The 518,428-nt window shown below is 38.3% G+C and overlaps 4 protein-coding genes across 11 annotated transcripts; 3 read left to right on the top strand and 1 right to left on the bottom strand.

Moving 5' to 3' along the window:
• The first annotated feature begins 13,632 nt into the window (after positions 1 to 13,632).
• Positions 13,633 to 111,858, top strand: smo (smoothened, frizzled class receptor). Its single transcript, XM_028811429.2, has 12 exons — positions 13,633 to 14,594; positions 50,922 to 51,127; positions 52,926 to 53,135; positions 54,046 to 54,218; positions 57,206 to 57,425; positions 60,770 to 60,893; positions 65,846 to 65,938; positions 68,309 to 68,417; positions 73,084 to 73,269; positions 81,283 to 81,431; positions 97,405 to 97,539; positions 104,641 to 111,858. The coding sequence occupies exons 1-12, from the start codon at positions 14,333 to 14,335 to the stop codon at positions 105,222 to 105,224; spliced, it is 2,451 nt and encodes an 816-aa protein (XP_028667262.2). The 5' UTR covers positions 13,633 to 14,332; the 3' UTR covers positions 105,225 to 111,858.
• Positions 111,859 to 120,139: 8,281 nt separating this feature from the next.
• Positions 120,140 to 213,940, top strand: cax1 (cation/H+ exchanger protein 1). Of its 7 annotated transcripts, none has more exons than XR_003717513.2 (21): positions 120,140 to 120,298; positions 139,887 to 140,057; positions 154,899 to 155,029; positions 156,894 to 157,002; positions 161,409 to 161,525; positions 167,631 to 167,692; positions 169,187 to 169,333; positions 171,931 to 172,116; positions 180,373 to 180,475; positions 180,838 to 180,979; positions 187,091 to 187,274; positions 194,967 to 195,066; positions 198,322 to 198,440; positions 201,167 to 201,204; positions 202,827 to 202,939; positions 203,169 to 203,317; positions 203,774 to 203,868; positions 205,503 to 205,581; positions 206,358 to 206,466; positions 212,092 to 212,224; positions 213,894 to 213,940. XR_003717513.2 is itself a non-coding variant. In XM_051923714.1 (21 exons), exons 1-20 carry the CDS (start codon positions 120,244 to 120,246, stop codon positions 212,163 to 212,165), a joined length of 2,283 nt encoding a protein of 760 aa, XP_051779674.1. In that variant the 5' UTR covers positions 120,140 to 120,243; the 3' UTR covers positions 212,166 to 212,205; positions 213,894 to 213,940. The 7 variants fall into 7 exon arrangements, 5 of the variants coding, with proteins under 5 accessions (XP_051779674.1, XP_028667289.1, XP_028667299.1 ...); XR_003717514.2 differs by having other exon boundaries at positions 213,891 to 213,940; XM_051923714.1 differs by having other exon boundaries at positions 212,092 to 212,205.
• Positions 213,941 to 218,814: 4,874 nt separating this feature from the next.
• Positions 218,815 to 326,480, bottom strand: klhdc10 (kelch domain containing 10). Of its 2 annotated transcripts, XM_028811405.2 has the most exons (10): positions 326,255 to 326,480; positions 275,265 to 275,357; positions 274,056 to 274,277; positions 262,953 to 263,107; positions 236,888 to 237,036; positions 232,007 to 232,091; positions 226,131 to 226,197; positions 222,413 to 222,460; positions 222,165 to 222,304; positions 218,815 to 220,905 (listed from the first exon to the last, which is right to left on the bottom strand). In XM_028811405.2, the coding sequence occupies exons 1-10, from the start codon at positions 326,346 to 326,348 to the stop codon at positions 220,696 to 220,698; spliced, it is 1,263 nt and encodes a 420-aa protein (XP_028667238.1). In that variant the 5' UTR covers positions 326,349 to 326,480; the 3' UTR covers positions 218,815 to 220,695. The 2 variants fall into 2 exon arrangements, with proteins under 2 accessions (XP_028667238.1, XP_028667247.1); XM_028811414.2 differs by lacking the exon at positions 275,265 to 275,357.
• A 7,107-nt stretch (positions 326,481 to 333,587) lies between these two features.
• On the top strand, positions 333,588 to 362,498 carry zc3hc1 (zinc finger, C3HC-type containing 1). The gene is made up of 10 exons (XM_028811393.2): positions 333,588 to 333,792; positions 338,826 to 338,928; positions 339,629 to 339,779; positions 339,867 to 339,950; positions 342,284 to 342,411; positions 342,927 to 343,075; positions 349,193 to 349,433; positions 353,220 to 353,429; positions 360,289 to 360,513; positions 362,281 to 362,498. Exons 1-10 carry the CDS (start codon positions 333,641 to 333,643, stop codon positions 362,347 to 362,349), a joined length of 1,512 nt encoding a protein of 503 aa, XP_028667226.1. The 5' UTR covers positions 333,588 to 333,640; the 3' UTR covers positions 362,350 to 362,498.
• The last annotated feature ends 155,930 nt before the right edge of the window (positions 362,499 to 518,428 follow it).

Here is a 518,428-nt window from a genome sequence, read left to right as displayed (position 1 = left end):
GCGCTTCATAATGCGCCACACATTTTCAATGGGAGACAGGTCTGGACTGCAGGCAGGCCAGTCTAGTACCCGCACTCTTTTACTACGAAGCCACGCTGTTGTAACACATGCAGAATGTGGCTTCGCATTGTCCTGCTGAAATAAGCAGGGACATCCCTGAAAAAGATGTCACTTGGATGGCAGCATATGTTGCTCCAAAACCTGTATGTACCTTTCAGCATTAATGGTGCCTTCACAGATGTGCAAGTTACCCATGCCATGGGCACTAACACACCCCCATACCATCACAGATGCTGGCTTTTGAACTTTGCGCTGATAACAATCTGGATGGTCCTTTTCCTCTTTGGCCCGGAGGACGCGACGTCCATGATTTCCAAAAACAATTTGAAATGTGGACTCGTCAGACCACAGCACACTTTTGCACTTTGCGTCAGTCCATCTCAGATGAGCTCGGGCCCAGAGAAGCCGGCAGCATTTCTAGGTGTTGTTGATATATGGCTTTCGCTTTGCATGGTAGAGTTTTAATTTGCACTTGTAGATGTAGCGACGAACTGTGTTAACTGACAATGGTTTTCTGAAGTATTCCTGAGCCCATGTGGTAATATCCTTTACAGAATGATGTCGGTTTTTAATGCAGTGCCACCTGAGGGATTGAAGGTCACGGGCATCCAGTGTTGGTATTCGGCCTTGCCGCTTACATGCAGAGATTTCTCCAGATTCTCTGAATCTTTAGATGATATTATGGACAGTAGATGATGAAATTCCTAGATTCCTTGCAATTGTACATTGAGAAACGTTCTTAAACTGCTGGACTATTTGCCCACGCAGTTGTTCACAAAGTGGTAAACCTCGCTCCATCCTTGCTTGTGAACGACTGAGCCTTTTGGGGATGCTCCTTTTATACCCAATCATGACAAACACCTGTTTCCAATTAACCTGTTCACCTGTGGAATGTTCAAAACAGGTGTTTTTTGAACATTCCTCAACTTTCCCAGTGTTTTGCTGCCCCTGTCCCAGCTCTTTTGGAACGTGTTGCAGGCATCAAATTCAAAATGAGTGAAGATTTGCAAAACAACAATAAAGTTTATCAGTTTGAACATTCGATATCTTGTCTTTGTAGTGTATTCAATTGAATATAGGTTGAAAAGGAATTGCAAATCATTGTATTCTGTTTTTCTTTACGTTTTACACAACGTTCCAACTTCATTGGAATTGGGGTTGTATATAGTACATTAACCAGCAATAACTTTACTCACTCTTTTTCTTTTTCTTCTTCCTCTACCAGGTAATTTAACATGTCAGTGCATTTATTTGGAAAACCATTCACTATTTTTGATATTTATTCAAATCCATCCATCCATTCAAAATCCAACCTCCTTAATCCAGTTTACATTCACTTGGATGGTGAGCAAGGCTGCAGCTACAGTGTGTAGCATGCCAACAACAATAATAATGATATATTTTATTTAATTGGCGCCTTTCTTAACACTCAAGGTCACCTTACAATGACAGTAATAAAATATAAAAATAAAGAGGATGATAAAATCAAATAGCAATAAGGTACAGAGGTAGTAGCAAACAACAAAGATAATTGGTATGCCAGTTTGAAATGATAAGTTTTGAGGGCAGTTTTAAAATGTGTTATTGAGTCTAGTTGACGGATATGAGAGGGAACAGAATTACAGAGTTGAGGAGCACTATGTTTGATGTGTGGTACAGAAAGTGGAGTGAGTGAGTGAGAGGGAGTGCAAGTCTGTAGGAGATCAGTAAGACAGGGAGGAGCAAGTTTGTGGAGAGTTTTAAATGTTAAGAACAGTATTTTGTATTATATTTGGTAGTAAACAGGGAGCCTATGAAGTTGGGAGAGAACAGGTGTAATATGTTCAGTGGATTTAGAACAGGTTATTATCTTAGCAGCATAATTTTGAATAAGTTGTAAGCGATGGATACGTTTTTGTGGGATACCAGATAGAATAGCATTACAGTAATCTATATGTGAAGTGACTACGGCATTAACCAATACTGTGTTGCAAAAGAACAGAACGAAGTTTAGAAATCTTTCGGAGATGGAAGAAGGCAGTTTGAGAAAAATTACTTATATGGGAAGAAAAAGAGAGGGTACTGTCTAGAACAACACCCAGGCTCTTAACCTGAGAAAAGATGTTTGTGTTACTGTTAATTAAAATGGAAGAATGGTTAACCTTAGCAAGTGTAGATTTAGAACCAATGAGGAGCACCTCAGTTTTATTACTATTTAAATGGAGAACATTGTGAGTCATCTATGACTTTATGTCTTGGGGACATGTCATAAGAGTATTTGGAGGGAAAACAGAAGTGTATTTAGTGGATAGAAAAAGCTATGCGTCATCAGCTTAAGAATGAAATTTAATACCATGGTGTCGTAAGATATTATGTATTGGGAAGATGTAAATGAGAACAAGAAGCGGCCCCAAAACAGAACCCTGCGGAACTCCCTGAGTAAGGGCACATCCATGTAAACTGAGAGATGCACAGAGAAGAACCCATAACAGAGAACATGAAAAAACCATACAGTCAGTGACCAAGAACCTGGAGCTGTAGCTTTCTCCATGAGGTGACCATAATTAATTCTTCTCTCTTCAAAAGCGCACTCATACCCTGAAACAAGTTATATTAATGATAATTGATTACAAAAGAGTTGTGCATCTGAAACTAATAACTTCAAAATAAATTTTGCAACCGCCAATAATTTGTATACTTACATACATTCTATTGAAAGATGTCAGCTGATATTTTTTACAATCTGGATTGTGGAGTATCACATCATTTGCTCTGATCTGTACTTTAAAAACATGCTTGCTGAAGATGCATTTAAACTGCAATGCATGATTAAAGCAGCAAGCAGAATTATTGGGAATGATCAAACAGTAATATTACCATATTTACACTAATTTCTTCTTTCCTTATTATGAATACAGCAAGTTGCAATTGTTCATCTGCACTCTTAGGCATCATATCACTGGCATATGGTGTTCCACACAGCTTTTTTTTTGCTTTTAATTAAAATTAATTAATGTGGCATTTAGTGTGTAATCAAATATTTAAGCAAAGGTTGGCATTTCAATATTACTCAATAAACGGTTTTACCTGTTGTGTGATGAAAGAAAGATGGAAACAGTTTCAGATTATTAAAAAGGATGCATATTATACTGCTGTTCAAGTTTTCTAATTAATTTTAAGAACACTGATGTTCCATACTAATGTCACCGTTCCTTTGTGTCCTTGTGCACTTGTGGTAACAGCACAGCCTAGTGGATCAGGAGCCTCAGACTCGCAGATTGCACATTCTCCTTGTGTCACAGTTTGAGAACCTGTGCATTTTGCTTTATATTTATGAACAGGCCTTTCAAATCTTAGCATTCCCCATGAAGCATACAATGCTGTGTAGACCTTGTTTTTTGTTTTGTGTTTTTCATATTTAATTGATTTTTGCTTCTCTCTGTACTGTTTTCCCACAAAATATTACAAAACTAATCTGAAAGGGTGTACTGAATTTGTTACATGGTGCTTTATTTATAAGAATATGTAACTCTATGATTTCTTATTCCGTGCTTTTTAGTATATTGTGTTTGATGGGAACCACATAAAAATACTCCATTATCTATATAATGTATAAAGCATGGCATCATGCAATTCCTTCTTATTGTGTTCATAAGAATTACTTATGAACAGTTTGAAATTACTTTTTTTGTCCTGCACACACTGACTCACAAGTACAAGAAAACCCCAACTTATGATACACCACTCGACTCATCTTTTGACATATTTTGTGCAGGAAATTAAACCCTTATGGTAAAGAGTAAACCAACAAGTGTTGCCAACAAAAATAATAAAAAGGACTTCAAGTTGTGCATGCCACACCAGCTGACCCCAGTGGTTCACCCCCTAATGGAATATGAGGGGTCACAAAACCTTGAAGAACTGGGTATAGGTAAATACTGTAGGTAAAGTATGTGAAGTGTCATTTTATGCTTTTTCACAAATATCATAATGTTTTTAACATTTGATTTTTTACCGGTGGTCCTAGCCCTTTAAGAGTTACTCACAGAAGGTTAAAAATTACAAATTTCAAACATAAGCATGTGGGGTATTGTTTTAATTTATTTCAAGGTCATGGATTACAAATTTGATGTTATTTTTGATTTCTGATTCTTTCCTAGGGATCTAGCCCTCTCTGGACTTTTATCAGAGGGTGAAAATGACAAACTTCTATTACAATCAAGAATATTTACAAAAGCACATTTAGAAAATGGATAGATGGATGGAAAGAGTCTAGAACTGGGGTCCTCATTCTCATTTTGGGCTTGCCAGTAGAGGTTTTGTAGCTTTCTTATCATGTCTGAGACTCCAAATTACAAACAAAAAAAAAACATTTTCAAGAAGAGATAACGTTTTTGGGTGGCATGGTGGCGCAGTGGTAGCGCTGCTGCCTCGCAGTAAGGAGACCTGGGTTCGCTTCCCGGGTCCTCCCTGCATGGAGTTTGCATTGTTCTCCCCGTATCTGCGTGGGTTTCCTCCGGATGCTCCGGTTTCCTCCCATAGTCCAAAGACATGCAGGTTAGGTGAATTGGCGATCCTAAATTGTCCCTAGTGTGTACTTGGTGTGTGGGTGTGTGTGTCCACACCCTGCGGTGTGCTGGCACCCTGCCTGGGGCTTGTTTCCTGCCTTGTGCCCAGTATTAGCTGAGATTGGCTCCAGCATACCTCCATGACCCTGTAGTTAGGATATAGCGGGTCGGATAATGGATGGATGGATAACATTTTTACAAGAATGCTTAAGTGAAGTGGCTATAGATTTTCATCAGTATTGTTTTGCCCTGATGGGTAGATTACCTCCCCCTATTGTTTTGTCTAAATATGAAATTAGAAGTCATTGCTAAAAACGGCTCTTCCTGTATCATTTGTTTTTTTCTCACGTACTTCTGCCACCAGTACATGTTGCTGCTACCTTGATTCGGCCACCAATTCCAATTTCAGCATTCATTTTTTTGGCACTCACCCCTACATTGCTTGCTGTTTCTGTGAAACTTTTTCCACCCATTTTTTATTTCTCTACTGTATTGTTTGAGCTGTATGGGCCTGCATCTGCATGTCAGCCTGGACCTTTAGTTTTTGACTCTGCTACTCAAGTTGGTCCTACATTTCATGCCTTTATCGCCTTGCTCGATTCTCTTTTTGACTTGCTCCTTGCATTCCCTGGAGGAGGCACAACCACCTGGCCAACAGAGTGAACAAAGCCAATGCAAGAATGCTGCCAATAAGTCACCATGGCCCGCTATTAACACCAGAGTGTTGCCTTGAAATCAGCACTACCTTTCTGGTGCCAGTATTACCAGGCAGTTGCTATCGTCCCACTGCCAAAGACTACTGAAATGGCATCACCTCCAATGGATAGTAACAATCAAGAGGTAAGTATTAGTCCAAAAAAACTGCCTGTTATATTTTTTTCCCTCAGTCCAGTTGTTCCCACCAGGGGATATTCTGCTTGCTATCTATTTGTCCACAGCAGGAGATGATCTTCTTGCCAGTTTATAAGCCAGCTTTCCCATTTTGGGCCTGGTCAAGCTGAAGCAGGAAGGTAGTATTTGGGGAGGTAACTGGTCGGAGTGGAGTCTCTACTGGGCTGGACTTTGAAGGTCCTAGCTTGCTTTTGCAGTGATTTTTGGAGGCCTCAGACCTTTTCATCATATCTGAAATTCCAGGTTACAAATCTATTGTTAAAACTTCTAAATTTAGGATTTGGTTGTGTAAGCTAGTGTTTATATATGCGTGTGTGTGTGTGTGCATCCAGCCATGCCGCTTAGTAAGTGAAATTTTTAGCAGTCGCCTAGGAGTGAATGAGACTGCAGTACTTGTGGAAAGAGTGATTCTGTGTCTCAAGAAAACAGATGATGGTGATATGAATGAGAAAATGCTGACCATGCTAGAAGGTGAGATGTGAACATATCTAAGCATTGATTCAATCGATGAAGTAATGGATGAAGAAATTAAAAATTATTATTGAGCTTCTGGGCTGTGTTATTGGACATGCCTGAGCTGCAGGAGCACCTGTTAGTAGCCAAGGTGATTATAGGATCAGCGCAGCATCAGTTCGTCTTCATACCACAAATACAGTAGCTTGGCCGTAGCGAACCCTGAGTTGCCTTTCTTGCTTCAGTACAGGTGGTTCCTTACCAGATTGGTGTTTGCCATGTTGATAAACAAGTTTTAGGGCCAGACACTGGCTAACGCTGGAGTGTACTGTATCTGTCTGAACCAGTGTTTGCACATGGGCAGATAAATGTATTGCTGTCGAGAGAAGAGAAGGCCAAGATGTGAAGATTGTTATAGGCGGTAGTTCCATAACATTCTGTACAGAGAGCCCTCACAGAATCTAAACGTACAGTAGAAATGCCTGATCAGAGAAAATGAAAAAATGACCTTGCCTTTACGTGAAAAATATGTTTCAGTAAGAGTAAAAATTGGTTACTAATTTAGAAATTAGTTAGATTAAAAAAACTATCAGAAAGATCATCAAGGACAAGGACAATGGAAACATGGCTTAACAAAACGCAAAGATATTTATTCATTTTAGGTGGCCAACTCTGATGCTAGTCCAAGCCTTTTGTTTTCATTTATCACAAAGTTCTCAAGCACATTTAATCATATTCAGGGTAACAGTGGATGGGGCCTACCTCAACAGTATCAAACACAACACTGGAACCAACCCTCATCAGTGTGCCATTCTATCACAGAGCATGCTTGCACTCACACCCAGTTATCTTGACATACATGTCTTTTTTGGAATATGGAACACCTCTGCAGACATGAGAATAATGGGTCAACTCTGCAGACAGCAACAGATCACTGGGTTTAAGATCAGGATGCTGAAATCATGAGGAAGAAGTGTTAATCACTGCACCGTCATTACAACTTCTTTTCATACCAAGTAGTTTTAAGTAAAATAAATGTCTTGTTTTAAATTTTATGGATTTATTATCCATCCATCCATTTCCTGAATCTGCCTCACCACAGGTCAGGTTTGCTTCAACTTATTATGTTGAATTAAATCTAAAAAAAAAAAAGCTTTGCTTTTCTGGCAGAATTATCTACTAAGTGTGTCTTGTAATGTGCAGCATATCCTCTCAGTATCCAAATTATGCTTTTTTTCCCATTCTAATTGAAATGTTACTAGAAGAACAAGCAATGGTAGGGTGTACATTAGCACATGCTGATGACTGCATTGACATTTGTTTTACTTGCTTCAACTATTTAAGAATGAGTGCCAACTTAAAAAAAAAACGCTCAGCAGGACTATGCATTTAAGAAGAATATAAAAAGCAATAACAATAATACTTCAATAATATAAATATCAATTAAAATCATTAATAGAATTATAAAATACTAACTGTGTGTGGTCTCCCTAGCAGTTTTACTATATTCATTGACTTGGAAATGCGTCAGCTAATTCTTACGAATTACCCAGGGCAGATAACTAGGACCAGCTTGTGCTTGCTGCCCCACTGGTTTTCGTAATAAGGCACTGGAGATACCATATCTCAACTGTATAGCTGGCATATAAGTCCTATTAATCTTTGTCTCATGAAAATACCTCCAGATGGAAAATATTTTTAGTGAAAACTTCAAGCCTTGCCCTCTGTTGCTGAGGTGTTTCACTTGCATGTTGCTGAGCTGAGGCGTTTGCTTCATTTGTTGTTGTGTCTCGCCATCTGCATCATTAGCACAATATCATTGTTGCATGGCGGTGTTTGCTGCAGACAGGTCTTTTGTAGTTAGAAGTGAGGTGCATGCAAGAGCCGAAAAAATGTAAAAGTACATGCATGCGCCATCTAGTGGCTGTGGTTAAGTGTGAGCAGAGCAGACTACTCCAAACACACAAAGGTCTTTTGTTAATATATGGTATGTTTAATGCGATAAATAATAACGAAATAAATAACTTAACTTAATGTAAGGAAGGTAACAATAGAGTATCATGTATTTTCAGACCCTTTCCTTAATCAAGATGTGGCTGCACTTTGGGGAAAAGCCCCTCTTCAGTCTCTCTAAAGTGACTTTAGGCAGCAGTTTTGTTTACCTGGCTGCAGTACAGAGAAGAGGCTGTTGTTGGGATAGTTGGTTCCACTGAAAATCTTCTTTACACTGGTCTGACACTGATTAGTGTAGATGTTCTGGGTTCTCATGATCTATAAAAAAATAAATAAATTATTGACTAAGCACTTGGTGTCCTCAAACCAGTAAATGTCATCCCTCTAGCACTAATGTTATTTTAACCAATTCTGTTATCTACATCATAGCTGTTTTCTGCTGACATGTGTTTACACAAAAACTATGCAGTGGTGGATCTGCTTGGTAAGACATGAGCACTTTTAAAAGACTCTGCTTCTATCTGGTTTGTTTATCTCTTGTTCAAGCTGGATGTCTAAGGATGGAAGCTGAGGAAAATATTTTTAAATGCTTTCAGAAGTCTCTCAGTTGTCCACAATCCAAAGAAGTTTCTGTTTGCATATACCTAATAATATAGTTATAGCTGCAACATTGGAATATATTTCCAAAAAAAATAACTGTAATTATTATTGAAATATAATAAAACTCATACAAAGAAAACCAACTAGCAGTAAGTTCAGCTTCAGCTGTGTAATTCATAGTTCTCTAGTTGAGATTTCATAACCTAAGCCTAGCACAAATACTTAGTTATGTTGTTTGTCAAACAGTCTGTTCTTTATAGGCCTGTAGGGGACTTAAAAGACATGATGGTTGTAAGAATCAGGACAATACAAATATTGTCTGTATTCCATTAACTAGACAGAAAGGAGATTTTAAAAATGTCTGAATAAAATGAAATATTGTAAGAGGACCCCTGTGAGCCTGTGTTCGGATTCAGTGGGTTGGATAATGGATGGATGGATTGTAAGAGGATGCATCAGCTCATAGTGGCAGTGACTTGTAACATTGTTAAAACAAGCTCATCACCTTCTCTGATTTGTATCAAATTATATGGATCCGGTAGGTCAAGGTCAGTGTACATAGCAGACTCACAAAACAGTCTCCTGCACTTGGTGAATGGCCAAGGCACCCCATCTTTTTGCTATGCAAAGAAAAATTCTAGAAAGGTAAATACACTTGTTTGCCAAAAATTTCTTAATGTAAGCCTTTGTGTCCTTCAGGGCCAGAAAACTGCAAAGTCTGCCATTAGGACAGCAGAGTACCTGTTAATAACTCAATAGCACAATAATTCATTGTGGGGTAGCACTATGAGGATTTTTTTTTTTGATGAACATGTACATAAAGGTACTGTTGTATGTATGCACAATATGTGCTAATTGAAAGAATGAGCATTTTGACCTAGAAATTTATTTTATTTTTGAGATTGAGCTAAATTTGTGATCAAAAATGCAAGCAGAGGTCAGAACTTGTAAGACAAAAGATTCTGTATTAAAGCTAATAGAATTGAGCAAAGTCAAAGTCAGAAATAACAGAGTAAGGGCCTCATTTATTCAGCTTGCAAACACACAAATAGTGGCTCAAAATGTGCATACGGAACTTCCCACACAATTGTCAGTATTTGTAAAAGAAAACTTGATGGGGGAATGAGGGTTTATTTATGGCATCTCTGACCCACACGTATACAACATTTCCAATCGACTCTAAGTGCAGACCTCCAAGGCTCCATTCCATTGAGGAGGCTGTCATTTATATTATCCATCAGTAACAACATCTGTTTACAGTATAGTTAAGACTACAGGAGGGGACGGTTATCTGACTCAAGACAAGTAAACCAAGTGACAAAAACCTGCAATCTAATTGGCTACTGAATTGCCAGGCTGCTGCTGGACCCATCTTAACATTTCAGAGAAACTGGGAAATTACAACACCCTTGATAAAGTAGGGAAATGCAGCCAAACCATCTACACGACGTCTCGCATGCATAATAATTCATATTACCAAGCCATTATTATAATGTGCATAGACGTGACAAAACATATTGTACCTCAAAAGTGACAAATATGATTAACAGACTGCATTTTAGTTCTCTTTTGAGAGGACCAATGCTGCATATTTGCACTAAGGAACTTTTTTGTTTTTTCGTCAGTTTATATCAGCTATTTGATGACATTTTTCAAGGAAATGGCTGACAAGTCAGGAATACTCGTATCTCAGGCAAGCTTCACTCCATCATGCCCACTGTGCTGGAAGCCTTTAACCAATCGATAAACTGCAAAATCCAGTGTTTGTATGGTGTGGGTGCATATAAGTATAACATATTGTTGCTACAAATATCAAATGGCAAAAGGTTGCAGCACTTTCTGGTTTTCTTAATGTAATTACTACATAAGTATGGGAAGGGAGTTGGCGAGGCTCAGAAGAGGAGCCCTACTGGAGCCATGGACAGTAGCAACCTGAACCTGGGTTCGATTAAGGAGCCCTGCTGGAGCCATGGGACAGCAAGGACCCTGACCTGTTGGATAATGTCGGCTATGCCTGTTGGTTTGACGTCTCATCGGGCTGCAAGACCCAAGCTGAGTAAGCTGGGGAGACCTGAACTATGTAATGTGATGTTACTGTAACAATACAGCCCTTGAAGCCCATGCATCACATCTCTGAGCAACACTACCAGCATTGCTAATTAACTGTTTATTTCTGACTTTGTTTCATTGTAGATTTTAAGAAGTGCTGTACCTCAGTTCCAATGGATGGGTTATGCTGCAGAAACCAGCATTCTCAATGACAATGTACAGACAGTTGCTTGCATATAAAATACACAATGGACTTTTTTTTAAGTTGCATTCAGAGTTTTTGGTTGACTGTTCCTTTTATGTTTCTTAGTCCAACTCCTTGCCTTCCCTACAGAAGTGCTGCACAGTTGTGCTTCAAGGATCAGTGTTGGGTCCACTTCTCTTTTCGCTTTACATTTGTTCCTTAGGCAAAATTATTTTCTTCTCATGGGTTTCTTCTACCACCTTATTGCAAGTGATATACAGATTTTCCTCTCATTTCTCTCTTTAAAATATACTGTGCCAATGACTGAGATGCTGTACTGTAAAATTGTAACTTATAAGAATGTGTATTTCTATTCACTTTATACTGTATTTAGTAAATAACCACAGTTTAATTTACTTATGATAATTCATGTTATATATGTGTTTGTACCTGTTAGCATACTTAGAATTATTATAGTTTTTGTTATATGAATATTTGTACCTTTCTTGCATTCTGCTGTAACCCTGAAGCTCCCTTTGGGATTAATAAAGTTTCTATATATCTCACAACCCACAGGTTTCAGCCCAGATCTCCAGCTGTCCCTATGCTATCTCATAATGGATGAATGATCACCACCTTAAACTTAACCTTTTAAAGTAAGATATATTGAATTTTCCTTTTGATTCTGCTCCTTTGGATTTATCTCTAAGCATTGCACATGAAGATCTCAACCTTTCACCATCAGTTATGTTCAGGAATCTTGGCATGACCCTGGATTCTTAACTTTTGTTCATCAAATATATTTCTTCCACAACCCAATCCTGTTGATTCTTTCACCATAATATTCAGAAGATGTGACCCTTTCTCACTAACTATGCCACACAAATCCTTGATCAGGCATTGGTTCTCTTCCAGCCGGACTATTGCAACTCTTTTCTTGTGGGGCTTCTCGACTGGGGTTCTATGTTGTTTGTTTCATTCCTACTACTCCTCTCCTTCGTTCTTTCCACTGGCTTACTATTGTTGCAAGGATCTAGTTCAAAACTCTTGTCTTGGCCTACAGTTTATGAATGTTTCTGGCTCCTCAATATCTCCAGTCTTTAGTCTCTTCCATTTGTCTCTTTATGAAGTCTCTATTCTGTCTCTGGCTTTCTACTGCTCATCCCTGCTTTTGTCAAATGCATCTCTGTTCTTGCTCCAATTTACTCACATTTAGGTATCTTTTGATGCACCTTCTGGAAGTACTTAGTGTATCTTCTACAGAATGAATGCCATTTTACTGACAAAGAGTTTGGGATATGTATTTTTGTCTTAGTCTAGATACAGGTTGTGGCTGTCCGAGGGAATGACAGATCTCAATAAAATAAATGTTTGGGCGCCAACCCAGCCGTCCCCGTTTACTTCAAACAGAATTAAACAAATTCACGATGGTGTCAGCACCACAACAATTAATAGCCTCCTTTAATCTTGGGAGCAAAGTAATCTTGCTGTTAGGAAAAAGAAAAGCTTCTGCATGGGCTGGAAGGAGTGCAGTCAGTTGTCCCCACTGGGCAATCTCTTGGTACTATTGGGGAAAAGGAGGGCAACATTGTTAGATGCAGCACCCACTCTTGACCAGGGGTGGAACTAGATAGATAGATAGATAGATAGATAGATAGATAGATAGATAGATAGATAGATAGATAGATAGATAGATAGATAGATACTTTATTAATCCCAAGGGGAAATTCACATACTCCAGCAGCAGCATACTGATACAAAAAACAATATTAAATTAAAGATTGATAATAATGCAGGTAAAAACAGACAATAACTATGTATAATGTTAATGTTTACCCCCCCTCCCCCCCAGGTGGAATTGAAGAGTCGCATAGTTTTGGGGAGGAACGATCTCCTCAGTCTGTCAGTGGAGCAGGACAGTGACAGCAGTCTGTCGCTGAAGCTGCTCTTCTGTCTGGAGGTGATACTGTTTAGTGGATGCAGTGGATTCTCCATACTTGATAGGAGCCTGCTTAGCGCCTGTCGCTCTGCCACAGATGTCAAACTGTCCAGCTCCATGCCTACAATAGAGCCTGCCTTCCTCACCAGTTTGTCCAGACATGAGGTGTCTTTCTTCTTAATGCTGCCTCCCCAGCACACCACCGTGTAGAAGAGGGCGCTCGCCACAACCGTCTGATAGAACATCTGCAGCATCTTATTGCAGATGTTGAAGGACGCCAGCCTTCTAAGGAAGTATAACCGGCTCTGCCCTTTCTTACACAGAGCATCAGTACTGGCAGTCCAGTCTAATTTATCATCCAGCTGCACTCCCAGATATTATAAATTACATACCTGGGAGGAACTCTGAAGATGACCCTTTGATGTACATGCATGATAAGGTATAATTATGTAGCTACACTACTCCCTCTAGCTCGTTTTTTTTATCTTATTCTCAGTTGCTTTTGATGCTCTTACCTTCATACTTGCATATATGCATTACGACTTGCTTTGTAAGTCACCTTGGATAAAGGCTTCCGATAAAGAAATAAAATAATAATAATAGCGAGAAGGCAGACCTCCAAGAAGGATTGAAAGTAGAATGCAGGGGCTGTACTACTAGATTCATCACCACTTTACGCTGTTAAAGGAAAGTCAAATATCTCAATGGACTGCATATTTAAAAGCTGGTAAAGTTTCATAACAAAGACTGCAAAGAGATAGTGGAGAAAAGGTTTTTCCTAGTGCTTCATCCTGATCAAGTAGTAACGAAATTAAAAGAAATACAGGAATGCTGACCAAAATTTATGAATTAAATAAATCTCATGATGACTACCAACACCAAATTAAGAACAACAATATCATAACGAAAAAAGATGGGGTTTTAGCAGCAGAGTTAACAGTAAAGCTTTAGCTATCCTAGGCTCTCGCCTCCATGTTTTCCCCCCTCAAAGGTGGGGGAGGAGGATCGGAAGGGGGGACGAGTTCCGCTTTGACTCCTTAACACTGCATTGTGGAGAATTTAGAGAAAAAGTGAAACTCACCTATAGAAATACCATAAAGAAAGTAACGGACTGGGAAGCAGAGTCCAAGCGCTAGTGTTTATGGGCTTTTCTGAAAAGTGCACTAAAAGTGCGTGTGGGACACTGTTCTGTTGTTATCCGAAGGTGCACTGGATAGCGAATGCGAATGTCTGTGGATCAAGTTACAGTTCGCGGAGTTTTGGTGTGAAACGCGTTTTCGTGATAACTGGGGAAAGCTGATGAAACTGGGAGAATGCGAATTAACATCCGATTTAAGAAATGCATCTTAACCACTAAAAAAGGAAAAGTTTTGTGAGAAAGAAAGAAGTAATGCACACGAAGGGGCGCCCATCCACGCAGCCATACGTACGAGGCTGGCCAAAGTTTCAAGCTGGATTCTTGGAAGGCGTTAAAATTCATAAGAAGATGCGGCTTCGTGTGTCTGCAAGTACACTTTAGATAAGGAGCGATATTTTCGTTTGGGTGGAAGTGGAAACAAATTGCTTGTTTTTTGTCATCCCACTCCATTTTAGCGAAGGGGGCCTTTCCTTTTTTGAAGATAAAGTTTGGTAGAAGTTTGGATTTTTTTTTCCAAGATGTCCTCCCGAGGATATTCCTTTGTTGAAAGATTCGGGATGTTCTTTATTTTCGAGGTTGTATTTCTGATCGTCCATTTGGGAATAGCCCAGGAAAACGACAGTGTATTTTCAGATGACTGCAAGAAGACCACAACTTGTGAAGTTTTAAAGTATAATACATGCCTCGGCTCACCGCTGCCTTACACGTACACTTCTGTAATCCTAGCCGAAGATTCCAGTTCTCAGGAGGATGCCTCCGAGAAGCTAGCAATGTGGTCGGGTGAGTATCGATTTTAACTTTAGTTAAAATAATTAAGCGAAACTAAAGGAAGGGTAAATCACGCGACGTCCGTTTGCCATATGAAACAAAGGAAACTTTCACGTAAACTTTGATAATGCAATCTGGACGCAAGATCATTTGTTAGAGTGCATTTCAGATTCATTGATATTTTTTATGTGATGAATATGCTTTTCCGAAATTTATTTTTATTGCATGTAACTTTCTTTGATTTTCCTGCTGGGCAAAAAAACCAAACAAACAAATACTCCTTAACAGTCGTTTGTGCTCGGTGTTTAGTGAGGTAGTGATGGAGGTGGGGGTTGGAGTTTGAACTGTGCCTGCCTACCGCGCGGAGGTTGGGGGGAGCTGGGCTGCTGTGACGAAGAGTCTGCGTGGGTGGAAAGACGTTAGCTCCTTACTAGTACATCTCTGTTGTTATCGCTGCGATGTTTACATCAGACGACTGCAAAATAGCGGTCTATTCATGTTCTGATTCTCGTTTCCTTATGACAGGCTCGCAGGCGGTGCCGGCTGTTAAGGGTGCAAGGCAAAAACCTAACGGATATGTACGCGGCACCATCATAGAGATAATTAAGCTAAAACTAACCTTTTTAGCATGCACAGAGAACGTCTAGGAGAGTGTGACAAGAATGTGGGCACTCAATACAGTGAACAGAAATCCGAAGCCCAACAGCTTCCGCGTTAAGCACTGCGCCCCCGTGCTGCAGTATTGGAATGGTGGTGGGGATTTAAAACGTACGTATAGCGTAACATTCCAGGTGGGCAAGGGGACTTGGTTAACTACCTTGAAAGTTACAAGTAGAAAATGTATAGTACTCCAAAGTGCCAGTTGCCAGTTTTTTGTTTTTTAAATAGTTTTCTAATAGTCATATTAAAAAATAACGATTAATAGAATGCAATTACAGGTGATAGTAGATTACATTAAATATGCGTTTTAACAGCATTTTACTATGTCATGTAGTTGAAAACGCAGCCGAAATTTGTTTGGGTTGGTTCAGTAGTCTTTTTACAGAGCGGATTTCAACTTGAGTGATATAAAACGGCGTTGATTGGTGTCCTATTGTTAGTTGATGACTGTGAAAGTCCTGGGACTAACTGCAGTTCTGGTTACTTACACGTCTTTAAAAGATGTTTCTGAAGAAGAAGCTTCAAGGTAAAAGTGTTAGCTGTTTCGGACCATGATGGCGAGTACTTCTGTAGCTGCTGTGCTAAATTAAAGTGTCCGAGAATATTGAATCATTATAACGTGTAGATAATGGAGCCATGGTGGTGTTTTTAATTTACAGTTCTGTAACCCTGAACACATATTTGTTCACTGTACAGAGCAGCACCTAAAAGTTCGTTTCTCCTTACATTTGTTTCTGGGTAAGTGAAATTCTTATACACGGTTGGAAAATTTGGAGTTGCTGGATTGGCTCCAGCAGACCCCCGTGACCCTGTAGTAAGGATATAGCGTGTTGGATAATGGATGGATGGATGGTTAAAATAACTTGCATGCTAGCATGTAATAAAACACCTACATAAAAATAATAATAACCTACACTCAGCATATATATCTCCTGAACCTAATCAGCACACACTAATCTTAAACTTACAATATGCACATAAAAGACAATTTATATGAAACATTTAGTGAAAATGCTTGCTCAAACATAAAATACAGTATTTGTAATACCGTTTTAATGTGGCATAGGTAAAGCTGGCATCTAGGGATTGGCAGTATGGTTAAAAAAACATACAAACAAAAAAAAATATTTTCAGAAGTGTGTTTGGTTATGACCTTAATGGCAATACTTTCTTTTTATGCTAAAAAAGCATATTTTGTGGTTCTGACTTCATAGAAGATAGAGAATATGGAAGGCAGAAAGCAAAAAGGATTGCTCTTAATCATTTTTTATTTTAATGCTGCACTCATTTGCAAAGGCATCAGGAGAGAATGTTGGAAGTGTTGGAGCTCCTTTTACTGTAGGGCACAACAACAAATGTTTTGTTAAAAAAATGATTAAAAATAATTCAAATGGTATTTAGTTTACATCAGAAAGCAAAACAAGAGTTGCCTCATCACATGCTGCATCAGCAAAAATAACTATGTGATAATTTCAGGCCCTGAATTTCATTTTCAGTAGAGGGAGGAATACTCTCTTGTAACAACAAATTGCAGGAGGGTTTCAGCAGATCATCTTAGATGAACAATATATGTAGCACAGAGTTCTTAATTTATCTAAATACAGAAGTGTATATCTCATGATACTATTTAAATCACATAATTTGGCCTGTGATTACTTAAAAAGCTGAAAGTTGGCAGGATGTTAAATTTAGGGCAGTAGATTATGAAACAAGCCTAAAATTATACATACTAGCTATTGAGTACAATTCCATTTTTTTCAGCAAGTATGAAATAAGTCCTAGTCAGTCAGGAACTTTTTCTAAAATCTGTTGGTTTGACATGGATTGACTTCCAGGCCCCAATCCACCACATTTTATCCTAATGTAATACAACACAATTCTTTCAGTTTTTTTTTTTCTCTTCTCATCTCCTCTCAGGCAAGCTTAGTCCTCCATTTCTCCTGACCCCAACTTGCCTGTGTTAGACAGGTCAGACCCAGGAGTACTTCCAGTGCGGTGACATTGCCTCCAGAAAACACTTGCAGGTTAGGTGGAACCCCCCACAGTACAGGGTAACCCTCCCTCCATTGGCACTCAAGGAACCCAACAAGGCTGCCCATTTTGACTACAATGATCATGAAGCCCTGTGGGTGTCAATATAGTAGCTCAATGGCAGGGATGCTACTGCCCAGTGTACTTCTCTTATTTTGGCATCAGAAGTGAGAAAAGGAAGATTGTAAAATACCTTGTGACAGATTGAGGTCGCTGTCGTCCTCTTGAACCCTCGGACAATACGCCAAACACCAGGTAAAAGTCCAAATATTTTTATTTGAACGATAATGTGCACAAAGCACCCTCCACTCCACAATACTCATAAATTAATAATTACACTAATCAATACAATAATCAATCCTCCACATTCCCAGACACTTCGCCACCCTTCCTCCCAGCTCAGCTCAGTGTACTGGTTTCCCAGAGTCCTTTATATAGTCCATGACCCGGAAGCGTTTCTCTCTTTTGTCCATGTGATCATGAACACTTCCGGGTCGGATAAAAAGCTCCTTTCTTCAACCCGGAAGCACGTCATTTCTTCTTGTCATATGATCCTGACGCACTTCCGGGTTATAGGGCACGTAAGAGTCCGACAGCCCCCTTACAGCGACTCCTGGTGGTCCCCATGGTACCCAGCAGGGCTTTGCATATAAACTACAAAGTCCGTGAGGCCCTGCTGGAATTCGGGGAATGTCCATGTTGTCGTGAGAGCTCCACCTGGCGGCCTGGGGGCCGGCCACCCACCACAACCTTTATTGTCACTGTACAATGCAATGAAATATTGTTTGGAGCAAGCCTATTGATGCCTTAGATAAAGGTATATAAGAGTATACATGAAACTACAAGAAACATAAATTTAAATGTAAATATTAAACTATGAAGACACAGTGAGAATTACTGTCAATGTAATGGTCATGAGCTCCACATGGTTCATGTATAAGTGTGTGACTATGTGTGGTTGCTACAGAAGTTCAGTTCAATCAGTGGTTGTTTCTGTTATAGGAAGGGGCAGAGATGGCTGTGCATTTAATAAGCTGATTGCATTGAGGTAGAAGCTGTACTTCAGCCTGCTAGTGCTGGCATGCAGGGCTCTGTAGCACCTGCAGTAGGGCAGAGAAGTGAACATGCTATGGCCAGGGTGGGTTGATTCTCTGCAAATAATCTTATCTTCACTATCCACTGAAGCAGAGAAGTAATTTTCTAGTTCTGGTAGCTGAGCCGTTTTGATGATATGCTGGAGGGCCTTCCTGTTCTCAGAGGTGCAGCCAGAGTTACCATGCTGTAATACAGTATGTGATGACAGACTCTATGTTGCACCAGTAGAAGTTAACCAGCAGCTGTTGTAGGAGTTGTGTTTGTTCAGGCTCCTCAGAAAGTGAAGCCTCAGAAGACCTATCTTGGCCATTGCTGTCGTGTTTGTTGTCCATGACAGGTCATGGCTGATGTGAGCTCCCAGGAATCTGCAACTCTGGACTGTACCATCAACCACTGTGGTCAGGACACCAATCCATCCATGCTCTTTGTACAATATAAGTACTGTAAAAGGTAATATTGTTCTCCTCTTCCAGACTTTATGTCAGTCCTAACAATTAAATACTTAACCACAAAATCACACGTTTGGAGTTGCCTATTCACTTAGTAGAATGCTTTGGACTGCCTGAGAAAAGCACACTTCAACTTAAGTACATAATATAAACAAGACAGTTGAGGACAAGTTTCTTGTAGTGACACAAATAAATCTGAAATTATCACAGTAACCAAACAAAAAATAATGCAAATTAACACTTGAAAAAAAGTTCCTCTCCACACATTTTCTTTAAAAATAATGACATAACTAACTTAAAATGGTTTAAAACTTGTGTAGCATGATTTGCCTTAAATCTGTGTAATCCATTTTGGTTTGCTGGAGGTTGATCATATTTTGGCTGCTGTGTACCTCGTAGCCCAACTGTTGATGCCCTTTATCCCACATTTTGATGCTGATTGGTCATTTGATTACATTTAGTTTTGCACGATTATTGCATGATCATATCAAAATGCAGTACACTTTGAACAGTTACTAACCAAAATGCAATATGCCTTGCTTTTACTTTTGACACACAATCTATAGACATGAATTAAACTGCAGTATGATTTTGTATTGCATTTTAAACTGACATGAAAATTTTGTGCTGTAGTGAAAAGCAGTTGATCATTTGATTGACATGTTTTTCATCTTGATTTGATAAAACCACTTAAAAATTAAGTGAACCACGTGCACATGCATTGCAATTCAATGCAGTTAACACATTGGATTGCATTTAATTTTGGCACATATAGGCACTCAGCAGGCTCCTATCAATTATGGAGAATCCACTGCATCCACTAAACAGTGTCATCTCCAGACAGAAGAGCAGCTTCAGCGACAGGCTGCTGTCACTGTCCTGCTCCACTGACAGACTGAGGAGATCGTTCCTCCCCCAAACTATGCGACTGTTCACTTCCACCTGGGGGGGGTAAACGTTAACATTATTCAAAGTTATTGTCTGTTTTTACCTGCATTTTTATTACTCTTTAATGTAATATTTTTTTTTTTTTGTATCAGTATGCTGCTGCTGGAGTATATGAATTTCCCCTTGGGATTAATAAAGTTATCTATCTATCTATCTATCTATCTATCTATCTATCTATCTATCTATCTATCTATCTATCTATCTATCTATCTATCTATCTATCTATCTATCTATCTATCTATCTATCTATCTATCTATCTATCTATCTATGTACTCTACTCTACTCTACTCTACTCTACTCTACTCTACTCTACCATAGAATTCTATCCATCCACTTGCCTGTCCTGACAACCCTGGATTGCATGGTTTACACAATGACTTGCGATGATAATGTCAGTGAATGTGTGTGGCTTCTCCGCATGTAACGTTTTAAGTTTTCTTATGTAGATTATTGTTTTGGCTTTGTTATAGTACTAGGGTGTTGTACCGTGTTAGCCATTATGAATGTAGAGAAAAGCCAAGCAAAATGACACCTTTTATTGGCTAACTAGAAAGATTACAATATGCAAGCTTTCAAGGCAACTCAGGCCCCTTCTTCAGGCAAGATGTATATATATACACACACAGACACATATATATATACATATATATATTTACATATCTACATACATATATACATATCTATCTATATATATACATATCTACATATATATATATATATATATATATATATATATATATACAGTAATCCCTCGCTATATCGCGCTTCGCCTTTCGCGGCTTCACTCTATCGCGGATTTTATATGTAAGCATATTTAAATATATATTGCGGATTTTTTGCTGGTTCGCGGATTTCTGCGGACAATGGGTCTTTTAATTTCTGGTACATGCTTCCTCAGTTGGTTTGCCCAGTTGATTTCATACAAGGGATGCTATTGACAGATGGCTGAGAAGCTACCCAACTTACTTTTCTCTCTCTCTCTCTTGCGCTGACTTTCTCTGATCCTGACGTAGGGGGATTGAGCAGGGGGGCTGTTCGCACACCTAGACAATACGGACGCTCGTCAAAAAATGCTGAAAGATTATCTTCACTTTGCTCCCTTCTGTGCAGCTGCTTCGTGAAGCGACATGCTGCACGGTGCTTCGCATACTTAAAAGCACGAAGGGCATGTATTGATTTTTGGTTGTTTGTTTTTATCTGTCTCTCTCTCTCTCTTTCTCTGCTCCTGACGGAGGGGGTGTGAGCTGCCGCCTTCAACTGCTTTGTGCCGTGGTGCTTCGCATACTTAAAAGCCAAACAGCCCTATTGATTTGTTTGCTTTTCTCTATCTCTCTGACATTATCTGCTCCTGACGCGCACTCCTTTGAACAGGAAGATATGTTTGCATCCTTTTAATTGTGAGACGGAACTGTCATCTCTGTCTTGTCATGGAGCACAGTTTAAACTTTTGAAAAAGAGACAAATGTTTGTTTGCAGTGTTTGAATAAAGCTCCTGCCTCTCTACAACCTCCTGTGTTTCTGTGCAAATCTGTGACCCAAGCATGACAATATAAAAATAACCATATAAACATATGGTTTCTACTTCGCGGATTTTCACCTTTCGCGGGGGGGTCCGGAACGCAACCCCGCGATGGAGGAGGGATTACTGTGTATATATATATATATATATATATATATATATATATATATATATATATTACGATTGTTATAGTTCTCTTTGTATACCACGTTGTCAGTTCAGCACTCCGGTTGTAATATGACCAAGCCGCGCAAGCACACACTTGAGAATGCAACGTATAGTTGTACAGGAGAAAAGCAATCTTGCCTCAAATCAATGGCAACCTTTTGTAGGTCTATGAACTTAATTTAAACTTTAGGTTTACACGGTGCTTTGTTTCCGACGTGCTGCGTTCAGTCAGTTCACGTGAGCCGCTCTCTTGTGTGATGTTTGCGATGTCCACGGCTTTATTTAATGTTAGCTAAGACCCGGCACTTAAAAGTTTCTCACTACAGCAATTTTAACTCCGTTACAAAGTCATCCAAAGTCTCGTTTATACGTCGTGTCTTCTCATTAAACTTGTATCTCGCGAATACGGTATTGCAAACGGCAGCGGGAGCGTTTCTATAAACTTAATTTAAACTTACGGTTTACACCGTGCTTTGTTTCCGCTGTAGCGAAGTGATCACTCCTGCTGCGTTCAGTCAGTTCACGTGAGCCGCTCTCTTGTGTGATGTTGCGATGTCCACGGCTTTATTTAATGTTAGCTAAGACCCGGCACTTCAAAGTTTCTCGCTACAGCAATTTTAACTCCGTTACAAAGTAATCCAAATCTCATTTATACCTCGTGTCTTCTCATTAAACTTTTATCTCGTGAATATGGTATTGCAAATGGCAGCGGGAGCGTTTCTATAAACTTAATTTAAACTTACGGTTTTAAACCTTGCTTCGCTTCTTATTGTTTCGCTGCCTTCTCAATTGTGTAATGAATGTTTTCTTCAGCGCTCTTTGGGTACATACTGCGTTCACAGTCAGTTCACGTGATTACGTGGGAGGCGTGATGACGCAATACGCAACTCCGCCTCCCATGGCCAGCGAGCTGCAGTCCATTACAGTATATGGACAAAAAAGAGGTTCCAGTTATGACCGTTACGCTTTGAATTTCTAAATGAAACCTGCCTAACTTTTGTAAGTAAGCTGTAAGGAATGAGCCTGCCAAATTTCAGCCTTCCACCTACACGGGAAGTTGGAGAATTAGTGATGAGTCAGTCAGTCAGTCAGTCAGTGATTCAGTGAGGGCTTTGCCTTTTATTAGTATAGATACCATTTGTTTCCCTTTTGAAATAAAATAAACATTTATATGAAAAGCCATATCTCAAAGTGCATAAAATCAAAAAAATTGCACAGCATTAGCAATAAGATTTGTTTTCTTTTCAAAATAAAATAAATATTTTGGTCATATATAACCCAGACACATCACAAAGTACCTTTAACAGAATGAAAAAGTACTGTCAATGCTATCAGTGCCCCAATTGCCCAGACAAGGAAGACAAAATAAAATAAATAATTCCTTAAATTTGTGTAGCACGTTTGTCACTACTCAAAGTGCTTTGCAAATTCCACACAGGTAGGATACTGGATGTAATAATAATAATAATAATAATAATGCATTTTATTTATAGGGGCACTTTACATTTGCAGTAAATCTCAAAGTGCAACATAAAAAGATTAAACAAAGGCAAGGCAAGATAAAAACAGATGAAGCAACAATAATTATAGCATTCTTGTTAATCTTCTTTCCTAAATAGAAAAGTCTTTAGCTGTTTTTTAAAACAGCCCACAATCTGCTGTGTTCTCAGGCTCTCTGGTAGGGTATTCCAGAGCCGTGGAGCAGCGGCTGCAAAGGCTCGGTTGCCCATTGTATGAAGTTTGGTCACAGGGTGGCAAAGGAGGTGGGTATTTGTAAAACGGAGGTTTCTTGTAGTGGATTGTAATGTAAAGAGTTCCTTAAGATATTGTGGAGCATTTCCTTGGATACACTGGTGAGTAAACAAACAGAGTTTGTATTTGATACGGAGATGGATAGGGAGCCAATGAAGTTATCGAAGGATTTGTGAGATGTGTTCATATTTCCGCACCCTCATCAGGATTCTTGCAGCACTATTTTGAATTTGTTGGAGCTTTTAAAGGCTCTTGTTGGGTATCCCGATGAGGAGTGCATTACAATACTCCAGTCTGGATGAGACAAAGGCATGAACCAGCTTTTCAGCATCACAGAGGGAGAGGTAGGGACGGAGTTTGGCTATATTTCGGAGATGAAGGAATGCAATTTTACAAAGGTGATGGATATGTATATCAAATGACAGATGGGAGTCTAACTTGACACCCAGATTTGTAACAGAAGGGTAGAGGGTAATGGTACGGTCAGAAAAGGAAATACAATTTACAGAGGAACGAAGTTGGGGGGGGTGCCAATTAAAAGAGCTTCAGTTTTGGTGCTGTTCAGCTTGAGGAAGTTCTTGAACATCCAGACCTCAATCTCATTCAAGCAAGGGGAAAAAGTTGATGGAGGTGTAGAGGTGTAAGAGAAGTCGAATCCAGTCTCGCATAGAGCTGCGTATCATCGGCATAGCAATGGAATGAAACTCCATGCTTGCGGATGATGTGACCCAGGGGTAGTATATAGATATTAAAGAGGGTTGGCCCAAGGACTGATCCTTGTGGGACTCCACAGGTGACAGTGTGGGTATGAGATTTAGCATCCCCCAAGGCCACATACTCAGTCCTGTCTGTAAGATAGGACTTGAACCACTCGAAAGCAATGCCAGAAAGTCCAATTGTATAGTGAAGATGATGAAGGAGAATATTATGATCTACCATATCAAATGCAGCTGTAAGGTCCAGGAGGATAAGGAGTGATGGAGAGCCCTGGTCAGCAGCCATCAGGAGGTCATTGGAGACTCTGACCAGGGCTGTCTCTGTGCTGTGAGAAGTTCAGAAACCAGACTGAAATTTTTCAAACAGATTGAATTTTTTGAGGTGATCCTGAAGCTGAAGCAAAACAACATTTTCCAAAACCTTAGACAAAAAGGGAAGGTTGGAGATCGGACGATAGTTTGCTATCACTTCAGGATCCAAAGAGGATTTTTTTAAATGAGGTCTAATTTTTGCGGTTTTCAAGGCCAGTGGGACTAAGCCGCTCTGGAGAGAGTGATTAATGACGTCAGCAATAAGAGGGCTTATATCCGATACATTAGCTTTTATCAGAGGAGTAGGAAAAGGGTCCAATGAACACGTTGAAGGTCGCATCCTCTGTATGATGTCCTCAACTTCTTTAACTGTGGTACAGAGGAACTGGGAAAGGCAGCCCATTGGCTTTGATATAGAAACATCCAGCGATGGAGGGCTGGAGGCAGACAGTGAGGAGTGGATGCTGTCCACTTTAGAGGTGAAATATTCAAAAAAATTATTGCACTGTTCCTCTGTGAAATTATTACAGGTGTAGGTGTGAGGATTGAGTAAATGGTTTATCACGGAAAAAAGTTGTTTGGAATTTCCAGGACTGTTGTTGATTAAATTTGAATAGTATTGAGGTCTGGCAGTGGTCAGTGCCCTGGAGTATTTTTTTTGGTGTTCCCGATAAGCTAATTTGTGGACTGTTGAACTGGTTGCAACAAAACGTCCCTCGAGGGCTCACCCAGCTGTTTTCATCTTTTGAAGCTCACTTGTAAACCACGGGGCAGATTTTACAAAAGAGACCACTTGTGATTTAACTGGGGCATGGGTCTCAAGGATGTTGTGGAGCCCATTGTTGTAGTAATCGACTAATTCACTGACAGAAGAAAGGTGGGGAGCAATGGAGAAGATCTTAATGTTGGCATGTATACCCAGGATGTAAACCCATCATCCACTTACTGTGAAGCAATAATGCTACCACTGCACCACAGGTTATAATTTAGAGCATCACACATGAAATAAGAATTGGTCACCATTTTGAAGATTCCCCAGGAGAAGTGGCTACTGTGTCCTCCTTATTCAACAGGTCGTCACAGTATCTTAGACTACAGCCACCACTTCTAAACACACAACAACGCGCTGCATTGTGGGTTGAATGTTGTTCGGCTACGTGGAGTGTTGTATTCATTATCTGTACTACTGTAGGAATTTCTGAAGGCTCGCAAAATGTGTGTTTTTCTCATTTTTTCTCTGTGTTTCTGGCGAGATTACAGGCTGGGCTGCATGGGGCACACGGGCTGCCGTTTGAATAGGCCAGGAATAGTGTACGATTTATGTAACCATATACCACATGGAGCTTCACTCACTTGATTAGGCTTAGGCATTTTAATCAGTTTTAAAGATTGGCATTTTTTGTTGATTTATAAACACAGTCTGATGATTGACAGTTACATGTGCTCACTTTCATCATCAAATATACACGATTATGACGTTTACTGCATTGTGAACTGTGATCTATCATTTTAATCACGAATGATCCATTGCCTAGCTGTACCAGCTTCCTATCTATAGTTTGTTTGTGGTAGACTCCTGCTTCCTGTGATGGATTAGCTGAATTGCTATAAATGGGTCAAGAAATTAATGTATATCTTTTTAAATGTGCTATATCATGAATTGCATCTGGCTCAGCTTTTTCTCATTTCAAAATACTCATGTACTAACTTTCTCAGCCAATAAATTCCAGTATTTTGTCACTTAGAAAGATAGGCTGTCTTGGCAGAATGAGGTGCAAAAGAGACAACAGTCTTGTTTAGTGTGCCATACCACCATAGAACACACACTCGTATCAGGTTAGTTAAGAATTGTCAATTCATTCAGAATAATATAGGAAAAATATGAAAAACTCTCTTGACTATAATCAGTATAGGAATCGAGCATATGCCCACCAATGTGCAGTTGTCAAAAAGTACAATGCATGCAGTGTGACCTCAAGGAAAGAAAGGAAGTAGTTGTTTTGGACCACAGAAACAGAAGAGACTTCTCTGTGTAATATCTCTTGTTAAAACGGCAGAATGGGAAAAATGAAAAAGACAGGCTGAGACTACTGTTGAAAACTGGAAAATACTTGTATATTATCAGTGCTATCAAAATATGGTGAGCTTACAGTATTTTGGAAATCTGAAACTGTGCTGAAAAGTCATCTCATTTGTCATCCCCTTGTATAATGGAGTTTTCTCTAAGGTAAGTGGGTAAGGCCTCCAAAATAATCCAGGGAGCTGTCCAGAGTCTATTTGATCTGCCCAGCAGAGGTCGTGTTGACTTCAGCCAGACTCCTAAAGCTACCTGCTGACCTCTGTTGGAGAAGGCCCTAAAAATGGGAAGCTGGCAAAGCAACTAGTAGTGTCCAAAAATAACAAAAGTCCCGCAAGCAGATCGATGAGTATAAACCTTTGGTTTGTATTTGAAGGTCAAACAAAGGATCTTCGTAAACGGAAGGGTTTGTTTGCAAAAATGGCAAAATACTGCCATGAACTAGGGAGTTCTTTCAAACAAGTCCCTAAAACTGTTGCAAAAAACACCATAAGAGGAAAGATCACTCAACCTTTGGCTTGAAGCAAAATGCGCAAAGAATCTTTATGAATAAAAATATTTTACTAAAATGCTCTGAAACAAAGGAACCTTGGAGGAGCTGAAAGGCCCAGAAGGAGTTTACTGAAATGGGCAATCCAGTAGCAAAGAAGTCCTAATACAAAATCCTAAAGAAAAGTCAAAAACAGAGCAAAAAATCCAGGAACACACAGAATTAATCACAGAGTAAAGCAGAACTCGCCAGCAGCACAAAGCACATTCAATGAATCGCAAGGGACTGCTTATTTTGTTCCCAGCCTTAATAGAGACGTGAGCAGTCCCTATTTAATGATATGCAGGTGGACCTGCCTTCTGGGGAAACACCTACAAAACACATGGATCATCGCAGGACAAGCAGAGTAACATAGAAGCTAGTGCACAAAACTGATACAGTAAATTTACACAAATAATAAACGTTAATAATTTTGACATAAAATAATGAAAATTGAAATAAAAAACAGAAGGCATTTAAACACAAGGAGGAACCCTGGCTGACACATAATTTGAAAATGCTCAGTGGTGCAAAAAGAGGCACAAGGAGATCTCTAAAAGGTAATCCTAAACCAAATCAGTACTAATATGTTAACCAAAAATCAAAATCCTTTATTGAGAGCAAAAAAAAAAATGTGGTGTCATCATGCCAAGATCAAAAGAGCTCTCCAAGCCCCTTAGAAAAAATGTGAATACCACTAAGTCTGGGAAGGAATTTAAAAAGATCACCAAATTATTTGAAATCAGTCATTCCACTGTAAGGAAAATCATCTGCAAGTGGCATAATTTTGTCCATAAGTGGCTGGCCCAGCAAAATCAACCCAAGACCTGACTTTTTGACACTAATTGAAGTCCCCAATAACCCAAAATCTGTGGGTAACTCTTATAAAAGTCGGTGTTAAAGTACATGCATCTACAATCAGAAAAAGTTGCACAAGTCTGAGATGTATGTGAGGTGTTCTGGAAAAAGCCTCTGCTGTCCAAAAACTATTGTTTGCCATTGAAGACATAGATAAAGACCAGCGCCTCATGTACAATGCTGTCCATAGAATTCACACTAAAAGATGGCATATGGACAAAACTGGAAATGTGTGTATGCACAAAAAGAAATCCAGATGCAGAAAACTGTTCATAAGCCAAGTTCCTCACATTTCCCTTTTATAAATCCAAATGAAGGTGAAATTTAATGCATGTGCAAATGCCTACAACCACATCCCGAATCCTCGCAGAATTTCACATATATGAGTATGCAAATCAATATAAATAGCCCCTTCCTTTTAGTGTTTTGTTAAAAGACAATGGCAAAAGCATGTGGAAAAAAGAATTTTAGTGAATGTGAAGTGGAGGCAAGGAAAAACATATATGTTGGCTTAAGCAGTGGTATAAGCAACAAAAGGAAAGTGATGGAGTAATACAGCGTGGCGGAGACACTCGAAAGTTCTGCCTGTTTCAGACAATATTACAAATGCTGACCCCTGTGCCGAGGACACAATATCTTCAGATGCTGGCTGCGCACACACCTCTGCCTCGGAAACCACTGGGTGACCATCTGGCTGTGTGCTGACAGACCCTGTTCTGAAGTCACATAATGCAATTTGAAAGGCATGTTGGTGAAAGTAATGCAGTTACTCTGCAAGTTCAGTTTATATTCTAATTCTTCATTGGTACGTAGGCTAACAGTCTTATTAATCATGCAAGATACTTTGAAAACAGCACAACAAATAGTGTTTTACAGGAGTTCACATCATGACCTTAATTTCAGTAATTACTTATAACTGGAAAATGCATCCCTTTAGCTCCTGTTCCATCCAAATAGTACTTTAACTGCATTTGTCAGATTTAGTTGTTATAGTAATAAACATTTATTTGGTTTTAATGACAAATTTAGTTTTTGTTGATTTGATTTCAGCAATGAAATAAGCAGCTTTGTCAGTCCCTGCTGTCTGTTTGTCTCTGTGATTTTGCACTTCAGTTAACACTTTAAGTGTTGTATCATTAGAAAGATTTGCCTCATGCTTCAGGCATATAACAACTGAGCCACATAAAAATATGGTAATGTAGCTTGGTTCTTGGCAAATGCCCAATGTTGCTGGGATAGATCCCAGCTCTTAGTGACCTTGAACTGGATAAGCCTGTAATCAGATGAGATGGATAAATTAATCAAGAGTTGGAGGGACAACTGCAGCCTTGTCGTGTGAATGTGAATAATCTGCTATTTTAACAGAACTGTGTATGGTGTTGCATTTAAAGAAAAAAAAATATTACACTCACCAACATTTAAAATCTTTAATTCAGAAGTTTGATAATACAAGTTTAAACAGATACACACCAAGCTTAACTGGTTACATCATTGTACTTTCAAATTATGTAGAAGTCATGCTTTTTTATTTTACTGCTAATTCCATAATTTGATAACACTCTTTTTTATTTGAAAAAGTGGAATTTTTTAGTTTATATTAAATCATGCTTGATTTTTTTAAAATAATGGATTGAATTCCTGCATTCCTACATTAAAGTCAAGCCCTTCTCATTTTAAGTTATCTCCCAATTAAAAAACAATAGGTTCTTTTTGATTTTGTTGTGACTTTTTTTTTAAATTATAAATTAAGTGATTACAGGCTTTAAAATTGGCAGTACAGTGATCCCTCGCTATATCGCGCTTCGCCTTTCGCGGCTTCACTCTATCGCGGATTTTATATGTAAGCATATTTAAATATATATTGTGGATTTTTCGCTGGTTCGCGGATTTCTGCGGACAATGGGTCTTTTAATTTCTGGTACATGCTTCCTCAGTTGGTTTGCCCAGTTGATTTCATACAAGGGACGCTATTGGCAGATGGCTGAGAAGCTACCCAACTTACTTTTCTCTTTCTCTCTCTCTTGCGCTTTCTCTGATCCTGACGTAGGGGGTGTGAGCAGGGGGGCTGTTCGCACACCTAAACGATACGGACGCTTCTCTAAAAATGCTGAAAGATTATCTTCACCTTGCTACCTTCTGTGTGCAGCTGCTTAGTGAAGCTTCCCATACTTAAAAGCTCGAAGGGCACGTATTGATTTTTGCATGTTTGTTTTTCTCTATCTCTCTCTCTCTCTTTGCTCCTGACGGAGGGGGTGTGAGCTGCCGCCTTCAACAGCTTTGTGCCACGGTGCTTCGCATACAGCCCTATTGATTTGTTTGCTTTCTCTATGATAGTCTCTGCTCCTGACAAGCACTCCTTTGAAGAGGAAGATATGTTTGCATTCTTTTAATTGTGAGACAGAACTGTCATCTCTGTCTTGTCATGGAGCACAGTTTAAACTATTGAAAAAGAGACAAATGTTTGTCTGCAGTGTTTGAATAACGTTCCTGTCTCTCTACAACCTCCTGTGTTTCTGCGCAAATCTGTGACCCAAGCATGACAATATAAAAATAACCATATAAACATATGGTTTCTACTTCGCGGATTTTCTTATTTCGCGGGTGGCTCTGGAACGCAACCCCCGCGATGGAGAAGGGATTACTGTAGTCCCTTGTGTACTTCAATTTTGCTCATACATGCCTATCAAGTTCTACAATTTGTTCAAACCCAATTTTGCACAGCACTGTGAACAATTATGCCCATTCAGCTCAATCAAAACTTTTTTTATGCACCCATAGATAATTAAATCTCTAGAAACTTGCTATTGCAGGAAAATATATTTCACTAAACTGTTATCAAATGTTCAATAACAGACATTTACCTTGTAATTTTATACTTGGGTGCACTTTCTGTTTTTTTTTCTTTGGGCTAAAACTTCCCCCTTGTCTTAAGATCTTAGAAAACACAATGCAAGACGATTTTTTTTCTTCTTTGGAAAAACAGTTACTGATGCCTGGTGTAGTGTTTCTGGTAATATGTAATCTTATTTAGATTTCTTAAAAGTAGTTATTACTGGAGGTGATTTAATTTCAAGCTTTTTATAAAATTCTGCTGGACCTGCCGATTGTCTCCTCTATGCACAGTGCATCAAGCTGTGGCATTTGTTTTATCCAGGAATCATTAGCATGAGCTTCAGTTTAATTAAATTAAATGTGTGTGTAGTCTTATATTTCCTTAACACTAGAATTACCAAAGCCTATGAAAAAAACTTGTTACCCGGCCCACCTTAAATCCATTCGCACCTCTCCGTCAGTGTCTTTTTTGTTGTAAATGTGTCGCTTAACATAAGCAGCAATTAGCCTGCTATCCCATCCCCCCACCAACGCAGAAAGGGCAGAAAGTTCTCTCAGCTCAAGTCTATTTACCGGCATGTGAGTTGCCGGGAGTTGTATAGGTAAATAATATATTGTTACTTGGAATACAGTCAACTCTACTTACCTGCAGTTCGATTAGCTGCAATCTCCGCCTAGCTGCAATGCAGGTTTTGGGCCTGTTTTTCTCGCTATACACTCCATTGCTAACTGCATTTGGTTAGCTGCAGTTCGCTTATCTGCAATTTCCGGTTTGCTGAAATGCCTTTAATATTCCTGTTTCATGATTTTCAGGTTAGTTGGCTTCGGATAGCTGTGATGGCCATACAAGTCCGTTTTCCGCTTACTGTACAGTCTACTCTGTTTAAGTACACGACCTCTGGACGAGATCGCCACATGTGCTTAAGCAGAGTTGTCTGCACTTGACTTTATGCAAATAGGGACCGTGCAAGTCATGTACAGCTAAGCGGAGTGTGTGCTCAACCGACGTGCACGCAAGTGGAGTTGACTGTAGTTGATACACTGTACAGAGAGAGACGACACCATATAAAGTTGACAGTGCCAGGCATATACGTGGACAGTGTCTGTTATGTCATTAACTCAGAAAGCCAACAGATCTGAAAAGAACATCAACTGATCGACATAATTGTTTTTTGAAAAGTTGCTGGAATATTGTTACATTAGGTCTAGTCTAATATGGCAGCGTGTAACACTTCTAAAATGTTAAAAGCCCTGTCTTTAGCGGATAGAGTAGAAGTGTTAAAATGAATTGATAATAAGGAAAGTCAAGTGTCTGTTGCCAAGCACTTTTGTGTTCGTCCAAGTCAAATCTGTCACATTGTTAAGCAACGGCAGGAGGTGATTGATGACTGGCAATAAAACGCTAATCCTGACCAAAAAAGAAAACGGGCAGGAAAATCTGAGGATGTTCAAGTCACTTTGTTGCATTGGTTCAGCCAAGCTAGAAGCAGACAGCTGCCAGTTAGCGGACTGATGTTGATTGAAAAAGCCAATCATCTAGCTGTTAGCTTTGGCATAGAGGGATTTAGTGCTAAAAGTGGATGGCTGGAGCGCTGGAAGCAATGAGAAAACATCCAGTTTAAACAGCAACACAGGGAAAAGCAGGATGGTGATGAACTTGGTGCAGAGCGTTGGATAGATGAAGTTCTTCCTGACATCATTAAAGAGTATGATAAACGTGACATCTTCACTGCTGACGAAACTGGGCTTTATTGCCGTGCCATACCAGAGGGAACATTAACGTTTAAACACCATGAAGCTGCTGGGACTAAAGTGCCAAAAGACAGACTGACGCTGCTACTGGAATGTAACATGGATGGATCAGAAAAGTTGCCGCTGCTGGTAATAGGGAAAAGCAAAGAGCCAAGGTGCTTCAAAAACATCAAGAAGCTTCCAGTGGCATACGAGGCAAATTGCAACACCTGGATGACCAGTGAAGTTTGGCTGCAGTGGCTGAAGAAGCTGGACAATCCAATGAGGTCCAAAAGACGACAAATTGTTTTGCTGTGTGACAACTGTGCAGCACACAGTGATGATATCAGACTGACAAATATCAAGCTCGTTTTTATGCTGCCCAACACAACAAGCTTAATTCAGCCCATGGACCAAGGCATAATAGCAAAATTACTGATCCCTCATGATTTGCCGTCTGATGGCTATCATGGATCAAGGTGACAATGAAACAATGAGAGCAACTGAGCTGGCCTGTAAGCTGACGCTACTTGACAGTTTGCACATGCAGAAGGATGCATGGAGTCGTGTCAGTACGTCAACAATCGTTAAACTGCTACAGACGGTCAAGCTTCGTGAAAGCTGTGGAGGGAGATAGCACTATCCCAGTTCCGGGTGCCTCAGCAGAATTTGTGGACGATCGCAGCAGCGTGGGGCTACAGCTGCCTGATGGAATGTCAACTAATGACTTTGATCGTTTCGTTGAAATCGACAGTAATGTTCCAACAAGTGCAGACAAAACAGACAAAGAGATATGCGAAAGCCTGAAGGCGTCTACTCCAGCCGCTAATCATCTAGAAGAGTAGGAGAGACTGGACACGGCCGATGTCGATGACATTCAGACTACACCTGTCATGGCACTGACGTTCGCTACTGCAGTGAAGAGCTTGGATTTTATATGAGCCTACCTAGAGTCAACTGGCTTTGATTCGTACAACACGTTTTATGCACCCTATAGCCAAATTTATGACCGTCGTCCAAACCAGGCACAGACAACAATAACAGATTATTTTCGTCGTGTGTGAACTAACACTGAGTAAACAACGACATTGCTTAATTGAAAATTAGCAGCTGTAGACCGGCAAGGCTGTATGTATATTACATGTACTGTAATCTATTTGAGGCTGGTTAGTAACAATACGTTGTGTTTATTCCTTAGCTCTAGGCACTGCAGTTAGGCGCGTCCTTTATAAGTAGGCGACCACAGTGACGCAATACATGCATAAAGTGCGTACCTAGCATGAAGCACATGGCTCACAGTCTATTATAAGCTAACTCCGCTTATTTGCAATCTCCGCTTACCTGCAATTGGGCTTTCAGCCCCCAAACATTGCAGCTAAATGGAGTGCAGTGTACATACATTTCATGTGTGTTCCGTGTCTACAACAATCTATGTAAACACATCGTTAAAACAAATGTTTTTCATGTTTTAGTAATAATTGACAAAATGTAGACATGAAGTGTATAATATATGAAGCCTGAAGTCCAAATTTCAAAAAAAATACTTTCACAAAAGGCACAAGTATAACAAGTGTGCATTTATTCAAGAATAATTACATTCTTAATCTCCGCAATTGTACTCTCAAATTCCTTCTTATGTATTTGTTAAACTAAAACATTTTTGGTGTATTCTCTGTGTTTATATCAGTAATACTAGGACCTCAAAATGAATTGCACTGTTTCTTATGTGGTCAGAAAGTTCTTTTTTGTGAGTAAAAACTTTTTTTGTAGAGAGCAGCATCGGGCAAAGCTTACATATACATAAGCAATTTTGTAGAGTGAGTAAATAGTTTTTTAATGCCCACTTTGTATGGATATAAGAACTCTTCCCAAAGATCTGGAATTGAGTTTGGGTAACTCAGTTTTATTCAAAATGTTTGCATCTTTAATCTTCAACTTTCCAACAGCTACATTTATATCTTAGCCACACTCTTTTAACAGATTTCAAAAAACTTACTTTAGTTAACACCAGAGCAGAAAGAGGAACCAACTTGTGGGTAACACATTTTCTAAAAGCAGAAAGAGGAACAAACATGTCCAATCTATACCCATTAGTAACAAAAACTTATTTTGAGATGTGGTTAGCCAAGCATAGGCACACAAGCAGACAAAGCCAAAGGCAGGCCCTGACATTAGTTAAGCCACTGCATGCTATGGAGGCATCTCCAGCACAGTTTGTTGTTTACCTTTCTGCAAAACATGCAAAATAATTTGTCCTGTCTGTTTCAGAGTGGGTTCTCACTAAAGTTTGGCACAGGTACTGAAAATCAAAGCCACTTATACCCACTGAAGTTCAACCAAATCCCATCTGTGCCTAGCGTAGTATGTACCCAAATCCAAATGTACCCTCAGAAGTTTGCACATGCATATTAGTTAACTGTACATCAAGTGTGTCAAGGTGTGAGAATTTGTAGCTAAAGCAGAGTATGTTTGTTCACACCTGCATTAATGTTTCATGATCAGATGACACCTGACCACATTAAAAAATAGGTTTAAAGGCACTGGTGATGAAGCACACAAGCCACATTTGGAGTCAAAGTGATGGAGATTACATTTAATACGAGTGGCCATGGTAGCAGGCAGGTAGGCTGCAGAAGAGTGTCCCGCCCTGACATCAGTGTAGCTTTAAAAAGTGTGCGCAATGGCGGTGTGTGTGAAGTTGACCTATCACCTTCTTCATGAGACTGTCACATCTTTGGCATCATTCTAAAGCATACCTTTTCTTTTTGAAAGTGTGGTATGTTATTGTCTTTTCACTATTTCTTGTTGGGTCTACATGACAAGCCAGTTTCCATTCTATTTAAAGGTAAATAGATGTGGTGTTTTGTGCTGATCACATAAATGCGAGTGGACACTAGAGGTGCATTTTAATGCTTGGTGTAAATGTAAATTATATACGGATAAAATGTGTATATGAAATGGACATTAAAGGAAGACGATTAAGAAACTAATGTATGTAATACAGTATGCTTTGAATATTGACAAAGTAGGCTTCTTTAAAAAAAATGTTAGAGAGCAAGATCTGGCCTGTAGGCCTTGGGTTTAATGACCTTGCTCTAGATGAAAGCACAGAAATACCAGTGTAATACGTATTTACATTTTCTGCATTTACTGTAAAGAAAAAAATCACTACTCATTTCAAAACATTGGCTTAAATTTTGCTTCGTAACTTGTGTTTACACATTAGCTGTTACTGAAAAACAGCTTTCACATGTTAACAGCTTATTCTAAAATGTTTGGGTGTACAACTGACATCACTCTTCATCTTTAACATTAAAAGCCATCATTGCCACATAAATAGTTTCCTATGATGTCACGAGTTTTGCAATACCATGCTGAGGATGTAGTAAACAATAATATTAGAACTCACCTCCTCAAAGGCATGCATGCTCACAGCAGAGACAGAACAATGTTATCAGAAAGAAAGTATGTCACTGATGCTGTGATCTGGATTTAACAGATCAGTGCTGACTTGTCAGTGGGTAGCAGTTTACAGCAGAGAAAGAAATGCAAAATGTCAAAGGCTCAAATAAGCAAAGCTTGTTATGAAATATGCAAATGCAGTTACCATTTGGCAGCCCACTCTACAATGTGGAATTTTTCTTTTAGTGTAATTCATTGTGAAGGCCTAATTTTATACATTTCAATAGGGAGGCTACAGAAACGTTTAGAACCTGTTTTGACCTGGAGGTAATGTTCATCGATATGTAAAATTCTCAGGTTGATAGACGATATTATCGGTGGGGCTAACGGTTTTGAGCATGAATCACCATTTTAACAGAAAAAGTAGAAATTGCTTTTATTGCAGTTCATGCAGTTTTCAGTTTGGCCACAGGGTGTCCTCATTGTTAATTGTCATACATTTTGACAAGGTACAAAAGTAGCCTCATTTAATATTAAAAAACACAGATGTGCTTTTGCTTGGCTAAGAAGAAACTAGCATTATGAGTCAAACAAATTAACCGAAGTTATTTGCCGAGTAAGCTGCAAGGTTATTTATTAAGAAAGATTCACCACAAACTCAAATAATCATTATACATACAGCATCCAGTGGATTACCCTTTAACAAATCTCAGCTGCTGTTCTTTATTGGTGCTACTGAATTTAGAAAGTGCAGAAAATACAAGCAGGGCAGTGCAAGATGGTACCTCAGCTGCTTTACACTATTGAATAAATTATGTTTGCTTTCCATAATATGTATTTTTCTTGCTAAGGCGCACACCTCTACATAAAATTAACCAGGAGTTAAATTAAGTGGCAGCATCCCTTTCAGTTGTAATAATCTGTCACAAATTCTTTTTGGGGCAGTGATGGAGATACATGAGCTGTCAATTGCATCACCACACTGTGTTGTTTCGCTTGTGGGAGCCTGATGCAGTCACAACACACTTGCCAAATACACTAGCTTACTTTTGGTTTATTTATTCCAAAAAGACTGAGTATTGCATTAACAGTACCAGTGGCAATATACCATGACACAGACTACAATATGCTTTTTAAGAGTATATATTTTTCAAATCTTGTGTCTTTTCTCCCCCAAAAAAGTTGAAACAACACTTGGGGAGACTGAGCAGCAATAGAAGTCAGTGAACAATCCAAGCAGATTTTCTGAACAGCCTTGATTACATTCATGCATCTAGACAGACCACAACAAAGCTGCGACTTCGGCTAGAGCTGTCACAATTGCATGATTGCAGTAGTACATCCACAGCATCTTCTGCTGGCCTTTAAAACAGTGCCACTACTAAGTTGAATCCCACAACAGAGGAGGCTGTTGGGTTTCTGACTTGTATTTTGCTATTGAAAATGTATTCGAATTTGTAGCTTTCTGCTAAAGTAGCATTTAAACTCTCTGGTGTAAGTAAATACAATGCATTGAACAGCTTATCAGTGTACAGTCGGGATACACGTGCAAAGTGTATTTACGACATGTATAAACACTTGGTTATAATCATTGGCAAATGTAAGTCCATCAGTGATGTGTGTAATCAGTCATTGATTGCCATTGATATCGCCCATCAGCTCAGTCTTCTGATAAAACATAATGTTAACACAGCAATTGGCTTCAATGCAGCATTCACAGACTCTCACGCGCTAATATGTTGTTATCAACTACTGCATCACACAACTGATGGCTGGTACCTGATTCAGGACAACTTAACTTTCTATACTAACACAAGTTTGTCATCGTTACACCACCAAAACTGACCAACACACAAGCTTGGTGCTTGTTTTCCTTCATTAATCTCACTCTGGTTGTTCAAATTTGCAGGCTCATTTTTTCATTTGGCTTAAAGCCAAAAAATTGTAAAATAGATTAATTATTTTTCTTCTTTACAAATAAATTAGCGATTTTAAATAGGTGGCTAGTGATTGCCAGTTTCTAGTCTTTGTGTTTACATTGCCTAGATCTGTAAATTATGAGGGTGGTAACCCCCCAATAGTGCATAGATGAGCGTTCATCTTCTCAAAGCAAAAAGTAATATTGTGGCTCAAGGCTGGAAATATCACCATGATAATATTGCCAAATTTTCCAAGCCTAGCTGGAGAATGAACATTAGAACACTCTAGACGAGAACAAGCCATTCAGCCCAACAAAGCTCGCCAGCCCTATCCACTAATTCTTCCAAAACAACATCAAGTCAAGTTTTGAAAGTTTGTAAAGTTTTACTGTCTACCACACTACTTGGTAGCTTATTCCAAGTGTCTATTTTTCTTTGTGTAAAGAAAAAATGTGCGAAATTTATCCTTAACAAGTTTCCAACTGTGTCCACATATTCTTGATGAACTCATTTTAAAATAACAGTCTCGATCCACTGTATTAATTCCCTTCATAATTTTAAACACTTCAATCATGTCGCCTCTTAATCTTCTTTGCTTAAACTGAAAAGGCTCAGTTCTTTTAATCTTTCCTCATAATTCAACCCCTGTAGCCTTGGAATGAGCCTAGTCGCTCTTCTCTGGACCTTTTCTAGCGCTGCTATGTCCTTTTTGTAGCCTGGAGACCAAAACTGCACATAGTACTCAAGATGAGGCCTCACCAGTGCATTATTAAGGTTGAGCATAACCTCCTTGGACTTGTACTCCACACATCGTGTTATATAACCTAACATTCTGTTAGCCTTCTTAATAGCTTCTGATCACTGTCGGGAAGTCGATAGCTTAGAGTCTACTATGACCCCTAAATCCTTCCCATTTTGTATTCAGACCTAACATTTTTACTTCCTATGTGTAATACTTTACATCTACTGACATTAAATTTCATCTGCCACAAAATCTGCCCAAGCCTGTATGCTATCCAAGTCCTTCTGTAATGATATAATGGATTCCAAATTATCTGCTAATCAACCTATCTTGGTATCATCTGCAAACTTAATCATTTATATATAATATATATATATATATATATATATTTTTTTTTTGTTCTTTATTTCGTCTTATACGATTTCTCGTAACCCTTGGGGTTAGAGCGCAGGGTCAGCCATTGTACAGCGCCCCTGGAGCAATTACAGGTTAAGGGTCTTGCTCAAGGGCCCAGCAGAGTAGGATCTCTTTTGGCAGTGACGGGGATTCGAACCGGCAACCTTCGGGATACCAGCGCAGATCCTTAGCCTCAGAGCCACCACTCCGCCCTCAATATATTAAAAAGAGCAGTGGCCCTAGCACTGGCCCCTGTGGAACACAACTCTTAACATCGGCCAGTTCTGATGAGGTTTCTGGTATCATCACCCTGTTCTGCTTCCTGTGTCTGAGCCAAATCTGCACCCATCTAAAAACATCACCCTGAACACCCACTTCTTTTAGTTTGATTCCCAACCTCTCATGTGGCACCTTATCAAATGCTTTCTGAAAGTTCAGATAAATAATATCATATGCTCCACTTTGATCGTATCCAATTGTTGCCTCCTCATAGAATTCCAGCATGTTAGTAAAACATGACATCCTTCATCTGAACCCATGCTGACTGTTCAGAATAACTCCTGTCCTTGCCAGGTGTTGATCAATCTTATCTTAAAACATAATTCGCCTGCCTCCTCACTCACGTCGTCCGAAGCCGAATGCGCAGTCGCCTTCTTTGCACATCTGAAGCCAAATGCGCAGTCGCATTCTGCGCAGCTTCCCGAAAAAACTTACGAGACCGACTTCCAACCCCAACATCGCAGCAGGCGGCGGATTTACGGCCACAAAAATTCAAAGAGAAAGGCGACTTCGATTAAAGCTCTAGAGGCCTGAAAGGCAATTTTGACTACAGCTCGAGGCCTAATTACGCATTCTGATTCAATTACACATTCATTCTATACACCTATATCAGGTTTGTGGTGCTTATACTTATTACTATTCCATATTGTACTGGAACATTCATTATTCAATATTATACTATAGGCCTGGAAAATTCATCAACTACCAGTACAAGCCTGTACAGTAATGTGTAAAGCGGACTACAATCATTACAAAACAACTTCTTCGTTACTTATCATTTGTTCTTCATACACTGCTGACACAAATTCGTGCCTGTTTCATCTTACGTTGTCAAAATGGGCTCTTTGTCTAGTCCTTAATAATTCCTTCCATTAATTTTCCTGTGATGCATGTTAAGCTTACTTGCTTATAGTTGCTTGGATCTGCCCTGTCACCCTTTTTATATAATGGGATGATATTTGCCATTTTCCCATCCTTCGGAATCTCTTCAGTACGTAGCGACTTCCTAAAAATATGTGTCAAGGGTTTATATATGTACTCACTAGCCTCCTTAAAAACTCAATGGTAAATATTATCTGGTCCTGGTGATTTGTTTGATTTCAGCTTATTTAATCTGAGCAGCACTTCTCCCTCTACAATTTCCAAATCCCTCCGTACCTTCTTAGTAGTCGCGTTTACCTCTGGGAGGTTATCCACTTGCTCACTTGTGAACACCTCAGAAAAATGTAAGTTTACGGGATTCCCTATTTCATTGTCTGTATCTTTTAATTCCCCTTTACTATTTCTGATGCATTTCACCTCCTCATTGACTACAGTAATCCCTCCTCCATCGCGGGGGTTGCGTTCCAGAGTCACCCGTGAAATAGGAAAATCCGCGAAGTAGAAACCATATGTTTATATGGTTATTTTTAGAATGTCATGCTTGGGTCACAGATTTGCGCAGAAACACAGGAGGTTGTAGAGAGACAGGAACGTTATTCAAACACTGCAAACAAACATTTGTCTCTTTTTCAAAAGTTTAAACTGTGCTCCATGACAAGACAGAGATGACAGTTCTGTCTCACAATTAAAAGAATGCAAACATATCTTCCTTTTCAAAGGAGTGCGCGTCAGGAGACAGAGAACAAAGCAAGCAGTCAAAAAAAAAATCAATACGGCTTTTTGGCTTTTAAGTATGCGAAGCACCGCCGGTACAAAGCTGTTGAAGGCGGCAGCTCACACCCCCTCTGTCAGGAGCAGGAAGAGAGAGAGAGAGCCACAGAAAAACAAAGTCAAAAATCAATACGTGCCCTTTGAGCTTTTAAGTATGCGAAGCACCGTGCAGCATGTCCTTCAGGAAGCAGCTGCACACGGCCCCCCTGCTCACACCCCCCTACGTCAGCGCAAGAGAGAGAGAGAGAAAGTAAGTTGGGTAGCTTCTCAGCCATCTGCCAATAGCGTCTATTGTATGAAATCAACTGGGCAAACCAACTGAGGAAGCATGTACCAGAAATTAAAAGACCCATTGTCCGCAGAAATCCGCGAACCAGCAAAAAATCCGCGATATATATTTAAATATGCTTACATATAAAATCCGCGATGGAGTGAAGCCGCGAAAGGCGAAGCGCGATATAGCGAGGGATCACTGTATTCTTTTACTACTAAAATACTGAAAGAATCTCTTAGGGTCTTCTTTCGCCTTATCTGCTATATTCCTCTCCAACTGTCTTTTAGTGTGCACACTTATTGCTGCAGCACAACAATAAAAGTAAATAAATAAATAAAGTTAAGAAGAAAATAATATAAGATATTAATATAGTTAAGATTAAAATAAATTTTCACTTATAATTCACAGTTCTATAATATTACTGCTGTTATAAGTGTCATTTGTCTAACCATTATTGAAACATTCATATAATAATTGAATAAACTGTTGTAGTTAGTGATGCATTTGTATTGGCCTGATATTGCCTCCTTGGTACTTTTACTTTCAATCAACTCTTGACTTTTTACGAGTTTGAGACGAGTAGCGGAATCAAAGTCAGTTGGTAAAAAATTTAAAAAGACACTAAGGGTGTACTCACACTGCAAATTCATTCCGTGCCTGAGCATGTTTGTCCACATGTAACCCCGCAAAGTCTAGTTCGTTTGACTAGTGTGATCGCTCTGTGCCGGGCCAACCATACCTTGCCCTGGCATACTTGGAAGAGGTGGGCACAAGCACGGTTCAGTAGCATTCGGAAACAGTGTGATCGCTAAACGTGCGTGAGCACGGAAATCAGATATGACGTCAATAATGCGACAAGTCGGATAGTCTCCATAAAAATCTTGTACGTGCAGCACGTTTAACTGCTAAACGCTATACTGCACACTCAAAAAATCTGTAAGAGGGTAGAGTATTATCTTGCCCTACATGACTCCAAAACAACCACAAAATAAGTAAAATCTGTTTCACATGCATGCTGTCACTCCGTGTTTGGACTTTGTATTGACTTTATACGAACTCGCATGATCATGGTGAAAGCGTGCCAGGGCCCAGAACGTTAAACACAGTGTGAGTGCAGCCCAGCAGGGGAGTATTTGGTGGGGGGGGGTAGGTAGGTGGGGCAATTGCGCTTTGGCACGGTATGGAATAAATGTGCCTACTGTGAGTACACCCTAAGTCACTGCAATTTTCTCATACAAAAGAAGGGAAGAGTATGTAGTGGTGAAAAAAACGTACAGGAATTTTTATCGCTGTGCAAAGTAATACCTTTTAAACATATGGCACTCACATGTCAGTCAGATTTCTTTATGTGCTTGATCTTTGTGTTTGTGCAGGGCTATTATGCAAAGTTTATTTCAACTTGAACTGTCACAGACAGGGTTTGAAAAATAAAACTTTTAAACCTTTCCACTTGGTATATTTCTGAAGTCATTGACACGCTCGTGTCAGTTACTGGAGGGAACACCCTATACTGCAAGATACTCAATCAGGTTTGGGCTGCAAGCAAACTATACTTTGAGATGAATGTAATGACAAAGAAACCACTATTTACTGTATTTATACTTAATAACAAAATAAATAAAAACATAAAAGCATTGAATGTAAAAATACATATAGATCAAATTAATCTGTGCCAATTCCTATTTTTTAGTGTTTGACAGCTCTTTAAATGTGCTTGAGTTTTTTTTTTCCATTTTACATGTAACCAATGTATGTATTTTGCTACTGCCCTGAAATTTGCACATCACCCCTTGATGCTTTAAACCTTCATGTAAGTTTCCTTATGCCATCTTTAATTCTTTGCAAGATGCACCTCAGAAATGCCATAACTCTGAATTAACCTTAAATTCCACCAAAGTTGTGTTGGCTGCTTGGAAGTTTTTCAGACAAAAAGCAAAGTATTCAACACCATATAATTAATGTGATGGCAAAATTTCGAGGAGAGATGCCAATTTTTTAACACTACTAATTTGAACAGGAGAAAGTTGTCACTTCTAATTTAAGCCTGTTCCAATTTTTTGAGTTATTAGCTTGTATCATCTTTAGTAATGTGTAATTATAGGGAAGAAATGCTTAACACAAGAACTACCAGAGTCTCCGAAAAAACTCGTAGATCCGGCCCACCTTAAAACCGTTCTCACCTCTCTTTTGTCTTCTAAATGTGCCAATTAACATGAGCAGCAAGCAGCCGGCTATTCCATCCCCCAGCAGAACGTTCACTAAGTTTTCCCAGCTCATGCATTGTTTGATTATCTGGGAGTGACTGAAGTGCTGGAGTTTTAGAGTGGAAATAATAGATCACTATTTGGAACATATACATTTCATGTGTGTTCCGTTTCTACAGTAATCTGTGTAAACACATTTTTAAAACAGAAACGTTTTTCATATTTTAGTAGTAAATGACAAAATGTAGGCATAAACTGTATAATGTATGAAGCCTGAAATCCAAAGATCAAGTAAACACTTTCACAAAAGATTCAAGGAATAGACAACAGCTTTATTGGCATAGTGGTAAGATTTGCTGACTTGTAATCAAGAGTCCCCAGTTCGATCCCCACTCACTCCTATATTTGCCGTTTTCAGTAGTGAGCTGCTCCTTTTGTTAATATTATACAGTACACATATACATTTGGTTTGCGTCTGTAACACAGGGTGTGCATTTATAGGACTTGTAAAAGTTAATGTTTTTTTAACTTTTATTCTCTCTAAATCACGATCACGATACATACTACCGCCCCCCACCCAGGGATCTGACGCTGTTATTTTTCATTTGAAACGGAATAACTGGAGATGTGAGTGGTGTTTTGAGACAATGGAACTGGACATTCTCTCATCTGGAGGGATAAAAGCTGACACACAAACGCTGGTGAATCTGCCTTCTTCGTAGCTCACCGTCACTTGATTTTTTGTTATTCAGTTTTATTGAGTGTTCTGCTCATGCTGAATTAGTGTGCACCTTATGGTGTATGATGTCAAAAAAACACAGACGTAGGTATATATGATATTTGGAATTATTTGTTTTATGACCTGTATAGTACATTTCGGAAAACTTTGTGGCACGGATGCAACATTATTGATATTATTCATATTCATTAGCATAACATCTTGTGGTTTGTAATCAGTGACTGCGTGTTTTTTTCCCCCGAACTTGCCAGTCCCCACATGTTGCTGTATGCTGTTTCTAGAATAGTACAGAGCAGTAAGTTCAGCACTATATGCAATCATCAGATTCAAATGTTAGCTGTTCACACACACGGAAGGATAGTCTTTCCTACATTTACAACGTGTGTACCTGTTACAATGTACACGCTTCTCACTATGCTGTGGTTCCTATTACACACCTGAAAGAAAGAGACAATATATGTGAAAACATCATCGCACTAATGCAATATCATTTGAAAATGAACAGCATCAGATTGGGTGTGGATTTATGTTGGCGCTATTACTGAAAGAAAAAAAGATCAACATGTGCATTGATCCTGCAGCACTGAATAAGCTCACACGCTCTAACATCCCTACCCCTTCCCCCCCACCCCCATCTGACTCTTAAGTAACAGCGCAAGTACAGACGCAAACCAAATGTGATCAAGAGTCAGATTGGGTGGGGGGGAATGTTAGAGCACGTGAGCTTATTCAGTGCAGCAGGATCAACGCACATGTTGATCTTTTTTTTCTTTCATTACATGTGCCTTCCCTGTTTATTTATATATCTAGTGACTTTTCTACCTGTCTGTCTCTCTATTACGCATTGCTCTGTCTGTCTGTGTGTTATGGATCTTAAAAATAACAGTTATAACGACACTTGTTCATGTTAATTGCAGTCTCAATTGTTAAAAAAATATTTTAAAAGGAGCAACCCACATGAAAATATAACGATCTCATTAACTGACAGTACATACCAATTTATAAATTTTATGTCCGTTTGAGGTTAAAAAGAAAAGAAAAAAAAAATTCTCCTAAATGGGGAATCAAACTCAGGTCTCTGAGGAACAGTAAGCCTGTGACGCTCTGAGACAGCAAATCATACCGCTACACCACGGAAGCTGTTGTATTGTTCTTGAACCTTTTGTGAAAGTGTTTATTTGATGTTTGAAATTCATGCTGCTTCACACATTCTATAGTTTATGCCTATAGTTTGTAACATTTATTACTAAAATTTGAAAATGTTTGTTTTAACATTGTGTTTACACAGATTACTGTAGAAATGGAACACACATGAAATGCGTGTGTTCCAAATAACGATCTATTATTTCCACTCTAAAACTCCACTTCACTGCCAGATAATCAATCAAGGCATGAGCTGGGAGATGCTCGTGCACGTTCTAAGTCGGTGGGGGGATGGAATAGCCAGCTGCTTGCCGCTTGTTTTTATCGGCACATTTAGAGGACAAAGGACGCTGGTGGAGAGGTGCGAATGGTTTTAAGGTGGGCCGGATCTACGAGTTTTTTCGTAGACTCTGGTAATTCTAGCGTTAAAGACCATTACAATGCATTCTTTAGTACATTGAACAATTTGTAAAGCAGGTGAAGACTTGTGGTGTCAGTTGGACAATTTGAGCAAGAAGCATTAAATGTCAGAACACTTTTTTTCTTTGGTTAAGTCACTTTGTGTGTGCAATGATTCCAGGTTTTTGTGAAGGACCATGTTCTCATGTGTGTTCAGCAGGGTATAAGTCATAAGCATGTCATGATTTACATACACTGTGAGCAAAATAAGAAAGTAAAATTCAAGTAAAAATATTGATTATACAAAACTAGCACATACAATGTGCGGATTCTTTTTCTTGGCTACTTTGACATGAAAGCTTCTGTGAGAATTGTGCATCAGTGTGGAAGTGAAAGGCTTTTTAGTGCCCTGCTTTGGAAGAGGATAAGTGACTGATAATGTGTTGTGTTTTGCTTTACCATAATGTTCAGCTATTTTGTGCCAGCACTACAGGACAAAGCTTCTCGTTTTACATAATGCAAACAGCCAGTTTATTTGTAATAGCAATGGACCATCATTTTTTCATTTCCTTTTAAGGGCCACACGCAGTGTGGCAATGGTTCATGGCAAACACATTCTAATAATGTTTATTTTGTGTTTGGAAAACAGATGTTCGTTGAGCTGTTGTGGTCATCACAGTATACAGTCTATACTGTCCAATATCATTCATTGTAAAAAAAAAAAAATGGTGAATACTCCTTGATGTGAAATAGTTGTTTGTTACTTTTCTTGTTAATTCAGTGCCAATAAATTTTGCTCACAAAGCCCTATTTTAATTTTTTTAACTATTTAAATATGTATAGAAAACATTTATCCATAATAGATATGGCATAAAAGAAAATAAAATGCTTCTCATAATTACACGTTGCCATATTTTTTAATTGCTTCTTTTATTTACTTATCTGAAACAAGGCTTAATTTAATAAAAGTATTTTTTTCTATTTATCTAAAAAATACATATTATCACACATACATCTATAAATTTGTGTATAATTAACAACTTAATTACTGTCAAGCTTAAAAAAGCTGATACTGAAAAAATATTTTTGACTTTTTTTTTTTACTGATCAGTCAAAGTACTGACTACCAAGAGATTCCTTTGTAGTGAAAATAGGTTGATATAGGTGGATGAATAATCAGAACATCACTATCTATTGTTTCAAAAAGCTTAACAGGGCCCATCTTATTTATCTTAATACAACATTAAAGTAAATACTTCCAGAGTGGAGGAGAAATAGGGTTCTCCTAACTGAATAAGTAAGATGACAAGTGATAAGTGTGATGAAAGATACAGCAATAGGTTTTTCTTCACCTATTACTTCAAATAATACTATACAGTGGAGTATACAGAGGAACATACCATCAACATTAAACAGGGTTTCTTACTTTTTTTTGTTCCCTTTTTAGTGTCAAAGCCTTTCTTTCTTAGAGAAACGTTTCCGATCATTGCACCTAATCGAGGCCAGTTGTCAGAGCACTGTCAATTGCTTGATCAACCTGCAATGACCTAGCATGGCCCAGTTTGAATTCCATTCAGCGACCCATTACTGTTAAATACAACAGTAATTTGTGACCCAATGGACAACTTGACATAATGGGTTACTTTTTGTTCCAAATCCTTTCCTTACAATCCCCTTACTCTCTAGCCTTTTGGTGAGGTGGATAGCCAAAGTCAATAGAAATTAATCTATGTTGTTCATACAACAGAAGCTTGTGAGTCTGGAACATAATTTAGTCCATGCACATAGGTCAGATTCAAATCCAGATATGCAAAACACAGTGAACATACAGTATATCCATAATTACCTCTCAAATACTTTTTCTGCATTATGACATAGCAAGACTCCTGGAAGCTTATACACTGTAAGAGTATACAATATATTACAACAGATAGTAATTGAAAGTTTGATAATAGATGTTAGAGGTAATAGTATAATTCATGATATTACTGGGGCGGCACGGTGGCGCAGTGGGTAGCGCTGCTGCCTCGCAGTTGTGAGACCTGGGGACCTGGGTTCGCTTCCCGGGTCCTCCCTGCGTGGAGTTTGCATGTTCTCCCCGTGTCTGCGTGGGTTTCCTCCGGGTGCTCCGGTTTCCTCCCACAGTCCAAAGACATGCTGGTTAGGTGGATTGGCGATTCTAAATTGGCCCTAGTGTGTGCTTGGTGTGTGGATGTGTTTGTGTGTGTCCTGCGGTGGGTTGGCACCCTGCCCGGGATTGGTTCCTGCCTTGTGCCCTGTGTTGGCTGGGATTGGCTCCAGCAGACCCCCGTGACCCTGTGTTCGGATTCAGCGGGTTGGAAAATGGATGGATGGATGATATTACTGATATAATTTAAAAGATAAGATTTAGTAATATTTCATATAATATGTGTGTGTATATGGAATAGACTTACCGACTTGAAGACTTGCCTATCTCCATCATTCTTTGGTCAAAAGTCCTGTCTTCAGTTCAAAAAGCACCTCCTGTGAGTCTTTGAGTTTCCTGGTGACATACATACAAAGTACATGGGATAAGTAACATAGAAAAAAAATCATTTTTGGGGTAGAGTATTCCTTTAAGTATTAAACATGTAATGGCCGCCCCAGTGTTCTCCCTAGCGTCTTTTAGCTGGGCGCTCCACCCGACTAATTTTGTTGAGCACCTGGCTGTCATCTCGCATGACATTGTGAGATGACAGCCGCAGATCTAATAATCTGCAGAGATGGCAAGGGACGAGCGGGCAGGTGGGCAAATATTGCTAAAGCTAATAGCAGGGGACGAGGTGGAGCGGAGTTCACAAGCAAAAAGTATGGGGAGGTGGGGTTTCGAGAGGGGGGTGTACATGATAATAGTGGGGGTGGAGCAGCTTAATACAGTAGCAAGGAGTATGGAGACGTGGGCGGGCGAGAGGGGGCTATACATGCTAATAGCGGGAGCAGAGCGGCAGTTCACAAGCAAAGAGGATGTGGAGGTGGGCAGGCAAGAGGAGGACTGATAAAATAAAAAAAAGTCTAGTGGAACCAGCCTGTCAGATATCAGAAAAAAGGGAGTCAGGAAGTGATGTCTCTGTTCTCAGTGTCAGTGCAGTCTGTATAGTGTTGCTAAGCGTACAGCAGCTCTCTTCTTGTTCAGTACATAGCAAACCAATATATATATACTGTATATATACAGTTGTTTAAGCATTAGGTGTGTTCTGTGTGCAAAACTCCTTGTAGCACTCACTGTGGTTCCTGTTTAAAGTGACTCCATCTACCGTTCTTATATTTGCTCATATTTGGACCTGCGTCCATATTGCAAAAAGTGTGCAGAAACCCTTGCAGCACACACTGTGTCCTGAGCAAAAGTTTTGTTACTGAATTGCTGAGGGTTTTGTACAGAAGCTTATTAGGGCCACAGTGAAGAAAAAAAATACAGACAAAGTGAAGAAAAAAAAACTATATGTCAAGAATAAAGTCGACATGTTGACTTTATTCTCAACATTTCCACTTTAATCTTGACATTTATGATGAGAATAAAGTCAACATGTTGACAAATTGCTACATAACTTATGATGGGGTTTGAGAAAATCTAGTAAATTAAATATTCATTTTAAGATGAAGTTTAGTTTACGATGTTCTACTTTAATGACAAACTACAAGAATAAAGTCAACATGTCAACTTTAATCTTGAGATAAACGGCGAGAATAAAGTAGAAATGTCGAATAAAGTGGAAATGTCAACTTTATTTTTGACATAAGCGTCGATATTAAAGTAAAAATGTCGAGAATGCATACCTGCCATAGTGCAAGTGTGAACTGAATATCCAACAGGCTCTCACTTTCCCACTCAAAAGTCTTATTCATAGGTACTGTGGACGCTAGGGGTCGCTGTTGCCCCGTTGAACCCACCAGACAGACGTCCCAGACACACGTATAAAAGCACAAGAAGATTTTAATTATAATATTCTTCAATAGCAGGGCACAAAGCACAGCACACTCCACAATTCTCCAATAATAAGCACAATAATCAATAACAATAAATACAATCCTCCAACTCCCAGCAGCTCTGTCACACTCCCACCCAACTCTGGCTCTATCTGCTGGGGTTTCCCATAATCCTTTTGTAGTCCATGACCCGGACGTTTTCCATCTCCGGGTCAAACGCCTTCTTCAGGTGCCCTGGAAGTACTGCGGGTTTTCGTCCTCATGACTCCTAAGTACGTCCGGGTTAACGTCACCGCAATAGTCCCCTGGTTCTTCTACCCAACAGGGCTGAAGAACCGGACTCCATGTCCTATGCTGCCCTGCGGGAATCCAGGGAACCATTTCCGTCCAGGATAGCTGCCATCTAGCGTCCTGGGGGATGTATAGCCCTAAAAAGTCTCTCTCTCTTGGTTGAGGGACGTCCCGGCCAGACTGTCCATCACAGTACTTTTAATTTTTTTGAAACGTTTTACCAACACGAGCAAAAAAAATTTTCAGAAAACAACAGTGCTGTTATTTCAGAAAAGAGACATCACAAACTAATGTGATGACTAATCAAAAATGGATGTGTTTGAATCTCCCAAGTAAAACAGAACAACCTCACCGTGCTTCCTCTGCGAATGGTGGATAATAATGTCCAACCCCGGGGTTTCTGGCGATGATGGAGCTGTCGTGATTTCGACGGAATGAGAAGCAAACTGGAACCAGGCATGATGTAAATAATAGCAGAATAATGTTGATCGGTTGTCGGTAGTTGAAATCTCCGTTTCTCTCCTTCCTCCTCCTCTTTCCCTCCTGATCGTTTAAATAATGAAGAGCCGGATGTAACTGAAAAAACTCCGGTACTGACGTGTCCAGGGGTCACTGCCTTCCCGCAACATCCTTCTCCGTTTCTCATTACGGGGACAACATTTAAACAGACACATATTAGTTTAAACGGGGTGCTGTGACGAGACACGACTGGGTGCAAACACTATGAACAACAATACCTATGTGGCCCCACTACAAACAAACAGCAGCAAATACTTATAACAAAATAGCATTAGCTATTTCCTAATAATCCTAGTATGTTAATAATTTAACTTCTGTTTAATAATTTAACTTATTCTACCATTCAATTGCTTTCAACTTTGTACCAACAAAACCTAACAATAAAGTAAAAGTGTTCTTACCTGCTCTGTATTTTTGAAAACTAAACACATGCATGAAGTTTTTGATGAGAACACAGTCACTTAGTCACTCATCTTATACTTCATTGAGTTTCTACACTTTTGCACTTTATTTTGAGTGACGTATATAACTTTATAATCTAAAGTAGTTATATTGTTCTGGTGAAAGTAATAATGAAATGCAATCAACTTTTAAAAGTTCTATGTATGTAGTAGGGAATTCATCATTTTTCCAGTTATAAATTACTACAGGCTACAGTGCTTTAAAATAATGGAATTCTTAGTCTATCACAGTGAGATTTTTTTTTTTTACTGGACAGCTGCATCATTCATAACATTGAATTGTTATACTTTCCAGGTTTGAGAAATGCGCCTCGCTGCTGGGATGTCATTCAGCCCCTGCTCTGCTCAGTCTATATGCCCAAATGTGAGAATGGAAAGGTAGAACTCCCCAGCAAGAGCTTATGCCAAATAACAAGACGTCCATGTGCTATTGTGGAACGAGAGAGAGGATGGCCAGACTTTCTGAAGTGTTCATCTTCCAATTTTCCAGTTGGATGTCATGTGAGCTTCTTTTCTCTTTCTGCATTAAAACATTAAAGGTTTTATTACTATGACATAATTAATAGTACTGGAAATACATCAGTTAATTAACTATAAATTATTGGATTTTTGTTTAATTTAGCACTTTTGCTAGATAATTTGCAAAGCTTTTCACAATATGGCACAAAAAAGCACTTTTGTAGAAATCTTAATTTCCATCTGCTTGTCTGCTGAGTAGAACAAAACATGATGCACTCACTTTGGAAAATAAGGCAAGAAGTATAATCTCTCTAAGCTTCTCTTTGGTCCACCGGGGGCTCACCTCATTGAACATCACTAGTATTCCTCATGGGAGGAGTCAACTGGCCTTATTTGAATAATGGAGGCAGCTCTTGTACTGCAATGTCCTCCTTTATTTTTCTGCTCCTCACAGAGAGTGTTTACAGCAACCCAACACATGTATCTCATTTTGGCAGCAGGTTCCTACAGTCTATTTTTTTCTGTCAAAACCAATAGGTGAATGGAAAGCTTTAGCTGTTTCACTCCACACTACCACAGCCCAGTATATCAAATTCAAAACTGCTAGCAATTTAAAGATCTCGGGATCACTTTTTCCTCATTCATTAACTTTGTTGAAATTATTTTTATTATTATTTTGTATTTGTTCATTTTGTATGTTATTTTTTTAATATTTTGTTATTTTCATATCACAATTTTCTTTTATTGTGGTCTCTGCCAATACATATTTTTTTGATTGTTGCCATCACATGACAATATGATGTTACATGTCATTGCTAGTGATGAGCGAGCCTTGCAGAGTTTGCTTTGCCATGTATTTGGAGAAATCACAGAAATGTTTGGTAAGTTTGCAAAACTCTGCAAAATGCATGAAAGTCAATGGGAAAGGAAGAACTAGTTTTGATCAAATTATAATGATGCAATGGTTTTTTAATTGTCCCAGAGGGCTACGGCAGCATCTGCCAACTATGCTGGACCAATTATTGTGGCCAAAAACGTGATCAGAGCTGTGAGGCAGCAGTGATAACCACTTCACTGTCATGCCTCAAACAACGAAAGACACAGACAGACCAATTAACACAAAGTCCATCATTAATCTTTGGAACAAAGTAGTGGTAAAAAAGAAAGTTCTTGAGTAGCTTTATATTCAAACATGATTTTAAGCATGGGCAAACGCACAATGATTAAATAACATGATTCAAGTTGGATTCAGACCATTGAAACCATTCCTCTTAATCATGCACCTCTAAGAATTATCATCATTTTCCAGTTTTGGCATTGAAAGTTTTTTAGCACTATAAGGACATGAAGTAATATTCTTTCAAAAACCAAATCCACTGGCAACATACTTTGAATCCCTTTATAACTGTATATGGACAAATTAAAGTAAGGGTTTCTCTCCTGTAACACAGCTTGCATTGAGGCCATCCTCTTGTCCAACAGTGTAAATTCCATCTGTAAGAAACACAGCCAGGGGTTTGTAAATATCTCCACATCTTTTCAGGACCTCTCCCTTGGGACACCTCGAGTTTGTAGAGAGATAACCCTTGGTCATAAAGACTAGTTCCAGATCCAGTACTGTACATAGTTGGACTGTACCCAGTAGTTTATACATTTCTGTGTTTTGTACTGCCTTCAGTCATGTTTTACATCTCAAGAGTAAGCATCCATTGCCAAGGTCTGTTTTGTTCAGATTGGTCTCACACATGCATGGTACTCATGTGCAGCAACTGATTCCAATTAATGCTAAAAAGTATTAAATATAAAATATATTTTCGTTTGATCTTTTTTTTTTTTACAGACGGAAGTACAAAATATAAAATTTAACAGCTCTGGCCATTGTGAGGCTCCCCTCGTGAGGACTGATAATCCTAGCAGCTGGTATGAAGATGTCGAAGGCTGTGGTATTCAGTGTCAGAACCCTTTGTTCACTATGGATGAACATCAGGATATGCATACATACATTGCCATCTTTGGATCTATAACCATATTTTGTACCTTTTTTACATTGGTAAGTTCAAACAGTTTGAGAATATTGGCAGGACAACCTAAAAACATGGCAGATTAGAACCAGACCACTCTCAGAAAATAATCCTGTTTTTGTAAATTAGAAGTATTTGCAATCTAGGGATTTAAACTGCAAGGCTGTTTAGAAATTTTTTAATATTTTTATAGTGGAGATGATCTGGAATTTTCTGTTGTTAGTTAGATGTGTGTACAGCAGGGTTTCTTAACTTTTTTTGTCACAACCCATCCTCGGGTCTTCGGATGATCCCCCTTGAAGAATGCCTGGGAGAAGTGGAGAATGGTTCCACTTGAAGAATGGTTGCTGATTTTCAAAGAATTGTGGATGAATCATGATTGAAGAATCATGGATGATTGTCAGAGGGGATTTGGGATAATCATGGACAACTGTCAGAGCAATGTTAATTGCTTAATCAACCCACTGCGACCCACTTCTCAAACTGTCTGTGACCCATTACCATTAAATACAACAGTAACAGGCCACTTGGTCACCTGCGAGTGTTGTGGTTCATATTTTTTCCTGATATGTTTGCCTTATGTCTGGAATATTAAATTCATCATAGAAGCAGATTTTAAATTTTAAAAATTGTCTGTCACTGTAGAGTATATTACTAATTTTATAGGATGTTCACAAGCCAGTATTCACTTACATTTTCAGAAAGCCCTCTGTGGAAAAAGCAAGTATATTGGAGTTTATGATAACAAGTGAGAATTAAATAAAAAATTGTATTTATGTAATTGTTTTAGTTATAAGCAAAATTGATTTAATTATAAAACTGGAAGCAAATTTAAAATAATCTAAAAAATGGGACATGATAAGTGAAAACTGAATAGTATTTGCTGTTATGTCTTTGGTATAATGCTATTATTTTTTTTTTACTCTTATGTTTCTTTAGGCCACATTTCTAGTTGACTGGAAGAATTCAAACCGTTATCCTGCTGTTATTGTATTTTATGTTAATGCCTGTTTCTTCATTGGAAGCATTGGCTGGCTGGCCCAGTTCATGGATGGAGCCCGGAATGAAATTGTATGTAAAGCAGATGGGACAATGAGACTAGGAGAACCAACGTAAGTTTTAAACATGTCATTTAAAAATAATTGTTAATACTTTGTATCTTTGGATGGCTGATTCATCTCAGGTAAAACAGGAACAAAGATGACTAACACAAAAATAAAGGTCGTCATGAGGACATTACTGGGAAGAAAGCATCTCTCTGGAGACACATGAGGATAAGAGGGTGCTGAGTGGGTGAATACCATCTGTTGCCTGTATAAATTGCTATTGAATTACTGTGCTTACAATGTTGAATTTCTTTGGCACACAAGTTAATCAGTACTGTAGGGAACTGGCATCTTGTTTTTTATATCATCAGGGGACTCTGTGGTCACCCAAAAACCTAATGACAAAATAGCCAGCACTGTGGATCCTAAATTTGTCTTTGTCCTTAATTTATTATCCCACCGTGAAAATTTGTGTTTTACTACTGACAATTGAATGTTTTTAGCATTCCTAAATTGACTTAGCATGGTATTAGAAGAGTCCTGTACATGCACACTGTTTCACATATACTATATCACTCTTGGGACCCTACTATACAGTATAAAGTATCAATCAGGAAAGATACCTGCTAATTATATTGAGTTTTGTAAATCCAGTGTAGTCTGATTTTGTTAAAAAAAAAAAACGGCCAATTGCATCTAGGACACCAAATCAAGACTTAAACATTTTCAAACACATTTGTGGTATTTCAAACTCAATAATATGTACCAATTTATTTTTAAGTAGTTCCGCATTTGGAAATAAATTACTCCCAAATTTTGTATGTTATGCATGTACAGTAAAACCTTGATTATCCGTCAGGGGTTGGGAGCGAGGCCGTGAGAAAAGAGAAAAGATGGATAACAGAACAGCTACTTTAAAAATGATATACAGTTGATTATTTTAGCAAGTAGTCATATTTATTTACAAAAAAAACTCTTATTAACAAAATATAATATAGTACTGTATTAACAAAATTAATTAATTCATATAATATTGTAATGACCAGCTTGATAAGGAAACACAACTCAGAGGTACCAGAATTTTCTACGTTTTACTTGGAGTCTTTGTTCTTTAACAAATGGTGCCCTGTCTTATACTCCTTTATCTGTGTTATGGAGCACATCTCCAAAACAATAAAATAAAACTTTCCCTACCAATCAATTTATCTCCTGCAACTCTCATTCTTTCTTATCTCTATACCGCAAACACTCCTGCTTATTGTCTCCTGCCTCCGTACTCAAAACCTCCTTCGGCCGCACCTTCCTTTTTCTCCTAACCTCTACTGCCACTCATGTCCACCCCTCACAGAACAAAAGCCTTTCACCCAGTCCCATCACTTACACTATTCATTCCGCCCTTTCTGCTCCCCCACAACACATAAGAAGCTGCCTGTACATCACAATATATTAACAAAACATAATTGCAATGCAGGAGAACATTGACATTAATACAGAATAACATTACAGTCAGTGGTTTCCATTTTCCATGTTTTTTCAATTTTGTCAGCATCATGCTTTATATCATTCACAGTTGTTCTTCCTACTCCGTAAGTTGAAGCAATGCTTGAAGCACTTTTGCCGTTTAATAAACATTTAACAATTTACATTTTTTGTGACAATTCCAACACCACACTAATACGTTCATCGGCCAACAACAATGCATAGCAGTTTAATTATAACAAAAGAAAAAGCTACGAAATGCTATTAAAACTGAAGGTACATAACTGACACTGTGATTTCAAAGCGACATGACAAGTGGAAAAACAGTACATGCTAGCACAAGGGAGAGTTTTTCTAATATACAGAGCTCGTAGCGTAGTAATAGGTAGACACTGGTGTGTGCAATATTGTTTTGGTTTTTTTTTTTGCCCTAATGGTTAATGGAGACTGATGGTTATTCGAGTGACAGATAATCGAGGTTTTACTGTGTTGATGATACTATTCATATTCAATATGAAATAATACTCTCATGATCTACTTGCATTAGAAATGATACTTGGTAGTTTATGTATTTTAAATGATAATTGGATAGTTTATATGAATTTAAATAAATAAAATGGTTTTGACTGTTTTTGGGTATTGCATTGGAAGACAGTATTTTAAACTAATAGCCATAAGAAATACAATTATGTTTTTTGTCCATTGAAGGAGAGCCCCTGGTAAAATCCTTTTCTCAGCAGAAATTATACATGTGATGCAGTTGAACTTGGGGAAAGCTATAATTATCCGCAAAACCCACTTTACACTAAGCCACTAAACATAACTAAACAAAACTATGCTTTTGTGTCGAAGTTAGGGTCCAGTCTGTATGTCAAGGGTGTAGGTTTGGTATAGAATCATGTTTCAAGACTTTAATGTAAAATACTGTGGAAGAAAACATAAGCATATTTCAGTTTTCCTTTTTTTATTTATATGTTTGCTGTTTTTATTTAATACCAGCCAATTTTATGTTTACCAGTTAAACTGTGTATTTACCTATTTTAGTTTTTTTTTGTATTCCTGCCTTATTCTGCATTCCAGAGGCATACACTTACTGTATATATAAACAGCAGGTTGGCTGCTCTGACTGATTGTTGCCTTTTGTAGTACTATTCAGAAGGGAGTTGGCCTTCTATATCCATTTAATGAATTGCTTGTTTGCAACCATAGGAAAACCACAGCCTTTTAATGTGTGTTTTTATCTGTGATGGTCTATGCTCAGTACACTTGGGCCACTCTCATGCATGAACATTAAAGCAAGGGTGACATTCCTGCCATATTTATGTCATGCACAAAGCCACTTTAGGCTTAATGTTACCTGTTCTTTCTTTAAACTTGGCATTAATACAACCCATAGGTAGCTTATTAAAAGCACCTAGAGTTGTCAACATACTGTATGTAATGCTGTTACTGACTGACAAGGACATTAGATGACTCCATGTAATATATTTATTTTTTACCATTTTGGTTGAAAGTTTGTGGTGCTACAGTATATTTCAACAATTTTAATTACATTTTTTTTTTTTTTTTTTTAGGTCTACTGAAACCCTTTCCTGTGTAATTATCTTTGTAATTGTGTACTACTCATTAATGTCTGGGGTCATCTGGTTTGTCATGTTGACTTATTCATGGCATACATTTTTCAAAGCACTTGGTACAACTTACCAACCCCTGTCTGGAAAAACATCTTACTTCCATCTTGTGACATGGTCCATCCCTTTTGTGCTTACAGTGGCAATACTAGCAATAGCTCAGGTATGAACTTTGGTTCCATTTTATATCGTAAATAGTATCATTTAGTCAGAGCCAGTTAACACTAGAATCCCTGAAGCCTACGAAAAAAACTCATAATCCTGGGCAACTGTAAATTCCTTCGCACCTCTCCATTATCGTCTTTTGTTTTGTAAATGTGTCAATCAGGTTAGTGTATGACACAGACACGACCGCTTGGGTGGTGCAGCGTTAAGAACTGCTGACTCATAATCAAAAGTCGCCGGTTCGATTCCGGGTGCTTCCTAGAATTACTGTTTTGAGTAATGAGCTGCTCTTGTTACCATTACAGAATAAAAACATACAGTACATTTGATTTGAGTCTGTAACAGCCAGTGTAAATTTATGGTACTTGTAACCAAAGGTTTTTTTTTTAAATTTTTTTAGTTTTATTCTCTCTGTCACTGCTCTTTTCAAATAAAGACGCTATAACAGAGATGAACTGAGATGAGGATGAGGGTTCTGCTTCAGATAAAAGATAACGGAAGTCCTCCCTGCAAGAAATGTCCATACCCACATAAGAACAATGCAGCTGCACTAGGTGTAAATGTGAAAGATGAGGTTGGGCATCATCCTGCCAGTGAATCTGACACACGCTTGTCCTTCAACAAAACAGCAGGGCATGCTGAGCTCACCAAGGTATCGTGCAAAGTTCTGTTTGTGATTATGTTTTGTGATGGTCTTTATATAAAAGCCAGATTGAATGTTGTTTACCTATATTTATTTTCTTTTCTTCCTACAGTGTAAAGTCACAAGTAGACTGCAGAGCTTCCTGTGTTTGATCGACACAGACATGCTGACAAAGACGTGTGCAGTTCTACTTCAGCACGAGAATGATTTTAGGTGCAGGTGGACGCTCCTGTTGCACTTTACACAACTGTTGTTACAGTTCTGCCTTTGTCCAGAAACGGTTTCATAAGCTGTATGACCTTAGTCTCGGAAAGTCTTTCTCCCGTGGGATGCCTGGGATCCTTTCCTAAATGAGGAGTGGCATTGCACATGTACTTTGTCAGCATGTCCGTGTGAATCAAACACCGGAAGCTCTGCAGTCTACTTGTGACTTTACGCTGTAGTAAGATAAGTAAATAAATATAGGTAAACAACATTCAAGGTGGCTTTTATATAAGTAACATAGAAATGTTTTTCATATAAAGACCATCACAAACAGAACATTGCACAATATCTTGGCAAGCTGTTTCATTGAAGGACATGAGTGTGTCAGATTCACAGCCTTGCTGCATCCAAACGGTACCATCTTTCGCCTTTATGCCCGGTGCAGCTGCGTTGTTCTTATGTGGGAGTGGACATTTCTTGCGGGGAGGGCTTCTGTTCTTTCTCCAATGTAGAACCCTCATCCTCATCTGAGTTCACCTCTGTTATAGCACATCTTTATTTGAAAACAGTAGTGTCAGATTGGGTTGAGCATAAATGTGACTGAGAGAATAAAACTGAATTAATAAAAAAAACACTAACCTTTACAAGTACCATAAATTTACACTGGCTGTTACAGACTCAAATTCAAATGTATGTTTGATAGGAAAAACCCGGAATCGAAGCGGCGAGTTTTTGATTATGAGTCAGAAGTTCTTACCTCTGCAGCACCAAAGTGGTCTGGTCAGTGTCATACCCTAACTCAATTTCTTTTTCTTCGGTTATATTCTTGAATGAAAGTGCACTTGTTTTGTTATACGTGTACCTTTTGTGAAAGTGCTTATTTGATGTTTGGACTTCAGTCTTTACATATTATACACTTCATGTCAAAATTTTGTCATTGGCACTATAACATGAGGAAAGTTTCTGTTTTAGGTGCAGTATGTGTTCAAAATTTCTTGCCTCACATTTCCTGTCATCCTACATTTACATAGATCGTTGTAGACACAGAAGACACATGAAATGCATGTGTTCCAAGTAACAATATATTATTTGCCCTATACAATTCTGGGCACCTCACACCCAGATAAAGAGCCTTGAGCCGGGAGATCTTTTTGCCCGAGTTGAGCTGCAGCGGTGGGGGGATGAGATGGAAAGCTGCTTGCTACTTGTGCTGTTTGGCATATTTACAAAACAAAAGACACTAATGGAGAGATGTGAAGGAATTTAACATGACCCTGGATTATGAGTTTTTTGTAGGCTTCAGGGATTATAGTGTTGAAAATGAAACATGTAGTGCTCAGTTGTTAAACTCATTGTAGTAACAAGGGTATTAGGCAACATTCCAATATTTTCATGAATTGTTAGTTTTTGAACATTATGATATGAACAATAGGCTTTGATTTTTTGAGACAGTAGTTTGATGAAATCTATGTACACATGAATGTTGCTTATATAGTATTTGTTCACAGTTTGTCTTCTACTATATTTAAAAGGCATGGTCATAGACTGATGGACCCAAGTTTCTGAGGAACATATATACCCAAAGTAGGTGTCTTCATTTGAGTGTATGCATATACACCTACATAAAGTGCTGTTCAGCATTTAACAATATTTTCTTTTCATTTTATGCCTCTTTAAGGTTTCTGAAGTTCCTTCCACAACTTTGTGGGTTAAATGTTGTGGGTTAGTCTTTACTAATTAGATGAACTTTTCATAAGGTGAATGTTCATCCAATTACACAGTATTTCCCTATATTTCAGCCAGATACCATTCATTGTTTAGTTCAAAGAATATGAATATATATTTGATTTTTCAGCTTTGTTTTTATAGGATAATTGTCTTTAAGTAAAGTGTACCAAAATAACAAGCGTAAACCTATTCCCTTTTACTGTAGTTTTACACGTTCATACAAAATTCTCTGAATTTGGGATGTGTAGTACAGGCAAATTATAACTGTAAATTAGAGTATACAAATAATGGTCAGAAGGTTGCACTTATTTACAATGAAAAATTAACAAATATACATCACTATTAGCTTTCAAAAATAAATAAAGTGAACATTATGTCTCACAAGAAAAATAGGTTAAAATATACACCTTCACCTACACCTGTCACTTTGATTTTTCCTCCATTAACATTTAATTCTTTAATTTTCATTCCATTTTTCTATTTTAGTACCTTTTTATTATGAGTACCTGATCATTCAGGTCATTGCAGCCTTTTGCTACTCTATCACTGTCACAAATGCTAACAAGATGCTACATTAATCCATGATAAAGCTCCACATTTGCACTATCCCAATTGATATCACTGCACACATTAATAGTTAATTAACATTAATTAAAACTTTACAAAGATGCATGTTCACCACAGTAGGTACTTTATCTTATGTTGGTTTAATTACTTGTTAGCAGATTTGTATTTATTTATTTATTTTTGGTTTGACTGAATTTTAGGTTGATGGAGACTCTGTTAGTGGAATCTGCTTTGTTGGATATAAGAACTACCGCTACAGAGCAGGCTTTGTTTTGGCACCAATTGGTCTTGTGTTGATGGTTGGGGGCTACTTTCTTATACGAGGTAAGGTTTTGTTTTGGTTTGTTTGTTTTGTTCCTTGACATTGGTGTGAAACATTAAAACTGATCATTTCAATTAATAACAAAAAAGAGAAAAATAAGGGACAGGTCCCAGTTTAAAAGGAAATACAGTGGAACCTCGGTTCATGAACGCCTCGGTACACGTACAACTCGGTTTACAACCAAAAAGTTCGGCACACTTTTGCCTCAGTTCACGACCACACACTCGGTATACGAACAAGCTAGTTTCCCTTTCGGTTTCTGCGCGCCGATGATTTCCGCACGTGTTGCATTGTTCTTGGTCAGACGTGCGTGCTTGCACATGCCTGCATGCATGCTTTCGCTGTGAACTCTTTGTGTTCTATTTCATTTCCCTTCCGGTTCGTACGCGCCAATTACTGTATTTAAGCACGTGTTCAGCCTCTCCCTGTTCATTGTTCTCAGTCAGACGTGCGTGCTTTACCTGTGAACTCTTTCTGCTCTACAGTATTTCGTGTGCTTTTGCAGTTAACCATGGCTTCTAAGCAAGTGAAGAGTGGTGAGAAGAAAGTTTTGCAGAAAATTGAAATTGAAGTAAAGAAAGAAATTATTGAAAAGTATGAGCGTGGCGTTTGTGTTACTGATCTTGCCGCCGAGTACAAGAAGTCAAAATCTACGATTTCGACTATTCTAAAGCAGAAAGAATCTATTAAAGCTGCTGATGTTGCAAAAGGAGTTACAATGTTAACCAAGCAGAGGCCTCAAGTGCTGGAAGAGGTGGAAAAACTGTTGCTAGTGTGGCTGAATGAGAAGCAACTTGCAGGGGATAGCGTAAGCGAGGCGATGTTAAGCGAGAAAGCCAGGAAGATTCATGGTGATTTGCTGCAAAACTATCCTTCTACGAGTGGCGAAAGTGAAGAATTTAAAGCCAGTAGAGGATGGTTTGAAAAGTTTCGCAAGAGAAGTGGCATTCATAGTGTGGTAAGGCATGGAGAGGCAGCTAGTTCAGACGCTGAAGCTGCGAAAGAATTCGTGAAAAATTTCACAAAATTAGTGGAGGACGAAGGCTACATCCTGCAACAAATCTTCAACTGCGACGAGACCGGATTGTTCTGGAAGAGGATGCCGAAGAGGACCTACATTACCCAGGAAGAGAAGGCTATGCCCGGCCATAAACAAATGAAGGACAGGTTCACTGTTTTGCTGTGTGCTAACGCTAGTGGCGACGTAAAAATCAAGCCGCTACTTGTTTACCAATTTGAGAACCCTCGTGCTTTCAAACAGCACAATGTAAACAAAGCCAGACTGCCTGTGATGTGGAGGGCAAACATGAACGGGTGGGTCACAAGGACTTTGTTTTTGGAATGGCTGCACAAGGCTTTCGCTCCCGCCGTGAAGCGATATCTTGAAGAGAATAACCTGCCTAAAAAATGCATTCTTCTGATAGACAATGCACCAGCACACCCTCCAAATTTGGTTGACAATATGGTCGAGGAGTACGACTTTATTAAGGTCGTGTTCCTCCCCCCCAACACGACTCCTCTTCTGCAGCCCATGGACCAGCAGGTTATTTCAAATTTTAAGAAACTGTACACCAAAGGACTATTCACCAGGTGTTTTAATGTGACCGAGGAGACGTCTTTGACCCTGAAAGAGTTTGGAAGAACCATTTTAATGTTGTTCATTGCATCAGCCTCATTGATAAAGCCTGGGAAGACGTCACACACCGCACCTTGATCTCGGCCTGGAAGAAACTTTGGCCTGAATGCGTTCCTGAACAGGTTTTAGAAAGCTTTGAGCCTCCTGTTGTGGATGAGATTGTGTCCATGGGCAAGAGCATGGGTCTTGAATTGGACAATGAGGACATCGAGGACCTGGTCCTGGATCACAAGGAGGAGCTGACGACAGAGGAACTCGCTGAACTCCAGCAGTAGGAGCTTAGGTTGCTCACCGAGGAGCAGTCCTCCGGGGAAGAAGAGGAAAGGGCGGTTATAAAAAGTGATGAGATAAAAGCCATCATGGAAAAATGGAATGAGTGCCAGGATTTTTTCGAAAAGAACCACCCTGACAAAGTGGTTACGAACAGAGTGATAAACATGATGAATGACAATGTCGTCTCGCATTTCCAAAAAATTTTAATGCGTAGGAAAAGGCAAGTCACATTAGACCGCTATTTCACTAAGTCTGATCCACCAGTTAAACAGCTAAAAACGGCAGAAACCCAAGAAATCATAAGAGAGAAAACACCTGAAGGAAAACATCCCTCCATCGCGGAGCCAGACTCTCCCTCAAAACTGTAACCTCCTCTCCCTCCTGTCCCTCCTCACTTCATGCCAGAACTCGACTCATGCAAGGTTAGTTTCTTGGTGGTTTATGGTTAGTTTTTGTATTACAGGTTTTTCAAATGTTCCTTGTTTTCCTGTGTGCTTAAAACTAATTAAAAAGTGTTTATACAGCGATCGGGCACGAACTCCTGCAATATTTTCTTGATTGCTTGTGGTTGGTTTTTAAATAAAGTTTGGATTTGTTCAAATGTTCCTTTTTTGTCCCCCTGTGCTTAGTGTTTATACAGCGATCGGGTCATAAAGGCTATAGCGCGAACTCTTACAATGTTATTTTCTTGGTTGCTTGTGGTTGGTTTTTAAATAAAGTTCGGATTTGTTCAAATGTTCCTTTTTTCCCCCTGTGCTTAGTGTTTATACAGCGATCGGGTCATAAGGGCTATAGCGCGAACTCTTACAATGTTATTTTCTTGGTTGCTTGTGGTTGGGTTTTAAATTAAGTTCGGATTTGTTCAAATGTTCCTTTTTTCCCCCCTGTGCTTAGTGTTTATACAGCGATCGGGTCATAAAGGCTATAGCGCAAACTCTTACAATGTTATTTTCTTGGTTGCTTGTGATTGGTTTTTAAATAAAGTTCGGATTTGTTCAAATGTTCCTTTTTTTTTCCCCCTGTGCTTAAAACTCATAAAAAAAAAAAGTGTTTATACAACGATCGGGTTGTAAAGCTATAGCGCGAACTGCTGCAATGTTACATAGAGAGAGAGAGCAGGCTTGCGTGCTGAGAGAGAGAGAGAGAGAGAGAAAGAGAGAGAGAGAGAGCGCGTGCAGCTGAGAGCGAGCGAGCCTGCACGTGCAGCTGAGCAGGGAGCCTGGGTGTTTGTGTCTGTGTTATTCAATGTTTTTACATTAGTTTACTATTACACTGTGCATTCTATGGTGTAATTAACTATATTTGTGCTTAAAAAATATTTTTAAAAATATATTTACATACAGTTCGTACGGTCTGGAACGGATTAATTGTATTTACATACAATCCTATGGGGGAAATTGCTTCGGTTCACGACCAATTCGGTTTACGACCAGAGGTTTGGAACGAATTATGGTCGTGAACCGAGGTTCCACTGTAATTGCTTGCCTTTTCCTTTTTTTTCTTTCTTTCTTCAATGTACACTTGATTTTGCAGTTATATTTGCAGTACTTGTTTTGAAAAGTTGAGCAGCTACTGAGTTGGCAAGGTAAGACGCAGCATAAGTTAAACACATAGTAAAAAAAATCCACAGTGCAATAAAATTAATAAAAACCTAAGTGAAAATTGTGGAAAACAAATCACAAAAAATATAGGAAAAATGCATTACACATTCAAAATAAAAAAGGGAAAAAAGTTTCTTTTCAATGTCATTACAATCTTAGCTTTCTAATATTAAGCGTCCTTAAAATTTCATTACTCTTATATACTATATTATAATAAAATTACAGTTAAAGGGTACAGTTGGTTGAAAGATGTGCAAGTGTAGACTTAATTAAAAATTTAATTATTTAAAAGTTAGTTGTTAACATGTCTAATCAGAAGTAAAGTGTGAAGATTGCATTCACAAATACATGGGCATTTATGCAGAGTGGGAGGCCAAAGTTACAATTTGTCATTTATATAAACTTTGAATTTCAAATTAAGGGAAAAGATACACTTAATTATCTCTTTTTATTTAAAATCCAAGTTTTTGCCATGTCTTAACATAGCATGTACTATAAAGTTTGTTCAAACCGCATGTGTCATTAATACCTCCACATTTACTCATTTTTGAGTTCTCTAAAGTACATTTTTAGATATATCAAATTAATTGACTCATATCTTAAAATGTGTTTCTGCTAAATTTCAGATATTTTTTAAAAGTTTTTCTTTAAAACGGCAGAAACTGACATCTGTTTTCACCGTTTGTCCACACTACACTGGCATTTTCAGCCGCTGAAAACAGAGACTTTGAAAAACGTTTTCCGGAGCCATGTACTTCTGAAAACACAATACAACTTTGTGGTGTGATCTGGCAAAAAATGCAGATTCTAATCATGCTCTGATCTTTGATTTTACTGATGTTAAGGCTGAAATTGTTATCATTGTACCATTGTGTTAGAAGACAAACATTTTTCTTTTATACTGTAGTACTGCCATCAGAAAGTGTAATGATAGAAAGTTAAGCTGTATTTGGCCACACTAAGATAGGTCAGCAAAGAATATAGCAGTGCAATAAGAACACTACATTTTTTGTAGTGCCTGTGTTGAGGATTGTTTGAAGCATGCATTCCATTCTTAGTCAGTTAGGAAGTCCAAAATCCACTTGCAGAGGTTAACACTAAGTTTCAAGTCTAGGAGCATGTTTTATTTTAAAGGCTGAACTATAGTTTATGAACAGGACTCTGTTATAGTTTATTATCCATTTGTGCTGTTTGCCAGGTTTGCCTGGCATCTATGAATATTCAAATTCCATTAAATTCTTAAGATTGTTAACTAGGAAATTCTCAGGGGTGTACATGTAGATGAGGTCAGTGATACTGTTCAAAACTAAATGGCTATCTTCTGTTTTACCTCTTTTGATTCCATATTACTACAAACTTTTATTCATAAAAGATATGCATACCTACAGATTGTTCAATGGAATGCAACCATGTCTAATTTTTTTTTGCATTTGCATTTTTTAAGGTGTTATGACACTCTTCTCCATTAAAAGTAACCATCCTGGGCTATTAAGTGAAAAGGCTGCTAGCAAAATTACAGAAACAATGGTCCGACTAGGTAAGGCTGCTAGTAATCCTTATAATTCTAATACGATTCTTGATGTACATTTTATTAACAAATGAAAAACACATTGGTTTCAGTATGTGCAAAGGAGATAATATACATTATTATACAATAATTTATGAACTTAACCTTCCCAGGGATGCGCAATCTAAAGAGTCCATTGAATTATTATTTAAGGCATGTGAGTATAATGGAAGGACAAGTGCAAGATTATAAATTCCTCACCCTGCTGTAGCTGGTTGCAGCAGGAGGCTACTTTGAGGCCCACACAGGATTGTCTGGCTGTTTTGGTAAAAGTGGACCAGCATCCTGGCAAGGATACCTGGGGCCATCAGAGAGAGTGCTGAGCAGACAACCCCACTGGACCCCTCCTTGGACCACATCTTACACCATAAGGCAGTATTTTAAGCATTGTTTTGCGTTCATGCATATTTAATGGGATGAAACTGTTCTCAAAATAAACTATTAGATTTAACCATCAGCTTTTGAATGAAAGAGACAATAATAGGCAATTAAATATTACATTTGTTACCCCTCTTTCAAATAAAACAAAAAGAAATTGGAGTAAGAAAAATTAAAGCCTGAAAATGAAAAAGATATAAAGTGCTTATACAGTATAAACAGTATAACCTTATATAAACAAAATAACCTTAACGGTAATTTGAAGACAGTAGACACAGAGTAAACTAGTATTTTAAATTTGCTTTCAGTTTTCAAAAAACACCCACTAAATTATTTTTTCAGAGTTTTTAAAATAATACTTGATTGTAATTTGCTGGTAAATCTATTTCAAGTATAGAGACATTACACAAAGAGAGAAAAATGATTTCTAAATATAGAGATGTATTGTATACAGTACAACTAAACATTTAGTGGGAAGAGAATTTCTAGGGACACCGGAATATAATGTTATCATGGCCATGATTCAATATTTTTGATATTTTTATTTATTATGTATTGTGATTTGATTCTGAATTGTATTAAAATGCAGACAGTACTCAGCTCTGTATATCTACAAAGCCCAACTCTGTCCTTCCTCCTTCCTGCATCAGTGATTGTCTACTTGAAATGAAGTCTTGGTTTCTTTCAATTTCCTCCAACTTAATAGGCATAAGACAGAGGTTCTCCTCATTGGCTCAAAGTCTACTTTATCAAAATCTAATAATTTCTTACTTAAAATTGATGATATTTCAGTCTTCCCCTCAGGTTAAGAGTTTGGGGGTTATTTTTGATAGTACTTTGATAATGTGTTTTGAATCCCATATCAATAATGTTATACAGTCGTCTTTTTATTTCATCGTCATTGCACTGAACGCTTACAACCTTCCCTCACACTAAATAGCATTGCTATCCTCACTCACATGTTGGTCACTTCCTGCATTATTGTAATTATTGTAATTTTCTTCTCTTTGGTCTCCTGCATAAACTTCTTCATAAACTCCAGCTTGCTTTGAACTCAGCTGCCCGTATTATAACTCAGACCTCATCCATACAGCACATTACTCCATCACTTAAACAACTTAATTGGCTTCCTGTAAAATTTCGCATTGATTTTTAAAATTCTTTTAATTACCTTCAAAGCACTCCATAACCTTGCTCCATTATACCTCTCTGACCTCATACATGTTTATACCCCCAACTGTACTCTTGGGTCCTCCAAATCTGAGGTCCTCCACATCTGGTCTTCTCTTCAGTACCAAACTCATTACCACAAAACATTCGGGACTTAGATTCCCAACCTATTTTCAAATCCTGTCTTAAGACTCAGCTATTTAGATTAGCTTACACTATATGACCTTAGGCTATATTCTTACTTGCTTTGTTTATTTACAGTTCCATAGATATATGTATATGTGTATTTTTACATGCATGTTTGCTTATTGTTGGTTTTATGATTTTATTGTTTATACTGTGTTCTTGGGTGTTTAGAAAGGCACCTTGAAATAAAATGTATTATTATTAATTTCTCTATTAATGTTAAAATCATATCCGTGTACTTTAAAATGTGTAAATTTACAGTATGAAAGCCCTGTTCTTCTGATATACAGTATATATAAAGCTGAGAATACTCATTTCTAGAAACTAACACACACATAACCAATTCATAGTCTGTCCTTAACTTTTGGTTTTAACTTTTGAGATGGCTTAATGTTGGGTACAAAGTACTTTGAAGTGTTTTTTTCTTTACAAAATCCATCTCAGACAAATAAAACACAGATGTTATCACCAGGTTAAGAAACAATTGTAGAAAATTTATGTCTTTTTGGCTATTTGTGATAAGACTCTTTCCAACCAGCATTTGTTTTCAAATGACCTTTATTTTATTTATTTTTAATTAACTTCATTCTTTTTCCTTCAATCTAGGTGTATTTGGTTTTCTTGCCTTCGGCTTTGTTTTTATCACTTTTGGCTGCCATTTTTATGATTTTTTTAACCAAGCAGAATGGGAAAGAAGTTTTAGAGATTATGTCTTGTAAGTAATGCATTTTCTTTCTTTTTATAGTATCATTATTCTGTCATAGTCCTAGTCATTCGGAGTTTCTGTGATTTTTGCTAATTTGATGTTGACATCCTGCCTATTCAGAGTGAAGTTTTTAATTCGCCCTGTAAATTAATAGTTTTATAATTTAGATGGTATAGAATTAATAATATATTGATAATGAATCAATAGTTCACCAACAACTTTTTTTTTTTTTAAATCAATGGCAGCGACTACTCTGTTCAGGCTGGTCCTCTTCTACCACACTAATTTACCTGTTCAAGCACTACCTGCCTGCAACTGTGGGTCTTCAGAAATGTATTTTGTTTATGCAGTTGGCATGTATACACACATGCCACAGGCTTTTTGCTACAGAATGTTGACAGGGAATAACATAGTCAATGCAGTTTATTCACATTGCGAAATTGCTTAGATTGTTATTACAGGGACAAGAAGAAATTTTCATGTACAGACGGACTTTCTGACATAATGACGAGCATCAATGAGCATTAACTTTTTTTTTAAAAATTTGAGTTCATTTCTTGTTTTTAAGGTACAGCTTCACTGAAAAACAACTTTATTTCAATGAGAAAAAAACATAAGATAATGAAAACTATTTTTTACTGATCTTCAAACATAAGGAAAACCATAGGAATAAATTTCACAACAATCTACCTGTCAATGCATTAATAGAATGAAACATTTTGGTCATTTACTCCGTTAATTTGTGTTTATTTTACAGCCTCTCTTCAATTATTAATTCACTCTGTAGTTTGTATGGCAAAAGCATTTGATATCAATGACCTCATTTTAAGTCATTATTCATACAGGTTTCCTGGCAGGAATTTTCAAAACATTTTTTCGTATACAGCTTGGCCATATGCACAATAAGAAGTTGTGGCCTCATGTTTCAGTAATTATTCCTTTAACAGAATATTTATTGCGGCTCCTGCAGTGACAATAACTATAATAGTTATTTAATAGCACTAGTTAAATAAATAATTGTAGCCATTGCATCCTTCCATCTGATTCATTACATGTAGAAACAGAAAACAATCTGACCAGTCAAGTTGGGGAGCATGCACTGGTACAGTGTGTTGCTGCAACCACTACACAACTCGAGATCCCAGTTTGCAACCCCCCAGGCAGACACGCGGTCCAGTCCCACCCTCCAGAAATGACCCTCTATCTGCCGCAGCCAGGTGTTACGTGGGCGACCCCTTGGTCTGGTCCAGCCACTCAGGTCCCCAACAATGAGGATCTTATGAGCCGGATCACCCTTGGGGAAACGTGCCACATGGCCGTAGTGCCGTAACTGACGCTCCCTCACAATGCAGGTAATGTGCCTCATTCGGGACTCCATGAGCAACCGCTCATTCGACACAAAGTCAAACCAACGGTACCCAAGGATTTTCTGGAGAGACACAGTACCAAAGGAGTCCAGTCTTCGTCTCAGGTCACTGGATAACGTCCATGTCTCGCAACCATATAGCAAGACAGGAAGCACCAGGACTATAAAGACTTGGACCATCGTCCTTTTGCTTAGATATCGGGAGCGCCACACACCCCTTTCCAGCGACCTCATGACCCCCCATGCTCTCCCAGTCCGTCTACTGACTTCATAGGAATAGTCACCAGAGACATGAATGTCACTTGCAAGGTAAGAAAACCTCTCAAGAAGGTCAACAATCTCTCCGCAAACAGACACACTGCTGATGGCTGTGCCCAAGAGGTCATTAAAGGCCTGGATCTTGGTTTTTACCTATTTAGACACCTTGTTCAGTCTCTCGAGCGCCCCGATCAGAGCATCCATTGACTACGCGAAGATCACAGCAGCGTCAGCAATACGTGGGCGACAGCCGCTGGACCCCACGACCTTGCCCAACACCCAGTCCGTACAAGTATTGAACAGAGTAGGAGCAAGAACACACCCCTGATGAACCCTAGAATCAACTTGGGAAAAATGCAGAGGTCCTGCCTCGACTCTGCACAGCACTCACAGTACCAGTTTACAGGCCGGCCATGATATCCAGCAACCTCGAGGAGATCCCGCGAATCCTCAGGATGTCTCACAGGGCAGCTCGATCAACTGAGTTGAACGCTTTGCGAAAATCGACAAAGGCTGCAAAGAAACTGCCAATATTCGCGTTTGTGCTCCATGAGAACCCCTCAGTACCAGGATGCGGTCGATGGTAGACTTCTTAGATGTAAAACCAGACTGTTCCGGTCCCTGGTAGGTGAGCAAGTGATCACTGATCCTATTGACGACAACCCTAGCAAGGACCTTACCCGGCACAGAGAGCAGTGTTATCCCCCTGTAGTTGCTGCAATCCAGGCGATCACCCTTCCCTTTCCAGATAGGGACAACAAGTCCCATTTTCCAGTCAGTTGGGATGATGCCATTCTCCCAAATGGAAGCAAAGATTGCTTGCAATGCCAGGAGGACAGCCTTACCACCAGCCTGGAGAAGTTCACCCCTGATACCACAGATCCCTGTAGCCTTTTCCCCCCCTCAGCTGGTTCACTACCTGTGCAATCTCAGTGAGATTGGGCGGTTCACAGCTAATTGGAGGATCAGCCTCAAGAACTGTGGACCCAGAGATATCCAACGTCCTAGCCGGAGGATCAGCTTTGAACAACTGCTCAAAGTAGCTAGCCCAGCGGGTCACAACTGCAGTGTCATCCATAAGGACCGCTCCATCAGCTGCCCTGACTGCGATTCTCCGAGGAACAGATTCAGATGTGCGTAATGCTTCGATTCCTCTGTAAGCAGGACGTGGGTCGCTAGACCACAGATGGTGTGTCACTTGCTCACAGATTCCTGTAACAAACGCCTCTTTATCTGCCCTCCGAGCCCTCGCAGCCGTCCCTCTCAGTTCCCGGTACAGACCAGAGTTGCCATCCTAAGAGTAGCAACAACACGTCTGTGGTCAGAATTCACAAACTGGGCACTTCTGTAGACCCTGCAGACCCTCTCACTATTTGTCAAAAATATTGCAATAAGATATTCTTCCAAAATCACAAAACCCTAATTGAGTACATTTCATTATTTACTTAATTTTTCCTGGTTCATCTACATATTTGCATTAGGGCTGGTTTTTACTTCACGCTCAGAATGCGTATGTGCATGCATCAAAGCTGCCATGTGTTCCCAGCATTCATTTGATGCATCCTCTGAGCGCGTCCTCAGAAATTAACGCAACATGTGCGTAAGTTGCAGTTGGAAGGTGGGGGTCAGAGTCTCTGTTTAGTTTACTATCAACATGTGACAGCAAGCCACTTTGCAGATCCTACAGGATCAATGTGCATGTTTCAATGTTTGATGAATTGTTCGATGTGGTGAAGCAAAATGCTGACAATCAAATGCATTTGCGGTGCTTTTATATTCAAGTGTCGCATATTCCTCTTCGTTGTGACGCAATAGATTTTAAATAGTCACACCATCTTCATGTGCCATCTTTTTTTTTTCTTTATCAGAATGTATGGCAGCATATTTGAGCCACAGAGAAAATAAAATTACTGACACAGTGAAAAGGTCTATTTTGTGATTATAGTGGATTTGGCTTTAGTCTCAGTTTATTTTGTTGTTAAAGTAGACCGTCGTAAACGTCCTTTTAAAACCGGCCCAGTTGTTAATCGCTTCATGCCTCTGGGGCTTCCTCCTGAACTGACAGCAGCGGCAAGCAGTAATTGCTACACAGAACACATTAAATGTATGATATTCCACCTCTCTGCACATTTAGAATCCTTAGATTTATACTTGACATCACTTTCATGATTAAATGCTTTAAAGTATGTATGTTACATTTTACAGATAAATTGTTAACTTCATTTAAATAATGAATACTGTTAATAATACACATGTGGGAACAGCATGATTGCAGAGCAGGAGCACTGCTGCCTCGCAGGGAGTCATGTCCCTTGTGTTCCCTGCCTGGAGTTTGCATGTTTTCTTGGTGGGTTTCCACAGTGTGCTCCAGTTTCCTTCCGAAGACATGCAAGGGGATTTGGTGATGCTAAAATGACGCTAGTGTATGTGTGTGTATGTATTCACTTTGCAATGAGCTGATGTCCCATATAGGGATTGTTTCTGCCTTGTGCCTGATGCATGCTGGAATGGGCACATCTCTGGATTGATAAATTTAATCATTAATTGTCCATGCTTTTCAGAGATATGTGACAAGGTGTGCTGAGAATTTAATGGATGTTTCAGGCGATTCACAACATAGGGAAGCTAAATGTTTTCTCACCGTGATGATATTGCATTAACACCTAGCTGAATCTTCCAAATTTACGTAAAATACACGTGCAGGTATAATCAGTACACTGCTTGCATAGCAGAAGCGTCTGCAGGAGCATGTGAAGTTTAAACCCAGCCTTACTCTAAATAAACTGTTAAATGTTAGATGACTTAGACTCATAGATAAATACTAATAAAACAGGTAAGCACTGTTGATGCATATTTTTGGAGGGCAGTATAAACTAGGATGCGCATTAATTTTGTTCTTCCAACTTCACTTCAATGCTTATTAGTCAGATCATGATTTACTGCAGTATATGTTGAATAATAAAATGTAATGCATTCTATTTTTGACTGTGTGAAGTCTGCCTTTTTTCATGTTTTATTGAATTAATTTATACCAATTTTTTCCTTCTTTAGGTGTGAAGCAAATGTCACTATAGCTGTTCAGTTTAAGAAGCCAATTCCTGATTGCACAATCAAGAACAGGCCCAGCCTTCTGGTGGAGAAGATAAACCTTTTTGCTATGTTTGGTACAGGCATCTCTATGAGCACATGGGTGTGGACTAAAGCTACTATACTAATATGGAAACGAACCTGGTGCAGGTAATGGAGAATTGCCTTTAAAATAATGTCAAATAAGAGGAAATCTATATACAGTATATTATTTGACCTTCACAGTGGAAAAAATATATATTGTAACAGCATTGGGTTGCATCAGACTAGTGATGAGTCACAAATAGTATGAGCTGGCATTCCATCATGCAGATCAATAGCTTCAGAGCCTATAAAAACAAAAAGCCTGTCATAGTCATATATGAATTCCAACTGGTCCAGTAACAGCGAGCTGTCCTTCTAAGGACAGTGAGCTACCTTAAAGAGCAATGTGAAGAGTAAGAATCCATTGGGTAAACACTGGTGCAGGGTTGCATTAGTGTCAGTATTGGGATAAGGAGAAAACCTATAGTCTGACTTAGAAAAGCGAAAAGTGCCAAAGAGACCCAAAATGGACTTGCTGGGCTCTTGTAATTAGTTGCAGGAAATTTTCAAGGCTTAGATTTGAGATCTGCGATGCAATTTGTAGCATTAATACAGGAAGGAAGACACCAGTGAGATTGCTACATCTGCAGCTGCACCAACACTTCTCCATTTCTATTGGCCTAAGTAAACAAATGTCAGTGAAGCCTGGTACTCATGGAACTGGGGACCCAATTGCCACTAACACGAAATAAGCAGTGTTAGGCAGGGCCAGCAATGAGACTGCACAGGGAAAGGTCAAAGTAGATTGTAGTGGTGTTATAGAGCTGTGGAGGGAGAATCTCAAAGTTGAGATTTGCCGTATTGGTTCAGTTAAGACACTGGTACACCTTTAACACCACACAAGGAGGGTCACCTGTACACACATGATGGACAGATCACTGTACAGAAGTGTAATGTTTAACACTCTTGCTGCATTGCCTGTCAGTGTAGCACTCAACATCCCTGCTTTGCTATCTATTGACTCAGCACTCAACATTCATGCTGCGCAACCAGACAGTGAAGCAGTAAAGACTCCTGCTGATGTGTTTTTGTCACCAGCAACGTGGCCACAGCAGAAACAAAGACCACCCAACGAAGTCTGAGTCCCATTGCAAGGATTTTGAAGTGGTCATTGGAAACAGCACTGATGTTGCATCAGTCTTGGGATGAGTCACCAACAGTATGAGCTGGCATTCCATCATGCAATTAAGCAGTTTCAGAGTTAGCTGCATGCGACCTTATAAAAGCAATAAGCTTGCCAAAGTTGGATATCAATTCCAACTAGTGTGGCAACAGAGAGCCATTCTTCTAAAGATAGTGAGCTACCTAAAAGAAGGATGTAAATATACAAACACATTGTGTTTATATATTGTAGCTGGGTTCTGCCTTCAGATGAAGGCAAGCTGTATGTTTGCAATCTTGCACTTTATTTTACACTTGAGAGAGAAGAGTAAACCTGGGAAAACCTCCATTTCCAGAGAACAGGAACAGCACAGCAGCTTTGCAAAACTCAGCAGTATTTCTTTATAGCACAGACTGCTCCCATAGGCCTCTAGAGCTCAGTAGAATTCAGAAATATGATCCTAAAATCCAGTGTTAATGTTAGGGATTTCTGGTAGCTGATTTTCAGCACAATATATTGCATGCTGAAAGAGGACAACTTGCTAAGATATGGTGTCCTTGTGAACGCAATAAAATTAGAGCAAGCCAAAATCATAAGCATATGTTAAAGGATAAATTTTATCATGAGAGGTTGGAAGTCAATAAAGTTTTTGTGTACTACATCTTTGTTTTCAATCATAATTCTTAACTGAGGTAGGGTTTCTAGTGCCTGTTGTCACAGATAGACACGGTAACTGTAGGACAAAGATATTAGAAAAATTTGCTTTAGCAGAGATGCTTTACTGTCTAGATCTGTCTGTTGCACTGCTTAACCACTTGGGGAATACTAGGTAAAGTGCTCACTGTCTTTGGTTACTGTATGCTTGCATTTTTATTTAATTTAATTTTTTTAATTTTAAAGTTGTTTATATTGAGGATTTTTATGTTCACTATTCTGTTGAAGAACACTAGATTTATTCTTTTAGTTTACATATTAATGAGGCACAGAGAGGATTTTCTAAGTTGATTTGAATAAAACATTAGCCTAAATGTATGTTGCAGTACTAGAATATTTGTATTCATTACCAATACCAGTGAAAGTTTTACTATAAATTGATACCTATTTGATACCACAGCAAAAACAGAAATCCTAATTCATCAGGTTTTTCTTAAAATAATTAGTCTTTTTCTGTAATATAATCTAAAATATACAAATACTAACAGTAACAGCATCTTTACAGAAGTACTCCACCCAAAAGTGATATTTTTTATGCTACTTACCCCATGTACTTTGTAGTGGTGGCCAAGAAAAATTTTTAATTGGATGTTTTCATGCAGAATGGAGAGAAAATAGTTTTCACACTGTGTGAGATAGCCCGGACACAGACAGATGGACATCTTTTAAAAGTCCAACACACGTTTATTTACAGTTAATTACAGTGCATCCAGAAAGTATTCACAGCGCATCACTTTTTCCACATTTTGTTATGTTACAGCCTTATTCCAAAATGGATTAAATTCATTTTTTTCCTCAGAATTCTACACACAACACCCCATAATGACAACATGAAAAAAGTTTACTTGAGGTTTTTGCAAATTTATTAAAATTAAAAAAACTGAGAAATAACATGTACATAAGTATTCACAGCCTTTGCTCAATACTTTGTCGATGCACCTTTGGCAGCAATTACAGCCTCAAGTCTTGTTGAATATGATGCCACAAGCTTGGCACACCTATCCTTGGCCAGTTTCGCCCGTTCCTCTTTGCAGCACCTCTCAAGCTCCATCAGGTTGAATGGGAAGCGTCAGTGCACAGCCATTTTAAGATCTCTCCAGAGATGTCCAATCGGATTCAAGTCTGGGCTCTGGCTGGGCCATTCAAGGACATTCACAGAGTTGTCCTGAAGCCACTCCTTTGATATCTTGGCTGTGTGCTTAGGGTCGTTGTCCTGAAAGATGAACCGTCGCCCCAGTCTGAGGTCAAGAGTGCTCTGGAGCAGGTTTTCATCCAGGATGTCTCTGTGCATTGCTGCAGTCATCTTTCCCTTTATCCTGACTAGTCTCCCATTCCTTGCTGCTGAAAAACATCCCCACAGCATGATGCTACCACCACAATGCTTCACTGTAGGGATGGTGCCAGGTTTCGTCCAAATGTGACGCCTGGCATTCACACCAAAGAGTTCAATCTTTGTCTCATCAGACCAGAGAATTTTCTTTCTCATGGTCTGAGAGTCCTTCAGGTGCCTTTTGGCAAACTCCAGGCGGGCTGCCATGTGCCTTTTACTAAGGAGTGGCTTCCGTCTGGCCACTCTACCATACAGGCCTGATTGGTGGATTGCTGCAGAGATGGTTGTCCTTCTGGAAGGTTCTCCTCTCTCCTCTCTCCACAGAGGACCTCTGGAGCTCTGACAGAGTGACCATCAGGTTCTTGGTCACCTCCCTGACTAAGGCCCTTCTCCCCCGATCGCTCAGTTTAGATGGCTGGCCAGCTCTAGGAAGAGTCCTGGTGGTTTCGAACTTCTTCCACTTGGAGGCCACTGTGCTCATTGGGACCTTCAAAGCAGCAGGAATTTTTCTGTAACCTTCCCCAGATTTGTGCCTCGAGACAATCCTGTCTTGGAGGCCTACAGACAATTCCTTTGACTTTTCTTGGTTTGTGCTCTGACATGAACTGTCAACTGTGGGACCCTATATAGACAGGTGTGTGCCTTTCCAAATCATGTCCAATCAACTGAATTTACCACAAGTGGACTCCAATTAAGCTGCAGAAACATCTCAAGAATGTTCAGGGGAAACAGGATGCACCTGGGCTCAATTTTGAGCTTCATGGCAAAGGCTGTGAATACTTATGTACATGTGCTTTCTCAATTTTTTTATTTTTAATAAATTTGCAAAAACCTCAAGTAAACTTTTTTCACACTGTCATTATGGGGTGTTGTGTGTAGAATTCTGAGGAAAAAAATGAATTTAATCCATTTTGGAATAAGGCTGTAACATAACAAAATGTGAAAAAAGTGATGCGCTGTCAATACTTTCCAGATGCACTTGAAGTGCACAAACCCAGTGCCGCAGCACCAATCACCCCAACAGTCCAGGCCAAAGCCACAGTATGCCTTCAGACCGCCTCCTTCTCTCTTCTCTCAGACCTTGTCCTCTTCCACCCAACTCCAGCTCTGAATGAAGGGAGGCGGCCCCTTTTATCCATACCCGGATGTGCTCCAGGTGTGCACCGGCAATCTTCCACCAACACACCCCAGTGTGGCAGAAGTGCCGACTGTCTCCCCGGAAGCACTCCGGGTGTTCCCTCTCTTCTTCCCCCCAGCACTTCCTGGTGTGGCGGAAGTGCTGGGGTCCAGAGTCCATCAGGCACAGGGACACCTCCTGGCGGTGACCACGGGCCCCTACAGGGTTGAGCTTCACAGCCCTGTACCCGTGGTCCCAACACAACCTGGGTGGATGCCCCCTCGTGGTCTAGAGGAGGCGTGAGCCCTCCTCTTGTCCTCTTGGGCTTCCCGGCTGGGTACCACCACCAACCGCGTGCCACAACACATAACAGAAGTCAAAGTTCACCTCAATCTCATGTTACTTGTATCCTATAATCTTTTATCCAGTCGCTAGCTGAAAACATGCAAAACAAATGTTTTTTTTGCTAAAATATTGTTAAATAGATAATTGGTGAATTATCAGCACATACGTAAATGTTCAAAGACTCAAGGCAAAGGCTTATTGACAGAACTGTTGAACAGGGACAGGAGGATCTTTAAGTTTTAAAGATTTTTTTTTCCTTGGATGTTTTTCATGTTGTTTACAATTCTGAATGAAAACAGGAGTTTAAAACTTTTTCTCTGCCACTACTGAAAAAATAAATGGGGTAAGTAAAATATAATTTTTTGGTGTAATATTACTTTAAAATATTGGTATAACTGTTAGTACTGCCAATGTGCAGCTTCTTCTCACATTGCACACTTGTATTTGCATAATTGTGAATGCATGCAAAGTTTCAACTATGACAATGAACTGTATACACCTGTTAAAAAATTCTTGGAAGGATATCTTAGATGTGCTCATTGCAATCAGAGAATGAATGTGAAGCCTCTGGTGCTTTTTCAAGACTGTGTAGGGCAGGGCTATTCAATTACAATTTCATTTGGGCCAGATTTTCAAACCGTGAAATTTAGCTGGGCCATACATTTTCAGCAGCCAGTAAGCAGCAGGTAATGAAAATTTTTAAATCAACACAAATAAATGTATTTAAAAACAAGTAGTGTTTATTCATTGTTTTCTGTTTTACATTTGGTCACATCTGACACGGGCACATCAAAAACTTATTTAAAAAAAAAAAAAAGAACAAAAAAGCTATAACTGAACAGAATCTGAGGTAGTAGCAATACTTTTTTCCACTTTTGAAATAAAAAAAAATAAATAAACATTTTACTCACATTTGACCCAGGCACATTTCAAAAAATGAAATATGAGATCCTCCCCCAATTTAAATGGGTGGTCATGACAGGCAAGGGATTTTTTTTTTCATAAAACTAAAACTATTTCATTCACACGGTTTTAATCACTCATATGATAGAGGTTAAATTTGAGTTTTGAAAACAAGCTTTTCCTGTTGAAATTGTTTCCCCGTCCCTCCAGAAAAAAACTACCTGAGTAAATGTTCAAGAGCATGGCACCATGTATAGCATGAAAGTGGGTTGGTACATCTGTTTTAATAATTTGTCTTTAAAATGTCTTTGTACAGAGTTCAAGTCAAGTAATGAATTTTTTTTTTTACCAAATTTTATTTTCCATGTTTCTTTGTTGATGAGCTCCCGTTGAAGATTTTATTGGTAACAGAACATATAGTGCACATGCCAAAATGACTGAAGTAACAACTAATAAAGTGGCATTTTTAATACCATTTTAACAAAGTTTACTGTCTGCCGTCAATCAGAGAGCACCCCGGTAAAATGACTGTAATATACCTTCAACGTTAAAACGCAGACTTCATCACATCACTGTGCTTGATGAAACAGCGGGCAGGCAACTGCTCGTACATGTTTACTCATGGACAGGCCAGCATTTTGCATGGAGTAGGTGTTAAATCAAAAGAGAAATAGTATGCAAAGATGCGTGAACGCAAGGAGATCAATGACAGTCATACCTTAGTGTGCCATGCCAAATCAGAAGGGACAACTGAACTCCACAGGACACATAACAGGGGACCTATATGATGGGCAGATGAATTTCAAATGTTTTGTATGCCTGTCTTTTGTTTTGATAGGCAGTTGGATCATATTCAGCTCTTCATTCATTATCCTAGCACAAGCGTAACCAGCCTCTCTTTCAAAATCACCATTTGTAATACACGGCTGTCCCATCAGCAGCGTCATGTACTTAGAAAGTCATGTACAATTCTGATGTCATTTTCGCAGCAACTCACTTGCACCCACCACAGGATATAAACTAGCCTTTATGCGGGGGGGATCCTGTACTGAGTTTAAAGTTTCAATGCTTTTTTTCGCAACTGATGAACTAAATAATCTCCAAAGCCTATTTTTGGTTGCATTTGAGACCATTTTAGTTGCAGTTTGGAGTCCCGGCAGAACAACAGCCTGGGCCACTCGGAGGTTGCTTCTGGTGTAGTGGTTCAGTGCCGTTTGGATTCACACCATCAATAGAACGGGTGATTTATTTATTTTTTTCGGTGGGGATTTCAGGAATGCACCCAGCCGTGGCCTGACCTTCACACACTCAAAGACAGAGACACAAATCAAACAAATGTGTGAAATATATTGAATGAAAATCAATTAACAAAAAAAATGTGACAACCCCCCCCTTCCGCTTTGGCAATACAAATATTAATGCAACAAACAACCACAACAATACATACTCATGACAATGTTCTTATCACAGTTCCAATGTGGCAGAAATGGATGAATTGGTATGGAGTGAAGATGACGATGATGATCCCAGGAACAGCATCCGTAATAAACAAACAGTTTTACCGGTAGTCCTAAGCGGTGAGGGGTGAAATTTACAGGAGCGCTCCTTCTGAAGATGCACCATGACTAATCCACCACTATTCATACGACATGCAAGCACTAGACATTCCATTCATCCTTGCAAGAAATGATTCAGAGTACAAATTACTTCACAGTGGTTACGTTGGACACAGAAACACAGATCTCCCTCTTGCTGCTTCTCTGGCCCCTTTTCAAGTTTCCCGCTGGCCCTTCTTGTCCCCAGCAGCTCCTGTGCCCATTTCAGACATCCAATGAAGGCAATCCCCTTAGGGGATGCTGGTAAATGGAGTCCTTCCAGCGGTACCACTGCTACACTGGACTGCATGTGGCCTTAGGGCTGCCATTTGAATAGGCCTGGTATAGGGCAATGTATGAAAGGGAAATTAATCTCTTCCTTTCATTTCCTCTTACAAATTTGTGATACTACAGGTTAAGCAATAACAATAATATGATTGGTCACATCATTGTGCTCTCTAAACATGTGTAAATGTATTTTTGAACTAACTGAGCCATAATTTGCTCATATCCACATATTCACATGTGGGGATTTTGTGTGGCAGGTCTGTCTCCTGCACAATAAACACAATAGATTGATTTGAAACAACAATGAAGAATTCTTTCCACTGATGCCTTAGCAAACATAATACAGTTGTTGGTGATATGCATGATACATCTACAGATGCAAATTTATTTCAGCTCAACGTACAACTATGGAAATTTCAAATAAAGGCAACCACTGTATTATAATGCAGTTTTATTTAAAATTACTAACAAATTGTAATTTAATTTTTTTCTTTAATTATTATTTTTATTATGACAGTGTATTTAAAGTACTTAGACATTGGGAAAATAATCTATCAAATGCAAAGTCAAAATGTGTACTTGAGTTATTGATTTTAATAATTTTCTTTAACAATTTTACAGTATGCATTCACTCTAAAGATTCATTTAATTTGGATTTCAAGGTTATTTTTTTGGTTTGTCCTAGAATTATTGGTCGTAGTGATGATGAGCCTAAAAGGATTAAGAAGAGTAAAATGATTGCTAAGGCTTTTGCCAAGCGTAAAGAGTTACTGAATCACCCAGAGAAGGAGCTTTCATTCAGCGTACAAACTGTCTCCCATGACTGCCCTGTCGGTAAGAGTTTTCAAGCGCATTTAAATTTTTCATTTAAAATTTTTAATAAAATTTTTACATTTTTCATATTACTGAATAATTTCATAGTTTGTTTTAAAATACAATATTGCTTATTTCTCATTAATTAGTTGTTAATTATTTATACTGTTACATTCAGTTTTTATAGAGCAGATTAATGGATGCAAAATTAGTTCTAAAAAATGCTTTTTCATACTAAACAAGGTCTAGGGTACATACATAATACAGACTTAGTTATTATTAAAAATGTATAAAATGAAGAAAACTTTGCTTTTAGTTTATGTGGAGAGTTTATCAAGACAATTTAATTTCAATTTGGACATATCTTACTCCTCACATTTCAGAATAATAATACATTAGCAACATAACTTATCTATTTATTTGTTTATTAATGTAATTAAAATGGTGGTATATTTATTGCTTGTTCTTAAAGAAACTACTGTCCATCATGCCTGTTCCAGCATACTTTTAAAATTTGCTAACGCAGACATGTTCTATAGTTAATTGCTTAAATTTGCAGTAACCATTAGCAATCTTCACACCATTAAAACAGTATATTTTTCTGATAAAGAAATATTCAGTTTTAAATGCTGCACAATAAGCAGCATTTAATAAAACAACTCCCATTTACCATAACATCAGATGCTGAAACATACCACTGAAAATAAATAAATCGTTTTTTTCAACATGCCTGCATACCTAACCCGGAACTAATGAGTCCAGAAGTGGTATCCTTCATAGTTACTAATCTCTCAAAATCACATTCTTAACAGTGCTCATAGCCACTGTGGCCCTTAAACAGTCATTGAGATGGTTGTCACTCCACAATATCCACAAGTCCTGAAGTCAGGCATGTGGCTGTAGGTGAACTGACAGATGCAGTCAGTATCGTTTGGTTAGGCCTAAAGATGTGCAAAAGTATTGTTATACGTCAGTTGTCAGAGTTGAGAGTTAAAGATGAATATAATGACGTCTTCCTTCTGATTTCACTCTTGAAACCATCTTTAAAACTCTTTTGACAATAATTTGTACAATACAGAATTGTTGAAACGTAATGTGCCTTTGTATGCTGTTTTATTTAAAATTTTACCAATTTATGTGATTTTCCTTTTTTTTATCTGGTTTTTCCAGAGAATCACATTTATTTGGATTATAATATGTGGCAGGTCTCTCCTTTTCCTGCAATTCATATTTTATCTGAGTTAATTTTGAAGTTAAATCCAGTAAAAATGTAAAGCCAGATACATGTAAAATCTGTACTGTTTAGTTTTGGATTTTAGAAAGGACACAATCTTGGAAAGCACATCTGTGAATTACTGAAGCACTTTTTTATGATTTTACTATCATGAGTCAGCATTGTGTCATCATAGGTAATGGGTCACCACATTTATTACTCTCTTTCTTTACTCTTTACAGGCTACTCTTTCACACATTAAGCTTAGCCTCCGTGGCATTAACACTAGAATCCCTAAAGCTTGTGATTTTTGTTTTGCAAATGTGTGGTTTAGCAGAACGCAGCTTGCTACACTCCCTCCCCCAGTTCAGTCAGATGAAGGCATCGCCCTGCTGAAATCCTCACAACTGATGTCTGTGTTGAAGTGTTTATCTGGCGATGCGTTTGTAAGGAATTATTTAGGTAATGAAATATTGTGATTTGAAATACATACTGTACATTTCATGTGTGTTCCATGTCTGCAACGATCTGTGTAAATATAAAATGACAGAGGAAATATGAGACAGGAAATGCTGAACACACGGGTAAAACAGAAAATGTTTTCATGTTATAGTAATAACATAATTTTGCCGTGAAGTGTAGGATGTGTGAAGCCCAAATATCCAAGAAACACTTTCACAAAAGGTGTAGCAAAACATGTATGCTTTTAATCAAGAATAAAACCGTAGAAAAAGAAATTGCTTAATTGACATGTTGCTGAAGCCCAACTATCAGCCAGTACAAAATAAGATGTCTGCATATGTGTGTGTTTGCTTGTTTCATTTTCAACCAGTTGTCACAGTGGAAATGCTGCTCTATCACGGATCTGCGCAAATGGTGCTGTGCATAAGCTACCATTTAGCAATGGCGAGGTAATAGGCTCAAATCCCACATCTTCTCTGTATGTAGCACTTTGAGTAGCGAGCTGTTATTATTATTATTATTATCATATAACAAAAACATACATTTGATGTGAGTCTGTAACATCCTGTGTAAATTTATAGTACTTGTAAAAGATGTTATTTTTCCTCGCACACGGACATTTATATCAACATGTCGTTTGAACATTTTTTTTGTTCACTTTTATTCTTGAATAAAACTTAATTTGAATGATTTTTTTTTTATTCTGTTTTATTTATTGGATTCTTGAATAAAAAAATCATTCAAATGACATGTTGATGTGAATGTCCTTATGTGAGGAAAAGTAACATCCACCTTAGACACTGTGGTGTCTGTTTGCTCAACAAGACACCAAGAATAAATGATTGAGCTGCTGTTTGTGTGTCTGCTTTTATCCCTTCAGCACTAAGTTTTACAAGTACCGTAAATTTACACCGGCTGTTACAGACTCGGATCAAATGTATGTTTTTATTATATAATAATAATAGCAGTTCACTACTCAAAGAGCTACATACAGAGAAGATGTGGGATTTGAGCCTATTACCTCACTATTGCTAAACGGTAGCTTATCCATGGCGCTATCTGTGCAGATCCGTGATGGACCAGTGTTTCCACTGTGACAACTGCTTGAAAATGAAACAGTAAATTCTAGGAGGACACGGAATCGAACCCGCAACCTCTTGATTATGAGGCAGCAGTCCTTAACTCTGCACCAGTCAAGCAGACATGTCTACTTTGTATTGATAGTTGTGCTTCAGTTTTTACACAGTACCAGTAACATGTAAATTGAACAATTTTTTTCTTCAGTTATATTCTTGAATAAAAGTGCACTTGTTTTGTTATAACTTTTGTGAAAGTGTATATTTGATATTTGGACTTAAATCTTCACACATTATACACTTCATGTCAACATTTTGTCAATTATTACCATAACATAAAAAAAGTTTCTGTTTTAGTTGTATGTTCAACATTTCTTGCCGAACATTTCCTGTCATCCTACATTTACACTGATCGTTGTAGACAACACACGTGAAATACTGTATATGTACTCCAAATAACAAATTATTTATCCTATACAATTCCAGACACAATACTCCCAGATAAGTGGACTTCAGCTCTGACAATTTTGTGTCTGACTTGACTTCAGCTGCCTCTGTGGGGGATGTGATAGCAGGCTGCTTGCTGCCAGTGCTGACTGACACATTTGCAAAACAAATATATTTTCATAGGCTTCAGGGATTCTAATGTTAACTCTGAGAGTCTCTCTGGCTAAGAATTCTATGTAATTAAGGTAAACGTCAAATGTCTCTCGGAATTTAGCTGTTATAATCCAAGATAGTGTTAAGCATGAGTAACAGTCGGACAGTATTCTGTTGCAATTTAATGAATAAAATTGCATTATGATGCAAAAAAAAAAAAAATCTTGAATATTTCTATGTATTTTGCCACTCCATGATATCTCATCAGTCTTTATGAGTGGGGAGGAGTTGCATGTAAATGAGAAGCTATAAAGCTAGTTTTAGAATAAACTGAATGATAAGCCTGGTGATTTTGGTCCCCAGATGGTTCACTGTGATGCAAGTAGATGCATGAAAAAGGAGGAAAAAAAATTGTGATTGTGTAAACAGACAAGAAACACATTAGCCCACTAAGCACAATTCACAATGCAACAACTGTTGTTCATGTCAGGGGAAATGTGGAAGTCACTAAGCCTTGCGCTGTGATAACCTGCAACAGCACAAGCAGTGCTTTCATTGTGCAGATCAAGTACTGATATTCTACCCTATCGTGCAAGCAACATAAAAAAATACAACAAAAGTGTGCAAAAAACATACTTCTACTGTTCTGATTGCAACATGAGGCTATGCATTGGTGACTGATTCAAAATATAATGTATTACATGAAATACATGCATTAAATCTGCATCAGTACAGCTGTGGACACTTTCCTACTGTATTTATGTTGACATTTTGCTATTTACATTTTTTGTTACACTTGGTCTAAAGTCAGTTATAACAGTTTTGATTCCCAGCTGCCAACCCAGTTCCCTGCATTTTACAATCTTATACAGTAAGCATGAGGAGGGTACAGTAGTTCAATATGAAGTCTAAATCCTTCCACTGTTTGAATTCTAAGTCTCCCTTGTTGCGAATTTCCATCAGCTGGAGTACTGTGCTGGCAGTATAGCAATGACACCAAATGGATTATTAATATATTGAGAAGAGGCGCACAACAGCGAATGGTCAGTAAGAATCATAATGATCGACATTCTTATATTTTTGTGCAAATGATTAATAAAACAGCTTCAGTTTAACAGTTTAGTCTAACATACCCTGATTAGAACTCCTTATAAAGTAATCAGTTTTCAGCCTAGATTTAACTCGGAGACCAATGCGACATCTCATGCACTAGCAGAGACATAATTTCAGTTTTGGAATTCTGTAGCTTACTGGCTACTGAGTTTGTAGCATATACACTAGTATATATACCATATGTATTTATGAGTTCAGATAAGTAAGTAGGCCTAAGATATTAAAAGACTTATATATATATATATATATATATAAGAAGAAAATTTTTAAAAGCAGGCCTAAAACTAACTGGAAACCTTTGTAAAAAATTAGGAAGAGAAGTTATGTGGTCATATTTTTTATTTTGAGTATAATAAAATGTTTTATTAACTGAAAGCTAACAAACTATTTAACATCATGTGAATAAAGCATTGTAGTAGCCAATTGTACAAGAAATAAATGTGTACATTAACAGTACCCTTCTATCATTAGATCCATTTTTATCATCTATCCATTTTTCAACCTGGTTTAGGAGGTTTTAGGTAGTTTTAATGTGTGTGGTAAAAGATTTCATTAGTGTCAAAGATAATACTTACCGTATTTTTCGGACCATAAGACGCACTTTTTTTTTCCTCAAAAGTGGGGGGAAAATGAGGGTGCGTCTAATAGTCCGAATGCTGTCCAGCAAGGCTGTTGTAAAAGGACTTACGAACTCAATTCGTTCGCAAGGGCTGGTTGTAACTCAAGTTGGTTGTAAGACAAGACTATTTTTCCCTTAAGAAATAATGGAAATACCCATAATGCGTTCCAAACCTCCCACAGCAACACTTACTTAACCTTTTCATAATAAAAAAGGGTTGTATAATGTGCATAATTTACCAAAACACCAATAATTTTTCTAATGTACTAACCAAAAAGTTATAAAAAGTGCCTAGCCTACCAGAAACAACAATTTCATACTGTACTCACCATTTAATTTGACATCTTTGGGCTGCAGGAAGGGAGGAGGAGGAGAATGAAATGGAAGGTGGTTATTGTTTGGAAGAAGTCTCCTTATACAAATCTTTTCTTTGTAAAATTGTCGAGATGGTGGATTTCAACATGCTGTACATAATAGCGAGATCGGTCACACGAACACCACTCTTATATTTCCGCACAATGTCCTTCTTAATTTCGATTGTGATCGCTTTCTTTACCTTCGTTACCTTCTCTTCCTTTCTTAGCAATTATTGAAATAAATTATATAAATCACTGCACTGACCGAAATTACGACTGACACTTACAAACGCTCTCGGCTGTTTGTTTACAATCGCACAAGCAGATACACGTGACTGCATTCGGGTCGTAACGCAAGATGTTGGTCATAAATCAAAACAAAAATTTTGGTCGTAAATGAAGTTGTTCGCATATCAAGGGTCGACTGTATTTGTTTGCCTGTGGTGCCCCATGCGCTGTCTCCCGCTGCTGCGTTCGCTTACTATCGCTTACGGTACTTACAGTTTACAGTTCAGGTGCTGGAGGTGATGTCAGCCCTCCCTGCTCCTCATAGCCACAGCCATTCAATCAGCAATGCCATACGGATGGGCGCCGAGGGAACACCCACCCACCACTCTTGGACACACCAAACCAATCAGGTGCTGGAGGTGATGTCAGACCTCCCCGCCCCTCGTAGCCAGAGTTGCTCAATCAGCGATGGCGTACGGACAGGCGCCGAAGCAATGCCCGCCCACCACTCTCAGACACGTCACACACCCTGCGTCAAATGACGTGAAAGGAGGCGGGATAGCGTCCACCAACAGTAGGATTCGGATGACCTCGATGACGGCGCGAAGGGGGGAGGGGAAGGACTTAATGCACTGGTACCTGGGAAAATAAAAGATTATTAAAACCATGACAGCCTGTGACAGTCGTCTCCCTTTCTCCCTCCGCCCGCTTCTTACTGTGCCAGTACTAATGTGTTGCTCCATGTCCAGCTTGTTGCAGCTGTGTTCGTGAGAGCACAGTGCCCTGACAGGCAGGCCCGTCATGGCAGGAGAGACACACATAGTCTCTCTTGCCATGTAAAGCCCTGCCTGTCAGGCTGGTTGGTGCGCTTTAATAGTAATACAGTTTGGCGATGCATGGATTAAGACTTACGGTAACCCATGTGCATCACCAAGCGGTATGAGTCAAATTACTGATGTGTGCGGTAGTATGTCTCTCATAACAACTGACAGTTCTTTCATTACTGAATTTTCCTCAGAAAAACACCAATTCTCTAACGCACTGTCAGGCAACCGGTGCGCCGTAGAATTTCCTAGGGGTGCCGCAAAAACTTTTGTAAAATATTTAAAATCTCTGTGAGCAAGGTTTTTCAACACTTACGGAAATGAAGTCTAAGAAACGCGAGAGACTTCAAATGATCGACAAGGAAATGCGCGTCTGTCTTTCGAAAATTGATCCTCGCATCAATCTCATATGTGCTGAAAAACAATCTCAACGTTCACATTAATTAAATTTAAGATTTATCCTTTGATTCCTTTATTAATAAAATGTCTTTCAAACTTGTAAAATTAACTGTTTTTATTGGCAATTGTCCATAGATTGTGTCGTCATGACTTTATTTATGGGCAGTCCCTCAGGTGCGGCGCGAAAGAAAGTTTTTGGACTTAATGCGCCGCAACTCGAAAAAGATTGCCTTTCACAGCGAGTTTAACGGTACAAAATGTCAAAGACGAGAAGATTAGCATATGAAATTCAGTTTAAACTGGAGGTAGTAAAATATGCAAAAGAACATGGAAACAGAGCAGCGGAGAGACATTTTGGGCCACCTCCAACTGAAAAAATAATAAGAGAGTGGAGGAAACAGGAGGATCAGCTGCAAAAACTTGATAAAACTACCGGTAAGCACACTTTTTGTGGGCATGCTGCAAAATGGCCACAGTTAGAAATGGACATGAAAGAATGGATCACACGTCACCGGAATATGGGCTTCTCAGTTTCTACAAAAATGATCATCTATGAAGCCAAACACATTGCTGTAGAGAAAGGCATTAAGGATTTTACTGGCTCACCATCATGGTTCTATAGATTTATGAAGAGAAGCGGCCTTGCTATGTGCACCAAAACTAGAATTGTACAAAAAATGCCACAAGAATATGAATCGAAGATTCTGTCTTTTCATAAATTTGTAATTAATGCTAGGAAAAAAATGCTTTTCCAATGGACCAGATTGGGAATATGGATGAAGTCCCGCTAACCTTTGATGTGCCATCTAATAAGACGGTTGACCTCAAAGGTGCCAAAACAATAACTGTGAAAACCTCAGGACATGAGAAAACACATTACACTGCTGTGTTGTCCTGCTGTGCTGACGGCACCAAATTGCCACCAATGCTAATTTTCAAAAGGAAAACCTTTCCAAAAGATGTTATTCCACGAGTAGTTGTTGTGCATGTTCATGAAAAAGGATGGATGGACGAAAATGGAATGAAAGTATGGATTGAAAAACTGTGGTCCAAACGTCCTGGAGGGCTTCTGAAAAAATCTGCTTTATTAGTGCTTGACCAGTTCAGAGCACATATTAGCGAAACAACAAAAAACAGATTTAAAGAGGTGAAGACTCATCTAGCTGTAATTCCTGGGGGTCTTACCAGCCAGTTGCAACCTCTCGACGTTTCAATCAACAAACCATTTAAAGTCTTTATGAGAGAAGAGTGGAACAAATGGATGGCTGCTGGGAATCATGATCTGACTCCTACTGAACGAATGAAGAGGCCCACTATCACTCAAGTGTGTGAATGGGTTAAAACATCGTGGCAGTCAGTGAAGGAGGATATCGCTGCACGATCATTCAAAAAAATGTGGCATTAGCAATGTCTTAGATGGAACTGAAGATAATATCATATATGAAGATAGCGAAGAAAGTGATTTAAGTGATTGTGAGCAACTTTATAAATTCTGACACTAGCGATGATGAGTTTTTGGGGTTTCCAGAAAACTAGAAAAGTGCTTGAGCCTCTAAGTCTTTCCTCATTTGTTAATGGAAGTGATGATGGTTCTTAACACCACTGTTGAGTTTACGCTGTTAAATATTACCATATTTTGTTATATTCTAATAAATATTTTAGTATACCGGTACTATTTGTTTCAGAATATTTTTTTCTTGTTTTCCTGCTCTAAAAACTGGGTGCGTCTTATGGTCCGAAAAATACGGTAAATTACTTTCTATTTCAGTAAGAATAATATTTTTTTTTATTTAAAGACAATTAGTTATTCCTTTCCCGATCTTTTAACTTACTGACACAATTAAGGCACAGTAGAAAAAACTGAATAAATTACATATGTTACCATCAATGTGTGAAATTAGGCAATGTGTAGAATGCCTAAGAAATCTATAGAATGCCGAAAATGGGATGTCAAATTATGAAGCGATTAAAATTTCAAACATTCCGTAGGCATTCTATGCAATGCCAAAAGGCAAACCGGCTTCTTGTTCTGTATAATGCCCTGGTATTATATACAATGCTTAAGGAAAGTATATAGCATATTAAAGTAACACAGACATTTCATGCTTTGCCTAAACACATCACACATTCTATAGGTTTCCTAGGCATTCTATATAATACCTGCTTTTCACACATTGCTGCTAACATATATAATAACTGGGGCCTTGCCCACACTACCACATTTTCATTAAAAAACACAGGCATTTGTCTCTGTTTTTGTCTTTTGTTCACTCTACCCTGATATTTATGACTCCTGAAAATGAAGACTTTTAAAAACTCTTTTAAAAACTCTCTACAGAAACAAATATTTTTGTAAACGTAGCATCAGCATTGTAATGTAAATAGACAAAAACTGAGTTTTCCGAAAACAATACTCTAATTGCACTCTGATTTGTTTGTGCTTATTTTGTAGACCTTCCCTGATTGATTACTACTCATTACAAATTCTCATTCACTGACTGGTCACCTGGCACATAAGAAAAACATAGCGGGCATAGAAGTGTTGCTTTTCATAGTGCTTATGCTGTTTAACACTAGAATTACCAAAGCCTATGAAAAAACTCATAATCCCGTCTCACCTTAAATCCCTTTACACCTCTCCGTCAGCGTCTTTTCTCATGTAAATGTGTTGATCAACACAAGCAGCAAGCAGCCTGCCATCCCATCTCCAACCAATGCAGAAACTGCAGAAAGTTCTCTCAGCTCAAGTCTGTTTACCTGTGTGTGAGTTGCTCAGAGTTGTAGGGTAAATAATATATCGTTATTTGGAGTACATGCGTTTCATGTGTCTTACATCAATCTATGTAAACACATCATTAAAACAGAAATATTTTTCATGTTTTAGTAATAATTGACAAAATGTAGACATGAAGTGTATAATATGTGAAACCTGAAGTCCAAATATCAAATAAACACTTTCACAAAAGGTACAAGTATAACAAAACAAGCATGTTTTTATTTAAGAATATAACTGCAGAAAAAGAACCCACATTAGAGTGCAACATTGACACGCCCTTAATATTACTGCTTTGGTGTTGCAGGGGTAAGAACTGCTGACTAGTAATTAAAAGGGTGCCGGTTTGACCTCGGACGCCTCCGTTTCGAGAAGTGAGCTGCTCTTATTCTTACTATTATAGAATTAAAACATATATTTGATTTGAGTCTGTAACAGCCGGTGTAAATTTATGGTACAGTGGAACCTTGGGTCACGACCGTAATCCGTTCCAAAACTCTGGTCGCAACCTTATTTGGTCATGACCTGAAGTAATTTCCCCCATAGGATTGTATGTAAATACAATTAATCCGTTCCGGACCGTACGAATTGTATGTAAATATATTTTTTTAAAGATTTTTAAGCACAAAAATAGTTTATTATACCATAGAATGCACAGTGTAATAGTAAACTAAATGTAAAAACATTGAATAACACTGAAAAAACCTTGAACAGAGAAAACTAACATTGCAAGAGTCCACGCTATAGCCTTAATGAACTGCTCACTATAAACACTTTTTTTTTAATGAGTTTTAAGCACAGGGAAAAAAAACGAACATTTGAAAAATCCTTAATTTATACAAAAACTAACCATAAACAACCAAGAAAACTAACGTTGCATAACTTGAGTTCTGGCATGAAGGAAGTGAAAAGGAACTGGGTGGAGAGGAGATTACAGTTTTGAGGTAAAGTCTGTAACGATCCGGGCTCGCTGCATGCTCCCATCTCACTTCTGGGAGCCCTTAAACCCGTCACCATCTGTAATGTTACCGATGAGCACGACAGTGAGGCACTACAATGGAGCAAGGTGATGGTGCAAAAAGTGACAAATGCTTTTATTAAAATCAACAAAACAACAATCAAAAACAAAGTCCAAATTAAGTAAAGTGCAGTGCTTTTCAGAATCCTTCAATAAATAAATAATCCCATAAAAACAGAAGTGAAGCGGAGGTTAAAATCCAATAGAAAAAAGTCTTCATTAAATACAACGAGGTTAAAACAATCCTGGAAGCAGTCTCTTTAAAAACAAGCCTGGTGCATTCTTTAACTGGTGACCCCCACTGCCTTCTTGGCCTTATGCGGACAGCCGTCCTTCTTCTGGTCACTCCAGCTCTTTGATCGCTCAGCTGGAGCGACCGATTCCTTCTGCCGCACTGCTTGGGCTCACTGTCCAGCTGCCTGCCTTGTGAGCACGCCGCTCGCTCACACCGGTTCTTTCCACACTGCTTCCTGCTTACTTCCTCACTCCACAACCTCCGTCTTTCTTTTCTTTTTCCTCCCTTTAGCCGCCTCGCGCTTCTATTTATGAAGAGGACGTAGCAGCTGTAGCGCGGCGATTATTTATTTAAAACTGGCCTCTTGACGTGAGCTGTGGACCCGCTATACCACAAAGTCCCTCTGCTCGATGCGGTCCCTATCTAATTATGCAGATCTTGATCGTCTGGATGACTTTGATTTATGCGGGGATGATTCCAGTTCGGCACGAAGACGATTCTTCATGTCGTCAGTTCGTACACTTCTCGATGGTCCAGGATTTTTCGGGTGTTTTTCTATGCAATAAACTTAATAAGTTATCGCGTAATTAAAATTGCATGATTAGATCTGGACCACCCTATACTGTACAGGGAGAGACTGCACACGTGCGTAAATCATTGGCGTGTACGAACCGGAAGAGAAGGGAAACTGGCTTGTTTGTCACCCGAGTGTGTGGTCGTGAACAGATGCAAAAGTTTGGCAAACTTTTTGGTCGTAACCTGATTTGTACGTGTTCAGAGACGTTCGTGACCCGAGGTTCCACTGTACTTGTAAAAGTTAGTGTTTTTTTTTTGTTTTTTTAATTCAGTTTTATTCTCCCAGTCACATTCATGCTCCCCCCAATCTGACACTGCTGTTTTCACATAAAGAACGTGCTATAACAGAGGTGAACTCAGATGATGATGAGGGTTCTACATCGGTGAAAGAATGCACATCACATTTTTGCTGTTGCTGTACTTTGTATGTAAAAGCCAGATCAAATGTTATTTACCTATTTACCTTGATTTATTTACTTATCTTCCTACAGTGTAAAGTCACAAGTAGACTTCAAAGCTTCCTGTATTTGATCAACATGGGCATGGTCAAAAAATACATGTGTAATGCCACGAAAAGTACATGCTGACACTTCAGTTCGTAAGCAATGGTATGAGAATGCAGTCTGACTTCTTTTTTGGGCACATACACCATCCAGATCTAAACACTAGCGTGGAGAGTTGCTCGCGTACTGAAGAGTCTATAGCTGCAGGTGGAAGCTGCCGTCGCACATTTGCTATCGCTGTACTTTGTATATAAAAGCCAGATCGAATGTTATTTACCTATTTACCTTGATTTATTTACTTATCTTCCTACAGCGTAAAGTCACAAGTAGACTGCATGGTATAAACCATGAATTACCAGTCATTTACCTTTACCATTCATTTTGATTGCTTCTTAACTAGAATATATATAAGTAGCTTTTTGACTACCTGTTGTAATAGGGTAGATACTCTTGTCAATAAACTGTACCTGGAGTAAGCCAAGGAGGCCTGAAATTAATAAAAATGTCATGGAAATCATTAAGCCTGCCACCCCTCAGGGGCTATGTCATATGATTGCAGCCTGTCTAACTGGTTAAGTTGGCTTGTGCACTTAAAAATATGCAGTACTACTTTCAAGTATCCACCCCTCACCCCCGTCAAAATGAAAGCAGGATCTAGCTACCTAAACAAAACAGCAAAAATCTGCATTTACTGCAACACTCAAGGATTAGTTCTACTCATTCATGGTTTCTGAATTAGAGCTAGAGTGAACGTGTGATTATACAAGTAATGATTTTGTTTGTGATTTGTAGACTACTAATATAATGATTGCAAACTAAAAGGCTTCAGACTTAATATGCTACTTGACACTTCTGTTTTTCTGTATGGAAATGAACATAGTATACAGTAATCCCTCGCTATATCGCGCTTCGACTTTCGCGGTTTCACTCTATCGCAGATTTTATATGTAAGCATATTTAAATATATATCGCGGATTTTTTGCTGGTTCGCGGATTTCTGCGGACAATGGGTCTTTTAATGTCTGGTACATGCTTCCTCAGTTGGTTTGCCCAGTTGATTTCATACAAGGGACGCTATTGGCAGATGGCTGAGAAGCTACTCTCTCTCTTGCTCTGACATTCTCTGCTCCTGACGGAGGGGGTGTGAGCAGGGGGGCTGTTCGCACACCTAGATGATACAGACACTCGTCTAAAAATGCTGAAAGATTACCTTCACGTTGCTCCCTTCTGTGCAGCTGCTTCGTGAAGCGACATGCTGCACGGTGCTTCGCATACTTAAAAGCTCAAAGGGCACGTATTGATTTTTGATTGTTTGTTTTTATCTCTCTCTCTCTCTCTGACATTCTCTGCTCCTGACAGAGGGGGTGTGAGCTGCTGCCTTCATTGCAACTGCTTTGTGCGTCGGTGCTTCGCATACTTAAAAGCCAAACAGCCCTATTGATTTGTTTGCTTTTCTCTCTCTCTCTGACATTCTCTGCTCCTGACGCACACTCCTTTGAAGAGGAAGATATGTTTACATTCTTTTAATTGTGAGACGGAACTGTCATCTCTGTCTTGTCATGGATCACAGTTTAAACTTTTGAAAAAGAGACAAATGTTTGTTTGCAGTGTTTGAATAAAGTTCCTGTCTCTCTACAACTTCCTGTGTTTCTGTGCAAATCTGTGACCCAAGCATGACAATATAAAAATAACCATATAAACATAGATTAGAGTACAAAAGATTAGAACTTTGCTGACTGTCACTAACACTGAGAACTTTACTGTTATCCATGCTCCTTGAGAGCTGTGATATGTCTGGTAACAGACTTTCTGGATGCTCATTCTTTAATGACCATCAGATTCATAACCTTATGCAAAGGAAAAAGAGCAGTGTTCCATATAAACTTTGTATTTCTAAAGGTGCATGTTTCTAAATCTGTCTGAAAAAAGAGCTAATGTCTCTTTTAAGTGTTAACTTCAATGAAGGATCACAGAGACAACCTGCAAACCCTGAAGCATGTAAAGTTTAATTTCAGAACACATTCTGAAGTACTGCACCTTCTGTCAGATTATTTGTTATTGAGGTATGTAATGAATTAAACGTTGACAAAATTCTCTGTAAAACAAAAAATTAACTTTGATTCTTTATCTTTATTTATTCCTAAATAACAAATTAATCATCTCATTATCATTTTGACTGATTTGCCAGGAGTATGCTTGTAACCTTGCAAAACAGTTGTACTTCACTAAAGATAAATCTTCTTTTTTGAAGAGAACAGAGCCCAGGGTGCTAGTTAATAGCCGTGAAATAGAACATAGAACAGATGTCTAAAATTAGGTTTCTGCACAGCTTCAGTGATGGCAGTTTGCAGGTGTTCTGAATATCTTATTGCCTATGTATCAGAGCTTGAGTAGCAGTCACAAAGAGTTGCTTTCTTCCATTTGGTATGAAGAAACAAAACATGTTTCCTCCTCATCCATTGTAACATGTAATTCACCCTTTACAGGAAAAATATCACTTTAAAACTATATTTGCATTTTAAAAGCATTCCAGTAACATAAACACAATATAATGAGTGCAAAATGAATTCAGGCTATTTAACTTAATTCACTTTGCCAGTTTTGAACATCAATACAAAAAATGATAAAAATAGGTCATTCAGCTAAACAAAGCTCACTTCTCTTATGCACTTAATTTCTCCAACAATAACATTAGTCAAGTTTTGAAGGGCTCTGAAGTTCTACTCTCTACCACACTACTTGGTAAAATATTTCTTTTGTCTAGAAAATCTTTGTAACATTTATGTGCTATTTACTGCTAACAAGTGTCTGTCTCCCCATGTTCTTGTTAAAGAACTAATTTTAGAGACAGTAAGCTTCCCAGTGCGCTAAGAGGAAATCCTCATGCTCCTGTAAGCACAGACGCTTCTTGATGTGTAACTGCAGCTGGTGACAACTTCTCTCTCTCTCTCTCTTATTAAGGTCTGATACTCCTTTAGTGCAGTTTGTCTGATTCATGGACAGCAGTGTCTGTAGTATACAGCTATTGTTATAAGATATATAAAGATAAATGTGATTAGTTAAGTCCCACATTGAGAAGGTTTAGACTCGGATCAGAAGTGATAGCTTGGATTAAACTGTTGTCTGTGAAGTACTGAAGGATCATTTCTTGCAAATGATATTAAATTAGATGTGTTTGTGTTGCAAGAGAAGAAAGTTTTCTAACACCTCTTGTTTTCATCAGGCACTCTTTCTGCCAAAGTGTGTAGGTTCAGAAAATTTGCAATTGAAGCTAAAATCTAAAACAAAGTCCCTGTATACAGATAACATGAGTGTGCTATTAGTCACAGTTTCAGCAATTTCCTTTCAGACTGTCACACACATTTACAGTCTAAGCATCATAATACAAACATGTTGCGGAAGTCACTCACCTAAAAGACTGTTTTCAGTCTGCACTAAACATAGATTGTCAGATTTTGAGACATTTTGAAATTGTGTTAGCCACCCGAGTATTAGATCAAACATTTAAGAGATGCAACTAACTAAAATGCTTTTTTTATTTGTACATTGTGGCTTTCTTCATTAATCAGACTAATTTATCTATTAATTTATTAACTCACAGTAGCAGCTGGAAAAATCAATAACACCTACCATTTTATAATATATTATCTGAAATAAAAAAAACAAAATTTGTTCTACAAGGACTAATGTGGCTATTGTGTAAAATAAAGTAGTCTTTGTTTTTCTGACTTTTCATTTATGAAGAGGAAATAAGTCATCATTAATTTACTGTTTGCATTGTACTTGATTTCACATACTCAATATTATTATTAAAATAAGTGTTAAATTGGTCAAATAATTGAAATGGGTTTAAGTAAACATTTTGTAGCATCACACTTTATAAATGACATACTTATGTTTAGTTATGGAAAACTAAACGCATTTTGAATGTATGTACTAAGAGCTGGAGCGGCAGGCTAAACTAACGAAGACTGTTTACAATTTATGCATTTTCTGTAGCTGGATTGAACTTGGAAATGAATGAGCCATCTCTAGAAATGTCATCTGCCTGGGCTCAACATGTACCCAAAATGGTTGCTCGGCGAGGGGCCATTTTGCCTCAGGATATCTCAGTTACAGTTTCAGGAACACCTGGTAAGATTTTTTAGAATTTGTTTTTTTGCTGTTTGTAGTCAGAATAACACCAAAGTTGCAATTTTTTATTTTTCTTAAATAAAATGACACTTCCAGTACTGTTTTCTTACTGTTCAAAGGAAGATCAACAATTAGATGATTTTGAATAGAAATTGAGTTCATAGTAATAGAAATTCACAAATGTTTTAATCACATGTTAAATTTACATAATATCGCCAATAAAGTCATTAGCCATTTCAGAAAACACTAATGACAGAGAAAAATCTTTGCTCATTGAAATTCAAATTAAAATACTGCTGTAGAATTTAAAGAAATAGAAGTTCAAAATCCTTTTGGTATGGACTGATATGACAAGAAATTTGAGTAAAAACTTTTTTTCTCTTGTCTTCATCTCAGGGAAGTGAAAGAAAAAAATTAATGAAATAATTTAATGCATAAAAAATAGTGATATACTGTTAATTACTGGAGAATTAAACTAATATCCCTTTTACACTTGCCAACTATACTTTATTTACATCCCTAAAAATGGTTGGTTTTACATATACTATATTTGGTATAGTTGGTTTACATTATATCATTCCATTTATTTTTTTTTAATCCAAAGCTTGTATATCTTTATAGGATAACCCACTACATACAGTATATTAGCTTTTTCTTTTAATTGGGGACAGTTCATTTGGAATGCAAAAAGTCTTTATATAAAAAGGCATTTTTTTAAAAGTCCTAAAGCAGAATGGGACATAGCATATAATTTAAACTTTATTACTGGATTACAAACATATGTACTCTTAGATGATGGAATGAAGTAAAGAAACTCTACCTGCTTGGTGTGTAACTTCTTCACTATATACTTGGATTTATGCTCCTATACCTACTAATTATCACCAATTTATAATAATCCAGTGGTGAAAGATTTGTTCAAAAATTGATATCAATTTAAGGAACACTTTCAACCTGCTGATTGCTACCATACTTGATAATTCTTTATTCCAGTCATCCTTAACTAATACTATGTTATCTTATGGAAGTTATTTTGAATCCAGACCTTTAGAGAAATCTATTTTGACAATATACTTACATCTTTTGAACAGTTAAGCTTCAAATTTAAACTGCTACTAGCAAACTACTTTTACTTTGTATAAGTTAAAAAGCATATTGAATGAAATCTGCTCAGCTTTACAAATTTTTCTTCAATACTTCTCATTGACAGTACATTTTCTAGTGATGATGAAGATATAGGTAGCATTTCCAGCCTCTACAATCTTTTCTCAAAAAGTGCATCCTAGATGGCAATACTGTGAACAGGACATTTTAATAAGAATCTCAGATAATTCATATAATTTACAGTCATCAACAAGCTGTCATCAGTTTGTGCAAAGCTGGTGTAATACAATTAAAAGTTGTTCATTGAACACGCAAGATTACCTAAAATATATCCAGAATGAGACATGAATTGTGAACAGTGAGAAGAAGCAACTGCCTTACTTTGACATATTGCATCATTTGGGAATATTTGCTTATTTGTTGAATAGTTTTTTTTTTTTATTTGATTTGGATTTACAGGTACTTCAGATCGTCTAATAACATTATTTAGACAAACACCAGATGGAATGATACTGTCAAGAAAAGTATATTGTGATATCTTACAACTCGCTTCGCTCGCCAACCCCACAGCCTTCGCTTACACGGCAGCCAATTCGCATCTCTGCCATTTGCGTTGTGAAGAGGGGAGCTGAATGCACCCCAAGGAGACACAGTCGCTCCTCCAAAACCCCCTCTTAAACGGTGATACAATGGGAAACCAATAGTTTGTTTTTTTTTTTTTTTTTTTTTTACCTCCTCGTTGCTCGATCAGCTGCTGGCTTGCTGCCGTGCCATGTGATCAGCATCTCATGCCGGGCTTCAAACATTTAACAGCCTGTACAGCAGCTGTCCTTTTGTCTCACTTCTCCCCCAGACATCCTCTGAATACTCCTGTCATATCACCTTTGTCCATATATTCAATATCTTTTCGCTTTTACCTTTTCTTCAATATCACATTGAATTTTGATTCTGTGTTTGGAATTACATCGTGACAACACAACATATAACTGCCCATGTACACGAACTGTGTCTGACAATAGCATTTACACAAATGAGAAATGTTTGAACCGTGTGCGTGGTTGTAAATGTTTTAGATGTGAGCAGGACTTTTCCAAATCTCTTTGCATAAAGTCTTGTCCCGCGGGGCTTACAATTTTCTCTCACGGGATTTCAGTTTCACCAAACAACAAATCTTTTAATTCTCGTGGATCCGCCTCTTCATTGGGAAGAAACACTACTTTTTCCTGATGGCAACACGAATTAGATGATCTACAAGTCTCCGACTTAAAGATTAAATCCGAACAATATATTTGGTTTCTTTTCGCTGTTCCATTACTATCATTTTTTTGAGACTTTCGAATTTTCGTACTTCCATCATCTCTAACCTGCTCTGCATGTTTATCCCGCTAACATTTTTTAATTCTTTACGACGTTCTACTTTGTCATCTACTCTTTGTCTTTTATTTCCAGCCCTGGGCGTGGTTAAATCTCTTAGCACAAAGTCTTGTCTCACGGGACGTGAAAGTGTCTCTCTTCAAAAGATCACGTCTCGTCGCAGGATAAAATGTCTCGTCTCCCAAGATTTTTTTATTATAATAGAGAGATAGTGCTCACTTTTTTGTCTTGTTGTCAGTTGGAAGAATCATATTCCACCATGCATAATTCACTGAGATAAATTTACTTAAAATTTGAAAAAAAAATCTCTGTAAGGAAAGGTCCAAAGCTTTTTTCAGAATTATGTAATAATTCATTAATGATATACTATACAAATCTTGGCTTTTGTTAAGGCTTTTGTCGTCCTAAAATATAGAAGTTATCTTTAAATTAGAAATCAAATATCCCATTTCTCATTCAGGTAGCGTATTCAGGCATTGCACTGTGCACAGTTCTTTCTCAGAGATCCTTAGATAGTGTACATTAGTACATTATGCATAAGTACTAGTCCCTTCTTTTATATTCAAAACAAACAGAATATTTCACCAGTCATGTGTCCCATAAATGCAAAACCCACAGCTTATGCACACTGCAAGTGCACACTGGCGAGATAACTTACTTTAGAATGGGTTTGCATCATTTGAAGTATTGAGTATGAAAAAGTGCAGTCCTCAGAAAAAGATCAAACAGTCCATCATCTCAAGCTAAGTAAGTACTATTTTTAAATTTAGAATTTGCAGTGAGTGATATGCAGGTGTAACATATTGTCCACTTATATCGTAGCTGATATTTTTAGATTGGCTGTGTAGGCGCCTATCTTTTTCTGTGGAGCTGTCATACTACAGGTATATGTGTTAACAGTCCATGTTTACACATGTTAAAGTCACAGGTATGCATTCTAATACCTGCATAATGGCAGATACTTTGACGATAAGAAAAAAAAAATTACATGTTCATACCAACCACGTTCCAACACCAATTAAGCACTAAATACGCACTTCTATGCCTTAATTGTTCAATGGCAATCTGTACACCTTATTAACACTAGAATTCCTGAAACCTACGAAAAAATGTACAAGTTTTTCATAGGCTTCAGGAATTCTAGTGTTAATAAGTCTCAATGCAAGTCTTTTAATGGTGTATTGTTCTTATTTTAAATTAGGTCTTCCTTTGTCATTTGATTGTGTTTTTTTTTTTTTAACTTGGCGGATCCATTATTGTTTTTATATACTCTTACTTTTTCACCAGGTTATATTTTTAATGTCTTATTTTGTCTATTATGGGATGCTATTTTGTTTTCCTTTTGTGCTGCTTTTCATGGAGTTTTGTTTATTATTTCCATTCTGGTTGCTGTGCTAGTATGACCATAACTGAGTGAGGCAGACAAGAATCAAAGAGAAAATACATGAGACAGATATGAAGTGGAGACGAAAACCAAAAAATCAGTACCAACAATAGGACCTACTTAAAATTCATCTAACTGCACTATAAGGAAGTTCAGAATGTAGTATATCCACAGAGGTGAAATCACATGAGTACAGTAATCCCTCCTCCATCGCGGGGGTTGCGTTCCAGAGCCACCCGCGAAAGATGAAAATCCGCGAAGTAGAAACCATATGTTTATATGGTTATTTTTATATTGTCATGCTTGGGTCACAGATTTGCGCAGAAACACAGGAGGTTGTAGAGAGACAGGAACGTTATTCAAACACTGCAAACAAACATTTGTCTCTTTTTCAAAAGTTTAAACTGTGCTCCATGACAGGACAGAGATGACAGTTCTGTCTCACAATTAAAAGAATGCAAACATATCTTCCTCTTCAAAGGAGTGCGTGTCAGGAGCACAGAATGTCACATAGATAGAGAAAACAATCTCTAGCAAACAAATCAATAGGGCTGTTTGGCTTTTAAGTATGCGAAGCACCGCGGCACAAAGCTGTTGAAGGCGGCAGCTCACACCCCCTCCGTCAGGAGCAGGGAGAGAGAGAGAGAGACAGACAGAGTTTGTTTTTCAGTCAAAAATCAATACGTGCCCTTCGAGCTTTTAAGTATGTGAAGCACCGTGCAGCATGTCGTTTCAGGAAGCAGCTGCACAAAAGATAGCAACGTGAAGATAATCTTTCAGCATTTTTAGACGAGCGTCCGTATCGTCTAGGTGTGCGAACAGCCCCCCTGCTCAATCCCCATACGTCAGGATCACAGATAGTCAGCGCAAGAGAGAGAGAGAAAAGTAAGCTGGGTAGCTTCTCAGCCATCTGCCAATAGCGTCCCTTGTATGAAATCAACTGGGCAAACCAACTGAGGAAGCATGTACCAGAAATTAAAAGACCCATTGTCCGCAGAAATCCGCGAACCAGCAAAAAATCTGCGATATATATTTAAATATGCTTACATATAAAATCCGCGATGGAGTGAAGCCGCGAAAGGCGAAGCGCGATATAGCGAGGGATCACTGTACAGAAAGCAAAACCACGGAAATTGAACCTTCACAATCTAAAACTAAAGATAAACCCAAACAATACACATAAAGATGTATATTATGACAGTCAGTGTCATGCAATTTCAGGTGGTCCAAACATTTTCCAGCAGTCCCCAGTTTAAAAGAATACTTTTGGCTATGCATGATTTTGGCTGCTATTTTTTCATTTGAATAAAATAACAGCAACATTCTAGACCTCAGTATGTGTTTCTTGATTTGGTTTTGACATTAGTTTCTCCGATTTTGACCCTATTATATTTTTGTGTAATGTTGCAGCTCCTATCTCATTATCACACTTCAAGTTAGTTGGTTTGTGTCAGAACACAGTTTATAGCTATGCCTTTTTTTAAAAATAACATAATTATATATAGTTTTAAGGAGGGTGTAGATGAATAAATTGTCTTGAGATTGTGAGTCTCAATTAAATTATTTGCTGGGAAATATATGTAACTTCGTGGTAATATTTGATGTGCATGGCATTACATCTCTTCAGTGATTACTCTTGTTCAGACCTACAGAGGATAGTCTTTTTCTTACTGACTGGTTCAGGTATTAAACATCAGTCTCTTCTCAGGTTAAGTGAGCATTAAACCCTTGAAAGAGTTTTATGAGCTATGTAGAAAGAGCAAAGCAGTTGAATCTTTCAGGTATATGTGAATATAGGTAAAGAAGTGACATAATAAAAACCATGAAGGAAGTAAATAAGGCTGATGCCAGCTGTTACTTTAAAATTATTTTTTAGCACTAAGTATCATGGAAAAAGTGAATGGATGAATCACAGCTTAGTAAATGGCATCTATTTGGGAACCACAGCATTTTCATTTGATATAATTATGAGGAAGGATATATTCTTGTTAAAGCATTTTATGCTTTAATCAAGATTACCATATGTCAGCATATTAAAAATAAATATATTTTACTTGAAGTAGAATGTTTCCAATAAAAAGAGCTTTCTTTTTATCATCAACTCCCTGTATTTAAAACATAATGTAGAACAGTATAATAAAGCTACAGTAACTGTTGATGAAGACAAGAGAAGCCTTATTTCTTTTTGACTGAATACTAATGGTGTTTTAAATGTTTTTCATGCTAATATACCTGCACATTCATATGTACTATACACAGCTTTTAGGTAGAAAAACTGAAGTGCTTGACATAAGGGAATTTGTAGTGAAGTATAATGGAACACTAAGAATACTGATCATTTTGCTCAGTATTTTTTGTGTGCAGATGTTTTGCTTCACTGCTTTGGACTCCTTATTTTAAAGAAGGATTGTTTGTTATACACTGTCACATGGCTGGGGTGCCGGGATGCCTAGAAGGACTGGAAGGTGACCTTTATGGCTACTGGGTCATGAGGGAGCAACCGCCCTGGAGCAGGAGAGGACCACAGGAGAAGAGTAAAAAGGTTTTAACTCATTGGGACCCATGGCCACCGCCAGGTAGCACATTAAGCCTCGTAGAACCCGGAAATAGTTACTTCCGCCACACTCGAAAAGATGGCGGAAGAACCTGCCAGGGACGCCCGGAGTGCTTCCGGTGCAAAGGGCAGCACTTCCGCCACACCAGGAAGTGCTGCCGGAAGGACATGATCAGCCACCTGGAGCACATCCGGGCGGGAATAAAAGGGGCCGCCTTCCTACAATCAGGGAGCTAGAGTCGGGAGCGGGAGCAGGACAAAGCTCCCAGGAGGAAAGGAAAGGCGGCCAAAGACATTGAGAGAGTCGAAATCAGGGGTGATTGGTGTTTGGGAGTACTGTGTGTTGTGCAGGACTGTGTATTCATGCATAATAAACGTGAGCATTTTATAAAGATGTGGTTTCCGACTGGTGGTGTCCGGGCAAGTCTCACAACACCATGTATATGATTATTAACAATTTCACATATTTTTGATGTATGATTTGCCTTTTCCCACATATGTACATACAATAACTGCACACTATAAATAATTATATAAAAAAATAAAAACTTTACAGTTTTTTTGGTTCTAGTCAATGTTATGTGGCTAATCAAGTAAAAAAGAATATGACTTAAGTTTAACCAATTTTGTCATTTTTCAGAATGGCATACTCAATTCTAAATTTGTTTTTGTCTACTTTCAACAGTGCCACCAGAGGACAATAAAGACATGTGGATTGTGGAAGCAGAGATTCCTCCTGATCCTCACAAGAGGAAAAAGAAAAAGCGAAGGAGGAAACAGGATGCTCGTCCTGTTGGATGTGTAGAAGAAAAGGCCTATAATACACATCAGGCTTCTAGTAAAATCCCTCGTCTTCCAAGACTGCCAGGACAGACTAACCTTGTAGCCCATCCCTGTGAAGTGCTAGCCTCAGAAGACACTCTTCCTGGTTCCTTCCCAGAGTATCAGTCTGCACTTCCTCCTCCTTATGCAGAAATGGCACCCAACCAGGTCTTCAGCAGCTACTATGACTGCAGACAACACAGAACTGTAAATACACTATCTGATAAGGATCCCAGATTTGTTAACAGCAGTTGTTTTCAAAATACTCAAAAGCAGTACAGTAGGATGTTTCAACCTTATCCTAAGGATTTAGGGCCAGCCATCTTACCTGTGGGGGCAAACTCTCACATGCCAAGAACTCAAGGGAGAAGAACTGGTCTTGCACCAATTCATTCAAGGACTAATCTAATGGATGCTGAATTAATGGATGCAGACTCTGACTTCTGAGTTTCGTAGGTTTATATGTAAGCAGAAAGAGCTAGATGGTTTTAATCCTCTATTCTAATTTACAAAAGAAAAAAAAAGAAATAGTAACTTTAATAAGGCCAGTACAATTAATGGAATGTGTTTTCCGTTTATATTAAAAATTTGCCAAAATTTTACCTTAAAAGAAAGACTGCAAAAGCTGTATTGCATTTTATAACACATTGGTTAATATTCATGAATTGAAATTACTGAGATGAACTAAATTTAAAATGTAAACTTCTACCCCCTCATTTATTATTTTACATAATCAGAAGTGGTTCAGAAGGAGAAAACAGTAGCAAGTGCAAGTCAGTCTTCTGAAATATGTGACTTTTGTTTGCACTATTACTCTGGAAAGGCAAAATAGTGCTAATTAATAGGCATTTTGAGGTTGTGAATGTAAGCTTGCTTTTTTATCATCTACTCATGTAATATTTCACTCTTCTAGTGGAAAATCAGCACTATCTAACCTCCATCAGTGTTAATCTCACAGTATATGACTTTTTTATAGTCATCACTTTTACAAAGTGCTTTTAAATGTACCAAGAACAAAGCTCAAAGTGTTTTATATGAAAATGTCTCATTTTCCTTTAAATGTATATGTAAATTTAGAGAGTAATCTAAAAAGGTTTTAAAATCATCATTCTTTTTAAAAAGAGAACAAAACTTGATAAATAATTCAATCTAAGAGTTTATATCTTCAAAGTGTGCAGAACTATATTTCAGAAAAGATGGAATAGTAATGTACAGTTTCCAGGAGAGTGAGTGCGATTACAGTGTATTGTCTTGAAGCTGTCTACCCCACCTCAGCTTTTTTGCTGTGAAAATATGTGATATTTAGTGTTAATATTAGTGTGACATTTATTTATATCTCTTTTATGTAAGTTTGATCTGGTCCAGGGTTGGGAATGGTCATTTATTTTGATTTGTAGTTAAGGCACAAAAGAGCAATAGCTCTGATGTTATTGGGTTGTTTTTTTTAATTATATGATTCATTGGATAAACTTAATCCATAAAAAAAATTGTGCACGAGTTAATTGAGAAATTTAAAAAAATGACAAATGTAATTCTAAACTTAATTCATTATGGTTAATCTAACATTAGCCAAAATACTTACTCTGACTGAAGTGTTGTCATTTGATTCAACTTGTTTTCATTGTTCAATCTTGAAACTGTTTGGTTTAATGTAATTACTACAGTTTAACCAAACACAATTAGTATCTTCTGATGTCATACTCATTGATGATGTAGCAGTTTCTCAGACATCTAGATTGTGGTTTTGTAAAACAATTTAGATTTGTTAAACCTCACTGCTCACTGCACAGTAAACAAAAGGTATGTAATCTTGAGATGCAAGATTTGTGACAGGTCTGCCAGTTTACTTAAGATAAACTAGCTCAATTTCACTTCCCCAAATCCCAAAATTGATATGTAAGCTTACAAACATATTCAGTTTGGGTTAAAAACAAGTTAAGGTACTTATATAATGCCAATATATCCTAAGATTCATCTTTTAAGGCTTTAGTACTAGGGTGTTGTACTGTGTTAGCCATTATGGATGTAATGAGAAGTCAAGCTAAATGACACCATTTATTGGCTAATTAAAAAGATTACAATATGCAAAGGCCTCAGTGGCCTTGAAAGCTTACATATTGTAATCTTTTTAATTAGCCAATAAAAGGTGTAATTTTGCTTGACTTCTGATTACTTTTAAGGCTTAAACCACATTAAATAAGTAAACCTAAGGTAACTGGGGTGATGGCAACATATCCCTAAAATCTCTTCTTTGTAATGAAATCCATGTGTGTTTTTTATACTTGAGTTAAAACGTGTAATTTAAGACTCAAATTTATGTTAGGGGATGTTGGCTGGTTTAATTATGTCAGATAAGAAAAAGATAAAGAAAGTCTTAACATTTTCAGTATGATTAAGGTCAACTTACATTAGCGGTATAATGGCAACATAACTCAATAATCATTTTTTGAGTATATATGTAAAAGGGTACAAAAAAGAACATACTTAAAAAGAAGCACTGGTTTCTAAGACTTAGACGTAATACTCTTTTCCTGAAAGATTTTAGTGGAAGGGTTTTTTTTTTATGAAAACAATCTTTGATGCATTAAGAATATAATGTCTAAGAAACTGTTTATGGTTATTTTTGTTTGCTGTTTTTGAAATTCCAGCAATGTCATCTCTTAAAGTTATGGGTTATTTTCCATATGCTTAACTCACTTCTGTGATGACATAATCACAAAATTTGCTTGCATTATACATTTTTAAAATTATTGATACCTCAAAAGGACATTTATTTGAAACTTCTATTTATTGGAATTTAATATGAAACAGAAAAAGGGAATTTTATCTTATGAGACTTGTTAATGCTATCCTCAGTTGTTTATACATTTAAACAAATACCCATTATACACATTTTACTTCAGTTGTGATATTTACATTTGTTTGGTAATCATTTTAACATAGTGCTACACAGAAAAAAAATTCAGTGCAAGCATTATTCAAATAAAGACCTTTAATTGTAGAAAACCAAATAACTAAAACTTTAACGGCATTGCCCTTTAAGAAATTAGCTTGGAATGTAAGTGATTTAACAATTATGCTAAAACAAATCCTAATTTGTATTCATTTGCCTTTGGTATCTCACTAGATTGTAAATGTAAAAAATTCTTGACTTGCATGAAAGCTGTTCTCTGACTTTGCTTGGATTAGTATCTGTATACTCCATTTATCTTCTTGCCCCGTTAATCCTTTAATACAAGCAAATTAAGCAAATGAATCTTTATTTTGATTTCAAAGCTGACCATCACTTAAAGGGACAGAACACCGTCTATGTAACTTTCTATAGCCAGATGTAAACCTGTTTTATCTTATGTTTAATAGAATTTGATGTTGTAGTTGGGGGGAAAAAAATACTAAACCTAAACCAACCTTTGTATTTATCTCTATAGTGTCTTTAATCTTATTGTTGTATCCATAAAACTATGTTTTTATCCATTTTCATTGTAATGGCTAGCAAATACAATAACTTCCTTTTAATTATTTATAAATGATTTGAGTTGACTGATAAGAAGGCTGTAATCTTATCAACTATAGTTACTTCTTTAAAGATTAATGTCAGGACTGTTTTCTTTTTTCACTATAAAACAGGATCTGAAACATCATTTCTAATTTGAAAGATAAGTTTTTGTTTTTTTTAAATGTTAAACTTATGTAGACCCCATTGTTTTACTTTTATGTAGAATTTTTAGACATAAGTTTTAGAACCACTTTTTGAACAAAAGTAAGAGTGAATCTAAATGTAATACAAAATATGAAAAATAAATTTAATTGGGAACTTGATTTGAGAATTTAGAAAAAGTAGCTAGCAAAAAAGGATATGTGATATTTGCGTGTATGCGCTGTGTCTCAGTTTTATTTTTTGAGTATTACTTTGAGATATCAGTACATCTTCAGTTTATGATGGTGAGTTTGCAGAGTTTTCTTTTTAGTTTTACAATTTTGGTTGAGATATTATTGAAAACACACTGGTTCGTAAAACAATTCAACTGAATGATGGTGATTATTTTTCCCACTTCTTTCATGATCTTAGCATCATAAGATGTCGCCATCAACATGAAATGTTTCTTTGGTGAACAGTCCAGGAAAAGACTAAAACTGAATAATAAAAGCAAAGAAGCTAGTCAATTTATGGAAAAGTAGTAATTCACATATAAGCCAATGTTTTTCTGATATTCAGATTTCAGAGATGAGATTTGGACATTTATCCAATTGTGGTGGTCACCCAAGAAAAAATAAAAGTTGTTTTGTAGAATTTGAGCTTGTAAAGTATGTTGTTTTCATCAAAGGTGAAACAGTATATCATTTGCAATGAGTACTTTTTCATGTGTTAACCTATTGTTATCATAGTGAAATCATTTCACTTTCAATAAAGTATTTTAGCTTCCAGTTAAGGAAAACAAGAGATTAAAGCAGCTTTAAAACAATAAACCTTTTAATCTTTTGTGTTAAGATGTTAGCTTTTTTGTTACATTATGAAATAAGATATTTCACCTATAAAGAATTTTAGAGAAAGGAATATTTTCATGTTGGTATTGTCCTTTTAAATTCTTGTATGTTTGTGAATACGTTTCTGTGCATCTGTAAAAATGTATATAAAATACTATATGTGTGTGTACACCGTATATAAGCATTTTCTAAATCCATACATATGATTAGGTCATTTTTTTTACTCTGAAATATAGTTTTTGATGTACTGTTGACTGAGTGTTCAGTTGTGTGAAAAAATGTAGAAGTTAGTTTTAAGTTTAATATGTTTGTATCCAGTTTAGATTATAATTTTCTTTCAGCCATATAAAACTCTATATTAATGCAGCAAGTATGGTACCAGTGAAGAACACTTTGCTCTGTCTGCAATGTCCACATGCCTATGGTTAAGCAGTTTTCCTGAAAATGCATGTTACTATAGAGAAGAGTAAGTGCATATCTGACAGTATGTGGAGTGACATAGTTCAGAAATTATATATATAAAAAAGCAAACAATTACTCCCAATATGGCAATAGTACTTTTTCTGTTACAAAGTGCTAATCAAAACAAGTGAAACACTTCGACATTTTATGAAATTTCCAAGCATTGCTAAGCTAAAATTTATGGAAATCTCACACAACCCCATAATTGTGTGCTACAAGTCTGATAAAGAAGCCCCATTTCTTTCATGTTTTTTTTTGGGTGATCTGCTTTTATCATACAGTTCAAGTAAGCCATATTGTTGCAGGGACAGTAACTATTGAAATGATTGTAATGTCTCAAATGGTGAAATGGTTATCTTTTCTACTTCAGTTGTTGAACTGCTGATACAACAGAAGAATTTGGGGTGCTGTATGTATATGCAATTATTCATAGAGATCTGATTATGCGAGGCTTGATGGTTCTGGTTGTAGCAGAATTTTTAAAATGTATACCAAAGTAGCTGCTATTCCAGATACTGTTGAACCATAGCATGTGTGAATATGAGGTTAATATATTCATATGGATTTAAAGCTTTTATATAAACATTTAAAATATAGATTAGAAAATGTTGTCTTTGGCATATGGATTGTGTCACAGTATGTTCACACATTAACTTGGACAACATGCTAATAATGCTCTAAGGTAACATTAATGAGGATCCTGCTAAAGACAGATAAAATACTGTGCATTTATTTGAGTGACTTTAACAAATTCCACAGTAATTTACTCCTTTCTATAGCATATCGGGTTCATCACTCTGTGTCTATTTTTCCTGCTACAAAGTATTATGTTGCTTTTTGTTCTTTTGTGAATGTAAATTTGATTTACAGTTCCGGTTTATAGCCATCATTGTCTGCATATTTACAACATTAAAGTTTGCCGAAAGTTTCAAACTATTTCTAAAACTTTATTACTTGTAAAATTTCCTTTACATTAATATACAGGAATGAAAAAAGTAAGCTGAAGTATTAAATATAGGCTAGAAACAGCTTAGCAGAAAATATTTCAACTGAAAAATATTGAATTGTAATTCTTTTTATATTTTACAGTAGAATAGGACTTTCAAAGTAAATTTATATTAATATGTTTGCAGAACTTTATAGAATGAGATTTATTGCAGGCGTTCAACAAAACAAAATAAAAATCTTAAGAATTCATGCAGGCTATGCTGATTCCCTATATTTCATTTTAGCAACTTTCCTTTAATTTGGGTACTAGGGTGTTGTACCGTGTTAGCCATTATGAATGTAGTGAGAAGTCAAGCAAACTGACACCTTTTATTGGCTAACTAAAAAGATTACAATATGCAAGCTTTCAAGGCAAGAAGGGGCCTGAGTTGCCTCGAAAGCTTGCATATTGTAATCTTTTTAGTTAACCAATAAAATGTGTCATTTTGCTTGACTTCTCACTACTTTTATTTGGGTGAAAACTATCCGGTTAACATGAATACAAATACTAAAATGTATAAACAGCCTTATTAAGGTTAACAAAGGGAAATCAGAAAATTTAATTTTAGAAAAAGGATCATGTAAAGGTTATCATATACAGTATTCTAAATATCTCCTTCACCATGATGGTACTTATGACAATCACATATAGAGAGCAGGAACTTTAATGGTACTTTTGCTGAAAATAAAAAGGAATTATTTGAATTATGTATTATACTGTGGATAACTGAAAAAAAGGCAATTGTTATGAACTAACTAGAATATTCTTGCTTCTGACTTTTTTTTTCAAATTAAAGGTCTTTAAAAGATTTTTTAATATCACTTTATGAAAAGTATTGTGACAAAATATCACTTTGTACTTGCTTCTTTTTTACTTTTACTTTTCTCCAAAAGAATTTTCATTTTTTGTGCTTACATTATGAAAATAGTTCATTTTGGTTTTTTTAAACAAAATGTATTTATGCTATTGTATGAAACTGATTCATTTTAAAAGAGAATTTATATTTATTTAACAGGGTCTTTTTTTAAACTGGCCTTACAATGTTTGGTTTTAAATGATTCGGCAGGCTTTTCGCATTATTTTAAATCTGTGAGTGTGTATGTGTGTGTGTGTGTGTGTGTACATATATATATATATATATATATATATATATATATATATATATATATATATATATATATATATATAAATAAACACACTGTATATTTTCCTTTACATTTTCATGTTTTGTATGGTATCGCAAAACAATTTTCAAAAATTATTGTACATTCATTTTAATGTATTCAGTCTGTTACAGATCCAAAATTTTTCAACAATTTTAATTTATTTTAAATAAAAGCAGAGTGATGTTTCATTGTCATTTTAGTAAATCATTTTCTGCTAAATAAAGAATCACACTGAAAGTACTGTAGAAATATCATTTGTATTTTTTTACTTCTAAATAAAAAAGTGAACCTATTTTTTCCTGTGTTATTAAAATTATTTTGTCAACAAAGAAAAATAGAAATACAAGTAATTCAGTACAGTATACACATTTAATAGAATGAGATTAAGTCTTTCGAATGCAGTACTTGGTTTGATTTATTTATTTGGATATACAGAAAACCTGCAAATTCACAGCAAAGATTCTAACTTTATCTATAGTTTCATTATATCAGTATACAAACAATTCTCAGGAATCAGCATTCCCAATTGAATATAAATTGAATCATTTCAAGACCATGTTATTTAACCTAAATTGCAGGGCGCTATAGCACAAAATGTGCTAAATGGATTTAGGCATGTCACCAGTGAATAATCACTCATGTGGCTCTATCCTCCTCTGTTTCTTGTCCTGAAACATCAGAAAAGCACTGGACTACCCACTTGAGCTAAGGGAAGTTTCCATTGCCCAGGTGACTTCTGACTTCTAACCTGCAACTGCAGAGATAACATGCTATATATTGGTTCTTTCTCTTTTCAGTCTCAGTGCCCCACCACTACTGAAACTTAAGTCATATATCTGTTCAATTTGCTTTATTAGCTGATTTTTGTGCAATGGAAATTTTAAAAACTGAAAATGTATAACAAACTAGTTTCCATGGCTAAATAATCTGAACCCTCAAGTTTATTATAGTTAAGGTGAGTTAGTACTGAATAAAATGTTTTCACTTACTACTTAAGGCCATGTCACAATTAGTCATCTTTTTTAAGTTTAAACTTAAACTTAAGTTTTAAGTTGTCCCTTTATTTATATACTTTCGTGTCTGAGGCAGGTGGGGGCACCTACATATCCAATGACTCACTCCAAGTACTCCAATAAAATCAAAATTTTATCTTTAGTTGTAGGTGTGGGACCTTTGTGCATGAGAGCTGTAAATTTGAGGAATAAAGACCATTGGTGTTTTGCACCTCACAAACAGAAGAGAAGCTTATTGGTCTGATGCCTTGTGTTTTCTGTACCACAACTGAATGGGAAAAACAAAAATGGGCTGAGATTGCAGAGGAACTCACCATAGCTGTTAACCCTTCATACAACACCAGCTCTGTCAGGCAGCATGCTATTGACTCTCACAAAAAGATGAGCATGACTGCGCTGGCAGGTCCACATGCACTTGGTAAATGTGACATGCCAACAAATTTTCCTTTGTGCAAATTGACATGGTCCACCGATGAGATCAGCAATTGAAATCGGCAAGTATGACATGTCCCACAACTAGACGGTATGTAAAGTGATGTCAGCTTTAGGAACACATTGAGCTCCTTCACACAATTTTCATTTCATACAACACCTTTTACAACCACTAAGTACCATACAAAATACAGTGGTGTTAGATATTTAACCAAAGAAGAAAATTTCAAAAGTTAGTGTTTGCATAAGTATTTAAACCTCTATGCTCCAGGTTTACACAAATGACAAATTAATCATAAATGACACAAAGGTGACAGTCATTTGACAATAATTAAACATAATTGGGTATTACTTATGAGTCTGCTATGTCTCTCTGGATATAAAAAGCACCCAATTAAGAGAAAGAAGCATTCTGAAAATGTGAGAAACAAAGTCATTGAAATGCACAAGGCAAGAAATGGCTACAAATAATATCGAAGAGTTTGAATGTCCTGTTAAGCATAAGACCAAAGCAGCTAATGTTTTGGAATGGCCAAGTCAAAGCTCTGATCTTAACCCTATTGAGAATTTGTGGCACTATCCCTCCAACCTGGAGGATCTCTATAAATTCTGTAAAGAATAGGAAAGAATCACTCCTGAATAATGTGCAAAAGTGGTACATACTTCCAAAAAAATTAAAGCAGTTACTGAAGCAAAAGGGTTCTCGACAAAGTATTAATGTGTAGGGCTTGAATACTTATGTAAACACTAATGTTTGGAAATGTATTGTAACAGCATTGAAATTCAAATTAAAAATATTTAATGGATAAATATGTGTAAAAATCATTTGTCATGCAGAAAATTATGATAACTTCCAATGGGATTGAATGCTTTTGCACACCACTGTATATAATGCACACTATTGCGATGACAAAAATACAGTTGCACAACATAAAGATATGAATATAATCAATTACATTACATTTTGTACTTTTGTATGTTATAAAACATTTTAAATAAAAAAAATCTCAAATACAAAGTTGCAAATAGTGTTTTGATGTGGCGCATGAGTGGTTAGCAAGTAAATGAGCCATACCAACATACAGACAGTGGTTTAAACTTGTCTAGTAATATCCATGAGCGAGAAAGTTTCATGTTTTGTTCTTTGTTTTGCAATTTGTACTGTCTCTGTCTTTGATTTCTCACACCAATTTTGTACCTGTATATTGTTCAGCTTAATTTCATGTGTGGGAACATTGCACAAGGACATTATGTGAGGAGCTGCACTTAATAGGAAAAAAAATGGCATTTGTGTTCTTCTTCTGTCATCCTTTATAGCAGTTGCTTTCAGGGAACTGACACTTGCAAAAGTGTCTTCCAATTTAATCACTGTCTTCCACTTCTATATTTCATAGTTTCAGGTTGGAAATATTCCACAATGGAATTTTGTGTCAGTCTCTACACTTCACATATTCTTGTCTTGTCAATATTTTCTGCGTTGTTTTTACTTCTTCAAACAACTGCTGTATGTCCAGATCTCTAGTAGTGAAAAAATGCAACAATTGATGGGGCATACAATCTTAAACCACAAAAAGACAGAAAAAGTCAAATATTTTTCTTCAGTTTCTTTGACATAACCTAAACCACTGAAATGTAATGCTGCTTTAATGCCATTTCATTTCACTTTCTCTCTATGTATCTTAAATAGAATTGTGGAGACATTATGCCAAGCTGAATAGACCAGGCCATCCAATCTACAACAAGTTTTCTATCTCCTTCTGGGAATTTCTAGACATTCCCAGGCTAGTTGAGAGATATAATCTTTCAAGTATGTCCTGTGACTTCCCCTGCATCTTCGCTCAGTGGCCATACCTTCTACATCTCTTGCAGTGGATGCCAAAGAGAATTGTAACTACATGTTCAAACTGGCTCTCCTAGCCCCTGTCAACCTGAAGAAGTAGTGGTTCTACTAAAAGGTCCCATCATACTGACAGCTCCTCACTCTAGCCCTAACCCTTATCCCCTACCCTAAGCCTAACCCTGCTTTGGAGAGTTAAGTTCAGTAACTCTGGGTAAGAAGCTTATTTCAGCAGTTCAGCATTATCTTAGTCACCACCCAAAGCTAGGTGAGGATAGGGTATAAACCAAAAGCTTGATCCAAAGAATTTGATCATTCTTCACTAACATAAGCAAGTATAATGTATGCAAAACAACACTGGTTCATTGGTTAACCATATAATCATCTCTTCACTCACTCATAAACAAGACTCCAAGGTGCTTAAACTCCTCTATGTGTGGCACCTGCTCACCCCTTAATTTAAAAGAACAAGCTATTTGTTTCCAGGTGAGGGTCATATTCTCAGATTTGGAGGTGCAAATTCAAATTTTCAACTGCATCACACTTTGCTGTGAACTGTTCCAGTGTGTCATGCCCTGCATGACTACTAATATCTGCCAGTATGAGTAACAATGCCGATGACACTACAGTAGTGGGACTCATTGAGAACGACGATGATGCGGCGTACAGAGAAGAGGTGGAACGGTTGGCACTTTGGTGTAAAGACAATAATCTGTCTCTTAATGTTGAAAAGACAAAAGAGTTGATTGTTGACTTCAGGAAGACAAAGGCTGTCCATCTCCCACTCAACATTGATGGCGTCACAGTAGATAGAGTGAAGAGCACCAAGTTCCTAGGTGTTCATATCACAGAGGACCTGTCCTGGACCAAAAACACCAACTATCTAACAAAAAGAGCCCAGCAGCGTCTTTACTTCCTGCGACGACTGAAGAAGGTGCACCTCCCTAAACCCATACTTACCACCTTCTACAGAGGCACCATAGAGAGCGTCCTGACCAGCTGTATTACAGTCTGGTATGGAAACTGCCATGCCTCCGATCGCAAAGCCCTTCAGAGGATTGTGCGGACTGCTGAGTGCATCATTGGCAGCTCTCTACCCAGCCTGCAGGAGATCTACACCTCACGCTGCCTTCATAAAGCCACTAGCATCATGGCTGACCCCCCACCACCCCTCCCACCAACTGTTTACTCCTCTTCCATCTGGAAGACGACTCTGCAGCATTAGGAGCAGGTCTGCGAGATTGTGCAATAGTTTCTTTCCCCAAGCAGTCCGGCTCCTGAACACCATGCTGCCCTCCTCCACACTGGACTCTTTACTCCACACACTCTCTGGAATAAATAATACTACGTAATACTGTATATGTTTTTTAGTTATATATATATATATATATATATATATCTTGTGTACTGCACCTTTTTACTCTGGAGGACGATATTTCGTCCCACTGTGTACTGTAAGTATATTGTTAGGATGACAATAAAGCTCTACTACTACTACTACTACTACTACTACTACAATTCAGTAATTGATACCCCTTCAAGTGCCACATCCAACTTATCTGCAAAGACTGAATATTATGATGAATTGTTTGCTGTATACATGCAAATAACTGTAAATATATTTGATGTTGTGTCTTAAGGTGATACTAGAACAAACACCAGGGTTATGGCACCCACCCAGGAGCATGTGGGTAACCCTACATGTACGTGAGGTCTTTTCTGGTGGGCAACTCCAAAGAAGTAGAAAGATTACTCCTGACAGAAAAGTCTGTTTCCAGAGTCAATTGTGTAAATGGAGGTGAATCAGATTATACCTAACTAGTATTTTTCAACCTCCTGCATAAATACCATATCCTTCTCCACCACAGAAGTTACATTGCATGTTCTAAGGCAGGGGTGTCAAACTCTGGGCCTGATGGGCCGCAGTGGCTACAGGTTTTCATTCTAACCCTTTTCCTAATCAGTGAGTACTTTTCACTGCTAATTAACTCATTTTCCCTTCATTTCAATAGTCCTGTTTTTAAGGATTCAGTCCTCTGAATTGATTTGTTTCTTCAATAAATGACAGCCAAACATAAATGACATGTGAAACGAGCCAACGGATGACCAGCTAAACTGGGATTTCAAACTCCAACCAATTTCACTCCAAATAGTCTCTTAATGAGAAGCTGATTCTTGCTGTTAATTAAGCCCGTTATTTAATTCAGTGGCTTGTTGCTGCTCTCATTCTGCCACAGCAAACATTTCCAAATCTGTTGATTTTTCTGTTTTTCTAAGAACACCACCAAAATGTTTTGATGACCTGAGAGATCAACCTTACTGAGACCTTCACCTTTATTTATTTTCAGATATTGTGTGGGCACAGGTGAGCTGGTCATATGGTGTCTTGTTTGATGTCTCATTATTGTTTGGTTACTATTAAGGAAAAACAGACAAGGGGCCTGAGTCAAGTGAATTAAAACTAAAGCAAAAGAAGTTAATTAGCAGTAAAAACGGCTCACTAATGAAGAAGATGGTTAGAATGAAAACATGCAGCCACTGCGGCCCTCGAGGACTGGAGTTCAACACCTGTGTTCTAAGGGTTGGTTTCTGTTGCCAAGGTTTAACATGTCCGAATCCTTCATACTCTTGCCTGTAGCCCAACTGGCATTGTAGCTGACCCTCACCTTGTGGTTGATAAGCCTACATTGAAGTTTATTTTGGCTTTTTTGGACTGAGCCTGACCAAGCTACAAGGTTCACTCAGCCACAAATTCTGACCGTTAAACACTTTTCAAAAGTCTAACTGTAGGAATTGGTACCAATGTAATTTTTTGGGGCAAGTGTCTCTGATTTAATCAGGATTCATAGTGAGGGTCATTTATAGACTGTTCTTTATCCATCCTCCCTCCTTACACTAATTTCAGTAACCATATTTTAGCACACACCTTCATACAATATGCAGCAGTTAAGGCTGTACTCACACTAGCAGTTTGTTCCATGCCCGAGCATGTTTGTTCACATGTAACCCACTAAAGTCTAGTTCCTTTGACTAGTGTGATTGCTCTGTGCTGGGACAACCATACTGTGCCCTGGCCCATTTGGAAGAAGTATGCCCAGGCATCAGATAGTTTGATTCGATAACCATTTGAGTTGAAAAAGTTTTTTATTCTCACCTAACAGATGGACATAAATGTAGTTGGCAAGAAGAGCTGCAAATTCCCCCGTTAAGATTATTTGTCTCTGTAAAAATCTTCTCGTACATGCAGCATGATTAACAGCAAAATGCTGCGTTGCTCGCTTAATAAATCTATAAAAGGGTAGAGCGTTATCCTGCCCTACACTACTCCAAAAACACAAAATAAGTAAAATCATTGTGACATGCATGCTGTCACTCTGTATTCGGATCTTGTTTTGGCATTACACAAAGTTGCATGGACATGATGAAAGTGGCCCGGGCCCAGAACATTAAGTACAGTGTGAGTGCAGGCCGGCAAGGGACAGTGAGGGGGGACAATCGTGCTTGGGCTCAGTACGGAACAAACATGCCTACTGTGAGTACACCCTAACAAAGTTATAATCCTCAGAATGGTACTCAGTTTCTAATAAACTAACTTGTTTTTACCCTAATCAATTTCTCAACCTAAATATTTTAAACTCCAGCATACTTAATTCATCTATCCTCCCCTTAATATAGGTTGTTCTCCATAAATTATACATTCCTCCAGAACATTATCAAAATATTTTGTTATCAAGACATTAATCTGCATTCTGGATTCAGATCCCACACTCGATTGTTGTCTGTACAGAGTTTCATGTTGTCACCATGTCTCCAATTGTTTTTCTCTAGGCAAACTGGTTTCCCTGTGTTTCATCGTAAGGCTTGCCAATTATGATAACCAGCAGTTCTAAATCGGCTCTATGTTGAGTGTGTGTGTGTGTGCTATGAAGAACAACTATTCCATCACAGTTGGTTCCTGTCTTATATCCAATGTTGCTGAAATAGGTTCCAGTTCTCGGTCAACCTGAATTGCATTATGCATTTTACTGGCATTAAGTAACTATTTAACAGTATTTTAGGAAATACTGTATGCATTCATTTTGAGCTAGCGACTATATAAAAGACATCTGAGTCATGAGACACGAGTAACAGATTTTTTTTTTTCCTTTTTAATGTGGACGTTTTTCACAGCGTTTGACATTCTCCAGCGTTGGCCACATATTCAGTAAGAATCTCTCATATGTACTTTCTCCCAGAAAACATGAGATTTTCTTTTCTTTTTCTCAGCCACCAAAAAGAACCTGGGGGTATGTAACATATAAAATAATATGATTTTTGGGTGGAATATTCCTTTAAGATGTATTGAGAAAGTCATGTTGAAAGGTTTCATTATTATTACTTGACTGGCGTCTTTATCTAAGGCGAGTTAAAACATTATTGATACAATTGGTTATATTTGTTTTGTTTTAACAACTGGAGAACAATTAGGTGAAGTGACTTGCACATGGTCTGCACACAGTGTCACTAGCAGCATTTGAACCCGCAGCCTCAGGGTTTGAAGTCCTAGGTCCAAAACATTAACATCTGCACCACACTTTGTCAAGATGAAACCATTTTAGAAAGATTTCAACCAATTGATTATTATAACTGGGCTTACATAACGAGACCTTACTTCGCTTTTAAAATTTAATAAATATGCATGAAAAAGAATTGCAATAAAAAAAAGTTTGAGATATCAGGGGCTAATTTAAAATTGTGTAGTTAGATTATGGAAGGAAACGTGCGATCATACGAGCTTACCCATAAGTTGAGAACAAGTCATGCCCTGCCAGCATACCATTTCAGCACGTCAAACAGAAGAGCGCAGTATGGGCTTTTAAACCCCAAAAACAAATCAGGAAGAAGAAGAAGAAGCGCTACGTAGGGGATTCCGGAACTTGTAGTTAATGAAATCTTTATCCTCGCTCCCTGACCAAACCATTGGTTGCGCTAAACAACTACATTTTCCAGCATGCCGTTCTACTAGCTCTATATTGCAGCATCCAAGCTACGCGGTTAAGGACTGAAGTTGAGGAGTGAGCGCGTTTGATTCGAACGCTCAGAGATGTCAACGGAGGTAGATAATGCACGCCGAAGAAGATTCACACAGGATGCTTTAGGTAACCTCTGTTACGGCGTAAGAATGTCTGTGTTGTTATTATTATGTCTGTGGTGCACAGAGCGGTCGCGCTGTGTCACGCGCTGCGCAGGTGTCGAATTGATTTTTTTTTCTCAAGATATGCGATGTTCAGAAGTAAAACCGAATAGTTTTTGGATTATATTGCAAAATGTGTATGTTAGCGATGGTTCTAATTTTTAAACTTATTTTGAGAAAATCCTAACTCCTATAGTTTAAAATAAATCTAATTTTAAGAAGTTTGCTTGAAGCTGTGGTATAAAATTTGCTTTGTAGTGTATTTGATTTTTTACGAAGAATCGGATTAACTTGGAAATATCAAATAGAAGTATAAATCAGGACTTTGGGTTTAAAGATTTTCTTAAACATACTTTAATTTTTCCAGGACCCGAAATTCAACATTTGATCCATTTAGTACCAATAAAACCTCTTCGTACATTTACCTAGAACATTTGTTGTTGGTTTGCTGTGTTCAAGTAGCCTCTAGTCGTGTCATTTGTTGCCAGTGGGGGTCCTCGATTGTAGATATACGTTATTTTTGTCTTTTCACAACTTAGCTCATATATGCTCTTCAGTTAATAATACCTGCCTGGATAATTGTGTACATAAATCTACATGTTACTTTGACATAATTAAGTCGTTTTAAATCTGTCGCTCACCAACACAACTACTGCAGTTATCTAAATTACAGGCACTCGTGCGAAATCGTACTGAGGACTGACAAATGAGCTTTGGTTTCTCCTTTTCTTCCACATGTTGCCGCGTAGACTGCGGTGCGGTGGCAACTGGGCGGTAGACTGCTACCCATTGGGATTAATAAAGTATCTATCTATCTATCTATCTATCTACTGTGTATGTATTATTGCACCTGATTCACTTCCAGCACAGCAAGTGTACTGAAAAGAAAAATAACTATTAAACAGTGGCCTCAGTTGTGTTTGGAAATAATTAAGCACGAATTAACAGTTTATTAGATGTTTTGAAAAGTGGATGTCCATAGGAAAATGGACAGTGTGATGCAGAATAGAGGATTACTCTTGAGATGTGACCCAGTAGATTGCAAACTTAAGGGTATCATTGTGGCTCAGAGCAGAAATGAGTAGTGCTCCAAACTACCTAAGTGCACAGCCTTCACTGAATTACTCCTTTTGCAATTCCTTCTGCTCTGTGTTCCTGCATTTACCTCACCAAACATGAATGTGACAATCTGAGTACACTGATGACGTTACACATGTGAAGAACTTTTTTGAGGCATCAGTTCAGCATTTCGTTGAGTAGGTGTTCTCACACACTCAGCAGTTTTATCCCTCTCAACCAAAACAAAACAAGTTCAGTCAATTTTCCAGGGATAATACATTTACATATACTGTATGTACTGTATGTGGTGCCCTAATTGGCCAATACAATGGTAGCATGGTTAATGCTAACAATGCCAGAGCCCTAAAGTTTTGGTTCCATCTAGGCATTGTCTGTGTAAAGTTTGTGTTCCGCAGGTTTTCACATTGGATTTTCTCTGGATGTCTCATGATGATTATTTTACTAAGTGAAAGGAAATGTTTTGTCCTTTTCTTTTTGCTTCTACAAGCAGAGCAATAACATAGAGGGTTTCTTATATATTATGGAGATGGGCTGGTCTCTAAACAAAATTGAAATTCTGTTTTATTATTTATTTTGTTGTATTTGAATATATGTGAATATGTTGCAAGTCTTTCATGTAATTATCAATAGGGATGTCACATGGTAGAATTTTTATATTCAATACCAATAGAAGTAAAATTTTACAGTACAAGAATAAACAAAATAAACAAGTATTGGCATTCATAAATATCAAAATACAATGCAAGGCTTTAATTTTAATTTGTGGCAGAGATGGGGACCCTCATAGTGCAACAACAAATGGCATTTTATAATTTTGAGGGGATTTCAGCATATGGTATAAAGAGTGATATATCTTGAACTATTTGATTTATCTTACCATGTGCACATTCCAAAATTATTCTAACATTTTTTGCCCAGTAACTGAAAAATACTGCTTAAAATCAATACTAAATATAAAAATTAAAACATTATTATTGAATTAGTGAATTCCAAGATAATTCTCTGTATTTCCGTTTAAATCAAATCTTTAAATTTGTAACATAATACTTTTAAAGTCTGGTTTGTCAGTTATCCAAGAGGTTAGGCTTGTAATATTTGCTTTAGCAAGATTTATATTTGCATCATTAGCTGCTTAAAAGCATTATTAAAAAGTAATATTTAATGGGTGAATCAAATCCAGCCAAATGTCATTTATCAGAAGCTTTAATTTTCCAAATCTGCCCCTCCTTTTTTAACATTTGTCACAACTTTAAAGCTTCCTGTGTGAAATCAAACTTGCCCTTTTTTACAGTTTTCCTTTATTTCAGAACCTCTGTTAAATGGCCTTTGTTTTGAAATTTTTAAGGATTCTTAATAAACATTTGCTTGCCTTCAAAAACCAAACAGGCAACTCTTATTCGGTTTTTGCAGATTCATATTTAGAAATGAAACGTGTTGTTTTAATTGTCCTGCTAACTGCATATTTTGGCGATTACATGTGTCTGTTAAAACGGTGAATGTCTTATTAATAGGGGGATGTGTCTTGCCTTTTGAGGCATTGAAACACTAAATAAGTATGGCATTAACAAATGGAGCAACTCATGTCATCACTGGTGTAGAGAAGCCAAATAGCCAGTTTGACTGAATCTTGCGTTGATGTTTACTTGTTACTTGCAAGTGTTTGTGTTAGCAGTTCTCCCACATCCCACTGTCCTATATGCGTAACTGTGGATGTGTGCGACTCTCGCTTCAGTGTGACCCGGTTAGAAATTGGACAGATGCTTGGACAGATGGACGTCTGAATTGGTCATTACAATCGGAGAGTAAATATGAAGCCACCATTCATTTATCAGGGCTGTGTAGGACACTACTTAAAATCAATTAATCTTGCTGTCTTCATGTTCTTGCAAATGTGTGACAACACAAGTTAAATGACTGTGCCTCATTTGATCGGTAATATTTTGCTCACAAAGCACCCACATTTGTTTTTGAACTAATTTTATCATGAGATAAAATTGTCAACAATGGGAGCCTGTGTGTGTGTTGGGTGTGTGTCTTTTTTTATTTTTATAAATAGCAAGTATGATTCCTGCACTTGCATGTTGAAATTTTCTTGAACAAACACAAGAGCATATCCAGACATAAACTGTGCTGTCTTTCTTATTGCCATTTGTTGATGCGGTGCTGTTTCATCACCATAGTAAGCTATTTTTGTTTGTATTTTTTACTCAATTTTTATCATGTATCATTGTGCCTTCTGGAGTTATTCATCTACTTGCAGTCACGCATAAGTGCAGTGTTAGCCATCAATGAGCACACCATTTAAATGTGAAATATGAATTTTACTTACAAGGCTGCAAACACAAAAACTGTAAAAGAACTGCAATGTTTTTACAACCAACACACTGCATATGTGAGCTAGGAAAAGACATTGTCTTAAAGGGAACAACAAAAATAATCTAGTCTGAGTATGTTTGCCATGATAATAAACTTAAAATCTCCCCCTTTTTTTTGTTGTTAGGGAATATAAATATGTACAGCTTTTAATTTAAATGCTAACTCCCATCACTTAAAGCTTTTAGAAACACTAAGGCAGATGCACTCTTTTTCGTCAAGCAGTCAGACAGCTGCTCCTTTGTAGCTGACCAAAGTATCTTATCTATCCAGCCAGAGTGTAAGAGTTTTTTATAGAACTGATGTCCAATCTCAGTTTTTTTTTTCTGTGATGTATTTGGTAGAGATGATGGCATTCACAAGAGAGTAGTTGTCAGTAATACATGTAACGGGAGGAATATTTCTGTCTGCACCACCTTTATATAATTCTATGAACAAAGTTGCAAGAAACATTGCATTGTTAATTTCATCTGTCAAGGAAACTGTTTCTCCTAGGAATGCACCAATCATGTATTTTAAGGCCAATACCAATTTCATGTTACTTGATTGTCCAATTCTGATTATTTATTTATTGGTAATTGATTGATTGCCGTTTAAAAACCTTTTTACACTAATCTCCTGCATAACCAGATGAGTAGAAGTCTTATGTTCTATATTAAAGTGTATTTTTATAATTAAAGTATAGACAACAACAACAACATTTATTTATATAGCACATTTTCATACAAAAAGTAGCCCAAAGTGCTTTACATAATGAAGAAAAGAAAAATAAAAGACAAAATAAGAAATTAAAATAAGGCAACATTAATTAACATAGAAAAGGAGTAAGGTCCGATGGCCAGGGTGGACAGAAAAAAACAAAACAAAAAAAAAACTCCAGAAAGTTGGAGAAAAAAAAAAAAAAATCTATAGGGGTTCCAGGCCATGAGACTGCCCAGTTCCCTCTGGGCATTCTACCTAACATAAATGAAATAGTACTCTTTGTAGTTAGGGTTCTCACGGAGTCACTTGATGCTGATGGTTATACAGACTTCTGGCTTTTAATCCATCCATCATTTTTGGAACATCATGGTACTTAGAGTAGATGGTGGTGGCGCAAAAAATGAAATTCTGTAGGCTTATTGTTCAGTGGCCATATAATACTAAAGTAAATAAAATTTCCTTAAAGTACATACTTTAACTAATAAAATATATACAGAAATATTTATCCATAATGCACATGGCATAAAAAAAAATGAAATGTTTCTTATAATTACAAGCTGTCATATTGTTTAGTTTTTTTCTATAATGTACCAATCTGAAACAAGACTTAAAGTAGTTTTCACCATTTCTTTAACAAAAAATGTTAATAGTATATTTTCTCACACAATCAATGAATTGATATTGGCAATTAAACACTGCTTAAATGTAAATATGGATGCACGTTTTAATCATTTTAAATCATTAATTGCAGTACAGCTTTTTGCTGTTAAAATATACATTTACCATATTTATGCAGGTGTTTTTTGTAATTCTTGAGGTGTAATTATAAAATATAGGTAACTATTTTAATTATGTAGTACTTGTTTCTTATCAAATCTTATGCTGTATGACGCACAGCAACAAATACACTGTACAAAAAAAGCCTATTGTTTACTAAGCAACAATTCCAAATTTTATCTTTATCTTTTCTTTTTCCAATTAAAAATGTAAGCTGCTGCATTTTAAACAAGCTCACTGTCCAAACTCAAGCAGTGTCTGTTTTAATTTAAAGGACAAAATAAAAAGGTCTAAATTCATTAAAGTAGCTTTTCTTCCTGTTTGTCTAGTTGCACAGGATGACTTCTGTGATTACTGTTTTTTAGTTTATTACTCCACTTTCTTTAATGTAAAGGGTTATATACAAATCTCCTTTTGTTCACTGATAAAACAAGCTTCCACTCACTGCTGTTTGTTTACACTGCAGGAAGTTTGATGCAAAAGAAAAAAATAAGATCTAATATGATCTAAAGTGTATAAGAGGATGTGCATAGGTCGTTTACAAATACTATGTCATTTTATATACAGTAAGGGAGCATCCATGGTTTAAAGTATCCATGGGGGTCCTGGAACCACTCCCCTACAAATATGGAGTATCATGTATTATCTCTTAGTTCAATATTAATACCATCAAGATACTGATGTAACATTGGAGGCACGGGTGTGGTAAAATAAAATTCAATGATCAACATGACATGGAGCTGTAGGCTTTGTCTTCATTACTAAAGGGTGATTTAATTCAAAATATACTGTAACATTGTTCATTGATTGGATGATGAGACTACATTATTTGCATATGCTTGTGACAATATGGCAACCAGGAACTGTAAAAAATGAGTCTCTAAGGAATTGGTAGTCTGCCTTTTGAGTTTTTTGGAAATTTGCTGGAAGTTTATAAAGAACTTAGCAGAAATTGCAAAATTTCAGAAATCTGAAAGAATAGTGTCAGTCAGACATTGTCCAACCCGCTATATCCTAACAGTGTCACGGGGGGTCTGCTGGAGCCAGTCTCAGCCAGCCCAGAGCGCATGGCAGGAACAAACCCTGGGCAGGGCGCCAGCCCACCTCAGGGTGCACACACACACACACACACACACACAAGCACACACTAGGGACAATTTAGGATCACCAATGCACCTAACCTGCATGAATTGGACTGTGGGAGGAAACCAGAGCAGCCGGAGGAAACCCATGCAAACACGGGGAGTACATGCAAACTCCACGCAGGGAGGACCCGGGAAGCGAACCCAGGTCTCCTTACTGCGAGGCAGCAGCGCTGCCACAGTGCCGCCCGAAAGAATAGTGTTATAACCGTAATTCCTAACAAATTAGATAACGCACAGTAGGTCAGAAACTGGAGACCAATCACTTTGCTGGGCATAGATTATAAAATATGTAGCAGTGTTTTGGCAAATTGAATTGGAGGAAAGCTGGAGAGTATCATAGGGGAGGAACAAGCCTATGCAGTGCCAGGTTGTAAGACAGGGGACAATATGAAACTGCTGTGGGAGTTGCTGGAATGTACAGAGGATAGGTGAATCCAAATCACACTCTTAAACTTACATTTTGAAAAGGCCTACAGTGTTTTAGATCATGAGTATATTTTGGAAATGCTAGGTAAGATGAATTTCCCATTAAAAATGATTTTTACCTTTACTTGTTTTATCCTTTTAGCAAACTAGGGGTCATACCCCCTGCTCGCTTTGCTTGCCAACCCCCCTTGCCTGCTCTACTCGCCAGCCACTATGCATCTCTGCCGCTTGAGTTGTGATGAGGGGGGTTGAACGCACCCCAAGGAGATGCGGTCGGTCCTCTGAAACCCCCTCTTAAATGGTGATACAATGGGAAACAAATACAGTTGTTTTTTTTTTTTTTTACCTCCTCTGTGCTCGATCAGCTGCTGCCTTTCCGCCGCCGCTACTGCTTGACGTACATCCTCCGCGCCGCTTCGAACATTTAAAAGCCTGTACAGTAGCTTTCTTTGTCATCTACTCTTTGTCTTTTATTTCCAGCTCTGTGCATGGTTAAATCTGTTGGCACAAAATCTTATCTCGTGGGATTCGAGTTCTTGATATTTTAGTTTATAATTTTAAGAATCTTAAAATCTAACAAAATCACATTAAAGTTTGATAAATTCTGAAAAAAATGACACCAAACATATATATGTAGGTGTTAAAATAAGCCTGATTTAAAGCATGACAAAAAAATGTGACATAAATACGTCACATAAAATCATTGTACAAAATCGTTGTACTTTTTAGGCTTAGGATTTTATATAGAGTAGAATTTAATCCAATTTATCAATGGGCAACTCTCCAAAGACATGACAATGGAAAGAGGTCTGAGACAAGTTTGTCCAGTTCTGGCCAGTCTTTTTGTCATATGTTTAGAACCACTCCTGGAGTAAATTAGAAAAGAAAGGGAAAGAAGTTGAGGTCATTGTTTATATAGACGATGTGACTGTAATATTTAAAAATACAATTGCAATGAGACAGACTTTAAAGCTTGTGGAAGAATTTTGTGGTACCTTTTGGTCTAAATTATATGTTAATAAGGCTGGAATTTTAATTGAAGGTAATTGGGGAGACAGAAAACATTGGAACCACATTCAAAACAAAAAAAATATTGGGGATTAACTTTTGAAGTAATGCTGACTTTTAATATATTCACCAAACTTGGCAAATTGCATTAAAGTCAATAGCGAGGGACTAATTGAACTAGATTTGATGGGATTATAATGGTGCAGTCATCTTTAAAGTGTCCCTGAGGACTAGGGAAATGTCTGCCAACTATACTGGACTGATTATTGTGGCCAAAGAAGTGACCTGAAATGTGCGGCAGCAGTGCCAATCACTGCACTACCGTGTCTCCAAGATATCAAAGAAGAAAATACGCAGTCAGAGACACACAATCATAGATTTCTTCAAAACAAACCGGAAATGGAGAAATACTAGTCAAAAGTCAGAAAAAATATGTGGGTCTTCTAAAGGCAGAAAATTCAAAGTGCCGTGTCATGACTGAAGCCACTGGCTTTTTCTATTTATTGAAGTCCCACTGAAGGCTCTCCAAACTGGCTGTGCTGATAATTTGCACTTTTTATTCTATCAAAAAGATAGAAACATGTTGTAAATAGTAATAAACATTTCGTTATTATTATTTCATAGAGTCTTCTGTGTTCGGGGGATGGGTGTCAGCCTAATTCAGAGTTTGTTTTTTATCTGTATGTGGCTAATTATTATGCATGCATAGGGCACGCTCCTCCATCTCATATACTGACATGGCACTCAAAGATCAACCTGCACTTGGGCAAAAAAAAGTATTTGGATCTACTCTATGCAGTGATGTGCACTGACTTGCCATTGTGAGCTGTTGAATTCACTTATTCTGAGTGATGGAACTGAGGATGGTGTCAGCTGTAGCTGTCAATATCAGATTATGCTACCACCAATACCTCCCTTCCCTCAATGCCATCTTACAGCAACTCAAGAATATTCCAGGCTGCCTTTTTCTAGGCACAGCAGACATGCTGGGGTCTCCAGAATCCCCCAAAAGAACAAGACAGAAGAACTTGGCAAAAATCATAGATAGCCTAGATCAAGAACTTCAAGCAACAGGGCTTTGTCTTCCAAAGCTCAGGCCATGGCCCTGTACACTTAACCGCACATTCCCATTCTCGTGGAATAAAATTCCAAACCAATAATATCCCAACTGAGTCCAAAGGCCTTCAGATTCCAGTTTTTAGACTTTTTATTAAAAGATAATAACGGCCATGCTCTGTCATCAAAGTGAGTTGCTATTCCTGGGCTCAGACTTTTTATATATCTATCCAGCTTAACATAGACAAGATACCTTGACACTTCTGCTTAAGCTAATGGACAACACCTAATGGCACATTGCCACCTTAGTCCGATCACCCTGTAGTCAAGCTCACTCCTCATTCGGTTATGCCCATCCATCCCTCTTATTAATTATACTAATAGCCAACACCTTTCGGTATTTTGCCTTCTTTGTTTTCTAAACTTTCAAACCATGCCCCCTTATTGTTAATCTTCCACCCAGTCTTTGGCATCAGCTTTCAGAGTGTCAGTTTATAGGTGGAGTAAGACTCATTGCATATCAGTGCATCCAGTGTTTTAACTGTTTAAGGCACAGTGCAATTCAGTGCTTAATGGTGCTTAAATTATATTGGTGAGGTTACAATATAATTTAAAAATAATAATGTCTTATAAGGTGCAGAATCACTAAGAAAAACAAGTGTTTAGTTAAATGCTTAATCATATTATACTTTCTCATTTATATACATACTATATTCCAGTTATCCAGTGTGTATCCATTATCCATTATACTGTATAAAAATACCCAGTCAATGTTCATGTAGATATATTTCCATACCATCTACTCCAGGCTCCCTCCTGATAACTATATTGGTATGTGGACAGCAAAGATGACTGATTATTGATAACTATTGTATCGATATCACACGTGTTTTAATTATTGGGTTTTTACATGAACATGTTTTGATTTATCATTGAAACAGGTTAAATGATGTTGTTTTTTTTTTATATGCTTGCAAAACATATAGACATCTAACGTTTGTCACTCTCTCAAGGCATGCACTGCAGGTGCTGTGAGCACAAGTGTGTAATTATTGATGCTTATGAAGATAATAATATAGTCCATATTGACTTAAATTGAGGAATAAGTTAGATTAGATAAACTGTATTAATCCTAAAGGGAAAATTTAAAAATAAGTAAATGTATATTGTTCAGAAAATTCAAAATGATCCTAAATAGTACATCAGGAGGAAGCATTGAATTGTCTAATAGCAATGGGCAGAAAAGATCACCAGAGGCGCTTCTTAGCAGAGCGTGTGGAATAAGCATGCGGCTAAAATATCTATCTATCTAAAAGTGCTCTTAGATAGAGGTTCCTGGAGTGGATGAGGAGAATTTTTCATGATGGCATCCAATTTTGCCACCATCCTCTTTTCCACAACTGCTTCCTTTGTGTCCAGGGTTTGCCCTGTGGTGGAGCAGGCTTTCCTGACAAATTTGATTCAGGCATTGCGCTTCCTCATTAACATCCTCATCAAAGTGGAGTCACTCTTTATTTTACTGGGGCCATTTCACCTGGTAGTGTTCAGATTGGATGTTCTGGGCACTATGGGCTGTATCCAGGCCTAGCCCCTCTTTCAGATTTTCCTGCACGTGCGTTGTACACTCATAGTCCTAAATTTGTTGCCAGAATTCATCATTGATAGGTCTGTCCTGTTGTGGTGCTCAAAAGGAAGCCTTAGGCTTATGTCTCAGTGAGTTGATTGGTAACTTCCTTTGATTTCTTCACAGAAGATGTGGGTCGGGTTGCTAACCCTAACTGCCCCAAATAGCCGTTTTTTCCGAGCTGTCTGTTGCCTGTCATCAACCAGACTATTCCTAGTAGCTAGAAGCTCCATGGAGTATAAAAGGCAAAAAGGAATTGCCTGAAAAGGAAAAGGCTGTTCAAAGTGAACAAAGTTCAAACATGAAATCCAAAGAGTTGTCAAGAACATGGAAACAAGGTGAAAAAAATGTGATTCATTCCATGCTTTGTGATTTATTACAATAAACACTGACCAACTACCAAGCACACTTGAAATGAACAACAAGGAACTGTGGGTTGCCCCCACCTTTATAGGGCTGTGGGCAGTCCCTTGTGGTGATGGGCAGGTGGCCCCACCTCTTGGCAAACCACCCACAAAACACAAGGAACATAGCACATACATCAGGAATAAAGCTAATAATTAACAAGAAAAGAAACTAACATAAATAAGTGACTCAAAATTAGCAAAAAGGACATAAACAAATATTTCAGGATGAAATACAACATAACCCCCACTCCTCAAGAGGTGACTTCCAGACACCTATGCCCCATTCCTAAAGTCCAAAAATGATAGTACTCCCCCATGGGAATTTGAAGAGGAGGAGGTTTCTGGTGGTCTTGTCAGGGCAGATGAGACTAGCAAATGGGCACCTACTCGCAAGGGTGACAGGACTGAAACATATAATCTAAAAGGTGAGTTTTTTTATTTTTTTTATACTTGCCCGTAATGTCTCTGAAGTCCTTGACTTTAACTTTGATGTGTCCCCTCCTGGGGTCACACAGGCACTGGCTTGGATGTGCCCTCTCCATTGGTTGCAGGCTACAACTTGGAAGGTTCTCCTCATGATAGATCCAACAGGGCTGAAGAATCTGGCAGACCATTACCTGGCATGGGCAAACGGTCTGATACATCTAAGCAGAGAGGGGAGTCTGAGGAGTGAGAACTCTCCTTTCTCCAGTTTAAGTACATTAGAGTCTTGGGCTTCTTCCAGAAGCGACAGCATCTCTTTGCACTATGGCAATGAAAGATGCACTATTTTAGGCAGAACGCTCCCTCCTGGGGATTCAGTGGGAGGCAATGTAACATCCTTTCCTGGGAACAATGCAGTAGGCTGCGGCATGGGCACAAAATAAAAAAAATAAATAAATAAAAAAATAAAAAAAAATTGTACATTGTTGTCAGTCCCGGGGACAATGCAGAGTTTAGCTTTTTAAAGCACATATCAATAGATTTGCATGTGCACTGTGTGAGCTGGTTGAACACAGGTTCAAACAGAGTGGGAATAAATCACAAATATTTTGGACACCAGCCGGATAATCCCTTTTAATTCTCTCAAACTTCTCGGTAAACTTTAACAGGTGCCTTATGGTAATGCTTAACATAAGGCTGCACAAGGCTACAAAACAGAAAATAACTTCAGCTCTAACTCTAACACTTGGTAATTGGTCAGTATTTATTGTGATTCTTTCCATGCTTTGTGATTTATTACATTTATTTCGCCTTTTTGCCATGTTCTTAACAACTCTTTGGATTTCATGTTTGAACTTTGTTCACTTTGAACAGCCTTTCCCTTTTCAGGGAAAGGAAGGCTTTCCTACATCTTTCACTCATTGGAACTGGTCTCATCAAAAGATAAGTTAGTGGAGGCACTTGGTGTCTTATGTATAAATGTTGCGTACGAATGTTTCCACGTTCAAATTGCGATGTATAAAACCTAAACTTGGCGTAAAGCCACGCACATTTTCACAGTAGCTCCAACCCTGGCGTACACAAGTTCTCCGCTCGCTTTTGCAAACTGGCGGTACCCAGCGTCAAAGCAGTTCTACTGTTCCTGTGTGGTTACCCTTTCTTTTTTAGATCAACATCCCTGACGTGGCTTTATAAATACACTGAAATTAACCGCATATTGTTTATTAGTTTAATGCATCTGATTGTAATTAACCTGTAACAATATAATGGTCCACAGAATGGCCAAACTATTCTAAATACAATAGCTGCTTTAGCATTGTTACTCTCATTGCACCTTCTTCTTCTCCTTTCAGCTGCTCCCGTTAGGGGTTGCCACAGCGGATCATCTTTTTCCATATTACTCTCACTGCACCACTCGGAGTATTTATATCACTGTATCTGAGTGGAGAATCACAGCTGTACAGCAGCTGATTGGAAAGAGAATTATCGGTATACAGCATCAAGCACACGCTGCCTCAGCCATGCTGTCTATTGAACTGCTCTCATATGGCAAATGCTTCAGAGCCTTTCCTGTACTGACCTCGCAGTTCAGAAATGGTTTCATCCCAAGAACTATAATTGCACTCAATCAGTCCATCAAGTGCTCCTTGTAGAACTGTTTGTACTTATAATTACAATTACCTCACTGTAAACTTGCGATACAGTTATAATATTGCACAACCTGAGCCACTTTATAAAGCGTGTATTTACATATGATGATGATATCATTTTTAAGATGAAAGGCAGCAAAATGTTTATTATATTATACAGATAAAACTTTAACTTAATTTAAATAATCTATATTGTTAATAAATAAACATGTGAGGACACGGTGCCGCAGCGCTAGCAAGGAGCTGGCGCTCTGTTCATGGATTGTTCCTGCCTCGTGCTGTATTCTTGCTGGGACTGGCGCGACACTGGATGGATAGAATAATTAACATGTACTACGAAGATATTTCAGATAGATAGATACTTTATTAATCCCAATGGGAAATTCACATTCTTCAGCAGCAGCATACTGATACAATAAATAATATTAAATTAAAGAATGATAATAATGCAGGTGAAAAACAGACAATAACTATGTATAATGTTAAATGTTAACGTTTACCCCTCTGGGTGGAATTAAAGAGTCGCATAGTTTGGGGGAGGAACGATCTCCTCAATCTGTCAGTGGAGCAGGACAGTGACAGCAGTCTGTCGTTGAAGCTGCTCTTCTGTCTGGAGATGATACTATTAAGTGGATGCAGTGGATTCTCCATAATTAATAGGAGCCTGCTGAGTGCCCTTCGCTCTGCCACAGATGTCAAACTGTCCAGCTCCATGCCAACAATAGAGCCTGCCTTCCTCACCAGTTTGTCCAGGCGTGAGGCGTCTTTCCTCTTAATTCTGCCTCCCCAGCACACCACTGCGTAGAAGAGGGCGCTCGCCACAACTGTCTGATAGAACATCTGCAGCATCTTATTGCAGATGTTGAAGGACGCCAGCCTTCTAAGGTAGTATAACCGGCTCTGTCCTTTCTTGCACAGCGCATCAGTATTGGCAGTCCAGTCTAATTTATTATCCAGCTGCACTCCCAGGCATTTATAGGTCTGCACCATCTGCACACAGTCACCTTTCATGATCACTGGGTCTATGAGGGGTCTGGGCCTCCTAAAATCCACCACCAGCTCCTTGGTTTTGCTGGTGTTCAGGTGTAGGTGGTTTGAGTCGCACCATTTAACAAAGTCATTGATTAGGTCCCTATACTCCTCCTCCAGCCCATTCCTAATGCAGCCCATGATAGCAGTGTCATCAGCGAACTTTTGCACATGGCAGGACTCCGAGTTGAACAGGACCGGAGAAAGTACAGTCCCCTGTGGCGCTCCTGTGTTGCTGACCACAATGTCAGACGTGCAGTTCCCAAGACGCACATACTGAGGTCTGTTTTTAAGATAGTCCACGATCCATGCCATTTCAGTGTTCCTTTAAGAAGCATGTAGTGATACACACACACAGAGCACATAGAAAATCAAATACAAAACAAAGCATTTAACGTGCTACTTTAGTTACGATGGGATTTGAGAAACTAGTAAATTAAATGATTTTAAGATGTTTATGATGTTCTACTTTAATGACAAAATAAACTCCGTGATTAAAGTGGAAATTTCGAGATGAAAGTTGACATTTCGTGCTTTTTTCCCCACTGTGTGCCTATTTTTTTTCTCTGTACCCTAATAAGCTTTCATATGACACTCAGACGGTGGGCCACAACTCACCTTTTCACAGTGACTTTAATATCTGACAACTTCTTTTTTTATTTCAGGCACTGTGCGACTTGTGAACTTGAGCTTTTGAGTTCCTCCGACACTCTATTTCACTCGATCAATTTCCTTTTTGTTGTTTATACCAAGGTTTTTCCTTGCCTCCACTTGATATTCGCTAAAGTTCTTCTATTTCCCCCCCGTGCTTTTCCCATTGTCTTTTCACAGAACGCTGAGCTTAAGGGCTATTTATATTGATCTGCATATTCAGAGAGGCGTAATTCTAGGAAGAGTTGGGGCGGGACAGCAGGCGTGTGCATGTGCGTTACTTTTCACGCTGACCAAGATTTATGTAGCAGTTTTTGCATCTGGATTTTTTTGTGCGTACGAACATTTCCACATTTGTGCTTACGCCATGTTATAGTGTGAATTCTATGCACGGCGTTATACATGAGGCCCCTGGTCTTTTTATAATGGGAGGACTGGAAGGGGCGGAGCTAATTTCCCTCATTGGGAGGTTTCTGGGAGCTGTGGAGAGAAAAGGAAACAGAGTTAGTGACGGCGCCCCCTCTTGCCCTGGTGGATTACTGTTTACCTCGAATGAGCCAGCAAGGAGATCCTCAGACGTACATGCGTGACAACTGTTAACCCCCAATTCATTACTGTCATTATACATATCAGTTAAGGGGAATGCCTTTTCAAACATGAGGTGTTTCACGCTAGAAAAATAACATAATAAATTTTCAAGCTTGGAAGAGTTGCAGCATTGCAATATCAATGCAAGTTCAACCAATACTGATGCATATGCAGGCCAGAGGCATTACCTATTAATTTTTAATAACAAAATGAAATTCTGTAAGCTTATTGTTCAGTGGCCATGAAATTACTAAAATAAATAAAATCTCTTTAAAATGCTTCTTAAACTCATGAAACATGTACATAAAATATTTATCCATAATGCATATGGATTACATACAACATTAAAGAAAATTAAATAACTGTTATAATTGCAAGCCATGGTTTTAATAAAATGTTCATAAGATGTTTATCAATATTTATATGACTTTCACACTTCACAAATTTACACATAAAACCGATAAAGTGAGGGTGAATTCATCATTATATATTCTTTTTCTAAAAATGTGAGCTGCTGTACTAAACACAAGCTCTCTCACTATCCACACTCTGAGAAAGAGTGTCTGTTTTAATTAAAGAACACAATGAAAAGGTCTGAACTCATTAAAGAAATTTCTCTTTTAATTTCTGCCAAAAACGCACCTCTTTTTTTCCATTCCAAGCACAGTTGGATGACACATACATCTTCCGCTCCTCTACATGCACAGGATGACTCCTCAGATTTCATTTTCTCAGTTTATTGCTCTGCTTCCTTTACTATAAAAGCCAGTATTGCTGACATCACTCTCTCCTAAAGTCTGACTATCCACTGTCTGTTTACAAGAAGTTTTGGCTGCAGTATGTATATCCTTCAAGTAGTGTAATATACTGCACAAAGGAGCATTTCAACAAAACATTTTATATAGCACAAAAAAAGCTCAAAATGAGCCAGTTTAGATCTTTGGCCCACTCATCGGACCATCACAATTTTTTAGTTATTTGAAACGGTAGCATTGCTATCAGAATTTTAAAGTTAATACAGTTAAAATCTTCACATGAAACTCGCATACATTCCTGTGACAATGCAGTGAAATTTAACTTGAGCTAAGATTCATGTTTTTTTTTTTTCTTTTCTTTTAAGTGGGGCCCTGCATTCATGGCATAGTCAAACCATGTACAAGTGACATGTCTTTATATAGGGAACAGAGTTTAAATTTGATGTGATTTTTTTTTTCTGTAATTGTGGCAAATTGAGAACAGCAAACACATTATACAGTATTCCTGCTTGAAGAACCAATTTACATGCAGCTTATCTCTAATGATAATGATTTTTTTTAGCATTTTCATCATATTTTGTTAATTTTCATAAATGCTAGGACCAAACATTTTTGTGTATTTCAAGTTTTAGTTACCGTAGTAATTTCTTTCTTTCATATTTTAAACAAAACACTTTCTGGTTGCTTGGATTAGCTACAGTGGTTATGGCTGTGTTGCAACCTCAAACTGGATTAAGTGTTTTTGAAAATATAAATGCTGGTTTACCACTCAATTTTTTTTTCTTTCCCCCTCTTTGTGGTACACTTGGAAGCGCACTCAGTAGAATTTTGCATATTTAGTCCTTTTATCTGTAGCTTGCAAGTAAACATTTTTGCTGACCATATTGTATGTGGCTGCATTCACTGACATGCATCATGTTTTTATTGTGACAGTTTGTCTTCAGTTCCTAAATTTAGAGTGCTGCAATCTGTTTGGCATGGATGTTTCTGGAGTGTATTTTAACATTACATGAAATTGGTAAAGGTAATAAAGATAGAAATGAGCAATGTGTAGGCATTTCCAGATCACTTGTCGAACTATATTGTACCCAATTATCTTTTTGGTCCCATGGAATGTTTTTCTAAATAGTTGCTCTGAAATATTAACATTTCAAGAAATTTTTTTCTTTCAAAATTTAGCATTTTTATTTTTGGCATACTGTGTTTTATGCTAAAAAGTCATAAATCATGTATTTAAAGACAAAAAAAAAAATGGCATCTCAATTCATGACTAATAATAAACTGCAATTTTGCAGATAGAATTACCTAATAAACAAACAGATCTGTACTTTTTAAAGATCCATTTTTCCACATAATGTTATAAATTATATAAACATTCTCAACTATTCCCAAATAAAACTTCAGGCTAAACTGCTTCCTTTATAATTCCACTTGTAGTATGTGTTAATCCTTGTTTTTAGAAAGCATTAAGCACTTTGTAAATGGCTGTGCACTTCACATGAGAATTTGAAATCTGTTTTGTGCATGTTATCCTTTGGAAGCACGTAGCAGGTGAAGAGGAGGGAGATTAAAGGAAATTAACTATTATTATGTATACAGAATTATGAATACTTTTTAAATTGCAAATCAGATTGTAGTTGTAATAACAGATCCTTCATTTCCATAATTTCCATTAACTTTAAAACTGTACATTTTCACTGTATTACACCTTTAAAGTGAGATTTTCTATATAACTATTGTGACAATAGTTATCAAGTAATAACATCCCAACTTTATTTGGGGAATATTTTATTTGGTTGTACAATTTTTGAAAAAATAAATAAGTTTGCATTGATTATTTGGTTAATGCTACAGGGGACAACAGTTCCATTTTATGCTTAGTCTTTCTTAAACTGGATAATAATATAGTAATAAAATAAAAACAATGGGATTGTGGCAGATTAATAACATAACAGATCATATTTTACAACATACAACCTGTTTTACACCTTGTTAAAACAATGAATAATGTCATTAAATGCTGTTTAATTTTTAATGAATGTTTTATTCTGCATCAGTTTTGAGATTAAATCATTCCGGAGTAGTCTATTTTTTTTCTATATCAGACATCCGCTTTAGTGTTTGCGATGTACTCTGTGGTTTTAAAGGCCAATAATATATTCAGTAGGAAAGGGAAATAGAGTGCATCATCTTGTGACCAGCATGGTTTTCAGTTATGCATTCTTGATAAGAATTCAGCCATGAAGGACTAAAATCAGACTTCAGCAATATAAAAGTAAGTAAAGGGGTTTTTGTCTTTCTTGGGTCTGATCTTATAAATAAATGAGGAATTGATTTTCAAAAGTAATTTTTTTGCAGATAATTTTTAAGTTGCAATTAATTAATTTATAGAACATGCTTAAAGCTTGAAAGTAAAACTGGCTGCTTCTGCTATTTCAGGTTTTGTACTGTACCAAATTCACCTACTTGCACAATTCACCTTTGACATGTGTAGCATTTATTTAAATATTTGATAAGTGTTTATTTCTGTGAAATACCAAATTTCAAAAAAAGTTTTTTAGGGTATAAAAATGGAGTGGCACATCCTTTACAGATTTTTTTCTTGTTAGACATGTATCTGTTTATCACAATGTATACATTTCTGTACTCCAGATTTTGCTTCTAAATGATAAGTATATTTTTGAACTGTCTAGATCAGCAGTTCTCAAACTGGGGTTCGCGGTCCCCTAGAAATGATTGCATATTTATACTATTTATATTTTTACAATTATTAACCTTTACCATCTAGGGGAAGTAAGTGACTGAGCTCCGTCGTTACCCCCACCACCTAGACCCGACCACTAATCCGCTGTTCCGTTATTCACTTCCACCGCATTGTTTTCCCACCGTTATTGCTCAGCACAAACTAGCCCTTCTTATTTTTATCATAATTAAAAATTATCGATTCTTTGATAGAATCAAAACACTCGCGAACAGTTTTTGTATATTTTAGAAGCAAATAAGAGCGCTAAAGGTGGATACAGATAATCAACAAACATATTTTACATTTTTTGTGTTTTTAAGTGGTGAAATTGCCCGCTCAACGCAAATGGTTAAGGCAAAGCAGATGCATCCATCCCATTAAAATTTTAACTTAAATTTAATAACTAAGATGTACGTAATATTTTCTGAATAAATAATTGTTTGTCAAAAAATGTTTTATTCACAGCAGCTTGTACCTATGCAGTGCCGCGCAGTGGGTATGTGACACACTTGTGCAAAGTATTTGGCGCCCCCAATTTTCTTGAAATAATATTGATTTTTAAATTTTTAATAAAAGGGTCCGCGAGCCATGGAACAATTTTTAAAGGGACCGCCACACAAGAAATTCTAAAGTTTGAGAACCGCTGGTCCAGATTATCAGGTGGAGTGGTGGCTCTGAGGCTAGGGATCTGCACTGGTAATCGAAAGGTTACCGGTTTGAATCCCGTACAATGCCAAAAGGCCCTTGAGCAAGGCCCTTAACCTGCAATTGCTGAGTGCTTTGAGAAGTGAGAAAAGTGCTATATAAATGCAAAGAATTATTATTATTATTATTATTAGATTCTTTTTTGTGCTTTTTCAAGCATATGACCTATAATGTATTAATTAAAATGGAATTTACTAGATTGAAATAATGTACAGATCAGAATTTTGGAATAAACTTAACTTTTATTGCTGTACATATGACCAAGGTTACTGAGAATGTTGAGTTTTGGTTTGCAGTAAAGCAAATAAAACAACGGTGTTTAGATTTTATAATGTGGAGTTTGTGAGAATTTGATCTAGGAAGAACTCTGAAATAGCATTTTTTGATTGCTTTTATCTTTTTTCTTTTTCAGATCTCCACAGAGACTCTGAGCATAGAGCAGAGACTCATCAACGCAGAGGCTCACTTTGTGATAAGCACTGTGCTTTCAATATTCCACCTGAACTAATGGACACCCACTCACCTACAGGGTCTCACTATCACCATCACCATCACAGCCTGCTCACTCCTCGCTACTTACCAGGTGAGTAAATAATAAATTTGACATGTTCCTGTTTTCTTTCATTGAATACTGAGATTTATATAGGGTACATTAGTTGACTAATTAAATATAAATATAAACATTACATTTTATTGTAAAAATGAACATATTGCATACTTCCACTCAAGACGTTACATAATTTTTGACTCTGAATATTTATACATCAAGGCCCATTGTTTTTTCCTAACTTTATATTTACATTAGTTTGAACCAATATCATTTAACTGGAGTGTCATTGTTGCTCTTAAATTCCCCACTTTAACGGAGTTACTTCATTTTGGTATTGCAATAAGCAGCATCACTAGTTGCTTCAGACATATTTACAGTAATTACATTTTCGTATCATGATCAGCTCTTGTAGCAAACTGAGGTGAATGCACAATCAAGTTAAAAATCGCCCTGCTGTCAAAATCCAAAATCCCATAACCCTGCCCTGTAAGAGGGCTATTATTTACAGTATATAGATGATAATTCAAATATTGCTTAAAATACCATGAGTGCAGAACAATAAGTGGACATACAATAAGTGGCGTTATTGAACTGAGAGTAAAAGTCCAAATTGGGCTAAACAACCATACAATTTATTTTTAATTTTACAAAAATTGTTGCAAGCAATTCCAGTCATATAAAGACATTAATCTTTTCTTTCGCTGTTATTTGAAAGATGTTAATAAAGTTAAATGCCATGAAAGACTGAGTGCAGCTGTGCCCTTTTAACATATTTCCAATTGCTGGACATTAAATCCAATTCAAGTTAAAAAGCTTGTAGTGCTCATTCCACTGTATATCCTCTATTATAGCTGTTTTCTCCATATGCAAAGTCAGAAGCATTTTGGTTCTTTATCATTTAATAGAGATGATATCTGATCTAGGAATGCAAAATAAATTCTCTTTAGCTCCTGTGTTGCTCTTTATATTAAGTGTAAAATACATGACAAAATGTCTGTATTGCATATAGGACATAGTTTACAGTTAAACGGAACGACTCGTACTGTCTGAACACTTTTCAGAAGTTTATTCCTTTTTTAACAATGAAAAATTGTGTTTTAATTGAAAAACTAGTGATTTATATATTTGCATGAGGGAGAGTGAGAACGCATTCAAGTATCAGAGTGAACTGCACTATGTTGTGTTTAATTAGGGCTGCTGTTTTGGAAAAGTACAAATAACTTAATGAGTTAGAGGGAGGTTTGTGTTCTGAAGACAGGCATGATGAAGACAATGACTGAGGAGGTGAACATCTGAGTAGCCCAGTTTAAATGTTTGTGTGTGCATACAATTTTTTTTTTTATTATTTTTAAAATATTTTTGGAAATTTCATGTTTTACATATTTCATGAGGTTATAGTATTTGTAAATGAAAGAAGTGTGCCCTGTATCTAAGAATTAGATTGCATTATATGTGTTTACTAATGTAATGAAACATTACACAGATATTTGTTACAAAAGTATAAAAAAAAGGAATCTCCTGTTTTTGTGTTTGTAAAGCCTGTTTTCCTTAAGTCAGCTCACTGTACAATGATCTACCTATGCGAAAAGAGAAATCAGGAATAGGAAGCTAACAAAATCTGGTAGTGTTCATAGTTATGCCTACCTTCAGTGCCTACTGCACTCTGTATCTCTGTTACAACCACCTGCATGTCTTCTTTTCCCACATCCAAAAAAACATCCTCTTAGGCCTTCCTCGTTTCCTATTGCCTGGCAGCTCTATGTTTAGCATCCTTTTCTCAATATATCCAGCATCTCTCCTCTTCACATGTCTAAACTAACGCAATCTCATTATTCTGACTTTGTCTTCAATCCATCCAACCTGAGCTGACCCTCTAATGTACTCATTTCTAATCCTGTCCATCCTTGTCATACCCAGTGCAAATCTTAACATCTTTAATTCTGCCACCTCCATCTCTGTCTCCTGTCTTTTTGCCAATGCCATTGTCTCCAACCCATATAACATAGCTGGTCTCACTACCATCCTGTAGAAATTCCCTTTCACTCTTGCTGGTACTTGTTGAAGCAGATTAGGCAGCACGGGCACCCTCAGCACCAAAGAAGGCACTCAGAATCTCAAGACAGGCAGCAGAATCAGGCTTTATTGTACGGCTCACATACAGACTCAATTCAAGTGATTTGAGCCCCAAACATTCCGTGATCTCCAGATTTATTACAATTCTTTGTCACAAAATATCCCCTCTTCACACAATTTCCCATCATGTGCTTTACAGGGTTTGTAATAATAATGACCTCGTTCAGCGTCTTTTCTCATAACAATATCCTGCCGTCATAGACTTTCTCAAAACAATTTACCCATCACTATCTGTTTCTTCATTAAAATCGCTTTGGCTTGAGGGATGTATTTGTCACCTGGAGGTGAGCATCACCTAATCACTCCTTATAAAATCTGAGCTGTTAAAGATTGAGGGCCTTTGGTTAATTAGTTCTCATCACTATTTTGGACTCAGTAGAACCCACCTGTGAAAACTGGACTGTTTAATTAATAATTCAATTAATGTTTACTTGTTGCACTAGCATCTCTTAAGGCTGACGTAATAGACAGCTGTGCCAGTTAAGCGGCAGCACGCAACTTCACTGATAAGGGCTAAGCTGCAGACAGCTTGGCGTGGTGCCTCTTGACTACTTGAAATAAAAGTACAGGTCCTTAACAGTTAATTCTTACATAGTTGTGAATTTCCCATTGGGATTAATAAAGTATCTATCTATCTATCTATCTATCTATCTATCTATCTATCTATCTATCTATCTATCTATCTATCTATCTATCTATCTATCTATCTAGTTTAAAACTGGTTTGGTACTGTATACTCATCTGTAACTTTATTATTATTCATAAAGAGGCACAGACAAATAAACTTAAATGCTCCTTTAAATATGTATATATATATATATATATAATTTTAATGTGCACTAGGATATTATGCTTATGTTCATATATGCTCATGATTCTCTTAGAATATATGCAAATCATCAACTTTAAAAATATACTTTTCTATACTGTCTGTCACAAATCACTTCTGACACACTTCTCCACCCACTCCACCCTGCTTATACTCTCTTCTTCACCTCTCTTCCACACTCCCTGTTACTTTGTACTGCTGATCCCAGGTATTTAAACTCATCCACCTTCGCCAACTCTGCTCCCTGCATTCTAATCACTCCTCCGACCTCCCTCTTATTTACACACATGCATTCTATCTTGTTGTCTTGTTCCTACTGACCTTAATTCCTCTCCTCTCTACAACAACATAAATATATATATTATGGCTGCAACTAATGATTATTTTGGTAGTCGACTAATTGTTTGTTTTTTTCGATTAGTCATGATTATTTCATGCCTGACTATTTGGAAGCCTGCGAACTGTGGTTGCACATCCTGTTCTGGGCTCTAGTGCATGTCTTACCTCATCTGCTCACGTCTGTCCACCTGTGAGTGTCACCCTGACACATGGACACTGGACGCATACAGGGGTTTTATTAAAGAGGATATCCCCAAAATCACACAAGAAGTGCCACAGTGGGCATTAACAGGCCCTGCCTCTTGATAGCCCCCCAGCCTTGACTTTCTAAGAAGACAATGAAAAACTCCCCCAAAAAAAACCCTTGTTGTTAATATTATACAATAAACACATACATTTGATTTGTGTCTGTAACAGCCACTGTAAAAAAAGTTAACGTTTTTTTTTTTTTTTTTCACTTTTATTCTCTCAGTCACGATCACGATACATACTACCGCCCCCCAGGGATCTGACGTTGTTAGTTTTTATATGAAACTGAGAGTAACTGTTGATGTGAGTCGTGTTTTGAGACAATCACACTGGAAATTCTCTGATCTGGATGGATAAAAGCTGACACACAAACGCTGGTGAATCTGCCTTCTTCGTATCTCATTGTCACTTGATTTTTTTTATTCAATTTTATTGAGTGTTCCTGCTTATGCTGAAATAGTATGCACCTTATGGCCCTTGATGTCAAAACAACACTGACAAAAAAACAGAGACATAGGTATATATGATATTTAGAATTATTCATTTTATGACCTTATAGTACATTTTGGAAAATATTGTGGCACAGATGCAACATTTTTCATATTATTCATATTCATTCGCGTACCTTCTTGCAGTTGTAATCCGTGACTGCGTCTTTTTTTTTCCCCCCGACCTTGCCCAGTCTGCATAGAACTCCAGGACATGCAGAGGAAAGTATGTTCCTCTGCAAGGTGAGCCATGAACGCTCTTCTTTTCTCAGTGGACCCCGTACATGCCTTGCACAGTACATGTGCTTTGATCACCACCAGGTCAAGCTTGTTATAGCACAAGCAACCGGCCACCTGCATGCTCCTGCTAGCACTGAATAAGCTCACGCCTTCTGGTGTCAGCGCGCAGCACCAGGGGAAAAAAAAAGAAAGAGACAAATATATGTGACATTTTGAAGAAATCATTGTATAATCTGAATAGTATCAATCAGAAAACATCATCACACTAATGCAATATTATTTGAAAACAAACAGATCAGGTGTAAATTTGTTACTTGTAAAAGTTAGCTTTTTTCACTTCTATTATCTCCGTCACGATCACGCTCTCCCTCCCCTCCTGACCTCCTCATCTGACTCTATCTAACTAACTAACAGCGCCAGCATAAATTCTCAAGAGATGGCGGCATCACAGCTCCAGGATGCTTGCGTTTCAGATGCTCCTGCATCGCGGTGGTGCTGGCATGAAAAGAAAGCTCCGCTTTGCATAATGTGCATTCAACTTTTTTTTCTTTTTCGGTGAAGTGCTCCCACACTTTAGAAAGTTGCTGTCTCAGTTTTTTTCCATCTCCTTTCCCCGCCTCTATCCGACTCGCCATTCCAACCACGTTTATTTTCCTCTACATTCTTCTTCTCCTCAGATGTTTTTTCTTCGTTGGTAGGACTGTGTGCAGTCTTGACAAACAATAACAAACGATACTGCCACCAGACTTTCATGTAGTGCATTGCAGTTTCAAAAACCAATATGGTTCTTTGTGACTGGAGCTTCTATTGAAGGTTCTGTTTATGACGCGTCGACAATAAAAAAATCCGCATCAACGATTTTTTGTAGTTCATGTCATCAATAATGTCGACTAATCATTGCAGCATATATATATATATATATATATATATATATATATTAATATACACATACATACATGTTTTCTTACAAATTATGTGCCTCAAAGTGCTTTACAAAAAAAAAAAAAGAAAAATATAAAAATAAGATTAGGCAATACTAAGTAACAAAGAATAAAGTAAGGTCTGATGGCCAGGAGGGCAGAAAAAACAAAACAAAAAATACTCCGGAGGGCTGGAGATAAAAAAAAACAAAATCTGTAGGGGTTCCGAGGACAAGAGACCGCCTAGCTCCCACTGGGCATTCTACCTAACATAAATGATCTAAATCAGTCCTAATGGTTTATAGGCTTCACGTGGAAGAATTAGATGATGATGGTCATGTGGACATCTGGTCTTCAATCCATCAATGTAGGGACTACATGGTGCCGTGATCAGGTGGTGGTGGCTGAGATCACTACCATGTAAAACTGGAAAAATAACAACAGCAGAAAAAGTAGGGGTTAGTTTGGATTGCGGAGCCATGATAAAAACGATAATAAATGCATATACAGAATATCAGCAATACACTAAAATGAAGCTATAAGAAAACCATATTAAAATAATGGGTTTTTAGAAGTTTTTAAAAGTGTTCCACTGTATTAGCCTGGCAAATTTCTATCAGTAAGCTATTCCAGATTTTAGGTGCATAACAGCAGAAGGCTGCCTCACCACTTCTTTTAAGTTTAGTTCTTGGAATTATAAGCAGACACTCATTTGAAGATCTAAGGGTACAATTTGGAGTGTAAGGTGAGAGGCATTCCAAAATATAGGATGGAACAATATTATTTAAGGCTTTGTAAACCGTAAACAGTGTAGTGACATCAAAACTGGAGAGAGGTGCTCGGATTTTCTTTAGTTAAGATTTTGGCAGCTGCATTCTGCACTAGTTGCAATCGATTGAACTAATTTTTTTCAACATCTTGCAGAGTTATAAGGGATCTTATTTTTATTATATTTCATAAGTGAAAAAATTTTGTTCTAGTGATCTGATTATGTGATTTAAAATTTAGCTCAGAGTCAATAATTACCCCTAAATTCTTTACCTGCATCTGGATTTTTAAGCCTAATGGATCAAGTTTATTTCCAATATCCTCACTATATCCATTTTTGTCAATCACTAAGATTTCTGTTTTCTCCTTATTTAGTTTGAGAAAATTACTATTCATCCACTCAGAAATGCAAGTAAGACATTGGGTCAGTGAACCAAGAGAGTCAGGGTGATCAGGCGCTATTGATAAATATAGTTGTGTGTCATCAGCATAGCTGTGGTTGCTCACGTTATGCCTTGAAATAATCTGACCTAATGGAAGCATGTAGATCAAAAAGAGCAGTGGACCCAGGATAGATCCTTGTGGAGCATCGTATAGAATATAATGTGTCTTCGAAGTATAATTCCAACAATTAACAAAGAATTTTCTACCTGTTAAGTAAAACTCAAACCAATTTAAGACATTAGCAGAGAGGCCCACCTACTGACTAAGGTGAGTATTGTGATCAATGGTATCAAATGTGGCAGTCCAATCTAGGAGGATGAGAACAGATAAACAGCCTCTGTCTGCATTTACCCACAAGTCATTTACTACTTTAAGAAGTGCAGTGTCTGTAATGTGATTTGTTCTAAAACTTGTCAAAAACAGCATGTTTATTCAAGTGATCATTTAGCTGTGTAATGACTGCCTTTTCTAGGATTTTGTTTAAGAAAGGCAGGTTAGAAATAGGTCTAAAATTTTCAATAACAGTGGAGTCAAGATTATTTTTCTTGAGCAGGGGTTTAACAACAGCAGTTCTAAGACAGTCTGGGAAGACCCCCATATCTAATGATGAATTTACTATGTCAAAAACACTATCAATGTTGGTATTGGGTCAAGGGCACAGGTGGAGGCTCTCAGTTGAAAAATTATTCTATATAAATCTGGTAAATCTATCCTGGTGAAAGAATTTAATTCGCTTAAAATGGAATACCGGGGTTTAATAGGATCAGTATTGGGGGGATGTACTATATTATTTCTAAAATCATTAATTTTGTGATTAAAAAATGTAATGGAAGCCTTACAAGTTTCACTGGAAGTTTTTTGGAGGCATTCCATCGAGTGACCTGGGTTTAGCAAACAATCAATAGTAGAGAATAAAACTCTTGGATTACCAGCATTGTTATTTATAATTTTAGAGAAGTAACACAGTCTCTCAAGACAGACTATGTTGTTGTATTCTGTTGTTTTAGCCTTCATTATTTCATAGTGGACAATCAATTTAGTTTTTCTCCATTTACGCTCTGCTCTCAGGCATGTTTTCTTTAAATCAGATACTCTTTGGGTCTTCCATGGTGTAACAGTGCTGGAGGATTTTCTATCTTTTCAGGAGCAACTGTCAGCGGCAGCTCTCACTGTAACATTAAAATTTACCACCTTATTATTTACATTATTATCATTTTTGTAGTCAACACTACAAACAGACTGGTTGCTTAAAATGTTTGTAAACTTTGAAGCTGCAGATGAATCAAAGAAACATTTTTTAACAATATGCTTCTCATTCATTTTGTCTATCAGTATTTCCAGATTAAATAGTAAGGGGAAATGGTCAGATAAACCGATATCCATGGTCTGCATAACATCTACTTTTAATCCTTTAGTAATAATTAAATTCAAAATGTGCCGCTCTTTGTGTGTTGGCTGACTAACGTGCTGGCTCAGATCAAAAGAGTTCAGGAGGTTCATGAATTCTTTTGCTTTCGGGTCACACTGATTATTGATATGAAAATTAAAGTTGCCAACAATTAGGTACCTAATATTTAAGGTCTCTGAAGAGCAGAACTGAATTGTTGGAGTGTTACGGCTGTTTGAAATGCTAATTGAGTTATTTGTATTAATGCCACTTTGTTTGGATTTGTATTTAATCTATAGTCTGTTTTAATAGTTTTAAGAACATATCTCCACCACTCCAGGGTCTCCTCAACCTGCCTCCAACTCTTGCTACAGGTCACAGTGTCATCAGCCATCATCATATTCCATGGTGACTCATGTCTAATCTTATCTGTCAATCTGTCCATCACCATTGCAAATAACAAAAGGGCTCAGAGCCGATCCTTGAAGTAATCCCATTTCCACCTTGAATGCATCTGTCACTCCTACAGCAGATCTCACCACTGTCTAACTTCCCTCTTACATATCCTGTACAACTCTTGCATATTTCTCTGTCACTCCCTACTTCCTCATACAATACCACAACTTCACTCTAGACACCCTAGGAACTCTGTCATATGCTTTCTCCAGGTCCACAAAGACATAATGCAACTCCTTCAGGCTTTCACCCTTACTACTTCTGCTGTAGTTGCCCAGCTGTCTGGTATCTCTTCACTGCCACCCAGTGCCTGACTTATCCTCCCTGAATTCAACTTTGCAGTCTTCCTTTTCAACTTCCACCATTTAATCCTTGGCTTTGCCCTCACTCTCCTTGTCTTCTTGATCTACAACGTTATCCTATTGACCACCGTCCTATGCTGCCTAACTATGCTTTCCCCTGCCGTCTACAATCTCCTTTAGACTGACCCTCCTGCATAGGATACAATCTACCTTTGTGCATTTTCCTTCACTCTTGCATGTCACCCTATGTTTCTCCCTCTATTCACCACAACCATGCCCATCCTTTACGCAGAATCCACTAGCATCTGACCTTCCTCTCCTTGATACCATACCTACCTTTCACCTCCTCATCTCTTCTCTTCCCTTCACCAGCAAGTCCATTGAAATCTGCTCCAGTCACCAGTCTTATCTCCCTTGGGTACACTTTCCTCCACTTCATCCGACTCACTCCAGAAATCTTCTTTCTCATCCATTGCACAACCAACTTGCAGGGCATATGCACTAACAACATTCATGATTACACCTTAAATTTCCAGCTTCGTAATCATCAGTCTGTCTGGCACTCTTTTAACTTCCAAAACACTCATGACATACTGTTCCTTCAAGATAAACCCTTCCCAATTTCTCCTCCCATCCACACCTTGATAGAACAATTTGAACCCACCTCTGATCCACCTGGCCTTACTTCCCTTCCATTTAGTCACTTCCATGCACAATATATCAACATTCCTTCTCTCCATCACATCAGCTCTTTCCCCTTACCAGTCATACTGCCAACGTTCAAAGTTCCTTGCCTCACTTCTACTCTCTTTACCTTCTTCTCTCCTTCTGCCTCTAGTCACGCCTTCCCCTTCTTCTTCTCCTTCTTTGGCCAAAAGTAGCCTAATTTCCGCCAGTACCCTGTTGGTTAACAGTACTGGTGGTGCTCGTTGTTAACCCAGGCCTTGACCGATCCGCTGTGGAAATCTATATTGTTGTTAGCATATTGATCTAGCAAAATTTTAGACCGGATGCCCTTCCTGATGTAACCCTTGTCACTTATCTGGGCTTGGGACTGGCATGAAGAAACACACTTGTTTGTGCATTCCCTGTGGCTGGGTTAGTATAATATAGACAGTTACTCAGCTTAAATGATTTAACACTGGAAAGACATGTGCCAAATTAGTAATAATTGAAGGTTCTGGTTAAAAGTACCCAACCACACATTTGAGCAATCACTGAAATCGTTTCCTAGGTCTACAAATTCACTGGCCACCCTTGTACCATAGAACCTCAAACCTTACCTATCTTAATTTAACCAGGCGATTTCTGCTAGTGTACCTTCTCTTTAGGGCAGTAGTATCCTTTACTTCGCTGTGCTTTAGGACCTCTAGTGAGTTCTAGCATTCTTTAATACAGAATTTGATTTTGGAACATCTCCAGAGCACACCACCCTTATGTTGCCCCTATCTATGTATGCTACCAATTGGTTGTAATCTGTTATGAGTTTGTGCTTTCCCTTTGAGAATAGTCCTTAATGGACCATCCTCTATTCTAATGTCACCATGGTGTAGGAGTAAAGTAGCGGTTGCATTTTGTTCCTTTATTGTATATTACAGGCCTGCAGAAATAAAAGTTAACATATATTTGGTGTCAAACCTTGGTAAACTGGTTTGTAATGCTCTTTGCGAAATACAGGTAAAATTCCGTTACAAAGAACAGCCAGGGACCTAAAAAATATTTTGTTGCAATGAAAATTTTGTTGTAATGAGATTCTGTATTTGTCACTATAGTGTTTTCTTTATGTTGCGTCCAGGCGTTTGCAATCATTTCAAGGATATGCTGACGAGAATTTTTCTCAGCATTTCCTTGTGATAATGCACTTTCAGGGTGCAAATAATTCCCAAACCCAATGGCTGAACCACTGCTGTGCAATTGGTTGGGAGGAATTCAACACAGACATTATCTAAATGTGGAAGCATGTTGTGGGCAGCTAAGTTATCAATCAGAAGCCGAATCATCTTTTTCTTCTTCTTCATATTGTGAGGTTTCTGAACTCTTTTGGGATCTCCACCCAATGGGAACGTCTCGTTGAAGTGCGTCCCGAAGTGTGATTGCCGCGTCTGTGTAAGATTGTTTGTCCATTGCCAGGGCAGGGCAACAGCGAGCTCGCAGCACTGCAGTGAAGCGCCACAGAAGCGAATCCTATAAGACTGTGGGCATGCTATAAGTCCCTGTCTTACACTCCAAAACACGAGGCTGAGTCTCAGTACTTTAGCAAAACTAGCTTTATTCAGCTTGAAACAGGAACAGCAGGGTTATTTTTTGTATTGTGATCTGCCTCTCTTCTATACACAGACACAACAGTCAAACAGGGTTGTGACCAGGTTAGTGGCCAAGTAATCCTGTTCCCTGCATTTAGATTGTTCCTTGCATCACCCATCGAGACCTTTTCTGTTTGCTTCAGTGCCAAGCCGCAGCAGAGCTGTGAGCCTGGTGTTGACCCGACAACAGATAAGCAGTCTTCCACAGACGCGGCAATCGCACTTCGGGACACTCTTCATCATTTTGTCCAGTTGGGGGAGGTCCCAAGAGAGCTTAGAAACTTTTTTTCTTAAATGAGTGCTGCATTAATAGGAATGTTTCTTGAACAAGCATCACAGAACCACATAAAGACTGCTTTTTCTGCGTCTTCAAATGCAGCAGTTTGCATACATTTGCAACCCGAGATTTTTCTTCTTTTTTTGCTCATTCTTTCAAGAAAGTTGACAGTGTCGATGGCGAAATTTCAAATTCACAGGCAATGTCTTTATTCTTTTTGCCGCAATCGAGAGCTGCAAAAATGTAAAGTTTTTTTTTTTTTTTTCCTAATATGAACTATTAGCGTTTTTTCTTGTCTGCCGTTTCTATAGGAGGGTGACAATGAGTTAAATTCCAATGGATGTTTTTCAAATGTTGACGAGCAATAAGCAAAAGGTATCGGTGAACACCACCGAAAACAAAAAGAGCAAAAAAAAAAAAAAAAAAACCAGTATGAGGAAAGTCCAAAGAAAGAACTTTTTTTTTTTTTTACAATGTTTCTGTTTGGGGATCGTTGTGCACAACTGAGCTGCGACCACAAAACTAACTGCTCTATGGATGATTTATTCAGGCATTTCAAGGTCTTTTGGGCACTTTGTTGTAATGAAAGTATCTGCTGATTGTACTTCGTAGAAACAAGATATCTATAGACTCGGGTCATATGGGGAAACTGTCGGGACCATAAAAATACTTCGTTGCAATGAAATTTTTGTTGTAAAGATATTCGTTGTAATGGAATTTTACCTGTTCTTCAAGCCTGAAATTATTGCTATAGTGTTTTGATGCATTCCAAAAGCTGTGCTTGAACTTTTAGAATTAATTACAGTGTCCCTTCTTGAGGCTGTTTGAGACACTGGGATACTCTTCCTAGAATACTTATTTAAACTGGCAGGCAACTGTGGTCTAACATCAGGAGTGGGAGTTCACCTTTTCCTGGTTGATAGGAAAACTTATTGCCATTCTAGAAAAGATATTTTTGCTTGCCTCATTAATAATAAACTTTTGTAGAAAAAGAAAGGTGATTTACAAAATAATTTGTCTCTTTGACTTTAATTGATTTAGTGACCCAGGGTTTACTGTTAGAATATTATTATATTGCGTTTTGAGGTATATTAATGTCTGCATAATGTAATGTAGATAGTCAACCCAATTTACAAACATCACTTTTTCAGTCATACTTTAGTAATATCAGACACTTAGAACATCAGGTGCCTTCTGAATTGATTTCTGTACAGGTTTCATGTCTACTATTAGACATTACTTCATAAGCATATTGACTACTTTCTGGTTAGAATTATCCTATTGCACATGCTAATTGACATTCAGCATGTTGCCACTCTTTGGGACAATGTAAGTATACAAAATATCTGTTTACACTTCATATGGATTGCTTTCTAATCAATAATAGACTGAAAAACTTAAATATTTATGTATCTAAAAGTTTAATGAATATTGTTTTAATTAGTAAGATAATCAAATTATTCCCAAACATGAGATGTGTGCATTTTCTAGCTCAGACATGACCTCATCATTATTTCCATCTATTCAGCTAGCCAAGCCTGCATGTGTTTTTAGGAAAAATCAAAAAACCCACTACAGTATGTCCACCATTTTTAGAAAAGCTTTCAATGTAGTAAAAAGGTGCAAGATAAAATTAGTCCCATACAGACCTCAGATTGAATCGGTTTTGTCAAAGGCATGTCTGTAACAAAGTATATGTTAGTTAATTGTAACTATCCCTACTTTACTGACATATTTCTAAAATATTATGTAATCAATAAAATTAATGTTTAGAGAGAAAGTGAAGCTTCAGTTTGCATTTGGTGGATGGAACAATGAATAGGAAGGTAGTCCCACACAGCTGAATACATTTTCTCCAGGCTTTACAAAAATGAAGTGTTTTACTTTGATTTAGTTCATGTATTTGAGCAAGAGGTTGCAGGTTCAGCTGTTGTGGTTTTTGATAGAAGATTTAGTATTCTGTCTGTTCATTCATTAACACTAGAATCCCTGAAGCCTACAAAAAAGCTCATAATCCTGGCCCACCTTAAATTCCTTTGCACCGCTCCATCTGCATCTTTTGTTTTGTAAATGTGGTGATCAGCACAAGCAGAATGCAGCCTGCTACACCATTCCCCCTGTCCCCTTGACAGAGCTCAACCTGGGCAAAAAGTTCTTCCAGCTCAAGGCTCCTTATCTGCTTGTGAGGTGCCTAGAGTTGTATAGGGTAAATAATACAATATATCGTTATTTGGAATACATGCATTTCGTGTGTATTCTGTGTCTACAAAATCTGAGTAAGTGTAGGATGAAAGGAAATGCGCTGAAAAAAATGCTGAACATATAACTAAAGCAGAAACATTTTCCATGTTATACTAATAATGACGTGAAGTGTATAATTTGTGAAGGCTTTAGTCCAAATATCAAATAAACACATGTGCTTTTATTCAAGAATATAACCAAAAAAAATCATTCAATTTACATGTTACTGTCAATGAGTTACATACCCAAGCTCAAATGTCAATCGACAGAATGTTGATATGTATTCTTGAATGGCGCAGTGTTAAGAACTGCTGCCTTATAACCAAAAGGTTGGCGATTTGAGTTCCTGTGCTCTACATTTTCAATAGCGAGCTACTATTTTTATTATTACTAAAATATAATAAAAACATACATTTTGTTTGAGTCTGTAACACGCAGTGTAAATTTCGGCTACCTGTAAAAGTTGGCTCTTTTTTTGTATTATTCAATTTTATTTTCTCAGTGACATTCACGTGGTACAACAAACTTGCCTCTCCCTGTCTGAGTTGATGCTGTTTATCTCCATTCTTTTCACAAGAGCAGTGATGACCACAGTTAGTACTGTGGTTGATGTCTGCTCAGAACTACAGTATTTGTTGTACCGGCAATCAAAGACACAATGTCCCATGACTGCTATCAGACTGGACAAAGGCAGAACTGTAACAACAGACCTCTTCACAGAGCTTTTGCTGGCTAATAGACTCCTGCACCACAACACAACTCTACTTAGCACCATAAGTAAAATGGGACTTCACTTGCAGCTAAAGTCACTTTTTATTATGTGAGCAATTCGCCACGCTAGTGTTGTGAAAAGAGTGGAGATAAACAGCATCAACTCAGAAAGGGAGAGGTAACTTTGTTGTACCACTTGAATGTCACTGAGAGAATAAAACTGAATAATAAAAAAAAGTTCTAACTTTTACTAGTAGCCAAAATTTACACAGTGTTTTACAGACTTAAATCAAAGGCATATTCTTTTGGGCATATACACAGTCAGCATGGCAAGTTTAGATTCCAGTTCAGTGAATATTTGTGTGGTGTGTGTGCACATTTTCTTCATATCAGTGTGGGTTTTTTTCCAGTTATGATAAATTTGCTTTTTGTGTAGGACTATGATGAACTGGCATGCTGTGTAAAGTTTGGTCCTGCTTTGCCCTTAATGTTGACAGAATTTCACCTCCACTTATTTCTTATTTAATTATATATAGTTATATATTGTATATTATTTCTTTGACAGGTAAGTGGCTAAACAATGACAGAATAGTCTTACTGTGTATAACTCTGCTATGATTCATTAAACATTATGCATGTTGTAAAGTAAAACAAATTGTATGCTTTTAATTTGTATTACATAGTCTTCATTGATTATTAGGAATATTTTCACTATTAGTGAGACTGTCTTTAATTGGAAAAAATGCCTGTTACCTAATTTTATTTATTTTCTTATTTCTTGTTTAAGCAGCAATATCTACCCCAAATCAATGTCACCATTGTTCTGGAGATGCACAGCTTTGTGAAGGATGTGCTATTAAGACCACCATCACTGCAGAAAATGAAGTGGAAGCAAACAAACTAGCAAATAATTATAAGGTAAATGCTTGAAACTACAGTATACATACTGATGACCTCTTCAAACAGGGCAGTAAAATAACTAATAACTTTAACTCGTGTTTTTTTTTTTTTTTTTTTCTGCAAAACTTTAGTTAACCACTTAAAGCATCATAGGTAACAGAGCAACAATAAAGTTTTCTAAACTTTATATAAAGATGTGTAACACTCATTTATGCATTCAAACACTGAATCCTATTGTGTGTGTGTGTGTGTGTGTGTGTGTGCGCGCACATATAGATGTGTGTATATATAATGTAGTTGCAAAATATACCTAACTGTAAAGTGTTGGAACTTTATCAATAACATTAGTATTTGATTGACTGCATCACTGTTTTCTTTATTGTCAGAGGTGCACAGAGTCTAAAGAAAAGGGGACATGACTGTTCCTTGTGCTGCTCCAGTGTTGCTCACATCTGTATGAGAAACACAGCCTTTGAGTCTCACAAACTGCGGTCTGCCTGACATATCATTCATCATCCACCTGTAAATCTGTGAGCTTACCCCTTAACAGAAATGGCTGGATGATATTCAAGGCGCTGGAGTAATCAAGAAACATCCTCACAGTGCTGCTAGTTTTGTCCAGTGAAAATAAGCCTTGTGAAGCAGATGGATAATTGCATCCTCCACTCCAGTCTTTGTCTGATAGGCAAATTGCAGTTTGTCTAGTTGGTCTACCACAACAGGACTCATATATAGGCCAGGACCAGCCTCTCAAAAGTCTTCATGACATGAGACATAATGCCACTGATCTGTAGTTGTTAGCTGAACAGGTGTTTGCTCTCAATGCAATATGTTTCCTACAGCAACAGCACTTTTTGTAGCCTTAGGGACAGACTGAACAGGTGACAGAGGATACCACAAAGTTGGCCAGGACAGGCCTTAAGAAATCGAAGACTGACTCCATCTCACCCAGGGGCTATTCCCATGTATAGCTTCCTTAGTTGTCTCCTTACTTGGTCTTCAGTTATGGACAGCTCATACTGATGATCAAAGGTGGATTTGTCCCTGGCCATTCCAGTTGACATGGTAGGAGTTGTTGATGTAGTAAATATTGTGTGGGGAGACTGGTTACTGGAAGAAGGTGTTTTAACTGCTAAATTGACATTTTAGTCTCAGTCTATTACATATACAATGTCCACACTTTTTTTTAAACAATATGTGTTATTGAATATGCATTACACTAGAACTTTTCAGATATAAAGAGTTTTGTGACCTCTATGAGTTTCAATCACTATTGTGGTCATTTTATACAGTGTGATAAATGTCTTCAAAATTGAAGTATTACATGGTATGATGCAGAGGTTTTCTTTATTCTGGCAGAAATAGAATTCAAATTGTTAACAAATTGTCTGTTTTCACGATTCATTATTCATTAAGACCCATATGAGGAAACTGTTAATAACAGGAGCTGTTATTAATATTAGCCATTTTGTTCTTATACACAAATGGAAAGTAGCTACTTATTTATTTGCAACATTTACTCAAGGCAACTTGCAAGAACAGGATACATGATAGTTGTTTATGTATGTTCTGCAGCTGGAGGTTAGAGCACATAAAGGTTCTATTCTCTAACTGTTTTGAAATTACCTTTTTGTTGTTTAATTTCCTATACCATAGACCATTGCTTTCAAAGAAAGTATAAAGTTTTTTTTCCACTAGCTGTACATTTATGCTGCCTATCATTAGCTGTATTTGCCATATTGACAGTTGAATTTACAAGAATACTTTGTGTGTGTGTGTGTGTGTGTGTGTGTGTATGCGTGCGTGCGTGCGTGCGTGTGTGAGTATGTGAATGTTATGTCTACATATATAGTTCTGTTTTTTTTTGTTTTTTTTTTTTAAGTTTGGATTTAAGAAATGGAAAAGCCATGTTACAGCAAGACCATGGGAAGACCGATCTGATATTGTCAAAGAGTTACATTCTGATCTGAAGACACTGAAATTTCCAGATGGTGAGCCCTCTTCAGGATTCCTAAAAATGATATTGATTCTTTGATTAGCAGTTCATTAGACATTACTCAAGTACTCAGGTATCCAAAATATATCTTTTCTATTGGCCTTGTACTATGTGGAAAATGAATCAAACAACATGAAAATTTGGCCATGTCAATGACAAGGGTATACAAATATGGTCCGAGAGGTTCCCTAAGGCTCCAAATTTTCATTCCAACAGATTTGTTACTTTGATTTTTATACTTAGTGTGACTTCTAATTTAATTAGATATCTTACTCCAGCTTTCTTTCTATAATTCAAAAAATAATAGTGCACCTTTTACTTCTTTATTTTTTTAATTCAGAAAGTTGCTTATTGCTGCCACAACTTATATTGCACATGGTTCTATGCAGTTGAATCCCAGAGTAGTTGTTTTGTTTTTTTTTAAATTAACACTGTCCTGAAACAGAAATCATTTATTTGTTAGGTAGAAGTGCACACTTTAGAGATAAAACATTCTTGTCAAAATCTCATTATACTCGTATATTGCTACAACAGTAAGACAGGAGCAACAATTTTTCTCAATCAGAATTTGGAAAGAATTTTTAAAAAATCTGTTAATAATTAATAAGAATTATATTTGCTTAAAGACATTGAAGGCAGCCTTGGGGAAATTATTAAATGAAACTCCTTTTAATATTTGCATCAGTGACGTATATATTGAAACTGAGGTAACTACAGGAGTGGACTGTGTGAGCGTTTGTGTGCTATTAAATGAAATGTCTGACAGCAAAGTTTGACATTCATTCCCTAAGGCTAGATTTGCACCTGTATGTGCACAGAAATTCATTAGCATATATGTGATTTACATGTTTTTTTTTTTTTTTTTCTTTCAAGTGTCCATTTAATGTGTGACCTATATTATGGTGTTCTTCTACTATGATGTCCACTTGGCAGTTGCTTTAAGGATGCATTGGAGAGAGAGAAATGATATTGGGTACATACATTAGCACAGACTATGAACATAAATTTCACCACATATGGTCAAAGATTAATTTTCCACTGTTGATTTATGACAGTTCACTACCATGGCAGCTTATTCAAGGGGTGAACTCGGGGAGAGAGCTGTAGTCTCAGAATTTGACACAGGAGCATGTGCCTGCCGATGTGCACAACTGATGCACACTGTTTTCACACAGGTGTACACTATGTTACTGACACTGACTGATTTGTGACGTGGATGTGTGCTATGTTATTCTAGGGTTGTATTGATGCTGAATTTGTCTTGATTGACAAATAAATATTACCTTGTAAAATGAAAACTTTTGAACATGTTTCAATGGGTGAATTTTTTCCAAGTTTAAGAAAATAAAGGTGAAGTGAACTGTGCCTTGTGGCCATGAACTTTATAATTAAGCTCCCTAGACCAATATTTTGCAGTGCAAATCAAGCAGCAACATCTTTTGCAATGTTGTGTGCTCCAGATGTTTCCAGGAAAGGCAAGGAACAGTCCTGTGCTGTGTATTGTTATTCTGGTTAATAAAAAAAATGGTAAAATGCTCTTTAGTGCATTTTGTAAGTCTACATTGATTTCAAATGGTTTCCTTCGCGAATATAGACACACAGAAGATATACAGCGTGTTGCATTTTTCCTCCACAGTGATACGAATAGGGATCATGTTGGGACCACAGGATTGATTTTACTGGTGTCCCACTGATTCCCTGCATTATGGAAATAACGGTAGAGGCAGAAATGTGAAAGTAACCTAAATTTTGTCTTGTAACAAAAAAAAAAAAAGTTTTCTCTTGTCAAAAATTTTAGATGTTCTTTATAGATTTAAAGGTGCAGAAACCAAATCTGGCAACAGAATTGTTCTGTCACAATCAACACTGTTTTGGAGGAAAACACACAATATTTATAAATTTTTATTTAGACTTGTAAAATTATAAATGACACTTACAAATGTTTTAAAAGAAATGATTACTTACCAAAAGTAGTCACTCAGTATTTTTTATTCATTTTATAATTCACTGTAGGTATTTCACAGTGAAATGACCCACACAGACTCGCTCTGCTTGCCACTATAATATTTTACATTTGAGAAATATCCTAGTGGATCCTCTCCTCATATACATCAGCGACCAGTTTTCAAAGAATAATCATTTATCCCACATCATAGGAATGGACTGTTGTAAGTGCAAAAGTTGAAAACCAGTGAGCTAGAAGTATGATGCATATGTCACAGGTGTCTGGTCACACTTATAGGTAATCTAACTTAGACACCATTAAAATATCCGACTACGCCACCCAGTTTTATTAAGAGACTGGGAACTCCTGAAATTTACCAATAATAGCACACAGGTTTCTTTAATTTGGGCGGTGAGTAAACACACAATGAAAGACACAACAGTAATTTCAGAAAAAGACAACAGTAAGTTCTATTGTACAAGACAATATAAGGTACATTAAAAAGATAAACAAACATAACAGAACCTAAACATATCAGGAATTAATTTCCTTTTTTGTAAAAGGAAAATACACAGTCCACACTCTAAAAGTCCGTAAAAACAAGAATTGGAGGATACAACCTTTAGTGGTGCAGAGTCCAGTTTGGGCACTGTGTTACCCCAACACTTAATTGTTCAACTGTCCATGGATGCACTCTGTTCCCCGGCAGAAGTTGTGTCAAATTGTTGACTCCCTGTCAGCATCTCTTCGTTGTTCCTTTTTCTTCCACTCTGGGCTCCTTGTGTGGCTGGGACCTAGGCACGCCTCATTCCTCGTCTGTCAGCTTCGCTTGGTCCTCTCATGCGGCTTCCCTCTTTCGCTGGACCCACAACTGGTGTCTCCTTGTGGAGCTGTCTCTTCCTCCGTGGAAGTAAATGTTGCCGTCCTTGTGTCTCACGTCGTGCCGGCCAGGTACCCTTGTCTGCCTGCGAGCCCCTGTGCCCTGTCCGAGTGTCTTGGCAGCGTTTCCTGTGGACTCTCCCCCTGCCTTCTGCTGGCCAGGAGTTTATATTTACTTCAGCCCCTGCTGTTGTCAGTCCTGGACAAACAGTTTAATCAATGGCACATCTAAATTGCCTGGGTTTAACAATTAATAAAAACACAAGTTAATAAAATGTATGGTTACCAAACATTAATAAGTACAGATATGCTGATTAGGAACCAATATTTCCAAGCCAGGTAAATACAGGCATCTTCCAAGGCCAGACTTCAAAGCAGTGACTCCCTTGCAAGACAGCAAATACCATTAATAAGTACAGACATGCTGATTAGAAACCAATATTTCCAAGCAAGGTAAATACAGACATTCTTCTAAGGCCAACCTTCAAAGCAGTGACTCCCTTGCAGGACAGAAAATACCATTAATAAGTACAGATATGCTGATTAGAAACCAATATTTCCAAGCCAGGTAAATACAGACATCCTCCTTAATAAGTACAGATATGCTGATTAGAAACCAATGTTTCCAAGCCAGATAAATACAAACATTCTCTAAGGCCAGACTTCAAAGCAGTGACTCCCTTGCAAGACAGCAAATACCATTAATAAGTACAGACAGCCTTTTAACTTCTCACCCCCCAGTCCCAACAGTGGGTGCCTAATGGAACCACCCAGTGCACAAAAAAAATGTAAAAGTGTCCCCCTCTGACACACACACTGCCCACAAACATAAGTGTTCAATCAAATCTACAAAAAACAAAAGGAAGACCTATGGTGTCATCAAAAGATTACGTAAAATGGGTGTTTTTCACAAATTGAAGAGAGCCAGTGCAAATGTTTATTTATTTATTTGTCATGCAATGTCAGAGAGGAGAACAAAAAAATATGGTTAATGTTGACTGGATAGCAAAATGTGTCACCCTAGCCAAATGTTTATGGCATTCAGTAAGAAATTTGGAATTGGGAGGTGAAGTTGTTTAGGAGATTTTTGTAATTAGTCATCCTCTGTGAAGTGCAGTTGTGTAATCTGACATCCTCAAAGCAGTGGCATCTAGCAGCTGCAGTCATTAAGTGTGACATGTTCAGTGACTCAAACCTATGTAGTATGAGAAGTCTTCTCACAGATCACATAAAGTCTGTGTAAAACAAATTTAAAATGTGGAAAGTGAGCAATTGTTACATAATTGTAACAGCTGCTGTATGCCATATCTGATATACATCATTAGTCTATGAGAAACAGTTTATATTGCTTAAAATTCATATGTAGACTAGTTTAAAATAAAGTTTTTTTTTAATCTTCTATAAACATTTATTTACAAAAGAGAACTTTATTTAATAAGTGGATTGGCATAGATTAGTTAACTTCACAATTCGTTGTTCTAAGATTAAGTAATACTATGAATACTGTACTTATAGCAATACTAAATGCATGACTATAGCATTTAACTTTTTTTCTTTTTTTTTTTTGTTCTCCACAGGCTCTGTCTTCAGCTTTGGCAATGTCATTTACATTATTTTATTTGGCTGGTGGTTATGTTTAGCATACCTGCTTGTTGCCTTTTTAATGTTCTTGACTATTCTTGGAATACCTTATGGTAAGTGAGTTCTCACTTTTGGTTATACTATACTAGCTGTGCTACCCATCTAAGACTAGTTGAAATCTAAGTAATAATTGTAGACCTTAGTATTAACAATAGCAGTGTGTCATCTATTGGAATGCATATTGCAATAGTTATTCCAACAGATGGCGAATCAGAAACATTTGTAGTAATAAAATGCATTACTGCAAATGTTTGTAATGTGCCTTTTGTTGGAATGACAAATGCAATGCATATGTCTCTGTTATATACCATTTGGTATGGGATTCATAAAAGCAGTGTTAACGTTTGTTTGTGAGGCACCATCTGTTAAAATAACAGACATAGTGACTGGAAGGACACATAAACACACAGACACTTATTCTTTTATTAAGGAGGCTATGCTATATGTAAAGTATCATGTTGATTGCTGCAATTTACACCCTCAACCCTCTTAAGTTTAAAAAATGGTTACAGTATGCAGTGTTCCTCATTTAATATTCTGCAGTAGTTTTCTCTATGGAATTGCAATGCTTTTTCCATCCCTCTGGTTGATCAGAAAGATATACAAGTGAAATAAAGCATTTTTTGTAAATGTGAAATATCAAAGAAGAAAGTTTTACCACCAATAAAGCACTCCCAAGTCTACAAACAAGTTTTTTTTCAGTGACTTTGTACTATGCAATAGTAAGACATAAACTAAACTTCAAGTTAATCTGATAAAATATTAAAAGGTTTTAAATAAATCTGAAAAATGTTAGATAAATGAAACCTAGTAAACAATGCACTGTATGTATTTAATCATGTACCTGTCATTGTTCTAAACCTAATACAGGCAATAGTTTATATTTACATCATTTTATTAATACTAAAAAGGAAAGTTTAGAGGGAGATGTTAAAGTCATCGGGAACTTTACCCAAATATTAACTCCGCTACCTTTACAAATAGGTGCACAAGGTCAGGAGTTTTTGATATAATCCGTGACTGTTTTTTAAGACAGCATATTAAAGCACCAACAAGGGGAGGTCTGTCTAGATTAGTATTCTGTAATAATCAGAATAGAATTGATGGGGTAAAGGTAATTGAACCATTAGGATCTAGTGACCATAATTTAATAGATTTCAGTGTTTTTGCAGAGTGCATATTCTAAAACAAAAATAACTGCATATATTTTAGTAGGGCAAACTTCATCCTCAAGAAGATAAATTGAGATAAGCTTTTAAGTGTGGAGACAGTCATAGAGATGCAGGTACATATAATGCAGGGCAAGTTCATCCCGAAACTTAGAAGGAGTAAGAAATTAAAGAAAACTCTGAGGAGCTAAAAGGAAAAAAAAACAGCAGTATAAGGCATTTAAGACCAGTGAACTGTAGTGCTAACTGCAAAGCATATGCAAACTTGAGACCAGTGGTGAAAAAGGTTATTAGGTTCGCTTCCCGGTTCCTCCCTGTGTGGATAGCGCTTTGAGTACTGAGAAAAGCGCTATATAAATGTAATGAATTATTATTATTATTATTATTATTATTATTAGGAAGGTTAAAGTGACAGTTGGAGAGAAATACTGCAGAAAAGACAAAAGATGGCCCAAAGAGATTATTTCAATATGTTAGTTGTAAAACAATGGTCAAGGAAGAGATGAAGAGTATTAGGAATGGTAAAGGTGAGCTAGAATATACAGACAGTGAAACAGCAACTGCTTTGAACTTGCACTATTGAAATGTATACATGTGAAGAAGTCGGTAAACTCCCAAAAGAAAATTGTAGAGGGAGAGGTACTACATGAATTAAATAGGCTGAAATCTAACAAATCACCAGGACCAGATTACATTAATACTTGAGTGCTTAAGAAAGTTAGCAAGCACATATATAAACCTTTGATGCATACTGGAGAATTTCCTAAAGACTGGAGTCTAGCGAATATTATCCTGTTGTATGTAAGTAACTCTAATTTAGCAAGTTTAATGTGCATCACAGGTAAACTAATGGAAGCAATTATTAACAAAAAGATCAAGCAGTATATGTCTAGAACTGGAGTGTTAGCAAATGCTCAATATATCTCCAGACGTGGCAGATCATGTTTTTTACAAATCTGCTGGAGGAAGCAACAAAAGGATACAATTGGAGAAATGCATATAATATTATTTATCGAGATTTTCAAAAGGCATTTGGATAAGGTGCCACATGACAGGTCAGTGATCAAACTAACTGGAATGTAGGAGTCATAGTGGGCTCATCACTGTCTACATCCAGACAATGTATAGAACCAATCTAAAAAGCTAATTGGATGTTAAGTTATATATCACAATGTGTGGAGTATACATCAGAGTAGGTTATGTTTAAGGTATATAACATGCTAGTGATGCCTTTCCTGTAGTTCTATGTTCAGTTCATTTGTTCAGTTGTTGTCCCCTCATTACAAAAAAGACGCCAGAGAAAGTCCAGACTAACATGACTATGTTGATTCTGGGACTAAGACGTATGAGCTATGAGGAGAGATTGTTTGCTTAAACTATTGGAGTATTTAAAGTTACGAAAGGAATTAGTGCAGTATTCTGAAACAAGAACATGGGTACATGGGTTGGAAACTTCTAAAGGGCAGATTTTGCACAAAAAAAGATTTTCATCATGCAAAAAAAACCAAAAATGGAATAAATTAGTGTGGTGGAGATGAGCCTGTTCTCATCAAAACTTTTCTAATGTTCTTAAATATGTACAAGAGCATTTGGGAAAGTAGTTCTTCAGGAGACTAAATCTAATTGAAGTTTTTTTTTGTGCGGATGAAAAGGGAAAAATATGGGATTGACAAACACAAAGTGACTGCCTTTATTATTTACTCTAGTTACATATATTTTTGCAAACATCTTGATTATGTGTTGGTTAAGAAAAACATGGTCTAAGTGCATGTGTATCTTGCTATCACATCAAATGTTACAAATATGGCATTTAATGGCCATTAGTTTTGGTAATTTGTGATACATTCCCATCCACTCTTCTTCTTTCATTTGATTCTGAACTACCGGGGAAAAGATTGGAACCACTCTCAGTAACTGTGACAATTCTCTGCTTAAAGTTGGTTAAGTTGTTTGAATTGTAAAAATTTTGTGAAATTTGCATTAGCCAAACTACATATGATCAACAAAGCCATGTTTCAGAGACAAAAACAAAGTTGCTTTAAACATAAATAGTACCTCACTTGTGCCCAAACTAGTATACTAATACAGTTTAAAAAAAAAAAAAAACCTGTAATTTTAGTCTATAGTTGAGTAGGTCATTCTTTCTATTTATAACTTAAATAATTTTAGTCAATGGTAATTTAGACATGCTCCTCTAGTGAGATGTGTCATATTTTGTTGTGTACAAGCTGTCACCCTGTTAAAATGTAAACATAAAACCAATGTCTCATGTAGGGATTAAGAGACTCTACTGATTGCAGTAGTAAAAAAGCAAGAAGATGGGATGTATGCTCATTACAGGACACATTTACAACGAAGCACTATAGATAGATAGTAATTTATTATACTAGGTCAGTCAGTTGATACATATATGAATGTAATCATATATGACAAGCAGAATATTGATTTTGAATTGTGGATTGATATTTTTGTGTTTCATAATATATTGAATTTTTAGACATTATTAAAAACATATTGTGATTCAGGTCAGTTTGGAAGGCATGTACTGGTTACAGCTCGTTGCTACACCACCTCACGACGAAAAAGCACGGGATCCCTGTTGGCAGCCCCCCAGGCAGACACACAATTAAATTCCACCCTCCAGGCAGACACACAATTAAATTCCACCCTCCAGAAATGACCATTTGTCTGCTGCATCCAGGTGTTACATGGATGTCCCCTTGGCCTGGTCCAACAATGAGGTTTCTGTGAGCTGAATCACCCCTGGGGTACCGCAGCATATGGCCTTAGTGCTGTAACTGATTCTTCCTCACAGTGCAGATAATGTTCCTCATTTGGGACTTCATGAGCAACCACTCGTCCCACACAAAGTCAAACCAGCAGTACCCAAGGATTTTCCGAAGAGACACAGTATCGAAGGAGTCCAGTTTTCGTCTCAGGTCACTGGATAGCGTCCATGTCTCGCAACCATGTAGCAAAACAAGAAGCACCAGGACTCTAAAGACATAGATCTTTGTCCTTTTGCAGAGATATCGGGAGTGCCACACACCCCATTCCAGTGACCTCATGATCCCCCCATGCTCTCCCAGTCCGTCTGCTAACTTCATAGGAAGAGTCCCCAGAGGTACGAATGTCACTGCCAAGGTAAGTAAACCTCTTGACAAGGTTGACATTCCCTCTGCAGACAGACACACTGCTGATGGCTGTGTCCAACAGGTCATTAAAGATTTGGACCTTGGTTTTTATCTAGGACACTCGCAAGCCCAGATACTCTGATTTTTTGCTCAGTCTCTCAAGAATACCGATCAAAGCCTCCATTGACTCCACAAAGATCACAGCATCGTCAGCAAAGTCAAGATCAGTGAATCTTTTTTCACTAACAAGTCCCATTTTCCAGTCAGTTGGGACGATGCCTTACCAATTGCCTGTGCATCGGGCAGTGTCTCAGCACCACACCATTTCTGATCCTGAACAGACCTGACCTCATTAGCTCTCCAGTGGTTTTGATCCTTTCGAGGATAAGGCTCGCAAGGCCTTTTCCCCCATCCCCTTCATAATACGAGCAGCTTTCCTGTGGCCGGCTGCAGTAGAACTAATCCCGCTGTGAGCAGAAAGTAGTCTTGTCTTTTGTTTTGGAGCTGTGTGAAATTTTTTTCGGTGGCTGGAGTGCCAGTCCTTCCACAATCGCCCAAGTTTTCCCTGTAAGTTGGAGGACCACTTGCAGGGCCAGATGCAGTTTAATGTCATATCCAGGACAGATATGATTGATCAATATATTTATTTCTCTCACGTTAAGTATTAGAGCAGTTTTACAAGAACAGGCCATTGAACCCAATGAGCTCTACAATCAAATTGCTTGCATTAGAATATTTTTTTAGTTGTGTGTGTCCTGCGGTGGGTTGGCACCCTGCCCAGGATTGTTTCCTGCCTTGTGCCCTGTGTTGGCTGGGATTGGCTCCAGCAGACCCCCGTGACCCTGTGTTCGGATTCAGCGGGTTGGGAAATGGATGGATGGATGGATGTACTGTGAATGTTATAAGAAGATAGTTAACTATAAGATAGAATAATTGTTTACATATTCTCTACAGTTGGTGCTCTGTTTGGTTAAGAGAGAATGTTCACAGTTAACACAGGGAGAGTTTATCGGGAAAAGTTCATTTATAAACCAAAGCCTTATACATAAGGCCACAGTTATTGAAACTTAACCATAGTACGAAGAGTCCAGGAAGAATTTAGAATTTTATGTTCAAACCTGAAGCATTAGAGGAAACATATAATCGCATGACAGAAAGTCTTTAGAAAGTGAAACTCCTGTAGGTTTATGTACTATTACAGTACTGGCTGTTTATTGTCCACCTGCTTGAGTGTGCGATTATATTAATTCTCTTTAGATAATTATGGCACTTCTTTACACTGCCAGATGTCTCTTGATATTTACTATAGTTGAATTGCATTACATTTATGATTTTTAAAAAGAAATGAAAAAATGTTTTGTAGCATTGCCCTGTGGAACTCTTCACCTCTTGATCCATATGACAGTGACATATCCTGGGTGTGAAGAACTAACTTCCTACATTTAGATAAATTTTTATCTAACCTGTAATCCCTATATATCTGAATAGTTTTTGAAATATCTAGATTAAATTCCACACAAATGTTACAATTTTGTATAGACATCAGGGATTGTGATATGCCAATATTAAGCACACAGAATGTAACGTCCTTACATCTATGATAATTGGAAATTTCTGTACTTCATTTATGTTTTTAATCTATGAACAGAAATCCGTGCACAAATACTTAGCTAAGATCCTTAATGAATTATTTAATGAATGGCTTACAGTAAGCTATTATAGATCAAAAGGGTTCAGATGATAACATAATAAAGCATAAACTGGATGAAATTTTTTTTTTGAGTTTTAAGTAAATTCCAATCATGTTCTTTCCTGCAATGTATTAGATTGTCCCTTTTTTTCCTTCTGTATTTAGGAAAGCTGTGCTGGAGTTTAGCCGGTTATTTTCTGTGGCCATTTGGAAAGTGTATTCAAAAGGTAATTGCATAGTTTACAATAATATATATGTTTAAAATCTATTTACGGTTTACTACCACCACATACCCAAAAGTCTTAAAAGCTATACCTCTGTTTTAACATTCTGATTTGATAATTTATGCCACTGCCACTGAAATTTAATTGTAGGGATGGTAAAATGAAAAAAAAAAAAAAATGGTAAACTTTTAGTATAATGAATCAGAAGTGTTTCAAAGAATTCTGAACATAAGTTAAATTACAAAATGTACATGTTTAATTTTCATTGTGTTTTTTGTTTATTATGTTGCACACTGGAAGGCTCTGTTAGTTATTTCATGTTTTATGCTTATGTAGTTGCTTTATGTGTAAATGTTTTTCAGGTGGGGTTTCATATATGCAGCACAGTGTGCTGGAGGGCAGCAACACCACAAACAACAATAGGGGAGGCTTGAGATTTGCTTACAGATTATGCTGGTTTCAGTTCAAGTCATTAAGACACATTTCAGCTTGTTAAAAGATGAATTAAGTTCCTGAGTGAGCTACACTTGCAATATTGATCATTTTAAGGCTATTCCACAGTCGACTCTGAGTAGAAAAAGAGTTAAAACAATAAGAGCGCAAATGTTTTTGGCAAAAAACCTTTCATAATTTAATTTTATTAAATAGAATTGATGTCACACTTTGAAAACACATTACTTAGGGTATCTTCAAGATACAAAATAATAGACTATAAAATATAAAACTATAAAGCAGACTACAGAAGACTGTAAGAAGACTTTGAAAATTATGATCCCTCCTGAAGGGTACACAGCTGGTAATATCAAAATGTTTTTAGTAGTTGTAAATATACAGTAAACACTTCAGTAAGCAAAGCCATAAAACAGATTTGGGCAAGATACTGAAAAGTTATGGAACAGCACCTGTAGACATCATTTGCAGTATGCTGGATTACTTATTACTGTTGTAATGCAGCCACATAACTGTCCTAAAAACTGCTATAGTCCTTTTTAAACTGAAAGCATAACTGCATATTATTAGTAAAAATAAACTAGTTTACACATACAAAAAATATAATTAGCCATTTGGAAACTTTTTCCCCCTAAGAGGTTCATACATTATATTTTCCTTCTTTATCATTTGTGAAAAAAAAAAGAAAAACATCTTCAAGATAAAATAAAAAATGTTTATCAGGTATTTTAAATAACTGACTATTGTAACCAGTGAGGAGTCAGGTAAATCATGCAACAAATAGATGATAAATATCACATTTTAGCTTTTATTCAACTAAATCAGTTGACACTTAAAAAAATATTAAACCCTCAGTTGCAATATTGATTAGAGTTTAGCAAACAATTTATTTTAGCAAATAACTGTTGAACTATTGACAGAAGTGCTACTAGCATGGCATACACTTGTTTAATCTTATATAATGAAAAATAAAAAGTATAGCTTTTTTGCTTTTGTTACTTTTGATCTTTTTTCTTTAAATTATTTTTGGGTCTCTAACAATTTCAGACTGTCAGACCAGGCAGGAATGTGCGTTTCCATTTTTCAAAGTGTGAAGCCATATCAGAAGTTGATGAAGCAAGAGAGACAACTCCCCTGGTTGGAACCAAACAACCAGACATCCAGGATGGTACTTCTTCACAAAGCAGATACTGGGTAGGTCTGCATAATTTTGTCTTCTGCACTGTTTAATATGGTTGTTGGATGGGGTGATAAGAAGCTAAGCAACAACCATTGCAAGACCATCCCCTGTTCCTACAGGTCTGCTAACAGGGAATTCGTCCACCATGTCACTTCACAAGGTGTATGTCCTTAAATAGTAATGGGGTCATATTTTGACAGTTGAATCCAGACCTGTATTCAAGGACTTCATTTCAGCTTTATACTGTAAAGTTTTGGCAACTCACTCAGTACTATAGAAGGGATCATGAGATTGAGCAACTAGACTCTTTTGTGAACAAAACCCCAAGAATCGTAATACTCTACTTAGGCTGATGCCTCCCACTTCACCTAAAGCTTTCATTCTGCACTTTTAAATGTAGAGAATCAGATTTTGAGGTGCTGAATCTTACCTGGTTGTGTCACACTTGGCCACAGGTGAATGAATCAAAAGGGGCAATTCAGCTCTCAACTTCTCAAACTAAATACTTGATACTATGTCAGTAAATTTCACAAACAAGAGGAAACACCACATACAACCAGAAGGATGATGCTGAGAGGGTAGGCTGTTGCATATCCAAACAATTTAGAGTTGACTTTGGCTTTTTCAACCACTGAAACAGCTACAGTCCACTTTCTCAGCACTTACTGTTTTATGTCCTAGGGTAGTTAATCATATGTGTTCTTCACATGTACAAGGTGTTTACATTGTATTATAAAATTTCACAGCCCATTAAATTTCAAAGCAGTCTCAAGGACTTGTTCCAGGTGTTGTTTCTGCTTTATGCATCCTGGTTTGTGTGTATATGTGTTTTTTTTTTTCATTTGCTATACTGGTGAGTGTTTTTCCTAAATAGTAAGGGCTTAGAGATAAGAGAACCAATGCCAATATATATGAAAGAATTTGGTAAATGTTTTCATGCAATGCTCATTTTTCTTCAAAAGTGTACGTCATATAGTGTTCATCTATGTATCGTTTTTTTTGTCTTCATTAGGAGAATACAACAATGATTCTATCATGCCAATACAAGCAATTATAAAGTGAATACATCAAAAAATTCATTATATACATTTGTTCTGCTAAGAACAGTATTGGTAGAGTTGCTCCAGTGCTCTCTGTATGAAATATTATTAAAAGGGATTTTTTTTCCATTAAAAAAAAAAAAAAAAAAAGTCCCAGCATGCAGCCCGGAGGGGGGTGGGGGGACACCTCTAAGTGTAATTTTTCTAATGGCTAACTTTACATGTAATGTTCAGTTTCTTGGCATTCTTTTGCAACTTTTTTTTTTTTTTTTTTTGCAAAAATTAGAACACACACAATAGACTTGTACATTTCTTAAGAAAGCTATTTTTTGGCCATATTTGAAACCAGATCTCAACTTTAGGAATGCTAGTACCTTGCAATCCAAGTGAACAGAATAACAGGGTTTCAGCAGTGCTAATGCACTTACAAAGATTTCTTTAACTATCAATTATTTATACATGACTAATTAAGATTAAGCTAAGAGAGTTTACCATTAGTACACTGAAGGAGTGGCTGTTTAAAATGGAGCTTTCTAGAAATAATACATTAAAAATCAGTCATTTGAAGCTGTAATAATCATTAGTAATTAGTGAATACTAGCCAGTTGATAGGTTAGGTGGCATTGTTTTGTTTGTGTTATGGGTTTGGCTGGAACATTTGGTACCAAAGAAGATCATTAAAATGAAAACGGTAGTAGCTCAACTTAGAAGTCTGTAAAGCCTAGCAAAGTTTTTTCTTCTATGATTTCAAGTGGCAGGATGAGATTAAGAAATTATTTTGAAGATAATAACATGAAGTTTTGACTGCTGAAGAGAGACAGAATTCAAACATCAGAGAATACAAGGTTGATCATATAGTATGATAGTTAAGTAATGCAAAAAGTAGAGGTCAATGAGAAATAATCAGACCTGTATTGTCCTTGTTAAATTATGGCAATTTCTTAACGACCCTTTTCTAGTTTAATATTTTAGGATTATTATTATTACCTTCTTGTCCAAAGCTCACTTATATTTCTGTATTGCCTTTTTTCTTATTCTTGCAAGTTTGCGTTTTGTTTGACATCTATATTCTAAACCCTATTTGATCCAATTCAGTTAACAACTCTTGATGTGGCATCAGTCCATCCCAGGGCCCACTCATGCACAAAATCAATCAAGGCCAGTTTGGAATTTCCAGTTCACAAAATATGAGGATGAGGGAGGATTAATGCAGAAATTAGGACACAAGGACAATGACCAGACGTGCGGTTCAAATCTAGATTCATAAGGAAACGGTACTAACCATTACGCCACTTTGCCACCTTTTGCCATTTTACCAGTCTGGTGCTATTTTAGTCACTTTTTAATTATTTTATGACATATATTTTTTTCATACATTATTTATGTATTGTAGTGATTCTATTTGCTGTATCAGTAGTAGAATATTTGTTATCAATATACTCCTCCAGCTGTAGATTTTAAGTATTTTTTAAATTTACATTGATGTCTTTGAGAATTTGTACATTTTTAAAATTGTATTCTATGCCGAATAGATTGTAGGTTATGATAACTGTCTTTATTTTAAATTTCAGTGTCGTCCAAGTACCTATCTGTGGCTGCTTCTGGGATTCCCATTTATGTTTTTGATACATTCATTGGCATGTATCTTGTCTTGGATTTTTGTCTTCACTATTCCAGTAACAAAGATGAATGCAAGGACTATTGGTACAGTCTTGCTAATGCCTCCTGAGCTGGTACACATCAAGAAACCAAAACAGGTGAAGTTTTAATTACGTTTAAATACCATTAACTTTGCAACATCATATTCTATCATTTTAGCTATTTTTACAATGGTTGTGTTTTTGAACTGTAATTAAAATAACTAGTTTGTTAACAATGTGCCAGCTTCTGTAGCCGAGGATCGGACTGCCAAGGTCCCCCGCCTTCGGCCACCACCCAACTCACACTGCACCCGACCTCCATGGCCCCTCCCATAGGTGGTGAGCCCATGGGTGAGCCGAGCGGGTGTGGGCATACTTATTGCCCCCCCGACTTGAAGCCTGTTCATTGGGGTTTACCCCAGTGGACGAGAGGGTAGCTTCCCTTCGCCTTCAGGTGGGGGGATGGGTCCTAACTGTTGTTTGCGCGTATGCGCCGAACAGCAGTTTGGAGTACCCACCCTTTTTGGAGTCCCTGGAGGGGGTGCTAGAGGGCATACCTTCTGGGGACTCCCTGGTTCTGCTGGAAGACTTCAATGCTCACGTGGGCAATGACAGCGAGACCTGGAAGGGCGTGATTGGGAGGAATGGACCCCCCAATCTGAACCGGAGCGATGTTTTGTTGTTGGACTTCTGTACTCGTCACGGATTATCCATAACGAACACCATGTTCAAGTATAGGGGTGTTCATATGTGCACTTGGCACCAGGACACCCTTGGCCTCAGTTCGGTGATCAACTTTGTGGTCATGTGACCTGCGGCCACGTGTCTTGGACAACTGATCACCACCTGGTGGTGAGTAGGCTTCGATGATGGGGGAGGATGCCGGTCAGGCCTGGTAGGCCCAAACGTGTTGTGCTGTCAGAAGTAGCTTCAACTCCCACCTCCGGCACTTTGAAGACCTCCTTAATCCCACTAACTTGCCTTCCAATGAGGAAGCAGAGCCTGGGGACTCGGAGGTGGGCTCCCCCATCTCTGGGATTGAGGTCACCGAGGTGGTCAAAAAAACTCCTTGGTGGCAGGGCCCCGGGGGTGGATGAGATACGCCCGGAGTTCCTCAAGGCTCTGGATGTTGTAGGACTGTCTTGGTTGACACGCCTCTGCAACATCGCATGGACATCAGGGACAGTGTCTCTGGATTGGCAGACCGGGGTGGTGGTCCCCCTCTTTAAGAAGGGGGACCGGAGGGTGTGTTCCAACTACAGAGGGATCACATTCCTCAGCCTCCCTGGAAAAGTCTATTCAGGGGTCCTGGAGAGGAGGGTCCGTCGGATAGTCGAACCTCGGATTCAGGAGGAACAGTGTGGTGTTTGTCTTGGTCGTGGAACAGTGGACCAGCTCTACACCCTTAGCAGGGTCCTGGAGGGTGCATGGGAGTTTGCCCAACCAGTCTACATGTGTTTTGTGGACTTGGAAAAGGCATTCGACTGTGTCCCTCGCGGAATCCTGTGGGGGGTACTCTGAGAGTATGGGGTACCGAACCCCATGATAAGGCCTGTTCGGTCCTTGTACGATTGGTGTCAGAGCTTGGTCCGCATTGCCGGCAGTAAGTCGAACCCGTTTCCAGTGAGAGTTGGACTCCGCCAGGGTTGCCCGTTGACGCCGATTCCGTTCATAACTTTTATGGACAGAATTTCTAGGAGTAGCCAGGGCGTTGAGGGGGTCCGGTTTGGTGGACTCAGGATTGGGTCACTGCATTTTGCAGATGATGTTGTCCTGTTTGCTTCATCAGGCCGTGATCTTCAGCTCTCTCTGGATCGGTTTGCAGCTGAGTGTGAAGCGGCTGGGATAGGAATCAGCACCTCCAAATCCGAGACCATGGTCCTCGGCCAGAAAAGGGTGGAGTGCCCTCTCAGGGTTGGGAGCGAGATCCTGCCCCAAGTGGAGGAGTTCAAGTATCTTGGGATCTTGTTCACGAGTGAGGGAAGAATGGAGCATGAGATCGACAGGCGGATAGGTGTGGCATCCGCAGTGATGCAGGCTCTGCATCAGTCTGTCGTGGTGAAAAAGGAGCTGAGCCGAAAGGCAAAGCTCTCAGTTTACCAGTCGATCTATGTTCCTACCCTCACCTATGGTCATGAGCTATGGGTAGTGACCAAAAGAACGAGATCACGAATACAAGCGGCTGAAATTAGTCAGTCATCCGGGAGGGGTTCACAGTAGAGCCGCTGCTCCTCCGCATCAAGAGGAGTCAGATGAGGTGGCTCGGGTATCTGATCAGGATGCCTCCTGGACGCCTACCTGGTGAGGTGTTCCGGGCACGTCTAATCAGGAGGATGCTCCGGGAAAGACCCAGCACACGCTGGAGGGACTATGTCTCTCGGCTGGCCTGGGAACACCTTGGGATTCCCCCGGAAGAGCTAGAAGAAGTGGCCGGGGAGAGGGAAGTCTGGGTATCTCTGCTCAAGCTGCTGCTCCTGTGACCCGATCTCGGATATGCGGAAGAGGATGGATGGTTAACAATGTGACCTATGCATCTGCATAAACATTATATTTGTGTGGTGTGCTTGATGGGCACAACCCACATGTCCTGTATGGGTTTTAAACAGTATAATTATCAGCATTGATCAGTATTAAATAATGTATGGAATTATAAAGTTAGTATTATTTAATGTATGTGATGGTGAAAACCTTCCAATGTCTTTCTGTTAAAGATAATCTTAAATTTATAATATATAATATGAGACATCTGAATTGACTGTGTATATGAGATAGGATATGATTGAAAAGTTGAAGTTTTTTATAATGATGGCTTATACTTTCTGTAATATTGAAATGATTCAACTTATACATGTATGTGCCAAATACCATTAAAAATAATTTTCAATTCTTTTGGTTATATTTTAGCTTTATTATGATGCATCTCAAAGTTAAAGTGCTTTTTTTCTTCACTGAGAATAATAAAGTTGATATAAGGAATACAGTAGATTTAATACAGGGATGGTAATTGCTAAGAAACCATTTATACAATATTATTGTGATACTTCTTCAGTCGCAATTCAATATTATTGTGATTTTTTTTTAACATTTTAAAACATTAAAAATAGCAATTTAGTTGGAGTATATTGCAATTTAATTTTTATTTTATTTTGAATGAAGTTGAAGTTAAATCATACACAAAAATGTTTCTGTTACACCTAATAAGACAAACACTTGAATGAATTCATCCCACATAAGCCTTCCTTTTTTAATTAAAGTTAATTTGACATATTTCAGTAGTCTCCACAGTAATTCTCAGAATCTTGTGCTAGTGCTACATACACACATTTTGAACATTGTTTGACCTTGTGTATGTGTCCTTGCAATAAAGTATTTTGTAATTGTCTGGATAGAATTGAAAGGGTAAAGCTGATTGAACAACTAGGGTCAAGTGACCCTAACATAATACAGCTCTCTGTGTTTTGTCAGAACACAGATGCAAACTCTAAAATGGTTAAGTTTAACTTTGGTAGGGTTAATTTTGAACAGATGAGGCAAAGTCTAAAAAGGATAAACTGGGATAAGCTTTTAAGTGTGGAAACAGTTGAGGAGCAGTGGAACAGGTTTAAAAACATTTTAAATATAATACAGGATAGGTTCATCCCAAAATTTGGAATTAGTAAGAAATTTTAAAAAGCTTGTGTTGGTAAATAAGCAGATGAAAAGAAGCCCTAAAGGGGAAAAAAACGCTGTATACGGTGTATAGGATTATAAGTAAAACATTCAATGCTAAATGTAGGATGTATGAGATCGTCCATTAAGAAGGATATTAGAGAAGCTAAAAGCCAGTTAGAGTGGAATATAGCAGATATGACCAAAAGAGATTTTAAGTAAGTACTAAGTATTTTAGTAGTAAAGGAACAGTCAAGGAAGAAGGTGAGGTGTATCAGGAATAGAAAAGGGAAATTAAAATATACAATGAAATGGCAGATGCTCTGATCTTGCATTTTCCTAAATGTTCACATGTGAGGAATTGAAAAAACCTCCCATTAGTGACTGGGAATACTAAGGAGTAGGTTTGTATATATAATACACACACACTCACACACATACATGTGTTCAGTAATCTTGTGGATGCCTAAATGCACTTTATTGTGAGATAAATACATATAAGAATTGACGTGGCGTTTTGACAGTAAATTATTAAGCTTTCATAGACAAGCGATGTCTATGAATGTGAATTAAACAATGTGCCATCCCCAAATATTGATAGCAGAATAATGTTAATTAACCATTGGGGTATACCAAGCAATGTTTTTTTTTGGAATTTTTGCAGTTATGTCAAACAGTGGAAGCATTCATCATAAGGGAATTTTGAAAATATTGCATTTGAAAATGCAATATTGCTTTTACAATGAAAAAAAAATTCACTTCTTTTCTTTTGTGGATAACTAGACATGATGCTCTCTGACTCCCAAATTTATATAACACAATAAATGAATAAGTATCATATAGTATGTGGTCCTAGCCTTCTGATACTCTCTCATCTGGACCATCCACTTTTTTTGTTACTGTAATTTGAATAGTTTGCTGAAAAGTGTTACATAATGCAAAGATTATGTTTCAATTTCATTTCATTAAACTGTATGAACACAAAACTGTAGAAATAGTATGTTTTCATTCTTCCTATTTGTTTCATGCAGTTGAAAGCTTATGCACATATTTTCATTAGGAGCAAAGGTTTGTTTGCCATCTTAATAATCATTTTAGCATTTTTAGTCTGAGTGTTTCAAAGCAGGCTTAATGGTCATTGGGAAAGCATTTTAAAGATGGAGTGTGTAATGCTTATAATTTGCTTGTAAAATGACATCTGTAATCTAGTGTAGTACTTGTAGTACATGACTTGTTGGAGTAAAATATGTTGACTTTAAATTTAAAATCACCAGACATTAGCACATGGAATTACTCTTTAGAAGCCAGCCTCATGACCAATTAAGTTTTTCTAGAGGGGTTTCACAGTTCTTTTAATATTACTTGTAGTTAATAACCAAATTTTACCACCCACACAAACTGCTAATGAAGAAAAACTCAGGTACTGGAAATTAATATTTAAAATTCAGCTTTAGAGCCAAGACACATATCATAATCTTAACAAATTCTAGTCCTCAAAAGTAAACACAGGAAATGGATATCTATTGTCTAATGCTGAGGCACTGGCTCTTCATCTGTCCCTGAATGGCTAAATTTTGGGGGAAAGCATTTGGCTAAGTGACTGTCTGATTCTGAATGGCATGCTAATAGGTATCAGTAAGACACTAAGTCATTCAGAGTATGGTAGCTCTTTTATCACCATAGTCGGATTTTTAATAGAATTAATACAAAAATTATTAAAGAATTCTGCATCTGTCTGGCTTGTCTGTCTTTGTTTCCTAAAATATATATATATATATATATATGTTTGGCTATTCACATGTGAAAATGAGCTTGTCTTGTATAACTTAAATATTACATTTCAGGTCTTATACCACATACTGAAATATATAAGTATTACCATAGCATGGGTGTCATTAATATACTTAATACTTTTAATTCTTCAGACATTCATCAAGTCATGACACTGATGTGTAAAGTGTTTTACACATTTTTAATCACTCTTTATAAATAGAATTTCCATTTTAATTAACCATCAGAAAAAAAATCTTATGATGCATCACATCCCTTCATCCTTTATTTATATAAATATTTAGAACTCTGCTTAAAAGGCATACATGTATGTGGAAGCCACAGCTTTTATATGACTATGTTGAGCTGAACTTGAAGACAACCTCATTTATAAAGGCGAATCTCCGTTTCATCACCTGCATGCACAAAATGATGTAAATTGAGGGAAAATTGAGAAGCATACATTTTGCACTACCTGCTTCCAACAGTAACACAAATAAAAAAGGAAAATTGCTTGTGATTTCCCTAATGTTAAATGCTATCATTAATTAGTTTTCCTGCTCTCTGCTATGCTTCTCTTATTCAAATCTAGAAAATATGTTACTGCACATTCTTTATTTTTATTAATATAAACTAGCATACTTTGTGCCTTTGTGTTTCACAAATGAAACAATTGAATGTATTAAAAGTGAACATGAGGGAACCATTGTTCTCATATTTGTCTGTAGTTTTGCTTTTAATTTTTACAGCATGGATTTCATTATTTGATTAGAATTCAGACAATCTTATAGCCCTAGTGATTTAATTTCAGTTTATTTGTAGTACTTCCTTTGGGGGAAAGATAATATTCTCTAACTTACATAATACAATTTATAGGGGCTGCAGTCCAGAAACCATATTCAGAACAGACTCACTCAGATACTTGCAGGAAGCCAATTATGAATCTCTCATTTGCACATCCTTCGGTGGTAAGGGGGGAGGTTTGTGGGAACAAACTAACTAGAGTAATAAAGAATGTGAATTTTTTTTAGACCAATAGCTATTTTGATAAGTGGGCAGCAAAGACAGCTAATTAATGAGTTACATTATACAATACCAATATTGTTGGTGTGCTTAATCATTAGTTTTTCAAGGGAAAAACATGAATTAACACTAGAATTCCTAAAGCCTACGAAAAACTCGTAATTCCAGCCCACCTTAAATTCCTGTGCACCTCTCCGTCAGCATCTTTTGTGTTGTAAATGTGTAGATCAGCACAAGCAGGAAGCAGCCTGCAAAAACCACCCACCCCCACCCCTCCCCCACTGCCACAGCTCAATTCGCAAAGAAGGTTCTTAGTCCTCAGCTGTTTATCTTGGAGTGAAGTGCCTGGAGTTGTAGAGGGTAAAGAATATATAGCCATTTGGAATACATACATTTCATTTCCACCAGGAAAGATAGTTCAGTGTCAGGTGCTCCTTCAGTGTAATAGGAACCACAGCATAGAGGGGTGTGTACATTGCAACAGGTACACATGACGTAAATGTAGGAAGGAAGGTAACAGAGAGGCACAAAGGAATTTTAAGGTGGGCCAGGATTACAAGTTTTTTTTGTAGGCTTTGGGAATTCTAGTGTTACAAAGATGCTTGGTCTATTGTCTGTTCACATAAACATGCTTTACATAACTTTTAAACAGTGTTGTACATGGCTGGGGGTCAGACCCGGCCGGGACGCATGGAGGGACCAAGAAGTGGCATATTTGTCCTCCGGGCCACGAGGGGGCAACCACCCTGGAGCAGGAGAGGGCCACGGAAGGGGAGCAGGGAGGCTCAAGTCCGTGGAGGCCCGTATCCACTGCCAGGGGGCGCCCCGAGCCTCAAGGAGCCCGGGACTTATTTACTTCCGCCACACCCATGGAGCACGAGCCTTCCAGGGTCACCTGGAGTGCTTCCGGGTGCTCTCCTGACGCTTCCGCCACACCAGGACGTGACGTCAGGTAGAGCACCTGGAGCTCATCCGGGTGAGGATAAATGGGGCCGCCTCCCTCCTATTGGAGAGCTGGAGTCGGGAGCAGGAGCAGGACGAAGCTCCTGGAGAAAGAGGACAGGTGGCCCAGGGACGAGGAGAGAGAAGGCCCAAGAGAAAGGTGACTGGGGCTAGAGGCACAGTGTGTTGTGCGGGACTGTGTTGTTGTGTTGGAGAACTGAGAAAATAAGTTTTGTATAAAGATGTGGTCTTCAACTGGTGGTGTCCGGGCAAATATCACAACAGGTTAAATAACAATTATTAACACCCATTTCAAAAATTGTAGTAGTCTTTAGAAATCAATTTCAGAAAATAGACAGGGACTTTTGTTTGAACCTTTCAATACATTTGCTTAACTCACTTTATTTCTTTCTCTCTCTCTCTCTCTCTATGCCTTTCTGTTTCTGAGAGGAGGAAATATCATTTGCTTTCCCATAAATCATTGTGTTGTTATTTCTAGTTCACCAATGGAAGATTATAGCAGAGTTTTTGAAAGAGTGGTTAATTTTCTCAGCTGAGAATTTTATCAGATACATCTACATGGGCCAGACAGCTAGCTTCTTTGTATTTTTGTTACTAACTCATACTGTGATCAGCTAATGGGCTGTAGGATAGAGTGTTTTAAATCACCAAGAGAAACAAAGAAGAATTTTAAAGAATTGTAGAATTGTATGTTGTGCAGTGACTTAAATTAAATTTTTCAATCTATAGCATTGGCATCCAACAAAAGCTCTGATTTTTGCATTTTCCATTTGTTTGGAACCTCAACTTAAAACTGGACTATGTAAAACAATACTGAATTACATTTCTTTTTTTATCTGAACTGAATTTTTAACCATTGATTTAACTATACAATTCTTCATAATTTGCCACTAGTGCACTATATTGTTATTAAAATGAGTGCAGCTTCTAAACTTTATAGTTCTAATTTCTATTTTCTTGATTTAACAGACTGATGTTCATATGGAGACTGAGATGATTTTGTGCTGCTATCATGCTTTCAATTTGTATTACTACAAGTACACAGTTGATGGAATCAATGTTTTTGCTGTCAGTATCCTTTTTATATGCTTTGTAATTGTTTGGAAGAGTTTTCTTGGTTTTCGTGTTTGGTAGGGGAAGTGTTTTTCCAGCTTTTTCTGATTCTTTTTTTATTATAAGTAGTGAAAGCATCATAAAATTATTATATGGTGCCGTGCAAAAATCTGTAGATTCATGGAGGAACTGTATCTAGTATAATAAGTAACAATCATTAATGGCCACAGTTAAAAACACTGATGGTATAAACAAATCATGTAGTAACTTAGTTACTTTTTTTAATTTGAGTAATCAATTGAAAATTAATTTATAATTTACAATTTACATTTCTGAAATGAATATGCTGTTTAACATTTTTTTCTTTAACTAAAAATGTAGACTTGCTTCCTGTTGTTGTTGTTGCTCTTGCACTTGGATATGCAGACAAAGAGAATAAATATGCAAGTTCTTATGTTAAGTTTACCATTTCTCTGTTATCGATTATTCCACTTTCCTACTATATTGGCATGGCAATTGCCAGGTAAGTGAGTTCATTAAAATATAATGAATTTAGATTCTGTATCTTCAAAACTTTGATTTATGTTATTTTTATAGTTGGAATAGTAATTTTAAATAGGTCTTTGCTGCCCTAATGATTTTGTCACACTAGTTTAACTTCATAAGTGTGTACAGTAATCCCTCGCTATATTGCGCTTCGCCTTTCGCGGCTTCACTCCATCGCGGATTTTATATGTAAGCATATTTAAATATATATCGCGGATTTTTTGCTGGTTCGCGGATTTCTGCGGACAATGGGTCTTTTAATTTCTGGTACATGCTTCCTCAGTTGGTTTGCCCAGTTGATTTCATACAAGGGACGCTATTGGCAGATGGCTGAGAAGCTACCCAGCTTACTTTTCTCTCTCTCTTGCGCTGACTTTCTCTGATCCTGACGTAGGGGGATTGAGCAGGGGGGCTGTTTGCACACCTAGACGATACGGACGCTTGTCTAAAAATGCTGAAAGATTATCTTCACGTTGCTACCTTCTGTGCAGCTGCTTCCTGAAGCGACATGCTGCACGGTGCTTCGCATACTTAAAAGCTCGAAGGGCACGTATTGATTTTTGATTGAAAAACAAACTCTGTCTCTCTCTCTCTCTCTCTCTCTCTCTCTCTTTGTCTGCTCCTGATGGAGGGGGTGTGAGCTGCCGCCTTCAACAGCTTTGTGCCGTGGTGCTTTGCATACTTAAAAGCCAAACAGCCCTATTGGTTTGTTTGCTTTTCTCTATCTCTCTGACAATCACTGCTCCTGACGCGCACTCCTTTGAAGAGGAAGATATGTTTGCATTCTTTTAATTGTGAGACGGAACTGTCATCTCTGTCTTGTCATGGAGCACAGTTTAAACTTTTGAAAAAGAGACAAATGTTTGTTTGCAGTGTTTGAATAACGTTCCTGTCTCTCTACAACCTCCTGTGTTTCTGCGCAAATCTGTGACCCAAGCATGACAATTTAAAAATAACCATATAAACATATGGTTTCTACTTCGCGGATTTTCTTATTTCGCGGGTGGCTCTGGAACGCAACCCCCGCGATGGAGGAGGGATTACTGTACACTGATCAGCCACAACATTAAAATCACCTTCCTATACTTGGGAAAAGGTCCCCCTGACACTCTACCCACCCCCCAAGCCACCATAAAAGTTCTGGCCCATTGAGGCATCAACACCTCAAGATCTCTGAATGTGTCCTATGGTATCTGGTGCCAAGACGTTATAGCAGCAGTCCCGCAAGTTGTGAGGTGGGACATCCGTGGATTAGATTTGTTTCTCCAGCACATCCCACAACATCTAGATCGTATTGAGATCTGAGGAATTTGGAGGCCAAGTCAACACCATAAACTCTTTGTCATGTTCCTTAAGCCATTTCTGAACAGTTTTTGCAGTGTAGCAGGGCATATTATCCTGTTGAAAAAAAATCCCACTGCTATGAGGGAATACCATTACCATGAAGGTGTGTATGTGGTCTGCAAGAATATCTGAACACAAGGTTTCCTAGCAGAGCATATCCCAGAGCATCACACTGCCTCTGCCAGTTTGTCTTTTTCTCATAGTGCATCCATCTTCTGCCTCTTCAGCAGGTAAACGACCCACATGCACCAGGCTGTCCACATGATCCAAAAGTAAATGTGATTCATCTGATCAGGCTGCCTTTTTCCATTGCTTCATGGTCAAGGTTCTGACGCTTATATATCCATTGTAGGTACTGTCGATGGTTGACAGTAGTGAGCATGGGCATTCTGACCAGTCCCATACACAGAAAATTGTGATGCACTTTGTGTTCTGATGCCTTTCTGTCATGGCTGGCATTAGGGTTTTAGCAATTTGTTCTGCAGTAGCTATTCTGTCTGAACAGACAGCCTTTGCTCCCTACATGCATCAATGAGTCTTGAGGCACCCATGACCCTTTTGCAATTTCATTGGTTGTACTTCCTTGGACCACTTTTGGTATGTGCTAACCACTGCATACCAGGAACACTCTACAAGACCTGCCATTTTGGAGATGCTCTGACCCAGTTTTCTAGACATTACAATTTGGCACTTGTCCAAGTTGCTGTGATTCTTACGGTTGCCAATTTTTCCATTCAACACATTACTTTCAAGAATTGACTGTTCACTTGCTGCCCAATATATCTCACCCTTGGAGCAGTGGTAGTGCTGCTGCCTCGCAGTAAGAAGATCATGTGTTTGCGTCCCAGGTCTTCCATGCATGCAGGGAGCTTTGAGAAGTGAGAAAAGTCCTATAATTAATATAACAAGATAATCAATGTTATTCATTTCGCCTGTAAGTGGTTGTAATGTTGTAGCTCATCGGTGTATAATACTTTGGGTTGAGCCATTGAACACCTAGGGCCTCATTTACAGTATGACGGCTTGTGCAGAATTCACAGTAAAACATGACGTATGGACAAAACTAGAAATATGCGTATGCACAAAAAAAATTCAGATTCATAAAACTGTGCATAAACAAAGTTCTATGAACTTTCCGTTTATAAATCCCAATCATCAATTTTAACGCACACAAATTTTTAATTTTGCCTATTTGAATATGCAAATCAATATAAATAGCCCCTTCAATTCAGAGTTTTGTTAAAAGACAGTGGCAAAAGCATGTGGAGAAAAAAAAAAAGAATTTCAGTGAATGCGAAATGAAGATCCTGCTCCGTGAAGTAGATACAGTACATGGAAAAATATATTATTTGGTGGCTTAAACAGTGGTATAAACAACAAAAGGAAATTTATGGAGTGGCATAGCATGGCAGAGGCACTCAAAAGTTCAAGTTCAGAAAGTTGCATAGTGCCTGAAATAAAAAAAGTGGTCAGATATCAAAGTCGATGTGAAAAGGCAAGACACAACCTACCACCTGAATGTCAACAGCACTAGAGGAGGTAATGGAGTTCCGGGATTTGCATCGTTTGAGCAGTGAGCTGCTGCAGTTATTGGCGAGACATTATAACAGGCATCTTAACAGCGGTTGAGGGGCAGTTTTTATTTTTTTCTTTTGCTAACCGTTATCCATAATCACGTAAATAATTTCCATGTTTAATAAGACAAACAAGCAGGCAGCACATGTTCTATTATCGTTTATTCTGTTTCAGACAATATTACACTAGGTGACCCCCCCCCCCCCCCCCCCCCATGCCAGGGATCTGACTCTAGGTAGTGATTATGCTAGTGTGCCAAGCACATCTTTGGGTGCTGACTGCACACTCACCCCTCCCTTGGAAACCTCTGGGCGACCATCTGGCTGTGTTCTGAAGGACAGTATTCCAGAGTCGCAAAGTGCAATAATGGATGCTACAAGAGATGTGGAGAAAGGAATTAAGGAATATAAATACTGTTCTCTGTGATATGGACCACACATTAAATGAGCTGGTGTAAAAAATAAATGCTGCATCTGATTACCTGTTTTTACATTCTGCTAATTACATTCAAAAGATGTTGTAACGCTGTCCCATTTGGCTGATCTTTTGGTGTGTCAGTTTCAGGTTCATCATACTGCATCTCTTCAAGTGCGGGCAAGCCACAATTGTGTGCCAGATAATGCAGTATGCTACATGCTTGCACAATGCGACACACTTTCTGTGGATTTCACAGCAGCGCTCCACCAGTCTTATCCAGGCAGTGCCAATGACCCTTAAGCTGCCCTATAGTACATTCTATCCAAGCCTGAGAGTGGAGGTCATTATAACATCGCTCTTGTTCAGTTAGTGGATTCTTGAGTGGGGTGAGAAGCCATGTCTAAAGTGGGTACTCGCTGTCACCTAAATAATTGTGGTATATGGTTATATCATACAGATAACTTACATTTTGACCAAAGGGGTAATATTAAATGCTTTATCTTACCGAGAAGTCAGCTATCACACCACACCATTTTCAAGTTTGTTCCCAGCACTCTTGCTTCTCAAAATGAATGAATCATGAGTTGAACCAGGCCATCTCGCCACAACATGAATGAGATGTATTTTTACATCACAGATAATTTGCACATTAATAGAGTGGAAATGCTTTCAATTTACATAAGCAAATTCATTCTCTGAAGGCGCCTTTATAGCAATGTGCGAGCAGTCGACCTCTCCGATTACATTTGGAGGACCGGATGTTGCTAGGAATTGCACTTTGATGTTTGCCTGTTCAACCACAAGAAAGGAAGTGTAAGATGTAAGGAAATCTTGTATATCTGGATGACAAACAGATAACACCATCCCATACAGGTGGCATGGCATGACTCAGTGGTGACTGAGAAATACCTGACCGGTTAGATAGTTCACACTAAAAAGCTCCTGTGGCTAAAAACCTGAGGGTGAACAGAACTTGTAAAGGTAAAATTACAGCACAATTCCTCAAAGTCTGCCTTTGTAAACTTGGCCCCTGTTCAGCACACAGCTCCAAAAGTATAGCTCTTAGAAATCTAAATCGACTTAGAAGACAGTGATCATCATGGGGCAAGAATTCAGTATGATCTGTAAATACATGCTCTCTATTTCTTTCATTTGCGATGTCTTCTAACGATGCTAAAGCAGCCATAGTAGTTGGAATAGTTTGGCCATTCCATTCACCTTTATATTGATACAGATTGATTACAATCAAGTGTCATAAATTTGTAAACAATATGCAATTCATTTTGGTGTATGCGATAAATCCTGTGTCATGGATGCAAATCTAAAAAAGAAAGTGAAACCACACTGCTTTGATGCTGGGTGCTGCCCATTTACAAAACTGAGCAGAAATGTGTGTATGCTTGGTCTGAGGCTGCCATGAAAATGTGCATAACATTATGCCAAGTTTAGTTTTTACACATCTTAATGTGAGTGTGAAAACCGGAATAGGCAACATTTATGTGCGTACACAATGTTTATACATATACATGAGGCCCCTGGTCATTGAGTGCAGTTTTTTTATGCAGTGCATTTACATGTCATCCTTTTACTTCTGTTTTATAATAACATATGTGATGACCTGATACAAGTTACTTCAGAGCTGTGCTGTGCTTGTAGCATGAAACCAAATTATTATCTTTTAAAGACAACCCTATAAACAAGAGTAAATTTAAGTTCATTTTTCTCTCTTGTAAATTATGTCTAAAGTTTTAAGTTGTGAAGTCTGTTATTCTTTCAATATTTGGACAAGCTGTAAGGAACACATCTCAGACAAATGTAGTACAGTGGAACCTTGGTTCATGAACGTCTCAGTACACATACAAATCGGTTTACGACCAAAAAGTTCACCAAACTTTTGCCTCGGTTCACGACCACACACTCGGTATACAAACAAGACAGTTTCCCTTTCAGTTTGTACATGTTCAGTCTCTCCCTGTGCAGCGAGCAAGAGAGAGAGAGCGAGACAGTGCGACACACACAGGCAGCGTGAAGGAGAGACAGACGCACACACACAGGCTGCACGAGAGAGAGGGGGCTGGACGCATGAGGTAGGAAGGCAGTTAAAGAATGCACTGGGCTTGGTTTTTGTTTTCACTTCTGTTTACAGTGATCGGTTTGTAGTGTGCATTGTTGCAATGTTACTTTTCTTGGTGGTTTATTAAATTATGGATTTTTTCAAATGTTCATTTTTTCCCTGTGCTTAAAACTCATTTAAAAAAAAAAGTGTTTTTAGCCAGCGGTTGGTAGCGCTATAGCACAAACTTTTGCAGTATTAGTTTTCTCTGTTGTTCAAGGTTTTCTCAGTGTTATTCAATGTTTTTACATTTAGTTTACTATTATGCTGTGCATTCTATGGTTTAATTAACTATATTTGTGCTTAAAAACTTAAAAAAATATATATTTACATACAGTTCGTATGGTCTGGAACGGTTTAATTGTATTTACATACAATCCTATGGGGGAAATTGCTTCGGTTCATGACCAAATCAGTTTACGACCAGAGTTTTGGAACGAATTATGGTTGTGAACCGAGGTTCCACTGTACTTTTGTATATTGCATTAGTTTTTTGAATACACTTGATGTTATCCTGCTGTTTCTATCCTGCATGTAATGAATGTTCAACTTTTGTAAGTCAAACTATGCTTTCGTAATTTGTGACACTAACATAGATACTAAGCTCTTTGTGTTTCTCTGTCATTTTTTTTAAATTAGCATTTCAGCACAGAGTAACTTTGCAGTTGGAGCTGTAGTGAATGCAACTTTTGGTTCTGTCATAGAGCTGACCTTTTACATCACTGCATTAATTAAAGGATCACAAGAAAAGACCAAGTGTTACGAAGAGATTGTCAAATCTGCACTAACTGGAACATTGTTGGGCTGTGTTCTCTTCATCCCAGTGAGTAATTTTCTTTCAATTTGTTTTTTTAAAAAAAAGTAATACTATACATCTCAGTTGGCTTATAGCTTATTATGACATTGATGAACTGAAGGCTGAAGTTTTGTTAGACAGGATCCATTTCTGGTTTTACAAAAATAGGTTTGAAACAAATCAACCCCCATGCCTGAGAAAGAGAGTAAAACTTTAAGCTAGTAAAATAAGTAAATAGATAAATTAATAAATGAATAAAGATAAATGGAGTAAAAGAGGGGAGAGAACCTGCTTCCTCAATTTAAATGCTTATTCTGAAATGTTATTGGTTAGATCCTGCCAGGTTTTGCAAAAGTTTTGTACAGATCCTCCAAGTGGGAATTTGATTTTTTCCAGTTTCAAATAGTATATAACATCAGTTACCCACTGACTTAAAAGAGGAGAGTTAGGATTCTTCTAGTTGAGCAAGTTAAGTTTACGTGCCAATAGTGTAGTAAAGGCAATTACAGTTTGTTTGTCCTTCTCCACTTTAAGCCCATCTGGAAGTACACCAAACACCACTGTTAGTGGATTAGAAGCGATTGTGACACCAAGGTTGTCTGAAAGGCATTTAAAGATTTTGGTTCAGAATGATGTTAATTTGGTGCACAATCAAAACATGTAGCCCAGTGAGGCTGGAAATTGATTGCAGTGTTCGCAGGTTGGATCTTGCCCTGGAAACATTTTGGACAATTTTAAACTAGAGAGATGCACTCGATATATAATTTTGAGTTGAATAATTGTATGCATATGGAGCGCGAGTGAATTCTATGCATTGCTACCTTCCACTCCTTTTCTGAGATGTTGAATGTGAGATCCTTTTCCCACTGTACTCTTGGATCTTTGAAAGGGAGGGACTGTAAAATGGTTTTATATATTACAGAAATGATGTCTGAGACCTCAAGATTGATCAATATTTTTTCTGGCAAAGAGGGAGGTGAGGAAAATTGGGCAGGTTCTATTTAACAAATTTTCTAATATAAAGGTAGTGAAAGAAATTTTTGCTGGAAAGTTACATTTGGAGTGTGCTCGTAGAATGCAAAAACGTTGTCTATGTACAGATCTCTAAGTAATTTAATCCCGAATGTTTTCCAGACATTTAAAAACTGCATACGTTTGAGAGGGTGGAAAAAGGTGGTTCTCGTGCATAGGTGCCACGGATAAAAGCTTCTTTATCTTAAAATATTTCATATATTGGTTCCATATTCTGACTGAGTGAAGCACAATTGGGTTGTTAGTATATTGGGGATAACTTGTATTTATTGGGGTGCAAAGCATGAGATACAATTCTTAACCTGCAAAATATAGAACTTAATGCTTTTAAAGAAGTGTTCAAATAGTCACGCTGGTTGTTGGTAATTTTATGGGTGCATCGGTTATCTACAGACATACATTATTAACATAAAATTAAACTTGCACATTTGATACATAATAGTTTGCACTACCAATTCAATGTTATTGACCTTTCTGCTTCTCCGTTATTTGTATTGTCTGACTGTTATTTGTTCTCTCTGCTACCTGTTGTGTGTTTGTATTTGATAATTTTATATTTTTAATTTGATATTGTTGCATATTAATTTATTGTTGTAGTTTACTGTCATTTTTTAATATTCAATGTCTGCTTTACTATATCACTGTATAACCTACTGTATTTTTTTTTTTTTTTGCTTTCTTTGTTTCTGCACCAGCAAGACTAGTAACAAATTTTCATTATATTCCTTATAATTTACTGTACTTTTCATTCTATGTTAAGTTATAATGACAATACATTTCAACAGGATTAAAAGAAAAAATCATGATCTACTTACAATTAGGTCCATAAGTACAGTATTTGGACAGTAACACAGATTTCATAATTTTTGGTTTTGTACACCAACACAATAGATTTGAACCAAATCAATCAAGATGTGATTGAAGCATAGACTTTTGGCTTTAATTCAAGGGGTTTAATAAAAATGTTGTATGAGTTGTTTAGAAAAGATAGGGGGATCGTGTATATAAAAATACCTATTTTCAGGGGCTTAAACATATTTAGACAAACAAAAATAATCATGAATACTAGCCGACGCCCGGCGGTGTAAGAATAGGAACAGAAAATGGTGAGAAAGGAATTCAGAAATCAAGAAGAAATAAATACTTCTTGAAAGACGGAGTTGTGAATAGGTGTTTTGGAGGAGACAACAGATAATGAGTCGAAAGATTTAACCCTAGAAAAAGCCACGTGCAACTGACCGTGGTTGAAGACTGGTTGTTGTAGATTAATACAAATCTTTGTAAACGTTTGTCCTTGGGACTTGTTGATAGTCATGGAGAAGGCAAGTCTGAGTAGGAATTGTGTGCGTTTAAATTTAAAAGGGAGATTGATGTTGGAAGGAAGGAGAGAGATTCTGGGAATGAAGATTGTTTCAGAATTTTGGATAGCGATCAGTTTGCACTGAATAATATTTGTATATATTCGGGTAACGATGAGTCTTGTTCCGTTGCAAAGACCTTTTGATGGCATAATATTTCTGAGGAGCATAACTACAGCTCCTACCTTCAGATGAAGGATATGGGGAGGCATGCCAGTTGGTGTGAGGGTGTGTAAAAACTCTTGTGGGTACGTTAGTTGATCATTAGGATCGTCACTGACTACTGTATCTACACTCTTGAAGGTCACTTTTTCACCGTGTATAAGATCAAGAACTTTGTTGTTAATATGTAGAGAATCGTTGTTTGTGATGCTCAGTATTGCTCTTGCAGCAAGTTCTTGGGGAGTCAACGTGGAGAAATTAATATCACCGTAAAGTTGAGCAACTGGGTCTTGTTGTTGTGGTAACTCGACTTGCGTTGGAAAGAACAACAGGAAGAACGTCTCCAAATCTGTCCCAGTGTGATGCAACGAAATCTACTGCCCTATGTCGTAGTGAGAGTGCATTGCCTTCGTCAACCGTTTGTGTCAAGAAATAACACACTGATAGGAACAGGCAGTTGCCGGATCCTGGAAGAGAGATGACATTGTACAAAAACCCGTGGACAGAGAAGATACTGTCATTCATTTTATAACAAAGGCTTAGGAAACAACCGTCGCAGTATAATGAAAATACGAAGGAGCACAACCAATAGCAAGGAACAAAACCAATGGCAATGGTCAACAGAGTACCTTTCTATAGCAGGCTACGGAAAAGACGCCCAGGCGCACACATGGTTGAAGTGAAAGGTCACGCGGTCAGGCTAGATCTAGGGCGGTGACGTGACACCAATGGGGGAACGCGGTAGTCCAAAGGAGGAATAGGAACCGAGAAAAGCGGTGTGGCGGTGTATGGAAGACCTCAGGCAGCGTGGAGAAGGGTTTGGAAGAGCAGGAATAGGAATCGAGAAATACCGTGTCAGCTGCATGTGGGCGGGACCGGTTTTGAAGAGGAGCTGCAGGCAGCGTGGGCAAGGGTTTGGAAGAGGATGAATAGCAATCGAGAAATGTTGTTTGCATGTGGGCGGGACTGCTTTTGAACAGGAAGCAGGACGAATCAGAAGAGAAATATATATAAGAGATGATGATCATTTTCAATATTTGGTTGGAAATCCTTTGCAGTTAATCACTGCCTGAAGTCTGGAACCCATGGCCATCTGCAAGTGCTGGGTTTCCATCCTAGTGGTACTTTGCCAGGCCTTTACTGCAGCTGTCTTCAGGTGCTGTTTGTTCGTTGGACTTTCTGCCATCAGTTTTGTCTTCAGCAAGTGAAATACATGTCTTAACTGGGTTGAGGTCAATTGATTGACGTAGCTAATTTCTTTGCCTTGAAAAGCACTTGGTTTTCTTTCACAGTATGTGTTTGTCCATCTGTACTGTGAAGCATCGTCCTATCAGTTTTGAAGCATTTGGTTCAGTCAAAGCAGATAGTATTGCCCTGTACACTTCAGAATTCATCCTGCTACTTATGCAAACAGTCATATCATCAATAAACACTAATGACTGACTTCTAATTACAGCCAGGCATGATCATGCATCCACCATGTTTCACAGATGATGTGGTATTCATCGGATGAAGAGCTATTTCTTCTCTTCTGCATAATCTTCTTTCCAACATTCTGGCATATATTGTTCTAAGACTGGACATGCTTTTAAAAAATGTTTTCTGGCAAAGTCTGATTTGTCCTTCCTATGCTTGAGGTTTACCAGTGGTTTGCACCTTGTGGTAAACCCTCTGTCTTTACTTTCATGAAGTCTTCTCTTGATTAAAGATTTTGGCAGTGATTGGTCAATCTTCCAGAGTGTGTTCTTTGTTTGGCTAAATGTTGTGAAGGGGTTCTTCTTCACCAAGGACAGAATTCTGCAATCATTCAGTACAGTACAGATGTCTTCTGTAATTTTTCCAGACCTTCTGCTGTTGCTGACCTCACCAGTGTGTTCCTTCTTTTTAAGAATGTACCAAATGATTTATTTGACCACTCCTTGTCTTTCTGCTGTCTCTCTAAATGGTTTGTTTTGTTTTCTCAACCTAACGATGGTTTTTACTTGCATCGACAGCTGTTTGGGTTTCATTTTGAAAGTTCACAGTGATAGCTTCCTAAAGCAAATTCAACACTTGGAATCAATTTCTGACCTTTTACCTTCTTAATAGTTAATGAAATAATGCGTGAATTGCTCTCACCTGGCTATGGAAAAGCTTGTCGGTCAAGTGTCCATATACTTTTGAACCCCTGAAAATAGGGGGACTATGTATAAAAATGTATGGTATGTAAAACAGGTCAGATTTCAGCTTCTTATTTTACTAATCTTTAGGGGTCAGTCTACTAAATTCTAAATTGATTTATTAGGATAATATTGTAACAATTCGTCCCGCACGCTGACACGAGATGATTGCTACCGCTAATCTGTCCTAGGTGACGGCAGATGATAAAAGGATAGGCCAATATCACACCCCAATAAATTTCCTGTATACCCCTTATTCTACACAGTTCAGTCCATTAATGCCGAAGCATTTATAGCCCACAAAAAACTAATAGTCAATCTCTATCATCACATAAAGAATATATTACATAAAATAAAAAAAAGAATACAGCCATTGACCGTTTAAATGGGTTTGTGAATGGTATGGTAAAGAATGATATATGAAAATCTTGGCAACTCCTGAAATGTAAAGCTAGAAGAAATTTGTGGGATTTCTACATGAATATTTTTTTTTTTATAATGTATAAATCTAACATTATTGTTCTCTTACCATTGCACAAAGGGGCGGAGTGGTGGCTCTGAGGCTAAGGATCTGCGCTGGTATCCAGAAGGTTGCTGGTTCGAATCCCCGTCACTGCCAAAAGAGATCCTACTCTGCTGGGCCCTTGAGCAAGACCCTTAACCTGTAATTGCTCCAGGGGCGCTGTACAATGGCTGACCCTGCGCTCTAACCCCAAGGGGTATGCGAAAACTAACAAATTTCTAATACGAGAAATCGTATAAGACGAAATAAAGAACAAAAAAGGGTTCTAATATATTCAGAAAAGCTAGGGCAACTTTAAAGAGCAAGGATCCACGAAACAGTTAATTGAAAGAAATGCTTGATTTAGAAGAACTTGTTTTGTTAAAAAAATTCTAGGAAAATATGTAGGGTTAGCAATATACATTGAGTCTTACAGTATTCAAATTTATGCAGTGGTATTAAATGAAGCAATTAGAATATGCATAGTCTTCCTTGTTTTAGATAGAAGGAGTGATCAACATTTTTATGCATGAATAGCAAATGTAAATATAATTGGGCTAGTATAGCATCTTCTGATAGAGTGGTAACATAATGCTAGATGGTGCTTGAGAGCCTGCACAGTCGTGTACATAACTATATGTGTAACAGAAAACATGTTAAGCTTTGTTGATTGACATTGACATGGAAAAATGTAATCATACTGTGAAAGTATAATTACACATTTGATGTAATAAATAAAGAACAACAAATGCACTCGTAGAATAACCAACCTTTTTCAAATCTGAAAAATGTACCAATCTGAATCTTATAAATACTGACTCACCACAAGTTGGACCTTACAGATAAGGTGCATTTATACTAGAACCAATTGAACTTCCTTGACTACAAACAGGTGATCGCTATTCAACTAATTATGTCACTTTTTAAACCAGTCAGCTGCACCAATGATGATTTTAGATGTGCCAAATTAAAGGGGTGAATGCTTATGTGATTAATTACAAATATTTAACACACATTAATTAATTTAGGCCACTTTGCAGAGATCTTTTTTCACATTTCACATAGTAAAAAGACTGTTAATATCAAAAAATACATTGTGAGTTAATGTTATATTATGGTCAAATATGGGGGGAGGGGGAGTGTATAATTTTTATAGGCACTGTAATTTGTCCATGAAAGCATATTATAGATATTTTGAGGAAGTTATATAAATTATAATGTTTGAATTATTTTTGAGTTTGAGAATGCAGAATATGAATGGAAACATAGACTAAATGTGAAAGTATATAGTTAGATAAATTAGGCAGTCATGCAACAGAACTCACAAAATGTGTAAAGTCTTCTGTTTTCTTCAGTTCAGTGAGTAATCCCTTGTTACCACTTTCTCAGGGATGGACTGGTGTGATAAAAGCAGATTTTTACAGTATTGGCTTATTAGCTGGACACACTATTCTAGCTGCTTCTGTCATCCTGTCTTTCCTAACAATGAGAACAGAAAGTGTTTGGACATGATAGAATTTGACATGAGAAACCCTGCTTCTATAAGTTTTATTATTTACTAGAATGAAGTGTGGAAATGAACTATTGAGTACAAGGTAGAGACTAATTCTGGGCAGGATGCTAGGGTGCATGCAGTCAGGTGTATACTCAAACAAACATGCAGTATCTGCATTTGCACATACCAGCACGGTTCAGCATAAAAAACATTTGATATGGTCAACTACTATAGAACAATGGACTCAGCTGGTGTAATGGCAAATTGAGAGAACCCCTTTTAAATCATTACAACTTAATTTAATATGAATTCACTAATTTTCCTAGCCATTTGTTTTGCAAACCTTTTTTTCAGTTTATATGGAAAAGAAATCTGTAAATAAATGATTAGAAATGGTAAGCTATTGTACAAAATAGATCTCTGCACAAGTCAAGTATGGGTGCACATACTCATATACAATTAATGAACAACTAGCTATTATGAATTAGACTTTCTAATAGAATACAGTAAGTTTAATTTAGGATATTAGTCAATGATAAATACATTTTTTATGGATTGAGCTGGTTGCAGGTTTTGGCTTTGCATTATTTGACTTTGTTGCTTGGTATTATAGCCTGCTGTACAAAAGAGTGCCAATACATCATATATGAAAATTCTAAGTATAGGATAGGCTGTGTGTGCAACAAAATAAAGCAACAAGAAGCCTACTAAACATTTTATAAGAGACTAGTTTACCTTTTAATGTATGTAACAAAGAATTGTCCTCATCCATTATAATACTGTCATATCCAATCTTTCTCATAGTACATGTAGGTGATGCAGTGGTAGCACTGCTGCTTTGCAGTAAGGAGATTGTAGGTTCACTTCCTGGGTCCTCCCTGTGTGGAGAGCACTTTGAGTAGTGAGAAAATTACATGTAAATGTAAAGGATTACTATTTTTATTATAATACTGTCATTTCCAATCTTTGTCATATTACATTTAAATCTGTTTGTTTCTCTCTGTCATCCAGGGTCTGTGTATGGTAATTGGAGGTTGTAAACACCAGGAGCAACGTTTTAACAGTAGATCAGCGGGAATAAGCTCTGCTCTCCTTTTTATATCTGTTGGAGGTTAGTGAGTATGGCTGTTACAACTTGGTCCTTTGAACCTCTGTGTCTAGGAACTTGCAACATTTGCCTGGTGGTAAAAACATTTTAGGCAACAAAAACTTGATCTAATCTTACTAGGAATTGTAGTATACCTATTCTATCAGGGTAGGCTTTGGTCTTTTGTAACTCTGAACTGGTGAAGTGACATGGAAAATATTTCGATGAATAGTATTACGGTCATGTAGTTTGTTCTAGGAGGGGTTCAAAATGCAGTTGTCACAGTGTGAGCATTTTTCAGTACAGATGCAGCTTCCTAAATAACACTGCACAACAAAGTTTTTGCTTCTTGAACACAGTTGGGTGTTTCTTATAGATTTTTGGGTGCTGATCACGAATATCACATCAAAATTTACCCATCAGTTCTGTCATGATTTTTTCTTATATTTGTATCCAAACATTTTCGCTCCCATAAGTGACTTATCAACAATGGTTTGTGCAGCCTGGGCATGTCCAGGCATGGAATCAGGCCAGGTTGGAAGCTGTTCTGTGGAAGTTGACATCCTGGGCAGGTCTGAACGAGCTTGGCGCTGTCTCAGCATGCTATAAAGGTGGCTTGCATACACCGATCCTGCTCATTTGGTTAATATAGATAGTCGGTGTGTATGTATAGTATCAGTATAGTAAAGTATAGTAACTGTAGCAATATAATAGTAAGTAAGCTTGATGCTATAGTCGTTTTGTTGTCAGGCGATATGACTCGTCAATGTCGTAACAGCCGTGATACATTCTGCTATATCTGTGGCGAATATACACTTGCGCCTCAGAGACGTTGGATGACTGCTCTTGTGAAGAAAGCTTATCATCTGTATTTCAGCTGCAAAATTGGTGATCAAGACAAGGAATGAGCGCGTCACATTTGTTGTGTGACATGTGCTGTCAGTCTGAGAGCCTGGCTCAGTGGCACTCGAAAGACGATGCCGTTTGCTGTTCCGATGATATGGTGAGAACAGAAAGACCATGTGATGAACTGTTACTTCTGTTTGTCTAATGTGTCTGGTTTCTCTGCCAAAAACAAGAAGTCAATTGAATATCTTAATCTGCCTTCAGCAATGAGACCCGTGCGACATGACGACAGTCTTCCAATTCTGAAACCACCAGAGGATTGGACCTTAGACGAACCAGATGAAGAAACTGCAATGCAGGGTACTGACAGTGACATTGACCCGGATTTTGAACCGTGCTCATCAGGTGATCCACATCTGATAATACAGTCCAAATTGAACGATTTGGTCAGAGATATGGGTCGGTCAAAAGCAAAAGCCGAGCTGCTGGGTTTGAGACTGCAGGAATGGTGTTTGCTGTCACCAGGTACGAAAATGTCTGTGTTTCAAGGCTGACATCATGATATAACCAAGTTTTTTGCACAAGTCGACAGTCTCTGTTTCAGTTGTGACATTGAAGGATTGTTCTCAGCCTTGGGTTGTGATCACAACCCGGAAGAGAGGCGTCTCTTCATTGATTTGTCAATGTTAAGCCTGAAAGCTGTTCTGCTACACATTGGCAACATTTATCCTTCAGGACCTGTTGGCTATGCAGCACACATGAAAGAAACGTATGAGAATATGGAACTGTTGCTGAAGCACGTCCATAGCAGGTACAACTGGAATATCTGCGGAGATCTTAAAGTTGTTGCTTTGTTACTAGGACTGCAGCTCGGCAATACAAAGTACTGTTGTTTCATGTGTGAATGGGACAGCCGTGCCAAAGAGTCGCACTATTCTCGACAGAACTGGCCACTCCGTAAAAAGTTAGTTCCAGGACAGAAAAATGTGGCACATGAATCGCTTGTCGACCCGACAAAGATATTTTTGCCTCCTCTTCACAAAAAGCTTTGACTCATGAAGAATTTCGTGAAAACACTGAACAAGGAAGGGAAAGGTTTTAGTTATTTAAGACAGATGTTCCCAAAAATAATTGACGCCAAGATCAAAGAGGGCATTTTTGTTGGCCTGCAGATCAGACATTATATGAGTGACAAGCGGTTTGAAGATCTGTTAGTTGGGCCAGAAAAAATTGCCTGGAAAGCCTTCAAAGAAGTTGTTGACAATTTTCTGGGCAATTACAGAGCCCCAAACTACATTTAGCTGGTAGACAAACTTCTCAAAGCATAAAAGACAATGAAGTGCAACATGTCACTCAAGATTCATTTCCTCCACTCACACTTGGACTTCTTCCCTGCAAATCTTGGTGCTGTCAGTGATGAATACGGTGCAAGGTTTCACCAGGACATTGCTACGATGGAGAAACGATACCAGGGCAACTGGAATCCGTCAATGCCTGCTGACTACTATTGGACACTGCAACGTGATGCACCAGACATTGAATACAAAAGAAAATCAGGAGCAAAACACTTTTAATTCTGTTGAATTTAATAGCTTATGCAAAACATAAATGTGACTTAAATACGTTATTGTCAGTAAACATATAAATGTCAATTTCTCAGAGTTCCTACGTGATGCAGTAAAACCAGTCACAATCAGCAAAAACTTTTCAGGAAGCAAGACTTTAAAAAAAAAAAAAAAAAATGTTGTGCAGTGTAATTTTACTGCAGTCAGTAGGGGTGGTCCTGATTTTACTTTATTTTCAGCTGAAGCATCTTCTTTCACAATTGAACTATTGAGTAATACATGGTCCTGTTTTAGCAAGATAATTATTTCCTTTTTAAATTTTATTAAAAGATGCTTTCAGTTATAAGCCAAACATGCTATATACTATTATAAACTAAAAAACTACATGCAACAAGAATACAGTGTTAAACACAAACATATGTGCAGAATGAGATAGAAACTTGACTGTATACATATGTACAGTTTTCTTTTTTAATACAAACTACTTCTTTAAATTAAACATTAAAATAACTAACTGTATTACTTTCACAACAGACAAATTTCCAACTACAGTATGTGCAAGTAATTTAATTCTTTCGCTCTGAGCTATTGGCTTGTCAGTGGTACTGTATGATGATGATTATTAAAGAAGACATGTGTAGTCATATATTTGTTCTAATCCCCATTTCTTTCCCAGACATTGCAGTATGTTTGCTTCTTACCCATATTTGTCAATTTTGCTATCATGACACTTTTATAAAGTATGAATTTTCTTTATCAGAATTTTTCTAACTAATTTGTTTTACATGTTACAGTTAAGACCTTCACTGTACAGAATATTTTACAGTGATATCTAATGCAACTTGTGTCTGTTCACTTTCCATTAAAGGTGCATTTGCTCCAACTCTTTTCTCTAAAGCATATGGCAATATAGTTTGCCAGGATTGTTCTAATACAACAGAGAATGCAACAGGTCCTTTTGTTTGCAGAGACTGCCATTATGACCTGGTACTGTAATTTTTTTTCTTTATTAAGTATTGCATTTAGTTTACTTAAACACTGATAAAAATGACTGTATACTGTATGTACCAAAATGTTTTATTTACCTACTGTAAGTATTATTGTTGTTAAATCTCCTGTATGAGTTTTTTTCAGTAGCATTCTGATTTTGGAGTTATGTCATATGTATGCTAACATCATAATTAGTGTTGATCGGTGAAATTAGCCAAAGCATTTATGGCCGTGAACTTGCTGAGTTAACCATTGACCATGTTCACCGAATTTTTCTCTGAAAATTAAGCATGTGACTGGCTTAAGCAAAGTTTTTCCCCCCAATGCACTATGATGCTTTGTAAGGCCAGCATGACATTACAGAGCTATAGAAGCCAATGTTGGATGGGACAGCACCCTGAGCTTATAAGGCTTTTCATAGCTGCTTGAAGCTGCCATCATTGTTTTGTTTTGTTTTGTTTTTTGTTTTTAAAGAGTTACTAGTTTGTGGCCTTTTGTTGTATGTTGTTGGTGGCTATCATTCTGTCTACATCTTTTGCCTAGGTCACATTTCTGGCCATAATAATCAGTCCAGTATATCTGGCAGATGCTTCCCTAGCCATCAGAGACACCTAAAATACCACTGCACCATTATAATTCGTTAAAAAAATAATTCAGCTTCTTCTTCTTCGCGTTTGACTTCAATGCTTTTGAGTTTGACAAAATTCCTGCACTCTTCCGAGATTTCACCAAACTCAAGGCAAAGGAAATTTGGGTTCACTCATCACTAAATTTGCTCTGGTATTGACCTTCTTGTAGGCCTTCCATATTGTGTCCGTTTTATTCCAAAGAAATATTTCAATGGTACTTTTTAGAAAAATCCAAAATATTTGTTTTAGCCATTGTTCATACAGCTAATACAATAGAAAGTGATTTTAGGCAATGTATGTATAAATGTTAAACTGTTCATATCCAGTGGTAATAAGGCAAATGTGTACCTCAGTATTGATACCCTCACAACACTTATACAGTGTAGTCAATGACGTTGCTTTGTTCTCTTGCTTTAGGTGGTTGTGAATCAGAGCTCAATAGTCCCATCAACTAACTACCCTGATGATATAATATTGTCTATGTTCAGCCATAGTTTAATTTATGTGAAGATCATAAATGCTGTTCATCTATAGATTTAACACTGTATCAGGAGTGGGATTGTTTTGTTTTGTTTTTTTTTTTGTTTACATAGACTAAAAGACCCTTAACTTTTTTTAGATCACTATTGGCCTACAGTACATCTTCCTAATACTTTTTGTTATTTCTTCATTAACTTCTGATGATTTTTGTTGACACCAGCCTGTGTTGTTTAACCCGACTGACTAACTGGCATAATTGCAGTGCATTGTGCTTTGAAGCACTAAATTCATCTGATTTTAGCCTTGTCCATTGAATCGACTCATTTCATCTCCAGTTTAGTAAGCCAAATAGCCACGTGCTTGAAACCTGCCTTGACTTTTACTTGCTACAGCTGCTCACACTGCCAAAGTGCAGAGTGCTATGTGCATAATTGTGCACAGTGCATGCAATGTTTCCCTCGCAACCGTGAACTGTGTAAACTGGTTAGAAAATGCATGGACATCTGTGGACGTGTTCAACATAATCAGAATAACTGCAAAGCCTCCTTTCCTTTTGCAAAATCCATGTAGAACATTGTATTAAAAAGCGATTCATCACACCATTATATTGAACATTGTGGCACTGCAAGTTTGATCAGTCACATCATTGCATTTGTAAAGCATTCATGAATTTTTTATGATCTGACTTTGTAATAGGATACAAAGCCCTGTGTTTGTGTTTTGGCTTTATTAAAAAAAATAATAAGCATAATTTCCACAGTCACATGCTAAAATTCTCCTGTATTGAAGACAAAATATTTCTAGTCATGACTTCCGTTTTTCTTTTTGACATTTGGTGGTGCGGTGCTGTATCATTATCACCATGACACATTTTATATTTTGTTCTTATTCATGTTTTTCTCACATATTACTCTGCCTTATGGAGTAATTTGCCTACTTGCAATCACAGAAGAGTCCAGTACTGATATTTGTCATTTGGTACTAGCAATACTGAAAAAAAGCTAGAACCATTATGTTTTTGCAACATTGATATTGATGGTTACTGAAAGTATTAGTTCTTTTGAGATCCCTAGTTGCACCAACACAGTGAAACCCTGATTAATAAGGCTCAAAAAAATAAGGCAACAGAAACAAGTGTCAATGCACTTTCTTGTAGATCTCGTCTTAGTTCAGTCTCCTTCAGAAAATGAATGGACTGCTGGTATATAAAGTCCCCCAGGCCTAGAAGCGGTGGGGCTTGGAGTGTACATTGGCGGTAGGGGTAGGGCTAGAGAGTCGTTGCCCAGGGAATGCTCGGAGCTGTGGAGGAAACCAGAGATGATATTAGGGGCTACACCCCCTTTTTGCAGCTGAGTGTAATTGACTGGCTTACCTAAGCCTTCTGGGTGGTCCCAAAGCGCACATGTATGACAAGAGCCATTTAAATGGACAGCTGAATATGAAGTAGTGTCTCACAAATACTGAATCATCTATCTTGTTTATATTGTGTAGTTTTGATTTACATTTTAATTTTTGTAAAATTAAGTAACTTTCTTTTTAACTTGCAGTCATCGTTTCTATGTATTGCATTTTGAATGCTTTGCTTTAATCTAAATGTATTTTTTTCTTTGACAGACAGAAAATAATTATTCCTTGTTTCATAGTCACATTGAGTAAGTAATGTAGAAATTTCTTAAATTTATCACGTATTCTCATATAAAATATTTTCATGCTGATAGGAAAAGTTATTTTCTCAAAAATGTAACACATTTGAGTGCATAGTCATACTTTTTAATATTTGGAAAGTATGCTCGCATGTGACATATCTGCTTTCTGACTGTTTTGACAGGTTGTCATAGGTGTCTGATGTAATAGTGCACATTTCATGAATGGATCACTTTTATTCTTAATATTCTTAAACAGATAAAAGTGAATCTTTCTGTGAATTCAGAAATTAAAGATATGAACAGTCCAAGTAGAAAACAATTTCTGTTGGATTGTCTGCATGACAGTACAGGGTGAAAAGAAATTTATGGGACCATCTACACGTTTTTAAAAAAAAAAAGGATTAATTTAACAATTATCACTTAGGATAAAAACACTAATCTTGCATGTTTACACAAAAGACTTGAGTGTTTAATGTTGAAAACATAAAACTTGTGACAGTAATTTTAACCATGGCCTAAAATGAGACTAGTTCACAATTTATAAATCCTGCAATTGATTGTTAATCTTTTACTTGTAATGCTAAAATTATAAGGCTGCATCTTTTTAAAATTACGCTCACGGACGAGGACATAAATTACTACAAAAATGGCATTGTGCATGTAAAATACTGCAACTAACACGTGCAGTAGTCTGATGAGGATTTTTAAAATCACACGGACAGAGGAGTTGTCCTTCAACTTGTTCTCGTGGATAAGTACCTGTGTGCTGCAGCTCTGAATGCTTGCCTCACACAGTGGTTGGTTCTGTGAGGTAGAGGCCAGGAACTATAAAATGATGCAAACTGATCTCATTTCTGCAATGATGAAACATTTCTATCCTGATGAAAGTAAAATCTTCCACAATAGCAATGCCATTTGCAAGGCAAAAGTGACCAGGGATATGTTTGAGGAACTTGACAATAGTGTAGGCTTCTTCTAGGCCTCCTTGCTTAAAGGGCAGTAGGATACTACACATTCTTCTGTGTGACTGTATCCTACCACAAAGTGGCTCAGGCACCCCAGGTAATTGTTAGGCTGTATGCTATTTACTGTTATGGGGGAATATTACCTTTTTCCTCATGAGTGACAGTACTTCTGTCTTTTATAAGTTTCCCTGCCTGATGTCATTTGGCATGTAGTAGGCCTGTCTCATGCCATGTTTTTTTTTTTTTCTCCCCAAAAGCCCATGACAAAAGTATACTTTTTTTAGTTGTTAGTAGGCAACTCATATTGCTCATTGTAGACTTATGTTTTTCTTCGGGTATTATTGTGAACTTTACTACCAGCAGTGATGTGTTTTGGAGAAATGAATAATGAAAATGACGCGTTACATGTTGAATATGATATCTTGAATGCAGATGGATCAATAGATTTTTCTGTAGAATGGGTGGAATGTACTGGGCATTAAGTGTCTGTCTTTGCATTGAAGGAGAACATTTATGCGAGGTACAGGATGATTTATTATGATGTTGGTGAGCGAGAAATAGATGTGGATCAAAATGATGGAATATAACATGAAAAGATATACAGCATATTTTCATATCTTTACATAATACTAAAGAGTTTATTTAATTTTGTTTGCATTGCAGACCTTTGGTTTATACTGTGTCAATATTACTTCCGGCAGCCTATCTTGTAGGCCTCATCTTTACCTTGAAGACTCATTCACACATCTACGATATTCACATCAGTGATTGTCATGGTCAGTGAGAATTTTCAGATATGATATTAGAAAAGAGAGTTTGTCCTTGTATGTTTAATCATTTTCATAACTTATGTGTTTCATTTATTAATTTAATTTGAAATATGTTTGTGCAATGAAGAATGCAAAGTATTTAAACAATCATTTGAATTTATTCTGCTTTAACAATCTTATTTTGGGTTCCAAAAAATATAATTTCTCATAATTTTTCCTTCCCCTTTGTTTGAAGTCCCAGGACATCATCACAGTCCTGTTGTTTACTGGGCAAGATGGAGGGCCTTAATTATTCTTATATTCGCCACTCTACTTATGTCATCCTGTGCTGATCTTGTAACAGAAAACATTCAACCAATTTTTGCTAACTCAAGTGTTTCCCAGGTATGTATGCTTTGAATAGAATGAGCCATCACTCTGGCATGTCATGCCGGATCTCCTGTGCAACTTCAACACCAACTATGAAGAGTACAGCTTGAGTAAAGAACACGCATTTAATTTTTAGATTGTGGATTTTGTGCTTCCTATTATTATTGCTATGGGATCTTGTGAAACTACATGTCTGTGCAAGTTAAATAAAAAAAAAACACGCACACTACACTTCATGTTAAAACAAACCACATTCTCGTTCTTTATTCTGTTATCTGACAGTGACCAGTTTTCAAGTAATACTTTTAAAATTTTTCTTCAGTTTCATTAACATACTTTTGTTATTTTGGGGCTGTGGTAGGCATCATTTTCATAGAAACATTGGAAATTTTGGCTGCTTTTACAATCTGTCACAGTATGTTAGGTTTTCTCTCGGTATATTAAACATTTGTGTATGCCTTCTCTGTTTAGTATTTTATTGGAGTAACTGTCCTGGCCATGGTCCCTGAGCTCCCAGAAATTGTCAATGGAATCCAGTTTGCATTACAAAACAACATTAGCTTGAGGTGGGTCCTTATAAAGTATTTATTATCTCTCTTTGACTTAACTTTCATCATTTACTTCTTTTTTAGTTTTGTGGAAAGTCTGTAAGGTGTCAATGGTATTTGGTCTATGTTATGACAGTAAATTGAGAAGTGGGTGAAACTACAGCAGGGTGATTTAGATACATTCATTTTTATGTATTAAGATTCCCTGGATTAATCATGACTTTAAAACCAGCAACATATCAATATAGAGAGAGACTTTTAATAATTCTTGTCAGTTTAATGTCCTTGTCTACTAAAAATAAAACACACACACACAATGAAAACTGACACCAGTATCACTGAGAATATTGTATACAGTGAGGAACAATATTATGGAATTGTATGGTGAATTCATTTCTGGTTTTACAATTTGAACTTACAAATAATTTAGTTTATGAGGCATAGAAAGGATTTGCATAATCAATTCAGTAAATTAGAAATTCACTAATACTGTGGAGTGATTCATTAATTAAAAAAAAAAAAAGGTGGTAAGAGAGAGATTGAAAAATAGCTTGTGCAAATAGGTATATAATGTATGTTTGACTTTCTTTATTAAGTTAGATTTTTACCCCCGGTAAAGTTAAAGTAACTTGAACTACTGTACATGGTGATAATTTAAAGCCCATGCAGGCTAAACATGTATATCTAAGTTTTACAGCAATCATGCATGAGAGTGCATACTTGCACAAACACACCATTGATGGGGGAGGTAGAAAGGTAGAATTTATCTAAAATACCAGCAGTGCGAATGAAAGCAGTTCAGTACAGCAGGTAATATTGTAACCCCCTGTGAAATGGCAGATATGTTTGTTTTCCTTTCAAAGAGCATTTAAAGAAGGCACAGATTCACATCTTGTCCATTTAAGTCAAGCGAGTGTTGCTTTACGTCGTTTTGTTTTGTAGAGAGATGTCTGTGCTCTATGCTGATATAAGGCTACTGATTTGATTTTACCGGCTGTTTCAGACGTTTGTTATGTTTTTTTCCCCCCACATGTTCTATTTCTATTGGGCTATTAAAGATTTCTTTTTTTATTAGAAATGTAATGAGTGAATAAAGGCTTATTTAAAATGAATCATTTTCTAAATGTGATTACATTGAGATTTGTTCCATTAGCATGTTACATTACCACTGGGTGGCTAATAGTAGGTGCTATTTTATTTATTTTTTGGGGGGTAACATCAGTAGAGTGACTTTTTTTTTTTCCTCCCTCATAAACAAACATTATCAGCAGAGAACAGTAAGCATCACACTAACCTAGTGCCTACACCTAGTGCAGATTTCAAGGTATGTAGGAGGAGGTTGGAGAAGAACCCAAGGAAAGACGTGCATGTTAGGTGGGCACTGTAAGAGGGAGGGAGTGTGAGAGTATTGACATGAGTGGACCCCGTGGCGGCCTTTTTATGTAGTTTTTTTTCCACTGGGGGGGGAAGTATTTGAGTTATGGAGGACAGAAGGCTGAAGTTGCAAACAAAAGATAACAAAATGAGACTTACTGCAGAATTTAAATTTAACAGGATAAGACCAGCTGCTGTCTACAGTCTTTTACATGGTTTTAATGAGAAGTCAACATGTTAATCATTTTCTTCTTCTTCTTTTTCTTCCTCAATCCCAGTATTGAAGTGGGAAACTGCATTGCAGTTCAAGTTTGCATGCTTCAGATTCCAGTATTAGTTCTCTTTAATGTTTTTTATGTAAGTATTGATTTACTATTTAATTTGGAATTTATCATTGTTTTCTTCATATTTCTTGTTTATATAAAATTATGGATACAATGTTTGAGTTCAGATTTGAATGGATGTGTTGCATTTCCAATGAGAAATTTAGTAAATAAAACGTTTGATTCTGAAATTCTTAGTGTCGTATCCAAGTTGTGGTTCTATTCAGCTGAAGAAAGACAGCAGTGCACTGATGTCTCATAGCAGCTACAGTGGCCATTCAAACTCAAAGTATTCATTAAATGAGATAAGAACTATTCTGAAAACCCGAATTGGCTCGTTTCATAGGCTGAGTCATGCTGCTCTATTTTAAATAGCAGACTGGTATCTTCATCTTTTAGCTAGTATGGCAGGTCACTTTCATCAATTGTTAGCCAAATAAGGAAAGTTTTACATCCACCAGTGTGCTTGACTGTGTGTTTGGTTATGCTGGAGGACATCTGCTTCTGTTTCAACAAAAAGGCAGCACCATGTTTACCTCTTTTTTTTTTTTTTTTTTTTTTTTTTTTTTTTTTTTATAAAGTTCATTAAAATACAAGTATAAATGTTATGCATGGCAGACTTGAGGTTACTGACCTTCAAGGTTCCTGCTGCATTTTATGTTTTCTGTGTAAAGAAAGCATGCTGCTGTGGGGTTTTTCACACAAACTCCAGAAAGTGTATTTGGTTTCCACATTCTCACTGCAATAGTACAGATTTTGCTAAACAATTGTATCAGATAATTTCCTTTTGTTTTCCTGTTGACATTACAGCCTGTGGGTTTTGTTCTGCTGTTCAGTGACTTGCACTTGTGGGCCTGTATTTTTAGTGTCATTCTCATTAACTACATCTTTATGGATGGGAAGTGCGACTACTTTCAAGGTAGGCTGACATTTTGAATTTTTTAACATTGTCAGATTTTGTGTGCTTCTGAGCCTGTATTATTCTGTCCATACCAGTGTATTTAGTTTGTGTGATGTTTGGTACGACATAGCGTTCACTGCCCAAGGCAAGCTTCAGTGACATCAGCTCCTGAGATCTAAAATAGAAATGAGAAAGCAAGTAAGAGAATTTGAAAAGAAATACAGTGGAACCTCGGTTTGCGAGCATAATTCATTCCGGAAACGTGCTCGTAGTCCAAAGCACTCGTATATCAAAGTGAATTTCCCCATAAGAAATAATGGAAACTCAGATGATTTGTTCCACAACCCAAAACTATTCATATAAAAATGATTAATACAAAATATAAAGTAAAAATACATAAAACAAATTAACTTGCTCTTTACCTTTGAAAAGAATCATGGCTGGTGTGAGTGAGTTTCTAAACTCTTGTGGGATTGCACCCAACGGGACGACACACGGAAGAGCGTCCCAAAGCAATCGCAGTCTCCTAGTGCTGTAGCAGTTCTCCGTAAAAGCGAATATGAAAAGATCGCAGACATGCTGTAAGCGCCTGCCGTCGATGGGTGATACAAGGAACAAGGAACATTATAAATGTGCAGGGCCCTGCCTGACTGCTGTGTCTGTGTATAAATAACCGCGCTGTTGCTGTTTCAAGCTGAATAAAGCTTGTGTTGCTAAAGTACTGAGACTCAGCTTTGTGTTTTAGGGTGCAAGACGGGGACTCGCACGTCACAGCGCACACACACACACACGAGCGCGCACGCACACACAGTCACAATGCTAATGCTGTAGTAAACACTATACGCTCGTTGACTATATGAGTGAGGCACGCTGACTCAGACGGAGAATAGGAGACGATTGCCCACAATCCCGCAGTGAGAGAGAGAGAAGAACCATCAGCTCAGTTGTGATCACATGACACTCAGCAGAAAAACTACTCGTACTGCAAGACCTCGCTCGTTTATCAAGTGAAAATTTATTAAAAATTTTTGCTCGTCTTGCAAAACACTCGTAAACCAAGTTACTCGCAAACCGAGGTTCCACTGTATACATAAAAAAGAAGAATTCAAAATAGCTGCATTGATTTGACTGTTGATTAAGTAATAAAGGTGTTCTCTCATTACATTTCACTTTATGGCTGCAACTAATGATTATTTTGGTAGTCGACTAATCGTTCAGTTTTTTGTTTTTTTTTTTCCGATTAGTCACGATTATTTCATGCCTGACTATTTTGAAGCCTGCGACCTGTGGTTGCACATCCTGTTCTGGGCTCCAGTGCATGTCTTACCTCATCTGCTCACGTCGGTCCACCTGTGAATGTCACCCTGATGTCTCTGCATTAACACGATTAAAATGAATAATAATCAAATCAAAATAACAACCAGCGAAACGTATGAATTTGAAAATAATCAGATGTTTTTATATTAGTGTGATCATCACAATAAACAAGAAATACATTAAACAATACAAACTAAAGTGTAGTCTTTAAACAAAAGAAGTGCACTTAACTTCACAAAAAAATGGCCACTGGTATGTCTTAAAGTCCAAAAGTTTAAATAAAGCTTCAATTCAAATAAAATTAAACAATAATGTACAGTTTATAAAAGATTCAGTTCATATATTCCTGATTGCAGTGCAGGAACGTGAGCATTTTGACATGGTCTGGTGTGAGGCTGGCTCTCTTCTTCGAGACAATGTTCCCAGCTGCTGAGAAGAGACGCTCAGAGGGAGTAGAGGTAGCAGGAATGCACAAGAATGAGTTTGCAGACAGAGAAAGATGTTTTAATCATCACACTCTGAAGAAAAAGTGTTGTAGTTTATCACATCATGTACTATATTATACCAAATTAAAAAAATAACTGACTAAAATATGTAACAAGCTAATTATGGATATAATCCAAGACACAAGTTACCTAAAATTAATTAGAGATGGTTTACTATTCATATGAACTCAAATATTATAAGAAAAAAAAACTAGGACGGCTCAGCAACTCCTATTCACTCGTTTACTATAGCTCCAAACACGTTAGCAAACGTAACTGAAATTAGATTCACTTAACCCTTAAACCACCATTTACCACCGCAATTTATATATTCGAGTATATTCGGAAAAGTACATTCATTGAATGCAGCAACCGTCTAGAGTCAGTTTCCAGTACAATTTGGAAGCACGCCGAAGCCAACTATATGTGGCGACATACATTCATTGAACTCCGCAACAGGCTAAAGTTGTTTCTCAGTGTAATTTGCCAGCACGCTGGAGCTAATCAGTCAGTGCCGTATATTCGTTGAGTAGCCAGTTCATGACCACTGCCGACCCCAGCAGAACTGCAGCACCACTGTTACTGGGATTCAGCCGCTGCACTAGACGAGCCTGCAATTATCAGCGCTTACCTCTGTGTGTTTGTGTGCAGCGAGTTCAAGCACAGTTGGCTCGGTGGTTTGCTGAGTGTCATCAATGGCTTCAGTTGCACCTTGAACATATAATAATAGATTATTGCAGTAGTTGTTTTTTTTTTGTTTTTTTTTTTTTATAGTTTTTACAGTTCATTTGCAGTGTGTAAAATGATCAGTGTTGCAGTAATTGTGATGCTCTTTGCATGAAAAAAAATGTGTTCCATTAAAATTTCACATATTCTTTGTGAATTGTGAAAAGTATTTGGCGTCCAGGGATGCATTAACCCCCAAGTATGTGTCGGTTTAAGGGTTAACTATCATTGTCGAAACCTTGATATACACATTATAATACAAACATCAACGTTAACATGTGACACTGACTTTACTCGCTAAAACTTACCTCTCAAGAGATGGCGGCATCACAGCTCCAGGATGCTTGCGTTTCAGATGCTCATGCATCGTGGTGGTGCTGCCGTGAAAAGAAAGCTCCGCTTTGCATAATCTGCATTCAACTTTTTTTTCTTTTTCGGTGAAGTGCTCCCACACTTTAGAAAGCTTGTCTCAGTTGTTTTCCATCTCCTTCCCCCTCCTCTATTCGACTCGCCATTGCAACCACGTTTATTTTCTTCTACATTATTCTCCTCCTCAGACATTCTTTCTTCGTTGGCAGGACTGTGTGCAGTCTTGACAAACAATAACAAACGATACTGCCCCCAGACGTTCATGTAGTGCATTGCAGTTACAAAAACCAATGTGGTTCTTTGTGACTGGAGCTTCTATTGAAGGTTCTGTTTATGACATGTCGACAATAAAAAATCTGCTTCGACAATTTTTTGTAGTCGGCATTGTTGATTACATTGACTAATCGTTGCAGCCCTATTTCACTTACTAAAATGTATGTTTTTCTGTATGTGTAATGGATTATAATATTATTATAATCTAATATTCATTGATATTGTAAAACACACTTGAACTAACACCTGCACTTTTGTCAGGTTTGTGCAATGTAAGTTTGGCACCAGTGCCACCATCTCAAAGAAGTTACAACTGTCTAACTAGAGTACAGACTATGACATTACAGAGCTTCATGGTTTGACATGCTGCGTTCATCTTCTTCACTTTCTGAGTCTTTAATTCAGTGAGGCTCACTTTATAGACTGACCAAAATTCAAAATCATTACCAAAAAAAAAAGTGTCCAGTTATGTCCTGATTTAGACAAAACATGATCCATAATGTCAGAGAAGTTTTCAGTTAAAGCTTATGGAAATATTATAAGGACTTGGTTGAAACAATATTACTGTGTAAATCTCCAACTGTGTGCATTCAATAGTAGAGTGGAGTTTGGAGCAGAGACATGACATGGCTAAGGAATTCTCTCCCAGCTGCACATAACCAAAAATGTGTGTGGCTCAAAAGATCAGGCACACCTCAGCTTGAGCAGACAGTAGAAATGCAAAAACAAATAATGGCAGGCCTTCACTTGTAATCTGTGCCATCTTAAGTGCCGGTAATGTGGTCTGTATAATTGTGAATACAATACACTGGATACTGAATGGATACAAGGTTAGTTTACTGTGACATTGTACCTTAATATTGTAGCATCAGCACCAAGCATCACAAATGGAGAGATTCTCTGCTCATTACATGGCTCTTTGAGGTGACTCACTACCCTTAAAAAGACTTCCTGCCTTTTGCTGCACTACTTGTGGGGAAAAAAAACCCCTGCAACTGTGTGGAGTTGCCATTTTTATAGGCATTCCTGCTATAAATGATGTAGTGCCAGCTCATTCTTGTGGTGACCCATCCCTGACTGATGTGGCTTGTTTAGTGCCATTGCAATATTATTGAATTAGAGTAGTCTACAAGAGGAAAAATAAGTGTGTTTTATTTTTTCATTACTTATTTTCCATATTTCTTTTTTGGTAAATCTCACAACATTAACTTACAGATGCAAAATTGAAATCTATATGACTTCAGCCTTTAGCTCCTTGTTTATTTTAATATGAAGAGGTGTGTTTTGTTGGTGGAAGGCTTTTACCCTAAATGCTTGAGTTTGAAAAAGAATAAAATATTTATGTTTATTTAGTTAGAGCAGACCCTTTTATCCAAAGCGACTCACAAATTAGGCCAACATAATCAAGTATCAATCTAGGGAATGTTTGGACAGGTTACAAAAGTTGATCACCTCAAGTGAAGAGCTATAAAGCAAGCATCACAAAATTGATCAATTAATATTGTGACAGATATTCACAGAGCAGACAGGCTTCCAATTGCTTTATACACCACTGAGGGAGTCGGCAGTTCAGGCAGACGTAGGAAACTTGTTCCATGAACTAGGCGTTACATATGAAGAGTCTGGATTGAGACTTGATACCATGCAGAGATGGCATCACCAGACCCTGTTCACAGGCAGACCTAAGTGGGCAAGAAGGAGCATAGCAGCTCCCCAGTGTCTCCATGTACACAGTTACTGAGCCACAACTCTGTAGGCAGACATCCTGAGAGGCAGGCCTATTAGTGCAGTGTCTGACTAAACCATTCCAGATAAGCTACCAAATGAAACTGTATATACTAATATAAAAATATATACACTAATATAAGCTATTACATAATTCAAGTGTGTGCGTAAGCAGGAAAGTATGATTCAGGGTAAAAGATGGCAACTCAGAAAACAAAAGCAACTGTCAGCAGCAAATATTTTCTGCCAGGAGTTAGGAAATGTACTAACTTAAAACTGTAAAAGAGGAAGGATGTAAGTGAGACAGGTAGACACGTTTATTTTTTTTTCTTTTTGTAAAAGGTCACAAAGGGAGACTAAACTGTATAAAGAGCTTCAGAAGGGGACGTGCGTTCTTCTGACTTGGGAGCCGGAAATCCATGTTACTTGCCTGTTGTTAATAAACTAGTACTAATTGATTGCACTCCTGTCGTCTTCGGCATCTTTCTTCCACAAAACTCTGTTTCTACACCTCTTTCTGTTCATGTCGTCAGTCAGTGTAGGATGCAGCGGTGGGCTTTCTGCCAAACAATTTTCCTGTGTATATATATTTGTGCTTCTGTACACTTCTGAACGACAGTACAAATATCTCTAAATATTAGATGGACTTTAAAATGGGGTTGTAATATATTTTGTAACATTATCTACAAACTCCTTCCCTTGTTTCCCAGGTTAATTGCATAATATTAATTTAATTTTTGTATCCCAGGAGCAGCACTGGTTGTGGTCTATCTTATCCTGCTGGCTATGTATTACTTTGCACCTTCACCGGCTGGCTGCTAAAGAGGGGGAACAAACAATGAAAATGAAAGTCTACCTTGAAGTAATAAAGACCTATAAAAGTAATGTAGTGGGTGTACAGCAGCATGTGTAAATTAAATATGAGTCTTCTTCTTCTTGAACATGCAATTGAATTTAACGTAAAATACTGTATTTAAGGGGATTGAAGTAATACAACTCATATAGTATGGAATGTTAGAATCCTAAAATGTAAAGTTAAATATATTTTTCTGTTGTAATTAAAAAAAAAAAAAAATCTACATTTTTATTAAATGTATTTAGAATTTATTATGGTATATGTGTGTGTTTGCATTGTTTTGTAATGTGCTGGAGCCATGCAGGTAGCCAAGCTGAAAGGGAGTATGCCTCACACAGAGACACCATTTATATCAAAAAAGTGACAATTTGTTTATTGCACTTCTGCTGCATATCTACAGTCATGACGTCATTTTAAGGAAGACCCAGGCTGCATTTCTAATAACAAATAGTAAATGTAATGCTGTGGATCATTAAGGCAAATACCAGTTGAACCGCTGGCACTAATATACAAGTCAACTAAAAGTGAAGAGCTGTATGATGTCAATGAAATTTGGTGTCAAGAATAAACACATTAAAGGTGTGAGGAGAATTTGTAACCTACTTGCACTACTATTGGTCCACTTGTTTGATTTCTCGTGATCCAGTTCAGAGTATACAATAGATTTCAGTAAGAATTTCTAATAAAAAACGCTTTATGCCACTCGTGGTTCAAGTCCAGCAACCCCTTAAACTGTGCCATGTAGTGTCAAAACAGTGCTGTTACTTTTAGAGTATTATTTCTGTATTTGCTTACAGATGATAGTTCTTTTTTTCCCCCTCTTCCTGTTTGCTCACTGAGTAAATTACCATCAATAACCCAGTGTCATGGCTGAACATTAGGCGTTTTTTATAATAATATTGTTTAATTAAATTCTGGAATGTTTTTTAAATGCCCAGAGTTGTTTATACTGCATGCTTGCAGCATAAAAAGAGTGACGTAGCTTTTGTCTTTATTTGATTTACAGTCAATAAAAGCACAGACTGAACATTTTACAGTTAAGCTTGCTGTTAAGAGTACTTTTGTATCTTTCATGTCTCCCACAAAAGCCTGCAAAATTGGTATCTGTGGGGCTCATAGCCAGTCATGTGTTTGTGACACCCGCCACCGAAACTCTGCTTCACCTCACTTCATGTGCGCCTACTGTGGTCAACCCCCCTATTTTCACACAAATAAAGGCTTTTATGAAGAGAAGGCCATAATAAAAGCTGGATAATGGAAACCCAAATTAAAGTTTCTCAGCGATTATTTGTATCAAAGTGCACTTATCAGCCTCACAGTACTGTGAGTATTAGAACGTACTCCACTGACCCTACTGTGTGTTCTGCACCTCTTGATCCTTAACTGGAATGTACAACTGTTTTTTCTTTAATTTATTAATACTAGTGATACCGAACAAATCATTTCATATTTTCGGTCTCTTCCTTGGAAAATGGTATCTTTTATTATTTGTGATTAATTAGACTTAAATATGACAGCTTGTAATTTGACTAATATTACCTAGTTTCACAGCTACTGTGTGGCTTTTATAGGATTCCCTCTAGCACTATTTGATGGAAATGTTAAACAAGTGTATACACAGAGTGGCTGGAATATTAATATTGCTGCACTGTTGACACATTTCAACTATATAATGTTTTCTTTTTTCTCAGCAGGAGTAACCTTCCTATTTGTTTGCCATTGGCTTTTTATTTATGACACTTGATACGTGATACTTTGGGCGACCTGTTTGTCTCTGGACTGCCTTCTGTGTGGCACATCTGAGTGTTGGCTCTAGGAGACACCATGGAAGGGGAAAAGGGAGAGATGGAGAAGGTCAGACAAAGAGAAATTCTCAGCTTCTTCTACCCCCTTAATTATTACAGTTGAAGAATTTGGAAGGTGAAATGTTGCGACATTTAAATGCAAGGACAAAATAGTTTGTGGTTTTTGAGGAGAAACTCAAAACCTCCAAGTATATAAAAAACAAAATCTACTTTTTAATTTTGATTTTCCTCAGTGTTGATAGTCTGAACCACCAACTAAACATGGAAGTGTTATCATGTTGTACATAAGATTTGGCTGCAGGCATTTCTTGATTTTAAACACAGACTGCTCTCTACAGGTTGCTATTCACTGCTCTGTTAGTTTCCTATGGTCCTGCAGAGAGAGGCCAAAACAGCATTGAGCTCTGCCTGCAGAAGACTTTCATCAGTCGGTCCTGGAGAAAACAGAACTTGTTCCCATTAAGTGTTCCTGTGACCTTCTTATTCAGCAAACCTCATATTACATTCTTCTCAGGCTAAAGTGTCCCTGAATGTAATTGTTTTGCATCCTAACTTCACATAGTGTGAATCGTGTGATTAGAATACACCATATTAATATAGGTGACTAAATTGTTAATGAAATATGAAAAATAAAAATGCTTATCACTTCAGCTAACTGTAGTTTATACATATTATTTTGAAAATCAAATGTAATTGTTTCTCAGCTATTGTGGTGCATTTCCTAATATGAGCAAACTGCATCAATACCATTTCAGTACTTTGAGTACTAAACTGAATACTGTAATACTGTTATTATTTATAGTGTACATTGGAGTTTACTATCTATTATAGTCACTACATTAGTACATTGATCTTATTTGTATGTGTTGTAGTTCCTGCTAAGTGAATGTTTCCTTTTTCTTTTTGCTTTGTCAGAGGAAACAGCACATCATCTGATCATATCACACATCATACATCTAATCTTAGTAATGATTAATTATCATTTATTTGTATAAACACCTACCTGAATATAGAATGCAGTGTCTGAAATTGAGTGGTTTGGATATACATGTTCAATAAATAATTATAATGGATATTCTTACTTTTGACTGTTCTTATCTGAAACATTTGAGTGAATTTCATAAAGGACTATATCTAAAGAATCAAAAGGGATGTCACAAGTTTGAGTGCACTTATACCTTTTGTCAAATTAATTCTGAATTAAACTCTACAGCAGGCATGTCAAACACGCGGCCCGCAACAGAAATCTGTGTAGCCCGCATGACAGATCCTAGTTAGCACTGAACTTGTACAAAATGATTACTATCGTTTGTGATTGAATCATTGTGCATCTTTGGTGTTACTTATTGACTTTTCTTATTTCTGCCGTCCGACAAAAGTGTGTTTTCCCGTGGCATTACGGTACCGGAAACGTCATCTGCTAGTATAGCCACGAGCCTTGACCAAAGTTAATGAGCCGCAACTGAAGTGCTACGCTGCAGCAGCAGGGAGCAGGGGTGGCCTTAGGCATGTACAAACTGTGCACCTGCACATGGCCGCTACGCCAATATATATTGAATATAAAACAGAAAGAGAAAATAACGACACAGCTGACGGCAATGTGGCCGAAAAACATTGTGTTTCTTGTTAATTAGTACGCTGTATTTACAAATGTCGTTCGAGTCGGAGCAGTAAGCTATATGTAGTATTGTAACATTCTGCCGTAATGAGAATATCATGGGCCACCACTTGGTTTTCAAGTTACGGACACACGTATATAGAAGCGTGTCATGAGCACGAGGCGGCTATGCAGTGTCTGCAAAGGACGTGGCCATCCGCCGTGCATAAGATACCATATTGACATTGGTGGGCTAAGGGGCCACCAATTCTTTCTCTGCCCAGGGCCGCCACGAGCCTAGAGCCGCCCCTGGCAGGCTACACTACTGACTGGGCTGCTGAGACTGGCCACTGGGCAGAACTGACCATCACGAGTAGTAATAGCCCGCATATTTTCCCGTTTTTTTGCTCTAGTTTTATGTAATTTTGTGACTAGTATTGTAACGAACAGTTAGTGCAGACTACAGCTGAAGATCTGAAGTGGACGCGAGAAGTTGGTGAGTCGTTTATTAATATATTTTTGTGATTTTGAGTTTGTAAAATTATTGTAGGTCAGGTGGCTTTTTGCATATCGGCTTATTTTACAATATAAACTTTGATGTAAACTTAGTAAAGTAAAATTTGATTTTTGGAGGATTTGTTTTCCAACTTGAATTACTGAGCAATGAATTCAGTGAGCGTTTTCATGATTTCAGTTCACACAAACAGGGCATTGCGCTGTTCTCTTACAACGTTGAGAATGCGCCTGAGAATATCCAAATGGAATTAATTGAAGTGCAGTCAGATTCTATTCTGAAGGCAAAATACAATGAAGTTGGTCTGCCAGGCTTGTATGCTTACCTGCCACCCTCATATGTGCAGATCCATAAGTTGGCATCGAGAGTACTGTCAATGTTCGGAAGCACTTACCTTTGTGAGCAATTGTTTTCATTAATGAAAGCTACCAAAACCCGACATCACTCAAGACGTAAGTTGCAGCTGCCCAAGATTTCAAGCCTGATATCGACGAACTGGTTACAAACAAGTGATGCCAAGTGTCGGGACAAAAGAAATAAATCTCACACCGTAAGGCTCCTATATAAGTAATGAATATAATATAATGACCTAGCTAAGAGGCTAAGACTTATTGTACGCTGTTGTATGGAAATAAATTGCTTTTCTTTAAACTTTAAGTGTTACATTTTTTAAAGTTTTCAGTATTGGAAAGAAAGCTACAGTAACTTTGTAGAATAGTATTTGTTACAGTGCGGCCCGCTGACGCACGTATGGCAGTCGAAGTGGCCCACCAATGGTAGTGAGTTTGACATGCCTGCTCTACAGTGTTCTGCTGCCATCTACTGTACAAAATAACATGCTGCCAAAAAAAATCTGTGCCACGTTTTGGTATCTGTCAAAATTCATGAGCCTCTGTACTTTCACAAGATCCCACTGGAAATGTTAAACACCATTGCTATTAAACCTCTGGCATTTACTCAACATCGTACATATTTTAGCAGCAGCCTCAGCTTTCTAAAGGTCTCCCTATCACGGAGGTCTGCTGGAGCCAATCCCAGCCAACACAGGGCACAAGGCAGGAAACAAACCCCGGGCAGGGCGCCAGCCCACCACACCCAGTCATGATGTTAGTTTAAATTGCTGTAAGCCTGTTGTGTGTGGCTGTGGGGAGCTGTTGTAGTCTCTTTAAGAAAGGACTGTGGGGGAGCACACAGATTTTGGAAATTAAATAGCACGTTAAATTTGTCATAGATTTCTACAAGTTCATCGTACCTAAGCTACTACCGCTAAGATGGAGTTTGTGGTTTCTAGCAGTCGAATGCTATCAGGACACTGGTTCCTGCACTGAAGTCCTTAGACTGCAGAAGAGGAACTGTGGAGTTGCCCGATGCTGCAAGGACAGACTATGGCACTCTGTGACCCTGTTCTGGACAAAACAGGGTGGGTTTTTTCCCCCCTTCATAGTAATGGGATGTAGTAATTTGCTACATGAAATAAAGCATTTTTGATTTATAGTTTTAAAAATCATCATGGATGTTCTTAAAGTTTGATACAATGGGGTTCAGAGGTCACAAATTCAAACGTGAAAATAAAAGCTGTAGGACTTACCAAATCTGTCCATTTTTTTTGAGCCAAGAATAAGCAGTATCTTGAGATTATACTATTGTATGTGTGTGCAATCCTGTAATTTGTTAAAAGTTTAAATAAAAAATTTTTAAAAAGCCTTTGTGCAATCCAGCCACTTTTAAAACAAACCACAAACTCCCCCAGACCTCACCATGAAACTCAACATGCAAAGACTCCCCAGCAGAGCGAATCTTTTTAAATAGAACACTACAGAATGCAACAGGCCTTATCCCCAATGTTCATGATTTCAGTTTGTTAAAAACCACATAAAAATCAACTGAATGACATTTCAATGTTTTACCTCGACTGTCACCTCGAGCGACTAACATACAGCCTTACACCGGTTTCCAAATGGAGGGAAAAAAAAGGGCAATGGCACAGAGGATGAGAAAGGTGCAGAGGAAGAGCAGAGTTCTGGAAGGTGGCAAACTCAGGCACAGCAGACCTGACAGTGTATACAAATGCAACAAGAATAGCATTTTTAGCTTGATGCTGACACTCGTCCAAGATTTACTGTAGTGAGACAGCAAAGGCCAATATAAAGTGGAACTTGACTACATGAGACACAAAGTCTGGTCCAGCTCTGCTTTAAGACACACAGAAGGTTTTGAAGTAAATCAGCAGAAGCTGAGACGCCTGCACAAACTGTCTGCTTCAACTTTCAAGGCTTATTTTAAATCGCTGCATAACATCTGTAGATTGTAACCCATTAGTTGTTCCATGAAAAAGGCCCATTTGTAATATTCTGAAATTTCCTTTTTTTCAGTTTTTGTTAACCTAAACTTTAAATTTAAGCCCCTGAGAGTTTATGGTTTTTCATCATTTTGGCACATTTCAACTGATTAAATATGAGGAAAAACCAAAGGGGTTCTAAAACCTGTGACTGGTACTGTATACACACACTTTTATGCAACTGAGTATATAAAAGAGCATACAAGAGCCGTAAACGCGTGTATGTTAGCTCTTCTTAAAGGAGGTCTCCAACACTGTCAGACCGAGTATGCAAGATAAACATGAACATATCAAAATGTTCTTTTCTTAACATTTTACACATTATGAAATTCTTAAGGCATTCATAGATAAAATAGCGAGATCTGTTAATTATAATAACTTTATTGATCTGTCAAAGAAAACAATAAAAAAAAGTAATTTACAAACACATACAATTAATGATTGCCTTGAAACTATACAGTATACAGCAAGGATTTACTGCCAAATGTTTCAGTTTAAAAAGGCATCAAGTTAAAGTAAACATGCATGTCTGGACATTAATTAATTAATTATCCATGCATTTAAAAGAAAAATTACCTTATTACTCAACATTCTGGTTTTAAGAAAGAAGGTATAAGGGTTTGTATGCAAACACCAACTTCTTGTTGCTGGTTTTGTTTTTTTTTTTCGATGGTCCATTGACTAACGTATGCCACATGTGTGTAGCTTTTCCAAGGTGAACGTGGGTGTTGTAGCCGATACAAAACTGCTTTGTCGTCTTCCACTTTACAATACCTTAAGCTGATATGCCATTAAAGATCTGAAGATTGTTTCAAGAATAAAACAGTTCATAAAAGGTACTCTGGCATTAACAGAAACCATTAGGTTCTTTAGGTAAAAATTGAAATATATTTTAAGGGAGATAAACTAAAATATTGAAATCATAGTTAATAAAATAAGTTAAAAAAAAAAAATACAAGTCCAGCTTATATTTCTATTTCATGTTCATCAGTTACCTGTCATACAGTAATTTCTTCAGATTATAAATAATTACTGTAAAGAACATTCATATTAATCTTAAACCATACAAGGCACTAAAGTGTCAACACAGGTGGGAAGAAATGTCCTGCTACAAATCAATTTTAAACTATTAAAAGTGTATTTTGTTTGATGGAAATTACTCACAAAGAAGAAAATTAAATTTTCACAGTTTAGAAATCTATGGTCAAGTAAAACAGGATTTATTACATCCTTGCTACTTCTAAATAATGGCTGTATGGAAAAAGCACCATAAATCACAGTGAATAGCCGAGACTGTTGGGAAACATCAACTTGACAACAGTTTGTGCAGAAAATGAAACAAACCAAATACATCAAGACAGCAAAACAGGAGACCAGAACATTTACTGCAGATGGGCCTTGTGTTTCAATTGGATGTATGGAATTCAGTGTGTTAGACTGTGCACAACACTTACATCCGTAGCAATGCGACAAAACCTGCTGGCCAACACAATTTGCTTAGATAGGAGTCCTTAAATTAAGTGAAACAAGGTGCTGAAAGTAAAAAACGTGAAATTCTGGGGGAAGAGAAATCTAATGAGTGTAGAAGTGCCACTGTATCCCAAAAAATAAATAAATAAAAACAAAAAAAAAACCAAGTTATTAGGAAGACTTATTACCAGGTCAAATACTTTTTTCAGGTTTTTTTTTTTTTTTTTTTTTTTTTTTACAATTTGACAATTCAAATTTTGTACAGTATGCAAATATTATTCCTAGAATTAATTTTAAAATTAAAAAAAAATTGTTACAATAAAAGCAGTTTTTCATCCAATGTCACCAAAGTCATCTTTAAAACAGGCAATATTTGTACTTGGGAAAACAGAACTAAATTCAATGAAAAACATGAAACGAAAAGAAAAAGAAAAGAGAAAAAGCACCCCAACTTGACGGTGTAGTCTTCATCAATGCTGGCTATCTTGTGTTTCATAGTAAACAAAACTTGAGAGTAGGAAATGAGGAGTTGTATGCGAGGGTTACAGGCAGGCGGTTTCCATTGGGATCACTATTAATGCAGAAGTGCAAAAAAATAAAAATAAAGGCATCTGATGTTTCCGTAGAGTAAGGCTCAGAACTTGGTCATCTTTCCAAAAGACGAGAGACCAGGGTGGGGGGAATGAGAAAAAAAAAAAGCTTCATCCAGTCCGCTGCTGTTAAGTCTATCCTTGCTGCAAATGTATAGTTATTATGAAGCAGTCCAAAACCTTTATTTCAATCTCTCAATTAGTTCTTGTGTGAGACCGAGGTTAAGGAGCTGCACTGTGGACAGCTGTACAAGCTGGGGGAAAGACTTCAGAAGCTGCTCCCAACAAAGTTCTAACAAACTGGGCACGACCAACCAGATTTTAAACAATGAACCAGTTCTCTTGTTTTCATGAATGTTAACTACTCCGCCATGGACATACATACAACCAGCCTGTGTGGCAGGAAAGGAGAAGAGAAAAAAAAAAAAATATTAATAAAATACGAAAGGCAGGGAAAATGCTTCCTACACTATATTAGAAACTTCTTGCCAAAAAGTAATGTTTAGAAAAGTAAACATGGAGTATCGTATAAGTTAAGTTTTCTGCAGAGATGTTACAATGCTTCGACAGATGTTTTTTACCAAGGTAAACTCGCAGAGTCACAAAGGAATATTAGACATGACAATATTCAAACTGTCCTTCAGCAGTTGGCAGTGGGGTACTGTTCTGCCTTTTGCCAAATCTTCAGCAGAGCTCTTTGACCTTCAAAATCCTACTGACTTTACGGCATGCACTGCAGTTTGATAGTTCAATCACAATACTGTACAAAGAACAATACTACATTATCAAAGGCTAGAACACAATCTGAATCAACTGTCTGAATACTTGCTATACATATGACCCTCATGTCAGCTTACAGTAGTGACTTAAGCACAGTTGTTTACACATTTACAAATTAATTCAGGACCACAAGTCAAAACATATTACTGACATGCTGAGTAGGATGCACATGTGTTGCTCCTGGAAGCCTAAACAAACACTTATTTTTTTCTTTTAATATAAACTTTGTTTCTGTGACTAGATGAGAACTTGAAAAAGCTGCTTCTCTCTCTCACTGAAAACACCTGAAGACGACAATGTGAGGCAGTTGTGCAGACTGTGCAAAGTGCGGTTTCCTGCACTCAAGTTGGGCACCCATAAAAAAGAAGTCTGATTCATTATGGACTCAATAAACACAGCAGTACAAACTGCAGTGCTACAATAAACACACAACAAGGCACATGTGACGCTTTCATGCTTACTTAGTGTTTATGAAACAGCATCTATCCTAACTTAGGACGCTTTAGGGTGGTGGAATTTGATTTGGGTCAAATATGATGTAAAGCTTCTAAAATTCAATTAATAACGGATACTTCTGTTGGGGAATTTCCTTATATCTGTTAAGGGTATTGACTAATGGTTTAAATGTGGAGTTGCTTCCAGGCTGAAAATAAACATTAATCCAAATAATAACTGGAATAAAACTGGTATGACTCACAAAGTCACTGATAATGGCCAGCAATGCTAAAAATCAAACCCTCTCTATCATATATAAATGTAATTTATTATTATTATATTTGTGTTCCACGTGTTTCAAAAGGCAGAGCAACAATAAAAATACAAAATAAAAAAAGACATTAAAATGTGAAAAGTTTAGTATTTCTATACTTACAGGTGTTACAGCTGCACAGTGAAAATATGCAGGTTCAGGCATAACTGCTGGTAGCTTTGTCCATTGAAATGTTTGCAAACTTATCTTCCAAAGGTCTCCCAGTATTTGCTCCCCATTGTAACCACCGCATATAAATACATCTATTTAAAAAAAATAATAAACTGAGAAAAGTGGCATTCTAATTTATATTGCTTAAACAACAAAAAAAAAAGCAATATAAAAGTACCATAATAAAATGACAGACTTACCATTTCCTATCTGGACACTACTGTGACATCTTCTTGCTGCTGGAAAACCTATTAATAAAGACCAAATAAATTAAAATCAGTTGTTAATTTATAAGACTGTTTGAGTAAAACTAGAAAATAAGAACAATTTTAGTTCTTGAAGAACTTTACACTCTAAACTTAGATTAAAAAAAATAACTTAAACCTAATGATACAATTTTCTTGGGAAAACATGTCAAGAAGGGAGATTTTGCTTTCTTTTTTTTTATTTTTATTTATTTATATTTTTTACTCCAGCATCAGTGATTTGCTGTTGGTGAACTTAAAAGGTGCTATCACCAGGCAGTATTTGCTAAACATGTAGTGTCACATCACATGCTTTGGCTGGTTTTGTAGGGCCACTGGGAAGATGCCCATCTTAAAAAGGATGTGGCTTTTTCTGTTTGGACTTTGAAGTTGCAGCAATTCTTCTCCTGTTACTGGATTACTTCATCATTATCCATTTCAGATTGCAGCTTCTTCTTAGATTTTGCTTCCTTTTTTTCATTAATGTTTGGAAAATGTTCTCTAAAACACCCAAACCATACAGAGTGCTCCCCACATCAAAACATCACCAGACATTCCTCTTAACATTTTTCTGGCTAACTGTACATTAGGGTTATTCATTTTACAGCTTCATTATCTGGTAAACTGACCAGTGTTTTTGGACTCTGTGTACATTTAACAATTTGTTATGGATCATGGTTGATAGACATACAATCAATACATCAGTGTGAAAGAGCACTCCAAATGTGCATGTTTAATGTTTAAATTAAATTTAATGTTTAAATTGCATGTTTAAACATTAGTTCATAAAGAATGTGTATTTAATAACTGCTTAGGGAATGGAGTTCTTTCATCAGACATATTGCAAGTTTAACCCATTATCTGAAATGGCAGCAAAAACTTAATTTCACTGTTTTTGACAAATGTTCTTTAGTTTCCCCAGAGGGTCTCTTATTTTTAAAAGCCATGAGCATGTACTGGAAAAGGATAAACCCACATGAATAATTTTAGCAAATGTTTGGCATTGCATGAGCTATTGCACAAAGGTTTAGACTACAAAAGAGACCCATTCTAAGCTTGACACCAAGGGGTAAAACTTTGATTTTTATGGTATTAGTTTCCAATAATGAAAATCGAAACAAGCTTCTGTGTAGTTTGCACTGGTTGATAGCAGGGCTTTTGGTTTAATTTTAAACAAGATGTTCTCATATGAAAACTGGAAAATAAGTGATCTGAATTGATCAGAATACATTCAGGTTCTAGGGTATGGCTTACAAATGCCAAGATTAAGTTTTCTTCCATTGTTTCTTTTTTCATCTTTGTTTCACCAAATTTCTCAGCTGGAGTAAGGTTTTCCCAATAGAGACAAAACAGTGCTTAATAAAATGCACGTTCTAATAAGTTGAGAATTTGTGCTACTGAGAATCACAGAAAACCATACCCCCCCCCCCCCCAATAGGGTAATATGTAAATGAATACATAATTTGAGAAGGTGCTTACAGTGAAGGCACTTGTATTACTACATTGGGATGAGATTAAAGATAGCACAGTATATACAGATAACCTATATTTTTGCAGAATTGGACTGACAACATTAAAGACTCTTTCCAGCCTTTAAAAACACAAAAATTACTGACTTGCAGAATTTTTAATCAAAGAACTTACAATTAAATTAAAACAAAATGTACACATCTTTACTTAACAATCATGTGTAATCTTACAAACCAATCAAACAAATTTGTTCAGCTATAGGAAACTATGCACAAAAGCTAAATTGGACCGATTGTGGTGTCAACAGTACTCAATGACTCAAGATGCCAGGGTGGAGACACAGGAAAATCTATTATTCTGTAAATTTTAATCTAAGGGAAGAGCACAAAGTTTCATCAACTGCAGTCAGTCATGACCTCTGCATAGATTGAAATAATAATAAAAATTCATTACATTTATATAGCGCTTTTCTCAGTACTCAAAGCGCTATCCACACTGGGAGGAACCGGGAAGAAATACTACTTGTGGATACTCCCCACACAAACAAAAATGTGCAGATATATAGAAAATTATACAGTTGTTTTTTTTTTTTATGGAACACCTTAACCACAACAAACAACCATTTATTGTTACCAACAGAGGATCTTAGGATAGGAGAACAAAATAGTTCTAATGGTTAGATGTATTTTAGCCTTGCAAATTCAGTACATGTTCTGTCATAACACAAATTCCAAGTCTGAAACAAATGAATATTTAAAAAAGCTCCATCCTTGTTTGGCTTTTTTGGACTTACATAATTTAAATAACTAGTTGCAGATTCCCAGATGAGTTGGCCTAACATGGGTAAAGAAAGCAACAAGTCTACAAGAACATTCATGAACAATGAATAAGTATACACTGTATGCCATCCTCAATTTTAAGTTAATAATAAAAAGTGTGAAATCACCCAAGTAACTGCAGGACTTTATTAGACCTTATATCATGGGGCAGAAGCAACTGGGCTTAAAACTGTATTTGCATTGTACCAATGTTTCTTTTATAGGGCAACACAAAATGTTCTTTTTATATTTTGAAATTACTATTACACATTGTTTATTTAGTGTTTTCACACTTTAATAAAGAAGCCATTATTTTAGGGCTAAAGCATTAAGCTTATGGCGACTGTGGTAGCACATGAAACACAGGCAGAGTGAAGATAGCAAGTACAGTTTTTTTATGCAATCGTTTTGTTCACCCCATTGAATTAAAGCTGAAAGTCTGCACTTCAACTGCATCTGAGTTGTTTCATTTAAAATTCATTGTGGTAATGTACAGAACCAAAATTAGAAAAAGTTGTCTGTCCAAATATTTATGGACGTAACTGTACATATGCAATTTTGTCAATTAGGAGTGGAAAATTGTGTGACCTGCACCATAAATGTAGCTCATATCCAACAGTTTCTATGATCCTGTGAACACCATTTTAAATATATACTGTATGAGCTTTCTGAACTCTTGAGACCCTCCCCAACAGTGCTGCACGCCAAACCGCAATTGACATGTCTATTGAGGATTGCTTGTCCGTTGCTAATGCAACCACAGGCTTGCAGCACCACCAAAGCAACTACCTGAATAACACATCTGTTGCTCAATGGGTGATGCAGGAAACGTTATAAACCAGCCACTGACCTGGCCCCTTCCCTTTTTGTGTGTGGTGTCTATGTGTATTGAAGTGGTAGCCCCCGTTTGAAGAAATACCCTGTTAGTATTTTGATGGGAATAAAATTGGTTTTCTTTAAGCCTCTGGACTCCGAATCTTCTCTCGGGTATAGGATAATGTCTCGCGTGTCACTACATTTATATTTTTTTGTATATGCATGTTGTTCTTTTCTTATTTGTTTCTTTCTTGCGTGTTTGTTTCATTCGTTTCGCCTCTCAGGGATTCAGAGTGGTAAAAAGGAGTAGGAGGAGGTCTTTCCAGCAAGTAGTACTGTTTGCCATGGTTCGTCTATATATCATTATACGTCAAAATTTCATATTAAATATAATGTACAAGGAAACAGCAACACACTATAATTTTATGCTATGCACATTTTTTAAAAGACCCTTACCCCAAAAAGTAAAAAAGCATCCAATTACTAAACAGTTAATCAACAAAGAGGTCCTAATTTATTGGTTGACTCTCCTATTCTCAGTGAGGTAAAAGTGAAAAAACAGCACATACCAATTTTGTCATGAGGTTTTGTTGTTATTTCTTCCCATGAATTTGTTTCTAAATTGTAGGCATGTATCTAGATAGAAAGAAAAAACGGACTGAGTATACTGAATGGAATAAGATTCCTAAATACACACACATATATACACACATACACATTTATCATAGAACTAAAGAATATAAATTACATTCTGAAACAGCAAGAAATAAATTTACCTTTATAGAATTTTATAAACTAAATATCTCAGAGCATCAGTCTTTGTCTATTTTTAGATTTTTGTGCCATTTTTAAATAACTTCTAGAACTCGTATTTTAATACAGTATTTAGTAATGTACTCAATATAAAAAGTAATATATTAACCTCTGCAGCCTCCCAGATTCTGGACTTTGAAAGTGTAGTGCTTACTGTTTTAGTCTAAGTGTTGTAGAAAATGCCTTGTTGTTATCATATAGGCAACTTAGCTCACACTGCTAGCACTTATTTGTACTTGAGGAATTGTAACACCGAAACAAGGAAGAGGCTATTCTTTAGGATGCTGCAGAAAAGCTGTGCTGTTTTAAACTCAAAGTGAGATTAATTTTGAGTAGCTGGGTCATGAGTAGATGGTCAAACCCACTACTAACACATTTTGTGGAGGCTTTGTTGACTGCAAGAAAACACACAGAAGATTAAGTGAGGATGTCAAGTTACAGGTAGTGTTCTATAGTACAGTTCTGTTTAAAATGGCACCCAATTTAAGTGTGCAAGGCACAGTATCTTAACACTAGAATTACCAGAGCCTACGAAAAAACTTGTATATCCGGCCCAACTTAAATCCGTTCACACCTCTCCGCCAGCATCCTTTGTCCTCTGAATGTGCTGATAAAAGACAAGCTGCCAGCAGCCGGCAATTCCATCCCCCCACCGACTTAGAACGTGAGCGAAGTTTTCCCAGCTCACGCCTTGATTGATTATGTGGGAGTGAAGTGGAGTTTCACAGTGGAAATAAGAGATCATTATTCTAAAGTAATCTGTGTAAACACATTGTTAAAACAGAAACTTTGTCATATTTTAGTAATAAATGTTACAAAATGTAGTAGGCATAAACTATAGAATGTGTAAAGCCCGAGTTCCAAAGATCAAATAAACACTTTCACAAAAGCTTCAAGGACAATACAACAGCCTCCGTGGCGTAGCGTGTTAAGATTTGCCTCTTAGAGCACAACAGCTCTGCCACCTCTCAGACCTGAGTTCGATTCCCCGCTAGGGATAAAATGTTGCTTTTTTTTTTTTTCTTTTAAACCTCAAACGGACATAAAATTTATAAATTGGTATGCACTGTCAGTTAATGAGATAGTTATATTTTCATGTGGGATGCTCCTTTTAAAATATTTAACAATTGAGACTGCAATTAACAGGAACAACTGTCCTTATAACTTATTTTTAAGATCCATAACACACAGACAGACGAGCACTGCGTAATAGAGAGACAGACAGGCAGAGATATATAAATAAACAGGGAAGGCACATGTACTGAAAGAAGAAAAAAGATCAACGTGCGTTGTTGCTGTAGCACTGAATGAGCTCACATCAAAGGATGATGTGGAGATAGTGAATCAGGAAGTACAACGGATTAGCAAGGAGGAAGTAAGGACAGCTATGAAGAGGATGAAAAATGGAAAGGCTGTTGGTCCAGATGACATACCTATGAAAGCATGGAGGTGTTTAGGAGAGATGGTAGTGGAGTTTTTAACCAGATTGTTTAATGCAGTGGTTCTCAACCTTCCTAATGCCGCGACCCTTTAATACACTTCGTCATGTTGTGGTGACCCCCAACCATAACATTATTGTTGTTGCTACTTCACAACTGTAATTTTGCCACTGTTATGAATCGTAATGTAAATATCTGATGTGAATTAAAATACATCCTGCATAAATTGAACATAATTAAAGCATAGTGATTAATCACAAAAACAATATGTAATTATATATTGTGAAATATTTATTTCTAATTACAAATAAATGAAATTTTGTCTTGAAGCATGGTGTAGCATGGGTAACAGTCTTAATATAACAACAGTAAACTACATCGCTACATTTTGCAACAGTATGCGTAAAAAGCCAACATCAGTGCGAAGGTTGAGATTGCTTCTTTCTCATCAGATCAGAAATTCTTGGGGCAGTCTTTGCAAGAGCACAACGAAGATCATCTTCCACAACAAGTCTACTTCTGTATTTAGACTTGATAACCAACAAGCTGAAAAACCCTGTTTCACAAAGATATGTTGTTGGAAATGGAAGAAGGCGGCGCAATACAGTCTCAGACAGAACAGGATGACTGCAAACACTTGATCCAGAATTTTGTAACTGGCATTGTAGAGAAATCAGTTCTCGCTGCATCGCTGTTAATAAGTTCAATGAACTCCTCTTGTGCTGTCTCAGGAACATCTTCAACTTTGACTGTGAATGGGCTTCTCGCAAGTGCAAATGGGGTGTCAGGTAGATTTGGAAAGTACGATGAAATTTCATCTGCAAGCATGTGCAAGTGTTCTTTCACAGAAATTATCATCGTAATTCTTTTGTCTGGTTCAATGTCATGTTCCTCAAAGAAAGCAGATAAGGTAGGCAACATGTAAATTTTATTTTCATCCAATTTGTTTTGCCAAAGCTGAAGTTTCATTCAGACAAATCGAGGCATGTTGCATTTGGTCCTTGCAGTGATAAATTTAACTCATTCAAGATGGCAAAGATGTCAACCAAGTAAGCTATTTTCTGCAGTTCACTTTTATCGCTGAAAAGTGCTTCGAACTGCTGTCTTGCTTTCTGATTAAAAAATGTTTTGAGTTCATCACGAAGCTCAAAAACACGTTTTAAAACTTTTCCTCTCGATAACCATCTCACTTCAGTGTGAAATAGCAGAGCATTGTTCGGCGCATCCAACTCGTTGCACAGTTGCGAAAACAGTCGACTGTTTAAAGTTCTCGCCTTTACAAAATTGACAGAACTTATGACGCTTTTCATTACTTCTTATAACTCTTGTGGCAGCGTCTTCATTGCTAATATTTGCCGATGAATCATACAGTGAGTTCCGATGACTTTTGGTGACTCATTCAGTACCAAACGTTGAAATCCAGATCGACATCCTAGCATAGCTGGAGCACCATCTGTGCAAACACCACAAACCTGTTCCCAAGAGATCTTATGCTCTTTCAGAAATGAACCAACTGTGTCAAATACATCACGTGCAGTAGTTGTCGTTTCAAGAGGTTTGCAAAAAAGAAACTCATCTTTAAAGTCGCCATCATTAATATACCTCACGTAAACCAGTAACTGAACAGTTTGCAACGTCTGTAGATTCATCAAGCTGGATGCTAAATATTGGAAGTGGAGCAGATTTAATTTCCTGGATTACCTGATCAAGAATATCAGCAGACATGTCATCTATTCTATTGCGGACAGTGTCGTTAGATAAGGAAATTGCACTCAATTTCGTAACAAATTCGTCTCCGATCATAACTCGAACAATGTCTTTGGCCGCTGGCAACAGTAAATCCTCAGCAATGGTGTGAGGTTTCATAGCTCTGGCGATTCCGAGTGCCACCAAATATGAAGCTTCAACGGCTGCTACGTTTTGTTTGTGGTACTTACCACCAGTGTCAAGTCTGGCTTTCTTGAGTCCATCAGCTTTGCTTCTAAAATTGTTGGTATCCTTGCCAGCAAAGCTCGGATGCTTGCTATCAAAATGGCGTTTTAGTTTGTTCGGCTTCATAGACTCGGCTAATAGAACTTCACAACAAATAACACATTGCGGTTTCTCAATTCCTGCTGTAATTATTGAGGTAAAACCATACTGTAAAAAATCCTCACTATATTTTCTTTTCTTAACGTTCTTCTCTACACGATCCATTGTCACGAGAGACAGGCACATACGCACACACAGGAGCGCAAGAGAGAGGCACACACACACAGGCGCGTGCTAGAGAGAGGCACACACACACAGGCGCGCTACAGAGGCGCACACACACAGAAGCACGGTAGAGAGAGACACACAGAGAGAGAGAGACGGATAGAGGAGCAGTGTCTCGGTTCCTAAGACCATCGGAAATGTGTTTTCTGATGGTCTTAGGCGACCCCTGTGACAGGGTCGTTCGACCCCCAAAGGGGTCGCGACCCACAGGTTGAGAACCGCTGGTTTAATGGAATCTTGGAAAGTGAGAGGATGCCTGAGGAGTGGAGAAAAAGTGTACTGGTGCCGATATTTAAGAATAAGGGAGATGTGCAGGACTGCAGTAACTACAGGGGAATAAAATTAATGAAGTTATGGGAAAGAGTAGTGGAAGCTAGGTTAAGAAGTGAGGTGATGATTAGTGAGCAGTAGTATGGTTTCATGCCAAGAGCGAGCACCACAGATGCAATGTTTGCTCTGAGGATGTTGATGGAGAAGTTTATAGAAGGCCTGAAGGAGTTATAGAAGGCCTGAAGGAGTTGCATTGTGTCTTTGTGGACCTGAAGAAAGCATATGACAGGGTGCCTCAAGGGGAGCTATGATATTATATGAGGAAGTCAGGAGTGGCAGAGAAGTACGTAAGAGTTGTACAGGATATGTATGAAGGAAGTGTGACAGTGGTGAGGTCTGCGGTAGGAGTGACGGATACATTCAAGTTGGAGGTGGGATTACATCAGGGATCGGCTCTGAGCCCTTATTTGCAATGGTGATGGACAGGTTGACAAGATTAGACAGGAGTCTCCGTGGACTATGATGTTTGCTGATGACTTTGTGATCTGCAGCTAGGGAGCAGGTTGAGGAGACCCTGGAGAGGTGGAGATATGCTCTTGCGAGGAGAGGAATGAAGGTCAGTAGGAGCAAGACAGAATACATGTGTGTAAATGAGAGGGTGGAATGGTGAGGATGCAGGGAGTAGAGTTGGTGAAGGTGGAGGAGTTTAAATATTTGGGATCAACAGTACAGAGTAATGGGGATTGTGGAAGAGAGGTGAAAAAGTGAGTGCAGGCAGGGTGGAATGGGTAGAGAAGAGTGTCAGGAGTAATTTGTGACAGACTGGTATCTGCAAAAGTGAAAGGGAAGGTCTACAGGACGGTAGTGAGACCAGCAATGTTATATGGGCTGGAGACTGTGCCACTGACCAGAAAGCAGGAGACAGAGCTGGAGGTAGCAGAGTTAAAGATGCTAAGATTTGCACTGAGTGTGACGAGGATGGACAGGATTAGAAAGGAGTACATTAGAGGGTCAGCTCAAGTTGGACGGTTGGGAGACAAAGTCAGAGGGGCGAGATTGTGTTGGTTTGGACATGTGCAGAGGAGAAATGCTGGGTATATTGGGAGAAGGATGCTAAGGATAGAGCGGCCTGGGAAGAGGAAAAAAGAGGAAGGCCTAAGCGAAGGTTTACGGATGTGGTGACAGAGGACATACAGATGAAGGGTGTAACAGAGCAAGATGCAGAGGACAGAAAGATATGGAAGAAGATGATCCGCTGAGGCAACCCCTAACGGGAGCAGCCAGAAGAAGCAGAAGAAGACGACAACAAGTGGAACTCAGTCAAGCTAAAATGACCAGATGAATGTTCCAATTAGATTATACTCTGCATTGCTTCTATATAATTCTAATTGTGCTGCTGGTGCTACCTTATAAGCTACTTTATAATAAACCTTGCAAATCTTACTCTGTAAAACCATTTGCATTAAAACAGACATTACCTTTAAAAACATTCTTAAGTGCTTCCTGGTGATAAGAAAGGTTTAGGATTGGCCAATGTCAACCTTCCCAAGGCTATCCTTAATAGTTACCAATTGGCTATTTACATTAACTTGCTCACCAAGTATTTAAAAAAAAAAAAAAAAAAAGTCTAGCAGTGTCCATTAAATATAATCAATGTCATACAGTACCTTATCTAAAGGATATGAAGTCCAAGATGTTCCACCACCCAAGATGTATATTCGTTGTCCATCATGAGCAATTTCATGTCTGTACCTGGAGAATGGAAAGGGTATACAGCTTTAGTGTTCAGCCTCAGATTTTCAAAATGAAAAAGCTTAAACTGTAAGTGTTAGTAATAAGTAAAAAGCAGTAGACATGGGAGGGGCAGTTCCATATGTACAATAACCAGGCAAAGTGATCTGATAGATACCACTAAAAGTGCATAAAAGTAGTGCAGTACTCATCTTTTCCAAAACCATGTACCCTCAAACCTTGAAATAAAATTCTTGGATTTCACAGAACACATTCTACAATTAATGAAAGGAACATGATTTTGTTTTATTGTGCAGCACAAATTTATGAAACATGAAATACGCCAGGCCAAATAATAAGTAATTAGCACTGAATGTTTTACTTATCATTCCGATCACTCTTTAAAGAGAGCATAAATTGTGGAGTATTATTTAAGGCTCCATTATTTCTCTCTGATTCAAAGTAATAATTCTTCTTTCTGAATAAAAATAAAAAAAAAAAAAAATGTAGATCAACGGACTGACCAGAGAAGTATTGACAGTTTTTTGGATATTCAATAATAGGTTGTCACTATACCTTTAATAAAGGGCAGCACTGTGAGCAGAATGTAAGTTTCAATTGCAGCCAGTCTGAACAATAATTTATTGTCTTAAAAGTACATATTGACAGCCAGCTTGCCATATTCCGTTTCCATCTTGATAAGTGGAAGCAACATTTAGTAAATTAGGGTATAGAAACATGTTCGTTTGAAGAGCTGAGTGAGCGCACCACCTCTATCCCTAATTTATGAGTAGATGGCTCAGCAGCATTCACTACATTTTCCTGAGAGTTTCAGTATAGCAGATCACTCATGGGGAGTAATGAGAAGTGGATATGAGGCTTTTAACCAAAATTCATATCGTCAGTTTGTTGTTTTTCCATTCAAAATGTGTATAGTACGTTAGAAAATCAAAATTGTAGGCTGCATGGTAGATATTCTGCATGCTGGTTTTTATTCCATTGTGATGGTTATTTTTCTCTTCTATGTAAGTGCATTTTAAGTTTGCGGTCTTGTCCTAAAGGAGACATGAAATTAATTTTGGAAAGGCATCCTCTATCCCAAATCTAACCCAGTTAACTTTAAAATTTCAGCTCATTCTAAGGGGAGCCTAAAATCTTACTGAAAATAAAGAGGTAAAATAAAATTTTCAGGATGCCTATTGTTAACAATACCAGGGTAGCAATGCTTTTCAAATGCAAGAAAATCATGCCGGAAAACGTATCTTCTCCCAAAAAGGAGTTTTCTTCCAGACTCCATCAGGTTTTTCTCCAGGATGTGTCTATATTTTGCTGCTCTATCCAGACAAAGGCTTCCAGGGCTTGCTGCAGAGAAGCATCACCACAGCCAGATACCACCACCGCTAGCATGCTTCATAGTGGGAATGAGGTGTTTTTGATAACGTGCAATGTTTGGATTATGTCAAACATGGAGCTTAGCCTGACATCCAAAATGCTCAATTCTAATCTCATCAGACCATAAACACCTTATTCCAGTAGACTTCAGAGTCTCCCATATGCTTTCTGTGCGCATTTTCAAAATTGACACTCTCTGATAAGTGTACTCATCAGGTTTGTTACTGGGTTGGTCTACTGTTGCACCTTAAGAATTTACACACAAACCCTAACAACAGTGCCCTATGAATGACGCATACACAGCTAGTTAATCTCTAGTATGTTTACCACACAAGTGCCTTATGAATAACACACAAACAAATTGTCACTCTCTTAGCACTCTAAGAGACTTTCTTTTTATTGGCAGAAACATACGGGGTTTTAAATCTCAGACCTAAATATTACTTTGGTCTTTAGAAATATATTTAAACATACAAAGGCTTAACATCCTTGGCTATAGGCCATTTATAAACCAAGAATGCCTTACTTTATGTACTGTTCCCTACTACTGGGTGGCGCTCTCTCACCCGCAGCCTTAATAAACCTTGCAGATCAGAGGGTATGGCAAACTTTCGACTGCTCCAGGTGCTCTTTAATATATACCTTATCACCTCAATCACTCTAGATACAAGTTAAAAGCAGCATGGTATTTATTATATGAATAATAATACCAAATAGAACAAGGAATAATAGAAAATAAGATTGATAGTCAAGTCTGGATATACTGTATATAGTCTTTAGAAAAAGGCTTATGAAAAGAAAGATGTCAAAGATAAATGTCCCAGGGTGGCATCAATTTAATAAATCGATATTCATGGAATCCTTTAGTTGATGATCAGATGAAAACGGCCGCATATTGCTGGCGCGCTATCCTGACATCGCGCTGTCTTCTCCTCCTCTGACACCACTGCTCGGTCTTATTCTGATGTTGCTCTCTGTCGTCTTGTTGTTTAATCCGTCATATTTATTTTAAAATTCCATAGGGGTTTCGTAACATGTGATTGTTACATATACCCGAATGGCTGACTGTCAATATGATGGATGAATTTGCTCAAACTATTTAATCTATTTGAGTATGTTCGTTTTCCCAAACAAAGTTTTTGATAATTCTAAGACTTTCCTATCTCAAGCTGTAAACTGGTTTGGCCAATCCTAGTCCCACAGCACCTCCTCCTGTTCACAGGTTGTAAAGTAATCAAATATAGTTTGAAGCACCTGCATTTCTTCCTTTCCTAAGTTGTAAACCAATTTAGTCCTGGTCCCCATCTCTTCACAGGTGATAAAATAATCTATATAGCTCAAGGCATCTGCTTGAATTCCTGCTCGGTTCAAACAGATGTTACTGTGATTGATACTGGTACAGTACAAATCAGGAAAACAGAATGCTTTGATGTTAAACTGCCCATGCAAGTGTCCTGTATTTAAGTTCATCTTGCTTTGTCTTGAGCAAAATATAATGAAAATAGACAAAAATTTGTAGATGTTGCACACCAAAACAGGTACAAAGTGGTGCACCCACATCACTGCCTAGTTAGAGAAAAAAAAATGGCACATCTGACATCATTTTGATGGTGTTGCCATCGCAACCAGCATGGACACATCAAGTTATAACCAGGCTTCAAATGGGGGTAATGGCAGTCTGGCACGCTATAAGCAGCCGTCTTTAAAAACACTAAAGTTAAGATCATACACGAAAAACTGGAGTTTTGTTTTAAAATCATACTATGTGCATGATCAGGAAAAGATTGCACGGACTAAAGATCTGGAAAATCTGGTACATTTTTTTTTTTTTTTTTGAGTTTGCAGTTTTGTTGTCTGTAATTAAATTGGTAGTCCCGAGCATTCAGACTACCAATTATCTACCTCTGCCAAGTTGTATAATGATAAAATTTACTGTACTCTCTACTAGCTCTTGATTCACTGCTTGGATGTGACTCAACAGACAGCGACAATGAGAACACTGAAGAAGATGCTCACGAACAACTGATCACTAATGTAGTAAGATTTAATTTATTGAAATAAGAATAGTGCATATTAAACATGTCAATATTAAACATTTCAGATGTAGCCAACTGGCTAATTTGCATGTTATCCCATGCCGGGTGGTGTTGTTCTTTGGAGAGCAGCCCATCTCGAAGAGAAAATCCTCTGTCTTGGTGGAAGGAAAATGAGGCAAAGTATCCCACTCTTGCCTTATTGGCAAACTCATTCTTGTGTATTCCTGCTACCTCTACTCCCTCATAGCATCTCTTCTCAGCAGCTGGGAACATTGTCTCGAAGAAGAGAGCCAGCCTCACACCAGAGCATGCCAAAATGCTCACGTTCCTGCACTGCAATCAGGAATATATGAACTGAATCTTTTATAAACTGTACATTATTGTTTAATTTTATTTGAATTGAAGCTTTATTTAAACTTTTGGACTAAGACACACCAGTGGCCATTTTTGGTGAAGTTAAATGCACTTTTTGTTTAAAGACTATGTGCACTTTAGTTTGTATTGTTTAATGTATTTCTTGTTTATTGTGATGGTCACACTAATATAAAAACATCTGATTATTTTCAAATTCATACATTTCACTGGTTGTTATTTTAATTTGATTATTCTTCATTTTAATCGTGTTAATGCAGAGACATCAGGGTGACATTCACAGGTGGACAGACGTGAGCAGAGGAGGCAAGACATGCACTGGAGCCCAGAACAGGATGTGCAACCACAGGTCGCAGGCATCAAAATAGTCAGGCATGAAATAATCGTGACTAATCGGGAAAAAAAAAAAAAAATTGAATGATTAGTCGACTACCAAAATAATCATTAGTTGCAGCCCTACTATACATTATTGTATATATGAAGCACCCGCTGCAACTTTATGATGATTCAGTCCATGAATAAAATCAACTTTTAAATACCTTCTTGGACCCTATGACTCATTTGGTTAGTTAATTAGGTAGATTAAGGAGCCCTTGCTCCCAAACTCCTGAAATTCTCCGTTAATGTTTTCTTATTTTGCTTCAATTTTTTTATTAGTGTCAATTTCAATGTACTAGTTTACTTTTGCAATTTTAAGGCATTTTTATAAGAAGATTTTTTTCCATCTTGTTACCCAACAGATTTAATCAAATTAGTGGAATATTCTATGACCAACACAGCTTCACATTTAGAATGCAGTAAATTAGTATTGTAACTGAAATGAATAAACATTAACACAAGCCTTTACATAGACTTTTTGAACACCTTTATATAAAAAAAAACAAAAAAAAAAACTCTCCAAAAACAGATTTAAAACACACTGCTGTGCATAAAAACAACAGCTGGGTTAACTGTGTGTGATGTCTATGTCGAGTACTTCAGCTTAAAATACAAGATTCACACCTAAACTCTACTTGCCTTTCTTCCGGAAGATCATCAGGAGAATTGTTCGGTTTGAGATGAATCCACTCTCTAGTTGTCAAGTCCAATCTATGCAAGTCTGTGCTGTAGATATAGCCAGTCGTTCCTCCAAATACATACAGATAGCCATTAATGATTGCCATAGCCTAGGATTAAAGAGAGTCCAGGGTTTAGCGTAATAATAAAATTAATATTTTGCCAGCCTAACTGCCAAACAGCATAAAATAATTGCAGAATAGAACATGCAAACTAAAACACTGCTTTTCAAGGTTTTTAAAGAAAAACTGACATTCAATCTTGCCTTAGTAATTATAAACTGACAATTATCACAGATAACGTAAAAAGATTACTCCAAGAAGCAATTTTGCTTTGTTAGGCATAACTAAAGTTCATTAAGTGCTTAAAGATAAGAAAAACACACCTGACACACACAACACCTAAAATGTTTGTTGCAGTTTTATGAACAGAAAACCTGATTTAAATAATTTTCAATATCTAAATACAGTACATCACTATAGTATTTAGCACTGCTCCCACATTGACACAAGTGACTGTCTTCAGCAATTTTTTTCTTCCACTCCAAATGACTAACATTGCTGATTTGGTTCCTTCTGCATTGCATTAAGTATGAAATTTATTGTGATAAAACTGAAGTGCTACTGGCAATACCGTTATTTTTTTGTGGGGAGAAAATAAATACATAATTAATTAAAATACAAGATCCTTCTAAAAGACCATTTTCTGTTACTGCAAGTCTCTGGCTTATACATTATTCTTTCAGACAATGAACCAGTAACACTTCTTTATATATGTAAAATCATACACTGTGCATACATGAACACTAAAAGATGTGTGCATGCATCTCTTTGGCATGGAGATTCGGTATTTATACTGTTATCCTGAAACACAACTTTGATTCTGAAATTCAAATCAAAATTATCTGTAACAGTATACTGAATACCAGTTTGTTTTTATTTTAATAATAATTCATTACATTTATATAGTGCTTTTCTCAGTACTCAAAGTGCTATCCACACAGGGAGGAACCGGGAAGCGAACCCACAATCTTCCACAGTCTCCTTATTGCAAAGCAGCAGCACTACCACTGCACCACCTGTGCATATAATAAAGTGACCCTAAAAATGTATTTTTCATTTAAAAGGTGTAAAAATTAAAAAGATCTACAAATCTTGATCAAAGAACTGTTCAGGTTTCCCAGTTAATTTTGGTCTGTTTATATGACACCTTTATCTTGGAGAAAGGTTTTTACTATATATGACACACTGAATACATTTTTTAGAGAAATAATCGGAATTATTTTGTTCCTAATCACTTTCATTGTAAACATTGATAATTTAAAAAAAATAAAAATAAAAAAAAAATCTGAAGAATCTTTTGAGTAATGGAAAAAAAAATGATTCCGATATAAGAGATATTCAGTTCAATTCCAGTCTTTCATTTTTATACTGTGAGCACCAATGTTAATTTCATTATTTATATTGTCCATATTGTAGATGTATATGTGCTGCCAATGACAGTGATCAGAGTACAGAGAAATTTGGGAAAACAATCTTGAACCAAAATTTTTGTTACGGCTATTAGATTACAAGATCTGGACAATACAAACTACAAATTATTCATTGTCCACCTGCAGTATTCTCAAAGACTGGAGGTAACAATCTGGCCTGAAATTTTTCAAGACATACAAAAAAAACATGCAACGAGGACTTGTTGACAATAATCATCATAGCGGCTGCAGTGAGGAATGTTTACTTAAGTATGTGAAGGAGACATTCGGTGGTTAATAACACTTCTTAAGGGTAATGTAAATGCACAAATCCAATTAATTCAAATGACATCTGTTTAATTTTCAAAAAAATTCCCTCCTTTTCTTAGTTATGCCACAGTTTTTAGGCTCTTTGTAATCTCAGACTTGTCAACATTATTATTTTCTACAAAAATATCCTTTATTCAGTTGTTTTCAAGCAACTTCACATAAAAGATGAGACTGTAATATTGTTTATTCCTGTGCAGAATTAGTCACTGAACTACTCTAAGTGCAGAAATTAATTGTAAGCAGAGATGGCATCACATTTGCTTCTGTACAAAATACAATATGTATCACATGTAGTTTAGTCAAATTTCAGCTGTTGTACTGTAACATTACTATGTTCATTGGGTTTTTGAAACCAATATAATTTAGTCTTTGTTGATTCATTTCCAGGAATAAAGTATGCCATTTTAATAGCACTATTATTCGTTAGTCTCTGAGATTATGGATTTCTTTAACATGCTGGAGAATTTGCCTTGTGCTTCAAAATATCAATATCAAACAGATTTTTGTTCAAGTTTTGAAACACTGACTAAATATTATATTTAGGAATGATGTGTACAGAGACATCTGCAAGGTTGGCATTCTGTTTTGCATCCGGTGCATCCAGCCACCAACTCCCAGAGTCAGAAAATGGATGGCTGGGCACACAACTGTAAGCTCTTCCATAAGAATCAGATTATAAATCTGAAGGTTCTGTTGCCACAGCGAAGTATGCCGCTGTATTCAAAAGTGAAGAATCTCACCACTCAATTAACAGTTTTGGATTGTCAAAATGTGCATAAGTGATCTACAACGGCATAAAAGTGTTAATAAGGCAGTTTTTGTCCCGATAGGGCAGAAAGATTTTCACGCTTTAGTACATTTAACCATGCAAAAGTTTTAAGAGAGGATGCCCACTACCCACACTGAAATTCAAGCCTTGTAAATAAAAAAAATATATATATGGCTTATCTTCAAAAATATGTAATACTGCTGCCTATATACTTTTTGCAGTTTAAAATACGCTTTAAAAAAAAAAAAAAAAAAATTAAATACAGGTATTGTCAAGCATGGGTCACAGAGTTAAGAAGTCCATGTTTCCAAATTAAATACAAGTACTTTATTACTGTATAGAGAAGGCAGGTACATTCTCAAGACTTTCAAAATAGGAGCCGTTACTTCAGCACTCAAGCACACAAGATAGGAACTGCGACACAGGGGCAATCATCCTGCTTTAGCTCCAATCTTCAGATTAGAACACCACCAGTGACTTGGATTCACCACTGTGGCAGACGAGAAGAGTACGAGAAAGAGCAGGACAAAGCGCATTGTTAAATGCTCTAAACATCGTGTGACAAGCACGTTATGCATTAATCCTCTTCCTGCAGAGGACGCCCGATTGCTTTGGTTTATGTTTTACCAGATGCAGCAGAATAGCTATGGAGCTGCCACTGCGCTGCTACCATTACAGATGGGGAACGGCCGATGACCCCAGTCACAATAGTACAGGTGCTGGTCATAAAATTAGAATATCATGACAAAGTTGATTTATTTCAGTAATTCCATTCAAAAAGTGAAACTTGTATATTAGATTCATTCATTACACACAGACTGATGTATTTCAAATGTTTATTTCTTTTAATGTTGATAGTTTTGCCTCGTTATTAGTTTATATTTCTATATTTTTGTTACCTTACTTGGAAATTCAGTTTTCCTTCATGGTGTATATTTAGTTTTAATTTAGTTTTTATTTTACAAAGACATTCTATTTTCTTTTTATTTATGTATTTTATATTATATATATTTACGGCATTCGTAGTCTGAATCACAATCTGATTGTATGGGTGGTTACCTACCAGGTAACGCTTGTGGTTGGTCAGCAAGTCGGTTAACATCCGCCACGTGCCCTCTTTCAGTATTTATATATAAAGTTTCAGTTTTACTTTTAGTAATTATGGTATGGTTAAAGACCTATTATGGAGTTTGGTTCTACAAAACGATAAACTCTAATCCAAATCCGTTAAGTGTAACATTTGCGGAAGTTTACTACACTACATGCTTTACTATCTGGTTTTGTTTTTGTCTGATAAAAACAACCATAATCAAAACCAGACACTGAATATGAACAATTTTACACAATTTCATAATTTTTAAAATATTTTCTATGCCATTTGTGCTGAACAAATCTGCACTGACTGTTGGTACTTTTTATCTTTTTCTTTTTTGCCCAGAATGGGACAATTTGTGATGAAATTTTGGTGAATTTTAAGTTCGAGGGTTTTTTACTCTAAATGTCTGCTCCAAGACAATGTGCTTATAATGAATGCCTTCAATACTGCATTCAATAATGTCCCATATTGGGCTTTGTTATTTTCTACTAGCCATATTGATCTCTGATTCCATCTCAGGCACATATAATTTATAGACAGAATTTTGCCACCTGAAAAGATATCAAAAATCAGAACATAGATTCTACTGTGTTCTGACAGGTGTGATCATTAAAATCACAGGGGCTCAGGAAGAACAGGGGTCTTAGGCCTGAATCAGTGTGCAGACCCCACCTAGCTGTATTGAGGGAAACAAAGAAAAACAAGCATGTAGTGTCAAGGTTAGGGGCAGTGAGACTTGAATATCCCATAATAAGAACAATAAACCCTTAAAATGAGCAGAGCAAGAGCAGGTAATAGAGTATAGACAGCCACAAAAATGACACAGAGACAGCAGCGGAGATTAAGAATATATACATTATATAAACCTGTTTATCTAGAGTAGGATTGCAGGAAACCTGGAGCCTACCGCAACAGGTCTGGATGCAAGGCAGGAGAAATCACTGGTATACAGTATGTATGATATGGCTGATGTTAAGAACAAAAAAATATCTATTACTACTATCTAGTTTGAGAGAGAGAGAAAGAAAAAAAACACTGAAAAAAAGGGGGACAAATATTTTAAAATGTAATTCTGCTACTGGATTATTTTCCACAATATCAGGTATTTTGAGCTGTACATATCTGTATTCAGCTCACTCTGTCACCACAAATTCTGTGTGAACAGCTGCCCTCCATCTTCAGCTGCTGTTCACTGGATGAATACATGCGGGTGGCTCGTTGTGAATGACTGTTTTAGAGTTAAAAGTTACAAGGGTTAAAGACTAACAGCAAGAATATTCATCCAAAAACGAAAACTAAAAATATTTTTAGTAAAAATTATTATTATTAAATGCAAGCTATTGCAAATATACTAATAACCCAATTGTGCTTTACTCACTCAGAATATGGAACCAATTTAGAAAGCAATTTAAGATGGAAAATCTATTATCTGTGGCACCCCTGCAGGAGAACCACCTCTTTCAACCCTCGCAAACATATCCAGTTTTTAATACCTGGAAAAGATTTGGGATTAAATTGCTCAGAGATCTTTATATAGACAATATCTTTGCATCCTTTGAACAATTACATTCCAAATTCAACCTCCCAACTACACATTTCTTTCACTATCTTCAAATTAGAAACTTTGTTAAACAGAAACTGCCCGATTTTCCTCATCTCGTACCCTCCACCATGCTGGAAAAAATACTGCTCAATTTCGAGGAATTAGACACCATTTCCACATTATATAAAATTTTGTTAGAGTTCCTTCCTTTCAAAGATCCTAGAGGACAATGGGAAAAAGATCTATTAATATATCAGAAAAGGCGTGGAAGGTAACATTGCAGAGAATTCACTCAAGTTCCATATGCGCAAAGCATAGAATTATTCAACCAAAAATTATAATAATTCGTTACATTTATATAGCGCTATATATCAAGCTCATCTTTCTCGCTTAAAACTGTCCAAAATGTTTCCAGGGCAAGATCCAATCTGCGAACGCTGCAACCAAGCTCCTGCTTCACTGGGTCACATGTTTTGGGCATGCACCAAATTAACAACAATTTGGACCAAAATATTGGTATCACATTCCCTCCTAACCCATTAACAGCTGTTTGGTGTTCTTCCAGGTGGACTTGAAATGGAGAAGGACAACCAAACTGTGATTGCATTCACTACACTTTTGGCACGCAGACTTATTTTGTTAAATTGGAAGAATCCTAACTCTCCTCTGATAAGTCAGTGAGAAACCGATGTTTTATATTATTTGAAATTGGAAAAAATCAAATTCTCAGAGGATCTGTACAGAATTTTTTCAAAACCTGGCAGGATCTAATCAATAATATTTTAGAATAAGAAGAAATAATTATTTCCGCATTTCTTTTCCTTCTCCATTATTATATATATATATATATATATATATATATTTTTTCCTTGTTTATTTTTGCCCTATTAAAAAGCCCTTAGCAATTCTCCTTTGGCCATGCTCTCCTTCTCAAGGGTGGGGTTTGATTTGTCTTCAATTTATACAAAAAAGGATTGATCTATTTTTATGGAATGATTACAATAAAATTAATAAATTAAAAAAAAAAAAAAAGAATATAAATCAGCTGGTTAAATTTTTTTAGAGGATAGGCTAGACGGATTGACAGACAATCTAGAATCCATAGAGTTATTATAGAGGAACTTGGACAACATGCAGGCTTGGGAAGATTCAATTTAATGTAAGTAAATGTAAAATATTACATTAAGGAAGTAAAAATGTTAGATTTGAATCGCAATCGGAGGTCTGAAAATTGAAAATACACCTTAATGGACTCAATACTATCAACTTCCAGTGTTCAGAAGCCATCAAGAAGACTAACAGAATGTTCGGTTATATAGCACAACGTGTAGAGTACAAGCCAAGGAGGGTATGCTCAAGTTTTACATTACACTGGTGAGGCCTCATCTGGAGTAGTGTGTGCAGTTTTGGTCTCCAGTTCACAGCATTATAAAAAAAATAAAAAAGATACAGCAGCGCTGGAAAAATTCACTAGGTCGATTCCAGGACTACAAAGGATGAAGTATGAGGAAATATTAAAAGAGCTGAGCCTTTACAGTTTAAGCAAAAGATTAAGAGGAGACATGATTGAACGGTTTACAATTATGAAGCGAATTAGTACAGTGGGTCCAGGCTGTTACTTTGAAATGTGTTCATCAAGAATATGGGTACACAGTTGGAAACTAAAGGGTAAATTTTGCACAAACATTAGGAAGTTTTTCTTCACATATACACATAGAATAAGTTACCAAGTAGAGTGGTATACAGTAGGACTTCAGATTTTTAAAACTAGACTTGGTTATTTTAGAGGAATTAAGCGGATAGGACTGGCAAGCTTTGTTGGGCTGAAAGGCCTGTTCTCGTCCAGACTGTTCTAACAAGATCAATTTGGTGAGCTCTAATATTGCTCAGCTGCATTCAAGGAAACACAGGGCTAAATGGCAAGAAAAAAAAAAGATATTAACACTGTACACTCAGGAATGGATATCATAACACTACATGTCAATGCTTAGCACAAAACAGAATTGGGGTACTCCTATTAAAGAAGGGAAAATAAATGTAACAAATATGAATATTGAAAACAAACTGACTGGAGTTAAGCCTTTGGCAAAGATGCATCAGACCTACAACTAATTGTCAAATAAGCGTTTATCGTATAACTTGACGTGCAGATTTTTAAAACACTAAAGAAATGTCAAGAGCTTCAACAGTTTTGCAAAATTTTCAATATTACCAAACCTAACTGTGCAATGCTACAATTATTTAAAAAGGACTGCAGAGTTTCTAGTTATATCATTTGAGTAATACTTTAACATACTTGCCCTATCCTAAAATGAGCAAAACACTTCAAGAAATGTAGAATTATATAGGCAAATAAATTCAGCATTACTGAAACGCCCTTGAGTGTATGTTCCCCAGAGATCAAGTAAGTTCAGTTTCGATTTAGGGGAAGAAACTAGTTATGTTTCTGTTAGGAGTTTGTTTGTGCTTCTGTCAGTAAAAAGAAAGAATGGCTCAACTATATGCCAGAATGCATGAAAGCATTATCACAACAACCACCATAAGTATTTTATATAACCAACCTATTATTCTTGTAAAGCAGCTTCCTGTTAAGTTACAGCTTAGACTGGAAGTGACAATGGCAGTCTTGTTTATATTGATCGTCACTAGTGTTGCTGTGTGCTAGCCACATTTAAATAGTGGCGCATGACTGAAAGAAAGATGGGTATACCAAATCCTAAATCCATCTACAATATTTAATTCAGAACAAATAAATGGTTTTAGGGAAGGCTTTCACTATGAAGAAAAAAATAAATAAATTAGGGCATAGAACAAATCTTTTCTCTCTACTGTTTTCTTAATGCAATGTATTGCAATTGAAATTCAGCCTTTATCAAATTGGGAAACCAATTAATACCATCCAAAATCCACGGCTTAAATTACAAAATCTTGCATGTTTGTGAGTGGTGTCCTGTGGTTGTAGTCTCAGGGTTTCTTAGTCTTCCAGATAGTATTCGAGTATATCCTTTAAGAGATGATACATTTTCAAAGAGGAAGAGTCCCTACAGATCATTACTGTGCAAAGTACACGGGGAAAAACTTGTTATGGCTCTGTATTAGAAAAATGGTTTTATCATTAAGATTACAAGGCAGGCACAAGTTTATCCAGAACACTAGGATCTCTCTATACAGTATTTGTAGGTGTAATGATTGTAGAGAAAATGGGAAAGTGCCTTTAGTACTTACACAGACTGTTTTTCAGCTTTGACTTTATGTTTGCCTCAACATAATTGCGCCAAAACATTTAACCTTTATGTAATAGTTCAAACAACCAACACCCTCACAACAAGCCTGAAAAACCCACAATGCAGGCTATCAGTGGGACAAGCCCTTGACAGTAGTGCAGCCGAGGTGTTTCCTCTGCCCGTGTTAGCAGATTTTGTTTGCCACACACAGAAATAAAACTGTAAATTTATTAAAGAATTTACAAACAAATACAAAAATGTAATTAACCGTGAACAATGGAGTAGATAAAGATTTATCATAACATAAAATGAAAGTAACATATTTACATGAGGAACACTGATAGTACAGAGAGAATAGAATTGGATTAAGGGCAATAAAGAATATAATGCTGTGGCCATATACTTTATAGTTCAGACTGTCCTGCCAAAAGGGTGCAACTTTCAGTTAGAAAATTTTTAGAATGACAAAGCCTAACTAAATCTCTGTGCAAGTATTCTCTCACTCATGATTGCGTTTTCATTATTTTTCAATAATGCTTAATTAGGTCATCCGTCTGGAAAGTCAGCTATAATGTGGTTTCTATACTTGGTCATTTCAGATGATTTTGTTAAAGCAATATATTTCAGTTAGTCATTGTTAGAATGTTAAACATTAAACAAATACTACAAAGCAAGCTGCACATAATTATAAAACTGCTATTAAATTTACAGCTTTAGTCATTTGAACTGCCTCAAGATGTAGGGTGACAATAAGACGGCAAAACCAATTCAGAAAACAATGTAGATTCAAAGTATGAAACATAAAATGCAAGTCCTTCTGCACCGGACACCGCTCATAACATGCACTCAATCCTTTCATGCAGCGTTGTTCCACCAGCACCTCATACTTTTCTCCTTTTCCTCGGATTGACTTCCTCAATCTGCTCTTCCCTGGGTAATGTTATTTCCATCACGACAACCTAGCGTAAAGCCTCTGACTGCAAGACATCTGACCTCAACCCTATAAATCACTATGGTTTCTGGGAAACTAATTGGTCTCCCCAGGTCAAATTTTAGCTATCAGTCAGAAGCAGTTGTGAGTAAACCTCCATGCATTCTGTCATGCACAATTAATGATGAATAGCAACTTGCCTGGAAGATGGCTTTTGGGGTTATTGATAGACATATATTCTGCTACTGCCATTAACACTTCATTGTGCAACCAGCAACAGATGCAGAGGATGTGGTCCAGGGTTCTTTTTCTGAAGTAAAGGACTAAATGGTATATCACTCTTGCCCCAGACAAAGGTGGTTTGTTTAGGCTTAGTACAACATAGATGGATTGGTTCATCAACATAATGTTCCGAGGTTCTGCTTAAAAATATCTGCAAAAGAGATCTTTCTCCACAAAGCACTCTCTCACTTGGTTAAAGCTTCTGCTGCCACATTCCTACTGCCCGGTTGGTTTGCACCTTGTCAACACCTGCCAAATCCTGCACTAAGTATCGTCTTTTTTTTGCCTTTGGCCTTATCATATTTGCAAGAAGGAAAGCTGCCTAGCCTGGTCTGTCCAGTTTTCAATGGTCCCTACCAATACATGCCGCCTCTGTTGTGGTCAAGTTGTTTCCACTGCATTCTCAGCCCTCCAATTCCTGCCTATTCAGACTTGGATGTCAGCTGAAGAGCTGTTGGGATCCTTAGAATCACTACATTACAGCACCTCTCGTATTCAAGACCCTGACCTCTGTTTCAGCTGCTAAGTGAGAGCTGCAGATTATTCTTTCTCCCATGAAGGGTGACTGTTGAGACTGTATAGAAGACCAACCACTTGTAAAGATAGCCACTTCTCTTCAAACACCAAATTCATCTTAAAAATTTGAATATCCATCAAAAGCTTTTAAATTAAATTTGTATTCTTTTCATATTCAATACAGTGGATTACTGGACCCTGTGTAACAGATCAGCAATTTTGTCAGAAAATATGATTTCAAAATGCCTAACAATTTTACAGGTTTTGATTAGAAAATACTCATGCCCCATAAAATATTAGCAGTAATCAAAACCTGTTTGACATCATGTCATTAAACTATAAGCTTAATAATAAGTACATATATTAACCCTGCAAGTAAAAGAAATACAGCAGAAGTCAATTTGCAAAAATGGTTCACGCTTTGCATACCTCCTTATCTATCATATGAAATGTAGACCACTGCTAGTCTAAAGCAAAATTTACTATTATATATATATATATATATATATATATATATATATATATATATATATATATATATATAAAGCACAGTCTATGTTTGTCCGCCATACAAATCTGCACCAGGCGTCCGATCGCCACCAAACTGGGCATGGGGCTGCTTTGTGACCAGGAGGAGGTCATGGGGTAGGTGTATGTTTGGTTGGGAAAAATGTCCTTGGTCAAGCGCAGGACACCTTCTGACCGACACAACGTTCGCAAAAAGTCCCCGTACTTATCATCGACAAGATGGCCGCACGTTACAACAGATGTTAGCGGCGGCGCCATCTAGCAGCACGTTTGGTTTCTGTGCATCCCTCTTTACCAATGTTTCTTTAAATCGCCAAGACATTGCAGAAGTATCCAAGTATGAGAAAGCCGACTGCTTTCATCGCGTGAAGGGGAACTGCCGTATGGATGTAAAATGTGAACGACCCAGTGCACGTGACTGGCTCTACGTATCTGTGGTGCTATTTGCTCGCTTTCCGACTCACAGTAAGATTTCAGTCTTGGTTTTTCTGACTGACTGGTGCTATTTGTTTGCTTTCCGACGTATTGCAAATGACATAAATTCATCTCACTCTGGTGCTTATTCCGTACGTAATATCATGTGACACATTATCATTGTCCTGCTTTTTGCTAATATACCCATGCCAGCCAAAAAAAAAAAAAAAAAAAAAAAACATGGCATTAGAAAGTCCACTTCCGATGCCACAAAAAAGTCTATTTCAAGGCCGTCCCAAACATTGCACAAGACGTCAAGATGTTTTCATACAAAGAATTCCGCTTATTCCGAATGATTTACCCTTTGATTTCAAACGTCTACAGTTTCCTGTTCAAAAAGTCTATTTCAAGGGCGTCTCAAACCTTGCGCAAGACGTCAACATGTTTTCATACAAAGAATTCTGCTGATTGTGAATGATTTACCCTTTGATTTAAAAAGGGTACAATTTGCTATTTTTGTTTGGATTTTGCTATGTGAATTACTAAGGCTGAAGGGCAATCACTCCAAGTTAAAAGGCATCAATTTGGAAAATCCATGCTTTTCACACGGACAACTCTACGTAACGCGTTCTACAGTGGGCAATCCTCACAATTTGTTCATTTTCGGAACCCCAGGACAACACAAAAAATATGCTGTACCCAAAGCCTATAAAATGACCACTTATATTATTACCTATTACAATAAAATGTCAATCAGAAAAATGTTGGTTCGATTTCTATGTTCTGTTTCTTTCATTTGGGAAATTCTGGGTTATGCCTTCCCAGACCATCTCTGACCCACCACCAAACTGGTCATGATGAACGATGTTACAGGCAGATTCTTGTTCATATGTATTAACAAACACTATCTACAGAGATCCAAAGAACTGAGGGAAAGCAAATTAGTAGCCTTTAACAGGGCTTACAAAAGCAAATTAAAATCCAGTAGCAAAACTGCCCATTCATGCAACTATAACTGCAAGAACATTTTTAAAAGCCAAATGGCACAGTATCATAGCATCAAGACTAATATTTACTTGAAAATAATTATGCATACTTAAAGTGGCTGGAGCACAAAAGATTATCCTTCATTACATAGCAGTAGTTCATAATGTAAAAACAGATTGTAGCTTTTTGTCCTACCTGGTATTTATACATTCAGCTTTAAATATATTTAAAAATTTCCTTGATATGCTAGAATTTTTTTCTAAGTTACTTGTAAATAGAAAAAACGTAGCTTATTTAAATATGCAGACACTTGCACGGTGACCAATTTGTTTTTGAAGAATGAACAGCCATTGAATTACTTGGGTAATTGTGCTATCAGTTTGGAGTGAAGGATAATGCAATATAAACTTAAATGCGAGCCACAAATTATTCTTAATCTGAGCCTGTTGCTTCTATAATAAGCTTAGACAGTTTACTAGATCTTCAGTACTCAATTTATAGAACTTTTTAATCACACCTTTCAGTTCTTGTACAATTAACAAAACAGGGCAGGATTAAAACATTGCACTTAAACAACTAATTTTTAATGACATTAAAAATTATGAATTTGTTTATAGTGTTAACTTATGCTACTTGTAAAAAAAAAAAAAAAAAAAAAAAAAAGTAATTGCCATACATTTTTACAATAAGCAAACTAAACAAAACTAAATTTGCCTTGCAAACACATAGCATCAGTTAGAAGAGCTAGTGGCAATATCCTAGAACAAGGGGGAGTTTAAGTTGTAAATTAAACATTATGCTACAAATACATGATTTCTTACAAAATTCACATTACATTATGTCCATCATGAACCTCCTTATATCAACCTATTGGTATTTTACAAGGTGGCTGTGACAGAAAAATTCACAAGTATGAATAAGTATAAACTGCTGATATATGGTGAGAAGGCATCTCTTTATATTAACATTGTTTGCAAATGCAGTTTTTCTTACTTGTTAAACTACTTAATTTTACTGGATCCTTAGGTATAGGACAATATGCATTTTTTTATTTTAATATAACTTTATAGTCGTTCTATTCTTTTCAGTTATACAAAAGCTGATAAAAACTGTAAACATCAAATAGCTTTTTACTCTGAGCCAACCGCGTTGTTGGTTATTTTACAAACTGCACACACACAAACATCCAGACATAGGATTAAAAAAATTAATTTACAGTGGGGCAAAAAAGTATTTAGTCAGCTACCAATGGTGCAAGTTCTCCCACTTAAAAAGATGAGAGGCGCCTATAATTTTCATCATAGGTATACCTCAACTATGAGAGACAAAATGAGAAAAAAAAATCCAGAAAATCACATTGTCTGATTTTTAAAGAATTTATTTGCAAATTATGGTGGAAAATAAGTATTTGGTCACATACAAACAAGCAAGATTTCTGGCTCTCACAGACCTGTAACTTCTTCTGTAAGAGGCTCCTCTGTCCTCCACTTGTTACCTGTATTAATGGCACCTGTTTGAACTCGTTATCAATATAAAAGACACCTGTCCACAACCTCAAACAGTCACACTCCAAACTCCACTATGGCCAAGACCAAAGAGCTGTCAAAGGACACCAGAAACAAAATTGTAGACCTGCACCAGGCTGGGAAGAATGAATCTGCAATAGGTAAGCAGCTTGGTGTGAAGAAATCAACTGTGGGAGCAATTATTAGAAAATGGAAGACATACAAGACCACCGATAATCTCCCTCGATCTGGGGCTCCACGCAAGATCTCAACCCGTGGGGTCAAAATGATCACAAGAACGGTGAGCAAAAATCCCAGAACCACACGGGGGGACCTAGTGAATGACCTGCAGAGAGCTGGGACCAAAGTAACAAAGGCTACCATCAGTAACACACTATGCTGCCAGGGACTCAAATCCTGCAGTGCCAGACGTGTCTCCCTGCTTAAGCCAGTACATGTGCAGGCCCGTCTGAAGTTTGCTAGAGAGCATTTGGATGATCCAGAAGAGGATTGGGAGAATGTCATATGGTCAGATGAAACCTAAATAGAACTTTTTCGTAAAAACTGTACTCGTCGTGTTTGGAGGAGAAAGAATTCTGAGTTGCATCCAAAGAACACCATACCTACTGTAAAGCATGGGGGTGGAAACATCATGCTTTGGGGCTGTTTTTCTGCAAAGGGACCAGGACGACTGATCCGTGTAAAGGAAAGAATGAATGGGGCCATGTATCGTCAGATTTTGAGTGAAAACCTCCTTCCATCAGCAAGGGCATTGAAGATGAAACGTGGCTGGGTCTTTCAGCAGGACAATGATCCCAAACACACCGCCCGGGTAACGAAGGAGTGGCTTCGTAAGAAGCATTTCAAGGTCCTGGAGTGGCCTAGCCAGTCTCCAGATCTCAACCCCATAGAAAATCTTTGGAGGGAGTTGAAAGTCCGTGTTGCCCAGCAACAGCCCCAAAACACTAATGCTCTAGAGGAGATCTGCATGGAGAAATGGGCCAAAATACCAGCAACAGTGTGTGAAAACCTTGTGAAGACTTACAGAAAACGTTTGACCTCTGTCATTGCCAACAAAGGGTATAACAAAGTATTGAGATGAACTTTTGTTATTGACCAAATACTTTTTTTCCCACCATAATTTGCAAATAAATTCTTCAAAAATCAGACAATGTGATTTTCTGGATTTTTTTTTTTTCTCATTTTGTCTCTCACAGTTGAGGTATACCTACGATGAAAATTACAGGCCTTTCTCATCTTTTAAAGTGGGAGAACTTGCACAACTGGTGGCTGACTAAATACTTTTTTGTCCCACTGTGTATACACATACTATATACACACACACACACACTTGTTTTCCTACATACACACTAATCTATTTATGAGATGAAATAGTGTATGGAAGTTTTTGTACACTATAATAGGGTGGTGGCCGAAGGCAGGGACCTTGGTGGTCCGATCCTCGGCTACAGAAGCTGGCTCTTGGGACATGGAATGTCAAATCTCTGATGGGGAAAGAGCCTGAGCTAGTGCACGAGGTTGAGAGGTTCCGGCTAGATATAGTCGGACTCACCTCGATGCACAGCTTGGACTCTGGAACCAATCTCCTTGAGAGGGGCTGGACTCTCTACCACTCTGGAGCTGCCCCCGGTGAGAAGCACCGAGCAGGTGTGGGTATACTTATTGCCCCCCGACTTGGAGCCTGTTCATTGGGGTTTACCCCGGTAGACGAGAGGGTAGCCTCCCTCCGCCTTCAGGTGGGGGGACGGGTCCTAACGGTTTGTGCGTCTGACCCAGAGCGGTGTTTTGTTATTGGACTTCTGTATTCGTCACGGATTGTCCATAACGAACACCATGTTCAAGCATAGGGGTGTTCATATGTGGACTTGGCACCAGGACACCCTATGCCTCAGTTCGATGATCGACTTTGTGGTCGTGTCATCGGACTTGCAGCCACATGTCTTGGACACTCGGGTGAAGAGAGGGGAGGAGCTGTCAACTGATCACCACCTGGTGGTGAGTTGGCTTCGATGGTGGGGGAGGATGCCGGTCAAGCCTGGTAGGCCCAAATGTGTTGTGAGGGTCTGCTGGGAACGTCTGGCAGAGCCCCTTGTCAGAAGTAGTTTCAACTCCCACCTCTGGCAGAACTTCGACCACATCCCGAGGGAGGTGGGGGACATTGAGTCCGAATGGGCCATGTTCCGTGCATCTATTGTTGAGGCAGCTGACTGGAGCTGTGGCCGTAAGGTGGTCGGTGCCTGTCGTGGCGGCAATCCCCGAACCCGTTGGTGGACACTGGCGGTGAGGGATGCCGTCAAGCTGAAGAAGGAGTCCTACAGGACTCTTTTGTCCTGTGGGACTCGGGAGGCAGCCGATAGGTACCGGTAGGCCAAGCAGAATACGGCTTTGGTGGTTGCTGAGGCAAAAACTTGGGCGTGGGAGGAGTTTGGGGAGGCCATGGAGAACGATTTTCGGACGGCTTCGAGGAGATTCTGGTCCACCATCCGGCGTCTCAGGTGGGGGAAGCAGTGCAGTGTCAACACTGTATATAGTGGTGATGGTGCGCTGCTGACCTCGACTCGGGACGTTGTGGGTCAGTGGGGGGAGTACTTCGAAGACCTCCTCAATCCCACTAACATGCCTTCCAATGAGGAAGCAGAGCCTGGGGACTCAGAAGTGGGCTCCCCCATCTCTGGGACTGAGGTCACCGAGGTGGTCAAAAAACTCCCTGGTGGCAAGGCCCCGGAGGTGGATGAGATACGCCCGGAGTTCCTCAAGGCTCTGGATGTTGTAGGACTGTCTTGGTTGACACGCCTCTGCAACATCGCATGGACATCAGGGACAGTGCCTCTGGATTGGCAGACCGGGGTGTTGGTCCCCCTCTTTAAGAAAGGGGACCGGAGGGTGTCTGCCAACTACAGAGGGATCACACTCCTCAGCCTCCCTGGAAAAGTCTATTCAGTCGAACATCGGATTCAGGAAGAACAGTGTGGTTTTCGTCCTGGTCGCGGAACAGTGGACAAGCTCTACACCCTTAGCAGGGTCCTGGAGGGTGCATGAGAGTTTGCCTAACCAGTCTACATGTGTTTTGTGGACTTGGAAAGGCATTCGACCGTGTCCCTCAGGGAATCCTGTGGGGGTACTCCGAGAGTATGGGGTACCAGACCCCCTGATAAGGGCTGTTCGGTCCCTGTACGATCGGTGCCAGAGCTTGGTCCGCATTGCCGGCAGTAAGTCGAACCCATTTCCAGTGAGAGTTGGACTCCGCCAGGGCTGCCCTTTGTCACAGATTCTGTTCATAACTTTTATGGACAGAATTTCTAGGCGCAGCCAGGGTGTTGAGGGGTTCCGGTTTAGTGGACTCAGGATTTGGTCACTACTTTTTGCAGATGATGTTGTCCTGTTTGCTTCATCAGGCCAGGATCTTCAGCTCTCTCTGGATCGGTTCGCAGCCGAGTGTGAAGTGGCTGGGATGGGAATCAGCACCTCCAAATCCAAGACCATGGTCCTCAGCCGGAAAAGGGTGGAGTGCCCTCTCAGGGTTGGTAGCGAGATCCTGCCCCAAGTGGAGGAGTTCAAGTATCTCAGGGTCTTATTCACGAGTGAGGGAAGAATGGAGCGTGAGATCAACAGGCAGATCGGTGCAGCATCCGCAGTAATGCAGGCTCTACATCGGTCTGTCGTTGTGAAAAAGGAGCTGAGCCGTAAGGCGAAGCGCTCAATTTACCAGTCGATCTATGTTCCTACCCTCACCTATGGTCATGAGCTATGGGTAGTGACTGAAAGAACAAGATCGCGAATACAAGCGGCTGAAATGAGTTTCCTCCGCAGTGTGTCTGGGCTTTCCCTTAGAGATAGGGTGAGAAGCTCAGTCATCCGGGAGGGGCTCAGAGTAGAGCCGCTGCTCCTCCGCATCGAGAGGAGTCAGATGAGGTGGCTCGGGCATCTGATCAGGATGCCTCCTGGACGCCTCCCTGGTGAGGTGTTCCGGGCACGTCTAACTGGGAGGAGGCCCCGGAGAAGACCCAGGACACGCTGGAGGGACTGTCTCGCTCGGCTGGCCTGGGAACGCCTTGGGATTCTCCCGGAAGAGCTAGAAGAAGTGGCCGGGGAGAGGGAAGTCTGGGCATCTCTGCTCAAGCTGCTGCCCCCGCAACCCGACCTCGGATAAGCGGAAGAGGATGGATGGATGGATGGATGGATAAGTACTTAACAGAATGCCAAATCACCTGAACTGCATTTTTAATTACTGATGGTATAATAAACTTATTCTGGGCTATTAAGACTTCTCAGTCTCATGCAGAATGTGACTAGCAACCATGTAGATCAACTCCACTTTGGACCCATGTATCTAGGGGTACCAATGCTAGAACATATCACAAAGACTCTAGTTGAATGGGACTCAACAGTGACCAATGAGCCACATTGGCAAACAATGTGGAAAAACACTCACTGGGGCGGTGGGGGGTTTGCAGAATCTCATGTAACTAGTGTTGCATAATCCACATGTCTATTATCCACTCATATACTCAAACCATGCAAAATGCATGCATTTTTTTTGCTAAATTATATTAATACTTCTGGAAAACTTTGCATACAATATAAACTTGAAAGATGCTTTCCCAGAATACTGTGTTTTTGAATTGGAGATGTTTCCTGTCCCCTCATTCTTTGGCCAAGACTCCAGTCTATAATTCCTGTTGAGAATCTTATGTACTTTCTCCACAAAACCATAAAATTATATCCAGACAATATTTCAAAAATATAAAGCCTCCAAAATTTTTTTTTTTTTTAAATATTTAAATAAATCATGAGTTATCCATACATATTTTAAACAGAGAAATCACTTTCAACTATTTCAAATATTTGTCAGTGAGGAAGGGTTCAAAATAATTTCTTTCTGTGCAGACATTTATTTTTGTTTCGTAATTTTTTTTTTTTTTTACATTTGTAGCACATGTTCATTCTTCCTGTGGCGGCCACATTTTTTTCACAACACTTACAGGCATTTGTTTCTCTCAAAAGCTACATTTTTCTTTACAAAATTTTAATTTTGCACCCTACACTGATCTTCCCTATGGTTTAATCATTTTTTTTCCCTTCAGCAGTTTAGCTTGCAGAGCACACCAGTCAGCTCTTTCCCCTTGACAACAACCACACCTCTCCAGAGTGTCTTACATGTAAAGGAGTCAACTCCTCTGGTAGTTGGTGACTACCCACCATAGCCAGTCTTGCTCTTTCTTACAGGCTAAGGCAGCATGATAGTTCCACCAGATATTGTCTTTCTAACATAACCACACTGTCTAGCAGGATACAGAATATGGAGCAAGCCTTGTGCAGTGCATTTTCTCACAGTATATTTTGACTGTTTAAAGAAAACACACAAAAAACTTTGCTTCCGAGTATCATTTTAAAACATTCATTTAAATCAATTAAATTTAAGTTCTCTTAGCTGCAACTACAATCTAATACCAATTTAGCAGAAAGGAACTTCAACCAAAATTTTCACCCCCTCCCCCCTCCAAGTGTTCTCTTAACATCAAAGCTTTTGTAGCTTTAACCTTCTTAGCAGTAGTCCCAAGTGTCGCACGGGCAATGTTATAGACGCACTCGTGTAAGACCCAAGGTTTACTCGGGCTGTAAATGTGCAGAGCCTTCCTTGGGCAACAGTACAGGCATATCTTGTGTAAGCATCATATCCGAGCATTATCTGGGCAAATGTGTAGACACATCTTCTACTAGCCTCATAATGGCATCAGGCAAGAAATGCCTCTCATCAGCAGTGATGACAAAGTGAACCCGTCTTCAGGCAGTGAAATTGAAAAGGGCAGAGAAACCAAAAGAGATTTCTGACACTTCGTGTTTTGCATGTTCTACAATAGAAAGATGAGATTTAATAAAAATGTCATTTTTCAAACCAAAAAAATGCATCGATTTTTAAGTGTGTTTTTCAGAATAAAATGCAACACTAAGGAGATTAAGACGTATTATTATACTAATATCACAACCATAAAAATTATTCCACCACTTGAAGAAATAAAAGTTTGATTTTCAGTTGTGTAATTAAAATGTTTTACTTTGTCATATTATAGAACTTTTTATCAGCAAAATTGCAAGTACAAAAAGAAAAATGCCACAATGTGATAGAGCAGAAACTGTAGGGGTTAAAGCAGTGAAGTTTGTTATTTTGAAAGTAGTATACCCTGCATAATTAACATTTCTGACTGTTTTCTGCATGCATCATGAAGGTGGCAAAACATTAAATTAACCATGTGAAACCTGCACATATTTTTCATGACTGTTTTTCCATAATTTCTGCATTAGTTTCTCTTCGAAGTTTAACATCCAGGAAAAAAAAGAAAAACAGAAAAAAAAAAAAAAAAAAAAAAAAAAAAAAAATCACAAAAGTGTACACAATCGGCAAAGATAAATGTGATATCAAATGTGAGCAAGGAGGACAGGATTTATCTGTAGGAGTCCAATTCAAAAATAGTTTCTTATTAAGTCATCTTTTTTATGAAATAAGGAGATCACTTTCTCAATTAGCCGAATACAGAAAGAATTAAACTGAATGGATTAGGAAACATGACACCCTGATAGGTGTACTCTGTGAAAGTTAAAGAACTCTGCTTACTCACATTTCTTTACTGTGTAAATAAATACTATAGGAGTATATGTTGACATTTGTGGTGGTGTGTACTGGCTTACTGACTATTTTTAACGTGAGCACTCAAAATGTCATCAAAATAAAAATTAAATGTACGTTTTTAAACCTGCTTAATTTAACTCTGGTTGAAATATTTAAATTTTCCTCCAAAAGGGAAAACTGAAAATAAAAGCATACTTAAACACAAACTTCAATGCAACTTGTATAGCCCTAAGTTTTGTGTTGGTTGAAAAGTAGGTACATATGGTTTACTTCTCCCAATAGTGCCGAGAATGTCAGAAGAGTTTCTGGTTTATAATAGATAAAAAGGAATTTTTCTTACATAGGTGAGCAGTACAGTTTTTTCAAAGGGATTTTATTAATATTTACAGTGCATCCGGAAAGTATTCACAGCGCATCACTTTTTCCACATTTTGTTATGTTACAGCCTTATTCCAAAATGGATTCAATTCATTTTTTTCCTCAGAATTCTACACACAACACCCCATAATGACAACGTGAAAAAAGTTTGAGATTTTTGCAAATTTACTAAGAATAAAAAAACTGAGAAATCACATGTATATAAGTATTCACAGCCTTTGCCATGAAGCTCAGAACTGAGCTCAGGTGCATCCTGTTTCCCCTGATCTTCCTTGAGATGTTTCTGCAGCTTAATTGGAGTCCACCTGTGGTAAATTCAGTTGATTGGACATGTTTTGGAAAGGCACACACCTCATGCTGCTTTTAACTTTCTATGCTTTGTCTTAATGTCTAGAGTGATTGAATTAATAAGTTAGATTTCTTTGAGCACCTGGTGACAGCCAGATTTTTTGCCATTATTTCTGTGCTGTGAGGTTTAGAAGGCGGAGAGTGAGGGCACCACTCAATAGAAGGGACAGTACGATAAAAAGAAGGTATTCTTGGCTGATAAATGGCCTATAGTCAAGAGTGCTGAGTCTTTGTATGTTTAAATGTATTCTTGTAGACCAAATGTAATATTTAGGTCTGAGATATCACTAAAACATCGTATGTTTTTCGTGCCGATAATAAGTAAGTCTCTTGAAGTGCTGAGTAACAGGCTGATGTGTGGTTTAAAGTGCTAAGGGTTAATCAGTGTGTGTGTGTCATTCATGGGGCACTACTGTGGTTAGGGTCTGTGTGTGTGTGTTTATGTGTGTGTGTTCATTTTAAAGTGCAACAGTAGACCAACCTGATAACGAACTTGACGAGAACATTTACCCTTGAGAAAACAGGTAAACGGGTAAGTAGAGGGAAATACTACGATAATACACTAGGAAACAATGTATTTAGTGCCACTGAAAGCCAAACTTTTTTTTCCTGTTCCTTACCATTTGCAGTCAGAACACCTTTGCTAGTCAGGCTGGAATTACGCATCTTGAAAAAGGAGCAAAGTATTAAACAGTTCTAAATGCACCTGAAAACAGTTCTGCAATGAAGATAAACATGGGTTTAACTCTAGAATCCCTGAAGCCTAAGAAAAAAATTGCAATCCCAGGCCACCTTAAATTCCTTCACACATCCACATCAGTATCTTGTTTTGCAAATGTGTTGATCAGCACAAGCAGCAAGCAGCCTGCTATCCCATTCCACCCCTCCACTGACAGAGCTCAGCTATGGCAAAAAGTTGTCCGAGCTCAAGTGTGTTTATCTGTATGCAAGGTGCCTAGAGTTGTATAGGGTAAATAACATTATTTGGAATACATGCATTTCATGTGTGTTCAGTGTCTACAGCAATCTGTGCAAGTATGGGATGAAATGAAATGTGAGGCAAGAAATTCTGAACACATACCTAAAGCAGAAACTATTTCCATGTTATACTGATAATGACATGAAGTGTATAATGTGTGAAGACTAGTCCAAATATCAAATAAACGTGCGCTTTTATTCAAGAATATAACCAGTCTTGTGGTGGGCTGGTGCCCTGCGCAGGGTTTGTTTCCTACCTTGCGCCCTGTGTTGGCTGGGATTGGCTCCAGCAGACCCCCGTGACCCTGTAGTTAGGATATAGCGGATTGGATAATGGATGGATGGATATAACCAAAGTAGTGTTTTTTAAAAAACAAAAACATTCAATTTACATGTTCCTGTTAAGGAACTAAAACTCCAAGCTCAAATGTCAAATCGACAGAATGTTGATATGTATTCTTGGATGGTGTAGAGGGAAGAACTGCTGCATTCTAACCAAAAGGCTCCGGGTTCAAGACTGGGCACTCCATGTTTCGAGTAGTGAGCTGCTATCATTATTACTATAAACATACAGACTCAAATCAAATGTGTAAATTTTGGCTACTTGTAAAAGTTAGCGCTTTTTTTTTTTTTTTTTTTTTAAATTATTTCTCAATTATATTCTGTCAGTGATGTTCGCATGGTACAATGAACTTGCCTCTCCCTCTGAGTTGATGACGTTCATCTCCTTTCTTTTCACAAAACCAGCGATGACCACAGTCGGAGCTGTGGTTGATGCTTTCTCAAAACAATCTGTTGTACCAGCAATCAAAGATACGATGCCCCTTGACCACTATCAGACTACCATGCGGCATTTGAGTTTTGCAGAGGTAAGAACTGCTGCCTTAGAACCCGAAGGTTCCAAGTTTGAGGCAGTTCTATTCTCTCAGTGACATTCATGTGGTACAACGAACTTGCCTCTCCCTCTCAAAGTTGACGGCATTTATCTCCATTCTTTTCACAAGAGCAGCACAGTGGTTGATGCCTGCTCTAAACTATCTGTTGTACCAGCAATCAAAGATACGATGCCACGTGACTGCTATCAGACTATCATGTGGCTTTTGCGTTTTCACAACAAAGACACCCATGCAGAACGTGTGAAAAATGACAGGTTTGCTGCAATTTCGGATATCGGGCAACATTTTATTGAGAGGTGTGTTTTGAGTTACAACCCAAGGGCAAAGACTTTCAGTGTCTGTGGTCATAAAGCTTATGGAGCTGTTTCTAGACAAAGGCAGAACCATAACAACAGACAGCTTCTTCACAGCGTTAACTATTGAAACAAAAATATGAAAAACTTCATGGAAGTGATGTAACATTGTAAGATAAAAAATTCTGCAATGATAACGAAAGTTGCAGAAGGCTGCCTTTCAAAATTTTCAGTTAACTTCTGAATATACACAAATTGGAATATTAAAGTTTTAGTTTTAGCAAATACCATTATGTTCTGAAAATATATTGAGGTAAAATATTTTACAATTATGCTTCCTGCAGACAGACTTGTGCAACTATACAGGATTTCTGATAAAATGTTACAAAATTTGATCACAGCACCAGTGATAAGGTTCTGTTTAGCAGAATAGTCATTTTTAAAATTGAAACCGAGGTTGTAAGAACAATTTTCCTAGTTAAATAAGATTATTTATATTAGATATATTTAGATTAGATATTTTACTAGATGACAATGCATAATCTATGGGAGGTTCCTACAACCCCCATAAAGAATCATATTGGTATATTCTTGCCATTTCTAACAGCTTTGAGTAAACATTCTTCAGTTAGTGACCAGCCTTGCTATGTGTAAGGTGTAGAAGGCATAAGGTTTTAAACAGTGCCTGGGCACATGCTCGTGCCAACGGGCCATTTGAGTGTGTAAAGTAACTCGTACTTATTTAAGCACAAAGCCGTAAGTTTTAATTATACAGAAGAAGCAGCTAAGAATCTAAGTATAGAAAGAAGAAGTAAAGAACTTTTAAGTACAGCAATAACTAAAGTTTCTCAAGAAAAGTTTAGAGAAGATACACATATAGAATAAAGGGCAAAAAAAGGAAAAATGTAACTATTTTTTCCTTTATTCTTGTGTGGATTATTTGCTTTTAACTTTCACTAAATATTTTTAAAACAAACTTTTGGACCGAGAGATTTCTTTTGACACGCGTTTTACCCGTGCTTGACTTTGCCTTATACTTCGGCGGCTACAGTGGTTTTTAAATTTGTATGAAATATTAAATATCTCAACTTGAAAAGGTTGAGAATGAAAATAGCCTGGAATCCGATACTATTGACAACTTATTTTATTAGTGATGGGTATTCATCTCCCCCCCCCCCCAATGAATGTCCATGGGTTCTGTGCTAGTATGCTTTATACTGAATGACAGTTCTCTGAACAGTGCACTCAGGGGCAAATTGTTCAGAAAGCTAATTTAATGCAAGGTTGTGCAGATAATTAAAACAATACTAATATATGTGAGCGTTTTTGAAATGCATCTACTTCTCGTCGCAATTCTATAACTTCTTCATAATGAGGTGAAAAAAACAGTTTTTTGTGAGTCTCTGCCAATTTATAATATATTTTGGTATAGTGGTAGCTTTTAGGATTTGCCACCATGCATATACAAAAAGGGGAAAGAAAAAAGAAAAAGCATTATTCACTAACCTACAAAAAATAGTCATGTGAATAAACTCGAGCGGGCTTGCTTTGCTGAACTGAATGATCCCCTAACTAAATTAGGCTACCACAAAGCAGAAAACCTATGAACTGCAATTCTGTGAACTGAAAACAGACAGACAGCCCTCAACTCTTTTTAATCAAAAAGAAGAAGTGGGGGGCCGGACCCTCTCTCAACATAATTATACCTCTCATGCTTTCATTTGGTAAAAGTCACTGAAGGATCAAAAGTGGATGCCTATCTAATAGGCTCAGAAGATGACAAAAGCCAACATATATAAAGAAACTCTAAATGAAATGCCATTTAGCTTGCAATATTAAGGTTGAATAATAAAAATATCTCTGAATTCAGATGTTAAACATTTCACTTCAGTCAAATAAGAAAAAACTACCTTAATGACAACGCAATGTATCAAATTCACATGTATAAGTGAATGACTTGCATATGAAGGTGCTATGTGAAGATTTCAACATTTATATAGTATATTAACAAGACAGATGGTTTTAGAAAAAAAAAAAAACCACATGTGCACATGGGAGGCAGCTAAAAGGCTCAAAAGATGGTAATTCCTCCCCAAACCAGGGGATGGCAGAGTGCATTAATCCTTGCTCTTTTCCATTAGCAGACCAATTGTGGAAAATTGCACTTGGGTCCGATGTCATCACTTCCGGTTCTGGTATCAAGATGGCACTTCTGGTTCCAGCTCAAAGGACATCACTTCAAGTTCTGACTATGCCACTGTAAAATGATTCAGACAACACAGGAAAGAGGTTTGGGAGCATGCTGCCTGTATACTTGCAATTGACTGCCAAATCGTAGCAAAAATGTGGTTCAAATTGGTACAGGTCAGTCCATAACAAAGAACAAACGGTATATGAAAACATGGCGCTTATTATATGGCAGACGGAAAGCAACATCCTCGGGACCAGAAGTGACATCCTCGGACCCAAGTGGAATCTTCCATTCGCAGACCGATCATGGGAAAGAGCAAGGATTAATGCACTGCCATCCCCTGGTTTGGTGAGGAATTACCGTCTTTTGAGCCTTTTTGCTGCCTCCCATGTGCATGTGCATGTGCGTGACAACCGTTACAAATAAATATATATTATATATAAAAAAGAATGTCTCTTTTCATTATTTCTTATATAACTTCTATAATGCCAATATCTTGAGTAAAACATGGTATTAAATCTGTAGAAATGACCTTTAGTTCTTTAAAGTAAAATTATTTTCCTTAGAATTAAAATATAAATTATTCATCATGTATGCTCTCTTTTAAATCTATGAATAGACTATAACAAGTTCATTTTATTAAAATTTACTCAAAATATGAAGCACATAAAGTAAAGCAAAAACATTAATGACATACCTGTCCATATATACGGTTTGGCTTTTTTCCACGACAATTGAGCAAAGACCATCGTTTGTACTTAACATTACATACATGAACCTCATTTCCATTACTCTCTCCAAATGGAATCCCTGTCCCACCAAACACCAGCAAGTTGTTTCCATGTAAAACAGCTTGGAAGAAAAATTAAAAACACATTACAAAAGAAAATTTAGTAGTATATAACATGTACCAAAACATGTCAAACAAAAAACAGCAAATTACAGGTGCTATAATAAAACTCAGATGCAGTATGCAAATAACCATTCAAACTAGTGCCCTGAATGAAATCCATGCAACTACATATTGTATGAAACACCTTATGTCTGCAATTTTTAAGACCAATAATTCATATCAATTCAGGCACTTTTCATTTTGCTGAACAAAGTCACCATAGATGATAGCTGTCATCAATTTCCTGTCTTTTACTTATTGTTAAATACTGGTTGAAAGTGCGCAGCCTGTGTCTCTAGTCAGAGGGCCATAGGCAAAAACGTGAAGAAAAATTTAGCTTCTGTAATGAACAGTGATATTTAATTTGGTTTGTCCCTGGTGCAAATATTGGCCATGAACTAATATAATCTAGAGTGGTATTTTATTTAGTAGTTGCACAAGTACAGAAGCATCAATATGAGCAGATGCGATTGTTACATTACTAGAGGAGAAAGCAATTCCAAAGAAACGGACCACTGTCCAAAATTTGCAGAGCTGCATTTTTTTGTGGCTGGCAACAGAAAAATAATTTTTATTTGTTAAAGTGGCTATTGAATTAAAATGTAAATATACTTCATTTCAGGTAAACAAAATTAGCTATGCAAGAATAAATAAAAAAAATAAAATGAAACCAGCTTATGGAAAATGTCCTAACAGGATTTACAAATAAAATCGATACAGGTTACAATCCCAATGCAGGTTTACTCTCCTGGAATTACTAACGAATATCTTGGATTACTATGCTTTTCATTTAGTACTTTAACCCCTTTGGTTGGAAGGGAGGAAGAAAGAAAAAAAACAAACAAAAAAAAAAAAAAAACCTTTAATGTTATTCAACTAGCCTGAAAAACACTATACAATCAAGACTGGCAATTACACAGAGAACTGTAAGAAAGTAAATACACTTTGAGAAAAAAAAAAAAGTTTTCACTTTTAAACAATAGTGCACAAGGAAATCTAATTTTAATAAATTAGACAATATGGTGAGCTAATCTAATTTTTGAAAAAACTATTTTATAATTATATCTCTTGATCAGGGGAGGGGAAAAAACATTTTAAATCGCCTCCTAAACATATTACAAACTGCAGTAGGCTAATTTAAACCTATATACCGTATTTATGCGTGTACCACAAAAACATTTTTTCCCCGAAAATTAGCATTAGAAAAATCAGGTGCGCGTCATACACGAGGAAATGTAAATGCCGTTTATTTCTTCTGCTTGGGCTCTCTCTCTCGCTCGCGCTCTTGCTCTCTCTCGCTCGCTCTTGTTTTTGAATCAGTTTGCCATTGTCATTCAGCATGGATAGTAGCGATTACGCGATTTTCTTTGTAAAAATTAGGATGAGCGTCTTTCACTAGGGCGCGTGGTACACGAGTAAAAACGGTATACACAATTAAGATTCTGTTAAATAACAGATCACCAAATACTTGCAACAGGCTTATAATGATCAGTTTTGTGGGTTCAGCTAATTGTGCTGTTCAGTTACATATTGCACAAAGTTGTTGCTTCCTGTTGTGATTTGTCCTCCTAAATTCATAGAAAATATCAAGCATAAACTTGCATTCCTCAAAATAAGACATGGCTGAATGTACACATGAAATCATGTGTACTGATTTAAAAATGTGTTTACACAGATTACTGTAGAAACGGAACACACATGAAATGCGTGTGTTCCAAATAATGATCTATTATTTCCACTCAAACTCCACTTCACTCCCAGATAATCAATCAAGGCATGAGCTGGGAGAAGTTCGTGCACGTTCTAAGTCGGCGGGGGGATGGAATAGCCGGCTGCTTGCAGCTTGTTTTTAATCGGCACATTTAGAAGATAAAAGACGCTGGAGGAGAGGTGCGTACGGATTTAAGAAGCGATTTAAAGGTGGGACGGATCTACAAGCTTTTTCGCAGGCTCTGGTAATTCTAGTGTTAAAAGAGAAGGTCTTTCTTTTTAGGAAATTACAAAGAAAGCCATGGTGTCCGGGAATACAGTTTCCTACACCACCAAAGGGAACTTAGAACATGGAGGAAAATTGATAGAAAGCCACAAGAGAATCCAAGTTTCTGAGAGAGGCAACAGCTTGCATGATAGGCACCCCACAGAACACCACATTCAAGCACATTAAATTGTGGTCTTACTTTCAAATCTGACGAAAAGACTTCAAACTGCAGGTTTGACAAGTTGAGTGGAAGTAAGAAACCCAATGTTTCAATCACTGGTCAAGAGTCTTGCCTTTAATTCAAAAAGGCAGCCCCTTGTGTCTTGCATTTCCCGTCTGATGTGCACCAATTTTTCCCAGAAGTATCTATTAAATAATATTTTAGGAAAAACGTTTTGCACATTTTGAGAATACAACTAGATAAATGACATGAGGATTAGGTGTCAGAAGTAACGTGTGGATTTATACAGGCTAGTGGGCCAAGCCCATTTCTGTATTTCTTGTTCATTTCTGCCTGCTCCAACTCCATCATTAAAACCTAATGATTACCCCATCATTATTGGCCTGATCTCCAACAATTATAAGACAGCTTACAGAGAAGAGGTCTATCAGAGGTCTATCAGTTGTTAGGATAATAATCTCACTTATAATGTCTACATAACCAAACAGCTGGACATAGACTTCAGAAAGCAAAAGGCAGAACACAATGGCATTCACGTAGAATGGGATCCCACTTAAAGAATGAGCAGCTTTAAAAATTTCTTGGAGTGACCATAACAGAAAATCTAAAAAACATTTTTTCCAAAGAGATTCACCAACACTTCTTCTCACAAACTTATATAAAAGTGTGAAATCTATCAACACTGGCTGCATAACATCCCACAAAGGGAAACAGATTATAAAAGATACAGTAATAAGGTGGGCTATCAGTTTTTCAAACCTAGTAGTCCACAAAACCTTACTGGTAGCTAGGGCTGCACGATAACAGAAAAAATGATTATCACGATTATTTTGCTCAAAATTATCACGATTAATAATGACGATTATTCCTTTGGTAAATGAAGTCTGTGACCAAAGCAGTGTAGCCTCGGCCAGTTATTCACAGATGCTGCCCTAATCATATTAGCTGCGTTGTCCGTTGTGATGCACACAAGTCTTTCTTCCACCAAGCCCCAAGCGGACATCGCTTCTTTGAGGCCCACTGCAATAAACTCCGCTGTATGTTCTTGTGGGAAAAACGAAGTTTGCAAAAGCTTGCTTTTCATCTCAAACTCGCTGTCAATAAAATGAACTGTCAAGCTCAAATACGGTTCCGCAGTTCTGCTTGACAATAAGTCGGTCGTGGCAGCAAAATATTCAAGGCTGAGCCTGAGAATTTCTCTTTCTATTTCTATTTCTTTTTAGCAGTTCGCATACAGCGAGGGCAGCGCAAAATTGGAAAAATGGTTGCGTGAGGGAATGCTATATCTTTTATCAAGTGTTGCGATCATTTTGTTAAACCCCTCACTGCTCACGGTGGTTATTGGACACATATCCTTGGCTATATGGTACGTGATCGCCTCTGTTATTTCCCGGTGTCTTTGCGAGCTAGGCAGATATGGTATTGCGTTGAACAATGTCCCTGATATTGTTGTCTGTGTTGTGGATGGCTGGTAATTTTTTGTTGTTGCTGTTTGTGCCTTCAGTCGTTGAAATTCTTGATAGTGTACTTTGTGGTGGCTTTTAAGGTGGTTGATGAGGTTTGTTGTGTTACCTTGGGACGTTTGGACGGAACAGGAGCAAAGTTTGCACAAGACTCGTACCTGATCAACATCACATTCCTCGAAATCGAAATAGTTCCAGACAACTGAGTATGACCCCTTTTTAGGAACTAACGATCGCACTTCTGCACCTTCCTCACGTTGCTCCGCCATCATATGTTTATTCTGACTGACTGTTGTTGCTGCTATTGACTTCTACTGCTTCAGAAAGCGCTTGCAATCTAGACGCAGTAACGTCATAGTGACGCAGTCCAATCCATAAACTCAGCCCATAAAAAACAGTTTGGTCTTTATACTGTAAAATCGCGACGATATTTATTAACTGATCGTGGGTCATAAATATCATTATCATGAGAAAAAAAAGATTAATCGTGCAGCCCTACTGGTAGCCCAAAGTTTATATTGGGGCTACTAAACTAATTGTGCTTAGCACCCCATCTTCTATTGCAATATAAACAAAACGAATTTTTAAAGAATTACAGTAATCCCTCGCTATATCGCGCTTCGCCTTTCGCGGCTTCACTCCATCGCGGATTTTATATGTAAGCATATTTAAATATATATCGCGGATTTTTCGCTGCTTCGTGGGTTTCTGCGGACAATGGGTCTTTTAATTTCTGGTACATGCATCCTCAGTTGGTTTGCCCAGTTGATTTCATACAAGGGACGCTATTGGCAGATGGCTGAGAAGCTACCCAGCTTACTTTTCTCTTTCTCTTGCGCTGACTTTCTCTGATCCTGATGTAGGGGGATTGAGCAGGGGGGCTGTTCGCACACCTAGACGATACGGACGCTCGTCTAAAAATGCTGAAAGATTATCTTCACGTTGCTATCTTTTGTGCAGCTGCTTCCTGAAACGACATGCTGCACGGTACTTCGCATACTTAAAAGCTCGAAGGGCACGTATTGATTTGTGCTTGAAAAACAAACTCTCTCTCTCTCTCTCTCTCTTTGTCTGCTCCTGACGGAGGGGGTGTGAGCTGCCGCCTTCAACAGCTTTGTGCTGCGGTGCTTCACATACTTAAGCCAAACAGCCCTATTGATTTGTTTGCTTTTCTCTCTATCTCTGTGACAGTCACTGCTGACACGCACTCCTTTGAAGAGGAAGATATGTTTGCATTCTTTTAAATTGTGAGATGGAACTGTCATCTGTCTTGTCATGGAGCACAGTTTAAACTTTTGAAAAAGAGACAAATGTTTGTTTGCAGTGTTTGAATAACGTTCCTGTCTCTCTACAACCTCCTGTGTTTCTGTGCAAATCTGGGACCCAAGCATGACAATATAAAAATAACCATATAAACATATGGTTTCTACTTCGCGGATTTTCTTATTTCGCGGGTGGCTCTGGAACGCAACCCCCGCGATGGAGGAGGGATTACTGTATCTTGTGCTGATGCAAGGTCTCCCCCCATGTATACAATAATATTTTTAATCAATATTAAATGAATACTGTATTAGTACTGTATTGTTTAATCAAAAACTTCAGACCTCATTTATACCCCTCAAAATTAGTATCTCTCTAAAAACATCAACAATTGATCTTCAGTATTATTCTAAAGTGCAATATGCCCTTTATAGTGTCATGCATCTTTAGCGGAATACAGCCATTGATAGGACCATCACACAATTTTCAAGAGGTTGCCTTTGTTTTCCTTTGTCAGGTCCTTATTTTACTCTTTAAAAAGCATGTTGACACTGTGCAGTGTTTGGGCTAACAGTGAAAAGCATTTTCTCTAACCTCCAGTATCCCGGAGAGGGAGACTTTCCTGTTAATATTAAGATTTGTACACTGAGCTCTTGTCTTCCGATTTTCCTAAGACCGAATAATTGAAAATTTGTGACAAAAAAGTATAGTTGAAAGTTTCAAACCGTACAGGTCAGGCGTGACGAACGCGACGCATGTGGTTCTTTGCCTGCTCCTGTTCAGCTCCATAGGCGATCAGGGTTATCATTTTTGTCTTGTTCATCAGCAGAGCATTTGAGTAGAGCAGGAGAGATAAATATTCAAATGCATTTGGACCTAACAGTATTGCCGATACAGCGGCCAATATTTGTAATAAAAATTAAGTTTGTCATCATGAGACTGATAGAAAAGTCACGTGCATACTCACGCATACACTTAAGTTTGTTAGCCAAGCAATCTTGACTGAATCGCCATGGCAGAGTCAGGAAAATGTAAAGTTAAGCACAAGTAGGTGACGCAGTGGTAATGCTGCTACCTCGCAGTAAGGAGACCTGGGTTCGCTTCCCTGGTCCTCCCTTCATGGAGTTTGCATTTTCTCCCTGTGTCTGCGTGGGTTTCCTCCAGGTTCTCTGGTTTCCTCACACAGTCCAAAGACATGCAGGTTAGGTGCATTGGCGATCCTAAATTGTCCCTAGTGTGTGTGTGCCCTGCCCGGGATTTGTTCCTGCCTGTGTTGGCTGGGATTGGCACCATCAGACCCCCGTGACCCTGTGTTAGGATATAACGGGTTGGATACTGACTGACAAGTAGGAAGAGGAGCACAGGACATTATCTGAATGGAAGTAATTTTTTTTTTTTTGTGGGGAAAAAAAAAAAAAGAAAAAAAAAAAAAAAAAAGGGAAACCCTTCTGTTTGACATAGCAAAACTTTACTTTCACATCTAAAGCTTCAAACCTAGAGCACCATTTCACCTCACTTCACACTAACATGGTGTGGGAGTTTCCCCCAAAGGAACTGAACTTTACAAGCACAGAGCAGGCTTGTTGAAATTTCAGTTGGAAAAGCAGACTCAGTTTTTTCAAAAATTTACGAAGCACTCAAAGATGGTTACATTAGCATCATATCAAGTGGCATAGAATATTGCTCATGCTGAGAAACCATACAGTGAGAGGAATTTGTAAAGACATACCTCAAAACATATTGTTGCTATCCTCACTCCTGAAAATGAGAACCTGAAGTGTTCTGCATCAGACCTATAGCTATCACGGCACACCATTGAAACGAGAATATTGAATATCAACAACTTAATTGAAACACAGGAACACTGAATCTTGAGAAAAGCATTGCTTTAAAGAAGTCCTGCAGGGTTCAAGATAAGCCACAGTTGGCAGTTTTTGTACATTTTGTGTCAGAAGAATGCATAATTAAAGAAGAATGACATCTTGCCGTTAAGATAGGACTCATGGCATTAACCTGAAAGAGACACTCATGACTGCAGTTGAGACAGCAAATTTGCAGTTATCAAAACTAACAGAAATAGCTACAGACAGTGGACCAGTTATGCTAGGATCTGCAAATGAACATGTGGGAATGTGAAAAGCTGATGACCATTTTCCAGATTTTTGGACATTTCACTGCATCATTCATCAAGACCACCTGGGACCTCATGTATAACGTTGTGCATAGAATTCACACTAAAATATGGCATACAGGCAAAAACAGAAATGTGCGTACACACAAATAAATCCAGATGCATAAAACTGTGCGTACACCAAGATCCATGCATAAATCCCAATGAACGTGAAATTCAACACACATGCACTCGATGATGTTGAGATCAGGGCTCTGTGGGGGCCATACCATCACTTCCAGGACTTCTTGTTGTTCTTTACGCTGAAGATAGTTCTTAATGACTTTGGCTATATGTTTAGGGTCGTTGTCCTGCTGCAGAATAAATTTGGGGCCAATCATACGCCTCCCTGATGGTATTGCATGATGGATAAGTATCTGCCTGTATTTCTCAGCATTGAGAACACCATTAATCCTGACCAAATCTCCAACTCCATTTACAGAAATGCAGCCTCAAACGTTCAAGGAACCTCCACCATGCTTCACTGTTGCCTGCAGACACTCATTATTGTACCGCTCTCCAGCCCTTCGACGAACAAACTACCTTCTGCTACAGCCAAATATTTCAAATTTTGACTCATCGGTCCAGAGCACCTGCTGCCATTTTTCTGTACCCCAGTTCCTATGTTTTCGTGCATACTTGAGTCGCTTGGCCTTGTTTCCACATCGGAGGTATAGCTTTTTGGCTACAACTCTTCCATGAAGACCACTTCTGGCCAGACTTCTCTGGACAGTAGATGGGTATACCTGGGTCCCACTGGTTTCTGCCAGTTCTGAGCTGATGGCACTGCTGGACATCTTCCGATTTCGAAGGGTAATAAGCTTGATGTGTCTTTCATCTGCTGCACTAAGTTTCCTTGGCCGACCACTGCGTCTACGATCCTCAACGTTGCCCGTTTCTTTGTGCTTCTTCAAACGAGCTTGAACAGCACATCTTGAAACCCCAGTCTGCTTTGAAATCTTTGTCTGGGAGAGACTCTGCTGATGCAGTATAACTACCTTGTGTCTTGTTGCTGTGCTCAATCTTGCCATGACATGAAACTGTCTTCCACAACCACACCTTGGTAGCAGAGTTTGGCTGTTCCTCACCCAGTTTTAAGCCTCCTACACAGCTATTTCTGTTTCAGTTAATGACTGTTTCAACCTACGTGTGACATTGATGATCATTAGCACCTGTTTGGTATAATTGGTTGATCATACACCTGACTATAATCCTACAAAATCCCTGACTTTGTGCAAGTGTACCTATAAGAATTGATGCTGGTTTGAAGGCAAAAGGTAGTAACACCAAATATTGATTTGATTTAGATTTTTCTTTTGTTCACTCACTTTGCATTTTGTAAATTGGTAACAATAAACAATCATTATTTATACTTCTGAAAGCATTCTTTGTTTACAGAATTTTTTCACACCTGCCTATAACTTTTGCACATTACTGTATATATATATTAGTCACACACGTGTGTTTAGGAGACAACTAAAGGGCTTGAATACATGTGATTCCATGCCAGACCAGGGGGTGGTGAAGTGCACTAATTTTCCCTCTCGATCTTTTGCAGACCATTCTAGGGAAATCCTGCCCGGCTCAGGGGCAGCCAATGACGTCACTTCCGGCATTGATGACATCACTTCCTTCGCTGGCCTTTAAAGCCACCATCTTGTCTCAAAAGCATCAGTTCTGTTTTGGACTCAGTTGAATGAACATGTATCTGTTGTTGAATCAATTTTGCAGCTGGGAACAATTATACGGGTGGCTGCCCCAAACCTTCTCATTGTTTTAGTCGTTTTTCTGACAATATTATATATATATATATATATATATATATATATATATATATATATATGACTCACTTATTAAGCAAGGACCAGTTTCGGTTGCAAAGAGAATAGTCTGGCCAAATTATTCACTCTAGCTATAAAAAAAAGAAAATGGGGGTGAGGGAATCTTAATACACATAACTATCCCATTTGTAGCGTTAGATGCAATATCCAATTCTGAAGGGCGATATGTCATGGTGACGGGCAATTTAATACTATATTGATTTTAATTAATATTTTTGCACCTAACACGGATGATAGAGCTTTCTTGCAAAATGTATTTGTATCTATCCCTAATGTGAACACTCACAAAATTATAATGGCTGGAGACTATGTTTTAAATCCAGACCTGGATAGATCCTCAGATACAACGGCTAATATCTAATACTGCAAAGATAATTACAAAATTTGTAATGGATCAGAAGTTATTTGACCCATGGAAGTGCTTACATCGTATCCTAAGGAAATACTCCTTCTCTCCAGCACATCATTGTTACTCAAGAATTGATTATTTCCTCAAAGACAATTTTTTTTGCCCATTATCAAATCTTGTAAGTATAATGCTATCATTCTCTGACCATGCCCCTCTGATCATAGAGCTTAAATTGCTGCATTCTACACACTCATCTTGCAGCTGGTGTCTTAACCCCCGGTCATTAGCTGATGAGAACTGTACAGAATTTATATCCAAGCAAATTGATTATTTTCTTGATACAAATGCATCCTCAGAGGTCTCAGCAGGTTCTCTGGGAAACATTAAGAGGACAAATTATTTCATATCCTTCTTACAGAAATAAACTGGAAAACAAGAAGGCATCCCAGTTAATCAGCAAAATTACTAGAATAGATCAACAATACATCAGGTCTCCAAATGAGTGTCACTACAGGAAGAGACCAGTTTTACAACAACAATTTAACCTCTTGACTACTAAAGAAATGGAACAGCTTATCTTTAAATCACAACAACGTTATTATGAACACGGAGAAAAGGCCAATAAGATCTTGGCCCAACAAATCCACAAGCAGGAAGTCCTGAATGCAATAACAGCAACTAACAACACAGAGGAAAAAAATTACTATAAAAATATAACTTGCACTTTTAGAGAGTACTACAAGTCCTTATATTCTGCTCAGTTTAAAGAAGATAAGAAGCAATCTAATGAGTTTCTTCATTCATTAGAGATACCACAGCTAGATACTCTTAGTGCTACAGAACTGGATAAACCTCTGGCATTTTCAGAATTACTAGATGCTATCAAAACTCACTTCAAAGTGGGAAAGCAGACAGCCCTAATTGGTTACCCAGTGGAATTTTATAAATAAAAAAAAAAAAAAACTGAAATAAGTTAACTCCACTATTATTAGCAATGTTTATAGAAGCAAGAGACCAAAAAACATTTAACCAAGCATTAATTACCATCTCTCCTAAGAACAAAGCCCTACTACAACGTGTCATACAGACCAATCTCTCTTCTGAATAACGATGTTAAGACACTCTCCAAAGATCTAGCCAGAAGGACCGAAAGTGCTTTCTTCTGTAATATCAGATGACCAAACAGGATTTATTAAAGGCAGACACTTAACTTCCAACCTTTGACGTTTAGTATAACACTCACCCATTATATATAATATCCCAGAGATCCTATTATCTTTAGAAGCAGAAAAAGCATTTGATATGGTTGAATGGGACTACCTATTCATCACATTGCACAAATTTGGTTTCAGCCCAAACATACGTGCATGGATCAAACTACTTTATACTAGTCCAGAAGCCTCAGTTCGTATTAACATTATTTCAGATAACTTCAAACTAGAATATAACACTCCTTATCAAAGGCCGCTAAAAAGTTGTTGCTCCCACAGATCTAGAATGTCGTTTCATCTCAAATACGTATTATGTGTCACCTTCAAAATTAAGCACATACTATATGGAGAAAACAAAAGAAAAAAAATACCTATAGCTAAAGAAGCTTAACATGTAAAACATTTATTTAAAATCTGAATGTGTGTGATAAAAGGGTAAATGTTAAAGAAAGTACCTGACATTGAAGCTAGTTCTCTGGGCATATACCCTTCTGTTCTCATTTGTTGCCATGTACCAGTTGCAAAATGATACCGCCATAGCTCTCTAAACAAAGGATAGTCTTCATTTTCTGATCCACCAGACTCATCATAATCTGGATTATAGCCACCAAACACATATAAACTGGAGCCATTTGCAACACATCGATGTCCACTTCTAGCAGGGGGTGCAGAATGACCTGAAACAGCAGTAAGAAAAAAAAACAAGCACACACTAAAATTTAGGTAATCTCTAAGGGACTACCATTAAGTGAGGTAAAATGTTAACATAATAAAGTTTCCACTTGCTTATTTTTATTGCAGTCAAAAGAATTTCCTGAAAGAAATCAGTAGTTTAAAGAACACTTTTTAGGACAGACATGAACATTTAGCCAAATTAGAGAAAGGGAATCCAAGTCCAGACAAAGCAAGTGCTTCATTCTACATTTACTGTACAGAAGTAGATGCCAGCTTGCATTAACGGAAAAAAATCCATAGCTATGTTTATAGGGAAAAAAGCCTACACATGGTTAAGGCATAAGCATTTAGGTATACAAATATACAGGACACATTCTGAAATTTTGAGTTCCACTGTAGCACTAAGCTTAACTCTTTAAATACAGTATAAAGGCAACCTCATTAAATATTGAGCTATCAGCTAAGCTTAATACATCGATTCCACTGGAATATTCAAGTCATTTGCAGACCACATAAAAGCTGTTCATCCCTGCCAGTTAAGAAGACGGGAGAAAAAAACCCCAACACAAAAACGTTGGCTTTGAGTGTGGCGAGTTAGACAAATACAAAAACGGGCTCTATCAGATTAACTGTTAAAGTACCACCAGGTTCTGCACCAAAAAATCCTCTCAGTAATAATGTTTGTATTTGACATATACAGCCTTAACGAGTGCAGATCCAAAACTTTCAGACAAACTTGATTGCTAAAAATGAACACAGAAAAGTCGGAACTTAATTTCTGGAAAGTTACCATTAAGAAGACACATCCTTCCAACTTACCATAGGTTTTTAAGACAGGCATTAAAAATACTTAAAAAAAAAAAACACCTTGGTCTTTAAGACAAATTATTTGTTTTGAGTGCATACCCATATAACAAATACACAAAATAATAGTGAAAGACCACCAGAATATACTTTTGCTTGGCATCCAGCTGGCAAAATTCACCCACCTTCTCTCAAAAACCTGTTAGGTATCCTTAGGCTGAGGCAAGGTTGACTGAAGATTCTCCTAGCCGGGAGCCACCGTACTTTCTTCTTAGAGCCTGTTACCACAATTACCAGCAATGAGTCAAAGACAACGGGGAAACAAAATGGCAAACAGTACAGCCACAAATCACCACAAAAGGTTAAGGATTTTTTGTTAGGTATACCCATTAATCATGAAAGGGGTGGGTCTTTTTAAAGCTACAACTCACACAAAAATGAAGACAATTTACAGGTTTATTAGTGCAGAAGGGTGGGGGGAAAATCTAAACTGAAGCTTTTTTTTTTTTTTTTAAATAATAATAAGTTTCTATGGTAAACTTACCAAACTTATCCTTAAAAATTATAAAAAAAAAATTCTCTCAAATTATGGCATGCATTCATTAGCCCAGAGACTTTACTTAACAAGTATTCTCTGGAAGGGGCTTTTAATTGCAGCCAATAAGGTAACATTCAGATCATGAAACAAAAGCCTTAAAACAAAATGAAAACACTCAGTTCAAAGCTAGAATAGTCCTGTGAATTAATCCAAGTCTCAAGTTTGCTCAGATAATAGTCAAGTCTATATATTGTATCCAAAATGCTTTACAAAAATATATTTTTCTGAGACTCCATTTTCTGAAAGAAGTCCAATTACCCATTTCACTTCCCGTTCTCTTCATAGATATAAAAATAACCTTTCAAAATCAAGGGGTGTTCGTAGGGGAAGTCAAGTTTTAGAGAGCAACTTTTGGAAGTATACTTTAACAGTAATATGTTCATTCTGGCTACAGTGATTTTCTATTTTAAGGATTTAGTTTAACATATTATTAGAGTTTTTTTCTTACCCGAAGAGGATTGTATGTACTTTGAAAAAGGGGAAAGGAGGAATCTTTTTATATCTATCCCCAGTAAGCAAATATGTTTTTGTCTTAATATCCAAGGTCATTTGTTGTGTAAAATATGTAAAAACATAGGATACTATAGTACAGGCTATGATTTGAAACATAATGACAACATGACAGAAGTGAACTTTCCCCAGCAACTCAGGCTTGTTTTATGTTTAGATGAGTTTGTGGAACTTCTCATGTCTATATGGGTTGACTCTTAGGAGTAATTAACTGTACATAATTGTGACCAATTATACTGGCACCTGCCCAGGGCTTGTTTCTGTTTTCCACAACATGCAGACAAGGAAAAAAAAAAAAAAAAGTTTCCCAAAATGATTTTCAAAATACTATACTTTCTTTTGCTAAATGCCAACAATAGACTAGACAGGGCAGCCCGAGTGGCACCCCAAAAATACTTTGGACTCTTCAAGAAGTGTCTTTCATCATCCAGAGGGAGAAGGGGCAAAAAATAAAAATTTTCTGAACAGGATCATTTTTTAAGCCAAGAGTACTGGATCTGCATCTTGCAATTGCACACATTATAAAATTGCTTATACATATAATTTTTGAACAAGAACACCAATATAAGATTCAGCCATTTTAAAAAGACCACCAACTATATGTGCTACCTTTGGGTTTGTTTTCAACCACAACAACTGTTCAGCCCCCCCTTAAGGTGTGGTTTCTTCTCAAAAGACAAAAATCACAGTAAACCGTTGGTGTCACGTGGTTGATTATTTTCTGACTTACTTCTGCATTTATGCGAGAACTTACACCTGTAGAAACTATTACCACAAGAAAAATAGTATCAGTAATATGAGAAAAAATAAATATTTCCAGATCCCTTTTGTTGTCACAAAAATACGTGGGAAACACAAAAAGCGTGTTTTCCTTTATCGAAACTTTAGAGGACGTATTCGGTACGGTTTTATGCTTTTATTTCCTGTTGGAGCCCACTGCACCATAGCATTCACTGTAAAAATGCCAGGACTGGCTAAGTTTATTTTAAATTTATAAAAAACAATTTTAGAACACTATTTCACTTGTCAAAAACATACCATGTTTATGAAGAGCTTGGGTGATAAATTGTAATGCCACAATTATTATGTAGTACAAGATTTTATAAAAGAAGAAAAAAAGCAAACACACTAATAATATAATACCACTCAGTTGCCCACTAAAAACCAACATACAACAGATCAGCTTCAACATTAAAACCACTGACAGGTGACATGAATAACATTGGATAATAGTCTTGTCACAATGGCACCTGTCATGGGGTGGGATATATTATGCCTCAAGTGAACAGTCAGTTCTTGAAGGTTATGAGTTGGAAACAGAAAAAAAAATAGGCAAGTGTGAGGAGCTGAGTGACTTTGATAAGGGACAAACTGGGTCAGAGCATTACCAAAATGTCAGGTTTCGTACATGGTTTCTGGTATGCAGTGGTTAGTACCTACCAAAAGTAGTCCAATGATGGACAACCTGTGAACAACAGGGCCATGGGTGCCAAGGCTCATTGATGTGCATGGGGAGCAAAGGCTAGCCCGTCTGGTCCAAACCCACAGAAAAGCTACTGTAGCACAAATTTCTGAAAAATATAATGTCCATGAAAGAGATGTCAGAATACATGGTGAACTGCAGCTTGCTGCGTAGCCACAGACCAGACATAGTACCAGAAGTATATACAATGGGCACATGAGTGTCCGACCTGTATTATAAAGCAACCTGCACAACTGACAGGCAATTTTAATGTTGTGGCTGATAGGTGCATCAACAAGATGGTGAAAATAAACAACAACATTCACTGAAGGATAATGCAGGGTTTATTTACAAGAACTACGATTTTCAGCGGTTACTTGGCCTACACAGCTATGATAAAATTAAGCCCAATCACCTGGGTGGTCAAACAAAGCATCTGAAGCAAAAGTAGTAATGTAAAAAGAAAAAAAAAAAAAAACATTCTCTGTCTTGTTTTTTTTCTCTCAGGTGTGTGATTAACAGTTGTATGTTGATTATGAAACCAATACTTGGAGAAATCATTAAAACTGGAGTCATACTCCTTGCATGTACGATTCTGATATAAATAACATTTAATTTCAACAGATCTAAACTGTGTGCTTTTACGTCTCTCTTTTTTACAAAATTTCAATCAACTATATTGATCTTAAGTATAATTTTGTCAAAACAAAATTTTTATATATCTCATTCATAATAAACGGATTTTCAGCCTCTGAAAATATTCAGTTATTAAAAACTCTTTCTATTCTCTCCCCACTCCCCCTAATGATCCTGAATTTTTCAGATGTATGTAAGACATTGTTTTCATTTCTCTCCTATGCGGTCTCCTGTTCTATAGGGAATGTGTGATACATCACACCACATTGCACTGTGGGAAATGAATCCCATCTTTAGTTGCACTGGTTTGTTTACAACTGCTTTGTGTTATTCACAAGGGATGGAGAGAAACTGCTAACCACATGAAACAAAATTCTGCAAAGGGAGCCCTAAAATGTTTAACATTATCTTAAACAAAAAAAAATGTGCAATAAAGGTTTAGTGTTCCACAACAATATATGGTATTTTGGCATGAGACAGTAAGAATTTCGTCCCAGCGACCACCTGAGGGTTCATGCTTCACTGTACCAATATGGAGATTATACAGGTCCCTTTCACATCCCAAAGACATGAATGTTAGGTGTCAATTCCAAATTAGCCCTATGTGTATACATGCGCAAGAACAGACTAGTTTCTCTGTAGAGTTTTTTTTACTCTGTACAAATGCCTAACAAAATGGGAGAAAAAAGTATGTAAGAACACATATAATTTCAATCTAACAGTTTTGTCAACTTTTATTCAGCTTTATAAAGCTAATTGTTTAAAATCTATTCCCCCCCAATTTCTTGAAGAAGGAAACCAAAAGTTCCTTCAGATGGATTATCCCCCCCCCCCCCCATATATCTCTTTATCAAAATGCTTTATTACCTCGTATTAAACTTAATCTATCAATTATATGTACCTCTTTGTTCTAATTCAATGCAACAGGGGCAATGGCCTATTCTGGTAGCATTGGGCAGAAGGTATAAACTAAAATTAGAAGAGAGGCACCTTTTTGAAATTTCAGATTTAGAATTTTTTGTATGATAAAACTTCATTTTAATTTTGCAGTTTATTAATCCTGGACAAAAGCTGCCAAAACCGGAAGACCAATCTGATCGGAGACATGACAAGAAATATGTTTAACAAGCATTATGTATTGGACTATTATGCCCATTTATAAAGGTTATGGTATCATTCTTTCAAAAAAAATGCTGTTATTGAGCTAGTACTGATAAATAAAATTATCCTTAAAGAGACTAGAGAACAATCATTATCACATTACATTAAACAGGACATAAGTATAGGCAAAAAGCTCTCTTTGCCTATTGAACTTCTCTGCACACATTAAGCATCTGTTGTTTAGAGTTTCTCCCAAGCTAAAGTGACCTGCAGCAAAACAAGTGTAACTTGCATAAGCAGTGTAACTAGACAGCAGTAAAAGGTGTGTGGTCCAATATCACAAAGGCTAGTATTCTGCCCAACCAGGTTATGACAGCAGAGAGGTACAGTGGCCTTTCAGGAATGTGCCTCTGTGCCGGCAGACTGCAAGATTTAGAGACCAGAGTAGCATAAAAGCAATGCAGAGTAACAGGTATGTGCAGGCTGTTATTCAGGCCAGCAGGTGGGCCATTATACTGGCCTTTCAGGTATATACCGCTATGCGGCTAGCCCAAAAAACAGCCTGCAAAGTACATAAGGGGTGATAAAAAAAAATAAAAAAATATGACAATCCATACTCTGTGTGTGTGCGCATGATATAGTCATTTACTGCATCCCATGTAGATTGAATATGGTTGATGCATCATGGCTTAATGTATCTGCTAGACAGTCTGAAATTAAATTAAGTGGTGTCCGTTTTAATGATCCATGCCAAATACTTTTTATTTTTTGGCAGTGACGGGATGTTCGATCCAGTCAATTGCACTGATCAACTGAGTCTCTCCCCTTGCGAGAGCAGAACGTACATCTCCTCCAGAACTGATCAGAGCACCCAACACTTGCCAAACAACGGCTCACTAATACAGTGCTTATTCTAAAAACACTGGATTAGAGGTTATAGCTAGTAACAATGGCAACATACCATAAACACCAGCTTCAATGTGCTGTTGGACAGGTACAGTAGGGCAAAAAAGTATTTAGTCAGCCACCAATTGTGCAAGTTCTCCCACTTAAAAAGATGAGAGAGGCCTGTAATTTTCATTATAGGTTTACCTCAACTAAATGAGACACAAAATGAGAAAAAAAAAAAAATCCAGAAAATCACATTGTCTGATTTTTGAAGAATTTGCAAATTATGGTGGGAAAAAAAGTACAGTGGAACCTCGGTTCACGACCATAATTCGTTCCAAACCTCTGGTCGTAAACCGAATTGGTTGTGAACCGAAGCAATTTCCCCCATAGGATTGTATGTAAATACAATTAATCCGTTCCAGACCGTACGAACTGTACGTAAATATATTTTTTTAAATATTTTTTAAGCACAAATATAGTTAGTTACACCATAGAATGCACAGTGCAATAGTAAACTAATGTAAAAACATTGAATAACACTGACACAAACACCCAGGCTCCCTGCTCAGCTGCACTTGCAGGCTCGCTCTCTCTCTCTCTCTCTCTAACATTGCAGCAGTTCGCGCTATAGCCTTACAACCCGGTCGTTGTATAAACATTTTTTTTTTTTTTTTTTTTAATGAGTTTTAAGCATGGGGGAAAAAAAGGAACATTTGAACAAATCCGAACTTTATTTAAAATCCAATCATAAGCAACCAAGAAAATAATATTCCAGGAGTTCGTGCCCAATCGCTGTATGAACACTTTTTTTAATGAGTTTTAAGCACAGGGGAAAAAAAGGAACATTTGAAAAATCTGTAATACAAAAACTAACCATAAACCACCAAGAAAACTAACCTTGCATGAGTCGAGGTCTGGCATGAAGTGAGGAGAAAATGGTTGGACAGGAGGTTACAGTTTTGAGGGAGATGGATGTTTTCTCTCTTGTGATTTCTTGGATTTCTGGTGTTTTTAGCCGTTTAGCTGGTGAGAGCGAAAGCCTCGCGCAGCCATTCCAAAAACAAAGTCTGTGTGACCCAACCCTTCGTGTTTGCCCTCCACATCACTGGCAGTCTGGCTTTGTTTACATTGTGCTGTTTGAAAGCACGAGAGTTCTCAAATTGGTAAATGAGTAAACTGGTAAACTGTTTTTCCACCTCTTCCAGCACTTGAGACCTCTGCCTGGTTAACGCTGTAACTCCTTTTGCAACATCAGCTGCTTTAATAGATTCTTTCTGCTTTAGAATAGTCGAAATCGTAGGTTTTGACTTCTTGTACTCTGCAGCAAGATCAGGAACACGAATGCCACGCTCATACTTTTCAATAATTTCTTTCATTACTTTGATTTCAATTTTCTGCAAAACTTTCTTCTCACCACTCTTCACTTGCTTAGAAGCCAAGGTTAACTGCAAAAGCACACGAAATACTGTAGAGCACAAAGAGTTCACAGGTAAAGCACGCACATCTGACTGAGAACAATGAACAGGGAGAGGCTGAACACGTGCTTAAACACAGTAATCAGCGCGTACGAACCGGAAGGGAAATGAAATAGAGCACAAAGAGTTCACAGCGAAAGCACGCACGCACGTCTGACGGGGAACAATGCAACACGTGCGGAAATCATCAGCGCGCACAAACCGAAAGGGAAACTGGCTTGTTTGTATACCGAGTGTGTGGTCATGAACCGAGGCAAAAGTTTGGCAAACTTTTTGGTCGTAAACCGAGTTGTACGTGTACCGAGGCGTTCGTGAACCGAGGACCACTGTATTTGGTCAATAACAAAAGTTCATCTCAATACTTTGTTATATACCCTTTGTTGGCAATGACAAAGGTCAAATGTTTTCTGTAAGTCTTCACAAGGTTTTCACACACTGTTACTGGTATTTTGGCCCATTCCTCCATGCAGATCTCCTCTAGAGAAGTGATGTTTTGGGGCTGTCGCTGGGCAACACGGACTTTCAACTCCCTCCAAAGATTTTCTATGGGGTTGAGATCTGGAGACTGGCTAGGCCACTCCAGGACCTTGAAATGCTTCTTACGAAGCCACTCCTTCGTTACCCGGACGGTGTGTTTGGGATCATTGTCATGCTGAAAGACCCAGCCACGTTTCATCTTCAATGCCCTTGCTGATGGAAGGAGGTTTTCACTCAAAATCTGACGATACATGGCCCCATTCATTCTTTCCTTTACATGGATCAGTCGTCCTGGTCCCATTGCAGAAAAACAGCCCCAAAGCATGATGTTTCCACCCCCATGCTTTACAGTAGGTATGGTGTTCTTTGGATGCAACTCAGCATTCTTTCTCCTCCAAACACGACGAGTACAGTTTTTTTCATCTGACCATATGACATTCTCCCAATCCTCTTCTGGATCATCCAAATGCTCTCTAGCAAAATTCAGACGGACCTGCACATGTACTGGCTTAAGCAGGGGGACACGTCTGGCACTGCAGGATTTGAGTTCCTGACGGCGTAGTGTGTTACTGATGGTAGCCTTTGTTACTTTGGTCCCAGCTCTCTGCAGGTCATTCACTAGGTCCCCCCGTGTGGTTCTGGGATTTTTGTTCACCATTCTTGTGATCATTTTGACCCCACGGGTTGAGATCTTGCGTGAAGCCCCAGATCGAGGGAGATTATCAGTGGTCTTGTATGTCTTCCATTTTCTATTAATTGCTCCCACAGTTGATTTCTTCACACCAAGCTGCTTACCTATTGCAGATTCAGTCTTCCCAGCCTGGTGCAGGTCTACAGTTTTGTTTCTGGTGTCCTTTGACAGCTCTTTGGTCTTGGCCATAGTGGAGTTTGGAGTGTGACCGTTTGAGGTTGTGGACAGGTGTCTTTTATATTGATAACGAGTTCAAATAGGTGCCATTAATACAGGTAACGAGTTGAGGACAGAGGAGCCTCTTACAGAAGAAGTTACAGGTCTGTGAGAGCCAGAAATCTTGCTTGTTTGTAGGTGACCAAATACTTATTTTCCACCATAATTTGCAAATAAATTCTTTAAAAATCAGACAATGATTTTCTGGATTTTTTTTCTCATTTTGTCTCTCATAGTTGAGGTATATCTATGATGAAAATTACAGGCCTCTCTCATCTTTTTAAGTGGGAGAACTTGCACAATTGGTGGCTGACTAAATACTTTTTTGCCCCACTGTATATACAGTGGGTATAGAAAATAATTTTCCGTTTTGAAAATATTCACATTTTGTTGCTTTAGAGCCAAAAATGGAGACAAATTTTTTTCAACTCATTTACTCAATGTAATCTATAACATTCTAGTCAAAGTTATAGAAGCAACCGATTGGAAAAATATCAATTTAAACTCTTATTATTTATTAAAGGATCACCACCCCATGTCAGTACTTTGTGGAACCACGTTTTTTCATTAATTACAGCCTCGAATCTGTTGTAGCACATCTAAACTGAGTAATATTTGCCCACTATTATAGTGCTGGGCGGTATACCGGTTCATACCAAAAACAGTTTATTTTTGTTATGATATGGATTTTTCTTATACCGCAACACCAGTTTAAATAGTCTAAACAATGTTCAGAACATGGTGCAACGGGAAATGGTTTAAGGGGGGACCATTTTCACTGCTGCACTGTTGAACACGTATGCAATGGAGTACATGTGTTAGTGGAGGTATTGAACAGTGAAAATGGACAGAGAATATTCCGAAACTGAAGCTGTAGCAGACAACAAAGTTGAATAGGAGAACACAGAAGAACTTTTGCTGAAAAAAAGGAGCCGTGTCTGTTGTCTGGAGATACTTTGGTTTTTAAAGGTTGGATGTGGACCATTATGTTCAAATGTGTGAATACTGTTTCTATACTACTGGATAATACTGCAAGCCAAGTTGTACTTGTTTTATTTTTTTTTTTCAATACTGTGTAATGTACCAGGGTACTGTGTAATAGTGTGACGACATGTTGAAATTGATTTGACATTTCCACTTTAATCTCGACGCTTATGACGAGAATAAAGTCGACATGTTGACTTTATTCTTGACATTTCTACTTTATTCTCGCCATTTATGTCAAGATTATGTTGCTTTTATTCTCATAATTTGTCAAAGTAGAACATCGTAAACTAAACTTCATCTTAAAATGAATATTTACTAAATTTTCTCAAACCTCGTCATAAGTTATGCAGCACATTAAATGCTTTGTATTAAGTGTTCCCCGACCCATGTTAATTGCTACGTGCTTCTTAAACTGATTTCCTCTTGCACTAAGAGGAGGCGCAGGCAGCAATCAATATCAATTTCATGATATTCCTGTTCCCTGAACATTTAGAATGCTAAGATAAATACTTGTTTTAATGCATTTCATCATGAAAATGATATCATGTATTAATCATGTGGGGACATGGTGGCGTAGAGATTGCACTGCTGTCTCATAGCAAGGGGGTCCCGGGTATTACCTGTCTTGAATTTGCATGTTTTTCTGGTGGGTTTGCTCAGCGTGCTTTAGTTTCCTTTCAAAGTCATGTAGGATGTGGGTTTTGTTCTGCTATATTGACCCTGCTAGTGTATGTGTTGCTCGTATTCACCCTGCGATGTGCTGGTGCCCCAATTCAGGATTTGCTCCTGCCTCGCACACAATGCTTGCTGGGATGGGTGCAACTCTGAATGGATGGCATAATTAACTCTTTTAGGGCTAATTTTTTTTTTTGTTTTTCTCCCAGGGCTGAATATTTTTCCAAAAACTAACATTTTTTAAAAAAGAACACAAAGCAATTGTTTAACATATCAAATCAACAAAAAATATTTACTTTTGACAAATGTTACTGTCTTGCATGTTGTATGAGCCTGCATACTCTATGATTTCACATACATATCACATACATTTTACACAGCAAAGTCTGATCTCGCTCAAAGCAGCCAATTTCAGTCATTGCCACATTGCACTCCTTACAATAGGTGTTGTTTTGATGCCTATTTTTCAATTGTCTGTTGCTGCATTTTCTAACATATATTGTTAGTGTGTACTGTAGAGAGACAAGTCACCCATTTGCCATCGTGCCATGCCACTGCCACCAAGTTTTCTGCCTGCATGAAAACCGTATTGTCACCTCTTTTCATCTTCTGAAACTTTATGAACTTTATGTATGGCATTATAGCCTGGCTCACCACATGGGATTTGCTTCTGTTTATTACAGAAGTGAATAAAACTTTGCAGCAGCACATACCTAAGCCACCAGGGGACAAAACACGTTTGGACCAATGCTCCCTGAAGTTATATCACCAGTTCTGTCCCATCTCTATTTGTAATGCCACAGCGCGCTTCATTCTCGTTTTTCGTTGTGGGTTTCCACTTTGAAAAACGAGACTGCGATGCAAACGCAGCCCGCGATTCAAAAAAAATCTCTGCCTACCTGTTTGTCTCGTCTGACAGTAGCTGAAAAGCAGCATCAGGAGAGAGCAGCCTGAAGTACAGCAGCTGGTGATCTGTCGTGTCCAAAAGCAAGCCATGCCGTCTTGTAAACTCCGGTAGCCAGATCGGCTCTCAACGGATCAATGTATGTGTATTTATCCCATGCGAACCTTGCCGTAGATGCATCGGCTGCGCGAAGGCACTCAACTGGCAGCAGATCCGCTGGCGCGGCATCGGCTGGTGTCTGATCAGCTGATGCCTGCTTCTAACTCTCTTGCTCGATCTCCTGATCACTGCCAATAAAGTCCGATTCTGAAAAATCAAGAGTCTGACTCCGCGATAATGCGCAAAACGTCTGCCAAATGTTTTCTTTTCTGCACTTGCTTCGCTGCCTTTTCACATGTCGGTGCCATCTTGCCTTTGTTTACATTTCGCAACTCACGCACACGCAATGTTTATTTGCCGAGTCAACGAGTCTAGCATTCCTCCAAGCACAGAGGGAATGCCTGTGACGTGACAGTGAGATTTGTCGCCATTAACAGCTGATTGTCACCCTTTATCCCTGGATGTCGACTTTTGTCGACATTCGCCTTCAACCCCTCCTGTCAACAAAAGTCGATATCCGCCCTAAAAGAGTTAAACATGTATAACAAAGTTTTTTTTTTTTTTTTTATAAAGTTCTGAACACTCCGTGGTCTAAGTTTATAACTAGTTTTAATTTCACAAAGACATTTATCAAGTGGTGATTGGTTATGTGGAGAAAGAAAAAGGAAGGATAGGAACTAGGGGGTTTGGTACGTCAGACAGAGAAAGTACGCATGCAATAAAGAAAGCCTGCTCAGAAGAACATCCATTGAATTCTGTGTTCATGTCTCCAACCACCAGATCACGAACCCAACATTTACACAATATACACATACATCCAGTTTTCTGGAGCCTCATCACACCTGCCATAATGTTCTCTACACTGAACGTGCACCAGGGGACATCTTACTGCGAGGAAGCAGCACTACCACCACACTACTGTGTATGTTTAATATCTGCTTTAATGCATTTCATCATGAAAATGACATCAAGTATTTATCTTAGCATTCTAAATGTTTAGAGAGTAAATGTATTTTGTGCGGCGATCACTGCCTGCGCCTCCTCAGTGCAAGAGGAAGTCAGTTTAAGAAGCGTGAAGTGATTAACAACTGGGTCGGGGAACACTTAACACAAAGCATTTAATGTGCTACATTACTTATGACGGGGTTTGAGAAAATCTAGTAAATTAAACATTCATTTTAAGATGAAGTTTAGTTTACGACATTCTACTTTAATGACAAAATAAACTGAGAATAAAGTGGAAACGTCGAGAATAAAGTCAACATGTCGACTTTATTCTCGACATATAGTTTTTTTTTTCCCTTCACTGTGTCTGTATTTTTTCTTTTTCACCATGGCCCTAATACGCTTTGTCACGCTTGGGTCACAGATTTGCACAGACACAGGAGGTTGTAGAAAAAAAAGGAAATTCATTCAAAGCACTGCAAACAAACATTTGTCTCTTTTCAAAAGTTTAAACGTGCTCCATGACAAATCAGAGATGACAGTTCCACCAGGAGCAGAGAATGTCTGAGAGAGAGAGAGAAACAAAACAACCAAATTCCAAAGCTGAGAGGCGCTGCACAACACTTTTAAGTAAGCGGAGTACCGCGTGAGAGGTTTATCGCACGTTATAGCACAAGTAATAAGGGTAAGGAGCAATGTGAAGGTAGACTGTCAGCTGTTTCAGGGGTTTTCCCAGGGGCGTCTGTGTCCTCTGAGGGTGCGATCTGCGCTGCAGCTTACAGCTTCCATAGGGCTATACCACAAATAGCATTATAAATGAAAGTTGCAGTTTTATTATTTATGTATATAGCTTAGCCTGAAGTAAGGTCCATATTAAATGCAGTTTGCCTTAATGATGGTTCAGTTGGTAAAGATGTCATCACCAAGTTGCACTTGTTTTATTTGGTGAATACTGTGTAATGCACCTGGGCTTGAAGTCTTGAAGTAACAGTATTATTACTGGAAGTTGTACTATTTATTTTATTGTTATTATTTATTAGTTTAAATATTACGCAGTTTAATGATGGTAAAGTTGTTTAAAAAGTCACTAACGCGTCAGTGGACAGAGATTGTTAACATTAACAGAAAGTGTAGTTGATTTAAAAAAAATATTTACTATTTATTTCTTTTCTAAGACATGTTCAGTGCAATACAACTTTTGACAAGCACCTCTGGATATTTTACTACGTCTAAATACCTCTTTGGATGGTTGAAAATATGTTGTCAAAATTTTAGTTTAAGTTGTTTGCAAAATTTCTTCAATAAAAAGGCTCTATATTTTGACTGCATCTGTCATGCAATGTGATTGTTCTCTTCATTAGTGCCACCCCCTTGAAAACTATCACTTTATGGGGCCATACAAACCTGCATTAATACTTGTGTGCATATTAAATGTTTTATTGGTACAATATACAATTCTCATGACAGTGGAATAGGTTATTCTCAGCCAGTCTACTGCAGTAATTGCAGTGGAAAATGTGGTTAACATCCACTCATACATGGGGAAAAAAATACCGTTGAATACCGTGAAACCGGGATAATTTAGAAAAATACCGATATATAGAATTTTGGTCATACCGCCCACCCCTATTAGGTATAATTGTTGGAATAGCCTCAGACCACACTGTGATCCTGTAGTGGAATAAATAAGGTCTGGGCTGGAAATATAATTGAACTGCTTTAAAGTATCCTTATGTAAAATTAAAGAAGGATTTATTTACTTATCCTTTCTCATTCTAACACAACAGATTGCAGGCTTAATCAGTGTGCACGTGTGATGAAACGGTTATATGAGACAGATCACTAATTTGTGAAATGGAATATAGGCACATTCTGATCATTCTGTATCCTCACTAATTAGATTTCAGAAACAACCTTCAGCTCCAGCTTCCTGTACTTAAAACAATTCCAGGATCCACTGCTTCAGCATAATTGGTTCTTACACCTTGTTTGTCTTTAAAAGAAACACTGTCAATATGGAATAACAAATAACCACTGCGTTCAATTAATGATAAACTACATTTCCACAAGCCAAGTAAAAAATAACTCAAACATAATTAGAGAAAAAAAGCAAAAGAAAAAAAGAAGGCTGTGTAAAAAATTTTCTGAGTGATCATATTACTTAAAGTAATGGGAAAAATGTCTAAGCACAATTAAAAAGTATTAACACAATTAACACAGCTGCTGAACTGGTGCAATAAGTTAAAGTATACAGTAATAATTCAAATAAACTGAATATTTTCTTTTGGTGATCTTGTTTTCAGTATTAAAACTTGCCAATGACGATTACTTGTGAAATCCACACTGCATATTATGAAAAGCAATGCTAGCAAATAGCATTTTTAAGTTTCCAATCTCTTTTGGAATTTGGCTTTCACTGGCTTTAAGCAATGCATGTCAAGCTATTATGACTATGACAACAAAAGTGGCATTAAAAAAATAAACCCCATATTTTTATTTATTTATTTTCCCTAATCATCACTGATCAAAAGAAAACCTTTTTTGCTTGCCGTGACAGATGCATAACAAGCTTAGTATAAAGCAGCAGTACAATGTCATATTCAAGAGTGAACTGAAACAGGTTCAGAAGCAGAACCAAACTCTGAGGTTGCCAGAGAAGTATTTCACAATCTGTTATATAGTACTAGTTGATTACCCAGTGGCTTCGCTCACTGAGTGCAAAGGAAAAAAATTAAATTTAGTCTATAATTTTTAAACAATAAAACATTAACATTTAAGAAGTAAAGATACATTGAGCACTACTGGAGTGGTTTCGGGTAAACTACATTTTAAAGGCGCTATAACATAACAGGTAAGTAGTAGATCCCTTGTGAAAGGCGCTACACGACCGCTGTGGTATAGAAATTACATTTTCTATGTCATCGTCCAAATTTTAGCTTGACAACCTTGCAATACATGCCTGTGATTTACTTGTTAAAATAATTAATCACAAAAGCAACCTTGAATGTTGTGGGGTTTTAGTGACCCGAACTTGCCTTAAGGGACAGTAAGTAGTTGTGCAGGGCAATTTACAAACAAACAGTCCTGCTTCGATGGCGCCGATTACACTCATTCGCAAAGATTTCCACTCTCCCAGGAGCCGACGGGGGACTTGAAGTGTCACAAACAGTGCGGGAAAAGAGGACGCTGCCCGAAACTGCGAAGCTCTCGACTCGGCTGAGCATCCCAACATTCCGTGCCTCCCAGCGTCCACTTTGTTTTCACGACCCCTCGCAGCTGAAGGCGGTCTCCTCTTCACATTGTTTACAGCTTAGCGCAGTTAAAAAGTAGAAAGACGCAAAGCTGTTTTCCTCATCTCTTCTACTATCAAGTACTGCCAACTATAAAAAAAAAAAAAAAAATTACAATGTGGCAGTTTCAGCGACAGTCACGTTGACGAATAAAATAAAACTTCTGTCAGAGCGCACCTGGCTAGTTCTTGTATTTTTATATGTTCTGTGGTCATAGGTAATTTCCGTTTCAAACGCAAAAAGAAATTATATAACTGGGGATTAAAGAGTAGGGCACTAGCATAGAAAAACCCTGTCCCAAAATGTGCACTGAAGGAGTGTGTTTCAGTAGAAGGCCTTTAAAAGTGACAATACGCAAGCTAAACAGTCAAATATATGAATAGGCTAGATATGTAAAATACAGCAAATATATACTGATAAATATAAAGTACTGAAAATATTCAGATGTCTCTGTTGATATGACTGGGATGCTACCAGAAAATTCTCATTGAATGTTTATATGCAGGCAGTGGGGTGTAGTGGTAAAGGCTTTGGACTTCAAACCCTGATGTTGTCGGTTCAATTCCTGCCACTAACACGGTGTGACCCTCAGCAAGTCACCTCACCTTCCTATGCTCCAGTTGGAAAAATAAATGCAAACAATCTCAAATGTTGGCCAAATAAATAATTGTTAATATACAGCAATACATCAGTGTACAGTATATCTGAAGTAACAATACCAAAACTTATTAGAATTTCAGTTCTTGCCTTAGAATAAGATTTTAATACATTTGAACAGGACGACATTCCGAAGAGCGTCCCAAAGCACAATCGCCGGGCCTGTGGAAGACAGTTGCTAGGGCAACCAGAGGCTCCAAGCGCTGCAGCAGCTCACCACAAAAGCAAATCTGAGCCGACCACGGTCGTGCTATAAGCGCCTATCGTTGATGGGTGATGCAAGGAACATTATAAATGCAGGGAATAGTATTACTTGGCCATGACCCTGCCTGATTGCTGTGTCTGTGTATAGAAGGGGTGTGTGTGTGTGTGTGGTTTGTTTTTATGTCCCCTATAAAAGTAATCATCCTTGGGCAAGATCAGTAGGTAACTTTGCATCTGTCAGTTTCCCAATCTTTTGCGCCATGATCCTGTTTTTTTTCCCCCCATATATCACTTTCAAGAGATTTATTTCTAAATGTGATGGGTCCTGATGAATCGATGCACTTGAAGCTTAACAATGCCTCTAACCATCGCACCTTTGCAGTACGAGTCAACCTGAATCACCTCCAATTTCCACTAGAGGGAAACTCAACAGCTGATTTTCCAATTCTGAACTGAGACCCTGCTAAAGAGTGTGGTAGATCCCGCTACAATAAAGGACTGCTGTTCCTGATTCAAGCTGAATAAAGCTGGTTTTGCTAAAGTACTGAGACTCAGCCTTGTGTTTTGGGGTGCAAGACAGGGACTTGCACGTCACAACATACAACTCAAATCACATAAATGCTGTATGAATAACACATGCACAGCCTGTCACTCTTTAGCACTTCAAGAGACTTACCATTGGCATGAACACATAACATCTGACCTAAATATTACTTTGGCCTACAAGAATATATTTAAACAACCAAAGGCTCAACATCATCGGTTATAGGCCATTTATCAAACAATGATGTGTTCCTTTACTATTCCTACTATTGGATGGAAACTTCCAAGAGATGCTCTCACAGTCAGATGAAACGGTTGTCTAAGTCTCATCTTCAGACATCCTTTTGGTTGTCGCCATTTCTTCTCCTCTGGTACTTCGGACAAGTAATGTGTATTTTAAAATTCCATGTGGGGCTTATATCACAACGTGATATTATACACACTTGATTGGCTAGCTGTCAATATGATGGATGTCCTTGCTCAAACTCCTTGATCTTTTTATCCATATCCATTTCCCAAGCAACAAAGTAATCAACACAGAAGCATCACAGCTATTTCCTGGGCTTCTACTTCATTTACACAGATATGTTAAGGTGATTGACTACTGGTACAACTCAGGAAAAGGTGCTTTCAGGTTAATTGCCCAGGCATGTATCCTGTATTTCTGTTCATCTTTTTTGTTTCAGTAATAATAATGAAAATATACAGATCCATTATTTAAAAAAAAAAAAAATGCAGATCTTGCACCACAGGACAGCACTGAGAAATTCCATTTCACGCAGTTTGAAAAAAAACAGACTCAACAGATAAATGCTACTTCTCATATACCCACACTTCATACTACAAGTAATAAAGAAACTGAAAGCACTGAATAGTAGCCATCGCTAAGCAACCACAAATACTTGACAATCAGAACTGGACAATAAGATTTCAGGATTTGCAGCAATGAGCTTCTGTACCATGTGTATTTTATTTGAAAGCCCCCTGCTCGCTTCGCTCTCCAACACCCGTGTTTGGTTTTCTAGATGCACACTTAAGATTTTTTTTTTTCTTTGAATTGTTGCTATTTCATTAGTTTCACTTTTATTTCAGAACTTCTGTAAAAACAATATTTGGAATCTTTGGAGTCCCAATATGCTGAATCTTTTAAATGAGGTCCGTGAGACATGTGTTTAATGACTTTGTACCATAATTCAGGATAGGTTTCTCCGTTTGGAATTTTAGCACAGACAAAATGATCTACATCATCAGCAGTTAATTTTTTTTTGCAAAGTAACCAATAAATGCATGTGAGGTAAAACCCTTTTTGAAATTCTCCGACTTAAACTTCAAAGCCTTACAAATATTTACATAATTCTGACATATCACCTATGTCCATATATTCAATCTCTATTCGTCTTTTCATTATTTCTCAGAGTAATAAATTTCTCTTTTTTTGCGCTAATGCAATGTTTACGGTCTTTGTTTTGACACAGTCGTTTTTTTTCTGCTTTCATATTCTGTATCTTGCTCAGCATGTGTATCGTGCCTATGTTGGGTTTTTTTTTGAGTCTTGAATTCCAGTGTTCATTATCTCTAACCTGCTCTGCATGTGTTTGGCCTCCATGTTTTTTAACCTCTTCATGGACGTTTTACTTTGTTTTCTACTCTGTCTTTTATTTCTGACCTCATTTTTGTCCTGCTTTCCCAACCCCCCCCCCCCCCCCCCCAATGACACCTGGTCCGTGATGATTATTTTCCCTTTTCGAGTAATAATTTCCATTTGTTTGCGCTACTGCGATCTTTACTTTCTTTTTTTTTTTACACTTTCTAATTTTCCTGCTTTCATATTCTTTAAGTTTCTCTACATGTGTATCGTGCCAAGGTTTTTTTTTTTTTTTTTGAGCCTTTCGAATTCCACTGCTTTCATAATCTCTAACCTGCTCTGCTTGTATATAGCGTCAACGTTTGTGAATGTCTTTATGAAGTTCTATTTTGTATTTGACTCTCTGGACGTGCTATTTTTCAATTCCATTTGTTCCAGGCTGATAATTACTTTCCTTAATTTTCTGAATTTGCACCTAGATTGTTTTTTTTTTTTTGCTCTTTTTTCTCTCCAATGCTTTTGAGTCTCTTTTCTCTGCGCTGCCTTCTTCTTCGCTTAGTCATCAACGTTTCATTTATAACGTATTGTCCTTATGCGCTTTATATGCACGGAGACCCTGGATCTGTGTGTGCTCAAATCCTTTAGACGACTGAATGTTTTGCTGCCCGCGTGTCTTATTTGATATTAGTTGTAAGTCTTGCAAGAATCTCATGTTATACGTCATCATGAGACAGTCCTGGGTCAATCTCTTGGCACAAAATCTCATGTTTAAGATCCCCGCAAGACGCTCTGTGGCCATTCTCTTTCATCTCATGCGTCTTTTAAGTGTCTTCCGTGATCTTAACGTGAAGATCACGTCTCATCTCCCGTCTCTCTCCCAGGATTTTTTTTTTTTTATATATATATAATAGAGAGATGATATTTCAGATAGTGCTGGGAGGTATACCGGTTCATACCGAAAACCGTTTATTTTTGTTATGATTTAGATTTTTCTTATACCGCAATACCGGTTTAAATAGCCTAAACAACGTTTGGAACGTGGAGCAGCAGGAAACTGTTTAAGGGGGGACTTTTTTTCACTGCTACACTACTAAACATACATGCAATGGAGTACATGTGTTAATGGAGGTATTGAGCAGTGAAAATTGACAAGAGAACATTCCGAAGCTGAAGCTGTAGCAGACAGTAAAGTTGAACATGATGACACAGAAGAACTTCTAGCGAAAAATTGGAGCTGTGTCTGTTGTCTAGAGATTTTGGTTTTAAAAGGTCGGATGTGGATCAAACAACTATTTACTGCAAATTCTGTCAAGCTGAAGTTGTCGCCAGAGGCGGCAACATGAGCAATTTACTGCACCACCTTAGCCGCAAACATGCTTTGGAGTACTATGAATGTATGGAACTAAGATTGGCACCCTCCACGTCCTCAAGTAAAACTGAAAAAGCTAGAGGACATTTAAGTCAGACGTTACTTGTAGACGCATTTGCTAGAGGACTGCCTACACCAAAAAAAAGCAAGCGGTGGATCGAGATAACCAACACCATTACAATCCATACAGCTAACGTGTCAGTGGACAGAGATTGTTGACATTAACAGAAAGTGTAGTTGGTTTACAAAAATATGTACTCTCTATTCCTTTTCTAAAGACATGTTTACAAGCACCTTTGGATATTTTACTAAGTCTAAATGACTCTTTGGATGGTTGAAAAGATGTCGTCAAAATTAGTTTAAGTTGTTTGCAAAATTTGTTTAAGAAAATGGTTCTATATTTTGACTGCAACTGTAATGCAATGTGATTCCTTCTCTTCATTAGTGCCACCCCCTTGAAAACTATCACTTTATGGGGACATGCAAACCTGTATTAATACTTGTGTACACATTAAAAAAATTTTTTGTACAATGTACAATTCTCATGACAGTGGAATAGGTCATTATTAGCCAGTCTACTGCAGTAATTGCAGTGGAAAATGTGGTTAACATCCACTCATGCATGGGGAAAAAAAATACAGTTGAATATTGTGAAACTGGTATAATTTTGAAAAATACCGTGATATAGAGTTTGTCATACCGCCCAGCCCTAATTTCAGATATACATCATTACTACTTGTGATCATATGAACATATCACTTGAACATAATGTGGAATCATGACCAAAACAGACCCTACAGATTTTAAACACAGCTTTATACAGCAAAGCAAGATGCACTCACATATGTTGTAGTTCCTAATACCTTATTCTGAATGTGATGTGAACTACCACTGAGCTGCCAAATTGAAACACTATACCTTTAGCTCTAGCTTTAACACCATTTTAAAATGAAGGAAGAGTATTCAAAAATGCTTCTTTGATTTTTTGAACACATGCTTCAGGACTTTTTATTTTGCTGCTTTAAAACTTTATGCGAGTGTATCGTAACATGTGCTCTGAAATTAAAAACCTGACTGATCGTCTACTAGAAGATATAAAACGGGGGCTTACATCAGAACAGTGTCTATTGTAATGGACAGCCGGGTCCCATGCCCGGCAGGGACGCCCCTGCTGCATCTGTTCCGGGGGAGCAGCCATGGTCACCTCAATACCTCCCCCGGGACGCTTGGTGGCAGCCTCCCTGGCAGCCAATGATTCCCCAACCTGGCGCATGGCTCCATGGGAGATGGAGTCCTCCACAGCCTGGTTGGGGGCTCGGATGGCCGCCAGGGGGAGCTGCATGGAGTCAGCAGCCTGGCTGGTCATATCTTCAGCCCCACCCAGAAGGGCAATTAGGACCAGGTGGCTAAGCACCTGGAACGCTTCGGGGTGGGGTATAAAAAGGGCCAGCCACCATCACTCGGGAGAGCCAGAGTTGGGAGGAGGAGTAACTAAGCTGGAGGAGGAGTGGTGGTGCCTCAAGGAGTATTTGTGTTTTGGGACTGTGTTGGGCCTGTGGGACACGGGGAAGGCGTGCCCCACGGCTGAAGAGAAATAAAAAGTGTTTATTGAAGTACGTGCCTCTGTCTCAGTCTGTGCCGGGTTGGGCGCTAAATAGCGTCTTTCACACTATATATAAAAAATAAACATGAATTTCTCATCATTAAAGTCCTGTAACTCCGATTTCTTTGTACACTGCACAAAAAGCATTATACAGTATACACTATAATTACTGATGTGTAATCATGCCAATTACATTTAAACCTGCACACTTTAAGGGGAAAAGAAAAAAAAAAAAAAGCTGTTCTGAATAACTGCAATAAAAAAAAAAAATCCTATAGTGTTGATGATCTGCGAATTCTGTTTACTGTCTGGTTGTTTTTAATGAGATCCATTTAAAAACTAGTAAAATTCAGGCTGTTTTGTTAAACTTATAACCAATGTTCCCTCTAAGGAACAAGGGCATGTGTGCAAAATATATTTTGTGTGGGCGGTGCTCGGAAACGACTTGTTCAAGGTAATATGTATTTTTAGGCTTGCAATTTAAATATGTGATGAAGGTCTGTATTGTGATGAATAAAGTTTCATACATATTATATTAATTTACCGCCCAGTTATACAGAAACATAAATACAAACAAAATACATGTAGCCAATAAGCTATCAGTATAGCTGACTTGAGTATTATACTATGACGACAAGTCATGTAGTATAATAACTAACGCAATGCAAGTCAACTAAGTGGCAGTGGCACTACCAATAATCACACTGTTAATAACATAACGATAATACAATATCAACCATGTTCTTACAGTATTGAAACACAAAAAAACAGTTTTATATATAATACAGTTAAAAATCTGGCTTGATAAAATTAAGGTGATTATTACAACTTTTCACATCTAAATTTACATTCCTTCCACACGTTATACATTTTGTGCAAATCCACAGTCTTTCCAGCATTTATAAATTTTATTCGCATAAGATGATCCAAATGAGTAACATCAAGCCTGTTTCGAGTTTTCACTTTAACACTATTCATGAGGCTAAAACCTCGTTCACAATCAGCACTGGATGCTTGAAAAAGTACAGCAAATATCAATTAACATTGCAAGTGAGCTAAATTGTTCATCATTTAAAGTTACTCCTGCGATTTCAGATAGTGAATTTATGGTACCAGATTTCAGTTTCTCTCTGATCTGAAATTTGAAGTCATTGTATTGAGTAATAAATCAACTCATCATTTGTTGTATGTAACAAATCTTTATACTTTACGCACAGTTCTTTTATCTCTAACACCAAAATCAAATGCAGTTTTTCAAACCTGTGGGATCAAAAGCTGACCAAAATTGTAGTTCATCCGCTGGAAATCTTACCTTTAAGTGATCACAGACTGATCGTATGAACTTGTGTCAATGCCTTCATTTTCACTCAAAATTTGCTTGGCTTTATCATTCCAGTCAACATTCTCACCCAGATATTGTGCTTCCAATTTACAGATTTTAGAAAAGCAAAATTGATGTGCTTCAATTAGTGATAAATTACTTTGTTGTAATAACATGGATAAATTAGCTAATTCAGTTAAAACATCATTTGCTGTATACAGAGCAATTTGATACAGTGGATCTCATAATGATTTCAAAACATAATTACAAACAGGATCATTGCAATCTTGCTCTTGTTCTTCACAGTATGCAGCTAAAACATCAAGATTTTTTAAACAAAAGCACTGACAGCAAAGTGATGTGACAACCAACGAACTTCATGAATTGGTCGAAAAGAAATTATATCCATATCATTTACATTTGCCAATTCTTCAAGTGCACCTTTTTTAACTGAAGATCGACTTAATAAAGTATAAAACAGTACGCAAAAGAATCTCAATATTTTTAAACAAACTAACATCCTTCAAGAATCAGTAAGTGCCAAGTCTTCTCGGTGAGCAACACAGTGCTGTTCAGCAAGATGAGGAACCGTTGCCTTGAGTAAAGCAGTCAATCTCTTTCGACGGCCTAACATAACTGATGCCCCATCTGAGGTTATCATAACCATGCGGTTCATATCGAGTCGATGATCAGTGTAGTATTGTCTTATTGCTGCCTCAAGGGCTGAAGCATCACATGCTGTTAGCTGAATGATCCCACCAAAAATGGTTTTGTAATCACACGAATTTGTTGGACGATATTTAAAAGTAGATGATTAGCATTTTATGTACTGTTATGTCAGTACTTTCATCAACGATGAGCGTGTGGAACGATGCAGCTCGAAGTTCTATAAATATGTTTGCAACCACTTTGTTGATTGCTTCAACAAACTCAAAGGCGTAGTTCTTACTTCGCCAACTGTCTGGTATAGAAACATATTTCCCCATATGGTCGTGAATCATTTGCACTGACCGCATCGAAGTGTTCCTCCTGATGGCAAGATTCGAATGTGCTCCTCGTTTGATCCCTGGTGCTCGTTATGCTCAATTCGTTCTTCTCGCTCAGTACTTGTTTCAACCAGAAGACGTTTCATGTCAATTCCATGCGAGCGATTGTACAAAATTTCAACATTTTCTAAGTGAATACGCGACAATAAATGTCGTTTACAGTAGTCAAACTTCCACGTATCCCAACGCTTTCCGGTGACATATTCGTTGTCTTTGTTAGCCTTATTACTTGAACTAGCAGCACAGAACTTACACTTAAGTCCATTCTCGTCTGAATATTCGTAACCTAATTCAACCGCAACATTCCTTGAATCTGGTGTATCTGTGGTTACTTTTACTTTTAACCTTTCAGGCTTAAATTAATCTCGCACGCTCTTATCTTGCATTTCTTTACCACTTGTTGTACATGTTTTTCTCTTTAACAGTCTTCGTGTCGATATTTTAAAATGTTCATTTAACGAAATTGACACGAAAACTGTTAACGCACTACTGTATATCTAGAGAAAGTGAACTGAGTGAAATACAGTAGACAGTGGAGCGACTGGTCACTCAACGAAATAAAATGTGCTAGCTAATGTGGCTCGCTGGTTATTGACACGCGCTGGCGTGTAAATGACAGTCTGCCGCCTTTATCTCACTTCACAGGGTAACGTCACGGACGATCTGTGCGCAGCTTAGAGGGAACATTGCTTATAACAGTCACATAGTTCAACTTGCATGAAAAAATTCTGGGTTGAACATATGAAAGTCTGTTTGCGCAAGAATGTTTCCAAATGTATTAAAAAAAAAAAAAAAAAAAAAAATACAAACCCACTTTCTTATGCAAGGACTGCAGAGTCAAATTTAATCATAAGTTTGAAATGAAAGACTAAATATGCAAATGGCACTTGTCTCTCATAATTACTAATACAACTATAAGCAAATTTTCATTTTAAGCATTAAGGCCTGAAGTTCTAAAGTTATTTTCTAGAAATTTGTGGGGTATGGGGCTCACGAGTTCTGTTACCATTAGCAGCTATATGCAACCATAGTACCAGTCAAAAGGTGTTTATATTTACTATTTTCTACATCGTGAAAACATCACATCACAACACCACTTATACAGTTGTGATCATATTTCAGCACCTTCAAAGTAACCACCCTTTATCTTAATATCAACGTTTGCATACTCTCAGACCCAACAACCTAAATTTTTTTTTTTTTTTTTTTTTTTTTTTTTTAAAACACTCTTAAACGAGTTTACATTTATGCAGGGTTATCATTGGCTGCTTTTTCTTCACGGTCTGGTCATTTTCCATCCCAAAACAATGTTGGGTTTAGATCAAGAGACTGTGGAGGCAAGGTGGTCTACTTTCTAGCACTCCAACACTCTCCTGCTTTGTCAAAAACAGTGCTGTGAAAATAAGCATCTGCCCCCTTCTTAATATTATGTTTTGCATTTTACTCAATGAATAGTCTCAGACATTCAGAAAATAAATTAGAGCAAGTGAGCTCAAGTGAACACATACATTTTAAAAAATCTTTATTTTCTAAATTCAAAGAACAACAGTTATCCAACATGCTTATCGCCTGTATGAGAAAGAAATTGATCCCAAATACTTGGTTATAACACATTTAGCAGCTGAAATCTTAACTAAAAAGGTTCCTGTAATTTAATACTGATCTTTCACATTGACGAGGAATTTTTAGCCCACTCTTTGAAAAACAGCTTTAAATTCAGACACAGTGGGAGGTTTCTAAGCTACTCCAAAATTAAGTTTGTTTCTTCTGTGCTATTCAATTGTAGAGTTGCTTTTCTGTTTCAGGTCACTGTCCTACTGCATAACCCAATTATGCTTCAGCTCTAAGTCATGGACATGCTCCTTAGGCTCCAAAGTATCCCTATAACATTATACACCCACCTCTGTTTTACTGTAAGACGTTCTTACTGTTGAATTCTGTATTAGCTATATACCAGAACCTGTTGGACCCATATTCATAGAATTCTACATTTGACCATTCTGTTTAGTGATAATCTGGGTGTTTCTTCATAAATGTGAGAAAAGCACTCTTGAACACCAGAGGTATCTGGCTTGCTACTCTCCTATGAACCCAGACCTTGGCGGAGACTACAGAGACCTGCAGTTCTTTGGATGATCTTCTGTCATGCTCTGTTATTTCATTAATGAGTTACTAGCCAATCTGTGGCGTAGTATACGCCGCATAATTATGTATTGATGGGTGAACACTTCCTGAAAGACACAGTTGTCCAAATGGGGTGGGTTTGAGGATAAGGCTGTAAGTGAATACAAAGATGGAACTCTGGAGAGAGGGCAGGGAAGCGGGCCCGAGAGGTTTTGTGTCTTGACCGTCCAACGACGGGTCGGCACAACCGGTAATTTACATCCTCTAGATAGGCAAGTTCGATCATCTGACATCCATTCCGCCCACGCCATTCTAGTCTGCCGATTTCTTAAGTCATCTCTTAGTCATCGTTCAGTATGCACTGCCTGCTCATGTGTCTGCCCCCAACTCCTCACCTGAATTGCTTTCGTCTGTGTACAGACCACATGCACTTGAGTCACGTTGACGGTTCATTTTCCACACACTGCCTCAGTCACATGCACGTGTGAGCCACGTTCGGGCCGGGTGAGTTTTCCCATGTTGAGTCAAACTAAGCCACAGTCAAATTAAGCTCCACACCTGGTGGTGCCCTTCCGTCAATTCTTTTCAGTTTCAGCTTTGCAACCATACTCCCCCCAGAACCCAAAGACTTTGGTTACCCGGTTGGATCACCAGTCAGCATCGTGTATGGTCGGAACTACGACGGTATGTGATCTTCTTCGAACCTCCGACTTTCGTTCTGATTAATGAACACATTCTTGGCAAATGCTTTTCGCTCTCGCACCATGGTCGGCTGTTTAGTGAATTGTTGGTGGGCGGGCATACCATTACTGAAAAAGTCAGACATAGACCAACATATACTTAATTATAGGCCCATTTCAAATGTACCCACTCTCTCTAAAATACTAATAAAAAAAGTAGTGCCAATCACCTTTAGTCTCACCTTACACATCACAATTTACAACATGTGTCCAAGACTGGAATTTCTCAAATACGAGTAAACACCACTCTGATATACTCTGATGAAGAAACTTACATTGCAATTATCTGGTTAGATTTAAGTACAGCATTTGATACCAATGATATTAATTAAATTAAAATTAATTATATTAATTAAGTTAAGAGTCATACAAGTATGTACAGTAATCCCTCGCTATATCGCGCTTCGCCTTTCGCGGCTTCACTCCATCGCGGATTTTATATGTAAGCATATTTAAATATATATCGCGGATTTTTTGCTGGTTCGCGGATTTCTGCGGACAATAGGTCTTTTAAATTTCTGGTACATGCTTCCTCAGTTGGTTTGCCCAGTTTATTTCATACAAGGGACGCTATTGGCAGATGGCTGAGAAGCTACCCAACTTACTTTTCTCTCTCTCTTGCGCTGACTTTCTCTGATCCTGACGTAGGGGGATTGAGCAGGGAGGCTGTTTGCATACCTAGACGATACGGACGCTCGTCTAAAAATGCTGAAAGATTATCTTCACGTTGCTACCTTCTGTGCAGCTGCTTCCTGAAGCGACATGCTGCACAGTGCTTCGCATACTTAAAAGCTCGAAGGGCACGTATTGATTTTTGATTGAAAAACAAACTCCGTCTCTCTCTCTCTCTTTCTCTGCTCCTGACGGAGGGGGTGTGAGCTGCCGCCTTCAACAGCTTTGTGCCGCGGTGCTTCGCATACTTAAAAGCCAAGCAGCCCTATTGATTCGTTTGCTTTTCTCTATCTCTCTGACATGCTCTGCTCCTGATGCACACTTCTTTGAAGAGGAAGATATGTTTGCATTCTTTTAATTGTGAGACGGAACTGTCATCTCTGTCTTGTCATGGAGCACAGATTAAACTTTTGAAAAAGAGACAAATGTTTGTTTGCAGTGTTTGAATAACGTTCCTGTCTCTCTACAACCTCCTGTGTTTCTGCGCAAATCTGTGACCCAAGCATGACAATATAAAAATAATCATATAAACATATGGCTTCTACTTCGCGGATTTTCTTATTTCGCGGGTGGCTCTGGAACGCAACCCCCGCGATGGAGGAGGGATTACTGTACAAGGGAAGTGTGACAGTGGTGAGGTCTGTGGTAGGAGTGACGGATGCATTCAACATGGAGTAGTGCTGGGCAGTATACCGGTTCATACCGAAAACCGTTTATTTTTTTTATGATATGGATTTTTCTTATACCGCAACACCGGTTTAAATTGCCTAAACGACGTTCGGAACGTGGCGCAGCGGGAAACTGTTCAAGTGGGGACCTTTTTCACTGCTACACCGCTAAACACAGATTTGTTGCACTAGGGCTCTTTTTCACTGCTACACCACCAAATAGTGGGAGGTAACAAAGGTATATGGAGGACTATTTCGGACAAAATTAAATAAATGCGCAAATAAATTAAAGTTCTGTGAAATGTGAAAAATGGACAGAGAGCATTCCGAAACTGAAGTGGAAGATAAAGTTGAACATGAACAACAGAAGAACGTTTGCCGAAAAAAAAGGAGTCACGTCCGTTACCTGGAGATACTTTAGTTTTAAAAGGTCAGATGTGTAAATACTGTTTCTATACTACTGGATAATACTGCAAGCCAAGTTGTACTAGTTTTTGTACTTGCTAGTGTATGTTTTGCTTGAATTCATCCTGCAATGTGCTGGCGACTCGTTCAGAGATGGGCGCAACTCTGAATGGATGGCATAATTAAACGTGTATAACGAAGATATTTTTAAAGTTCTGAACACTCCGTCGGCTAAGTTAATAACTAGTTTTAATTTCACAAAGACGTTTATCGTGTGGTAATTGGTAATGTGGAGAAAGAAAAAGGAAAGATAGGAACTGGGGTTTTGGTAGAGAGCAGGAATATCATGAAGTGAATGGATTCTGTGCGGTGATTGCTGCAGGCGCCTGCTCTTAGTGCGGAGGAAGTCAGTTTAAGAAGCGTAGTGATTAACGACTGGGTCGAGGAACACTTAACACAAAGTATTTGATGTGCTGCATTAACTTGTGACGGGGTTTGAGAAGATCTAGTAAATTAAACCTTGATTTTAGGATGAAGTTTAGTCAACATGTCGAATTTATTCTCGACATACAGGGTAGGATTCAAAAGTAATGAGCCTTTGTTCAAAGAGACAAATTTATTGAGCAAATCGGTACAACTAAATTAATAGTCTTCAAAATAGGCACCTCCTGCATCAATACACTTTTGTAGGCGGCTTTTCCATGACTCGAAGGCGTCCACGTAGGCCTGTTCCGGGATGGCTGCAAGGGCTGCCTTGACATTTGCTTGGATGTCCTCAATCGAGTCGGAGCGTTTTCCTTTCAGCGCTGATTTTAAGCGCGGAAACAAGAAGAAGTCAGAAGGCGACACGTCCGGACCGGCTGGGGGACCACCGGAACGTTCACCCGGGCCAGGTAGGCTCTCACGATGAAGGCGGTGTGGCTGGGCGCGTTAACGTGGTCAAGCTTCCAGCTGTCCTTGATGTCCGTTCGCTTGCTTGCTTCTTTTCAGCCTTTTCAGGACTTCCAAGTAGTAAGCAGCATTCACGGTCTGTCCTTGCGGGACAAACTCCTAGTGGATGATCCCCTTCACTCCGAAGAAGGCAATGAGCATGGTCTTCGTCTTCAATGCGTACCGTTGCTCTAACGAACTTTCCATTCCGCCGTGTAACGCACTACTGCACAGGGGTTCCCGTCAAGGCCGATCCTACCGCTGTAGGAGCTCCGTTGCGTTGTGAAGCCAACACCCACCGTCGCTGGCAAGTGGGGCGCGCGGCGAGGTACGTTCGCGTCAGAACAAAATGAGGCTCATTACTTTTGAATCCTACCCTGTATAGTTTGTTTTTTTTCTTCTGTGTCCATATTTTTTTTTCTTCACAGTGGCCCTAATGCGCTTCCATAGGGCTATACCACAAACAGCATTATAAATGCAAGTTGCAGTTTTATTATTTATGTATATAGTTTAGCTTGAAGCAAGGTCCATATTAATGCAGTTTGCCTCAATGATGGTACAGTTGGTAAGATGTCATCACCAAGTTGCACTTGTTTTATTTTAATTTGGTGAATACTGTGTAATGCACCTGGGCTTGAAGCCTTGAAGTAATAGTGCAACAACAGTAATACTACTATGTATTTTATTGTTATTATTTATTAAATATTATACAGTTTAATGATGGTAAAATTGTTTAAAAAGTCACTTTAATGTTAACAATCTCTGTCCACTGACACGTTAACAGAAAGTGTAGTTGGTTTACAAAAAATATTTACTATTTATTCCTTTTCTAAGACGTGTTCAGTACAATCCAACTTTTGACAAACACCTCTGGATATTTTACTAAGTCTAAATGCCTCTTTGGATGGTTGAAAATATGTTGTCAAAATCATAATTGAACAAATTTTGCAAAAGCTTAAACTAAAAGGTTCTATATTTTGACTGCATCTGTCATGCAATGTGATTCCTTCTCTTTAGTGCCACCCCCTTGAAAACTATCATTTTATGGGGCCATGCAAACCTGGATTAATACTTGTGTGCACATTAAAATGTCTTTTTGTACGATGTACAATTCTCATAACAGTCGAATAGGTTATTCTTAGCCAGTCTACTGCAGTAATTGCAGTGGAAAATGTGGTTAACATCCACTCATGCATGGGGAAAAAAATACCGTCTAATACCGTGAAACCGGCAGAATTTAGAAAAATACCGGGATATAGAATTTTGGTCATACCGCCCACCTCTAACATGGAGATGGGATTACATCAAGGATCGGCTCCGAGACCCTTCTTATTTGCAATGGTGATGGACAGGTTAACAGACGAGATTAGACAGAAGTCCCCATGGACTATGATGTTTGCTGATGACACTGATCTATAGCAAGAGTAGGGAGCAGGTAGAGGAGACACTGGAGAGGTGAAGATATGCTCTAGAGAGGAGAGGAGTGAAGGTCAGTAGGAACAAGACAGAATACATGTGTGTAAATGAGAGGGAGGTCAGTGGAATGGTGAGGATGCAAGGAGTAGAGTTGGCGATGGTGGATGAGTTTAAATACTTGGGATCAATAGTACAGAGTAATGGGGATTGTGGAAGAGAGGTGAAAAAGAGTTCAGGCAGGGTGGAATGGGTGGAGAAGAGTGTCAGGAGTAATTTGGGATAGACTGGTATCAGCAAAAGTGAACGGGAATGTCTACAGGACGGTAGAGTGAGACCAGCTATGTTATATGGGTTGGAGACGGTGGCACGGACCAGAAAGCAGGAGAGAGTTGGAGGTGGCAGAGTTAAAGATGCGAAGATTTGCACTGGGTGTGATGAGGATGGAGAGGATTAGAAATGAGTACATGAGGGTCAACTCATGTTGGACGGTTGAGAGATAAAGTCAGAGAGGCAAGATTGCATTGGTTTGAACATGTGCAGAGGACAGATGCTGGGTATATTTGGAGAAGGATATTAAGGATAAAGCTGCTAGGCAAGAGGAAGGCCTAAAAAGAAGGTTTATGGATGTGGCGGGAGAGGACATGCCAGTGATGGGTGTAACAGAGCAAGATGCAGAGGATATGAAGATATGGAAAAAAAGATATGCTCAGGCAACCCCTAATGGGAGCAGCCAAAAGAAGACGACTTGATACCATTGACACCATTGACCATTCTATTTTGCTACACAGGCTGGAAAACTGATATTAGGCTTACAGGCAATGTCCTTTCCAGGTTTAGTTCTTATTTACCAAACCAATTCCAGTATGTACAGAAATGTGCTGGCAGTACTCCATCATTATACAGTAGAACCTCTGGTCACGAATGTTTCCGAACACGTACAATTTGGGTTACGATCAAAAAGTTTGCCAAAATTTTGCATCTGTTCACGACCACACGCTCTGGTGGCGAACAAAAACACTGGCGGCCAGTTTCCCTACGCGCGTTCATATGCGCCAATGATTTCCAATTCTCCATTTCCCATTTTCTTTTGTTTACGTATACAGAACCTAACAAAGCAGCTGATGTTGCAAAAGGAGTTATAATGTTAACCAAGCAGAGGCATCAAGTGCTGGAAGAGGTGGAAAAAACTGTTGCTAGTGTGGTTGAATGAGAAGGAACTTGCAGGGGATAGCCGTAAGTGAGCCGATCATATGAGAGAAAGCCAGGAAGATTTATGGCGATTTGCTGGAAAAAAAATCCTTCGAGTGGCGAAGGTGACTAATTTAAAGCCAGTAGAAGATGGTTTGAAATGTTTCGCAAGTGGCATTTAATTTTTTTTCCCCATGCGCATAAAAATCATAAAAAAAAAAAAAAAAGTGTTTACAGCGAGCGGTTCGTAAGGGTCTAGCGCGAACTCTTACAATGTTAGTTTTCTCTGTTGTTCAAGGTTTTCTCAGTGTTATTCAATGTTTTTACATTTAGTTTACTATTACACTGTGTGTTCTATGGTATAATTAACTATTTTTGTGCCTAAAAAAAAAAATATATATTCACATACAGTTCGTACGGTCTGGAATGGATTAACTGTATTTACATACAGTCTTATGGAGAAATTACATTCGGGTCGCAACCAAAATCGGATTTGGAACGAATTACGGTCGTGACCAGAGGTACCACTGTACAAAGAAGTCAGATATGGTGTCCTGCAGTGCTCAGTACTGGCACCTTCACGGTTTTCACTTTACATATTTCCACTGGGATCTATCATTAGAACACATAACTTTAATGTGCATTGTATGCAGAGGACACACTTTTTTAGACCAAATGATGTTTCTTCAATGTTGTCCTTAATTAGTTGCATTAGTGAGTTAAATGAGTAGGTGGAGAAGAACTACTTGTCTTTGAACACATAAAACAGAAATGTTAAGTATTGGAGGGAATGATGCTAATGGCAACAATATTTTACCATCATTTAACACTAGAATCCATGATGCCTATGAAAAAAGTCATAATGCTGGGTCACCTTAAATTCCTTCACACCGCTTCATCCGCGTCTTTGTTTTGCAAATGTGTCAATCAGCACAAGCAGCAACATGTAAATTGAATGATTTAATTTTCTTTGGTTATGTTCTTGAATAAAAGCACACTTTTTTTGTTATACCTTTTGTGAAAGTGTTTGATATTTGGACATCAGTCTTCACACATCACACACTTCATGTCAGCATTTTGTCAATACTATTATAACCAAAAAAAAAAAAAAAATGTTTCAGTTATATGTTCAACATTTCCTGCCTCGCTTTTCCGGTCATCCTTCATTTACCCAGATCATTTTAGACATGGAACACGAATTGTATGTATTCCATAAAAACTACATATTTACCCTATACAATTCCAGACACCTCACACCTAGATAAACAGACTTGAGCTCTGAGAATTTTGCATCTAACTTGATTTCAACTGCCTCAGTGTGGGACGGAATAGCAGGCTGCTTGCGTTGACTGATACATTTGAAAAACAAAGACACTGATGAAAAGGTGTGAAGGAATTTACGGTGGCCCGACATTTAAGACTTTATTCATAGGTTTCAGGGATTCTAGTGTCAACTCAGTTGGAATAACCATTAGTTTTACTGAATACGCCCACAATCTAGACATTACCTTTGATTCTAGTATGTCCCTTAAAGTGCACATTGCAAAACTCTCCAAAATATGTTTTTCCATCTTAAAAATGCTGGAAAATTAAGGCATTTTCTAAATATGCAGAATACTAAGAAGTCAATTCGTGAATTTATTTCTAGTAGGATTGACTGCTGCAATGCTGTGTTCACTGGATGTTCATATTGTTCTTTATATAGCTTTCATTTAATTCAAAATGTTGCTGCAAGTATAATTACAAGAACAAGAAAATATGAACACATACTGTAACTCTAGTTCTCAAGTCCTGGAAATGGCTCCCAGTTAAGTTTAGGGAAGATTTCAAAGATCTCCTTTTAACATACAGTATAAAGCCTTAAATGGCCAAAGCCCTGCTTACTTATCTGAACGTGTTACTTACAAACCAGAGTGCACTTTAAGATTCAGGAAGCCGGCCTGCTTACGATTCCAAGGTTTAATAAAACAGCCGGAGGTTGAGCTTTTAATCACGGGGCCCCAAAGCAGTGGGATGGTCTGCCTGCTACTATAAAGAAGTGCCCATTCAGTCTCAGCTTTAAAAGCCAGGCTGAAAACTCACTATGTGAATTTAGCATAACCCGAGTTGCTAATTAGCTGTGCATAAAGTATCTCTGTTAGTCATAAGTACTAAAATAGTAACACTTTATAAATATTATTAGTTATAACACCTATTCTGTTTGTATTCTCAGTATCCTCATGTGGTACTTGGTGCCACTGCTCTACTGCGAAGTTGTTTGCCTGCTAATGGAAAAGTAATCTCTATATATATATAATTCACTAAGCAGCAGACCATGGCACGCAAGACAGAGACCATGGGATACGCATGACAGAGCACCGCCCGTCAACTCTAACCCTCCTCCCACGTCCACCCTCGCTCTCGAGGAACTGCTTGCTCATGTGCCCGCCCCCAACACCTCACCAAACACTGTTGGATAGTTCCTTACAATCCCTGGCGCTCTCAGAAATTCAATGCTCATATTAACGTTGAAGTTTGCGTGTCCATTCAATGTATCAAGTATCTATATAAGTATGTCTACAAAGGACACGACGCTGCATCCATTGCACTTCACAGGGAGACAGCCGATGGCGTTTTCCAACATGACGAAATACAGACTTTCCTTGACGGTAGGCATGTTAGTGCTCCTGAGGCTATGTGGCGTTTGAACGAGTACAGTCTTTCAGAAAAATCTCAAGTTATTACACGATGACTTGTTCTTGCAAATGAACTAGTAATCTTCTTTCATGAGGGTCACGAGGAACAAGCGCTACAAAGACAAGCCAACAAAAACACTATGCTCTTAGCATGGTTTGAACTCAACAAGACAGATCCCAAAGCTGTATAGTTACATTACACTGATGTTCCCAAACATTACACATTCCAAAAGTCCTCTGGAAAATAGAAAAAGAGAATCAGAGGAGGCACAAAAGTGATCGGTAGAATGCCTGTTGTTGCCATTAACGACACCGAACGTTATTACCTCAGACTTCTTACCCGTTCCGCAGGCGTCACAAGTTTCCACCATCTACGAACGGTCAACGGCGTCGAAAGTGACACTTTCAAAGAAGCTTGCCAACAAATAGGTCTTCTTAAAGATGACAAGATATGGCATGATACTCTTACAGAGGCATCCCAGATACGAATGCCACCATTCTTGCAAGAACTTTTCGTTTTCGTCTGTGTCTTCGGTGAACCCCACAACGTTCCACGCCTTTGGGACATGCATAAACTCTCCCTTTCTGAGGACTTTCTCACAAAATATTCCACACGCACCGCTTGCATGTATGCTCTCGCGGAAATTAATGACATGCTGCAACCACATGGCCTCAACCTGCACAAATTACACCTACCCCCCACTGACATTCCTCCACTGTGTCATTCACCTCCCACCTTCAACGCTCAGGCTGAACACTCACACGCTACGGAACACGATGACAAACTCAACACAGAGCAGAAACACGGCGTTGACGCTGTTTTACACGCTGCAATACAGCGATTCCCATCCCCAACAAACATACTTCTTCTTAGATGGTCCTGCAGGAACAGGGAAAACCTTTGTCTACAAAACCCCGATTCATACCATCAGAGCTAGGGGAGACATTCCTACAACCGTAGCATATACAGGAATAGCTGCAACATTGTTACCGGGTGGACGAACTGCACATTCCGTTTTTAAAATACCGTTGAGGCTGAATACTACTTTCACATGCAACATCAAACCTACCTCGCCTCACGCTCAACATCTTCTGCAATCCAAATTGATAATATGGGACGAGGCGCCAATGACACATGCATACACATTCAAGGCAGTTGACAGGTTATTACGTGACCTCACAGGTGACACGCAGCCATTTGGAGGCAAAACAATACTATAGAGTGGAGATTTCCGACAAATTCTCCCCGTCATTATGCGTGGCTCCCGAGCACTTACTGACGCCAGTTGCATTAACATGCAACCTTTGTGGCGTCACATACATGTTCTTACACGGACGACATTTCGCAAAATGGCTCCTTGATGTTGGAGACGGGACGAACTGCACCTGTGACATTGCCTTCACACTGTTTTCCTTTTATTTCTGATCCCATTCAACTATATGGCGACATCAACTTCTCAACTGTCACTCTGGAACAACTCCGCAAGCGAGCTAAATTAAGTGTCACCAACGAAGTCTCGCTACACCTTAATGAACAAGTGCTGAAACTTTTCCCTACTGACGAAGTGACTTTCACCAGCGCCGACTCCATCATCACACGATCCTGCAGATCAACTTTAATTCCCAGAAGAATTTAATAGTCTTACTCCCACTGGCATGCCTCCGCATAAACTCAAAATTTAAATTGATTCAGTCATCATGCTTCTCAGAAACCTCCTGCCAGCAAAAGGTCTCTGTAATGGCACTAGACTTTGTTACCAGCATTCACCGCAATGTATTGGAGTGTAAGACTATCGCAGCTGCTACCTCACAAACTGTCCTTATTCCCTGGATATCCCTGACTCCATCGGATTCAAATTTGCCTTTTACTTTTACACGCAGACAATTTCCTGTTAGATTGGCCTTTGCAATGACAATTAATAAGGCACAGGGTCAAACTTTCAAAAAGATATGCCTGTATCTGCCAAAACAAGTTTACAATCACGGACAATTGTATGCTGCTCTCTCCAGAGTTCCATCTTTTCATTCACTCACAATCATATCCTCAAACCCACCCCATTTGGACAACTGTGTGTCTTTCATGAAGTGTTCACCCATCAATAAATAATTATGCGGCATATGCTATGCCGCGGGTTGGCTAGTCTTTGATAAAGGAACACTGGAATTGTCAGGTAGAAGGGTTCTTTCATCAGATTGGCTGGCGCAGCACTGACTAAGCTGTAGAATGGCCAATAAGAGGGTAGCTTGTTGGCGAAGGTTTCCAGGACTCTGTGCAAATCTGTATCCTCATATGTGAATAGTTCTGTATTTAGTGAGTAATATAATCTATTCTTGCATTTTTCCTTGAAGTTTGTACTACTGTATTGTACTCCTGAGGCGGCAATGACAAATTGACTATCTAGCTCTGTGAAAAATATTACTGGTGTTCCACTTTAATTTTATTCATTTCTTTTTTGGGCACCCATTGCACATCCAACCTACCTGGAAAGGGGTTTCTCTCGGAAATGCCTTTCACAAGATTTCTTCCATTGTTTTTCCTACAAGGGAATTTTTTTGGAAGTTTTTTCTCGTCTTATTATACAGGCCCACGACAGCAAGCATACAACACCCATCCTCCTCCTCCTTCACCGGCTTCCTGCATTTTATAAAATGCAGATATCAAACTACAGCGCCTTATGATGCTTTGCACCAGACTACATCAGTAACATCCTTCACCACTATGCTCCTGTTCACCAACTAAGGTCCATCCATTATGGCAATCTAGTTGTGTCCCAAACTAACTTGTGCTGTATAGGCAGTTGAATCTTCAGTTCTCCAACGCCTGGCCTTTGGAACGACTTTCCTACATTAATAAGATCAGATGACTCCTTCTTCCGGCTGCTCCCGTTCGGGGTTGCCACAGCGGATCATCCAAAATTGTTGTCCGCATATTGATTTGGCAAAATTTTACACCGGATGCCTTTCCTGACAACCATATTTTATATTATATATACACACCAAAAAAAAAAATAAAAAAAATCATCCACCCAGGATGATGTGTTTGTACAGTATTATAAATTGACATTTGTTCTGGGCTTACTTGTACTATTTTGTTTTTTTTTCTGGATTATTGTCTTCTGTTCTATTTTAAACCTTTGTATAGCAGGTATTTATTGTTTTATGCAGATATTCTTTGTATCCAGTGTAATATACAGTGTATCCGAAAAGTATTCACAGCGCATCACTTTTTCCACATTTTTTTCTTCAGAACAACACCCCCCCATAATGACAACGAGAAAAAAGTTTGAGGTTTTTGCAAATTTATTAAAAATAAAAAAAAAACTGAGAAAATCACATCTACATAAAGTATTCACAGCCTTTGCTCAATACTTTTTTGATGCACTTTTGGCAGCAATTACAGCCTCAAGTCTTTTTAAATATGATGCCACAAGCTTGGCACACCTATCCTTGGCCAGTTTCGCCCATTCCTCTTTGCAGCACCTCTCAAGCTCCATCAGGCTGGATGGGAAGTGTCGGTGCACAGCCACTTTGAACATCTCTGGAGAGATCTTAAATCGGATTCAAGTCTGGGCTCTGGCTGGGCCACTCAAGGACATTCACAGAGTTGTCCTGAAGCCGCTCCTTTGATATCTTGGCTGTGTGCTTAGGGTCGTTGTCCTGCTGAAAAATGAACCGTCGCCCCAGTCTGAGGTCAAGAGCGCTCTGGAGCAGGTTTTCATCCAGGATGTCTCTGTACATTGCTACAGTCATCTTTCCCTTTATCCTGACTAGTCTCCCAGTCCCTGTCACTGAAAAACATCCCCACAGCATGATGCTGCCACCACCATGCTTCACTGTAGGGATGGTATTGGCCTGGTGATGAGCAATGCCTGGTTTCCTCCAAACGTGATGCCTGGCATTCACACCAAAGAGTTCAATCTTTGTCTCATCAGACCAGAGAATTTTCTCTCTCGTGGTCTGAGAGTCCTTCAGGTGCCTTTTGGCAAACTCCAGGCGGGCTACCATGTGCCTTTTACTAAGGAGTGGCTTCCGTCTGGCCACTCCACCATACAGGCCTGATTGGTGGATTGCTGCAGAGATGGTGGTCCTTCTGGAAGGTACTCCTCTCTCCACAGAGGACCTCTGGAGCTCTGACAGAGTGACCATCTGGTTTTTGGTCACCTCCCTGACTAAGGCTCTTCTGCCCCGATCACTCAGTTTAAATTGGCCGGCCAGCTCGAAGATGAGTCCTGGGGCCTCATGTACAACGCCGTGCGTAGAACTCACACTATAACATGGCGTAAGCACAAAAGCTGAAATGTGCATATGCACAGAAAAATCCAGATGCAGGAATCTGTACGTACGCAAACTTTCACGTTCTTCCACTACATAAATCCCAATCAGCGTGAAAAGTAACGCACATGCACGCGCCTTCTGTCCCACCCCAACTCCTCCCAAAATTACGCCTCTTTGAATATGCAAATCGATATAAATAGCCTTCTGAGAAAAGACAATGGGAAAAGCACGGGGGAAAATATAAGAATTTCAGCGAATATCAAGTAGAGGCAAAGGAAAAACGTACTATTTGTTGGTTTAAACAGTGGTATAATCAACAAAAGGAAGTTGATCGAGTGACAGTTCAGAGAAACTCAAAAGCTCAAGTTCAAAGTCGCACAGTGCCCGAAATAAAAAAGAAATCACATATCAAAGTCGCCGTGAAAAGGCGAGTCGTAGCCCACCGTCCAAGTGTCATATGAAAGCTTATTAGGGTACAGACAAAAAAATAGGCACACACTGGGGGAAAAAAAAGCACGAAATGTCAACTTTAATCTCGAAATTTCCACTTTAATCACGTAGTTTTATTTTGCTATTAAAGCAGAACATCATAAACTTCAATCTTAAAATCGTTTAATTTACTAGTTTCCCAAATCCCATTGTAACTAAAGTAGGACGTTAAATGCTTTGTTCTGTATTTGATCTTCGATGTGCTGTGTGTGTGTGAATCACTACCTGCTTCTTAAACGGACTTTCTCTTTCTCCGACAGGACACATAATCCATTACAATCATGATATTACAGCTCTCTGAATAATTAAAATACTGAGATGTATACGTGATATCTTTTTCATGATGATAGGAACGAAAGCATGTTATTAAATATGGGAACACGGTGGCGCAGTGCTTGTTCATGTCTCACGCAAGAGGCTTGCTGCGCCATGCGCAACCTTCAATGACAATTTATCACAGCAGTATTGTCTCTTTCAAACGTACTAACCTCCAATTCCGGTCCTTACTTTTCTTTCTCCAAATACCCAATCGCCACACAATCAGCTATGTAATAGACGTGAAGCCATTTGTAAGCTTAGAACGACGATTCTTCAAAACTTTTAAGGAACATAGAATAATTAAACATGTACTACGAAGATATTTCAATCCATCTATCCTTCTAGTGTCGCGTCAGCACCAGCAAGAATACAACGCAATGCAGGAACAATCCCTGAACTAGTTAGCGCTGCGGCACCGTGTCCTCACATGTTTAATTATTAACAATACAGATTATTTAAATGAAGTTAAAGTTTTATCTGTATAATATAATCAACATATTTTTCTGCATTTCATCTTAAAAATGAATACCGTCATCATATGTAAATACGCACTTTATAAAGTGGTGCAGGTTGTATTATAACTGTAGTGCAAGTTTACAGTGAGGTAATTGTACTTAAGTCCAAACAGTTCTACAAGGAGCACTTGATGGACTGATTGAGTGCATTTAGAGTTCTTGGGATTAAACTTTTTCTAAACCACGAAGTCCGTACTGGGAAGTCTCTAAAGCATTTTGCCGTGGCTGAGTCAGCGTCTGCTTCATGCTGTATACCGATAATTCTCTTTCCGATCAGCTGCTGCTGTGATTCCCCACTCCAATACAGTCATATAAATACTCCGAGTGGTGCAGTGAGAGTAATATGGAAAAAGATGATCTGCTGTGACAACCCTTAACGGGAGCAGCTGAAAGAAGAAGATGATGCAGTGAGAGTTACAACGCTAAAGCAGTTATGGCATTTGGAATACTATGGCTATTCCCTGGACCATTATATTGCTGCAGGTTAATTACAATCAGATGCATTACACTAATAAACAATATGCAGTTAGTTTCAGTGTATTTATAAAGCCGCGTCAGGAATGTGAAGCTAAGAAAGAAAGAGTGACCACACAGGAACAGTATCACTGCTTTGACGCTGGGTGCCGCCAGTCTGCAAGACCGAGCGGAGAAATTGCGTGCGCCAAGGTATGAGGTACCGTGGAAATGTGTGTGGCTTTACGCCAAGTTTAGGTTTTATACATCGCGATTTGAGCGTGGAAACGTTCGTACGCCACATTTCTGTGCGTACACACCGTTTATACATGAGGCCCCTGGTGGTTTCGAACTTTTCACTTTTAGATGATGGAGGCGCTCATTGGGACCTTCAAAGCAGCAGAAATTTTTCTGTAACCTTCCCCAGATTTGTGCATCGAGACAATCCTGTCTTGGAGGTCTACAGACAATTCCTTTGACTTCATGCTTGTTTTGTACTCGGACATGAACTGTCAACTGTGGGACCTTACATAGACAGGTGTGTGCCTTTCCAAATCATGTCCAATCAACTGAATTTACCACAGGTGGACTCCAATTAAGCTGCAGAAATCTCAAGGTTGATCAGGGGAAACAGGATGCACCCAAGCTCAATTTTGAGCTTCATGGCAAAGGCTGTGAATACTTATGTACATGTGATTTCTCAGTTTTTTTATTTTTAGTAAATTTGCAAAAACCTCAAGTAAACGTTTTTCACGTTGTCATTATGGGGTGTTGTGTGTAGAATTCAGAGGAAAAAAATGAATATAACCCATTTTGGAATAAGGCTGTAACATAACAAAATGTGGAAAAATTGATGCGGTGTGAATACTTTCCGGATGCACTGTATGCCCGGTTGCTTTTCTGAATATATGAATGGCACATTGAGAATGGAAAAGGTGCAATATAAATGCATTTTTTACTATTATTAGAGATAAAAATGTAATTTTTTTTTTTCTTAAAAGGACTACTTTACTCAAAAAATTTACTTTGTTTTCATCGTTTACTTACATAAAATAAAATACAAAAAGCACACACTCCATTTGTTTCTTAAGGTTGCCATTGTCTACCTTTCTTCTCAACCTTGTAGGTTTGATTGGGCTACCCTTAGTTTGTGGGGACTGTTTGCACTGTACTCCCAGCTGAGCACTTATTGGCTGTCCAGAGCCAATCCCTATGAGAAAAAATCCAGTTTAACTTTGTCACAGCTAGTTGCAAAGTATTTCGAATGAGTTGCAGAGAATGTAACACAATTGGGAGTCACAGGCACACACAACTTGCTAAGATCATGTAAATGAAGGCAGCGACTGCAAATTAGAAAATGTTTTGTGACTCATGCCTGAAGGTGCCAGATTAGCCAATATTACTCTCATACTGATCACACAGAGGCTTTAGTGTTGTCCAACATCACCACTGATCTGGAAAAGTCTTGGGTTTAAAATCTTGTGGGGAAAAAAAAAAACCCAGAATATGGGTGCCATTACCATTAATAGTAACATTATAAGCCAAGACTAAGAAATTAGACACCCATGCTATCATATGATAATGCTATTCCCCTGTGAGGAAGAGGAAAGAAAAGCATGTATACAGAGCCTTGGAGGACAATATATTATTTTTAAGACCAAACACAACAGAGAAAATGATACATGGATCACTTACAGTGGGGCAAAAAAGTATTTAGTCAGCCACCAATTGTGCAAGTTCTCCCACTTAAAAAGATGAGAGAGGCCTGTAATTTTCATCATAGGTATACATCAACTATGAGTGACAAAATGAGAAAAAAAAAATCCAGAAAATCACATTGCAAATAAATTCTTCAAAAATCAGACAAATTATGGTGGAAAATAGGTATTTGGTCAATAACAAAAGTTCATCTCAATACTTTGTTATATACCCTTTGTTGGCAATGACAAAGGTCAAACGTTTTCTATAAGTCTTCACAAGGTTTTCACACACTGTTGCTGGTATTTTGGCCCATTCCTCCATGCAGATCTCCTCTAGAGCAGTGATGTTTTGGGGCTGTCGCTGGGCAACATGGACTTTCAACTCCCTCCAAAGATTTTCTATGGGGTTGAGATCTGGAGACTGGCTAGGCCACTCCAGGACCTTGAAATGCTTCTTATGAAGCCACTCCTTCGCTACCCAGGTGGTGTGTTTGGGATCATTGTCATGCTGAAAGACCCAGCGACGTTTCATCTTCAATGCCCTTTCTGATGGATGGAGGTTTTCACTCAAAATCTGACGAGACATTGCCGCATTCATTCTTTCCTTTACACGGATCAGTCGTCCTGGTCCCAGAAAAACAGCCCCAAGGCATGATGTTTCCACCCCCATGCTTTACAGTAGGTATGGTGTTCTTTGGATGCAACTCAGCATTCTTTCTCCTCCAAATACGAGGAGTACAGTTTTTATGAAAAAGTTCTATTTTGGTTTCATCTGACCATATGACATTCTCCCAATCCTCTTCTGGATCATCCAAATGCTCTCTAGCAAAATTCAGACGGGCCTGCACATGTACTGGCTTAAGCAGGGGGACACATCTGGCACTGCAGGATTTGAGTCCCTGGCGGCGTAGTGTGTTACTGATGGTAGCCTTTGTTACCATGGTCCCAGCTCTCTGCAGGTCATTCACTAGGTCCCCCCGTATGGTTTTGGGATTTTTGCTCACCGTTCTTGTGATCATTTTGACCCCACGGGGTGAGATCTTGCGTGGAGCCCCAGATCGAGGGAGATTATCAATGGTCTTGTATATCTTCCATTTTCTAATAATTGCTCCCACAGTTGATTTCTTCACACCAAGCTGCTTACCTATTGCAGATTCAGTCATCCCAGCCTGGTGCAGGTCTACAATTTTGTTTCTGGTGTCCTTTGACAGCTCTTTGGTCTTGGCCATAGTGGAGTTTGGAGTGTGACTGTTTGAGGTTGTAGACAGGTGTCTTTTATATTGATAACAAGTTCAAACAGGTGCCATTAATACAGGTAACAAGTGGAGGACAGAGGAGCCTCTCACAGAAGAAGTTACAGGTCTGTGAGAGCCAGAAATCTTGGTTGTTTGTAGGTGACCAAACACTTATTTTCCACCATAAATTGCAAATAAATTCTTTAAAAATCAGACAATGGGATTTTCTGGATTTTTTTTCTGATTTTGTCTCTCATAGTTGAGGTATACCTATGATGAAAATTACAGGCCTCTCATCTTTTTAAGTGGGAGAACTTGAACAATTTGTGGCTGACTAAATACTTTTTTGCCCCACTGTATACTCTAGCAAACGTAAATAACATCAACATACACACCGAAATGAGCATATAGTCCAAACTCTTTACAACACACTGTCAGTAACTTCATTCAAAAAGTATACCCATCATGTAACAGTGATACATGAATAGGTGCACCGGAGAGGCAACAGCAAGACGGCTCCCAAAACAGGAACGGTTTTGCAGGTGGTGGCTACAAACAATTGCTCTCTCTTTATCTTTCCAGATGGATTCTTCTCTAGCTTTGCTAGTGTCATTGTCACTACTGGTAGCATGAGGCAGTGCCTGCAGCTGATTCAAGTTACACAGGTAGTCCAGCTCCCCCAGGATGGCACATACATACGTACTTTCACAAGGAAACTTGCCGTCTCCCCCAGCCCCAGTCTCAAAAGCATGGAGGAGATACCAGGATACGGACAATTATAAAAGTACAACCCAGCAGCAAGAAGAGCATCTGCTCCTTTAAGCACGGAGCAACTGGAAGAGCTCTGCCAGAATCCTATAAAAATGACTTCCAGCTGGCTACTGGTGTGCAGGTTTCTAACCAAACTGTCAGAAACAGACTCCATAAGGGTGGCAGGAGGGCCAGAGGTTTTCTAGTTGGATCTGTGCTCACCACCCATCACCATGCAGCTCGATAGGCATTTGTCAGAATACCATAACTGGCATCTCTACTATTGGCGCCCAATTCTCTTCGCAGATGAGAGCAGGTTCATACTGAGCACAAGTGACAGATCCATATTACTAACCGAGAATGCTAAACCGGATGATGGACGCAGGCACATCCGGCCATGGGCCGTAGCTGCAAAAAGACGTACTGCGCAGGCGCAAAAAGAGTCCGCGAGAGGCGGATGAGGAGCCACGAGAGGGGGACAAAAGAGGCCGCGAGAGGCGGACAAGACCACAGAAAAAAGGAGTGAGCACAGAAAAAAGACAAAAAAGGAGAAATGACGCGCAACGAGCACCGAAAAAAGGAAAAGGCACATAAAAAAGTAGTCAAACGCAGGTAAAGCACGAAACACATTGCACACGAAACTACACCCAAAAAAAAAAAAAAAAAAAAAAAAAAAAAAAAAAAAAAAAGAGGCTCGCGCACGACAGCAAGGCAACTCCCCCCCTACAGGCACCGGACGGGACACACACCAAGAGGGGGATTCAACAAGCCCATGGAACACAAAAAAAAAGAACACAAAACCACCCCACAGTCCCTACAAGCAAGGGACGGGACACACACAAAGAGGGGGATTCAACAAGACACAGGAACACAAAAAGAAAGAAGACGCTCGCGTAACAACACTCCTCACAGCACACGGCGCCGCACGAATCACCATGCACACGAAACGGGACCCACACAAACAAAAGGATTTAACAAGCTCCTAACGCAACAAAAAAAAGAAGCCGTGACCGCCACGCCAGGCCCATTAAAGACGAGACATGGCACAAGAAACGTTCACAACAACGACGAATCAGACCCACAAACACAATATCATCAATAAGAAGTGACACCCAAAGCCCCATTTCTAAAGGAACCGTCCATATTAAACATACGTCATCTCAACACCTTCACACTAGGCAGCATAGGTGGATCTCCTTACAATAAAGCACTATTAACCGTTCAACTGCAGAAAAGGCTCCATATTAACAGTGAGTGCGATCCTCCTTATTACTTATCCATATTTCGCATGCTGAGGAACAAACAAGTCATGAATACACGCTCACGGGTACAAAACGATTCGGCTCGGATAACGGTACCAAACACACGAACCCGCATGAAAAAAAAAAAAAAATACACAGCGGCTCATCTGCATTACATCCTACAATACTTCATTTGATTTTGCATCTACCGGAGTAAATATCATGTCACCAAAAGGCAATGACCCATACTGCTTTCGCGTATATGGACAAATATTACATCGCATTGGAAAAGTGCACCCTGAAACAAATCAAGAACGCAAATATGCACAAATCACGTCGGCACCTACAAAGCTATTCTGAAACCGCGAAAGAAAAAATGTCTCGGCTCCAAAAACACATGTCACTCCTTATTCCCAATACCGGTCCCAATCACATAAACATCGGTATCCACTATGACAATTCACAGTAACAATGCACGTGACATCCGTCTTGCCACACTATTAATTATAGATGAATGTACAATGGCATCCAGTCACTTACTCAACACCATTGATAAACTTCTACAAACGTTGATAAATAAGAATATTCCCTTTGCGAGAAAGGTACTTTTATTAGGAGAAGATTTTAGACAATGCTTAACTATTACTCCACTTACAATCTGCTCAGCTGTTGTTCAGTCCACCTTAAAATTGGCAATTGACAATTGGCATTGCGTTGATGAAAAATAATATTCCCTTTGGAGTGAAGGTACTTTTATTAGGAGTAGATTTTAGACAGTGCTTAGCTATTGCTCCACGTACCGTGCGCTCAGCTATTATTCAGTCCACCTTAAAATACGCGACGACGTCATATAAACAACACGAGACCGAACTACAATACATATACAGGCGCGAGACCTGATTGGTGACAATACGAAGAAACGAACAGTCCGCATAGAAACAGTGAGTTCGATCCTACTTATTACTTATCCATATTCCTCACGATAAAGATCAAACAAGTCATCAATTCACGATCATGGATACAAAACTAGACGGCTCGAGTAACGGGACCACAAACACGAACCCGCATCAAACAAAAAAATTCACCTCGGCGCGCTTCTAAAACCGCGGAACAAAAAATGTTACGCGAACAATTAGCTTGGCTTTCTAAAGATACACTTGGTACAAAACATGCGATTTCCAGATCACGAATATAACAATTGGTTATTACAACTAGAACATTGTACCCTCACCAATACAGATGGACTTCACCCAGATATTATTACAATTCCTCAACCCAAAATCTGCGACGACTTACTTACGGAGATATTTGGAACAGCGGTCTCATTAGACAAAATGCCCCTTTTAACACAACGCACTATATTATGTCCAAAAAAAAAAAAAAAAGGGTTTATCCAATGGCACACGTTTAGTCGTCAATATCCTTGACACACAATGTTATTCAAGCAACAGTTCATACAAGATCACATGCTAACAATACTGTTCTCATTCCTAGAATTGACCTTACGAGTTCTGACCTAGAATTACCTTTTACATTGAAACGCAGACAGTTCCCCATTAAACCTGCATTTGCCATGACCATCAACAAATCACAAGGACAAACCATGGACAAGGTTGACATCTACCTCTCTGAGCCCGTTTTTGGACATGGACAACTTTATGTTGCCTTCTCACGTGTTCGACGTTCATCTGACGTTAAAGTTAAAGTTATAAATGCTCCATGCCAAGGAAGACTCATTCAAGGACAGGACACCATCTTTACTACTAATGTTGTGTACAAAGAAATATTCCACTAAACCATTACTCTGTGCCAAACACTGTATTTTTGGCTTTCTATATGCATCATCCACACCTGTACACTATTCTATATCTAATTCATACATCTCACTCTTTGTCATGCCCCAACGCCAGGGGTTGGCGAGCGAAGCGAGCAGGGGGCGGAGCCCCCTAGTGTGAAAGAGTCTGGAGACGCCACGGTGAACATTAAGCAGCCTGTAACATCATCCAGCATGACCGGTTTGATAGTGGGTCATTAATGGTCTGGTGAGGCCTATCCTTGGAGAGCTGCACAAACCTCCACGTGCTAGGCAACAGTACCCCAACTGCGGTTAGGTACCGGGATGAAATCCTCATAGACACGGTTACACTTTATGCTGGCGCAGGTGGCTCTCAGTTACTCCTAGTGCAGGACAATGCCTGGCCTCATGTGGCCGTAATGTGTAGGCAGTTCATGGATGATGAAGGCCCACACATTCCACAGCCCCAAATCCAACCGAGAACCTCTGGGACATTATTTTTTGTGGCATCCAATGCCATGAATTAGTACCACAGACTGCCCAGGAGCTCACTGATGCCCTGATCAAAGTCTGGGAGAAGATCCCCCAGGACACCATCCTCTCATTAGGAGCATGCCCAGATGTCACAGGAGTGTATGCAGGCACATTGGGAGTCACATTAGGAGTCGTCATGATGAAATTCACACAAGTTGGATCACCTCATGATTTCAACTAACTTTTGGTATGATGTTGAATGCAGCAATCGATCGTGATTTTAGTTTCTATTGACCATTGTTATATCAGTTTGTTCTCAAAAAATTGCATATTATTACTTAAAGATTTTCCATTTGAATATTATGTTCATTAAGATCCAACGTGTGACTTGTGTTCCGTTAAGTTTTTGAGCAGTATATAAAGAAATCTGTCACATCCCTTCTATTAGTCATAAACAAGGTACATGTCTCTTGTTGACAAGTACCACTCACACTCAAGCAACACTCAATTAGACCATCACGACATATGAACAGATAACTTCCAAACACCTAAATTAAGTTCAGCATTTTTCTTGCAGAAAACATCTTAATGATTTTTAATTATTGTGCAAGTCTCACTCATCATATTTAAAACCGGAGATAAATTTTATATCAAGCCTGTGAGAATGCTCAAAAGGGGGTTGCATATCCACACTTTAACAGTGGGTGTTTCATGGTGTAAATCAACTCATAGCATAAGACAGTATTTCTTATATTAAAATCAAATTACAGGCAGACATGAACTTTGCATCATCATTTGGGGCACACTATAACTGACAACATAAGCCTGTCATTCCATTACTATTAAATATGCTGTCAAGTACTAATCCAATTTACTTTATTACATGCATTTTCTTATTCGACTTAATAAAAATGACACACTAACACAGAGTACTTTTATTTAACAAATAATTCAGAGGTCAAGAAACACTACTAGGCTTCCTTTATACCAGCACCAATAACTGTTTAAAATTGCCTCACTGAGACTAACCGCCAAGTGAGAAGTTTTCTTTTTTAGTTTTCATTCTTTTTATCCATTTTGATGTATATGTAAGTGGGGTTTGTTGGTTGTCGTAATATTATTCATTTATTTAGGCTTCACTAACAAAGACAAAATTTCCTACAGAGACAAAAAAAGTTCCATCTACAAATGTGCACAGTTCAATACTGCATATCTGGTCATCCCGTTTTTCCTGGCTAGGACCCTGCTCACAGTAAGTATGAACGCAGAGGGCACAAGATGAAGTCCACCCAATATCAACCAATGAGATGAGCTTTAATGGAGGACTAGAAAGTAACCACAGCATTAATAGCAAGATGCAGGTAGATACTATATAGGTTCCAGAAATTTAAATAGAAGGCAAGGATGGGCTTTAAGCCAGACAAGTCTAGATCACTAGTGTTGAAGAGAGGAGACTTGGTCAACTCATTCAATTTTAGCACAGAGAAGAATGTGAAAAGTCTTGGGAAGGTGACTGATTACACTTTAAGGGACACTGCATCCATCAATGTAATGGGCTAGATGCCTGGTTAAAAATAATGGACTGGTCAGCACTACCAGGGAAGTTTAAAGTGTGGATGTACCAACACTGAAACTGGTCTAGAATCTCATGGCCACTCCTGGTGTACAAAGTGCAGAAGAAGCAAGATTTCTCCACAGCAGGCTTATGGGTGTGGGAACTCAAGGTAGAACTGGGCTGGGATCTTTTAGGAGACGTCCTGCAGAATGGTAGCAAGGAGGGGGGGGGGGGGAATAAAAATCGGACAGCACTCTGGAGGGGAAGTCGACCTGGACACATGTGGAGGGCTGAGCCTCAACAGATTCAATTCCTCATTCAGGCAATATATGTGTGTTCCACAGTCAATCTATCCTTCCTATACAGGGCAAAATAGAGACACCAGCTGGCCAATTATGCTCCAAATGTGGAACCCTGGAGTATATTTTGATTGCTCCAAGGCACTAGGAGAGGGAAGATATTGATGGTGCCCTGTTCAAGTTCTGAAAGTCATGACAGAAGCCATCAGCGAAGGGATTAAGTGGAGCAAAAATGTCTGTCCTTCTAAACAGGCATTCGACTTCACTAGAGCTGGTGAGCAGCCAAATTCCCCTCTGCAAAGGATTGGCAGATGATAGTGAACCTGGAGAGACAGCTTACGTTTTCTCCCAGCACACCAGTCACTATCTTAATGACAGATATTGTCCTCACCTCTGAAGCCCCCTAACAAGTTCTTCTGCAGGAGCCGATGGTCCCATGGGAAGATTATATGGATATGGCTCTCAAGCGAGAGTTCTCCAAGTATGAGGAAGTGGTCAGGGATTATAAGCCAGAGCCCTTGGATCACTAGCCACCAAAGGACAGAGGAGAAGAGACATCAGCAACACCACCAGAGCAGCTGAGAAAGCCTCTAGATAACTGTCACTCAAGAGAGTTGAGCCATGGCACTGAAGTAGCCCATTTGCTATCTGGCCAAAAGCCGAGGCCTTATCAACCTTGGCTGTATCACCTGCAGGAAGAATGTATTATACTGAAAGATCTCAAACATTTGAGGAAAACAGTAATATCACTGAAGATGTCACCACAAGTATCACAAGATGTATTTACTCAGTACCTGTGTTTTTTTTTTTTTTTGGTTATGATTAGCTATCATATCTTCTAACTTTTACTGCATTTCCATTCTCTCTCACTGCTCCAGGAATTCCTTTTAAAAAAAAAAAAAAAAAAAAAAAAAAAAACCCCAATAGCTCCTACTTGGTAAGGAGACTTAACTTCATAGTAGACTTTGGAAGGGAGTTATCACAGTGCTGAGCACTTTGCAATTCAATGCTACACTTGCCTGGTCTGTGCAGTCCAGGGCGTCTAAATATTTAAATTACAATAAGTAATATGGGGCCCAGAATTTGTTAGCTTTAATATTCTGCAAATGTTTCATTTGTGAGCATTTTACTACAGAGGAAATTTAGGAATGTTTGTGGTGATGGTCCGACTCTGTGGCATGCAATGCTGTGAATGGTACAAAGCACAACTTTGAATAAACCGTTTGTAAACATAATACAAACTGGGGGGACTGGGGGATGGGACACAACACTACTTACCATGAAAATAAAAACAGATCAGTGTTACCATGCATTGAAGAATCTCCTTCGTATTTAACAGCTAAATCCAACTTTTCTACGTTACGTCAAGCGCAGGTACCATGTCAATTGACAAAGAAAACATCTGTCAATCAGGTGGGGCCTATCAATAGCACGGCTTTTTTTCGAGGTACAATCAATATACATGCAGGTAAGGCTCAAGGAATGCGCCAGTGTTATTTTCCTAATTCATTCGTTTTGTTATAAAAATTGTACATTTAATGGATGGACATCTGTCAATCAGGTGGGGCCTATCAATAGCACGGCTTTTTTTCGAGGTACAATCAATATACATACAGGTAAGGCTCAAGGAATGCGCCAGTGTTATTTTCCTAATTCATTCGTTTTGTTATAAAAATTGTACATTTATTATATATCCACATATATATACAAACATGGACATACAATAGAAGTCGCGTGGAAGTACAGCATAACGAACCCGGCGCATTTTAACATTCTAGCACAGTAACAATTTTGCAAAGCTACAGGACAGCAAACAATTCACAATGATAAATGGAAAGAAGAAAAAACGTAGGCTCTTGCCAACCATCGTGCCAGTTGTGTTTCAGTATATTTCAACAATTACGCCGAATCCATATTATAAGTTGACAATTCACCCATAAAGAAAAAAATAAAAGAAAATTTTATTAACTGACCTGAAGCTCGTAATGAAGGCCTCCCTGTCAGTTTCTCAAATTTATTCAGCTGGTCTAAACACTTGGTATTTTCCGCACCTCTTGAAGATGACATATCTTTGAAAAAAATAAAATTATTAAAAATAATAAATAAAATATATACGATATAATTAAGCAAAACCCTCCTATGCGTAAGACTTCAACATCCCTGACGAATTTCGTCGACTAGTATGTCAAACATACTAACAACCAATTATCAGCGTTCTTAAATATGAACAACCAATCAACGCGCGTCTTGTTGAAGGGTGTTTTAAAAATGGGCGGTGATAAAAACAAACGCTTGCTGCAGTGATGAATTGATAATAAAGAAAGTGTCATTTTAAAAGCTGTAAACGAAAAAAAACTGCAGGATATTAAAAATGCGAAATATACTATAAGGACAAGGAAGTTAATTAACAATATGATTTGAACGACTGAAAGATTTATTCACATACTAGTTACAGAACATACAATTGACTTTATTTAACGCTTTAATTGTGTTTTTACTATTTTCATTGACTTAGTTTTCTATTAATCCTTTTTCGGTCTTTGACTTTGCAATAATTTCCCCCAAAATATCACAGAAGGAACACTTTATATGTTACGAGCATCACTTACATGGCATATGTAAGGGTGCCGGAAAACTGCAGTCTACATGAAAAAGCGCCTTGAAGAAGATATGACTAAGTCCTTAAGATATGTCTATCCGCATAATCGCATTCCACATGGCGGTGATAGTAACTTAAGGTATGAAATACTACGTGCAAACATCCAAAGAAACAGTAGAATTGATTTTAAAAAGACGCACGATCGAGGGGAGGAGCTCAAATTTTAATGATGAATTAGTAAAAAATGTCAGAGCTACGTAAGTGCCAAGAATAGCTTTACCATTTCATTACTTTATATTGTGAAACATATATGTATAGTGATTGCAATCCCAAAATAGGCGAAAAAGTAACGTAGTTTGATTAATTCTGCACATCTTGCTACCGCAGCCACCAATTAAATCGAATACCTGGAAATGTATTGTTAACATTACTGTTACAACACAGTTACAATTTATAATATTCCAGTCCATTTGGTTCATATAATTTAGCTGCACCTTTAACATGGTCTGTCAGTACAATAATGAAGAAAGTTGCTATATAAATTTTATTATTATTATCATTATTAAGAATGTGGACCTAAAGTAAATTTTAACCGTTTATTACAAATAATACAGTTAAAATGTACAATTCTGGATGTACTACAGGGTGCCCTATTCTCATCCAGACACAAAATGGCTAATTTTAAAAGAACACACCATCAAGAAACCATAAAAAAATTGTTTCCTCTCTAAGTGATGCGATACTTGACCTTTCTCAATAGGGAAGAGCATCAAGGATGTCTGCCAGGAGACAAGTAATATTTCTGTAGTGGACTAGAAGGCAGACCAGTGTCCCTGATAGGAGCAAATGAGACTGTTTAAACTCGGTAGCACAAGAGCTGGCTTTAAACTTCAGTGTAGTATAGTGGTTAAGGCATTGGACTTCAAACCCTGAGGGTATGGGTTTAAATCCTGCTACTTAACACTGTGTGACCTTGAACAAGTCACTTGACCTGCCTGTGCTCCAGTTAGAAACCCAAAAAAGAAATGTAACAAATTGTAACATAAATGTGAGTCGCCTTGAATAAAGGTGTTGCCCAAATAAGTAAATGTAAACCAGGGGTGTCATGCTCAGATCTTGGTGAGCTGCATTTCCTTCAGGTGTTCATCCCAGCCTCTTTCTTAGTTACCAATTACTGCTTTTAATAGAACAAACATTTTTTGACATAATTTTAATTGACTTGATTTTTAAGTTTTAGAACCCAGCTAACTTGATTTGTACCTGTGTGGCCATCATAAAATATCTGTTTCAGTAAATTATTTGCAAAGAAGAAAAGTGGTTGCCTAAGAAATACAGATCTATTCCGGTCCGCAAAACATCCAGATGGTGCTCTCAAAAGCAATAAATAAAAAAATAAAAAAAATAGTTTAGTAAATGTCTGGTGTGATAGAATGAGACCACTAACAAAACATAGAATTAAAAGTGTTCAAGTAACAGTAGGAGTCGGCTTCTAATTATGAAGCTGGCCAGAGTTAAAATGGTGGTTCTCCAGCATTTGAGTTTGAGGGCTAAATCAAAGGCCACATATATTGACCTGGCCTTTGTATGCCATTTATACTGATTTTATTTTTGTTACTTTGAATTCTCCATTGTATGACCCTTTGGTATGCATTTTACTTAAAATACACACTCTTTTTGATGCTTGGTACTCCTTGGAATTTATTCAGATTATGGAGAAAGAAAAGGGTGGTTTCAGTGTATTCCAAAATATGCACATTGTCCATATTATATGTTGACAGTCCATGCATAAAATGGTAAGAATAATATAAATTGATGAAAAAAGTACACAAAATTATACACTTTAATTCTTTATCAGAATTTTAATTTTCATTAGTGCTTTTATTAGTGCTGTCACAGGTGGCTGGAGGGGCGACCCGGCCAGGATGCCCAGGAGGACCGGAGGAGAGCTTGCGCCTCCCCCAGACCACGTTGGGGCGACCGCCCTGGTGGCTATGGGGACCACGGGTACAGAGCTTTGAAGCTCAACCCTATAGGGGCCTGGGGTCACTGCCAGGGGGCACCCCAATGCCTTTGGAGCCCTGGTCCTCAGCACTTCCGCCACACCCAGAAGTGCTCGGGGGAAGAGGATCAGGGACACCCGTAGTGCTTCTGGGTGCGGAGCCGGTACTTCCGCCACACTGGGGAGTGCTGGCGGAAGTTAATCGGAAGACAGCGGGAGCACATCCGGGTGTGTATAAAAGGGGCTGCTTCCCTCCATTCGATGGCTGGAGTCGGGTGGAAGAAGATGGAGCTCGGAGGAGAGGAGTGGAGGCGGTCAGGAGAAGAGAAAGGCATTGTGTTGAGGGCGTGGACTTTGGGGTGATTGGTGCTGCGGCACTGGGTTGTGTGTGTTCACCGTTGTAAATATTTGTATAATAAACGTGTTGTAGTGCTTAAGAATATGTCTACCTGTCTGTGTCTGGCCTGTACGCCACAGTGCATATCTCCATATCATTGTGTTGTAAGGGTGCATTCATTTTAGAATTTTGTTTCTGAAGTTATCTCATTAATGGTACAGCCCTCTGCATCACTATTCTGTGTATCTGATATTTCATCTGCTCTGTCATTTTTCAGAAATCCGATCACTGTTACACTATGTTGCTGGGTATGTGGCACATTCTACGTGGGAAGAGACATTATGATGGTTAGGTTGTAAAAGATGGCTGCATGATTTAAAATGCTTCTTTGTGATAAAATAATGAGACAACTTCTGAGAAAGCTTTACTCTTTAAATAAAGAACTTTAAATAAAGAATTCAGATAACTAGCCTTTTTTTCTTACCTTTGTCATGTGTGACGAGCCTTCTATAATATCTCTAAAAATCTCTGCCACTCAATTATAAAATTTAGTCCATCTACACCAGTATTTCTTAAACCTTTTTAGGACTGCGAAGCCCTAAAAAAAAAAAAAAAAAATGTTGATCCACTGAGCTGAAAATAAAGAAAAGGAAGTTGCAAAATAATCAGTTATGTGAAAAATATGTTAAACAAGAAAATAATTATAATATTTGCATATACTGTTATGTTTCGGGCATGATAGATGTCTATATTAAATAAATCATCAATATTTAGCATAAGATTTGTTAAAGGTAGTTGTACAGTAGGCATCATATTTATTCTATTTTGAAAATTTGTTTTTGTTGCAGGGACTACAAAAATCTCACTTTTTGTGTAAGCATGTAAAAGCAAACTGTAGTATAATCCTAAATAGTAACTTATATAAAAGTCCACATTCTCTAATATTTTTACCTAAAATTCCCTACACTAGTGTTAAAATTATTTAACATAATATCTGAGGAAAAATCAGTTAACATATCTTGTTTTTCATAGATATATAATTTCTTTACTTGTTCACAACACTTAAATGATCCACAAACCACAAAAAAAAAAACTTCTGTTAAATGCTGACTTTTAGGAAATATTTTCCACAAGGTCACAGTTTTTGTTTGACAGCAATATAATTATTTATGCTCTCGGGTCATCACAAAGTCTTTTAAAAATGTGACCTCATAAAAACAGAAAACATCCACATGTAATAAAAAACAAAACTTGAGTACTCATATTTAGATAGATAGATAGATAGATAGATAGATAGATAGATAGATAGATAGATAGATAGATAGATACTTTATTAATCCCAAGGGGAAATTTATTACACAGTTAAAAAAACACAACAAAAACACAACAATATTAATATGTTCAATTTAGTTAATGCATACAGATAGATGTCGGTGACTGCATGCATCAAACAACTGAGATGTTTAGTAACTAATATGACAAACAGCAAAACATCTGCTGTCTGGTTTGGTTCAGCTCAAATCAATGCAGCAAGAGATGCAATTCGTGTTGAATCAAATTCAGACTTTTCATTGATCACTGTTAATTTTTATAGAAGCTACTGATATGCAAAGCATTATGACGGATGGCTTACGAAACTCTGATAAGTTGGAACACAGTTTAAGAAATACTGGTCTAAATGATTATGGAAAGTTCCTGAAGATCACCAACAACTGTCATTTTATCGATATAGGACACCTGACCATAAGAGTTAGGTTACAGTATATTGTAAATAGTTAAAGAATAAAAACTTTTAGGCAGAAAGTTTGCCTGCAGCATAAATGTCCGGCAACAGACAAGTGCATTTTCATATCTGAAATATGTTTGGAGACATATTCAAACAACAGGACACCAAAGTTCTACTTAAAACACATGAAGTTCACAGGACAACCTTTTTTGAATTACATTTGGGATATTTCAAATCAAGCACAAGTATGTTTTAAGAGATCTTAAAATGTATTTGAGATATCTTAAAATGCAATTAAGTTATTCTAAGATCTCTTAAAATATATTAGAATGGCAAAGACAAGTTGCATCAACCAGGGATTATTCAGCATCACTATGAACTGGCATTCCATTATGTAAATGAGCAGCTTCATAGGCAGTGGCAGGGTGCTATAAAAACGGTAAGCCTGCAATGTCAAAAACAGAATTCCAACAAGTGAAGCAGCTGTGAGCAGTCCTTTTAAGAGTAGAGAACCACCTAAAAAAGCCATATAAAGAGCAAAGAATCCATTCTATTTCAGTGCTGGTGCTACATTGGTGTGAGAAGTGGGATGAGCATAAGATCTACTTCCAATTTAGCAAAACACTGAATACAATGGAGATTGCAATGAACCTGCTTCGATTTTCTATGGAGCTGCTGGAGAGTATCAAGGGTTAGGTCTGGGATCTGCAGTGCCATTTGCAGCATCAGTACAAGGAGGAAGACAGCTGAGAGACTACTTCCTGTGTAGCTTCACTAACACTTATCCATATGCAAAGGCTGTTTGCCTGGGTGCACAGATGCTGGTGGAGCCTCACTTTCATCTTATGTAATTGGGAAAAGTGTGGCAGAATTCTTTGCCACTATCCCCCAAGATGGGTCTTGTGAAGCAGGGCCAGTGGTAAAACTGTGAAGGCAAATGGTGATGCAAATTGCAGAGAAGTTACAGAGCAGCTAAGCTGAGCTCCAGACCTGGAACAGTGTTTGCAAATATCAGTTTGCTAAAGGAAAACAGTCATAAGATACATCTGCAGCTCCAGACAAGTGGTTGCCGGGGATGTAGACTTCTAAGGTAGGGCTATGTAATGGCCCATCAACCTAGTGTGAGTCACCACTAGCAATATGTAAAAATATTCTTTTTAATGATTCAATTAATTTCGTTCAGTTCACCAAAATGATTAAAATCTTTTAATCACTGATTTGATAACTTCTAAGCTATATTCTAGTTTAAAATGTAGAATAGTATCATAACAATGTAACAAGTTTAAGCACCAACAATACAAACAATATAAAAATCAAGCAACAAAATAAGTAATGTACACATAATAATAATAATAATCCTCTTTATTGAATTTTTAAAATAAGTAAAATTTCACCAATAAATAGAATTGTACTGCAAGTCTTTTGTCTACAGTTCATTCCTCTGTTCAGTACACGTCCTGATTCTATTGTTGAACTAGTTCAGTGTGTGCACTGTATTGACAGTCACTTGTCTTCAATTTGTGAACAAATTTTAACTGATTCTCCAGATCAGTAGGGGGCATACTGGTTCATTCAATCAGTCAGTGCACTGAGACAGTCATAGTCACTCAATAAGAGTGAACCAATCAATGGGAGGTACTTGGTGTCATCTAATAAGTCAGTCATTGGCTAGATGTCATTATGGCCATTTTGCTGAAACAGTTATTGATAGGCTATTTCCCAAAGATAGCAGCCAATTAAGTGAAGTTAAGATGATAGGTCCAGGCTGTCACGGAACGTAACATAAAACGTAGCATACACTGTGTGTGCTTCAAAAAGATTTGTTCTGTAATGTCACTGTACCAGTATGTTTATTCAGAGACCGAAAAGTACAAAAGAACTAGTTTGTTTCATTGCACATCACTAGTCGCCACCACTATGAGCAGGCATTACATCATATAAATTAGCAGCTTCAGAGCCAGTGGCAGGGGTACCTGTAAAAATGGCACGGCTGCAATGTTACAAACAAAAATCCAACTAGTACTGCAACAGCAAGCAGTCCTTAATGGGGCCATGTAAAGAGCACATAATCCATTCTGGTGCTACAGCATTCTAAATACTGCATTTTAGATATCAGAAACTGACCAGGATATCATTTGTAAATACCCTGAGATGCAATCTGATTTCTAAAAATACATTTATTATATATATTTTTTTTTTGTTCTTTATTTCGCCTTATACAATTTCTTGTATTAGGAATTTGGTAGTTTTCGCATACCCCTTGGGGTCAGAGCGCAGGGTCAGCCATTGTACAGCGCCCCTGGAGCAATTACAGGTTAAGGGCCTTGCTCAAGGGCCCAGCAGAGCAGTGGCCTTTTTGGCAGTGACGGGGATTCGAACCGGCAACCTTCGGGATACCAGCGCAGATCCTTAGCCTCAGAGCCACCACTCCACATCCGAAGTAGATGTATCATAGATATCTACAAAAGGTATTTTAAAATGTTTTCATAATTTAAAAAGGCCGTTAATCGACAATTACAGTACAGATGATTTTTCAGCCACATTGCCGTTGATTGGTTAATGCGATGCTAAAAAGAGATGCATAAAGTGTTACGTGCTAAATTTAGGACAGTGCAGTTTAGCTCACAATTGGAAGAATTTTCCCGGTCCTTTCTTTGCACGGAACCAAAACGCCGAGATATCGTTGCAAGGGGAAACAATGAGCTTAGGACAGAATATGGCGGCGCAGAGTGGTTCTTCAGAAACCAGAGATCTTTCAGGAGAAAAATTGAAATCGCCGCAAGTTACTCCGCAGAAAGTTCGACAGATATTAGCAGAGTGTATTGCAACGGATAACCTTGCTCTGGATATGTGAGTTTTATAGACGAAGCTGTAACATTTCATAATGATTAATTTTATCTAAATGTGTCCCTCTGAATTGTAGTCTGTTGATACGAACACGCTAATATAAGTAATTCTAAGTTTGCTGTTTGGTTAGTGAATGAAGGATAAAACTACTCAAAATATCATTACAAAACATGACATTTTAATATATTATCCTTACTTAATTTTTAAGTATCTTCATTTAAAGATGTTCAATTATTTTGATAAACGTTTTTTTGTAAATGCAGGAATGCTCCCTAACGACTTCAGTGATCTGCATTACAATTCGCATCCCTCTCGTCCAGTATTGGTTCATGCTTTATACTTTCGAGATAAAAAATACTGGAACGGTCAAGAGCCTAGTTTAACTGTCCACAAGCAAATGCAGCCTGGTACTGTATATACTTTAAATAGCTGAAAGGTGTTTGGTTTTGGTGTACTACCGGCAGATTTAAAAAAAAAACCTCTCCAGCCCTCTAGAAGTATCGGTTTTCTCCTAATTCTGTTCCATTTCACCCTTAAAACTGAGAACCCAGATTTGTTTTTGTAAAATTGTTAAGATATGCATCTATCTATCTATCCGTCATTGCTAGCAAAAACTGTTTTCCTTTCTCGTTAAACATAATGGAAAATAAACGCCATTTTTCTGATTTTTTTTTCTTCTAGTAGTATTGTAATAGAATTTTAAAAAAACATTTTGAACAGCACTTTCAGTGTCAGGAAAGAATACTTGGCCACCTCAACCAACACCTGTCATTTTGCGGCTGCCGGCTTGACACATAATTGCTAAAACAAATGCAGAATAAAAAATTTAAGGTTACGTGTGTTGTATTTTTGCAGAATCTGTAGAGACTACCAGAAACCCACCATCCACCACCCCCCTAAACCATAATATTTCCTCTAACATGCTTCACAGTTCTGTTACTGTACAAGGGGGGCTCCGCCCCCTGCTTGCTTCGCTCGCCTACCCCCGGCATTGGGTATCCTGAAATACATTAGTTGAGCTCGTTCGTCTTGGAGCCGTGCCCGCTCTGCTTGCGGCATTTCAGGTGCACGTTGTAGGCACCTGCGTTCATTGATTTTATCCAGCCGGGCTTGTGTTTGTATATCCGTCAGTCGAGCTCGTTCGTTTTGAACCCGTGCCTGCTTTGCTTCCGCAGTTTCAGACGCGCGTTGTAGGCGCCTGCGTTCATTCATCCTATCTAGGTGGGCTTGTGTTTGTATCGTTGAGCTGTATTGTGTTTGAATTCGGTGTAAAGCGTTCAGCGATTTGTACAATCCCAAGCAGCACATTACTCCTAACTTCACCCCGCAGTAGTGCCACTCACAATATGGCGGTGACGCCTGCGCCTTCCGTAGTAGTGCCACTCACAATATGGCAGTGACGCCTGTGCCTTCCGTAGTATCATTGTGGACCTGTGGGGCCGCCATAGCCTCTTCCGTTTGACTCTGGGTTGAAGCGCAGAATCCTCTTTTTTGTATGGCTGTGTCGTTAGCTATGGGCGCGTTGTTGCTTCATTTCTCATTCACGTCAGTTGAGCTCTTTTGTTTTTGGGCCGTGACTCCTTCGTTCGCGGTGGATACGACTTCGCGTGCGGTCTATGAGACGCGCGCTGTGCGCGCCTGCGCAGTATGTCTCATGGTCCCATCACCGTGTACCTGCGTCCATGCCATCCGATTTACCATTCTTGGTTAGTAATATAGATAATGACAACTCTTATCTTTATTTCATCTGTCCAGAGCATATTGTTCCAGAAGGCCTGGGGCCTCATGCATAATGCCATGCGTAGAACTCACACTATAACATGGCGTAAGCACAAAAGCAGGAATGTGCGTATGCACAGAAAAATCCAGATGCAGGAATCTGTACGTACGCAAACTTCCACGTTCTTCCACTACATAAATTCCGATCAGCGTGAAAAGTAACGCACGTGCGCGCGCCTTCTGTCCCGCCCCAACTCCTCCCAGAATTATGCCTCTTTGAATATGCAAATCAATATAAATAGCCCTTAAGCTCAGCCTTCTGTGAAAAGACAATAGGAAAAGCATGGGGGAAAATATAAGAATTTCAGCGAATACCAAATGGAGGCAAAGGAAAAACGTACTATTTGTTGGTTTAAACAGTGGTATAATCAACAAAATGAAGTTGGTCAAGTGACAGAGTGTCGGAAAAACTCGAAAGCTCAAGTTCACAAAGTCGCACAATGCCCGAAATAAAAAAGAAATCACATATCAAAGTCGCCGTGAAAAGGCAAGTCGTAGCCCACCATCTGCGTGTCATATGAAAGCTTATTAGGGTACAGACAAAAAAAATAGGCACACAGTGGGGGAAAAAAGCACGAAATGTCAACTTTAATCTCGAAATTTCCACTTTAATCACGTAGTTTATTTTGTCATTAAAGTAGAACATCATAAACTTCATCTTAAAATCCTTTCATTTACTAGTTTCCCAAATCCCATTGTAACTAAATTAGCACATTAAATGCTTTGTTCTGTATTTGATCTTCTATGTGCTCTGTGTGTGAATCACTACCTGCTTCTTAAACGGGCTTTCTTTGCTGTGCCATGCGCGACCTTCGATGAAATAATTTATTGCATCAGTACTGTCTCTTTCAAACGTACTAACCTCCTTTTCCTGTCCTTTTCTTTCTCCAAATACCCAATTGCCACACAATCAGCTCTGTAATAGACGTGAAGCCATCTGTAAGCTTAGAATTCCGATTCTTCAAAACTTTTAAGGAACATTGAAATATCTTCGTAGTACATGTTTAATTATTCTATCCATCTATCCTTCCAGTGTCACGTCAGCATGAGCAAGAATACAACGCAATGCAGGAACAATCCATGAACTAGCTAGCGCTGCGGCACCGTGTCCTCACATGTTTAATTATTAACAATACAGATTATTTAAATGAAGTTAGTTTTATCTGTATAATATAATCAACATATTTTGCTGCATTTCATCTTAAAAATGATATCGTCATCATATGTAAATACGCGCTTTATAAAGTGGCGCAGGTTGTGCAATATTATAACTGTATCCCAAGTTTACAGTGAGGTGATTGTACTTATAAGTACAAACAGTTCTACAAGGAGCACTTGATGGACTGATTTAGTGCGTTTATAGTTCTTGGGATGAAACTTTTTCTAAACCGCAAAGTCCGTACAGGAAAGTCTCTGAAACGTTTTGCCGTGGCTCAGGCAGCGTCTGCTTCATGCTGTATACTGATAATTCTCTTTCCGATCAGCTGCTGCTGTGATTCCCCACTCAGATACAGTGATATAAATACTCCGAGTGGTGCAGTGAGAGTAATATGGAAAAAGATGATCTGCTGTGGCAACCCTTAATGGGAGCAGCTGAAAGAGGAAGAAGATGCATTGAGAGTAACAACGCTAAAGCAGTTATGGTATTTGGAATACTATGGCTATTCCCTGGACCATTATATTGCTGCAGGTTAATTACAATCAGATGCATTACACTAATAAGAAATATGCAGTTAGTTTCAGTGTATTTATAAAGCCGTGTCAGGAATGTGGGTCTAAGAAAGAAAGAGTGACCACACAGGAACAGTAGCACTGCTTTGACGCTGCGTGCCGCCAGTCTGCAAAACCGAGTGGAGAAATTGCGTACGCCAAGGCATGAGGTACTGTGGAAATGTGCGTGGCTTTACGCCAAGTTTAGGTTTTATACATCGCGATTTGTGCGTGGAAAAGTTCGTACGCCACATTTCTGTGCGTACGCACCGTTTATATATGAGGCCCCTGGTCTTTGCTTATATGCTCAATGGCAAACGGTTCTTTTGTACAGCAAAAGCTTATCTTGACCCACCATGCATGCATGTCAAATATCTGAATTTATGTGAATTTCCCCTTGGGATTAATAAAGTATCTATCTGTCTATCTATCTATCTGATTGCATATGCATGCACTTTGACACCGACTTTTGCAGATGTAACCTGGAGATCATGCAATGAAATTTTGAGGTTCTTGAATAGTATCAAAGGGTCAGCTCCTAGGCTGTTTATCATGGTCCGGCAAGCCCTGAACAAATTCTACAGTCATTTGAACTCTATACAACTTGTGACTTTTCTTACAGTGGAATAATTGGTTTCGAATGATTTGGAAATCTTTTTAAAGCTCTTTTCAGACTCCTAGGCATTCACAACCTTATTTGTGAGGGCCTGGCCTTGGAGAGCTCTTTTGTTCTTTGCATGATGACAGCACAAACGTCAATAGCAAAGAGAATACCTGACCCTAGATATGTGTGGTTTAAGACAGGGCCCACTTGCATACGCTCTTATCATTGGCACCTTATCTGAACACCTGATTCTAATTTTATAGATTTGAAATGATGATACATGTCAAACGGGCGTGCTTACTTTTTCAGTGTGAAAATCTGCATTTTTGTTAATTTATATTATGAAAATGAATATATACCATATCAATTTTATACAAAATGTCATTTGTTCAAGTATATCACCTTTATCTGTAGGCATTGTTTGCATGAAGAGATAATATTCACTCAAGTTTAAAAAGTCGTCAGTTTGCAAGAGGTGTACTTACTTTTTCACATGGCTGTACATAGCCTGTTTAGAATTTCTAGTTAACCAATCATAGGTGTCTAAGTAAGACAGCTGAATATACCATGTCTGCAAAGGTAGTACCCAAGCTTTGAATCGAGGACTCTCGGTCTGTGAAGCAATAGTGCTCACCACTGCACTTCCATGGATGGAAACTTTTCTGTTACTTTTTTTTTTTTATAAAAGGGTGTCAAGATGTGCTTTGATAATTTGTTCTACAGTAGTTTGCCAATCCCCTTAGTTGAAGAAGTGCTCAATGGTTTCCATTCTGAATGCAGTTGGTTGTCACTTCACAAATGTTTTTAGGATGTTTTCCAAGCAGTAAGTTGTATATTTGTGAGTACATGTTTAATTTTCATTAAGTAATGAATTTTACAAAACTTGTTTTAGTGTTTTAACAACTTTTGTGAAAATTACTTTAATCTCCACTTGTTTTTGTAGTCCGGAACCTGTTGCACAACAGGACTCTGTCAATGGAATTGAACTTGCTGCTGGTGACATTGTGAGCAAAGAAGCCTTTTTCAGCAGAGTGGAATCATATACAATATCCTTTAAAACACTTAGGACATGTAAGAAGCATGTATTTTACTGTACATTTTAAAAAATATTTTACATGTGTTTGCAGTCATAGCATAGTGTCCTACATATAGGCACCAAAAATACAATATCGGTTTAATTCTTTTTAAGTATTGAATAAAAATACTTACTTTGTGATTTCTGTTCTTTTATGTATGTGTCAATGCCATATAATAGCTCAAATGACGAATTATATTGTTTCCTGTGACCAGTCTTTGTCCAGTATTTGGCTTGTAGGTTGTCAAACTCTGAAGAGATTAACACTATATTTAAAATAATTATGCTCTTATTAATTAAGTTTCCCCTGCTCTTTTCTAGAAATAGCAGTATACTTAGCAACTGCATATTTAGAATAATGAACACATTTTTTATGGTTCTAGCATTTACATCTTGACATTTTTACAGGTGGTTTCACTAGTTGCTATGAATGTTTCTTAAACTTTTAACTTTTTCCCCTAAGGCTTTGATGTTTTGGAATATAATGCACATTCAGACTAGAAATTGGCTCCAGAACATAGATTATATGGAATTAGAAGATTAATTCATGGAAAATATCTAGCCATCTCATTTGTTAAATACAGCACTTTGATAAAGATTTATGTCAAACTTGCATTTGGTAGTTGCCTAACTATAAACACTATTAAAAATATTCTTAACCTGTGACATACTCTTTAAAATGGGCTGGAAAACCTGCAGAACTTTCTCCACTTCAGTGTGCCAGATATGGATGGATCAACATTGACTTTGAAATGTTAAAATGCTCGAGCTGTCAGGCCTTTCTTTGTGCAACTCTTCAACCTACACAAGATATTGCTAAATGTAAGTCCTGGTGATTATTCTTGCAAAGTGAATTCACTTTTGTAATTTGAATAGCAATTTGAAACATTTTAACCAATTTATTTACAGATAAACAAAGAATAGAAGAACTGCAAGCTTGTTTAAAAAAGTCCCATGAGAAATTCTGCTTCTGGCCAGATTGCCCAAGTCCAGGTTATTTAATTTTTCTAACAATATATTTTTGACAATTTATATTTTGGAGAGTGAAGAATTCCAACTATAGTAGTTGGCTGCAATTATGCATGCATGTTGTTTTTTTAACTGTTAAATCTTGTGTAATTTTCCAGTATGCTGTAAGGTTTTCATACTTACTCTTTGAATAAATGTCATATAATCTATTTATGAAGGATTACATTTTGCACTGTTGTAATTAGTGATGCAACAATACCGATGCTAGTATCGGATTTTGGTCCGCTATAGTGCTCCTGTACTTGTAAAAATGCCCTGATGCCTATAACCGATACTATTAACACTCTTGTACGATTATGTGACCTGTAAGAAGCAAAAAAAAAAAAAATAAGAACAAAGAATGTCTGCAATATGAAAGTTTTTTTTTTTTTTTTAATTTTTTTTTTTAATGATAAAAACCAAACCCTAGCGAACTGTAAACTGTGAAAGTAAACATTAGAATGAACATGGCAAAATTGCCTCTGGTGGCATGCAGCATCAGCCCACATTGTGGCAGACTCTAACAAGGAGAGAAAAAAATATCAAACAAGTTTGTAAAAAAGCATGTCTGCTGCTTAGTGCACAACTTAACAGCTGTCAGTTTCACAAGTAACATTTTGAGCAGCTCTATTTGTCCAATGTCTATCATCACCTTAACTGTACATTGGAGAGATGAGAATTTCGTTCTCTATTTTTGTTACGGTGCGTACAAAGCAGTTTCAAGGTTCCCATACAGGCCACACAATAGCAGATGCATGTCAGGAAATGCTTGGCACTTGGGCACGTTGCGCTCTGCGACAATGCCAAAATTATGATAAAAGGCATAGATGATGCTGGAGTCCCAAGTTTTTCCTGTGTTGCTTATACACTTCTGGCTGGCAGTAGCAGAGGGTTTTTTTTTTTTGCATAGCAAAGTGTTGCAGATGCTATGACAGTTGGGCATAAAATAGTTGGGCATTTTAACCATTCCATTTTAGCATACTCCCATTTAAAGGACATTCAGCATCATCACTCTACTCTATCCAAGGTGTCCTTTTCTAATAGACTCTGTGAAGCACATCAGTTAAAAACAGCATGTTATAGACATAAGGATTAGTTCTTTTCAAATATCAATACAGCCAAGGAAGCCAAAGAGATAGTGTTGCTGGGGCTGCAGGAATTGTGTGGCCCAGAGGTAGCTGGACAAGATTATGCAGCACTGCCTGCCAAAGGTCCCTGGAGGGACCAGCCGAGTAGTAGTTTGGCGTGTATGTTTAATGAGATCATAGGTGACCTTGCAGCAGCATTAATGCACTGTGTTTCAGTAGCTGCTGCCATACAGCTGGAAACATTCATGGGAGAGACCACAGTTTCTCATTCAGACAAACCACTTATTTACTGTTTCCTCGCTTTGCCTCTGATGTCAAGGAAATACTTTTCAGCACTATGCAGTAGTGTAGAGTGTGAGAGATTATTTAGTGCACTATAGTATTGTTAATGAAACCAGAAACAAGCTCACAGGTGAACATGCAGAGTTTCAAAAGGAATCTGCCACTTACCTTTCCAAAAGAGTCCTAGACATATCTAGTGGCAGTTGTCCCCCAATGACTTTGACCTGTATATCTTTATGTCACTGAGCTAACTATCTTAAAAAATGAGATACCAGTAGGAGAAATGTTAGTTATGTTTAGCCAAATTCCTATGAACACTGTGTTCTTCTATTACATCCCATGTTGAAAGACTTTAAACAATGTTGGTTTAGTTTACATACATTAATTGTATGTGATTTTTGATTTTCTTTCCTGTGGAATTTGAGCCATTTTAAAAAGGTGTTGTAATCTAATCTCTGTAATGTACCCTACTTAGACTTGTTTATTCACTTCTGCATTATTTTATTAAAAATTATGATGTTGACAATGAAGCTGACAATTGATAGATATAAACAAATACTATCTTCCAGCTTCAATACAGTGGTATCGAAATCAATGAATACTAACAAAGAAGTATCGGTAGTCATATATGATCTGAAAAAAATGGTATTGATGCATCCCTAGTTCTAATCAATGGTATGTGCACTATAACATCCAGTCCTATCTGTTAATACATTATTAATATTTCTAAGCTGATTGTCACTAAAATGTGTCTTTGAAATGCTCCATGCTGTAATCTGCCAAACACATGAAGTACTCAGAATCCTGATGGCCAGACGGCATTAACAAGCTTCCCAATACACTCTTGTGGCAAACATTTTCCAGGTTTATCCATTCTATTACATAATCACAGAGAACTTTGAAATTACACTTTTTAATTATTAAACTAAATGTTTTTTAATGTTCTAGATCACTACTGGACTTTGCCTTTAAGTGAATATTCAGTGCTACTCAATGGACTTGTGCAACGTTATAAAACTTTATGCCTTTTAGAACTGCAGCTGCCATCCATTAAACCTGAAGACCTTAAAAACATGGTTTGTTTTAAATCTTTTCTAAATTGCAGAATGCTGGTTATGACTTTTAAATACAACAATGGAAGTACCCACACAGTTTAGGAGCATCTAGTACAATTTGTAGGCATATACTGCATTATATCTTGAGGAACCTGGGTCTGATCCCCCATTCTGTTTACTGTGTACTCTGTTGAGTCTGCATATCTACTTCAAGCATTCAGATTTCCCTCAAATCTTATACATGTATGGTAGCTTTACTGACTGCTATAAATTAGCCTGGGATTAGTGAGAATAGGATTGTGTCCTAGAATGGACTGGTTTTGGACTAGTGTTATTGATGCTACAAGGATGGATTCAACACCCTATAGCCAAAAAGCAAGTTCACAAAATAGACATCTGTTCATTTCCTCTTTTTGGGTATGTTTTGTACCATATTACTCTAATGTATTTAGACAATATAAGGCTATTGTCCTAATAACAGATTTTAAACTGTATTTAAATACTTTAGATTAATAATCCTTTCTTTTTTTAACTAGTCTATAACTGAAGATACTATGAGTATTCTTTTACACCTTATTGAGGACAACCTGAAGGAACAAGGGACTGCACCTCTTAAATTTTTTGCAGAGCCTCTTTCTGTACAGATGTCATCATGTATCTTGGCTCTTTGTGGTTGGACTACCAGGTAACTACTTAAAGGTTTAAGCAACACTGTTGCATGTTGAAACTACAAAGTAGCTGGACTGGCATTCTTACCAGGACTAGTACGTTTTGCTGCAAAAATGCTGATCCTGCTGGTGGTTTTACCCAAATATGTGGTTTATACACAACATAGTGCCTTTCTAACATCTAAAATCTGAAACATTCTGAAACCCAAACATTCCCCATCTCCTATACCCTTTCTGTGTAGTGGAAAATTAAAGACAAACATTTTTGATCCCTTGCTTCAGAATTTATAAGCACAATTCTGCTTTGTTAGATTATTTTAATAGTCATGTTATATATATGTTTTCTACAGTACATTATTTACTATTGTTGTACATAATACTGTTTGATGCAGTTATATACTGTATGGATCCCCAAGTGGAAATTTAAGAATGAAAAAGATGTTAAAACAATGAAGCTGAGTGAGAATTTGTATTTTTGGGCTTACTCTAGAAAACGGAAGCTGTCACAGTAAGGCATATTTGCTTAGGTTTGAAATCGCATGGGTAGTGCTCTTAAATATAGTAATTTAATGATTAAATTCTTTACTTAAGGAGGCACGGTGGTATCTCTGCTGACTCGGAACAAGGAGAACTGGATTCGAGGATTGGGTGCTCTCTGTGTGGGGTTTGCATGTTCTCAGTGTGTCCTTATGGTTTTCCTCTGGGTGGCCCGATTTCTTTCTAAAGACATACAGGTTAGGTGGATTGGCCTTTGTGTGTGTTCACCATGAGATGGACTAGTGCTTTTCAGGGGTTTCTCCTGTCTTGCACCATTTTTTTGCTCAAATAGGCTCCCTGTGACTTTGCCTTGGATAAGCAGGTTTAGAAAATGGATGGATTAATGGATAAATTGCTCTTAATTGTATTTATTGCCTGACATATCTATTGTATGGCTATTATACAGGAAGAAATTCCTGGAAACTATGGTACGTTGTTTTGCAATAAAGATTTATTTACCGTTAATGTAGACTCGCAGGTTTCAGAAACGGGATTGCATGTCCATACCAGCTATTTACCAATAACAGTAAGATAAAGTTAGGTTATGTTACCAGTGATTGACCTATAAACACATTGTATTTACTGTACTGAAAACATAAATTAGAATTACTTAAATGAAAGTAAATAATTGTTAATTACAATTTATGTATGATAGTCACCTTTAACATACAGTATGAACACAACATTGAATTCAGTTTTAACAACAGAACATATAACAAGATAATCGAAACAAGCAGCTAGACAATATCAGTTTGGCAAGTTGCCAAAAAATAAATTCTGCTTATTCACATTGGAATTTTATTCAAAGCTGTCAATTTCACTAAATTCACTGTCCTCAAACAGTTTTCTTATTTTATCACCTTTTATGTCATCAAGTCTGGCAAAAGCCTGATCAGACAATGCAATATTAGATGCAGCTAGATTTTCAGGTATTACAGGTCATAAGTCTGCTTTTCTGAAGCCGCTCTGAATGGTCTCAACTTGAATGTTTTTCTAGGCACTAAAGACCCACTGACATACTTGCCAAAAGACGGATCATGTAAATAAATACACACTATCTGCCAAAAGACGGATGGTGTAAATGAATACAAACTTTCTGTTTTCCATTTTTTTCACTCACTTTGCCCATGATGCTCTAATGAGCAGTTGACAGCAATGTCCAAAGGCAGCAACTTTTATCTGTATCACTGCAACATGCTTCTAATGAGTTGTACACCTTCATCCCTGTGGGCAGCCATGGATTCGATGATCAATAGCGATTTTGGAGCAAAGAAGCCACCGGATCAGGTGGGATAGCAGTGCTTCAACCATTCTATCATCAAGTTAGTTTTCATTCATTCTTTTCTGTTGCACACAACAAAAACACTGGACAATAATTTTTCACGTGCATAATTACACATTTAAAATGATCATTGGCTTCAGCTTATCACTGTTAACAGCGCATAAGACAACAGTGAAACGTGTTGTTTCATGGCCCGTTGTGATCAGTACTGTTTTTGCAGTTTCTAAAATTGTTCAGGAAAATTAAACAACATTGGGACTTTGTCGTCATGGATAATCGCAGCTGCATTTAGTTGACATTAATTGATGGTGTCATGTATAAATGATGTGAAATTAGCCACGTTTTCTTCCCTTCATCTGACAGCTTCTTCCCAGCAGTGAATACCCAATATACACCACCAGCAAAACCAGTTTTTATTCCAGCCGCCATAACATGCGCTTTAAGATGAATGGCAATTGTGGTGGTAGCACGGATGTTTTCTTGTTTGGTTCTAACCCAGTTAACCAAGTTTTCCTCAAGCTGAGGCTATTTGACTTGCCTTCCTTCCTTGACAATAATGTTTGTTAAGAGGCTGCAATGTCAATTGTTCTTTCTTACCATGCTGCTTACTCACAATTTTCTCATCATTTTCTCTATTACCATGTTTCAAAATGGTTAATTTAAAGATAGTGGTTTATAACTTCCATTTTGTCTTCACCTGTAATTCAATGAATACAGAGCTCCAGACAAAAAAATCAACTCGAGGAACCAGTTGCTCCTAAAAGGAAAAAAATAGAAGCCAATAGCTTTGATTTAGGTGCCAGATAATAAAATGTGTTAAATATTAATCTTTCAGTCTCTTACCTTTCTAATCTTTGTGTATGTGTGCCTGATTCTTTTGCCTTCTCCTTTACAGTGCATCCTTCCCTTGTAGTTTCGAGTCCATCTTGATGATTTGAGTACTTGAATGTCATTGTGACTTTCAGACTATATACACTCATTAAGAACCTTGTATTTTACTCGGGCTCTGAGTCTGTGTCACTGACCATCAGAATGTTGGTGCCAGAGTGCCATCTTATGTAATTTTGTCTTCTTTTACACTTGTGCTCTCTATGTGTGAGGAAACAGTGGGCAGGTGGCTCTAGCGTGCATGCTTACTGACGAACAGGCTGCCATTTTTTCGTGGAGCATGCATTAATTCAAAAGTGAAACAGTGAACAAAGATGCACGAAAACATGACAAAAAATCTTGGTGCACTTGCACGAAATCAGAAGAGGCACTGAATACCACAGGGCTCGGATATCTTTATAACAGGGAAAACTTCATGATAAGAAGATGTATTTCTAATGTTTTTCATGTCTTTCTTGCATTTTGATGATCTGTTGCATATTCTGCCCTTCATTCATCATTTTGGCATAACTAGACTGTCCTTGAAATTCACCATTTGGGGTACGTGGCCACTGTGTCAGTCACGTCGCTTAGTTAGGAAAATTTATACCTCTGTGTGGCCCTCATGCCCAGCACAGACACATCGGGTATAAACCAGCCTTAGTAGAATGGGGTTCTCTAATTTCTCAGGCGGACTCACCAAGGTTATTATAGTTTTGCCTTGTTATATTAATTTTTATTTCTATATTTTTTGTGACCTTACTTGGAAATTCAGTTTAGTTTAAGTTTTCCTTCATCGTGTATTTTTAGTTTTAATTTAGTTTTTATTTTACAAAGGCATTTCTGTTTTATTTTTATATATATATTGGTTTCAGTTTTTACTTTTAGTAATTATGATATGGTTAAAGAGCTACTATGGAGTTTAGTTTTGTGTCACAGTCGGACAGAACTGTACACTTAACAAATTTGGATATGAGTTTGTTTGTGGAAGCTTACTACACTACGTGGTTTACTATCTGGTTTTGCTTTTGTCTGATAAAAACAAGCAGAATCAAAACCAGACACTGAATATGAACAATTTTACACAATTTCATAATTTGTAAAATATATTTTATGTAATTTATGCTGAACAAATCTGTGCTGACTGTTGGCACTTTTTATCTTTTCCTTTTTTTTGCCCAGAATGGGCCAATTTGTGATGAAATTTAGGTGAATTTTAAGTTTGAGGGTTTTTTCTACTCAAAATGCCTACAGCACACAGCATTTCCTGCTCCAAAACAATGTGCTTATAATGAATGCCTTCTGTACTGCATTAAAAATATTATAACTGTCTATGATGCTCAGATAATGAAAGTGACAAATGTGTTAATCTAGTTTCTTCATTTTGCAAAGAACTGCTTGTCACTTTGACTTGCTGATCGGTACATTCTCTTAGTGGATGAAGGCTAAAGAAATTGCAAGTCAAGGTCTGCAGCCCTGTCAAACCAGCTTTACTTCAGGGAAGTAAAAAAGCTTAGCAAAATGTTACCAGATAGAGACATACCTGGTATAAGTGCATCCTTTACCTCAAAAGGCCAAGAGATGTTTTTAGCAATTTCTTTTTAATGATGCTAAGTGATCATCTGTTTTGCAGCCTTTAAAAAGAGTTGAGTGACTTTTAAGCATGACAATACCCCCAAACACAGAGCATTTAGAGTTATTCTATGTGAACTCCATTGGACATTATGAGCAGTAATTAAACCTATAACAATATTTTCCTCACCTGCAGGTTTTGTTGCCATTGAAATTTTCTTATCTTTACACGAATGTCTTTTGATGGAATGCATTAGAGAGAAACTGTATTAAGTACAGTATGTGCTAGTTTATATATCCTCACAGGTGGCGCAGTGGTAGTGCTGCTGCTTTGCAGTAAGGAGATTGTGGGTTTGCTTCCAGGGTCCTCCCTGTGTGGAGAGCGCTTTGACTAGTGAAAAAAGCGCTATATAAATGTAAAGAATTATTATTAAAAATACAGATTCCATATATTTAAAAAAATCTTCATATAATTTGAGAAAACTAGTTTTATGTCTCTGCGAAGCAAACCCACAAAACTTACTGAGCAAACAATTCTGCATTCAGTTGTAAGATTTGATTATTCTTGTATTAAGATTTCTTTGAAAATGACAAAGTGCAAATTCCAGATTCTCTCTGAGCATTGCTTATCTTTTATATCATTGTGATAAAAGAGGGGCTAAATGAAATTGGTGTGGCAGTGGAGCTGATAGGTTTTGTCTATTTGCAAAGTGCAAAGAACACATTACATGAATGAAGTCTGCTGTTCAAAGGCAAATGACTTAGAGGTATTAAGCACCTGCATTCTATAATGTGATGGAAAGATGGATGAAATAACAGATTTTCTGTTTTTTAATGTTTATATACTGAAAGTTTAAAATCATTTAAGTATTACTGCAATTCTTACCCTCTTAGATTACTGTACTGAATGACAGAATAATTTATTAGTTTTGTATTTGGAATGAACAGTCAATAAACTCTTAACACACTGTGAATTGTTGGTTTAGATCTTGGCTAATACAGTGAAGCTAAAAATGTGTGCGCGGTGGTGTGCGTTTTTTATATATAACCTAGAAATTTCTTGTTCAGACTGTGGTAAGATTTGCTTAGAAATCTGTATGTGAAATCCGGGTTGTACTTTGAGGGTTTTCTCAGTATTAGAATTTATGTTTTAAAAGATTTTGCAATATTGATATTTATTATAACCCTATACATGCATCATTGAACTGCTGTTCTATTGTTGTCTACATGAAAGAACAGTACCAGACTTCTTTTGACAAATTCAATATAGTTGTAATACTCTGTACTAAAGTATTTTAAGACTGCTATAATTATATGTAGCCACTTTTTATCAGCAGAGCAAACCAGGCAGTTGTAAGAGATGTCTGTTCTGAATAAATTCTGATTGTGTCACATTGATGACTGATCATCTTGCTGCTTTACATGTTCTACTTAAAAGTACTTAAAACATTTTCTACATGTATATAACCACTCTGTATTTCCCTCAGTAAGACAAAGAAACTGCAACCATGTCAAACTGCATTACCCCAGGTGTTGTAAATGAATTTTCCAGTCTTCAAGACAACCTTCCTAAATTTTTCAAGGTTCATGATTAATGAGTGATAGGTGTTGATAAGTATGTAATTATCCATTAAGATGTTGCAATTGTCCTGCAGTTAAAAAAGCAGCACAGTATAACCTATATTTACAATGTTTAGCTACTTGATATTGATTTTCCTTTTTTTTTTTTTGTCCACTTGAAATATTTTAGTATCAATTGTTTATTATGCTTGTGAACAATATCTTTCAGCATTTCACTATTTCTTTGTTGTAGACCTAGAAAATCCTAAGGATGTCAAAAGGTCCTGTGTCTGATATCTGTCTTTACTTCTTGCAGTCAGTCTTTAGAGACATATAGGCTACCAGTGATCAGTTGCTCCTTCTGCTTGAGAAAAGTAGGACTTTGGTCATTTCAACAAATTGAGAGTGCTGTTTCTGAAGGTGTGGATGGTTCAGGTGTTAATTCTTCAAATCTGAACAATCAAGAAGGACGAGAACGGCTGACTCCTACATCTGCATCACCATGTCGGATGGTTCTCCGTAGTCAAGACTCTGCACGGTCACAAAGTACTGAACAGGTATAATACAAAATTATCTTATTTTGTATTTTGTGGTTCACGTGTTCATGTGCTAGTGACTGAACACAGTCATCTTTAGTTGTATACAAGACAGCTGTTATGCAGCTTAACACTAGAATCCCTGAAGCCTGCGAAAATATTTTAATGCAGGGTCATCTTAATTTTACTTTGCACCTCCTCATCACTGCGTTAATTGCACACCGATATCACCCTTTTTGTTTTGCAAATGTGTCAGTTGGCAGCAGCAAGCCAGCCAGCCTGCTGTCCCATCCCCCACTGAGGCAGCTGATGTGAGACACATATTACTCACAGCTGAAGTCTGTTTATATGGGAGTGCAGTGTCTGGAATTCTATAGGAAAGTAATATATCATTATTTGAAATACATACACTTCATGTGTGTTCTGTGTCTACAATGATCTGTGTAAATGGAAGATGACATTTCTGAACACATAACTATAACAATATTTCTTCATATGTTATAGTAATAACAACAAAATATTGACATGAAGTGTATAAAGTGTGAAGACTGAAGTCCAAATATCAAATAAACACTTTCTCAAAAGGTATAACGCAACAAGTGTGCTTTTATACAAGAATAAAACTGAAGAAAAAGAAATTGTTCAATTTACATGTTGCTGTCACTGTGTGAAAACTGAAACCCAAATATCAATCGATGCGACATAAAGACGTTTGCATCTTTCACAGTGGAAATGCAGCAGTCTCTCAGATATCTACTTCACTGGTGCAGGGGTAAGAACTGCACCAACATAATCAAGACGTTGGTGGTTCCATCCCGGGACCTTCTGGCATTTAGCATTTTTAGTGGTGGACTGCTATTATTGTTACTATTGTACAATAAAAACATACAGTGGTGTGAAAAAACTATTTGCACCCCTTCCTGATTTCTTATTCTTTTGCATGTTTGTCACACAAAATGTTTCTGATCATCAAAACACATTTAACCATTAGTCAAATATAACACAAGTAAACACCAAATGCAGTTTTTAAAATGATGGTTTTTATTATTTAGGGAGAAAAAAAATCCAAACCTACATGGCCCCTGTGTGAAAAAGTAATTGCCCCCTTGTTAAAAAATAACCTAACTGTGGTGTATCACACCTGAGTTCAATTTCCGTAGCCATCCCCAGGCCTGATTACTGCCACACCTGTTTCAATCAAAGAAATCACTTAAATAGGAGCTGCCTGACACAGAGAAGTAGACCAAAAGCACCTCAAAAGCTAGACATCATGCCAAGATCCAAAGAAATTCAGGAACAAATGAGAACAGAAGTAATTGAGATCTATCAGTCTGGTAAAGGTTATAAAGCCATTTCTAAAGCTTTGGGACTCCAGCGAACCACAGTGAGAGCCTTATCCACAAATGGCAAAAAACATGGAACAGTGGTGAACCTTCCCAGGAGTGGCCGGGCCGACCAAAATTACCCCAAGAGCGCAGAGACGACTCATCCGAGAGGTCACAAAAGACCCAGGACAACGTCTAAAGAGATGCAGGCCTCACTTGCCTCAATTAAGGTCAGTGTTCACGACTCCACCATAAGAAAGAGACTGGGCAAAAAACGGCCTGCATGGCAGATTTCCAAGACGCAAACCACTGTTAAGCAAAAAGAACATTAGGGCTCATCTCAATTTTGCTAAGAAACATCTCAATGATTGCCAAGACTTTTGGGAAAATACCTTGTGGACTGATGAGACCAAAAGTTGAACTTTTTGGAAGGCAAAAGTCCCGTTACATCTGGCATAAAAGGAACACAGCATTTCAGAAAAGAACATCATACCAACAGTAAAATATGGTGGTGGTAGTGTGATGGTCTGGGGTTGTTTGGCTGCTTCAGGACCTGGAAGGCTTGCTGTGATAGATGGAACCATGAACTCTACTGTCTACCAAAAAATCCTGAAGGAGAATGTCCGGCCATCTGTTCGTCAACTCAAGCTGAAGCGATCTTGGGTGCTGCAACAGGACAATGACCCCAAAACACACCAGCAAATCCACCTCTGAATGGCTGAAGAAAAACAAAATGAAGACTTTGGAGTGGCCTAGTCAAAGTCCTGACCTGAATCCAATTGAGATGCTATGGCATGACCTTAAAAAGGCGGTTCATGCTAGAAAACCCTCAAATAAAGCTGATTTACAACAATTTTGCAAAGATGAGTGGGCCAAAATTCCTCCAGAGCGCTGTAATAGACTCATTGCAAGTTATCGCAAACGCTTGATTGCAGTTATTGCTGCTAAGGGTGGCCCAACCAGTTATTAGGTTCAGGGGCAATTACTTTTTCACACAGGGCCAATGTAGGTTTGGATTTTTTTTTCTCCTAAATAATAAAAACCACCATTTACAAACTGCATTTTGTGTTTACCTTGTGTTATGTTTGACTAATGGTTAAATGTGTTTGATGATCAGAAAAATTTGTGTGTGACAAACATGCAAAAGAATAAGAAATCAGGAAGGGGGCATATAGTTTTTCACACCACTGTATATTGGATTTGAGTCTCTAACAAATCTTTGAAACAAGTGTGCTTTATTCAAGAATAAAACTGAATAAAAACAGACTTCAATTGTGAATATTTTGTGTCTGACTTCAGCTGCTTCGGTGGGGGATGGGGATAGCAGGCCCTCTGTTAATGATGCATTTTTCTTAGTTTTTGACATTTCTTCTCCTAGTTGCCTCCATTTCTTTTCTTTAAGTATTACAAAAAGATAAATGTTTGCCTATCAAGTGTATTATTTTTGTGTATAACTTGGTTAATTGTTTTTCAGTAAAATAATTGTTTCATTTGGCATTTTTAGATTCTCTTTAATATGTTTCTTTGTTGGTTTCTCTTTATTTGCTCATTGGCCATTATGACTTACAGTAGTAATAAAATAATGATATCCTAACAATTTTGCATTAGCTCCTTTCTATATTGTTTATTGTTCTTTCACTTAAAACTGATTTCACACCTTAATTATATATTAGCAGGCCTTCATTTTCCATACCTGTTTGTTCCATTTGGATGAAAATGTGCTGCATCTGTCCAAAAATAAGCACAAGTCTTTATTACAGTTTTACTGTAATGCCAGTCTGACAGAACGCGTAAAAGAAGCGAAACAAAACATGTAATTTAACATATGGGATGAAAATTCTGTTAAATATTTGGTGAACACACTTTTTTGCTCATTCCAGACAATTTTGAGATCCAGGAACTGTAAGCCAGTTGCACTAAGCATTGTGTCAGTAAAATTATTTTGAATACCTAAAGACACGCGTAGCTTTTCATTGTAACTAATCTGTTCTAGGATAGTTCTTAGTTGTATTTGGGTTCCAGCGTTTTTTTGTTTACTGTTCTTTTTCTAAATTGAACAACCTTGGATCTCTCTGACAATGAATAAATAAAGAACATAACTTGTACATCACAGAGGGAGGGTGTATTCCTGAGAATTAAAATGTATAAATACAATTCTGTATTTCTAAATATTACAAATAACAAATCGCAGAAAACAGGCTTTTACAAAATGTTGAACTTGGAAAAACAAAATCAAATTAAACAATGAGAAGTGAATTCTCTTTAAGAGAGTGGATACAGTAAAAGAAAAAAAATATCTGCACCCGTCCCAATGCAGTCCTCCATTTTAAGTTTTGAATAGCTTTGATCAGCAATAATAAATAAAGACACTAGTTTAATATACTATTCATGTAACTACCTTCCATTATAGTTCTGCTTTTAAAAATTGTACTATAAATATTTATTTTACACCTTTTGAAAATTTGTTTTTTGTTTTTCTTAGGGAGACATTGCTTCTTCACCCACGCTGTTCCGCACCAGGAGCCGTGATTCACCTAGCCCCATTGATGAGACCAGTGGTCAGCTGTTCAGGACAAAGAGGCCGGTCACTCGAAGCATGGGGCAGGGTGAAGTAGCCAACATTGCAGCTGAAGTGCCTTCCAGTCCCCAGAGGAAAGCTAAACGTATGAGACTCTGCTCATCAAGCAGCTCTGTAAGGATTTCTTTTGCTTATTTTATTGAATTTATTGACATGATTACATCTATTGGCAGGAAAATGATTAGTTTGGTATTTCTGAAGTCATTTTTTTCCACAATTATGATAAACATTCATTTACCCTGGAAACTTGTGTTGCTACATTAAACTGTTTTTATAATTAAGGGTGGGTTGGAACATTTCACCAGAGATGAGAGTAATGTATAACTAACATAACACCTTATGTAATATTAATTTTTTGTGTCAGAAATAATATAATGTACTCCTTTTTTTAAAAATATAAGTAATATATTAGTTACCTTGACCTGAAAAGTAATCCTATTAATCTTTAAGCAAACTACTTAAAATTTATTGGCAACAATACCCAGCAGTCATTACCATTTTACTGTTATGTGCTGTCTTCAGTTGTAAAACAACAACATATAGATGTCACAGCTTAAAACAAGTTTGCTATTGCACCTTCTCTGCTATAAAATATTATTGTTCCTTATATTGTGGGGCACTTGCAGCCCATATCTACTGTGGAGTCGCACCTGCTTTCAGATACTGCTTCCTCAAAGCATGTCTCAGACAGAAAAACATTCACCAAGCATCTTTATGACCCTGTATAACAAAACTGAAGGTGAACTAAAAATGACTTTTGAGGAGATGCAGTTTATGTGTACTGCAACAGAGTTTTGGTTTGTGCACAATAAAAATTTTTGGAATTACTGTACATTTGATTAATTCTAAACTACAGCGCAAAAATGCTGCCACTGTTTGTGATGGTGCAATTGGGGCCCATCACATCTATGATCTACGTCTATGCTACTGAAATCAATGAGGTACATGCTTCAGAATCCTGGATTATTTGAAAACTGCAACCAGTTTGTGGAATTTCTCTATCGATTTCTAAGAAGTACACGTCTTTTATTGTTATAATACACCCTCTCTTATCTAGTGCTCCTGTCGAAAAGACTGTTCAGTTTTGGAAGTGTTGGGCTCACCTCAACATAAAAGAGAAATTGCCTTTCAGATTTTCATTTTGATGAACTGCTTCTTAAGAGGTATAATAAAAACGTAACATGTCTCAAAAATAAATATGAGCATATAGGTCCCTGATATTTTGGGAGACTTCAGCTAGTATTTTTGCATCATTTTTACTTTTGTTAACTAGGTAAATTAATTGTGTTTTATATACATGTGGTGCAGTGGTAGTGCTGCTGCTTTGCATTTGATTGTGGGTTCACTTCCCGGTTCCTGCCTGTGTGGATAGCGCTTTGAGTACTGAGAAAATTGCTCTATAAATGTAATAAATTATTATTGTTGTTATTATACAACAATGGGGTTGCTGTGTTATACAAGAGTTTAACAGTGCTGATTTAAGACCAATAAAGTAAAAAGATATGGCTTTTATTTATTCATTGACTTGTTGTGATTATATTGCTATTTAGAACATAACAAAATAAATTTGACAAACTTTTGTGTGCTTGTTTATGAGTGCACATTCAATTCCAGATGTGTACTGTATTGTATATGATTTACTCGCTGAATGTTTTTGAAAGTTTCATATGTATTTGTGAAGCAATAAAAGTAATCTTTCTATATATGAAATCCAACGTCTGTCTGTATGTCTGTCCGCTTTTCACGAGAAAACTACTTAACGGATTTAGTTCGGGGTTTTTTTTTTCTATAATCTGCTTGAACATTCCGGTTGATTTTTGCGATCATAGTTCGCTTGCAGGAGCGATATATTCACGCTAATCCGAGACAGAGGCTGTGGACCGTGGGGAGGAGGAAGCATGACGTCGGGAGTGGAGAGCCGGGCAGGGCCCACCTCATTGTCCTGTTTTACTACTATGCAGGCGAAGTCGCGGGGGACAGCTAGTATGTAATATAATACACTACTTATTAAAAAGTAATATTTTTAAATACTTTCAAAAAAAGCAATAAAAATATGTAGTATTTAATATTGCTATTTTAAAAGTAACTTACCCAACAATGTATTTCACCCCTGGGATGTGGCTGCTGATAGCTAGCTTCATGCTGCAGTATTTCTTTAATAGGGAGTTATGCACTCATGCTGTTTCATTTAGGCAGACAAGCTCTTGTTTTATACCAAAGTGTGAAATTCTTTATTGTCATGTGTACAAGTACAAGTATCATGTACAATGAAATGCTTGCTTGCATGTGCCCCTGCAGACAGTGAACATAAACCCCCCCCCCCCTCCAAAGAAAAACCCCACTCACAATAAATAAATGAATATAAGTAAATAAATAAAACCAAAATCCTAGAAATAGACAGTGGCAGAAGTATATGTGCAGGTAGCAGTGGAGGTGACACAAGGTTACTGATTGTTCATGAGTCTGATTGCAGTTGGGTAGAAACTGTTCCTGAACCTGGAAGTGCACGTCCAAAATGAACTTCAGTCGCTTCCCAGATGGGAGGAGGGTGAAAAGTGACAGTGCAAGGTGGCTGGGGTCCCGCCTGATACGGTTCACATTCCTGAGACCGTGTGTAGTGTGCATGTCATGGATCGCAGGGAGCTGTGTGCCCGTGATCTACTGAGCTGTGTTCACCACACGCTGCAGAGCTCTGCAGTCCTGAACTGAGCAGTTGCTGTACCAGGATGTGATGCATCCTGTCAGGATGGATTCCACAGTACACCTGTAGAATCTGCACAGGGTTGTGGGGCACATCCGGGCTTTCCTCAGTCTTCTAAGGAAGTAGATGCGTTGTTGGGCTTTCTTGACTACTGCTGCAGTGTGACTTGTTGTTGAAATTAAATAAATGAGCCAGTAAGTGCAGATGAGGACCTGCAACAGATAAGATATGAATATATGAGGGAGAGAGATCTGTAAATACAGGTAGAAAAAAAAATAACTCTGTGGTTAGGCTCCAAACAAATTTATGTTTGGTTGAAATACTAACATAAAGTAAAACACTCTTCACTGAATACAAGCTTTTACATAAGATTTTAAATTGTAAAATAAGGCATATTGGGACAAAAATGTGAGTGGAGCTTACTGCTATTGCTGTGGAGTCCTTGTTCATTAACAAGTCCAATTTGTCACGCAATGCCGCCTTTTTTGCTGCTTACAGGTACAATTTTCCAACATTCATCAATCATGCAGTTATGGAAGCATTTTTCTGTTTTCCAACATTAAACTGCAAGATGCAGCAGAAGCCAAAGGACCAAATAGAAAGCTTTCTTTAGAGTAAGTTTATTAATCTTGTTTGCTGTAGCTTAATATTTGCTTAGCAAATTATGATGAGTTTACAGTTCTTCCTGTATTGTCATGTTTGCCTACCACACCCTAAATACATAGAGCTTAAATGCTTCCATGGGAGAAATGGTGGGCTTATGCATGAAGGAATGGTGCCCCTCCCAGGGTTAGTTCTTGCTTAGTTATGTCCTGTGACCCTAAATTAGATTTAGATTAGACTGCTTTGCCAATGGATGAGTATGGCTGTTACAATTTCACAAGATAGATTTTATATTTCAGAATGTTTACAAGCAATATAGACGAACACTTGTAACAAAGTGTGTGAACATCTGATAATGATATTCATTTAGTCCTGCTTTGTATAAGCATGAATGGTGGAGTTATTAAATGTATGCTTGTCCATTCTTTCCAGCAATACAGCCACCATATCTAAAGCCTTGACATTAAAAATGACAAGTCAGGTTTAAAGTTTTTACATAGTTAGTTTTTATAATTTCATTTATGTTTGGAGTGAGAGTAGTTAGCAACATCAAACTCTGCTGCCAGTAACAGAGAAGAATTTACTGCTTTGTTGGATTTCCTATTTGTTAATAAGATTGATTGGCTATGGATGGTCATGTACAATATCTTTAGATTGGAAATGTCTCAACCTTTGATTGTCAGAATATTTTAATTGGAAGTCCAAAGTTACACAGTAAAAAAGATGTCTGCTTAGCTGGCATGTAGTTTTTTTTTTTTTTTTTTTCTTCTCCCACCCACTGCTGGCTAGTTCAACACAATCTGTTTCTCTTTTAACCATTCTGCTATACTTTTCGATGTGTGTTTTGGATCCTTATCCTGCTGGAAGACATAATCTTTTAGAAATAAATAGTTTTCTATTGGGTAATGTATGTCACTTTAAAATACCCTAGTAATTACTTGGTTACATCACTGGTCTCTATTGTCAAAGAATTCTGCTTTTTGAGACCGAAAACATTGATATCTCATTGATGGGTATCTGTCTGTCTGTGTGTCACATTTTCTTGAGGATGGTCTACAGCCAAAACAGCTGGATGGAAAAATACCAAATTTAAAACTTAAGCCTGTTATGAGATGATGGTATGCTGATTAGTTTTTGAGCCAAATCTGCAAGAGAAAGAGGCACTTAAGGGGAACTCTCAAATACTGTGGTTCTGCAATTAATTATGAATTCTTCTTGTCAATTGCTATTGTAATGACCTGTTTTATTATCAGAAATATCAGAATCTGAAATGTTATAGAATAGTTTGGGTAACTTGGTTCCAAGGGTGCAAAGCTTACTGACACTCACGTCTGAATTTTTAAGCTAGCTTTTTTATTTTGGTTTTTTTTTTTTTTTTTTTTTCTGCTTCAAACTAAATGTATTAGTTATGTTTTAAGGCTTTTGTTTCAGGTTTGTTCAGGTATTCTATTGTCTACAGTTGTAAGGACATGCATTTTTTAAATAAATACAGTCAGGTTTTAAGGGCCTTTGAATGCATTCAACAATTTTAATAAAGTACCAAACTTATTATTTTATACTTTCTATTATGGTCATTGTAATTTGTAGTTTTTAAAATGAGCTTGTTTTGTAACAAAAACATGCCTGAAAACTATCTATTTTGTCTGTTAATGTTGAAAGCAGATTATCTGCATCAGTTTTAATGTAAGTAGTGGCTAAGAGTTAATGCTTTAATGCACCTAGTTAGTGTTAAAGTCACAAGAAAATATTCTGTGTACAATTTGTACCCACAATTTGTTACTAGTTTTATAAAACACATTTGTTAGGGATTGTTGCAGTGGTAAAGGCAGCTCTTTTCTGGTCTCTCATAGGCCATCTAACAAATACACAGCCTGCAATACATTATAGATGTGTGGATAAGCAACACCTATAAAACGATGCCCAGAACATCCCAGCTGGTTTCTGTGACTAATGTGTATGTCTGTTTAAGAAAACATAGATGGTGTTAGTTTCTTTTTTGTCTTCCACTGCCCCGCTTTAGAGATACAGTGGCAAATATTGGAATGCAAGATTGAAGAAAAAAAACATTAAACAGACCACGGTTGACCCAACCATGAGTATTTTCATAAAGGTGCAAAACTGAATTCACAGTCATGAGGAAGCCAAATCTGAAATTCCTAAAATGTATTATTTGAGTTGTTAGACAAATTCAGAAAAGGAAACCCCATCAATCACTCTTACATACTGATTATTACATATAAAGCGATACTACTACAACAAGAAAGCATCCCTGGTGATGCAAACATCCCATTGTAATGCAAACATAGATGACACTAGGATGCAGCAAAAATATGTACCGTTTACACAAAACAATTTAGAGAAATTGGAGCATGAGAAAAATATTCCAGTAATGCAAAAATGGTTTTAAATGTTTGTAGCTCTGACAGCTCCTTTCTATCAAGAGCAGTAATTGCTCAGTTGGAAAGACTTTTTTGATTTGCTAAACTCTTGCAAACTTGCAGAGAACCCTAATTTCACTTAGTACCTCTGATTCCGTTAATATCGTACAGCCTGCTGCTGTTGCTGCTATTCCAATTGCATGCATATTTCCATTGTTTTCTTCAGCTTCAGTTTTGAGGCATAATTACAGATTTGGAGAATGTGAATTGTTCTAGTACATGTAAGTTCTAGATAAGTAAAGGGAAGCTTTATCGGGAAATAGAAGAGATGGCAACTCTCAAAGTTCCCAAACTACAGTATGGACTCCAGAAGAGCCTGCATCTAAATAACTTGTCCTAAGCTCAGTTTAGATAGACAGTACATGTAAGTTCTAGATAAGTAAAGGGAAGCTTTATCGGGAAATAGAAGAGATGGCAACTCTCAAAGTTCCCAAACTACAGTATGGACTCCAGAAGAGCCTGCATCTAAATAACTTGTCCTAAGCTCAGTTTAGATAGACATAACACCTGGTGTACAGAAAAAGCTTTTAATTTAGGACCAAATGGAATGCAACAGTAGCCCTAGAAGCTTGTTATCTTGCTATGCTGACAATAAGATTACTTAGTAATTAGCTTTCTTCATAAAAAAAAAAAAAAAAAAAAAAAAAAGTACACGCGATACTGGCAAAATACCATTCATAAATCTTTGCAAAGATAACAAGCCATTTTATTTTTTAACTGCCACGATGCAATCAGCATGGCTATATTCGAGTCCAGTTCAGTTCCAGCCTCTGTTTCAGCCAAGGCTTTGCTGTGATCCATTCTACTTACCTGTTTTGAAAATGGGAGTAGCTGCCCCAGTTTACCAGCCCAGAGCTAATGTCATTGCATCAACATAATACTTAATCAAACACTTGCATACTCAAAAATAAGAACGATTGAACACCATAATAACCATTAGTAAATTTAGTACATTTGTACTTCTAAATCAATAAAACACCATGAACACTAACTTTGAAATATAAATTTATATAAAGTGCCAACCCCTTAATACGTAACCCTGTATATAATTTAAACATTTAGCAGATGGTAAAATTATCTCTTTGTTCAAGTAAGACAAACATCCAAGTAAATGACTCATCTGTGACACCCTGTCACTTATAATCTGATCCAGCACTTGGGACTTGGTGTTACAAACTCATTTACCGTCAATTTTGTAATACTCTTTATGTATTTTTTCATTTAAATTAAGGATACTCCAGCATCCAGAAGCTTTTTTGACCCAATCTGTCAGCACAAAGATTGGTGCCCATGGCTAAAAGCTGCAAAGGGAACATCAGCTGTAGTTTCTGCTCAAGGGGATATGCCATCTCTAACAAAAAACACAGAGAAACCTGAACCTGGATGGAAGGAAGCACTCAAAGTCTTTCTATCTATGAAAAAATCAGAAAGTGTGACTGATTGCAGTTTACCTGAGGTAGGATTCATTTGTTTATCTCCTGTTGCCATACTATAAATGAGTCCTATGTATACACAATATAAGACTATTGCCTAAAAGTTGTTTGTGTTTACCTTAAGAAATGTGACCATAAATTATTTTATAGATATTTTAAGACATATTAAAAATTCAGTTAAATGTATCTAGCAGAACAGCATTCTTTCTTTGGTTGAATTGGTCAGCCATATTCTCCAAAACACACAGTATAAGGCAAAAAAAAACCCTATATATAACCTTTCGTTTAATTTTATTTTACAAGATTGTTCACATTCAATTTTTAGAATTATGTTTGTAATTTAAATTTTCTGTAGTTTATTTCCTTTCTCTTATTATGAATCACAAGATGAAAGTTGTTGTGCTTAAAACATTGTAGTGAACCATTCAAACAATCTTAACCTACCCTCCATATCTTCATGTGAAATAATTTATTAGTTGTTCTAAAGCATGCCTCTGCATTTTTTCTTTAATATAATTCAGAATCTTAAACTTCAAGTACAGTATATTGCCACACACGCACGTGTGTGTGTGTATATAGAGATAGAGATATATAGATATACGTAGATATACATATTATAGATATATATAGATATATAGATAGATATGTGTAGATATACATATTATATATAGATATGATATAGATAAACACACACTGTATATACACATATATACAGTAATTGTATTATTTTAGTTAGCATTATGATTGGATGTTTGGTAACCTTATGATCTATGGGTAGAAAATGTCACTGAATCTAGTGTTGCGAGTGCTAATGGTCCTGTACTGTTTGCCAGAAGGAAGGAAAAAGAAAAATAGCTGTGCAGGATTTCCGAGATCTTTAATAATCCTGTTTTGTCTTTGTATGGCAGCAAGTGTAGTATTTGTCCTGAACAGAAGGCAGCTGATTGCTAGTAACATTCTGTGCCTCCTTTGACACTTTATTCAGTAGTTTACAATTTTAAGCTAAGCAGTGTCTGTACTAGAATTTGATGCAGCCAGTTTTGATGGACTTCGCTTTGCCCTATAGATGTTCTTGAGGACAGATGGAGGAAATGTAAGCTGTTTTGAGGAAGTAGAGGAGCCGGTGAGCCTTTTTGACAAGAGCTGAAAGTTTTTCTTTCTGCTTCATTTATCAGTGAAAGACACTCCAAAAATGTAAAGATGTTCACCCTCTCAGTTATGTCAGTGACCAAACAGAAGAGTCATTTGTCTACTGCACCCTGAAGCCTATGACTATGTTCTTTGGTTTTGCTGACATTATGGTTGAGATTGTTGTTCTGGCACCATTGTGTCTTTCCTCAGTTGGCTATGTCATTGTTGGTAATCGGGTCTTTGATGGAGGTATCATCAGCAATTTTATCGATAGAGCTGGACCTGTGTTGGACCACAGAGTCAGAGGTGAACAAGGAGTACAGAAGTGGGCTCAGCAAACTGCTCTGTATAGTTGCTGTATTGAGGGTCAAAGTGGAGGATGTGATGCTGCCAGGCCATACATGCTGAGGTCCATTGGTTAGAAAGTCCAAAAACCAGCTGCAGATGGTGGAGCCAAGTCCTATATTGAAGTGTTTGGTTATGAGCTTTTATAGTATAACAGTGTTAAATGCTGAGCTGTAGTCTGTAAACATGACTCAGGCATCACAGTTTTTATTTTTCAGTTGTGCAAGGACGATTGAATGTGTTTTGTCAATATAATGCAGTGGAAAATAGTTGTGGAATTATTTGTGTTCTTTCTTTGTGTTTCCTTTATTCAGGGCCTTCCTGCAAAATCCAAGAGAGTGTTCACAATACTCCGTCAATGGGATGCACCCTGTTCAAAATAGTTTTCATTTAATAAATTAAACTGTTCTTGTTTTCAATTTGAAACTCAAGTTGTTCCTTCTTGTTTTTCTTATTGTATGATTTGTTTTTACTTTTCATTTTTCTTTTTTTCCAAAGAAAAAGAGATTAAATTTGATACTATTTAAATGTACAGTGCACTGTGTGTTATTATTTTCTTAATCTTCAATATGCATTATTTATGTGGACTCTATTGTAATCTTATACTCTCACTTTTAGGTGAATGACAATTTGTGGATGTACAGTATGAAAATGGAAAAACTTTATATGTAACATAAGCATTATCCAAGGGAATTTTAGTACCCTTTTTGGTGATTAGTGCCTTATTAGAATAATACATTCTGAATATACAACATTGATATACTTCAATATTGTACAGTATTATACATTTGTATAACCATTCTTCTGCTGAAATGTGTTTTGGCATATTGAGATAAAATTCAATATTACCTTGGAAATAAAGAACCACATCAATAGCACTAGAGTAATATTAATTTGTGATATTGTAATGTAAATGTATATTGAAACATAAAATGTGGTAATTATGGTCTAATATTGTGTATAACTCCATGTAAATAAATGGAAACTAATTATAGCAGGAAATGAAATGGGAAAATAAAGTTACTAATTAATAACTTGATAACATTTTCCAGAGTGACATTCTACCTCCAACATTTTCTATCATCTGTAAATTAACTGTTACTACTGTACAGTAGTGTGCATGAGAGCTACTAAGTGGAAATGAAATATAAGTAACCCAAAAGAAGAAAATGAGTAACATTGGAAATGTTTAGTAGTTTAATTATAGTGTAATATTTTTATTCTACTGACTGGAAAATAGTTTTCTGTGTCAGTTTTCACTTTTTTAAAATGTTTCATTTTGGTAATCTGTAACTCTTCTTCATGAAAAGAAGAAAATAAGGTAAAATGACTTCAGATTATTTTCCCTTTAATGAAAGAGGCTGTGGTAGAATATATATAGCCTGAAATATATGGTGTGTCTCCCTAATGGATTTCAAAAACAACACAATCATCTCTGTCAGCAAGGAACACTTCAATGCCTGTTTCTCAGATTTTGTTCTTCTTTCTGAGACAGCAGTTTCTCTAATAATAATAATAACTAACTGACACCCGCCGTAGCATACAGCGGTGTAAGAATAGGAATGGAAAACGGTGAGAAAGGAATTCAGAATCACGAAGAAACAAATACTTCTTGAAAGACGCTAGTGTGCATGTAGAATTTCTGGCCAAGCAGGATTACATGTGAAAGTGATAAATAAATCAGGCTTTCCGTACTATGGCCATGGCAACCTGATAGTTTTGTTGCATGTATCTTGGACTTCCTGGAAATGTGGACGGTAATATGATCATTTTGCCTACACGTACGTTGTTATTTTCAGCGTTTGCTTGCAGTGTGTCTGATAGTTCCACGTGCAGATCTTGTTGATTTAATCTGAGATAGTTGAGACGCGCGCCCTCTGTTTTAACATACGTATCTACGACGTACTGTTGGAATAGTTTGCCACTGGAGTGCAAAATACTAAATGTGTTCCTCATTGCTAATCTGTACGCGTAAAATTGGCATTGAGTAAGCCTTATTTGCTTGGCGCTTCTTTTATCGGGAACATGTTGTAAATCTTTGTGCCAGCCAATATCTCCGTAAGGGAATAAAAGTGGGTAATAAAAGTGGGTAAACCATAGGATCACAATTCATATTGAGTGTGGAAATCTGTTTACAGGAGTTGCCTATGGGATAGATGCAAATGTCCCTTTCGGCAGTCATTTCGCCATTTTCTCTGACGAAAATCGCTGCAGTGTCGGGGCATTGTATCGTTGTATATTCTGCCTAGGGTTTTCCTTGAAAACCATTCGTACAGATGCTGTTGGATTGGACTGAGCAATTTCATGCATGTTTGTATGATTTAGCGAAGGGGTTGATGGTTCTGAGCATGGAATCTAGCTGGAGAAGTACATTTTCGCTGCATGCAGAGTTTGCTTTATTTTGTAAGCGTACTTCAGTAGCTTGCGCTGTGTCAAAAACATACAACTGTCCATATCCTGGAGAGGTAGAAGTGTTGGCGTATAGTGGAGAGATTTGGTGATAAATTTGCCCGTGTATTTTAAAACAGTATGGTCCGTGGCCAGGAGGTTGAGTTATCTGTGCACCCATGGAAGCAAACGCTAGAAAAGGGTTGTATTCTCGAATGTGTTCACGATAATTTTTAGCTTCTAATGTTTGCTGTGTAAGAAGCTGTTGTAAAGACAGGTGGCTCCCGCAAAGGTGGTAAAGCTACTTTACCGTTGTGGCAGCACCTTGAGTACTTGTTGGATGTATTACGCTCAGCAGGCCAGTATAGTGCGTGACATGGAAGATGGCGAATAGGAATCGAGAAATGCCATGTGGGCGGGACCAGTTTTGAAGTGGAGCCGCAGGTAGCATGGGGAAGGGTTTGGAAGAGGACAAATAGGAATCGAGAAATGCCATGTCGGCTGTGTGTGGGCGGGACCGGTTTTGAAGTGGAAGCAGGATGAACTAGAAGAGAAATATATATGAGATAATAATCCTTTACATTTATAATAATTATTCAGTAAGATTAGAAGAGAGTGTTGTGTTTCTTTAAGGTATAGATTCATGGATAAGAACCCTCAACATGCCACTTAAAATGCAAGTATGTTACCTGGAAAAATCTACTAATAAATAGACTCACTATTAAAAGAATTTTGGGGTAATGTGAGAGAACTGTAGAAAATAGTCTTGTATATTCAAAAATGAAAACTTGAGTGTAGAAAAAATTACCAGAAGTTCAAATGTATGCATTTATATTTAGAACAAAATGTATGCTTTCTGGATTTTGTTTTCTTTTTTTTCTATTATCCATCTTACTAACCGAAGGTTGTAAACCGGATATGGAAGCTGGCGCTGGGCACATCGAGGCGCACGCGCACTGCCGCCCGCCACAGAGCAAAAAGAGAAACGAGAGGATTCGAAGGTTGTATTACAGTACGGACGGAATCCCCACAGGTCCATGCTGTGACAACGCGCACGCCTACAACTCGCTTGCGAAAGGAGTCATAGCTCAAATCAACTGTGACAACGCGCGCGCCTACAACGCGCTTGCGAAAGGAGTCACGGCTCAAACCAAACTAAACACAGAAACGAGACTACGACCTGTGAACTACACCTGGGGTAAAGCGTGCACACCGGGTTGTACAGCCGCCCGGACGCGACCACCCACACCACCGCATATACCTTCCATGATATGTCTTCACGCAGCGGCTTCCCACCGAGGCGCATATTGCGCTGTGGCGCTCGCCCCACAGTCAGACGCAGCGGCTTCCCAGAGTCGGTAGGTGGCCCCCAAACAACACGCGCACTGCCGTCCGCCACAGAGCAAAAAAAGAAACGAGAGGATTCGAAGGTTGTATTACAGTACGGACAGAATCCCCACAGGTCCATGCTGTGACAACGCGCGTGCTTGTGAAAGGAGTCACGGCTCAAACCAAACAAAACACAGAAACGAGACTACAACCTGTGAACTACACCTGGGGTAAAGCATGCACGCTGGGTTGTACAGCCGCCCGGACGCGACCGCCCACACCACCGCATATACCTTCCATGATATGTCTTCACGCAGCGGCTTCCCACCGAGGCGCATATTGCGCTGTGGCGCTCGCCCCACAGTCTGATGCAGCAGCTTCCCAGAGTCGGTAGGTGGCCCCCAAACAACACAACCTGTTCAAGCAGTCGGTGTCAGCGAAGGCAACAGACTCACGTGCACTGCCGTGGCGCCCGCCCTAGAGTCAAACGCAGCAGCTTCCCAGAGTCAGTACGTGGCGCCCAAACAACGCAACCTGTGAGCTACACTTGCTCTAATCCACTGTGCCAGTAATATAGATCACATATCGGTCACAGACTCTAACCCAGCGGCTTCCCACACTCGGTGGCTGGCACATGAACACCACAACCTGTAAACTGAACTTGCTGTGCAAAACTCTGCCAGCAGTCTGTGTCAGCACAGGCAACGGAATCACGTCTCCACAAAACGAGACCACTTTACTACAGATATGCTTATGTAGTTAAATGACATTTCCCCAGACGCACCCACCCTCCATGATATATCATCCATCCATATATCGGACGGAACAGAAACTCATTGCCATTCTTGGATTTCCGATTCGCTAGTGAATCACGGGCTTACTAGTTATGGTCCTGATTAACAAAATCTATCATGGCAGCATTGAGCACAAGGCAGGTACCAACACTGAATGAGCTCCCAGTCCATCACAGGACGCATACTCGTACACAGAAAAACACCTAGTCAAATGGTGCCAGTTTAGACATAAATGTTAATAATAAAAATATTTTAAGCTGTGGATAGAAAACCCACATTGACCCACACAGATATGTGGTCAATGTCTAAACCAATCCTGAATAGAGCATTAAGAGAACATTAAAACCATAATTGCGAATTGTTTACACCTTTTAATCAGTGAGCTGTAGAGTATAATAATTGTTGTAACTATCAGTTTGTAAGATGGCTAATGGCCCTCATTACCAGTGATTTGTTCTCTTGAGTATATAGGATACTGCTCAGTAACATGTTAATTTCAGAATGTTGCTCATTAGAGCAAGTTATATACAAACCCTTCTCCTGTCAGCAGTAAAAATATATTTAAACTCTGTTGGCCAGAACTGAAACACTCTATGTGATATGCTGTCATGCTTGGAGGCGTGGAGGTGATGGGAGGATATACAGAGAATGGATTACCTCAAACATTTGCAATATATTAGATCACTGTTCTGGTGCATATCATCCCTGTAGACAACGTGCAAGAGTTAGCTTTGTTCATTTAGAGACTTAAGTTCAGTAGCTGGCCTATGACAAAATCGGTAAGCCTTAAGAAAAGAAAAGTACAGGCTAACAAGTGATTTAAATTCTAAATGGATAAACATGCCATGTTTCTTCATTTCAATATTTCTTTTTCATTGATTTTTTTTTTCCCAGTATCATTCATGGTGCTTTCTTCACTGTGCATCTGTGGAGTTATGTGTCCAACTTATTAAGCACCTCATCTTATTAGAAATTTGCTTTCAAGAGTCTGAATTCTTCAGACCATGGACTCAATATTGTGCCAGAAAATATAGGACAGTGGATGACTATTTGCAGATTAACAGAGGGTGGGCCTTTATTCTGAAAAACTTGTCATATTTCATTCCATAAAAATTTCAGAAAAGAACTAAGGTCTTGTGATTGGGGAAGGACACTTCATTAAAAATAATTTATTACTCTGATTGTGAAATTATTCTTTGACCTGACAAGCATCCTAATGAAAAAAATGCCTTTATTATATAGGTATACAAATACCATGAACAGGATCTGCCTGATCAGTAGGTATTTTAAGATATCTTGTGTTACTAAATTAATGCCACAAAGACACTTCTGTCAGCTTTACACCACCATTGTTCTGCACAGACATTTAAAAGGATTGATCAATGGATTCTAGGTTTGCATCATGTCCTTGTCCTCCCATCAGCATGGCACAATTGAAAGGAGGATTTATTTTATCAAACCAGGATTTTTCTATTCCATTCCTTGAACACGCGTGTTCCTTATCCCACTGAAGCCACGCCTTGGTTTTCAGTGGCTTGCAGTTGGGTAATTGACTATTGTGTGCTTTTCCCATTCAGTTTCCAAAATCAATTCAAAAAAGTTGGAACACTTTATAAAATGTAAGTAAAAACAGAATGCAACAAGGGGGCTCCGCCCCCTGCTCGCTTCGCTCGCCTACCCCCGTCATTTTGAACCCGTGCCCGCTGGGCAGCCACATGTGAGGATGATGCACGTTTAATACGGAGCGTTCGCCCGTGTCACTCTGGGGCCCCCCACTGTTAATACAGAGCTCCGTCCGTACTATTATGCGGTGCATTGTGGACTACTGCGGACCCCGTAGTGTTTCCCGTTTCAGTTTGTATTTCGGTCAGTCGTGCTTTTGTTTTTGAAGCTTTTGAATTCCGGTCTTCATTATCTGTAACCTGCTGTCCATGTGTTTGGCCCCCTCGTTTAACCTGTTTATGACGTTTTACTTTGCTTTCTACTCTCTTTCATTTCTGATCTCGCTTTATTCTGCTTTTGTTTCAATGACACCTGGTCCGTGGTGAATATATTTTCCCTTTTTCAAGTAATAATTTTCATTTGTTTGCGATACTGTGATGTTTATCGTACTGTTAATAATGCATCACTGTAATGTGATTCAGCTATGCTGTATAGTTTGGACGTGTGAGGATGACGTATGTTTAATATGGAGCGTTCGCCCGTGTCACTTTGGGTCTCCCCACTGTTACTACGAAGCTCTTTCCGAACTATTATGCGGTGCATTGTGGAGCACTGCGGACTCTGTAGTGTTTCCCATTTCACTTCGTATCTCGTTTAGTCGAACTCTTTCTTTTTGGAGCAGTGCCTGCCTGGTCTGCGGCATTTCAGACGCACGTTGTAGGCGTTTGCGTTCATTAATTATATCCAGGCAGGCGCGTGTTTGTATCTCGGTCACTCGAGCTGTGTCGTGTTGAATCCGTGCCTGCTTTGCCTACGCAGTTTGAGACGCGCATTGTAGACGTCCACGTTCATTAGATCTGTCCACGCGGGCTCAGTGTCGAAGCTGTGTTAGTTGTTGAGCTGTTTGGTTTTGGAGCCGAGACAGTTTTGCTTCCGCGGTTTCAGACGCGTGTCCGTACCATCTCGGGTTTGATGTATGAACCTTTGTGGACTCCGTAGTGTGTCCCGTTTCACTCTGGGACAGTGCGTTGACTCCTCTTGTTTTACTTTGTCTCCTCCTGCTCCTTCACCATGCATTAGTGCCACTCATAATATGGCGGCGACGCTTGCGCCTTCCATATTATGTCGGTTTATACAATGCTGTGTAGGCGCCTTTGCCTTTTGTACTTTACCGCGCCTTACGACGCACGATGTAGGCGCCTGTACCTTCCGGGTCCGCCTCCGCTGTGTGGTGAGGACGTTTAACTGTTGTTGTTTCTGCCTTTATATTCTGTATCTCGGTGTGCATGTGTTTCGTGCCTAGGTTTTTTTGAAGCTGTTACATTCCAGTTTTCATCATCTGCAACCCGCTCTCCATGTGTTCGTCCCCGTTCTTTAATCCTTTTATAAAGTTTTACTTTGTTTCCTACTCTGTGTTTTATTTCTGACTTCGCTTTATCCTGCTTGCGGCATGTCAGACGGTTCGTAGTCTCTCTCGTTTTACTCTGGGCAGGGGGGCTTTGTTCTGTAACCTGCTCTCCATGTGTTTGTCCCTGTTCTTTAACCTCTTTATGACGTTTTACTTTGTTTCCTACTCTGACGGTTCGTAGTCTCTCCCGATTTGCTGTGGTGCGGGGTGGGGGGGGCTTTGTGTGGCGCCTGCGCACGTGCGTAGTCTCTCCCGTTTCACTCGGGGGGGGGGCTTTGTGTGGCACTTGCGCAGTATGTCTTTTGCGTCCACGGGCAGGTCCCTGCGTCCATATCCGGTTTACCATTCTCGTTTAGTAATATGGATGATTTGCAAATCTCATAAACTTATATTTTATTCACAATAGAACATGGAAACTATATCAAATGTTTAAACTGAAGAAATGTATTATTTTAATAAAAGAATAAAGTCATTTTGAATTTGATGGCAACCACATGTCTCAAAAAAGTTGGAACATGGCCATGTTTATTACTGTTTAGCATCCTCTCTCCTTTTAACAACAGTATGTACATGTCTGGGAATTGAGGAGACCAGTTGCTGAAATTTTATGAGAGAATTGTTGTCCCATTCTTGTCTGATATAGTATTCTAGCTGTTCAACAGATCTGGGTGTTGTTTATCATATTTTTTTGTTTTGTGATGAGCCAGATGTTTTCAGTTAATGAAAGGTCTGGGGGGTATTTTCTGTACGTCGCTTAAATCATCCGAGATCAGATGCCTCATCTTGGATGAGTTAATGCCAGTGAACCTCATCCGGGATAAGTCGGTTTTTCAAACACAGCCGTGTGGTAGATTAGTTTAGCTGGATCTAATCATCCGAGATGAATGCACGCGCCCGTGCTGAGTGAAAAGCCCATATATATTGAGTCTAGAAAACATGATCAGCAAGTCTTTGATAGGCTGTAACAAAATGATGAAAGAACGGGCGCATTTTTTTTTTTCACACAAGCGGAGCAAGACCTTTTATTCGAAGGACATGAAGAATTTCAAGATTTAATATGCACAAGGGGTAACACTGCAAAAGCAGCAAAAAACAGAAAAGACGGCTGGCAAAAAGTGGCCGACAAATTAAATGCGTGTGCATTGTACTTACTGAATGCAGCGCTTCATTTCCTATGTGTCAGATTAATTATTATTTAATATGTCATAATTCCAGATTAAACGTGAGCACAAGGAGAACACGAGAACAGGTTAAAGTGAAGTACAAGAATATACTTCAAACTGGTAAATATTGGTATATCTAATTTAAAGAATTGTTGACATAAAGAATCATATCTATATATATAAAAATGGAATGGGTGGGTCGTCGGGTGGGCCTTTTTTTCATTCCGTCGTTTTTTCGACGTTTTGAAAATGTAGAATGATTATTTGATTTTTTTGTTTTTATTTGATCGTGTCTATGTAGCCGCCGTCGTAATAAAGTATCGCTAAAATCGTCATTTATCGTAATTTATTTTTGACGTATAACGTCGCCGTCGTCGAGGTCAGTGATACCAGTGCAAAAAATCTGCTTACGGTTGAAAGACACGCCCTACTCACTGGACAGTTAAAAACACCAATCAAACTAACGATGACATCAAGTATTACCCAATCAAAAGTAGGAAAGGAGGCATCTTCATAAAATGCGTGTGGGATGATTTGCATGAGACGCTGCTTTAAAAAAAAAATGATAAAAAAAATACGGGATAAATCCCGTCCAGTATTGATTCAAAACGGGACGCGCAATTTCATTCTCAAACGCGGCACGATTCCGTATTTTAAAGGACGGGTGGCAACCCTACAGTGCCAGGTAACCACCCATACAATCACATTGTGATTCAGACTAGGAATGCAATGAATGTAATTACCCCGATCTACATACAAGGCGAAAGTCTTGCAACATTCAAAGATGATGGTTTGGGATAAGTACACCATACAACATAAAAGAGCTTATGAAGCCTTGAACCGAAAAAAGCAACATCTCAGAGATCGTAAAAAAAAAAAATAGGAGCTAATGTCGTTTTACTCGCTGTAGATTTTAGTCAAACATTACCAGTTATTTCACGAGGGAGACCAGCACATCAACTCAACGCGTGTTTAAAATCCATGCTTCTCCCACGCTCGGTTATATGTCGCGTGTTCTCGGGTAGGTGCACCAAAAAATGTATACATTTAAGCATGTAATGGGCAAACAAAAAATGAGGTATACCCAAAGGCACAGCAGTAGTACTTAATGTAACTTTACTTCTTAAATGTTAATGTTTTACTGTTTCATAATTTATACGCTTCTTATATGTTGTTCAAATTCTTTTATCAAAATACCACTGACAGCGCAATGCACGATAACATCAAGTGAATACACCATACGCATCCGCCCACGGCTGCCCTGCTGTGCGCAGATACGACTTGATTGTACAATAAAATAAAATAAAGATAAAAAGACTAAAACAATCATCACCCATAAAGCGGATAGTAGACGTGACGTACTATATGTGTACCACATTTCAAGTGTATAGGTGCAACGGTTTGCGAGCTACAGGTCATTTAAAATCCTGGACAGACACACAAATTGCCACGGTAGCAAATTACAGAAGAAGATTTTACTGTTTAATAATTTATATTTATATGAAATGTGCTTCTTATATATTACTTCATATTCTCATATGATAATGATGTTAATGTTTATATTGATTTCTGTGTTATTAAAACTGCATGTATGTGTGTATATGTATACGAGCTGTATATACCCGGCGTTGCCCGGGGCAGAAGTAACCTAATCGGTCAAACACTTACATATATACCAAAGTAAACCTAATCGGTCAAACAGTTACATATATAAAAAAAGCGAACCTAATCGGATAAACAGCTTCATATATACAGAAGCGAACCTAATCGGACAAACAGCTAATCTATATACATAAGCAAACCTAATTGGTCAAACAGTTACATAAATACAAAAGCAAACCTAATCGATGAAACAGCTTCATATATACAGAAGCGAACCTAATCGGACAAACAGCTAATCTATATACATAAGCAAACCTAATTGGTCAAACAGTTACATAAATACAAAAGCAAACCTAATCGATGAAACAGCTTCATATATACAGAATCGAACCTAATTGGTCAAACAGTTATGCATGTGCAGAATGATTTTACAAAGATTATGCGTGTTAACAATCATTAAAAAGAAAAGATTGAGGAACTCTTCTTCTATATGTGATAAAGCTGGATGAAGCTGACTTGACGAAGACGTAGGTGGCATAGATTGGTTTTTCTAAAACAGAAGAAAAAAATGAGTATCTATTATTATTTTTAATTGGAATGAAAATGAGAACCTTGATTAGAGATAGATTATCCGTATTAAAATATGTGCATGAATAAACTTTTGCTAACTCTCTAGCAAAAGTTTATTCATACAAATTGGCATGGGATGGCTTTGTGAAAAAGTAAAAATTAGATAAAAATAAATTGAGAATGCGTACTTCGATTTGACTGAGATTATCTATAATGATCAAAAAAAAGTTTACTATGTTTTTTTTTTCCATACGGGAAGGATGTAAAACCTTACATAGGCACCCTTCAGCCCGTACTGAAGGGTAGTGTCAGATTCTTACTGACTAAAAAACACCCTTTTTATTCCACAGCTACCCCAAAAACCACTATTAGGCATTACTTTGGGGTGGCAGTAGTTTAGTTATGAAACAGCTGGGTCCTGAAAAAAATCTGTGTTATTAGTGGCTTCATCACATATAGAAGAAGAGTTCCTCAATCTTTTCTTTTTAATGATTGTTAACACGCATAATGTTTGTAAAATCATTCTGCACATGCATAACTGTTTGACCAATTAGGTTCGCTTCTGTATATATGAAGCTGTTTGATCGATTAGGTTTGCTTTTGTATTTATGTAACTGTTTGACCAATTAGGTTTGCTTATGTATATAGATTAGCTGTTTGTCCGATTAGGTTCGCTTCTGTATATATGAAACTGTTTGTCCGATTAGGTTCGGTTTTTTTATATATGTAACTGTTTGACCGATTACGTTTACTTTGGTATATATGTAAGTGTTTGACCGATTAGGTTACTTCTGCCCCGCGCAACGCCGGGTATATACAGCTCGTATAATGTAAAGAACATTAATTTTAAAGCTAATAAGAAGGCAGACAAGCAAAAAACAGGTGGAGGTCCACGCGGTCCTGACCTAACCCCTGCCGAAGAGTTGGCTCTCCAGCAAAATGCCCATCGCCCTGTTTCTGAGGGCATTCCAGGGGAAAGCTCCTCCTCAGAACCAGTGGCAGGATGCAGTGGTCACTTCAGGTAAAGAATGGCCATTGCATATATTTGTCCTCAATGTGTGCCTTACGTAGGTTCCATATAGCCCTTTTTTTGGGGGGGGGGGGTCAGTTGCAGAGAATGTCGTATCCCTAGAACCTGTGTCTGACCAACGAGATATTGACAAAGGTCAAATATTTGATGAAGACACTGTGTCTGATTATTCATCAGGAGGAGAGGTACATTTTCCAAATAATGTTTGATCAAACTCCACTCTGATCAGTCCCATGTGCCCCAATCACATTTGGAAACCCTGGGTAATGAGAATATTAGGCTGATTGTGAGATTCTTTATGGAACTGTAGGTGTTTTTGCCTGTGTGTTGCCTACCTGCAATGGCATGAAACGCCTCTTTTATTGTCTGCACACACAGGTGTCCAGGAAACACTATGAAAACCCGAAGGAAATATTTCAGAGCCAAACAGACTTTACAAATTGCCTGGCAAACTGCACTTTTAGATAGATTTTCCGCATCGCCTACAGTATATAAAAAAAGTGCCGCTTGCAAAAAACCTCAAAGCAATGCCTACTGTCTGTGTGGTTGCAAGAGCCCGACTTTGCCGAGTTTGACTTTGAATATCAAGGTGCTAATAAATCTTTGAGGTACAATATTCCCCCTCGGCTAAAGCGGTATCTTTCGAAAAGAATTTACTCCAGGAGCAGTAAAGGATCTTGCAGATCACGCAAAACCCTCTCTATATGAAATTCTCTTCGTATGATTTACGCACCAATATCAATTGGTCGCTCATTCATGAACGGCGAAGCCATGACCGGATGACTTCCACGCACCATCACCGATTACATGTGTAAACTAATCCTTGTTTACGTAGAACAAACCTGCTCCGAGCAGGTTTGAGGATTAGGATGTGTTGCTATGACAACACTTTCAGCAAGAGTTTCGAAAAACCGACAGATCCAGGATCATGCCAAATCGTTAACAATTACATCCGGCTAAACGACTAATCCACGTACGAAAAATACCCCCCTGGACTGCAGGTAGGCCTTTTCAGCACCCAGACTCTTCTACTATGAAGCCATCCTGTTGTAATAGATGCAGTATGAGGTTTAACATTGTCTTGCTGAAATATGCAAGGCCTTCCATGAAAAAGACGTCATCTGGATGAGAGCATTTGTTGCTCTAAGACCTGTATATACCTTTCAGCATTGATGGTGTCTTTCAAGATGTGCAAGCTGCCAATTCCATAGGCACTAATGCACCCCCCATACCATCAGAGATGCATTATTTTGAACTGAGTGCTGATAACAAGCCACATGGTCCATCAACTTTTTAGTCCAGAGGGTGCAGTGTCCATATTTTCCAAAAAGAATTTCAAATTTCGATTTGTCTGACCACAGAACAGTTTTCCACTTTGCCTCAGTCCATTTTAAATGAGCTTTGGCCCAGAGAAGACGGTGGCGTTTCTGGATCATGTTCACATATGGCTTCTTCTTTGCATGATAGAGCTTTAACCTGCATTTGTGGATGGCATGATGAGCTGTGTCTACAGACAGTGATATCTGGAAGTGTTCCTGAGCCCATGTGGTGATTTCCATGAAAGAATCATGCCTGTTTTTAATGCCGTGCCACGTGAAAATCATGGGCATCCAATGTTGATTTTAGGCCTTGTCTCTTGCACACACAGATTTCTCCAGATTCTCTGAACCTTTTGATGATATTACTTACTATAGATGATGAGATATTCAAAGTCTTTGCAATTTTACATTGAGGAACATTATACTGAAATTGTTCCACAATTTGTAGATGCAGTTTTTTGCAGATTTGTGAACCTCTGCCCATGTTTACTTCTGAGAGACTCTGCATCTCTAAGATGCTCTTTTTATACCCAGTCATGTTGCCAATTAACCTAATTAGTTGCAAAATGTTCCTCCAGCTGTTTCTTTTTAGTACCACTTACTTTTCCAGCCTTTTGTTGTCCCCTTCATAAGTTTTTTGAGAGGTGTTACTGCCATCAAATTCAAAATGAGCTAATATTTTTCGTGAAATAAGTAAAATGTCTCACTTTCAACATTTGATAACTTTTCGACCTTCTATTGTGAATAAAATATGGGTTAATCAGATTTTCAAATCATTGTCTTCTGTTTTTATTTACATTTTACAGTGTCCTAACTTTTTTGAAATTGGGGTTGTATATAAGTACTTTTAACATGTGAAATGCAACTCTGAAAGTATAAGGGGGCTCTGCCCCCTGCTCGCTTCGCTCGCCTACCCCCGGCGTTTTGAACCCATGCCCGCTGGGTAGCCACGTGTGAGGATGACGCACGTTTAATACGGAGAGCTCGCCCGTGTCACTGTGGGGCTCTCCACTGTTAACACGGAGCCTCGTACATACCTGATTATATTTTCCCTTTTTCGAGTAATAATTTTCATTTGTTTGCGATACTGTGATGTTTATCGTACTGTTAATAATGCATAACTGTAATGTGATTCACCCATGCCGTATAGATTGGATGTGTGAGGATGACGTATGTTTAATATGGAGCGTTCGCCCGTGTCACTGTGGGTCTCTCCACTGTTAATACGAAGCTGTTTCCGAACTATTATGCGGTGCATTGTGGAGCACTGCGGACTCTGTAGTGTTTCCCGTTTCACTTCGTATATCGTTTAGTCGAGCTGTTTCTTTTTGGAGGAGTCTCTGCCTGGTTTGCGTCATTTCAGATGCACGTTGTAGGCGCCTGCGTTCATTAATTATATCCAGGCAGGCGCGTGTTTGTATCTCGGTCACTCGAGCTGTGTCGTGTTGAACCCGTGCCTGCTTTGCTTATGCAGTTTGAGACGCGCGTTGTAGGAGTCCACGTTCATTAGATCTACGCATTAGTGCCACTCACAATATGGCGGCCACGCCTGCGCATTCCGTATTATGTCGGTTCTTACCATGCTGTGTAGGCGCATTTGCCTTTTGTACTTTACTGTGCTTTGTGACGCCCGATGTAGGCACCTGAACCTTCTGTATGGTGTGGACGTTTAACTGTCCTTGGTTCTGCCTTTATATTCTGTATCTTGGTGTGCATGTGTTTAGTGCCTAGGTTTTTTTTGTAGCTGTTGCATTCCAGGTTTCATCATCTGTAACCCGCTCTCCATGTGTACGTCCCCGTTCTTTAATCCCTTTATGAAGTTTTACTTTGTTTCCTTGTAACCTGCTCTCTATGTGTTTGTCCCTGTTCTTTAACCTCTTTATGACGTTTTACTTTGTTTCCTACTCTGACGGTTCATAGTCTCTCCCGTTTTGCTGTGGTGTGGGGGGGGGCTCTTTGTGTGGTGTCTGCGCACGTGCGTAGTCTCTCCCGTTTTACTCGGGGGGGGTGTGTGTGTGTGCTTTGTTTCTTTAATCCCTTTATGAAGTTTTACTTTGTTTCCTACTCTGTGTTTTATTTCTGACCTCGCTTTATGCTGCTTGCGGCATGTCAGACGGTTCGTAGTCTCTGTCGTTGTACTCTGGGGAGGGGGGCTTTGTTCTGTAACCTGCTCTTCATGTGTTTGTCCCTGTTCTTTATCCTCTTTATGAGGTTTTACTTTGTTTCCTACTCTGACGGTTCGTAGTTTCTCCCGTTTTGCTCTGTTGCGGTGGGGGGGGGTTCGGTATTGTGTGGCGCCTCCGCACGTGCGTAGTCTCTCCCGTTTCACTATGGGGGGGGGGGGGGGGCTTTGTGTGGCGCTTGCGCACAATGTCTTTTGCGTCCACGGGCACGACCCTGCGTCCATATCCGGTTTACCATTCTCGTTTAGTAATATGGATGTCATCCAAGGCACCAGTTCCATCCACCTTCTATGGAGCCCTTTCTGCCCCTTTGTTTTGCATAAAATGTTAGTAAAGCAATTACAAAAAAAACTAATGTGAGTTTTTAAAAAAGGCACACAAATAAATAAAACTTTATGAATGTTTGTCTTCAATCTGTCTTTATGAGCTTGGATGTCACAGGTCTGGTACAAAGAAAAATCAAACCCTGACTTATCATGGATGTTTCCTGAAACCTTCAGAAAAAAAATAATGGAATCAAAATAAGAGATGTGCTTAGCCTGGTTTCTCTTGCTTCCTGGGGCTAGTGGAAAAGAAGCACAAGTAAGGATTGTGTAAATATGTAATGTACACAATATGTACTGGTAAGTAATTCTACAAGTTAATCCTCTTGAGCCTCCCTTTCTTTATCTTAATTTCATTGTTTCTAGTTTAGGACCTTATGGAATTTAACAGTCTTTCTCAGATCAGACTTGTTAGTTCACCTTTTTGTTAATGGAGTCCTTTTAATTCAGTGATTAGTTGCATCGACATTTTTTAATCTTTCATTGACAGTAATTTATTTTGACTAGCAGCGAACACTTAGGAGTCTCTGTGCAAGTTTACCGCCACCTTCTCTGATTTCTGTAGTTCACCACTATGTAATAAACATTTATCTGTCCATCTATTCACTGAACCCTCTTATGTAATTTCAGAGTGGTGGTCTGTTGGCACCTACCCTAGCAACACTTGGGTGCATGAAATAACCCAGTGCGTTGTAAAGCCTGTTTCATTTAATAGGTAAGTCTTTTGTTATTGTGCTCTACTTTACATGACCTCACCCTTGCTGATGTTCCATGTCACATTCCACGTGTCTGCTCAGGCATGTATTGTAACCAGATTTGTTTGGCCAGCAACTTCTTAACTGTCAGCTGCATTTTGGCACATTACACTATTTTGCATTTAACATGCTTCCTTAGTTCATTTATGCAAACAATGACCCCTGGACAAAGCCATTTTATGCCTTCACAGGGCACAGCTATCCACTTTTTCAAAATTTTAAAGGGATATTGTGAGTTTTCAAGCCGGATTTGAATGTGCGCAATAATGGAGCTGTAGAGAACAGATGTATGGAGATCTTTCCAGAAAGTATGAGCAACAAATGTGAATGAGTGTTCACTGAGAATTGCATAACAGGTCTTTGGAATAGTGAGATAGCCAGTGTCAGAAAAATCTCTGCTGTCAGGCCAGTTGGTATGAGATAAGACACAATGATGGGTAACCTGGTGTTGTGATGTGAGATTTTACATATAACTTGATAAATGTTTTGCATGTCTTTATTTCTAATTTAGGCAAAGGAATGTAATTTAGTGTTTACCCTCCCCCTTAGGAATGGGTCTGTTTGAATTTTACAACAGGATTTGGGGGATGTGTGTTTTAAACCAGTTTGCAGAGTGTTTCTTTGCTAAAGTCATTTCTACCCCCGCAAATAGGCTAAGGTGTACTTTAACATATGGTTTGGTGGCAGGTGTTAAGATGTTCTATTCCCCCATTGGTCTGAGGTATGGCTGTTTGGAATTGGCTTGTCTCAGAGGCCTTTAAGTACCATGACGTCCTATTGGCTCTCGGGGTTGGACAGAACATCTATAAATGTATGTGTTTAACCTCAGTATCTCTCTCTTACTAACCAACATCTGAAATAAGCATCTCTCTTGCTATCCTGTGATGAAGAGCACAGCTCAGCAGCCATTTTGAACAGACATGTGGCTGAAAGCTGAGCACCAATGATGCCCTAACTAGAGACATTTAAGTAACCACAAGTCTGTGTGCCGCCTGAACTACATATCACCATTTAATCAGGTTGTATGGTTGCCAATATTCAAATATACTTTGCATTTTGTTGTTATTTATGAATATTATCAATAATACTAATACATTGTTTAAACTGTAACTTAACTTCTGCTTGTCTTTTTACTACATCTAATTGCCTGAGGTTATTGATATAGAAGGGAAGGTGGGGATAAGTTATATACAATAGTACCTTATTAACAGTGGTAAGTCCGTGAGATTAGGCATTCTAAGGCTACATATTAATAATACAATAGGGGAAAGTAGAGCAATATATATATTACTCTACCAAGACAAAACACCTGGAATGCAGGAATTAACACTTTTGTAAGTCACAAATACAGGTTTGGAAATAGTATACTAAAAAATAGTGTAATAATATTTAAAAGCACTAGCTTACTCTATGTAGCCATGTAGCTGACAACACTCTTGTTTATCTCCATTGTACATTCCTTCTTCCTATATGTGGCAGTCCATTGTTCTTGTCCAGGCAGTGTGACTTAGTAGGGAAACCCTAGCTGTATTAACCGTAAGAATGTGTGTTCATCCCCTATATTTCATTTTTGTTAACAACCACCAGCATGGCGTTCATTTGTGTAAAAAAAAATACTATGTAACAACTGAGTTATAGTGCTGGTCTTTTAAAACATCATGGAATGGGGCTCAGACAGAATTAAGGTAATTTGAAAAAGGCACATTTGACTATAAGCACAAAGATGCAAGTTCAGTGCCTAATTTCAACTGCTTGTGTGAACCTGTGCCAGTGACCTAAGATGCCCATACTCTTTTTGTAGCACAGCTCACTTCTTGTGACATGATATAGGGTGGTATTCACTACAGAGGGGTGCTATATAAGGTCTGGTGGAGTCCCTATGAATATTCACACTTCTTTTCTGCATTGCAGTCATAAAAATGTATTTTAATGTCGGTGAACCAGATTTAAGACACTTTGGCTGTCCAGACCTGAGAGAGGCCTAATGAAGGTATCCATGGACTGTTAGAAGGTGATGTCCATGAGTAGAAGTACAGAGCTTGGACATACGTTCACTCTAAAGTGTCTTTATGGTTTTGGATAAAGGCTAACTTTGAGGAGCCAATCAGTCATAGGCATTCAGTTTGTATAGAAAGTGGTACACTAACAAATTTCTCAAAATTTCAGTAATCATAGTCAAGGACTTGGTCTTCCACCTGCTAGTTGACTTTATTATAAATTACGGTCAAATTCTAAGACATAGGTTTGCAAAATTAACTTGTTCCATGTCTCTTTCTCACTTTGTGCAAAACCACAATACTCCCAAATGTTTTGGGCTATAATAAAGTGTAATGTATTATACAGTATAAGGCAACTATTATTCTGAAATGCATTAAATATAAATATGTTCTGTTAGCCTACTGTATAAAGATATGTGTGAGCTGGTTAACTTGGTAGTCACACTATAAAAATGGAGGATCTCCTTTGTATCCCAAGTTGTCAGCTGAATTATTCAACATAGATACTGTAATAGTGCCGTTCTCTTTTTAAATGTTATGGTATCCAGTTTGCAATAAGGATAGGATGTCTGATGGCAGTAACCTCTCTGATTCAGTTGGTTTTTGATGATCTGCCTGTTTTGTACTGAGGTGGAATTTGATTCTTTTGATATATCCATTACTATTAAGTCCCACCATCTACATTTTAGGAGACTTGATTTGCTTTTAGAAGTCTGAATGCTCTGGGAGCTCATATATAAAACTTTTCATGGATTTGAATGTGAAAGTATGCATACACCAAAAAACAGGAAAATGTGTATGCACGTAAAAAAAAATTCTGATTTGTAAAACCTGGCATGCATACACTTGTATGAAATATACTCTTTATATAAATCACAATCATCTTGTAATTATGCATTGTCATAAACAAGACAAAAAGAGACACAAAAAGGTTTGGAGCAGCCACCTGTATATTATTCCTAGCTGCAAAATGGATAGTAATAATATACAGATGTGTATAGACTGGAGTCCACAACAGAACTGATTCGATAGCACAAAAATGGCGGCTTTAAAGGCGAGCAGAGGAAGTAACGTCATTAGTGGGGCCGGAACTGGAAGTGTTTTGGTTGGGGGTTGGTACCGGAAGTGGCGTTATTGAGGCCAGAACTGGAAGTGATGTCATGGGGGCCAGGCGGGATTTCCCATATCTGGTTTGCAGAGAAGTGAGAATAAGAGTTCTTGCATTCCACCACCCCTTGGTCTGGCATGGAATTACTCTAATTCAGGCCCTTTAGCTGCCTCCCATGCACATGTGTGTGATAGTATACATAAATGTGTTTTAAACTCTGCCTGGTTGCCATCCTAAAACAATCATATAATGACAGTTAATCATCCTCGTACATATATAATGAACAGATTTACCTGTAAGGTAAAACAATGGCAATAAGATAAGAGGAAAAACTTTGAAGACTATGGGACCCAAGTTTTCGTTTCTGAAGTTGAGGCACACAGAGAACCTTTATTTAGTGGCTTAAGTCTGAGTGTTACCAACAAGTGCAAATATATTGAATGGCAATATGTTACTGGTGCTATAAATGCTGTGAGATCTACCATGCCATAAATAAGGTTCGATCTCAGGCAAAGAAGTGGATCACTTGTTCCCACCAGAGTGTGAGTACAACGGGAGGGCAAAAAAAGCGCATTTACACTCCTTAAATCGAGCTGCAAATGGCATCTGTGATTGGAGATACCTTATTATGTGGCATTATGCCTGAGCAGTCCGGTGATGCAAATGTGGCAGATAAGTGAGCCGGGAACTCAAGTAAATCTTGGAATACTAAGAGAAATATCTGAATCATTAAAAGATTGTTAACAAATATACCTATGCACCTGTACTTCATTTCACAAATGACGCATCAGTAGGTGGGTGGCGGGGTCAGCTGTTTCCATATCAATGAGGCTATGAGGTGGACGATTATTATGCTGTAACACGTGTAGCACAGCACATGCAATCACGAGGCTGCAGATTTTTCTTGTCTCATAGAGCAGCCTCCCACTTACCATATCCAGACACTGCCACCTCCATTTCAGGAGTCCTTTGGTGCGCTCTACAACTTAGTGTGCAAGATCATGCTCAGGATTGTAGCAGCTATCCTCTATGGTCTTGAGGTTGGTGTGAGGAGCCAGCAAGTAGCTACTATCACCTGGAACATGTAACGATTGCTGTTATAATGAATAGTATAGACAATATGAAAAGCTCAGGGGTCAGCCAGTTACCTTACCAACAAGCCAGCCATCATATACAGCACCATCAGCAAGTTGTCTGCCAACTCTGCTTTGTCTCGGGATAAATGAATCATGGGTCAACACAGACCACCAAACCAAACCATGACATACTTTAACAAAAGCAGCTTCATTCTCACTACGCACCCTTTTTCTAATAGGAATGCAGGCTGTTACCCCAATTACATTAAAAAAACCTGACATTACTGCAAATTGCCTTTTTGTCTTGACCCGTGCACCCATACCATACAGAAAAAACTGAAAGTAGTGCCTCGTGAGTCATTTATGGTTTCCAGTACTGTGGCCATAATGAAGCTTGGCTGAGATATTACTGACTTGTTGGCCAGTTCCTTCTGGTAGGGGCCTGTTGCCTGAAAACAAGCCATTATTAAAACCTGCACACGAACAGCTGTAGCTCAGTTTTGGGCAGTCCGTTTATCTAATGCTGGTCCCAAATCAGCACTTGGTTCCAAAACATTGGCTCTTGGAAGCCTCATAAGCCAGTCATAATCATGGGCAAAGAAATCTGTCTTAGTCCCTAAAAACTCATTCTCCTTGTATGTTGTTCAAGTAGCACCAAACAAGCCATGTCATGTCAAAGCATTAAGCTATAAATAGGCTATAGAACATGATATTTATAGCTTTCTGTATGCAAGGAGTGAATCATCCCTTTGTTTTTACTTTATGTAGTTGTTAATAGCAAGGGATTGTATTGCTTTCTAAACTGGAGAGGTGACAACAGGTAGCCTATACAGTATAAACTTATGAAAAAAAAACAAATAAGTTCTTCAGTGCAAATACGCAGTGCTGACCCTCTTAAAAGGCAACTACAAAATTCTGTAAATTATATTCATCCCTTTTAAGGATTTATATTTGTAATGTTGACACACATTATTGTAACGGATTAGTTATATGATTTTATTATGCACATGAGTCATCCTGTAGATGGATTGGCTGCATTTCCCAACTTTAATAAGGGTGTCGTCATTTCCCAGTTTCCGTACAGATGGGCCAGATTTGCCATAAATATACATAAGTATAGCTCTCCTGTGGAGTTTTTCTTAATAAATCTTGACTTTTCCATGGAAAGTTACTTGTGTACACACATTTTGTGCTTCTTTGTGTGTGTGCAGGCTTTTTGAATCTGACCCCATGTGTCCATCTTATTGCCATCTAACATTCCTGCAGTGTTGCCCTTGACTTGCATTGCTGTGGATGTCACCATCTCCATGCCTAAAGAAGCCCAACAACATACAATGTCTATAAAAAACTGTTCACCCCTTACAAGTTTTCACATTTATTGTTAAACAACTGCGATGTCCAAATCAGATCCTGGAAAGTTGCGGTGGTTGAATATTTTTATTCTAACCCTTTTCTTAATTAGCGACTAGTTTTTGCTGCTAGTTTAACTTTTTTGTCTTAGTTTTAAATGACTTACCATTTAAGACTCTGACCCCTACATTGTTCCTTGTTATCAAACACTAATGAAATACAAAATGAGCCCACACTTAATCAGCTAACCTGTGCACATTGTAAAGTTTCTGAAAGTAAAGATAAAGGTGTTAGTAATGTTGATCAGCTCAGATTCACGATACAATCAACAGTTTTGGAAGTGTCTGCTGTGGCCATGGAATTAAATAACTTCCTTGTCATTAACCCTGTTCTTGACTCAGGATTAGAATTTTATGTAATTACGGTTAAGCCTAAATTAGACTCAAGGGTGACAATAACGATCTACTGTTACAATTATAAGCCAGAAACAGTCTTGAGACAGTATTCTGCTGCCATCTATTGGATAAAATAACATTATGCTGCAAAATAATGTGTTTTGCTACACTTTCCCCTTGGGAGTTAACCCTTTTGGCCCTGACATCCTATTACTACTACATATATATATACAGCCGTTTTTGTAAAGCACAGGTAGGTTTGTAGCCGTTGGAACCAGGCGTGCTACTGTTATCACAGACTGGAGAGACTGGCATACAGTCCGCGAAACACGGAAGTGAAACAAGTAGTATTGAAGCATTTGGCAGCTATTGTATAATAATAGTGATAATTTTTTTGTTTTTTAATTTTTGAGCATCCTAGACACCCCAAAGTTAGAATATCTCACAAAATAATTTTTCCCATAAAAACAGAAAATCCAGGGCAGAAAGGGTTAATACAGTGTACCACACACCAAAAATATACGGTAACTCGTTCATGAAGGGCCGAGCCTTCCACTGAAACACAGTGGCATGTAAATCATTTATTGAATCACGCAATAGTAATGACAATGTGAATTGGTCATCAGATGTTGACACAGATAGTGGAATTGATGCATATGGCACTGTACGACCGAACTGCCGTGATATGCCTACATTTGGTTGTCTGAAGGTTCACTGTGCTAGAAGGTGCGAGGCAAACGGCAAAATGATTGCGATGAAGACAAGAAAGACATTAGTCTCCTAAGCCCTGTTCACAATGCAACAAGTGTTGTTCATGTCGAGGAAGTGTAGAAGTCACTAAGCATTGTGCTGTTGTACCTACAATAACACAGGGAGTGCATCACTAGTTTGGATCAGGCACTGTTATTCTACCCTCTCATGTGCAAGCAAACAAAAAATAAACAAATATTACAAAAGAAACATGGTTCTATTGTCCTTATTGTAACATTGCGCTGTGTGATAGCGACTGTTTGAAAACATGGCATTCAAAGGAAATGGACTAAATCTGCATCAATAAGCAGTGGTCAATAGAAATATTTGTTCTACTGTATTTTTCTTGTTGGAAAAAATTCAATGATTTTGACTCATTTTTCTTGAGGTAAACATAATGTTATGGAGGTGAACAACAAGAATCGGCATCTAATAAGAAACTGGTTGGAGTGTGAGGCCCCAACTTAGCTAGTCACTTCATATTTCATTTTTGTTAGGCTGTCCATTAAGGAAAAAAAAAAGAAGCAATTCATAGGACAGAGTCTTAAAAAACATGGCAGTTAAAATGAAAGGTAAATGAAATCAATTAACAGCACATAATTCTGCAAAGTAGTCTAAATTAATTACAGATATAAAACATGAAATAGTTTGATTTCTGCAAAGTGGTCTAAATTAAATACAAATGTAAAATGTAAGTTAACGGACCACAGAAGTATTCACCTTCTTTTATCTGACACACTTAAAATCATCACTGGTGCAGCCAATTGGTTTTAGAATTAGTTAATTGGTTAAATGGAAATCACCTGGCTATGCTCAAGGGGCTTTAATTGACTAATATAAATGTACCTGCATCTGGAAGGTCCAACAAATGGGAAGTCAGTAAGCTGAATGAAAACACAAGTCAGGGGATGTACAGTGCATCCGGAAAGTATTCACAGCGCATCACTTTTTCCACATTTTGTTATGTTACAGGCTTATTCCAAAATGGATTAAATTCATTTTTTTCCTCGGAATTCTACACACAACACCCCATAATGACAACGTGAAAAAAGTTTACTTGAGATTTTTGCAAATTTGTTAAAAATAAAAAAATTGAGAAAGCACATGTACATAAGTATTCACAGCCTTTGCCATGAAGCTCGAAATTGAGCTCAGGTGCATCCTGTTTCCCCTGATCATCCATGAGATGTTTCTGCAGCTTAATTGGAGTCCACCTGTGGTAAATTCAGTTGGTTGGACATGATTTGGAAAGGCACACATCTGTCCATATAAGGTCCCACAGTTGACAGTTCATGTCAGAGCACAAACCAAGCAGGAAGTCAAAGGAATTGTCTGTAGACCTCCGAAACAGGATTGTCTCGAGGCCCAAATCTGGGGAAGGTTACGAAAAATTTCTGCTGCTTTGAAAGTCCCAATGAGCACAGTGGCCTCCATCATCCGTAAGTGGAAGAAGTTCGAAACCACTAGGACTCTTCCTAGAGCTGGCCGGCCATCTAAACTGAGCGATCGGGGGAGAAGGGCCTTAGTCAGGGAGGTGATCAAGAACCCGATGGTCACTCTGCCAGAGCTCCAGAGGTCCTCTGTGGAGAGAGGAGAACCTTCCAGAAGGACAACCATCTCTGCAGCAATCCACCAATCAGGCCTGTATGGCAGAGTGGCCAGACGGAAGCCACTCCTTAGTAAAAGGTACATGGCAGCCCGCCTGGAGTTTGCCAAAAGGCACCTGAAGAACTCTCAGACCATGAGAAAGAAAATTCTCTGGTCTGATGAGATTGAACTCTTTGGTGTGAATGCCAGGAATCATATTTGGTGTAAACCAGGCACCACTCATCACCAGGCCAATACCATCCCTACAGTGAAGCATGATGGTGGCAGCATCATGCTGTGGGGATGTTTTTCAGTGGCAGGGACTTGGAGACTAGTCAGGATAAAGGGAAAGATGACTGCAGCAATGTACAGAGACATCCTGGATGAAAACCTGCTCCAGAGCGCTCTTGACCTCAGACTGGGACGACGGTTCATCTTTCAGCAGGACAACGACCCTAAGCACACAGCCAAAATATCAAAGGAGTGGCTTCAGGACAACTCTGTGAATGTCCTTGAGTGGCCCAGCCAGAGTCCAGACTTGAATCCGATTGAACATCTCTGGAGAGATCTTAAAATGGCTGTGCACCGACGCTTCCCATCCAACCTGATGGAGCTTGAGAGGTGCTGCAAAGAGGAATGGGCGAAACTGGCCAAGGATAGGTGTGCCAAGCTTGTGGCATCATATTCAAAAAGACTTGAGGCTGTAATTGCTGCCAAAGGTGCATTGACAAAGTATTGAGCAAAGGCTGTGAATACTTATGTACATGTGATTTCTCAGTTTTTTTATTTTTAATAAATTTGCAAAAACCTCAAGTAAACTTTTTTCACGTTGTCATTATGGGGTGTTGTGTGCAGAATTCTGAGGAAAAAATGAATTTAATCCATTTTGGAATAAGGCTGTAACATAACAAAACGTGGAAAAAGTGATGCGCTCTGAATAATTTCCCAATGCACTGTATATAAATATACCTTGGAGCCCAGTTATCAGTAATCAGTAATTAAGAAATGGAAAGAGACTGACACAACTGTCTGTCTACCCAGAGCAGGTCATTCACAATAACTGAGAGGTATGCAAGAAAAGGATTAATGAGGGACACCACTATGAGACCTGTGACAGGCTACAGTGACTGAGACGAGGGGTACTGGGCATAAAACAGCTGCTGCCTAGATGCTTCACCAGTCTCAGATTTAAAAAAGCATATGATATCTTGACTAGAAGGGACACAATGAGACTTTGAAGTCAACTGAAAGAAGGTTCTGCATTAAAGTTATTGGCCATCAGATGAAACACCATCCCCAACCTGAAGGATGGTGATAGTAGCATCATCCTGTGGGGATGTTCCTCTGCAGCAGTCCCTGGAAAGCTTATGAAGGTAGAGGGTCAAATGAATTTAGCAAAATACAAGGTACTCTGCTGGAGGAAAAACTTGATGTAGTCTGCAAGAAACCTATGCCTTGGAAGATTTGTTTTTCAGGTAGACAACAACCTCAAGCGTAAAGCCAAAGATACAGAGAAATGAGTTAAAAAACTACAATGTCCTGGAGTTACAGAGTCAGAGTCCTGATCCCAATCCAATTGAGAATTTCTGGCTAGACTTGATAAAAGCTGTTCACTGACAATCTTCTTGAAACCTGACAGTACTTGAACAGTTTTGCAAAGAAGAAGGAAGAAGAATTGCAGCGTCTGGATGTGCTAAGCCGACAGAGATTGTTCACACAGACTCAAGGCTGGAATTGCTGCCAATGGTACATCTACTAAATATTGCTTGAAGGGGGTAAATATTGATGCAGTCAATTATTTTGTGTTTTATATTTGTAATTAATTCATATAATTTTGCACAGATTTGTGTTCACTTTGACATTAAATATTCTTTTTCTGTTGATCAGTGTCAAAGAATCTAAATTAAAACCACTGTGATCCAATATTGTTTTAACAATAAAATGTGAAAACCTAAAAGGGATGAGGTGCTACTAAGGGTATTCTGGAAACCCACATGTCACCCGATGCCTCATCAACATTGAGACATAGTAGACATTGCCTTGTTAGTGTGATCAAGCCCTCAAGATCATTTGACATTAAAAAAGAAATAAAAAACCTATGGAGCATCTGGTTGTATATAGTTATTAGTCAATAAGATGTGAGGAAATGTAAACCTTTTTATGAACTAATTGTAATTTATGAAATATTCTTCGGGTGTGACATTATGTGTTCTATTAGACTGCTGTTAAAAAATACACAATGTGGTTGTTAACTTAGTAGGGGGTACCCTGAGCCAATCCAGTAAAGCAGAACGGCCTAATTTGCATCCTTTGTTCTCAGCTTAATCATTTAACATACTGTAGATACTGTAATATCTTTGTAAATGTCCAGGCCAAAACAGAGCAATTATGTGTCTTATTTTCAGTCCTATTTTTGTTTTCTAATGTTTCTGGGTATTTCTTGTATTCCAAGTACACACTAAACAGTTTTGTATAAGTGCATGATTTCAGGTATGTAAATATAATAAATATCACATATACCTGTACATCAACAGAGCCAACTCAAGCATAAATCATATTGACATGATGATAATAATTGGTACTAGCTACTGCATGCTATGGACTGATAAGCATGACTGTGCAGAACTAGTTGCAGTTCTACACAAAATTTCCCGAACACTGTACCTCGTATAAACAATGAAATACAAAAATGTGAACAATGTCATGTTAGGAGACATGCACCCATGTCACAGTGTGGTCTAAACTTGACACTTTGGGGTCTAGTGTACAACTCCTTGGCTGCAATGTGAAAAAAACTTAAGAACCAAGAATGTGTCTTTTAACAATGAAAAATGGATGCCAATAAAGTTTCTTTTATTGCAACAGATGTTGCTGCTGCCATCTCAGATACAGAATATGGTCATCACATCTGCTGTTGTCAAGCTGATAAAAGCTCGGTGTTATTATATACTCCCCACTAAAAAGACAGAGCAGTTTGTTGGGGGATAAAAAAAAAAAAAAGTCTAATCTTATTACTATCTTCTAGAAAATGGTATGAGGAGAAAGAGTAAGAGGTCACAAATAAAGTGGAACACATGCTTTATATCCAGATGAAAACTCATTTTTGACTTGGCAGGTAACCAGTGGCCTCTTACACCAGAGTCAAAGAAGAAGGTATTAAAAGGAGCTGGCGGCTTATCAGTGGTTTCAAAGTTAATGTGAGTTTTTCAACATCTCTTGTTTGAGCCTGATATCATGATAATCTTGAATGATAGGCAGCAGCTGTTGTTTGAAAAAGGCAGATTTTGCAATTACTCTTAGGACTGTCAGCACTTTTTCTTCGACTGCATCAAAGAATTCTTTGTTCTGCAAATATGCTGTAGAATTTTAGCTACTTCCCGCTGCACAGATACTCTCATATTTTTGGATGAACATGTTATTAGTTTTAAAATAGGGGATGTTCCTGTTGCCAAGACATTTTGCTGCTTCACTGAAGTTATTCAATGCATTTATTGCCACCATTCATGTTTTGCGTTTAGTTATGAGTGCTGCCTTCTCTGGGATACTGCCTGTACTGAGTCTCCATGCTCTCACCACATCTTTATAGGTTTTTTTTCTCATTCATATCAACAAGTTAAGTTGAATACAAACTTATAATCGGTCAGTTAAGTGTGCCTTGTGGCAGACTGGCATAAAGACCACAGCTGCTTCCTGCTGCTGTCATAAGCTTTAGCTTTCTGGGAAAGTTAAGAAAATTGATGAGTGACTGCTGCAAATGCAAACATGAAAACACATATGGGGACAGCACAGGTACAGTAAGTGGCAACTTCAGTAAATGCTTCAAATGGATATTTTTACAGTGTTAAGGTTTCAGTCCATTAAATGAATCAATAGGTAACACTGTCACTCCAGTGGATAAAGTTTATTTATATCTCAGCCTAGCTGTTCTCTGTGTGGAGTTTGGATATTCTGCTGCCTGCTTGTTTTTTTGCCCAGGTACTGTGGTTTTCCAGTATAATGAACCAGAAGTGATAAACAGTGATTTTAAGATATCTCAAAAGGTATTTGAGATAAGTTTGAAATGCACAGAAATTCTTTGTAAGATATCTGAAAATGTATTGCATATCATTTCAAAATATCTTGAATCTTTACATGTTAATTTGACTTGCCATATGTCACACAGGAAGATGTTTTTGAGATGTCTTCAATTGTATTGTGGATATCTCAAAACGATATTCAGATATCTTGAAATTTGTTAATGGGTTTTTTAAAGGAATCTTTTTTTTTATCTTTTATTGAATTTTTTAAAAAGCATATAACATTCCATACAATCAAGTCAAACTTATCAAAACTAAATACCAATGAGCCCCCACCCATGAGAAAGAGGGGAAAGCCAACAAGCAGAGCAAAACTGTTGAGAGTAGTAAAGAGAGAAAGGAGTCTTTTCCATCCATCCATCCATCCATTTTCCAACCCGCTGAATCCGAACACAGGGTCACGGGGGGTCTGCTGGAGTCAATCCCAGCCAACACAGGGCACAAGGCAGGAACCAATCCTGGGCAGGGTGCCAACCCACCGCAGGACACACACAAACACACCCACACACCAAGCACACACTAGGGCCAATTTAGAATCGCCAATCCACCTAACCTGCATGTCTTTGGACTGTGGGAGGAAACCGGAGCGCCCGGAGGGGAGTCTTTTCCCCCAGTATAAATGCTCATTCTGAAATGTTATTGATTAGGTCCTGCCAGGTTTTAAAAAAGTTTTAATCTTCTAAGTGAGAATTGTTTTTTTTTCCAATTTCAAATAGTATATAACATTAGTTATCCACTGACTTAACAAAAGTGGCCAAGATAAGTCTATGTGCTAATAGTGGAATAAAGTCAATTACAGTTTGTTTTTCCTTCTCCAGTTTAAATCTGTGAGTACACCAAACACCACTGTTAGTAGATTAGGAGACACTGTGAGACCAAGGCTGTCTGATTGGCATGTGAAAAAATTTTGTCCAAACTGATGTTAAGGGTGTACGCCCAAAACATGTGGCCGAGTGAAACTGGAGTTGGATTGCAATATACCTTTAAATGTATTGAACATATTTTGAAATAAATATCTTGAGATACATGTTTAGATATCAGCAATAGACCAGAGACATGTTTTAAGATATCACAGCATGAATTTGAGATACCTAAAATTTTATTTTATATATCTGAACCATGAATCCATGTGAAGGTATCTAAGATACATTTTAAGTGCCCTTTCACAATGTCCTGCATTGCTTAGGATTTTTTAAGCTTTCTTATTGCTTTTTCAAGCAGCATTCAAGTTTTTTAGGGGGCTTTTCCAGGCATGTTTCAGGTGTTTTTTGATTTCTTTTTAGAATTTTCCCAGTTTTTCAAAGAAGTGTTGCGGAAGGAAAATATGATTGATATACTTTCCATTTAATAGATTTGGGAGGTGATTGTTGTGTCTCCAGAATGGCTTTTATAACTTTAGTGCATTTAATCCCAGCAATCTCAGTACTGAAGAGCTGGTGTCATCAGTGTAGTAAGTGTACATATCAAGCGCATCCTGTTCTGCAGCAAAGACAGATAGAGAGAGCCATCCATTATCCAACCCGCTATAGCCTAACTACAGGGTCACGGGGGACTGCTGGAGCCAATCCCAGCCATCACGGGGCGCAAGGCAGGAAACATACCCTGGGCAGGGCGCCAGCCCACTGCAGGACAGATAGATAGAAATGCACTATATGAGAGATAGATAGATAAATACTTTGTTCATCCCCTCAGGGAAAGGACATCAATAAAAATTGTTACAAATTTTTAAAAAATACATGAAGAACAAAGCATAAATACATAGTAAAAAATACAACTGGTCAATTATTACAGCATCCGAAGGTAGAGAGGTGACCAGGTGTATCACGCATAACGGCTTGCGTAGAATTCACACTATAAAATGGCGTATGGACAAAAGTGGAAATTGTACGTAAGTAGAAAAAAAATCAGATGCACAAAACCATGTATAAGCCAACTTCTACGCACTTTAGTTCCATAAAGGTGAAAAAAAGAATTTCAGCGACTGCAAAGTGGCGGCAAGGAAAAACATACTATTTGTTGGTGTAAGCAGTGTTATAAGCAACAAAAGGAAGTTGATTGAGTGATACAGAGTGGCGGAGAAACTCAGAAGTTCAAGTTCAGAAGGTCGCACAATGCCCAGAATAAAAAAGAATCAGATAACAAAGTTGCCGTGAGGCGAGTTGTAGCCCACCATCTGAGTGTCATACAGAAGCGTATTAGGGTACAGATAAAAGAAAAAAATAGGCACACATTGAAAAAAAAGGTTGAAATGTCCACTTTAATCTTGTATTTTATTTTGTCATTAAAGAACATCATACATTTCATCTTGAAATCAATGTTTAATTTACTAGAATTTCTCAGATCTCATTGTAACTAAAGTAGCATGTTAAATTCTTTGTATTCTATGTATTCTTCTACGTGCTCTATGTGTGTGAATCACTACATGCTTCTTAAATGGGCTTTCTCTTACACCTACAGGACACAAAATACATTACATTCATGCTATTACAGCTGTCTGAACAATTTAAATACTAAGATATATACTTGATATTATTTTCATGATGTAATGAATTAAAACATGTATTAAACATGGGGGCACGGTAGTGCAGTACAGTAGTAGCGATGAGCTGGCACTCCATCCAGAGATTATTCCTGCCTCCTGCAAAATGCTTGCTGGGATGTGCGTGACCCTTGATGAAATAATTTATTGCAGCAGTACTGTCTCTTTCAAATGTACCAACCCCCAATTCCTGTCTTTCCTTTTCTTTCTCCACTTAACCAATCGCCACACAATAAGCTCTGTAATAAATGTCAAACCATCTGTAAGCTTAAAACACAGATTCTTCAAAACTTTTAAGGAACACTGAAATTTCTTCATAGTACATGTTTAATTATTCCATCCCTTTATCCATCCAGGGTCAGTCCCAGCAAGCATACAGCGTGAGGCAGGAACAATCCCTGGACGAGGTGCCAGTTCATCGCTACAGCTGCACCACCGTGCCCATACATTTATTTATTAACAGAATACATTATTTAAATTAAATTAAAAATGTATCTGTATAATGTAATATACATACTTTAATACATTTCATATCAATAGCTCCAAGAAGATAGCTCTTAGAAATCTAAATTGACAGTCGTCATTATCTGTAAATACATGCTCTCTTCTATTGGATTGAATTCCTTTATTGTTATTGTATGGAAGAATGAGATTCAATATGCAAATCCTCCATAAACTTATTTTCCTATTGTGAAGCCCAGGCACGTACAGCCACCCTAACCCCCGACACAGACAGGCAGAACACAAATTCAACACACAACACCCAGTTTATTTACTGTTTTGTGCACAGTACACCAACACAACACAGTCTCTTCTCTGTCGCCAGTACATCCACCTCCACTTCCTCCTCAGGCCTTGTCTTCTTCCTCTTACTCTGCCCATTGAATGGAGTGAGGTGGCTCATCAGTATTACCTGGAATCACTCCCAGATGTGCTGGAGGTCCTTTATAGGGCTGTGCAACTCCCCCTTGTGGCCCCCACAGAACCCAACAGGGCTGCACCAAACTCCACCTCTCGGCATGCCCTGCTGGAATCCATGGTGCCACAGCCGCACCGGAGGGCTGCCCTCTAGTGTCCCAGGGGATGTATTGCCTCACCAATGCCCCCTCCCCTGGTCCTTCCACTCTGTTGGCATCCAAGCCAGGTAGTGGCTGTGGCCACCCATCACACTATAAAATGATAATAATAATACGATAAAAAAACAATAAAAAATATACAATATGATAGAATAAGTACAATATACATGTACATATAGTGCAGATAGTTGAAATGGTTCATAAAGTTGCTCAGGTTGTGCAATATTACAACTGTAATGCAAGTTTACAGTGAGGTAATTGTTATTCTAAGTGTAAACAGTTCTACCAGGAGCACTTGATAGACTGATTAAGTGCATAGCTCTTGGGATGAAACTGTTTCTGAACTGCGAGGTCCCTACAGGAAAGGCTCTGAAACGTTTGCAGAATGGGAGAGGTTCAAATAGACTGTGCACATGGCTGAGGCAGCGTGTGCAATAAATGTTCTCCAGGGCTAGATGCTGTATCCTGATAATTCTCTGCGCTCTCAACATAATCCGCCATAGAGCTTTCCAATCAGCTGCTGTACAACTATGATTCCACACTCAGATACATTGGGTTAAAATACTCTGAGTGGTGAACTGAGAGTAACAACCTTAAAGCAGCTATGGTATTTGGAATAGTTTGACCATCCCGTGCATCATTATGTTGTGACAGGTTTATTACAATCTGATGCCTTAAATTTTAAACACTGTGTGGTTCATTTCAGTGTATTTGATAAACCCAAGTCAGGGATGTGAATCTAAAAAAGAAAGGGAAACCACACATTAACAGTAGCACTGCTTTGATGCTGGATGCCGGAAGTTTGCAAAACCAAGCAGAAAATGTGTGTACGCAAAGGATTGTGCTGCCGTGAGAATGTGTGTGGCTTTACTGCAAGTTTATTTTTTATACATTGCGATATGAGCGTGGAAACAGGCATATGCAACATTTTTGTGTGTACGCACCTTTTATGCATGAGGCCCCAGGTCATGAATCACTTTTGTTGTACAACACAGTTATAAATCTCACAGCAGTAGGAACAAAGGGAGTTGAGAGGACAATTCTGGAAGCAGGCAGCATCCTGAAAAATTCTCAGATTGCACACAGGAGTCAATAAGGAAATAAAACAGTTATTGTGTTATTTTGTAAAAAAAAAAAAAAAAAATGTCTGCTTTTGTTGGTGGAGCATCATGCAAGCATGTCAAATGGTCATCTTGTAACAGCTGGAGAGGAAGTGATTAAGCATGTGTATACCTTGTAATCAACTCTAAAAGAACTGAGCATACATTGTATTCATATACATATAATCCTGCATGTGCTCAGGGGTAAATTTAATCTGCTTAGTTTAGGGTCACTGGGAACCATTGCTTATCACTGTATCATTGTTTGTAAGGCAAGAAGCACACGTGGTGCACAGTGTGCCGATCATTTTCAGGGCTCAGTTGCACAGCCAAGCAGCAAAGAGTGTGCTATGTGCAATCCAGTAACAGAAACCCATTATTAAAATATCAATTTATTTTTAATTAATTTATTTATTTTAAATTAATTTTTAATTTATTTTTAATTGATTTATTTTTGAAGTATATTTTGAAACTGTGTGATCTGGTATCATAGCAGTCAGTGTCCACCCGGGGCTGAGACAGGGGTTAGAAAAAGGGGATGGATGTTATTTAGTTCACAAAGATCTAAATGTATTTTCTTAGTTGAAAAGTGTTACTAACACATCAGGTAATAATACTGAGTTAAACTCACTTGCTAATACTGGTCAGTCCAGAAATGTATGGACAGAACATGCAAAGCTCATACGGTTAGTTGGTGCTGTATGGCAAGAATGCCAGCTCTGCGTTACCACTCTGTGTATATGTTAAACATCTGTGCTGAACTTTAACATTATTAGGACTAGATGTATACATATAACGTTTGCTGAATTCTTGTCTCTTGATTTCAAGGTACATGCGCAACTGACCTCTCCCTCAATGACTGACGCACAGATATGCACGACGACACTGGTTTTTTTATATATATATATATTTTTTACTTTAATGAGATGCTTCATTCAGGATGAGGCATTGACATGTTGCGTATTCCATGAATGATACCAAGGAGAGAATCAGACCTTTGCATAATTCATAATCCAATACTGACAAACATCAGTAATGTTCTAAAACAGAATAAGGCATAGCCTAGTCTTCTTTATGTAACATGAGCTAAGGGTAATGGTCAGTTTGGGTAGTTCTTGACATACTAAACCTTATCAATAGAAACCAACTCTGGAAATGTGAAACATAACTTTGAACATGGGAGCAGAGGTGGTGCTTGGTCAGGAAGTTGAAAAAATGGCTAGACATATTCAGGCTCACCACTGCTCAAACCAGACTTCCTGATCAATTGGGGCCCCACTCCTATTTAGGAGTTGACCCATTGGAGAACATAAGAAGTTTGACAAACAAGAAGAGACAATTCAGTCCATCAAGCTCATTTTGGAGAAGTCCTGGACAGGTTTTGAGAGACTGGCTGGATGCCATACATTCAGAGGATGCTGCCTCAATGTGACTATGACTTGCAGAGAAGTAGTCTTTGACCCTTGTAATTGTGTATGTGCCAAACATATTGAAGGAAGAAATTACAGAGGCTACTGAGTATGAATTTTGGATGACTTTGAAATGATTATAGCAAACCTTTAGGCTGGGATATACTTAATGCTATGCGACATGTGCGCTTGTGGATGCTGCTACACAAGCAATGTACTGAGTATACTTGTGCTTATACTTTATGTAAATCTGGAGGATTCCACCTAGTGGCAGTGCGAGACATCATCACGGAGATAAAACAACGTCCGGTTTCGCTGTGTTGTGAGTTGAGGGAAGAAAGATGTTAAAGATAAAAATTCTTTGCATTCTGGTGCTGTTGCGAAGGTGCAAAAAAAAAAAGCTGCAACAGTGAGACAAAAGATGGTATGTGAAACTTTTAACTGCATTGCGTCGTTATGATGCGGAATATGTGATGCTTGTATTGCCTATGTGAGAAATGGATGATGAAAAGCACCATGAATATTTTCACATGTCAGAATTTAAGTTTGATGATTTGCTTCACCGCATTGAACCATTCATCAAACATTGAACAACAACAACAACATTTATTTATATAGCACATTTTCATACAAATAATGTAGCTCAAAGTGCTTTACTTGATGAAGAAAGAGAAAAAAAGACAAAATAAGAATTAAAATAAGAGAACACTAAATAACATAGAATAAAAGTAAGGTCCGATGGCCAGGGAAGACAGAAAAAAAAAAAAACTCCAGACGGCTAGAGAAAAATAAAATCTGCAGGGGTTCCAGACCACGAGACCACCCAGCCTCCTCTAGGTATTCTACCTAGGTCCTGTACATTGGTCCAGTTGGAGCTGCAATGCGTCTACTGTTGTCACACTGCATTATCTTGCAATGGCCGAATCCTCATATCCTTTCTCGAATATTTTCTGCTTTGCTCAGGCGTATCTGTCTCAAATTTGCTTCCTTTTTGTCTTGTACATTTCCACATACTGTAAACTTTCAAAGAGCTGGCAATTTGGATCATATGTACACATAGATTTTAATTTCTGCCAGCAATTAACAACTTTTATCAGCAATACAATTCTGCTATATTTGTACTCCATTGGCTTTTTACAGATTTATGGACATGCTCAACATTAGGCCATTTGTATTGTTTATCTGAAAATTTACAAATTTGTGGGATTTCTGCAGTATTTATTGCATGTATGTATCCTAATAGAGATGAATGTTTTGGAGGTGCCCTGTCCAGGGTTTCTTCCTGCCTTGTGGCCTATGCTAGCTGGGAATGGCTCCAGCAGACCCTCGCGACCCTGGTCAGAACTAAGTGGGTTAGGAAATGACTGAACGTTTTTAATAAGAGTTCCTTTTCTTAAGGCCTTTAGTTTTAATGCCCATAATCCAATATGTCAACTTTCATTTATTGTCTATAAAAATGGGGTGTGCATTGCATTTTAATATTCATGTTCATTTCCTTTTCACAAGTGTGGGAGACAAAATGATGAATTTTCATTAAGTGTGGCGGCACATTCATTAATGGCCGCAGAACGTTTGCCATGTGTCCTGTTTAGAAGCAGCCACTTGTATAGATCATAGGATTGGAATACTGTAATTCTCTTGAAGTATTACTTTGCATATAGTGCAGCACTCTAGCTAGTTTGTACTGAAAATTCTTTCAATTTATGATGCAGCATGGGTGGTTTTTACCTTCAACTTCCATTTAAGTAACATGGTTAAAGGTAACTAAAAAAGGGAAGCTGACTAATTGTAGCATGCAAATCAATATTTTTGATATAAGTAAAAATACAAACACTTAGCAAGAAGTAACCCTAACCCTACCACTAACCCTAATGAAATAGTAAAATATATGTTTTTGAATACTTCTGTTTTATTTATAGAGTATGATAAATGTTGTACTGTACAGACTGAGAGCAGAAATCCATCCATCCATCCATCCATCCATCCATCCTCTTCCGCTTATCCGAGATCGGGTTGCGGGGGCAGCAGCTTGAGCAGCGATGCCTAGACTTCCCTCTCCCCGGCCACTTCTTCAAGCTCTTCCATGGGAATCCCGAGGCGATCCCAGGCCAGTCGGGAGACATAGTCATGAAAGAGCAGAAATGAACTAATTGAACATGACTATTGTCACTGTGTTTGACACTTAGGGCACCTTTGGCCTTTCAGCTATTTTTGGATCTCAGAGCTGTTTGAGATCCCAATCCAGTGTCCTTGACGAGGCTGATAGATGTTTGACAGGCCTGAGAGTTGGCAACCTGGAACTGCGGTTCCAGAAAACCTGAAGTCTGCACTTTGTGCCTTTACTTTAGCATAGCACCACTTGAGCAAGCAGTTCTGAGCAACTTCCTCTAATGTGATTAGATTGGGCTTAAAGCTCTTTAGCTAAATCTGATACTGTTGGTTTTTTTTTTTGCTCTTATTTTGAAAATAGTGGTATGTGTAAATGATTAAAGGAGAGCAACCTCTGTTTATTGAACAATTGATGTAAATGCAAGGTGACTGAAAATTGTTTCTCAGTGACTGATACATATGCAACCTGCATTTCACATCTTCTGTATGCAAGGCAACCACTTCTTACGACTAGTTCACTAATTACAATGCAAATTACTCTCAGCATCTCAGCAAATGTTACCAGTTTAATGTATGCTATAGATAAGGATTTGCTGAGAGAATCTGTTGTTGTTGATTATACAATAAAAAGCAGAAAGCACCTAGACATTAAATGGCTCACTGTCATTGAGGTCCAATCTTTAACCACATCAGTCAATATTAGATTTTAAAAGTTTAAATGCATGACCTAGAATTCTACTCCAGGCTCATCAACAGACACTTAGGAGCTGACCTCACAATTCTGTGTTGCAGTTGTTTTCTTTGTTCCTTTACTCTTTTGATCTTTATATACTTAGACAGTGATGCACTGAAAACAATATGCAATCACAGCATTTGTGCTTTTGTACAAAGTAAGTGGGAAACATTAATTTGGCAAAAATAGCCTTAATGTAATACTAGAATATCTGTTCATTTTATAGCAACTTTCATTTTATGAAAGTAAGACTGCATTTATTTTTTTTTCCTGCCTTACACCCAATCTCTGAAGATCAAGCTTAGGTCCAGTAGGCTGCCACCTACTAAGAGAAAGAGGCTGGACCTGGCCAGTCTTCAAGATCAGGCTATTTCTAATGAGTTTGTACACAGTTTGTGTGTGAGGAACTTTCAGACTTGGGTGTGACTGCTGATCGTAATGTAATGTGGGAGACATTCTGTGAGAAGACCCTGAAGTATTGCTGAGGGTTGTGTTGGTGTTGCTGGTGTTCCCAGAAGGAGATGTTTCATCTTGTAAGGCACCCTGGATATCATTGAGAGGAGTTGCAGCACACGGCTTGATGGCAAGTCTGTTTGTACCAGGAGCTGTGAGGGATGGCTGCAAGGGCTCTGAGTATCTTGAGTATGTGTATCTATGATAACACTGGCTGTCAGTTGTATCTTTGTTCATTTTATGGGATCTCTGTAATGATGCCCAACGTTTTTGCACTTTCCTGCTGCAATAAATTTCCTTCTGGGATAATAAAGTCTTCTTAACCTAACCAAGCATTCTATGCATTGCACTTCCAGATGACCATTAATTGGTTGACACCTCTTATGAACACAGATCCCGCTCCTTCGTTTGATTTTATTAGAACGAGTCATAGGCTAATTGGAGTGAGTCCTTGGCCATGTCACAATAGACGATCAGCTTCGTGGAGCACAGTGCCAACTACCTCCGACTCACTAAAATTATGTAGATGAAGGCTACAAATGAAAATCGCTGGAAAATTTGCCCAATAAGGCATAGCCTTTTGATACCTTTGACTTTTCTTACATGGGCAAATGCACTGTAAAGTCACACAAGTAGATGAGTGGCTTCTGGTAGTTGTACAGTAGGTAATATGTAGGAGAAAATTATCAAATGAAAGCAATTCAGTGTTGGAGGTAATAATCTCGATTGTTTGACTTTTTATCAGACTCTTGCCAGAAGTTTGAGATCGTAAGGTCAGATTCTAAGGTTCACATGTTTATCTGTCAAAATAATGTGATATTTTTATTTACATGAAAGTACAACACTATCCATCCATTATCCAACCTGCTATATCCTAACTACAGGGTCACGGGGGTCTGCTGGAGCCAATCCCAGCCAACACAGGAAACAAACCCCGGGCAGGGCACCAGCCCAACGCAGGGCGCGCACACACACACAAAGCACAATTTAGAATCGCCAATCCACCTAAACTGCATGTCTTTGGACTGTGGGAGGAAACCGGAGGAAACCCACGCAGACACGGGGAGAACATGCAAGCTCCACACAGGGAGGACCTGGGAAGCGAACCCCAGTCTCCTAACTGTGAGACAGCAGCACTACCACTGCTGTCACTACAACAAAAGATAAAATGCAAGTCTTCAGAGCAAAGTCTAAAATAATGCTTTAATTCTGGTTTATAAACATTGTTGTTTTAAATGTCTAAAACATTTCATGCACTTAAAAAGTATAAATATAGGTAACTGTAATTTGTGTATCTTTGGATTTTGTTGATAAGTCTAAAGACTAAATTCTGGGGCTATTAAGGTATGTCTCTTAGTTATGGGAAGACTTCAACTATTAGGCAAAGGTAGGCAAACACCTAGGATCCCAAACTAGCTCAAGGCCCCATGATAAAATGCATTTATATTTGAATGTTTATTTTTTTTTTTTAATTTATGCTAAAATTTTGAATATTCTAAACTTGCTGTTACGATTAATTTCAGTGTGGTCCAGTCCAGGCTATAATGTCAGTTCTTCAGTTTAGGCTTTCCCCCCTGCAACTCTACCACTCTATTAGACGTAAAGCCTGAAAGAAACTCATAGCATTGCAGCATCAATTTCAGAAACTAGTACATACTACAAAAAACACAAGCTAATGAATAGAAAATGAGATTAAACTAGCTGAGTGGAGCAGAAAAATGAAAAAAAAAAATGATGAAAGGAAAAAGTTTGTTGTAAAGCTCCTGAAGGTAACTTCTTCTTTCTTGAAATAAACTGCTGCTTGATTCTTTTGTGGGCATATCCATAATGTTGTAATGAAAGCAACGGTTGAGGAGAATAAAAAACAACCAAAAAATGTTCTGCCACTGCCAGAATATCAAACACCCACAATGTCTTATACTTCTGATGCTAAGGATGACAGCACCACCTTTTACACTGGTGGGCAAACTACGGTGTGTAGGCCGGAACGCGGCCTGTGGCTCCTGCACAAACAGCACATGGGCTATTTATAGAAGAACTAGTCATTTAGCCCGTTACAATAACGGGCGCTAGAACAGTAGTGCATAAACATTAGTAGGAACAGTCTATATTAAATAGCAAGGGACTTTGACCTCATTCTTTTTGTTGGTCGTATTTTTCTTTCTTTCAGCCTTTCTTTTGTTGATGTTTACTTGCTGAGCTGACTATTCTTCGTGGGTTGCCGCCGTGTATTGTGTGTCTTTAATTTTCTGTGACAGTAATACTGTCTTGTACGTCCGCTGGCTTGTACGTCCGTAATATACCTTTAATTTTCTCTGGCGGTAATACAGGCGTGCGCGTCGGTAATATGCCTTTAATCTCCTCTGACAGTAACACTGGCTTGTATGTGGCTGTAATATGCATCACTGTATTGTGTACCTTTAATTTACTCTCGCAGTAATACTGGTTTGTATTTCCGTAAAACGCCTCTAACTTTCTCTGACAGTAGTATCGCGCATCACACCGTGCCCCGCACATGCGCACTTCATCAGAAGACACCCACACACGAACACCTGGACGCACATAGGGATTTTATTAAAGAGGATATAGTATTACGACCCTTGTGAAGTGTTCTTAAGAAGATGATACTTCATTTGGTTGGTGTAAGCATCTTAAGTTGCTAAGCATTGTTATCCAAAAAGTAGTTAAAGAAACCAAGCTTTTACCATACAGGTAGGAACAGTCTGCTGGGGGTTTGTATCCACTTGTTTGCCTTTGTCTTGCCTTTCATGGAAATTTTTAAAGAATGTGAATTTGGCTGATTTTATCAGCATTGGTTTTTGTTGGCAACAGCAACCCAATAGTGGAAGTTTGGGTGTCATTCTGGCTTTGTGTATAAATCAATGTAAAGAGCACCGTTTGCAAAAGTGACAGAAGGAGGTTAAAATCACAAAATGTTTTCTGGTAGAAGATGGACCAAATGGATTATTCCTGCACAGACATGTAGCTCAGGTTGCCATGCTTCCTCTTGCATTTGAATTTCACTCTCAGGCCTTTAGGTGCTACAAGGCCAATTTTGCAGTTTTTTTTAACTCCTTTGGCTGCTAATGTTGACATTATGCAATGTAATGTAATTAAACTCCTGGGCAACTTAAAAAATAAGTTTACCAAAGTTTATTTAGTGTGTTTCTACTGACTACACATTATTCAGTATTTGTTTCAGTGGCTTTACAAATGTGGCACAGGTTTTAGTTGTGACCAGGTCTTTTAATTAATGAAAACAACTAAAAGTAAGTATAGAGATGAACTAGTAGATACAAATCTTTGCAATAAATTGTTGCAATGTCTGTTTGTGCAGAAGCAAACTCTTTCATGTTCATGAACAGAACAATGGCATACAATTACCCTTTGATGTTTAAGCATTGTTCTCAATAGCTTTTTATAAAATAATTAAATCATTTCTTAGAACAACTATTTTTAAAGTTAATGTTTGTCATTAACACTGCTAGTTTGCTTGGGTTCATAGGCATACTTACATTTTATACAGCCCACTGTTATGAGTCATTATTGACAATTCAGCTTGCCATAAAAAAAATTGCCCACTCCTGGGCATTGAAAAGGGTGAGTAATGTGATGAGGGCCCCATGCCTATCTTTGCCTTAGGCCCCCAAATCATTAAATCCACCCCGCTATTAGTCAGCTACCACCAGGCAGCAATACCTTTACAAGACTTTGAATGGTCCTAGTAAGGATTATAAAATTCTGGTGACAACTGTGCCTCTATTAGTCACTTACTTCTATGTGAAGAGTTAAAACAAAGGTTTTCTTTGTGTTATATAGCAATATGTGACTAACTGATGCATAATAGAATGCTCTTAAAGCCCCTAATCTTAATTAAGTCTTGCCCAGAATTCAAGCCACTTTCGTAATCCTGCTGCTTTTTCACAGTTTTCCCTTTAACTGTTTATGGCTGAATCATTAACTGAATATGAGTGAAACTAGGGGTCTGCATTCCTGCTGAAATCCAGCGGGATCCAACTCAGTTTTCTGTACCACTGGACTTAAAGTTAAGAGTAGTGAATGGATCTGGCCAAGCAGGCTTTATTCCTGTGGTCAGGAACAGGCAGTCAGAGGTTAGATGAACTTCTGAGGAAATTCTTGGAAAATAAATAAATATTAGTTATTATGCTGTAATTAGTATGTTAAAATCAATACTGCTTCACTATAAAAGCACAAAAAAGATTGGACGGCCAGCACCCTTTTAGATCTGAGAATACGGATATCGCCAGAAAAAAAAGAGGACATCTCATCATCATATATCTGCTCTTCTATCAATTATTTTTTGAAAACAGTATCAATGATTCAACTCTGATTAAGAAGCTTTCAACTTTGAGAAAAAACAGTCATAAAGAGATCTTCTCCTGTGTGATCTTTTTTCCCCCTATACAATCTGACAAAAAATGACAATAATAATAATAACAATAATTTATATAGCACTTTTTTCACTAATACAGATTGTGCTACTTTAAGAATCCGCTTAGATTACACGCCCAGTTCAAATGCATTTTAGAGTGGAAAGCCATGAAGTGGGCAAAAGTAGGATGAAATGGGATGGAATTTCGTTGGGAGCAGCCAGTATTGGGATGAAACAATGGTGGGAGTGGCGAAGTGCAGGACTGAAAAATCAGCACTGTACAGACCTCTAGCTCAAACCACGGTTTTACTTTGTAGGGTTGCCATTAGCACCTGTACTATGGCACACTATGTTCTGGAGACTGGGAAAGATCTCATTACAGTTAAAACCATTGCATCAGCAGAGGAGCCACCACAGTGGTGTACATGTTAAGGACAAGACAGATTAAAAAAATCATACTGACAAATACTGTTATTTGTGTTTTCAAATTTACCTTTTCTCAGTTGCTAAGGATCGTCTCCCAGAAGGCATTACGTAAAAGCTTCACTATTCGTTTCAGTGCAATATTTCAGTCCTTTGTTGGTGATTATGGATCCTGAACTGTGAACAAGTGTTGGCATATTGTTTTAGGTTCTGATTTTCTGGTAAAGACACATAGCTTTTCATATTTTGATTTGGGTCTCAGTCTTCCATTTTAGCTCTGGTTAAATTATTGTGCTCTTGGTAATGACTGCTGGAAATTGCTGTTTGACTACAATAATGGTTAAGCCCTCTGGTTTTTGATAGCAATCCACGGTCTATTTAGAAACCTGTTTGTTCCAGTTTCTGTCTTGAAAACCGTGTACATCTTTTGGTCTGTTGCTAATAACATCTAGCAGTTGCTGTTTCTCATTTTGTCAGGCTATATGAAGAAGGCAGCTTGACGCTGAAAGGCAGATGGGAAGTGTCTGTGTTGCAGTGCAGCTGAGCCGCTTCCAGTACTCGCATCTGGCATATCAGGAGTGTGCTTGTGACAATGTAAGAATTTTGAATTGGGGAAACCACCAAAGTAGAAGTCCGGGCCAAAATCATTGTATATAGAGCCAGAGTGGAAGAGCACGTTTGTTTCTTTTCTTTCTTATTTCCCCATGATCATTCCTTCCTTGTTTGTTTATTAACAAATTACAAATAGATTGGTATCTTTCTATCACATATTCTGCATGCTCTATTGATCCTGTTCCTACACATTTGAAAAATGTCCATTTTTAGTTGGTTGTCTTATGCTTCAATGACTATTATACAATTTTTTTAACTTACTGCATTAAAAATCTTTTTGGTGATGCCTTTCCTAAAAATATTTTATTATTATTTTAATTGCTGCACTTACGCTATACACCACAAATTCCATACCATCAAAATTAATAGAAAATACAGACCTTGTGAATGTTGGTGTGTGGGATGCTGCGATACTATAAGTAATTTTGGTGCCTCAGTTTAAGCCGAGCTGAATTTACTATGTTCTTTGATTTGGTAAATAGGGCACAATTTTTTTTTTATTTTTACTTTCTTGTATATGAAGTATAGGGAAAGTATTGGAATGGTCCAAAAATTTGATGTCATGATTTTGATGAATCTCAACGTTTTTGACCTCCTTGACTTTCTCATATATGAAGTATAGGGAAAGTATCGGAATCCTCTGAAAATACCATTTCGAGATTTTGATGAATCTCGACGTTTTAAACCTTCCTGAGTCCGAAAATGCCATTTTTGCAATTATGTCTGTGTCTGTCTGTCTGTGTGTGTGTATATTTAAACATGATAACTTGAGTACGCTTTCACTTAGGTCAACCAAATTTTGCATACAAGTATTTGGTACAAAATGTAGATTTCTATTAACATTTGGGCTATTTCCGCTATCTGTAAGTGGTACTTTACCTTTCATTCATGCAGCTGCAAAGTCCGATTTATTCAACTTTACTTTTGTAGTAATTGTTCAACATGTTATTAATTTGATTTGATTTGTTGTTGATGGCTCTTTAATGTACGTAATATAAAAATATAATCATTGTCTTGCGGTTTACTCCTCAAATATCCATCCCTATATCTGAGTATACAAGAAGATCTAGGGGAGACCACTCCTGATTTTTTTCAGTACGCTTTGGCTTTGCTTGCAATAGGAGAGTGCAATCTGAAATAAGCTTGACATTACTGCTAGACACACATACAGTAGAATAGTCAAGGTTGTTGCCTTGTGCCACCAGGGCTCAGTGTCTCATGTTGTCATTGCCATTGCAGAGTCTGCATGTTCTCCATGTGTTTTTCTGGATTTCTTTCAGTTTAATGCACCTTCATCCCAAAAATGCATTGTTCGGTCAATCAAAAAATCACAATTTGTCCAAAATTAGTGAGTGTGATTGTGAGTGTGATTGTGTGCCCAGTGACGGACTGGGACCATGTCATTGCTTAGTGCTTAATCTACTTGGACAGACTTGGTTTCCCTGCAGCTTTGTAATGGACTAAGCAAGTTCAGGAAATAAATGGATAAACGAATTATTATTATTTAATCTAGCTCAGTAGAGCCAAACATATGTGTACCTTTTTACCATGTGAACTATATTCAGAGCTCAACTTCACCCCAAAAAGATGTGTGCAACAGATGGACGAGAAATTCTGAGCTGGCCATGCCAAGAACCAGTTTCTGCCATAATAGATTCCAACTCCCACAGCCTGCACCAGGACAAAGAATGTTCAGAAAATGGAAAGGTACTGGAGTGAAATGAGAGAAATCGTAACTGTGATAAAAAGCAAACATTCACAAAACAAAAAATGCATTCAGTTAAGGTTTAAAATAATATTATGATTTATATCCATATGTAGATTTTACACTAAAATGTTTAGTCTTTGAGAAACAGAAATATATCAGCTTGGTTTACGGTGTTTTCATTATTTGTTTCCTTTAATAAGAGCATATAACTAGTAAACCTTAAAGACTTGCCATGCAATTTTCTTATTTTTTAAAATTTTATCTTTAGATTCTTCTGTGAAAAATATAAAAATAGGATGAGCATCTTTAGATTAATCCATGAAACATGAGTTTTGTTATATATTCATTTAACTCACTGGTACTGCTCTATGGGGGGTGAGCTGATGGTTATAGTAGGAATGGAGGTTAGAAATGAAGGACACTCTTTAAGTAATCATTAGACACCCCAGACTGAGCAAATCTGATCAGGTTTTGACCTTTTAACCTAGCTTCCAAGAAAGTAAACAGCATTGGCTAATCAAAGTATGATTAGGGGTTCTTTGACCATCTAAGGTTGGATTAGGTGACCAGGAATTTCTCATGCTGGTCTTAAAATGTTGTTTTGTCATGCTGGGAAAATTGCAGCCTTTGTATTCTGGTGTATCACTGGTACTTTAGGTTGTTAACATATTCCACAGAAAATCAGTGAAAGGTCAGCACTGCATGGCATATCATCTTCTTTGTGGACCTTATATACATATATTATATTTCCAGTATACATTACCATGTACAATTTTTATCTTGGCCTAAATTCATTTGAAGACTATTATGAACAAACAGATAAAGGAAAGGTAAATAAATGAAAACAGGAAGTACCCAAATAAGCAGGAAGGAACAAATCCTATCAGACTCTGAGCCAACCTGTATGGGGTACATCCCTGTCTATTACAATGTGTCTAGTCAGCCTTCAGCCATAGTATTCTCTGGCCTTTCCTCTGTCTATCATTGTAATACTTATACCACTCGCCTCCCAACACTAGGTTTAATGGTGTTCTATATGCAGGGAGAGCTTACAGCCCTGGAAAGGAGCAACTTTCTGGAAAACACTTCCTGAGGTCAGAAATGTCTTTTGGAACTGCCCCTACAAGCTGTACCCCAGCACACACTTAATGGGCCACATATGCTGTAACCGATCATCTGACTAATACCTGTTGGACTGGGTTGAATCATTAAATGTACTAGTCTGCCCTTTATTGCCTGTAGTGTTGGTCTTCACATGGCACACTGTCACTGCAGCAATGCATGCATGAAGTATGCTTGAGCCTTTAGTCTATTGTGCATCACTCACACTGTAGTAAGTACAAAGATTACTATTCATGTAACAGTAATTTTTGAGTGCTAACATGTTTGATACACATGCATAAAAATTACAAGCATTTGAAAGAAAGCAATGTTTTTGCATACAGCTTTACGTTTTGAATGTGTTTCCTCCCTTATTCCTCTTATATGGCAACTTGTGGCTGTCATTAAAAGCTTTATAAAGGAACAGTAGCCTGTAGTGTAAACACATAACAGTAAAAATAATAATCAGAACAAATGAAATGATACAGTAAATGATTCCTTCATTCATAATCTGAAGCTGCATAGTTCAGCATAGTCTTGCACAGGGGTGGGCAAATTCATTCCTGGAGGGCCGCAGTGGCTGCGGGTTTTTGTTCCAACCCAGTTGTTTAATTAGAAAACAATCCTTGCCAATAATTACATTTCATGGCTTGTTAGTGCTTTAACTCTGCTATGTCAAGTCATTCTCAAATCCTTGATTTATTTTTCCATTCTAAGGATATCATCCAAATACTTTGAAGTGTAAAACGGATGGGTAATTCTCAGTCCTTCACTTTTTTCTCTTCTCTTTCCTTCCAAGTATTTAATTAAACCAAATAGTGCACGACAAATACACACAGGTGTAAAGGGTAACAAGAAAAATGGATAACTGCTGGTTTCTTTTGTCATTTGCATCTTATTGCTAATAAGGAGCAATTAAAAACCAAGAACGCAGCTGTTTAAGACTTAAATAAGCAAAATTAAAAACCAAGAACGCAGCTGTTTAAGACTTAAATAAGCAATAAGGATTCATAATCTTAACGAGGGAGATAACTAAAATGAAGCAGAAGTGTTTCTAGAGCAATAAGTGCTTCTTATTAAGCAATTGGGTTGGAACAAAAACCTGCAGCCACTGCGGTCCTCCAGGAATGAATTTGCCCACCCCTGGTCTTGCAGAATGTTGGATCTTATCCCACCCTGCATCAAGTGCAAGATAGTAGCTGATCCTGAAAAGGCCATCAGTCCATTGCAGGGCTGTGGAAAATTAAATAGGCCAAATAAGCAGAAATTACTGTAAGAGGTAGTAGAGTAAACGTTTGTCTTTTGTCTGCATTTACTGTGGGTGATGGATAGATAGGAAGGAAGGAAGGACTTTAGTGTCCCATTGAGGAAATCAGACTTTTTACAGAAGCTTAGTACATAAAAATAAACACATACATGCATATGCTGTATACTATATGAAACAGATATCATACAAAGTATTTAAAAAGGTGTATTGCTGTAGATATAAAGGAAATGAAAATGATCACATTCAAAAGTCTTAGTAGAACTTTAATATCCAGTACTACTGTAGAAAGCCCTCCTGCAGCCAGTAACTCAGCTTTTTGTCAGACAGTATCAATCATAATTCTTCAAACCCCAAGAGTCCCATACTTTGATTAATGAGTATATTTATGTAGACTCATCTAAGTACAGGGTGGTCCAGATCGAATTATGCAATTTTCTTTATGGTAAAAATTATTAGGTTTATTGCATAGAGAATTCACAAAAAATTATTTTTGTTACCGATAGATGGCAGCACCTGCCCTGCAGTCCAAAATGGTGGGGAGATGAACAATTCTTTTTGTCTTGCATTGTTTTCCTGCATTGCATTAAAAGTTGCATAATTAGATCTGGACCACCCTATAGGTGCTCATTTAAAATAGTCTCTTGTGGTTCTTCACTTTTTTTGTCTCCAACAATTTGAATTTACTTTTAATGGTGATATGTGTTTTGCCCTTTGATACCTTTGTTATCATCTTGGAGAAATCAAAGGAGGTGGTGCAATCAGAAAATAGGAGGAAACCAACTGAAAACCAGAAACACAAACCAAAATTGTAGGAAGAATATGGCAAAAGGCCCTAGCACTAATGTCTTTTTGGAGCTGCCTTACAGAACCCTGTAATGCTAAATTCCAAATTGAAGTACGGAATTGGGATGAGAACAGGGACAGATACATTATCTGAATACCAAAAGAAAGAAGATGAGATCGGTCACCAAAACCCAAAGGAGAAATCTAAATTTACATACAAGACCCAAGCCAAAGTCCTTATTGACCTTTTGCTTTTACCAACACTAGCTACGATAGATTTTGTTTTTTCCAGTACATGGATAAAGTTGTGATATCATCTTTAATTGTTATGTTTCAGCCAGGTTGTGCTCCCTGGCTTATGTTTATTTTCATTTCTTTTGTCCTTTTTGATTTTTATTATGTATTATTTTTTATGTTTTAATTTTAATTGTATTAATATGGTTCTATTTATTGTTTACTTTCTATATATTTTTTATTACTCTCCTATGTTCTTTATAGTTGTCGGTGAAATTCTAAGAGGTGGGATCACCCTGGTGTCATTTGTGAAGGACCACCTTCAGCATACTGTATATTTTGAAATGGAGGAGCAAGTCCTTTATGGATCACCATACTGTTGAAAACTGCATTTCTGTCGTAAGTAGGCAAATCCTTTTTTATCTCTTTTTTACCATATTCTTTTCTTGCTTTTGTTATTATAAATACAAAAATCTGTTTATAAAGATTTCTTGGTGGATTTGTTTCCTGGTCAGAGATTTTTACGGTTCTTCCTCCACGAGGGGCATTATTGGCATTTTCTTGGAACATTTAACATATATTTTTATTTTTTAAAACCCAGGCTCCATTTTAGGCCTGTAAAGGCTGAAGCCTGCCTATGGTAGTTGGGGGCTGACGATGTGTGGTGATTCCTTAACCGGGCAGTTTTGTGAAAGTCCAGATCTGGGTTATGTGTCTTTTTTGAGGCTTCAAAGCAGTTCACCTATTGAGAGCACTTGAATCATAATAGAAATAGGCACTACACAATGAGAAAACTTAAAATGTGACATGTAATTATGTGAATAGCAATGGACATCATAAGAAAAAACAATATTGCTGTTGGCATTGAAAACAAGATGCTGGTGGCCACAAGAAAAACAAACAATAAGATGATATCACCATCATGAGAAATAACATTTCTGAGGGATATAAACACATTGCATAAACTTGCAGAAAGTGCATAAATGGGACATGGATCTTGAAACTCTGATTATAACAGCCTTCTTCTTTAGTTTTTTCTTTCTGTTTTTGGCTGATTGGTGTGCCAATGTCAGTTTATCTATATATCTACATAGTCTAGCTGTCTGCCTGGTTGAATCCTTCTACCAAGAACACTGTTAGCAGCTGCCTCCTCTGCTTCTCCTTAATCCTAAATGCCTCCTGAAAGGGGAAGACTGAATGCTCAAGAGAAGATGTAGCCTTCCTTGTTTTTCGTGACATTTTTGGCACGAAAGTTCTGATAATTTTCACAGTAACTTGCCTAACTAAATACTGTCTACCCCTATTTTGCTAATGATTTGCAAAACAAGCAAGTTCACATACCTTTCATTTCACAAAACAAAAAAATCAAGCATACAATGGAATGCTGGTGTCTGGTCTGTCTCGATTGGCATCAGATCATTATGGCACCCTCTGTTGATGACATTATCTTCATCTGAAAAAAATGCAACAATATGGATTTAAACGCTAAGTAAAGTGAGATTCTTGCAACCACTTTCTGCCCAGGATAAATTATTGGTTATGAACTGCCTGAATTAAAACAGTAACACCTCGAGTTTAAAATTAAACAACTTTTAATGAAAAAACAAACCAGAATAACATTGATAAAATACCCAGACTATATACCCAACACAACTCAAACACAGGACTATGGGCTGTCCAGTAGCCTTACGAACCACCATACTGCCAGGCAAGCAATTAAAAAAATATTCTCTATATACTTGTTCTTTCTCCACTAGAATTTTATGCTTCTTTGAAACAGGTTCATCATACTGGATGGATTCTTTTCCACAAAGTGGAAGGAACAGACTTCATACTTTCATTTTTTTAAGTGTAGTGCAGTCAGGTGCCCCTCCTCAGGAGTGGGTAAACATCTAGCTTCTGTTTAGCCTCATCAGTTTAATTTTGTCTGCTTGGTGCATTCCTGATATTAATCTGCTACCTTTAATGATACTAGACTTTTCTGGCTTGTGATGCATAGCCTTGACTAGGAAATGCTTGACTTGGAAGTGCAAAAGCATAAAAAAATGATTTTCATTTTAATACTGAGGATGTGTGGGCTTGCGAGTGTCCTGGATAAAAACCAAGATCCAGGCCTTTAATGACCTCTTGGGCATAGCCATCAGCAGTGTGTCTGTTTGCAGAGAGAGTGTCGACCTTGTTGAGAGGTTTACTTACCTTGGCAGTGACATTCATGTCTCTGGTGAGTCTTCCTATGAAGTCAGTAGATGGATTGGGAGAGCATGGGGGGGTCATGAGGTCGCTGGAAAAGGGTGTGTGGTGCTCCCGATATCTATACAGAAGGATGAAGGTCCAAGTCTTTAGAGTCCTGGTGCTTCCTGTCTTTCTATATGGTTATGAGACATGGACGCTATCCAGTGAACCTGAGATGAAGACTGGGCTCCTTTGGTACTGTGTCTCTTTATGGAATGCTTGGGTACTGTTGGTATGACTTTGTGTCGAATGAGTGGTTACTCATGGAGTCCCGAATGAGGCACATTACCTGCATTGTGAGGGAGCGTCAGTTATGGCACTACGGCCATGTGGCGCGATTCCCCGAAGGTGATCTTGCTCACAGGATCCTCATTTTTGAGGACCCAAGTGGCTGGACAATGCCAAGGGGTCACCCACATAACACCTGGTTGCTGCAGATAGAGGGTCATTTCCAAAGGGTGGGACTGGACCTTGAGTCTGCCTGGGGGGTTACCAACCGGGATCCCAAGCTGTTTCATCATGTGGTGGGTGTGACAACACACTGTACCAGTGCATGCTCCCCAACTTGACTCGACTGAGAATATGGGGCAGTACCTTATAAGTCCCATTGCTAAACTAGGACATATTGGACATGCGCACTATTGGACATAAACACACGTTTATTACAGACAAAGTCCCCCAAGACACAAGTCCCACACACACACAGTGCTTCCAGCACCAAAACACCCTTCCATGGGCCTTTAATTGTCCGTGGGCCGCCTTTCCTCTATCACTGGAGCTTCGTCCTCCTCCAGCACCCGACTCTCGCTGCCCGACTGTAGGAAGACGGCCCCTTTTAAAGTCACCCGGATGTGCTCCAGGTGCTTGTTGATGTCCTTCCGGCGGCACTTCCTGGTGTGGCAGAAGTGCTGCAAGAGCACCCGGAGCACTCTGGGCATCACTGGAAGGTCCTTCCTCCACCTTCCCAGGTGTGGCGGAAGTGCAGATCTCCTGGGCTCCACGATGCTTTGGGCGCCCCCGGGCCCCAATGGGTTTGAGCCTCCTTGCTCTGTCCCCGTGGTTCCCTCCTTATCCAGGGCGGTTGCCCCCTCGTGGCCCGGGGGACATACAAACTGCCTCCCAGTCCTTCCAGGCGTCCTGGCTGGGTCTGGCCCCCAGCCTCCTGTCACAGCACACACACAAGCATCCAAAAGTAAACGTGAGAACACTCCAGGGCCCATCGGTCCAGCCCCTCAAATTAAAACAGGCTTGCAGTACACAACAAAAGACAATTTTAATACTACAAAAGCAATATTTTTCTAGACTTGAAATTATATCATGCATATGATGGAAAATTGCAAATAATTAGTTAAATTAATAAGGAAACCTTATTACTTACTTTGCATTGGTGAGGCTATAACACACTGACTCTTAATGCACAAACTACACTATTTTCTTTGTCTTATTAAAATACATTCTTTATAGTAAATAGCTTTTCACAACAATTGACAAATACCGTTGTGGATAATAAAGCCAATAATTGTTTCCTGGTGTGGGAATGCATGCAAGTCAACACTGAATCATACTTCAGGGGCGTTTCACAGCTCAGGTGAGATTTAGGTGCACAGTGCAAAGACAGCATTAGTCACAATTTGCTGCTGAGCCTCAGGGATGCAAGTCGCCTAGCTCTATGCATTTTCTTTTGTCTCATCCAATTTCTACTTTGAAGAGAAACAGACATTTTGTCCAATACCTCTTTTGACATCCTTACCTTTCACCTGTTAGTGTATATAACTATGCGCTAGGCTGACTACTTTCTTAAGAAAATGCTGGCAGTTTAGACTTGCTTTACTAGTTTAGGCACAGTGAACTGGAAACCACAAATCTGCAGGTTCAGTTCCTGTTGCTGTATGACTGAGTGAAAATCTTTTAGCATGGCAATGATATAAAGGAGCACTGTAACATTGAGAAGATGTTTGACATAAAATTATTTGCTTGTTTATAAAAACAAGGAAAGTTAATATATGATTTATAAATTAATTATTTATGCAAACATTCATTTTTGGGAGCGTAACAGCACCCAGAACCCCAGACATGACCACAGTGTTCCCAGGTTCAAGTAAAAGGTTTGTCATAACAAAATACCTTCATAAAAGGCTTCTTTGTAATAATAAAGACAATTACAACTGCCTTCTTCTCTCTCTTCCTTCTTCTTTCACTCCTTTCCAGGTGAGCTTTATCTCTCCTCCATCCAACTCCAACTCTCATGGATGAGACAGGGCCACTCCTTTTTTCTGAGACCTGGGAGTAGCTCCGGTGCCAGGGCATGGCTCATAGGAGGTACTTCTGGGTCACATGTAAGGCCCACAACGTCTGCATCATGGATCCTTGTAGTGGTACCCATTGAACAAAACAAGGCTGATCCATGGGACTACAGTTCCCAGCATGCCTTGTGGGTGTATGTACAGGTAATGTCACCTGGGATGTCACAGGGATGCTGCCACCTAATATGTCGGGGGAGCATATAGCCCTGGCAGAGGTTGTTTCCCCCTTTCCTTCCATCACTTGGGCCTCCCAGCTGGGTATTATTCCTCATTCCAACCCTGCTGGGATGCCAGCATGCCCTGGCCTCTTCTTCCAACCTCCTGGCTAAGGAAGAGAAGACTCTGACACTCTTTCTGTCCACTTGCCACCTGGGCTTTCCAGCCAGGTAAGGGAGGGGAGGCCATCCTGGTAGGGACACTAGTTACTGCATGCCATTCATTACAGTTTTGGTCCAGTTGACTTCTAATTTGCTACAGATATATGGAGTTATCTTTTAGGACTGTGACATTGGTATGGGATTGTGAATCTCAATAATCCTTGAGGTTTGTTCCTATCTGCCCTCCAGATAGGACTGCCTGTGGCAAATTTTTCCAATAGGAACAACAAGCACAGAACAATCATAAATGACAGTCTTGATGTTTCCAATTAAATCAATGAGAAACTCACCTGGAACAGGGGTACAGACACCCACTCGTGGTGTTGGGCCTGGCAATGGGGTTCACTGGTGAGTGCCTCATCACCAGGTGGCCAGGTAATTTGGGCTGGCTCAGTTCAAATAATGCCAATGTGCACTTACCACAAGCAAGATGAAGGAGGAGGTTGTTTGCAGGGCCAATCAAGGAAAAGACAAGGCCCTATATCTTATTAGTGGAAACTGGTTCTTGTTATGAATCTGGACTTTTGGCTCCAGGTTTGTTTTGTTGTCGCTCTATTATAAAAGAAAATCTTGAGTAGAGACAAAACTATTGCCAAGAGATTTTTTTCAAGTCCCGCCCTCCTCTCAACCATTTTCAACCACGGTCCTCTCACCTCTCATTCGTGTGAATGCTTTTGTCAGACACAGTTCCTGCTCTCTCAGCTCTTATATATTTCGATGTTTTCATCACTTTAAGTTCCCAATAAAAGAAAACTTATTATGTCCACATCTTATTGAAGAATTTCATCCTGAAGAGTTAACAACAGAAGAAATGAGTACACGGGCAATCCTAGCACCAAGAAACGATGAAGTCAAATTAATTAACGCGAAAACTGTTGATCGCTTACACAGCAAATTGGTTAAATGGGTATCTATAGTCTCTGCTGAAACAGTTTGTGGTGATGGTGCGGAAAATGAAAACATCCACTTACAATATCCCGTAGAATATCTACAACCGTTAACACTGTCCGGTCTTCCACTGGCCGAATTACCGTTGAAAGAAGGATGTATCGTAATGTTGTTGCATAATTTATGTATGAGTGATGGGCTATGCAATAGGACAAGATTAGTTGTATTCAAAATTGGTCGAACAATTCTGACATGTAAAATTTTAACAGGTGACAAGAAAGGTAATGTAGTACATCTTTCTCGGATAATATTAGACACCAAAGGAGATCTTGATATGCCATTCGTATTAAAACATTTATAGTTTCCAGTTAGAATAGCTTTTGCAAAGACAATTAAGAAATCACAGGGGCAAACATTCAAAAAAGTCAGTTTATTTATTAGAGAGAAAAAAACAATATTAACTCACGAACAGTTATATGTTGCATTGTCACGATGTAACTCCAAACACGGAATCAAAATTCAAAGCGATATTGACAAAAAGTTAATACCAAATATTGTTTTTACTGATGTTTTACAGTAAAAGTGTAAGTTTAAAAAGTATTTGCATGTTAATTTCAAAGCCAAACAGAAAGAAAATGTATAACACAACGTATACCTCTAACACAACATGAAACAAAATTTTCTTTCAATTTATTACGTTTTACTATTTTTTAGTAAAAAATGAGTAAAAAAATAGTCCGGTCCTCAGCCGGAAAAGGGTGGAGTGCCCTCTCAGGGTTGGTAGCGAGATCCTGCCCCAAGTGGAGGAGTTCAAGTATCTCGGGGTCTTGTTCATGAGTGAGGGAAGAATGGAGCGTGAGATCGACAGGCGGATCGGTGTGGCATCCGCAGTAATGCGGGTGCTGCATCGGTCTGTCGTGGTGAAAAAGGAGCTGAGCCGCAAGGCGAAGCTCTCAATTTACCAGTCGATCTATGTTCCTACCCTCACCTATGGTCATGAGCTATGGGTAGTGACTGAAAGAACGAGATCGCGAATACAAGCGGCTGAAATGAGTTTCCTCCACCGGGTGTCTGGGCTTTCCCTTAAAGATAGGGTGAGAAGCTCAGTCATCCGGGAGGGGCTCAGAGTAGAGCCGCTGCTCCTCCGCATCGAGAGGAGTCAGATGAGGTGGCTCGGGCATCTGATCAGGATGCCTCCTGGACACCTCCCTGATGAGGTGTTCCGGGCACGTCTAACCGGGAGGAGGCCCCGGGGAAGACCCAGGACACGCTGGAGGGACTATGTCTCTCGACTGGCCTGGGAACGCCTTGGGATTCTCCCGGAAGAGCTAGAAGAAGTGGCCGGGGAGAGGGAAGTCTGGGCATCTCTGCTCAAGCTGCTGCCCCCGCGACCCGACCTCGGATAAGCGGGAGACAATGGATGGATGGATGGATGGATATTTTTTACTATGGTTAATTACTCGCTGTAATGTAAAATAGTAAAGTCTATTATGCATATGTAACAATTCCCATAAAAATAACAATCTGTTTAAATTGTATATCAGCATCCCCATACGCAAGCGGCAGAGCCATAAAGTAGCTAGTGTGTAGCGCCCGCCTGAGGGTTGGTGAGCGAAGCGAGCAGTGGGCAGAGCCCCCTAGTTATTTATAATATTTGACATTTCAAGTGCCATTTTGTGTTACCTTTTTTGTATGGTCACCACAATTTTTGTAACTATATTTGTGGGGCCGTGGCCATATTGTTTATGGTTGCTATGCCTGTTAAAGATCACTTGATGTATTATGTCATCAGGTCCCACCTTGATAAAAGAGCTAACCAACCTTCTAGATCCAGTTCTGCCTAAAAACCTTTGTTTTTAGAATCGTAGAAAACAAAAAGGCACTTCCAAGAAGATTTTATTATGAGAGCTTTTGTTTTTGTTGCTGGATTCTCTAATGCCAACAAACTATTAATTTTTGAGTGAGAAACAGGAGATGGACAAATATACAGAAAAAAGGTGAGAGATCAAAAAGACATGATTGACTTGCCAAAATGGGAGACCAAGTTCAAGGTCAAAATTTTAATTTGAAAACATCAGAACAAGAAGAACCAAACAAATTAAAGAGTTTGGAAAAAGAATATTTAGTAAAAAGAGTTTTGAATCTGGCCGTTGGATAAGAAAATTAACTTTCCACTGACCCATTAAGTCACTGGGTCATTTTTCCTATGGGTCACGACTTCTGTAGATATGCCCCTAACAAAGCTAGATGCTGTCCTGATGATGGCAATCATTAAGCACCCAAAACGACTCAAAAATGATGCAACTATTAAAGTAGATGACTACATAAAACAAGAGTGTCAGAATTAAATTGTGTGACTTTAAAAAACACACAAAACAAATAATATATATCAATCAAAATGTTTGAAATAACACATAATAATATTAAAAGATTCCAGACCGTAACACATTCAGCTCTTGGTTTTGTATTTTTCACTTTGACTTATGGTTCCTTGTATTTTTAGGTATTCTGACTCCCCGCCTGTTTAAACAGTTGCTTGCTTCTATTTGCTTTTGTCCATCTCCTGCTTTTTTTTTCCTCTTTACTTTTCCACTGTTTATCTCAGGGTGCACAAAATAGCTCTTGGTATGAGAAATGTGACTAATGTCTCTGGTGAGAAAGGAGCTGGAGCTCATGATAGAGGTTACAAAATGCTGGCTAAATATAGTTGTACTTACTGCTATGCACAGCATTGGCTCAGGAAATCAGACTTCTCGATCAAGGGTGATTTCTTTCCTACTCTGGAGTTGTCCCACAAGAGCACCCTGAGTTGGTGTGAGGATAACTAATAAACTTCTAGAAGATCAACATAAAGTACAAAGAACCACCTCAGTGTAACTGCAGGTTGCAGAGTAAAACATTAACTTAATTTGTTTGTGTGTATGAAGGCAAAAATCTATGCAAAGTATTTTTAAAGTCATTGCATTCTGTGCTCAAAATAATATCATCTACTAACTCTGTGATCCTCTTGTGAGGTTTCAACACTTATGAGAGGAACAACTGAAATAACTGGAGGTGCCAGATTGGATGTAGCAGTTGCCCAATCTGAACTGAAGCAGTGAACTATTATTGGATTTTAGTGCTAGTCATTCAAGGCTACTACTCATAAGGGCACATGCTACTTGAATGTCTTTGATGAAAGTTCATTGACTAACTAATGTATGTAGTTGAGTCATTTGGTCTAAGGCTATATGTTCTGGACACTTGGGTGGAGAGGAGTTCAGATCTCACAATTGGAAGAAATGTTCTGGTGTTTCAAGAGAGATCATAATCAAAGGACTTAAATGGACCTTCTTGAAGACTTCAATAGTGGAAGTAGCTGAAAGGAGCTGTGGCCCAAAGGTTGGTGGTGCCTACCTGTTTAAATGACCTACTGTGGCACTTACTGTGGCTGCGACACTCCTGCTGTCTCTTTAGCACATAGGGAATGGCACCGAAGATATTTGGCGGCTTTGGAATCCAAGGATGAAGGAATTTGATATTCTTACTAGACTGCCAGCATGTATTCATAAGGTTGCAGAATGCTCAGGAGCGGTTGTTGCCCAGTTGACATAAGTCATCAGAACTGTGAGTTGGTCTGAATATGACTGGGACTTTGGATATCCCCGAGGTTTATTTTTTCCAGGAATTTTGACGACTGAAGCTTTTGTTTTCCTCCTCCTCCCATGTCAACTGGGTGTATCTCCATTATGTTGTTACTGAAATGATATCTTCATGATTTGTTAACCAAACTGGAATTGCTCTGTTTTATTGTGTGCCCTCTTATATGAAAATGGCGTATGGTTTACGTATTTATTTTATTGCATGATAGCTATAACCTTGACCAAGCATTCTGTGTCTTTACTCAGAGCAGTATACAAAAATAAACTGAACTGAATCTATTTGTCATGGCAGCAATTTTAGGATCCACTTGGGGACACCAGCTGTAAGGGAATTTATCCAATTGAAGAAATTGGCTTTCCATACAATCTCAGGCAGATTCCCAGATTTCATTGAGGAGTACTGGCAAGTCATAAAAGTGAAAGCTGAAGCGGTGCCTGAAGAAAAAATTCTGTGTATATGTGAAGAGAGCCATGACTTAAGCCCCCAGATTCCTCAGTCCCTGAAGACCCTTCTCAGCATTGGCCCCTCATTATAAAGCATACCATCTGTGCATGCGTTGAAGAGGACACACATGCATACACACAACAGAACAGTAAAAATACCTGGAACCTATAATAAAGACTGTGTTTTTTGCTATGATTTATGAAATTTAACAATTTTATTTCTCTGAAAATAATTTTTTATTATTTTTTTCGTTTTGGGAATTTGGAAACAAAAACAGAAGCTGTTATTTTCACATATCTAAGACTGAGAATTAAAAACCTTTTTTTTAAATTTTTAGATATGTTTTGGTTTTGCCATCATGCCATTTTTGTTGTGGGCAGAGGGCCTCCATTTTTGTAATACTTTTGCCAAGATGTGATGGTTGGCTGTTAAGGCTGTGGCTTTTGGAGGTCACGCGTCAACACATCTGATCAGAGACAGTGTAAAACCTGACATCATAGTACTGGCAACATCTTGGATCGTGGCTAGTTTTCATGACAGATTTACCGAATGCTGAACTTCCTGCTTTGTTTTCTTGGCTTTGTCTTCTCTTAGTGATTTTGTTTTGACGCCAGTAATTTTGAGTTTACAGTTTTGACCTTTGCTTTCCTTCTTGATAATCACTTATCCTTTTTGCCTACCTTATAAATACACTATGGCAGAAACAATATTGAGCACTTATAATGTTCTTGCAATATCACTACATTCCATACCACATGTTATACACATTGTTTTCTTCAAAATAAGAAATGGCATAAAAGCAGCATGCTATTGACACATAAATAAAATCATAGGAAATTTACATATAAATTCTCCATCCATCCATTATCCAACCCGCTATATCCTATTTACAGGGTCACGGGACATATACATTCTGTATCTTAAAAATTGTTTGCCATTGAATTGATTTAACTATAACAAAGGAAACTGTAGTGGTGGAGCTGCAATGAGGGGGGTCTGTGGATTTTGATTCACACTCGTTTGTATGTATGGGCAGTTTGGTGAGGCTAGGGAGAATGACTTTCAGATGGCCTTACAGAAGTTCTAGCAAATCATTCAAGAACTCAAGAAAGCTAGGTGGAAAGTCACCCAGGCTGGGGTGGGGAAACCAGATGTAAACTGAAATATTATATAATGTAAATTCCAGGGAAGCTCAGCATCTCCGGGAGTAAATGGGGCAGTGGGCTGGCCAGGACATCGGGCTGCTGCATGATGATTGGAGCAACTGTCAAAGTGGCTGGACCTCATTTTGATAGACATTGTTTTGGCATCTGAGCATTTCAAGCTCAGTCCCATGTGGATTTTTGGCAAGTGAAGTTGTGAGACAAGCTGCTGCTCATTTATTCGTTATTTATGTATTATTTAGTCTGTTATTTAGCCCACTTTTTTTCATTTGTACATATCTTGCTGCAAACAAAAACAAAAATATAGCGTTATTGACTTTGTTCCTTGTTTAGTAAAGTTTGTTCGTTATTTTTCAAACTAGGTCTTGGGGCTCTGGGACTAGCCAGCCAGCCAGCCAGCTGGCTGTGCATAATGGCGGACAGTGCTAATATTGTTGATCTGCTTTTGGCGAAGCCATTTGATAGTCTTCCTTATGAGGAGAGACTCATAATTAAACAGCAGGGCAGATCAAAAAAATTCAGGGAAAATAACCGGTCTTTTCAACTCTCCTGGTATGACAAGGAGAGCTGGCTGACAGGAAATGCTGTGACAAAGAGAATGTACTGTTGACCATGCCAGGTTGTTTGGTTAAAACTGTTTTTTGGGGATCTGGCTAACTCTGACAGGACATACAAAAGACATGAGTAAAGCAAAGAGCATGTGAGTTCATGTGCAGTTAAATTGTCTTGGCAGGGTCAGAGTAAAAGATTTAATTAATGATGGTGTTCACATTTAGGTGGCAAAACTCAATAAAACAGTGAAAAAAAACGGCCTTCCTTAACCGCCTAATTGACGTCACTTCACTGTTTGGCCATCAAGAGCTGGTACTCAGGGGCCATGATGAGGGTAGTGAATCTGTTAATAAGGGGAATTACAGAGAATTCACTGAAACCAAAATTACCCAAATGTGATCCTGTCTTGGCCACACACTTCCAGCCATCTTTTGTGTTTTCTGGCCTGTCCCATTCCATTGATTTGAATTCTGCTATTGCAGGTCAAAGGTCAAGTTCAAACTGTGCCCTTTTTTGCATGATAAGTAGATGAGACAACTGACAGTTCATGTCATGCACATCTGTCTGTCATAGTTCGATATGTTGATACTGCAGGTCAAATTCAGGAGTGATTGGTTTTTTGATGTTTCAAGGGGATAAGATGCTTAGTCTGTCTTTGATGTTTTAAATGAAAACATACAGGGCTACAATTATAAGGAAAAGTTGTGGCTCAAACCTATGAAGGGGCTGCTGTCATGGCTTCCTCTCTGAATGCACTTCAGGCTAAATTTAAAGCAGTAGCCCCCCAATCCAATGCTTGCACTCTGCTATACACACAGACTGAATCTGGTGTTGTCTCAGGGAGCAAAATGCTTGTCTGAATTTAGAATGCTTTTTGCATCTCTCTCTGAGTTTGGCTTTTTTTTTCTAAATGTACCAAGAGGATGTCTTTTCTCGAGTGTGCAGGGTGTTCAAGGTTACCCAGAAAAGACTCCTACTCAGTGGAACTTTACATCACGAATAGTGAGCACTGTTGTGAAAAATATGATGGGTTCATGCAGACTTTTGAAAAGATTATCAAAGATGAGACCATAGGAGATGAAGATGCACACAATGCTGCCAAAGTCTTCTTAAGGACACTGGAGGATTTTGAGTTTGTTTTCATGTTGAAGACATATGAATGAATCTTCTCAGAAACTAATGTGGTTTTTGACATGGTGGAGCAGGGGGTGATGGATGTTCTTTATTGCAAACAAAGAACTGAGAGTCTCCTTGCTTTTGCAAAGTAGAAGAGGTCAGAGGAGGCTAAGTTATTTATGCAAGAGCGGTAAGTCTCACCTTAGACCCTCAAAATGAGCCTAGGCAAACGTAGTGGTGTCTGTCACAATTCTGACACAAATCTGCACCTAGCCATTCTAGACAATCTTATATGAGCAGATTTCTCAGCGTTTTTCAAATTTGGAAAGTATGCACTTCATAGAACTAATCAATCCATGGATATTTGAAAAAATGAGACAGATGTTTCCAGTGGAGCCATTCCAAAGTTCCCTGAAAAGTTATGACCATTTCTTTGATTCAGGGAGACTGAGATGTGAATTCCAAGTCTTATATTCAGATCATGACTTGCAGGGGTAAGCTGGGTGATTTCTTGGTGTTATTTTGAAAGACGTGGAGTTGGATAATGCAAGCTATTGTCTTTAGTGACAACAATTGGAGCTTCATGAGCAGGTGAACAGAGGAGCTTCTCCTGCTTAAAACGAGTCCACAACACAATGGGCTAAAATCGCTTAAGCAACCTTGCTGTGCTGGCCATTGAGAGGTAATTGGTCAAATCTCTGGAAAAGACTCCCAGTTGGTGACAGGGTCACAGACCCCTTTCTACAAAAAGAAAGGTGGACTCAATTTACATATAATTAACATGACTCATTTTATGATGTAGGCCTAAAATATGTTTCCTCTGTTTGAAAGACCACCAGGCGCCACTGCATTCTACGTACCCAATTAAAATGATTTAGGCATGTATTGAAGATGCAATGGCGGGGTCTGACTAAAGGAGGAGTACTACAGTAGGCATGGCATCTCTACAGGAAACTCTGGAGGGAGTATATATCTCGACTAGCATGGGATTGTCTGAGAATTCCCCAGGAGGAATTGGAAGAAGTTGCTGATGAAAGGCCTGGTCTCTCTTTTGCCACTGTGAATAAGTGGAGTGAAAGAGTTTATTATCAAAGCAGGTCCTTTCCGGCAACTTCTCTTTTGATCTACATTTTGTAATCTTCTCACCTTGCATGTAAAGGTATTTCTCTCTCAACCATTTCTTTTTGTTAAGCACCTGCCTTGTGCTATCTTTATGAATTTCATGTCGACAATGCCAGCTCTTAATGGTGAAGCTCACTCCTGCAAAGTTATCAGAAACAGATGGAGGGTTTAATTGCTATACAGAGATTTAGAGATGTGGGAGGTCTAAAATACAGCTGGAAGCTTCACGCTTGTCATTGTAAAACCAAAAAAAAGCAACAGAAATTAAAACTTTCAGTTTGATCACTAGACAGCAGTGGAGTGGTTTTGTGGGCAACATACTTCCAGCTGTGCAGCTACATGCCGTGTCAATTTGTTTGCCGCAGATGAGGTGTGAAGTGTTCAGTGTCTCAAAGTCTATATTTAGAGGACAGGCAAACTAGTTAATATGGAAAAAGAAATCCCTACAGGGATTCAATTTACCAACTCTGTCTCATGGAACCAACTGGAAATGACTTCCAGCATTGGTTTCCAAACTGCATCTGCAGAGCGTTTGAGCCATATAGGAATTTCTTCAAGGTATGCCTCCCTTAATTTGAAAGTCAATCTGATTTTTTTTAACTTTTACTTATTTCAATACAGCTATAGTCCCACTGAGCCAAATCACAGATCTAGAAGAAATGCTTTGTGTTCATCACCTGTCCCCTAGAGATGCCAGGCTGCTGGTTTGCTTCTCTCTTGCGGATTCTGTTATACGTTGCTATGTATAAGTAGCTAGAATTCCAACAGAGTTGTTCACCACTGTCTAGCACTATTGTGAAACTTATTTCAAATTATTGAATATCTCTTTCTTGGTTTTGAATGTGCTTTGTCTTTCTTTGTATGAAGTCAAAGTGATCAGATGTGCAGACCTATTGGTAACGTCCAATGGTGTGGTTAAATATAATAAAAAAAAACAAATAAATAAATAAAATCAGTGATCTTCAGCGACCTGATGCCTGTGTTGAGAAGTTGCATGGTGCCATCAACTGGCTAGCAGTCCACTGCAAGGCACTCATACATACTTCAGTGCAGTAGAGCAGAAAAGACCATCTATGCTTTCTCGGTTTGTGATCCTCATCTTTCTAAAAGGAATCTGAATCCTTTATACCATATAGAAGTTTATAAGTACAGCTTAGAGATAATTGATACAATAAGGGATTTATATTGATAAATACTATGAAAAGAAGATATGTTAGTTGTACTGAGTTTTATATGCATTTCTTGAACAGTTTACCCAGGATAATAACTGACTTTGGTCATCATTAAATTGTGAAACATGACAGCACAGTTCATTCCTCAGGTTGTAATCGACCCTCTACATCTGTGAGTTGCCCTCAGTGTGGTAAACATGTATCACATTACAGGTTATTTAAATTAGTTTGTAAAAAATCATCCAGAACCAAGAAAGAAGTTGTTTCAACTATGCAGGAGCATGAATACAAATATCTATTTTCCTGAAATGAAGAAAATAATTATCCTTCCAAAATGATCAACTACCACAATATGGTTGTATATCCATTTTACTTCAGTGATAAAGTTTATCGACAATTGACCCACACACTAGAAACATTAAGTAGATATATTAGGGTCAATGGATGACATCTAACTGTTTTGGACTGATTACATTGAGTTGAAAGGTCAAGATATTTTGTAACATCTTGATTAACAAATGGCCACAGACACATTTTCTGGTGCTGTAGTGTTCCTGGAATGTTGTGCTATTAATGAATCATTTCCCATATTCAAGACATCTATACAAATAGCTTCCAGAACAAACTTCAGACCCACTGGTAAACCATTTGGAATATTATCTCTATGCTTCTATAAAGAACATTCCAAAAACAAAAAACCTTTTTGTGGACAGAATAGCATGAGAATCATGTTCATTAATTATCTTGACAAACTTGGTTTTTTTTTTTTTTTTTTTTTTGCTAAGAGTTGAACTAGAGTTGGTCTCATCCGTTACGAGAGATGGACGTCTGAAACGGAGCTCCATTAGCAGCGGTGTTATTTTTTCTCTTATTTCTTATTAGCCCGAGGTATCCTGTATCTACCCAACCCGAGGAGGTTCTATTATTATTAGGTTTCATTATTGATAACTATCTTCTTTTAGTTTCTTTTGTTAGCTTAATGATTTCCCTATTTTGATAACGTTTTGTGATGGCAAGCCTATTTCAGTTGGAAATCACATAAGATTGTGACAGTATATGGGTCAGTATTGTGTTCTTCCTGGTTGTACAAGATTCCATATATGTTCATATAATTCTAGTGTGGATGGATAGCATTGTTTACATTGATTATTTTGGAACTTTAGAGCAGTTTATTTAATTTTGGATAGTGTGTTATTTGTTCTCTTTGGTATATGGAGGCTTTGGCATCAACTACTGCTAGTATTTTGACACTAAGCTTACTGGCTTATACCTAGTATGGTCTGTAGGTTAGTATTTAAATTTTTGCTAACGTCCATCTCCTGGCGGTCCATTCTCCAGTCACATTTTTCCCCTTTCCATTCTGGTCAGAGCAGTTTAGTTTAGTTTTGTGGTCACTGAACATTTTGCTGCAGGTTTTTCTTTTCTTTTTCTTTTTTTTATTTTTAAACTTTTTTTTCCATTTCACTGATACATACGAGATCAAGATAAAGTTAGATTAAAACAATTACAAAAGTACGTTTTGGGTACCTCGTATGTATGTGAAAACATCATGTAATTACATAAAAGTATCCCGTATGTACAAGATATTTCATTCACATACAGGATAGGGGTTATCCCATAATTTTTTTCATTCTCTAGTTCAGAGCTTCTGTAGTTCTGTGATTTATTTATTTATTTATTTGTTTTCTTTCTTGTTATTTTTGGAATTTTTGCTATTTTTTAAAAATGTTATTAATTTAAAAATTTAGTATTGCTTCTTGTTTTGTGGTCTTTTTTTTGATTAAAAAAGGAAGAAAATTTAAAGAGAAAGAATACTTCTGACTTGACAGTCACAGTCGCATTGATGCATTATACAGGTGTATTGCTGTTGGTATAAAGGAGACCCAGTAGCATTTCTTGACACACTTTTGCTGAATAATTCATTAGCTGAAAGTACTCAGTGGTAGTGTGACAGAGACAGGATGTGCAGCATTGTTCATAATGGCACCCAGTTTTGTTTTAATTCTCCCCTCTGCTACTACCTCCAGGAGGTCCACAGTGTGTCACATAACTGAGCCGGCCCTTTTAAATAATAATAATGTATTTTATTTATTCCTAGATGCCTTTCTAAACACTCAAGGACACCGAACAATAGATGAAACACACATTACAAACAAAATTAGAGTTGGTCTCATCTGTTACGAGAGATGGACGTCTGAAGCAGAGCTCCATTAGCAGCGGTGTTATTTTTTTCTCTTATTTCTTATTATCCCGAGGTATCCTGTACCTACCCAACCTGAGGAGGTTCTATTACAGTATATGCAAGCATATATAAACATGAGTGTCAGGAAAGTGGCTCAGAAAGAAACGAAATCTATAGCTACATCCAAGCCTAGACAGGCATAAAGTCCAAGTTCAAGGTACGGCCTTTCAGAGACTGACCTGGAACAGACAGGTGAAAGCACAGACTTCCCAGGACCCCACTCCTCTGCATCGTCTCCAGTCGAGAGCGAAAATGGGAGCGAATGTGCAAGTGATGCAGGTCACGATAACTCACCGATTCCAGAAGATCACTTGAAACTGGAAATGTCCTTGCAGTCTGTGCTTTCATCTACTCCTCGTGAGCCAGGAGCATCGGCTGTAATAGGGCTTGCCGCTTCACCTGCGGAGCATGAAAGCCGAAACGATCTGTCCAAACTGAAGGTAATGATCGCTACAATGGCCACGGCCATAAATGAGCTCAAGAAAGATATTCAGAAAGATATAAAGAAAGAAATAAATGGTATGCTCAAGACAAATGAGAAGCTGCAGGTGGAGCTGCAGCTGGAACTGCAGGATCAGCGCCAGGATAATAAAGACTTGGAGAAACGTTTAATAATCGCTTTGAGACAACCTTTAAAGGTATGCTGGAAAAAAATTGAGGAACACATTCAGGAAAATCCGTCTAAGTTTGGGAATAACCTGTGAGCTCTTGGCCGATCAGCTGGAAGACATTAAGCAGACATTCAAGACTCGAATTGAAACAGCCGAACATCTGGCATCCACCGCTGATGGAAAAGCAACAGCTGCGAATCCCGAATGCACAAAACTCGGAGACAGACTTGCTGCTCTGGAAGATGGATGCAGAAGGAATAATATTAGAATCGAAGGTCTACCTGAGAATCGTGAAAGTCCAAACCAAGTGAAATTCGTAGCTGAACTATTCTCAAAAATAATTGGAGAGGACTTTAAATCAGACACTGAGATAGCAGCAGCTTAACGCATACGGGGGTCAGATATCTCTAAATCTAGGACTCTTGAAATTACAATCTAAATTTAATGTAATGTCACTTCTCAGACAGATACAAGAGATTATATTTGAAAATAACCACATTTGTATCTTCTCTGATTTCTCACCCTCAACAGCTGTTAAACGAGATGCTTTTTACAACATTAAACAGCGCTTATGGAAAGCAGAGATCAGATATAGCCTCTTTACCACTATGGAGGAAGCAGAAAATCAAAACTAAAATACAATATTTAAAATCAGACAGAGCAATTGTAGTCAAAGAGAAAAAGCAGTCTTAAACAAATGAGTTTTAAGTTTGGATTTGAAAAGTGAGGATGGTTCAATATTTCTAAGCTCAGATGGTAGTGAGTTCCAGAGCTGGGGAGCAGAGCAACTGAATAGTTGTAAGAATCTTACCCCATAGTGGTAAGATGGACTAAGGGGACAGTCAAGTGGATGGAGGAAGAGGATCTAAGGGTGCGGGAGGGAATGGCAACATGGAGGAGGTTGGACAGATATGGAGGGGCAAGGTTGTGGATAGCCTTAAAAGTTAACAGAAGAATTTTGAATTGAATGCGGAACTTAACTGGAAGCCAGTGAAGCTGCTGCAAGACGGGAGTGATATGGTGAATAGAGGGGGTTCTAGTAATGATGCGGGCAGCTGAATTCTGGACCAGTTGAAGCTTATAAAGAGATTTGTGAGAAAGACCAAAAAAAGGGAATTGCAATAATCCAGATGAGAAGAGACAAGGCTATGAACAAGGATAGCAGTGGTGTGGGGAGTGAGGGAGGGGCGATTACGATTAATGTTACGCAGGTGGAAATATGCAGACCGGGAGATGTTATTGATGTGGGACTGAAAAGATAAAGTACTGTCAAGGATGACACCCAGACTGTTAACCTGTGGGGAAGGGGAGACAGAGGAATTATCAATAACAAATGAAAAATTAGTTTTGGATAATGTTGATTTTGTACCAATGAGGAGAACCTCAGTTTTGTCACTATTTAATTTAAGAAAATTTGAAGAAAAACTGGATTTGATTTCTGCTATGCAATTAATAAGTGAGGAGGGTGGAAAGGAAACAGTAGGTTTTCTAGTGAGGTAGAGCTGGGTGTCATCAGCATAACAGTGGAAGCTAATGTTATATTTACAAAACATATTGCCGGGGGAAGGAGGTAAATAATGAAAAGGAGGGGCCCCAGGACAGAGCCCTGGAGCACATCTGAAGTAACAGCGGTGGGTTGGGATGTGAAAGTTTTAAGCTGAACAAACTGACCAAACCTTTTAGTTAGCTTGTTGATTTGGTGGGCCATTCTTGAAATGATATTACTGGCCCAGCACACCACAACGTATAAAACCACACTGGCCATCACAGAGTTATAGAAGATTTGAAGGATGTCCCACCTACATGATGATGATGAAAAAAAACAATTTACAGTATAGCAGGGCCCAAAGCATAAAGTTCTACCCTGCTTACTTGTCTCTTACAAGCTCTAGCCACTCTTCATTTCCACCAACTAGTCAACTTAGTTTATTTTTAGAGAACACTTTTATTAAGAATTTAATCTGGTTTATTCGGTTTTAATTTTTGGTTTGAATTTCAGTTTTGACATCTTATAATGTCACACATAACACACCCAAAATCATTATTTGGCTATTCTTTTTTCTCTTCCATAAATAAAAATGTCATCTTAACTAGGCCATGCTGACATTGAAAATGCAGTCTGTTTGTACCACACCATCAGTTCAGAATCAATACAATATACATATGCATTTTTGTACATTTTGGTGGGAATGCTTCATTTTGTTAGGGCAGTAGTTTGTCTTAAGCAGCCGTACTATATGTGCTTCAGAACAGGTCATCCTCCTGAAGCTAAGCATGTTCAGGCCTGGCCAACACTTGGATGGATGACTATGTAAGAAAAAACTTGGGTTGCTGCTGGAAGAGGAATTGTTGTGACCAGTAGGGGGCCCTTACCCTGTTGTCCAATGCCCCAATGCAGTGACGGGGACACTGTGCAGTAAGTGTGATGCCGTCCTTTGGATGAGACGTAAAACTGAAGTCCTGACTCTCTGTGGTCATAAAAGATTCCTGTGCATCTTTTGAAAACACTAGAATTGATCCTGATGTCCTTGCTAAACTGCCCATTGTGGCCTCGTCAATACTCTCCCCCAATCATCCCATGTCTCTAATTGACTACTCTCTCTCACCCCTTCACCACCTAATAACTAATGTGTGGTGAGTGTACTGGTGCAACAATGGCTGCTATTGCATACTCTAGGTGGTGCTTGAAGTGATTCCCCTCTGTCTAAGTGCTTAGAGTAGTGAGAAAGCACTATATAAATGTAATTATTATTATCATTATTATTATAACATATGTGATGCTACTGGAAAAATTACAAAAACAACTAAAACAAGCTTGCATTTACTTCAAATGGGTAGCCAGGTATACTTCTTGAAGTAAATGAACTGAAGGTATGAATTTCACATTCATATTAAATTCTTTGGGTGACTAATTTGCATTGCAGTTGTCCAGTTTCTTTCAAATGAGAAATGTTTACCTTGTAAAGACCCAGCACTTAAGCTAGAGATTGTATTCTAATCAGATCATGGCCTCTTAAAAATCAGCCAAACGTGTTTTTCTCTCTTTAAGAAGGGTCTGTTGCGTGTAAAAGGATCGAGTTCAGCCTGGGACACCAGTGAGCTTTGGCTTTAGTACAGCAAGGGGAGGGACATGCATCTAGACAGTTTGCTTGGCTGCCAAGGAAGAAGAAGTTTAATTTACCGTGTGTTTTATTCTTGGATACCAAAGCAGAGTCAAACCTTTGGGAGAGAAAGAACCTGACCTTATTCTTGGAGGTCTTCACTATCTGCTTAGATCCAACTGGAAGCACACCTTACATTTGCTGATTTCCAAAACTCCTGGGCTCCTGTTAAGATACATGCTTCTCCAGATGGGATTAATTACTAGCACACAGCATAGCTTCTGAATTACTGGGTAAAAGCATGTTCTCTGACATGTTTCTTTTGATGTTTCTCAGTGCCCAGCAAACAGCAGGCATGACTTCAATCACCTCCTTGTGTTGTTATTTTGATGCTCTTCAGCAAGTCACACCATGGACAATATCAAAACACATTAGAAAAAAGCCACAGTTCAGATATTTCTGGAATAGTATTACTGTAAACTTATTTATGGAGACATAATACTTTAACAAAATAACCTAAACACAGAGTATGCTGCTCAATATATAAATACACATTCAATTAACGAATGAATTAATGAAAAGAGAAAAGTGTATTCTTTGGGGTTTTAAGGACAGGTGCTTTGAATCATGTTATGGAATTGTTAACAGTCTTCTGGGTCCTGGTGCATTCAATGTCACACATCCAGCTAGATCAGCACTGGCCTTTGAAGACTCTCTGTAAGCGGCTAAAGCTGAGGCTTTGGTCTAATCTGCCTCTTTCATCTTGACCACTAATGAGACCACCTTGCTGCTCTGTGGATTCCAAATAAGGTTTGGTTTGTAAGGATGATGTAATCTGGAGCACATACAATCAATAATTAGTATATTATGCTGTAATTCAGTGTATACAGTCCTGGGGACTCACTGTTTATTCCAGTCAACTTCTGTTTCTGGACTCCTAGCTTAATTATGTGAGCTGTTACATCCCAGTTTTTGTGCTTTGGGGTTAAAGTAGAAATTACAAAACTAAGCTTGGTAATTGTTTTGAATGTACTAAGCAGTTATATGGAAATAATGCCTCTTCAGAGTGGTGAATTGAATGTATGCCATTATGTTTAAATCATGAGCTTTTAAGTTATGAAGTGTGGCATTCATATCCATTTTAGCCATTAAAAAATAAGTTGAGATCTGTAACCAACAACCCCCCAGTAGACTTGCAACAGGTTTTACAGGTTCTATTTTGAACTTTTTTTTCAAAACCCTTATCATCTTTGCCCAGAACTTGTGGAAGTCTTGCCCCTCCATAAGCTGTCTAGTAATGATAGGGAAACAGCTGTCTTTCCCCTTTTTGCAGATGATAAACTACTTTCTTCCAAACCTCTCCCTTTAAATTAATTTCACATATTGCCATACTATTTTTGAAATTGGGCAAAGACACATAAGAATGTGTACATTTTCTCCCGATTTTGTTATTGCATGCAGATGTAAAATTGCTGGCTAAGACATTGGCAGGCTGCATTCAACTAGTCATTTAAAAACTTATTCACCCCAATCATTAATTCTCACCATGTAGCAGACAATGTTCTTTACATATTATAGTTATGGGTTCAACTTTGGCATGCCCAACGACCCTTTTGGAGTTATATAAAGACAAAGGCTTTGACCTCATATGCTGGATGTTTCTTTAGAAAGTAATGAGCCCAATGAAATTTGAGAAGAGCTACATTAATATGGTTAAAATGTTATGTTCATCTCCCTTGGCTACTGACAAATGCAGATATATCCCACCCTTTTGGAAGTTTTGAAGATGTTTGACAAGAATGACCTATTTCTCCTTTAACTGTTTAACATATCCCTTGAACCTCTGGCCAATAGCTCTTCACTCAAACAAATGAATTACTCCAATTGCTACCCACAGTGTCATTTATAAAATATCTTTGGACATGGATGACATCTTACTCTTCCTTGGAGGTGCTCCTTCAGACATCCACCACATGCTTAGTCTATTTAATTCTTTTCAGAGCTAGTCAGGATACAAGGTCAATTTTTTTAAAATATGCTGTTCCCCATCTACACTCTGCTTCTTCTTCTTTAATTCATTTAGCTAAATCATTTTCATATTTGGGAATTGACATGTCTTTCTTTCTTCAAAACACCATATACCCCAATATGTGTAACTGGATCAGAGAATTTTGTATCTCTTCGTCTTCCCTCCCTTGGACCTTGATCTCTAGACTAGTTATTATAAAATGAGCATAGTCCATTGTTTCAGTTTTGTTAAAGCTATGTTCCCTCTTCTCCTCTTAATAAAAACTGGTGAAATATTAGATCCCTGTTTTCCAGTTTTTTTGTGGAATAACAAATGACTGTTAAGCACTCAGCCATGATTTGTGATAGATTAGAAGGTGCTGGCTATTTTAACCTGGTCAATCCCCCATCTTGGTTTAGTACTCAATCCAATATTGCAGCACCTATTCTTCTATCAAGTAATCCTTTTACAGCGATAAAATTATTATTTTTTTGCTGTTAGATTGGGTCCCTTGATTCAAATTACATTGAGAATATGGCATAAAGTTAGGAAACATCTGTTCAGATGGAGGTTCGTTTTATCTTATTCTTTAATACTTCCTTTAGTGCTGATCACTACCTACCGTATGCTTTATTTTGTTGTTTGTTGGTTGTTGCTGTGTTGATTTTTAAATAAACATAGGGTGACCAAAAAAGCCTTGTGTGTGAGTTATACATACCAGTCATAAACATGAGAGCCCAACATGCCTGTGTAATATCCTTCTGAAAACCGATCTGGCTTAACATCAGCAATACTAATACATTTTCATGCAGCATATGCAGAGACTGAATGACATGAAACAATGGTCCCAAAACCAGGACTTTCCACACAATATACAATCATAGGGTCTTTTCCAAGGTTGCAAAACAAATGTAGCCAGGTCGAGAAAATTTCCACACTTCCTCAAATATTTATGCAAGGGCAAATATCTGACATACCATTGCCTGGGTAAGACAAAATTCGCATTACTGTCATAATTTTGGGGGACCTGATTAAGATTTTGCAGTATATACATTGTTTTGGTGTATTGGATGGAATGCTTTATTTCTTTCATTTTGGTGTTTGCAGTGTTTGCGTTACTGTGTGTCAACTATGTTGACTTTAAAATATTGCTTATGGTTATGGTAAGCCTCTCACCTTACACTCCAAATCGTAACCTTAGATCTTCAAATGAGTGTCTGCTTATAATTCCAAGAGCTAAACTTAAAAGAAGTGGTGAGGCAGCCTTCTGCTGTTATGCACCTAAAATCTGGAATAGCTTACCAATAGAAATTCGCCAGGCTAATATGGTAGAGCACTTTAAAAAACTGCTAAAAACGCATTATTTTAATAGGGCTTTATTATGGCTTCATTTTAGTGTAACCCTGATATTCTGCATATACATTTAATTATCATTGTTATCATGGCTCTGTGATCCATACTACACCCCTACTTTCTCTCCTTTTCTTTTACCGGTTTTCTGTGGTGGTGATCTGCGCCACCACCACCTGATCAAGGCACCACAAAGTCCCTACTTCGATGGATCGAAGGCCAGATGTCCACATGACCATCATCGTCTAATTCTTCCACGTGAAGCCTGTAAACCATGAGGACTGATTGAGATCATTGATGTTAGGTAGAATGCCCAGTGGGAGCTGGAAGATCTTGTAACCTCGGAACCCCTGCAGATTTTGTGTTTTTTTCTCCAGCCCTCTGGAGTTTTGTTTTTGTTTTTTTCATCCTTCTGGCCATCGGACCTTACTTTATTCTTTGTTACTTAGTATTACTTAATCTTATTTTTATATTTTTCTTTTTTCTTTCTTCATCTTGTAAATAACATTGAGCAACATCATTTGTATGAAAACATGCTATATAAATAAATGTTGTTGTTATGTTGCCATGCTGCTGGCATCGATAGATCCATCAATATGATAATCAGCAAGTTGTGGGTTCTTTCTTCTGTGAAGGCAGGAGTTTGAGTGACCCTTTAAAAAATCTACGAAAAGGAAAGAAAGCAAGAAGGGATAAAGCAAGAAACTTTTTTTTGTTTAGTTTGTAAAATATATGGGAATGTTTTTTAGTGTTTGGGACCTGAGCCTCCAGACTGAGTATGAGCTCTTGGAAAACTCCAGATCGATTTAAATCTATCACTAAAACAGTTTTAGTGTTTAATCAGCTCAAGATGATCCTGTGCTGATCTGGTCTTAGAACATAAGCTTATTTACAGTATCAAGACTAACTTTTAGATTTAGAACTGATGCAGTGTGCCCCAGAGCTGCAGACTAGCAGCAGACTAAACCCTAAGACTAAGTGCAGCTGCTGTGTGCTTCTTGGAGTCGGAGAAAGGAACCAAAGTTGCATACTAACTTATACCACCTGGTGAGCAGATTCAACAGACTTGCAAAATGTCTTACAAATTACAAAATGAATTCTGCACGTTTCAGATTGTTATGGACAAGGATAGGTCCAGCTGCAGACCTCCACACCTTTGCAATTTAGTAGCTCCACTGGACAGTCAATTTGATTGTAGGTTTTTCTCACTTGGTTTACTTGACTTGAGTCAGATAACCAACTATAATCCTAACCATAGAGTAACCAAATGTTATCAAAATAAAGCAACACCCTCCTCAATGGAATGGAGCTCTGGAGGTCCACAGCTAGTCTATTGAAAAAAATCACTGATATGCCATGAAACCATATTTTATATTTATATTTGGACTGAAATATAGTGTGATACTGAATCAAATATGTTTGATATATAGAAAAAAATAAGCAATGTATCAAAATATTTATATTCTGTAATATGCTGCTTGGCTGCTAGTGCCAAAGGTGCACGTTAAAAGATGCTATCAGTTTCTTCCTTGCTGTACTCCTTTGGAATAATAATAATAATAATTCATTACATTTATATAGCGCTTTTCTCAGTACTCAAAGCGCTATCCACACAGGGAGGAACCGGGAAGCAAACCCACAATCTTTCACAGTCTCCTTACTGCAAAGCAGCAGCACTACCACTGCACCACCTGTGAGTTATCATTGCAGGTGCCATCCAGGTCTGATATGAGGTAACCTTTAATGTGTACATTATAATACAGCTCTATATAATACAGTATGTGTTATATAGAGCTTTTACTCTATTGTGCTGTGATGAGACACTCTTTATGAATATTGTCCAGCCTCTGACTAGGTATTTTATAAGTCTTGGTGACTGTTGCATTATTTCAGTTACTAAGAAACGCTAGGTACATAGTGAATGATAAGTATCAACTCTTTTGTATTATCTACTATTACAAAGCACACAGAAGTCAGGAAAAGGTTTGGGACACAATGGTGATCCCCGAATAATTCATTTTAACTCATTTTAATCTAAGGCTGCTTAACAATTGCAATTTATTTTTATCAAGTTAACATGAAGATGTACTTTTTTCCCTTTGAATCAAGAAGAATGTGTAGCACATGTTGTTAATTGAGAGAAAGCAAGACATTAATTGCTGGGAAGCCACTGTAAGGCCGGATTTATACTTCATGCGACGTGACACATGCTGCAGAGGACGCTCCTGCTACGCAAGCGTTGCACTGTTTATACATGCGCGCGTACTTTATGTAAATCTGGAGGAATCCACCAGGTGGCAGAGCGAGATATTATCATGGTGAGAACAGGTTCGGCTTTGCTGTGTTGTGAATTGCCTGAAACACCCATTAAACTCGGATGACACCTTACCGCAATATCTCTGAAAAGGATGTTTAATGATTAAATCCATCAGTCCAGGGATTTGTCCATTTCAGCTAGTATTGGGCACGAGGCTGAAACAATCCCTGGATGAGGCATCAGCTCATCGCAAGGTGAATACAAGCACACACATACACGCTGGCGTCATTTTAGTGTAACCGGAAACCGGAGCACACTATGGAAACCCAGCAGGAAAACATGTAAACTCCAGGCAGGGAATATCAGCGACGTGACTCCCTGCAAGACAGCAGCGCTACCGCTCCGCCACCGTGTCACCCCCATGTGTGTCATTATTAACAGTATTCATTATTTAAACGAAATTAACGATTTATCTGTAAAATGTAACATACATACTTCAATGCATTTCATCATGAAAGTGATATCAAGTATAAATCTAAGGATTCTAAATGTGCAGAGAGTTGGAATATCATACATTTAATGTGCTCAGTGTGGCGATCTATTGCTGTTTGCCACTGCTGTCAGTCCCGGAGGAAGCCCTAGAAAAAAAGACGGCACAGAAGTCGGTATGTGAGACTTTTAAAATGTATTGTGTCATTACGATTGGGAATATGCAACGCTTGAATATAAAGGCACCACGAATGCATCTGTATGTCGGCATTTTGCTTTACCACTTCAAACTATTCATCAAACATCGAAGCGCGCACACCGATCTCGTAGGATCTGCAAAGCGGCTTTCTGTCACGTGTAGAGAGTAAACAGAGAGTCTGACGTCACATCCCAACTTTTAGCAAGCTGTGCACCCCCCCCTCCCCACCCCCGCCACCTTTTTACTGGTACTGCAACTCGCGCACGCGTTGCATTAATTTCTGAGGTCCTGCTCAGAGAACGCATCAAATGAACGCTGGGAACGCATGGCAGCCATGATGCAGGCGTGTACGCGTTCTGAGCGTGAAGTATAAATGAGCCCTTAAAGTCAATCAGATGGCCAGCTGAGCAAATCGTGAAGAAACACAAAACAAGAAAAAAAGTCAACTGTATATTAGTTAAAATCAGTATTGATCATGTTCAACTGTTCACTGAGATAGCACTTAAGATAAGATAAGATAAATCTTTACTGTCATTGTCAATTTTACAAAGGAACAACGAAATTGAAGGTGCTGTCGACTCAGTGTGAGGCATAAGAATTAAAAAACAAGAAAAAGATAGTAATGAGTGCATAACATATATATACAAATTACACTTTTCATATACATATTGCACTGGTTAAATGCACAAATTGCACTGACTAACTTAAGGTCTATATTGCACATTGAGAGAATGATATGGAGCAGTTTAATTTGAGTTCAGGGCCATGATTGCTTTTGGATAAAAGCTGTTTTTAAGACGGTTTGTCCTGGTTTTAATTGCTCTCTATCTCTTGCCCGATGGCAAAAGCTGGAAGAGGCAATGACCGGGATGTGATGCATCCTGTGAAATGTCTATTGCTTTTTTGTGGCATCGGGAGGTGTAGATTTGTTCCAGAGTGGGGAGGGTACAACCAATTGTTCTCTCTGCTGTCCTGACGACCCTGTGGAGCGCTTTCCTTTCGGAGGAAGTGCAGCTGCTGTACCACACACACAGTCCGTACGTGAGCACACTCTCGATGGAACAGTGATAAAAGCAAGGAGCAGATTTTTGGGGAGATTGTTCTTCCTGAGTATTCTCAGAAAATACAGTCTCTGTTGTGTCTTCTTCAGCAGCTCCTTGGTGTTGGCGCTCCAGGTCAGGTCATCCTCCAGCTCAATGCTCAGAAACCTGAACACCGGTACCCTCTCCACACAGGCCTCGCCAATGATGAGTGGCTGGATGTCAGTTTTGTTTTTTCTAAAGTCAATAACAAGCTCCTTTGTTTTTTTGTTGTTGAGGAGCAGGTTATTGACTCTGCATCACTCTGACAGCTGCTCCACCTTGTCCCTGTATGCCAGCTCACCCTCCTTGCCCAAGATGAGTCCGACCACCGTCATGTCATCCGCGAACTTTATGATCTTGTTGCTATGGTGAGTGGGGACACAGTCATATGTGTAGAGGAGCAGGCTGAACACACAACCCTGCGGCGTCCAGGTGTTGAGGCTGAGAGCAGTGGAGGTGTGGGGACACAGCCTGACCCTCTGGGAGCGACCAGACAGGAAGTCCAGTATCCAACTACATGTGGGTGATGGAAGTCCCATATCTGCCAGTTTGGACACCAGTTGTTGTGGGAGGATGGTGTTATATGCCGAGCTGAAGTCCACAAAAAGAAGTCTGATGTAACTCCTCTGCTGCTCCAGGTGGGTCAGGGCAGCATGAATTGCTGTAGCCACAGCGTCCTCCATGGATCTCTTTCCTTTATAAGCAAATTGAAATGGGTCCAGGTCTACTGGCAGACAGGCGATGACATGACTCCGCACCAGTTTCTCAAAGTACTTTATAATGACAGATGTGAGTGCCACTGATGGATTTTTCCGGCAGCGGAACAATGATGGAGGACTTAAGGAAGGATGGGACAGTTCCGGCTAGTTGATTCCGCTAGTTGATCCGCACAGTCTTTCAGCACCCGTCCAGCTGGGTCCTGCAGCCTTCCTCGGGTTCACCTTCCTCATCACTCGCCTCACCTCATACTCTTCCACCATGAGTATGTTGCTATTGTGAACAGGCGGCTGTGATTGGACTGCTGTTGGTATCACCTCAAAACGGGCAAAGAAGATATTCAACTCCTCTGCCAGAGAAGCGTCTCCCTCAGCGGCCGAGGAGTTGCTGGATTTGTAGCTGGTGTTGTGCTGGACACCCTGACACACTTGCCTGGTGTTGTTACTCCTCAGATGTTCCTCTATCCTCTTTCTGTATACTGCCTTGGCCTCTCGGATGCCTCTCTTTAGGTTCGCTCTAGCTGCATTGTAGACTGTTCGCTCTAGCTGCACCCAGACCTGAAAGCAGTATTCCTGGCTTTCAGCAGACTCTGGACCTCCCTCATCATCCAGGGCTTCCTGTTAGGATAAATCCTTATACGTCTTCCCTGGTGACGTTTTCTGTACATAACCTGATGTAATCCAGGACTGCTGTCGTATGGCTCTCCAGGTCCTGGGGCCTCATGTATAAACAGTGCGTACGCACAGAAATGTTGCATAAGAATGTTTCCACGTTCAAATCACGATGTATAAAACCTACACTTGGCGTAAAGCCACGCACTTTTCCACGGTAGCTCATACCCTGTCGTACGCAAGTTCTCCGCTTGGTTTTGCAGACTGGTGGCCCCCAGCGTCAAAGCAGTGCTACTGTTCCTGTGTGGTTACCCTTTCTTAGATCCACATCCACAATGGCGGCTTTATCAAATACACTGAAATTAACCGCATATCGTTCATAAATTTAATGCATCTGATTGTAATTAACCTGTAACAATATAATGGTCCACAGAATGGTCAAACTATTCTAAATACCATAACAGCTTTAGCGTTGTTACTCTCATTTTACCTTCTTCTTCTTTTGTCAGCTGCTCCCGTTAAGGATTGCCACAGCGGATCATCTTTTTCCATATTACTCACACTGCACCACTCGGAGTATTTATATCACTGTATCTGAGTGTGAGTCACAGATCTACAGCGATTGAAAAGAGAATTTTCGGTATACAGCATCAAGCACTCTCTGCCTCAGCCATTCGCTGTTTGAACTGCTCTCATCAGACCAACGCTTCACAGCCTTTTCTGTTCAGACCTCGCGGTTCACAAACAGTTTCATCCCAAGAACTATAAACACACTCAATCAGTCCATCAAGTGCTCCTTTTAGAACTGTTTGTACTTGCTAGTTACCGTGAAGTAATTGTACTTAGGATACAGTTATAATATTGCACAACCTGAGCCACTTTATAAAGCGCGTACAGTATTTACATATGATGACGATATAATTTTTAAGATGAAATGCAGCAAAATATGTTGATTATATTATACAGATAAATCTTTAACTTTAACTACATGGTGCCGCAGTGCTAGCAAGGAGCTGGCTCTCCGTTCACGGATTGTTCCTGCCTCGCGCTGTTTTCATGCTGTGGCTGGCGCGACACTGGAAGGATAAATGGATAGAATAATTAAACATTACGAAGATATTTCGATGTTCCTTAAAAGTTTTGAAAAATCTGCGTTCTAAGTTTACAGATGGCTTAACGTCTATTACAGAGCTGATTGTGTGGCAATTGGGTATTTGGAAAAAGAAAAGTAAGGACAGGAATTGGGGGTTAGTACGTTTGAAAAAGACAGTACTTCTGTAATAAAGCATTTCATTGAAGGTCGCGTATGGCGCAGCAAGCATCTTGTTGCTGTAAGACACAAACAATCACTGAGCCAATAATACAATAACATATAACAATATGCAATAACATGCTTTAACGCATATCATCATGAAAATGATATCACGTATACTTCTCAGTATTTGAATTACTCAGAGAGCTGTAATATTACGAACGTAATGGATTCTGTGTCCTGTCGGAGGAAGAGCACGTAGTGATTCAGGCACATAGAGCACATATAAGATCAAATACACAACAAAGCATTTAATGTGCTACCTTAGTTACAATGGGATTTGAGAAACTAGTAAATTAAATGATTTTAAGATGAAGTTTATGATGTTCTACTTTAACAACAAAATAAACTACGTGATTAAAGTGGAAATTTCGAGATTAAAGTTGACATTTCGTGCTTTTTTCACACTGTGTGCCTTTTTTTTTCACTGCACCCTAATAAGCTTTCATATGACACTCAGACGGTGGGCTACAAGTCGCCTTTCACGCCAACTTTGATATGTGACAACTTTTTTACTTTGGGCACTGTGCGACTTTGTGAACTTGAGCTTTCGAGTTTCTCCGACACGCTATGTCACTCGATCAACTTCCTTTTGTTGCTTATATAACTGTTTAAACCAACAAATAGTACATTTTTCTTTGCCTCCATTTGGTATTTGCTGAATTTCTTCTATTTTTCCTCGTACTTTTGCCATTGCCTTTTCACAGAACGCTGGGCTTAAGGGCTATTTATATTGATTTGCATATTCAAAGAGGTGTAATTCTGGGAGGAGTTGGGGTGGGACAGCAAGCACGTGCACGTGCGTTTATTTCCACGCTGAGCGGGATTTATGTAGCGGAAGAACGCAGAAGTTGGTGAACGCACAGATTCCTGCATCTGGATTTTCCTGTGCGTAAGCACAATATGGCTTTTGTGCTTATGTCATGTTATAGTGTGAATTCTATGCACGGCGTTATGCATGAGGCCCCAGGTGATTGAAAAACTCCTAGTCAGTTCTCTGAAAGCAGTCCTGCAACTGTTGGGAGGCCTCCCCAAGTCATATGGTAACAGTCCTGGTCATAATGGGAGCTTGTCTCCTGAGGGGAGTATATGCAGGGATCAGAAGCACGGACGTATGATCAGACTGGCCAAGGTGTGCTAGGGGTTTAGCCCTATAGGCCTGTCTGATGTTTGTTTACAGCTTGTCCAATGTTTTTACTTCTCTGGTTGCACACTTTATATGTTGAAGGAATTTGGGGAGAACTGTTTTCAGATCTGCATTATAAAAGTCCCCAGAAATGATGTGAACAGCTTCAGGATACTAGCTCTGTTTGCTGCTGATGGTGTCATGCAAAAGCCCCAGAGCCGAGTTAGCATTAGCATCTGGTGCTATATACACAGCTGTTAGCAGTACAGTGTTGAGTTCACGGGGGAGGTATATGGGTCTTCATTTAATTGTCATAAACTCCACGTCCAGAGAGCAATGTCTGCTAACTATGGTGGAATTCGTACACCAGCTATTGTTCACATAAATGCACAGCCCTCCTCCTCTTTCCTTACCGGAGCACTCTGTCCTGTCTTGCCGGTATGCTGTGTAGCCTGCTATCTCGATAGCCATGTATGAGTGGGTTTAGCCACGTCTCCATGATCAGCAGGATGCAGCAGTCCCTGATGATCTTTTCTGTTGCAATCCGCGGCTTCCACTGATCCAATTTATTCACCAAATTAGACCTGAGGATTGTCTCCTCTTAGTACCATAATACATAGTCTGATGTTGCAGTATGGTGCTATCTCAGGTACACTGCAACTGACTCCCTAGAGATTTTGCTTATGTTTTTCTGTTTTCACACTGTTGTGAACTTGCAGTCCCAAAGTATTTAAGTTTTAAAAGCACTTCCAAAAATGCCCACTAGAGGGAGAAACCACAACTAAACACAAACAGGGCCTTACAGAATCTTTATAAAAAAAAACAATTTATTCATCACAAATTTTTTTTCAGCAATAGCAACGAAGCTAGGAGGAACACAAAGGCAAAATGGAATTGCCTGTAACAAGAATGTAATCCAAATCAAAGAAATCTCAATACAGATTCCATTAACAAAGGTTTTAAAACGCAGAGCAGAAGATTGAAAAAATACAGAAAATCACTGAGCAAATTCAATTTACAAAAAGCACAGGAGTACATTCAAAATGAACTTCAAGGAACTGCTGCAGACCCTCTGGATTTATAGGACAGAGGGCAGTTCTTGGTGGTGATTTGTAGGTGATTCCGCCTCTTGGGGGACCACCAACAAAACACATAGAATATAAAAAACTCAGCTTACATACACAGAGAAAATCAAAAATAAATGATGATGAACACATTCAACATAAATAAGAGAATCAAGAAAGATCTATCTATCTATCTATCTATCTATCTATCTATCTATCTATCTATCTATCTATCTATCTATCTATCTATCTATCTATCTATCTATCTATCTATCTATCTATCTATCTATCTATCTATCTATCTATCTATCTATCTATACAGGGTGGCCCCACGAAAAAGTGGCCTGCATTACGTGGTGAAGAGAAAAATAATCAAATTTGGCACTCACATTTACAGAAGTGGTTCCCCGGGGTCAGACAGCAAGGAAACAAGGCAGCTCGGACACATCCCCAGTTGCCTATCCGTCGGCAGATGAGACAGAAGTTGTCTCAAATGAGGCGGGCCACTATTTTGTGGGCTGCCCTGTATATCATTATGCATATATTAAAATGTGTATAATGATATATAGAAAATAGTGTTTGATGAATAGTGTATCATGAATTCAGTTCTCTAACTTTTGATAAAATCCTAGATTAAATGATATTTTCCAAAGTGGTATGTAAACAGAAATGTCAAAATTTTGTTCTTCTTAATGTTTCATATTTACCAAGAGTGGACTCCAGGGCAATCCAGTTCCCCAAACACCCAACACAAACAGGCACGGGCACTTTTATTGTGGGAAACTCTTTGAATTAAGCATTTCCCACCACCACAACCGCAAGTATATGCAATAAGCACTGTATAACACAATAAAGCAACTCTTTGTCTTCTCTCTCTTTCTCTCACTGCCTCCACCACGCAAGCTTTGTCCACCTCCTCCCGACTCCGACTCGTCCATGTGAGGCAGGCTGCTTCTTTTATTTAATCCCCGGGAGTGCTTCTGGTGATATGATGCTGCAGCTCTGAAGCACTTCCAGATGTGAGGTTGGAGCCTGATGGAATAGAGACTGTCAAATTCAGCAGCTCCTACAGGACCCAACAGGGCTGTCCCCTGGGACTACAATACCTGGCGTGTTTTGTGGGTAATCATGCGGGGAACTGAGCCTGGGTAAGCTGTCTCTCCCTGTCCTTCCACCTCAAGGGCATACCGGCCGGGTAAGAACGCGGGCCATCCCTCACACAAGAGAATTATTAAATACAATATTTACCACCGCATACAATAATTTTAAAACAGTATCATCCATGTCGCAGCAAAAACATCAACATCAGTACCCTGGTCATTAAGCCTCAAACTCACAAACACCCACCCATGGACAAACACCTTTACTGCTGTAGTTTTGTATGCATTGTCTGCAGTTAACCTTCTCACACTCAACTCCTGTTAGCTGAACTTGCACTATAACAGGTGTCTCAGACAGCAGATTATATAAAATGTCACAGCAGTGAATGTGTGTACTTCTTCAGTAAGTTTAAATTGTTCTGAAAAACAAAAAGTGCTCCATTCCGGAGCACTTTCAATTACAAATCCCCCACTCTCATATAATTTAGATTTAGTTGAATTTCATCCAGGGTTGGTTCCTGCCTTGCACCCTACTCTGCATCAAAGACTGAGTTCCTCACAACCCTAAACAAGTCAAAATAGGTACAAAACAAATCAATGGATGGAATGTAAATAGATTATTATCTCTATCTGTCTTTCTTTCTAGCTCATATCTCATACTGCACTTTTGTTTCCACTGTGGGAGAGTTGGTGTTTTCACCAAAGATTTTAAATGAATGGTTGCAGCAATTGCTTAAGATGTGCCTAATTGGCAAGCACATTCTTTCAAAGTGACGGCAGCCCCTCATTCTTAGGCAGATATAGGACAGCAAAAGAGTAGAGCTATTTACTGCAACTAATTTTGCCCTTTATTTTTAATCTTACTCTTTCTCTCTAATATGTTTCTTTCAAAACTTTAACGAACATGTGTTTCACACACTGTGGCATATAACTTGTGCTTATTACTCCTGCCCCCTTGTTTGATAAATCATGAGTGGGAACTGCAGCCCTTCCAGAGAGACAGAGAGACCATTTTGTCTGTAATTTTGGGTAAGAACTTCTTATGCTGATGTTAACTGACACACTTGTCATTTATAATCTCTCTAAAAATATCTTGCATCACAAAATCACTTGTGTTATATGAAAAAAAATATAATTGTCTTTTTACTTTCAATCCCTAGTTCCTGATGTAAGTTTAAACTGTAAGCCTCTCTGGCTTAGCCCATGATGTGATTATTTGCATTGCTATGTTATTGAAATCAAATACATGCGCCAAAGTGCCTAATAATGAAGAGCAACATTATAAATGATTAGTTAATGGAGGTTGTCTTCTGTACTGTCAGAACCAACTTAAGAAAGCCCAAGATAAAAGAAGCAGCTCCAAGCTCATTAAAGCTTAGCATTTAAAAGCTAATTAGTCTTTTCTTCTTTTGAAAATATCACTCTTCCTATGGGGGCAAAAGGTTTTTTCTAGGTTTTTCTGTCCTTAAAAATATTTTTTGGAAAGAATGTTGTATCCCCCCCAGTGACAAAGCATTACTTTTGCTTCTTAAAGCTGTCATCAGCTCCTCTTATTCTTGATCTGACTGTTTTTAGATTTAAATACCATATTGATGAAATAGTATTAGATCACATTACCAGTACCGTTGACATTTTTCACACATAATGTTTATGCTGATTATGCAAAGAAGTCAAATAACAATTGCAGTGCATTTTTTTTTCATTTTCTTACCTTGTGATTGCTAATCAAAAGACTTAATTCCATTCTGTAACTCCATTGCCTTCCTTATACTATTTAGCCTAAAAGAAAAGATTACCGAGCTGTTTAATTAAGTTATTTGATTCTTTAGTCTAATCAATTGATTTTTAAGGATTGCTTTACAATGAGGGTGGCATGGTGTCACAGTGGTAGCGCTGCTGCCTCGCAGTTAGGAGACCCGGGTTCACTTCCCGGGTCCTCCCTGTGTGGAGTTTGCATGTTCTCCCCGTGTCTGCGTGGGTTTCCTCCCACAGTCCAAAGACATGCAGGTTATGTGCATTGGTGATCCTAAATTGTCCCTAGTGTGTGCTTGGTGTGTGGGTGTGTGTGTGTGTCCTGCGGTGGGTTGGTGCCCTGCCCAGGATTGGTTCCCTGCCCTGTGCCTTGTGTTGGCTGGGATTGGCTGCAGCAGACCCCCGTGACCCTGTGCTCGGATTCAGCAGGTTGGAAAATGGATGGATGGATGGATGGGCTTTACAATAAATAAACTACAAATGAATAATATGTATCAGACATGCAATACTATATTATTCAAATTAGATCAAATTACCAATCGGAAGAGTAGCAAAAAAAGTCTTAATGTAAACTCCTCAACCAAAGACACCATATTATCCAAAGTGCTAATAATACTTGAGCAGAAAGGTCTGATTACAGTGCTGCCTCAGTAAACACAACACCACCACAAATCAGTCATGGCACAAATAGTAAGTTTATACTTGGCATGTATTAAAGAATCTTTCAGCATACAAATCCACATTTACACTCTGCTGTCAGACTCACATCAGAGATTAATGCAGCAGTTAAGTGAGGAGATCTCAGTGTTCTGCCTGTTGTCTTATTCAGATGCTGTCAGTTTGGGGTATGGAAGGTGATGTAGAGTAGCAATTCAAAAATCTAAGGGTTAACAAGGCCAATGTTTATTTTGTTCCAGCCCACCCAGCATGTTTGTGAGGCCTTAGAATTACAGGGTGTGGTAGCAATTTTTGTAACTACAAGATAATATTATTTTGCTACAATAAACCAATCAGTGTCTAACCAGGAGCTTCACCATCCGTTTTTTTTTAGGAATCTCTGTGGGTCTCTCAGGGTGATATACCCTGTTATTCATTATAAAGTAAAGAACTTTCTCATCATTTCTCCTGGCAAAGTTCAAAAAATGCTTTCTTATGTATTTATATTAGAACAGTCAAACATTAGAACACTCTAGACAAGAACAGGCCATTCAGTCCAAAAAAAGCGTGCCAGTCCTATCCACTTAATTAAAAAAAAACCAAAAAAAATCAAGTTGAGTTTTGAAAGTCCCTAAAGTCTTACTGTCTTCCACACTAGTTGGTAGCTTATTTCAAGTGTCTGTGGTTCTCTGTGTAAAGAAAAGCTTCCTAATGTTTGTACAAGTTAACAAGTTTCCATCTGTGTCCCTGTGTTCTTGATGAACTCATTTTAAAATAACAGTCTCGATCCACTGTACTGATTCCCTTCATAATTTTAAACACTTCAATCATGCCACCTCTTAATCTTCTTTTACTTAAACTGTATAGACTCAGCTCTTTTAATCTTTCCTCATAATTCAACCCTTGTAGCCCTGGAATGAGCCTAGTTGCTCTTCTCTGGACCTTTTCTAGCGCTGCTATGTCCTTTCTTGTAGCATGGAGACCAAAACTGCACACAGTACTGAAGATGAGACCTCACCAGTGCATTATTAAGGTTGAGCATAACCTCCTTGGACTTGTACTCCACACATTGTGTTATATAACCTAACATTCTGTTAGCCTTCTTAATGGCTTCTGAACACTGTCGGGAAGTCGATAATGATGAGTCACTATGTCTTCTAAATTGTTCTCATAAGGTGTACTCTCGATTTTCAGAAATCCCATTGTGTATTCAAACCTAACATTTTTATTTCCTATATGTTTGTTACTTATATTCCTATCCAAATTATTTACATATGTTAAAAATAGCAGCGGCCCTAGCACTGACCCCAATGGAACACCACTCTTAACATCGGCCAATTCTGATGAGGTTCCTCGCACCATCACCCTCTGCTTTCTGTGTCTGAGCCAATTCTGCACCCATCTAAAAACATCACTGAATTCCCACTTCTTTTAGTTTGATGCCCAACCTCTCATGTGGCACCTTATCAAATGTTTTCTGAAAGTCCAGATAAATAATATCATATGCTCCACTTTGATCGTATCCTTTTGTTGCCTCCTCATAGAATTCAAGCATTTTAGTAAAACACAACCTCCCTCTTCTGAACTCATGCTGACTGCTTAGAATAACTCCTGTTCCTGCCATGTGTTGCTCAATCTTATCCTTAATAATTCCTTCCATTAATTTTCCTGTGGTGCACATTAAGCTTACAGGCCTATAGTTGCTTGGATCTGCCTGATCACCCTTTTACATAATGTATATAAACATAGGAAACTTCAGTTTCTGTATTACATCTTGCCTGAAGAAGGGGCCTGAGTTGCCTCGAAAGCTTGCATATTGTAATCTTTCTAGTTAGCCAATAAAAGGTGTCATTTTGCTTGGCTTTTCTCTACATATAATGGGATGAAATTTACCATTTTCCAGTCCCTTGGAATTTCCCCAGTTTTCAGTGACTTCCTAAAAATATGTGTCAAGGGTTTATGTATGTACTCGCTAGCCTCCTTAAGAGCTCAAGGGTAAATATTATCTGGTCCTGGTGATTTGTTTGATTTCAGCTTATTTAATCTGAGCAGTACTTCTCCCTCTACAATTTCAAAATCAATCAGTCAGAATCAGTCATGTTCTCATACACCCTACGATATAACACAAGAATGAAAAAGAAAGACATGAAATGCGTCATAAAAAAGGAAAGCAACCACTGGAACACATTGACAATAATAATAAGCAGAAATAAAAATGAAAGAATAATGTTTCATAAGCAGGCAATTTTTTATGAGTGCCTTGCTTAGTAAACACACAAACCACAGTGACACACTGAATATTATTGATCTTCATAGGCAAGTTTAATTAAATAATGTCAACATTAATAAATTGCCTGCAATATTCAAAACAACTTTGGGACTGTTCCTCTTATTTTCTTTTTTCGTAATTTTAACTAATATAGTGCATAGGTTTCCCATTGTATTATGGCAACTAGATTAATTTTTTTTTCACCTGAGCTTGCTAACATTGTAGAGTGAGTTATCACATCAGATTGTTCGTTGAGCAGTAGTGTCCCATGAGGTGTACCCCAAAGAGAACAGTTAGAGGATTAGGGATTATTGTGAGTAGAAGACAGTCTAATAAATAAGCAATGGTGTTATACCCGTAAGATGCAAGCAGGGGACATTGCCAAAACAATATGATCCAGAGAAACAGGTGCCAGGTGACATTTCTCACAATTGGGATTTTGAATATTTTTGGATAGTCTGGGTCAAAAAAGATGTGGTGCAATGCACAGTTTTAAGTTAAGATGGACCATATTTTGTATAAACTGAAGAAATGTGCATTTGATTGCATTACTTTAAATTAATTATAATATCATTTCTTGCTGTAACTTTATCATTTATTCTGTAATATAGTACCATCCCTTGTGAACATTGTAGCACTTCACACAGCCAACACTCACTACAGGATACATAGTTGTGATGGTGTTGGTCAGCTCCATGCTACTGCGCCGTTCTGGGAGCCTCATGAACCCACAGGGTTGAGCCGAGCAAATGAGGACACTTAATCATAGCAAGAGGTAGGTACAAAATGATAAGTGCTTTTATCAAAATTAAGTCAAAACAAACATCTAAAATGGACCCTGTGCTGCTAAGCCACAGACCTGTATATCACAATGCTCTCACAGATATTGTATAGAACTATTGTATGACCCAATACAGAATATACATAGAGCATAAGAACATAAGAAAGTTGACAAAAGAGAGGAGACCATTCAGTTCATCAAGTCCGTTTGTTTAGCTAATAGCTAAGCTGTCCTAATATCTCTTCCAGATTCTTCTGAAAGGTTGTCAAGGTTTCTGCTTAAACTACATGTCTCGGTAGTTTGTTCCAGAGTCCAACAACTCTTTGAGTAAAGATGTGCTTCCTGGCTTCAGTAGGCACAAAGCTGCAGTGTTCAGACATTTTGTTGCTTCTCTGTTAAACCAGTGGCACATTACATGCCTATTAGTGACAAATTGATGACTACAGTTGCTGACCTCACCACCTGAGGATGTCACTTTTACATAATTATAAATTAGACAACCCTACAATGACTTTCCAGCACAGTTGTTCTTGCCTTTTTATGAATAAAGTAGTGCCTGATGGAGCTGGCACAGTACAAAGGGTGTAACGGTTTTGGCAAGTTCAGTCACAATCTCAGCCCATTTTTTTATATTGGTTCTGTTGTGATATACAAAACATGATACATCAGACAACCAAGTGTGCTTTGTGTTTTGTCAGATCCAAAGCATTCCTTATTCTTGTAGCTGAAGTTTATGTATTGTAGTTACAGGTTCTTAACTCTCACACACACACAGAGCCCACCCATACAACTGAAGAGAAAATGTTTGATTTTGTCAGACTGATTGGACTGAGTTGCTGGTGATGTCAGTCAAGGGAGTGCACTGCAACTGCCTCTGACTCTCTACAATCATTTACGTTAAATGAAGTCTAGGACTGAAAATTGGTAGAAAAGTTATGCACTGTGACAGGAGTTTTACTCAGGTTTATAGCCAAGAGCTTGACTAACTACACAAACAGGATTACTGAATGCTATAAGATTTTTTTTCTTATTTTCAAACCCATTTAATTTAGCTCAGGGTTATGAGTAGTTTGAGCTAATTCTGGCAATAGCAGTGTACAGTGGGAACCAGCAGTGAATGAGAAGCTAGTCCATCATGAAGGGATAATTTAGAACCACCAGTTAACATAAAATGATCGTCTTTTATATGTTGGAGGAAAACCAAACCCATCCTGACAATCTACTGCATTTATATATAACCAGTAACAGTGAACTGCTACTTTTCATACTCTTTCTCTGTACATTTAGCATTTGTTTGCTCAGAGGTTGAATGCACTTGCTGCTTCCTGAGCTGCTCTTCTTTTCTCCACCCTAGTGCCCCACTCTTCTTCCGTTGGCATCTTGTCGCGTTAAAACTTTCACGTTAATACTAAGTCAGTTTTGTGTTGAAATGAGGTTTTTCTTAATTTTTCACTTAAGCTGGCATTTAAGTGTTCAATCTGCCTCAAGAATGATTTAAGATATGAAACGGTAGGGGTAGTGATGGCGAAGGTGGTAGGGATGAGAATGGTGCCTGTATGCATGCGCCACACGGCCGCTCTGCTGCTTGCTGCCAAGAGTTGATTCTATAATAAAATAAATAAAAATAAAAAGAGTAATAAAAATCATCACCCCGAAAGCGGGCAATAGAGGTCACGTAGTACTGTATATGTGTACCAAATGTCAGGTCAATAGGTCAAATGGTTTGCGAGCTACACGTGATTTAAAATCCTGAACAGAAAAATGGACAGCCACGGTAGCATATTATATAAGAGGATAAATATTACTTTATTCATAGTTTATGTCCCAGTTTAGTCCTGGCCCTGATGAGGGGGCCATAGTTCTGATGAGCACTCATTTGTTGTTAGCTCTCATAGAAATAGAACCTGCCCTTATGAATCAGGCAAATCAATTTTGATTTTATCAGAGCAACTTACCCTTGCAGACTATTTGGAGTTAGAGTCTCTGGGTATGTCACATTACATAAATTGATTCATGGGAGCACACCACCGACTGATTCCAACCACCTCCAACCCTCTAAGATTATGTCGACTAAAAATCGCTGGAGAATTTGTGTAATGCCACATAGCTTTTAAGTGACATGCTCATGGTCACACAATTTGTCACAGGCAGGTAAACCCTTGGTTTAATGTCCTACGCCTTAGCTACTACACCACACCACTTCTTAAAGAAGAACGCTCATATTGAATTTAATTCAGTTGCTGGTCGTGGGGGCTGAAGTATATTCTTTCAACATTAAGTTATACTGAACTCTGACTTCAGTGGTGTGCCAAGGTTGCCAACAGATTTGCATTGCAATGAAGCAGTTATGCCTGTGAAATGAGGGATGAATGGAATTAGGCCAACATCCAAGCTCTACAGTATTTTCCATCCCAACATCCGAATATTAACAAAACACACCAGAAAAATGTCAAAATAGATTAAATATATTAAGCACCAAACTGCAGTATATGTAACTATTTACAAACACAGCAAAGATAAAGACAAACATATAAAAGGAGCACCACAAGCAACTTCACCCCTCCCTACTCATGGTAATATGTACAGTCCCAAAAAAGACTTTGCTGTAAGTAATGGGTGTGGATCCTAAAATGCAAACAACAGTTAATAGAAGGAAATAATCCCCTTTTGTAAACTACTTCCTGGAAAATAGATAATGAACAGAGTCCTACCATCAGAGTTCAGAAGGTGAATAATCTTCTGAGACGTGCCTCTTCCAAAAAGAGCAGCAATGGGAAACAAAGCACCCACCAATGTGCCTATTTTTGTTGGTCATGCAAAATCCTCTTTTGCTGTGAACATTTAGTTCATAAAGGGTTTTTTGATTCTGGTGATGATGAAGATGGTGGAAAATGGAAAAGTGATAAAGTCCCACCACATTCTTCTCTTCTGGTTTTATATGTACAGTGCCTATAACTGCACGCTACAATTCCCTTAAGCCCTTCTGCATCCGTGCAAATCTGCTTAAAGACACAGACCCTAGGTATCTGAGCTGCAAGTGTCGCTACTAACATATACCAATCACCAAACAGAACATACTTTACAAAAAAGAAAACCCACTATGTAGCAATGCTACCAAGTCCAAGGCCACCATAAATTGTAGAAAGTAAAATGGTTGTTTAACAATTGTGCTTATTGGATAAAATATCTAAGTATTAATTATGTAAAGGGGTATGCTAAATAATGAGTATTACATTAGTCCATTCATTATCTCAGATTGTCTTATCCATTACATGAGAACAGGTTGTAGTAATGTATCCTGACAACACTGGGTACAAATCAGGATCCAACTCCAGACAGGAAGCCATTGCACCAGGAATCACACTCTTGCAAAAACACTCACATCAGGCCAGTATACAGTTACGTGTTGATCAAATGATTTTGGACATGGGACAACAACCCACGGCCGGGGATTAAACTCAGATCCCTGGTGCACTGAGGCTGTAGCACTAACAGTCACACCACCGTTCTGCTTGTATTAACTGCTATTTTAAAGTAAGGCCTTATTATTGTTTAACAAATGTGAAACGAAGGACAGAACTCTGTTTGTCTCAATAGACTTTTTGCCTGTTTGTTATGAGTAAACACCAGCAGCGCTCCTGGTCTGTTTATCGTTATGTCTTAATTTGTTTGAGGGGTGTAGTGTCAATTAGCACTTTCAGGAAAGTAATGTTGAAAGTTTGTTCCAGTTGAGAAGCCTCTAGTCCTGGTTGATCACAATGTTGGTTCTACATCCAAAATTCATATGCCTCAGGAGTTTTTGGACTTGTTGTTTCTGCCATCTCACTTTCACACTTTGTTCAGTTCTTGTGGATTTCCTGCTGGCATTTTAGAAGAAGCATGAGGCCTCTGTTTCTGCTCAGTTTGTTATAAAAAGCAACTGAAGATCGCTCATTTTTTTCATAAAAGAAACTCAGTAGGTAATTAACATACTTCTCCAAATGCAGCACAATATCAAAATGAAAATTTCTGCCTATTCTTTTTTATTTTATTTTATTGAATGAATATTGATCGGCAAAATTCGGCAAAGCATTTTTTGTATTGCGTTCTCCAGTGACATTGTTCGACGAATATTTTCTTGTAAATCTGCCTTGTGGCTGGCTTAGACAACCTTTTTTTCCCAGTACCCCATGATGCTTTGTGAGATCATTGTGATATTACAGAGCTTTAGAAGCATGCCAACTTGCATGCTAACTGTAAGATCATTGCTGATCCCCTTCATGCACACATGATGTCACAAACTGATCAGTACTGTACTGTAGTTGGATTTCCATCCTGCACATGTTTAAAAAAAAAAAAGTACAAATAGTAATTTCAGTTGAAGGGTATGTCATGTGAAAGACAAATTCCTCTTAATTAACAAAGTACATTAAACCAAATATCAAAAATATTAGCTGTTCCTAAAGAATACTAACACCGAATATGTAAGTCTGATCTGCTGGCATTCCGCAACACCAAATGGCTATTTGGCATGTGTAACTGGCCACGTGCCCTGCTATGATCTCAAAACAAGCCTTAATGGACACCCCCCATATCAGAACGACACCCTTTTAAATAAGGAAACATTTTTTCACTATTTACAAGGCATTTATTTCTTCGTGATGCAAGACAAAACTGTTAAGCATCTCCACAAATATATGCAAAACAAAAAAGATGTTCTAGCTGTGCCTGGAGCCACAGCTTCAAGCAGTGGAATGAGCCAGTCCCTCGCTGCTGTTTCATGGCATGGCCAATGTGTGCCAGAAGAGTGGAACTACATTTTATTTACTTATTACTGGTTTGTGGCCGTTTGTTGTATTTTATTTCTGGTATTCGTTCTGTGTGTTTTGTTGTTTCAGGCTTGGTAGCGCAGTGATTAGCACTGATGCCTCATAGTTTGGATCACATTTTTGGCCAGAATAATCGGTCTGGTATACATGGCGGATGCTTCAATAGCCCTCAGACCATTGCACCATTATAATCCATTCAAAACTAGTTTAGCTCCTCTTTCCCAGTTGACTTCAGTGTTGAAATCATTTTGCCGAACTTATACTGAAGCAAAACTCTTTGGGATTTGGTCATTACTAATAAAATGGTGTGAGAAGTTAGAGTAAAGTCACAACTTGGCAGAACTGGATAACAAAGTGAATGTTAATGTCATTTTCCATTGCAAATTGTCCTCAAAGGAGTGTGTGTATGTGTTAGAATGGGCCCTACAATGGATTAGCACACCAATCGAGAATTGGTTGTACTGTTGCCTGGATAGGTGAGGCTTAAGTGGGTTTGAGAATGTTATGTTAAGCGTTTTAAAAGTTACTTTCAAATTGTCCTACTGGCAATGTCCACTTAGAATTACCCAGTGGAAGTTTGCATTTTCTGTATGTTCCATAGCACATAATCACAATTTAACAGGTCAGAATATTTGAATTGGGAGGACTGGTTCATGTGATGGCTAATAGAGAAAAGGGGTTCTAGTGGAATAAAAGAGTCCTTTAAAACATAAAATAAGTATTGGCAGTGTCCTTTGTAGGAAAAGTAGATTAGTCATAACTACTAAAAAGATTAACTTAAAACCTGTTTAATTATATATGGAGAAAAATCACATTTTCTACATTTTTTCAGTTTTCCTGCTATGTGTAATCATGTTTAATTTGCTACTGTAAAGCAAATGTATAAGAACCACCATGTGTCTTTACTGCTGGTGACAACAACTCGGCTCGTGATCCCTATCCTGTCACATACAATTAAAAGGTGTCAGACAGCATTCCTCAGCGAAATGTCTCGTGAATAGTTACCACCACACTGAATTAACATGCATAGTTGGCTTTGGCTCCTCAAGACTCTGGAACTGAAAAATGCTGGTTTAGAAAATTTAATTTCAATTCAAATTCAATTCAACATATTTATCTATATATAGGGTCTTTTCACTGACTACAGTCTTGGCACACTTACATATATTTAGAAAAGTGATAACCTAACAGTAAATCATTAAATGGAACAACACTTATATAAATAAGCACACAAAAGATGTTAAAACACACAGTAAAATAGAACAAGTCTTAATGATTAACATAAATAAATCATGAGACATGAGTGGCTGACAACAGGAAATAGGAAAACAAAAATACAAACCAATAGAATTTCTACAAAAAAATAAGCCTTTTGCGGGAGTTCAGACAAACTCAGTTCTGGTGACTTAAGCCAACTGGCCACTGTTCACCTGCTGGGCATTCTACAATATCATGAGTAGTGTCTGGTGGCAAAATTTGCCAAAGCTCTTTTCATAGCAGATTTTCTGGGTTTGTCTGTGACCTTGTTCACCAAATATTTTCCTGAAAATTCACTGTGCAGCTGACTTAGATGAACTTTATTTTCCCAGCACCCCATCATGATTTGCAAGGCCAAAGTGATATCACAGAGCTTCAGCAGCTAAAATCGGATAGGACAGCATCCCAACGTCCTGAGTATATAATGCTGATCCTAGCAGTGGAATAAAAATTAGTGGAAAACGTGCAAATACATTTAAACACAAAACACACACACACATAAGGAAACTTGAAATATGCTGGTGTAGTTGTGTCTTAAAGGTGTAGGACAGATTGGCATTATTTATTTTGCTCTGACTGAAACACAAATCCATGGCTTAAAAACTACTTCCAGACACTCTTAATATCAGCTCAGAAGTTTCTGTTTTTCCTGACTGAGCCTCTCTTGGAATGTTGTGCCTTATCTGATAAAATTATTCAATCACAAGCCAAGTGACATACCAGAGATGGCTCTTTGAGGTACCATTTAAATACTCAGACTCAAAGAAAAGGCCATAACTCAACAATTGGCAACCCTGATGAGCAAAACTTGGCTCCAATATTCAACCAAAAAGGATGGGCTTATGTCCTTTAAGATCCTATGCACACCCCAAATCTGGGCTCTACTGATAAAGCTGACTGCTCTTATCCTAGTTGTTAACTTTTGCTCTCCATAGCCAGACCCCATAGTCTATAGGGTGTGACCGTAAGAAAGATTAAAGAAATCACTTTTAGTCTGAAGGACAAACCGTGCTCGACTGGAATGGTGGAAGACTTGTTTGTATTGGAGGTGTACAAGGGTGCCCTTATTCAAAACCTTGATGAGGAACAACAAGTGCACAAACAGAGAGAGACCATATGTAAAGCCACACATATGCCTTTCTAATAACAGGAGCTGACTGATCACCAGCTGCCCAGCAAGACATTGAATGTAAAAACCTCACAGAAAACACTGCAATACTGCCTGCAACTAGAAGGTGTGACCAGCGTGATGAAGGAGAGGAGCTCCTGCACAAAGAAAGAAAGCATGCTTGAAGATCTTTTCATCTGCTAGAGAAAGCTGACAAGGAAAGGAACAGAGCATAGCCTACACAAGACCATAGGTTCACCTACTTTAATTCAGAGAACTATTAATTGTAACTTAATAGACAGGATAAAGCAAGCTAATGCATTATGGTTTTGGTGTCATGTAACTGAAAAATAATAACTTTGTGAAGAATAAGTTCCAGCTTTTTTTCTTAAATTCAGTAAGAAATTGCAGAGCACCATTTCACACACACACACACACACACACAGAAACTCTGTGTTTAACGGTAAGACTAACATTGAGTAAATCAATGCCACAGTGCAGCACTAGAAACTTAATACTAACTAAAGAACTTATCCATGTCAGACACTTGAATTGAAAGATCAGAATTCATCATTTGTATTTCTTTTTCTTTAGAAGATTAAAAGTTCATTTAAGCTATGTAATTTTGTTTTGTGCTGTTTGTTATTGTCCTTTACCTATCTATTCATTTATATTTACATTTATTTATTTGGCCAACACCTTTATCCAAAGCGACTTAAAACTTTTGAGATACAATTGGTTCTTTTTCCAATTGGAGCACAGGCAGGTGAAGTGATTTGCTATCTATCTATCTATCTATCTATCTATCTATCTATCTATCTATCTATCTATCTATCTATCTATCTATCTATCTATCTATCTATCTATCTATCTATCTATCTATCTATCTATCTATCTATCTATCTATCTATCTATCTATCTATCTATCTATCTATCTATACACCCTTGAATATAGCCATCTTCTATTATCCTTATGTTATAAATAAATTATATTGTTCTGTTTATTGCAACAAGTGTGTTTGGGTTATTTGTTGAAAAATAGTCTATCAACATGCCGAACCACAAAAGTGAAAATAATAGTGTTAATTGCAGATCCTTGACAATTTGTGAATCTCGTTCATAAATTTTACAGATTTCTTTACTTATCTGCTGTCCCGGTCATACGGTGAAACAGAGATCCCTAACTCAACCTACATTCATTTGGCATCCCAGGGTGGATGTCTTGTTTATTCCTGGCATTAGAATTATTTGCCATTACCAAAAGCAAAACTTTGATAAAATAAATTGAGTGATCACACAGCACTTTCCTACAAAGGTGATGTCTTTTTGTGTGAACCTGTATGTGACTTGTATGTAATACGTGAGCCTACCCCTTTATTAGCGTTACTCAGAATGATGAGCTATTAATTCATCACATTAAAGGTATATACACAAATCTGAATGAAGTAACCAGTCTTGGTTTCATTAATCTCTGGCTCCACAAAATAGAGAAGGGGTGAGTTCTCCAAAAAAACCTTCAGAACAGATCTCCCCCAAGGTAAGCCTGACCTAGGAAAATGGGAGGCTCGGTGCCTAACTAGGCCTCAAAATGGAGATTAGCTAAAGTCAAAAAACAAAAAAGCAAATAGTCTCATATTCTTGAAAATGTCTCTCCAGGGGGGAAAACCGTGTAACTTTGGCATGAACAGAAAAAAGTCCCACAAGGAATAAAGCAACGTGTTCAAAAGAGCAAAACAGAAGTTACCTAAAAATGCAATCCACAGTAAATAAATTCCATCAAACTCGAAAGTCATAATCTTTAAACAGAGCAAAAAATGTCAAAAACCCTGAAGTTCCAAAGAGCAACAATAAACAATAGATAGATAGATAGATAGATAGATAGATAGATAGATAGATAGATAGATAGATAGATAGATAGATAGATAGATAGATAGATAGATAGATAGATAGATAGATAGATAGATAGATAGATAGATAGATAGATAGATAGATACTTTATTAATCCCAATGGGAAATTCACAAGAAGAGAACTCACCAATACACATAAAATGTACCAAAGAGGGACTTCCCTTGAGCCTTCATAGGGTTGGGAGAAGTCCCTCAAAGGAGATTGACAGAAGACCACCCACAAAATAGAAATGAATAAGGCAGAGCAAGCATCCACATATAAAAATCAAATAGGTAACAAAACTGATAAAATATACATTATACAAATAATATACATACATAACAACATTAACATAAGCGATTGTAATAAATTAATCAAAAACAAACAAAAAAGACAAAAAAAAGATATTTAAATACAAGCTAGGGAAATAACACTTGGGGTTTACCAAAATTGATTTTACTAAATGTACATTTTTATTCATTACTAAAAGTAGAAATCAGTTGTCAGAGCCCAATACCTCTTGTATTAAAAGTAGGATTAACTAGTACCTTAAACTGATATCCTGCTGATTAAATATACTGTGTGCCCCACTGTATTTGGATCTTTATTTGTCACTACCAGACATTACTGAAGGCTGCTTTTTCCACCTGACATATCTAAAGAGGCACTCAAGTTCTTATAAACAAAAGGCTAACAATGGGCGTTAACAAACCATAGACATATAAAACAATAAACACAAATCGTCTATCAGAGGAGGCAGCTGAATTGTTTCTCCTCATTCTTACCCGCAGCCTTCTGTGTTCTTTAGGCTTTTCTTATCTTCCAGCATGCCTTTGTCTCTTGTCTTCTCTAAGGCACCTTGTAGTATTCAGTCATTTTTATCTACCAAAGAATCACTTCTGAGATCAAAGGTATTCATCAATCTGCCATGTCTAGCAGCCAAAGTGTCCTGCTGGTGGGGAGTGGGTGCTCTAGGTCCATGAGGTCCTGCTATCAGATTTATAGGAACTGTTACTTGGGAATATTCTTGGGGCTATCTGTATTTTACTGTGCATGGCAAGGCTTCAGTATTCATTTACTGGCCCTCTTTCCTGTCATGTGGAGAAGGATGCACGCACGTGGCAGCAGGGACCTTCTAAACCAATGATTCCTACTATGGGGTGTGTGCAATGAGCTCTGTGTGGCTACAGAATTTATTTAGAAAAAAGAGTTTAATTAGACAGCTTTGATGCTTAACCGAATCTCATTAGTACTTGTCTTTATTTGTTGTGTTATTTTTATTTTGTTTCTTTCGTGTCACTGTGGCATCATTTTGTTGTTAGTTTTCTTCATGGCTGCTGCCACAGACAGCATGATTGTCATGGCCATATTTTTTAATGACAACAGCATTCATTGCCAGTAATGGTGTTTTTCAGCCTGGGTTCCTTCACGGCTGGAGTTCAAATGGCATTTTTATTTCCTTTTTGTTAATTTGTGATTATTTTGTTTATGTTAATATTGTTGGCAATTTAGTTTCTATCTGTGTATGTATTTACTGTTATGTCCGTGTGTCTTGTGGGTGGTTCCCCAGGAGGTGGGGCCACCTGTCTATCACAGCAGAGGACTGCCCTCAGCCTTATAAAGGCTTATAAAAACGCACAGTTCCTTGCAGTTAATTGTTGGTGCATTTTTGAATTTTTTGATTATCATTATGTTTTTGTGGATTTCTGGATATTTGACCTCTGTGGGCAGTGTTTCAACTACTCTTTTGGATTTGTGTATTTGAGCATTAGACAGGGAGATGAATAAATCAGGAACTGAGCCAAAACACAAAAATCAAGTTGAAATAAGTAAACAAGGCAAGGATTGTCAGGAGTTCCACAAGAAAAAAAACACACTAAATAGCTTGGGTAAACTCACAATGTTGAACAGCTAGGAAGTGCATGACTGTGACCTTCATACTACTGCAACAGTGATGTCACAAGTCACAAACATCCAGTCGTCCCTGCATAACAACCAACTTGACAGTGCCCTTGGAAAACAAAAAGGAGTTGTGGGAAAATATGATTATTTTTTTATTTTTATTTTTATTTGTTTGATTTTTATATGTGGATGCTTGCTCTGCCTTATTCATTTCTATTTTGTGGGTGGTCTTCTGTTTTTAACAAAAAACAAAAAACAAACATTAGAAAATGAGTTATTGGGCTTCAAAACCCAATTCACACAATTTGTTAAAAAACTAACCAGCAAAATTAAATAGAACAGCTAATGATAGCAATAATACATAAAAGAAAACAAAAATGCTACATTCAAAAAAACATTTGAGCAAGGGTCAAAACTCTGGCTATGTCATAACAATTGGGGTGCCATTTTGCTTAATTTTAATGGGCATCATCATTTTATGCATTGTTTGAATGAACTCCAGTATATTTTGAAAATATACAGTACATACACTGATCTTAGAGGCTGTGAACACTAGATTTGAGTTTTATACATTGTTTTCAAACTGCTATTATTTACATCATTATTTCTTTTATATTTTGTCCACCATTTTGCTTATCATGGCCACCATCATTTTGTGGTGGGCTGACGTCAGGTGGCCATATTGCTGTTGCTAATACACTCCTATTGCCATCACATGATGCCTAAAAGTGGAGCATCTTGATATCATCACTCAGACTATATGTAGGATGGCGGGTTAAGATTTTGTATTATGACTTTTGCGGAGCTAATTAGCAGAAAGTGTTAAAAGAAAAACAGAACTTTCATGTGCTGTTGGATTTTGAGTTTGGTTACCTCTTTGGGCTTTGGTTCTTCAATTTAGTTTGTCTTCTAGGTTTTCTGACCACTGCCCTTTTCTGTATCTGACTTTTTCTCATCATTTCCTGATCAATTTGCCATAAAGAGTTTTCAAGGAAGTACATTGCTAATCATATGAAAATATCTTTTAGAAGTATTGAACAGACAACTGAAATAGCTGACAAAAACAAAGTATGTTAAATCATTTACTTAGACTTTCCAAAAGCCTTTGACTTTGATTAATTCTGAATCCAGAAGCTTTAGGTATCAGAGGTAACCTAAAAACTGCTTAACTGACAGGAAACAAAGAGCACAGATAAGACGAGAATGCTTCATGTGCAGTGAGGGCATCAGTGGAATACCTCAGGGGTCTGTACTTGGACCTTTACTATATTAATGACATTGATTCCGGTGTAGTTAGCAAACTTGTAAAATTCACAGATCACACCAAAATTGGAGAAATGGCAGACACTGAGAAGGCAGCAAAAAGAATTGAAAAAGACCTAGACCAGCTGCAGAACTGGGTGCAGTTTAATGCAGAAAAGTGCAAAGTGCTACACATGGACAACAGGAATGTCAATTTTAAATACAAGATGTAAGACACTGTCCTAGAGAAAGTAAGAAAGGATTTAGCTGTTTATATTGAAACAATGTTTTCATTGTCTTAGCAATGTGCAGATGCTATTACAAAGCAATAAAATGTTAAGTTATATTGTAAAAACTTGAATAAAAGTCGAGAGGCATTACACTTGGGCTATAAAATGCAGTAGTGAGACTGCATCTGGAGTGCTGTCTAATGTTCTGGTCAGCATGCTACAAAAAAGACATAGTAGCACTTGAAGCTTTACAGAGGACAGACTCAGAGAATTAAACCTGTTTTGAGCACAAAAGAGTGCAGACCTAACCCAGGTCTTCAAAATTCTTAAAGACATTGATAAAGTAGAACCAGCAGAATTCTTTTAATCAAATAATCGAAGATGCCAGCGGAAATTAAGGGGAACTGCAGTTAAAACTGAAGCCAGGAGGCACTTCTTTACTCAAGGAGTTGTGGAAACCTGGAAAAAACTATGAAGACACGTAGTTGAAGCCAAAACCTTGACAGCCTATAAGTAATATCTGAATTAGATATTTTGACAGTTTAGCTATTAGCTAAACAAACAACCTTGGTGGATTGAATAATTTCATCTTGTTTGTTAAATTTCTTATGTTCTTATGATCTGAGCAAAAGTGGTACTGAACTGGAGACTGATGTGCTGATGTCATCCTTGTGAGTGAAAGTGCTGAGAGTTTTGTGTTCTGAGGTGTGATAGTAACCATTTTAGGTTATTCATTGCATTTAACTCATTACATTTGAAGAAAAACTGGAAAAATTGTGGTGTTCTAAAACTTTTGACTGGTAGTGTAAGCGTAGTCTGTCAGATCTGCAATCCAAATTTAGAGTTAGGTACTAGGCTAAGGAGCAGAACTGACAAGGCAGTCTTCTTCAATGTTCTGCCTGTGCCAAACACCAGGTAGGACTGACGGGATTAGGCTTAACGTGTGGCACAAATCTTGGTGCAGGGTAGAAGGGCATAGGTTTATGGGGCACTGGGAGTCTTTTTGGAACAGATGAACTGGAGGGGTGCCAATGTGTTGGAGAGGTGTATGAGTAGGTTAGTTGAGGATTGTTTAAACTAGAGAATGGGGAGGGCAGAGAGTTTAGGACAGACCTGGTGTAGAACTATACATGAAGGAACAAACACTAAAACCAAAAATGCATAGTAATATAAATTCTAACTGAAAGTTTAAGTACAAAAATAATGTCCTAATGACATAAATTAAAAATAGCTTACCTTAATGCTAGAAGTACCCAAAATAAAACAAGTGAGATGAAATAGTTTGTATCTGAGCAAAATTATGATATTATACCAAAACAGAAACCTGGCTAAATAAAAAATATGGGAATGAGTATAACATAGAGGGATACACATTGTTTAGGATAGACAGAACAGAAAAGGAGGTAGAGCTGCTGTTTATGTCAAACAAAATTTAAACATAAGTCCTATTCAGTTGAACGATGAGACCCATCTTGGTGAGGACATGTGGCTTCACCTGGAAAGCATTTGGGAAAGAGGCCTTATTTTAGGAGTGTGTTTATAGACTGCTTAATTCAGATAGTAATTTCAATGCACATCTTTTTAGTAATGTTAAAAAGGAAAATTTAAAGGGGGATATTACAGTCACGAGCGACTTTAACTACCCAAATATACCTGGGCTATCCTTGAAAATAGCTCAGCACAAGAGCACCAAAGTGGGGGGAAAGCCTGTCTAGACTTAGTATTTTGTAATAATCAGGATATAATTGAGAATGTAAAAGAGCTTTATGTTTACTTGTGATATTTACCCCTAGGTATTTAAACTGATCTGCTATAGTAAAAGGTAGGGTGTCCAATCTAATATTATATGCTTGTGAATTCACTGGAAAGAATATACTTTTATTCAGAATGATTCTGAGACCAGATATCTTTTGAAATTCTGTAAGTGCTGTTAAAACTGCAGGCACAGTGTTTTCTGGGTCTGATATATATAAAACCATATCATCTGCATATAGAGAAATTTTCTGTTCCAGTCCTTCTCTGATAATCCCCTATATCTGATAAGAATTTCGACAGTGGACCGCCAGTGGTTCAATGGCAATTGCAAACAGCAGTGGTGACAAGGGGCATCCTTGTCTGGTCCCATGTTCTAGCTTAAAGAAGTCTGAACAAATGTTGTTAATACAAACTGAAGCTTCTGGATTGGTATACAGTAGTTTGATCCATGCACAAATATTTGGGCCAAACCCAAATTTCTCCAATGCAGTGAAAAGGTAGTTCCATTCAATCATATCAAAAGCCTTTTCTGCATCTAGTGATAATAATATCTCTGGGGTGTTTGACTTTGATGGTGAATATATTACATTAAACAGGCATCAGAGATTGGAAGATAAGTGTCGGCCTTTAATAAATCCAGTTTGATCCTGTGATATTACCAAAGGCAGCACTTTCTTCATCCTTCTAGCTATAATTTTTGAGAGAATCTTAACATCATTATTCAGGAGTGAAATTGGTCTGTATGATGCACATTGTAACAAGTCCTTATTTTGTTTAGGAAAGACGGTGATTAATGCTTGACGAAAGGTTTGAGGTAGAATTTGATTGTCTCTAGCTTCTGTAAATGTTGCCAATGTAATTGAGAATGTATAAGTGATTAAATCACATTGCCTAAAGCACAGGAAGCAGAGTGTGATGGTGCGGGAGCCCTATCAGAATTGGCAGATGTTAAGAGTGGTGTCCAAAGGGGGTGAGTGCTGGGACAGCTGCTGTTTTTAATATATATAAATGATTTGGAAAGGAATATAAGTAACAATCTGGTTAAGTTTGCAGATAATTTGGAATCTGTTGAATTAATACAGACTTGGACGGCATTGTGACGATGCGGGTTCTACTCCATGCTCCCATCCAGCTTCTGGGAGCTCATGAACCCGACACCGTTGGTAATGTCACCGATGAGCTGGACAGTGAGGCACAACAAAGCAAGGGGATGGTGCAAAAAGTGCAAAGTGCTTTTATTTTAAAACAACAAAAATCAAAGACAAAGTGTCCAAATAAATAGTGCAGTGCTTCAAAAATCTTCATATAAATAATCCAATAAAAACAAATAAACTCGTGGAGGTTAAAAACACAATAGAAAAAATCCTTTAAAAACCGAGGTTAAAACAATTGCTGGAAGCCGTCCTTTTAAAAACAAAGCCCGGTGCCTTCTTTCTACTGGTGAGTCCCCTGTTTCTCCCATCCAGGCTATGGGCCAGGGGAGCCACCCTACCTGCAGCTGACCTTCTTTCTGCCTTCTTCTGCTGGTCTGTTTGCCTCGCCAATCCCTGGCTCCGGTGGGCTTCACCAGACTGTGACTTGGGCTCCCCAGTGACCAGGGTACTCACGCTGGGGCTTTCATTACCCAACTCCAGACTCCCGCTGCCTTCTTGGCCTTATGCGGCGAGCCATCCTCCTTCCGATCACTCCCGCTCCTCACTAACTTTCAGCGGGAGCGACCACTATTGACTGCTCCTGGGGTGCCGGCCAAACGCCCCATGAGGGCTCACTCTCCAGCTGCCTTTCTCTCTCAACAGAGAGCACATTCACTTGCTCACACACCGGCTTTCTCCTCCCTGCTTCCTGCTTTCTTCTTCTCTTATAACCTCTGTTCATTCTCCTTTTTCTTTCTCCCCCAGCTGCCTCACACTTCTATTATTTATCATGGGGACGTGGATCAGGTGTGGCAATTAGCAGCTCCCGGCATCAATTACATGCCGTGAGTGTGGTGACTATTTATTTAAAAAGTGGCCTTTTTGACTTGAGCTGTGGACCCGCTACACCACAGGCATACATGCTTGGGCAGATTTCTGGCAGAAGAAAATTTAATGTAAGTAAATGTAAAGTATTACATGCAGAAAGTAAAAATGTTAGATTTGAATACATAATGGAATGTCTCATAATTGAAAGTACAGCTCATGAAAAGGATTTAGGAGTCATAGTGGAGTCAACACTATCAACAATGGTTAGAAGCCATTAAGAAGGCTAACAGAATGTTAGGTTATATAGCACAATATGTAGAGTACAAGTCCAAGGAGGTTATGCTCAACCTTAATAATGCACTGGTGAGGCCTCATCTGGAGTACTGTGTGCAGTTTTGGTCTCCTTGTTACAAAAAGGACATAGCAGCACTAGAAAAGATCCAGAGAAGAGCGATTAGGCTGATTCCAGGGCTACAGGGGATGAGTTATGAAGAAGGATTTAAATATTTTCAGTTTAAGTAAAAGAAGATTAAGAGGAGGCATTAATGGAAGTGTTTAGAATTATGAAGGGAATTAGTAGAGTGGATCGAGACTGTTAAATGAACTCATCAAGAACATGGAGACACAGTAGAAAACTTGTTAAGGGAACATTTTGCAGAAATACTAGGAAATTTGTCTTTAAGTTACCAAGTGGTGTGGTAGGCAGTAGAACTTTAGGGACTTTCAAAACTCAACTTGATATTATTTTGGAAGAATTACGTGGATGGGACTGGCAAGCTTTGTTGGGCTGAATGGCCTATTCTTATTTAGATTGTTCTAATGAACTGATGGTCTTGCTAAGTGTGATATCATCACTCCACCATTATAAATGATAGTGCTGAGCACAAAGTGACTGCTGGATTTTGAATCATCAAAGCAAAGACCCACAGAAGCTTAGAGATAAGGATCTAAGAATCAAGAACACAAATACTGTAAATAAAAGATTTAGTTTGATTACAACTTTGATCAGATGTTCGACTCTGGTTTTAGCATTGATGAAAGGTTCTTTGCAGTCCAGTGTATCAGACCTTTGACCAGAGCCATCTGAATGGTGGGGGCGAAGTGCACTTTGGGAAAGGCCCCACATCAGCTAACCTTAATCCCCCCCAATGTGTAATCCATCTTCATGCATGTATGAAAGTAAAAATACTTTTAAATCTTAAATTACTAGGAAAGCAAATACCTCATTCAAACCTTCATTATTTGCTACTGCAGAATGTAGCATAACTGAAAACATTAGTCAGTGGAAAAACAGGAAGCACAAGCAGGGAAAGGGACAATTATTAAAGTGGGTTTGAGAAAAGAAAAGGCAGAAAAGGGCCTTTTGGAAGGTGTGCTAAATAAATCAGGTCCTAAGAGGACAAAGACGTGGGTGGAGATCTCAACAACAAGTATGTTAGTGAAACATCTGAAGATACCGATGGGATTAACAACAACTGCAGGTCAGTTAGGTAGCTATTTGATCACGATAATGCTACTTCCTGCTGCCACCACTCCACACAAGAATACTGCTAAACTATCCACCACCACCCATTGTGACAACCATCTCACCCTTAAGCATGTACAGTATTCAGCCATCCTGGTGATGATTTCTGATATGATCTTTAATTATGCACATGCAGTGTATTGTTTGGATCCACCTGATCTGTTTCAGGAAATACAGTGTCAGACATTTTCATGGATCTTGCAGGGAATTAAGTGGTAAACTATTTAAGAAAGACAGGGAATTTATTTCTTCACACAGATTGTAATTATGAATAAGTCAGTATTTGATAGAACACCTTGCTACTTTACAGTTAATTGAATAAGACACTGTGATAACTTGCTTAGCTCTTTCACATCAAGACAAATGGACTAAATTATTTATTTTAATTTCTAAATCTAATGTCCATATGCTATATCGTCTTTGGTTTGGAAACTGCATAATTTTGGCAACAATGTTTCAAAGTTAAACTCTTTCTACTATGTATCAGATAATGAAAGCTCGTCTTCTTTCTGTTCTTTGCAAAAGAATGTGCTGCTGAAATGATTCTGACCATCAGAAGAATGGCTTTGATGTCTTGTGTGAATTGTATTCACCTTCTCTTCTTTCTGATCAGTGACTGAATTAGAAGCATCATGGGAGCATCTTCAATTATGATGAATAAATGTGTTGAGATTGTTTCCTTGAATAACTATGTAGTTATTATGTTTTTGGGCCGTGGAGTTTATTTTTTTAAAGTTAATTTTTTGTTTTAGGTTCACGTTTATATAGTTAAAAAATATTTGTGTTTTTTCTGATATAATTTTGTTTATCACAGGATCTGGCTTTTTGTATTACTAATGAAAATGAATCGGAAGTGTGGTGTGGTGTGCACATAACTTCATTGTCTTATTGATATAAATGTCAACACACTACACTTCCTGGTCATCCAAGGTTTACAGAGAAATACTGTGCAAATTTAACAAGGATGTTTTGTTAAAGGTTATCTGGTTAAAGAATTTTGGTGTTGATAGTTCATCTCTGAGTTTCGTGTTTCATTTTGGTTTTGACAATATATTGGTTTGACTTTTTTTAGTTAACAAACTTCTGGTCTTCATTTAAAATTCTTTTCTGCTCTTTTATATAGCAGAACGTGGAAAGGAATGATTTTTTTATCTGTGTATTACTGGATGTTTTACAATGTTTTAATTTATGACTTCCTTCCCTTGTTTGTGTAAGTAAGTATGCATGTGGAAGAAAAAATATTGCATTTATATTCTACAGGAATTTAGGAATTTTCTGAAATACCACTTGTAAAATCTCAATTTCCCCCATTCTGTTTGTGTGATATTACAGTCAGTATTTTGGGAGAAATGCAAAGTCCGCCAGAATGTATGACTAGGTCTGCAAGATTAAATCTTAAACAATTAAAGGTGTATTTAAAATAAATCGCAAACTATATAAATTAAGTATGTATCACATAATTCCAAATGTAATTTTACCAAAAAAATGCCATTTCCAGCTGATTTGGATAATATTATTTTTGTTTAATATTATTGATATATGTGAGAAGTTAATATTTTATCACAACCCATCTCTTTTGGGTAGCTTTGTTTTCTACAAATGGTCCCATTGGGAGCAACCAGTTGATCTGGCATTCATATGAAATGTCCAACCGGGAAGCTCATGTTTCTCTGTCTGTCACATAGCACATGAATGCATCAAAAAATGGGGAAGCTCTTTTCTTGTACTTTCTATATTATTTACAACACCATGGGCAGTACAGTGGCATAGCAGCTATTGTCATAGTCTCAGAGCATTTAGATTGTGATGAGATTCCTGACTGGGGTGCCATCTGCTTGCAGTTTGCACGTTTTAACTGTGTTTATGTGGTTTCTTCCACACTCAGAACAAATGCTGTTAGTCTGAAAGACCAATTAAATTAGCCCATTCTAAGTGAGAATGGAATATACTCTGTATTGCAGGGCGGTCTTCCTACTCCACATTAATTTAAATTAGATAAGCTGATATTCAAAAGAAACAGAAGTAAATGCAATTCTACATATTATTTCTAATATTAGGACTGCAACAAAAATTCATCTAAATGCTGCAAAATTTCTAAAACATACAATCAGAGATGACCAGAAGTATTCATGCACTGTATATAAAAGTAGAGAAATTGTGAAAACATAACAGTGTATCCTTGCACTGTTTACAAAACTTGCTCTTTTAAATTTTGAATTCACATACATGTAGACTCTGTCTCTGCAGCATTAAGTGGAAGGTAGGAACCAACCCAGGATGGGGCACCAATATGTTATAGAGTACAGTCGATTCAGAGCCCCTTTCACTTTCTGCACACTTTATTATGTGGTAGATTTTATTTTCAATTGATAATTTTGCCATTTTTGCTCATTAATCTACACTCAATAAACCATAATGACAAAATTAAAACATGTTTTCGAAAGGTTTACAAATGTATTAAACCAAAAACTGAAATCTCTCATTCATGTAAGAATTCAGGCCCTTAATTCACTACTTATACAGTAGAAGCCTGTCTGGCAGCCATTACAGCTTTGAGTCTTCTTGAGGAAGTCTCTTCAAGATTTGCACCCCTGGATTTGTGGAGTTTATTCTATTCTTTTTGGCAGAACTTCTCAATTTCCATTAGATTGGATGAGAAGAATCTGTAAACTGCCATCGTCAGGCCTCTCCACAGATGTTCTATGGTGTTTTGGTCTGAGGCTTTGACTAGGCTACTCAAGACCAGTCATAAACTTTTCACAAAGACAATCCAATGTTGGCTTGTCCATATGCTTTGGGTCATTGTCATGCTGAATAATGAGCTGTCACCCAAGTCTGAGGTTGCCTACATTTCAGAGTAGGTTTTTTTCAAGCACACCTCTGTATTTGGCTGCATTCATCCTTCCCTCAATTCTAACCAGTCTCCTTGTCCCTGCTGCTGAGAAGCACCTCTGTAGCATGATGTTGTATGTCACCATGTTTTACGGTAGGAGTGTTATTAAGCTGGTGGTGAGCAGTGTCTGGTCTTTGCCAGACATAGTGCTTGAATTTCAGGCGAAAGAGTTCAATTTTTGTCATATAAAGCCACAGAATGTTTTTCCACATTGTCTCAGAGTCTTTTAAATATTGTATGGCAAACTGAAAATGGGACTGTCATATGCCTTTTACTCAAAAGTGGCTTCCACCTAGCCACTCTGCCGTAATCACCTGGTTGATGAAATGCTGCTGAGATGGTTGTCTTTCCAACTGGCTCTTCCATCTCAGGAGAGAACTTCTGAAGCTCTGCTGGAGAGATCATTGAGTTCTTGGTCACCTCCCTGGACAAAGCCATACTTGGCTGGTTGTTCAGTTTGGCCAGATGGCCAACTCTTGGAACAGACCTGTTGGTTCAAATCATTTTCCATTTCACAATTATTGAGGCTACTTTGTTCCTGTGCCTTATCACAATTTTATTGTTGAGGTCTAGAGTGGTTCTTGGACTTAGTTTTCATCCAGACATGCAATGTAAATTGTGAGACCTTTTGTTACTTTTCTCTTTCTAAATGAGGTCCATTTATTTCATATTTACCACAGGTGGAGGTGTCCAATCAAGTTCTATGCATTTGAAGTCTGATTAAAGCAAACTGAATTCTTATATAAAACAAGAGATTTCAGTTTTTGATGTTTAATACATTTGCAAACATTTCTGAAAACATGTTTTCATTTTGTCATTATGGGTTATTGAGTGTAGAGGGAAGGCCACAAATGGTAAACTTATCTATTTCAAATGAAATCTACAACAAAATAAAGTGTGCATAAAGTGAAGGGATAAAACACTTTCTGAATGCCCTGTACATGAAACACACACAGACAGCCTAGATTTGCCAGTTATGCTGATAAGCATGTCTTTTGGATATGATTGGAGAAAGAAGTATCTGGAAATAACCCAGAAGAGGAGTGAGTGTGCAAATTTTCCACAAATTGCCAGCGGGCTTTGAATTCAGGTGAGCTGTGAGGCTACTGTCCTGACATACCACACTCTGATGTGAGTTTTTTTTTGTTAACAGTATTTTTTAATCTGTGTTTTCCCTTGTCATGTTCAAATACTGATTTAAGTTTTTCAGTTAAAAATTAATAACAAATAAATAATTAAATAGTGGTGTAATATCCTTTGTAACATTTTCTACTTTTGCCCTTTTACAAATGATGGAAACGTAAACCATGGAGAAAAAATAAAAAGTTAGATTTTCTATGTTTTTCTATCATGAAAATATTTAACCACATTAATGAATATATCTTGTGACATGAGAAAATTCATGGATTTTGCCTTAAAGACAAGTATTCAAAAAACAGCCATAACTTGTATTTACTAATGACACCCTTGTTTGCTTGACTGGCCCAGTGCGAGTGTGTGTCTGAGGCTCAGGGTTTGGCTCTCAGCTAGGCCTAGGTGGCTTGGTTCAGAAAAAAAGTCCAAAGGCTGCATGACTTAATGACTTCTAACAAGGCAGCACTGAGATGATAAAACAATTACAGACACATGGCAGTAAACAGAGCATTTTAGCTGGCCCTTTAATCATCTTATTAAAATGTAACTATAACGTTTACCCAGTAACTAATACAACTCTATATATACCCCCTCTTTCCCACTCCATTTTTTATTATGGTACCCCAAATATTCTGGCAAGTTGTATTATCCGTTCTAATCTTGTTTTTTAATTTCTTGCTGGATGTTTACAATTCAAAGTGCTCTGGTGTTCAAATAATATCTTGATTTCTCAGTAGAGCCTAAAAATATTTTATTCAATGTCAAGAAATAAAGAGAATTCTACAATGGAAAAAAATTGGGGACTGTCCCCGTATAATGTCTAACAGACAAATAATGAAAAGAAGGCAAAAATGTGGATCAAAATACTTTAAACAGCAATTGACAAATGAGGATTACAATCATGGCATTTTAATACTGGAGAAAATGGCGGGCGGAAATGATGTGGCAGGAGATGACAATGTAACTGGCAGACGGATGTGACGTCATCAAAAGGAAACTGGAAGTGATGTAATGGAGGAAGTGACGTCATCTTCAGGAGACGGATGTGATGTCATCGAGAATGGGCCGGAAGTGACATCATTGCTATGGAGCTGGAAGTGATGTCATCAGTGGGAGCTGGATGAAGAAGTGATGTTTGGCGGGCGTCTTGGGAACCCAGAAGTGTGTGAGGTAGGTTATTTTTCTTCTTTTGGTCTGATGAAAAAGAGAGAGTCATTAGTATCACAAATCAACCCTTTGTTTCGTGATGTTTGACTAACCTCAGGGCTTGTTGACTGCCTCCTAAGTGCACATGTGTGACAGCAAGCTATATCTGTTTGCAAATATAGTTTAAAAATAAAAAAAAGGTTGCATATGTTTGCCAAGGTTCACAAGCAGATATGGTGCAGGTCTCCTAGGTGAATTTTTAAGAAGATATTTTTTTATACAGTTCATGTTCACACACGTGTACATGGGAGATGGTTTATGAGCTCAGATAGTGTTGTTCCTCAGTCAGACCAGGGGTTGGCACTGTCATCTGATCCTTTCTCCTCCTGTCCCTCTGCTGACCAGCCGAAGACCGAGCTCCTCAATGAAGTCACCTCAGGTCCACCTACTGATGATATCACTTTTGGTACCCAGAACCCACCTACAGACAACATCAATTCCTGTTCAGGATTCCCTGTTCCCATCTCTTCCTGTTTTACCCATATTTGTAGACCAGACTCATCCTGTTAGCTCAGATCGATTTTGGACTCCTATTCGTGAAGACGTGTATATGGGGTAGCCATTGCAAACCTCTTCGTTGTTTACTGCTTTATCTTTTGACAATGTATAGAGGAGAGAGAGGAGAGGTTGGGAGCTTGCACTGATAGCATGATGTGGCACCCACCGCATGAAGAACCACCTGGATTGGGACCCGACCACACTGGGATGGTTGTGAGTTTTTTTACAGTGGCTGGAGTGCCGATCCTGCCACCAAACCCCCAAGTTTTCCCTGTAAATTGGAGGACCTGCTTGCAGTGCTGGATGCAGATTATTGTCATACCCAAGATGGAGCAATTACAGGTTAAGGGCATTGCTCAAGGACCCAACAGAGCAGAATCGCATCTGCTGTTTATGGGATTCAAACGGGCAACTTTCCGATTGCCTGCTCAGATCCCTAGCCTCAGAGCCACCATTTTGCCTCTACTTTGTACAGTATAGCGAACCTATAAAAAATATTCATTCCTTGGATGTTGTCACATTTTATTGTTATACAACATTGAATCACAGTAGATTTAATTTGGTATTTTTGACACACTGATTAACAGAAAAATAATCTTTACTGTACTGTCAAAGTGAACACAGATCTCAGCAAAGTGATCTAAATTAATTACAAATGTAAAACACAAAATAATTGATTGAATAAGTATTCACCCTTTTCAAATCAGTATTTAGTACAACAGAAATATTTATTTCTATAGCACATTTTCATGCAAAGGATGTAGCTCAAAGTGCTTTATACAAGAGGTGAAAGAAGTATTTACATGCAAAGAAAAACTAAATAAAATTAGATAAGAATGTATATAATATAGAAATAGTATACAAAAAATAAATAATGCACATTAGATAGATATATAATTAAGAGAAATATAGTTCTTAAATATAGAATTTGTTCATACATGCACTTTTATCAGCTATGACTGCCTTGCATCTGTGTAGACAGGCAGGTCTCTATCAGTTTAACACATCTGCACACTGCAGTTCTCTGCTGTTCGTCTTTGAAAAAACTGCTCAGGCTCTGTCAAATTGCATGGAGGTTGCAAGGGAATAGTCTTTTCAAGTCCAGCCACATGGAAATAAGATATGGACTCTGAATTGACCGCTCCAGGACATTACCATTGTTGTTTTTAAGCCATTTCTTTATAGCTCAAGCTTTCTGCTTGGGTTCATTGTTTCCCAAGGGACCAGCTTCTTGAAGACTGCATCAGGTGTTCTAAAACCAATTGGCTGCACCAGTGATGGTTTAGGCGTGTCATATTAAAGGGGTGAATACTTATGTGATCAGTTATTTTGTGTTTTTTATTTGTAATTCATTTAGACCACTTTGCAGAGATCTGTTTTCAATTTGACATTAAAGAGTCTTTTTCTGTTGGTTAGTGTCGTAAAAGCTGTGATTCAATGGATAACAGTACAATGTGACAACTTCTAAGGGGACAAATAATTTTTATAGGAACTGAATATTTTTAATGAATTTTTATTATTTTACATAATAAAAAAATAATTGAATGAAAATTATTGCTTGGAAAAAAACAGTGCTTTGACCTAGCAATATCATCCATAAGCACCGGTGCAGTTTTACTTTCTCAGCAATGTGTTTTGCTAGCTAAAGTACACCAATAGTGCTATTTTAGAAGCTTTGTTAGCTGAACACAATAAGCTAAGCTATTGAAAAGTCATTCTTGAATTTGTATGCTTTTTATGATCTTCCATTGTGTTAAGTTTTATATTCAGTGCTCTGTGTTAGGTGAGGCCACATACAAATGGATGTAACTCTGCACAAGTTTCATAGTTACAACCTTGGCTTTGCTTTGGACTTGTTGAGCATCAGTGTTAACCTGTGACTTTGAATCGTGTAGAATGACATTCTGTGTGTTCCAGTCTACATATTTATTTTAATTAGAGATGTGGGTACTGGTGGGTGGAGAGTGGGCACTTCCCACCTGAAAACATCATATGCTCACCCAGTCAAAAAAAATCAGTTAAAAAAAGCTTTAGCTTATTGGGACATTTAGTTGTCCTTCCTCATATCCAAATGCCCACCCCTAGAGGACACCCTAGTAACACCACTGGCTATATTTTGAAGATCCTGTGGGTTTGGTTTCTATTGTAATCATGCATCAATATGAAGACTCAGTGGCCACCCCGCTAAATTTGTTCTGGAGCCTACCCTGATGTCTACATAATCATCCACCTTAATAAAAGGATAAGTGACTTTGTGTCTGTCTGTGCGTCCATCTGGTTGCTATGTCTCTGACATTCCAAAGGGTGGCACATCACAAACATTTTTATTTATTTATTTTATTTATTGAATTTATTAAAATCATATAACATTCCATACAATCAAGTCAAACTTAACAAAACTAAAATCAAATCAACCCCCACCTATGAGAAAGAGAGGAAGGCCAACAACCAGAGCAAAACTGTTAAGAGTAGTAAAGAGAGAAAGGAGTCATGTCCCCCAATATACAATAAATGCTTATTCTAAAATGTTATTGATTAGGTCCTGCCAGGTTTTAAAAAAAGTTTTAAACAGATCCTGCAAGTGAGAATTTGATTTTTTCCAATTTTAAATAGTATATAACATCAGTTGCCCACTGACTTAAAAGAGGTGGGTTAGGATTCTTCCAGTTGAGCAAGATAAGTCTACGTGCCAATAGTGCAGTAAAGGAAATTACAGTTTGTTTGTCCTTCTCCACTTTAAGTACCCCAAACACAGCTGTTAGTGGATTAGCAGGGATTGTGACACCAAGGCTGTCTGAAAGGCATTTAAAGATTTTGATCCAGAATGATGTTAATTTGGTGCAGGCCCAAACACATGTGGCCTAGTGAGGCTGGAACTTGATTGCAGTGTTCACAGGTTGGATCTTGCCCTGGAAACATCTGGGACAATATCAAGTAAGACAGATGTGCTCGATAAAAGATTTTAAGTTGAGTAATTGAATGTTTTGCACATATGGAGCTAGAGTGAATTCTGTGTGTAGTAATAAAACGTATTGCAATTGTCATTCCAAAATGTGGTGTGTCAAATTAATGCTGCTTTTATGACTCTCATATCAAATGAATATACTGTAACAGAGACATATGCATTGCATGGGGCACGGCAAATGTTAACACAGGTCTACATTGATTATTTAGATTTCAACCAGTCTTAGATTGGTAGCACAGCTAGATTAAAGTATAAATCGCTAATTTTTGATTGGCTATGCACTAAATAGAATTGGCCTTCTGTGACTGGATTAAGTGGGTTTGAGAACGTTATGTTTTTAGTGTGTATTATTCCTGGTTTTTGCTGTTCATATACTTAAGCAACCTCAGTTTTTAATTTGCTGTCAATGGCTCAGAATGTACAGTTATAAAACTTCCTAATACATTTCAAAACTGAAATTCATTTTTATATTATTAGTCTGTTTTGCTATCTGAAAATATCTAGACTGATCAAAATCCAGAAAGAGTTAACACCTGCACATTTAGCAGCCATGGGCTATGAGCGCCTACCTTAAAGAGGCCATGGAGGCAGGGCCAGGGCACATTAAGTGGTGCAACCTTGGAGCAGAGATAAGTCACCTAAAAGCAGGGACTCCTCCAGCCGGCAGCCATATAGTAAAGCAAATGTTTAGCCAGGGTAAAACAAAGAGTGACAAAGAAAAAAATTCAGTTCAGAACAGTATACAAAAAAAAATGTTTTTGTGCATGCTGTGAAATTATCATCCATCATTATTATATACAAGCTTGTTCTTAAACTACCTCCATGACAAAGAATTGCATTAGTCTAATACACTGTCAAAGCAAAGCCGAGAAGAGTGAGCTGAACAGTGAGAGTGGTTACGCTGACAACTGTCTAAACAAAGGCAGAGCGTAAAGTGCACTTTGCTAGGAAACAGGAGCAGCACCAATTAATGATGTGTGTGAGCTCAACATATAAACCAGCCTGACACAGGTATCATAAAAGGGCACATCAGCTCACATTTAATCAAAACCCTGCAATTGGCTGGATTGAGGAAGCAGGAGCACATTTTCTGTTTTTTTCAAGCTGTTCTGATTGTAGCTGTTCTTAGCCTTGATGGCTTCCCTCTTTGCCAATAGTGTCACGTGTTTGCTGACTTGAGCCACTATCTGTTCTTATTGCACAAACCTGTAAACATTTACTAATTAGCTTCATTTTTAAGCTAGAAATTGAATTTGTTAAGTATTACCTTTGTGTTTTTTTTTTTATACTTAAGCTGGGACCGTGACCCATTCTGACCTCCTTACTTCAGGCATTGTAAGCAAAAACAATTAAAGAATCCACTTGAAACTACTGCAGGACTAGTTGTTCTTTTTTGCTTTTTTTAGGATTTTATATTTTGTTTTAATTTTTTTCCCCCTGTACATTTAGATATTCAGACACTACCAGCGACTAAATGCAAGGGACTTATGAAGAAAATCACACTTAACTTCCTTTTTAACAGTTTACCTGGTCAGCATCAAAAAGATGAAGTAGGCACAGAATGCAGCTCATCATCACAACAAGAGTCTCTGGCCCACCGCAGTGAAGGCATTGACTCCTACAAGCTGTCCCATAAGACTTAAGGTGGCTTTTTTCTGAAAACATGTGTAAGCCCACTAGCTGGGGTCAAGCAGTCCACCAACAACAATCTACTAAGACAACTTTGTCCAAGAAATTATTTTTGTAAATATTTTTAAAAGTCCAAATTTCCCAATACATATACAACTGCTTACAAAACATAAATCAAATCTCCTTGAACAAATTGCTTCTTTCCTCCCTCTTTCCTTGTTTCTTTACTTTTCTATTGAGCTGTAAACCAAGGACAATGATATGTAGTGGACTGTGGCATGTGTTTTCTCTACTCCTCTGCCCTCATGTGCAGTGTACATTGTGCTTCATTGTTCCATATATCATTTAATTTCAAGTAAATTGTTTATTTGTATCACAAGCCAAGCAGGTATACTGTAATAGGAATGCAGTCTGTAACAGCATTATGTTTGTCCTTCTTTATTAAGCAGATAAAGAAGAATTAAGCAGTTAGAGTTAGGGTAAGACCAAGTGACATGGCGTAGGTCTAATATATAGTGCCAAAAAGAGATGTCATGCCACCTCCAAAAATAAGAGAATTTAATAAGAGAAAGGATCTAATCTTAAAAAACAGAGAAAGAGAAAAGTGATAGAAAAAGTACATAAAACCTTATATCCATCATTAATTTTTTTTTTTTTAAATATTTTTATTTTATTAATTTTCATTGTAATCATTCCATACAAACAGATCAATTTATAACCCAACAAAATTGAAGACTAATCAAACCCCACCCCTGAGAAGGAGAGCTTAGCTAAAGGAAAATTGCTTAAGGCTTTTTAATAAGGCAACATTAAACAAAAGAAAGGGAGAAGTAAATATCTATGTAAATAAGAGATGGAGAAGGGAGTTAAATGCGGTAATAGTTATTTCTCTTATTCTAAAATAATATTGATTAAATCCTGCCAGGTTTTGAAAAAATTTTGTACAGATCCTCTAACTGAGAATTTGATTTTTTCCAATTTCAAATAATATAAAACATCGGTTTCCCACTGACTTATAAGAGGAGAATTAGGATTCTTCCAATTTAACAAAATAAGTCTGCGTGCCAAAAGTGTAGTGAATGCAATCACCGTTTGCTTGTCCTTCTCCAATTCAAGTCCATCTGGAAGAACACCGAACACAGCTGTTAATGGGTTAGGAGGGATTGTGATACCAAGGCTGTCTGAAAGGCACTTAAAAATTTTGGTCCAAAATGATGTTAGTTTGGTGCAGGCCCAGAACATGTGACCCAGTGAGGCAGGAGCTTGGTTGCAGCGTTCGCAGGTTGGATCCTGCCCTGGAAACATTTTGGACAGTTTTAAGCGAGACAGATGAGCTCGATATATAATTTTTAGTTGAATAATTCTATGCTTTGCGCATATAGAACTCGAGTGAATTCTCTGCTTTGCTACCTTCCACTCCTTTTCTGATATATTGATTAAGAGATCTTCTTCCCAATGTCCTCTTGGATCTTTGAAAGGTAGGGACTCTAATAAGATTTTATATATTGCGGAAATAGTGTTTATTTCCTTGAAATTGAGCAGTATTTTTTCCAGCAATGTGGAGGGTGCAAGGTGGGGGAAATCGGGCAATTTCTGTTTAACAAAATTTCTAATTTGAAGATAGTAAAAGAAATGTGTAGCTATCCATCATTAATTTTAAGATCCTGTGAGATTTTTGAGCTTTTTTGAGACCCTCTCCAATGGTGCTGCACGTCAAAACGCCGTTGATGTGTCTGTCATGGGTTGCTTGTCCATTGCAGTGGCGACCACAGGTTCCTGGCACCAGCGAGGCAACTGCCTCAACATGTAACACGTCTGTTACCCGATGAATGATGCGGTGAACATTCTAACCCTGCCTCTGATCTGGCCCCGTCCCTGTTCATTTGCTGTGTGTATTGAGGTGGTAGCTCCCATCTGAATAAATACCCTGACTGTTCCTGTTTTGATGGGGATAAAGTTGTTTTTTTTAAGCCTTTGAACTCAGCATCTTCTCTTGGGTGCAAGACAGTGACTCAAGCGTCACAGATGCACAGAAAGGTGCTCTGTTGTTTTCAGCTAAATATATTAGCAGTTGAATTTTAACGAATTCATAAACCGTTTGTAGTTCATGCTTGGCTTAAAAAACCTCACTTTATTTTAATACATTGTAATTTATCATGGTCTCGGAAAGTGGGGATGTGGTGCATGTTGGTCGGACCAGGCACATCATGATTTTTAGCAGATATCTTCCCAGTCCTCCAATCCCAATCCCACCCACCCAATCCATTCCAAATGCGTGAGTCATATATCAAATCGAAGACTGTGGGGGAATCACCTGCGGGGTATTGCACAAGTCCTACGTGAATGTTAATTCCAACAGCAGTGAGGATGCAGTGGTCTGCTCAAAGATCAGTGACTGGACATCACAGATCAGGGGGTTAAGCTCCTGAAAACCACCAACCCTCCGACACTAGCAATGTCACTGACTTGTGCATGTAAGAATTTACACTGAATATTCTACATGTGACAATACAACTACTACTACTATTACTACTACTAAATGAAGCTAGAGTGCTACTTTAAAAGACGTCTCACTAGCCTCTTACCAGACACTCCCAGTGTTATGAAGTAGATCTTTTGAAGCAATTTAATCCTTTGGTTCCTCTTCTTCGCTCTTCTTCTCTCTCTCCAGCTTTCTTTCTCTTTCTTCTCTCACTCATAATGTCAGTTCATTTGTTAGCCTCCCACATCATTTGTGTCAAGGGTGAAAGGTTTTAATGTTACATATGGGATGAGTGTACTCTCTTGAGTGTGTGTGTCCCTTCTGTGGGGAGGACAGTCACAAAGGTAACCAGTCAGTAGCCCTGCAAACTTCAGTGTCACTCTAAACTATTCTCTGTAATGGAGCCCTATGAACTTCTTTATGACAACAAGGATCCATCCATCCATCCATCCATCCATCCATCTTTAACCTAACTAAATAAGTTCATCAAGCATTTTAAATGTGTACTTAAGTATATGCTGTAAACCAAAGAGGCAAAAGAAAGATGAATAGTTACAGGAATATCCCAAGTTGGGAGAAACATCTTTCATTGTGGTTTGTGCATTAGGACACTGCTAGCAGCAACTACTGCAAAAAGTTTGTGATGTCATCAACGTTTTACGATACCTTTTATTATTTAATCTTTCTTGACCTTTGCTTTTTTGTTAGTTTTTTCTCATCTTGTGTGGGTTTTGATCATGGAGATATCCATTATAGTGTTAGTGTCACGTATTATTAAAATAATAATATACCATTTTATTTATATATATTTTTCTTATACTGCAGCCACTAGTATTTGTTTATATATTTTCCAAGGAAACAACCCAGAATCGTGCAGCCTGTAACATCATCAGAGTGACAGGATAAAATATCATCACAAATGCCCTCTTTATCCAAGATTGTGGATAACTCTTGATACTTTTTCTGGTTCACTGGTTAAAAAACTTTTGGCATGTCTTCTCAACTTTGATTTTTGGTTTACATATAGGGTCCTGTTTTTTCCAGTTTGGCTTGTTTTGCCAACTATGCCTTTTCTCCTCACGGTTTTCCATTGTTGCTGCTAGTTTTTCATCCCTAGCAGTACACAAGGTTTAGAGACAACTGAGCTGTTGTTCAGTGCAGACAGATGAGTGAGCCATGTAGTGGTCTATTTTCAGTTTGGCAACTTCTAGACTGTGGAGATAACAGACAGATATGTCACTCTACCAGTTTTAGTCATGTCCTTTTCTGTGCAGACATTAAGTCTGTTCCAATAAACCCTGTAGAATGATTAAATTCTTACCTATGCATTTATATATGAATATATATATATATATATAAAATATGTATTCTTAACTTATACTGTATATATCAAAAGAATGAAAAATGGCATATACTGTATGTGGTACAATGTATTTACTTTATTGATATTATTTCCATATTATCTCCATGGGCTACAGCAAGTATTTTAGGAAACCTGTCCAATTAAAACAAAGTCAGTGCTTAAACAATGCCCTGGTCTCACTGAAGGTGTTCCCCTTGGAGTTGGAGAAGCAACCAACCAAGCCACAAAATTTCAAAGGTGGTTCCAGTAAACTTTGTTAACAAGTTAGTGGAAAAGCAGCACATCTGTCCAATAGTCAGCCTCTCAATGTTCATGTTCAATTTCTTATCAAATCTCATCAGTACTTTGACCACTTTATCCATTTGTTTGAACTCCACTTTGTCTCTCCATTCTCATTTGATTCATCCATGTATGTCTCGGCTTGTTCTAGTTAATGTCTCTGTTCCCATCATTTCTTATTAAGAATGGGAAAGGTGCTATATAAATAAAATGTGTTATTTGTGATAAGAATGAGGCTTCAGACATCGTAAAGGTTTGGGGCAGCCCCCCGTATATTATTTCCCAGCTGCATAAGTTTAGTAATATTTGAACAGAGATGTTCACCAGACAGAGTCCAAAACAGAACTGAATATTTATAAGATGGCAGTTTTAAGGGCTGGGGAAGGAAATTATGTCATCTAGTCTGGAACCGGAAGTGAGGTCATCAGAGGCGCCGGTATTGGCATCATCAGAGGTGCCAGAATCTGGTGAGATTTCCCGGGAATGGTCTGCAAGAAACTGAGAGAGACAGTCAGCACACTCTGCCACCCCCTGGTCTGGTGTAGTATTACAGTTCCCCAGGCCCTTTAGCTGTCTCCTAAACAGACGTGTGTGACATATTATTATTATTATCTTCCTTTGAAATCACAATTCTGGCAACTACTTGTGGCCATTTCCTTTATTTTACAATCAATCCAATATGCTGTGTCCAAAATGGAACAAATAATATATAATGTGGAGATCTCAGGCAGAAAAAACAATCCTTAAGATGTAGGGTGGAGGAGCTGGAAGGTGAAATTGCTCAGAGGAAATAGGACAAAGAAAAAATTACCAAGAGATGGGAGATGTCAAAAGGAGCAAGGAGAAACATTGTCACAATATGTGCAGGAGTCAGGAAACCAAAAAAGCCATCAAAGCCAAATCAAAAAACGAATGTTGAAGTCTTAAAAAATGCAGTAAAAAGTTTCCTACACTATCTAGTTTTTTTTGCCACTAACTATACAAAATGTTGTGCCATTTTTTTATGTGTTTCCAAATGCTTGGATGCTGAGTATAATGTGCTGCCATCTTCAATAGCAAGGTCCTGATGAAGACATGTCACATAACCTGTGCACTAAGTGATGTCGCCACACAGAGAGAGCCAACATATACAAAATATAATAGTGTCAATAGATTAATGATACATTTTATAAGCAAGGCAAAAAAAATTAAAAAATTCTAAAAATGACAAAGAATTTAAAGAGTTTAAACAGAGAGTTAGATAGACAAAATAAAGCTTATGTCATCTATTATACAATCTGCTTGTCTAGTTCAGCATTGTGGAGAGTAGCACTGGGCTCTGCTGAGCTGCTTTATGTAAAGAATTCTTTAGGAATTCCTTGATGAAATATCTTACACAGTATGTCATGGCAAGTTATCAACTTTTGCAAACAGCTGCATTCTTTTATTGTAACATAGTAATGATTACAGACCTGCTTGAACACTCTTGCCTAAAGATCCAGTAAATCATCAGGCAACAGAAGTATTCCATTTATGTTGCTGTACAGCAGGATCTTTAATATCTTTTTAACTTTTTTTGAAGATCTTTTACAGTACTCTTGGTGCTTTTACTGATGCAAGCAGAGATCCAAATCTACATACCCAATGCTGAAGAAAATTTCCAGAGTATGCACGTTCATAAATAAAAAAAAAGACAGTAATGAGGCATTTCTGAAATGTGCTTATCAGTTAGTAGCTGGACGCCTGGCAACCACCATCAAAATTTGATTAAACATAATAACAAAAATGTTTGAACAATGGGGAAATAATCAACTTTAAATTTTCACAAATGATGGAGAGAATAATAAATACGGCAAAGTTTATTGAAAAATCATTTTCTGTATACATTTTATCTAAGTCAAGGTCACAGGGGAGCTGGAATGTCTCCAAGCAGCAAATCTTTTTTAATTAGATGGAAATAAATTGAAGCAAAATATTTTTGATGGGCTTTTTCTTCAAGAACACAAGGTCTGTATTACTGTATTGATGGTACGTGTATATCTTTTAATCTTTTGTTCTATTATAAACAAATGCATTAACACAGTGAATATATATATATATATATATATATATATATATATATATATATATATACAGTATATGTTTATGTGTTATATAAATGGCATATCATTTCTGGGGATGTTTTGTTAAGTGCATCAGCTCATTAACTCAAATCGCCCACTTCTCCATATGATCAATCATGTACTCCAGTATATAGCAGAACGGGATGCCAACCCTTCAGAGGTACAAGAAGAAAGGCAGGGTGTTCTCTGCCTTTGCCAGGAATTTGGCAGAAGATGCCAGTTTGGAGGTGGGTACACTGGCGTCCCAGCAGGGCTAAATTGTGAAACAATACCAAGCTGGAAGTCCAGTGTGATCGAAGGATAGGGAGAGACAACAAGTCAGGGCTAAATGCTCACCCAACACATCTGGAGCCAGCATCAGTAGATGTCGCTCCCAGTATGGACACGCACAAGGCATGCTGGGAACTGTAGTGCCATGTGGCAGCCTTGTTGGGTTCAGGGGGGTGCCACCAGAGGGTGCTGTGGGGATTTGTGATTCCTGCTTTCGGGGACTTTCACTTGATCCAGATGTGCTTCCAACAGGCTATGCCCTAGCATCAAAAAAAGATAAAAGAAGCCATTCAACCTCATCCAAGCAAGCTGGAGTCGAAGAGGAGCTGGACAGCACTTGTGTGGAAGGACTGGAGGAATAAACAAAAGTGCAAGAGAAATAATTGAGCTTGAGTTTGTGCTTGAGGATAACTTGTGGATATATTTTGTTAAAATAAACCTTTTAATTGAACTTGTGACTTGTGTCATTGTGGTTGTGTTTGGGGTGCTGCAACGCTTCATACTGGTCAAAATATATATTATATATATATACTAGCTGATTACCCAGTGGCTTCACTCACTGAGTGCAAGGGAAAAAAAATAAAATGTAGTATTTATAAAATAAGTTTGTTAATTACCAATTTTATTTTTCAACAAATAAAGAGCATTTACAATAACATAGAAATCAATATAAACATCATTATTAACATCATTATCATATGAGAATATGAAGTAATATATAAGAAGCACATTGCATATAAATATAAATTATTAAACAGTAAAATATTTTGATACAATAATTTGAATAACATATAAGAAGCATATAAATTATTAAACAGTAAAACATTAACATTTAAGAAGTAAAGATACATTGAGTACTACTGCAGTGGTTTCGGGTATAGCACATTTTTTGTTTGGCCATTACATGCATAAATGTATAATTTTTTTGATGTACCTAACCTGGGAACACGCGACATGTAACTGACCATGGGAGAAGCATGGATTTTAAACACACGTTGAGTTCATCCGCTGGTGTCCCTCGTGGAATAACTGGTAATGTTTGACGAAAATCTTCTGCGAGTAAAATGACAGCACCTCCCATTATTTTGGTAGGATCTCTGATATCTTGCATTGTTCGGTTCAAGGCTTCATAAGCTCTTTTATGTGCCATGGTGCACTTATCCCAAACTATTATCTTTGAATGTTGCAAGACTTTTGCCTTTCCAGAGCTCTTGCATATGTTGCAAATAGGACTTTCGTCGTGAGTGAGGTTTAATTGTAATTGCAATGCTGAATGTACTGTACGGCCTCCATCTAATAATGTAGAAGCGATTCCCGATGTTTTTCCTGTTCCTCTGTGGTCATACGTAATTTCCGTTTCAAACGCTCATACGTAATTTCCGTTTCAAATGCAAAAAGAATTATATATATATATATATATATATATATATATATATATATATACTAGCAAAATACCCGCGCTTCTATATATATATATATCTACTCTATACATACAAAATCCTAAGTTTAAAAAGGCAACGATTTTGTGTAACGTTTTTATGACACGTTTTTTGTCACGCTTTAAATCAGGCTTATTTTAAAACCTACATATATATTTTTAGGATCATTCTTTTCAGAATTTACTTAACTTTAATGTGATGTTGTTAGGTTTTCAGATTCTTATTCTGTTTTTAAATTATAAACTAAAATATCAAAAACTCACGTCCCATGAGACAAGACTTTGTGCCAAGAGATTTAACCACACTCGGGGCCGGAAATAAAAGACAAAGGGTAGATGACAAAGATAGCTGCTGTACAGGCTTTTAAATGTTTGAAGAGCTGCGTGAGATACAAATCACGTGGCACAGCAGCAGCAGAAAGCCAGCAGCTAATTGAGCAAAGAGGAGGTAAAAAAAAACTGTATTTGTTTCCCATTGTATCACCGTTTAAGAGGGGCAGAGATGCGAAGTGCCTGGTGCGTAGCTCAGGCCAGGGGTGTTGGCGAGTGAAGCAGGCAGGGGGCAAGCCCCCTAGTGTGTATATACAGTAGCTGTGTAAGCCTATGCTGTAAAAGCCTGGGGTCCTAGAAACTATTAAAACTATTAAACTATTAAAATTGTTAGAAAAAAAATTGAAATGTAGAGATGTCAGGTAATTAAAAGGAACTACTCTGTGCATGTCACTCCTAGGAGGATTCGTCTTTTTTCTGAGGTTTCGTTTTACTGACGTGCTGGCCTTGGTTGTGTTATTAGTGGCTAAGCGAGTTTTCTGTTTCCTTGAAGGTGGAGCAATTACTCCAACTCCACCTCTCACTACCGGGCCAGACAGACAGACACACACACTTCCACATGTTGACGTTCATATACAATATATATATATATATATTCTTCTATAATACGCTACCGTGGCTGTTTGTTTGTCTGTCCAAGATTTTAAATCACCTGTAGCTCGCAAACCATTTTACCTATTGACTTCAAATTTGGTACACATATACTACATGACATCTACTATCCGCTTTCGAGGGGATGATTTTATTACTCTTTTTATTTTTATTTTATTTTATTGTAGAATCAACTCTCGGCAGCACACAGCAGGGTGGCCGTGCAGCGCATGCGTACGGGCGCCGTTCTCATTCCCTACCACCTTTGCTAATCATTCTTGAGGCAGATTGAAGACTTAAGTGCCAGAGTAAATGAAAGATGAAAGAAAATGTACTAAGTCATTGCAATACAAAATCTAAATTAATCAGTTTTAACGCGAAAAGATGCCGAAGAAAAAATTGAAGCAGCAGGCCGCTAGGGTGGAGTAAAGAAGAACTGCTCAGGAAGCAGCAAGCACATCAACCTCTGAGCAAATGAATGATAAATGTACAGAGAAAGAGGATGAATACTATGAATGCTGAAGTCAAGTGTATTCACTGCACGTTATCGTGCAGTACACTGTTACTGGTATATACTGTATACAGGTATATATATATATATATATATATATATATATATATATATATATATATATATATATATATATATATACAGTATATTGTCATAGACGGCTGGGATCCTTGACCGGCTGGGACACCTCTTCCTTAGAAGGACCGGGGGTGCAAGTGTGAACAGAGCATTACCTCCCCAGGAACCCTAGATGGCAGCCCCTCTGCGTGGACTCCCACAGGGCTTCATGGGAGAGGGAGTTGGATATAGCCCTGTTGGGATCCGGGGGCACCGCAGCTGCTCCACAGCCCATATGGGCGATCCTTTCACCACACCCAGAAGTGCTGCAGGAAGTAGATCATCAAGCACCTGGAGCACTTCTGGGTAACATATAAAAGGAGCCAGCACACAGAACTTGGTGAGCCAGAGTCAGGAAGAGGGAGAAAAAAATTGTCAAGGAGGAGTAGAGGAGAAAATAAATGAAATGAAAAGAAGGAAAGCATTCTGCAGTGTTTTGTGCTTTGGACTGTGTTGTTGTGTCTTCCACGTCTCCCAAAAGGAAAAAAAAGAAAATAAAACCATGTGTGCTTTTATAAGTGTGACTCCTGCGTCTTTCTGTGCCAGGTTAGGAGGCTGGCACACCTGGGGCCTCATGTATAACGCCGTGCGTAGAACTCACACTATAACATGGCGTAAGCACAAAAGCGGGATTGTGCGTACGCACAGAAAAATCCAGATGCAGGAATCTGTGCGCACGCATACTTTCACGTTCTTCCACTACATAAATCCCGATCAGCGTGAAAAGTAACGCACGTGCACGCGCCTTCTGTCCCGCCCCAACTCCTCCCAGAATTACGCCTCTTTGAATATGCAAATCAATATAAATAGCCTTCTGTGAAAAGACAATGGGAAAAGCACAGGGGAAAATATAAGAATTTCAGCGAATACCAAGTGGAGGCAAAGGAAAAACGTACTATTTGTTGGTTTAAACAGTGGTATAATCAACAAAACAAAGTTGATCGACTGACAGTGTCGGAAAAACTCGAAAGATCAAATTCACAAAGTCGCACGGTGCCCGAAATAAAAAAGAAGTCACATATCAAAGTCGCCGTGAAAAGGCAAGTCGTAGCCCACCGGTTGAGTGTCATATGAAAGCGTATTAGGGTACAAACAAAAAACATAGGCACACAGTGGGAAAAAAGCACGAAATGTCAACTTTAATCTCGAAATTTCCACTTTAATCACGTAGTTTATGTTGCCATTAAAGTAGAACATCACAAACTTCATCTTAAAATCGTTTATTTTACTAGTTTCTCAAGTAGCACGTTAAATGCTTTGTTCTGTGTTTGATCTTCTATATGCTCTATGTGTGTGAATCACTACGTGCTTCCGTTCTTTCTCTTTCTCCGATAGGACACAGAATGCATTACATTCGAGATATTACAGCTCTCTGAATAATTAAAATACTGAGATGTATACGTGATATCATTTTCATGATGATAGGAATGAAAGCATGTTATTAAACATGGGAACACGGTGGCGCAGTGACTGTTCATATCTCACGCAAGAGGCTTGCTGCACCATGTGCGACCTTCGATGATATAATTTATTACAGAAGTACTGTCTCTTTCAAACGTACGAACCTCCAATTCCTGTCCATACTTTTCTTTCTCCAATCGCCACACAATCAGCTCTGTAATAGACGTTAAGCCATTTGTAAGCTTAGAATGCCGATTCTTCAAAACTTTTAAGGAACATTGAAATATCTTCGTAGTACATGTTTAATTATTCTATTCGTCTATCCTTCCAGTGTCACGTCAGCACCAGCAAGAATACAGCGCAAGGCAGGAGCTATCCTTGAAGTAGCTATACGCTGCGGCACCGTGTCCTCACATGTTTAATTATTAACAATACAGATTATTTAAATGAAGTTAAAGTTTTATCTGTATACTATAAGCAACATATTTTGCTGCATTTCATCTTAAAAATGATATTGTCATCATACGCGCTTTATAAAGTAGCGCAGGTTGTGCAATATTATAACTGTAGTGTAAGTTTACAGTGAGGTGATTGTACTTATAAGTACAAACAGTTCTACAAGGAGCACTTGATGGACTGATTGAGTGCGTTTATAGTTCTTGGGATGAAACTGTTACTGAAACGCGAGGTCCGTACAGGAAAGGCTTTGACGCTTTTTGCCGTGGTTGAGGTAGTGTGTACTTGAAACTGTATACCGATAATTCTCTTTCCGATCATCTGCTGCTGTGATTCCACACTCAGATACAGTGATATAAATACTCCGAGTGGTGCAGTGAGAGTAATATGGAAAAAGATGATCCGTAGTGGCAACCCTTAACGGGAGCAGCAAAAAGAAGAACAAAATGCAGTGAGCGTAACAACGCTAAAGCAGTTATGGTATTTGGAATACTATGGCTATTCCCTGGCCCATTATATTGCTACAGGTTAATTACGATCAGATGCATTACACTAATAAACAATATGCAGTTAATTTCAGTGTATTTATAAAGCCACGTCTGAAATGTGGAGCTAAGAAAGAAAGGATGAGCACACAGGAACTGTAGTTTGACCATTCTGTGGACCATTATATTGTTACAGGTTAATTACAATCAGATGCATTAAATTTATGAACGATATGCGGTTAATTTCAGTGTATTTGACAAAGCTGCCGCCGTGGATGTGGATCTAAGAAAGAGTAACCACACAGGAACAGTAGCACTGCTTTGACGCTGGGTGCCGCCAGTCTGCAAAACCGAGTGGAGAAATTGCGTACGCCAAGGTATGAGTTACCGTGGAAATGTGCGTGGCTTTACGCCAAGTTTAGGTTTTATACATCGCGATTTGAGCGTGGAAAGGTTCGTACGCAACATTTCTGTGCGTACGCACCGTTTATACATGAGGCCCCTGGAGAGCTGTTACAATATATAAACCTATATATATATATATATATATATATATATATATATATATATATATAGATATAGATCTATATACAGTAGATATATATATAGATATATATACACATGCATGTATACTACACAACACTGACTTGGTGAAGACATTTTTCGGCTAACGGAGCGGCCACAAATACTCAAGTAACAATTCTTTGCAAAAAAAAAGGTCAGCAGAAAGGCACTTCTGAATGTGTAGCAGATCTTAAAGACTGAGTTATGGCAGTAGAAGAATATACCACATTCCATTTCACAGGAAAATGAGGCCACAAAGGGCATATGATCATCAAAAGCAGACCACTGAAAATTAAAAAAATGCCATCTGGTCTGATGGTAGGGCCAGAATTTTGTATAATTAGTATGAATTCATGGATCCATCCTGCCTTGTTTCCTGCCAAGTGTTATTTGAATTCCTCAGTATGCCTAAACAGTGTTGCTGTCTTTTTACATCACTTTATGGCCAGTCCACCCTTTTTAAATGGATACTTTCATGAGAGTAGTGTGCCATGTCACAAAACTTTCATCCTCTCAAGCTGGTTCCATGATCACAATAGTAACTTTATTTTACTCCAATGGCCTACACAGTCCCCAGATCTCAATCAGGATGAGGTGGAACGGGAGGTGTATAGACCAGATTCACCATTGAATAATCTGAGTACGTTATTGAATGCATACTTTAAAAGAATTTAGGATGCAAAAATGGATTCTTCTTAGTACAAGATGGCTACTAAAGTGCAGTAGCTTCACAAACACAGTGTCCTTGTTGTTGCTTGCTTTTGCAGCTTTTGTGTAACTATTGGAGAGTCCAACTCTTTTTTTGTCTTATTTTTTTCTTATAAATAGTGTGGACTATTTATCTGTTGTCAGCTTTTTATACATTTGTTTTTTGTCTTTTATAATTATCTTCTTACAAAAACCATCTCCTGTTTTTGATTTTTGTATTTTCTTATAAAAACATTCCTTTAGAGGCCTCTTTTAGTATATTATTACTTTTGTGAAACGTTCTCCACCCTATTCCTTTTATATATTTCCTTAAACCACTAAATAGTTTTTTTTTTTGTGGGGAGTTGCTTCAATAGCGAAATCCACTGTGAGAGAGTCATATTATTTTCTAACCTACTTAATCCAGACAAGGGGTGGTGGGTGCAGGCTGGAGCCTATCTCAGTTAGTATCAGGCACAAGGCAGGAACAAACCCTGGAAAAGGCGCCAATCCATCACAGGGCAAACACACACTGGACATACTAGTCTAATTTAGTGTCACCAGTTCACCTAACTTGCATGTGTTTCAACAGTGAGAGAAAACCAAAATAGACATAGGGAGAATGTGTAAACTTTATGCAGGGAGGACCCCGGATGTGACTGTGAGAAAGTCAGTCAGTCATTGTCCAATCCGCTATATTCTAATACAGGGTCATGGGGGTCTGCTGGACCCAATCCCAGCCAGCACAGGGCGCAAGGCAGGAACAATCCCCGGGCAGGGCGCCAGCCCACCGCAGTGCACACACACACACACCCACACACCAAGCACACACTAGGGACAATTTAGGATCGCCAATGCACCTAACCTGCATGTCTTTGGACCGTGGGAGGAAACCCACTCAGACACGGGGAGAACATTTAAACTCCACGCAGGGAGGACCCGGGAAGCGAACCCAGGTCTCCTTACTGCGAGGCAGCAGCGCTACCACTGTGCCACCGTGCCGCCCCTGTGAGTAAGTGCAAAAATAAAATAAACTACTCATAAATCTTGCTCATTTACACATGATGCTTGTCTCTGGGCCAAGGAGGTTTGTGATTTGGACCTTGAGAAAGCAACGGACAGGACTCGCTCACCCTGGACAAAATCTAGTCTGACCACATTCAAGGAGGCTAAAAGAATGGGGCGCATGCACATGTGAAGTCACAGCAAGGAAACACAAATATAATGGGTTCCTTTTGACACCAAAATCTATAGGGGGATTTTCCTTCAAATAACATCTGAGCTCACCCCTATAATGGTTGTTCCGTGGACATCCTTTATTTCAACAGATCTGATGTATATGAACACCCTGAGTTCACTATGACAAAACGTGAGCAATAAGGGCAAGATTGACCCTAAAGGGTAGGATAATTTGCATAACATAGCTGTAAAATGCATCACCTTGCAAAAATTGACACAAAGAGAATAATTTAGAAAGATATGAAAATATCTAGATAGATAAAGAGTCTTTCGCAAAACATCTAATCATTGAATAGGAACCTCTTAATATATACAGTAAGTACTACAGTTATTGAGAATAAAAAAGTTAAATGTTATTTGTGATGATAAGATCTCATTTTCATGGTAATGTACTAGCACATAAAATCTTAAGTTACACAGAAAAACACACAGATAGACATAAAGAAAGTTTACCTTCAAGTACTCCCTTCAGGCAGTGGGCCTAGCAATGAACTAGTGCTCTATCCAGGATCATTTCATGTCAGTATAAGTTTCGGTCTTCATGGTTCTGAATGGAATTAAGAAGAATCCTATGTACTGCATTTCAAGAAACTGGATGCAAACACTGATTTAAATCCATGAAAACACACTTTTATATAGCCAGTTTCTGTATATGAGTTAATTTCAATTTCTTTATCTTGAGATGGTGAAACTTGGAAGGACAGATCATGTGCCACAGCCTAGGACATTGTAATAACAATATCCGATGTTAAGTTAATGAGCCATTTGCTGATAGTCAGAAGCATGACAAGCATAAATAGAGAGGTCATTTGAACAGGACTGAAGGTTGGGTTCTTCCTATGCCAAACTTCCTTGGGCCGTGTGCACGGCTCCTATTCTAATGAGGTTCACAAGCTGTTTGAAAACAAAGCTTTCGACAAAGTACTTTCTAACATCTGCTCTCTTCCAGTTATGTGCAGCTCATAGCGACTCTATCAAGCATCAGCTAGCTGTGCTACTTTTTCATTTAATCCTTGGACTAACTTTAGGACTAAGCTTCTTGTCTCATTTAAATTGTGTTCTCTTATCGCTTAACTTCTTGCATTCATGCCAAACACTCAAAATGAACTGTCTATATATAAATTTATTTGAAGTGTTTTTTTGTTTTATATGTCTGATAAATACAAATTAATAATAACAACAGTAAAATAATTCAGAATTCTTTATAGAAAAGGTAGTTAAAACAAGGAATAAAATGAAAAGAGAAGAAAAGCTGTAATACCTGGAACCCTCTGTAGACAAAACATACAGATCACTCCTTTACAATTTCATTAAGTCACTGCATTGTTTGGGACATAGCAAGGCCACGACTCAGCTTTCCATGTTAGTTCAACTGTTAGGAAAGATTACAAAATGCTCCCCTTTTTACTGTAAATTCTTTCAGCAGATCCCTTCAATGTGTAAAATGTTTTTATTTTTTTCATATTGACTCAGATGCATCACGTTTCTTATCCAATAAAAATGGAAGGGTGGGGTAGCCAGTCTTCACTTAATTAAAATGAGGGAACAAGCCAGAATTCAGGCCAATATATCCTGCTGGTGCTGAGATAAGGGCATTGTGGCTGTGGGTTTGGGGGTGGGTGTGTTGTGAACATATAAAGCAAAACAATAAGGGGTGTCGATTCAATAACAAAGCTGAACACTGCAGATAAAAATTGCAGAAAACTAGTGCACAAAATAACAATGATTTAGGGGAGCTCCAAAGTAAATGAACTGAGACAGATGAAATGAAATCTTTCTACACCTGAAACAGGACTCATCTTGTGAATTTTACAGCCTCTATTACTGTGATATATCCCTGGTCATTATTGAACTAGATGTCAAATCATAGACTCAGGGAGATTTTACTTAACACCCATGGCACACATAACAGTCCAAATGGAATGAACACTTGCTGTTTTACAACCTTCTTGGAGTGACATAAATTTCAGATGCCCCTGCAAATTCTGTGAGCAAAGTTGGTATCATTAAAGATTAAATGTTATCTGTAAAGCTCAAGGATTAGACATTACCTAAAGACAGTCTGCTTTGTCCCTCATGCCTCTGTGACAAGCTCTGGGTTCATGTGGCCCATAAAGCAATTACTAGTCTCAGACAATGGATGTGTCATTTAAACAGTAATCAGCATTATCAACAAGGTGACTTGATAACATTTGAGCATACAAGCTGCGCCACTTCAGTTATAATTCACTTCTTCCCTGAATTATATAAGCAGTGCTTTTTACACTTTATTTTTTGGTTTCAATTGCTACAGCTTACAATTTGTATTTGTTCATGCATTTCCACACAAGATAGTAAACTTGATCTTTTGTGTCTTTAGGATTATTCATTTGTTGATTTTCTGAACCACTGTTTCCAATTACTGTGTTAGGAGAAGGCTGTTCTGGCCACACTGGGCATAACAGGGGAACTTGATGGGACAGGGAGCAAATAGCAGAGTTATGCAGAAGCCTACACTGTGCCTCACAGGGGGCCTATTTAGAGTCCCTGTATTCTTACAAACAGTGCTTATTTTTTAAACAAAAAGGTGACGGTAGGCATACATTGTGTTTGGATCAAGTTTGAGGTACAGTGAATGTATATAGAGGCCGAGAATCCTAGTGCTACATATTTTTTGTTAATTTGGTGAAACAACATTTAAAATTTGAAAGTGATAAGTTGTCAAGTGTACCGTACTACATAATATTTTTTTTTTTTTTGTTTTTTTTTTTGTTCTTTATTTCATCTTATACGATTTCTCGTATTAGAAATTTGTTAGTTTTCGCATACCCCTTGGGGTCAGAGCGCAGGGTCAGCCATTGTACAGCACCCCTGGAGCAATTACAGGTTAAGGGTCTTGCTCAAGGGCCCAGCAGAGTAGGATCTCTTTTGGCAGTGACGGGGATTCGAACCGGCAACCTTCTGGATACCAGCGCAGATCCTTAGCCTCAGAGCCACCACTCCACCCCAAATATTGTGTTTGACAGTTTAAAATTGCAAACACAGAATTTCTGAAATTGAAGAATATCAACCGCAAGTTAATAACGGGATCTTCATTCTACAAAAAAGTTGTTATGTAGTCCACCAAAGAATACCGACCTTCAAACTCACTTGATGAAACTGGAAAACAACTAAGAGCATGCAGTACAGGCTGCAGTTTTTCGGATTGTTTTTTGATGAGGAACTGATAGAATCCGTAAATCTTGTCTCTTTCAGATAACTGTAGTTTTCTACAGATGTCCCCAATATGGTTGTATTTAGTACGCACCGGAACCAGTTATAGTATAACGCACAATGATGGGTAAAAATATATAAATTTTGACAGCAAACAATTGATAATAGAATAATTTAATATGTAGCCAATGCCACGACTAGTTGATGCGGCCAAGGTGCTTGTACACCGTACCGCCGTACTTTCTGTAAGACCCATTCTATTGCCAATGTGTGTCAATGGAAATTGCATGGCTATGTGCTTGAGACTATGCACCTGTTAACAATGAAACTCCTGAACTCACGGTCTACTCTGTTGAAAAAACATACTTGACAAAGATGCACAAAGTCAGCTACTGCTCCCCCACCTCCATTCCAGAAGCACAATAAATTGAATTTTCTGTTCTGCAGATCCACCTTTGCCAACATATGGTCAGTTTGCTTTCTGAATTTCACATGATAACCAGAGATTTGAAACTAAGAGGAGCTAACATGTCTGTAGACCAAAGAGACCCCTAAATGGATATTCTTCTGCAAGCTGAACTTTTGCTTACACTTGATGGACACACTTAGGCTTCTAATGTATAAGCAGGCTGTAATCTGTACATGGAAGTGGATGCTGAACCCATCAGTAATGGCAACAGCTTCCCTAAAAAATGGATACATACATCTCTTCAAATTTTGTGGAGCCCAGAAAGTCACCAGTTCTTTTTCAGGGGTTGAAAACACCTTTTTGGAATCCAGAAAGCTCACCAATCCTCTTTGGACCTCTGTGAGTTGGACACCTCAAATACTCTGTTAACACCCCGGGTAGGATCACCAGCTCTAAGACCCATTAATCCAAGCTCACTCTCTGAGCCCAGTCTGGCAGAACAAGCCTAATTTCACAATGAATATGCTCCACCACCCAGAATCCCCTTCAGTTAATGAACCTGGAACAATGACAGCACTGGACATCTCAAAAGGTATGATGTTATAAAACTGCTTATTTGTGCCAAGACAAATCAGAACTCTAAATAAATAGTCCTTTGATCACATGTTTAATTGTTACTGTTGAACCAGTTCATGAGTAACAGCATCAGGTAAAAGTCTAAGATTTATAAGCTTTTAAATAATTTTGAGAGAACTTAGTCAAATTTTAAGACAAAGACAAAAGAGCCTTGAATTACAGCCTAAAGATGTAGCCCTCTCTCACCTCAATCGTTACCGCAAAGATGACCTGACTGTGATGTCACACTGAAACTCCAAACAGAAACACTAACCAAAAAGCTAACAAAATCAATTAACTCCAGAAAACCTCTTAAAAACTAAGAGTGGATGCTTCTTGATTGTATATTTGTCTACCTCATCTGCATTTTGCATTTCACATTTGATGTTAATATAAAAACAGTTATTATAATTCTCTGCTCCTTGTATTTATCAATAAATTGTTTTATTCTGTTAATTAAAATAAGAGTGATTCAGTTATTGTGATATACTGTAAGTCTAATGGCTGGGAGGTCCTCATCTACACAGATAGGTAAGGAAAATGAAATGGGAGTTTATTGAAATTTCCTGTTAATAAGAGCAAAAATCAAAGCCAGTAAGCGGATGGATTTCATTTACATCAATTGATCCATTTCACTTCCATATGATATGTTTGACTTCATCACAAGTTCGAAACTTAAAATATACAGATTTGCTGCAGTCAGTTTTTTTAGTTTTTGCAGCCAGTCTTTGTTTTTCCAGATTGTTCAATCCATCTATTTCCTGATCCAATTTGATTTTATTTTCATTACATGTTTGTAAGGAAGTCATAACCAATCAATGTTTAATTTTAGGCATTGGGATTGAAATGATGTGTAAAATTGCATTTCTAAGACTTAAAGGGATAGGTTGGATACTACCATCCATCCATCCATTTTCCAACCCGCTGAATCCGAACACAGGGTCACGGGGGTCTGCTGGAGCCAATCCCAGCCAACACAGGGCACAAGGCAGGAACCAATCCCGGGCAGGGTGCCAACCCACCACAGGACACACACAAACACACCCACACACCAAGCACACACTAGGGCCAATTTAGAATCGCCAATCCACCTAACCTGCATGTCTTTGGACTGTGGGAGGAAATGGATACTACCATTAACAATAATATATTTCAGTAGTAGAGGATTAAATTAAAATGTCAGACATACAACTGACTGCCTTTCAAGCAATGTAAATGCTTAGGAGGCCAATGAACTAGTGTTGTGGAGGAGGAATGTTCGTATTGGGTTCCCACATCCCACCCAGGATTGCATCAATAAAAAAGTGTTTCCTTCCACTACCCAACAATGATATCACATCTAAGACTTTTACATTATTATCATTTACAGATAAATGCCCAAAACTAGGACATTGAGAAGTTCCAGTCCTGGAATCATCTGATCATAACAACTCTTCTTCCCTAGATTTTTATGCCATGTCCTATAGCTTGGTGCAATCACTTGGGCAAAGGTTGGAATAATAAAAAAATGTGTTTGTAAAATTGTTTCAGTGACCTGTGTAATATCTGAAATTCTACATGTAGATTTATAAAAAGGAATGCCACAGCCTGGAGATACTGGGCAAGGTAGCCACAGAGTGCCAATCCAAAAAACGAGACACACTCACTTACATTGGGTCAGCTTAGAGGTGCCAGTTAACCTGAGAAGCACAACTTTGGGATGAGGGAGGAAATGAGAGTACCCAGAGAAAAATAGCTTAATACATTTTTCTGAGAGATTTGTTAGATTAGATTACTTATTTATAAAAGCACATTTAAAACAACAGAGGTTGTGCCAAAGTGCAAAAGCAGATTAATAAAACAACCAATTGTAACATCCACCACAATCCCATCATACACAATGAAAGACAGAAGAAAACAAGTAGGTCTTAAGCTGACTTTTAAAAACCTTGATCGAGGATGAAGACCTGATGTGCAGAGGCAAGTCATTCCAAAGCCTAGGAGCTACAACTGAAAAAGGTCAGTCTCCCCTCAACTTCATCCAAGATCTTGGAACTACAAGGAGCAGTCGTCCAGATGACCTCAGTGCTCTTGGGGGCACATAGAGGTGAAGGAGGTCACAGATATATTTTGGAGTAAGACCATGCAAGGCTTTAAAAACAAACAACAAGATTTTAAAATCAATGCGACACCTCACCTGTAGCCAGTGGAGAGAGGCTAAAATGGGGGAGATATGATCCCTTTTTCTGAACCCAATCAAAAATCTAGCTGCAGCGTTCTGAACCAGCTGAAGGCACGACAGAGCAGATTTTGGCAGACCCACATATAAGGAATTACAGTAATCTAGGCGAGATATAATAAAGGCATGAATGGCAGTTTCCAAGTCCTTCTGTGATAGAAAGGATTTTAGTTTAGAAATTTGCCTCAGTTGGTAAAAACTGAACTTTACTACCATGGAGATTTGTTTTTCAAAACTAAGTGATGACTCGGAGGTGATACCTAGGTTTCTGGCATCATTATGAATCATTGCTGCCAAAGGTCCTAAGTGCATGCCGATTTCAACTGCAGATGTGGTAGGACCAAAATAATGACTTCTGTTTTATTTTAACACATACGGCAAACTGAATTATCCATTTAGGGCAAAAAAGTTTATCTTCACCATGTCATTAAAGGCACATACAAGGGGCAAAAAAAAAACACATTCCAAAATTACACTTCGTAGCAGATTCATTGAAGGGAGCGTTTACTGTATTTAGCATTTCAGACAGACATGGGCATCCAGAAGATACTAGTGAGAGGAAATTCACTGTACCAGGTTCAAAGAACACCCCCCTTTAGCGGCAGTCTTTTACTGCACTCTGTTCATTTTGGCAGTTGTTCCTTTCCTCATATGCAGTAGTAACTTCTGAAAGCTTTGTTTCAATCAACAGTTGTCTTATCATTCACAGATCTTCCTATGGCTCATTATTGAAATGACACCCATCATTGTTTGTAGCCCACGTCATGGCTGTAAGTATATAAAGCATGCTGTTTTTTTTCTTGTTCATTATGGAAGTTATTCTTACCACTTTCATTGGCCTCACTGTTTTCATTTAAACCAGAACAAGCAACTCATCTAAAAGTGTGGGCTTAATCCACAATTATGAAAAAATAATTCCTCTGAATTTAATGACAAGGGTATTTCACAAATCTGTGGATATTGTCTTATTTACGATTTTTCCACATGAGCAAAATTCAAAGAATAAAAGGCCAACAAGAGTATGTAAGACTTTTATTTTTGAATCCCAAAGTCTACCAAGTTCACTGATTAGAAATCTGTCTGTAAATGGAATAAACGTCTTGAAATCAAATGAAGAAGGCATCTTTAAAAAATTTAAGAGGAAAAATGAAAACAATGTACATACAGTATATATGTTGCCTATCAAAAATCCATCCATCCATCCATTTTCCAACCCGCTGAATCCGAACACAGGGTCACGGGGGTCTGCTGGAACCAATCCCAGCCAACACAGGGCACAAGGCAGGAACCAATCCTGGGCAGGGTGCCAACCCACTGCAGGACACACACAAACACACCCACACACCAAGCACACACTAGGGCCAATTTAGTATCGCCAATCCACCTAACCTGCATGTCTTTGGACTGTGGGAGGAAACCGGAGCGCCCGGAGGAAACCCACGCAGACACGGGGAGAACATGCAAACTCCACGCAGGGAGGACCCAGGAAGTGAACCCAGGTCTCCTAACTGCGAGGCAGCCTATCAAAAATGATAGGTTTTATTATATAAAATACTAATGTTACGCATCATCTGCCCCTTGGCAGAGTAAAACCTGAATTTATTACATCAGTTCAGCAGTTTCTGTTTATTTGGACCAGCTAAAATGAGAACACAGTTTTATTTGAAAAATTAAATATTAAAAAGAAAAGCATTTCCACACAATTATATATTTAAAACAGAATGACAACACACAACATTTTGATATTAATTCCCTGAGTATGCAACAAATGCGAACAAAATAAAGCCATGAACCCAGAGAGATTGGTGTATCATCATGTTGTCTTTCGCAATATGTTTGATGCAGCATCTGCTCTGCAGATAGGACATGTGGAATTTTATTTCCTTGCTAGGGTTTTGAAACAATAACTAAGCTTATGGTTACTTTCGAAAGATATCTCTTATGTACTTAGTTAGACTACCTAGTGCTTTGACTTATTCACTAGAATCTGGAGACTATTTTTGGTTAAAGTTTTGAGTTTTGGAGGATGATCATTTAAGTTTTTAGTTTCCATCCCTACTTATGTTATGACTAATGAATTCATCTCCTGGTCCTTTTCCATTACTCTAGTGCCTGTCTTCTTTCCTTGGCACTACAGCACACAAGGAGAACCTGGACTAATGGGCAAATGTAATGAATTATTATTATTATTATTAAATGAAAAAGAATGCTAATTGTTGCATCACCATGCAATTCTTACATAATATCAATTTAATTTTTTAAAAGTTATTTTCTTGAAAAATCAGTTGTTTAATGTATACAGTCAGTTACAGTCTAATAAAATTTTGTAGAGGAAACCACTAGTTACACTTAATATGCTCTCATTTTTAACTGCACCTTTTGATTATACTGTATTACAGATTCTTGAAAATAATGTTGCACTTCATGCTCAGTATTTGGGTGGTTAATAATTGTTATAACTGTACAGACTCATCTACAGAAATAAAAATTTGAGTATTATTTGGAGTATTTATCTACTCCAAGGACAAGCAAGACAAATTGTATGTAAAGCAATGAGTTCTTCTTGCTATCTAACACTAACTCTCAGTAGACACATGTGTGCAATGTAAACAAGAAAGAATTACTATGTAACTGTACACTGTAACTCCTGACATCGAGGGAGACGTAGGTAATGCAACACAGAGCATGCTATCCTTCTGCACATGTCTGGGAAATCTCCTTGTAGCTTCAGAAGACCTCAGGACAAAGTGTTTCCACAAATCCTTGAGATGAAAGCAACCGGACAAAGTCTAAGTTCCGAGGAGAACAAAGCTTGTATCCTGATAGCTCTGGTAAATGTGATTTTCATGGGGCTCTGAGTTTTCACTACACCAGCAAGAATACTACTGTATGTATTTATGATTATTGGTGTTACTTTATCTGAAAGTAATAAACTTTGTGTCAGATAATGTAAATATTTAGTATTTGTAAGTTTTTTTGTCTCCACATGTAATAAGAAAGCTTAACTTGTGACATTATATGGCCCTTTTATTAATTTGGAACAGCTGTGCACATCATTTCAGACTGAAAAAGAATTTGGGATAACACTGTAATTTAGGTACTGCAAAAATCTATTTCTTTGGATCCCGGTAACATTTATAAAGCATTAGTAAAGTGTTTAATCATCTCTGCAATGTGTCCGACCAACAAAACTTCACTTTGGAATGGTCTGAGGTGGCTTAACTGAGACACAGTTCTCTTGATATTACATATTTAGCATAAGACCTTCATATTTACAAGCCAGTTTACCATCATGTCAATATGCTGTACTGCACAGAGATGAATAACCTACCTGTTAATGTTGTCACACACGTGTTTTTAGGAGACAGCCAAAGGGCTTAAATACAGGTAATTCCATGCCAGGCCAGGGGGTGGCGGAGTGTACTAATTTTCCCTCTCAATCTGTTGCAGACCATTCTAGGGAAATCCCGCCCGGCTCTGGGGCAGCCAATGACGTTCCTTCTGGTTCCGGGGCTGATGACGTCACTTCTTCAGCTGGCCTTTAAAATCCGCCAAACTGTCTGAAGAAGTCAGTTCTGTTTTGGACTCAGTTGAATGAACATGTATACCAGTGTTGACCTATTTTGCAGCCGTAATCGATTAAATGGGTGGATGCCCCAAACCTTCTTGATGTCTCATGGTCGTTCTTGTGACAGTGGCGTAGTCGGCAGGATGGAGGAAGCCCTGAAGAGAACGGGACCGGACCTGAATCATGTCCAGGTGGGAGAGTACCTGGGCCGAGCTTTCAGGTGGGGAGTACGTCTCGGGTTTCGGAAAGAACCGGTGCAGACTCCACTCCCTTTGGCTATCTCTGGGGCACCCAAATTGAATAGGGAGAGTGTCGAGGGGACACACAGACGTGGGCTGGTCTCTATGGGGGAAACGATGGGGACTTATTATGCTCTCTCGGAGGAGAGCGCTGTCCTTCCCACGGGGGCTAAGGCCCCACAGGACAGTGGACTTTCCCCGGGCCAGCAGGTGAAGAAAATACAAACCTGGAGGTTTGACCCTGAACAGGCTACTGGAGAACAACTAGACGTTCTCTGGGAAGAGGTGGCAGGCTGGTTAAGGCCCGCTGATTGCTCCACCTATCAGATAGTAAAGAAAGTGGCATGTTTGCTGTTTATAAATGGCCTGCCAGAGCATTTCACCCAGCCGGCCTGGGGAGAATTTTCAAATATAAACGAGCTCATAGAGCTCATTGAAACAACCAGGGCAGTCTCGCAATCTGAGAGGGCTGAATGGTCCTTAAGTGGACGCCGTAGAGATTACGTCCCTCTTAAACTGCCCTCTCAACATAAACCGGAGTTTGCACCGGAGTCCCCGATCCCGCGGGCGCGATCCTCGCTCGGGGGCAAGGCGGAATGTGAATGGAGAGAGGGGGTGGGATTGTATGCACTTTCAAACCCCCTGGCTTTGGCTCATAAGGGAGAAGTCATTGTAAACGGCCACAAGGTAGAGGCCCTATTTGACTCCGGCAGCAACCTTTCTATGGTCGATTGCCGTTATGTACTACCACGACAATGGTTAAAAGCAAAGACCAGCATTACCTGTGTACACGGAGATGTCCGCGCCTATGAATCCGCCCGGTGTTTCATCTGCCACGGAGGAATACTCAAAAAACTTGTTGTTGCGGTACTTCCAAATCCTCCGTGTGCGGTGATTCTCGGGCAAGACTGGTCTGACAATAAAAGCGGTGCTGTACTGATCTCGCCTTATTCGAAATTGGGCCTAGTAACAGATGGAAATCCACCGTCTCAGGTTGTCTCCACACCGTGTACACAGCCGGTGGAGAGAGATATGGGCGATCACGAGGAGGATGGAGAGCTTCCTGGTACGTCGCAGACTAATACGTCATCAGTCCGCTCCTCACCAGAGTGGGAGGTTTCTCCGCCCCTTGAGGTCAGCCCAGACCCTCTCTCAGATCTGAGCTTTCAATCCAGACAAACACCGGCATCATTTAAAAGGGAACAGTGGAATGATGATTCCCTTAAATTTGCTAACAATGTAGTAGTCCTCGTCAACGTCCAACGCACTAGTCAGCCCATGCCACAAGGACCCCACTTTGTGTTAGAAAATTACTTATTATATCGGGTCAGTGAACACGAGGGGGGGGTGCGGAAGTTGTTGCTGATTCCACGAGCTTTCCAGCGGCAAGTTTGTGAGTTAGCGCACGCCCATCTCCTAGGAGGCCACTTGGGCACCGAAAAAACTCTAGAGCGCATTAAGCTCCTCTTGTTCCCCTTCCCTTAATTGATGTTTCCTTCGAAAGAATAGGGGTCGATATAGTAGGACCCCTGGAACCCTTGGCTCGAGGACATAAATATATACTAGTCCTCGTAGATTATGTGACCCGATATCCAGAAGCTGTTCCGTTGCGCTCAGCTAATTCTAAAGCAATCGCACAGGTACTGATGGAGGTCTTTGCGCGAGTTGGGGTCCCTAAAGAAGTCCTTATGGACCAAGGGATGCCGTTTACCTTGGAAACGTTCAAGGAAACGGCCAAATTACTCAAAATAAAGCACTTGAGAACCGCGGTGTATCATCCTCAAACCAACGGTTTAGTAGAGAGATTTAATCAGACTCTCAAGCAGATGCTTCGCAAGGTGGTCAGCGGGGATGGGAGGAATTGGGATCAACTCCTCCCCCTCGTGCTCTTTGCCTATCGGGAAGTCCTTCAAGCCTCAACGGGGTTCTCCCCTTTTGAATTATTATATGGACGACAACCCCGGGGCATATTGGACATTTTAAAGGAAGGTTGGGAAGGAGAGGCTCTTCCCTCAACTAATATTTTGGAATATATCGCGCAGTTACGCGATAGATTTGAAAAAATTTGACCCATATTAAAAAGTCACATGCAAGAGGCGCAAGCAGCACAGGCCCACTATTATGACCGGGGCATGACCCTCCGGGAGTTCCAGCCAGGGGATCGAGTCATGGTATTGGTTCCCACCTCCCACTCTAAACTACTTGCCCACTGGCAAGGGCCGTACGAAGTTAAGGAGCGAAAGGGACTCGTCGACTATTTGGTGAAACAACCCAATCGTCAACCGAGCAAGCGGATATATCATGTAAACCTACTGAAACCGTGGAAGGAAAGGGACCCTGATCCCACCTCCGGCCAGCCCCGCTCCTTCTTTGCTCAAAGTAACACCCTTAACTTCGGGTCTAATTTGAATAACCGACAGAGGCGAGAGCTGGAGACAGTTATCTCGTCTGTCCCGGAGGTGGTTGACGAAATCCCAGGAAGGACCTGTCTGGTTGCCCATGATATTGTGACTGAACCCGGGGTCGTAGTCCGAGAACGCCCGTATCGTCTTCCTGAGGCAAAGAAAGCGGAAGTGGAACTGGAAATCAAGCGCATGCTGGATCTAGGAGTCATAAAGGAGAGTCATAGTCCCTGGTCCAGCCCAATTGTCTTGGTTCCTAAGCCTGACGGAAGTTGGAGGTTTTGCAATGACTTCCGTCGGCTTAATCAGGTCTCACAATTTGATGCTTATCCGATGCCTCGAGTGGACAACCTCCTTGAGAGGCTTGGACAGGCAGAATACCTGACCACACTTGACATGACCAAAGGGTACTGGCAGGTTCCTTTAACGGACTCCACGAAGGGTAAAACCGCGTTTAACACCCCTAGTGGGCACTGGCAGTATCGTGTCCTTCCATTCGGGTTACATGGGGCTCCTGCAACTTTCCAGCGTCTGGTGGACAAAGTGCTCCGTCCCCATAACACGTATAGTGCTGCCTACCTGGATGACATTGTCATCTATTCTAGCACCTGGAAGGAACACCTACAGCACGTCGGAGCCGTATTGCGGACGCTGGGAGAAGCCGGTCTTCGCATCAACCCAAAGAAATGTTTCTTTGGATTGGAGGAAGCCAAGAATTTGGGCTACCTAGTGGGTCATGGTACAGTGAAGCCACAGTGCTCCAAAATAGAAGCCATTTTGACATGGCCCCGTCCGCGAACCAAGCGGCAAGTCCAGGCATTTCTCGGATTGGTGGGGTACTACCGCCGGTTTGTACCACATTTTTCGGAGAGAGCCGTGCCCTTGACTAATTTAACAAAGAAGAGGGCTCCTAACATTGTGGTATGGACTGAGATAACAGAGGCAGCCTTCAGTGACTTGAAAAGGGCCCTGACGTCGGCACCCATTTTAAAGGCGCCTGACTTTTCACGGCCTTTTATCCTCCAGACGGACGCTTCGGACACAGGCCTCGGGGCAGTGTTAAGCCAAAGTGTCGATGGTGCTGAGCACCCCATCATGTTCCTAAGCTGGAAACTGTTGGATCGGGAGACCAGATATGCGGCAGTGGAGAGGGAGGCTCTTGCGATTAAGTGAGCGATCACACAGTTGAGGTACTACCTCTTGGGTCGGGAGTTTACACTAGTCACGGACCATGCCCCTTTACAGTGGATGGCCCTGCACAAGGAGTCTAACCCACGAGTCACGAGGTGGTTCCTCGACCTGCAACATTATAAGTTTTTGCTCATTCATCGGAAGGGTTCTATACACGCCAATGCCGATGCTCTCTCCCGCGTTCACGACCTCTCGGTAAAGGACGCCCGACCCGATGGGTCTGGGCTAAGGGGGGGGGGGGGCCCTGTCACACACGTGTGTTTATGAGACAGCCAAAGGGCTTAAATACAGGTAATTCCATGCCAGGCCAGGGGGTGGCGGAGTGTACTAATTTTCCCTCTCAATCTGTTGCAGACCATTCTAGGGAAATCCCGCCCGGCTCTGGGGCAGCCAATTACGTTCCTTCCGGTTCCGGGGCCTGATGACGTCACTTCCTTAGCTGGCCTTTAAAAGCCGCCATACTGTCTGAAGAAGTCAGTTCTGTTTTGGACTCAGTTGAATGAACATGTATACCAGTTTTGACCTATTTTGCAGCCGTAATTGATTAAATGGGTGGCTGCCCCAAACCTTCTTGATGTCTCATGGTCGTTCTTGTGACAATGTTTTATAAGTGCTATGAAGACCAAAAGAAGCCTATGCTAAGATCTTAAGAGTAAATGAATAATATGTGCATTTTTACAGTACCTAAACTAAAGTGTTGCTGAATTTGGTGATGAGAAACTTAGAAACAAACAAGGATTTATCTTATTAACTGGCAGATATGTCCCTGTACTCTGCAGACATGACAATAATGACCCTATGAACATATAACTGACCAGATATGTTGCAAACAACTAAAAAGCCCATTTAAACGAATAACGTTTTTGGGCAAGAATTAAAAAAGGAGATGTACTTAATAAAATTGTGACCTCTTTAGAGGAGAAAGAAAAAAAAAAACACGTCAGGTATAACTTGTATTTTTATTGCCTTTTGTCTGCATTTTCATACAGTACATATTCATCTCCTACAATCCTTGTGTTATAAATAACTTGTTTTTGTTTATTAATGGAAGCGTGTTTGGATTATTTGTTGTCTGCTTTTGTGCTTTATGGAGAGCTGATTTATGCCTGATATACCTGACACTGTTTTAATGCTGGACGGATTTCATCTTATTGAAGCAGACAGAAACCCAGTGCGGTGTGGAAAAAAGAAAGGTGGGGGACTGGTCATCAATGTGAATGAGAAATTACGAATGAGAAATGGTGTAAAAGGTTACAGTTAAACTACAGTTTGTAATTCAGACCCTGTCCACACATACCCAGGTATCTTTTAAAATGTAGCTATTTGTATGAGTCTTGGCCTTTTGTCCACATGCAAACTGCGTCGTAGGTCCCTGAAAACAGACCTTTTGAAAAACTCTGTCTTCCCTGTTTACATGTAGACAGGGAGAATAGAGTTTATGGCTTGTGTCGTCAGTGTGTGCCATTATCTGCTTTGCTTGACATCAGTGTGTGCGCCATTATCTTACTTGAGGCAATTTTGTGCAATGGTAGGCATAGCTAAAGTAGTGCTGGTGTTAACCTTATTAATGGGACTTTCTACATGTTTACATTTAAATGTACAATCGGTATATTGAGCAACAAAGAAGTCAGAATGCGCTACGGAGGTTACTGCTATATTGAATACTCCGATGACATAGATGCCAGCATTGCTGGTTTTTTGGACAAGACCCAGTCGGACCTCTAGTTGGTGGGACAGCTTTGAGAATGAAGTGGTTGTTTCTGAAGAATGGTGAGAGAATTTTCATTTGTCAAGGACATTGCTGTTGTCATAGAGTGAGCTGCTTTGCCTACACATTCAAGGAAAGATAACTAATGAGATCGCCTGTCAGTGTTGTCAAAGAAGTTGCCTGCAAGCTCTACTATTTAGCAGACTAGGGGAGATTACACAAGATGTCAAACACCTTTGGGTTGTCAAGACAGGTGGTTTCTAAAATAGTAAGGCAAGTGTGTAAAGCAATTGCAGTCCACTTTGGCCCTATGTATGTACAATTACCTGTCGCTGAGTCCAAAGTAGAGGGACTTGTAGCAGGGTTTCACCAAGCCCATGGCATCCCTCAGTGCAATGGTGCCATGGATGGGACTTAACGAAGAAATAAAGCAGCCATCCACAAATTCAATGGATTATTTGAACAGAAAGGGGGGGGGGGGTTCTCTTAACATACAAGCCATGTATGATTACAAGTGTTCATTTATAGACGTCGTAGTGAAATGGCTGGGTAGTGTAGTGTTCATGACACCCGTATTTTTGCAAATTCCATGCTGAGTGCACATGTGAAAAGTGGCACGATCTCTCTGTCAAAAGAAAAATCCAGAAAACGAGGAGGCAATTCCAGTTTTTCTTACTGTGGACCCAGTATACCCGTTGCTTCCCTACTTAATGAAGGAGTATGTAAATGGGGGAGGCACACTTCAGGAAGAGTACTTTGGACAGTCCTTTTGTCGAGCTAGAATGGTCATTGAATATGCTTTTGGCAGACAGAAAGCACAGTTTCGAGTGTCAAGAAGGATGATGGACATTAACCTAAATGACCTTCTCTTTGTCATCTATGCCTGTTTTGTGCTCCATAACTACTGCGAGGCTGCCAAGGAGATGATGGATGAAAACAGACTTATCAAGGCAATTCAGCATGACAAGGACAACGAGCCAGCCACATAGACTTACTTCAGAGTGGACTGTATCACAGCAGAAGGGAAGAGGGTCAGAAGAGTCCTCATTGAATTCCTGGATCCATAAAAGACACTGTAGCTCTTTTCTCTATATGTCCATTATATGTGTGTGTGTGTGTGTGTGTGTGAGAGAGAGAAAGGTGGACTGTGTGAGGTAGAGTGTGGGAGTTTATGTGAGTAAGGTAGATTGTTTGGGGTACAGAGTGTGTGTGTGTGTGAGAGAGAGAGAGAGAGAGAGAGTAAGGTAGATTGTGTGAGGTAGAGTGTGTGTGTGTGTCTATGGTAGAGAGTGTGCGTGTGTGCATTTGTGAGGTAGAGAGTGTGTGTGTAATGTGCCAGTGAAACATGCTCATGGTCCGTGCAGTGTGGTCCTGAATATGAGCAAAAACAAAGTGGTATGTTACCTTAAGTTAAAAATTGTTCTTTCAATGAAACCACTGTTAACCCAATTTTGTTTAAAATGAGAATAGTGTATGCTGTATGTGGTTGTCATTTCCTAAGTTGTGAGTTTACAGCACACAATTTAAAGCACCGTTTCTTATGTTAATCAATCACTCAGACATCTGTACAAGTTTCAGAGTTTTGTTATTGAATAACTTCTTCATTTTGTTGGCACTGACAGGAAAGCAAATAATACACAAAATCAAAAGGAGACTGTCTATTGTAATTAACACATGAAATGAGGAAGGCACTTGCAAATAAAGTAGTACAAAATTAACTGCCTTTTCAGGAAAACATCACATTCTTTAAAAGGGTTTGTGAAGCCATGACTAACATAACAGAATCTGCTATTAACTCTTGAATATATAACACTGGAACTAACAGCTAAGCAACACATACTGTAACACCTGAACAACAAGTGTACTTCAGCACAAAAAGTATAATGTAAAGTATAATAAAAACAAATACAATTATAAACACAATACTAAAATATAAAGATACAGCACAAACAACAGCCCACTGATACATTTTGTCAAGAATTTTAAATATCATCCTAAAAAAGGGGCTCTGCGGTGGGCTGGCGCCCTGCCCGGGGTTTGTTCCTGCCTTGCACCCTGTGTTGGCTGGGATTGGCTCCAGCAGACCCCTGTGACCCTGTGTTAGGATATATAGTGGGTTGGACAATGACTGACTGAAAAAGGGCTTGTGTGAAGGAAAACTGTCTTAATCCCTGCACAGGTGGAGTGAAGGAAGAGGTGTGTGGTGATTCACTTACAGTAGTGTTGGGTTGAAATGTGCCAGGTATTGTGTTGGATGAAAGTGTACAAGGTGTGTGTAGTGGTGGTGTAGATGCACAGATGTGTCCATAAGGACCTCTGGTTTTGTACTGAGACGTATCGAATGGTTTGTCTCAGCAGTGAAAATCCATCTGCAATTGACCTTGTCAGGCTCTCTAGACTAGTAGATAATTTCCTGAAATTTTCAGAAGCTTGCCTCTCTAATGTCTCCATCATGTCCAAAGTTCTCTTTTTCATCTGGATGCCTTTCTCGGCTACATACAGAAACTGTGTCTCAGCTGAAAGCTTTCTTTTAAGTTTGTCCTCTTTGTATCCCCAGACTGTTGCCTTGAAAAAAAAGTAGATTATTTAAGATTATTTAAAGCTATTTTAAACAAAATGTGATACTACATAAGCCTACATGACAATAATGTACATTACAACAAGCAAATTAGACAAATAAATATCACAACAGTCCAGTTGTGGAATATAAGTACATTCATTGAAGTACTGTGCTGAATACAGTTTTGAGGTACATGTATTTTGACTATTTGCATTTTCTACTATTATTATTATTTGGGGCGGCATGGTGGCGAAGTGGGTAGCGCTGCTGCCTCGCAGTTGGGAGACCTGGGGACCTGGGTTCGCTTCCCGGGTCCTCCCTGCGTGGAGCTTGCATGTTCTCCCCGTGTCTGCATGGGTTTCCTCCAGGCACTCTGGCTTCCTCCCACAGTCCAAAAACATGCAGGTTAGGTGGATTGGCGATTCTAAATTGGCCCTAGTGTGTGCTTGGTGTGTGGGTGTGTTTGTGTGTGTCCTGCGGTGGGTTGGCACCCTGCCCGGGATTGGTTCCTGCCTTGTGCCCTGTGTTGGCTGGGATTGGCTCCAGCAGACCCCCGTGACCCTGTGTTCGGATTCAGCAGGTTGGATAATGGATGGATTATTATTTGATAACTCATTAGTTACGTTGCATATTATTAATATAAATCATCTAGTTTATTTTGAGATGTTTTTTATAGATTAAACTACCCAGCAGTACAAAGTAATTATGGTGAAACCCACCAGGAGCAAAATTAATGCAATGAAAAAATTCCATAAATATATACTATTCTATCTATCTATATATCTAAAACAGAGAAAGGGAAGAAATTTTATGAGGTTCTTCAGTTAGATTTATACGACTTATGCTTCTTACGACCATTCGACTTACAACCACTACTGCGTCTCACAGGCAAATGACAGTTTTCGCCACACCGGCTCCATATGCCATGACTCATTCATCTTGATCTCAGTTTATTAACTGCGGCAATTTCGACTACAGGAAAAAAGGCAATTGATAGATAGACAGATAGATAGATAGATGCTTTATCAATCCCCAAGGGGAAATTCACATACTCCAGCAGCAGCATACTGATAAAAAACAATATTAAATTAAAGAGTGATAAAAATGCAGGTATAACAGACAGTAACTTTGTATAGTGTTAACATTTACTCCCCGGGGTGGAATTGAAGAGTCGCATAGTGTGGGGGAGGAACGATCTCCTCAGTCTGTCAGTGGAGCAGGACAGTGACAGCAGTCTGTCGCTGAAGCTCCTCCTCTGTCTGGAGATGATACTGTTCAGTGGATGCAGTGGATTCTCCACGATTGACAGGAGCCTACTCAGTGCCCGTTGCTCTGCCACAGATGTCAAACTGTCCAGCTCCGTGCCTACAATAGAGCCTGCCTTCCTCACCAGTTTGTCCAGGCGTGAGGCATCCCTCTTCTTTATGCTGCCTCCTCAGCACACCACCGCGTAGAAGAGGGCGCTCGCCACAACCGTCTGATAGAACATCTGCAGCATCTTACTGCAGATGTTGAAGGACGCCAGCCTTCTAAGGAAGTATAGTCGGCTCTGTCCTTTCTTGCACAGAGAATCAGTATTGGCAGTCCAGTCCAATTTATCATCCAGCTGCACTCCCAGGTATTTATAGGTCTGCACCCTATACACACAGTCACCTTTGATGATCACGGGGTCCATGAGGGGCCTGGGCTTCCTAAAATCCACCACCTGCTCCTTGGTTTTGCTGGTGTTCAGTTGTAGGTGGTTTGAGTCACACCATTTAACAAAGTCCTTGATTAGGTTCCTATACTCCTCCTCCTGCCCACTCCTGATGCAGCCCACGATAGCAGTGTCGTCAGCGAACTTTTGCACGTGGCAGGACTCCGAGTTGTATTGGAAGTCCGATGTATACTGTATAGGCTGAACAGCACCGGAGAAAGTACAGTCCCCTGCGGCGCTCCTGTGCTGCTGACCACAATGAAAGACCTGCAGTTCCCGAGACGCACATACTGAGGTCTGTCTTTAAGATAGTCCAAGATCCATGCCACCAGGTATGAATCAACTCCCATCTCTGTCACCTTGTCCCTGAGGAGCAGAGGTTGGATGGTGTTGAAGGCGCTAGAGAAGTCCAGAAACATAATTGTTACAGCACCACTGCCTCTGTCCAAGTGGGAGAGGGATCGGTGTAGCATATAGATGATGGTATCCTCCGCTCCCACCTTCTCCTGGTATGCGAACTGCAGAGGGTCGAGGGCGTGGTGGACCTGTGGCCTCTGGTGGTGAAGCAGCAAACGTTCCGTGGTCTTCATCACATGTGACTTCAGAGCGACAGGCCCTCGACTCTCTGTAGTTCTGCAGTCATGGCAATATTCCATCTGGACCCGCTGCTTTGCTGGCACAAAGTCTCCTCAGCTCTCTGCTTACCTGGGCTGCTGTAATTGTGGTTGGGGGGAAAATCTCTCCTATGCTGGTATCAGCAGAAGGATGGGTGGAGGGTGCAATACTCTGAGGTGAGAGTGGGTTAGGGTGGTCAACACAAAAATGAAATTGATCAAGCAGTATGAGGGAGGAAAGAAAGTGAATGCGATCACATGTAACTTTAAGTTATCCCATTGTAACCTGGTGTTCACCGCACATGCTGTACTGCTGCACTCTGGCCTTTCAAATCCATTTAACCTCTAAAACCTTCTGCATTGTGATTCATGATGTGTTGCTTTGTGTGAACCGCCACGAAGGAGTAATGAACAAACACTGAACTCCTTTACTTGTTAATGCTTATTATTAACACGCTTAAGTATTAAAACAGAAAACATATGAGTCCTCAAACCCTGCTGGTACAATTCCTCCTCTCACAGTTAACACAATGAACACTGAGAGAGGCTCACACTGGTGACGTAACACAACACAGACAAAGAAAGGAATCGTGAAGCTGTTCAAGGTTCGGCACCCAACAGTAATAATGAAACAAAATAATAAAATGAAAATTTACAAAAAAAAAGGTAGAAAATCTACACAATGTGCTAAGAATAATGATAAAAAAGATATAAAACAAATAATACTACTTAAGGGTTTGAATACATATACCAGTCTGTCTTACGTCCACTTTGCTTGCGACTGGTCTGTGTTTTAATATGGGAAAAACAGAAATTCAGTTTACTGAAATGTTGCTGGCAGTACAGGATACTGCGAACTTTTATGTCAGAGGGTCTTCATGTTGGTTTTGCCAAGTCAGCACATAACCTAGGTAGTATCTTTGATACTAGTCACATTACTGCAGTATCTAGGACACGCTATTTTTCCAATAAATATATATAGCACTTGAGCAATAAACAAGAAATGAAAGCCCCAACCTCAGGGGCTGGACTGTTAGAAAAAAAAAAACTTGTCAGAGACTCCACAACTTTAGTTTTATTTGTTATTGCTTGTTTATTTTGTTGATTTTTGTAAATTGATTTGTTACCTATGTATATACTGTAACATTTTTGTTAACTTTACTCAGAGTTTAACTAATTTTCCTTAACAATTCCTTCCTGATAATTATTTTCTTTCATTAAATTTTTAGTGGTCCTCTGCTGTTTAACTTTTTGTCATTTCCTTATGATGCCGAGCCCCAAGCTAACCATCAAGTACATTACATAAGTTCATTGTGTTGCTGGCTTCCATTTCTCTCTGCATTCTTTAGAGGGAGGTTTGGTATTTTTTGACAGAAATTCACTGCTTTGGTTTAAACCAGATGGGCCAAAAGCAAAATTTACCCATGGAGACACATAAATTTTGATCTATCTATCATTCCTCCCAATTACTTCTCTCCAGGTATCTTCACTATTCCCAACGTGAGTGTGAAAGTCATCCTGAAGAAGTATTAGCAGAGTAAGTCAGTAGTATGCTTTCAAGCAGAAGACTTTTGTCATTCATACATGCATACAACTGTCAAAGTTTTCCTCTGTGTTTTTGAACTCACTATTAGCATCAACTGGAAAAAACTCCAACTGTACAGCACCCAGCTAGCTTTCTCCATTTAGTTACCTTCAGGACAGAAGAGAGAGAGAGAGAGAGAGAAAGAGAGGGAGAGAGACACTTCTCTTGATCAAGATGTCCGATTCCAATGGATGTTATTTATTAGATGTATATGTGTTTTCTACATCTTGTCGGAACAAACTATAAGTCTATTTTACAGTTTTTTTACCTAAGGGAGTCCATAGCTGTATTTCCTAGTAAGTACAGGATCAAAAGTCACCTTACCTGTCTTCCAGTTGACATCAAACAACACCTTATGACCAATCACTCCCAACTGAACAACAATTATTCAGGTGCAATCATCAGCACCAAAGCACCAACCCTGAGGAACCCTTCCCAGAGGAAGTTTAACTCCAGTTATAGACAAACTGATCCTACCAGGGAACGTAAACAGGGTTGTGAATGATTTAGGCATAAGTATTGATAAAATTACCAAGAAAGATGAGGGAAAGTCCAACTTCAAATGTGCCTTAATTGACATATAAGTGTGGAACAGAAACTCATCATGATTGTTATGATTTGTAGCATGTTTTTCTTTTTTTTTTTACATTTCTATCCATTTTTTGTGGGCTCTGGTGAGTTGGTTCGTCATGTGGTGGGTGCGGCAACGTGCTATATCAGCGCTTGCTCCTAACCTCCTCCTCCTCTGACTCTAGACTCTAATTGTAATTTTGTTTTGTAGTTTAATTTTGTTTTTATTTTAACAGTGTCATTTTGCTCTACCACAATGCTATTTTGTACTTCTATGGTAGCTCCATTTTGTGACACTGTTGTCTAGACACAAAGAGTTGCTAGGTTTGCATGTACTGGAAGTTACGCTGAGTGACATCATCAGTATGATGATACTGAAGCTGCCAGCATGCTTCCATATACATCCAAGAGTGTCAGTACTCTCCTAAAACTTTTTTGAGTGCGTTTGCTTTTGAATATGTCAGTTTATTTAAACATTATTTTCAGTTTTTTTTTTTTTTTTTTTAGTTGCATGGTTCATCTTTATTTGGTTTGAACCCCTCTAGCATCTGGAGTACATTTTCAACTATTGGTCCATTCCTTTTGCCATAGTGGCCTACCTGTTTCAAGACTGTGACAAAACAATCATCAGCACAATATACCATCAGAAGAATAAATGCAACACAACAAGAATGCACTCTGAATATAAACACTGGTATCTCCTAAACTCCGTAATCATCCATGTCCTAAATCTGAAGGACATAGTTTGTACTATATGTGGACAGATGTCAAGCTCAACAAAACATTCTCTGGTTTACACAATCATGAATATTTGGCTGCCTGCAAACACTGAAAGAGAACAAAGGCAAGCAGAAAGAAACTCAATATCATGGCCCTCCAAGTATCCCAAGAAGAAGACTGAAGTTCAGCAAGGTCTCTCTGTCTGCCTTAAGTCCTAACCTCTACTGTGTCAAATGTTGATTAGAAGTCAAAGTTTTCTCAATTATCATCTATGCCGATTGTCAAAACTTTGCTCCAGTGTCATGACTGGTTTGATGATAATGATGCAGAAATCCAGGACATCCAAGACTGAAATAGAAAAACTTTGTGTGCACAGCAATAATGACACACTAGGAGTGTGAAAAATATCAGCCTCTGAAAGCTGAGATCAAGAAGAGGATTTCTGATATCAAAAATAAAGGTGAAAGCCAGGTAGATGCAATTTTGCTGATCTCCATGACTTGTTTCTTATAGGGAGCAAATGTCCAATACAGAATGAGTTGAATTGGCCCTAATTCTTTCTGGTTTCAAGGTGGAACCCTCTTGAAAAGGGATGCAATCATCTTGTAACATTGAAACAAGCACTTCAAATAACACCCTGTGTGGAGTTTGCATGTTCTCCCCGTGTCTACATGGGTTTTCTCCGGGTGTTCTGGTTTTCTACCACAGTCCAAAGACATGCAGGTTAGGTGCATTGCCGATCCTATATTGTTCCTAGTGTGTGGCTTGGTGTCGTGGGTGTGTGTGTGCCCTGCAGTGTGCTGGCGCCCTGCCCGGGATTTGTTCCTGCCTTGCGCCCTGTGCTGGCTGGGATTGGCTCCAGCAGGACCCCCGTGACCCTGTGTTAGGATATAGCGGGTTGGACAATGACTGACTGACTTGAAATAACTACTGAACCCCAAATCTGTAGTGACACATAACTCTGTTCCTCAATATCCAGAGAACATGGAATTGGATTGGAAATTGGAATATGCTTGCTCTAATACTAGATGTTCTGCCTCTTTGAAAATCCTCATCTACGTGCTCCTAAACTATCTGATCCCACTTTCCAGGAATATCTGTCCATGCTCCAGTTTGGCTTCAGACCATACTGGCTTTAGATATGTAACCACACAAATCTGAGAGAAATGCAGAGAACAGTTATAAAATCAAAGTCTTTGATTCCATCATTCGGAAAGCACCTGGAAGATCCTTAGCTTAGATAACCTACCAAATTTACCACTATAATGAGGTTGCTGAATCACTACATGTAATTGAAAGGATCATTTCATCATTTGAACAAGGTTATGTTATCTCCCTTTGACTTTTGTAACAATTTGGTTCCATATTATTTTGCTGTTTAATAATAATAATACAATTTATTTATATAGCGCCTTTCCCATGCTCACGGCGCTTCAAAGAGTCTCAGAAAAAACAGCGGGTATATGAAACATTGCATACAAATGTTTCCTGAATAGAACACTGAATCAGAACAGAACAAAAGACAATAAACCAGAGTAAAATACTAAATGCAATACTAAAAGAAAAGCCTAGCAAATAACATAATTTGTGATATAACACACACAAAAATTATACTGAGCATCTGGACAGAGAGGAAGACTGAAAGAGGGGGCAGAATGTCAGGGTAAGTTAAAAGCCTTCCTGATATGTTTAGAAGATTTTTTTGTACTGTCAAAACAAAAGTGAGACAGAAAATAGATTTATATCCAAAATACAGGTGATTGTACTCTAAGGAAGAACATTGAAGAACTCTAAACCTCTTTAAGGATAGATAGACAGATAGAAGAATGAACAAATTAAAGAACAATATTTCATTATTTCTAATTAAATAACCATATTTCTCCAAATAGGAAATTTGGCTTTAACAAAAATGCAGAATTTTTATAACAAATAAGCAACAACAACCTGCTCAAACACATGTAAGAATTACAAAAAAGAATAAAAAATGGCTAAAGGTGCCTAGCACTATCCAACAGCATCAGGGAAGTGATGATCCCCTACTAAGAGGATCATGTGTATGTCCCAGGCAATTGTGCTAGAAGTTATTGCCCACCTCCTGTAACTTGGCAGCTAACCATCTGAAATGACTATCATCAAAGTGGTATAGTTAAGCACTGCATCAGTTCTGTAGCAGCTACTTCAGGAAATCTTTAAGAACTGTGACTTCAAGAAGGAAGCAAAGTTAAATTTCTAAAAGATAATTTACCTGACAACTCTCCCTTACAGTAGCAAGAACTGGGTTTCATAACATTGTAGGCTGAAAACGCTCAAGAAGA

The sequence above is a fragment of the Erpetoichthys calabaricus genome, chromosome 1 (genome assembly GCF_900747795.2).
Source record: "Erpetoichthys calabaricus chromosome 1, fErpCal1.3, whole genome shotgun sequence".
Lineage (NCBI taxonomy): Eukaryota > Metazoa > Chordata > Cladistia > Polypteriformes > Polypteridae > Erpetoichthys > Erpetoichthys calabaricus.
The sequence above is the reverse complement of the archived record's forward strand: the minus strand, read 5'-3'. Positions and strand labels throughout refer to the sequence as shown.

Coding starts and splice junctions, on each gene's coding strand:
- smo (XM_028811429.2), top strand. CDS start 14,333: ATGTCCTCCCGAGGATATTCCTTTGTTGAAAGATTCGGGATGTTCTTT. Junction 57,426..60,769: donor CAATACTAGCAATAGCTCAG/GTATGAACTTTG, acceptor ACTGAATTTTAG/GTTGATGGAGACTCTGTTAG. Junction 60,894..65,845: donor GGGCTACTTTCTTATACGAG/GTAAGGTTTTGT, acceptor GCATTTTTTAAG/GTGTTATGACACTCTTCTCC.
- cax1 (XM_051923714.1), top strand. CDS start 120,244: ATGTCAACGGAGGTAGATAATGCACGCCGAAGAAGATTCACACAGGAT. Junction 120,299..139,886: donor ATTCACACAGGATGCTTTAG/GTAACCTCTGTT, acceptor TTTCTTTTTCAG/ATCTCCACAGAGACTCTGAG. Junction 202,940..203,168: donor TCACATCAGTGATTGTCATG/GTCAGTGAGAAT, acceptor CTTTGTTTGAAG/TCCCAGGACATCATCACAGT.
- klhdc10 (XM_028811405.2), bottom strand. CDS start 326,348: ATGTCATCTTCAAGAGGTGCGGAAAATACCAAGTGTTTAGACCAGCTG. Junction 263,108..274,055: donor AGAACTAGCTTCAATGTCAG/GTACTTTCTTTA, acceptor TTTTCTTCCAAG/CTGTTTTACATGGAAACAAC. Junction 237,037..262,952: donor CAAACCGTATATATGGACAG/GTATGTCATTAA, acceptor CTTTAATCCTAG/GCTATGGCAATCATTAATGG.
- zc3hc1 (XM_028811393.2), top strand. CDS start 333,641: ATGAGCTTAGGACAGAATATGGCGGCGCAGAGTGGTTCTTCAGAAACC. Junction 338,929..339,628: donor GCAGAGTGGAATCATATACA/ATATCCTTTAAA, acceptor CCTGTGACATAC/TCTTTAAAATGGGCTGGAAA. Junction 349,434..353,219: donor GGTCACAAAGTACTGAACAG/GTATAATACAAA, acceptor TGTTTTTCTTAG/GGAGACATTGCTTCTTCACC.